Raw genomic sequence first — 576,716 nt, 5'->3', positions numbered from 1 at the left:
GCAGGCAGTGCAGTGGGGACAGGAGACAGAAAACACAGGCAGCAGAGAGGAGGAGAAGCCATCTCTAAGGCCATAGATTCCCAATGGAGAGCTGTTTATGGACTAGGCACCCCATTATGTGCTTTCCCTGTGATGACCAGTGGGTATCTAATAATGCATCTGAATAAGGGGAGAGGGCCTGTTATGTTCCAGGCACTAGGCTAGGAGTGTGAAAGTTGATTATACAAACTGGGTCATTCTTGTCATACTCAACCAAATCAGAGTCAGGAGTCAGGGGGAAAAAGTACTTGGTGCATGGAACACTGGCTCCAAGAATTAAATTTTCCACAAGTGCCACTGCTGAAATGGCCTGCTGAGACCCTAAGGCCAGTTTTCCCTAGTAACCGCTGAAACAACCTGCCGTGACTCTAAGACTGGTTTTACCTACCACAATCACTCACCAATCAGAGCTTGCCAGCTCCCAAAAGCTTCTCTAGTGCCAATGAGCTTTCTTTCAAAACAATGCATAACATTTATCTTTCTAATAAAACTCTCAACCTTCTCTTTGTTCTCCGGACATACTGGAGACCACCCGGTCTGTGTGTATGCCCTAAATTGCAATTCTTGCTTCCCAAAACAAAATATTTCTACTTTAGAGATTTGTCTCTATACTTTATTTGACTTCAATGGGAATACGTTTATATACATTATCTCATTTAATCCCACCACTATCCTACAAAGGGAGTTTATGATTCTCAGTTTACAGATGAGAAAGCCAAGGCCCAGAAAGATTGAGCAATTTGCCCAGGCTGCACAGTTAGTAAGTGACAAAGAGGAGCTCTGATCTTGGGTTAATTATTCTCAACTCTAATCTCTTTCAACCTGATGCCCTGCTGGGGGCAGTTTGTCAGTGTGTGGAGGGGGGGCCCTAAGCCAGAAAGGACATTCTTGTGGCCACCTGGAGGCTGCAGAGGATGGCACAGCAAGCCATGGGAGGTGGAGGGAAAGGGGTGGGAATTGGATTTGACTCCAGAGCAAGGAATTAAGGGTGTGGCTGAGAGACTCTAGCAAACAATGTCGCTGCCTTTGTATGGTCTTTTTTTCCAAAGCGCCTGCCTGGTTGGGAGGTTGCAGCAGGTCCTTGGGAGTGATTCCAGTCACCCTGCATACAGAGTTGTCCTCCCACAAAAGGAGCCTCCCTGACTCCTGCCAAGGCACCTTCCCAAAACCATTAATCTGATTCCACCCCTCTACTGCTTAAAAGTGCCCAACATTTTGTGAGTCAACAGAGTCTCCAGATCACAGCCACAACCTGGGTCCCAGCAGGCAGGGCGGGCCCAGCCACCCTGGCTTCCAGTCTTCTTTCTCAAGCTTACTTCATATCATCCTCAAAACGCTTTTGCTGCTTTAGCCCTCAGTGAGGCACAGTTGCTGAGAAGCCCCCCACCGTCCCCACTTTCTACAATCCCAGGGAGGTGCAGTCTTCAAGGTGCTGTTGGGCCCTGCCCCCTCTGGTCTTCCTTGGCCACCCTGTCCCCCTCCCCTACCATCCTGTGATAGTGTGAAGACCACAGTACCCTCTGGAGCTCAGTGCTGAGGGCTGGTTCTAGGTAAATAGGGAAAGGCAGGGCTTCAAAGGGAAGCCAAAGACATTGAGTCCTAAAGGAAAAGACTGCTGGATGGAGGAAAGGCCAGAGAGGAGCCAGAGATAAGGGGAGCCATGGATTAACACAAAACTCTGAGGGACTGGGGTGAGTGTGTGGAGGGAATGTCCACATGATGGGCAAGGGTCCTAGGGAACCCCTGGTCATCCTGGCTCCCCTGGGGGCTGTCATGGCTCTGCTGTGAAAACACCTGTTATGGGATGTGCTGATGGCCACAGTTAGAGGGTGGGACCAGAAGGGCTTTGTATCTCAGGGAGGGGGCCTTGTGGGGAACAAAGCTAATCTGATAAACAGTAAGATGCCTTGATTTCCACATTACTTCAGTGACCCCAGGAAGCTCTATAACCTGGAAGGGTGGCTTCATCTCCTAACCCTTGTCATGGTAATCATGAAGCTTGACTTTGACTAGCCATTGGACAGTGTACTTTCACAGGCATTGTATCACCCAGTCTTCCTAACAGCCCTGTGTGGCGGGTGTCACCATCCCCATTTTACAGATGAGGACATTGAGGCTTAAGATTAAACATGACTTGCTAGGCTCCTCCTAATGTTCAGCACCCTGACCTTCAAAGTTACCAGGGAAGCCCTCTTTTGAGTTCTCTCTTCTAGCAGGAAGGCACTGTGTTTGCTAAGCATTCACCAGGAGCATAGAATTTGAATCTGTTTTTTATGAAGTTTCTCATGGAGCTAGTAAATGACAGTTCTGGGATTCAGACCCTAGTTCTGTGTTCCTTCTAATAACACCTTGGCCGGGCTTGGTGGCTCATGCCTATAATCCCAGCTACTCGGAGGCTGAGGTGGGAATATCACTTGAGCCTAGGAGTTTGAGACCAGCCTGGGCAACATAGCAAGACCTTGTCTCTAAAATATATATAAAGAACCCCTTGTATTGTTACTTAGTTGCAGGTGTGTGTGCACCTGTGGCCTTAGTGAAATCATACACTCCTTGAGGGTAGAGACTCTGTTTCCTGCTCTGTGTAAGTCCCCCTTCATGCCAGGGACTGGCACAAAGTAAGTGCTCAGTCAACATATGCCTGATTATCTCTTCCCTCCTGCCCCAAACTGGATGTGCTCAGCCTCTAAGTCATTCTGCCTAGGAATGAAGGGATGGAAAACTGCCATAGATTCTCTTGGATCTCCTTCCCTTTAGGGATTTTTGAGGGATATTCCAACAGCTGACCTTGGGAATACAGATTCAGTCTTTCAAATATAGCATTGATATCCTAATTACATTCATTTCCATGATGCATCTTCTCATGGTCTTGGACAGTTTAGACTTTGCCTGGTAGGAAGGCGGTAGGAGAGACAGTGGCCCCTCATGATCCCTTTGGGCTGCTGTTTCATGGATGCCAATTTATCATGTCTGGCCTGGTTCCACTGTCCACTGTGGGACAATTGCACTGAGGACTCAAGCTCTCAGTTCCACTTTGGGGCTCAGGAAGTGGTGGTCTTTTGTAAATAACACACAGCCCCCACCCCTTCCTTCCTCCACACCCAGTCTACCTCTTCTTTATCTTTCTTCCAGCTAATGGTTGCTACCCTGGCACAAAGGGTGCTGCTGGGAGCTGGGGAGGGCTCCTCTCCCAACTTCTCTCTCCTAGCAGGAGGGCACTGTGTTTGCTAATAGGTGTTAAATGGGAGCATCAAATTTTAATCAGCTTCTTAATGGAGTCTGGGGACCTGGGGGAGTTCTCGAGTCCTACATTATGCTGCTTGCCGGAGCCAAGCTGGACGCGGTGAGTGGGAAGGTGGGATGAGCAGCTGTTATCAAAGCCAGAACTACTGGAAGATGAGGTGGTGCTGATCCAGTTGACAGCCACTTTCATCCAGGATGGAGGGCAGCACAGATCAAGTGACTACTCATGGTGACCCATCCACTGCTGACTGCTTCTTGGTGGGAATCAGATCTGGCAACAAATGTGAACATGGGAGAACACTGGAATCAGAAGACTCAGATTTACATCCTGGAATTTTCAAGTTGAGTGGATGATTGTGGACAAGTTCTGTAGTGTGGTAGCTCATTATTACAATGGTTCCCAGTGAATCAGGCCTCCCTGTGTCCTCACCCTTTTGCAACAGGATGTTGCCACTTCTCCCATTAATAGGTACATTTCTCTATCTCCTTGGTACTGGGCTGGCCTGTGGCTTCTCTGACTAATAGAATAGAGCAGAATTGTCATTAGGAGAGTTCTAGAGCTTGGGCTTTAAGAGGCCTTGAAGCTTTTGCTTTCCACTGCCTTGGAATGCTGCCCCAAGGCCACCATGAAAGGAAGACTGTGTAGCCTAGTGGAAGGTGAGGACCTAAATGGAGGAGGACCAAGGTGCCTTGTTCACAGCCAGCATCAACTGCCAGACATGGATTGAGGACATCTTCAACATCCAACCCCAGTCAAGCTGTCAGATGACTGCAGCCATATGAATGATCCCAGGTAAGACCTTCAGAAGAACCACCCAGACTGCAAACCTACAGACTGTAAGACATAAAAAATCACCCTTGTTTCAAGGCCTTGAGTCTTGGGATTCTTTGCTACTTGTTAATAGATAACTGAGATGCTTAGCTTCTCTGAGTCTTAGATTCTCAAATGTAGCACAGGGCCAACAATAAGTACTTTGTCCTTGGGAGGTGATCAGTGAGAAGTGCCTGGGACATAGTAAGTGCCTGGGACATAGTAAGTGCCTGGGAAGAGAAGCACTGTCAATGAGGCTGAGAAAGGAGGGTGAGGTCAGTTAGGAAGGTTGGCTGCCACAGTAAGAAGACATGAAATTATTCAGCAGTGGTGGTGGAGATGAGAGGAGAGGAATGAAGTGCAAGACATTTCAGAGACGAAACAAAGGGACTTGATGAATTACTGGTACAAGCAAGAGAGATGAGTCAGAGATGACTTGGAGGTTGCCAGCTTGGGTGAGTGAGTAAATAATGCTGCTGAGGAGGTGGGTGGCAGAGCAAGTCTGAAGGGTAAATACGAGTGAGTTCAGTTTTGAGCCACTGGGTGTGAGCAGGAGACACTGGGATGTAGTTCAGTATGTGGTTCTGAGCTCAGGATAGAGGCCAGGGCTGGAGCTGGAGATGTGGAGCTCACTGGGGCAGGGAACCATTGAAACCCAGAGGTTAGGGACACAGGACTATAGATATTAGGGGGTTTTCCAGGGACCAAAGTGAAGGATAGTTGAAATAACAGTCCAAGTGGCCACCCTGCACGGCCTCATAAAGATTCAGTCTAGGCCAGGTTCACGTCTGTAATCCCAGCACTTTGGGAGGCCAAGGCAAGCAGATCACGAGGTCAAGAGATAGAGACCATCCTGGACAACATGGTGGAATCTTGTCTCTACTAAAAATACAAAAAATTAGCTAGGCGTGGTGTCACGTGCGTGTAATCCCACCTACTCGGGAGGCTGAGGCAGGAGAATTGCTTGAACCCTAGAGGCGGAGGTTGTAGTGAGCCAAGATCACGCCACTGCACTCCAGCCTGGCAACAGAGCGAGACTCCGTCTCAAAAAACAAAACAAAACAAAACAAAACAAAAGATTCAGCCTATAGGGGGTTAGACCTTCGAGAAATCCTCTATTTGGGGAGGAAATATGAAACATCAGTGGGTCTCATAGATTACTGGGTCCCACACTTCCACAGTGTTATGAGCTGCAACTAATATCAACTCTCAGTTTGTGATTTGGTTCGACTTTAAAAAGCCCATCTATGAAACTCAACAAGGAGATGCTAACTGCAGTGCCCTCCTGGCAGAGGATTAATGACTGGTTTTTCCCCCTTCCTTCTACTTTTTTGTACATTCCAATTTTCTATAATAAACATTCAATCCTTTTTTTGGCATGCAAGATTTTTAAAGTAGAAAAATATTATTAAAACAAATCAAAACGAGAAGCTTTAAAGCTGGAGAGTAAGAGCCTAACTCCCAGGAAAAGTGGTGCTCCAGATATGGTTCTACTCTTAGACACCAGGATCCCACTAACAAGCAAAGTTCAGAGAAGATTGAATGGGGGCGTGGTATATGATCCATATGGTATCATATGGTATATGAACTGCAGAGACTGATCCAACCTCACAGGTTTCCTGGATATCTAAGAGCAGTTGAAGAAAGATGGTGGCGGGGAGGGTGAAGTAACCTGGCCTTGACAGGCATTTGGAAAGCTGGTGTCTTGGGTACTTTGTTTTGAGTTGGTCACTCCTGAGGGCAGCGGAGCAAGTCCAGGTGGGCAAGGCCATATGGCTGGGCTCTCCAGCCAGGAAGAATGACACAGTCCAAGTCACTGAGCCCTGAGGCCAGGCATGGAGGTGTGAAATCTGATCTGGAAGGAGGATTTCTGGAAGCACTGGGCAGTTGGAGAAAAGTCCACAGCTTTGCTCAGGGGGTTCTGAGATGTATATAGATGGAAGAAAGCTGGCTGGGGTTCTGGGGAGGATTGGGGAGAGGAGAAGGACAAAGTGAGCTGGCCTAGGAATCAACCAGCTGACCTAGAGTGGCCCTGGGAATGGTGCCTAGGTGGTGGAGAAGGAGGCTGGATCTTAACACCTCTCCCATAGGCACCCTGGCCTCAGCTCACCCTGGCCCCAGCTGACCCTGTCCTGCGGATGCTGACTGGGTTATGCAGGTTGTTTTCATCCTATAGTTGCTATCAGTGAAAGGGCTCCTGATGTATCCCAGCCCTGGTCCTCTGTACTCAGGGCTGCGTATGCAGCATCTGGGAAGAGTTGGGCAGATGGGCTAGAGAGAAGAGAATTCAATCAGGGGACAGATTCCCTCCCCTGTCCAGAGGGGCTGTTATTCTTGCTTCCCCTTGGCAGAAGGGTATCTTGAAAGAGGGAAATCACTCACCTCGTTGCTCTGAAAGGTCCTTTTTGTTGTTTTGGGAGAAGGACAATCATATGAGTTTGGGGAGGACACAGTGATATCCAGGAGGTGAAATAGCTTGCTTTAACGCCAATGGCTGTGCGAAAGCAGGGTATTAGGGTGAATACCCCTGGAAGGGTAGGGGATCCGTCCTACTTGTTCAATGTCTGTTTCCCTTGGAGCTGTCATATGTCGTGGTCATGATTACAATGTCAGGTAGGTCTGTTGACTGCTTAACTGACATCAGGCTCCTTCTAAGCACTTCACAGACATCATTTGTCTCATCCTTATAATGACCTTGATGTCCCCATTTTACAAACAAGGAATCAGAGGCACAGAGAGTTAGCTTGACTCACAGTGCACACATCTAGTAAGTTCCAGAGGCTGATGCAGGCGGTCTGCTCCAGACCCCACACTATGAACCAGTGCCCTCTACACTAAACACCTGGCGTGGTGCACACAGTAGGCATTTGCTTGGGAGGGAAATATTTGTTGAATTGAATTAAATCCAACTGACATTCCCAAGAAAGCGAAAGACCATCAGTTCTCAGGAATCTAATCTCTTTACAAACTGCGTTTGGAATCTCTGTTACTAGGAAGAAAACGAATGAGGTGAGTGGGTAGGTTTTCAGCAGGGATCTTGTGTTTCCATTTTTGTAGCTGGTGTGTTTTGCTGCCTCTGCTCCTACAGCCCTCCCTTGCCCTCTTGAGGATGGAGAGCCCACTGTGGTGGATAGGAGCAGGGGCAGAGCAGAGATCAATTGTCTCCTTGCTGCTGGAGCCTGTAAGGTAGAGGCCAGACGAGCTCGAGCTGAATGCAATTTTTTTCAGTCTCCTTCCCGTCTATGAATGCAAATCCTGAATTACAAGCCATCCGGATGACAAGTTGACATTTTAGCTCCAAACATTCTCCTATAATTAGCAGAATCTAATGCAATACAGGGAATGGTTCCATTTTACACACACATTATCGTAATGCCTTTAAATAAGATAATTGATTATGCCTCTGCATAAGAAAGTGAAATATTCGGTGTAATTAAAACCAGCATTCCAGTCCTGGCTCCCTGACAGGTGCTCCACGTGTCACTTAAAAAATCCTTAAAGTAGTGCTCACACCCACATTCTAGTTTTCAAAGTTTGTTGTGGAGAAAAAAAAAAAAAGAAAAGAAAAGAAAAAAAAAAACTTTGGAGAATTTTTTTTTCTTCTTCTCATGGATTCCAGCTTTGGGTCTGGAAATCTGAGTGGGGGTGGCTACTGACTTTCTGGGTATTTCTGTGTTTCTCCTCAGCTCTCTGACACTATCACAGACTCAGTCTCATGTTTTCCCACTAGATCTTCATTTCAGGGATGGAGTAATTGAGGCTCAGGGAAATGACAGGAGTTCTGTGACGGAGCCAGCCTTGGAACTTAGTTCTGTCTGTCTCACAGCCCTGGCGATTTGATTTTATTTTGAGTTCTTTTGCTAAAAGTGAGGAAATGTGTGGTTTGGTGGACAGGATGTAGGACTGGAATCAGGAAATCTAGATTCCAGCCTTGGCTTTGCAACCAGTTAACTTCTCTGAGCCTTGGTTTCTCAGTTGCTACTACATTGATTCACTAGGGACAAAATTAGATTAGATATGTAGAGTGAGAAGTCTTAATTATAATAGAAATTCAGTGGGTAGACTCTTGGGTGGTCTGGGATCAAGGTGGGGAGGTTACTTGTTTGAGTAAAGTCAGATTTGGCCATGGAAATTCTAATAGCTTTGAGGTCTGGGGGTGGTTGTGGGGAGGGGCTCTTCAATGCTGTCTCATCACTCCTGACCCAACCTCTATCTTCTGGAAGTTGTGTGGTAGGAAGGAGATGGGAGTGTGTGATACCAGTGGGAAGGCCAGCTGGGGATTGTGTAGGCAGCTCTCTGCCTTGCTAGTCCGTGGAGATGACGCTATAGACATGTCAAGCAGGATTGACTCTGTCCTGCGTTATCTCACCCTCTCAGTAACCCTCCGAAGGGTTTAGTCTGTGGCATGCTTTTGTGGGACAGCTGGTGGGTATGTTAGGGAAATGCTCCAGGGCTAAGACACTATACTATTCCAATTGGTTTCTCCTAAGGGGGCAAACTAGTGACATCCTTATTCTCATGAACCCCATTGCTTTATCCCAATAACTGTACTTGTCTCTTCAAAGCCTAGCTTCCTACAGAGATGTCAACACTACTGTATTTGTGCAGGAAAAACTCTTCCCAGTAGTGTCTTGTTCATGCCTGTGTTAGTTTCCTATTGCTGCTGTAACTAATTGCTACAGACTTGGTAGCTTAAAACAAATTATCTTATATATCTAGATGTCAGAAGACTGAGATGGATTTCACTCAGCTAAAATCAAGATTTCATTACAGCCCATGTTCCTTCTGGAGGCCCCTGGGAAGAACAGCTTCTAGAGACTGCATTGCTTGGTCATGGTCTCTTCTTCCGTCTACAAAGTCAGTAATGGTGTGTCAAGTCTTTCTCATGCTGCTGTATCTCTGATTCAAACTCTTCTGTCCCTGTCTTTCCTATTTAAGGATCCTTATAATAACATTGAGCCTACCAGGATAATCTGGGAAAATCTCATTTCAAAATCCTTAACACAATCACAACTTCAAAGTCCACTTTGCCACGTTGTAACATATTTAGAGGTTCAAGGATTCAGATATGGGCATCCTTGAGGGCAACAGCTTTACCTATTTCAATTCTTTACCTACAAGCATAATCGTATTAGTTATGTATTCCTTTTTAACAAATCACCTCCAAAATTCGTGACTTATCTAACAAGCACTTACTGTCTCACAGTTTCTGTTGGTGAGGAATCCAGGTCTCTCTGGCTCAGGCTCTCTAACAGGCTGTCATCAAGGCCGACAGGAGCTATGGCCACCTCAAGGCTTGATGCAGGAGGATTCGCTTCCAAGCTCACTCCCATGGCTGTTGGTAGCCCTGGGGTCACTGCTGGAGGTCAGCTGGAGATGTCAATTCCTCACTACTTGGGCCTCTCCACAGGGCAGCTCACGTGGTATCAGCAGGCTTCCTTCAGAAGGAGCAAGTGTGAGAGCAAGAGAGGGCGCTCAGGATGGGAGCCACAGTCTTTTCATAACCCTGTGTCAGAAGTGGCATTCCATGACTTCTGCCACATTCTATTTGTTGGAAGTGAGCCAGTAAATCTAGCCTACATTCAAGGAGAAGGGATTACACTGTGTGAATACTAAGATATGGCAATGAAATCTGTGGGCCATCTTAGAGGCTGCTTACACCAGCAACCACCCATACCACTTTTCTTTTTTTTTTTTTTTTTGAGATGGAGTCTTGCTCTGTCACCTAGGCTGGAGTGCAGTGGCCTGATCTCAGTTCACTGCAACCTTCGCCTCCAGGGTTCACGCCATTCTCCTGCCTCAGCCTCCTGAGTGGCTGGGACTACAGGTGCCCACCACCATGCCCGGCTAATTTTTTGTATTTTTAGTAGAGACGGGTTTCACTGTGTTAGACAGGATGGTCTCGATCTCCTGACCTTGTGATCCGCCAGTCTTGGCCTCCCAAAGTGCTGGGATTACAGGCGTGAACCACCACACCCAGCCACCCACACCACTTTTCTTAGGGAACTAATGGTCAAAGATTAGTTATCCAGGATTTAAGGCAGGAGATCTCAGACTTTAGAGACTCCATCCCAGTACATAGGAGAGTGAGTGAGGTATTGGGACTGAGGGTAGGTATGTGGGCGACAGTGCAACTTTCTTCTATTTAAGTTAAGGGCTGTCAAACATAGGGGGTATATTAGAATTATCGGGAAAGCACAGTAAAATACCAAAGCCTGGGCCCCAAGCCTGTTTGCTTTTATTTTTCTGGACTAGGATAGAACCCATGCATCTGTGTGTGTGTGTGTGTGTGTTTTTTTTAGAACTTCTGAAGTGATTCTGATTTGCATCAAAGTTTGATAAATTTTGCTCTAGAGAGTTTTCTGATGTCTAAAAGAAGGGGTTTGGAAACACTATGAAATGATTTGAAGTCTGGATGTTCTCAATGATGACGATGACTGTTGATGACCTCAGTAATAATAAGAATTATTGTTTATGTGAGTATTTAATACTTGCCAGGCACTGTGCTATGGTGCTTTTCTCCAGAGTCTCAGTTTCCTCAATGCAAAATAAATAGAACGGGATCAGCCCAACAAAAGGATTGTGAAGTCTAAATGACTTAAGTCTAAATGATTAAGGAAAATGTCCAGGGCAATGCATGTGACCTGGTAAATGCTCAATTTACAGGAAGTCTTTCTTGTCCTGGCCATCCTGGAGCTCCTTTTGGGGAGCTGAGACACCATGAAACAAGAAACCACAACTGTCCTGAGGCCTAGCACATTGAAACTGCTGGACAAGGCTGGGCCAACTCAGAGACACCTATGAAGGACATTGTGTAGTGACCACAGGCCTGAAGGGCTGCCCAGGAGACCATTATGCAAGCCTGGGCTAGGGTGAGGTTGGCTGTGTGGTGCACCCAAAACCTCCATTAAAAGGCTTAGGCTGCTATTCTGAGCTATTTTTACCTCCACGTGACGGAGCTGGATCTATTCTTTTTCTTAGAGGAAAGTCTACGCTGGACATGGCTGTACCTCTAAGGCCCCATCCACTTCTTGTCACTAATGACTGAGCTCCATTGACAATTATTCCCAGAATTCCCAGACCTCTGAGGCTTCTCTACCACCACCTGGCAGCATGGCCTATAGCTAATGTGGGTGTAATTCTTTGTGGGCAGGACTTTTGGCCTCCCCTGCTTAAGCCATCGCCTAATTGCTCTGGTGTGCCTGTACTTGTCTCCTCTCATAGCCCTAAATAGGACAGTAGAAAGGGCTGATGAAAACTCAAGCCATCTTCTCTATTCTGCCCTTAGTAGGGAAATGGAGGCATAGCATAGGGCCTTACCTATTTGCTGATGGCAAGAGCTTTGACTGTAATTGAGAAGTTTCAAGGTTCTTAGAAGCTTCAACCCAGTGAGGATACTCATGAACTGACTCATCTTGTGTGATTTTTTTTCAGCCTGAAGCTGCAAATAGGGATTAATGATGAAGATAAAGGAAGTTCTGTAGTTCTAGTTCCAAAGGGGGTGACTTCAAGATTCAAAAGAGGTTTGCAACATTGCACTTACAGTCAGAAAGAACACCCTTTATCTTTGGGAGGCTGAGGCGGGCAGATCACAAGGTCAGGAGATCAAGACCATCCCAGGGAACATGGTGAAACCCCGTCTCTACTAAAAATACAAGAAAATTAGCTGGGCATGGTGGTGGGCGCCTGTAGTCCCACCTACTTGGGAGGCTGAGGCAGGAAAGTGGCATGAACCTGGGGGGTGGAGCTTGCGGTGAGTGGAGATCACGCCACTGAGACTCCATCTCAAAAAAAAAAAAAGAGAACACCCTTTATATCCTGGGTTTGCCACTGTCTTGCTGTGTTGCTTAAGACAAGTTAGTTCACTTAACCTATCTCAGCCTTGGTTTTCTTATTTGTAACGTAAGTGTATCAGTCAGCATGGGCTGATGCTACAGTAACAAACAACCCCAAAATTTCAGTTGCGTATCACATCAAAGTTTTATTTCTAATTTATTTTTCATGTCCATCCTGGGTCCACCAAAAGCTGCACTACATGTTGTCTTTATTCTAAGGACTCAGATTGACAAAATAGTTGCCATCAGAAATGTTGCCAATTTCTGTGGCAGTGGGATGGGGGAGTGGGGGGCAATGAAGGCACATGGGCTCTTACAGTTTCTACCTAGAGGTAACCACATGATCCTGTTCACATTTCATTGGTCATAGCAGGTCATGTGGTCACCTCTAACTCTAACGATGCAGGGAAGTGCAGTTTTACCATGTACCCAGAAAGCGGGGAGAACTGGAAATATTCGGTGGATAGCACTGCTGGCTACCACAATGAACACTGTTATATCAACTTTCTCATGGGGTTATTGTAAGGATTAAAGGAGATAATGAATGAAAAATCACTTTGCAAATAATAGATACAAGTAAGATATTGCTCACATGACATCTGGGAGTCATATACCAATCAATACACCAGATATTTCATAACAGCAGTGCGTCCCCAGACAGAGTTCAGGAAGGGCATAGCTTGCCTGGTTTTGCTCCCTCTTGGCACTGGAGCCTTGACTGTAATTGTCAGGTAGGGTCCACTAGCCCAGGTATGTGCAGGTACCAAGAGTTCTTCAATTGGAAACTTTTGATGTTGCCCAAAGTATTTCTTGGGAAGGGCTCACCCTTGTGACTGTTGACTAGTGATCTCCACAAGCAGAGAGAGCATCAGTGGTCCTGATATCTGTCTGTCTGTGCACCTCCTCACTAAGGGGCAGGTAAGTCTTTTAGTTCTTACTTTTTTGGATTTGAGAGAGTTGTGGTCTGATTTGGATTTTGTTCCAAATACCCCTCTGTATTCTTATCCATCATAGTCTGCTCTGCACTGAGATGTCTGCTTCTTTCTTTGAGGCCTTTGAAGTGGGAAGTCTTTCTGATCTGGGGAGGGTCTTGTGATGTTACTATTTCCTGTCCCTGTCAGAGGTTCTTCTGGCAGGAAAAAAAAAAAAAAAAAAGCCCTTTGGGATCAGCAATGTTTTGTTGGTGGCTCTTTTCCCATGCTCTCTGACTATTGGGATTTGGGGTTTTAAGCATCTCTCTTCTTTTCATGGGAAGAATCCTTGCTTGAAATTCAAACAAAAAGAGATGCCTAGGTCCTTAACATCTGTGTGGGCCAAGAGACACACCCCTGGCAATGGTAGCTCAGAACTTAGTCACTCTGTGCCCAATACACTCTTGCAAATGCATGATTTCATACCATTCTACAAATAATCCAGCATGATAGGTAACATTCCTATCCCCATTTTACAGATGAGGAGATTGAGGCTACTTACCCAAGTCGCACAAGCAGCAAGTGGCTTGGATTTAAATGTAGGTCCTCAGATTCCAAGCCCATTGACCCTTTCACTAACAGCTCTCCTTCATAGTGCGATGCTTGCCTTGCCTTTCTTTGACAATGAAAGATCAGACTATGAGTTTTAAAGCTGGAGGGGATTTTACAGGTGAACTGGCCCAAATCCATCATTTTACCAAGGAGGAAACCTGAGAGTCATGGATGGGAGCGATTTGCCTGATGGCACAGCTCACAGTGAGCTGGCGGAGGTCTCAATGTATGCTTTTCCTACTATATTTGAACCATGAAGATGCACTTGTTGCTTTATTTCTCTCTATTCCCTACCCCTTTTTCTACAAAATTCTGTCCTCATTTCATAACATCCCCTCCAGAAGCCTCCCGATCATCTTTTCAGGTTAGGTTTGATGCCTGCTTTATGCAATGTGAGACCCCTATAACCTTCCAGAGTATAGGATATACTCATTGCATTGTAACAGCCAGTTTACTCATTGATAACAATGGACCTCCTACTCCATTCATCACCTGGAGAGGAGAAATGGGGTTTGTTTTGCCTGTGACTCCATACTTGGGGTTGGTACTTAGCAGGTACTCAGTGCTATGATCATAAAAAGGAATGAAGAAGAGAAGGAAGGAGGGATGGAGAGAAGGAGGGATATCAAGAGGAATAGAAGGAAGGGAGGAAAGAAGGAGGAGAAGAAGAATTGAAGAAAGCAAGGAAGGAGGGAAAGAAGAAATGAAGAAAGGTTAGAGGAAGGAGGGAAAGAAGGAAGGAAGAAAGAACAGATTTCCAGTATGGCTTTCAGCGTGGGCCCTCTCTTGCAAGGTGAAGGGGTATCTCTCACGGGGTTCTCCCTCGTCAGGTCTCCCAAGGGCCAGGGAGCAGGAAAATATCTTGGCTGCTTTTGGGGGGCCTGCCCCTCTGTCCCCTGAGCTGTTCTGATTGCCAGCAGCCCCCGGAAGAGGGAAATGAGTGAGGGGGAGAGAAGAGAGAGTGAGGGGGAGAGAGGAGAGGAGGGTGTGCTGCTCTAAGGCAGGGGAAGAGCACTTACAAAATGTCACTTAGAATCCCTGAAAGAATAAGCTGTAAAAACAACCACACACTCTCTGCTGGGTGACGCAAGTCAAAAAGAAATGCGATGCAATTAGTCACTGGTTCTGAGTAGGAGGTGGGTAATGGGGGAGGAGGCAGAATGGGAGAATGGTGAAGGGCTGGGGGGCAGCCTCCCTCACAAACTCTGCTTCATCTGCTCCAAGACAGCCTCTGTCGCCTTGGGGAGATGCTGTTTCTTTCCTTTCATCTCCCTGTGCTGGTCAGAGGCCCTCCTTACTCCTCCTCCTTCTCTCCCACGAGATGGCACCTTCCACCTTTGCCAACACAATCACATTCTTAGGCCTAGAGTTGGAGAGAGGAGCCCAGAGACTCTGGAGGCTCTGCAATGGGAGGGAGGCAGCCGGAGACCAGGGGATCTGAAGGTCTAAAGGGCGGACGACCTTGATCCTGGGGCCACCCGTTGCTTCCATCCCCAGCTCCCAATCTTCCTGCCCACCTTGGCCCAGGTGGAATGTTTGACCTGTTCAGAAGTTTGAGGGGGTAATTCACTCACCCCACCCCACCTGCCTAGCATTTTTTAAAGCACCTATTATGTGTCAGACTTTGCCCTCATGGAGCTCACAACTTAGGTCAAAAGGATGGGGAAATCAATTGACAAATAGGATGCTGAGTGGTGGGAAAAAGTGCTGGTGACTTCTCATTTTCATCTTTCCAAGAGCTAGCTCAGCTGCTTTTCATGGAACTGAGGGGCGGACCCAATGACCATCCCTCATCAGGCCCTCCTTCCTTTCCCGGGTAGGGCAGCCATCAATGATGATGAGAAAGTCTAGGTACTGAACCTTCACAGGGCATTGGGCTACCTGCAAGAGAGGTAGATGCAGGAAAGAAAGATCCTGAGCTTACTGGGAGAGTCTGGGTCATTCTGTCTCTTAAGTATAGCCATTCACAGAGTAGTCCCCAGACCAGCAGCAACCGCATCCTCTGGGAGCTTGTTAGAAATGCAAGCTCATGGGCTCCACCTAGACCTTCTGAATCAGATGCCCAGAGAGTAGGTTCCTATTTGGGTTTTGAAAAGAATTCCAGGTAATTTCCTGGGGCTTGAGAGTTTGAGATGCACTGTCTTAAGGCCTAGGTGAAATAGACACAAATCCTGGCTTGTCCTGGGGTAAGGCTGAGGCCAGTCTAGCTCAGCACCTTGATTTTTGTAGGACCTGATAATTCTTGTTATCTATTTAGTACCCTGGGCCTTTAATAGCACCTTGGTTACAACCCAGATAAGGCACATTACGCTCTTCTTGACCCACCATTTTGCCCTTTCGTGCCTCTCAAATGCAGCTTACATGAAGTACATCATATACTGTTCCTTGTGATCTGAGGGCACATTGAGGGGAGGAATGTCACAGAACTGCAAACCCATCTTTTAAAATGTAATATTCAGGCCGGGCGCGGTGGCTCACGCCTGTAATCCCAGCACTTTGGGAGGCCGAGGCGGGTGGATCACAAGGTCAGGAGATTGAGACCATCCTGGCTAACACGGTGAAACCCCGTCTCTACTAAAAAAATACAAAAAAATTAGCCGGGCGTGGTGGCGGGGGCCTGTCATCCCAGCTACTCGGGAGGCTGAGGCAGGAGAATGGCGTGAATCCAGGAGGTAGAGCTTGCAGTGAGCCAAGATCGCACCACTGCACTCCAGTCTGGGTGACAGAGCGAGACTCCATCTCAAAATAATAATAATAATAATAATAATAAAATAAAATGTAATATTCCCCTTTCCTGTCTCTCAGTCATTTCTAACAACTGAAGCCCCCGGTGGTGTTTCTAGGCTTCCTCTCTCCTTCCTGCCTTTTCCTCTTCTCTACATTTCCATTTCCACGCATTTATTAGCTAAGGAACTTACCTCTCTCTTTGTTGTCTCCTTCCAATCCAGTCCATCACAATCCCACATTGTGCCACCTAAGAAACTGTGATGGTATTTTTACAAATAAAGAGGGTTCCCTCCCTAAGAGGCTCTCTGGTGCCATTTGGTAAAATGGTAGTTTCAACCTGGGGCAGTGGTTCATGCCTGTAATCCTAACACTCTGGGAAGCCAAGGAAGGAGGATCACTTGAGGCTAGAAGTTCGAGACTAGCCTGGGCAACATAGCGAGGCCCACATCTCTACCAAAACTAAAAAAGAAATTAGCTGGGCATGATGATGTGCACCTGTAATTCCAGTCACTTAGGAGGCTGCGGCAGGAGGATTGCTTTAGTCAAGGAGGTCGAGGCTACAGTGAGCCATGATCATGCCACTGCACTCCAGCCTGAGAGACAGAACAAGACCCTGTCTCTAAACAATAAAAAAAAGGTAATTTCCCTTATCCTACTGCCTTAGCAGCTGGGCTGCTTACTTACTCCCAAAGGGGCTACTGCACCCACAGCCTTGACAAGTACCTACCCCTTTAGGCTGAAGCATGTGGTCTGCTCTCCCCACATCAGCGTTCTCTCCACCTGGGAAGTTTCTCTTTGACTTTTTTACTGACTTGGTTCTCGGGTGGATGCTTCACCCCATTGAATAAATTCCTTATCGCTCTTCCTTTCCCTTGCTTGTCCTCTTTTATTATTGTTTTTCTTCCAAAGACCTTTGCTCATTCAGCAAATTCTTTTCTTTCTCTTTTGGATCCCTCAATCCTTAGATGCTGCCCTCTTCTTCTATGAGCTCTAACCATTCCCTTCTTGCCTTCACCTCCAGCAGCCTGCACAGCAAACCCCTTGCTGGAGGGAAAATCATTCCCTGACCCTGGCCAGACCATGAGAACTGCTTCAGTGGTAGACTCTTATTCTTTTCAGACTTGCACCTATTTTACCAAACTATGGATTAGACTAATGTTATTTAAGCTTTCAGGTATACCTGAAACCATGTTTACCAAACTATGGATTGGACTAATGTTATTTAAGCTTTCAGGTAAAAATGAAGGCAAATCATAGCACCTTCTCCTATACACCTCAGAATAAGCTTGTAATTAGGTTCTTCTCTTGAAATGGCAGGAGCACTAGTATTTCACCAAGGAGGAGGCCTTACCCTTCATAAGTCTGTTTGAATTGACTATGGAGGATCTTGTTAAACTTCTGTGGATGGATGGATGGGTGGATGTCAAAATCTTTTCCCATCTTCACTTTCTTGACCTGTCCATCATCTGAAAGCCATTGTCAACCTTCCTCTCTCCTCTCATTCTCCCTCCAGGCTGTTCCTAATGTTGGCCCATTTCTAGTGTCTTCTATTTCAGCATTTCTTTAAGTTTTCCTGTTATATAAGATGGGCACCAGCCAGGTGCAGTGGCTCTCGCCTCTAATCCCAGCACTTTGGGAGGCTGAGGCAGGCAGATCACGAGGTCAAGAGATCGAGACCATCCTGGTCAACATGGTGAAACCCCGTCTCTACTAAAAATACAAAAATTAGCTGGGTGTGGTGGCAGGTGCCTGTAATTCCAGCTACATGGGAGGCTGAGGCAGGAGAACCGCTTGAACCTGGGGGGGCGGAGGTTGCAGTGAGCCAAGATCGCGCCACTGCACTCCAGCCTGGCAACAGAGCAAGACTCCATCTCAAAAAAAAAAAAAAGGCACCTCCACCCCTTTCCTTACTTTTCTTTGCCAGAGTAGGACCCAAATCTAGAATCAAAATGTTAAGATTAAGTAGGTAAAAGGAGAGGCATGGAGTGCTGAGTCCTGGCCACCACATTATCTCATCTGGAAAAACTAGGTCTTTGGGGCACGTCAAGCAGTAGACAGACAGATGACAATGGATTTCTCTTCAACACCAAGTAAGGTTCCTCTCTCTGACCTCTCCTTGGTGTTGAGGTTCCACGTCCTTGAGTGGAAATCAACAATCCTTTCCCCAGGTCAGATTTTCCAGATATGAACACCAAGAGGACCTGGTCATTTGTAATAACCTCTTTCCAGTTGATCACAGACGTTGGAGCTTTGAGGGTCTGAAGATCCATGATGAACAGGAGGAGTGTCCACTCAAGAGGCATCTGCCAGGTGGGCTTCCCACCAACGAATGGCCCTCCTTATCACTTTTCAGGAGTACAGATACAAACAGCCTGCACAGGGTACATCAACTGGGAAAGCCAAAACCACCCAGGACCACCTTACATCTGTCGTAGTGATTTCATGTCCAGCCACTATAGGGACATTATTTTCTGGCACTGCTGCCTCTGCTGTCGGCATCTCTTATCCTTGGGGTAGAGCCCAGGGACAGATTTTCCATTAATGAAGGGGCATGGTGGCTAATAGCACAGATCCTTTTTCCTTGGAAAGTCTTAAGGAGTCACACATGAGGGTGTGGGAGGGAACCTGAAAACACACAGATGCAATGCAATCAGATTCCACTGTCCAGAGACCACCAGGCTCATGGCAGTAGCTGAAAAGCTTACCTTCTGGGCCAGAATTTTGGGCTAATGTAAACTGAACTAGAAGGATAAGTCAGGCCCTGCTCCATGACCTCTGGGATACCATGATTCAGATATTAGAGTCAAGATGCAGAGGCTGAGAATGGAAAAAGGCAGCAGACATTTCCTTTGCAAGGTAGGAAAACCTAGATTGTGGAGAATCCAGGGCCTGTGGTCTCAGACCCCTCATGGTGCCAGCACATAGTAGGCCATTTAGTATACGTAGCCCAGATGAAACAAGTGACTTGGCTTGAGGAGAATGCCAGGGGCGGGCTGATATGGGTACCCCCAAACCCAACAGGCAGAGTATATTAGTTTGTTCTTGCATTGCTATAAGGAACTACCTGAGACTGGGTAATTTACAAAGAAAAGGGGTTTAATTGGATCACGGTTCAGCAGGCTGTACAGGAAGTGTGGTTGGGGAGGCCTCAGGAAACTTACAATCATTTCAGAAGGCAAAGAGGAAGGATGCACATTTTACATGGCTGGAGGAGGAGGAAGAGAGTGGGGGAAGGTACTACACACTTTTAAACAACCAGATCTCATGAGAAATCACTATCATGAGGACAGCAAGGGTGAAGTCTGCCCCCTTGATCCAATCACCTCCCACCAGGCCCCTCCCCCAACACTGAGATTACAATTCAACATGAGATTTGGAAGGCGACACAAATTCAAACCAAATCACAGGGGCTTCCCTTCTTCCTATGTTCTGGCTGTGAGAGGTCATTGAGTCTCTTCACTTCTCTGAGGCTCCAGCTTCTACATCTGCAAAGCAGTTCATGATATTGATTTTGTGGGCTTGCTGTGAGGACTTAGTGAGATGACAGGTGTGCAGTGGGGGGCACACCACAGCCCTCATCAAAGTGCAGTATGGTCTAGTGATGACAGCCCCGGATTTGGAGCCAGACAGCCCTAGGTCCGAATTCCCATTCTTGTACTGCCTTTCCTAGCTGTGTGACCTTAGGGAAGTTACTTAATCTCTCTGAGCCTCAGCTTTCTCATCTGAAACTAGGATAAAATAGTGCCCATTTGTATCAGTTTCCTATTGCTGTTGCAACAAATTACCACAAATGTAGTGGCTGAAAATAAAACAAATTTTCTTACAGTTCTAGAGGTCAGAAGTCCTCGATGGGTCTCACCGGGCTAAAATCAAGTGTTGGCAGGACTGATTTCCTTTATGAAGACCAAAGCATCTAAAGACTGGAACTAAATGGAGCTGCCTGTCTGGTTAGAATAGGGAGGGTTGGGAGAAGGGCCCTTCCAGATTCCAGTTGAATTTTTCTGTGACTTAAGAGGGTGGTGGGATTGAAGCCATTTGGAAAGGGGCTCATGCAAGAAGGACCCCAACAAAATGAAGTTGCATGCATTGTGCCACTGGATGTGAGCTCTGGAAGGAGAGGTGACGCAGTTACCTGTAAGTACTTCCTTGCACAAGGACACCATGAAGACAGAGGTCCCCAAAGCCAGAGGAGAGGGTGCCCAAAACCCCTACAGGGGGCACCAGTGGCAGACTGCAACCATACCACTCATGAGAATTTTTTTTTTTTTTTTGAGATGGAGTCTTGCTCTGTCACCCAGGCTGGAGTGCAGTGGTGCGATCTTGGCTCACTGCAACCTCTGCCTCCTGGGTTCAAACGATTCTCCTGCCTCAGCCTCCCGAGCAGCTGGTACTACAAGTGCATGCCACCATGCCTGCCTAATTTTTTGTATTTTTAGTGGAGACGGGATTTCACCATGTTAGCCAGGATGGTGTCAATCTCCTGACCTTGTGATCTGCCCACCTCAGCCTCCCAAAGTGCTGGGATTACAGGCGTGAGCCACTGTGCCTGGCTGAGAACTTCTTTGACCCTTATTTTCCTTCTCTTCCATTCTCTGTCCCATTCCTAGACAAACCAGGTGCAGCATGAGTGAATAGTGCATCTTCTTTATCCAGTGCAGTTTCCAGGAATAGGGATGGGAGGAGCTTCAGCGCAAATGAGAGACTGAACTTTTTTTTAAGACGGAGTTTTGCTCGTTGCTCAGGCTGGAGTGCAATGTGCGATCTCTGCTCACTGCAGCCTGTGCCTCCCAGGTTCAAGTGATTCTCCTGCCTCAGCCTCCTGAGTAGCTGGGATTACAGGGGCCTGACACCATGCTTGGCTAATTTTTGGTATTTTTAGTAGAGATGGGGTTTCACCATGTTGGCCAGGCTGCTCTTGAACTCCTGACCTCAGGTGGTCCACCTGCTTTGGCCTCCCAAAGTGCTGGGATTGCAGGCATGAGCCACCGAGCCTGGCCTAGACTGAACATTTTCTACCTTACTTTTCCAGATTTTTAATACACACAGAAACTATTAATATCTAAAAGTAACCAAAGAAAATAACTATCTATCTATCTCTATCTATCTATATATATCATGGGCAGAGAGGAGATCAGCGTTGAGAATTTAAAAAAAAACAAAGGTGCTCATATTTGTAAACCAAGTGAGATTATCCGATGAGCTGGCTACAATAATTATCATCCATATCAAGGTTATACTTAAAGAGGCATCCTCGCCTCACAGAAGTCTCACCACAGCACTGTGAGGAGGACACTTACTCTATGGCTTCACATTCAACATAACTGAGGCTGAGGCTTAAACAGCACGCCAAGGTCGCCCAGCTCCCGAGGAGTGGACATTTGATCTCTGGGCGGTCTGGCACAGAATCCCTGCATGAGCCACAGATCTCAGTGGGTGAAGTCACGTGGCAGGTGACTTCCCTTTTCTGACCTCAATGTCATTTTCCAACATTTAGGGAGGGTGAAAAAGAGGGTGTCAGGGAAGGAGGCTGAGCTTGTGAGAAGAGAAAGACAGGGTAGCAGAAAGTTTTTCTGACCTTTGCAGCATTTTGATTTGTCTGTCTGCCAAGACTGTGAGTGGTTAGGTTGCCTAGGGAGCATTCTGTGGTGGCGTCAGGGAGTTCTGGGGGACGCACTATTAAAAGTGGTGTGGCCGCACCTGCTGTAAGAGGCATAGTGCAGAACAGAGGCCGGGGTGCTGCTTTTGGCGCTGGGACCCAGGGGTCCTAATCTCTGCTCCACACCAGCCAGCCAGGCGACTGTGGGCAAGCCACCCCAGCCCCCGAGCCTCAGTTTCCCCATCCAGAGCCAGAAATCCTATCTGACTATCTCTAAGTAGTGGTCATCTGCCCTGACTACCTTGAAGAAGTGACCATCTGAGCATGCCCTTTGCGAGCTCTGTGACCATGACAAACTGGGACGAACAGATGGCTGGGCCCTGATGTGGGTCTTGCCCTGGTTTGGCTACCCTGCATCCAGACATGCTTTTTACTTGGGAGGATTCATGCACTTGGAGCATCTTGGTGAGAGGCAGGAGCCCACCTCGCACCACGGGAAGCAAAGGGTGACAGTCACTTCCTCTCCTGGAATCCATGCCTATCACCGCCACCCCCTCAATACACACAGTTCTCGTCTGGGGCCTCAGTTTCTTCATCTGCACAGCGAGGATAGTAATAGTGTGTCCAGAGTTGGTTCCTTCCAGTGGGTTCGTGGTCTCATTGACTTCAGGAATGAAGCCGTGGACCTTCCCTGTGAGTGTTACAGGTCTTAGAGGTGATGCGAATCCAAAGAGCAAGCAGCAGCAAGGTTTATTGTGGGGAGCAAAAGAACAAAGCTTCCACAGTGGGGAAGGGGACCCAAGCAGGTTTCTGCTGCTGGCATGGGGTGGGGGTTGGGGGGCAGCTTTTATTCTCTTATTTGTCCCCACCCATGTCCTGCTGATTGGTCCATTTTACAGAGTGCTGATTGGTCCATTTTACAGTGTCCTGATTGGTTCATTTTACAAAACCTCTAGCTAGCCACAGAATGCTGATTGGTGCTTTTTACAATCCTAGCTACAGAGTGCTAATTGGTGCATTTTACAATCCTCTTGTAAGACAGAAAAGTTCTCCAAGTCCCCACCCAACCCAGAAGTCCAGCTGGCTTCACCTCTCAATAGCACCTCCCTCATGGGGCTGTGGGAAGAATGAAATGCGAGCCTCTCTCCTGTGCTCCCCACAAATGACTGGAGGTGGCTATGATTAACTTTATTGTTCTGTTCATGCTGGGATGCTGGTTTTCCCAGCTCTGCTCTGGAGTCTAATCCAGGGCCTTTTCCCATCTCTGAGGCATGGGCACAGAAGGCCTGAGGTTGACTCCCTTGAATGCTTTGGCTTCTCAGTAAAAAATGGGTTCTGGCACAAGGAATAAAGGAGTTCAGGAGATTTGGCACCAGATGTGTAAGCACCCAAGTTTTCTGCAGCCTCACATCTACTGCTCTCAGCGCTGGGTCAGTCTTGCCCATCGCTCACCGATGCTTTGTGTTATGGGTGCTCTGGCCCCCCACCCTTCCAGCTTTCCTGGGTCAGACCCAGCACACTATCAAGGTCACCTCGGCACCATAATCTGGGGTCCTGGGCAGAAGGGTCTCTATGTGGTAGACTCTCAGAGTGCAAAGAGGCACGAGAGCCCCTTTTTCTGACTTCTTCGTTTACAGATGAGGAGACCAAGACCATAGAGGGAAAAGAGCCTCAGGATAGTGGAAGTGGGATGGAGCCCAGTCTTTGGACTGCAGAGAAATTCCCTCGGGCCCACACCCTTGGCCACGGTGTCCTGGAGGCTTGCATTCATGCATGTGCGTGTGCCTGTGCCGTCTCATTCCTCCCCTTTCCTCCTCCTTGACGTTTGTCATGAGCACATACAAGATGCAGGGCTTCCCACCCTCTTCCTCCCTTAGGGGCTGTGTATTCTGAGGCTGCACGTGCTTCTGTTTCTTGCCCGACCCTGGCCCCCCACCCCTCTGCCCTCCCTCTGACTTATCTCTCACCAGACTCCCGGAATGAGCTGCAGCACTGAAGGCAGATGTGTGCCCAGAACATCCTCAGCTGACTGCTCGCTCAGGCTGTGATCACTTATAACCACCGGAGGCCTCATCAGTAGATTTCTTTCCTGAGCTTGCAATCCAGGGTCAGGTGCTTCCGAGAGGTGGCGGAAGCAGACAAATCCACAATGGAAACAACCAAGTCCAACCAAAGGAAAGGGAAAGGGCTAGTGGGAGAGCAAGAAGAGGAAAAAATATTTCGTTGAGTGACTCTTCACCCCCAATCTCTCACTGAATTCTCGCAGCTGCTCTACAGGTTATTTTCCGCTTTTACAGGCGTGAAGAAATGGCTTCAGAGAGGCTGTGAAGGCCACAGTGCAAGCAGAGGCTGGAGCTAGGAGTCCAAACCAGGTCTGTCTGCTTCCAAAGTTCATGAGAACCTCTTGGTCACAGTTCAGTCAAGTTTCTAGAGAAGAATTTAACATGTTTGGGAAAAATCCATTATAAGAAGGAAGAGTTTCTCACTTTGTCCTTGATTTTTCTTCCTCAGAAACTCATTTTCTTTTTAAACTAATGTCTTTTTCATTTCCTCTTTATCTTTTTCCTTCGCCGCCTCTCTCCTTGCTTCCTCTTTTCACTTCTGTGGCTAAGGTTATCAAATGTCCTGAGTTGAGTCCCCTGTTGAATCCAAGGGCCCAGGCAGTCATATCTCTGGGTAGAGATGGCTGGTGCCAGCAGTGGGCAGGAGGCAGATGCAGCCTGGTTGGTGTGGGCAGGAGGGGGACAGGCTGGTCTGGGAGGTGACCCAGCTGCTCCTGGTTGCCTGGGCCTCTGGCACCCCCTAGACTGGGGACAGATGGCCACATGGAAGAACCAACAGGGTAATGGATGGAGGATTGCCCAGCAGGCAGCATGCCAGACATCAGGACACCCTATGCTGCTCTCCGGCTGAAGTTATCCTGGTCCACATGGTGAGCAGTCAGGATGGGAAGTCTGTAACTGACTTGGCACCTGAAATTTAACCAATGGTTATCAACTTAATAATTAAGTCACTAACTCATCTATTCAACAAGTACTTGTTGAGGGCCTACTGTACTTGAGACTCCTTTTAAGAGTCTAAATGAACCCTAAAATGATTAAATGTACATGGCAGATAAGTCATAGGTTCAAGAAACTTAACTTCTAGCAGAAGGAAGAGACAATGAACAAGCCTCATTTTGGAGGAGAAAAGAGGTAGAAAAAAGGGTGCCTGTGTTCAGATCTAAGCCTTTAATTTCACTTCTCCCTGCCTCTTTAACCTGTTTCCTACCTGAGTGTTAATTTGTAGCAATTACAGATTGCAGCCAACATCAAAGAACCTGACGTGGATGATCAAAGATTCAGGATTTAAGTAAAGCAAACGGCTTCTCTTTTATATTTCAAAGGTAGTGATACTACTGTTCCCTTTGGGCAAACACTCAGGTAGCTCTCTGTCTTCAAGGAACATCCATAACACCATGCCCCAGGTAGACGCGATGACTTGTGGATAATTTTTAGGGAGTAACTTCTAGGTCAAGTCATTTAATGGCAAGGCGTTTCTTTTCTTTTTTTTTTTTTAAATTGAGAACTATCTACCATTCAAAGAGCACTGCCATGTGCATAGGACATCCAGAGAGCCTCAAAGACCATGGGTATCTCGGCATCCCCACTGAGAGAGCTCATATTCTTCCAGTTGCAGGGGCCCCAGGGATACACCTGCCAGCGAAACACCTGTTGCTGTCAATCATCACCTGTACTGGATAAAACAGTGGCTTTAGCGCCAGAACTTATTTTAAAATCTAGTTCTGTTATTTCCTGTGCAATCTTAGCTAAATTACTTAATCTTCATGAGCTTCAGTGACTCTTTGGGAAGCAGAATAGTTAAATAGAAAACACAGAGTCCTTGAAGTTTGAATTCTTGCTCTGCCACTTACTTGTGTAACCTTAGGCAAATAGCTTACTCTTAGGATCTTGGTTTTTACATCTAAAAATGAAATAAAAAATAAACAAAAAATAAAAGTAAACATAAAAATAAATATCAGCTTCACAGGACTGTCTTAAAGATTAAATAAAAATTCAAACATTTCAAGCACAGAGTCTGTATATATTATGTGGTCAAAAACATAATTTTTAAACCCTTCATTTAGAATGAAATAGGACCTCCTGTGATAACTCCTTCCTCAGCCAAGAAATGGCACTACCATCTACCCAAATGCTTGGCCCAAAAACCTAGAAGTCTTTCGTGATTCTTCTTTTTACATCACCATCACCCCCTTTCTCTAGCATCTAATTCAACAGCAAGTTTCTTGGCTTGACTCCTAAATGCCTCTTGAATCTGTCTTCACTCTCCATCTTCACTGTTAGTGACTCTATTTGTAGCCATAATAATCTCTGCCTTAGCAGTTTTAAAACATGGTCCCCAAATTATTTAACACTTCTGGCATCAAGAGGTGGAGTTGATGTTCCTTCCCCCTTGAACCTGGGTAGGCCCAAGACTACTTTAACTAATTGCATATGGTGAAAGTGAGGTTATGTGACTTCTCTGAATAGATCATAAAAAGTTTCTTTTTGCTTCTCTTGCAACACTCACTTTGGATGCTCCCTATTGTAACTAAGCTGCCATACTATGAGGAAGCCCAAGAGGCACTCATGTTGGTATTCCAGTTAACAGTTCCAGCTTAACTCCGCTATTGCAGCTCCCACCCATTTAAATCATCTCAGCCATTTGAGACTTCCCAGCTGAGGCTTCAGACATCATGAGCATAGACAAGCAATGTCCATTGCACTCTTTCTGAATTCTTGACTCATAGATAATGAGCATAATTAAATAATTTTTTTGGTTTTTTATTTTAAAATTTTACAGTTTTCTCTATATGCCAGAAAGTTATTGTTTTAATGCTTCTGAGTTTGGGGTGGTTTCTTACACAGTGATAGATAACCAGAATGCTCCTCTTGACTATTGGCATGCTCTCCCAACTTATTTCCCTCCTTCTACTAATATCTATTCTCCATGCAGCAGCCACAGGAATCTCTTGGAAATGTGAATCAGATAACGTCACTCTGTCGTGTGAAATTCTTTCAAACATCTTACCTTGGTCTACTAGACTCACATGTTCTGGTCCCTCTTCTCAGGTGCATGATAGGTGAAACACTCATCTCTAGGGAAATCAGAGGCTGGCCAGGGGCAAATAATGTGGGACACAAAAATCACCTATTACAGCTCGGTTTGAGCTTCTCCATCTCAAGGGCCAAGGAAGCATCTCCTGTGCTTGTGTGGGTTTTAGAACTCTCGTCCATAGACCCTAAACCCTGTGCAGATGGTCATGATCTTCCTGTACCTTTTTGGCTCTGACTTATCTCTTGATTTCTGGCACTATGACATTTCCCTTTCTTTCTTTCAAGTGCAGCCATATTTTACAAACAATATCAAGTGTTTCTATGTGTTTGTAGCTGAAGGGAAGAGCTGCATCAACTTAACAGAACATGTTGCAGGAAGTCTTAAAACTCTATCTGTACATACTATGATAATCTACTTAAGAGAATCAGCTAAAAAGCAGTTGGAAGTTAGAGTGTTTGGTAAGTTGATCAGAGAGCAGAGCTGAGCACACTCATCTAAATTCATACTTTCCTGTAACTCCACTAAAACTACCAGTAAAGGATTTCTTTTTTTTTTTTTCTTTTTTTTTGCTATAAATCCACAAGGTTGGGTAAAATAAGAGTGGAGACAACAGTATAATTTTGGAAGCTAGAAAGGAGATGGACAAGTGATAACATATGAAGATGACCTGAGAAAGAAGACTCTGAAGGTAGCAGTGAAAAAATCCACCAATCAACCAAATTTACACTGCAGAATCCTCAAAGGCTCAGGGATTGGTGGCATTAGTAACGTTCAGAACTGGAGATAGAGGTGGGAATAAAGAGGACTGATGGAAAGCTGTTTTAGAAACAGGAATGGGGAATTATTGCCTAATGAGTACAGAGTTTCTGTTTGGGGTGATGAAAAATTCTGGAAGTAAATAGTAGTGATGGTTGCACAACACTGTGAATGTAATTCACACTATGATTAAAGTAGCAAATGTTATATCATATATGTATTATCACAATAAAAAATAAGCAATTAGATGCCGACATTTTCTCCCTCATTCCTTGCTGATGGGTTAGGAAGCCCTAACATCCTGGCCAAAATACAAGCAGTTTATTTTCTGGAAAGGTAAAAGAGAGTGTCCATAGATAAAATACACCAGGCACAGTCAAAGTTATGGGTACTGTACTGAAAATAGGAAGACAAAATGACTGAATGCAAACTGGATGCTTAGACTCCCAGGCTTTCTCCTCTATTCTGCACCCTCTTTGAATACCAGAACACAGCCCTTTAACTTCCAGCAGGAGATTAGAATAATTGTTTCTGGGGAATCTGAGTAGCTCACTAAGAAAGACTGAAGAGACTTACATCGAGGTTCCCTAGCAAATGGCCCAGCTGTATCACTTAACAGTGTAGTTCACAATCAACAAGTGCCACAATGAGCTCAGGACTTTCAATCAATGCTTTAGGTCCCCACTCCTAAATATAATTAACAGAGATTTGAGAATATGAGAATGATTCTAATGTGAACGACTGAATACCAAACAAGGTAGTAGGCAGACAGAAAAAGGTAACAGGTAGGAAACAAGAATAGGACAGGAAAAAGGAAACAGGTAGGATAGCATATGTGAAACAAGAACATGATGCTATCAAAAAGGAAAGGATATTTAGAGAACAAAATAAACTTTTAGAAATTAAAATCATGGTAGCAGAAATGAAAAACTCAATAGAAGGGTTAGGAGATACACTAGGCAAATTTCTCAGATAGTATACCAGGAAGACAAGAAAAATGAAAAGTAGAAGAGGAAAACAATTTATAGAATTTCAATCTAAAATGCTCAACATCTGAATAATAAGAGTGTCAGAAGGATAAAACAAAGACAGTGAACAAGAGAAAATCATCAATGAAGTAATTTAAAAAATGTTTATAACTTAAGAACATGAAAACCCAACACTAATATCTATATTGTGAAATTTTAGAATGCTGTTGTATTAGTATGAGTTTTATACTGCTGTGTAATAGATTACCATAAACTGAAGTAGTTCAAATGAACATACATTTAGCATAGCACGGTTTCCATGGGTCAGGGGTTTAGACACAGTGTAACTGAGTCCTCTACTCAGGGTCTCATGAGGCTGCAATCCAGGCTGTGTTCCTATCTGGAGCTTGGGGTCCTCTTCCAATCTCATGTGGTAATGCTGGCAAAACTTGGTTCCTTGTGGTTGTAGGACTGAGGTCCCTGCTTCCTTGCTGGTTGTCAGCTAGGAGCTACTCTCATCTCTCAGAGCTACCCTTGCCATATTGTGCTTTCAAAGACCATCTCACAACGTGGTAACTTAGTTTTAGTTTTTCAAAGTCTGCAGAAAAATCTCTCACTCCAGTCTAAGATGGAGTTGTATATAACATAAAATAATCACATGAGTGACTATCCCATCACCTTTGTTATATAATGTAACCTAACCAAGGGAATGACTTTCCCATCACCTTTGCTGTATTCTATTGGCTAGAAGTAAGTCTCAGTTTCTGTCCTCAGATTATACATGAGTGTAACCCATTAAGGGTCATCTTAGAATTCTTCCTACTGTAACTGGGACAAATGAAGCTCTTGTAAGCTTTCAGAGGGAAATAAATAGGTTAATACAAATGATCAGGCAGTTGAATAGTTCAGATTTCTCAACAGCAATGTTGGAAGCTAGAAGACAACGGAGTGATGCTATCAAAATTCCAAAGAGAAAGGATTTCCTACCTACAATTCTATACCCAGCCAAACTATCTATTGAACATGAAAACAGAATATGAATATTGTTCAAAAAAAGGGTCTCAAATATTTACTTTCTATACATGCTTTCTCAAGAAGCTACTGGAGACTGTGTTCCATAAATCAAAGTAGTAACTAACAAAAGGAAGACGTCTGATTCAAGAAACAGGAAATAAAGAGAATCTTCAGCACAGTGGGGAAGTTACATCCTCCAAAGATCAACCAGAACAGATTAGAGCAGGTTGGAAGCCCTGGGGATCAAGAGGAAATTGACAGACAGTTGAGATGAGTGAATGGGATGAGAAAAGATTTAGACAACTGGCAGAAGGTTTTGTTTAAATTAATGGTAAGAACATAAAAATTAATCACAGAGAATGAAAAACTATTATTAACTTCAGATATAACAAAAAATTATTCAGGGAAAAAACCATAGTTTACTACATAGCTGAGCTCTGAATAACTATGGGTTTATGACAATGTAAATGCTGAACATTAATCTAACCAAATTGATGAAATAAATATACAGTTTTGAAAGGATGTTGTTACAGGTTGAATTGTGTTCCCATAAAATATGTTGATGTCCTAACCCTCAATACTTGTGAATGTGATTTCATTCGAAAATAGATTCTCTGCAGATGATCAAGTTAAAATGCGGCCTTTGGGGTAAGCTCCAGTTCAGTATGACTGCTGTCATTATAAAAAGGAGAAATCTGAATATATAGAAGCAGAGACAGAGTGAAAACATCGTCGTGAAGATTGGAGTTATGCTGCCATAGGCCAAGAAATGCCAAAGATTCCTAGCAAACCACCAGAAGCTAAGCAAGAGGCATAGGACAGATTCTTTCTCACACTTTCAGAAGGAACCAACCTGACTGACACCCTGATTTCAGAGTTCTAGTCCCCAGAACTGTGAGACGATACATTTCTGTTGTTTGTCACCTAGTTTGTGGCACTTTGTTGTGGCATCCCTACAAACAGATGGGAAGTACGTGTGTGTTGGTGGGAGGCAGGGAAAGGGAGATGAAAGAGTCAACACTTCATCTTCCTCAGTGGGAAGTTAACACATATTTTCTATACACAAAATGTCAAGAAATAGTAGTATACGCATGGCGTTTAGAGCTACTGAGGTGAATACTTGCTGTGGATTGAGTATGGTTTATTTGTCCCCACCAAAGCATAATGGAACATGGTGAGAGATGAAGCTGAATAGTGAGGCCGAAATCAGGTCATTAAAAACTCATGTACTCAATGGGAGTTGGCTCTATTTTATAGGAATGAGAGCCTTTGAAGGTTTTCAAGTGGCAGAGTGAGACAGAAGGTGATGTTTCTCTCATGGTATAAACAGATGGGTGATGTCTCAATACAAGATGTCCATTTCAATACAAGATGGACAGACGGGCTGTGTTACTGGCTTGACTTCTTCAGGCAGACCCTCTAAAGACCCTATCTTAATCAGTTTGGATTGCTACAACAAATTAGCGTAGAATGGGTGGCTTAAGCAACAGAAATTTACTTCTCACAGTTCTGGAGGCTGGGAAGTCCAAGATCAAGGCTCAGCAGATGTGGTTTCTGGTAAGGGTTCCCTTCCTGCTTTTAAGATTGAGACAGAGCTCTACCACTTCCTGACTGTTTGAAGAGGCATACCTTTTTTGAGCCTCCATTTCGTTATTTCTAAAATGGCAATAATAATATCTGTTTTGCTTTCCTCCCAAGCTTTTGTGAGAATCTGTTGAGATAGTGCAACTGAAAGCAATTAATAAACTCTATTATTTTAGCCAAAGTTTCTTTTTAGGTCTGCTCAGCCTGCAACCTCCAGTCCTTAAACTTTTTGGTTCAATGGGGCCAACTCCTTCCCCTTGGCCATGCTCATTGGCTCATTAGGTCATATGACCTAAGCTGGCCAATAAGCCTTTTGCTGCTTATATTGAGGGGAAAAAAGGTGCTCTTTCTCCTGGAAGCCATCTTGTCTCCAAGGAATAGGTAGTCTTGAGATTGAAAACAACACAGAGCAAAGCAGAGAGATGGTTAAAGACAAATTTCTGATGACGTCGTTTAAGCATCTGCATCAAATAATGCATTTTTTCATTCCACAACTAGTTATTAAGTTCCTCTTATAGTCCATAACAATTTCTGGATTCTTGGCATTTAATGATAAATGAAAGAAAGACCCTACTCTCATGGTGCTTGCATTCCAGTGGGCAGCCCAGGCAATAAACAAACACTAAATAGATGCATGATATAATGCCAGGTAGTAATAGAATCTAAGAAGAAAAGTTACAGCAGAATAGGGGAAGACTGAGGTGAGGTGTTATTTAGATTGGGTGGCTGAATCCACCTCTACCTCTGGATTTTTTAAATTTCATGAGCCAATAAAACCTCATTGAATTGTGGTGCTATCAGTCACCACCAACAGTCCTGATGAATACAGCTTTACAAATGTAAGGATTGGTAATGATGCTGATGATTATTATAATTATAATAGCAGCACAAAAACCTCTTGAGAATGAATTGGATCATTCCTCTTGGGAATCCATGTCTAAGATATTTATGCCAATGAAACAACCCAAGGACAGGAAATTATCAAAAGATTCCCAAAAATATTCCTCATGGAATTAAGTACATACAAGGGTCATTCCTCTGGATTCATCAATTGTATCAATTCACTTGAAAGCCAGAAATTTAACTTAAAAATGCATTTTGAAAGTTGAAGACACTGAGCATCAAGTCAAACAAAGCATTCAGCTGGTCATCTGTGGCCAGCTGGCTCTAGCAATATTAACAGGACTGACACCTATAACTTACGTGGAGTTAGGTGACACTGTAAAAGCATTAGGAATGATGAAGTTAAAGAACATTCACAGTCACTAGTCATAGTCAGTTGACTTTCTGCAGTTCTTATAGGATAGTTAGAGGCTAATAGTTTCAAACCCTGATGTTGCTCAAGGTTGTTGATAGCCAGTCATTAAGGTTGAGCATGCAAATGCCCAATCATATCATCATTTCCACAGAGGTTTTCTGAGTTTGAGTCTTTTAATTTTAAATTCCTGACACTCAGGAAATTTTCTAATGCTTTATAACTTTATAACAACTCACCCCCATCTTCCCCCTGCCACCCTCTTTCTTTTCCTCTCTCTGTCTCTCTAAAATTCTGGTGTGGTGATTAGTATTTCAGGGATGCACCAACCATGGGAGTTTTCTCAGCTTGAACTCTCAAAAGAACATTGAAACATCCTATATAGTTTTGATGCATAGAATGTACACCAAATAAAAAAAATGTGAAATTGGAGCTTCCATCATTGTTCTCCTGAGCTGCCACACCTACACTGTGAATAATATTTGTCTTACTCAGATTAAGACGTGCACAAGCCAAGATGAACCTACTCAAAAAGTAAAACAAGTGCTTCCAGCCTTCCTGTACCTGCTGGAATTTTCTCGTGTTTCTCTTCCACAAAATGCAACAATTGCTAAGATGCTGCATCACCTGCTGGGAAAAGGTGTTCATTATCCCTGAACAAGACAGCATGAGGACCCTTTCCAGAATGTCAAGCAGGTGTTGTCTTCTGTCACTGTGCTGGTTTGAAGTGTTGCACACCAGGACTGAAATGAGCTTTGCAAAGACAATATTCTTTCAGGAGTGCTGTAATCATTGTTTTGGCTCGTTTTTGCACTAGTATCTTGATTCCAAGAAACATTTATAATCTGCTAGATAAACGTATAGCTCAGCATTTCCCTAAAAATACTGGAACACTGAATGTTACATTTAAGAAAGAGTTCTATGGTCAGGCAAGTTTAAGAAACACTAGGTTAAAAAAAAAGTTTAGGCGATAATACACATTGGTTAAGCAGAACCTTATAAATGATAATGCACATTGTAAGTATACCAGAGCAAGGTATGACAGGGTTCCTAAATTTATTTTATCATAGATTTTGTTTTAGGTGGGAACATCTATTAACACTCTACAGAGCACAGTGTAGGGCAAATCCAATTATAGCAATATTCAGTAGAATTCTTTATCCCCAGACCTTGAGAATTCAATACAAAGGAATAAATGAGACTGTTTGAACACACACAATAGAAAGAGATTAAAATAGATAATACTCCGAATTTATAAGTATAATTAAACCTAACAAACTACACATTTTTTTAAAAAAACAAACAACTTCTCTACTTATGAATTTCCAAGTTGCAAACTATTATAGATGGAAACAGCACAAAGCTACAAAACAAGATCACATTAACTCAGCCTCCCACCAAAGGTGGTGGTAGTTGCAGTGTGAAGTTCTTTTAGTCTGGACCACAGAGTCCTTTGTTATATAGTCACATACCACATAACAAAGTTGCATGCAATAACAGACGGTGTGTACAACAGTGGTCCCATAAGATTATAAGACTGTATTTTTACTGTACCTTTTCTATGTTTAGGTACACAAATACCTACCATTGTGTTAGAGTTGCCTACAGTATTTGATATAGGAGCATGCTGTACGGGTTCGTAGCCTAAGAGCAACAGGCTGTACCATTCAGCCTAGGTGTGTAGTAGGCTAGACAATTTAGGTTTGTGTAAGTGCACTCTGTGATGTTCATACAATGACAAAATCACCCAGTGACACATTTCTCAGAAGGTATCCCCATGGTTAAGTGACACATAACTCTTAGTGGCAATCTTGCTGGGGTTCTATTTAATTCCAAGGTATTTGGCAAACATTATTAATTTCATTGTATCCAGTGAATACAAAAGCAGTGAAGGTTTTAAATTGCTGAAATAAAAGGTGTGCATTTGTTATGGAATTGAAAGAAGAGTATTGTATGGAATTGAAAGATTGGAAGTGCTGAGAAAAATAATTCCTGTTACTCTATGTGCTGTCAGTTTTCCAAAAGGAGGTGTGACTCAGAAGGACAAAGTACTTAGCTTGCAACCTGCTATGCATACACTGTCCATGATAATCAGCAAGAGAGGAGGAAAAAGGACAAACACAAAAACTACAGCAGAGCACTACAAGATCCGCATCCAGATGGGCTACCTATCAGCCAGATACTCATTCAAGAGAGATCTAGGACTTAGCTCAGTGACCTAAACAGCAGAATATGCTGAAAGTGCTGTTGCTGAACTGTTCATTCACTCAGCACCTATTTTATTTTATTTTTTGAGACAGAGTCTCACTCTGTCGCTCAGGCTGGAGTGCAGTGGTGCAATCTCAGCTTACTGCAACCTCCACCTTCCGGGTTCAAGCAGTTCTCCCTGCCTCAACCTCCCGAGTAGCTGGGATTCCAGGCACCACCACCACACCCAGCTAATTTTTGTATTTTTTTTTAGTAGAGACGGGGTTTCACCATGTGTGCAGGCTGGCCTTGAACTCCTGACCTCAGGTGATGCACCCGCCTTGGCCTCCCAAAGTGCTGAGATTACAGGCGTGAGCTACCACACTCAGCCACCTATTTTATTGAGTGTCCACTATTAGCCAAACGTTGTGCTGGCTACGGGGAATACATTAATGACTAAAACAGATATAGCTAGTCCCTGCCTATAAGGAACTGATAGTCTATGGAAGAATGGGGGATGGAGGAAGCAGACAACAAACAAACAGAAACATAGAAGTGTAAACGCTGGTAAGTGCCATGAAAGAAATGAGACAAGGGCAGTGATAGAAGCAACTGAAGCAGAGGTCGGGTAGGTGATGGTGTCAAGATAGTTCTTGGTTTTAGGTCTTTCAAATCTGCACAGGCCAGAGTAGGGGGGGACATGGCACACTGCAGCTATCATGGCAGCTGAGGCCCTCCATGGGATGAATGTGGGGGCAGGAGGGAATTACCTGGCTCCACAGATTTCCCCGGTACACTGATCTGATCTACTTTGGAGAAAAGAAGACCCATAAAATATTTATTAGCATAAAAAGCAGCATCTGCTGGTTTTAAAGTTTCAAGGGACTTACCCTCAGATTAAGTGAAAATACTCCTTGTTCCCTCCGGACTCACAAACAAATAGACTTAGAAAGAACATAACCTGTTCTTAAGTAGAGGAACTTCTGTGCTACCTGGCAAGAATCTGGTGTTAATTTTTAATTTCTTATCATTAAAGAACAGAGAAAATGTTTAATTGGATTTAGCTAAGAGAATTGTCTGCTCAGGCTTGATCTGGATTTTTTTCCCTTATATTTTGCACCTAAGAGTCTCCTGAGCCTCTTTTCTTCCTACACTGATCTTGGCCCACACTGGTCTACACTTTCTGTGTCACAACCTTCTTTGCAGACAACCCTGTCTTTATTTAATAATTTAATAGATCAAAATGTATTCAGCATTTACTCATTGTAATGCTGTGTTTACTCAGATTGGGTTTGGATATGAGTAATAGAAGAATCCAAAATTAACAATGGCTTTAAAAGATAGAAGGTTATTTTTCTTTCAAATAAAAATTAAAAGATGTGTAGTCCAGGGAAAGTACAGCAGCTCTGCTCCACAAAATCTTCAAGAGGTCAGAAACTTTCTCCCTTGTGGCTCCACCAAGCATGACTCCTGTTTACCTCATGAACCAACAAGTTTGCTTGAGCTCCAGTCATCAGATCTGCATTCACAGACAGCAGGAAAAAGATAAGGGAGAAAAGTCCTTTCAAGGAAACTTCCTGGAAGCTACACCCACCACTTCCACTTATATCCTTTGAGCCAGGACTAGTCACTTACCTATGCATAGCTGCAAGGAAGGTTGGGAATTTGTTTTCTATCGAAAATAAAAAGATGGGCCAGGTGCAATGGCTTACACCTGTAATTCCAGCACTTTGGGAGGCAGAGGTGGGAGGATCATTTGAGGCCAGGAGGTCGAAATCAGCCTGGGCAACATGGTGAAACCCCGTTTCTAAGAAAACTACAAAAAATTGGTCCGGCATGGTGGCACATGCTTATAGTCCCAGCTACTTGGGATGCTGAGGTGGGAGGATCGCTTGAGTCTGGGAGGCAGAGGTTGCAGTGAGCTGAGATCATGCCACTCCACTTCAGCCTGGGTGACAGAGTGAGACTCTGTTTGAAACAAACAAACAAAAAAGTGGAAAGAAGTGCTGCCTCAGCCAACAAGCTCCACAGGTTATGTTACCGGTTTTATCTTCCAGTCTTCATGGCTCTGCTGAGCTCTTCGTCATCTTTATCCCTAACTCAATTCCTTTTGAAGTTCTGCTCTCTATGAGAAGCCAGATCTCCATCATCTCTGGAGGGAAAACACATTTTGATTTTGTTAGAGCTGAAAATTGCCCATTGGGCAAAAACCCAGACACTAGAAGATATCCTATGTACTACTAGAATTTGTCTAAATTGTAGCAGCTTATACATTTACCATTTAACATCTTCATGTTCACTGTCTTACAGATTGAAATGTTAATATTTTTAGAGAGTTTGAGCAAGGGGGCAAGAAAATAGTTAATTTTTCTGAAAGAGCCATATTATGTCATATATGAACTTGGAAGCATTTTACTCACTTACCACCCTGCTATGCTGCTGTCCCCTAGGGTTTGTATGTTGAAATCCAATACCTAATATGATAGCATTAAGAGGTGGAGACTTTGGGGTGTGATTAAGTCATGAGGGTTCCACCCTCTTCAGTGGGATTAGTAACCTTTTAAAAGAAGCTTGAGAGAGCTGCCTTCCTCCTTTGCCATGTGAACACACAGAATGCACCAAGATGAGGAACAGGGACTCAACAGGCACAGAATTTGCTGGTGACTTGATCTTGGATTTCCCAGCCCCTAGAACCGTGAGCATTACATTTCTGTTGTTTCTGTATAACTTACCCACTGTAAGGTGTTTTGTTATAGCAGCCTGAATGAACTTAGATGGATCTCCCAAAAATAATAATTGGCATGCAGAAGTTCATTCACTAAATTACTTTATTCAATATCTATTTCTTGAGCACCTACTATATGCCTGACACTAGGCACTGGGCATACAGCAGAGAATAAGACAGTCAAAGTCCTCATGGTGCAAGTATTCTAGTGGTGGCGAGGGAAAGAATGAACAAGCAAACAAATTCAGAACATAATTTCAGTTAGTGGGTAAGGGGAAAGAACTACTGGGATGAGTGGAGAAACTATTCTAACAGGAGGTGACATATTGTTATTGATGAATGATAATAGTTAACTCTTATTTACACTTACTATGCAATAGGCACTATTCTAAGATTTTACATGCACTGGCTTATTTGATTTTCACAACTATCCATCCATTCAGGCACACAGAGCTGGGGTTTGAGCCCAGGCAGGCTGGCTCCAGTGTTCTTGCTCTTAATGCTTCAAGATAAGATCTCCTGAGAGAATAAGCAGAAGACAGCCACATAAGGATCTGGAAAAGAACATTCCAGAAAATGGACTAAGCAAAGCTCAAGTTTCTGAGGCTGGCCGGCACCGATATGTTTGGAGATCCACAGGAAGGCCAGCATGACTGGAGACTAGAGGTGGAGAGTGTGAGAAAGCCAGGCCGAGGTCTGCTGACGTGGCCAGAAGGCCAACCCAGTAGGTAATTGCCAGAGAGTCACGAGAAGGGGCAGATCTGCATAGCACTTTTTCTTCCTCATCACTCAGCCTCGCTTAGTGTGCCACTGCCCCCGAGATGCTGAGCCACACTCAGCCACAAAACCATACGGGGCCATCTGCTTTCCACTGAAGAGCCAGGTTATCTACAGAGAGGCCTTATGCCAACACTGATGCAAACATATTTATTATTACTGCAGTTAAGAAGCATCACTGTTTTTTTCTTTTATAATCCCTCACCTTTATAGTAAGACCGAAAACTAGGTGCTTTCGGGGTTCCTTGGAGGAAGAGCCCATGCTGCCTGTTCATCTCTGGGTAGGCAATGCCAGTGTCTCCGCATGGGGTTTTTAAGTATACTCCTAACAAGTGGGAGGAGGCACAAGTTCTGAGGGGATGAGTGGGCTGCCTCCATGGGCCCCTTCCCTTGGAGGTGTCAACATGGAAGTCCTCCCTGAAGCATACCTCCTCAGGTGGGTTAATAATACCATGACCATTCCTGGGTCAATGGCTGACTGAGGTCTGGGGTGGCTGTCAAGGGGTGTCTGCTATGGATTTAATGTTTATGTGTCCCTAAGATCTGTACTTCAAACCTCTTGATAGGGTTTGGATCTGTGTCCCTATGAAATCTCATGTCAAGATGTAATCCCCAATGTTAAAGGTGGGGCCTGGTGGGAAGAGATTGGATCATGGGGGTGGTCCTCCATGAATGGTTTAGTACCATCTCCTGCTGCTGTTCTTATGAGATCTGGTTGTTTAAAAGTGGGTGGCGCCTCCTCCCCACCTTCCTCTTGCTCTGGCCACTTAAGATGTGCCTGCTTCCCCTTCCCTCGTGATTGTACGTTGCCTGAGTCTTCCCAGAAGCAGAAGCCACTGTATTTTCTGTACAACCTGCAGAACCATGAGCCAATGAAACCTCTTTTCCTTATAAGTCTCAGGTATTTCTTTATAGCAATGCAAGAATGGACTAATACACCCCTAAACCTCAATGTGATGGTATTTGGAGATGGGGCCTTAGGGAGACAATCAGGTTATCAGGTGGAGCCTTCACGACAAGATTATTGCCCTTACTAGAAGAGATATGAGAAGACTTGCTTCCTCTCCCTGGCTTGTCTTTGCAGAAGGAGCTGAAAAAAATGGGACAAGGCAAGAGATTTGATAAAAATCCTTGAAGATTTTTAAATTCTTTGGGTGGTTGACTTTGCTTCTCCTGTTGGTCTCTCAGTGGAGCCAGCTGGTTGGACATGAGTGGTAATAACTAAAAGGTTTAGCCTAGCACATGGAAAGTGAGGACTTATTACATTGTGAGGAGGGACTGGCAATAACAGCAAATTCTCTGAGCCTGATGACCTGAATCTGAAAAAAAAATGGCATCATATCTAGGCAACTCACAATCTCCTCTGAGCCATGTGGAAGCATAGGAGTTTATCTTCCTGCCAGCTTTGCACACATGGATAGAATACCAATTTTTAGAGATGAAAGGAACCTCAGGGAGCAACTGGTCCTATATTAGTCCCAACCAGTGTTTTCTGGCTGGTAAGCCAGATTTTTAGCACCTCATACCTATTCTCCTCCCCATTCCCCATCCTCCTTGGTTCCAGTGGTTGTGTCTCTTTTTCTTATTCTGAGGTCAGTTGTAGAACGATTATAGGGTTGACCAGTTTGCAGCATAATTTTGATGGGAACACACTGATCTGGGGATTTCGCATTTGAAGAACTGGGCTAGGAAAAAGTGAAGTAACGTCTCCAGGATTGTATGGTGATAAGCAGAGGAACTGACCCTTAAACCCAGGCATTTTTTTTATTTATTGGCTTAAAGTTCAAATTGTTTCTAGTAAGCCAGTGTTTCCTAACTGTGGCTGGGTCCCACCCCAGGGGTTCTGATTTAATTGGTTTGAGGTGTGGCTGAGGTATCTGGATTTTCAGAATCTCTTCAAGTACCGTGGTGTGCTGTCACTGTTGAAAACCACAGCCACCCATGAGGTAAAATGCAAGGCTGTGGGTTGCTTCAAGTGAGGTTAGAGGAACTTGGAGTAGAAGCAAACTGGATTATAGGAGAATATTATAGGATTAAAGGAGATTATAGAAGAAAGGAATAGATCTGATATCTTTATAGAAGCCAACTGGGCCAGTAAAGGAAATGGATATTGGTTTCTAAATGCAGACTGCCATGGGCACAAGGCCACTGCTAACCCATAGTGCTTTTGTGCAAAAAAAAAAAAAAAAAAAAAAAAAAAAAAAAAGAACAAGAAGAAGAAAAAACTTTTCTAGGGAGACTCAGCCCTGCAGGTTCCAAGGTTGGCAAGAGGATGGTCACTGTGTTGTGAATTTAAAAAAGAATCCATGCTTTGGGAGGCTGAGGCAGGAGAATCGCCTGAGGTCAGGAGGTTGAGATCTGCCCGGGCAACATAGTGAGACTCTGTCTCTACAAAAATAAAAATAAAAAACAAATTAGCCAGAGCTAGTTGTGATGGCACACCTCTGTAGTCCTAGCTGTTCAGGAGGCTGAGGCAGGAGGATTACTGAAGCCCAGGAGTTTGAGGCTACAGTGAGCTTTGATTTCTGGCCAATGCACTCCAGCCTGGGCGACATGGGGCCCTGTCTCTAAAAATGAATGAATAAAGGAATGCATGAACAGAACTCCCTCCACTTTGAAGGATTCAGCCCTGCACCAGGCACATGCCCATGAGCAGAACAAGGACTGGACTTTGGTCTCCACTTGCCCCCTTAGATAGTTCTTTGTGTAGTGGACAACCTGCACAAGAATTATGTCAGTCTAGGGTAAGGATGTCCAACCAACTAGAAATTCCATGCACCTAGAAGCTGAGTGTCTTAACACCTTGACTTTCCTGACTGTTAAATTCATCTGTTGGGGGAGAGAGAGAGATGCAAATGTGCTCCTGCTACTCTAATCCTTACACTGATAGGGAGAAATTGCTTGGTAACATAGAAATGACTAGAGTTTTTGGGAAACTCCCATGCTATCTTAGGCTGGGCATAATCAGACATGTGCTTCCCAACCCTTAAGAAGGTGGGCCTTCGCAGAACTTTAAAAAAAGGTGTTTAAGTTGTAGCGTGAAACTTACAAAATAACATGGCTCAAGAGAATTGGAAGATTGTCAAAAATATAACTCTTAAAATATTTTTTCTTGTTACGAAAGTGATCCAAACTAATTGCAAAAAGTGTAGAAAATAGAAATGAGCCAAAAGAGGAAAAGAGTCACTTGAAATTTTACTACTCAGAAATAACCACTCACAGTTTTCTGTTTATCCTATCAGTCTCTTTTCTATGCTTATAGATACATTTAGGATACATTTATATACACTGCAAAATGGATTGTATGTATAGACTTTTTTGATCTGCTTTTAAACTTAATAACATTCCGTGTTTTCCATGTAATTAGCTATTCCCCAACCTTGTTATTTTAACAGTTGCATGGTAACCCATATAATAATACTGTAAGAATTTATGTAATTCATCCTTAATTTGGAATTTACATTGTTTTCATTTTTTATTATTATAAATAGTGTTTGATGAACATTCTTTGAGTTTCATCTCTTGCCACATGTATTAGTCAGGGTTCTCCAGAGAAACAGAACCAGTAGGATATATATAGAGAGATAGATAAGAAAAGGTTTATTACAGGAGTTGGCTCACGTGATTATGGAGGCTGAGAAGTCCCACGGCATGCTGTCTGCAAGCTAGAGAACCAGGAAAACCAGTGGTGCAGTTCAATCTGAGTCCCAAGGCAGTAGAAGATGTCCCAGTTCCATAGAAGGGAGAAAATTCGCCCTTCCTCTGCCTTTTTGTTCTACTGAGGCCCTCCCACATTGGGTGAGCGTGGATCTTCTTACTCAGGCTGCTGATTCCAATGCTAATCTCTTCCAGAAACACTCTCACAGACAGAACCAGAAATAATGTTTCATACAGTATCTGGGCATCCCTTAGTCTAGTCAAGTTGATGCATAATATTAACCATCATAATAGCACTATAGGGTGAATATAACTAACAACAACTTATTGTATCTTTTTAAATAGCTCTAAAGGTGGATTTTGGATGTTCCCAATACAAAGATATGATAAATGAGGTGATGGATATGCTAATTACCCTAGGATGATCATTACATATTGTATACGTGTATCAAAATATCACACTGTACCCCATAAATATGTACAATTATTATATCAATTAAAAATAATAATAAAAGCCTGGGTGAGGTGGCTCACACCTATAATCCCAGCACTTTGGGAGGTTGAGGTGGGCAGATCAGTTGAGTCCAGGAGTTTGAGACCAGTCTGGGCAACATGGCAAAAATCCATCTCTACAAAAAATACAAAAATTAGCTGGGTGTAGTGGTGAACCCCTGTACTCCCAGCTACTTGGGAGGTTGAGGATCACCTGAGCCCAGGAGGCAGAGGTTGCAGGTAGCTGAGATCATGCCACTGCACTCCAGCCTGGGCAATAGAGTGAGACCCTGTCCCAAAATTACAACAATAATAAAAGCAAAAAATTAACCATCACACCACATTCCTGAATGAATTCTTAGAAGTGGACATGAAGGTCAAACACATCTTGCCAAATGGCTCAACAGAAAGATTGTGTCATTTTCTACTTCCATCAGCAGTGGATGAGAGTGCAGGTTTCTTGGAAGGCCCTCCAACTGGGCAACGAGGGTCAGAACAATATCTCTGATTTAGCAATTCTTCAACTCTAAATGAGGTTTGTGAGGCAAGGACAGGGGCTGAAACCTTGAAAATAGGCAGTCCCAGGCTGATGAAAATGTGGAGGAAAGGAAATCCTTGTACACTGTCAGTGGGAATGTAAATTAGTACAGCCACTGTGGAGAACAGTATGGAGGTTCCTCAAAAAACTAGAACTAGAACTTCCATATGATCCAGCAATTCCACTTTTGCGTATATATTTTTTTAAAAGCAAATCAATGTATCAAAATGACCTCTGCATGCCCATGTTTACTGCACCACTATTTACAATTACCAAAATACGGAATCAACTGAAGTGCCCATCAAGTGATGAATGCATAAAGGGAATGTGGTACATATACACAATGGAATACAATTCAGCCATAAAAGGGAATCAATTCCAGTCACTTTCAGCAAGATAAATGGAACTGGAGGCTATTAAAAGGGAAAAAGAAGGGAAGAACCCAGTGTCCTCCTCACTGGCAGTGTGTCTAATGCCTCCCAGCCCTCAGAGAGAGCTCATCGTGTCCCTCCAGGCTCTTCTTACTCCTTTGCAAAAGCAAGTCCACGCCACCCCATCCCTCCCACTGTGCTCAAGCAGTGTCAGGCAGCCAGGCGCATGCAGTGAGAATACCTATGAACAGGAAGCCTGGAATGAACTCTGTGCGGTGAGGTGGGAAAATGCAATGCAGGTTCGGTTCCTCTGGGCCAGTGGGGTCAGCACAGTGCAGACAAGTACCTTTCCTGAAACCTTATTGTGTGAGAACAGCCTCCAGGAATCAGGTCTTTGGGACTGCCCATTTTCTTTTCTTTTTTTGAAATAGAAGTTTTCCATTTTATTCAAATTAAGTTTTCTTTATTGATGCATAATAGATGTACTAGTATATAGTTTCAGGTACGTTGATATAACTTGTAATGATCAAATAAGTGTACTTGAGATATTCATCACCTTAAATATTTTTATCTTTTCTTTATGCTAGAACTATTCGAATTATTCTCTTCTAGCTATTTTGAAATATACGATAGATTATTATAAATTATAGTCACCCCACTGATCTAACACCAGGTCTTATTCCTTCTCTCAAACCATATATTTGTACCCATTAATCAGCTTCTCTTCACCCCACTCCCGCCTACCATTCCTGACCTCTGGTAACCACCAATCTACTCTCCATCTAAATGAGATTCACTTTTTAACTCCCACATATGAGTGAGAACATGCAATATTTGTCTTTCTGTGCTCAGCTTATTTCACTTAACATAGTAGCCTCCAGGCAGAAACCTGAAGGCCACTGGTATTTCAGGGGCAGGTGGCAGAAAAGACACCTTCAAAGGAAACAGAGAAGGAACTGCTAGAGGGGTAGGCTCAGGATAAAAACAGTAGGAGAAAGATGTTCTGGAAAGAGCGAAGACAGTTTCAAGAAGAAAGAGGAGGCCAACAGTGTCAGAGCGTTGAAGTTTAGGTTAGGGTTAGGTCAGTGTTAAATAAAGGTGAAGCACAGCAGGCTGAGCATCAAGAACATTGATAAGATCCAAGGCTTCCAACTTGTAGGCCAATGTTCTCTCCCTATGCTCTGCTTCTCTCCTGTGATCCCATTCAGAATCTCAGGGGAGAGAGCATTCATCCATTGCAAAGAGCCCCTCTTTGTTTGCCACAGGGCCCATTTTAAGCAAATTTGTTATATGAAAATAGGAAATTGCAAGTGTTAATAGTTCTGGGCTGAGACTGCATGTTGATGATTGCCCTTAATCCTCTACCCCTGCATGTATCCACGCCCTTTGCTGGGCAGCTTTGTAATTCCTTCCACAAGAGGGCAAGTGTATTTCCCTGCTCCTTGCATTTTAGCTAAGCCACCTGACTTGCTTTGGCTGGCTAGATGTTAGTAGATGTGATGCAAGCAGGAGCTTGGGGGGCCTTGTGCAGTTGGTTTTGCTCTCTTGAACGTCTGTCATTGCCCTGAAAAGAACCTGCCTGCTGGCTCATTGGTCCCTGGCGGATGAGGGGTGTATGGAGCAGAGCCACCGCTAGCCACCTACAAAGTCATGAGGGAGAATTTGACATGCTTGTTACTGTATGCCACTGAGACTTTGAGGTTCTTTATTTCAGAGCAAGCATTTGGGTTTTCCACTATTCATTTAATAAAGCCCTGGTGGCTTCACAAAGCTTTAATCTGTCCTACCTTTCTTGATTCTCACCTTGGTGTCCCCCTTCCTGACACTCTCCTGGGACATGGTTCACCTATTGTGGTCACAGCTCTCCTAGCTCTTGGGGCCTGATCTGGGGCAGGATGGACTGAAACAGCTCCAGCTTCACTTCCCATTGCCTAACTCCATTCACTTGGGAGGCCAGCCCAGCACGATCAGCACTCAAGTATGAATGTGGTATTTCTTACTTACACCGGAGCCCAGTATCAATCAGGTGCCCTTCCATTCTAACATTCTAATTGACATGAATTAAATAATTTGTTTCATATCTATCTGTCTATCTATCTATCTATCTATCTATCTATCTATCTATCTATCTATACATATGTGTATATGGAGTCTCGCTCTGTCACCCAGGCTGGAGTGCAGTGGCATGATCTCTGCTCACTGCAACCTCTGCCTCCTGGGTTCAAGGGATTCTTCTGTCTCAGCCTACCGAGTAGCTGGGATTACAAGTGTGCACCACCAAGCCTGGCTAATTTTTGTATATTTAGTAGAGATGGGGTTTCACCATGTTGACCAGGCTGGTCTAGAACTCCTGACCTCAGGTGATCTGCCTGCCTTGGCCTCCCAAAGTTCTGGGATTACAGGTGTGAGCCACCATGCCTGGCCTATTCAACATATTTTATTGGACAGCTACTATATGCCAGTCTTTTAAAAGCAAAGTCTCCTTTTTTTAAAAAGAAAAGAAAAGAGTTGGTTGTTTTCATGTACATCACCCCGTGCAGTGCCTGATATGTCATTGGTGATTCCCTGATGGCAAACACATTGTTATTTTAGAAAATAGTGTAATAAAATCTTTTTGCATAAATCTTGGTTTCCATTTAAAAAAAATTCTTGTATTTTAAATTATAAAAGTAATGCACGTTTTAACATATTAAAATATCAAATTACATTTAAATTTTAAATTAATTGACAGGAGCTTGTTTTTCATATCTCCCAGGGAACTGTCTGTTGGGTAAAATGAGGCTCAGTCTTGTATTGTATGCTTAGCACTGGGCCTGGCACAGAGTAAACTCTCAATTTAGTGAGTAGAGCGAGGCTGCCACTATGCAAGTTCAGGTTGGCTGGAACTCCTGCCAGGAACACTGAAACGGCCTCCTAACTGGTCTCCCCTCCTCCAGCCTCTCCGTGCACTGGCTGATTAATTAATTAAAGCCTGATTAATTAAAGTGCATCTCTGATCCTGTCTCTTGATGCTCCAAGCCCTTCTGTGGCTCCCCATTGCCTTACTGACTCTTTCTTGTTTTTTCTTTTCTTTTTTTTTTTTTTTGAAACAGAGTCTTGCTCTGTCACCAGGCTGGAGTACAGTGGCGCAATCTCAGTTCACTGCAGCCTCCGCCTCCCAGGTTCAAGTGTTTCTCCTGCCTCAGCTTCCCAAGTAGCTGGGACTACAGGCATGGGTCACCACATCCAGCTAATTTTTGTATTTTTAATAGAGAGGGGATTTCACCATGTTGACCAGGATGATCTCGATCTCCTGACCTCGTGATCTGCCTGCCTTGGACTCCCAAAGTGCTGGGATTACAGGCATGAGCCACTGCACCTGGCCCTTACTGACTCTTTCTAACTTGCTTTAAGGCTCATAAACATCTAACCTGAAACGACTTTTTCAGCCATTTTCTCTTACTCCTCCTCATGAATGCCACACACAACGAAGGGCACAGTTCCTTGAACACACCCCTCACTTTGCACCTTCTAGGTCTTTCTCAAGTTCTCTCCTGTGCTGGAATTCTTCTTCCTCATCCTCACACATCCACATCCTCTCCATTTGTGTGATCTTCTTATATACCTCTTCTCCATGAAGCCTCTTCTGATTTCTTTAACTGGAATTAACCATGCTTTCCTCTGCATGCCTTACTGCAATCCTTTCTTTGGATCAGGGTTTCTCCAGCTCAGCTCTATTGAGATTTGGGGGCTGGGTAATTCCTGGTTGTGGGGAGCTGTCCTGCACCTACTAGAGGCCAGTAGTACCCCCTCCACCCAGGTGTGACAACCAACAATGTCTGCAGACATTGGCCTAAGTGTGCTGGGAGGCAGAATTGCCTCCTCTCAAAAACTGGTCTAGAGTAAAAATTATGCAATAAATCCCCTGCCACACTCGGGGTTTGCATCTTGCTTAGGAGGATGCTACCTAAGCACACCAGGCCCTTTTAAGCCTCCAAGCCTTTGTTCATGCTGTTCCCTCTCCTGGGAATGCCCTTCCCCTCCCTCCTTCATCTGATGATTTCCTCTGTAGCCTTCAAGGCCTGGATGATATGCCGTCTCCTCTTGTCACCTTTCCCAACCTGCCTTCTCTTTCCCAGGCAGAATGAATGGCCCTGCTCCCTGAGTTCCCACAGCACTTTGCACAAACCTCAGTCATAGCCCTCACCAGACCATGTGCCATGTTATAGAAAAACAGTTGAAATGATTGTGTCCCCAGGTTGAACGTGAATTGTGGTGTGGCAAGGACCTTGGCTGGCTGAGGCCCCTCCAGGTGCGGCAGGGCCCTGTACCATCTCCTGTTGGTATAAGATGATCGAGCAAAAGGCAGTGCACAGGAGTGGTTATGCATATCTAGAAGTTCTGGTACAACAGTGCCTGGGTTCATGCTCATCCTCCTGCTCAACCCTCAGAAGCATTCACTAGTTGTGTGATTTTTGGGTGATACATTAAGCTCTGGAGGCTTAATTTCCCTCTCTGTAAAAATGACATTATAACAGCATCTACCTTACTGGATTGTTTCAAGGATTTAGTACATTAATACATAGAAAATGGTTGCCAGGTGCCTGGCACACAGTATATGCTTGGTAAATCTTGATAATTAATGAAGAATGAATGAATGGGTGTGTTGAACTGGGTGATGAGGGAACACAGATCTCACAGGCTGTTATACCAACTCTGTAACAAGGGTGCTAACCTTGAGACCGAAGCCTCTGCCCCTCTCCTGCCCCTTCCAGCTGTCCTCTCCCCATCATCCCCAGCCTGGGCAGTGGGCACCAGCTGCTCAGGGAGTGAGGGCTGTGGGCTCGCTTCACAGTGAGGTAGCCGGGCTGGGCGGAACAAGGGCAGACATTAAAAACCTATTTTCTCACTGGGCATAAGTAATTGGCAAAAAAGCTCTAAATCCATAGCTGTCAGGTGAAGTCATTTCCGAGAGAAAAGGATGGAGGGAGCGAGCAGGAGGGGAGCATGGGTGGGAGCCAGAGGGAGAGAGCAAAATGCAAAACCAGGAACTGATGAGGCCAGGACAGAAGCCTTCTCCTTCCCTCTCCCAGACCAGGCTGCTCTCCTCACTTCCAACCCACCCTCATTTATTGTTTTCTTTTCTGGAAAGAGGCTTCTAAGGTGGTAAAAGCAAAGAAAGCCGTCCATGGGATTATTTAATGAGTCAGAATGAATTGCATTTAAAATCCTTTAAATGGGATCTGGGAGCATTTAACTGCAGCTCGGGATCTTAACTAGAGTGGGAAAGGATCTTTGTGCTAATTGCTGGCAATAATACTCGTACAGAGAGGGAGAGATAGCAGTGAACAATTGGCAGACAGAGGGGTAGTTTCAGGGTCTGGCCCACTTGGCTATAAGACTGAGTACCTTAGTGCAGGCACCTGGGGAGTCCAAGACCCCCAGCAGGAGACAGGCAAGGCTTGGGCCCCACAGAGAGGGGAAACTAGGGGGGTGAGGTGAGGTGGGAGTGGCGGGGGAGACCCAACCTGGGCTTCTGGGAGTGGAGGCAGGGCCTAGCATCCTTCCGAAGGATGAGCATTCCCAGGAGGGAGATAAAGTGAAGCTTCTAGCCCTGCATTTGTTCTAACCCCACCATCCAGAATGCAAACTTTGGGCAGGCAGCAAACTTTACCTAAAGCCCAAGTGAGAGAGCAGAGACTTCCCCACTTCACCCATTTCAGTTTTTTCTATTCCATTCCATTCACTGAACCTGGAGTTCCCGCTGTTCATTTCACATTTTTTTTTTTTTAGGCGGAGTCTCACTCTGTTGCCCAGCCTGGAGTGCAGTGGTGTGATCTCGGCTTACTGCAACCTCTGGCTCCCGAATTCAAGCAATTCTCATGCCTCAGCCTCCAAAGAAGCTGGGGTTACAAGCATGCGCAACCACACGTGGCTAATTTTTGTATTTTTGGTAGAGATGAGGTTTCACCATGTTGACCGGGCTGGTCACAAATTCCTGGCCTCAGGTGATCCTCCCGCCTCAGCCTCCCAAAGTGCTGGGATTACAGGTGTGAGCCACCATGCCTGGCCTCATTTCAGCATTAATCATCACTTTTGGCAGGGAGTGTAGGATCCTGTTCGTTAGTTTTTGATGCACATATAATCCTAGGAAGGTATTATTAGCTCCATTTTACAGATAAGAAAACTAAGACCTTCAACTGGGACTTTGTTGAGGACACATAGTTGATGAGTGACAGAGGGTGACCTAAGACCCAAGGTGTGTCCTGAACACCCATCGACTAGTAGTCATTGCTTGTTATGGTGATGTTCAGATAAAAGTGAAGGACAATGTCTTCTTGTCTTCCAGGATGAGTCTACAAGCCTCATATCCTAGAATCATAAATAATTATAAAAGATTAAAATGCTAACTTCCATATGAAAGATACAAGTGGAAGCCAGAGGAGAGAAGGGTTACTTCTGAATGAGTGGTCAGCAGAGGTGTCACCTTGAATATGGGTAAAATTGGGGCATATGGGGATCTGGAAGAGAGAGACAGTAACAGAGGACATTATTTGAACAAAGACAGGGAGGTGGGAAAGCATGAGACAAGTACTGGGAGACAGAACATGTTTCTGTATGTCTGGAAAGCAGGAAGAACTAGGGAAAGAGTTGGGGTCAGATAATAGAGAGTGTTGCATATAGATTGAGTTTGAATCTCATTGTGTATGCAGTGGGGATCTATGGATGGTTTTTGAGCTGGGGAGTAGCTGCAGTAGATGATTAATTTGGCAGTGGTGTGGAGAAAGGACTGGAGTAGAAATGGGATGACTGCTGGAACCAGTTGGAAATTATCATAGTACCCTACCGAAAAGGCAGTGAGTGTCTGGATGGGGCAATGGCTGTGATATGGAGAAAAGACAGCCCTCTCTCTCTCCATCCATCTCCATCCTTTGCTCTGCCCTCAGCACCATGCTGGCTGTCATGAGTGTAGTCAGAGGTCCTCAGCCTGGGTTGGAAACACAGGTCATGTACAACATGTGCACAAAATGTGGGACACAAAGATGGTGTGGCCAGGAGGTCATCTGGTCATCAAGACCAGTCATTGCCCTTGGCAGATGACAACCCAAACCGCCCAAGACCATGGTCACTTACCCTGCATTATAACCCCCCAATCTCTCTTCTCTGGGAGGTCTGCCTTCAATCATCCTGACAGTCCAGAAAGCCTACCCTAGTGCTTCCTCGAGTTTGAGCAGGAGCATTTTCTAACTGAGTTGTTGGCAGAGGGGAAGGTGGCCTCTCTAGTGTGGCTGGGACTCATTCCTGGAGTAAGGTAAACAGATCAGACCTGTCAGAGCTGGCTTTGATTCAAGTGTGGGAACAGGTGGGTGGACCTCATGACCTTTAAGTTTCTTTCCATCCTGATTCCTAAATTACCCTCATTGTGCTGTAGGTTCCTTTCATTCTAAGATCTGTGCTGCCTCCTCCACAGCCACCTTGTGCCTCCTGAAGGATCTGCTTCCTAGGAGAGTTGCCAGTAGAGAGATTTGAGCCTACCTTGAAGGCAGGGCATGTGTCGTGTACATATGCCCTATATAGACTAGCAGGAGGCATGACAGAGAGAAATTTATTATTAATACAAACATAATATTTTGCTATTATTAATAATGCTAATAATTATTATTAAAGTTACCATTACACTTACTATGTTCTGAGTTTTTCAATACATTATTTGTAATCTCAAGCAAACCTGCAAGGGAGGTATCATTACTACGATTTTCAAATGAGTAGAGTGAGACTCAGGCCAAGTCACTTGTCCTCTGTGCTGCAGCTAGAAGGGGAGGTGTCACGACTTTCTCCCAGGCTGAGCAGCTCTGAAGCTCTCTCCCTCTCTCTCTCTTTTTTAGGTGGAATTGGATGATCATAATCATGTTTCCAAATATCTCATGACTGGAAGAATAATAATAGCAAACCATATGAAGTGTGCTAAACTAGGATTATTGTCCATCTGAAGGTCCCCACAAGGATTTATGGCATAAGGGAAAGTTTGTTTATTGTTCGAATTCTGCTGATCACGCAGCTTTCCACAGCTCTAGGCCACTGGAGTTGGGGTGGGAGGGCCCACATTTAGTTTCTTGGGTAGACAAAGAGGTCGCTGAGAAAATGCTGCCGCTCGGGTCTTCCGGCCCATAGGTGGCGCTGTTGGACCCTGAAGTCCCACGGCCCAGTTGCGGAGGGATGGAGGAAGCGTTGTGGTGCAGTCCCCGCTCAGCTCTATTAAAGGGAAGGCACAGATCTGTTTGTAAGAATGCACCCTGGAAACAGCCTAAATGACCACCAAGATGGGCCTGGCTAAATAAATTATGATACGTCCATATAATGGAATGCCATGTAGCCATTAAAAATTTTGACATAGATTTATGTTGATTGATATAGAAAGATATCTCACAATATATTTTGTTGAGGGAAAAGCATGCCTCGGGACATTTCATACATATAGCATTATCCCAAAGATATTAAATTGTGTGAGAGACAGACAGAGACAGATAGCAAGCCGGATGTTCACCAAAACTATGAACAGTGTAGATCTTCAGGTTGGCGAGATTTCAAATGATTTTTACTTAACCTTATCTGTAATGTGGGGGTTTTAAAAATAAAAAAGCATGCCTTATCTTTACAATTGGGAAAAATCAGATTGGTTTCCATTTGAAAATGTATAAACCAAACCAAACTGAATGTCTCCCTAACTCTCCCTGAAAAAAAATCTCTTTCAGAGTGTAGCCACCTCTGATGTCTCATCCGTGTGTTAGTGACTAGTTATTCCCTCTTCAAGGAGTGGAGACATTTGTCACCAGTGTTAGAGAAAAGCCCTAGGAGGCTTTTCCTGGGGCAGTTCCAGGGCACATTTCACAGCTCAGGCACAGGGTGTGATCCTGGTCCTTCCCACCCTGTCTCAGCGACACCCATCACCCCCTCCCCAGCCTCCACTTTCCATTCTCTCCTTCCACGCCTTCACCCTCTTTCTCGTGTCTCCAGAAGCTTTTATATCCACACATTCTATTCAGCAGTGAGTCCCTGAACTTTCTAATTGAGATCAGAGATAAATATAGTGCGGAACGCAGGAGGGAGAGGGAGGAGGCCTAGTTTTAATTTGCAGCACTTCCCATTAATAACAAATTCTAATTAAAAAGTCTCTGTCTTCCAGCCTCAGTCCAAGGGAAAAGTCTCCCCAGGTCTGTCTGGCTGGAACCTTTGTGACAGTGAGTTCAGGGTGCGGATTTCTGTACCAGCTGAGCCCTCTCTGTCAGAAGCCATAATTAAGTTGGAAAAAAAAAAAAGGATGTCGTCTAAGACCATAGGGATCTTCTCTTGCTGCGGTCCTAAAATGAGGCCATATACCTTTCTTGGACAGAGGTGCCTCTGGGCTATTCCTCTTAGAGAGTGTAGCCAGCCCGGGTGTGCAATGAGGCAGATGTTCAGTGGCTGGGGAGCGTTTTTGGAGTTGCAGGAGCTAAGTGTTTTTGGAGCGCGGGAGCTCCTAGTAGAGGCGGGGCGCCTTAGCGGAGAGTCTTCTCTGTATCATCTGTGAGGCGTCTGCCTCATCTTTGCCTTTTCTCTTCACCCAGAATTTTCTCAGTAAAGACTGCCTCATTCTGTGGTGTGTGAGCCTCTGCGTGTGTGTGTTTCTGTGTGTGTGTAGACAGGGTGCTCGTGCTGCTGACAGAGGAGCGAAGGCTATTAACAGTTTAAGACAGTAGGACATGCCATTTAGTATTGATCTAAATACAAGTTTATTTTTTTTTTCACCAGGAACATTTTGATGCCTTGCTGAACTGAAGTAGGCACTCAGTAAATGGCTATGAATAAATGAAGGAGCGAGTGAACAAAAGGGTCCACCCTGAACTTTCAGCCCCTTATAGCCACCTGCTTACTTAGCACCTCCTCTTGGAGGTTGAATCCTTAGAAAACTAATGCAGGAACAGGAAATCAAACACCACATGTTCTCACAAGTGGGAGCTGAATGATGAGGCATCTCAAACTTAAGGTGCCCAAGGTCATAGATGTGGTCCAAGGTCATGTTGCTCAGAACTTCCAGTTGCTCAGACAAGAAATCCACCAAGTGATTCCTTCCCCACTTGGTTATGACATCCCTGACTCCACTCTTTCTCTCACATGCTGCATCCCTCCTCCATGCAGCATTCCTGTCAGCTTGACCTTGAAAATATATCCAGAATCCAGCGGGATTCTCTGCACCTCTACTGCTGGGACTCTGGTTGGAATCCCCATTGTCTCTCTTGTGTTAGATTTCAGCAGCTTCCTAACCATTCTGCCTGCTTCTGCTCTTGTCCACTAAAGTCCATTCTAAACCCAGCAGCCAGAGGAGTCCACTTACAGCCTTAGTGAGATGACCTCCTTCCTCTGCTCCGATGCCTCCACTGGCTTCCCTTCTCGCTCAGAGTGGAACCCCAAAGTCTTGCAGAGGCCTCAAGCACTGCAGGGCCTGGCCCTTTTAAACCTCGACCTCACCTCCTGCTACTCTCCCCTTGGTCCTTCTGCTCCAGCCAGTTGGTCTCTCTGCTACTCCTTGACTGTTCCAGCCTGCCTCAGGGTCTTTCTTCCTCTGCTTGAAAGCCTCTTCCTCCAGGTGCCCACATGGCTCAATCCTTCACCTCCGAGAGGCTGCCTTCCCAGCAAGGCCACTCTGACCACCCTACTTAAAACTGCAACCCTGCCCACTCCAGCATGTGATTTCTTCCCTGCCTGGTTATTTTTTTCATAGCACTTGCCACTTTTAATATTTTTTTCTTTTTCTTTTTTGAGACAGAGTCTCATGCTCAGGCTGGAGTGCAGTGGTGTGAGCTCGGCTCACCACAACCTCTGCCTCCTGGGTTCAAGCGATTCTCCTGCTTCAGCCTCCGGAGTAGCTGGGATTGCAGGTGTGAGCCACCAAATCCAGCTAATTTTTGTATTTTTAGTAGAGACAGGTTTTGCCACGTTGGCCAGGCTGGTCTCAAACCCCTGAGCTCAGGTGATCCACCCGCCTCAGCCTCCCAAAGTGCTAGGATTACAGGCGTGAGCCACAGCACCTGGCCTTAATATTTTTTTCTTATTTGTTTTATTTATGCCTCTCTCCCTTTCCTCCACCCTGCTAAAAGGCAGGGTCCAGGAGGGCAGATATTTTTAACTGTTTTGCTCACTGCCATTATTCCAGTAACCTAGAACAAGGCCTGGCACATGCAGTTAGTCAATGAGCCCCTTGTTGGATGAATGCAGGTGAGCTAAATTATCAAATTAAAGTCAATGATTTCTTGATGTGGAAACCATAACCAAATGTAACCCAGTTGGGTTCTAGTACCTGGGAAGGGGAAAGCTATTGTTGTAAGATGGGTCTCAGGAATCAGTAGGGCCTGGGTTTGAAATCTAACCTTGTCCTTTGTGAACTGTATGACTTCGGATCATACCTAACCATTCTGAACCTCCAATTTCTTCATTTATAAAATGGGGATAATGATAGGATCTACCTTATAGGAGCGTTGGTCGAAACAATCAAAGCAGTGATATACAGTACTTATCCCTGGCCCGGTGCATAGCAAGTACTCAGTGAATGCTAGCTAGGAATGGTGGTGCTATTTTGTTGTCAATGGGGAACTGCTTGTAAATCAGCAGTGACTGTTGACCATGAGGAAGTGAATGTCATCTTTCTCTGCAGAAAGAAGGGCTTGGTATTAAGAAAAAGGAAGGAGATGAGTCTTGTCCAGCTCCTGCAAGAGCATGGTTCTGGGATCGCTCTTTACAAAATGAACATAAATTAATGGCAGGTGTTAAGAGGAGAGTGATCAGGATGGTGAAGGTGAAAAGACTCAAAACCATGCCCCATGATGATCACTAGCAAGATCTGGTTTGTTCTGCACCCACTGACGAAGTTACAGTCCACAGCAGGAGTCCCCAACTCCCAGCCATGGATCAGTACCAGTCCGTGGTTTGTTCTGCACCTCCTGAAGATGTTATAGTCCACAGTAGGAGTCCCCAACTCCCAGGCCATGGACCAGTGCCAGTCCGTGGCCTGTTAGGAACTGGGGTGCACAGCAGGAGGTGAGCAGTGGGCTAGCAAGCATTACCATCTGAGCTCCACCTTCTGTCATATCAGCCGTGGCATTTGATTCCCACAGGAGCATGAGAATTGTGAACTGCTATTGTGAACTGCTCATGCAAGGGATCTAGGTTGCGTGCTCCTTATTAGAATCTAACTAATGCCTGATGATCTGAAGTGGAACAGTTTCATCCAGAAACCACCCCCACAATGCATCTGTGGAAAAATTGTCTTCCGTGAAACCAGTCCCTGGTGCCAAAAAGGATAGGGACTGCTGGTCTAGAGCAGGGGTGGCAAATATTTTTGTAAAAGGTTAGATAGTAAGTATTTTAGGCTTTGCAGGCTGTATGGTCTCTGTCACAACTACTGAGCTCTACTGTTGAAGTGTAAGAGCATTCATAGGCAAATTAATGTGGCTGTGTTTCAATAAAACTTTATTTACAAAAACAAGTGGAAGGCCATATTTGGTTCCAAGACCTGGTGTTGCTTAACCCTGGTCTTTAGGATCCTATCTTGAGATGGTTGAAAGAATGTTTGAAGGAGGGCCAGACTGTTCTGAGGACCCTCAAGGGGATAAGTGGGGCTGAAGGATGGAACATATAGATCCATAAATTTTCTTCCCTTTAAGGGTGATGTTTAATTGGCCAGAGCTTCTGGCTGTGCCTAGTCAGAATGGGCTGCCTGGGGCAAAAGGCTTTGAATCCTTATCTGTGGATTGTTCAGGAAAAAGTTAGGGCAGCTTGGCTGAAGTACCCGAGAGTGTATTCCAACACTGGGTAAGTCGCTGATTCATTCCTCAGGGGCTTTCAAAATCTCTGCTTATCGGGATGTTCTAAAGCATATGCATGTTGACATTCAGGAAAACAAAGTCACAGATTGGGCACCTTTCCAATGAATGGGTCATTGAAATGTGCAGATTAAAGACAGTTCTACTTTCTAATTATATCCCCAAACAGATTTTGTGCACATATCCACAGGTGAAAACCAACAAGAATGCATTGTCAACTTCACTTAAGATGCAATCTATCTCAGTACTCATCTGGGTCTCTCATGAAGACCCAGACACTGACTGTCAGCCATAGTCACTGTCCTACTAATAACATAGCATGAGGAATTCATGATAATTCATCTTCTATTTATATTCAAGAATGGGAAACATCTGCCACAGAAGCCTCCACTCCTCTCACCTCTATGTATTTTAAAAAAATTGCTAATTGATCTTGACTGTCTTTCTTCCTGAACCTTGGCCTCAAATAGTTCAGGTTCTAGAATTTTTATCGTAGGAGGAACTGGGGCCAGCTGCCTTGTTGGAATAGGGGTGAGAGTGTGGGCTCAAAGCTGAAGTATGTTGAAGAATAGAGGGGGGATGACTGAAAACCCCCAAAGACCTTCTTCTCTAGGACTCCCATTGCCCCACTACCCAGGACTTATTCGCAATATTTTGCTTCAGGCATCATCTATCAACTTATTGAAGGTGGCTGTTTGTCATCTTTGGTTTAGGAAGTCCAAGGGCAACAACAGATGTTTTCTAGAACTGCCTAGAAGTTGGCTGGAGTACAGTATGGAGACTGTGGGTAGACTGGGATTCTCTACTGAGCATCCTGTGCAGAAAGAATCAGGATCTCAGCAGCTTTGATATCATGACATCTTAATCAGATAGCTACTAGAAGTTATTCAAAACTTTTGGATTCAGGCATACCCCAAGCCAGGTGCTAGAAAATGTGAAGTCATAAATTGGTGACATTTATCTGACCTTTTTCTGTGCACTAGAAGCACCTGTGTTCATGCCCCAGGTGTAGCAGGGCTGAGCGATAAGAGGAGAATGGGATTCTGGTGAGAGTGTGGGAGTGATGGACTTAGCCATGTGTCCACACTTCAAGCTAAATACAGAATGAAGGCAGGAGAACGAGGGCAGGATCAGTGGTGAGTATGCTCGTGGAGACAGGGTGAGCCCATTTGGAACATCTTCCAGGAGGGAAGCCCCAAGATTTGAGGATTTGGGGGTTAATGTGGAAATAGCCAGGGTCCTTCCTAGAAAATGGTACCCAACATCAAACCCCAAAGGCCAAGGTAACAATGTAAGTGGCAGACCAGATAGAAAGACTAACCATTGGATGGGCTGGTTGCATAATGAAATTGGTGTAATGAATGGACTAACGAGGGCAGTTCTGAAGCAAGTCAGGAAGTGGTGAAGGTGCTTGTGTTTGCATCTCACTTAGGATAAAATATGAAACCATAGCTCAGGTTCCTCAGTCTTTGCATTGTTGATATATTGGTCCAGATCATTCTTTGTTGTTGGGGGCTGACCTGTGCAATGTTGGATGTCTAGTCTCTTACTACTAGATGCCAGTGGTGTCTCTCCCACCATAAAAATGTTACAATAAAAAATGTCATTACAATAAAAAATGTCATTACAATAAAAAATGTCTCTAGACATTACCAAATGTCTCTGGGAGGCAAATCACCCCCAGCTGAGGACCACTGCATAGTCTGCCAGGCTGCAGCACACAGTGTGTGTTATGGAATATAGAGGAGATCTGCCAATCTAGCCTATCATGGGGGACCTGGGAGAAATGGAAGAGCCTTGTGGCCCTGGAGATTTACTGGAGAGTCTCTCAGGTCCAGTGCCAGCTCCCTGCATTCCACCATCCCGACTTAGGAGTTTCACCTGCCGTGGTCCCGCTGTACATCACATGTTTTCCCAATCCAGCTACTATTTTCTGGTATTGTCAATGTTTGCATGATTTTATCCCCAGAAGACTTGAAATCCCCCCAGGGCATGCCTGCATTCCTTTATCTTTGTGTTTCCAGTAGCCAGCATGGAGCCTGGCATATAGAAGTTACTCATTAAATGTTTCCCAAATGCATACATGCATGCATGAATTAATGAAGTAGTGATTTTGTGGATCATTCCCTGGACCTTCAGCATGACAAATAGATGAGAGTCAAGACCCTGAATCATCAATGCAGAGGAGATGTCGGAACTGCAAAGTGATGAGTCCTTTCCTCTTCTGGAAAACATAAGTCAGCCTAGGAATGAGGTTCCTGAGTCACTGAGGCGAAATGAACCCAGAATGGGGACAGGAGGGCAGAGCTTGGGTTTGGGACCAGGCCATAAGGCCACGTGGTCTTAACATCCTGACAGCGGTCAACCCAAGGCCCACTCCCTTCAGCATGGCCCGCAGTGGCCACCCTCGCAGCTCGGCTCCCCCCACGCTGCTGGTGGTTGCATAGACCAGAGCTGGGAGCACAGCCACCAGTTAATGGACCTCTTAAAGGGGGGACCTAGCCAGGAGCCATCAGCACAGCTTCCTACCAAACAGTCCTACTGAACCAGTTATTTCAATTAAAGGACCATTACCATGAAACCTTATCCAGCCCCAGCTCCCATCTGCCAGCAGGAGGACTTTCTCCTCCCTGTCCCAGGCCCTGCTCTGTGGTTACCCCCCGGCCCTCTCATGGGGGCTCACCGCCTTTGCTAAAACACAGCAGCTGCTGCTAATAAACAAACATATTGATCATACAGATAGGGATGTCAGGGACTTAATTCATGAATGAAGTGAGCTTTAAGAGTGCCCAGTGGGAGCTGGCTCCATTTAAAGGGCCAGCAGCTGCCTGAGCACTCTTGAGGGAGGTCCAAAGAGGCCAGGCAAGATAACCTCTCTTTTCCCTGTGTCCTGTGGTGTGCTGTTGGGGAGAAATGGAATCTCCTGCCCCGTGGTTATCACCCTACCTGACCCACCTCCCTCCTTCTTGATCCTTTTGGCAACTTGGAGATAGTCAGGTGAGGCTGCTGTGGACTCGTATCTAACAAGGGCTGGGGCCACTGTAGAGGAGGAGCAGGAGAAGAGGCTACACTAGCTCATGGCTCAGCCTCTCAGGTCCCTTACCCTAGTGATGTGATGACGGCCTTGGTCCTGAACCAGTCTCTACCAGGATCTGCTATCTCATTAGAGCAAGTGGCATAAGGACTCTGAGAATTGTGCTGAAGGGTCCACTCCACTAGTGGTGGAGTGCTTCTCCAGCATGCTGGCCCCAGCCCTTGTTAGGTACGAGTCCACTCCAGCCTCACCTGACCATCTGTCTCCAAGTTGTGAAAAGGATCCTGGAGGAGAACAGTGGAGAGTTGGGGAGGGAGATAACCATGGGAGATTCCATTTCACTCCAACAACACACCATAGGACTCAGGGCAGAGAGAGGTTCTCTCGCCTAACCTTTTTGAGATTTCCCTTAACAATGGTCAGGCAGCTGCTGGCCCTTTGGGATGCCAGAGGACCTAGACATTTCTTCATGCAAACACTTCCAAGCCAGACAGACCACCCCCTTGATAATTTTAGCATTTAGTCAAGAGTGAAGGCTCTGGAGCCAGAGTTCTAGGCTTTAAATTACAACTCTATCATTCACAAGCTATGTGACTTCAGGCAAGTTTCTTAACCTCTCTGGGCCTTATCTATACAAAATGTAAAATAGTTGGTGTAGAGAGTAAAATGAACCCAATATGTGCTGTGCTCGCAACAGTGCCTGGTACTTACTACATGTTCAGTAACAGTTCCACTCCCAGCCCCATCCTGCTATGATGGCCACAGACCTGCACTGCATCCTTATCTCTCTATTCCTCATGTATTCTCTGGTACCACTCAGGAGTAGGAGGTGGCTTCATGGAAGTACAACATGCTGCAAAACATGTTTCGTCTTTTCTCAGTGTCCAGATGGGCAGCTTCAGCCTGAGCCCTGGCCCAGTTGCTAGCTGGAAGTTCAGAGTGGCTTCTGCACCTAGGCTGAAATACAGCCACCCTGAGCCCTCCCAGGCCTGAGCTTTGGACTGCTGTGGTAGAAGGCTAGTCCTTCAGCTCCTGCAGCTCTTTGCTATAATCCCTCCTCCTCTTGGCTTTGTCTAGAGCTGCATTGACCCAATATGGTGGCCACCACGAGTCACATGTGACTAAGTACATTTCAGTGAATTAAAGTAAAACTAAAAATTCAGTTCCTTAGTCACACTAGCTACATGTGGCTACCACATTGGACAGTGCAGACTATAGAACATGTCTTTTTATTTCCCTAGAGACACGGTTTTGCTCTGTCACCTGGGCTGGAGTGCAGTGGTGTGATCATAGCTCACTGTAACCTCAAATTCCTGGGCTCCAGTGACCCTCCTGCCTCAGCCTCCTGAGCAGTTGGGACTATAGGTGTATGCCACCACATCCTGATACTTATTTAAAGTTTTAATTGTTTTGTAAAGACAGTCTCACTTTGTTGCTCAGGCTGATCTTGAACTCCTGGCTTCAAGGGATCCTCCTGCTTCAGCCTGCCAAAGTGCTGGGATTGCAAGTGTGAGCCATCACCCCCAGATAGAACATTTCCATCTCTGCAGAAAGTTCTGTAGTGCTGCTCTAGAGGTCTATGGCAAGGAGGGAGGCACACAGTTTTTAAAACCCTTGCTACTCAAAGGGAGGTCCATGGGCTTTGCATCCATATCACCTGGGAGCCTCTTAGAAATGCACACTATCAGGCCCCGACTCAGACTGACTGAGTCAGAATCTGCATTTTCTTTTTTTTTTTTAAGAGAGAGGCTCACTCTGTCATCCAGGATGGAGTGCAGTGGTACAATCTGGGTTCACTGCAACCTCTGCCTCCCAGGTTCAAGCAATTCTCCTGCCTCAGCCTCCCGAGTAGCTGGGATTACAGGCATCCGTCACCATGCCTGGCTATTTTTTTTTTTGTATTTTTTGTAGAGACGGAGTTCCACCATGTTGGCCAGGCTGGTCTCGAACTCCTGACCTCAAGTGATCCACCTGCCTCGGCCTCCCAAAGTGCTGGGATTACAGGCGTGAGCCACTTGCCCAGAATCTGCATTTAAATAGGATCCCAGGTGATTGCTGTGCATACGAAGGTTTGGGAAATACTGCTCTAAACCTCAGTCTTCCTGTTATGGAAAATGGGAATCATACCTTGTAGGATTAAAGAAGGTACCCCCTAAAAACTTCTTGCCAAATAGTAAGTGCTCAATAAAATCTAGACGCCTTAACCAACTTCATCTGCTTCAATGAAAAAGTGATTGGTCTGAGTGTCATGGAGGACCTGATGTTGTGTGGAGACCAGAGGGTGCTACCTATTGTCCTTCCCAGCTGTAGAGGCAGAGTGTGAGGTCCAAAAGGGACCCATATCTGCTCTGGGCACGTGTGAGTGTTTTCTTTCCAAAGCCCAAGCTGCGAAACCCTCAAGGGCCATGGCTCAGAGATGTTCATCAGATGAGTTCAGAGTCAGCATCGAAGTGAAGGACTGGGGACACAGGTGAAGGGAAACACTGTGTTTGGTCATTAGTAAAGTGACAGATAAACAGATAAGCAAGCTGATAGATTATCTCAATGCACTGTGGTGAGGAAAAGGCAAGAGCCATGTCCACGTGTCTGTGGGAGCTGAGGGGTGCTTTGCCAGGGAGCAGGGAGGGGGTAGGGAGGGTGCCTGGGCAGGATTCTGAAGCAGGGAGCTCCTAAGTGCAGATGAGATGCTTGCAACGCAGGGGCTGGCAGGGGAGACATGGGTGGGCACAGTGGGCAAAGGCAGCCTGTGATGCAAAGGAATGGAGCTATGCACCAAGCTGGGAGTACAGGGCACCACGCGTTGCTTGGTTCTGTTGGAGGATGAAGGATAAGGGTGTGTGGAGTCTGGGAGGGAGGGCAATCAAGGTTAGAGGTGGGCAGAGTTCAGACACGGGGTGGTGTGTGTGGCACTAACAATTATCCTGTAATGAGAAAGCTGCTGAAGGGTTTTAGGTAGAAGAATCATGAGACTGCATTTGTGAATTAGAAAGATCACAGGAGCAACTGCGTGAAGCAGGAGCTGGAAGCAGAGATCATTAGGGGTTAGCGTCCAAGTCCAAGGAGAGACAGTGTAGGCATGGACGCTGGCAGGCAGGTTAAGAGGAGATGAAGGAAAATGTTGAGGACAAGAGACCGCACATTAAATGTCGCTATTAATTTTGAATTAGTGATCAATTTTTTAAAAAGTTTAAGTTTACTTGTGTTCAGAAATAATTCTTCAGACAGGGTGCAAGTCCCCAAATCTATGAGACGGTGAAAGCTGTTTACAGAGGAAAATTAATAGCCGTAAACGCCTTCATTACTGATGGCTTCACTTCTAATGAAGAAAGACCTTCCTTCCCCTGAAGAAAGGGATAGTGTTATGCATTCATCTTAAGAAATTAAAATAGGAATGACTAAATAAACCCAAAGAAAATGGTCAAAGAATATTAATAAAGATAAAAGTGATGGTTATTAAGACATAAAACAATATATGTTAGAAAAAAATAAAACCAAAAGACTAGCAAAATAGATGAACCTGCTTTGAGTGCCTGATTAAGGGGAGGGGAGATATTAATGAGAGAAAACAGAGATGATATAAATTAATTGCTTCAGCAAGATGGTTGGGAGCAAATTGTAAACACAGTACTTGAGATTCAAGAGCCTCTTCCTATACTGATAATAGACCTGGCAACTCCAATTCATGCTTAACCTTCTGGATGAGGATACCAGAAATATTTTGTTAATATCTTTCTCTTTACCATCATACAAAATACAGTGACTCACATTTATCCAGCTTTTCTTCTATATGTCAGACACTATGCTAACTACTATGCATAGATTTTATTTTAATCCTCCCAAAATCGAACCAGGTGAATTCAGGCCAACTATGACATTATTTTACAGATGAGAAACATCAAATTTAGCATGACAGATTAATTTGCCCCATGCGCCCACCTCTCTCGAGAGGCAGCATCTGTGCTGGGACAACGTGACTCCTGGCCTTCTGTGCCTGTGCAGTTTAACTGATACCTCTCCCTCACTATACCTTCCCCCCAGGTGAGCATGTCTTCCTAAGGCTCAGTTTACAACTCTTCTTTAAAATAAAGGAGTTGGACTGAGCCCCTATGCTTTAAAAATTCTTTTATGTCTTTAAAAATGCCTATATTCAGACCTCACTGCTAATGAAGGTGGGCCTCGACATTCAGAGTCAATTAGGCATGGATGGTCCAGCACTATCAATCTTACCTTCTGTGCAGGATCCCTGGCTCCCCTCTAAATAAGTGTACCAAATACCAGCACATAAACTGCCACCATAGGAAGTACAGACGGTGGCATATGGCAGTACTGCCCTTAGACCTGGTGGGACACACCTACGAGAACCCCCACTCTCTTATTTTCTGAGACAGGGTCTTGCTCTGTCTCCCAGGCTGGAGTGCAGTGGCACGATCATGGCTCACTGCAGCTTTGACCTCCTGGGATCCATCAATCCTCCCACCCCAGTTGCCCAGGCTGGTCTTGAACTCCTGGGCTCAGGTGATCTGCCCGCCACACTCGCCTCTTGACCACGCTTCTCGAGCCTACTTCCAGGGCCTGTGTAGGCCTCCTACCCCGGCCCACCTCTCCCTGATGGATTCACTGGTGTGCACATGCCCAGCCCCATGTGGTGTCTGGGGGCAAGTGCTGGGGCTGGGGACAGAGTTGGGCTTTGCAGGACTTACAGACTGGAGTGCATCAGGTCCCTTGCAGTGTGAGAATGAGCTGGGAGTGGGAAGAGAAGGGAAACACTGGCACAGGGCCTCCCACTGGAACTCACGCCCTGCCATGTGGTGCCCTAGAATTTAATAAAGGAAAATTCAATGGCCTGGTAAGAGTTAAACTCCCCACAAAAGATACATATGCATGAGAATATATATACATGAATGTGGATAAGAGACAGGCAAAAATGATAGGTCACAGGACAGGTCAAGCTTGATCATTAGGGGACTGGGTAAATGAGCGCAATTGCGGCAAGAGAAGCCCTCAGAAAGGGTCTGCACTGCCTAGAAGAATTTGAGAGGCAGGATGGAGAGAAAGCAAACTAAAAGAAATCTATCTTAGCCTTCTGATCTCACAACTAGCTCACTTCCTTTGGCCCTGGCTTGAACCTGACTGGAACAATTTCCTCCAAATAGATGTGCCAGGATTCATTCACTCCTTCATGCCTCCATCAACGAATATTTATGGAGCATCTCTCATGTGCAAAGCGCAGTGCCAAGGACGGCGGTGAGCAGAACCAGATCTGGCTCTGCTTCATGGAAATGCAGCCTGGTGATGAGAGACACGTGTGGATTGAAGAACCGTAGAATGGTGCAGGTAGAAATAAACCAAAGCTTGTGAGGCACCCATAGAAGGGAAGGTCCGAGGGCTCCAAGGTGCCCAGCACAGGACCTGACCTGGGCTGGTAGTGATAGATGCTTTCCTGAGGATGTGACATTTGAGGATGGGACAGCTTGTGTGTGATCCCTGGGATGGAAGGAAGGCCAGTCTGCTTAGGGGTAAGAAATGGATGGGGAGAGGAGGCCAGATGAGGCTGGAAAGTAAGCAGGGATCAGGATAGAAGAGGGAAGCATCAGGGGAATTTCTGGCTCCCAGAGCCCATTGAAGGTGGGACCATTTCCTGAGATAAGGAAACTGAAAGGGAATCAAGTCTAGGGGTGGAGATTTCAGGAAGGTCATGAATTTGACCTGCTGATCTTCAAGTACTTAAAAAATTATTTTGAAATAACCTATCTTGAAATAATTTCAGACTTAAAGAAGAGCTGCAAGAACTGTACAAAAATGTCTTGACTTCCCTTTCCTCAGCTTTCCCGGTAGTTAGCATTTAATCACATTTGTTCCAATGCCCTTACATGCTCCCCTAAAGACACTCTTCTTCATTACCACCACACAAGCCCCAAATCAGGAAAGAAGCCACAAACCCCATTCAAATGTCATCAACCATCTCAACAAGGTCCTTCCTCCTTATGACCCAAGATCCCATCCAAGAACACATGTTGTGTTTGGTTGCCATGTCATTTTGGTCTCCTTGTGTCTGAAACACTCTCTCGCGGTTTCCCTGCCTTTCATATGCAGTTTGAAGGGTACAGGCCTATCTTTCTGTGTGATGAAGCTCAACCCACTTTAATGTGGGGTTTCCTCGTGACAAGAGTCTTTTAAAAACATGTCAGGTTTATTGAGGTTTAATTTACACACAGTAGCATTCATCCTTTCTAGTGTGTTTTTATGGGTTTTGACAAATGCGTAGCACCAGGTAGTCACACCACCATCAAGATATACAGCATTTTTCATCCGGGGCCTTTTTCCTGGGTGTGGGACCTGTGCACGCCCCGCACATAGAAGAGCCCACACTTGGTTTAATGGTATTGGTATCCTGTCACTGTCTTTAAGTGCTTAATAATTTTTTAAAAGGGACTTCACATTTTCATTTTGCACTGGACCCTGTGAATTATGTAATCAGTCCCGTTTCCCATCACACTAAAAAGTTTCCTGGTGCTCTTTTCTTTGACTATCTTTTTCCTATCCCTGGGTTTTGTCTTTTCCTGGTTTCGTATAAATGGAATCATCTTGTATGTAACCTTTTAAGTTAGATTTACCCTTCACGTAGGGTAACCCATCTGAAATTCATCCTTGTTGTTTTATGTATTAGTAGTTTGTTCCTTTCTATTGGTAAATATTATTTCACTGCCTGGATGTATCACAGTTTGTTTATTTATTCAACAGTTGAAGCACATTTGAATTGTTTCCAATATTTGGCACAATAAACATATACATACAATTTTGTGTAAACACATGTTCTTATTTCTCTTGGATAAATGGCAGTACCAAATAGAGTGGGATTGCTGGGTCAAATGGTAAGTACATGTTTAACTTTAGTAGGAACTGCCAAATTGCTTTGCAGAGTGGCTATATCATTTTGCATTCCCACAAGCGATTCATGAGGGTTCCAGCTGCTCCACATCCTTGCCAGCACTGTGTGTTGTCAATATTTTTTTATTTTAGCTGTATCAATAGGTGTGAAGTGGTATCTCGTTGTGATTTTATTTTGCATTTCCCTAAAGACTAATGATGTTGGGCATCTTTTCATGTTTGCCATCTGTAGGTCTTCTTACATAAAGTGTCTATTCAAATCTCTTGCCTATTTAAAAACTAGGTTTATAGCCGGGTGTTGTGGCACATGCATGTAGTCCCAGCTACTCGGGAGGCTGAGTCAGGAGAATTGCTTGAACCCGGGAGGCAGAGGTTGCAGTGAGCCGAAATCATACCACTGCACTCCAGTCTGGGTGACAGAGTCAGACTCTGTCTCAAAAACAACAATAACAAAAACAAACAAACAAACAAAGAAAACTAGGCTTGCTTTCTTATTATCAAGTTATGAGTGTTTTAAAATATGTATTCTGGATACAAGTTCTGTATCAAATATGTGTTTCATAAATATCTCCTCCTAAAGTGCTTTTGAGACACTCAAGTGGTTCGAGCTGAGGCTCAGAGGAAAGTTCTAGGCTGATAATGTAAAATACAACTTAATTAGTGTGTAAGTTAGAATTGAAGACATGGGCATGGGTACAATTGTCCAGGGAGAAAGAATAGCCTTGAAAGAAGAGGTGGCTTCAGACCAAGCATTTAGGAATTAACAACATTCAATAGCCAGGCAGAATGGGATGTGCCAGAAAAGGAGATTAAAAAAGAGCTGCCCACATTGTAGGAGGAAACCCAGGAAAGTGTGAGGCCAGAGAAGACAAGAGAAAGGAGTGTTTCAAGAAGGAAGGAATGGTTAAGAGAGTCAGATGCAGTTGAGAAATTAAGTAAGATGAGGTCTGAAAAATATCCTTACTACATTTAGCAACATGGAAGTCTTTGATGAGCTTAGCAAGAGCTATTTATGTGGAATGATGGAGCAAGGCTGGTATTCACACCATACCAAATGATACAGCCATGCTGTGTGAACACCTGGAAATACTTATATATTGGTTGGTAAATAGCTACCACCCCAATCCCCCTGAATGATCCCTCATAGCCCTAGTTCATTGTCTCTCTCCCTGGCTCACCTACAGACCTCAACATGGTTCAGTAACAAAAGCCAGTCTCCCAGTCAGCAGGGGGATGTAGGACCTTGCCAGAGCTCTATGGCTGGATGATTGCTTTCCAGGCCATCTTGGTAACTAAGTATCTTGGTCACTTAGATACTTATGTCACTGCTGGATGGATGTCATATTGAAGTGGATTGAGAAATCAATGGGAAGTGGAGAAACTGAGACAACGACAATGAACAATTCTTTATAGAACTTTGGTTTTGAAAGGGAGGAGAGAGAGGGGGGATAGAAACTGGATGTGAGGCCCAGGGGCATTAGATTGTGTTCATTGTTCCTTTTTAGGTGAGAGACTTAAGTGTGTCCAAATGCTGATGGAAGGATTTTGACCGAGAGAAATTGCCCTAGCCGGCAAGATCCAGGCACTCTAGTGTGCATGACCATTATGCTTACAATATTTTTCAATCTAAATTAATGAGTTAGGGTCCAGTTTATGTGTCTATCTAAAAAGCTCAGTTGATGTGGTTTGTCCCTAATTGACAGATCAGTTCTCTGTGTTAACATATCAAGTTTCTGAGCCTCTGAGTTTGAGGACCAGATCCTGGACTCTTATGAATTCATTGATGCATATGCTACCTTGGGAGACTGATACGGTTTCGCTGTGTCCCCACCCAAATCTCATCTTGAATTCCCACATGTTGTGGGAGGGACACAATGGGAGGTAATTAAATCATGGGGACAAGTCTTTCCCATGCCGTTCTCGTGATAGTGAATAAGTCTCACGAGATCTGATGGTTTTAAAAAGAGGAGCTCCCCTGCACAAGTTCTCTCTCTTTGCCTGCCTACTGCCATCCATGTAAGACATGACTTGCTCCTTCTGCCTACTGCCATCCATGTAAGACATGACTTGCTCCTTCTTGCCTTCCACCATGATTGTGAGGCTTCCCAGCCACGTGGAACTGTAAATCCAATTAAACTTCTTTCTTTTGTAAATTGCCCAGTCTCAGGTATGTCTTTATCAGCAGTGTAAAAATGGACTAATACAGAGACCCGTTGACCTTCTACTAACCCTCCCTGGCATCATCTCAATCTCCCTGCTAGAGATCTATTAAATCTTCTAACCATCCCAATCTAGGCCAATCAGGACTACCACTCAATTTCTAGTGCAAGCCACAGTTACTCCTAGCAGATCCTTGAGATCACTAAGTGTGTGGGTCATTGAGCATTGATAAGATGTGAACCATGCCCTCATCTTGTAGGTGGAGAGACAAGGCAGTGTTAATCCAAGTTAGAATAATATAAGGTGGACTGCAACAGGTACCATCATAAGTATAAACAATATGATGGGAGCCCACAGCAGGGTGCAACAACTCTGTTGGGGAGGTAATTAATTATGCAATGCCATTTGGTATTCTTCTTGCCAACCCTGCATATATTTCCCTTTCACTCCATGCTCCCTCACACTCCGTGCCCAAGGAAGTATTAATAGTATACTGGAGTGGCAACTCTGGAGGTGCCTTCCATTTGCACAGCTGTATGCGGTTGGGATTAGTTCAGGCACCTGTTGGTCCTGGAGCTTAGAACCTAATCACATTCCCTTCCCTTAGACTGTCTTCAGACACACACAGCACAAAGGTCCACTTTGCCCACCCTCTCAAAGATGCTTTCTCTCTGCCTGTTCTACAGCTATTTTACCCTTCCAGGGTTGACTTTCTAAGTCATCCCAGCATGTCTTTCTACCACCTCATTCACTTGAAAGAGAGGAAAACACAAGCTTCATTCAGGGTGGATTGTTTTGATATGGAAAAGATTTGCTTTGCCCCAAAGGGAAGGCTGAGTTTTCTCTTCTGGTGAAATTCTCTAGGCTTCCAAGTAGCTTTCTGCTCACACTGACTCACAAATTCCCCAGGTCTCCTTTCCTCTTTGAATGGAACTACCCTCACATTTCCCAGCTAGCAAAGGGAGAAGTTGTAGCCGATAGTGCTGAAGGCCTCCTCCAGCTCTGCTGACTTATGAGCCTTTGTCCTTTGTGGTTTGTCCTGAGCCAAGGACACCCAGGCACTGCCGTATACATTGCCCACCTGAAACAGCTGCCCACACGTGACACCATTAAGGAAGGCCCCCCTGGTCTTGTGGTGTTTCAATTGCAAGGTTACAAAGTAAAGATAATGGGAAATAATGCTGCCTCATCATTTTTAACCTTTCTGAATAATGCTTCTGTGCATAAGCCAGAGATTTTTATTTTAAAATCAATTGTGCTTATTGTGTTCTTTGGAAAAATAAACGAGAAGCTGGGAAGAAAGAAGTGGGATCCAGGGTTTATTAAGACAAAGAGTTTGGAGTGGGGCGTGGGAACGTGGTCCTGCCTAGCCTAGACTGCTGTTGTTCTGGAGGACAGGGTTAGCAGCTGAAAACCCCAAGTGGTTGCCATGGGAGAAAAGAGCTTCTCACGCAACAAAAATGTACCAGACATATGTGGGCAAAGCATCTGTCTTCTATTACCCTAAGGCGCCCTGAGAACCTCCATTCTTATCCCAAGGAAAATGGGGCTGTGGCCCTAAGGAAGAGTTTTAAGTGAAAAATATCAGACATCAGATTTAGCTTTAGCCACTCATTAGCTGTGTGGCCTTGGGAGGGTTAAATGATGCCTCTTCTGCAGAATGCAGGTGACAACACCTATTTCTTGGAGGTCAGAGGGGCCCTGAAACAGCATGCACACTGGGCCAGAGTAGCCGATGGCTTGTCTAGAAGCCCAAGTCTCAGTCCCAAAGTAGCATGTGGAAGTGTGGATTGCAGGAGTGGAGGGGCTAGTAACTTGAGAGAACAAAGTCAAGCTCAGTGGGTATAAGAGGGGCTGTCATCTCAGCCCAGTCGGTTCTGCAGATGCCTTGGGCATTCTGGTGACAGCACTTGGAGCAGTGGAAATCCCATGCATGGCCCCATAGTGTCCATGCTTGGCTCTGTTAAAACCACAACATACATACACAAATTATACACACACACACACAAACACACACACACACACACACACACACACACACCATGCACAACAAACCATCTGCCCTCAGCCCCATCTCACCACTCAGAACCTCATACTGCTTTTCCAAATCTACTTCCACTTCTTATAGCAGAAAGCAGGGGAGCTCTTTTTATCACTTGCAGGGGAAAGCCATGAAGAGCAATGGCCATATTAGACTGTATTAGGGTGTGCTCATTTTTGCTAGTTACACCACTGCGCATAATCTAACAGCCACCTAGTGTAAGAAACAGAGCAGGCCCTCCAAGAGGCCAGAGAGCTTTCCCTGAGCGAGCTCTTAGCTCATTTTGTCACTCCTACAGATCTTGACACAAGTAGGGATGGTTATTTTCCAGCCTGGGCCTTAGTGATGACAAAGACATCTTACTGGAGAGGCCACACCCTCAGTTTAATCCTAGTGATCCTCGTTGATCTGTCTTCTGCTGTTCTCTAGGACTCATTTATTTGCCACCTATGTCCTAATGGGACTAAAAGTAGGAAGGTGGAGCAAGGGAGGAGGGATGCAAAAAGTAACTGTTTCTTCTTGCTCACCAGAGATTATTCATGAGGTTTGATCCACCAGATTTGGGATTATTTTCATTCCCTGCCTCATGTAAGTGAGCTGAGCATGGGGGCAGACTTGGGGGTAGGGAGCAGATGCTTAGGGTGTGAGGATCTGCAGGGAGATCTCAGAGACCTGGGGCAGTGTCAAAGGTTCCACAGGGGCTTTTTATTGTTCTAGAGATCAAGCCCTTTTTCTTACACTCTCTTCACCAATGAGCACAGAGGTCCAGGTGCACCTTCTCAGTGCACTATCAATTGTGTCCTATGTGCATAGCACCCCCCGGAGTTGGGCAGCATGGCAGCCCTGATTCCCGTCACTGTTCAAGCCCTAGCTGCAATAGGCATTGCTTTGTGGGTCTGTCACTCCTGCCTGCCATATGGTTAAGCTTTATGTCTGGAATGGCCCTTCATGTCCTGCATCAAAACTGGCTCTCTCATGCTTATACCATCCTAGAACTCCAAACTCATTCAAGAAGCAATTTCGCACGTCGAAGAGACTTGACCTTATCCAGGCAAACACCCATCTATGGCTTGACCTTATCCAGGCAAACACCCATCTTACCAGGTAGGGTAGACACTGCTGGTTGCCTACATAACAGATCTCTCTGTATCCCAAATCCCTTCTTGCTGTTAGGGTTGGCTGTCTACTCTAAGTGTTAGAAAGTCACATACTCACCTCACTAGGCTCCCTTGCATCCAGAGCATGGACAATGGGATCTAATCTTTACCAATGGGGCAATGTGTAGGGAGGTCTCCAAGAAAGATTTTCCTCCCTGGCAAAAAGAGACATGTGAGGAGACAATGCCATTTTTTCTTCTTAAGATTATGGGATGTGAGGATATGATACCTGGAGCCACAGCAGTCATCTTGGCACCATGAGGATATACACCTTAAGAAAACTGATGCTGACAGACAGCAGAAGGAAAGAAAGAACCTGGTTCCTTGATGACATCGTTGAACCACTGGACAAATCTTTGAATGCTCCTGGTTCTGTGACTTCTTGTTAGGGTCGGTAATTAAATGCCCTTTTTGATTAATTTTTATGCAATATTCTGTTACATGCGGCCAAAAGCCTTATCGCTGGGCATCAGAACCCATCTACCACCATCAGCGTGTGAAACTCTGTAGTGGTGGAAAAGGAGCCCTGGCTATTACGTCCAGCTCATCTACTACCTTGTTGTGGTGAGTCAGGGACTGGTAGGAAATAGCCTTGAAGGTCAGGCTAGAACGCGATTCTTGATGAGAACTGGAGTGGGTTCAATGAATCAGGTGCCAGGACACAAGGTCACCCCAAGTGTGCTGGGCAGAGAGTTTACAGCATTACCTTCTTAAAAGTGTTCAGGGAGTTATTCCAGCCCCTTGCCCACCTAGAACATGGTATTCAAGTCCTAGATCACCTCTAAAACCCTGTCTCATATGAGTAGGGGCAGGTCTGAACGAGCTATATGGCTGACTGGCTCTTGTTGGCTCAGGGACTGGCCAGGATGAGCTTGCAGTTGGCAGGGTTCACAACCTACACAGGACATGGGGCGAAGTCTGCAAAAGGCTTAGCTGAGGCGTGGCCTGACACCCTTGGCTAAATTTTGATCTTTGCTTTTTGAATTTTTCATGCCGTTCCTGTCTTCCCTCCCCTTGGCTATGAAAAAGTGGCCTATGCCATACTTACTGCTTAGGCTCAAATTACCCTTTGAGGAAATATCCTTGTCTAGGGCAGGTGCTGCTCCTTACTGCAAGGCAGGGCCCCTAAAATCCCATCTGTCAGATGGGGAATATCTTTTGAAATCACAGGACATTAGGATTGAAGATGCTGCCATCCAGATAGCAACAGACGATTTGCTAAGGTCACCAGCTGGTTAGTGGAAGAGCCTGCTTAGAATCAACACTCCGGATGCTGAGTTTAATGCATCCTATATGACACTAAACATAATTCACTGGTTCATTTCATGGGTGCCACCACACGACAAAAATGATGTAGGCAAATGTGTTCGTGAAAATTGGGGCTGAGGACAGACCAATTCATCCTTCTTACCCTCTGACTTTTTATTATCTTCCAAGACTTGGACTCAAGTCACTGGGGAAAAGATGATATCAGAGCACTGGAATTCTCAGCCATAGGTGTGAGAGGCCCTCAGGTTTTGATGGGCGCATCTTTTTTAGGACTAATTTTTGTCAGATGGGTCCAGTTTGGTGTGGCATATGGATAAATAATTTACCTCTTGTATTTTTTGAAAACCAGACATCACTCATGGGTGATTCATCAAAAGCAGTGCCAGTGACACCATTATTTCTGGTGATGATTTTCATTTTCAGGAGCTATACGATAGGTAGCTTATGAGATCTTTCCCCCACACTGAAGTCGTTTACAGGCTAAAATAATTCAAGAACCACTGTCATTCTTTGTGTTTTGTAGGTCACTCAAATGAAAATTTAAGGACTAGTGAAGCAATCTGTATTTGTCAGGGAAGGAGCGTACTCCACAAGGTGCCTCCTAGTGGTAAGAAAGTCCCAGGGGAACAGGTTGAATTCTGAGTAACTAGAATAACTTACTCCAGTGTGTTTTGAATACTGATAGCTTGCATCTGCCTGTGTGATGTGTATATATACACTTTCACTCAGTCATGTGTGATGGCATAGCATCACCCACGAAGTCACCCCTCCACCTGCAATGAGACCCATGGTGTGGTGTGGTGGAAAGTACACAAATCTGGCTGGGCACGGTGGCTCACGCCTGTAATCACAGCACTTTGGGAGGCTGAGGCGGGTGGATCATGAAGTCAGGAGATGGAGACCATCCTGGCTAACATGGTGAAACCCTGTCTCTACTAAAAATATAAAAACAAAATTAGCAGGGCCTGGTGGCAGATGCCTGTAGTCCCAGCTACTTGGGAGGGTGAGGCAGGAGAATGGTGTGAATCTGGGAGGCAGAGTCTGCAGTGAGCAGAGATCATGCCACTGCACTCCGGCCTGGGCCGGAGACTCCATCTCAAAAAAAAAAAAAAAAAAAAAAAAAAGCAACAAAACAAAACAAAAACTGCAAACCTTAAAGTGAAGCAAATTTGGGATCCAATTCCAGCCCACCAGTCAATTGTCTGGAAATAATCTCTTTCCCTCACTGGATCTCAGTTTCCAAATCTGAAAAATGGGATAATTATATTGACCCCTTCAGGTTTCAGTAAAGATTAAGTGAGATCCCTTATTTAAAAAAGAGCGTAGCATATAGTAGGGCCTCAATGAATGCCAGTTCCCTTTCTTCTTTCCTTTTCCCTCACCATCTGCCAGCTGCTCTGGGAAATTTGGTTCCGGCCCCTGGCAGTCTGCACCTCATAAACTTCACAGCCACACTGTGGGAAAGACCCAGCACAGTGAAGATGCTGGGAGCAAGCGGCCTTCCTGCTGCTCTTCCCATCCCTTAAGCAGATGCATCTGCTTCACGGCAGACAGCAATCTCATCACTCTTTTCCCCAAAGGGAACCTGACTTCTGAGACCTTTTTAGGTATTGGGTATCAGGGTGATAATAGTAATGGCTTCTGTTTATTGCGTTTTTACTCTGTGCCAAGCATCGCGTTAAGCGCTTTGTGTGCATTCTTACCACGATGCGGGAATGAGCATCCTCAGACTAAGGAAACCCAGGTAGGGAGAAGCTAAGTTGCTTATCCAGGGTCACATACTAGGAAGAACTGGACTCAAGACAGAAATCCCAAACCCAACCTCACTCTTAATCAAGGGCTCCAGCGAGATGTACGGTATACAACTGCCTTTGTGTGAATGTATGACTATCTTATAATTGTCGTCAATACTGCATTGTCATCGATAATGTGCATTTTAAAATTTCAGACTCCAGCACAACCCAAATAGGCATCAGATAATGTCTGTCCTTCCTATTTGCTAAAATGTGTTTATAAAATATAGGTAAGTGCTACTCAAAGTGTGGCCCCAGCTTCACCAGGGAGCCTGCTAGGAATGCAGATTCTCAGGCCCCACCCCAAATTTGCTGAATCAGATTTGGGGGGCAGGCCCAGGGATCTGTGTTTTAGCAAATCTCCAGGCGATTCTAACTTGTAACAAGCACTGGAATGGATGTTTCTTTGAGGTCCTCGGCACACAGCTTTACAGAAAAATAGCGAATTAAAACCCACCATCCCCTGATTGGTTCAATCAGCTGGTGGGAGGTTTCTACATTGTGCCGAAGACCTTGCAGTGTTCTTGCTTTCTGAGAACCTGAGGCGGACCCGTTATTTTGCTGAGAGCTGCTAAATGAAGAAAGAACCATCAGCTTCCTCTTTGACTGCACGACACTCTCCTACCCCTTTCATCCAGCGACAATGGCAGCAAGCACAGCCACTCTCGGAAAGATTTAAATACTCAATTAATCAATGGAATATTCCATTAGTGGGATAATCAGTTGCCATTGCCCTGATCTATAGTTACATCTCAGCTGGGCCTCACAAATTGATTCCTGATGAAGTTCTAATTGACTGGACCATCTGATAAAGGGCCAGTTGGAGTTTATTGAAATACTCGGTGAGCAGTCCCTGGGGTCAGGGCCTTCCTTAAGGGAAGGCAGAGGGTGGAAAAAGGGTGAGAGGAGCATGATTTACGCCTGGTTCTCACTACATCTCCTCTCCAACACAACATTTATGGGTCCCAGGTGAGGGATGAGCGCTCACAGCTGGGATGTGGGGATGACACAGCTGCTCTGAGCCTATCCCCAGCCCTGGGTGGCAGGTGGCCTGAACGGGATTTGCCCAGGAATTCTTGGGGTAATGGATCTCAAACTTGAATATGCTTGAGAGTAACCCAAAGAACTTACAAATGTCGAGTTTCAAATCCTGGTGTCAGCTATTTCAACTTTCTGGGTCTGAGGCAGGTTTTAGGAATCAGTGTTTTAACAGATCTCCCAACAATTCTTAGGCTGGTGGCCTCCAAACCTCACTTTGAGAAATACTGCCTTAGGAGCTGGTGGCTTAGATGCAGGCTCTGTCCCCAGGGTCCAGCTTTCCCTGGGGGAGATTAGAGCTTCTTAGGCCACGTGTGGGAACACACATATCTGTGCATTATCTGAAGACCCCAGCCTCTTTCTTCCCTAGCACCATATTCATTACTTTTTTTTCATTTGTTTGGAATGATTTTTCCTTCCAAATAATTTATATTTACTATAATGAATTTGCCTTCGCATTTTCATTAATCTAAGATATATACAGCAAAGTATACAATGAAAACAGTGTAGTATCACATTTATTTGTTTCATTCATCCAGTGGCCACTTATTCATCAGACATCTTTTAAGGATCATTATGTGCCAGGCATTGAGGATATTTTTTAAAAAAGTGAAATCAGTCAAATGCATGGTTTCCAGTTGCAAGGAGGTCACCCCCCTTTGCGGGAGACAGGCAAGAAACGACGTGATACATTAGAGATAAGTACGGGACCCTGCTATGGGACCACAGGTAATTTATTAGGCTTTGTTGCAGGAAAATACATAATACCTATTAGGTTTTTTAGAAAATTCGAACGTAGCTCCTGGATCCCTGTGTCTACCTTTGAGAATTCCCCCAGAACAGGGAGTCCTGGGTGACATTAAGGCCCCGTCAGCGGAAGATGCCCCTGGGTAGTCCATAAGTGTGCATGACTCTTCCTGTGGGGACCTGCAGACACTGGGTGGTCTTAGGGGGGCTAGATTTAGATATAAGTGATCCAAAGCTTTGTGTATCTAAAAAGGAGAGTGGCCTTGTCCCTTTTATAAGGGGGAAAAAATCACCAAAGAGTTTCACACAGGGAAGATGTTATGGTCAAATTTCAGATAGACCATTTTCCTTTTCCCTTTCTCCTTACTTCTTCCTCTTTCGTTTTCCATTTCTTTGCCTTCTCTCCTTCTCTCTCTCCCTCCCTCCCTTTCTTCTCTCTTAATACACTGTATTTTGTATATATGCTGCTTTAATTTGTGTTTAGATGTAAATGTTCAATGTTCTGTCTGTAAAAATACATTCTGGTATTTTGGATGATGTGGGACATACTTCGGAGCCTCAGAATGTCTTAATCTGGCCCTGGAGCTATTGAATGTTTTAGTTCCTTTAGACATAGCCCTGCCCCAGTGTGCCACAGGAGCGATTTGGTAGATGGAACCTTTAGTGTGGTTTAACATTTTAGTCCCATTTCCTTTGTCATGATGTTCTGCTTCTGACAGAAACCGCCAACTAGGTCAGAGACTATTCCCGGACATATCTTCACTCATTTACTGTTTATTAAGTGGCTCCTATATGTGAGGCACCAAGAGAGACACAACTGCCATTTAAATGTGATCTTGGCCTTTAGGGGACCATAGTCTAGGATAGTGTCCCCCAGGTGGACATGGATCCCTCCAGAGGGCACTGGGGCTCATGTGATGTGGTATATGGATATACATTGGAGGGCTGATCACACTGTGGGAAAGGTGTTCTGTTTTAGATTCTTTTACAATCCTGCTGATCATTTTAAAGTGAAAGGTCTCATCATGGTATTAGTTCATCTCTAACACCTCCCCAATACTTGTTCATCACCCTTTTAAATAGAGAAAAAAATAGCAGACCTCAGACCCAGAGCCTTTGATAGACTACAGATTCTAGCTGGACTTAATCATAGTGTTAGGTTTTCATTGTATTGTATCTTCTAATTGTGGTAAATGTGATGGTTAATTTAATGCATTGACTTGATTGTGCTACAGAGTGCCCAGATATTTGGTCACACATTATTCTGGGTGTATCTGTGAGAGTGTTTCTGGATGAGATTAACATTTAAATCAGAAGACTAAGTAAAGCAGATGGCCTTCCCTAGGTTGTGTGGGCCCCATCCAATCAGTTGAAGACCTTAAGAGAACAAAAAGGTTGACTCTCCCAAGAATAAGCAGGAATTATTTCCTTTGGGACTACCTTGAGCTGGGACATTGTGTTTTTTATTTGTTTGTTTGTTTTTGTTTTTTTTTCTTTGCCCTTTAGACTGAAACTACAGCATCAATTCTCCTGGGTCTCCAGCTTGCTGATTAAAGATGTTGGGACTTGTCTGCCTCCATTTAAAGAGTTATATAAAGTGTCTTTAGTCAATATATTTATTCAAATTAAAAAGAGAGCCTGTTTTTGAAAATATATTAAGTAAATGATAATAGAGGTAGGAATGAATTTGGCAATCAAGCTGAAAAGAGTTTGGGAAATACAGAGGTTGGGAGAGGGATACAAAGAGCTGCAGAGCTTTGCAGGAAGAAGGAAAGGTCAAAAATGCAGAGGCTGAAATCCTGAACCCTTGTGCTTCTCTCTGGGGCCCAGGGAGGGAGGCAGGGATGACAGGCCAGGGAGTCCGGGTGCTGGGTCTGGAGTGTTTAAGGCAGCTGAGTGGCTGGTGTTGGGGTATACTGACTGCTGTCACAATCTCAAAACCTCAGCAATTGCACCCAATCAAAGGTCATTTCCCATTCACTCACAGCATGTTTGTTTAAAGGTCAGTAGGGGAGGGGATGACTCTGCTCCATGGCATTATTTGAGGGCCAGACTTCACTTAGCGTGGGCTCCGCAGAACAGCACATCCCATAACGCTTTCTGCAATCGTGAACTTGTTCTCTACCTGTGTTGTGGCAAGCAGGCGTTTGAAATGTGGTTAGTGCAACTGAGGAGCTGAATTTTTAATTTTCTTTTTTTTTTTGAGACAGAGTTTTGCTCTTGTTGCCCAGGCTGGAGTGCAATGGCGCAATCTCGGCTCACTGCAACCTCCATCTCTGTGTTCAAGCAATTCTCCTGCCTCAGCCTCCCGAGTAGTGGGGATTATAGGCATGTGCCACCACGCCTGGCTAATTTTGTATTTTTAATAGGGACGGAGTTTCTTCATGTTGGTCAGGCTGGTCTCAAACTCCCAACCTTAGGTGATCCACCCCCGCTTCAGCCTCCCAAAGTATTGGGATTACAAGCGTGAGCCACTGTGCCTGGCCAATTTTTAATTTTCTTTCATTTAAAGTAATTTAAATTGAAATAACTGCATGTGGCTAGTGGCTACTGTATTAGTGCAGTCTAGAGCCTCGTCCTCATTTGCAATCATCCATTTGGATAGATATAGAGATAGATAGAAAGGAGAAGAGGGGGACATGAGAGAAAGAGAGAGAGAGAGAGAAACGTTCAGGGGAGGAAGAAGAAAGGGAGGAGAGAGAGGAAGACTGAACAAGTCTATGGGCTGGGCCTAGAGATGAAGTACAGAGGTTCTTCACTTTCTTACATTCCATTGTTGTCATATCAGAACAATGTCATATGGCTGTACTATATTCCACAGAGTGATGTCCAGGTATGTGCCAGGAAGAGGACGGATGGGTTTGGTGAGAATCTAGCCAATCTCTGCCACCACAAGTCTGGCAGAAGAGAGTAGCAATATCTGGTGATAAGTAGTCTGGGGTGGGCACTGGGTGATAGCATAGGCAGATGGCATCAGAGAGGCTGGGCTGCTAGTGGCAGAGTTGTCCTGTGGCTGAGGTTCAGAGAGGGAATTAGCCTCTGGGTAGAAGGAAGCTATACCATGGAGAAAGTAGAGAACTGGGAGTATAGTTGCTTCTGAGACCTGGAAAAAGGATAGGCCGTGATCTCAGGAGCAAGGCAAAAGCCAACCAGACAGAGGCAAGGAACAGAGTAGGCTATTCGGCAAGGTGCCAGTCACTGAGTCATTGCACACAGGAGGGCTGCCATGGGCTCCTGATATTTCCCTTCCCTTTGCTGTAGCTCCAAGGTGGGGATGGGTTGAGAGAACAGAAGGGACTCAGTGGGTCTAGCAGTGGGGAGAAGTGGGAGGTGTTGCAGGGAGTCAGACTGGTTATCGCAGAGTGAACTAAGGAGGGAAGAAGCTGCCAGGAGCTGTAGGAAAGTCATTCATTCATTGATTCAATCACCGATTCAACAAGCATGTGGAGCACCTACCATGGGACAGGTAGAGAACAGGAGATTCTGATGCAGTCATTTCAACAGCGAGATGTTTTCATACACTTAACCAAAACCATATACTCTTAGCTATTTTAAAACTAAGAAATGTACAAGCCAGACATCTTCCCTCCATCCCCAAACCTCGTCCCCTGGCCAACTCTCACCTCTAGGGTGAGAACCAGGGGTGGGAAGGGAGTTGGCTAAGGTAGGACACAGGGATTTTAAATGCTGATATGGCTGAGCTGAATCAGTTGCATTGCAAAAACTGCATGTGAACATGTCCTGCTTTTGCCAGGCACCGGCTAAGTGTGGGCAGTTTTGTGGAGGATGTGACACCTGAGCGGGCTTTGAAGGCGAGGTGAGATTTGACAGGTAGAGATGGAGGGGAGAGCAGTCTAGGCAGAGGATGTAGAATGAGCAAACTCACAGGGAGGAAAAGTGTGGGTGTGGGCACAGGAGACCAGAGTAGACCATTTGGGCAGAGGGTGAGTGGGCGCAGCGAAAGATACAGCTGCAGAGATTTGCTGGGGCCAGGTTAGGAAAGGTGGCGGATGCCAGGCGAAAGGGATTGCTTTTATTCTGGGGCCAGTGGAGGCTGCTGAGGGATTTTGAGCAAGGTGGTGGCATAACCAAGCTCTGGAAATGTGCAGGGCTGGATCAGGGAGAGGGACATAGAGTGTCAGACATGATAGGAGGCTTTTGCAATGCCCTGGAGAGGGTCCTAGACAGCTTGGACCCATGTGCAGGCAGAGGCCATCGAGAGGGCTGTGTGTGTTGTGTTTCTGTGTGTATTTGTGTGTACATGCATGTGCATGCGCAGGGGAAGTGGGGAAAGGGGTTAGGAATTAAAGACTCTAATGCAGGATTTGGTTTCATAGCTCAACAAATATGTCTTTGTGTCTACTCTGCTTGCTCGGACACGCCTGGCTTTTGGTTGTGCGGACAGGTCAAGAGAGTGGGGGCATTTCACACATCATCATCCTTTTCTAGAAGAAAAACTCAAGGAATGTGCTGCTTGCTTAGGTGAAGTGGTGGACACTGCTGATTTCTTCTGAAACAGCAACTTCAATCTGAGAGAGAGGCTGCAGCTGAGATGGAAGTCCCATGAGTCTGTGTCTGGAAGATCAAGAAAGGGCAAGAATGGAAGGTGCTTCTCAGCTTGGGTCTCCATGGGAGCCACACCCAGGCTAAAGGAGATGAGAAGACAGGGGAAAAGAGAGGCTGGTGGAAAACAAAACAGCAGCAGTGGTGGCAACGGCACTGAGCCAGATGAAAGCACAGTGGTGAGCAGGTTAATTCCCCCTGGCTGTCTGGATGCCTGAAATGGAAGCATAAACATTATAGAATTGGATATTTTGCATTACATTACAGGCCTGCCTATGCGGGGGGTTGTGCTTTTTAAGGGGGAATTTGGTGAGTCAATTTGAGTCTATGACAGCAACCTGATTCTTTTTACCAATGCCAGCTAGGGGTTTGGAAAGGGAGATTTCCTTTTCTACCAAAGACATTCAGTGTGGAAACCCAACGCAGCAGAGTAATAGGCGTTCCATATAGGACTACGAAGGCAACAATTTCCTCATTGTGTGTATTTCCATAATAGCTACAAGAGCCTCTCATTCTCGCCCTATGTAAGTGCCCAATTAGAGAGATTTCAAAAAGGGAGAAAGTCTTCAAGGTACTTGGTTTTCAGGGCTTCTTTGATTTAGTTTTCATTTTTCATTGTGGTTTTAATCCCAAATGAAACTGGCAAGAAAAGGCAGCGTGCTATCTCAGCGAAGTTTATCTCCTGTTCATTCCGCTCAGGGAGAAGCTGGCAGAGCCTCCAGCAATCCCTCCCTTCTCCTGAGTGAGTGGGCTACAAATGCGTGGGCTGGGCTGGAGCCAGTCAGGCACCTACCCCTAGTTTGGTGGAGAAATCCTGGCCTGATGATCAACAAAGCAAATTTACCTCCTGCTTTAGCAACATCCATCCTGCCTCTGAGCTCACAGTGAGGAATCCAGACCTCAGAGCAAATTCTTACCAACATCCACAGAGTGCCTCTTGCAAGGACTCTCTTCACTTTCCTGCATCCAGTCCTCAGCATATTGACCAGTCAGAAATGTGCCAATCATCTTTATCCACAAACATTTTACTCAAACCCCAGCTCTGCTCTGCGACTTTGACAATTTGCTTAGCTCTTCTAAGCCTCAGTTTCCTCATTTGTAAAATGGGGATCTGTAATAAAAATCCAGTTCCTGGGGCTGCTGTGAAGGCCAGATTGGTCCCTTCGGGGCAAATGACTTTAGGAGCTAGGGTCTGGCAAGGCTGGACATACCTCTGCTCTGAATGACTGTGAGGGAATGGGGCAGACACGAGATGGGTGTGACCTTTGCGTTAGCATCTGTGAGCTGTGAGACCTGGAGCAAGTTATTTCAGCTGCAGAAACTTTATTTTCTTCCTCTAAATAATGGGAGTAATAATAGCACCTAAGGCATAGGGTGGTGGGAGGACTGAATGTGACAGTTGATGTGCAAGAACAAGAGCTCACACTCACAGGGCACTCAGCACGTGGGAAGCATGGCTCTAAGCACTTTCCATTTGGGGCCAGTTGGCCAGGCAGGCATCCAACATTTATTTTGCACGTGTGACACCTAGCCCCATGCCAGGCGACTGGGACTGAATGAGGCACACGGCAGATGTGGTCTCTGCCTGCCCACGTTATGGGGCAGGGGAGGAGATGGGGTGACCAGGCACACGCCGTGAGGAGTGCTGCATGCTGCAGTGGTGGACGGGGTTCGCATGAAGGAGACTTACTGCCTCTGAGAAACTCCTCACCCAGCAGAGAGGTTAAAGAGGTTGGAGTCTTTCTATGGCTGGGAGCGGCTGCCATTCACCTTTAGGATCTGGGACTCTGAGCAGGGAGGCTGGTCAGTAGGGCTGAAATGGGGCCTGCTCCTTGAGCAGGGTCTAAGCTGAGGAGCTGCAGCATGTGAAACACCAAGGAGTGACCCTCCAGGTGCACATATTTGAAGCTGCCATTTCCTTGGCTAAAGCTCCCAGCCTGGGGGGATCTTGTAGGGAGATACTGGCTGCTGTCACCCTGCAGATTTCAGGGAAGAGCAGGTGAAAGGGACCCCTGAGCCAGGGCTGATGGGCTCTCCAGCTACCCTTGAGCAGGCGTTTTGTAGCAAGTATCTCTTCCTGTTAAGTTTCCCTCCCAAACCTGCATTCCTAAGCAGCTCAGCATATGGACAGAATCTGCAGGAGGCGGGGGAAGTGGGGAGGGGTGTCCAGCCCAAAGCATGTCACAGATGCCCACGGAGAGCTGGGGAGGATTAGAGCGAATCATTAATTGTCATTAATATGCTGGGGCTTAACAGCCCTGGGTTTATTTTTACACTGAAGACCAGACGTGCCTTGCACATGTCCCTGGGTTCTGGGCTCTGGGGGAGAAGAGAAAACTGGTTGCACTTGTCATCTGCCAGCCTCTCCAGGATTGGACAGTGGACCTTCAGCTTGGCTCCACGGCCTGGCAGAAACCATGGCTTCCAAGGAGCCCCTCACCCTCCTTCTTTTTTGGTTTTCTTCCTTCAAAAGGGCTCTGTGGCTCGTTGACCTGTCGGCCAAAGGCCTCAGGGATGAAGGGAGCAGTCCACAAGGAAGATGAATGACGTCACAGAAAAGGCCGCCATTCAAGGATTAAACTGCTACCTAGAAGAGTGTTGTATCAAAAGAAAAACCTTGGACCAGCTGTGGTGGCTCACGCCTATAATCCCAGCATTTTGGGAGGCCAAGGCGAGTGGATCGCCTGAGGTTAGGAGTTCGAGACCAGCCTGGCTAATATAGTGAAACCCCGTCTCTACTAAAAATACAAAAAATTAGCTGGGTATGGTGGTAGGCACCTGTAATTTCAGCTACTCCAGGAGGCTGAGGCAGGAGAATTGCTTGAACATGGGAGGTGGAGGTTGCAGTGAGCCAAGATTGTGCCACTGTACTTCAGCCTGGGCAACAAGAGCAAAACTCTGTCTCAAAAAAAGAAAAACAAACAAACAAACAAACAAAAACAAAAAAAAAAAAAGAAAGAAAAGAAAAGGTTTTACAGCAGGACTTTTATAGATACTAACTTCTATAGAAGCAAATGGACTTCTGGATCGCCTTTCCTTTCAGATAGTTATTGAAAACCCAGGGTTGACTCTAAAATTGATTTTGCAATCCTTATGAGAAGCTGGTGGCTCTTGCTGGAGACACTCATGTTAGCCAATATTGTCCTCTGAGGCTAGAGGCACCATGAGGAGGTGGGTACGGGGGTTCCATGAATCCTTGAAGAATTGTGTTGAGCCTTTACTCTGTGCCAGCACTGAGCTGGGCCTGTGAATTCATCACACTGAGCACACTGGTTGTGCATGGAAGGCTCCATCAGCAGAGAGCAGTGGGGTTCTGTCTTCCAAGTGGTAGGCACCCTGTTATCTCTCCTTTCCCCATACTTCTGCCAGCTTTCCTTCTGGGGCTTTTGCCCTTTTCCCATTTGCTGGCATTTGGGAGAACTTTGTCAGTTTCTAGGTGGTTGAATTAGTTTCCTGTGCCTGTTATAGCAAAACCATAAACTTGGTGGCTTCAGACAACACACATTGATTACAATTCTGTAGGTTAGAAGTCTGACATGGGTCTCACTGGATTGAAGTCAAGGTGTCTGCATGGCTGTGTTCCTTTCTGGAGACTCCATGGGAGAACCTGTTCCCCTGCCTTTGTCAACTTCTCGAGGCACACACTTTCCTTGGCTTGTGATTTCTTCATCTATCTTAAAAGCCAGCAATGTTGAATGGCTCCAGGCCTTTCCTCCACAGCCACATTGCCATTATTCTGCCTAGCGGGTTCGTCACTATTGTTTGGTAGCACTGCTAGTTGTTCCTCCTGCACCTGTATTTGTGGGGATGCAGGGCTCCTGGCACAGTTGGACAGAGGGTGGAAAACACCTTCATGTCCTGGAGAAGGAGCCCTGTGCTAGATATTGGGTGGGAGGTGGTGCCTTCTGAGATCCCTCCTGCTCCAAGGGCTGTGATTCTGATGACTCTGTGTTATGGACTGAATTGTGCCCTCCTCAAAATTCATACACTCAAGCCCTAACTCCCAATGTGATTATACTTGGAGAGAGTGTCTTTAAAAGAGGTCATTAGGTTACATGAGGTCATAAGGGTGGGCCATAATCCAGTAGGACTGGTGTCCTTATAAGAAGAGGACTAGATGCCAGGGATGCGTGTGCACAGAGAAGAGGCCACGTGAGGCTACAGTAAGGAGGTGGCCATCTGCAAGCCAAGGAAACCAACCCCACTGACACCTTAATCTTAGACTTTCAACCTTCAGACCATGGGAAAATAAATTTCTGTTGTTGAAACCACCGAGTGTATGGTATTTTGTTATGGCAGCCCTAGCAAGTAAGATATCCAGGCTGGAAGACAGGATCAGTGTTCATCTCAGGCAACATTGCCACCTCACCTGGCTCAGTGCCTGTGGAGAAAGTTTACTACTGGCATTGCAACCTAATGGCTCCATTGATCTTTCCCCTCCCTCCCATCTATTTTCTGGGATCTTCTTTCATTCAAAGGTGAGTCTTTGGAACAAGCATCACTCTCTTTGTCTGAATTCCTGTGGGTTATTTTCTGAGTTCTTGAAGGTTTATTGTGGTTCATTTGAGGGTATCCTTGATGAAACCAAGAATGACCCACAACTGGAAGTCTGCTGGATATGGTTTGTAGTGGAGAGAGTCTGGAGACCTTTGTGAGGGTCACTTAAAATACTTAAAATAACATGATTTCCTCTTGGATCTCACTTGTCTTACCTTGAAACAAAGAGGCAAGATTAGATCAGGGATGGCAAAGAGGTTTGCCAGTTCCAATTAATTCAGAGTGGTTGCCTGGGACCAGTAGGAAAGAATGCTACCCCCAATTAGTCATGTCTGCAAAGGGATGCAGGAGGAGAGAAAGGTAGCATATATTATCAAGTATCTGTCATCTCAGAATCAGAGTCTTAAATTAAGGTCTCTTCCAGCTCCAAGTTTCTAAGACCTTTGTTGATCAAAGGTTCATGCAGACCTAGGATCCAAATGTTGCCTGGTATCTTGTCTGGAGTCGTACTTCTACCCTGCTGCCTTGGACCACCCACACTCTTGCAGTCTCCTGCTGCTTCCATTGGCTCTCTCTCCTTGCTGGCACACGAAGTCCTGGGATGCCCATTCCAAGCTTTCCTCTCACTGCTAATTACGGTATTTCTTCTGAGCCCTATTGTTTAACGACTCAGATTGCCCTTCAGCCCACATCCCCCAGACACCCTTTGGGATCCAGCTCTGATTTCATTAAGATTTGTTCCGTTGCCAGTGGCCATCAGTGGAAGATCCGCTTTTGAACTGGAAAACCACTCAAACCTTTTGAAGTTCGTCCTCAGCAAAGTCCAATCAGAGGAAATGTAAGGGTTGTTTTTTTTTCTTTTAAAGCAAAGAGTGCTCTGTGTATGTGTGTGTGTGTGTGTGTTTCCCCCCCAAAGAAAGCATTTCAAATGCTCATTAGGCAAAAATATCTATTTTACATGCACTGTAATTGTTCTACCTAAGATGAAATATGTTATTTTTCTTAAGTAAAGCTACAGGCAGTTTATTAGCAGAGCTAATTAACCCACAATCAGGAACTGGCTCACCTCTAATCACAACCTGCCTGCATTCTTCACAGGCAATGTGGTAGTGCTACAGCACTTATATTTATAAATATGTGCAATGCAATATGAACTATATTTATGGGGACAGCATCAATTTTTTTAGCCACAAAAACTGACCTACCTAAAACAGATGGTGAGAGAACTGGACTGCCATTCTGGGGCTGGAGGTGGAGACTCTTCATCTCTTCAGCAAGAGCTTTTTTTTTTTTTTTTTTTAAATCTATTATCCTGTTAGGCCTTTTCCTCCCAATGAGAATTTCCAAGTGAAGGGTTGTCTAGTGCACTGTGTGTTGCAAGCTGGCTGTCTCCTGGTGGGTGGACGTCAGCCTTTTCTTCACCTCCCTCAGTTAGTTCCTCACTGCAGGGAATGAATGAAGGTAGCCCCAGTGAGGTTGGTAGCTGTCTTGGCCAAGGGAGATTGTCTGAGGAAGGTGGACAGGTCTGCTGGGGCTTGGGCAAGGGTCAAGCTGAAGGAATTCCTCCCAGTATTCAGGGAACTCTGCCAGTGAAGGCAGAAATTGTCCCATTGGTGGTAGGCAGCACATATTAGGTTAGTTTAATGGGATATCTGCCAGAGACCATGGAATGCTCATGTCTTGACCTGACGACGATGTTTTGGCAGGGTTTTAAGACATTGAATAGGAGTAGAGAACCAAGTAGGAATAAAGAATCACTTTTGCTGGACTCTATGACAAAGAGTGCCTTAAAGCCTGAATGCACATCTTAGGTGTTCGCTAACTGTGGCCAGCTGAACAGAAGGCATTGAGAGAGAAACAGCCAGGTCCCAAGAGGATCCTCTGCATAGACTGGAGGGAAGAGGCAGCTGAGTGTAGACACACAATGATGCTGGGCACCCCAGTGAATGCTCTGTGCCCGGACGGATTCGATGGATATTTCTTCCTGCGGTGGAATGGGGTGGTTGTGAGGTAAGCAGGAAGGAAGATGCCAAGATTATCTAATTATTGATAAAAGTTATTGCTTATTTGATGAAAGGGGGGAAGGGAGGAAGGAAGAGAGGGAGGGTAGGAGGAAAGAAAGAAGTGACATTCAGAATCTAGTATGTGTCAAGCAATATGTCAAATACTTTTTTTTAAAATTATTATTATTTTTTTATTATTATACTTTAAGTTCTAGGGTACATGTGCATAACGTGCAGGTTTGTTACATATGTATACTTGTGCCATGTTGCTGTGCTGCACCCATCAACTCGTCAGCACCCATCAACTCGTCATTTACATCAGGTATAACTCCCAATGCAATCCCTCCCCCCTCCCCCCTCCCCATGATAGGCCCCGGTGTGTGATGTTCCACTTCCCGAGTCCAAGTGATCTCATTGTTCAGTTCCCACCTATGAGTGAGAACATGCGGTGTTTGGTTCTCTGTTCTTGTGATAGTTTGCTAAGAATGATGGTTTCCAGCTGCATCCATGTCCCTACAAAGGACACAAACTCATCCTTTTTTATGGCTGCATAGTATTCCATGGTGTATATGTGCCACATTTTCTTAATCCAGTCTGTCACTGATGGACATTTGGGTTGATTCCAAGTCTTTGCTATTGTAAATAGTGCCGCAATAAACATACGTGTGCATGTGTCTTTATAGCAGCATGATTTATAATCCTTTGGGTATATACCCAGTAATGGGATGGCTGGGTCATATGGTACATCTAGTTCTAGATCCTTGAGGAATCGCCATACTTTTTTCCATAATGGTTGAACTAGTTTACAATCCCACCAACAGTGTAAAAGTGTTCCTATTTCTCCATATCCTCTCCAGCACCTGTTGTTTCCTGACTTTTTTATGATTGCCATTCTAACTGGTGTGAGATGGTATCTCATTGTGGTTTTGATTTGCATTTCTCTGATGGCCAGTGATGATGAGCATTTTTTCATGTGTCTGTTGGCTGTATGAATGTCTTCTTTTGAGAAATGTCTGTTCATATCCTTTGCCCACTTTTTGATGGGGTTGTTTGTTTTTTTCTTGTAAATTTGTTTGAGTTCTTTGTAGGTTCTGGATATTAGCCCTTTGTCAGATGAGTAGATTGCAAAAATTTTTTCCCATTCTGTAGGTTGCCTGTTCACTCTGATGGTAGTTTCTTTTGCAGTGCAGAAGCTCTTTAGTTTAATGAGATCCCATTTGTTAATTTTGGCTTTTGCTGCCGTTGCTTTTGGTGTGTTAGACATGAAGTCTTTGCCCATGCCTATGTCCTGAATGGTACTACCTAGGTTTTCCTCTAGGGTTTTTATGGTATTAGGTCTAACATTTAAGTCTCTAATCCATCTTGAATTAATTTTCGTATAAGGAGTAAGGAAAGGATCCAGTTTCAGCTTTCTACTTATGGCTAGCCAATTTTCCCAGCACCATTTATTAAATAGGGAATCCTTTCCCCATTTCTTGTTTCTCTCAGGTTTGTCAAAGATCAGATGGCTGTAGATGTGTGGTATTATTTCTGAGGACTCTGTTCTGTTCCATTGGTCTATATCTCTGTTTTGGTACCAGTACCATGCTGTTTTGGTTACTGTAGCCTTGTAGTATAGTTTGAAGTCAGGTAGCGTGATGCCTCCAGCTTTGTTCTTTTGACTTAGGATTGTCCAGAGAGAAAGGTCGGGTTACCCACAAAAGGAAGCCCATCAGACTAACAGCAGATCTCTCGGCAGAAACTCTACAAGCCAGAAGAGAGTGGGGGCCAATATTCAACATTCTTAAAGAAAAGAATTTTAAACCCAGAATTTCATATCCAGCCAAATTAAGTTTCATAAGTGAAGGAGAAATAAAATCCTTTACAGATAAGCAAATGCTTAGAGATTTTGTCACCACTAGGCCTGCCTTACAAGAGACCCTGAAGGAAGCACTAAACATGGAAAGGAACAACTGGTACCAGCCATTGCAAAAACATGCCAAAATGTAAAGACCATTTAAGCTAGGAAGAAACTGCATCAACTAACAAGCAAAATAACCAGTTAATATCATAATGGCAGGATCAAGTTCACACATAACAATATTAACCTTAAATGTAAATGGACTAAATGCTCCAATTAAAAGACACAGACTGGCAAACTGGATAAAGAGTCAAGACCCATCAGTCTGCTGTATTCAGGAGACCCATCTCACACACAGAGACATACATAGGCTCAAAATAAAGGGATGGAGGAAGATTTACCAAGCAAATGGAGAACAAAAAAAAGCAGGGGTTGCAATACTAGTCTCTGATAAAACAGACTTTAAACCATCAAAGATCAAAAGAGACAAAGAAGGCCATTACATAATGGTAAAAGGATCAATTCAACAGGAAGAGCTAACTATCCTAAATATATATGCACCCAATACAGGAGCACCCAGATTCATAAAGCAAGTCCTTAGAGACTTACAAAGAGACTTAGACTCCCATACAATAATAATGGGAGACTTCAACACTCCACTGTCAACATTAAACAGATCAACGAGACAGAAAGTTAACAAGGATATCCAGGAATTGAACTCAGCTCTGCAGCAAGCAGACCTAATAGACATCTATAGAACTCTCCACCCCAAATAAACAGAATATACATTCTTCTCAGCACCACATCGCACTTATTCCAAAATTGACCACATAATTGGAAGTAAAGCACTCCTCAGCAAATGTACAAGAACAGAAATTGTAACAAACTGTCTCTCAGACCACAGTGCAATCAAACTAGAACTCAGGACTAAGAAACTCACTCAAAACTGCTCAACTCCATGGAAACTGAACAACCTGCTCCTGAATGGCTACTGGGTACATAACGAAATGAAGGCAGAAATAAAGATGTTCTTTGAAACCAATGAGAACAAAGATACAACATACCAGAATCTCTGGGACACATTTAAAGCAGTGTGTAGAGGGAAATTTATAGCACTAAATGCCCACAAGAGAAAGCAGGAAAGATCTAAAATTGACACTCTAACATCACAATTAAAAGAACTAGAGAAGCAAGAGCAAACACATTCAAAACCTAGCAGAAGGCAAGAACTAACTAAGATCAGAGCAGAACTGAAGGAGATAGAGACACAAAAAACCCTCCAAAAAAATCAACGAATCCAGAAGTTGGTTTTTTGAAAAGATCAACAAAATTGACAGACCGCTAGCAAGACTAATAAAGAAGAAAAGAGAGAAGAATCAAATAGACGCAATAAAAAATGATAAAGGGGATATCACCACCGACCCCACAGAAATACATACTACCATCAGAGAATACTATAAACACCTCTATGCAAATAAACTAGAAAGTCTAGAAGAAATGGATAATTTCCTGGACACTTACACTCTTCCAAGACTAAAGCAGGAAGAAGTTGAATCCCTGAATAGACCAATAGCAGGCTCTGAAATTGAGGCAATAATTAATAGCCTACCAACCAAAAAAAGTCCAGGACCAGATGGATTCACAGCTGAATTCTACCAGAGGTACAAGGAGGAGCTGGTACCATTCCTTCTGAAACTATTCCAATCAATAGAAAAAGAGGGAATCCTCCCTAACTCATTTTATGAGGCCAACATCATCCTGATACCAAAGCCTGGCAGAGACACAACAAAAAAAGAGAATTTTAGACCAATATCCCTGATGAACATCGATGCAAAAATCCTCAATAAAATACTGGCAAACTGGATTCAGCAGCACATCAAAAAGCTTATCCACCATGATCAAGTGGGCTTCATCCCTGGGATGCAAGGCTGGTTCAACATTCACAAATCAATAAACATAATCCAGCATATAAACAGAACCAAAGACAAGAACCACATGATTATCTCAATTGATCCAGAAAAGGCTTTTGACAAAATTCAACAGCCCTTCATGCTAAAAATGCTCAATAAATTCGGTATTGATGGAACGTACCTCAAAATAATAAGAGCTATTTATGACAAACCCACAGCCAATATCATACTGAATGGGCAAAAACTGGAAAAATTCCCTTTGAAAACTGGCACAAGACAGGGATGCCCTCTCTCACCACTCCTATTCAACATAGTGTTGGAAGTTCTGGCTAGGGCGATCAGGCAAGAGAAAGAAATCAAGGGTATTCAGTTAGGAAAAGAAGAAGTCAAATTGTCCCTCTTTGCAGATGACATGATTTTATATTTAGAAAATCCCATTGTCTCAGCCCCAAATCTCCTTAAGCTGATAAGCAACTTCAGCAAAGTCTCAGGATACAAAATTAACGTGCAAAAATCACAAGCACTCTTATACACCAGTAACAGACAAACAGAGAGCCAAATCATGAATGAACTTCCATTCACAATTGCTTCAAAGAGAATAAAATACCTAGGAATCCAACTTACAAGGGATGTAAAGGACCTCTTCAAGGAGAACTACAAACCACTGCTCAGTGAAATAAAAGAGGACACAAACAAATGGAAGAACATACCATGCTCATGGATAGGAAGAATCAATATCGTGAAAATGGCCATACTGCCCAAGGTTATTTATAGATTCAATGCCATCCCCATCAAGCTACCAACGAGTTTCTTCACAGAATTGGAAAAAACTGCTTTAAAGTTCATATGGAACCAAAAAAGAGCCCGCATCTCCAAGACAATCCTATGTCAAATACTTTTATATCCAGTAGTTCACTTAATTCTTCAACCCTTTGAGGCAAAACATATCACCTTCATTTTATGTGGAATTAACATAGAATCTTTTTAAAAATCAGCATTTGGACCAAGGCTCATCCAGATCTCTTTCTACCTACCATTTTTCAGGTATCCCCTTAAGTGAGAAGTGTTTGCTTGTTGAATAATGAGACCATGAGGCTCTTAATGTACTTCTATTCCAGACCCTTGTTCTTCACAGCAATGGGGTGAAATTTCCCTGTCGATTCAATCAGGGGAGTCTCAAAGGTTTCATAGAGTCTCTAGTTATATCAAGCCTAGCCTCCTCCTATATGAGGCCCCAGTGACTTCACCTAAGTTAGAAAGGAAACCCCGTCCGGGCACTGTGGCTCACACCTGTAATCCCAGCACTTTGGGAGGCTAAGTTGGGTGGATTGCTTGAGGCCAGGAGTTAGAGGCCGGCCTGGCCAACATGGTGAAACTCCATCTTTACTAAAAATACAAAAATTAGCTGGGCATGGTAGTGCGCGCATGTAATCCTAGCTACTCGGGAGGCTGAGGCAGGAAAATTGCTCGAACCCATGAGGTAGAGGTTGCAATGAGCCGAGATTGCACCACTTCACTCCAACCTCGGTGATAGAATAAGACTCCATCTAAAAACACAAAAGTTGGGGAGGGGGAACCCAGCTATTGTGTTTATTACCTAACAGATAAGTATAGGCATACTATGTCAGTTGGCCTTAACTTCCTGGCAAAGCCAAGGGGTATTCCTGTAGGGACAAGAGATAAGGTGTAGGGATTCTCTGGTTTGTGGTAGGTGAGAGATTTCAGTAGAAAAGAATGGAGACTCTCAGTTCATTTGTATCCGAATATTGTGCCAAGTTTTCCTTTTGTCCCCCATGGTAGAAGAACTGGCTCTCCTGGGTGGTTGGTATCCATTGCCCTTTTCCGGCTCATTTGTTTTCAAGGCTGGGAATAGAAGCATCTGGGATGCAAACTGGATGGGAGTCGTGCATGGGTCCAGAAGGTGCATCTCAGATGCCAAGACTGGAGGGCTGGAGGAGCATCTACAAAGTGCTAGGGGTCTGGGACAAAGAGTGGGATCCACATGGCAGTTGTAGCTCAGGTAGAAGCCAGGAGCGACCACAGCAAGAAGTCATCGGTCAGAATGGGTGAGCTGGAAAAGTTTTAGAAGCAAGATCCAGTGCCCTCTAATGGAGTTTATGTGTGAGTGTGGCCAGGGTACACCTGCATCACTTTTTTTTAATTTTTAATTTTTTTTGGTGGGAGTCTTCGAAATGAAAGCTCAATTCTTTGTAAGGCCACATGAATTCACTCAAATAAGGTTGTATCTTTTGAGCCTGGGCAAGGCGTCACACACTTACCCTGATGAAACCTTCTTCTAAAATCACTATTCTCCAAATTTATGAGATTGGTTGAAAATGTGAGGAGAGAGAAGCAAATTAATAGATAACCAAATTATTCTTTGGGTCCTGTGTCCATCTCCTCTTTCTTGGAAAGTTTTCCTGTTACTTGTCAGAAAAGGAGTACAAGAGGGAAGAGTACCAGATGTACGAGGAATGAGTAGCTCAGTGCTTGCAGTATTAATGTAAGTCTGCTGATAGCGTGTGAGGCCTATACTTAAAAACACAGATTCCCTTCTCTGAACTTCACCTTCCTAGGTGTGAAATGAAGCAGACTAGTTGGCCATCTCAGTAAAGAGCTGAAGCACCAGTTAGTAGGTATGACAACAAAATGTCTCAAAAGCTGTGCTGCATAGGTGAACCTTGAAGACCTTGAGTGAAATAAAACAATCAAAAAAGTCCAGATATTTATGTTTCTTTTTATATGAGGTACCTAGAGGAGTCAGAATCACAGAGACAGAAAGTAGAATGATGGCTTCCAGGGTCTGGGGAGAGCAGGGGATGGGGAGTTATTGCTGAATGGAGACAGAGTGTTTTGGGAAGAGGAAAAAGTTCTAGAGATGGATGCTGGTGATGGTTGCACAACCATGTGAATGTACTTCGTACCACTGATCTGTACACTTAAAAATGATTAAAATGGTAAATTTTACATTAAGTGTATTCTACCATAACTAAAGAAAAAAAGCTATGTTGTCTACAAGAGGGCCACAAGGTCAAGAAGCCCAGTTGGTAAGATTGAGGCATGCCCTTGAACAGGTGCACAGGTCAGCCCCCTGTCTCACCGTGACAGACTCACCATGGTCATCAATGGACTTTTAGGCTGCCTGTTCTTAAATGTGAAAAGCAGCAGTGGACTTCTTCTCTTCAAGAAAAACAAAACAAAACTTTGTCACAAATTCCATTCTATGAAGCAGACAATGAAGAGATCACAACTTCGTGGGACGAGAAGCCAGGCACAAAGCCACAGTGGCACAAAGTGGGATGAGGTTGGCATGCATGTCCCACCCTAGTGTCCCAGGTGGGCGTCACAAAGGGAGAGGCCACTGGCACCATGTGATGCTCGACACCAGAGAGCTACGTGAGTTTTGTGTCTCTATCCTTGGTGTGAGGTACAGGCTTCCATCAAGTGTGTCTCTCTGGCCACAAGGAGGCAAGGCCGTGATGCAGTGAAACCCACTCCTCTCCCAGCAGCCTGGTCCACTGCCACCTTTGCAGGATTCCCTCCTGCAGGATACCCTGGAGCATCACCCCGAAGTATAATCCGGGAAAGCTTCTGCCAGGCCAGCATTGTCTCTGCTTCCTAAATAAGGAACCTAGTTGGCCTTGGCCAGAGATGACATCCTGTGTTGGCCCCTTTCATGGACCTAAAGCATCTGGATGGATCTAGACCCTTTTGGTTGCAAGTGACAGAAACCAAATCCAAAGTGGCTTAAACTCAAATAAAACTTATCAATTCAGTGTGTAACTGAAACTTACCAGTTCACTGTGTAACTGAAATGTCAGGTACAGCTGGCTCTAGGGGCTCAAATAATGCTGTCTGCTTTCTTTCTTTATCTTGCTTGCTTACTCCATAGTTTGTTTTCCATTCGTCTTCCTCTCTCTCTGGCAGGCCCTCTCCACATGGTGACCGTTGGCAGCAAGAGGCTTATGTCATGCCTCCATCTGGCAGTCCGTCTCAAGTTTTCTTTTTCTCAACAGGATTTACTTTCCAGTTCATGCATGAGCTATCGGAATGGCCAGGGGTCACGAGTGGAATACTCTAATTGGCCAGACCTGGGACACTTGCACACCTGAAGCCAGGGTGTGAAGCCAGTGCCATCCCCAACCATGGGTGGAGCATGAGGGAGGAATTGGTCCCTGGAGAGGAAGTGGGTACAGTGACCAGAACAGGAAGCAGAGACCAGTCAGGCGGTGACAAGAGGCATACCTTTCCAAGCCCATTGTGACAGGTGTGAGAAGGGCATGAGAAGCTGCCCAGTGCTTAGGAACTCTCTAAGCTCCTGTCTCCCAGCTTCTCCTGCCCTGACCCACTGCCTTCAGTGTCTCCCCTGGTGTCTGGGCCCATTTTGGCTTTTCTCCTTGACTTCTGCCCTCTCTCCAATCCTGGGGTTGGCGACCTCAGTTCAGATGATTTAGTGTGGCTGGTAACTGACCCTCCCTCGCGATAGGACTTCCATCGTCTGCCCTGTGACTGCACTGGCCTGTCCCAGCCCACCACCACCCTACACAGGGATAGGGGTGAAGCGCAGGACCACAGGGACAGTGCCCTAGTTTAGGGGAACTCACCTTTGGGAGCCTTCAATCTCACCTTCCTCACCCTGCCAAGATTCAGAGCCTCAAACTCTTTTTCCCCCTTCCAAGTTATTTTCTTCATTTGTCAGGTCCCTATTGTGATGTGTGGGATTTGCTGCTGGGTGGTGTTGGTTTGTTATTTTCACCCTGTTTTGTGCCCTGACACTTCCCAGAGGTGTGGGCACATTCTAAAATAATGAGCTCCCCATGGCCGAGAAAGCCTGACCCCTCTGCAGTGGTTTTAGCAGCTCTGGTCTCGAGGCGGGGGGACCAGGAGTTTTGCTTGGGCCCCAGTGCTGGAGGGGCTGGGATGAGCCCACTGGGACAGAAGAGAATGTGCTGTGGGGGTACAGAGGGCCAGAGGTGGAAGGTGTTTGGGTGGAGGTGAATATCACAGGTGTAGGTGGCTGGGCCTCAGGGGTGCTGCTCTGGGTGGCAGCACCGGGTCCCACCCAGGTGAACTAGAGGTCATTGAGCGCATCAGGCCCTGAAGAAACCTGCTCATGACAGCTAAACTCTCCAGGACCCCCAGAGTGGCGGTGGCTGATTTGCCGCGAAGGATCTGGGCGGGGGTGGGGTGGGGCCAGATGAGGGTCTCCAGATCAGAATGCACATAGGTGAGCCCCTGCCTTGCCAGTGTCAAGGTACAGGGGATCCTTCCATCATTTGAAGTGGCTCCATGTCCATGCTGGTGGCATGTGCTTCCAAGATCCAGTTGGAAGGAGATTTCTTGTCCTATGGTGTCTTGTGTCCTTGTGTCCTTATGCCACCTTCTGTGGCTCTTGAAGAAGGGTATTCCTCCATGGTGGGGCACATGCCTACCATCCCTGGACAGAGAAGGCCTTGGGGCTCTTTGAAGCCACCCACACTGATTCTTCTTCTTTTCCAGTTCCCACAAGACCTCCCTCCTTTGGCTGGTTCTGGCCACAGTAATTCACTGTTTAGAATTCAATGGTATCCTGTTGAACTGTTACCACTCCCAAGTGTAAGGTGATGCTTCTTTGATGATGAGGCAAGATCCAATCATGTTTGGAAGAGGATGGCCATGAGCTCTGGAGTGAGGTGGACATGGATTCATGCTCTGGCTCCACCTCTCACAAGTTAAATGACTGGTGTGAGTCACTCAGCTTCTGTAAGCCTTAGCTTTCTCATCGACAAATTGCATTGATAGAATTGCCTTCCTTTCAGGGCTGTTGTGAGGATGAAATCAAGCAAACGTTGATTCCTTCACTAAATATTTACTGCATGCCTAGTACCTGCAAGGTGCTGTTCTAGGCACTCCGCTGCACTCATAAAACAGTTCCAGTGGATGAGATGCAAGCAATGCATATAAAAATCCTTGGCAAAGAGAGTGGGGGACCCTGATGGTAACACACAGTGAGCCATGATTTTGGAAGTGTTTCTATTGCTGCCAATGCTGTTGGATACTCTGATGCACCTGGCCCAGAGTCTGGACTGGACAAGCCTTGCCAGTAGGTGTGGGGCAGGGTGAGCAGTTCTGCCTCCTCACGTCAGGGTGAGTCTTTGCTTTGCTGACAAGAGGGGCTGGTTTCCTGGAACTCCCTGAGCTTATGTCCTCAGGACTCTTCCCATAAGCCTTTGCAGTCTCATTCTTCAAACCCAGGCCAGGTGAAGATGATGGTGTGTGATCCATCAGCCCACAGCCAGAGAAGGCTGATAGCTAGGTAGCCTGTCTTTGCCCCCAAGAGGTGAGCTGAGGTTGACTCTTGCTACCCAACATCCTGGGTACATGCACGTGCATGCACACGCACACACACACACCCTGTTTCCCACACCATCTGCTGTGGGGCCCTCCCTTCCCCAGGATGCTCCTCTGTGGATGTAGCACTGACGATGACCTCACAGCACAGCCAAACATGACCCACTCAGGTGTCCTTCAAGCAAGGCGTGAAAGGGAGGGGCCAGCCAGATCCAGAGAGAAAGAGAACTCCGTTGACTAGCTTTTAAAGGTTCCTTTTGGATCCAGGGCCTTAGCTGCCTCTTCCTTGGGGTCTCTACAGGTGGAAGGTAACACCCTTGTTTCAGCCTTATGTGACCCCTCCCCTTGCCTGGATTGTCCCCAACTCTAAGACCTCACTCGGCAGGCACAGTCTCTGTACTTCCCCATACCCTCTCCCTCCCAGGAGGAGAGCTGAGATGCTAAAGAATGAAGGAGAAATGGGGACTCAAGATACCAGTGGGTGGACCAGGCTGTCAGGGAGCCACTTCTCTCCTGGGGCAGGTTTCTCTTGTTCTTTTTACATGTCTTCCTAGGAGGCCGGGGTGGCTATTTGACCCTAGAGCACTGGGCTTCTCCAGAGAGGTAAGGCCTCTCTTGCAGCCCTAGGTCCTCTCCACTACAGCCAGAAATTTAATTTGTAAAGATTTTCCCTGTCCTGAACTATGGCTTCCTTACCTTGTCTCTCTGGCTACTGCTGAAGCTGGCTCCTCCCCTTTTCTCTCTCTTTTCAGATTTCTTGGATGAAATTGATTCTCTTTGAGCCTCTCACCCCGAATGCAGCTCAGAGCAGAAGGGTCAGCAAATATTTTTTTTCCCCAGCAGACTGTCTCTCTCATCTGATGAGAAGTGTCCATGAAACCCTCAGATCTGGCATTTGTGCATGCATGTGCATGTGTGCTCATGTGTGTGCATGTGCGTCCATGTGCATGTGTGTGCACGTGCGTGCATGTGTGCGCAGGTCTGTGTATGTGTGGGTGCATGTTTGGGCATGTCTGTGCATGTGCATGCATGTGTGTGCATGTCTGCATGTATGTGCTTGTGTGTGCATGCATGTCTCTGCATGTGCATGCATGTCTGTGTATGTGTGTGCATGTGTGTGCATGTGTGTGAGATGAATTTGGTGAATCAGAAGGAATCCAGGGAGGGGATGCAGCTCTCTTAACAGAGGTGAATGTAATGCCCCAAAAGACAACAGCTCTGTCCTTCCAAGACTGGCCAGGGCAGGCTACTACAGCAGAGTCTCCGTTGCCATCTGAGTGAGCTGCCCCGTCCCCCTGGGAACCGATGGGGGAAGGGAGAGGCAGCTTCTACATGTAGAAGGGCCAGGAACAGAGATTTCTTGGTAAAACTCAGGTTCGAAACATAACATTTTCCCCAACTCCTCCTCTCTCTCTCCCTGCATTCCTCAGAGGTTACTGCTGAAGTCTTTCTAATGCCTCTGCCTTGGCCTTCTTTCTGTTCCCATGGCCTTGAGTGAATACCTAGACCTGCAGGGCCCTGCAGTGAGCTCCCAAAAGGACCCTTTTCTCTTCTCGTGCATCCTCCAATTCCCCGGCTGCCTAGGGTTTCCAGAACCTGCCCCATTCTTGCTCACCTGTGCATTTACCGACCATCCTCCTGCCGCCCTGTCCCTCTCGCCTATCTCATCCCTTTTCTTCATTCCAGGCCACATTCTGCTCTTCCCATGAGGTCTCTGTGGACTTCCCCCTCTATCAAGGTCTCTGCTATTAATTTGCCAAGTCTGCCACCTCGAACTGTCAGTCTGGGCAGTGTGCATTACCACTTACTCACTGTGTGACATAGAACCAGGCTTTTGAAAACTTTTCTGAGCCTCAGCTTTCTCACCTGGAAAATGGAACCTACCTCATAGAATTATTGTATAAAAAAGTCCATGAAATTTTAGTGGCTCACACCTGTAATCCTAGCACTTTGGGAGACAAAAGTGGGTGGATCGCTTGCGCTCAGGAGTTTGAGATCATCCTGAGAGACATGGCAAAACTCTGTCTCTACAAAACATACAAAAGCTTAGCCAATCTAAGTTTGCTAGTGGCATGTGGCTGTAGTCCCAGCTACTTGGGAGGCTGAGGCAGGAGGATTTCTTGAACCCAGAAGATCAAGGCTGCAGTGAGCAGAGATTGTGCCACTGCACTCCAGTCTGAGCGACGGAGTAAGATCCTGTTTCAAAAAAAAAAAAAAATTCTAATACTGTGATTGGCACATAGTAGGATCTCAATTATTAGAGGTTCCACACCCTTTGTGGACATGGACCATTTCTTCAGTGAAAGTTCAAAGCTCTGGAGAACAGCGACTGAATCCGATGTATCTCTGAGTTCCCAGTGCTTAAGCATTCAATAAATGTGGTTTGCAGTCTCTGATCTAGCTCCTGTCTGCCTCTCTGGGACTTTCTCTCATTGCTTCCTCCTTTCTTTACTCCAACAATCCTGAAACTTCCTGCCATCTTTCTAGAGCAGGTTTCTCAGTTTCTCAACGTTGGCACTATTGACATTTTGGAGTGGAGTCTGTCCTGTGAATTGTAGGCTGTTTAGCAGCATCCCTGGCCTCTACTCATGGGATGCTGGTGGCACCCCCAAGTTGTGACAACCAAAAATGTCTCCAGATATTGCCAAATGTCTCCTGAAGGGCAAAACCACTCCATGTTGAGAGTCACCATTGTAGAGCTTTGTTTTCTCTTAGAATTTTATGCTTTCTGCATGCAGTTGCCTCTGCTGAGCACTGACTTCACCTGTTCACCTAGTGAACTCCTAATCACCTATTGACACCCAGGTCAGATGTCAGTTCCTGGCAGAAGTCTTCTCTAATCCCCCACAGAGGCCCTTCTAAATCCCACATGTTTTCATGCTTCCCACTCAGCCATTCTTCATCAAATCCTATTGCCATTGCCTATTTTTGTGTCACTGTCTTATGCATTATAATTTGACCTCTTGAAAGGCAGAATTTGTGATTTACTCATCTCTTTATCTTTAGCACATAATCTAGGGTGTAGAATATAGTGGGTGGTCAAAATAATCAAGAGAAAAATGGGTAGAAGGCTAGAAAGATTAATGGATGGTAGATAGATTGATGAATGGATGGATGGATGGGTGAGTTGATAGATAAATTTGCAGGAAGGTAAATGGGAGAGCAATTGCATGGAAAGGTGGATAGAAGGATGGATGGAATTTACAAATAAATTTATAAGTAGAGGAATGAATAGATATGTGATTTGATGGATGAATGAGAGGATAAGCAGATGAATGGGTCAATAGAGAAATGACTGGGTAGATAAATAAATGGGTGGGTGAGTAGACAGATGGATAAGTGGATAAATAGATGGATGAGTGAGTAGGTGGTGGGTGGGTGTGTGAGTGAATGAATATAGGTGGGAATGGATGGAAGGATGGGTGAAATTTGTGACTGAGTCAATGAATGCATGAATGGATATGTGTGTGGTTTGATGAATGGATGGGAGAATAGATGAATGGGTGAATGGATAGATGGATGAGTAGACAGATAAATAGGTTGGTGGGTAGATGAGTGGGTGGATGGAGTAAATGGATGTATAGGTGTGTGAATGAGTGAATTTTTGAGTGAATTAACCCCTTCAAAAGATGAAAGGAGTTTATGAATGGGTGCATGCATGGATGGAATGAAGATAAATGGAACAATATATGAACAAGTCAGTGAAGAATAGGGCACATTTTCCTGTGCTTATCTCTTCATTTGGACAACCTAGAGGGAGAAACTGAGTTAGAGGGGTGGGGACATCCTGAGAGTCTGGAATTCCGAGGGAACCCAAAAGTTTCCTTCCTTTAAAAATCCTCTTACATTGGGTTCCTACAGGCTTTTTTAAGGAGGGGTTTTTGGGGGACCCACTTTAAAAATGGAAATTGAGCAATGTGCAGGTCAAAGTCATGAGATGTGGAACTCAGCTTTCTAACTCCCAGTCTACTATTCCTTGGGAAAGCACGCCATGCCTCTGCCACTGAAGCTCAAGACAGCCTGGCCAGGAACTGGCAAAGTCTTAGAGTTGTCTTGAGGGTTAAAGTCCTCAACACAATGTCTGGCATGTGGAAGCCACTCAATGAATGTCAATTCCAATGAGAGACTGGGGCCTCAGAGTCATGGGGTGTCAGGCCAAGGACAGTCTCCTTCTGGATTCAAAGGGGACAGAAGCCTCAAGGCTCAAGGCTGATCACCAAGAGAAGGAAGGGTGCAGAGACAGATTCTGGAAAGGTCAGCCACAAGGAACACTGCCAAGAGCTGGAACCAGGGAGCCAGAGCTGGATGCCAGGGGCTAGAACTGCTGGTAACAGAGTCTGCCAGCACCACCAGGCTCAGTAGCCAGAGCTTCAAGGTTAATCTGCTCGAGTCAGACCTGTATGCCAGGCACAAGGCTCCCTGGACCCAGGCAAGGAGGAGGGTTCCTAAATTAGAATCCGAGTGCAAAGCTGGGGTCACACCTCAGAGCAAGGGTCAAGTGGGGAGCTGCTGCAGTAGGTGCGCTGGGCGGCTCTGACAGGCTGGTGAGGAGCCAACACCTTTGCCTCTGTTTACAGAAGGCAGACGGGAGACCTGTGACACATGACTCAGTGGAGGAACCTCACTCCCGTGGGGCCTCCGGGGCATGCAGCAGAGGCCCATTTAGCTTCTTGCAGAGAGAGAGGGGGTTGGGAGTAGGGTGAAGGAGGAGAGCTGCAAGGGGCTGGGCTAGGGGACAGGCAATTAAGTCTGCCTGAGCTGCCAGCAGAGCTGATGCACGTCCTCCCCCTTGCGCTGCAGAGAGGGCCCTTTCCTTCATTAGCTGTGGAGCTGTTCCCCATCTCTAGCACCTCAGTGCGGCCTGGAGAGGCGGGGTTGTGCAACCATTCTCAGGTGGCGTGGGAGCTGATTAATAGAAACACACAAAGACGAGGGCTGTGCCCACTTCCACTCAGCCAGCTATCTCAGATATCCAAGGCTCTTGTAGTCCCTTTTCTTGAAACTGTGTCCTTGCCCAGGGTCAGAAACAGGCTTGTGGACTCCAGCCATTTGGTCAGAACCCGAGACACGGTGGGAGGGACACTAGAAAAGGAGGGAAGCCCCAGAGGTTCCAGTTTGAATTCCGTGACAATGCACATCTGATTGGTAGGGAGTGTTGGAGAATTGAAGATAATTTTGAAAAACAGTTTATACTTTTGAGGAATAGTCAGGTTCTCTTGTATCCCTCTGCATATATCATGTTTTAGGCAATTAAGTTCAAATGATATTAATAGAGCCCTTTGTCTGGGGTGCTGGTGCCCTGACAGGCTGGACCCTGGAAGGTAGGTGAAGCTGGGCAGGGTGCCCTTGAGTCCCAGAGCACAGGCACGCTAGTTGACTTTGCAAATGCTGGCCACTGCTCACTTGAAGAGGGCAAAAAGAAATCTGGCACGATCCAAGGAAGCCTGGAAGTTTCCAGAACAGGGGTGGTTGCTAGGTTCCTGTGGAAACTTTGGCTGCAGCCTAAACTTGAAGCTCCCCATCTGTCAGAAGATGGGGGACACTCTCTGGACTCTGGATGGATTGATGGACTCTGGCTGGAATATGAAGATGGCTCTGTGTGTCTGTGCAGCCCCTGAGGAAGTGGGTGTGCGAGGCTGAGGGCCAATTCCTCCCTCTGAGGCAGCTGCCTCTGTAAGGGTCCTGGCTGTCATGGCTGGGCTGATGCATAAAGAAGTGGGCCTTGTGGTCTCTGTTTTAGGTGCAGAGAATCTCCGAGTGGGCAGAGAGCTTGGAGACACCTGGGTCTTCCTCTCCATTTTATAAACTGGGAATATGGATGCCTCGTATGGAAAATAACCTGATGGTAATCTAGGGAAGCTAAATGCAGAGAAGAACCTTATCCTGAGACTGAGGTCCTGAGAAGAGCTGGGAGTCCCCTAACAGAGTGCAAAATTATCACAAATGTGTGCATTTTTCCCGGAGAACGGTTCTGGGGAGTGTCTACACATCTGCAAGGTGCCTGACACCAGCTGGCTAGAATGACTCACCTGACAGTGGAGCATGGGACTGAGGTGTGTTCACTGGCACGAGGATGGAACGAGGTTCAGGGGGCTGGGGGTTGGGTGAGCTGCTACCAGCCTCAAAAGGGAAATGAGGCTCTGAAGGCACCATCATTCGCTGTGAGCCCCCTCTAAACAGGCCTCCACCCGCTGCGCCCCCCATCCTGACTTCACTCTTCTGAAGGCATGCAAGACCCCAGATGAGGAGATGTGTTTGTGGCCACACCAGAGCTCTTTTGTTAAGCAAACACAGCAGCCCTCCATTTAGCAGAAATAGCTATGGAGCAAAGAGAGGGAGGGAGTGTGTCCACAAACCCATTTGCCGTTTAGGTGTCAGAAATAAATTTTACCACTGGAGTCTGTAGCATCTGATTAGTGAATTATTCAGTTGGGATATTGCGTTCCCTCTGACCTCATTAGTAACCCTGAGGTGAGAGGGATGCATTAGAGTAACCACCAGGCTGTCACGGAGGAGCAGAGTGGGGGCATTAAAGTGGATTAAAGTGCTTTACCAAGAACTACGGCACAACTCATAAAAATAGGGCATTGTTAAACCAGGGCTCAGCAAATAAACAGGCAGACGCCACTGGGGAGGGGGAAGGGAGGGGAGGACAGCAGGGCAGCGAGGAGGTGGAGGGGGAGCAGTGCTTTGTAGCAATGTTGGCAGTTCTGCCTACCTCTGATGGCATTGGGACCCAAGTCTGGGGAGAGGGTACTCCCCGAGCCCGGCTTAGTTGATTTTTTTGTGTTATGCCCTTTTAAATACCTTCCATGGTTGTCCTTTTTGCCCTCTTTTGCCACTGGGTCTTAAAGTCCTATAGAGTTGACAAATTCAGAGTGAACAAGACCTCAACGAGCGTCCACTGTGTTTTGGTTTCTAAGTAGGAGTTTTCCATTTTAATAAAGCTTCCTGCTGCCTCCAGTTGATAAAATCATCAGCTAGCGGAAGGGGAGGCTGCCCTGATACCTGGTTCCCCAGTGCTCCAGTGTTCCTGTCTACCTCACAGAAGAGAGCTCCCATCCATGCCAGGCCCCTGTATCTGGGAGATGTGCCAGAGGGTCAGGCTGGTCCATGGATCAAAGAGGGCACATTGGGTGGGTGGGTGTGATCTTTTGTTCCTCCTGAGGACTTCACATCCTCTTTGGGAGACCTGTGGGACTTTTTGCACTCCAGATAGCTCTTAGCCCTCACACCAAGCCTAGTTGATCAGACGTTTGGGTCTGTCACCCTATGGAATGAATGGGGACAGAAGGGGAACACCGGAGGGACAGCCTGCTTCTACTTATCTAAATCAAGGGCTCTACAAGACTCCTGTCCTTTATTTCAGGGGAATGGAACCTGTTGCATAAACCTTAATGCAGAGGAACTGTGTCTTCCTCCAAAGATGGGGTGGATTCCATAGACAGAATCTGATTCTGAAAGCTGATATCTAAACAGTTGTTATGAAGATACCAGAGCGCAGCAACTCATCTCTATTTCTCATGGAACAGCCTTAGCAAGACCATTGCTTACTGTGCTAAAGATATTGGGGTCTCCTCCTTGCCAAGGACCAGAACACAGTTGGAGGGCTGCAACATTCGAGGTCTGGATTTAGCTGCAGAGATGGAGCTGGGGTTGCTGAGAGCACTTCTTCTATCTTTTGTTTGGGGATGGGACTCTGGGCTGGAGTTCAAGGCTGTCCCAGGAGAGCCAAGCCCCAGCTAGTGACTGGTGTGTTTGCAATTGTTTGTTCAGCAGCAGTCGCAAATGGATGCTAAAAGGCTTTGTGGTTCATTGATGGTCATGATCCTCTCCATCCCATTCTTCATCCATTTCTTAGGCGAGCCGCAAACTCTCCACTGGCAGCCCCTACCACTGCCCTCACTTGGTGCTGGGTCCTAAATCCTGCCTGCTCATGGCCCTCTGTCTACCAGCAATCCTGAAGATGGGTGCCCTTGCTCCAGATCCTGTATTTTTGAAGACCCTTGGCAAGGCCGGGGCCTTGCTGACCTTCTCCTCTGCTCCTGGCTTTCTGTCTGAGCTCATAGAAACCAGGTGGCAGGTCCATATGGCAGCTGGTATAGTCCAACAGAATAAATAATTTATTCAAGACATCCACCAGGAGCTTAATCACACAGAGAAAGGGGCCACAGAGAGGAGTTGTTGGGAGCTCCATTATCATTTCACTTCGGATTTGTGGCCCCCCAGTTTGGGGTCCAGTTGCTGATTCTACTGCAAAGGCCAGATGTGAAATTACTGTGTGGGTGGAGAATAGGACCCCCATTTTACAAGAAAAACATATTCTTCACAACACGGCATGGAGGCAGGGGAAGAGGAAAGGATGTCTTTTTGTTTGGTGACGCCTTGAGATATTATATTAATCTGTGCATTTGCTGTGGCATGGGTGAACCTTGAGCATTATGCTCAGTGAAAGAAGCCAGCCACAAAGGACCACGTATAGAATGAATCCATGTAGATGAAATGTCAGAATAAGCAAATCCATAGAGACAGAAAGTGGTTGCCAGGCACTGGGGGTATGGGAGTACTGGAGAATGATGGCTAAGAGATATGGAGTTTTTTTGCGGGGGGTGATGTAAATATTCTAAACTTGACTCTAGTGATGGTTGCACAGCTCTGTGATTATACTAGAAGTTGCTGAATTATACACTTTAAATGGGCGAATTGTATGGTATGCGAAGTATGTTTCAATAAAGCTGTCAAAAATAAGCTACACATCTTTTTCCCCCCAGCGGGTGTTTTTCCCTTTCCCTTCTGCCACTGAAGTAGGTTACCTGACTCTGCTCTTTGCCCTAGGGGAGAGATGGTGGAAATTGTGAAGAGTCTGCCTATCTCACAGGCTTTTGTGCCTCAAAAGCCTAAACTGTTAGGCAAAGTTAGAGGCATTATGAGGAGGTGAAAGGAAGAAAAAAGAGATGCTTGGGTATAAATATAGTGTCATGGAAAAACAAAAAGGAAAACAACTCTCGATGTTGGACTGGAGAGAGGATCCCCAGGCAGGAGAGAAGAGGAGAGATACATTCAACCTCCAAATGAGTGTGGATTCATGCCAAGAAGGAGGCAAGACCCCAGACAGGTGTGTCTGCATATTGATGCACTGGGCAGACAGGATGTTCCTTGTACAACTGATGCATAACAAACCACTTCAAATTTTATAAAGCAATTATTTTATTATGCTTACAGACTTGGTGGGTCAGGAATGCAGAAAGAGGACATTAGGAATGGTTTGTCCCTACTCCTTGAGTTCTTGGAAGGGTCAAAGGCTGGGAGAGATTTGCTGGCTGGTCAGGGGCTGGAATCACCCACAGGCTTGTTCACCCATATGTCTGGCAGTTGCTGCTGGCTGTCAGCTGGGACCTCAGTTGCGACTGTCAGTTGAAACCCTGCATGCATATTCTTTATGTGGCTGCTTGGGCTTCCTCATAGCATGGAGGCTTAAGTTCCAAGAGCAAGCATCCCGAAAGAGCCAGGCACAGCTGTATCTCCCTTTAGAGTCCCATAGTGTCACTTCCACTATAGGCACAAGGCTCCATCTCTTGTTGGGAGAAGTTTCAAAGTTATATTGTAAGAAGAACATGTGGGATGAAAGATATTCTGGCCTCTTTGGAAAATACAGCATGCCACATGGGATTATAGGTAGCCTTGAAAAGTAGTCCTTAGTCTCAAGAACTATGCAGAAGAAGTAGTGAACCATCAGACCTGCCTGAATGAGCCATACAGAGAGTAACAGTGAATGTTTCAGGAGTAATCTGAGTGGACAGATGGCCAACAGCATTCCTCACACTGTCTATCTCCCCACTATGTCTTGGCACAGCTTAGGACCCAGGAACCTCGACCTAATCCCAGGGAATATGGAGGGCAGGAAAGCCTCAAGAAGGACTAAGATCACATTTTTGCCAACCAGGCAAAAGGAGACTCGAGACTGGAAATTAGGTAGAGTTTTTGAATGCATGTTTGAAAATATCTTGCACTCTTGGAGCCTATGGCGTGAACTTTGCACTTGTTCTGCATTCATTCATCTCTACAAAGATGGAACCAAGGGGATAAGGGACAAATGCCCAGACATGGAGGCAGGATGAAGTTCTAAGGCTTTAGGCCTCCCCAAGTCTCAGGTTACTCCCCGGGCATGGTGAGATTATATGATGTAGGGTACATCATGCATGGGATGCCTGCATGGGATGCATGCTACAGCTCCATGCCTGAAACATGCTGAAACTCAATGCACACGAGCCATTGTTACTGTTCTTTAGGCCAAGCACTAAGGCGTCAGTCCCAAGCTAGAGAGTGGCCTCATCTGAGATGGAGAGACTCCTATTCCTTCCCCCAGGGCCACTGAAAGTTGTGCAGAATCACTCATCTCTTCCCTGTCATGTGAAAGCAACCTGATTGTGTCCAGGTCATTGGTTCTCAATGAGGAGTGATTTTGCCCCCCACCCCTGAGGACTTTCAGCAACATCTGGTGACACTTTTCATGTCACAACTGGGAAGGAAGAAGGGTGCTACTTTGGCATTTAGAGAGTAGAGGCCAGGAATGCTTCTAAACATCCCACAATGCATGGGACAACCCTACAACATGGAACTCTCCAGCCCCAAATGTCAATAGCGCCTGGGTTATGAAACACTGGTCTAGGTGTTCCCAACAAAAAAACAGATCTTTCAGGGAGATTTTAGAAACACTTGCCCCCTTTTACTCCCGCTGTCCGAATGGCATCCCCTACTCGTGCCCCAAGATGGTGACTATTTTTTCACCATATTCCAGAAGGAAGTCCAGCCAGGCGAAGTTGGTTTAAAGTACTAAATTTGAGTCTGTGGGTGATTTCTTTTTGCCTTTCGCAATCATGCATATGCTACATATAATTTTTTTTTTGTTTTTAAGGCATCATAAAATCTGCCTTCCTTATAGACCAAAAAAGTTGTCCAATATGAAAGTGAGCTTTATCTATGAGAAAGGTATGATATCTCTACAGGGAGAAGAATGGTGAGACCAGGGTCCAAGTTACTCACCTTGGGACCGGGGATGATGAGTTGGGATAAACTGAAAAGAAAAAGTCTGGAATGAGTCATTGATTTTGGTTACAAGGATTGTCAGAAATGAGCAGTCACAAGAGGCTGAAAGTTAAGTTTAGGAAGACAGAGGCTTTCAGAAATGAGACTGGTTGGCTGGGAAAGGCAGGCAGAGTGGTTCTTGGGCTGTGTCCAGAAGGGGAGACAAGAGGGAAGATTGGTCCTAAAATTTATTGGATCTGATGGGAGGAGAGGTGGGTGAGGAAGGGGTTGTGAAGCTCAGTTTAGACCTAGAACTTGGGAATGGACTTGGCTTTCTTGGGAATCAGGGGATCTGAGAAGGAAGGAAGGCAAAGAAAGAGGAATGAGAGGGAAGGATGTCAGGGGAAGAAGAGATAGGGCAATAGTAGAGAGCAGCTGGGAATGAAGAGGAAACAAAGGAGAGGGAATGGAGGAGTGGAGGCTGCTGGAGGGAACCCGAGCTCCTTATGTGCTCCAACATCTCCTGTCCTCCAGGTCTTTCTACAAGTAGCTAGTAGCTTTGTGCTCCAGACTGGCTGGCACGGGGTAAGAAACAGGCCCCGTAACAGAAAGGGCACAAATGGAAATAAAGGTGGAAAGAGCAAAGGTGTGGGGTCAGGATCTGAATACTTGGAAGGAAGGTCTGAGCCCTTAGAAATCTAAGCGTAGGGAGGGTGTGAACTGGGAGCTTCTTGCCCCCGCAAGAGGCTTCCTTTGTGTTCAAGGATGGAACTGTTTTTCTGTGTGACAAAGACACACATGGCAGAACCCACAGGCACTTCCCTTCCCTCCCTTGGAAAGCTGTTGTCAGAAGCCCCTATCTGTCCCTGGGAGAAGATGGGCAGGGGGAGGGAGCGTGTGCAGTGGGAGGAGGAGTTGGGGGGAGGGAAGGCGGCTTGCGCTCCTCCCTGGCACTTGCTATTTCGGACCCACCAAAAGTCTGTTCCTCCTAGGTCTCTGCTCAAATGCAAGTGACAAGACTCCTCGCAGCGATCTCTTTACTTAACCCCTTTTGCTGGGCCATCTGTTCAGAACTCGGATGTATGCTTCTCCTCGGAGCAGACATCACATTATTCAGGCTCCTTCCTTGGCACAGGCTCTGTCCTTCACGGCTGCCCCTGCCCCACACAACAAAACCCAACCGCTTGCTCACGTCCTGAGTGACAAGGATACTTGCAGGCCTGTGGGCGAGTGGATCGCAGTTGAGCAAAAAATACTGGAGGCCTCGTTCCCTACTCGTCTTTCCCTCAGATTCCAGCTTATGTCTCAACTCCACTGACTCCCCCGGGCTGGTTTTTAAAAATACCCCTCCTCTGTGTTCCCATGGTGCCTCGTGTTTCTCTCTCGTGGTCAGCAAGGAGCTGGGGCTGCCACACCCTGATCCTTCCAGAGAGTCTTCAAGGGGCCTGTTCTACCCCCCTGCAGGTTCTTCAAGCTCCCACAAAGCCTCAACAGCCCTGGGGCTTTCCATTAGACTCTCTTTCATTCCTAGCCCATCGCCCTTGATAAACCCATCATTCTGGATAGACTTTCTAGAGCAGTGCTGTTTGATAGGACTTTCCACAACTATAGAAGTGTTCTCTATTTGCACTGCCCAATGTGGACCCGCTAGCCACGTGTGTCTACTGAGTCCCTGAAATGTGGCCAGTGCAACCAAGCAACTGTACTTAAATTCTAATTTAATATAATTTTTATTGACTTAAATTTACATAATCCCACAGCAGCAGTAGCAGCAGCAGTAGCACCTGGGAACTGTTGGAAATGCAGAATCTGGGGCCTCCCCTCAGACCTTCTGGGTCAGCATGTCTAGGGATGGGGCCCAGCAATTTGTGTTTTAACAAGCCCTCCAGGTGGTTTTCATGCACAGTGAAGTTTGAGAAGCACTAATTTCGGGCTGAACCCTCGGAAAGCCCCAGCTCCCCTTCTAATGCCTGCCACCCCCGTCGCCTGGAGCTTTGGAGAGCCAGGGCTTTGGATGATGGACCCAACTTCCTTCTGGGTCTCTGCACTAGTCTTGCTGTCCACCTCTCCGGCAGAGAAGGCAAAACTGGCCTTGGCTGGTGTTCCTCACACACCCCCATAGCAGGCATCAGGCTGTGGGAAGTTCTGAATAATGAATGCTGCAGAGAGGGGTGCTGGCTTTTTCCGTTCACTCACTGAGCGCCTTCCCTAGTGGGTGGGGTGCACAGTCATCACCCACCCCAAGAGCAATCTTCTCTGGGTGAGAACAGGCCCCTGCCCCCACCTTTCCTCCCCCACCCACGGAGGCTGGGAGCTGGCTGGGGGAGGCTGCTGAGCCATGCCTTAGAACTTCTTCCAAGCAAGGGGATGCAGGGTGCTCAGCGACAAAGCCGTCAAGGTCTTGGTTTTCCTTTTTTCCTAGCCAATATTTATTGAGCTTATCTTCCAGGTACTGTGCTAAGTGGTTTGTGTGCTTACTCTTTACAACAGTTCGATGAGGTGGTTTTGCCTTCCTTATTTTTCAGAGAAGCGCAAGGCTCAGAGATGTTAAGTGACTCACCCAAGTCAACAGTTGGTGTGTATGATTCCAAAGCCCAAACTTTTACCTGAAGCTCCATGTGCTTCTCCATGGGCTCCTCTTTGTAGCCCCTGAAAAAGGAGGGAGCGTGGACTATCAGGGATGTCAGCTTGTGCCAGTGCCCAGGAAGCTAACTTTTAAGCAGAAATCCTTGAGCCAGTGATTCAAAATTGAAGGATGCTTAACTGCAATTTAATCTTACATCAGGAACACTATATGTGATTCATTTAATATCAGCTCATGCTGAAGCCCTCACCTCTTTTCCTTCTCCCTTTGTCTCTTTCCAATATTCATGGCTGTCTCCCGACTAAGAGGAGCCAGAGCTGAGCTGGGCACCAAGAAGGGTGTGTCCTGGCTCCAGCTGCAGTGCCGGGTAAATGCAGCTCATGGAGGTCAGAGGGCTGGGAGGAGCTGCCCAGGAGCACCTGGGTACAAGAAGGGCGACATTGTCTAGGATGAGGGCAGCCTCAGCACCTGACCTGCAGTGGCCAGAACATGACTCCTTTCTGGGACCTCAGGTCCTTCTCCAGGAAGATTCCATAGAACCCTCCAGCAGCTTCCGTGTCTCAACTGCTTGGTTCTGACTCTCATTCACTGTGCTGCTGTCCCTTTTCTACCTCTTTCTCAGGCTCTGTCCTGCTCCGCCCTCTCAGCCTGTCCCTCAGGCTCCAGGGCACAGATTCTGTCCCTGTGTCTGCCTGCTCCAGCTGGCTTTGTGGCCTCTTGTTTCCTTCAGAGTGTCTGTGTCACCTTTGAAGTTTGCCCTCTGCCCTTGGGTGGAGAGATGAGGCACCAGGGTGATAATCAGGGTGTGAAGGGGTGTGGCATCGAGGCAAGGCATGACTGCAGGAGCCCTAGCGGGAGAGGTGGCAGCTGGACCTTTGCTTTTCCTCCTGTGGCCAGTAGGTGGTGCTAGATGCCAGCTGAGGCCCAGCTGGGGCCTTGAATGTGCAAACTGCAGCCCTCACAGCAAAGGGCTCAGCTTACCACGCTGCTCTTTTGGGAGACATGTAAGGAAACACAGACTTGCACACTGATTCAGGACACTGGAGGGGATGGAAGAACGCAGTAGTTTCTCTTCACTCAGGCTTGTGGCCCTTATAGTTGGTTCCCCACTAGGAATTGGAAACAGGTTGAAAAGAGAACCTACCTTACCTTTTCCTCCCCAAGGAGACTGGAGGAACTGGATTACAGGCACTTGTTTCCACCTTTGCTCAAATATCGTGTCTTCCAAGCATGGGTGGGCCCTTGCCTTTGGGCGCTCATGACAAGTTTTATTAATGCTTCACCACACTGGGGGCACATTATACATGACAGAAACACTGTTTCCATGACTGCCTTCCTCAGTAGACTGTCAACTCCTGGAGGTCATTTTATAATCACTTCTGTATCCCCAGTGCCTACTCAAGGCCAGGCGCATAGCATATGCTCAATAAATGAGTTAGCAAGTGAATGAGTCAATGGAGGGATGAGCTCAGTAGTTTCTACTGGCTGTAAAGAGAATGTGCTATCTTTCTGTTTGGAGATCTGTAAGTACAGAGGTAGTCCCTCTGCTTAGGGATTTTAGGGATGGCCCAATGGAAAGGATGAACCTTGAAGCCCTCTTGAGGCCAATTCGGCCAATGCCGAATTCAGAACTTCACACATATATATGGAAGGTGCTTCTTTTCCTTCATTTGATGAACATTCACTGCATGCTCACAGTGAACCAGGTACATCTTTCTAAGTCAAGAAACTTCCTCATGTCTGCAAAGAAATCTTCCCATATCTACAAAGAAGAGCAATGACATATAGCCTGGGCACTGGAGCTCTGGGACTTTAGACTTAGCTTCCAGGCATGCAGAGCCTGGGAAAATGGTTGGACTTTTGGGGTTGACCAGTCAGAAGATAAAGAAGAAGCTCTGCTAGGCAGGACTTGGGCTGCTGGGCTCAGTGTGCAGAGGGAGGGGATGTTATCTAGGCAGGGAAATGAACAAGCATTGAAGTAACCTGGTTGGCGGGGGGATGGGGGAGGCATTTGTTCCTCTAAAATGATTCTTCCCTGCCTAAGACTCAAACTCTGAAGAATGTGCATTTTTATTGAGAATAATGCAGGCTAATCAGATGTGCAGCTGACATGAAATTGGGAGTGGTAGGTAATTTTTAGGATCCCTAAAGAGCTCTACAGACAAGGATGAGTCAACAAGGCACCATGTAACAGGGATAAAAGTAAAGTTCTGCCCCAAAAGCCAACTGGATTTAGGAGGCGTGGCTTCAGAGTTATGATGACTCTAGTGCTTCTTATTGATACGAGTTAGCCATGGAATGGGAGAGCCACAACAATAAATTAGTGTTGCAAGAGTGTTTCGAATAAGGGTCTGAGCTGTGGTCGGCTCTGGTCAACCACTCTTGGAAGGTTCCATTCAGTTCTAGGGAACTTTATAAGGATTCAGTGAACATCAGTTCATGTTGAAACCCCCTGTTCCTTCCCCCTTTGTCTCTTTCCAATCCTTATTGCTATCTCCCAACTAAGAAGAGCCAGAAGAGCTATCTTTTAATAGATATGATATACTGAAGCAAACACTGAGGGAACAAGCCGGGCAAGACGGAGACTCAAAACCAGCTCATAAGAGCAACCATTGAAGGAACCGGAGCTCATTACCCCAGAGAAAATAAGGCATGGGGCACATAAGACTCAAAGGAGTGACTCTACTTGTGTTGAGATGACTTGGTGAGCAGACTTGACATGTTTGCAGCAGATGAGTTCCCCTGGGAATTTGCAAGCCCAGGATGGGGGTTGAGTTTGAAGCCCCTGTGTTTCCTTTTGGGCCTCTGAGACCAAGAGCAAGTCTCTCTCTATCTCTCTGCATCTCTAAGCTTCCTCAGGGACTGCTTAGCCATAATGTCAAGCAGCTGTAAGGGTCTGTGGCCTCACAGCTCTGCCTCTTCTGTTGGCCCTGTGGTGCCACACTCAAGCCCCTTGCTGAGCCTGGGGCTGTGGATTCAGCTGGCTCCTTTTGAGTCTCTGGATGAGAACCAGGAGTAGCAGAGCTGATGTGCTCATGGCTCCCAGAGATGGGGCAGCTCAGACTCAAAGGCTTCTGCTGCTCTCCTCTTGCCCCCTCCTCTGCAAAGACTTGGGGCTCAAATCCTAGCTGTGAGATCTTGGGTAAGTCAGATGACCTCCCAGAGCCTCAGCATGGGCACTTGCTGGGTTAATTTCAAGATTCATTAATGTTGAAATGACTCTACTTGTGTTCAGGTGACCCAGTGAGCAGACTCAACATGTTTGAAGAAGGTGAGTTCCCCCAGGGATTTGCAAGCCCAGGATGCTCCATTCCTTCATCTCAGCACTGTTTGTCATCCACCCTGGAGCTCCATAGCGAAGGGCACATCTCACCTCAGTTGGAATGGGTTTGTCTTTTCCTTTCGCACTTGGCAACTGCTCATTTCCCCGTGGAACTTCTAATGAATCTTGAAATTAACCTGGCATTAACCAGGTATCCTTTGGCAGGTACGGCAGGTATCCTTTCCGTGGACCATTTCTCAGAGCCACCCTCCTCGCCTCAAACACTGTAGCATGAAGCACCTTCAACAGCCACTTTCTGGAATTAGGGGGATGACCTTCCCCATTTGTCCTGGGTGAAGGAGATTCCTAGGATGTGGGACTTTGAATGCTAAAACCTAGAAATGATCTGGGCAAGCCAAGACCAGTTGGTTACCTTAGCTGGAATCCCCATTCATTTATCTTCCTCTGCCACGTGGCTGTCCTGCTGTCAGCCCTCAGTTAAAGATTCGCCGAAGGATGGCTTGGGGCAGCCGTTGAGGACTGATGCTCTGTCCCTTCATCTCAGCACTCTTTGTCATCCCTCTGGGGCACCACAGCAAAGGTCACATCTCCTCTCACTTGGAATGGGCTTGCCCTGTCCTTTCTCACTTGGCAACTGTTCATTTCCCCCTGGAATTTCTAATGAATCTTGAAATTAACCTGGCATTTTCTCCCTGCTCATCTCGCATGGGGAGCCTGATGCTTTGGGCTGTCCACTGCTGGACAGAGGAGGAACAGGAGAAGCAGCTGTGTGCTCAGGCTCAGCCTGCAGAGGGACAGCAGCCTTCATTCCCTTCGTTGCTGCAGACCCTGGTGCCCATGTGGCCTCTAGGTGCCTGGGTCTTGTTCTCTCCAGTCTCCCAGGATAAACAAAGGTATTTGGGCTCAGTGCATGACTTTTCCTAGGGCAAGGAAGTCATTGTATTGACTGGTGCCATTCTCGGATGTTTTCACTTCCTTTCAAGTTGAGCAAAGGCCCTGAAGGAACATAAGGCCAGTTTCCCAATGACCATGGATGGGATCCCACATTGCTGCAACCCCTTCAAGCCCATTTAAAGAAGGGCCTTCCATAGAAGCACAAACCCCAGTGCCACACAGTCTGACAATGGACTTCGCCTTGCCTGCCTTCAGTTTAAAACTCTCTCCAAAGACTACACTGCTCAGTTGGCACATTTTCTTCCTGGGAACCAAAGAAATATCCTGCAAGGGGAGTGTGAGGCTTGTCACTGGGAAACACTGGGAATGGAAAGTAGGGGAAGGAAAAGAATAGAAAGCATTATTTTCTGGTTTGATTTTCTATTTTCTAGTTTAATTCAATGTATACTAGATAAACACACATTGATGGAATGCCTGTTAGGTACCGGACTCTGTGTAAATACATGACCCTGGTTTCAAGGAACCTAGAGTTCAGGATAGAGGCAGAAGTCTGCGTGGCCATCTCTGATGGATGGAAGACCAATGGAAGGCTCTGAATGATGCTGCAATAGTTGCTGAGCTGCCCCCTTCTGAACATACAGGAGGCAAAGTTGCTTGGAGAAATTTGGGGGCTTGTTAAGGGTGTGAGATGCCTGGGCTTTGAAAGCTAGGCAGAGTTTTGACAGGCAGGAGCTGAAGAGCCAAAATGTAGAGATGGGTAACAGTGGGAAAAGGTGAGATTGGAAGTGGGCTGGAGCCCAGGTGCTGGGCACAAGGGGCAGTCTGGTGGCAGAGCGGCTGAAGTAGGAAGAAAAGCTGGATCCTGGGCAGTGCTGGATGCTGGGTGGTGGAGCTTAAAGTGGAGACCTGTAGGCAGTGGGGATTCAAGGAAAGTTGGAAAGCAGGAGACAGCCAGAAACCCAGCCATCTTTTGACAAAATGTTAGTCCCCCTGTGACTTCCACCTCTTGCTGTCTTTTCCTGTTTATTCTTTAACAAGGAGCTGGACCAGCCTTCCCCCACCTGGAGCAGCCTTTTCCTTTCTTTTCATGCCTGGAGCAGGAAGGTTTGACCCAGCCCTAGGGAGCCTTGACCCAACCCTAGAGAGGCTTGATCCAGTCTTAGAGAGGCTCTGGCCAATGGCTCCACTTCATTCCCACGCTGGGAGCAACAGAGCCCCTCCTCCCCATCCCTGCTCTGGATCCCACTGCTCCGTGGCTGCTTAGAAGCAGTGCTTTGAGGTCAGACAGATCCAAGTTTGCTCCTGGTCTCCCCACTGTAACTTCAGGCATGAGGCTTAACCTCTTTAAATGTCTGATTCTTTACCTGCAAAAGATGGATGATGAGAGAGATGCCACTGGGTGGGGAGGAGTCCACTGACACCTGACTCTCATGGGCACTTAGGGACGTGCTTCCTTTTGCCTCTTCTCCCTTTCAGGTTGGGGATGGGAGGAGGGTATCTTGGCCTTTCCAGGAAGCAGCTAGCTAGCTTTGGCTGGGGAGCCAGTGGGCAGCTCCAGGTGCTGTGGGGCTCCTTGTTGGGCTTCCCAAAGCTGCTGGCCTTTTAAATTGCCTTGCTGTCTTCCTTACAGGATAACAAGGGCATAAATCAGGAGCTGTCAGCATTCATTTCCATCCTTGGGTGGGCAGTTGTCCTGCCCTCACCAGGCTCCAGCCCTGTCTACGGAAGATCAGCTCCCTAAAGCCAGGGAGGGTGATGGGCTGGGGCTGAGAGGGTCAGTTCAGACCCCAGAGCTGCAGGAGGAAGGGCCAGCATGCGCTGCCACTCCCATGTGGGTCTGTCCTTCCTGCACATCAGTCCTGGGTCAGAAACCACGAGCTGTCAGACAAGTGGGGACTAGAATCTTCTCTCTGAAATGCCAGGCTGCCAGGATGAGACTAACGCTTGCCAGGGGCTGTCTGTGCCAGGAATGGAAGAGGGAAAACCTTCTGTCAGGAGCCTCAGGCAAAGAGACTTCAACAAGGGTGGTTGCTCCTTATCCTTCTGCTTCTAGGGGACTGGAGGGTGCCAGAAGCAAAAGTAGCTCTCAGAAAATCAGTGAAGAGAATGAGAGGTAGCAGAGAACCTCAGGACTTGGGCAATAGAGCCCTCAACTGCAGCCAGGACGTAGAAAGCTTGGGCCCCACTGGGAGGAGTTTTTGAAGGGCTCCAGTTTAAACATGGTCATTTTACAGATGAGGAAAATGAGGCCCAGCAGGATCAGACTTAGTTATCTGGGTCTTAATCCCAAGGCAGCTGCCACAGGTTCTCATAAACACAGAACAGGCACCCAACAAACAAACAATCAATGAAAGTAAACAAATATATGAATGAAAACGAATATAAGAAGAGAGCTGTAGCCCCTCTGACTCTCCCCAATGAAAATGAACCTCTCGGCTGGGCACAGTGGCTCATGCCTGTAATCCGAGCACTTTGGGAGGCTGAGGCACGTGAGTCACTTGAGGTTAGGAGTTTGAGACTGGCCTGGCCAACATTGTGAAACCCCGTCTGTACTAAAAATACAAAAATTAGCTGGGTGTGGCCACAGACACCTGTAATCCCAGCTACTCAGCAGGCTGAGACAGGAGAATCGCTTGAACCCAGGAGACAGAAGTTGCAGTGAGCTGAGATGGTGCCACTATACTCCAGCCTAGGTGACAGAGAGAGAAAAAAAAAAAAAGAAAATGAACTTCTCTATGCGCTTACTGCCCACTGATACCAGGCCCCTGCTATTTGCCACATGTCACAGGTGATATTCTGCCATTTTCCCTAGCAGAGCCGACAGATCATGAGCTACTTGAGACCAGAGACCAATCTAATGACCAACTCGATGTCTCTTGCCTTGCCCATGGCTTGCCCTTGTTAAATGCTCTGGGATGCTGTAGAGCTTTTTTTTTCTTCATTTCCACTGGATCCATCTGGTGTAAGGGATGCAGGGACTGAGAGGATATTCCCATCCTGCCTCAGTTCAGAAGCAGGGAAATTGGCCCTCTTTAGGAAAGGTCAGCTAAATCAGCCCCCCTGCAAGAAACATGCTTGGTATTTTTAGAAGCTTTTCAAGCCTGTGGGCCTGAGCTCAGCAGGAGGCACTCAGAGCCTTCGCCCATTCAGCCCCAATCACCCCAGTTTAACCCCATTTCACTCTCTCCTACTTCAGGCAAGGGAAGGCAACTGAGCAGAAGCTGATAGAGTCATTCAGCAAGGCCATGTGGCTAAACCCTGATCTCCTTTAGATGATACAATAGGCGGTCTCATCTACTTCACTGGCCAAAATGTATCATATGACCCTGAGAAAGTCACATTCCTATGTTATTCCTACCTGTACGATGGAGAGGTCATTATATTTACCTGTAAATCCATTTTGGAAACAAGGCAGGAAAAATAGGAATCCAATAAACACCAAAAATTGCTGAACTCTGCTGGATTCTAGGGGACTGTTGTAAGGCCTGGGTGAAGTTATGTTGGAGAATTTTCTGTTCCTTGGAGAGAGATGCTTAAAGAGCTGATGTAGTAAAAATCTATCATAAAATGCTGTTGTGCTGAAAAAAAAAAAAAAAAAAGGTAGCTTTCCTCTTGAGAGAGAGGTATGTGGTCCAGGAGGGGCCGGCAGTGTTTGGGACATGAGGTTCTCAGACCTCTAGCCAGAATCTGTTACTTGTTTTTCTTTTTTCTTTTTTTTTTTGAATGGGCAGAATGGATGCCTCAGAGTAGAAGCCTTTGACTGTAGTCCTAACTAGCTATGTGGCTTCGGGGACATAACTTAGTTATCTTGGGCCTAATTTGTCTACCTATAAAATAGCAGGGACAGGGGATTGTACTAAATGTGGTGTTTCCCAGATTGGTAAGTTTCCATGAGGCTTTTGTGACTGTGACAATACCCGAGTGTCTTCAAACGCACAGGAATCGTAAACATGGCACAAATCTTCCACCCACTTCCCCCTCATCCCCTCCCACCCTGCTCACTTTCCTCCAAGTCTGGTTGGGAAAATGTGAGGAACACAGGAATGGTTAATCTCTAAGACCTTTTCAAAGGTTATGATTTTATAATTTCAAAATCTGTGATATTATTATTGCTATTATTTTTGGCATGTGTGTGAGGGAGTTGGGGTTAATGATAAATTGAACTCAGCAGGGAGCTAGATACTAGAGTCTAGTATCTTCTTTCTTCTTCCTAAAATCCCGGGACTGGAAACTTCCAGCGGACTTGGAAGTTGAAAGGAAAGTGAGCTGGCTTCTGTGGCCAGTCCATGAGGGCGGGGAGGGACAGAATAGTGGAGGTCAGGAAGTGGGGTGATATTTACAAAGTTCTATTCTGTCATCTTTGCATCAGAGAGTTTACAGATTAAAAGCATGGCTTCTAATTCAATCTGGCACAAGGGAATGCGGATCCTGCCATCAGCATCCTTTATTAAGCAGCTTCTTTTGCCCCCAGTCCCTGCAGTTGCCCTCACCACACACACAACCTCCCCACACACTCCTCTGGCTCCTGCCTTTCTCTCCGACCTGCATCCACATGTGCACACCCAGCCCACTGGGAATGCCCCTCACCCACACTCCACCCCACCCACAAATAAAGCTCACCTGCCACCCTCTACCTGCTCCCCGTGCTCACCTGAACTGTTCAGCCCCTGCAGACCCCCTCGCAGGCTGGAGGCTCCTGCCACCCTCAGCACATGCCCCTGGGGTCCACAGGTGGTGAGTCCACACACCCACCCCTGAGCCCACTCCTCATCTCTGTCACTGCCTACAGCCTTCCCCAGGCTTGGAACACACACTTGTTCACCTCGTGTAAGATCAGAAATAAACTCTCTCTGGAACCTGTTCAAAGGCTAATGTGCATCCTCCCTTAATTATTGATTTGTTGATTACAGATGCTTGGGTAGGACATTCATTGTGTCCACTGTGCCAAGGACCTAACTCTAGAATCCCTGTCCTTTTCAGGAGAAAGTTGGCCCATTGATCTCTTGGGAAGGGGTTACTTGAGTGTTAGGTAAAACCTGGCCACAGGATAGGTCACAGACTAAATATTGTGCTCCCTGCTGAAGCCCTCATTAGCCCTAGCCCAGGATGGTCTAGGGCTATGGCTAATGAGGGCTTGGATGGTCACAGCTGGGGTGCTCCCTCCTTCCTTCCCTCTCACAACCAGGGAAACCCTGGCAAAGGGGTGTGGGGATGCAGAGGGGCAGAACTGCCCCCCACCAAGTCCCCTGCAGAGGTGGCAGCCTCCCCTTTCCTAGTTGCCTCAGTAGGGCAATTTAGTGTAAAAAGTGGTACCTGGTTCCATGCTGTGTTTAGGAAGACCTGGGTTTAAAATCTGGTTCATTCCACGTACCAGCTGGGTGATCTTGAACAAGTGATTTAACCTCTCTGATTCTGTTTCTCAACTGTAAAACCAGGTATTTGTGAGGATTCAATGAAATGACACATATAAAGGCTACAGAAAAATGTCACACACAGAAAACAATCAATACGTTGTGGTTGAAATTATTATCATCATCATCATCACCATCATCCTGCCCATCTTCATCTCTGGGGCCCCAGGATCGTAGGAGATGGCTTTCTTTGGCCCAGGGGACGCTTCCCTTTTGGTACATGGGTGTGGCCTCTGGATGGCTTTTGCTACATTTAAATCCATCAGGGACACTGAGCTCCAGGGCAACCATAAACTCTTCCGGAAAGAGGTTAGATCCTTCAGACCACAGTTCTGTGGATATCTCCTTGTTCGTTCCAGCATGAGGCTGGGCAAGGGGAGTTTGGGGCTTGTCACTGGGAAACATTGGGGAGAGTTCTGTCACAGGGCATATGCACAGTGAGAAAATGTCACTGCCATCCATCCACGGGGTTGGACTCCTGGGCTGTCTTTCTTGGAGGGAAGTTCTAGAACTTGACACTAGGAAGAGGGTGTTCAAGGGGAACTCCAAGTGTCCACAGGGCTTTGAGGGTCATCTGGCTTCCAGAAGCTGCATGAACTCATGGTGCCTTCCAGGTATGCTTCCAGGCTGAGTTTCTGCGACCCCTTCCCCACACCTCACATTCACCCCACAGCTTTGAGCATCTGACCTGAGCTTTGGTCAGGGCTGGTTTGTACCTTCCCCCACTGCCACCTTCATTCCCTGTCCCACCCCCATCCCGGAACTCCCTGGGCTGGGCTTTTTGTTCCCTCAGTTCCCAGGCAGTGCAGCTGGTGCTGTGGGCTGGGGAGGGGGTGGAGGACACAGCAGAAAGTCTGTGGGAGGGAACTGTCTCTTAGTTCCAAAGGCGAGCATGGCTTCCCATGCCCTTCCCCACAACACAACGCTTCCCCCAAATTCCCACATTGGTGTCTCAGCAAATAAGACAACTCTTTTTTTTTTTTTTTTGGTTTTCCATTTGCTCTTGATACATACTTAAATGTGTGTGTGTGTGTGTGCTGTTCTCAGTAATCAGTGCCAGAAGAAATTGGAGCCGATCTGGTAATTTCTTGTTTTGAGTCCCAGGTAACTGGCAAGTATCTGATCTCCTCCTCTCTGGGCCTGAGGACTTTGGGACATCACCTCTTCAGCCCTCTATGCTCCTGGAGTTCTGTTCTGTTTAAAGAAACAGAAGCCAGGATAGTTTCTAACAAGCAAGGAAGGTGGAGTTGTGAGCACCCTAATAGGGAGGCTGAACCATCTGATATGGAGTGGGCCCCCTAAGGAAGAATAGTAGAAAGAAAAAAGAAGGGAAGGGAGAACTCCTATATGTGAAATCCTGGGCTAGGCACATTATGCCCATTTTATGATTGCCTTCTCCAAACTGCATTGCAAGGGAAATATCCATGAGCAATGCCCTTCATGAGAGGAGGATGAAGCTCAGTTAGGTGAAATGATAAGTCCAGGTCACTAGCTAGAAGGTCCTGGAGCTGGGGTTTGAACTGAATTTGCCTGGGGCTAAAATTCACGCTTTATAAAACTGCCCCTTGGAGGTGAGAGTGTAATGCGTGGTGTAAATGGAAGCTGTTGTCTTGGCTTTCCTCAACTCTGAGATCATCTGGTTGTTGATAAATGCAGACAGGTCAGAGGTGAAGTGCTAATCAAGTGTGCAAAGGTCCTGGTATCCGCTACTGTTAGAAGAAACCAGTGGCTGTCGTTCGTGCAGTGTTAATGTCCACAAGGTGTTTTCAGTTGCATTATCTTACTTGGTGCTTGAGATCGTTGGTTCCCACGTGTCAGAGAAGGAAGTGGAGGATAAGAGAAGGGCGGTAGCATGCCCAAGGTGATGCAGCCCAATATGTTTTGATGCTAAATGAATGCATTAGTACAAAGATGGGTCTGAAAGCCATAGTCCTATAATCTGAGCCAGAGGCTCAGGATCAGGGCAGCGGGAAGGTGTGGCATGGGCTGCTTTGGTGAGGAGCAGGTGGAGAGAAGGGCAACTGTGGGAGGTGGTGAGGCAGAGGCGGGAGCCGCCTGGGAGCAGAGCAGGAGTGGGCTGGGTTGACTAAGAAGGGCAACAGGATACAGTGGGGGCCCTAGGAGATGGGGAGGGATGAAGGGGGAATGTCTAACCCAGAAGAAGGCTTTAGCTTTCTGCAAGGCAGAGGCCACAGTAAGAGGGCTGCTGGACCTGGGCTCTGCCCTAGACTCAGTGGAAGGAGGCTGCCAAAGGCCCAGGTGTTCGGACATTGCTGTTCCCAACCTTCTCTTGAAAACAGGAGCTACTAATCTTTCTGCTTCTAGAAACCCCTTGATATTTGTCTTGTTGGATAGAAGTGTGTGGCAGCACGTATAATTCTGGGGATACAGGAGGTGGTCAGCTCAAAGCACCTCACTTCTGTTAAGTGCCAAACTTCTCTTGTGGACACACATGGGGTTTCAGGCAGCAAAAGAATTCATTTAATCTTTCCCCAAAACACGTGGTGTCTATTTTTGGGCCGGCACCAATGTAGGCCCTGGGGAGTATGTAGTAAACAACACTGACAGCTCCTGGCCCTCTTGGTGCTGCAGCCCAGGGGGAGGCAGACACTGAACACTTACTTCCATGTATGTGGAATGGTACAAAAAGGCAAGGTGTGCTGAGGGCAGTCATTCATTCAACAACCACCTAGAGAGCCCCTCTGTGTTCTCAGTGCTGTTTAAGGGGCTGGCAAATCAGTAGATGAAATAGGCAAGGTCTATGCCCTCAAGGAAGTTACATTTTAAAACTTGGTAACAGGAGGAATATCCTCTTGCGAGTCAGGAAGGTGCCCAGACTTCTCTGTCCCACCCTATCAATCGTAGTTCCTTCATCTGCCAAATGAAGGCCATTATCCCTGGCTGCCCTCTGAGATGATCCCTGGCTGCTCTCTCATCAGTAAATAGGCAAATGGCTGGGTATTGTGCAGAGGAAGGCACAATGTTAGTTACTTCAAGAGAGCTCATGTAGGAAGGCACGTGAAGGCTATGTCTATCGTGGAGGGTGGGTGTGGAGGTTCAATCCTCCTGCCTCTCCATTTCCCCCAGTCCCTGTCAGTGGTGCTGCACTAGCCTCTGTCAACCACCTGCAGGTTTCTGGCTTCCTAAAAGTGTGAGTCCTGACTCGACTTCTGATTTTATACCTTGGGGGAAGTTGGCTCATGGAATGGGAGTCCCTCTTCCCTGGTTGCCCTAACCTGCTGGCAGTGCTCACCTGCTGGCAGGAAGCCAGCTGCCTGCCCTGGATCCTGCTGTCTAAGGAAGGGCTCCAGCATCTGCTCCTGCAGGGCCCCCACCAGGACACTCAGAGGCCAGGGAGGCCCTGCGAGCCACTGCCTGTGCAGGACCTAGGACATGCAGCATTAAATTCCCAGCCCAGCTCAACTGCTTACAGCCAGTGGTGACTCAGCAGGGGCTACCTTCCCATGGAAGGCACAAAAGCCCAGAAGGAGTAACTCAAAGGAAAGAGAACCGGCGATGAGGGCTCCGGGGCTGAGGAGTTGCATCTCAGGGGAGATTTACCTGGGTCTGCGCCCTGTACTTTCTTCCCCAGGGACCCGAGATTTGCTGAACCCTCTCTGGCAGCACACCACTTTGGGGTCTAGGGCTGGAGCCAGAGAGCATCTGTGGATGGTGGCTGCACCTGACCCATTGCACTAACTTGCCAGGGGGGCTGCGACATGTGTGGGATGAGTTTCATGGCAGCATTGTGTTTGGCTGTTAGTGGACAAAGGCTTCTGGGGCCTCCCTGCTGGGTGGTAAAGCCCTCTGGAAACCTCAGAAGTGGCATAATGAAGTTGACATACAATGCTTCTGTGCACCAGGCACTGTTCAAAGTGCCTTACTGTGTTATCTCATGACAACCTTGTGAGTTAGATCCTATTTTGCAGAAGGGAAAACCGAGGCAGAGAGACTTAAGTGCCTTGCTAGGGTTCAGATACTAGTGGGTAGTAAACCCTACACGACACCATTTTAGTCCCATTATAGCTGCTTACTCCCTGGGTCCCCAAGGTCAGAGCACCTGAAACCTGTGTGATTTGGAGCCATGCTTTATTTAAACTGACCATTTTGACAAACTCGAATGGATTTCCAACAACTATAGTGGGGAAATATCAGAAAGCTGTGCTTTTGAGGTGTAGGGAAGGAACTGAGGCTTTGCTCAGAGAAGAGAGGGGCAGTGAGTAGCCTCCTGGATGGCTTGCAGAAAAGAGGTGAGATTTTTCCCTGAGGGTCTAGGTGGTAGCACCAGCACGAAGGTGGCAGCTTTAGGGGGCTAGCTTCACTATGTCAAAGTCAAGGATACCCAAGGAATGGAGCTGTCTGAGAACAGAGTCGAAGGCTCTGGAGTGGCTGGTAATGAGCTTCCTGCCACTTAAGGTGTTCAAGCAGGACAGACTGGGCACCTGAGGATGCTGTTGAGGAAATGTCTGCATAATAGAAGTTTCACTGGATGACCTGGAGGCCTGTTCCAGCCCAGATACTCTATGAATCTGGCATTCAGGTTAAGTAGAATAATAGCGCAGGGTCACCTGGGCAGCATCACTGGTGGGGACCCCTGAACCTCCTCCATACACTGGCAGGGCAGAAGAATCTAGCAGTACCTCAAGGAATCTTCTTTAATGGATAGAAGTGGGATGAAAGTGTTCCCCATCTTTCCCCAACCCACTGCCACCACCAGCAAAACCTCCTGGCAGGTGTTTGTCCAAGATATTGGGACTTGAGTGGGAGCCTTGAGCTGGCCCTCTCGTGGTTGGATTCTTCTGCTTTCCTGGACCACTTTGGTGCTTGATGGTCCCCTTTCATGGGTGGGCTTTCATCTTCCATGTGTAGTCAAAATTCTTTCCTTGGACCCAGAGCTTCTGGGTAGCATTATACATCCCCAGCCTCCAACCAGGCCCAGACCTGTCTCTTTCCCTCATATCTTATCCTTGGGCCACCCAAGAAACAGAACTCCTTCTCTAGCCCAAGCCCAGATCTGCCAGCTCCAGATAGCTCTTTAGAACAGCAAGTCCTTCAGGACCTAGTCTTCCCTTTATAGCCCACTGTACTCCCCAGTCATCACCCAGTATTCACAGTTTCTCAACCAGCTGAGACTTACAGAAGTAGGTCCTATTTCTGCTCAAACTTGAAAGTTGTGCAGCACAGCTCTTGGATTCAGAATGACACCAGAATTCACGCACCTGCCTGGGATCTGGCCTACATCCCAGTAATGTGACCACTGACTCAGGAGTGTGGGTCCTTTGGAAAAAGGGATGTGGCTGGGTTAGAAAGGCAGACAGGTGACCAATAGACTGGCAGGGGTCCACTCTGAGTTTCCACTCCCTTCCTCCCTTGCTAGGTGGAGGGGAATGTGGGCTGCTGGAAATCTCCCATAAACAGTTGATATTAACCTCAGGTGCCTGCACACCTGGAACATGCCTTTTAAGAAAGACACGTGTTCAGTTTCTCTAGGTGTCAGGGGAGTTGGGCCACCGTGCTCCAGCAAATGGCCCCCACTCTGACCTGTCTGTTGAAAGACCACATTGGAATCTTGGGAAGATTTCTGCCTTCTCCAAACCCTTGGTACTGGGAGATGTCTGCTCACCTGTAAAGGGTTTCTAAAGCTTTACTTTCTGTTCAAAAAACAAAACAAAACAAAACAAAACAAAAACTTTGCCTATTCCTGCCTCTTATTGATTAGCAAGTGGCACATGGGTGAGTTTCCTCCTTTCTAAGACTCCAGCTGGTAGCAAAGGAGATGAGGAGGTTGGGGGGTGACACCCGGTTGGCTGGATGCTGAGCTTGGTCATGATCTCTCCAGGACCCCACCATGAGACAGGCATTCTTCCTTGTCAACCACGACATTCTTACCAAGAGGTAAGACACTGCAGATGCTCTGGACTCTTACTGAGGGGAGGGTGTCTATGCTGGAGTCTTTCTCCCGCTCCCTCATTTAAATCTTGCCTACTGCAGAGGTTAAGAACTACCAAACTCTGAGTTTGCACTATTATCGACCCTGCACTATGATTTCTGTGAGCAGCGCGTGAGCAGGTCATTCTTACCTTCTTAAGCTTGCAATGAAACTTCAAAGGTCTGTTTCTGACAAGGCCCCTGTCCCTGAGACACCCAGTTTATTTCACCCTAACTTCACCCTAACTGAATATTATTCTGAAAACCCATCCCCATCACCCCCACCTTTTTTTTTTTTTTTTTTTTTTCCTCAACAGTCCCTTTGGCCCAGATCCATGTAGAATCAGAGAATCTTCAAGCTGGGAGGGACGACTATGGGGCTGCAATGTGCTTATGAATCACCTGGGAGCTTGTTCTAATGGACATTCTGGTTTAGGAGGTCTGTGGTGAGTTCTCAGAGGCTGCATTTCTTGTAAGCTTCCAGGTGACATGGATGCTGCTAGACAGAAAGCACACTTTAGGTTTTGAGGATCTGATCTTAATTCCCTTACAGATGGGAAAGCTGAGTCCCAGAAAGCTTAAGTCACTTGCCTGTGGTTAGAAATGAAATTCTGCTCTTCCCCACACCTAGTCCATCACTTGCTTTTTTTTTTTTTTAACCATTAAGTTCAGGGGTACACATGCAGGATGTGCAGCTTTGCTATATAGGGAGACATGTGTCATGGGGTTTGTGGTACAGATTATTTCATCACCCAGGTATTAAGCCTGGTATCCATGAGTTATTTTTCCTGATCCTCTCCCTCCTCCCACCTTCTACCCTCCAGTAGGCCTCCATGTGCGTTGTCCCCTCTATGTGTTCACGCGTCACCTGCTTTCCAAAGAGCTTCCCTCTTTTTCAGCTGCCGCTTTCTGCTCAGGCCCAGAGTGCGAGCATAAGTGTAGCACCCCATCTTAATCCCATTTTACTGTCAGGATGAAGGACGTTTTGCCCATCAGGGCCCCTTGCACCAGAACCCGCATTTTTACCAAATCCAGAGGGGTTTTTAAAGGTTCGTTGTTGTTGTTCTGACTTACGGATGTCTCATCTTCTCGGGTTGACATGTTAAAAATCCTCTCTCTCTCTCTCAAAAAAGTGGGCTGGGCATGTTTTGGACACAACCACTTCAGTTCCAGGCTGGAGCACTGATGCTGGGCTGAATCCACTTGGCGTTCCCTGCCCAGCAGTGGTCTGAGAGAGGCTGTGTTTCTCTGCTGCCACCTGCCACCTCCCAAAAGAGGCCAAGCGTGAGTATCTGACTACACCTCAGTTTCCCTGACTCTCAGATATTCTAAAGCCAATTCCAGAATGGCACTTGAAGTGACAGGGAAATTCCCAGTGGCCTAAGGACACCAATGATTGGCCTAGGGCCAGTAGCAAGTGGTTTGAGAGTCCAAGGAGGTCTTCACACTCTGTCCCCTCCTGCTGGTGGGAGGGCAAAATGCCAGTCTGGGGACAAGGCCATAATGGCGACAGAGGTAAAAATCTCCCTGAGGCCAAGGGAAGGTGGAATGTGACGGGAAGTCGGGAAAACTGCCTTTTATAGGCATGTTCTTTTCTTCCTTTTTTTTCGTCCAAGTTTTTACTCCAAGCGACAGTGCCACCCGAAGGCGCCCGGCCTGTCTGTGGTTGCGCCGGTGACACCGGCATACCCCTTCCCCCATCTTGCCTGCAAGTTGCATGACCTGCATCGGAATCCACAGGGGGGCGGGGGAGACTCCTTTCAGATACTGGATGCAGTTGAATTCAATGTATTTTGCTTCCTCGCCTGCCCTCATCCAAGCTCGGGAAGGAGAACCCTGCTTTCTTCTGCGTGTGAATGCTGTAGTGTGTCTGCCTGCTCAGACTCCCCTAACCCTTTCTTTTCCTTTCCCACAGCGAACGCTCGTTTTTTTTTTTCTTTTTCAGCAAACAGCTCACACTTGGCATCTTTATGTTTTATTAAGAAAAAAATCCCTACCAGTGCAAAAGCGGGGACCCCCCCACTTCTTTACCGGATGAGATCTGAGCTCGCGTCGAAAGCTGCACCTGCTTTGCGTCCCTACCAGGAAGGGGTGCTTGTGTGGGAGGGAAGGAGGAGGTTCTGCGCCCCCGAATCCGGAGAAAGCAGCCCGCCCGCCCCCTCACCCGGCAGCCAGCTCAGCGCACCCGAGAGCTGAGCCCGAGAAGCCGGCCTCTGACGGTGCTGGCGTGGCGCTTGCCAAAATATGCCCCTTGCATCTCAATTTCCCCCGGCCGTTTCTCTCGCACACAAGGCTCGCCCGGGGCCACCTCGGCTCTCCAGCGCAGCCCTTTCGACCCTTGTTTCTTCCTTCCCCAATCCCTGCTTGCACAAGGCCGAATGCAAAACCCACCTCCAAGAAGGCGCAGCGGGCACGGGGGGCACCTAGCGTGCCATGTCCCGCAGTCCCCTCCCAGCCGAGACCAGCGCCCCAGACTCTTAAGATTAAGGAAATGAGTGTCATTCAGACCAAGGACTGCGCGTCTGCGGTCCCGGTCCCTGGCTCTGCGTGCTTCTCTGGGGTGTCTGTGCGCTCCGGCCCCCCCGTCGCAGTCCGTGAGCCTGCGCCCCCCACCCAGGCTTGGGAGCGCCCTCCACCCAGGCTTGGGAGCACTCCCCGATCACCTCCGCCACGTTCATCTCACTTCCTACCGCGGTCCGGATTGCAGCAAAACCGGGCAGCGCGAGGGCCAAAAAGTGGAAAGGAGAGCGCCTTTCCGTGTCGCGCAGCCAGCTCGCCAACTCTCCCTCCCCAGCCCCGACCCTCGCAATCTCAACTGCAACTTTTTCCCTTCGGTCTCGGTTTCCCCCGGGCTGCGGCTAGCCGGCGCCGCGCTGCGAGGCGTGGAGCGGGCGGGCGGGCTGCCGCGCGGCTGCGGGTGGCGGTGCTGGCTAGAGCCGCGAGCCGGCGAGTGGGTGGGTGGGTGGGTGGGGAGGAGGGAGAGGACGAGCGGGGAGAGAGACTGGTGTGGGGAGGGGAGGGAGGGGGAGATTCCGCTCTCCTGCCGCTCCCAGCCCGGGCGGGGGGCGGGGGGAGGAGGCCACGAAGAGGGAGGGGAGGAGGGAGGGAGAAAGGGAGGGAGGGAGCCGAGGAAGACGCTCCGATAACCCGTGCGTTTCGTAAGGCTCGGAGCACTTGTACATTTCTGCAGCCGCGCGGCGAGCCATTCACGGCGGCTGCTGCAGCTCCTACTGCATCTTCCTTCTCCTCCTTTCCTCGGGCTCCTGGTGTGTGTATGTGTGAGTGTGTGTGAGTGTGTGTGTTTTGCAGGTGTGTGGTGTGTCCGTTTTAATTCTGCCCAGTAGGTGGGACTTGGTGACTTTAGCACCATTTTTTCCTTTTCCTTTTTTTTTTTTTTGCCTCCCCACCGTCTGTTGCAACCCTGCAAAGTCTCGGAGTCGGAGAGCGCGCCTAGCTTCCAGAGTCCCCGGACCCGGCGAGTCAGCGATCGCCGAGCCGGCCACCATGCCCGGCAGACCGCGCCACTAGGCGCTCCTCGCGGCTCCCACCCGGCGGCGGCGGCGGCGGCGGCGGCGGCGGCGGCGGCGGCGGCCGCGATGGTTTCAGACGCTGAAGGATTTTGCATCTGATCGCTCGGCGTTTCAAAGGCAGAAGCCCCCCCTCCCCCTTCCCCCCTCCCTCGCCGTCTTTGTTTCCTTCCCCCCCCCGATCTCCCCACTCCCCCCACCCCACCCCCCTCTCCTCTCCTCCTCCTCTTTTTTAGAAGCAGCGATCGGAGATGGATGTCTCTCTTTGCCCAGCCAAGTGTAGTTTCTGGCGGATTTTCTTGCTGGGAAGCGTCTGGCTGGACTATGTGGGCTCGGTGCTGGCTTGCCCTGCAAATTGTGTCTGCAGCAAGACTGAGATCAATTGCCGGCGGCCGGACGATGGGAACCTCTTCCCCCTCCTGGAAGGGCAGGATTCAGGGAACAGCAATGGGAACGCCAGCATCAACATCACGGACATCTCAAGGAATATCACTTCCATGTAAGTCAGGCGGCCGCTCCCCATCCTGCCACCCCCGCGCTCCACGTCTCCCTCTTGCCCGCCCGCGGCCGGGAGCCGGCCCTCCACCCGCCCCAGCTCGCCGCTGCCCGCCACCCGCTGGGCGCGCGTCAGGCTCGCTGTAGCTCGGGAGATGCTCTCGGGCTGCGCATTCCAGGTGACTCCGGCCCTGATGAGGCGCGATCCGGCGATGCGTGTGTGTGCCTCTCCCGGGAGAGGACCCCGGCCGCCGAGGGCACGCGGGGCCCAGCTCCCACCCGCCCCCCCACCAGCTGCTTTCTCGTTTCGAGGTTGCAAATTGGTTTTTTTTGCCCCCCACTAAATAGCAACAGTTTGGCCACGCTCAAGTGAAATAAAGTAGACGTGGTTCGATTCTCTGGCAGAGGCGGCAGCAGCGGCGGCGGCGGCGGCGGCGCTTAGCCGGCAGGGAAGGTGACAGATAGGGACTGCTCGCGATCCAGCCGAGGTGTTTAACTATTTCCATTTGGAAACAGCAAAACATGCTGACAAGTAAACAAGTTGGGAGCTGGCTGCTCGCGGGGAGACTTTGGACGTGTGGAGGCCGTCATGGACGCCTACCTCTTCCCTTCCCCTCCTGCAGCCCGCCCTCTCCAGCCCCATTTTGGGCATTTCCGAGACACCCCCTTTGCCACCCTCATCTGCATCTGGGCGCCTACAGATCCTTTCTCAGTTTGGGCTTTGATAACTGCTCCGGATAATTCCGAGTCAGGATGGCGCAGGGAGAGGAGAGGGCGTGTGTTTTGGGGAGGGGGGTTTCTTGTATGGTTGTGCGGATCGGTTCATTTGAAACATTCAACTCTGGCTGGCTTTTGCTTGGTTCTGCCCCGTCCGAGGGAGACCAGTGGTGGCCTGCTCTTTTCTCCTTGTTATTTTTCTTTGGTGGGGATGGGAGCAGAAGCAAAGGAGAGGACAGATCGAGGGTTGGGGACTGGAGAGTCTGCTCTTTTCTTTCGTTGACCTCGGCCAGGTGACCCCCTCCTAATCTATCACCCTGGAGAAGGATGTGGACCTTACTGGAATTGCTCAGAGGATAATTCTCACCTCTTTTCCCCCAAGGCTTCCAGCCCTTGAGGACCCCCAGCAGTGGATAGGCAGCCGAGAAGGGTTTGTGCTGAGGAGTTGGCCAAGGTCTGGAGGAAGGCGTTTGGGTGGCTCTTTACCCCTTGGATGGACTTAAGGGGGCCAGACCTGCCTTTGGTGCTGCTCTGGGAGCACCTCCCCTTGCTTCATTCCAGGGCCTTGGGGCTGCAAAGCCTGGAGGAATTGCAGTCCTGCTCTCTGGAAAGCCCACCAGCCCTCTTGGCTTAATGGAGCCTTTGCTTGCGTTCTCGCAGCTGACAGTTTGAGGGAAATGGATAGCCCTGGAGATGTCTCTGACTCCTGGCCCAGGAGACAAGCTTGACCCATATCTCAGCTCTGCCGTTCACCCCCTCACCCCCTTCAACCCGGCCAGAGATGACAAGACAAACAGCCAAGGGGTGGGGGGCAGCAGGGAGGGCAAGAGAAAGGGGACAGACCCAATTGTGCCTCTCCCCCACTGCAGGCCACAGTCTTCCAGCATTCCCAAGGATGCAGGGAGAAGGGTTCAGAGTGAGACTGTTAGGGAAACTCAGACTTGGAAATGCATTACTGGGGCTGTGTGTGTGTAGGGGGTAGATGTGGGGGAGTGGAATGGTGGTGAAGGTGGGAGTTGAGCAGCCAGTGTTGGTGCTCAGAAGCCCGACCTGGAGATTGCCAGGGGTGGGCCAAAGGTTGGAAGAAGGGGCCCCTGGTACCCAGCCTGGGTCTCTGGGAATGTGTGAGCTGCATCCAGTGTGCTGCTCCAAGGATGTGTCTATCTGTAGAAAGCCAGTGGGAGGCAGGGATGGTCACAATCACATAGGCTCTTTATAGCCACACAGAGGTGTTGCTCCTCTGAAAATGATGCTCAGGGAAGCAGTTTCATAGGGAAGAGTTGGGTTAGCCTTTCCAGGCTGCCAGAAAGGTCTGTGGTGGGAGGGGACTGGGGTGGCCTCCTGCCCTCTTTGGCACTGGAGGGCCTCATGAGGGTGTCTGGGAGGATAGTGAGCAGGGAGTGGATCTGGAGCCCCTCTGTGTGTGTTCCCATTCTTGTTTCAGGACTTGGACTCTGAGAGGCCATCAGGACTCCTTTCTCTAAATCCACCCCACCCCAAAGAACAAGGGAACTGGATTCTCACAGGAGCTGTGCCAGTGGCAGGTGGGGGAGGGTCAGAGGTCATAGCTTGAATGACCTCTCCTCGCCCCATCTTCTCCCCAGTGCCCTGTTATATCTATGACTGGCATTGACTGAGCTTGAGAAGGGCCCAGATTTCCACTCCAGAGCCAGAGGGCTGGAGAGAGGGCAGGGAGTCACGCTCACCCCAGGAAGTCGGCATCCCCATCCCTGTTTGACTTCTGAGGAAATGGAGGCTTGGGGTGGTAAGGTCACTTTCTCCATGCACACAACTACAACAGGGACCCCCACTGTGCGGGGCTGCATGTGGAGCAGGCTGGAAGAGGGGCGTGTGGGCAGAGAGGAGCGCCCTTGGTTGGGGTTGGTTCTTGTTTTAGTATGGCTTGGGAAGAGGGCTTCAGTTGAAGCCCATGCCTTGCTGGAGAGTTGTTCTTCAGATTTCTGATGTTACCAAGGAAATGGGGCCAAGAGGTTCCACAGCCTCCCATTGGCCTGAAGCTCTTGATGCTGGTGGATACCCCAGGGTATAGCATGGGCACACTCTGGGTAGAAGACGCTGAGGCCTCCACCATTTCACCCTCTTGTTCTTCGGGCTGTAATGTTTCGAAGTCCTTCCTTCAAGTGCTGAACTGATTGTACCTGAGTTTACAGAGGGACAAGAGGTTTCCCTGTGGTTCTGCTTCTCAGAGGTGGTGTGTGGAGTGATTCCTGTGTGGCCATCCAAGGAAGCTGGCTGGGAACTGCCTCTGATGGGGGAGGCCATATCCCCATTCAGCTGCCCTGTTTGTATCTGGAGGAAATCAGTTGTAAGGCATCAGGGCAGAAGTGTCGGTCTCACCTCCTCCCCTCCCAGAGCCATGCTACTCCAAAGGGCCCTCCCTTTTGGCCCCTTTCTGCCCAAGAGGCCAATCCCTTTGCCTTTGCAGCTACTGATTCACAGGAACCTCATGGAGCCTGGAAGGGTCCATGCGCAGCCACGCCCAACCAGGCTGTGGCCGGTTTGCTAGGCCAGGCCTGCCTGGGGCTGGGTTGGAATGGTATGGTCTTTAGCTGTTAGAAAAGATGAAGCGGGAGAGGATGGCGTGGCTGGACCAGGTGTGCTCAGGGTTGGCTACCTCGGCTCGCAAAGGCTATGGGCTCTTAGCTGGGACTCTTAAGTCGCCAGCAGGGTCTCACTCTGAGCCCCCACAGGGTCCCTGGTATTAGGCAGCTCTCTGGTCCTTTCATTTCCATGGCCCTCCCTGAAGGCCCTCTTCTGGCTGCCTGAAGGATCATTTGGGGCTTTGGCTGTCGTGTTGGCTCCTGAGTCTCATTCTTTCTAAGGATCAAGGGGAGACCCAGCCTTGACAATGACCTGGCAGGGTATGAATCAGGCCCCAAAGTCATCATGGGGCTCGCTCTCGGTAGGCACAGTGAGGTGCTCAGAGCCCCAGGATTAGGACTAGGTCTGAGAGAGGTGGGCAGAAATGTGAGGGGCTATTGACATGAGATTTGGAAGCTGGAGTAGTTACAGCCCCAGAGAAAGATACTTCCAGGATCAAATCTGGGGACCTTGGTCTCCTGAGGCCCTGGGGTTTTCCACCGAGGAGAGGCTATTGGTGGCTCCAGAGCCAAGATCCCTTGCCCCACGAAGCCCAGCAGGCCAAGCTTCTGTCATACACCCTGGGGCCAAGGGCATCTGCTCTGCAGCTCCATGGGACCTGAGGCCATGACAACTTTGGGCAAAAACCAGCCTGGCCTGGCCACTGCTTTGAAAGTCCTCATCTACTGGCCCCAGGAAGGCTGACCCTGCAATCTGGAAGGTTCCTTAGGGTCCTAGAAGGATCCTACTACCCTCCTGCCTGGCTGAACAGGAGGTGCTGCTGTGAGAAAGGGAGGGCCTGAGGCATGCTCTCCTGGGATGCTCCCTGTCCCTGTCTTGCCAGTCCCTTCCAGCTGCTGCTTCTGTCCAACTCTGTAGAAGGACCAGGGTCCCACCTCAGCTGACTCTTGGGTGGGTGTGGGTAGCCTGAGGCCCTCGTTTGGTATGGCCCTTGCCAATATCAGGGCATTTTCACTGTGGCCCTGGGTCACCATCCCATGTGCTCCCGTGGGTGGCTTACACAGGAGCCATAGGCACGATCTCCAGCCTCCCCTCAGGGCCTCCAGTTGGCTGGTGGCAGAGAAAGGGATGGATCATGTGAATCCCACCTTGGCTCTGTCCCTAACCTCCTGTGAGCTCCATCAGGGCACTCTAGACTTTCTGAGCCTATAAATTCAACTATGAATTGAGGCCGCAGGGCAGAGTGTTTCTTCCAACTTGGACATATGTCATCTCAGGGCCCAGGGAACTTCCCCCAGGAGGCTCGTCCAGGCCACTTTTAAGGGCACCTCCTTGGGATGGCAATGACCCTTGTGATGGTGCCAGGAGGAGGTGTACTCCCTCACCGACCTTGGGACACTGGTTTTTCTCCTCTTCCTTCCCTTCCCACCTTTAGCAAACTCGGGCCACCCAGAATTTGACACCATTTGTGACACATGACACTATTTAGAGTCAACTGCCCAGACCAAATGGCATATTTAACAAGAATGTGCTGGGGCCTGCAGCCTCTCATTAGGGCCTGGACACCCAGCTTCATGGCTCCCCATCTGTACCCTGGGCTCAGGGCCAGAAAAAGATGTCCCTCTGCAAAGCTTTCAGCCCATTGCTGGAGTACAGCTCTCCACTGGGCGTGAGAAGAAAACATTGGAACTTCTATTGCAAATTATTCTTGCCTAGAAAAGAGGATATTTCATATTTAATGTATAGATAATAGATATATAAACATATAAAGTCATAAATATGAGTGTTTGGGGGTTATAAAATAAACTTTTTGATTGCTAAATCATGCATGATCAAAACAGCTTGGTACCCACCGCTGTTGTGATTGGGAGGGTTGGCACTTGAGAAGGAGATAGGGTGGTGACGGGAGAGATGGTCCTGAAGCCCCTGGCTCCCCCTTGATGCCGTGCCAAGGAGGGGTTGATTAATAGGGGGAAGGGGTCAATGTGAGGAGGGAATAAACTGGCGGGGGTGGGGAATCTCAGTTCCAGATCAGAGTTCCCAAGGCCCAAAAGCCCCCTTGCAGGGGCCAGGCCAGCTCTTAAACAATGGTCTAGTCCCTACCGGGATCCTACCTTCTTATCCCTGTGTAGCAAATTCTTCATCTCCATGAATGTCCCCATCAGTCATATCATTATTTTTAGTTTACAATTGTTGAGTTTATTTTTGTGACAGTTGCTTTGTGTATAAAAGCAGAGCTTAACAGTCCCATTTTACAGATCAAGAAAACAAAATAAAGAACAAATCTAGCCTCCCAGGTGGTCATGTTGTTGTAGCTCACAAATGGGAAAGTCCGGAGGCTCTCAGGACTCTGTGGTTCTTCTGGGACTTCCCTTACCAACTTGTGGGCCCCTTGGCTCTATTCTTTCTTGGGCATGGCCCTTTTCAGCCAGACGTTAGGACTAGGCCTGAGAGAGGAAGGCAGAAGTGTGAGGGGCTATTGACATGAGATTTGGAAGCAGGAGTAGTTACAGCCCCAGAGAAAGATACTTATAGGATCACACCTGGGGACCTTGGTCTCCTAAGGCCCTGGGGTTTGGCTTGTTGGAAAGGAAGGTGCAGAGCATTTTCATCTAGGAAGTTTTTCCACCCAAAAGGCAGCATTAGAGGGACCCATCTTTGAGAGACTTGCAGAGGGTGGCTGATTGTTCAGCAACTGGTCAAAGGGTGGCCCAGATAGAGGCTGGACTCAGTCACTCAGATGTTGGTGACCAACTGAGTGATCAGCTCATGTCACTTGTCATTCGTTGAGCCTCGTTGACCTCAACTTTGAGGAACACAAATCCTTCTGGTGTCCGGTGTGTTGGAAGCTGCTCTTTGATGGGCTGGGTCATAAGGCGCGAAGACTCCAGTGAGGCTAACACCAAAGCTCAGGGCCCGGTGGAGTCCTGAGAACCCCCAAGGAGGCTTTTGCCATTTCTGCTGCCTCTAAGTGCAGGGCTTACCAGAATTCAAAGCTGGAAAGTACCACTGCAGTCGTCTTCTCCCTCATGTCACCCATGAGGGTCCCAGGGCCCAGAGTGGGCAGGGACTCAGCCAGGATCCCTGAGTGTCTCGAAGACTCCTCTTCCCAGGCACACTCCCAGGTGCCAGGGCCGCCTTCTACTCAGCGCTGGCTCCTGTTCTGGGCACTTCGTCAAAGCTAGAGCCTCCCCCATGACGTGTCTCCCTCTAAGGCAATGTTTCCAAATTCAGGGTCCCCAGAGGCAGCAACTATGTGAGGCTGGCAGCCCCAGGGCTCCTTGCAGCCTGCAGCCCATACCAATTAGAAATCAACTCGATGAGGCCTTCTGCTGAGCTCTGTTCACACACAGGGCTGGGGAACCTGGGGCTCAGGAGGCTTGGAAGCCTGTCCTTTTCCCCTGGCCTTACCTCTGCCCCTGGTCCTCCCACCTGGCTTGTCCTTTCATAAGTGTTCCAGAGTCTGGGTGGTGGGAGATTCGGGATTCCTTCCCCAGACACGCATCATGAAGCATGGAGGACTCTGGCAGCTGCTCTTTTCCTAAGCCCAGTTTTCCCAGCAGCTCCTCCAGGCTTCTCCCTGGCTTTGAACAAATCTCTTTCTTCCTCTGGGTCTCAATTTCCTTGTCTATAAAACATGGATAATAATAACAACTACATTATATAAGCACCTTGTTGAAGTTCAGTGCCCTGGGTCATGTCTGGCAAAGAGAAGTCTGTCGATACATAACTAATGACAGCTAGCATCTACTGAGTGCATGACATCAATTGTTAGTGTTTCTTGAACACTTACTATGTTCCAGACACTGTGCCGAGCACTCTAAGGCTAATACCTCATTGTGGCCTCACATCAACCCCAATAAGATGAGTACTATTATTTCCCCATTTTCCAGATGGGGAAACTGAGGGCAGAGAAGGAACTTAACTCACTTAATTTCATGCAGCCAGTAAATGGCAAAGCAGTCTGGCATTTAAATATTAAGCTATGTTGCCTATGCTCTTTTGCAATACTCATATGTATACTAGCATACACATATATATGCATACATGCACACACACATGAATATATTACTATTAAGTTAAAAATAAAGGAGTTGATGTAAAAGTCTAGGAGAATCCTTTAGTTTACAATATTTCAGTTCCTTGGGTGGGAATTACCCTGGCTGGGGTTGGAGGGGAAGGCACATAGGATAATTATGGGTGTGGTGTTGGCCAAACAGTGCGGCCAACACCGTCCCAGGCAGGCCTCTCTAGTGGTGGGGGAGGCTTTTGGTCTCCCCTCCTGACCTGTTCCCAACAGGGAGTTTCTCCTGAGGTTGTGTCTCAGCCACACCCTCTTCCCAGGCCTCCTCGTCCACCCCATGATGTCCTGGCCTCTGAGGTCAGGTCAGCCCACAGCAGAACAGGTGCCAGCTGAGGCTGGCTGAGATTCAGAAAGCTGGTGGCTGGGTCCCAGCAAGCTCCTCTCTGGGCTGAGCCGTGGTCAGCAGGACTATGCCCCTGGTGCTCATGACCAGCGAAAGCTTGGATGGGAGAGCAGAGGGCTGAGTGGCTTCTCCCAGGTAGAGCTTTGGGGTGCCAGGAATACTTCTGGGTACAGAGCAAAAAGGGGGGTGTCTAAAGTGCTGGGCAGCTGGAGCTGGAAGCTGATATTTAGAACTTCTTTCTGAGTCCTTCCCTGGTCCCCTCCACAATAAGCAGCCTTTATCCCCCTGCAACCTTACCCCATCTCTCTTCCTTCATTGCTCATGGAAGCTCCATCTCTCTTTCCATAGGTATGAGCTCTGAGCATGGGAGACAGATAGAATTTTCTTCTGTGAAACAGCCGAAACTGAGGGGCAGGGTTTGGTACACTTTCCGTGTTTGCTGCTTCTTGGCTGTGTGAGCTTGCTTCATCATCACTCAGCCACTGGCCTCTCCACTTCCGAGAGCTGAGGTCATGGAACTCTCCAGTCTGGCTCCCCAGTAGCGTCACAGTCATGTTTAAACCTATGCAATGATGTATTCGCTAGGCTCTGTAAATAATTGGGTACCACATTGGTTATTTCCTTTTCTAGACCACTGGGAAGATTTCTGAGTTAGAGAGAAGATCAAGACTTTGAGCAATAAATTACTAGATCTGGAAAGGGGTTCAGAAAATGTTGGGACCAAACACTGTTTTACAGAGAAAGAACTTAGGAATCAAGAGAGGTGAATTGATTTGGCCCAATCGCCCAGTGAGTTCCTGGCACAAGGCAGCCCAGAACGAAGGGCCCTGCCTCCCTAGCTGGTGTGGGTCTCCATCCACCTGTTGGTGTCTGCTCTGGGACTGAGGGGTTCGGGCTTTTACAGAGAGGCAGGGAAAGGAGCTCTTACAGAGCTACAGAGAAGGGGAGAACATGAGGGGAGCAATAGTAGCTTCGAAGTCCTAAACTCGGCTACGTGCTGCGGGAAACAGGGCTGCGTGCGTGTATCTGGGGGCGTCTTGGCACAGGCACAAGTGCATCTCTCCTGTGTTCTGTGCACATCGTGTCTGAGGTCTGCGTAAACAGGCCTTAAAGATTTTGGCTTCCCTCTGCGTCTACACTCCTGGTGGCCACCAGAGGGCAGTGTGGCGCACGAGACGGTCCTGGGCTGGTGGCTTCCCAGGGCTGGAGCCGGGCGTGTGGCGCTAGCCTGGTGAGAAGTGCAGTGTCAGGCCTGGCTTTCAAAACATTTCCTGAGCCAGGGTTGAGCAGGGAGTTCAGCTCTCCTCTATGAGGGGCATCTCTCCACCGAGCTGGCCCTGCTTCCATTGTATCTCTGCAGTCCAGGGATGTGAGACTCCTGGACCTGGGCTTTCTGACTCATGAGCCCCCGGCTTCCTGTGAAGGAGGTGACTGGGAGAGTGCATTGGATGGAGGAAAGCCACCTGGTGTGCTCTCCTTCCTGCCTTCTCTCAGCAGCAGCAGGGGAGATCAGCACATTTGCACAGAGGGTAATGGGGTGAATGCATGGGAGGTAGCCCAGGAAGACCCACAGGCTTAATAGGGGCACAGAGAAGTTGACAGATAGTTTCACTGTGGGGCTAGTATCATGGAGAAAGCAAGCTTTATACAGGCCCTCAGGCTGTCTGATACCCTGGCTCAAGTGTGGGGGCATCTCTCCCCTCTCCCTGCCCCCCAACCCAACCTTGGAAATTACCAGACGATAAGTAGTGCTCAGAAAATAGCAGGTCCTGGCATTGACTAGAGATGAGAGCTTGGCGTCTTCTCTTAACCTCTCCAGATCCTGTGTCTGCTTTCGGAGATAACCATGCACAGAGATGGGTACGAAAGTGCCTTGCAAACCAGGGTCATGGGCCCTGCCTGGACTGACTGGTTTTGACAGTGCTTCTGAGAGTACCGTTGGCCCATCTCTCTGTTCTAGGCAGTCTTGTATTTGAGCAGGTGCTGTCTTGTTCCATGCACAAAGTAGCGTCCTCCTACTAACAAGGTTATCAGCTTTAGAGACAGGGTCTGCTGCTTTTGGGGTGGGTGTGGAGCTTTCTGCTCTGGGGCCTGTGACTCTTTCCTGAGGGTCTGCTCCCAGCTTCCTGACCTGGGGCTGCAGGCAGGGTCCTCTCTGTTGTGGTCCGTCTTTCCCTACTTCCTTATTTCTGATAGTTTTTCAAGTCTGGTCCACTGAAGAGCAGGAAAGAAGCTGACATTATGGCCCTCCTACTGGGCCAGAGATCATTTGCATATGCAACCCTACTTATTTATGGCAACAACTAAATGAAGCTTTAGATTGTGATTCTGCCTCTTACATGCTGAGACCCTGTGCTGGCTACTTGACCTTGTTGATCCTCAGTTTTCTCATATGAGAATAATAAAAATAAGGCAGGATTATTGTAAGATTTAATGAGCGCGCGCGTGTGTGTGTGTGTGTGTGTGTGTGTGTGTGTAAAACTTTCTCTCTCTTCCTATTACTATACCCCAGAACCTCATCCCCACAAGCATGGGTACTTTTTATAGCCCTCATCTGTTCTTCTTGCTTCTAGTCTCTCCTATCTCCAGCCTCTCCTGCCTCCAGCTCATTTTCCACACCCTAAAAGATTAATCTTCTAATCCAGGGTATTTGGTTAGACCAATTCCTGCACCCCAAACTTTTCAGTGGTTCCTTTTCCTGAGAGGTGGCTTGGTGTAGTGGGAAGAGTAGAGGCTTCTTTGGTCAACAAACTTTCAGTTTAAATCTTGGCTCTGCCCTGGGATAGGCTTAGGCACATTACTTAACTTTTCTGAGCCTGTTTCCTCATCTGAAAAATCTGGTTAGCTATACCCATCTAATAGAGTGGTTGTGAGAGTTGAATGAGATTATGGTAGGTGCCTGGCATGTGATGGCTACACAGAAGCCAAGCTGGTGAGCAGTCCACAGGAGTCTGTAGGAGGTGATGGGCAGTGATGTTTCCAGGTCCTTGAAGAGTGGGATTAGAGGAAGTTGCATGAGGGAACTAGCATGTGGACAAAGCTGAAGGAGACAAGAGAAGGGCTAAGATGACATATATTTGTAAAAAGGGACAAAGTGGCTGAGGTACATGCCTGCCACAGGGACAGGGAGATTGTTATGGCTCCTGCTGATAAAGGACTCCTTTGGAATACCATGTGTCGGAGTAGGGTCCCAGGCAAAGCGTTTCTGCTACCTGCCTTCCCCACTCTGCAGCCCCAGAAATCTGGATGCCAGAAATCTCTATCTAGGGTAATTTGGTAGCATCCAGCCTCTTGCAGATGTTGTCCCATGTGGTGTCATTGCTTCTTGCCCTATGTAGCTTCTCATTCACTAGCTGATTCCCTCTTGGCTATTGTAATCCAATAAGTCTGTCTGAAGAGGGGGCTTCAGGACCATCCTTGGTAGAAAGAATGTAGGAATCCAGTGGAATAGAATGACCTAATATCCCTCCAATCCACCCAGGAGAGCCTCCCATGGACATTCATCCCAGTTCCACGTTAAGCCACAAGAGGGCACTAGACCATGATTTCTGCAGGGAGGGAAGGGCTGTTGAGCCTGTCCTGTTGTGATTTGTACCTTTGATGAAAGCCTGAGCCCCACTTGGTTTCTTCCCAGATGCCATCTTCTCTGGGGTCATGGCAAACCAGCTTGATTCAACCAGAGCCCATAGCACTGAGACTGATAGCTCAAGGGAGGCTAAATTGAGTAGTAAAAAGGTCATGGAATTTGACATCCCTCTCGGGTTTCAATCCTTGCTCTCCTCCTTGCTGGTTTTTTAAACTGTGAGCACGTTATTTAATTTTTCTTTGCCTCACTTTCTTCACTTGCAAAGTAAGGTGTTATTGGGAGATGTTGTGAGATGGTGTTGTGAGGATTAAAGTACATGATGTGGGGACAGCATCTGGAACATGATGGAACAGCATCTGGAACAGCATCTGGAACGTGGTTGTCCATCTATCTCTTTCTGGGAGAAATATGAAGTTAGGTCACACCCAGGAGATATGTATGAGATCCCCTTGGCCGGCTGGGGTCATTTTGCCCCCTATTGAACGCTCTGTGGTTCCAATTCATGGGGGGCAGCAGTGACACCTAGTGGCTGGCGTGGAGAACAGCAAGTGTATTCTGATCTTGCAGGTGGTGTGGTGGGGCTTGTCTGGGCCAGGTGAGGCTGAGTCAGGGTTAGTGGATACTGGCTTCAGAGGTTTCATTAGCAGAATTTCTCCCCTTCAACTGCTCAGTGCTAAAGACTTTTTTTCCTGAGGGCATTGATGTGATGATGGCTATTGGGGATGTTTCTTGGGGGGCCCACAGTACGAAGTCACAACTGGAGAAAACACATGGGCAACTGACTAACTTTATTGTAATGAAACAATCCTGGCACCTAAAAACCAGAGCCTTTCTAGTGTTTTCCTGGGGCACCACTCTTTTTGAGATGCTTTAATACAGTCTATCTGGTTGGCCTTAGCCAAGAGACTCCAGATCTCTGAACCTCAGTTTGTTTACCTGGGAAGTGTAGGGGTTGGTCTGGTTGACAAAAAAGGCTCTTGTAGCTTAAATTTGAGTGTCAGACATGATTGAATATCTTTTGCTGAGAGTGTCTGTGTGTGTGTGTGGTATGGGGGATGGGATCAAGTGAGAAGGGGGAGTAGGGGTCACTGCTAAGCTTTGGGCTTTACTGGTGAAGAAACTCCAGTCTTCTCTCATTGGAGGGGTGGCTCTGAGGCTGAATTGGGGTGTTCCTGGCTCTCATCCTTGCAGCCTCTTCATTTCTCCACCTGAGATCCAGGAGGGAGTGTTGGCAGACGGGCCAAGCTCAGGAAGTTATTTAATATCAGCTTTGCTCCAGATTGTGTTTCTGACTCCCTGCCACCTCTTAAGTGGCAGTCATTTGAACAAATATGGCGATAAGACACAGAGAGTGAAATAAGAAGCGGGGAGGGGGCAAGGGCATGGAGAAGGGGTGAGGTTTTATGCTCTTGGCAGAAACCTTGTCTTCGAGGCACTCAGGAGCAAGAAAGAAATGGAAGAGGAGTTCAGCTCAGGGCCCCTCAAAGTCCCTGGTGTTGAAGGAAGAGGGTGGAAAGAAGGGCCTAATATTTAGGGCCTGCAGCTGCAGCTCCTCCTCCTCCATGGGAGGGCCCTATGGCCTATGAGGACTTCTGGCTCCCATCCCTAGGGCAGGTGTTGGAGGGGCAGCCTCATATTCCGTTTTCCAAAGGACTGTCTTCCAAGTGTGTAACAGACAGCTAATGGGGGCCTGGCATTGGTGGCGTGTTCAGCCCACGGTGACTGCTGAGCTTCATCTGTACCTAGGCTGTGGGGTGCCCAGGTGTCTGGCCGCCTGCCTTGCTGTTTGCCAAAGCCCATCCTAGCATCTGGACTGTTGGGGAAGAATGAGCAGATGCACTAGCAGGGCCAGCCTGGCTCTTCCTTCTGTGGGACCCAGAGAGGAAGAGAGTCTGCCCCCTTTCATCCTAGTGCCTAGCACCAGCCATGGGCCAGGCCCATGCTGAGCTCTGGGGCACAGCCTTGAGAAAATAAAAGACCATGATACTTCCTTCTTGGAGCTACAGTTGAATGGAGGGAGGCAGGTATTAGACAAATGGTCTACAGCTCAAGGGGTTATCTCAAGAGAAGCGGGGGCAGAATTTTAGAAAATGGATTTAATGTAAAGTTTAAAGAAAAATTTATATATATGAAAATGTGGCTTCCCTAAGGTGGACAGGGTGCAATTTTCCTAAATAGAGTTTTAAAAATTCTAGATTTACCTGCTCCCAGGTGTACTGAATGTTGGTAACAGTGGAGTGAGTTGTCAAGATTGTCCCCATGGCTGGGAAGTTGATTCATTGGCCTTGCTGTTGCTCACAGAGGCCCCACGCAGAAAGGCAAGAGAAGCGAGTTTCATTTCTTCCCCTGTCACTCTGCCTGTGTGAGATGAACATTTGGGGTGTGGGTGGTCTATTTGGAAGGTGACCCCAGGAAGCCTGGGAGGGAGAGCGAAGTGACACAGGGAGGGAGGAAAGTCACACATCAGTGTGTCCGTGAGCAGGTGACCACGTGCTCTTCCCAGGCGGCCGTTCATTCGTTTCTCTATTTGTGCATTTACCTGACATGGGTTTATTGGAGAGTCTCCGATGGGCCAGCCACATGGGAGAGCTGGGAGAGCAGTGGAGAGCAGGACCCGTGAGGTCTCCATTGTCCCTAGGTCTCCACTCTCTTTCTAGGATGTGTGCAGCTGAGCAGCAACTGTCCTGGCCTCTCCCTGCACCTGGAAATCGACCTCCAGAGAAGGGAGGTAGGCCAAGTTTGCTGAGAGTGCACAGCAGATTCCGTCCATCCCCAGGGCCATGTTCTCGGCAGAAAAGTCAGAGGGCTCTGGGGATGGGGCAGCCTTTCTCCCCCATGCTCTGGGTGGAGGTGAGCCTGGGTGAGGCGAGATGCAGGTCAGATGAAGAGAGAAGCTCCGCGTGATATTGAAGGGAAGCCCTGCTTCCTGCTCCCAGCTCCCAGCTCCCAGCACCCAGCTGACATTCTGCCCAGCCAGCGGCTGACCTGCCCCATGCCGCCTGTTCCTGGATGATCCTGACCTGGGCCCACCCTCCCTCCTCCTTTCCAGCTCAGAGCACCTCCCTGGGCCCTGGGAAAGCAGAAGTGGTAGGAGAGTGACCTCATGCCTCCCTGATTTGCATCTAGGGTTCATTTTCCAGGGTCATGTTCTGTCTCCCTGGAAATGATTGGTCGCTCTTCCCTGCGCCCATCATCCCCATCCCTGAGCTGCAGGCTGTGTCTCCAAACCAGGTGACTGACATCGCCCTGCCCTCCTCCTGTCACTCACTCAGGGCTGCTGTTGCTGCTGTCTGGGCAGGCGTGCTCTGGCCTTGAGGTCCCACCCTGCTGCCCTCTACTGCCCTCTATGTTCTTACCTGCCCAGGTCACTGAACAGAAGAGGGTGGCACAGCTAGTGTCTCAGTCCAGCTGACACCCTCTGGAGCCCCGTGATGTGTCCTGTATAGCATTAGCTTGTTAATGTTCCTGTTTCCTCAGTGTGCAGTGAGCTCCTGAAGGCTGGCATTGAGGCTCATTCAGCTCTGTCCCCAAGAGCCCCCACCTGGTAGGTGTTCAGTAAAGACCTGTGGACTGGAACAGGCTCATTTCCTGCACCAGAATGTCCCCCAGGCCCTCAGCAACCCTCCCAGCTTGGTGAGGGCACACATGCCTCCATACAGAATGCTGGGCACACCGTTCTCATTGCTCTCCACACCTTTGTGGGTCTTGGGCTTTGCCCTCAGCAGGGCAGCCCGTTGGAGGAATCTTCTAGAGAAACCTGAGCTCATCACAGTGAGAACAAATGCGGTGTGATGACTGCTCCGGGGGCTCCTTTAAGGGGACTTTTGTTTTAACCCCCTTCCATTCTCAGCACAGTGACATGGCAGGTCCCATGATCATCCTCATTTTATAGGGGAGAAAACTGAGGCACAGGTTGGCTAAGTAGCTTGCCCTAGGTGGTTCTGCTAGGAAGTGGCAGAGCTGAGATTTGTCTGTAGCAGGTTTGGCTCCAGAGCCAGGAGGGCAGCCTTGTATTCCAGACCCCTTCCCATTTCCTGCCAGCCCCAGCCTCCTTCACAGTAAGTGGGCATCTTTGGGCTGAGAGGACACACGCCGTGCTGTTCTGGTTTTTGACTTTGGTTGTGGAGCAGAAGGGGCCCTCAGGACCCAGTGGAGTTTGAGATCCTTGAGTTTCATGGACACACGTGTCTTTGGCCACATCCTCACAGAATGTCCCTGGAGTCGGGGCAGGATGGGGCTGGCCTCTGTGTCCTGTCACTGCCACAGTTTATCGGGTGAGTCAGGGCCAGGCATTGTTGTCTCTAAGGTCTTGGTTTTCTTATATTTAAAATCAGGGGGCTGGACTAGGTGATCTTTGAGATCTCTTTTGGCTCTGACTTGTGGTGTTTCCATGGTGGTGGTTGGGGACGGGGTAGGAAAGCTGGGGAGCCATACAACTGCAGCAGCCCTGGGTTTCTTTGGGGGCAATCCTGTTGGGGGAGGGAGGGGGGCTGTGCCCCTGCACACGGGTGTGTGGGAGCCTTGTTCCTGTGTGTGTGTGAGTGTGTGTCTCTGTGTCTGTAGATATGTGTCCTGGAGACCAGACTCTGAGTTACTAAGCTTTGGCATGCACGTGCATCACCAAGGGCTGTTAAAGCACGGACTGCTGGGCCCCACCCCAGAGTTTCTGATTCTGAAGATCTGCTGTCGGGCCTGAGAAATTGCATCAAGTCCAGGACCACACTTTGAGAGTGGCTGTTGATATTGATGGCTTTCACACTGTACTCCCTGGAGTGAGTTCAGAGGCGGGGTGGTATTCTGCATAACATTTTTATGAATAAGATTTCCTAGACTGCAAAAAGCCTGCATCCTTCCATTCTTGAAGAATACCAGCCCACTCCCAAGCACATTCTGACAGGCCTTGTCCTGGTGCTGGGTTCTTTCTCTGTTTCTGTCTCGCCTCTTTTCTCTGCACCCCGGATGTGGTGCCTGGCTCTCTCCTAACTTTGGCCCCATGCTCACCTTTCCCCAAAGGGCTGGACTTGACCTGAACCTGCCTTGACCTGCGCAGTCCAATCTGTAGTTGAGAGATGAAAACACACTTAATGTGTTACAGAATGCCATTCCAAACTTAAATGGATTTGTAAAAATGATCTGGGAGGTAGAGTAAGTCATTGTGTAACTGTGCCTCAAGAACCTTACTTGGCTCCCACTTGCCCCCAAGGTGCGGTTGAGACTTCTCTCTGTGGCATTCAGAGCTGTTCGTGTTTGGGCTGCAGCACCTCTTTGGAGTCCTGCCTCCCATTATTCCCCACGGGAATCCTCTGCCCCAGTGAGCTGATCTGCTGTTCATTCCTCCAAACATTCTCAGCATCGTTCACCCTCAGTCTCGTGATCAGGCCACTTCCCCTGCCTAGAGGGCTTCTGACCTCCAGTTTGCTCACCTGGGCCCTCCCTGTCACTCCAGTCCCATCTTTGAGAGATTCCTTGTTGCCCAGACCCATGTTTGTGGATTATTTTATCTTTCCACTCCCAGGAGCTCATAGTGCTAGCAGCTGCTGTGTGTTAAGCACTGTATTCAGGCCTGGCAGTGTATGTAGTCACTCATTTAATCTGCACAACCACTATCTGAGGGGAGAACTACTCTCGTTTGACAGATGAGGAAATGGAGGCCAAAAGATGCAAGAGTTTGTCTAAGGCCACAGCACTAAATGACAGTGAGGATTCCAGCCCAAGCTGACTCCAGAGCCTGTGTTCCCACGTTTATCGCAGAAGTGTGTGCAAGAGCAAAACAACTGGAACAAGCTGAAATGTTATCAGGAGGCATTTGAATCAAGAGCTGAATCGCAGCATAGTAATATGATGAAATCCCGTAGAGCAGTTACAATGAAAACCTTGTTCTCTGTGTGGTAACATGGCTATATTTTGAAAACATAATGCCAGTGAAAAATATGATAAGTTGCAGAGTGGCATACCATATATACACGTTAAACATCACAATGGCCAATATAATATGTTGTTTATAGACAGAAAGATAAAACCTTGGACTGAATACAAACCAATTTCATGACAGTCTTGGCCTCTAGGGAGAGAGGGAGAGAGGAAAAGAAGGGTATGTACAGGGCTTTTAACTTTACCTGTAATGTTTATATTCTCTCTTTTTTTAAAGATCTTGGCATTTGACAGAATGGTAACATGTATTAATTCCAGGTGATGGGTAGATAAAATATTCAGTACATGATCCTTTGTTTTTTCTTTATTACAATGGAACTTTAGAAGCCCTAAGCAATAAAAAGATTATTATACCTACTAGATTTATAATTTAAAATAAAAACAATATTAAAATCCTCATATTTCTTGGCTGTGGCTGCCATGAGAAGATCCCACAGACTGGGTGGCTTACAAAGCATACATTTGTTTTTTATGGTTCCGGAGGCTGGAAGTCCAAGATGAAGGTGTTGGCAGGGTTGGTTTCTTCTGAGACCTCCCTCCTTGGCTTGCAGATGGTTGCCTTCTCACTGTATCTTTACATGGTCTTCTCTGTGTGCGTGTGCACCTGTGTCCTAATCTCCTCTTCTTATAAGGACACCAGTTAGTTTGAATTAGGGCTACCCCAATGACCTCATTTAAACTTAATTACTTCTTTAAAGACCCTATCTCCAAATAGTTACATTCTGAGGTCCTTGGGGTTAGGACTTCAACAAAGGAATTTTGAGGTGGACACAAAAATATTATAACAATCCTAAAACAAAACAAAAAGAAATGCATGCCTGATGAAATTTAAAGAACCATTGTTAGATTTTTCTGAGTGCAGAATTCTGTAGAAGTTCATCAAAGCTGTTTATTTTTTCTCTTTTTTTTTTTTGGTGTTTCTTGCTGCAAATGCCCAAGGTGCCTGCTTAGTTGGTCATGTAAGCAAGAGAGCCCTGTGTAAGAAGTTGCACAGTGTTAGGTGAAATAGAGGCAGATAAAGGGAAGGACACACACAAACAACTGCAAGGGTCTGAGAAGGGTCCACAGGACAGTTCTGTGTTTTAAATTTAGATCTCAGGTGCAAATAAGCAAAACAACTCATATATAAAGTACATGATTTCTAGCTCTCTTATCAATTAATTAATTATTTCAACAGCTGCCAGTGAGCACCACACTTGTGTCAGTAACCACATTAGGCATCCCTCCACCCTCCATACAATGACAATGGGCTGGGACCTTCAGCTCTGAGGATTTGGGTTAGCAGTAAGAAAGAACTTCCCAAAACAATGGGTCACAAAATAGGGCTATGGAATTGTTTTCTTTGGGACATGTAACTACATAGGATCCCTCCCATCCCATCATTTTATTATGCAAATCCTCAAACATACAGAGAAGTTGAAAATTTTGCAGTGAACATCCATAAAACTACACCCTAGACTCTGCAATTAATATGGTACTCTACTTCTTTATCACATCCTCTATCCATCTGTCCAGCCCTCTATCCACTCTTTACCCTATCCTATTTTTCTGATGCATTTCAGAGCAAATTTTAGATGTTAGTATGCTCCCTCTACATACTTCAGCATGTATATCATCAAATTAACATTCTATTTTTTTCACTTTTTAAGCTAATATTCATATTTAATGAAATGCATTACTCTTAAGTGTGCATTCTCTGAGTTTTGACAGATGCACATGCCTGTGGAACCCAAACCCAGTGAGAGGCAGAACATTACCATCCCCCAGAAAGTTCCCCACACGCTTCCCAGTCAGCATCTGCCATTGCCTCCGCAGGGGGAGCCACTGTTTGGGGGATTTTCCTTTTCTTTGCTTTTTGTTATCTGCTTTTGAGAGTAGTGTTTATTTATTTTTTTTATTTTGGTAGCTTTTGGAGTACAAGTTGTTTTGGGTTTCATGGGCGAATTTATAGTGCGAATTTGTGGAGGAGATTTGTACCCAATGTGTAGCTGTTTTTTTTATATCCCTTCCTCCCTTCCACCCTTTCCCTTCTGAGTCTCCAGAGTCCATATATCCCTCTGTATGTCTTTACATCTTCATAGCTTAGCTCCCGTGTTGTTTTTTTCTTCTCTTTTCTTTTTTACAATTTTTAAAAAAAATAATAGAGGCTGGAGTCTCACTTTATTGCTCCGGCTGGTCTCGAACTCCTGGCCTTAAGTGATCCTCCTGACTCAGCCTCCCAAAGTGCTGGGATTACAGGCATGAACCACAGTGCCCAGCCTGTTTTGGGCTTTTTCACAATAGATGACTTTTTCTTCTTCTACAGCTTTATAGAAATGGAATCATATAATATCTACTTGTCAGAAATGTTTGCGAGATTCATCCACATTGTTACAGATATCAGTGTTTGGTTCCTTTTTATTGCTAAGTGGTATTACATTGTATGGGTAACCTGAGTTGATCTGTTCTCTTGCTTTTGGTTGTTTCTAGTTTTGGAGTATTATGGATAAATCTGCTGTGAACATTCTTGTACCAGCCTTTTTGTGAACATATGCTTTCATTTCTCTTGGGTCATTCCCCAGGAGTGAAATTTCTGGGATGTTTTATAAATTTATGTTTAACTTTATAAGATACTGCCTGACCTTTTTCCAAACTGGTTGTAACAGTTTACACACTAGGACTGTTTTTGATTAATCTGGGTTAGGAGAGACACGTTTATATGACTGATCGAAACAGGACCTTGTATCTTTGTCTTGCAGAGGAAGAAATTGAGGGGAAGAAGGGTGGCGTCACTTGTTCAAGGTCACCCAGCTGGTAGGTGGCAGAGCTGGGATCCTCTGTGACTCAAAGCCCCAGGGGAGTTCCTGTTGTGGTGCACTGCTTCTTGCTGCTTTTTGCAGAGGAGTGAAGCAGGCAGAAAAAGCAGACAACTGACTTTTCAAGGGCACCTTCTGGGGTCCTCAGCCCAAGGATATCCCCCTAGGGTCCTCTCAGAGCTCCCTTCTTCTCTCTGACACTGTGGAAGCCAAGGCCTGGTGGGCATTTGGTGCTCTTTGGCAGGGCTGGGCCCCTGGGTCTCTGGCTTGGGGCTGGGTCATTTCCTTGGGGTTCTCCATCCACCCCAGTTGTGCTGCTCCTCCCAGGGGCCCAGGCTGAGTCTCATGTGCAAGGGATAGATGAATGCCACTCGAAGAGGGCCTGGTCCCACCAGAAAGGCAACTCCCCTGGGATTGTATCTCTCTCCCACAATGGTTTAGCTGCGAGTCCTGCTTGCTGAATGCTCAGATGTGGGGTCTTGGAAGGCTGAGACCAGTGAGTGTCCACGGGCCCCTTCCTCGGTCTGCGGCAGGGTAGTGAGTGCGAGGGGCCAGCAGCCAGCCCAGCCTGCCAGCTTAGAGCCTGGAGGCTATTGTGGGTGGGGTAGACAGTGACACAAACAGGCCTTACTCATTCATGTTGGTGATTCTGTGATGTGCAAGACACAACATTTCTGGCCTGGGACCTTAAAATTCAGTGGATAGAGGCCGTCAGTCGATATGTAAGAAAATAAATCAGTACAATCTTATCAGGAGTAAGAAGTCCTGTGAAGGTACTCAACAGAGTGCTCTGTTATGAGGTGTGACAGGAAGGTGAGGAGGCTGCCTTGGTGTAAGGGTAGGGCATCTGGGCTCGTGGAGAAGGGACTGTCCAGCTCTGATCTGTCAGTGAGAGAGAGTCAGAGCTTCTTGAGAACTGGAACCAGAAGTTTCCAGGCCCAGGGCACAGCCAATGCAATGACTCTCAGGTCGGAAGGGGCTGGAAGTATGTCAGGGGCTGATAGGAGGCCCTGGGAGCAGGATTGAGTAGGATGCACTGGTGGGAGTGGGAGGTTGGAGAGGTCTGCAGGGACCAGATCAAGCAGGGTCTTCTAGGCTGTGGGAAGGGGTTAGATTTTAATCCTAGCAAAATAGGAAGTCCCAGAGGGTTTTTCCTTTTAAACAGGAGCTGATTCGACTTACAGCTGAAGTGATGGGTATAATAAATGTGTTGGAGAAAGAAGCACAAGGTTATACGGGTTTCTGTGAGGGGGTGCTTAATCCAGGCTGGGCACGCAGAGAAGTTCCCCAGAGGAAGGGGCAACTGAGCTGGAACTGGAGGGATGAGCAGGCATTAGCCACATGGTGAGGGTAGAGGCGATGGAGAGCTAGTCTAGAGGAGGGAGCAGCGTGAGGATGGCCCTTAAAGCAATGGAGTCTTTAATAAGCCAAAGAAAGTTCATTCTGGCTGGGGAAGTTGAGAGGTGACAGACTGTGCAGGCCCAAGGAATATGGGCTTCTTACAAGAATGGCTTATAAGTTTGGTCCTGCTTATCTTTGTCTTTCCAGTGTTTAGCATATGCCTTGCTATGTAAATGCAGGGCTGATGCATGCATCAATGAATGAATGAATGAAGGAGAATGAATGAATGAAAGAAGAGAGCACACTCTGGAGATGTGTGGGCTATGGGGCCTTTTTGAAGGTTGGGAGCAGGGTGCTGAGAGACAGCCTTGGGTCCTGAGAAGGGCCGATGTGATTGGACTAGGGTGCTGTCCATCACCTCCTGACTGAAGATCCAGGCTGCCTGGCAGGCTGGCCTGGCACAGGACGGTGACTGTGGACCTCCTTTGCCATGAGAAGAAGGCTTGGTCCCATCCAAAAGGCATTGAGGTGCATGAAAGGGACTCCAGCTCAGGAATGTCACTTGCTAAAATATATTTGTTTATTCAGAGATTTAATTAACATGTTTAAATATTAAAGAGTAAACAACGCGTGTCTAGTGGGACTCAACATTTACCAACAGTTCTAACTTATTTAATGATTTGTTTTCACAGCCCTGAGAGCCATGTTTCTGGCTTTGTTCTAGGGAGGCCAGGGGGAGTAGAGATTCTCTTGGACAAGGCAGGGAGGGGGAGAGCTGGATGTCAGGGGAGGAAGAGCAAGGTGTAGGGAGAAAGGGAGCAGGGAAGGAAGGGAGAGTAAGGAGGACTAGGAGGAGAGGGAGGAGAGAAGAGCAGTTTTCTGAAGAGGTGGACCTCTCCAGGCAAAAGAAACTAAGACCCTGCATTTGGTTTTTGTGGAAAGAAGAGAGTTTTGGAGTTTCAGGACAGTGGGGCTAGGCTGCAAATTATGGAGGCCTGTGGCATCTAGGAAGTCCTTGGGGTAGTCTCTGCAGCTGGGGGATTAGCGAGTCTTGGGGTTTTCTCTTTCGAGGGTGCTAACTATGGTTTCAGTGTGCTAACTTTCGTGGGGTGCCGCTTCTCCCCAGGATGCCTAAAGAGCATGCAGGCTGTGTGGCAGCAGCCCATTCCGTTGCCTTCACAGGGAGGGAAGGATATGGACAGATAATAAGACCCCCAGCCACCACTGCAGGTGGAACTGTGGGAAGCCAGAGGTGTTTCACAAGTGATCTGCATTATAATATCTCTGCAAATGAAGTCCTGGATGCTGAGAGATTACACTGGGGGGGTTATTTATTGGCAATGTGCTCTACGGTTTTAATTTTTTCTTTTTGCTTATTCAGGCTTTAGCTCCAGAGGAAAATAGCCTGGGGTGGCTCCGAAATAGATTCTCTCTGCCCCATTAACTTATTCAGTGAGTTTAATGGTCCCTTTTCCCCTCAGCCTTGAAGCCATCATTAAAAGGCAGAGATTTATAAAAGTGAAGACACTAAGCTTTAGTCAAACTTTTGCTCTGGGCTGGGGGGAGGGCCTGGGTAGGGGTGCCCCCTCAGCCCTGCTGCTGTGGATACAGCCCATGAGTGGGCTCAAGACCCTCAAGATGGAAGCCGTAGGCTGGAGGATGGGTTCCTGGGTGTGTGGGGGTAGTGACATCACGCCACAAAAACTCTTTAGGGTTGAGTGATCCCAGCTTCTCTCAGCTCTCACAGGGCCGGAGTGTTATGATTGTCACTGAAGGCCCGGAGGCTGAGTTTTTGGGGGTCCTCAGTAGGCCTCTGGGGCCTTTTCTTGTACATCCCACTGCCCAACTCCTGGCTGCTCACTGCCTGTTTTTGTTCCATTTACTGCAAATGAACTGCTCAGAAGTCGCTTCATGGAGGGATTAACTTGTCAGAAGTCAGTTCCTTTCCAGCCAAGTGTCTAGGGGGCCAATTGCCCAAATGACCAAAGAGCAAATGGCCAAAAGAAAAACAGCCACATTTACCAAAACTTTGATTTAAGGAATATAATTATTGAATCAAGCCAAGTTAAGCCAGTCTAATCCAGAGCTGTCCAATTCAGTGCAATCCAATTCAATCCACTTCACTTCCTCCATTATTTGAGCATCTGTGCTGTGCGTAGCCAGATATTGCAGAGGGTACAGCAGAGAAATAAACCAGGTCTGGGAGCAGATTAGACAAGTGCACCTGTTCTGTAAAAGAAGATGGATGTGACAAGTGAGGTGGCGATAGAAGGGGATGCAGTGGGGTGCGGTGGGTTTTAGGAAAACTTTGAGGATGGCAGCAATATAGGGGAGTCCCTGGCTGTACAGGTAGGATCTGAATAGGGAGGGAGGTGAGGCAGGACATTTCAGGCAGAAGGTGCAGCACACAGCCAGACTGCCCAGTGGGGTGGGGTGAAGGGCAAGATCCCCCATCACCTGGAGATAGGGAGCATGGAGCGGCCATGAGAGGCCACAGATGAACTGTGGAATTCACTCGGGGAGGGTCTTGAATGTTGTGCTGAGGCATCTGTACCTTATCCGGTTAGTTACTGGAGTCATTGAAGGTCTAGGAAGACAATCTTAAAGAAAGTTCAAATGGCTCAAAAACATTTAAGCATCTTTTTTAATGGAAAATTGAAATAGTGAAAAGCAGGAGATAGAATAAGAAATCACTTAGTTCTAGCAACCAGGAAAAAATCCCCCATACTCTGATGGATTTCCTTTCAATCTTGCAGTAGGGTTGATTCTATAGTAAGGTTAATACTAGAGTCACAAGGCAAAAAGTGATCTCTGAAAACTCTTTAAACTTCCCATGAGTGGACACGAGTGTGTTCACTATGAAGAACCCAGGAGTGAGACCAGCTAGGGTACAGCGGGTTCAACACCTCTCTTACACTGGTGCTGATGGATGCTCGCATTGAGTGAAATCGAGGCAGAAACACCAGCCTTTGAAACCTGGTTATTTCTCTTCTCATTTTTCCTGGGTGCAGAAAGCTAAATTTGCCTAGACTCAATGTGTAGACTAAAGGAAACCGTTGCATTTGTGGTGTGTGTGTGTGTGTGTGTGTGTGTGTATTTACATATACTTGGGCAATTATTTTTAATCTGTGTTTCAAGAAAGAGAATCTGAAAGTGACACAGATTGAGGAAGAGGAGAAGCAGACAGTGGAAAAAGAAGACAGGAGGCAATTACAATAGTTCTGGTTGGGTGATGTGGGTGGGAGGCAAGGGGAATGGAGAGGAAATATATTTCAAAGCCTATTCAAAAATGCTAAACAATGCTGATTTTCATGTGTTGAGTGTGAGAGTTGGAGGTGTTAAGGCAGAATAAAATGCCCAGAACTTGGGTGAGAGGGGGAACAATGCTGCCTTTAGCAGGAACTGGTTGGGGGAGAGGTCTGTGACATCTGTTTGGAACACACTGAGTTGATGCTGCTTATGAGAGATGAATAGCATGCAGGTTAGAAATGGTCTAGAGCAAGACATCTTGCCTCTAATCAGCAGACCCATGCTTGTTAAGTTTATCAACTCAAGAAACCAGCAAGAATGGCTTGTTAAAGAAGGGGGGTCAAGACGTGTTCTGAGAGCCCATTCTGCTATGGCCACCAGCCAGTTTTCTCCATGGGCATCAACCAACTGTCATGTCTTCAGGACATGGGCTTTGTCTTGTGAGAGCTTTGTTAATATTGGCTTAAAAGACATTTTACCTTTGTCTTTATTTACAGGGTTGTTTGTTTTTTATGTTTCCTCTCCCGACCCACCTCTTCTCACCAAGTCTGTAGGTAGAATGGGGCCTTCTATCCTGGAACAGGTATACTAAAAGCTAATAGGAGAAGGCAAGAAGATTGGTAGGTACATGATTATTAATAATACTGGGAAAAATTAAAATGATTAAAATTAAAATTGATGGCTTTTCAAAATAACTTTTTACTCCTCTTTGAGGAAAGCTGGCTAGATTTTTTGTTCCATTTTACAGAGAAGACAAATGACTTTTCCAAGATCTGCCTGCCTGTTAGGGGGCAAACAGGGCCCTTCCTGCAATAGGGCCTCTGAATCCAAAATGAGAACATGTGCTCTGCAGAGGTGAGCATACTTGTGGGAACAACAGGTTTCCATACATGAACTTTAAGCCATCCTAGAAAACTCAGGCATCCTCTTATCCTGGTGGATGAAGTAATTATAATGGCGATGATGATGATGACTGACAATAATAGGAAGAAGAGCATCACCAAAATTGGGTGCTATATGCTGAGCACTTCTCATTCAGTGACTTTAATTTAATCTCAACTGAATAAGGTAGGTGTTATTATTCTCACTTTTTAGATGAGGAAACTGAGACAATGAAGACTGAGGTCACATGACCAAGGTCATCCAGCTAGCAACACTAACTAGATTGGAGCCCAGAGCCCACACCCCTACAAGTTACAGATGACAGTCTAGGCTCTCTCTGTACTTTTTGTCCAGCCTACCTCTGGAGGTGGTGGGACCACCCTGTGCTACCCAGTTCCGTGCAATGGCTGCATTATGACTTGGTGAGATTTTCCAAGCTGGAACAAATGTTCCTAATGTCAGTTCAATGAGAAATTCTGCTCCATGCTCCCTGGGCTACATTGATCCATTTATCTTTTATAAGGTAACCATGTGGGGAAGTAGATAAAATATTTGTACCATTGATTGCTTTATCTCATGTGGATGGGAGGTGGGAGTGAGCAAGTGCCCATGAGAAGGTGAGGGAGGCTGCACCCGCCTGTATGCAGAGAGTGGCCAGGGCAGAACCTCAGGGATGCTGGTACCCCTGGGGACATTGCCTGTTGCATCCAGATCTAACTTTGCTGCTGCTGCCATAATGAAGTCCCACAGACTGGATGCCTTAAACAGCAGAAGTGCATTTCTCACCATACTAGAGGCTGGAAGTCCAACATCAAGGAGCCAGCAGGACTGGTTTCCTCTAGGGCCTCTCTCCTTGGCTTGCAGATGGTGGCCTTGTTGCTGCCCCTTCATGTGGTCATCCTTCTGTGTGCACACGTCCCCGGTGTCTCTCTTTTCACCTGTCCAAATTTCCTCTTATAAAGACCCAGTAACATTGGATGAAGGCCCACCCTAATGACCTCCGTGTCTTAATGACCTCCTTAAAGGTTCTATCTCCAAATAGTCACACACCGGGGCTCTAGGTAGTGGCTAGGACTTCAACAAATGAATTTCCTGTTGGGAGCAAGGAGTGGATAGGAATCAGTCCCTAACACCAAGGGAAGGCTGGTGATAGGTTGGTGGGAAATGAGCTTTTTAAGGGAAATGTGGTCAGAAGGGAGGAGTCAGTGGATGGGAGAGACTGAAGGAGCAGGAGAGACTGGATAGGGAGGATGCAGGACATGGAGGATTTGGGAGAGAGAGAATAAGAATTGCAAACTGAAGCTGGGATTTCCTAGAAGGCTGGGGCACCATCGTTCATCTCTGTCCATAGAGCCTCACTTTATGCTGGGTTTTGGATAAATAAAAGAAAAGCATCCTCTATCTCTGCAAAAACGAGGGCAAGTGAAAAAGGTGAATGTGCAGATGCATTCATAAAGTGGAAAGAAGATGAGAGCTCAGGTCAGATGTTCTAGATCTTCTCAGTGAGATACTTAACCTCTCTGAGCCTCAGTTTCCTCCTCTGTAAAATGGGGCTATCACCCCTCCTTCATTGGGTGATTGAGAGGATTAAGTAAGATAATTTCTGCAAAACACTTGGCCTGATACAATGCTAAGGGCTCTCTACAAGTTGAGTGTGATTATTGTTGTCACTTTTATTAATACTGGAATAGGACACAAGACCATGTGAATGTGGGCCCAGGGGCAGGGGTGGGGGTTTGGTGGAGAATTGCCTCAGCCATAGGGGCCATGCAGCCCATAGATGGCTCAGTACTCCCCCGGAGTATGTCAGGACGGAGGGCGATGGTGGCCTGAGGACAAGGAGGAGGGACTTTTGAGGCTGGACTTCCCTGGCCTCTGGAACAATTGGTGTCTGAAATTTAGAAGCCAGACTGTTCTCCATGAAGTGAGTGTTGGAACCGGAGATCCACCCCTGTTGTGGGTCATCTCACTGCCCTTCAGTGCCTGGCCTTCCCTGGCATTTCAGGGCCACGTTGTGGACTGCTCGTGGCCTGTTTCTTATCCACTCACACCATCCAGTTGGCACTTCCTGGGATCTACCCTGAGGGATCCTCTGGTGGCTGCAGCCTCTGGGGTGGAGGAGAGGGCATGTGCTGAGGGCATCGGAGAGCAGGGATGAAGGGAGAGGAATCCATGGGAGGGGTATGCAGGGGGCAACCGGCAGGTGGTGCCCTGGGCTTAGGACTCTTGGTCCCAGAGCTGAGGACTTAGAGACGGTCTGGCTCACTCCCTGCATTCTACAGATGAGGAAACTGAGGCCTGAAAGGAAGAGGACTTGCCTGAAGTTGCACAGTGGGGACATCACAGAGTGAAGACTCCTACCACGCCTTCGACTTCACATCCAGCATTCTCTTGACTTCCAGGCTGCTTCCTGAGATTGCCCTTGGCTTGTCACCTTGGCCCTTTAGAAAGGCCATCTCTCCAGGGTCTGGGGTCTGAGCAGCTCAGGACCAGAGGCAGTGGCAGGCTGTGCATGTCTGGGTAGCGGGTGACCGCTGACTGCAGCTTATTGGACCCCCAGGAAGGGATCTGTGCCTTGTGTTTCCATCCCTTCCTTCAGTCTCCTCCTGTGTGAGGTGTGGTATACAGGGCTGTCAGGGTCCCTGAGTTTCTGGAGAGGGTTTTGGGTCTGGTCTGCGTGGATCTGGGTAGGAAACATCAGCACTGTCAGCAAAGGGGAAGTGGGCTGTGCCCGGCTGGTCCTGCTTTGTGAATCGGAACCTGTGGATGACTTAAAACAGAGATATCAGGAGAGAAGTTTCCCACGCCCTGCAGCCGTACCCTGTCTCCTATCCTGTCTCTCTTCTTCATCTCCTGGACTCTTCATCTTCCCACTTCATTCATCTGCAGCTTGCTTTGGGAGCCTTCTCCACTCTGAACAGTATCCAGGGGTCCCTCCTACAGAAAACAGAGGGTTCTTGGGGTTTGCAGAAGGGAGGCGGGGGTGGGTGGCTTCTGCAGATCTGACTGGCTGGTCTTTTTTAGGATCAGGGTAGTACAGAGGGTGTAGCCCCTGCTCATCCCCACCCAACAGAGAACCCACATCTGCTTGAGCCCAGTATTTGTGCAGAAATGTCTTCTCTCACTCAAGCAAAACCCCGACCTGCACTGGAAAGCAAACCCATCAGCACAGGGGTAGAGATCCACTGGGGTGTCTTGACTCGTCCCTTTTAGTTTCATCTTGGGCTTCTTTTCCTTTGATTATTCCTGCCATCACCCTCTGGCCCAGGCGTACACTCCCCTACCCACCACCCTGTGAGAAACATTGTCTTTCCCGCAACCTCTTGGTAGTGGCTGGCATTTAAAAGAAGAGAACTTCACTAACTACTAAGGGAAAATAAAGTGGAGATCATTATAGGAAAATAAAAAAAGCAAGCAGGATCAAAATAGCCCACTTTGCAAAGCAAGGGACTGCAGTCCTGCACTAGTGACACCCTGCTCCCCAGGGGTTGGTTTGATTCTCCAGCTCCAGTGCCCAGAGTGAGGACCTTGTGCACACCTCTGCCACCCTGCCTACCTCCACGTGCCAGGATAATTTATGTAGCTGCCTCCCTAACGAGACAGGGACACTTCAAGGTCAGCAGCAGGCTGTGCCTTATCAACCTTGCCTTCCCAGAGTCACAGCACTCCTGGTAGATACCTGGGCAGTGCGTTCCTGCTGTAGAAGCAGTGTCACAGGCCAGATAACAGCACGGGTGAGAATAATGATGACAGTCATGATAGATCCTGATGACTGAAGTCTTAATAGATTCCAGGCCCTGCTGGGGACTTAACAGATGATCTCAGGGGTAACAACAACGCTTATCTGAAATTCAAATTAATACTGTCATTAGCTTCATTGGACAGAAGAGGAAACTGAGGCTTAGTAGTTCATAATGTACCTGAGGACCCCTCCACTGAGAGGTGAAGGAGAGAGTATTTAGACCCAGCTTGTTCAGGCTGCAGAATGCAGACTGTGTGGGACTCGTCTGCACGTGCTGGGCATGTTCTTCTCATGTTGGGAAATAGGGTCTCACGACTTGCTCTCCAGGCCTCAGACTGTGCAGGCCAACTGTTTAGCTCGTCCTAGTCCCTGCCTTTCAGATCTAGGTTCTGAGCTCTGGTGCCTGGTACAGGGCTGGCCCCTCACCTTGCAGGGAGCATCCTGATCTGAACTTGGGGCCTGATCTTCCTCAGCTCCATGCTCACACAGGGGCCTCTGACACTGTATCATCCTTAGGATGAGAGGCCCAGGCCTGTGGTCTTACATTATCTGCACCAGCTCTGAGATGCAGAATCTGAGATCACACCAGATCAGACAGTAGGTCTCCAGCCCCGGGCCTTCCTAGCTATGTGGGTGCTGCCTGGAGTGTTGCCTGGAGGCCAGCTCTGTGTCCTGTTAACTCTGTAACTCTCAATGGTCAACAGAATGAATGCCATCTCACTGCCCCCATCTTGCTCCTAATTCCACCTCCCATGCCTGGTTGTCCCTTGTCACTTTGTTCTTCTGCCTTTGGAGCACTGACTCAGTTTCTAGCCTGTACCCTGGGCTGAACTTTCTAAGTCTTCTGCTCCTACCTTGTGAATAACAATCATGGCCAGCCAGCATTGTGCCAAGGGCTTTTAATATGCAGTAGCCCACTGAATCCTCCTGTGGCCCAAGGAGGTAGACGGTATTATTATGCCCATTATGTATATAAAGAAACAGAGGAAGAACCCGAAAGGGTGAGTACTTTGCCCAGGACCATGGAGTGGTGAAGTGGTGGCGTTGCGTCGGACAGGGCTCTCCTACATCCGTCAATGCTGCCTCCTTACCTAGAGCTGCCTCAGGCCTGCTTCTGGCCCCTGGGCATACCCGGGCCCTGCTCCGCAGTTTCTGGCCCTTGCAAAACTCCCCCTAGGCCCACCCTTGCTGCCCACGGCCTTTGCCTTCTTGTCTCTGGCACAGTCTTCGCCTGCCAGCTGCTCCTTCTGCCTCTGAGCGTGTGGGCAGAGAGGGGCTCTGGGGAGGAAGGGAGCAATGAGGCAGCAGGGGGCACAGCTGTGACCAGCGGCCAGCCCCCTCCTGCAGCACTCACGACTGGCGACACAGGCCACTGCATCCTCCTGGGTGACCTAGTGTGACGCTTTGCCCTGGCCAGCTGGTCAAGGACATTCCACTCGGCTGATTTGGAAGCGGTCACTGTCCGCCCTGGGGGCCATGTGCTGGGGGTGTTCCAGCTGGAGCGGCTGACATCTGTCTTCTGCCCAATCCCACCCACCTCCCGAGCCCACAGCTCTGGCTGGAGGGAGCAGGGACGCAAGCGCCTTCTCACCCCTGCCGCCCACCCTCCTGCCAGCCCCGTCGCCCCACCTCCTTCCTCTCCCTCCTCTCCCTACTGCTTGGTTTGAGCTTGGAGGGCTCTCAGCCCAGTGTGAGGCAGTCCAGAACCCCAAAAGGATCCTGTGGGTTCCTCAGGGACCCCTTGGTCTCACTTTGCTGCTGCCTGACTGTGGGATGTTCAGTGAGACATTGAGCCTCCCTGGGCCTCGGGTTCCTAATCTGCTGTTAATAATGGCACTGGCCTCCTAGGGTGATTGTGAGAATTCCAAGTACCTAGCACAATGCCTGGCACCCAACACCCCACAAGTGGGCACTCTGGTCACAGAATACGGCTGTGGCCTCCAGGAAGCAGTCAATCACCTCAAAGTGCCAGGAGAGTGACAGTTGTGTGTACTTCCACCTCACAACTGGCAACCTAAACCTCTTGGGCAAGTCTTTGAGTGCCATGTGCCTCAGTTTCCCCACATATTGAATGGAAGTCACAGGCTACTTCATGAGATGAATGTTGTGTGTTCTATGTGAAATGTTCTGGAAATGTGCTCCATAAACTGAAATGGATGATTAAAATGAGGGATGATATAACTTTTAAAAATATGATTGTTGTGTTATTGAAAGGCAGCTTCAGGGTTAGGAACATAAACTGTGGATCCTGCCTGAATTTGAACACTAGAGCTGCTTTTCTTGTCAGCCGTGTGACCTTGGCTAAGTCACTGAACCTGTGTCTTGGTTTCCTGTTCTGTAAAATGGGAATAATAACAGTACCTGCTGCATAGCCTTGTTGTGAGGTTTGAGTGTGGGTGATGTGCCAGATTCAGAACTAAGCTGGCATGAGAGGAATATGTAGGTGCATGCATGTATTATAGCTGGGCACTGGGATCTGTTCCTATGCCCGTGTCACAGAGAATCTCTGAGTTCTGACCCACGTGCATTCCAGTTAGTTGGCAAGCAGCCCCTCTGTACCGCCTCACCCAACATGGGCTGCAAAGTTTGCTTCCTGGCTCAAGCTTTGAGGCATGACAGGCCTCTGTGGCCAAGAGATTCCAGTTGCATTTAAGGTGTACAAGAAGCCCTCATTCTGGCAGTTGTCTCTGCAGTGCCACATAAGCTGTATTGATAAATTAATCTTATATTGTTGGCACCAAACAATCCTGTAATTTTTCTGTTGTGCAGCCTAATCGGTCTCAACAGCTGTGTCATTAGTTTATGTTTATTGTATCTAGTCAGGCCCTTGTGAGCTATTCAACAAGCCCCCTTCCACCTCCCCATTCACCCATCACTACAGGACTGGCCTTAGTGCTCTTTTCCCTGGCCTGGACTCTCTGTTAAGGGGTGGCAAACTCTTTGTTTTATTTTATTTCATTTTTATTATTTAATTTTTAACAAATTTTTGTTTTTGTTTTGTTTTTTAAAAAATAGAGATAAGGTTCCACCATGTTGCCCAGGCTGGTCTCAAATTCCCGGGCTCAAGGGATCCACCCGCCTCAGCCTCCCAAGTGTTGGGATTATAGGCATGAGCCACCACACCTGACAGTAAACTCCTTGTTGAAAAAGTGAGCATTGCATCAGGATCAGGTTACCTGGTTCTGCCCCTGGTATTTACTAGCTATTTACTTTGGTAACATGGTTAAAATTGCTGTTATTTTTCCCATCTTTATTGATTTTTTTTCTTATGAATTTGTAATGACATCAGAAAATACCTAACGTGAAATATTAAGTGAAGAAAAACTAGGATTCAAGTTGTCCATCCATCATCATCTCGTCCTCTAAGAATGAAGATGGGAGGAAATGCTCCCAGGCTGAAGATGGTTACCTCTGGGAGCCGTAATTGCTAGTAACTTTAATTTTCTTTATATGTTTTCAGTTTTTCCAGACTTTCCACAATACGTCTGTATTACTTTATAACCAGGAAAAGAGTAATTGAAATTAATCAGCATAAAGTCCACCAGCAATAGTTTCTTCCGTTGTAAAATGAAAGCATTGGACTAGATTCCCAACCCTGGCTGTGTTCCAGAATCCCCAGGAGAGTTTGTTAAAAATGCAGAGAACTGAGCCCCATTCCAGGAATTCTGAGTCTGTACTCTGGGGTTGGGCCCAGGAATCAGCATTTTTGAGACGTATCCCCTGGAGGTTCAGGGGCATCTAGGATTTAGATCTCTGGATGGGTTGATCTCTTGGGACCTTTCTGCCATGATTACTTCCTATGGATGTGTCCTATTTCGAGTGCTTGACTGTGGGGTGGGAATGGGGAGTCCTGTGGCCAGCATTCCTCTGAATTTAGGGACAGATCTTTTGGATGTTCCTGCTCTCACTGGGAAGAAGCTGGCTGCAGGCGTTTGTGGCGTTTGTGGCCATGTGCAGGAAATGGCTGGCTTGAAAGCTGTGTGGGCTCCTGTGACTGCCCAGAAAGGCGCCTTTCTCTCACGAACATTTCCCAAGAACCGTCGAGGATTGGATCTCTTCTCATCTCTGACCCATTTCATTCTCACCAACTCACACAGTGGACCTTGCTCTCACTATTTTTCAGATCCGAGGCTTCCAAATTTAAGTGACTTGCTGGCATCACACAGCTACTGAGTGGCAGAGGCTGGATTTGCACTCCCATCTGTACCTGCAAGCCCATGCCCATGTTGTTTTCTCTCCAGCAGGTCCCATTGGGGGCTGACCCACAGGTCTCTGTCTTGGTGGCCTTTGAGGTTTCAGTCATTCTTCTGAGTAGGAGAGGCTAGGATTTTCCTGTGGGCCATCACCCCCTCCTTGCCTACAGTAGGACCCCTGCCATGGGACTCCCCAATCCCAAGAAATGCATGAACGGTTGAAGCTTGGAGAGATTTTTCAGGGTTCCTACAAGTGGCTCAAAGCCATGGTGGTCATTGTCGTCTCTGCTGCTGGCATTCTTTTTCATTTCTTTATTTCATTTATTTTATTTTATCTTGTTATATTTTAGTCTGCTGATTATGTCTTCTTTTAAACCCAAGCTTATTAAATTGTAGTCTGATTTACTTGGGGATTTTCTCTGGGCATTTGAAGCTCTTCTCTCTTGGCAGTTGATAGCTGCGTTTTTGGCTGGGCTAGAAGAAGCAAGAGAGGAGGGGTGAGAGCATTTCTGGGTTTGGATGCAAGTTCCCCAGTGAGAGCTGTGTGACCTTGGGCAAGCCATTTCGCAGACCTTTGTTTCACCATGTGTGCAGTGGGGATAATGCTGCCCATGTCAGAGGGGTGCAGAGAGCGTGGGCTGAGATGATGTAATGCACTCAGTGCAGGGCCTGGCACTCAGAAGTGATCAGTGCGTGTTAGGCACCACCATCAAGATTCTTCTAGTCTCAATTTTGACCTCCACCACCCCTGGAAGCCCGGACAAGTCACCCACTTCAGGAGCTTCAGTTCCCCCAGAATGTACTGTTTTGGAAATGGAAGTGCTGGTTCACAGCTGGGCTAGTAGAGGTTTCGGTTTAGTCAACTTCATCCAGGGAGAATGACTGTTTCTTCCAGAATGCAGCTCAGTGTGAGGGAAGCAGGATTGGTTCTGTCTCCGAAGGTTTTGCTTGGTTCCATTGCTAATAGGCATTGAGGGCAGGAAGCCAGCCTTCTGCCCCAAGGGTCCAGCCCTGCACAGCGAGGGGCTCTGGGATGCCCTGTCTGTTGTGGCATTCCAGCTGCTGGCTGGGACTTCTCCTCTTGGCCCCCGTCTGTGGGTTTCAGGGGGCTGTCAGTTTCCTAGCAGACAGTCCAGTTGTACCCAAACAGCCACACAGCTGGCTGCAGAGGATTAAACTTAATTTGCTGTGGGTCAAAGGGATTTCAGGCCTCTCCTGTCCTTTTTCATTGATTATTTTGCTTTGATATTGAAGGGGGAAGTTGGACTCTGCTAATGGGCTTCCCTCTCTGCCCAGGCGGGTGCCATCCTGCACACGTAGGTGTGCCTCAGGCCCTCCACAGACTTTCCTTCATGCGTGAAGATTGTTGTTTACATATTTCCCACCAGTTGGTGGCCAAGAGGTCGTCTCCTGTCATCGTTGCTAGGGCTGTTGCTATAGCATCTGTCATCCAGGCTGTGTTGTGAGAGACCAGGTGGGTGATGCCATGCCCTCTTCAGTACAGACGGTCCTTGGCACTGGGATGGAGGAAGGCCTTGAAGGGGATACAGGCTGGGTTTACAAACAGGTGGATTTGGATGAGAATAGAGAATTCTTAGGGCAAGGGATCCCTGAGCACTCTGAAGCTCCACCTCTCATAGGGGTTAATACGGCATCAGAGCCTCCTGTGACAGGAGCAGATGCAGATGCAGGTGCTGATGCTGGTGGTGATGTCATTGAGCTTTTGGGCAGCTCAGGAAATGGTGCAGGGCACAGAAGCAACACAGTCACCTGTGCCTAGGGATAATGCCTCCCAAGGTTCCCAGGCCCTACAGTCAGACTTTGAGCCCAAGAGTGGTGCATGGGGCTCCAGCTGACAGCATGGTGGTTAAAACTCAGAATCATCACATCCCATGATTGAGAATTGAGTGCCTTCTGTGCACCAGCCCTTAGCAAGCATTGTCTCGAATTCCCAGAACAGGGCTAGTTGATGAGCATTATTATCTCATTTTACGAGGAGGAAATGTAAGCTCAGAGAGATCCAGTAAGCTGTGCTGGGTCACAGTAAGCTGTGCTGGGTCACAGAACTGGTAAGTGGCAGAGGCAAGGCTAAAATCCCAGGCTGCCTGGCTCTATAGCCTGGGTCTTCACCAGCAACCCTGGCTGCATGGAGAAGTCCTATTTATTTCTCTTTGGGAGGTTTTCTATGGAGGCTGCATAGAAATGTCCATCAGCGGCCTCAACATAGTGCTCTTGTTTATAGCAAAGGCAGATGCTCCCATTTCACAGACGGGAGAGTCTGTGACTTGCCCAGGGACGTAGTCAGGCTAGACTAGAAATGGTTTCTTGAAGCACACTTGCATTCAACTCGGGGGAACAGAGGTGTTCTGGGCCCCCCATAGTGGGTCTTTAGGGAGAGCTGAGATTCCTGTTGTCCAGGTGTTCTTCCAAGAAAGGGACCCCCAGAGGCGGCCTGGAGAATGGGGACAAGAGCCTTTAAAAATTATGCTAAAAAGCACATAATAAAATTTACCTTTCTCACCATTTTTAAGTGTACAGCTCAGCAATGTTAAGCACATCCACATTGTTGTGTAACTGGTCTCCCAAACTCTTTTCATCTGGCAAAACTGAAACTCTATGCCCATTAAACCACAACTCCTCATTCCCCCATTGCCCCTCCCCTGGCAACCACCACTTTCTGTCTCTAGAAATCTGGCTATTCTAGGTACCTCATATAAGCGAAATTGGACAGCGTTTGTATTTTTGTGACTGGCTTGTTTCATTTAGTATCATGTCCTCAAGGTTCATCTCTACCGTAGAGTTTGTCAGAATTTTCTTCCTTTCTAAGGCTGGATAATAGTCCATGGTGTGTATTTACCACATTTTGTTATCCGTTCATCTGCGATGGATAGACGGGTTTCTTTAACCCTCTGATTATTGTGAACAGGGCTGCTGCGAGCATGGGTATACAGTCATCTTTTTCTCTTGGGGCACTTTAATCTTTTGGGGCACTTACCCAGAAGTAGAGTTATATATGGTAATTGTTTGTTGAACTGGGGAACTGCCGCACTGTTTCCCACAGTTTTTCCACCATTTTACATTACCACCAGCAGTCTAATGTCTGCACATCCTCACCGACTCTTGTTATTTTTTGTTTTCTGTAAGTGTCTACCCTACTGGTTATGAGGTGTTATCTCATGGTTTTGATTTGCATGTCCGTAATGATTGGTGATGTTAAGTATCTCTTCATGTGCTTATCAGCCATAAGAGTCATTTTTTTTGAAGCGCTGTTAACTGCAAACTTCAAACCACTGAGTTCACCTCAATCCCTGGTACTTTGGGGTCACCACCAAATATGGTTCTTATCCTGATGGGATTTGCAGATTAAGACAAGTGGGGCCTGAGGCTATTCCACAGTCAACTACAGCAAGGAAGGGTGAGATCAGTTCCTCGAGAGAGGGGTGGATAATAGATTCGGGAGCTCTTGCCATGGGAGGGGGACATGCATTTGTGATGACACTGGGCTCCCCTAAGAGGGGTGATAACGATTCCCCAGGCAGTCACCATCACCATCTTGACCCACTACAGGGGAATTGCCTCATGGAGGCCTGTTCTAGGAAGGATGGCTGGGTGTCAGGAGGCAGTTCCAGCTGCTGCGCTTGGATCCAAAGACAGCTCTCCCACTGGCCATACCTGTGTGCCGTGCTCTTTGCCAAGAGAGATGGTCTCACTGCTAATTTGGGGTCATGCAGAACTGCCTCTCTGCCATGACCAGCACGTGGCTGGGCTGTTCAGCGCTGGGGAGAACTATCTGAATACATTTTATTCTGTAGCTAAGTTTCCTTTCTTCTCAAGCTCCAGGCCCACAGGGGTGAGCTCTTTCTGAGCCAGGACAAGTACCTAGGGCTGCTGTGTGATTTTCCAATACCCAGCCCCAGGATGGCCAGGATGCTGAGCCTCTGGGGCAAGACATTCCATCTGATTTCGGGAGACAGTTCTAATGCAGATCAAATTTGATACCTTAGCGGCTGTCCCTCTGAGGTCAATGATCAATTGCTCCTGTCCTCCCTGCCCTGGTGAGGTACAACATAACAACTCACTGTCATCCCTTATTTAATCCTGGCTTAAATGGGAGCACTATTAAGTGGGGGCACTATGATTCCCTAGCTGTGACCTTGGACCAGGCACTGTACTGGGTGCTTTATGAACATCTTTTTGTTCAAGTCTTATAACAACCTAATGAGGGTGAGAATTGCTTTCTCCAATTATAATGGGACAGTGTAGGATAGGGTTTAAAAGCAGGGACCCTCTCAAATCAAGCTGCCTGGGTTCAAATCTCAGAACTGTTATTTTCCAGGGGGAACCTGGGGAGCCTAGATCCAGGGAAAGAATAGCACAGAGTTCTAAATCTTTGCATTCATGTTTACATTTTTCAATTCATATTCTTTGCATATGACACTTCCTGTGGTTCCATATTTTATAAGTATATATAGATGTTACCCTGCTACTGCTTTTGCCCAGTGTCAGTTCTCTCCTCAAGAGAATGGACTTACAATTCTCTCACCAGAGGTGATCAATTTTGCATTTAATTTGCAGTTTGCCCCTCTTTATTATGCATTTGTGTTGCTAGCATTAGACACTCCGTTTCCAGATCTCTCATTCTAGAATTCTTTGGGCCTCTTTCCCCAGCTTTCCTTCTGGCCTCAGCCTGACTCTGCTGAGCTGCCTGTTGATGCTCTTGATTTTGCTCTCAGTGGCTCCCTCCTGGCATCACAAGACACAGCATCTAGCACGGAACATTTCAGGAGAGCCATGGGGAGTGCTGCGTCAATGGAGGTGTAATGCCGGAATGAATATCTGCACACAGAGTGAATATCTGCACAAGGGAGAGAGTGATGAGGACCAGGTGGGGCTGTGGGGGGCTGTGTTTGCCCTGGAGCCGAGCATGCTGCTCGTGTCCATCCCTGGTGACAGCTGCTTTCCTTCTCCAACCCCCATACGTGATGCTCTGTTTGAACTGGGATTTGTCAAGGAAGCCGTGAACAAACTGGGATGTTTTTCCTCTGATGAATTGCCATTGCCAAATTTCAGAGTTACTTCCTGTGCCTAAATGCTAGATGGCAAACACACAGTGCTTATGATGTGCTAGACACACAAGGTCGGAGGTGAGGGAACCCAGATACCTTTCTCTGACCAAGAAGGGCCATGGGCCTATGGGTGATTTGAGCAAATTACTGAATCTTCCTGGGGCTGTCAGATTCCTTATGTGGGAATAAACCGGGTATAGGACTGGGGAGCAGGGGGAGGCCCAGAAAGTCATGAGTTCCCCATCACTTTGCTGAGCACCTGTCAGCTGCCGGCCACTGCTCTAGGCACTGGGGCATGAAGATGAGCCCTACTGGCCCTGCACTTCAGGGGCTCACATCCTACTGGAGGGGCAGATGTGTGCCCAGCCAGTTATGGGACAAAAATGGCAAATTCAGACAAAGTCGGCCTCATAGGGGAAAGTGTTCCAGAGAGGTTGCATCTTGCTTGGGAAATAGGAAGAGTGTTCCCTTGGGGGCACATTTTTTTGTTCTTATTCTCTCTGTTTTGTTTTGTTTTGTTTTGTTTTTGTTTTTGTTTGTTTGTTTTTTCTGCTTTATTTTTTCCTGGCTTAAATGGTCCTAGCCCTAGTGACCTCCTCTTCAAGAAGCAGTATGGTCCGGTGGCTGTTCTGGGTTCAACAGTGTTCGCCTAAAGTTCATGTCTGCTCTGCAGCTCAGAATGTGGCTGTGTTGGAAATAGGGTCTTTGCAGATATAATTCCTTAAGATGAGGTTATATAGCATCAAGAGGGGCCCTACACCCAATGACTGGTGTTCTTGTAAGAATTCGACATGTGGACCCAGCCACATGCAGAGGGAAGAAGGCCTTGTGAAGATGGAGTAGAGACTGGAGTGGTGCAGTTAGGAGCCAAGGAATGTTAAGGATTGATAGTAACCCCTGGAAACTAGGAAGAGGCAAGAGAGGATTCTCTCCTACAGCCATTCAAGGGAGCATGGCCCTGCTGACACCTTGATTTCTGATTTCCAGCCTCCAGGACTGTGAGTCAATAAATTTCTTTTGTTTTAAGCCACACAGTTTGTGATACTTTGTTATGGGGGCCCTGGGAAACTATACAGTGGCTAAGCGCATACATCCTGTCTTATGGCCTCATTTCTTTTTTCTTTTTTTCTTTTTTGAGACAGAGTTTCATTCTGTCTCCCAGGTTGGAGTGCAGAGGCATAATCGTGGCTTGCTGCAACCTCCACCTCCCAGGTTCAAGCAATTATACTGCCTCAGCCTCCTGAGTAGCTGGGACTACAGGCATATGTCACCACGCCTAGCTAATTTTGTATTGAGATGGGGTTTTGCCACATTGGTCAGGCTGGTCTCGAACTCCTGACCTCAGGTGATCCACCCCCCCTCAGCCTCCCAAAGTGCTGGGATTACAGGCATGAGCCACTGCACTCGGCTGCCTCATTTCAAATCTTACTTAAGCTGTGTGACCTTAGGTAAGTGAATTGACTCCTCATGCCTTGGTTTCTTCTCTGTAAAATGGTGATAGTATTAGCATTTACCTCACAGGACTGTGTGAGGGCCACAATAAGTTAATGAAGGCAGAGCACATAAAATAGTACCCAGCACATAGCAAGCACTGCATGTTTGCAGTTGTTATTTGAAGTCCATCTACACTCCCACTTCTGAACCACAGAGCTCTCCTAGCACCCCTGAGTGAGGCCGAGCTGCCTTGTCTGTCTGTCTGTCTGGGCTTTAGTCTCCACTGTTCCTAGACAGGGGCTGTGGGCACACCCTCGCAGCATCTCAAGTGGACATGTGTGGGTAGCTTGTCCCCCTGTTCCTCTTTCATTGTCCTTGTCCCGCCTTTATTTTATTTGGGCTGCGAGGATAGAAGGTGGGAGAACCCAGACACCTTTAAAAGTAGACAGTTTCCTCCAGTAGAGGAGAGCTGTGAACCTAACAGCAGGGGGGCTTTGAGCAAGTTACTCAATCCTGGTGGGCCTGTTTCCTCATGTGTGAAACGAGAATGATGGCTCTCCCCAACATCAGAGGGCTGCCTAAGGATGACAGGAAGTGAGACCACGACTCCAGGGAGCAGCTGTCAAAAAATGTTCCATGCAAGAAAATCCACACCAGAAAGACATTTGTGCTAGTCTCTGTCAGGCATAGAAAGAAGCGCATTTTACTACGGCATAAACCTCAGACAGACAGAGCCATTCCGCATGGGCTGTTGGCATCAGGTGCCCAGGTGATGAGACCCCACCACCCTGCAGTGTCTCAGCGTGGGCATTGGTGCAGTGACCTGCTTTCCTGGGGCTGTTTCTGACTCAGTATAGGGTGAGGATGGAGTTGGACTCCACTCAGTGCAGGGGCCCTGATGTTTCCCCTTCAGGCACGGATCTTCTTTGGATGTCTGATGGATTTTTTGCTCTGCCAGTGGCAGCCACAAAGTGGAACATACTGCTGGCCATGGGGGCTGGGATGTGTGTGTGTGATGCAGCAGCCAAAACAGCTTCCATGAAGCATCTCCCAGGCTGGAGAGGTAGGAGGAGCTGGGAGAAAGTAGGGTCAGAGGTCCCCCAAGTGCAGGTCTCAGTTACAGTATTTTCAGGTAGAAACGAGACCCATCAGGTAGAAACGAGAAGTGTCTTGTGAACATCCACATCTAAATGGCAGCTTTACCATTTACACACCTTGCCTCATATCTAAGCTAAAGGCTATCACTTTGACCACCAACATAAAATGTCTGCACTATGGGTACATGTTAAAGAATTCAGAGACATGCTGAAGAAATGAACTGTTAGAGACTTTTAATGGATGCTTCCGCCATTATTCCTTTGGGATTCTTCACATTTGATTCATGTAATAAATTGGATATTTAGAAAGCAATGTATCTGGGCTATATTTGCTTTATTCTACAAAATTGAGTTTATTGAATTACAGTTTAAATGTGTTCATGAGCCATATAGAGTTGATTAGAAAAGAAAAAACAAAACCACTCATTTGAAGAACATTTCTGTTTCTTGTAGAAATATAGAAATGGGCAATTCTTCTGGGTATATACCCAAAAGAATTGAAAGTAGGTATTTCAACAAAAACATAAACATGAATGGCTGTAGTGGCACTATTTAAAATAGCCAAAAGGTGGAAACACTCCAAAATGTCTATCATCTGATGAATGAATAAACATGTGGTCTATCTCTATAACGGCCTATTATTCAGCCATAAAAAAGAGTGACATTTTGATACATGCTACAACATGGATGAACCTAACCTCAAAAACGTGTTAAGTGAGATAAGCCAGATACAAATACACGTGCATATTTTATGATTCCATTTATATGAAATGTCCAGAATTGGTAAATCCATAGTTGCCAGGGACTAGGGAAAGGGAAGAAAGGGGAGTGACTGCTTAATGATGTAGGATTTCTTTTTGGGGGTGATGACAATGCTGCACTAAATAGAAGGGATGTTTGCATGACATTGTGAATGTATTAAATGCCACTAAATTACACATGTTAAGATGGCTAATTTTATGTTATGTAAATTTGCCCTCAATTAAAACAATAGTGCATTAGTTTTTTTAATGAGTGGAGTACATAAATGCTACTTGAATGAAAATGGTGTGCTGGGGCTCTCAGTGGAACATCTCACTGCTCTGGGTCTCAGGCAGGGTGTCTCCCTCTCTGCCCACTGCTCTGTTTGTCTCTCCCAAAGCTGCCTTCCATCCAAGGTGGCGGCTGTCCCAGGAGCCCACTCTTTGATGGAAGTTGAGGCAGAAGTTGTGTTCTTTGGTTAGCTTTTTAGGACGAGCTTTCATGATCCATTTACACATAAATCAGAACTCAGTGATACTAGCTGTATGAGAGAAGGCTTCTGCTTTCTCTAAAGACTCTGTAAACTTAGAGGAATTTCTAAATAAAACCAGGGGCAAGTTGCTCCAGGTGTTAGCTCTCTCCTGCCTTGGGGAGGACCCAGCAGCGTCATCTTCAGAGGCACCACCCGGGAGAGTTGTTACTGCATCTGAGCTTTCCCTCTGGCCAGTTTGTTCAGTTCCAAACTATTGTGATGCAAAGGCAAGAAAGCAATTGAGGAATTGTAGAGTAACAACTGCTTGAGATACAGGACATTCTGTAGCATTCCTTTATTTCTTTCAAAACCTGAGGCTAAGATTTTTTTGGGTTTCATTTTAAGAATTTCTTCCATCTTCAGACTTTTGTGAGGAAGATAGATCAGGTCATTGCTCTCTGTTTTGGAATTGGGCTGCTCTTTGAATTGCTTCTCTCCTGGTGCTCCCAGGAGACCAGCACAGTTAGAGGGGTCTGAGGCTGCCTCCCCTTGAGAGGCCCTCCCTATTCAAGAGAAACATCTCTTCCTAGGTGTGGGCTCCCTTCAATCCCTCTTTCTTAGCTTTTTCTTGGGGCAGTGCTTCATAAACACTTGTACATCTTTGCATACAGAGAAATTGATAATATTTTTTTGTGTAACACCATGAGGACACATAGAAGAGGGTATTTACAGCTGGATGCGACCTGCCAGGTGGCCTCCCCAGATCCCCAGATCCAATGCAGGACTGCATTGGCTGGCAAGATAGAGTTTTGAAGGTAGGGGAGGGGATGCGGGCTATGTTTAGCCTGCTTTTGCTAGAAGCCCAGAATGAGTCTGTCATTTACCTGTCAGTGCCAAGATCCATTCCCTGCCCTTGAAGTCCTGAGCCCTGGAAACTACATCTCCCAGGACCCTTTGCCAACTGGCTAGGGGCTGGGTTTGGCCAGTGGGAGAAACTGTTTGAGTCTGTGGTCAGGAACAGAGAGGGCAAGCTCCCTGCCTCACTCTCTGGGTAGTGGTCTTTGCATCTTTAGCAGTGGCTGTGTTTCTTAGTATTCGCAGCTTCTTCTGGGCAGTCCCTGCTGTTCCTGGCTCCTGCCAGACGGCTCTGACCCTGGGCTTCACAGCACCACTTCCTCCTTTTATCCCTTCGGCCTGGGGTCTTCCTGCTATTGCTCATCCCTGGGTTGCCTTGTGGCTCCCTGTTTGGCTTTTCAGCAACTCCAAGATGTCACCTGTTTCCCCATTAAATTTCCTCTCTCAAGTATAGGATGTGAATTCTGTTTTCCTGACTGGTCTCTGATTGATAGGGCATCCTGGCCACTCCCATGTGGTCTTCCAGACAGCACCAGCTGATCAGAGAACACACATTGGATTAACCTCGTTCTTTGTGCATACACCTTCCTTATCAACCCATGGTAGCAGTAGGCAGCTGCCTACAATTTAGGACACCGGCTGCTGGCCAAACATCATCTCCCCATGACCAATAATGGGGAAGAACAGAGGTTTGGGGCAGCTGCTTCCCTTGTCTGTCTGGAAAACTCCTATGCATCCGTTAAGGCCCATATATCACTACCTCTTCGTCACTGTCTTCTTTTTCATCTCATTTCCCCCATCTTGGATCAGTTTTTCCTTCATCTGTATTCCCAAACCAGTTTATAGAACTATGCCTAATAGTAGTTTTTCCATTATAATTACACAAAGATTTATTTCCCTTATTAGTCTTCAAGTTCGCCACGGGCAGTACCTGGTCCCACTCAACTCTGTATGTCCAATGCCTCACTCAGGGCACAATGTTCGGCACATTGCAGGCAATGACATCGTTTTATTGAATTCATTGGCCCTCTAACCTGACTGCACACTAGGATCCCCCTAAGGAACCTTTAAAAAGTACAAATGTTCAGGCTGTACTGCAGACCAATGAAATCGCAATCTCTGAGGGTGGGCCCCAGGCATTGGCATTTTTGAAAGGTTCCCTAGGTGATTTTGATGTGCTGCCAGCATTGGGAACCATTGGTTTATTTGACTGCTTCAGCTTACCACTTGCTGTTTATTAATGAGTCCTGCCATCAAACCCAGCTCTTCCTGCAGTTTAACTCAATGTAGCATATCACTGTGAGTGCCTACTCTGTGGCCAGGCGTTGTGCAGGCACACTCTTGCTACAAAGTGTGTTCTATGGACTAGCAACCTCAGTCATCCTGGGAGCTTGTTAAAAATGCAGAATCTCAGACCCTGCCTCGTTCTGACCTATGGGTCAGAATTTGCATTTTTACAGCATGCCCAGGTGGTTTGCATGCGCTTTATAGCCTGAGACACAATGACGTAGCATCATGCAAACGTCAAATTGCTTTCCCACTGTGAATCTCGTTTCCTTTGTGTCCACTCTATTTTGATTCCCTTTAGAGGGGTATCATTTTATATCCCTTTCTCCAGCTAAAACGGAGCATCCAAAGGGGCTGAGACCAAGCAGGAGTCAGATGAGATGAAGGATCCCCTTGAGTGTGGGAGGGATGTGGGAGGGAAGAAATGGACTTTGAGAGATGGAAGCCTTCCTGGGCACTCAGAGTGCTGGTGTTTGGGAGACCTTGGGGATGGGCTGTTTGGAAGGGATGTCTCCTGTTTCTGACATTGCCACTTCCTTGGTTATGATCCAGGCGTGCTGGAGGGATGTCGTGGCCATAGTGACTGGAGGACTGCAGCAGATCCCATTGCAGGGAGTGGGGTGGCATCGAAGCAAACCAAGTAACCTTGCCTGCCTCATGCCTTTGGGATCCACGACCATAGGAAGTTTCTGCAGGCTGGCCTCTCAGGATCCACAAGGTTACCTGTTGTTCAACTTAAAATGGAATATGATGACCCGTGTCTAAAGGCAACCAGGAAGGGGCTGAGAATCTTTGCATATCTGATGGCATCTCTGCCATCTCCCGTGAGCTGAGCACACTTGGCTCTGGTCTGTCGAGGCTCTGTTTGAGGGTGATGCTGATGATAGCTCCAGGAAGCCAGGAGGGGCCTTGGCTTATCTGGGAAAAAAGCCTTGTCTGGGGACGTGCTTCTTTTGCCTGCAGCAGAGGCCTCTGCCATGTACTGTTGCATGGTTAGTACTAAACCTTTGAGAGGACAAAGAAGAGGCAGGGTATCCTTCTCCAGAGAAGAAAGCTCTTGTCCCCCTAATACACTGCTTTGCCACCTGAGTCTCCGTGACTGGATGAGGCCACAGTGATAGCACATAACCACTTCAACAGGACAGCTGTGTGTATTTTATCTTGAACTCTTCAGATAGATTTAACAGAAGCTTTTGGAGGAATTGGGATTGTGTTTGAGACACGACATAGTAAGGGTGTGTTTGGGCTGTGGGCAGGAAGTTGAAGGTGTTGGGGGGAAAGAGTCACATCTCTGGGTAGCTCAGTTGTCCTGACTGCCTCAGCACTGAAGACAGTTCCACCACCTAGCTCTTGGGACAACTATCCCCACACAGTGTCATCCTGTAGGCAGGTGCCTGGGGACTCCCTGGAGGGAGATAATATAATAGTCCCAGCAATCACCTTCTTGTGAAACCAGCCTGTTAGGATCAAGCAACCTGACAAATACCATTGAGTTCCTGGCCCAAGGCCTGGGGATGCAGCCAGGAATAAAGCAGGCCCTGATGGACCCACAATGTCAGGGCAGAGCTAGATGCTAAGCCAGTGACTCTGAATTTCACTACAAGTGCTCTGAAGGAGGAACACAAGGTTCTGGGTAACAGACCGGGGCGCTGACCAAGCCTGGACCTGGGGTTCCCTGAGGAAGCACATTTCCCCTGAGACTTGAAGGAGTTGACCAGGTACAATGGTGTGTCTGGGGACAGTCTCAGGGAGAAGCACGAGCAGACACTAACAAAAGCCCTGCGTGGGGCCGCTGATGCAGAGACAGATGGCTGTGGCTGCAGGGCGATGGGCGAGGTGGGAGCAGAGAAAGGAGCCATGAGCCATGAAAGACCCAGCCCCGCCTGCCTGGCCACTGTAAGGAGTGTGGGCTTCTCCTCAGAACCAGAACCCTTTGAGGTTTCTGGAGAGTTTTGATAAGTGTCTTCCAAGGCATCTCTAGCTGCTGTGGGGAATGGATTGGAGAGTGGGGCTGAGCAGATCCCGGAAGATGAGGTCGGCAGCTGTTGCAACTGGACCTCTCTTCATTAAGCTGTCCATTCACAAGGCACTCTCCAGGTCTGCAGGAGGGAGCATGAGGGATTCAGGGGATGCTCTTGTCCCCTATACACACCTAGGGGCCGGTTTGACTACAGTAGGTAGGTCAGGGTTATGGGAGACTCTGGTCAACCTGTGTGCCCTCCCATCTGCAAAGTCCTTAGGAGCCTTCCCTTGTAGTCAGACCCACCATTTTATTTATTCAAGGCCTGGAGAATGAGCAGGGGCCAAACCGGGGTGAGAGGACTGACCCTGGAGTCACCATTTGGGGGCTTAGGATAGCCCTTTTTCAGAAGAGGGGCTATATGCAGCTTAGTTACTTTTGGTGCTCAGGAAATAGAGGGCTGTGACTGGCTGGCTTCCTGTATCCCTAGGATGATATACCAGAGCTTGTGTCTGTAGAAGTTTGTAGCCTCCTAGGAAGAGATCTGTGGCAGATCACATAATAAGTGTGATTTCACATGAGCATCACTGTCATGCTGGGCTCTTGGACCTCCGTGGGACCTTGGGGAGATGCTTGCAGGAGAGTCCTCAAAGGCCTGGCTGGCAAGATGGGAGGGTCTGAGAGCTGAGGCACACATAGGCCAGTGTGGGCGGTGGACACATGCTGGCTTGCCATTGCCCCATGCTCTCTTGAACCAGAGAAGTCTGTCATCCCTTCTGTTTCTCACCGCACACGGACACTAAGGCATCAAGGCTCCAGCTGAAATACATCTTAAACCCTGAATCCAGATCCCTCGTCTTCCCACCATATACAGAACCACATGCTAAGCTTAGCAGCAGAGGGAGAAAACCACTTTTAATGGATGTCAGTGTCAGCCCTGGATTGTTTTCTTCTTTCTCTCCAATTTCTCAGCACTCCTGAGAATGCTGATTTTCCTGGTAGGAAGGGCAGGGCTGATGCAGGATATTGCCCAGACTGTAACAAGAATCTCAGAGATGCATCATCTTCCCCATCATATTCCTTTCCTTTTCCCTCGCCTCCTGTCAAAGTGGTTTGATCCAACTGAGTTTGATCCAATGGGAGAGGGGCTTGTACCTCACCACTCAGCTAGCCCTGCTCTGCTGAGAGTTGACACCTGATGAATGTGCCTGAGCCAGAGACTGTGCCCAGCAGGTGACACACCCCCAGTGAATATTTGTCCAGTGACTGCAGCCTCGCTTCCCTTCACCAGCAGCTCTGGATGTGTGGAATGAGAGTCTGTGGCTTGGGCGGGCTCCCATGCCCACACTTTTATGTAATTGATTAGTTCACTCAAAGAATTTTTAGCACCTCCTAGGGTGCAAGCAGGGTGCAAAGGAAAGGGTCTTTCTGAGGGGAGAAAAGATACATCCACAAAAACTCTGATACCAAAACAGACTGTGATAAGGCTTGAAGGAGACCCTGGCGAAGGATCAGGACATCAAGGGTAGAGTTTGTAGAGTGAGTAGCATTAGAAATGACTGATTGTAGGAATAGAAGTGATCAAAATTTGGCTTCCCTACATTTCTATAATGTGTTATAGTTTATTTGGTTTTTGTTATAGACAATGACTTGTTGAATCATCTCAAGAACTCTGTGAAATAGGCAAGACTTTTTTTTATTTGATTTTTCAAGTTAGACGATAATAGGGGAGAGGGCATGCCAGAAGGAGGAGAAATCCAAAGACTGGCGAGAGCAGGTTCCTGAAAGGTGATAGATTGTTGGGATTAAGAGCAACCGCTGCAGAATCCAATGGAGGAGAGTTTGTATCTGGACTTCACTTAAAAAAATTACCTTTGCTTAACTAACACAGGAACAGAAAAACCAAACACCAGATGTTCTCACTCATAAATGGGAGGTGAACAATGAGAACACATGGACACAGGGAGAGGAACATCACACCGGGGCCTGTTGGGGGGTGGGAGGCAAGGGGAGGGAGAGCATTAGGACAAATACCTAATGCATGTGGGGCTTAAAACATAGATGATGGATTGATAGGTGCAACAAATCATCATGGCATATGTATACCTGTGTAACAAACCTGCACATTCTGCACATGTATCCCAGAACTTAAAGTAAAATTTAAAAAATTGCCTTTGCTTTTTTTTAAAAAAATATTTTTATTGATACATAATAGATGTACATATTTTGGGGTACATGTGATAATCTAATACATTCATATAATGTGTAAAGATCAAATCAGGGTTATTGGGATAGCCATCACCTTAAATATTTATCTTTTCTTTATTCTAGGAATATTTGAATTACTTTATTCTAGCTATTTGGTAATGTAGAGTAGATTAATGTTAAGTATAGTCACCCTACCAATCTATTGAACATTAGATCTTATTTATTCCATCTAACTGTATATCCATACCCACTAATCAACCTCTTTTAGCTATGTGAGGTTTGAGAAGGTCACTCAACCTCTTGGTGCCTTGGTGCCTTTCATTTATAAACAAGAATGATAAAACCTGTTCATTATGGTGGTTATGGGATTGAAATGAGATTAGGGGGGTAAATGCGGAGTCTGACATGCAGTAAAAGCCCAAACAGTGCAACTCTTTATTCTTTTAAGTGGATTATTGGGGTCTGAGTCATGTGGTAGGAGACAGAACTGGAAAGACATACATGGGTTCCCATGTGTAGCAGCTGGTAGACAAAAAGGTGTCTTAGTTTGGGAACCCCTAGAAGCAGACCCTGAGAGAAATATTCAAGGGCAAGTAATTTATTTGGGAAGTAATCTCAGGACTTCTAGGTCAGGGAATGGGGAACTGAGATGGGAAGCCAGGAAGAGTGTGTCCCGAGCTAGCAATCACTGTGGGAAACTGGATCTGGGATATTTGTCTACCATCATCTCTAGGAGGGCTGCTCCTGGGGTATTAAGCCCTGCAGACACTTGGCCCACCCCAGAGAAGGCTCTCAGGAAGAGAGAAGCAGGTGCTGGCCGCTGGGAGCCAGCTAGCATCAGAAAGTGGGAAGGTCTGAGGGACATCAGTGGGACACACATAGTGTTTGCTGGACAAGCTTTGCAGTGTCTCATCCAGCCCCTGCCCAACCAGCTAGCCAGGGGCATTTTATTTCCTAGGGAATCAGCAGTGCTAGTTTTCCTTCTTTACCTCGTGGTCTTGGGTCTTGTTAGTTCTCGGATCTCATCTTTGTGGTAAATAAGACTCATGGGTCACACTCAGCCTTTGGACACACAGGTGTCGATGCTCTCCTTGGGAACATCCTTCTCTCCAGGACAGCACTTTACGCAACTGCACAGATCATGGTGAAGAGATGGGCTGGACTGGAAACTTGCAGGCAGCCCCCAAGGAGTCCTAGGACAGGGGCAGATCTGGGGCCCAACTGGTCACACCCTGAAGATGAACATGAATGGGTTGCTTAGTCAAAAGGGCATCTGTATCCCCATAACTCCCCCAAATGACTGTCCAGAGCACGCAGCTGAGCACGGGACAGCTTTCGGAAACACTGACTCACTTTTTGGGTTCTTTGAGGTTTCTGCTTTAGAGAATGGGGCATTCTGCCTGTTGCTGCCAACTATGACATCACACTGCACAGAGCAGTTGGCTGGAAGAGGAACCCTGTCTCCCAAATGCGAAGATGAATGATTGAAGGGAAAGGCCAGGAGAGAAAGTCAGTGAAGTGGAGGAGATGTCGAACAGAAGTGAAGTTGAAAGAGCCCGAGCAAGGCTGCTGAGATACAGGCTGGTAGAGAAAAAAGCCCCTCGTGCCTCCCCACTTAGGCTTGGGTTAGCCAAGAGAAGACCTGGAAGACAAGAAACGAAGACCAGGAGGAAGGTTTTGGCGAGCAGTAGTCACCTGGAGAATAGCTATTAAGGGCTGTTTGGGGATCCTAATCTGTGGAACCCTGACCTTCTTCAGAGGCAAATAGATGTTCACATTTAGGCCTTGATATAGTCTTTTTTTTTGGAATCCAGACCTGTTGGAAGGGCACCATCTTTGACAAAGAAATGAGGGAAGAAATAGAAGAGAGAGTGACTTGGGACATCATTCAAATGTATTTTATAAAGCTGCTATAAGTAAGAAGAGCTCTGTATGCCCTATGCAAGCATTTATTCCAGGGGCATGAAAAGAACCCTTTATGAGCAGACCCAGCAGACAGGGGCTCCTTGGCAAACAGGCAGTTTCCATTAAGAAAAAGCCCAACATCACGGTGTCTGAAGTATTGGGACCCCAAGATACCTGCAGGCAGGGCTAGCACCTCACAGGTTTAAGTACAGGGACCAGCGGAGATTCAACCTTCTCTGCCTGGAAGGAATGGCCTTTGTGTCCAGATGACGTGAATTGGGGGTGTTTTCCTCAGGGGTCATTTGCACCTTAACCTTTCTGCACTCCTGTTGCATGTACGAGGTGCGCAGGAGGAGAGGGTTTGTTGTCACACAGGTTCCTTGAGAGTCTGAACTGAAGACTACTGTGAAGTTTGTTACCGTCATAGAATTCAGATGCAAGTCTTGTGCTGGCCTAAGTTTTGAATTCTTGAATTGCACGTGATATGGTAGCTTCACACACCCTTAGAGCCCAGGGACAAGGCCCATGAGACCCATGGGTGGTAGATGCCTGCACACTCATAAATGCAGCTTTTAGTCATTTTGAATTTCCAATGGCATGCTGGTAAGGAAAAGGAAGAAAACTATCAATAGGTGGGCTCAGGTCAAAGGGAAACTGACCAGCTGCTGGGCTGGTCCCCAGAGTCTAGCCAGCACTCCCATTCCAACATATCATGATGGGTAAGATATTAGGGCTTGAGTCTGATTAGGAGTGGTCTGGCTGACCGTGGCGCCTAGTGCGGTTGATCTGGGAAGCACTCCTGTTGTTAACCAAAAATTAACAATGCTGTGATTCAGTGGGGCAGACAGGGATCTACATGGTTTGAGATTGGACCGTTAGCCATTAGCAAGATGCTGATGAGAAAGTGTGAGCAGGACTTGAGTCCATCTGCCAGGAAAAAGAAAGATGATGGTGTGCTTGCTGCATTGTTAGAGCCTAGCTGAGCAGCTGGGATTTGGGCAGGGCTCCTGTCTCAGCTTTTCAGCATCTCATTGAAGTGGCAATCAGAGCCTGTGATAGAGACCCTGTCATATTGCTAAGGCATTTCCAGAAAGCTTGGAGGGAGGGCTGCAGCTTGGTGGTTGCATAGTCTGTTCTCCCGCTGCTACAAAGAACTGCCCAATACTGGGTAATTTATAAAGGAAAGAGGTTTAATTGACTCAGAGTTCCACATGGCCGGGGAGGCTTCAGGAAACTTACAATCCTGGCAGAAGGGGAAGAAAAACATCCTTCTTCACATGTTGGCAGGAAGGAGAACTGCTGAGCAAAGGGGGAAGAGCCCCTTATAAAACCATCAGATCTTGTGAGAACCCACCCATTATCACGAGAACAGCATGAGGGTAACTGCCCATGATTCAATTACTTCCCACAGGGTCCCTTCCATGACACGTGGGGATTATGGGAACTACAACTCAAGATGAGATTTGGGTGGGGACACAGCCAAACCATGTCAGTGGTGTAGGAGGGGAAATCTCTCTAGGAACACCAGATGCCAGGCAGAGGGAGCTGGCACATAGTAGGTACTTTATAAATAAATGAAGTGGAGTTCCAGGCCATACCTGCTGTTGGGATTAGGCCTGGATAGACCAGCCTCACCTAGGCTTGTGAGAAGTTGAACCCAGTGAGTAAAGATGGGCTCTAGTTTGGCAGTCAGGCTGGGCAGGTGGGGACTGATGAGTGGCTTCTGGCCATCGAGTCCTTCTTTGTGGTGAATGCAGGGGGACATGAGTGAGCTCTGTAGCCAGAGGCTCAGAGCCTGGGCTCAATCATGCTGCCAATTTATTCATGGTCACCCACTATCCAGACAGCCACGGGCTGTGCTTCCCCCTTGTGCATAGTGTGATAAGAGAGCTGATTGGGGTTGGACCTGAGAATCCTGGAGTGTTCTGGCTCTGACTCCTCTCTCCCACCTGTAGGTTTTTCCTCATTACTCACCGGGCACAAGCACCACTTCCTTTCTTGGAAATGGTGGCCCAGGCTGTCCTGCTGAACTCCATTTCAGGAGCCAGCAGTGGGGTTCTACATTCCCAAGCCCCTGGGATCTTTGAGTAAACCCTGCTGCTACTGACCTGGAGAGGTAGAATGCTTGCAGGGGTGAGGGCCAAAGACTGGGTCTCCCCAGACACTTTCCCCAGGTGCCAGAGTTGAGGGCACAGACACCACTTTGACCTTGAGGTTTCCACTCTGTGCAGCGCAGAAAGTCAGTCCCAGGAGATGTGCTCCACCAGGCTCCCTAGAAGAGGGGCAGTTAGAGGCTTTGTTGCATTCCCCCGTCCTGCCCCACCATGGGACTCCTGGGATGGTGCTTCGAACCTCCCTTCACTAATTTGGATAATTCCTTTCAGGATATTAAATGCTCTTGCCCAAGGGTGAAGCTGACAGCTCTGGGAAGGAGAACTCCTGCTGCATCCATGCCACATTTACCAGGGCTTTTTAGGAGCCAGGAGCCCCATTTGGTGCCAGGGATGCTGAGATAAAAGACATAGTCCCTGCCCCAAGGAGTCTTGTGGAAGAGATAGGCATGTCGAAGAGTATAGGACAATGTCATGAGTGTCCTGGGAGAGGCGCAGGCTCTCTTTGGAGTGGACTCTCACCAGCTTACATCAGTTAAAGCCTGGAAGTTGTGAAAGTAGTGAGCTACTTCCATAGTGAAGGGTAAATATTTGCTCCCTGAGCTCCCCAGGTGATGATGCCCAATATTCCAGTCAACCAGCCATTCCAGCCTGATACCTCCTTGACCCCTCCCCACCCCATCCCTGGATCCAGGAACTAAGGATCAATGCCTGGCTTAGGAGGTGATGTCCATTTGGTCCTGAGTTTGTGTTCTATGAAGTGTTACTTGTCTCAAATATCAGCCCTAGTTCCATGATGGACAGCACAGCAGAGAAATTTGTGACTGAGAAACAGGGGGCTAAGGAAGGCTCTCCAAAGGCGAGGACATCTGGCTGAGTTGTGCAGGATGAGACTATGAGAACTGTGTGTCAGTCAGCGTCTTTCCTCAGCTCTCTGTTTTGTGCTTCTTGGGCCCTTAGCATTGGGCCTCAGCCCTGTCCTGGGCTACTTAGATAGCTCTTCTCCACTGCAGGTTGGAGTCTACCTGGTCCCAGCTTCAAGGAAAAGCTTCTAGGAATTCCTGCGAGGTCTGAACACTCACTGAGCGCAGAACTGAGCATGGGGCACGAGGAGGGTGAGCAAGATAAATAGAATGCAGCAGATTTTCTTGTCAAGGAATTTATGCTCTCACAAGGGAAGCCGGGCAGATAATGCCTAGACATACAGGTGACAGGATTACATACATACATCAGCAGCCACCTAGAAAAATTTCCCAGTAATGAGAGGGTGAGGCTGGGATCGCTGAGTGACTGTGACTGGGTGGCGATGGTTTGTTAAAAGCTTAGTGGAGAGGAAGATGTGGCACATCGGAACCCCAGAAGGAGACATTCAGCTCCATTGACATTCTGAGTAGCCAGGGGTGGGCAGGGAGAGGCACCATGGCTCAGAGAATGCTGGAGGGAACCAGATCTGGGAAGCCAGGGCTTTGTTTGGCTGACTTGCAAAGTGCAGGCTGGGTTACGAGCGGAGGAGGAAGCGGTGGGGAAGGATGGGAAGGGGGTGGCTGAGAAGAGTCTCACACTACATGCCTGTCACAGCCTCAGCCACTGCAGCTACAAGTAGGGTTACCCTCCCTGCCATGGTGGCCCCAGATCCTGACCTCAATTCCTGCACAACCCAAGGATTGCTTTTCTTCTTGGAGAGGAAAATAAACATTCTTTGAGCCCTAGCATATTTCAGGGAATGTGCTTGGGCTTTTTACAAACACTATTTTAGTTCATTGTTATGATGCCTCCATGAGGTCAGCATCATTATCTCTATTTTACAGATGAGGAAACTGAGGCCATGGGAGGTCACCTAGCTTGTCAGTGACAGGCTGGAAAGTGAAACCCAGTGCTGACCCCAAAGCTGTTGTTTTTTCCTTATACCAAACAGTTTCCAAAAATAGTACAGGGAAGAACCAGAGGGGAGAAGGCATGATGATGCCTGGCAGATGGACTTCTCTGTGGAAGTGAGCACACCTCCCTGGAGTAGCTTGATGTTTTATTTTCTTTGAGAGAAAGATGAGAACACATGGGGACAAGAAGAATGAGAGTTACAAAAGCCATTTACACAGGTCCCATTAGCAATCGCCTTTCCTCTCAGCTTCCAACTGGATTCAAGCCCCAGGAAAGCATCTCAGTAGTGCAATGGTTTGGACACGGGATACAGAGAAAAAATTGCTTCCATCCTCAAAGGGTCTGTAGCTCTGTTTATAGTCCCTTCTCCTCAGTTTCAGATTTCCTGCAGGCTTAAGGCTTCCTAATAGAAGTTTGGTTTGGTGTGAGGTGTTTGATAGCCATTGGGATGTCTTGGGCCTGTAGGGGACATGATCGATGTCATCTTTGAAAAAAAATGGAGCCTAGAACAGGTTAGCATTCAAAGGCTGAAAGCTGAAAGGGTTGCTAAGAGGTCCTCATATCCTTCTGGGCATGAGGCTGTCTAATAGAAACTGTAGAAATAAAAAGACAAGGGAAGTTACTTGCAATATCAGGAAGAAGGGACTGATGGGACTTGAATCTGAGAAAGAAAAGACGTCACAGAGCCTTTTGAGTAGATGTGGTCAATGGATGGTACTTTCATGGTCCTTCCATGTACTGTGCCCAGGGCAGACATCACTAATCGATCACAGAGGGCTTTTTTTTTGTTTGTTTTGTTTTTTGTCCTGTTCAACCACAGACCTCTTCTAATCACAGCACTCTGTGTTAGCTCTTGCCAACCCACTGGTATTGTACATAAGTTAAAATTGACTCACCATCTCTGCTGTCATGTTTCAAGTCAGGAGCACTCAGTAAAGGTAGTTTGGGAAAGTTCAGGTGGTAAGAGTGAGCCATTCTGTCCATATTTACTCTTAAGAGTTGAGGGGAATGTGTATTGTGATAACAAGAACTTCAGGACAGGGGAGAGGTTAGGCATCAAGGGTAGAGCTGTAGAACTGGAATCAGTCTCTAATTAGGCAGTAATTGAAGTCATGTGAATGGAGAGAGAGGGTGAGTATATGAGGAAAAGAACAGACGGTTTATTGCTGGAGGAAAGGAAATGGGTGGCAATGCTGAAGCAAGGGAGGGAAAAGCAAACAGGAGAGAAGCCTGCATTTCCTTCACTTGGGTGAGGAAGGCTACCACTCCAGCTCCTTAAATGGAGCCCTCTGGAGCCTTCAGAAATTCCAGAGCTGGTTGCCTTACAAAATACAAAGGTGAATATCATTTCCTCCCTTTCAGGCCACAGATGTAAGTCGGTGTTCCTCCCAGTGCTCAGGTCTTACAGGAGCTGGCCCCAGAGCCTGCCTCCCTCCTGCAGCCCCTGCTCCACATTCTTCTGCAGCCCCCATTCCAGCCTACTCTTCCTTCTTCATCCTGTGACTTCTCTCTTCTTCTCTGTGGCCTGGTCACATCCCGGCTTGCTGTGCACGAAAGAGAGGGCTGGCCGCCACAAATGTGATCTTGTCTTTCTGATGCTTACCTTGACTAATCACACTGACACCCTCAGGTTCCGCAATAATTATTCCTGCAAAGTCAAGGACTCCCTTTCCTCCTAGTGACCTGAACTTACCCTCTAACACTGAAAATGCCCCAAGCTTTGGAGTGACTTTTCTGCATTAACTCTGAGGCAGAGTTGCAGTGAGAAAATCTACCCTTTTAATAGGTGAAAATATTGCCCTCATAAGTCTTTATGCAATGCACTTGAGCTTAATGCTCACTTACCAATTTGCCTTTATAACTTCCATATTGAGTGAATTAAGTCCTCCATGCGGGTAGTTATTAAAGAAGTGATAAGTGCTTTATAATTCAGTAAAGGGTGGCCTGGCCATTTCATATTTTCCTAAGGAAATTGGCCACCCGAAGGGCAACACTCTCAGAACCCCTGGGGCCAGCTGATTTTAGGCACAGAGCCTTGCACTATTGGATTACTTTCAAGCCAGCTGCTCAGGCCTGGACCAAACTCCTTCTCGCTCAGACTTTTTCCCCCAAGACCCACTGGGGAGTAAGGGTCAAAATCAATGTCTGTCTCCCTGCCTGAGGCTGTTTTGACTCTTGATCAAAGGCCTCCATTTTCTCCCCTGGTTCAAAGCTAAGATGTCTAGGAAGGATCAGAGGTTTTGTAATCAACATGATTTGATTCTCATCTGTAGACAGGAGGAGACTTTCTCTAAGGGGCTACAAGGGTTCCAACCCTCTGACCCCTATCCCATGGGCACAGCTTGCTCCTTTATACTTTAGACTCTTCAAGTGGTTGGAAAAAGTGCTGTCCCCATCAAGACCTTGGTAACCACAGATTTTTCATGACTTGTTGCGAGGTCACAGGGTTCTGAGGAGGGACAGTCATTTATTAATGTGTTTATTTAAAATTTCTACTATGTACCAGGAACTTGGATGAGTGTTGCAGATACAATAGTGAGTAAGAGAGGTTGCCTGCCTTCAGGGAACCTGCATTGCATTAGGAGAGAGACACAAGGGTCTTTGTGAACAAGTGAACACATAGGTGACATAATCAGAGGTTTTGACAAGTAATAATGAAGGAGTTACCTGGAGCATCATTTCTCAACCTTATTGCTACTGATATTTTGGAATGGATAATTCTCTGTTGGGGGTGGGGCTCTGTCTTGTGCATTGTAGGAGATTAATAACATCTCTAGCCTCACCCCTCTAGACACCAGTGGCACTGCCCCAATACTGACAATCAAAACTGGTGTCTTCAGACAATCCAAGCCTGGGGGGCACAATCCACCCCTGACTTGAGCATGAGCACTATTGATCTAGAGGAAGGTTCAGAGAATGACCCTAGCTAGGTTGGTCAGGGAAGGCTTCTCTGAAGAAGTGACATTTCAAAAGAATCCTAAAGCTGGCATCTTGGCTGAGGGACAAATAAATGCAAAGGTCCTGAGAGGAGACCAGTGAGGCTGAAGTCAAGTGAATAAAGAGGGAGGGAGGTTTGAGCTGAGGAGAGAATGGCAAATCCTGCTGGTCATGATGGAGTCTGAATTTTCTCCCGAGTGCAAGCGCATAAGCCACTAGAGGTTTTTTATTTGTTTTGGTGGAGTGTATGATTAAATTTATATTCCAACTAATTCACTGGGCTTTCTTTGTGGAGGACAGATTTTAAGTGGGCCGCAGTGGAAACAGTAGTCATGTTTTGGAGCAAGGGTCTTTGTGAAAGGTGATGGTGGCCTGGACCCAGGTGATAATAGTGGATGTGGCAAGAAGTAGATAGAGTTGAAGGGTAGAATCAGTGACAGGGTTTGGCTGGGACAACTCCATGATACCAGTGCCATTTATTGATATGGAGACAGCTCACTGGGAGGAAAGCAGGGGCTGGTATTGGGTCTGCTAAGATGTCAGCTAAACATCTGGAGCTCAGGGAAAGTTCTGCTAGAGATACACATTTGAGTGCTATCAGCACAAGGATAGTGCTCAGAGCAGAGCACTTGGGGGAGATTACCTTGGCTCATGAGAGTGGAAGTGAGTAGAGGAGCCCTAGGCTCCCTGGAAGACTCCAATATTTAAGGATCAGGCAAAGAATACAACATCAGCAAAGGAGCCTAAGAAAGAATATCCAGAGAGTAGAAAGAAACCCAGGAGAGAGTGTAGTCAAGGAAGCCAGGGAGGAAAGAATGTTTGAAGGAAGAAAGAGTGATTAATGGGGTAAAATGCTACCCAGTAACTGAATAATGGGTGACACAGAAGAGTCTATTGTATTTGCAAACATAAAAATCACAGGTGACCTTGACAGTGTAGTTTCAGTAGAGTGGTGGGACTGATGACAAACTGGGATGGAGAATCAAAGGGAGGTGAGGAAGAAGGGCCTGCAGGTGTAGACGATTCTTTTAAACCATTTACCATAAATAGGTGTAGACACATGAGTTGGTAGTTGGAGGAGGACATGGAGTCAAGGAGGTTTTTTTTTTTTTTCTTTTTGTAGATGGGCTTTCCTAGAAGATGTTTGTATGTTGATGGAAAAATATAGCAGACCGAGAGTTGAGGGTAGGGAAGAGGAAGAGAAAAAAAATGAGTGTGTTCCTGAGAAGGTGGGAAAGGTTGAGGCTGGGTAGAAAGTCCACATGGGAAACTGATAGCTAAATGGTTAAGGTCTGACATTGATCCCTTTGGAGATTCATTCATTTATTTGCCTCGTGGTCACTATTTGCAAAACACTGGAACCACAGCCTCCTGGCCTTGGCCTTTCTATGGCTTGCTTTGGTGAAGTCATGTAGGGACAGGAAAGGTGGAAAAGATGTGCCCGGGTGCCAAGGGCATTTCTGCTTCCTCCTTGTTTGGTGTGGGGGGGCCCCCCTACTTCCCCACTGCTGACCCTGACAGTGGGCATCAAGCAGAGACTTGGGCCTGGGAGGGAGCTCTGGATATGGGGCCCTTGAGACCTCTGAGATCACCTTCCTCTTGCTGCTGTGCCCTGTAGTTATGCCCCCAGCATGCCTGTCCCTGGGTGGGATGTTCAGTGGTGTGCTCGGGGCCACAACCCTCCCCAGAGATCAAGTTCAGGGTGCCTGTAGGGTCAGACCAGGGCTCTGGGCTGCTCAGGGGGCCAGGGTGAGGGCCGTGCAGGTGCTGAGTGTGGAGATCCTCTGGCAGTGAGGTGGGACAGCTGGGTGGCTACGTAGTACTGTCCTGGATGGCTTTCCAGGTATATACTTACTCAGGGGTAGCTGCCCCAGTTTGAGATTCTGGGGGTGAGTAAATGGTGAAGAAGACAGCTATGATCTCTGTTCTCATGCATTATAGTTCTAATGTAGAGACACTGATGACAAACACATAATCAAATAATCTAATAAGACAATTACAGATGGTTATTAAGGGCTGTGAAGGACGTAAACAGGAGTTTGTGCCACAGAGCAACTGGAGGGGAAACGTGGGGGCTGCTAACACAGTAGGGTCAGGGCAGGCTTCTCTGAGATGGTGATTTCTGAGTGGAGATTTGAGGGATTGAAAGAAGCCAGGGATGAGTGTTTCATGTAGGAGGTCAGGTTGGGAATAAGCTTGGCATATTTAAAGACCAGAGACAGGACAGTGTGACTGGAGTCCACAAAACAAGGGGAGTGTGTTCAGAGAAGGAGCCCTGGAGGCGTCTGGTGGCCAGCTTGTGCGGGATCTTGTGGGTGGCTTCCCAGTGATGTCTGGACATCATTGGATTTTATTGTCATAGCCAAAGGAAATCATTGGAAGGTTTTAGGCAGGAGACAGTGGTTGCAATAATGTAGATTGCTGGAGAAGAGGGAAAGCAGGGAGGCCAGGTAGGACAGGATGCTTGTTCTCCAGGTTAGAATAGGTGATGGTTACCTGGAGCATTGATGTGTAGGCAAGCTGGGGTTGCCATACTGTGCCAGCCCGAGCAGCAGCAGTAAAAATAGAAGCAGATAGGCTGGGGAGAGGTAGGGTAGGAGGCCACAGGCTGGGGTTCAACCACAACAGCCTGGACTCCCCAGTGAACTGGCTGGCTCCCAGAAGAAATCTCGCTCCTGGGAGTTAGCCCTTTTCTTAGTGGGGTAGCAGTGAAGATGTGCCCTTGATCTTTTCCTGTTAGGAGACACAGCATCTTTGCACCTGCAGAACACAGGTGTGTGCACAAACATTCTTCGTTCCTGGCACAATGCTTTGGAATTGATCAGGAAGCCAGCACAGATGCTGTCATCTTCCATCTGTTCACTGCATGATCTGAATGTTCCTTTCTGTGGTCCTGGGGGTGGTCCCAGATGCGAGGCTGGTTCACCGTGGTCCTTGGCACACAGCTGCTCGTAGGCTTGTGTGCTAACGTGCTGGCATGCTGGGGTCACTGGCACAAGCTGCTCCAACCCCTGCCTGCTTGGGGCTCTCGGGTCTGGCTCCCCAGGCATCTAGCACACTGTCCCCCACAACAGCTGTCAAGGGAGGGCGAGCAGGGTGACTTGGCTAGCGTGATCCGATGCAGCTCCTCCCCAGCCCCCTTGATGCCTTAGCACCATGGAGCTGTTGCTCCAGACGGTTTGTTTATAATGCTAAACATATCAGATAATTGAAAGCTAATGCTGCTGTCTGGATCACTAGACATAATATGCCTGGATAACAAATCAATTTCCTCATTGCCCTACAAGGCTTCGGAGTCAAAAGCGCAGCACATTGTGCGTGTGTGTGCACACGCGCACTCAGGCATGTGTGTGCTCCAATGCCGACTTGTTAGGAAATGGAATTCCAGACTAGCTTCTGCAGGCACTAGCTGGAGAGAAGGGACACCTGTATGCAATCTTGTTGTTTTTGAAGCTTTTGCATTTTGTGTTGGAGGAGTAGAGTACTCACATATAAAAAACATCCGGAGGCCTAGGCAGGTTGATTGCTTGAGGCCAGGATTTCGCAACCAGTCTGGCCAACATGGTGTAACCCTGTCTCTACTAAAAATACAAAAATCAGCCAGGCATGGTGGCACATGCCTATAGTCCCAGCTACTCGGGAGGCTGAGGCATGAGAATTGCTTGAACCTGGGAGGCAGAGTTTGCAGTGAGCTGAGATCACTGCACTCCAGCCTGGATCACAGAGTGAGACTCTGTGTCAAGACATACACACACACACACACACACACACACACACACACACACACACCCTGGGGAAACATCAGCTTCAGCTACCTCCTGCTAGTATTCTGACATAAAGTTAGTGGTGTACACTTAGGTATCACTATGTAAATGTGAATTGTGACTGCACCTCCAGGAAAGCTTCACTTAACTGGCAACTTCAGTTATCCAAAAGGAGGAACAAAACAAAGTCGTATGAAAACAAGGGCAAATATCTGCCTATCTGTATGCATGTGCATGTATGTGTGTGTGAATGTTTTCATATTCCCTTAGATCCTATTTATGCTTATATGCTTACTTAACATGCATTTCTAACAATACAAATGGAATCAGCTATTTATTCCACTAGTGCCATGCATCCACACTGAATTGAGGACTTAGGCATTATCTTCGCTAACCCTCACCGCAACTAGTTTTGCTATGGAAAAACTGATGGCTGGAGAAGCTCTAGTAACTGGCCTGAGGGCATCTGGCTTCCAGTGCTAGCCTGTCATCTCCATGTCAGCCTAACTCCAGGTGCCAGCTCTTACCTATTGGGCTCCAAGAGGCTGCAGAGGAGACTGGGCACAGCACATTTGGGAGGGAGGAGGGGCCCTGGGGACAGCTTAAGAGGTGATGGCCTGCAGCCTAATATCAAAGAAAAAGCCAGAAAATAGATAAAATGGATGTGATAACCATTGGAATAGGAAATCATATCAGGGTAAGGCCATTTGTAGTAGGGCTACAAATTCTGCATCCTTCAGGACTTCTGAGGGTTTTGCTGTGTTACAGCCTGGCAGACTCATTAGGCTGGTCGTATTGATGTAAGGTCATCAAGAAAATGTAAATCATGATCTGTCTACTCCGCTTAAAAAGGCAAGGACGTGTGTAATGCATTTTAGGTGGAAAAAAGAAACACCCAGCAAGGAAGTTGAAAATGCAAAGGGTTTTGCATTTAAATTTAGTTGTCTGGAAAATTTGGTTATGAAGAAGAGCTCATTAATAGCAGTGAGAAGTCACAGTGAAGATAACAGCAATCTGACAGCAAGAGAGGAGCAGGAAAAGCTTAGAAAAATGAGGCAATACTGGGCCTGCTACCTGTAGAGAAAGGAAGGATGTTCCTAAGTTCCACCAACCAAGCTCCTGTCTTGCCAACTGCCCAGGGAAGTTCTGCCAGGTAAAGGGTGCCTTGTCCCTGTTGTGTACTTCCTCAGTCTTCTTAGTCCTCTGGGGTTAGATGGTGGTCTTTGTATCTTTGCAAATCTTCTATAGTTCTGTGTATTCTACAATTTTCTGCATAGAAGAGGAGTAAACATGAAACATTAAATATTGAAGGTAGAAACAACTCTTAAACATATCCACATGACATATTTTTAATTAAAATATGGACCACACATTCTGTACCATCCAATTTTGGGATGCTTGGAGATTGCCAATTCATTTTCATATTGGCCCAAGCAAAACAGAAGGAAGCAGAGAAAACTGTGGTACAATCTGGTTGGGAATGGTGGCTCACACCTGTAATCCCAACACTTTGGGAGGCCGAGGCAGGTGGATCACCTGAGGTAAGGAGTTTGAGACCAGCTTGGCCAACACGGTGAAACCCCATCTCTACTAAAGATACAAAATTAGCTGGGTGTGGTGGCACATGCCTGTAATCCCAGCTACTCAGTAGGCTAAGGCAGGAGAATTGCTTGAACCTAGGAGGCAGAGGTTGCAGTGAGCCAAGATTGCACCATTACACTCCCGCCTGGGCGGCAAGAGTGAAACTCCATCTCAAAAACAAAACAAAACAAAACAAAAAAGGAATTGCAATCTGATTTATTCTAGCACAAAGGATGTTTGCACTCCCCATTAATTAAATATCAATTAATATTTAATTTATGCCATGTCCCATTATAAAAAAGGCTATGAAGCAGCTATCTGTGATCCTGGGTCTCTGGGACCTGGTGTTGCTGTTGTGAGTCACTGAGAGTGGCTGTGTTTCCGACTGATTTTCTAGGATTGCCGAAGAGACTCTGCATGGCCATTCTCTGACTCCATTCCCCATTCTAAGCCCACCTGGCAGCATCATGAGACCTTGATCCCAGAGGTCTACCTTGACTTTACTGAGGTTTTTGAGTTCCTGACCTAAGCCGGACTCTGGCTCTGGAGGTCAATGTCATCATGTATTATGCCCCACTGTCTCCCTCCCTCTGGAAAAGTGGTGCCCACTAGCTCTTGGCACAGTAGTGGCTCTGTGCAATGGAAGGGCAGTGATGAGAGAGTAGGAGCAGGGCATTGAGCTGATTTTCTGAATGGAGCATTTCACATTTCTATGGAATGAAGAGGCATGAGAAATCCAGGAGAGGAACTTTCAGTGGAGAGAAAAGGCTCTGGGCCAGTGGGTTCCAGCCAGAGATGGTGAGAAGAGACCACTATTGCTTCTGGAATGTGTAGCCTGGCTTGGGTCATGGTCCAGCAGGCCAACACACCCGTCATTTCCTCTCAAGAAATGCCTGTGACTTGAGAGGGTCCTGGGAGCTGTGGCTTGCCCGTTTTGTTCTCTCACCTGGACTCAGTGACCTAGAGGCAGACTTTTTTGTATTGGCCTGAGGCCTGGTAATGTTTGCTGCAAAGCAGTCATTTTCAAAATTGATGTTGTTTTGAGCCATGAGACTCTTGCTTTAATAGCCCTCTTAAGCAGAAGCTTTATATAATAAAGCAGGATTTCTCAATCCTGGTGCTGTGGACATTTAGGGTTGATGATTCTTAGTGGTGGGGGCTGTCCTGTGCATTGTAGGATGTTCAGCATCATTTCTAATCTCTACCCACTGTAAGCCATTGTTACTCTCTTTCCCCAGCTGTGACAACCAAAAATGTGTCCAGATATTGTCAAATGTCTGCCGAGGGGCAAAACTGCCTCCTTTTGAGAACCCATGTATTACGAGACTAAAGTGGAGGTAATTTATTTAAAGTAGGAGTGGGCACCTGATGTGCCACCCTTTGCCCTCTTTCTTCTCCCTCCACTCTCTGTTTCTGATTGAACCGGGACACCCGGATTGAGAGCAGAGCTGCAGGTTCCTGTGGGGGCCACTGCCATGCACTCTGCAGAATTGCACAGTCCCTTGGGCATTGCTCTAAATTCTTTTCCTTCACAGTGGGAGTGGGTTTGTAAGATGTCCGGGCAGGGATGAGCTGCTCCAGCCTGTGGTCCTGGAACAGGGAAACCAATCACCGCCCCCACAGGGTTTAGGTGCCTGGCCTTCCTCTAGAAGTGAATAGGTATTGATTTTTTTTTTTTTTTGAGACAGAGTCTCACTGTGTCATCCAGGCTGGAGTGCAGTGGTGTGATCTCGGCTCACTGCAGCCTCTGCCTCCCAGGTTCAAGTGATTCTCCTGCCTCAGTCTCCCGAGTAGCTGGGATTACAGGCGCCCACCACCACACCTGGCTAATTTTTGTATTTTTAGTAGAGACAGGGTTTCCCCATGTTGGCCGGGCTGATCTCGAACTCTTGACCGCAAATGATCCACCCACCTCAGCCTTTCAAAGTGCTGGGATTACAGGCAGTATTGATTGATTTTCAAATGACGAAACAAATGCTCAATGAAAACAACCTGGACAGCCCTGAAAATCACAAAAAAGGGGAAGCCACGTGTAATCGTGCTGGGTTGAGGTACTCACTTACCATTAACAAAAGCAAACCAAACCTGCTCTTTTACTATATATACATATATATATATATAATTACATTATATTTTTTAGAGCCTGCCCTTTTCACTAAAAGTGGTGGTCTCCCTAGTGGCACACACACATCAGCCAGCAGAGTCACAGCGCTGACCCTCCTGGTTGGGTACCAAGTGGTGAGTCATAGGAGAACTTGGCAGGTGCCCAGCTGATGCCATCCAGAAATGTCAGGGCCTCATCTTCATCCTCCTGCTCTTCCTCGGAACCTGCTCTGACGCAGTGTCTATGCACTCCTTGAACCTGCTGGAATCCTCTGTATAAACTCCTGCTGGAACAGTTTTCCTGGAGGCCATGAATGACAGGTTTCCTACCCCTCTACATTCCACCACATGGGTTTTTTTATCAATGATTGCGGAGAAATGACAACTTCCAGCAGAAGCCTGATGCCATTTTTAGCTTGAAAACTGAGAACAAGACTGCTCAGTTTCTGTAAGGCACAGGAGGAAAATAATCAGCACAACCAGCCCTGCCTGAGGACTTATGTATGTCCCACAATGCAAAGGAGTTTCCTTTTTTATCATAGTCTTTTGCTCTTCACATCATTCTTAGGAGGCAGTTATTTTATTATCCCCATTTAATAGATGAGAAAACTGAGGCACAGACAGAAGAAGTAACCTGGACAGGGCACATAGATAGGGGCACTGATGGGACCAGGATACGCATTTTGACCATCAGCTTCTAGGGCAGGAGTCGACAACTGTTTTCTCTAAAGGGCCAGAGAGTAAATATTTCAGGTTTTGCAGGCCATATGGCCTCTGTAGCAACTATTCAGCTCTGTTATTTGTAGCTTGAAGATAGCTATACATGACAGTAAATGAATGAATATGAACATGGAAATTTGAATTTCGTGTAGTTTTCATGTGTTACAAAATATAATTCTTCTTTTGATTTTTAAAAATGTAAATGTCATTTTTAGCTCTGGGGCTGCAGGAAAGCAGGCAGCGGGCTGTAGCTTGATGACTACTGCCTTAGAGCCCTGACTCCTACTCACACTGTTGCACTGTGGCTATAAAAATGCCATTTCCTGATTTAGGAAAACTCAGACCTACCCAACGGAGGAGGTGGGGACCATCATTCTACTTACCGGAGGACTCTTTGCATCAAGGAGTTCATTCATTTCTCTGCCATATCTCAGTGCGTGCATAAGTCAGGGAAGGGTCAATTTGTGGGCATAAGGACGTGAGGGCTGAGAAGGGTAAGGCTCGAGAACATGGTAATGATTGACAACTCAACTGTAACAACACATTTATGGAATTATAATGTGGGCTGAGAAAAATGATTTCATTGATTTAAACAATTGGAACAAAGTTGCTTGTTGGGAGCAGATCCTTATAGGAAGCTGGGCTTCTGTGAATGAGAAGTATTCTGTACAATCATGGTGATCTACTTGGTAATTTACAAAGCCCAGGGAATACACTGGGGGACCTGGTGACACAGATAGTTCTACTCCTCTGGCACTTTCTTTTCATCTAAAATGTTGCCAGGTTCCCTGCCATGGTGGGACCAGACCACCCAAACTGCTCTGGGGCTGTAAAGCTTCCAGGGAGAACTTTGGCATTGGAATCCAATACCAACCTGGCCACCTGGTCCATGTCCCCAGCAGATGCCAGTGTCTCTGGCTGCTCAGCAGGGACTTTGAGAGAATGTGGTACAAAACAGGTTCTCAGCATACCTTGTCACCGTGTGGCTCTGAAATGCTTCCAGAGGCCCTGGCAGCCATAGTCCTGCTGCCTTGCTGGCTCTCACTTGACTTGGTGGCAGATGGCAGAGCTACGGGTGTGGTGGTGCTGGGGAGGAGACGTCTGGGGAAGGTGGCTGTCACTTTTCTGGACAGAGTGTGCCTGGGTTAGTTCTGTCCCAGGATGAGCTGTCACCTCTCTGCACTCTTCACTAAGACGGTACTTAGACTTCACGGCCACTGATCAGAGTAAAATCCTGGGAGGATGGGGTGGGCAGTGGAAGGCCTTTTCCTGAGATTCTTTGGTGCCTCTTGGGATCGCAGGTGTGTACGAATGGGGATCTTTCATACACCTTTACAGCTGCAAAGGGCTTTGATAATCAATAGCATAATGGTTCTCAACCTGGGGACCCCAAAAGCATTAATGAGGGGTGTTTATTTCTGGAATTTCGTCAATATAAAAATAATAAACCCAGAAATCAGATCCATACCCATGACAAACCTTCTCATGCTGACAGCATATTGAGTTTCTTTGCTTTGGGCTGGAATGTATGCACTGGATCAGTTAGCACGGGTTTGTGTCTGTTGACAAAAAGCTCTGGTTAACAGTGATTTATATCTCTGATTAATAAATCCAAGAAGATTAATTAACTAGCACTTAATAGATGTAGTGTGCTGGCTAGACATAAACCCTTTAAACATGGGATCTCTTGGGGCAAAGTTCTGAAAGGAGATCTTCATGATGAAAAGGGGAGAAACTGCTGATCCAGTGCAACTCTCCTCTTTTACAAATGAAGACATTCGAGACCCAGAGAGGTGGAAGCACTGGCTCAGAGTCACTGGGTCCTGAAGTCTCAGATGAAGATAGAGTTTGTGTCCTCGACTGCCAGGTTCTCATTCTTTCCATGACACCCTAGTGACTCCAGGATACTTAGGTGGCCCCCATTCTCTGGAGTCAACTCCACCCAATCAAGCCATTGGTTTTCTTGAGTTCCAGGAGGGATTGAGCTGTGGGTCACCCAAAGACGGCTTCCAGGGTCTAGACCCTGGTGATGCTGGAAGTAGGTGTGTGTCCCTCCTTGGCTATGCCTGCTGGCCAGCCAGCCACCCCCTCCTTTTTTTAAGCCATATCATTTGTATTGTCTTTATGGGCAATAACTAAGGAAAAAAAAAAAAAGGGCCAGCCCTTAGGAAATTCTGAATAGGAAAAAGAAAGAAAGGGAACAGAGGAAAACTGAGTTAGGAAGGCAAGCAGGGAGATTGAACTTCACGTCTTTAAATAGCATCTTTTTGGAGCTGATGGGGATTCAACACAATCCATGGGCCAGGAACTTGGAACCAATGAATCCAGTTAATTCTCGCAACAACTCCATCAGGCAGACAGTGTGAACCTCACCATACAGAGGAAGAAACTGAGGCTCAGATTTATTTGGTGACTTGACAAAAGGCCTGGCTGTCAATTAGCTCATCAGGGATCCAAACCCAGGTCTCTGTGGCTCCAAAGCCAGCCCCATTTCTGTTGCATCTGGTGACCCTTATCTTTCCTCCTCCCCTACAGACACATAGAGAACTGGCGCAGTCTTCACACGCTCAATGCCGTGGACATGGAGCTCTACACTGGACTCCAAAATCTGTGAGTGCACCCGGCCACAGAGAGGTCTTTCCCTGTGGAAGGGGCGAGTGTTGCCTGGTCTGCCTTCTGGGGTGGAGTGAGGGGCACAGCAAGGCTGCCATTGGTGCTTCCCCTGCTGGGTCTTCTTTTGGTAGAGTTGGCAACATACACTTAGGGGACACCAGAGGCTTCAAAGGCCATCTCTTCACACCCCTTTGTTTCACCCTAGTCTAGAGAGGCAAGGGGGTTGCGTGAATTCCCATCTTGAAGGTAGGGTTTCAAGGCAGGCCTGGAACCCAGGCATGCTGGGTGAGTGTCCTTTCCCTAGCTTTGTGCTTGACTGATGAGCCCCATGGAGTATGAGATTTCCCAGCTACCTCCTCCCTTGGATGTCAGTGCTAGTGACTGTGGGGACCTGGAGTGGGGAGAGGGACAAGGAACAAAGAGGGCTGCAGCCCTGCCATCACTGGACCAGCAGAAGCCCTGGTCCTTACCCACTGGCCAGGATGGATGAAGGGCAGCTGCCAGTACGACCTCTGACCTCCCAGCCTCACACAGGGCCCCGGGGCAAGTGAGCCCAGATGCCTCCACTGAGCACCCCAGCGGGCCACCTGTAATGACTGGCAATGAAGAGGTGCAGATGACCCACAGGGCGGCTGCAGGGCCAGCCTTAGCCTCACCCCCTGCCAGCCTCAGCCCAGAGCAGACATCCCTCTGCCACTTCAGCTCTGCTGATCCTCTTTTGCTCTCCGTCTAGGACCATCAGGAACTCAGGACTTCGGAGCATTCAGCCCAGAGCCTTTGCCAAGAACCCCCACTTGCGTTACATGTGAGTAGAGCTGGGCTGCAGGAATGGGGGGCACATGGCAGGGACTCTCGGGGCAGTGAAGCTGGAGACCTGAGGTCTAGACCTGGCTTTGCCTCCAGGAGCTCTTGGGCGAGGTTTTGAACTTTCTTGGGCTTCCAGTTTTGCCTCTTAAAAGTATTATTTTGGGTTTGATGATCTCTGAGGTTCCTGTCAGAAGGAAAAATCTAGGACTAGGGGCTGAGAGGGAGAGTCAGTCTCCTGACACCCAAGTTTGTTCACTTTCATGATAAAACTTGCAACTTTGTGGGAATGTAAATGATAGGGAATTCTACTCATATGTAATGTGAATACTACACTTCTGAGACCATACATAGGCCCATAAGAGTGTGTATGTGTGTTAGGACTTGGAGGTTGCAAGAAGAAAGAAAGCATGGCCAATAGCCAGTGTTATGTCTAAATAGATTCTGGGTTCAATGGGGAAAAGCTCAGAGAAGTGGAAACATCTGTATAAAGTCACACAGCTTTGTTTGGGACAAGTTAGAGGTCAGGTGGTTATGGGTGGGGGTTCCTGTCTGTCTGTGCCTCCTTCACCCTGTCTCTCCCCTTTCCCTAGTGGGGATGGAATCACAAGAGTTGATGCTTCCTCTCTAAGCCCAGTTCTAGGTGGATAGACTTTGGGATTTAATTGAGGACTGCCATTTCCTGGGGAGAAAGTGGGCATGAAAGGAAGCCTGGGGTGAGTGATTAGGGGAAGTGCCAACCTGCTGCACCTGTAGAGGGGTACTTGTTGTCTGGGTCAACTCCAAGGATAGTGGCCATCTCGGACATCCACTGGGCATATTCCCAAAGAGTAGAGGCTCTGCAGGAACCAGGTGGGGAGGGGTCTATTGCCTTTGGGGAGAAAGTGGAGAAGTGGTGTGCCTTGGGCTAGTCTTTCCTGTGGCCACTTAGAAGTTTCACTGACTGAGCACTTTGCTCCAGAGGTTCCAGGTGTTTATTTTATTTTATTGCATTTGGAAGGGCAGCTGGGCTGGAGAGAAATTGCATGCACAGGAGCAGAACATCCAGGGGAGCTGTGGGAAGTGGAGGGTAGGGGAGGTGGGGAAAGGGAAGAGATCACAGTGAATCCCGGTGGACGAGTTGTTTTTTCTTTTCTGGGGAGTCCTGACCTTACCCCCAGGCTCTGTGTGTTTTCCCAAGCACATAGTGAGTGCTCGATAAATATTTGTTTATCAGTATGGCCACCTCTGCTTTCTGCGGAGCTTTCTTTTATCTCTCTGGAAATAGCAGGCTCTATGGCCACTGCTCAGGGCCAGATGTATCAGCTCCAGGGGACTGAGACCTCCCTTTCGGCTGTCTAATTTAGCTGTTGCCCCTTGCCGCAGGGTAGCGTCTGTGGTGAGAGTCTCCTGATGTGCGTTCTTTGCAACTGGAGGCATAGCTGGGACCAGAGGAGGGTCTTGGACCAGATGTTCCAGGCGTTTATTTTATTGGGGGTTTGAGTTTCACTGTAAAACATCCCAAGGGAAAGGCTGAGAAGGCTCTGTTTTCATAGTAATTAATACAAGGGTCACAAAGCCAAATGCCCATGGTGGACCAGGTGGGGTCATGTGTTCCCTCCAAAGAGGCAACCAGTCATCAGTTCCAGCTGACTGCTGCCACATGGAGGTGGGGCCTGCTGTGGTCAGACTTGTTTCCAGAAGACTTGGAGATTCCATGAAACAACTCAAGTTTTAAATGCTGCCAACTAAAAACAAGACCCTTCAACTCCATGGGCCAAACGAAACTACTTCCATGAGCAGAATGTGGCACATAGAGTGCCAGCTTGTGGTGTGAGGTCATATTTGGGGGAGGGACGCTGTCGATGTGAGAGAAACCCTCTTCTCTTTGAGGACAGGGACTGGGTGTTCAGGTTCCAGAGCCTTCTAGGGTATGGTGTCCCTGCAGCTCTTAGGGAGAAGGAGAAGCTTTGGGACCCAGGCTCTGGAGTGGGAGCAGGGTTGCATCTTGGGCTGCAGGTGTCTCTGAAGTGGATTGTACCAGAGCATGTCTTTGGCTTGCCCTTAAGGATCCTGGAAGAGGGCTGTGACCCATTGTCTCTTTTGGAATGACCTGGGTCTGCTGAGTGGTGGCAGTGATAGAGGCTTGTGGAGGTTTGCAAGACTCCCAAGGCTTTGTGGGTAGGAGGACCTAGTTGGAGTAGGACCCAAGGATACCGTTGAACCTGCCCATGACCTTGGGCCCTGTTTTCTCCTGGACACATTGGCCACATTTCTCCTGGACACACACTTGCCAAAGTACTTGCTATTGGTTACAGGGGGATTACCGAGAAGGATGGATGACCATTAGTTCACCCCTAGTTTGAGTCTGGCTGTGCATTAGGGGCAAGTCAGGGTGCTCAACCTCGTTCAAGAAAGTCAGCATCCAGTCAAGTGGCTCTGATAGGCACAGTGGGACGCCCAGAGGAGCCTGGGGGTCACAGAGAGACGAGTCAATAGGGTGAGGCATAGGCACTGGCTTCATCCAAGGGTTTTATTTATTAACTTTTCTTATTTATGAAGACACACATCAAATTTCCAATTGAGTAAATTTCCCGGCAGCTTTGGGACATTTTCTCCTGGCAAATGGGCCAGGTTTCTCTGCTGTCTCACAACATCTTCTATTTCTGTCCTCTAAATGCATTTACAAGTCTTCTGGCCCCAGCTGAGCAATCACAAGATGATCACTTACTCCAACACTAATTGCCGAGCCCTGGCTTGGCGGCTTTTTTTTTTTTTTGGAGGCGGGGAGGTGATGGCTGAGAAATCTTTTCGTCTCTCCTCTGTACAAAATAAGAAGTAGGAAGTGATATCATTGCCTCTAGTACTGATGTCAAATTGTCCAAATTCTTCTGATTGGTTGAACTGTCTCCCATCCCTAAGCTACCGGTGCATTAATCAGTGTAATTCTTCCTCATGGTAGAAAATGAATTGACAAAGTTTTGGCCAAGTTGTCTGCTACATGGTAGGCTGGAGATTAGGACTCTTGGGCCCTACTTCATGGTTTATGAGTGACTGACCATCTTTTCTTGACTGTTTCAGTTTTCTCTACCTTTTGTAGACTGTGGAAAATGAGATATGGATGAATACACATCAAGGGAAGCCCATTTTTGAGAGATGGGAATATTCTCCACCCTCGTATCCCTTCTCTGATCCTAAGAATTTTGGATTAAGGATTTTTAAGGATATGGATTTCTGAGATTGATAATTGGAATAGCTATATGCCAATCTGAAAAGTGGTCATAATAATAGTGTCTATTCGAGGGATGGGATGTGGTCAAGATTAAATGATAAGAGGCACATACAGCTCTCAGTCCAGTGCCCAGCAAATAGTGAGCGTTCAGAGAGGACAGTTGCTAGTAATGATAGTAATTAAAGTTATTATTGCTGGTGCTGATGATAGAATCAAAAAGAAGGGGTTAGGTAACCTTGATGGGTACTGTAACCACTTCTTTGTCCTGGAAAAGCTGAATTTCAGTCTCACAGTGGAGCCCACTTCTCTGGTGACTGGAATACTCATATTCTCCAGCGTCTTTCTTCATTGTACACTGATGAATAAATCCGGATGAGTTCTCTATTCTCTCCATTTATCCTCACTTGCTCTAGACTGTATGTAGACTTCTCTGTAGATGCTGTCAGTTTCACAAAGGACCTAAGCAATTGTAACTGATGAGCCGACAACTTTATTTATTTCCACCTGAGTAGAGATCTTGTCCACCAGCATTATTGAACTTGGGTTGTTCTTGGAGTCCTCTGAGCCCTGTTTCTGCAACCAGCCCCTCTTTCCCTTTATGGGGTGTGTTTTCTCTGATATGGCTCATACAGACTGGATCGCCACAGTCTGGGATCCCATACATGAAGAATGTAGATGTCTGTCTATGAGCTGCACTCAAACAATGGTACTTACTTTCATCATAGAGCTCTTTATGGTTTTCAAAGTGCTTTTCCATACATTATCTCATTGAATTCTCATAACCATCCTGGGGGCAGGGATATGGTAGGCAGCTTTATTTTACAGCACAGAAGATAGGCTCAGAGAGGCTCTGACTTGTAAGTAGCAGAAGTAGAACTGCACCTAAGTCCTCTGATTCTCTTTCCAGGAATCTTTCCACTATAGCTCATGGGCCAGAAGAGGCAATGTTTTTTCACAGAAGCAATTTAAAAAGTTACTATGCTTTGCTAGTCATTACTGTGTTTAGAAAACCACATAGAACTGCTGGTATCAGAAAAGAAGAGGGAAAGGCTAATACTGGTTGAGAACTTCCTGTGTGCCAAGAACTGTGCCTGGTGCATTGGCAAATATAAGCTCACTTACTCCCCACAGTAGCTCTAAGTTAGGAGTCCTCTCTCCCCATTTCATAGATGCAAACACTGAAACTCAGAAGTTATAACTGAGTTCTCCTAAGGTTACACAGTAAGTTAGTGGAACAATTAGGATGTGGACTCTAAATCCTTTGAATCTGAAGTCCGTGTACCTTTTTACATTCCAGGAGCGTTTTGTCTCTCTGGTTTTCACAGCAAGAACTTCTTATAGGAGGGGTGGGCATCTTTAAAGTTCCGTGAAAGAGCTGCTCTTTCCCCCTGGGGATTCAGCACGATCCATCCTCAAAGAGCTCTGTTGAGAAAGCTCTGTTTAGTTCCTCTTTCTATTCAGGTCAAATCCTATAATGACAGTTACATTACAACCTGAGTATCTTTATTACAAAAGATTTCTTAGCATTAGCCTATGGCCTACTTATTTCCAAGAATATTTAATGTAAGATTCCAGCAAGCCAAGAGAATTTATTTAATCCCTAGAGTTGATTGTGGTGGGATCTCTCTTGGGCTCCATTTCTTGCTCTTTTCCAAAAAGCTCTAGATGCCGGACTAAGTTATTTCTCCTTCTTTTGGAAGCAAACGTGCACTCAATCTTTAGCTGGGAGTGTCAGTCGCCAGAGTAGGGTGAAAGATGGAGAATGTCCTGATTTGAGCATGATTGTATCAACTGTGTTATGTTTGCAAGGAGAGGAAGTCAGCGATGCTGGGTGGATAGGAAAAGAAGAGGTAGCCAGGGTCCCTACCCTTTTAGGACACTGACTCCATATGTAATACATTTCTCTTGAGATTATTGGGGTGAAAAAATGGTAATATGGATTTATTACGTATTATAAATTACTCAATATCCTTTCTCCTTGAAATAATCCCAGATTCTGAGTTTCAAGATGACGTGTAGATAGTATCTCAGTAAATTTTTGCTTTTCTGCCTGCCCCCTTACCTCTGCACTGAGACTTTTCTCCAAGTCCCAAAAGGATTGGCAACTGGCACACTGGTCTCCCTCACTGCTTCTCCACGAGTATCCTCTTCTTCTGTTCTTTGTGGAGGAGTTAGCCATGAAATGCTGGGTAGCTGACAATGAGGAGCGTGGGCTTTAAAGATAGAAAGATCAGGGTTCAAATCCTAGATCTTTCACTTCCTGCTGTTGACCTTAGGCAAGTTATTGAACTTCTCCGAGGTTTGAAAGGAAAGTAAGAGTTCCTACTTCATAGGATTGTTCTTAGCCTTAAATAAGACAACCCCTGGAAAGTGCTTAAGACAATGTAGTAGGAAAGACTCAATATATATTTTTTGCTATTATTAAAGAGTTCCTCCCTACACATGTTGGTCTCCAATTGTGTAGAATCATAGATAGTCAAAGCTTGAGGGGTCCTTAGAACCAGCTCCCAAATTTGTATTCCTGTCCCTGCCCTTTAGCTTCCCATATCAAACTGCTTACTTGCATGCCCGAGTTGGCCAAGACGGGATTCTTGATTTCATACCAAGCCCTTCCTCCCAGCCTCTTCTTCCTCAATGCTTCTTGTGCTTGTAAGTGGTACCATCCATCAAATTGCTCAGGCCAAAACCTTGGGAGACATTCTTGATGCCTCTCTTTCTTTTACCTGCCTTCCCTCTTCTTCTGACATTGTTTAATAAATTTCGTAAAATATTTTGTATCCATCTGCTTATTTACCCCTTCCATCCGCATGTCTATTGTCTTGGTCCAAGTCATCATCCCCTCCTCTGACACTGTGACAGTAACCTTCTAACTTAGGTTTTCCATGCCTTCACTTTTGTCTGCTACATTTCATTGTCAACACAGTTGCTAGAGTGATATTTTATTTATTTATTTATTTTACAATTACTTGTTGTTTATTTGAAATTGAAATTTAACTAGGCGTCTTGCATTTTTGTTTTCTTTTTTTTTATACTTTAAATTCTAGGGTACATGTGCACAACGTGCAGGTTTGTTACATATGTATACATGTGCCATGTTGGTATGCTGCACCCATTAACTCGTCATTTACATTAGGTATATCTCCTAATGCTATCCCTCCCCCCTCCCCCCACCCCACGACAGGCCCCGGTGTGTGATGTCCCCATTCCTGTGTCCAAGTGTTCTCATTGTTTAATTCCAACCTATGAATGAGAACATGCAGTGTTTGGTTTTTTGTCCTTGCGATAGTTTGCTGAGAATAATGATGGTTTCCTGTTTCATCCATGTCCCTACAAAGGACATGAACTCATCCTTTTTTATGGCTGCATAGTATTCCATGGTGTATATGTGCCACATTTTCTTAATCCAGTCTATCACTGATAGACATTTGGGTTGGTTCCAAGTCTTTGCTATTGTGAATAGTGCCACAATAAACATATGTGTGCATGTGTCTTTATAGCAGCATGATTTATAATCCTTTGGGTATATACCCAGTCATGGGATGGCTGAGTCAAATGGTATTTCTAGTTCTAGATCCTTGAGGAATTGCCACATTGTCTTTCACAATGGTTGAACTAGTTTACAGTCCCACCAACAGCGAAAAGTGTTCCTATTTCTCCCCATCCTCTCCAGCATCTGTTGTTTCCTGACTTTTTAATGATCGCCATCCTAACTGTTGTGAGATGGTATCTCATTGTGGTTTTGATATGCATTTCTCTGATTGCCAGTGATGATGAGCATTTTTTCATGTGTCTGTTGGCCTCATAAGTGTCTTCTTTGGAGAAGTGTCTGTTCATATCCTTCACCCACTTTTTGATGGGGTTGTTTTTTTCTTGTAAATTTGTTTGAGTTCTTCATAGATTCTAGATATTAGCCCTTTGTCAGATGAGTAGATTGCAAAAATTTTCTCCCATTCTGTAGGTTGCCTGTTCACTCTGATGGTAGTTTCTTTTGCTGTGCAGAAGCTCTTTAATTAGATCCCATTTGTCAATTGTGGATTTTGTTGCCATTGCTTTTGGTGTTTTAGACATGAAGTCCTTGCCCATGCCTATGTCCTGAATGGTACTGCCTAGGTTTTCTTCTAGGGTTTTTATGGTTTTAGGTCTAACATTTAAGTCTTTAATCCATCTCGAATTAATTTTTGTATAAAGTGTAAGGAAGGGATCCAGTTTCAGCTTTCTACATATGGTGAGCTAGTTTTCCCAGCACCATTTATTAAATAGGGAATCCTTTCCCCATTTCTTGTTTTTGTCAGGTTTGTCAAAGATCAGATGGTTGCAGATGTGTGGTATTATTTCTGAGGGCTCTGTTCTGTTCCATTGGTCTATATCTCTGTTTTGGTACCAGTACCATGCTGTTTTGTTTACTGTATCCTTGTAGTATAGTTTGAAGTCAGGTAGCGTGATTCCTCCAGCTTTGTTCTTTTGGCTTAGGATTGTCTTGGCAATGCAGGCTCTTTTTTGGTTCCATATGAACTTTAAAGTAGTTTTTTCCAATTCTGTGAAGAAAGTCATTGGTAGCTTGATGGGGATGGCATTGAATCTATGAATTACCTTGGGCAGTATGGCCGTTTTCACAATATTGATTCCTCCTATCCATGAACATGGAATGTTCTTCCACTTGTTTGTGTCCTCTTTTATTTTGTTGAGCAGTGGTTTGTAGTTCTCCTTTAAGAGGTCCTTCACATCCCTTGTAAGTTGGATTCCTAGGTATTTTATTCTCTTTGAAGCAATTGTGAATGGGAGTTCACTCATGAATTGGCTCTCTGTTAGTCTGTTATTTGTGTATAAGAATGCTTGTGAGTTTTACACATTGATTTTGTATCCTGAGACTTTGCTGAAGTTGATTATCAGCTTAAGGAGATTTTGGACTGAGATGATGGGGTTTTTAAAATATACAATCATGTCATCTGCAAACAGGGACAATTTGACTTCCTCTTTTCCTAATTGAATATGCTTTATTTCTTCCTCCTGCCTGATTGCCCTGGCCAGAACTTCCAACACTATGTTGAACAGGAGTGGTGAGAGAGGGCATCCCTGTCTTGTGCCAGTTTTCAAAGGGAATGCTTCCAGTTTTTGCCCATTCAGTATGATATTGGCTGTGGGTTTGTCATAAGTAGCTCTTATTATTTTGAGATACATCCCATCAATATCGAATTTATTGAGAGTTTTCAGTATGAAGGGCTGTTGAATTTTGTCAAAGGCCTTTGCTGCATCTATTGAGATAATCATGTGGTTTTTGTCTTTGGTTCTATTTATATGATGGGTTACATTTATTTATTTGCATATGTTGAACCAGCCTTGCATCCCAGGGATGAAGCCCACTTGATCATGGTGGATAAGCTTTTTGATGTGCTGCTGGATTCGGTTTGCCAGTATTTTATTGAGGATTTTTGCATCAATGTTCATCAGGGATATTGGTATAAAATTCTCTTTTTTTCTGTTGTGTCTCTGCCAGTCTTTTGTATCAGGACGATGCTGGCCTCATAAAATGAGTTAGGGAGGATTCCCTCTTTTTCTATTGATTGGAATAGTTTCAGAAGGAATGGTACCAGTTCCTCCTTGTACCTCTGGTAGAATTCGACTGTGAATTCGTCTGGTCCTGTACTTTTTTTGGTTGGTAGGCTATTATTGCCTATTGGTAGGCTATTATTGGTAGGCTATTATAAATTGAGGCTATTATTGCCTCAATTTCAGAGCCTGTTATTGATCTATTCAGGGATTCAACTTCTTCCTGGTTTAGTCTTGGGAGAGTGTATGTGTCCAGGAATTTATCCATTTCTTCTAGATTTTCTAGTTTATTTGAGTAGAGGTGTTTATAGTATTCTCTGATGGTAGTTTGTATTTCTGTGGGATCAGTGGTGATATCCCTTTTATCATTTTTTATTGCGACTATTTGATTCTTCTCTCTTTTCTTCTTTATTAGTCTTGCTAGCAGTCTATCGATTTTGTTGATCTTTTCAAAAAACCAGTTCCTGAATTCATTGATTATTTGAAGGGTTTTTATATCTCTATCTCCTTCAGTCCTGCTCTGATCTCAGGTATTTCTTGCCTTCTGCTAGCTTTCGAATGTGTTTGCTCTTGCTTCTCTAGTTCTTTTATTTGTGATGTTAGGGTGTCCATTTTAGATCTTTCCTGCTTTCTCTTGTGGGCATTTAGATAAATTTCTCTTGTGGGCATTTAGATAAATTTCCCTCTACACGCTGCTTTAAATGTGTCCCAGAGATTCTGGTATGTTGTGTCTTTGTTCTCATTGGTTTCAAAGAACATCTTTATTTCTGTCTTCATTTTGTTATGTACCCACTAGTCATTCAGGAGCAGGTTGTTCAGTCTCCATGTAGTTGAGCGGTTTTGATTGAGTTTCTTAATTCTGAGTTCTAGTTTGATGGCACTGTGGTCTGAGAGGCAGTTTGTTATAATTTCTGTTCTTTTATATTTGCTGAGGAGTGCTTTACTTCCAACTATGCGGTCAATTTTGGAGTAAGTGCGATGTGGTGCTGAGAAGAATGTATATTCTGTTGATTTGGGGCAGAGAGTTCCATAGATGTCTATTAGGTCCGCTTGGTGCAGAGCTGAGTTCAATTCCTGGATATCCTTGTTAACTTTCTGTCTCGTTGATCTGTCTAATGTTGAGAGTGGGACGTTAAAGTCTCCCATTATTATTGTGTGGGAGTCTAAGTCTCTTTGTAGGTCTCTAAGGACTTACTTTATGAATCTGGGTGCTCCTGTATTGGGTGCATATATATTTAGGATAGTTAGCTCTTCTTGTTGAATTGATTCCTTTACCATTATGTAATGGCCTTCTTTGTCTCTTGATCTTTGTTGATTTAAAGTCTGTTTTATCAGAGACTAGGATTGCAACCCCTGCCTTTTTTTGTTTTCCATTTGCTTGGTAGATCTTCCTCCATCCCTTTATTTTGAGCCTATGTGTGTCTCTGCATGTGAGATGGGTCTCCTGAATACAGCACACTGATGGGTCTTGATTCTTTATCCAATTTGCCAGTCTGTGTCTTTTAATTGGAGCATTTAGCCCAGCCAGATTGATATTTTAAACATATAAATCCAGTCATGCCACTCAGCTGCTTAAAGCCCTCCAATTACTTCTTGCATTACTTACAATAAAAGCTAAGCCCCTTTCCACGGCCACAGTACTCACATGGATAGTTTCTTTCTCCCTCTCTAATTGTCTTGCACTTTTCCCCTTCTTCTCTCTGCTGCCTCCTTATGAGCCTTTTCAGTCCCTTAAATGTGCCAAGCTCATTCCCACATTGGAGTTTTTGTCCCTATTTACCCATCTGACCCAGACAGATACCCTGCTCTGGATCTTGGCATGGCTGGCCCCTTTTCATCATTCACTCAAATTCTACTTTCTTAGCAAGGCCTCCTCTGACTGCTCAAACTTTGTGGCCTTCCTTCTCCTTACAAATATATCACATTTTATTCCATCATGTGGCTTAATCATTTCCTTTGCCTTTATTACTAGTGATCATCTGCAAGTATCTCATTCAGCTATTTGTTTAAGAGTTGATACTCTGTCTCCTGCACTGGAATGTAAACTTCCATGGAGCCAGAACTTTTACCTGTTGTATCTCCAGCACTGAGAACAATGCCTGTCATATGCCAAGTGATCAGTAGCGATTTGTTGCATGTACAAGTGACTCTAGTCTGACTTGATCATTTTCTGGATGACAAGAGAGATGTCTTGAGTTGAGAAGAATTCTGACCAAGATCCCCATTTGTAAGAGCTGAGCCAGGACTAGAATCTGGGCCTTCGTACCCTCTGTGTGGCATTCCTCCCATCATATTTATCCTGTCTACTTTCCTTGGGTCTTATCTAGCCAGAGATCCTCAGACTTCTATGTATGGCAGAAACCACTGTAGCCCTGTTTAAAAGAAGAGACATATGGACTGGGCGCAGTGGCTCTTGCCTATACTCCTAGCACTTTGGGAGGCCGAGACATGTGGATCATGAGGTCAAGAGATCAAGACCATCCTGGCCAACATGGTGAAACCCCATCTCTACTAAAAATACAAAAATTAGCTGGGCTTGGTGGCACGTGCCTGTAGTCCCAGCTACTTGGGAGGCTGAGGCAGGAGAATCGCTTGAACCTGGGAGGCAGAGGTTGCAGTGAGCTGAAATTGGTCCACTGGACTCCAGCCTGGTGACCCAGCAAGACTCTGTCTCAAGGAAAAAAAAAAAAAAAAAAAGAAGGGCATATAGGCAAATATTACATGAAAATCACTTTTATTATTGGAATGTACAAATATAAATAGTAAAGAATCATATCACAGTATCACCCTGCTGAGGTGTGATGCAAAAATGTACAATGTAGCTTTCTTCTCATTCAGTTCTTCTTGCTCAGAACGTCTATCAAACCTCCTGCTTAAGCTATTGCCTCTAACCCACCCTCATCACTAATTCAGTTATTTCGATAAATAGTTGAGAGTATGTGCTCTTGAACCACATGGCCTGATATTTGATTCTGGCTTTATCACATATGTTTGTATATCTTGGGCAAGTTACCTAACATATCTGTGTCTTAATCTCCTCTTTTGGAAAATGGGAGTAATATGGTTGTTAGCAAGATTAAATGAATTAATGTATATGAAGCATTGAGGAGAATGTCTGGCCCATAACAAGAACCCAATATATGTGACAGTAACCCTCTTGGTATGCAGCTGGATAGTATGCACTGAAGTATCCATCAAGTCTTCTATGTTTTTCCCCAAAGTGCTTCATGCTGCAGAAGATTTATCAGTAGACAAGATGTGGTTCCTGTCCTCAAAGCTTACCATTTATTTAGGGAACACGGGACCTTGACAGAGTCAGGACAGGGGTTTCTAGTTTTTCAAAAATCTTTTGAGAATGGGATGAAAGCTATAGACTTTCTCCTCATAAAAAGCCAATACACACATACATATACCATCTCTTGGAAATTTTTAGGGGCTTGCAGACTTCCCTTGGATTCTGGATTAAGAACCTTTTCCAAAGACGTCCTGGAGAGAAGTGTGTGGTGGCTGGGATGCATGATTTGCACCTGGTAGGCCTAGGCCATTAAAGGAAATATGATTCCAGATGAGACTGGGCATGTTCAGGGTCCTATGCCTGTAGACATAGTGTTCTATAGCACTGTGGGATAACTATGGTTAACAATAATGTGTAGTTTCAAATAGCTGGAAGGAGGATACTGAATGTCCCCAACACAAAGAAATGCTAAATGTTTGAGATGATGGGTATACTAATTACACTGATCTGATCACTATACAGTATATGTATTGAAACTTCACTGTGTACCCCATAAATATGTACAATGATCCTATGACAATTACAAAAGTAAAATTAAAAAGAATATGATTCCAGATGTGACATATGACACTTATGCCATGTTCTCATGGGCATAAAAGAATGCCTTCATAGCTTATAATCTCCTATGATTAAGACAAGTTAGGAATATATTGGTTATGGGGTTTCTCTCGGAGGTGATGAAAATATTCTAAAATTGATCATCATCTAAAATGGATATTCTAAAATTGACCAATTTGATTCTGAAATTGATCATTATCATGATGAAAATATTATAAAATTGATCATCAGTATACTAAAGTTGATTCACAACTCTGTGAATATATGAAAAACTTTTGAATTGTACATTTAAGTGGTTGAATAGTGTATATCTCTCTATCTCTCTCTCTCTTTCTCTCTCTCTCTCTATCTTTCTATGTCTATCCTGTGTTTCTTCTTAGAATATGCTTTCAGAGTCTGTGTGGGGCCTACTATGTCTCTTTTTCTCTGCTGTGGGGCAAAGGATGTTACTGTTCCAGATGGAGGCTGCTTCATTAGCTGGAGTCTTGTTGGGAAGATGATGGGAGCAAAGTCACAGCTGACCTTCTGGGGACATGTAGCGTAAGAGAGAAATAAACTTTTATTGTGGCTAAAAAATAGAAAGAAAAGATAAACCAGGAATGACAGAGACTGTAATTAGTGTATGGAGTAGATAGGCTACTGGAGGTGCATGAAACTTGGTGTCTAAGCTATTACCCGATTCTTTTCTCTCCTACTCAAGACAGGGTCTCAGAACACAGATGAGAGAGATGTCATTACAGGGATAGCTTTGAACCTCCTCTCATTTAAGTATCAGGAAGTAAATGGTAAGTGAGTGGTGATTCTTCATCAGCGGCTATGGGTTGTTGGTGACACAGCTCGCACCTTTGACACACTGCACAAACGGCTGACATTCTCCAGGGACTTCCAGCACGAGGCAGTGGAGGAGCTGCTGGAGGGCTCTGAGCAGGGCTGCTGACCCAAGATGGGCAGGAGTGACTGGGCAGCCTTATGGAGCAGGTGATAGCTGGCCCGGCTTTGGAGGAAAGCGGGCTTGGGTTGGTGGACAGCTAGCTTATGGCACAGGGCTGCAGCTTACCATGGGGTGTGCACAGCTGTTTCCCCCTGTACCTTCTGTTGGAGCTGTTTGGACATGTGCTCATGGGTACAGGCCACTGAGCCTGTCTATCAGGTATACTGAAAAAATTGCCAAGGGAACAGCATTCGGAAATGGAGTCATTTGTCCATGGAACAGGATTTTCACAGAGTGAATGATGTGGGAGGCTTGAGTCAGGACTATATGCAGTGGTGTGTCTAGGTATAGGCCAGGAGGAAAGATGCTGGGCTTTGGGTTCACAAGAGTATATGGGAGGGGCTGGAGGGGATGGCTGTCAATCATTAGAGGTATTTTTTGGCTACAGCAGGGCTAGGTGACCACATCTTGCACATCCCTTTGGCTCTTTCTTGGTCTTATGCTGTGACCTTGGATAAGCTGTGTAACCCATTTGGTCTGTTTTCACATCTCAAACATGAGACAGTGTTATAAGTGGCCCAATCCTGACCTCATAGCATTTTGGGAAATTCTTCCTGGAAGAAAGGTTGCATCTGGGACACAGCTGGGGCCACTGAGGGACAGGGACAGAGGAAATCTGTTGTCTATTTATTTTGGTTTTGCTCACTTTATTCTACTCCTCCATCTCACCTCCTTGGAGGGGCAGTCATTCCAATGCAGTGAGTTCCAGGGACATAACATAAGTGAAGCACTGATTATAGACCAAGCATTCCTCTATGCACTTTGTATGTCAGTTCATGCTCATAATAGCAAGTGGACATCATTGTTGTCCCCATTTTACAGATGGGCAATTTGAGGCACAGAGAGGTTGAGTGACTTGCTTAAGGTTTCCTACCTTCTAAGTGGCAGAGCCAGAAACCAACTCCAGGTTGCTTGCCTCTAGAGCTCCAGAGCCTCCGCTCTACCATCTCTTGACCAAGGCCAACTCAAGTCATCCTTGGCTGTTTTCAGTTCAGGAACCCAGCTGGAGAAGAGAGGGAGTAGGCTTCAGAGCAGCACTCCTCAAAATGAAGGGCAGATGGAGGGGAAGGCCCACAGGAGACCACGAAGGGAGTGCCTGAAACCATGTCCTTCTTTGCACCTGGTTGCTAGCAGGGTCTGGGTGAATGGGCAATGCCCCTTAGCCTACTGGCTGGCACTCGGGAGGGCCATTAGCAGATGATTACACAGAGTGAGTGTTTAGCATAGAGAATGGAGCCTGATGATCGAGCAGGTGGAGATGAATCACGCTGTGATATGTTGATGCAGGAGTGGCAGATTTCTATTTTCCCCATTTCCAGGGAGCATGGGGCTACACCAGTGCTGGATATCTTTGGCCCATTTCAGGCAGGATTATGACTGTAGGTGGCACACCCTGTTACAGAATGGGAAAGAAGGGGATGTGGGCCAGATTAGATAAGGTCCAAGGCTCTGTCTGCTCTAACATCCTGAAATTTTGTGCCTGTGTATGCAACTTCAACACCTGACACTTCCTAGTACAATCAAGCAATGCTATTTCTGAAGGTGTGCCTGGTCCCCGCATTCTTTCCATATCCCAGCCCCTATGGCACATGATAACACTGAGTAGAGCCTTTATTGTCCTCTTTTAAATGGATCCTCCCTGCTTTTATTGAACCCCAAATGTGTTATTGAACCCTAAATGTGTTTTGCACCACAGAATTGACCAAGCTTCAGATTTTCAACGGATATTTCTTAGTTTCTACTCTTGTATCTGCTCCCTCCAAAGAAAGTGAATTCCCAGTCCCCTCATACCATTAGTCTCCTGGGTGCCTACCTCTTCTGAGGCCCTGTAAAGGAATTGCTCCTTGTTCTCTCATGAGGCAGGTGGCAAACTTCCTAAATTGAATTTCCTTTTCCTTGTCTGCTTGTGTCTCTCCTCCAGACGCCCTGTGGTCCTGAGATTACTTATGTCTCCCAAGCCCCAATTATTTCTTTCTGTTCACTTTGTTTGTGGACCACATTCTGATTCACCCAGGGCCAGATAATGTGGCCACATGCCTCACCTGCTGGCCCACTGCATGTTTGTGATATGTACTTTGCAATTCTTAGTCGAAAATCCTAACCTCTTCTTGGAGACTGTGTTCTTTCTGATTTCAGGTATCTCAGTTCTCTAGAATCCCCTGGACTGAACCTTAAGAATTTTCTTATAACCCTGTCAGCTGTTGCCTTTCAAAAACTCAGTGTAACGCTGAGTAAACATTCTGGCCTCTGGGCTGTGCATCTCCTAGCCTTGGGGATTAGACACTGTGCTCATATTTTCCATCCTTGATTATTCTCAGTAGATTTTATTTTCTTTTTCCCCTCTTCCCTAAGGCTTCATTACCTCCCATTTATTCACATCTCTTTTCTTCATTTTTCTTGTTAAGGACAGATTTAGAAAATGAGTTTAGTCTCTTGGCTATTTTAGAGTCATCATTAATTTCTGTTCCTCTTCATTCCTTAGCAGACTAACAGCTTTGTGTCTCTTTCTCCCTTGTTTCCTCTTAATGGGTCTTTGAAAGTCTCTTTTCTTCCTGGGTTAGCCCCTTTGCCTTTTGGGGCTTGCCTTGGGCCCAAGAGGCCTCTGCCCTTTCTGGGTGGTCTTCTAGGTGATGCAGCCACTGCGATTGTTCTGGGTTTAAAGTGTATTGGGTCTCCCAGAGGGAATAAGCCATGCACTACCTCTGGCCGACTTCCTGCAAGCTGCAGATGGGGTCTCCCAAGATGCACCTTGAAACCCATATGAGGGGTCCAGGCGAGGCCTGAAATACGCCTGTGGAAAGGTATGACCCTCTCAATGATGTGTGTGCTCCATGGGGGCAAAGACTAGGTCTCCTTAAGTCCTGTTTTCTCAATGTAAAATTTGTATTTGGAGAACAAATGACCGACTGAACAAATTACTGAGGGAGGGGGAGAATGAAGAAGGGAAAACACCACACATTTTGAAGGTGGGCAGACTAGGCTGTGAACCCAAGTTTGACTTTGCCAACTCTTTCACTTTGCATTCTTGGCCAAGGAGCTGAGCTTCTGTGTCTTTCCTAGAACACAAGGAAATAATTCCCACCTTGCAGGGCTTTGGGTGAGGATTAAAGGAGTGAACATAAAGCACCTTTCTCAGTGGCTGCACATGGTAGGTATTCAGTAAATGGCACGTCCCACACCCTTAGAAGCTATTTTAGAAACTTGATCCTTACTAAAGGTGTTCAGAAGCCCAAGCTTGAAGCCCCTGGGTTTGAGGCGTCTTTGGGATTCTGTCCCCTGTATGTGAGGAGAGCAGAAGTTAAAGGGGAAAGGGAGTTACAGAGCTGGGGTGGGGATCTGGCTGGAGTCCCCCAGCAGAGACCCTCCATGTCTTCTATGGCAGCCTCAACACACACGCACACTTGCCAGCTCATCAGTGTATTGCTGTTACCAAGAGGGAGCTTTGTCAGTGTATTACTGTTATTCTCAATGAGGAAATTGAGATAGAAAAAAGGGCTGCAGTGACCTGGAGCCAGTCCTGTGGGGAGATTTAAGAGCTAGAGTTAGAGCATGGCTTGCTGGTTCTTAAGCCTCCATTGCAGCCCACTTCGGCCTTGAGTCCCTCTCCCTTCCTCTGACAGCTGTTTCTCTTTGAATCTGGTCATCTCTCCACCTCAGGTTTTACATCTGCATTTCTTTTTTTTTTTTTTTTTTTTTTAATGTGGTTGCCTTTGGCTTTTTCCGTGATTGTGAAGCCTTCACTCAGGATAACTCCCATCCTATTTGCATCTGGAGGGCCAGTTTATACAGAGAGAGGGGTTGAATTCTCTAGAGGGTCTGGGGTGTAAGGCACCATTGAGGGCCACCTGCCTCTCTCTGTAACAAGGTGACCTGGCTAGATGGGACTACATCTGTCTTGCTAGAACTGAGGCTTTGCTGACCATCAGAGTTGACTGGGGTTGGGCTTAGGGGAGTCATCTCAGTACATTTCAGAACTGACTTTACAGAATGATGAGGGCCAGGGAATCCTCAGGGACCCTACAATTGGCCTGTTGGGACCCTGACCCAGAGCCCATGCCCTGAGAGTGTGGTGGTCTGTTTCTTCTACTGCCCTGGTGATGGTCAACATGTTGTTATGGAACATAGAAAGAGTGCAGACCTATTCTCTTTAGATGGTGCACAGGTGACCTTCTCCTCTCTCTATCTGTTTCCTCATCTATAAAATGGGTCCAAAACTGTTGCCTGTACATCCCCCTACAGGGTTATTGTGAGGACAGAGTGAACAATGTTGAGAAAGGACTTTGACAAACATAGAACCTGAGTACCCAATAGGGTGCTCAGGGGATGTTGTGTCCTGTGATCGATGCTCTGGGTATGGGCTATATTGGGTTGTCGAGTCTTTTTGCCAGACTCCTGGGGGTTGGGTGCTAAAGAGCAGAGGCTGCTGTGGGATGTGGTGAGGGAATCTCACCAAAGCACTGGAATCCGGGAAAACTTGATGAAAAGACTTTATCCTCTTGGGTTTTACTAAAAATGGAGACCAAGAAAAAAATGCATCCTGGTCTCAGTTTGAAGATCAAGTTATGAAGATCTTGTGAAGTATGTTGCTGATGCAAATTATGTCAACCTCATTGCCTGAAACAAGCATTCCCCCTGCCCTTGAAGCTGGTAGGTAATCCTTGATTTTTTGTGCTTTAGAGTCCTACAAAGTCCACTCACAATGGCCCTTGGGGTCCTGTGGGGCTTTTCTGAGACATGAATGCATTAATACCATCCAGGAACATCTGTTGAGGATCTTCTCTGCCTCGGGAGAATTCATGCAAATTCTCTTAATTCATGCAAAGGTGAATTAAGTTTAGGTCTTTGGCTTCAGTGGGATAGTCTAGGGGTGGGAGAGGGAGACAGCATGTAGAGATGGTTACTATACAGTGTGATGAGGACTTGGGGGCTCCCTGGGAGCATTTAGCATAGGTGGGGGATGCATATTTGGGGATAGGGAGGATTCCAGCAAGAAAGGTTTCCAGGCCACCTGAAACCTGAGGGTGAGTGTGAGTCAGCAGCTGAAAGAGGCTTTCTGGGGACATGGGTGATGATTGTGTCAGGTAAAGGGAAACATGTGCTGCATGTCCAGAGGCCTGGCAGTGAAAGAGAGAGCCTGGTATGTTTGCAGGGCCTAGGCCTGTGGGACCCACTAGACCTGGAACCAGACTGACAAGGTGACTCCCCACCATGCTCCCCTGTGGCCCCAAAGTCGGTGTACTGAAGGTTTAGAATCTTTGCTTCCAGGTACCCTGTCTCCCAGCATGGCCCTGTGACCTGAGATCTCTCTCACTGAGGCAGCAGAGTGATTCATGTTAGGGCAGAAGGGGGTTCAGGGCTGCAGAAAGACAAGGCCCTCTCCCTGTGTGCCTCATTTGCTGCCAACTACAGGTATCTGATGCCTCTATGGCTCCTTCCAGAGGGGCATCTTGGTGCTTCCTCCACAAAGGCCCCAACCCCTCTTACATACAAGTGTCCTAAGGATCACAGCATCCTAAGAGGTCTCCCTTGAACTATCTGCCATACTTCGACCCATTCTACATTTTTTTTCCATGCATTCTGCAAGGAACTGATTAAACATTGAAATCTCATCCTCTTAAATGTGCCTCTGATGTTCTTAGGATATGAACCAAACTCCCTGCCTTAGTCTACTGGGTGAGTGTGAGGCAGTCCCATGCAGAAACCTAGATGAGGTCTGGGTGTGGGACCAGCCTCGAGACCAGTTCCAGCATCTCCCTGAATGTCCTCCAGGGCTCTCTGCTCAAGCCACACTGGGCTTCCCTCGATACCCCTGTGTGCCATGCCACCTCTAGCTCATGGCCTTTGCCTGTGCTGTTCCCTCAACTTGGAATATTTTCATACAGCCTCTGACTCGCTTTAGTTAATGTCTATTCCTCTTTCAGGTTTCAGCACAAGGGTCAAGTGCACAGATCCAAAGGCCAAAGACATCCAGTGAGTTGGCCTGAACTACATGGCAGTAGAAAGTAGGCTGCTGCCTTTTAGAGACAACAGGCATCTCCTGATGCTTGTTGAACCTGAGTCCACACTGTGCTGTTGCCTCTCAGTAGCAGGTGCCTGCTCCATAGGGGAATTAAGGAAGATGACCCCCAAGTCTTCCCCCAGGAGTAAAAGGGCACCTTGGTTCTCTTGTCCTTACTACATCTGGCAAGTCCAGCTGTGTCCCTGAGGCGGGCAGCTCACTCCCTGCAGGAGGCAGTGGGGCTCCCCTCCCTGTGCCAGCTGTCCATTTGCAGCTCAGGAACTTTCCCTGATGCCAGCAAGGGTGGTGTTTGCAAAGAGCAACCATGTGCTCCTTATTTATTGTGTGGAAAAGAAAACAAATTAAGCTCTTGTAATTATACAGTCAGACATGGTCTTAAATAAAGCTTAAGCAGTCAAACTCCATTTAGAATATTAATAATTGCCTTTCGCAGCCCTGATCCCCAGCAGCTTTCTCTCTTTCTACTCCTCCCTTCCCTTCCCATCCATCTCCACTCTTCTTCTCCCCTGGCTCCCTCATTGGTGCAGACCTCTGCTTGGCCCTCAGAAATCTCTGGAAGACCCGCTGGCAGTGACTAGGTATGCTTGAGAGCCCCTGTTGGACTTTTCAGAGATCACTAGTGGCATTTATTAAGTGATTTCACAGTCATGGGGTTGTGCTAGAGTATTCTTGTCCTGCCCCTGCCTCCCTTATTTTGGTTAATCTATGAGAAGTTGCATAATATTATGATTGAAGACACAAGTTTTGCATCAGTCAGAACTGGGCTCTGTTCCTTCTTTGACTGCTGACCAGCTGTGAGACCTTGGTCAAGTCATCTAATCTTTTTGAGCTGATTCTTCCCTCTGGTAAGAAAATCATCTCCCTCATAGGCTTGTTTTAAGACTTGGATGAGATAATGCATTTGAAGTTTTGGCACACAGCAAGTTTCTTACAAATATTAGGCCTTTCATTTACTATAACTCTAGATCATACCTCATATCAGAATTTTATGGAGTTTCTTATTTTAACTTTTCTGGATTCAAACATTTATTGATGTGCCCAGAGCCTGCAGGTACATATTAGGTCTCCCAAAGCGTCTGTGAAGTGAAATGGATGCACCTGCCTGGGGCTGGCAGGAGGATCTGGAGTCGGGGTGGTCAGTAATACCGTGTGATGTGTTGTTCTGATGGTCCACTGACATGCCTCCCTCACGACTAATGACCAATTCTCTGAGCAACAGGCTATCTTAATCATTGCAGCTATAGTGCTTTACATACCACATCTCAAAATACCATCTTATTTAATATGCTGTAATAAGATGAAGTAACTAGCAATTACCATCATCCCTGTTTTACTAGTGAAGAATCTGAGAGCATGCATTGCTCAAGGCCACACAGCTAGAAGTAGTAGAGTAGGAGCTGGGACCCAGGTCTCAGACTTGCTCAAGTTCTAGCTCTTTTTTTGCTATGCTGGGCTGTTTCCTATGCCAGTGCCAACACCTGGGAGGAGACTCACCTGGTTTCCGGACCTCAGAGTCATGATGCTCCTTCAAGACTTAGTATGAATCAGTCAGTCACCACCTTACTGTCTCTTTTAGTTTCCTTTCCTGTGACATGGAAAATGCGCAGCAGCACTGGTTTTACTTGTGATATGATGGTAATTGGGTCATTGCCAGAAACTAACTTGAAAGTAGTTTGGAAACACTGAAAGATGGTTAGGTTCAAAATCTCTATTAGGTGATTATATGGATAATACCGTAAAGGGCCTTGTTCAATGCAGGTAACAGGTACTTTGGAAATGCTAGCCACAGGATTCAGGAAGGACATGGGTCTTAAGTTTGTCCTTGGAGGAATTTTTGAAGTATTATACAGGAAGAGGGGAGAAAACTCATGGAATGTACATGTGTGCACATACAAGCAAGCAGGAAACAAAGCGAAGAGAAATAGAGAAGAAATATTTATTGTGTTAAGTTCTGTGTTAGGTGTTGTTTCAACAGTAATCCTGTTGGAATAGCTGGTATTTTTCCCATTTTACACATGAGGACTCTGGGGCTCAGAGAGGTTATGTAATTTGCTCAAGGTCACACAGCTACTGAAGAGATTTATTCATATCTATAAATGTCTGGTCCAGAGCTCATGTTCTTTCTGTTGTAACTGATATAAAGACCAGATCACCTCTCTGAGGGAGTTCAGGAGTCCGGTGTTCCCAAATGAATATTTAAAAATTGTTTCTTCTTGGGAGAGAAACTGATGCTACCATTTTTGCTTACTCAACTCCCAGCCTCCGTGGTTCCCTCTCTGGGGGTTCAGCACCATGGCCAGAGCCCAGGGAGCCCTCCCTTTCCTCTTGGGCGGTGAGCTATGAACAGCGCCCCAGACAGAAGCTCCCAGGCCCTGGTCCCAGTCTTACCTTCCCCTAGCATTGTCACAGCTGCTGGTGGGTTGACCTGTGTCCTTAAGCAAATGCCACTGCCTTGGCACAAGCAAAGAGTCAGGTGCATGTGGTGGACAGGTGGCCTGTGCTGTGTTTGCCAGCCCTCCTGCTGGGATCTAGACCCAGATGTAAACAGTAGAGGGAGTGCCCCTTCCATTCTGCCTTCCAGAGGCCCAGTCTAGAGTGTATGAGGATTGTGATTTATGACTTTGATTACCCTGCATTGAGGAATTATCTACGGCTGTAGGATTCCAAAGGATTCTGAGCAGGAACAGGATTCTTTCTTCCAGGTCAGAGTTCCCAAGGTCAGGTCTGTTCTGTTACTGTTGAATGGAGCCTGGAGCAAGTAGATTTGTCATGTGCTTTCTCACAGGAATAGACAAAGTGGGCCAAATGGTGAGAGAAGCACAGCAGAGCTGGCTGAGTTATGATGTGGGTGGGTTTGTCCCCTAGAATGATGTGATTTTTTCATTCTTAGAAGGTTTTCACCTGCATAGTATAAAACCAAGTCCCCAGCTGGAGATCAAGACAACTTCTTGCTTATGCGCATGTGCACATACACACACACACGTATACACACACTCAGGTGAACACATGCCAAGTGTCATGCCAAGGGTGTGGATTTTGGAATTAGGCACATGGACTCAGGCCCTGTGGTAACACTACCAGCTTTGTGACCTTGAACTAGCTACCTCACCTCTGAGCTAGCTTGGATCAGCTCATGGATTATTGGATCCCTTATCTGTCAATGAGAGTAAATCATTATAATAATATGGGCCATAAAATGTTGTTGGGAAGATTCAATGGACAAATATCTTTAAAGCACATAGTGATTAGCTCCTAATAAGCATGCAGTAAACGTTACTTACGATTTTGATTTCTCAGAAAATGATTTCTGTATCCCAATTTTCTTTAGTTTACTCTCATGATTATTGGTAATGACTATGGAAAAGTCCTTATAGCAAGGAAAAATGATTAGCAAGTTAATTAATTGTTTGCACTTATGTTCGGATATCAAGGTTTTAAATTAAGTTTAGGTCAGCCATAGCAGTAGTGCGGGTCTAAGAAATAATGAGTTGAGTTTGGCACCCTGTTCAATGCAAGACTTAGGAAAATCGAGCCATTCAGTGAAATTTACCAGTATGCTTTAACAATGATTGTGATCAAGGTGTAAGTCATTCCTTCCACTTTGCACAAAGAACTATAAGCAGAAACACAGTTCACAAGTCCTAATGCTAGTGATTATTCCTGAGAGTGCCAGCCTTTGGCCAGGCCCACGCATCCATGTGCTCTTTTATTCATTTGCTTCCCACTTGTTTCTCAAGTCTCAATTCAGATTGCATTGTTTCTATGCCCTCCTCAACTCAGTTCATATTAAATCCCCAGCTCCTTGAGAATCTACATGAAACCAAGTGGGATGGGGGTTGACTCTGTATACTCAATATGAGAAAAGAATTCTTATATTGTCTCTTCCTTGAGTAAGTCTACTTGGACACTACCAGATCTCTTCAGGAGAGAGGCCATGGAGTGTAGGCATGAACACTACATTTCCCGAACATTTTGCAGAATTGGGCAACAGAGGCCAAAAAACTGTGCATAGTATAAATTACAGAAAATGGTGGTGTAATGACATTGTTGGTGAATAAATTAAAGCCCTGAGTCATAAGGCCAGTAACAGAGAGGGAGCAGAGAAGTTTAATTAAAAGGAGAAAAGAGATGTTTTTAGCTGACACTGGAAGTGAGACACAGGTGGGGGCAGAGTGGGTAGAGAGGGCAGCTCAGAAGAGAGGACGTGGATATTGCTGGCAGTCAAGGAAGGGAAGAAATGAGGCCAGTACTTCTGAAGCTGAGGAGGAGAGAGAGGGACAATGGGGAGAATCTTAGTGGACACAAAACAACATGGGCTTTGGCAGTAAAGATAGCTGTCATATGTACTCTGCAGACACAGAATAAGCTGGATGGAAGAGTTCTGATGAAGACAGATGAGATCCTGGAGAATAAGGAGTAAAATCAGAGGTGAACTGGATCTCCTTGGAGTCACAGCATTCTGGAGATTGTTCTCCAGTGTCATTTGTATCTGCAGCTGGCTTTTCTTATAAATACTCTTTGACTTATCCTTTGTAGGAATGAGAAGTAACCCAAGACATTTGGGGCGAGAGTGCTTATCTTGGGCCAGGGGGCGTGAGTAAGCCTGTGGCCAGCCTGGCTGCAGCCTACCACCATGTGGGTCCAGCAAGGGGTCAAGACCATGGGGGAAAATTCAAAGTCTGAGCCAGAAGCAATCCTTTCTGGACAAGAGTTCTTCCCTGGATTCCTCTGGAAACAGAGTAAATGAGCAAATTTTTATGGGGAGCTGCCTTTTTCACCCATACACCCAGCACACCCACATTTCCCAGCACAGTATAAGTACGTAATTAGTGTTGAATGATTGCATGAGCAGAGATGCCTTTTAAGATAGAGAAAGCAAAATGGCACTAAAGCTGACTTGGTTTAGAGCATTTGCTCCTCTCTTTTGTTCACTGCTGTGAAGTGATACCCAGATGGACACACGGCACATAGTAGGATCTCAGTAAATAACACATTGTCCAAAGTGGGACACTTTGGAGAATGGAAGGGAAACTAACCTGATGAAATTCCAGGATAATAGATGTGAGCTGGGACTGTTTGGGCAGACCGGAATGTGTGGTCACTTGTCACCAGTACTTGATACAATGAATTAGTCTTGTATCCTTGGAACTATCTAAAAAAGAATGAAGGTCCTGCCTCCTGGCCACATTACCTCCATTTATGCTTGGGCTCATTCAATAAACATCTACTAAGCACCTGCTCTGTACCAGGTATCTTGCTAGGCATCAAGGAGACAACTAGAGGGAAAAGCTGTGGTTTTACTCCAGGATTCCCTCCATTCAAGAGGCAGCTAGACTTTTGAGAGATACATGATTTGACAGTGTGACCAGTGCTGAGCTAAACGGATGGATGAAATACTCTGGGAGCACGTGAGTGGGGAAAACCAGTCATCTGGAGGTGGTGGTCAGGGAAGGCTTCTCAGAGGAGGGATATATCAGTAAGTCATGGAAGATCGAGACCATCCTGGCTAACACGGTGAAACCCCACATCTGCTAAAAAAAAAAAAAATACAAAAAATTAGCCGGGCATGGTGTTGGGTGCCTGTAGTCCCAGCCACTCAGGAAGATGAGGTAGGAGAATGGCGTGAACCCGGGAGCCCCTGCACTCCAGCCTGGGCGACAGAGTGAGACTCCATCTCAAAAAAAAAAAAAAGAAAAAAAAGAAAAAAAGAAAAAAGAAAAAGAATTTGCCAGGCATTCTGGGAGAAGACCGAATGTCAAGGACAATTGTCCAGGGCACAGGGCTCATTATAGATCAGCTCAACAACGCCAGGCTGCTGGATGCTGGGAAATATTGTTGTGACTAAGACAAATGAACCATTAACCCCATAGATAATATGAATTGCTTGCTACCAGATATAATAGTATATAGACCATTGGGGCTGTGATGGGGGAATTTCTGTATGAGTTGGGAACCTGGAGGAGGGGCACCTACCCTATATGGAGTGGTGTCCTTTCTAGATGCTGACATTGGCCCCTAAGGAGAGATAGGAGGTAGGGAGAGAGCCATCCAGATACTCAGGTGGACTGGGAAGAGAAGGTTTTGTGTGCCCTTTTTATACCAAGGGTATGGGGTACCTCTCACTCTTTTGCAACAAATGTTAACTGGGCAAACAGAGTGGCCACAGTGCTGGACCAAGGCAGCAACTGTTCTGTACAGACCTAGAAGGTCTAGAGGTCTCCGTGATGCTCCTGGAAGTCTCAGAATGAGGAGGGAAAGGCTGGGTGGAAGATACTGGAAAAAAGAGACAGGAAGCTGGAGAAGGAGAAATAAGCTGGGGCACCCATCTGCCTACCCATCCAGAGCTTTCAAATGTAATATTAAAATGTTCCTCATTATTTTCCTTGGATGAATTTGCTATCCTGATGATATTAATTATTCTTAAAGGTCAACAGCGCTCTTTCGAATCCCCTTCTGTTCTATCATGTAATCAGTTAATTAATTGGAAACCATTTAGCGCGTCTGCTGAATGAGCTGTCTGGTGCGAGTTTTCTTGTTTTGTTGCTCCTGCAGTGATGGTTCCCTCCTTGCTCCTGTTTTCTTTCAAGGATTTGGAAACTTCAGCGTGGGCCCCCTTCTCCCCTCTCCTTCTGCTGGCTGATCCCCCATTCATTCACAGTTGGCTTTGAAGGTGTTATCTCTTTAGCTTTTTCCTTTGTGAGTCCTTACTGGCAATATTAATTCATTTCCACTGAGTGCCTACCATGTGGTGGGCACTGTGAGGGGCATCCGTATGTGTTATTTCACTTGATTCTCACCACCTCATGTGGTAGAGATTTTGCTCCCATTTCAGAAGAGAAGAGAGTGAGACTCAGCATAGAGAAGTGAGCTGTTCATGAGTTGTCTAGCTAAAACGTGGCTGAGTAAGAACAGAACCTTCTGGAAGCCTTATATCCTGATATGCTGTGGCGCTGAAGCTTCAGAGTATCTGGGAGAGGAGAGTTGGGTCTTGTGATAGGGTTTTCTTTAGAATTCTTAGTCCCAGGTGTTGCTGGTTCATTACAGGAGTGAGCATTTGAAATATGAAGCTGGAGCTCTGTCTTCCCCGTCTTTCTTTATTGTGCTTCCATTTTGCTCTTCCATTTTGCTCTGATGTACACAGAGGGCATTCCTCAGCAGCTGGAGGGCAGATTAGAAGCAGGATTGCAGTGCTTGTGGTGAAAAATCTCTGCCAGCTCCTGAATATGCCCAGCACCCCAGCACGATGCAGTCACACGAAAAGGCCGACCTCTGCTGGACTCAGGAGCAGCTCAGCATGTTTGTTCAGCTGGGATCCCCTGCCCAAATCCCTCCTGGAGAGGGACTCGAGGATGCTCCAGCCCTGATGTGTCACTGTGTGATCACTCTACAAGACCTCTCCCTGCCTGGAGTATGTAGGTCATTTCTGGTTGACCTCTCTCCATGACTTTACCGGTGCTCTCCTCCATGCTAGTGGATGGGTCTCCATTTTGTCATGGCTATCACACATGGTCCCAGTTAGTCCAGGGAACACAGTGAAAAATTGGACTCCAATTCCCCTCTCACTGACCAGAACTTCAAGTCTTTCCAGACCTGGGGGTGAGGAAGGCTTTCTAAATTTTACCTAAGAATGGCAGGATCCTGTCCTAGTGGTGGTGACAGGCAGCGATCACTAGGAGCACAGGAGACAGGGCCCTAGTAATGTAGCCCCTCCTGCTAATGCTAGCAGGTAGTAAAGGGCACAGACTCTGCATCCAGACTGCTGGGGTTCAATCCCTGGCTTCCCTCACACAGCAGCTACTGACCCAGGGCAAGTTGTCTAACTCACTTGCTCTGTAATCTCCTCTCTGTAAAACAGAGATGATGATAATGATGATAGTAACATATCTCTCATAGGGTTGTTGCAATATTTAAGTGAACTCTTATATGCAAAACCCTTAAAGATAGCTGGCCAAGAGCAATCACCATGTTTGTTCTGCTATTATTGTTACCACCTCAAATACCTCTGTGACCCCAGCAGCCATGCATTGAGTACCTGCTATGTGCTAAGCACTGTGTTGGGCATTTGACATGCATTAATTTATCCTGATCTTTAGAGTTGCCCCATAAGGCTTATATTATTAGAACTTGCATGGTCAAGATGAAGAATCTGAGGTCCAGAGAGATTAAATAACTTTCTCAGGGCAGGCCCCACATTGACTTGGTCCTGAAAGTGGATCTGCTACTACCTTGTTCCTCATGTGAACCCCAGGGGTGAGTCTCCTGGACAACACTAGGGTAGAAGGCCCCTAAAGGCCAATGGTGTACTTACATGTCCTCCTGGGCCCTGCTAGAAGTGGGGCAGAGGGAGTCCAGCTATGGCTTTTTACATGCGCAGGATCTGGTCTAGAAAAGTGGCAGGGCAGGAGGCCTGAGCTGCTCTGGCTTAAAAGCACCTGAAGCCCCCAGGCAGCTGTCAGCAAAGCCGCCACTCTTCTGCGCTGGCCACTCCAGAGAGCAGCCTTAGAGAACCCTTTGACGCTATCCGCCGACTCTGCCCCAAGCTCCTAGGACAGTACCTCAGGCACTGAACTAAGGTCTCTGTTTCTTGGCTTATCCTCTAGCCTCGAGGGATCCCCCTCCTCAGGCAACCAGGGGTATGGGCCCCTCAGTGGGCCTAGGCACAACTGTGACCCCTTGAGTGTGGCTCTGGCTGCCCTGTTGCTACATACTCATCTCTTCCCTCTCTCTGCCCAGCAGCACCCCTTTGACCATGGCTGGGGCACCCCTCCTCCCTCCGGGCTCCCCAGCTCCAGCTTTGGGTCTCACTCATTGGTTTGGATACTCTTGTCTGAGTCCTCCTTTCTCCTCTGCTCTCTTTTGGGACCATCTCCCCTCATCCTGGGACCCTCGCTGCCCCTCTCACTTTCTCTGGTTTCTAGCCTCTGTCGTCCTCTAGGCTCACCGGGCATGCAGTTCAAACAGTGTGTGTGTGTGTGTGTGTGTGTGTGTGTGTGTGTAGGAGGCTGGGTGGGGTGCGGAGGCACAGATTCCTCTTGTAATTGAGTGCAGGAAGCGAGTGCAGGAGGCACTTTGGGCAGCAGGGATCTCCCTTTAGTCAATGTGCAGTGCTGTGACCGCCCTGCCCTGGACCACCCAGAGGCACGTCCCCATTGGAGATTCTCCATCAAGTTCCGGAAGGGGATTGTGAAGTCCCCTATGTGGTTATTAATAATGGGATTTGTTCCCAGGAGCCTGTGCAGGAATCTCTCGGCTCCCTGACAGGGCATCTCTTTGCATCTGCTCACATGACTCTTTCATTTCCTTATATATGTATATATGATTGTCTAATTTTTTAGGGCAGAGGGATTTGATTGGAGCCAAAGTCAACTTGCCCATGGGGAAAACAAAATTTCACCAGATCATTGGTTCTTAAAGTGTGGTTCCCAAACCAGCAGCATTAATGTCACCCAGGGAACCTCTTAGAAATGCAAATTCTCCAGGCCTGCTGAATCAGAAACTCAGGAGGTGGGTGGAGCCTGGCAATTTGGTTTTTCCAAGCCTCCAGGTGATTCTGATACCCAGAATAGGAGAACCTCTCCCCTCAATGCTTTCTCAAACCCACACTCGGCCTGTGTTCCCTCTAACCTCTTATCTTGAAGGAGGGATTGGATGCAGCGTTGGCCTAATCAGGTTTCTTTATGAAAAGGCCCAGAGCAGCTTTCTGTTCACAGTTTGTTTTTAAGAGAGTCATAGATTTTCCTTTAATCTGAATAGTAGATCTTAGAAAGGGGACTGGTGTCTGGCCTGGCTAAAAGGTAATGAACAGGAATGTGCTTCCTCAGTCTGAAGAACAGCTTAGCACTCTTGCCCCTGCAGGTTCCCGCCAGCCTTCAGGGACCCTGGCTTCTCCAGCCCTGACAGCACCCTCCCTGGGCAGCTCTCTCCCAGCCAGGAGCATGGCCTGCAGCTGTACCTCTGTTCCCTTCTCCCTCTCTATCCCTTGCTTTGCTTTTGGTCCGTAGCGTAAGGGGTTCTTGATTTTTCCCACAGATGCTTTCTGCGTCTTTGTTTTTCTCTTGTCATGGCAGCTCTTGAGTAAAAATGAATGTGATGTCTTGGCCACATCAGCACATCATGTGCTGGGGCGTCTCTGGGGCAGTTGGCTCCCACACCAGGCTTGGCCTCCTCCTCCCCAGGTGGGTGGATCCCGGGTGAAAAGGCCCAGCATCTGCCTGGCAGCGCCCACCTGGGACTCCAGAGAGAGCTCACATGCTTCAGGGTAATTAGCCTTAGGTTAATTTGTCTGAAAAGAAACTCCCAAGGAGCAATGCCCACCCCCCCACCCACCCTCCCCACAGAATAGTTTCAATAACACTCAAGGTCTGGTGCAAAGCAGACAACATGAAGAAACACAGCAGATTTTAAGGACTTTGGTGGCCTTGTGCTGCAGTGGAGACCCAGGTGCAGGTGGCCCATAGACCTCAGGGTGAGGGCCGCATCTTCCCTGGACCTCAGGCCCTGCCCAGGCATCTGCTACGTGGGCTGTAGGAGGCAGCACACGGGCACCAGCACATCCCTAGGGGAGCAGGTGCTGCCTGTTGTCTCATTACAGTAGGTCTCTACATTGCCTTGTGAACTCAGACTTTACTGAATAAAATAATGCCTGAATTCAAGGGGGTCACCGCCTGGACCTCCTGTATTTGTTTTAATTGTATGGGCGTGCTGTGGCTTCGGTGGTGACTGGCAGTGGGCAGAAACAGTGACAGAGCATGTTCACTGAGTGCCTACTGAGGGTCAGGCACTGTGTCAGCTGCTGTGCATACCCCATTTAATCCTCACTACGGCTCAAGCAGACATGCCCTATTATTATTCCCAACTTCCAGATGAGCAAACTGAGGTACACAGAGGTGAAGTAACTCACACAGAGTCACACGACATGAAGGCAGCAGTAGTAGGACTGGCACCCAGGCCTGTGAGATGCCAAAGGCCACGATCTTACCCATCCTGAAACGCAAAGGATCAGAAGTCACTCCTGTAGCCAAGATTGGCCAAAAGGGGAGGATCCCTCAGCTGCCCTGGTTTGAGTATCAGGAGCCCTGGTGCCAGCCACCAGCCTCTGCTACCATCCAGCTTGGTCATCTTGGGAACTGACTTAACCTCTGGGATTCCCATTTTCCTCTCCCATAGTCAGAATCCAGGACTCCGGGTCCTGGCTCCAACACTGACTTGCCTGGTGACACAAACAAGTTATCTCCTCTCCCAAGTCCTCCTGGATCTCACAGTCTCGGCGTCCCCTGTGTAGGCCAAGGGTGATGGGCTGGGGGATCCCCACTGTTCTCCCACGTTCTGTGAGGTTCTGAGTGTGCTCCTCAGCCCAGAGACATGAAGATTTGTGCTGACACCGAGAAAAGCACACCTACTGGAGGGAACAGGGCAGGGCTGCTGGCTGTGGGACCCGGGCTTATAGAGTGAGCCCCTGGTCCTGCTCAGCTCCAAACGTGTTTCCCTCAGGAGGCCAGGGCAGGACAGGTCCTGCTGAGGCAGCACAGAGCAGAAGGGCTGGGGATCCTGAAGGGTAGAAACCCAAATGTCCTTGAGAGGCAGGGAGGGGTCAAAGAGGCAGAGCTCCTCAGACCTCCTAAGAAGAATTCTCAGTTTGTTTCCTGGTGGAGCCAGACTGAGACAGCTGGTGGGTATGAGTGTGTGTGTGTGAATGTGTGTGTGTGGCATAGTGTGTAGTGTGTTTGGTGCATGTGAGAGAGAGAGGGAAGGAGAGAGAGAGAGCGTGAGCACCTTCATCCTCCTTGACAGTCGCTGGGAGAGTCTGGCTTGGCTGCGCAGTGGCTGTGTGAGTTCATAGCAGTGGAGAGGTTGACTTCACAGGGACAGAAAGAGGTCCCAGGGTAGGTGGGTGGAGGAGGGCAATGGGAGGAGCAGAAGCCACACACTGCAGGGTACAGGATTGTCTTGGTCCCTAGGCCTTTTTCTGCTGTGGTCTCTGCAGAGCCTCTTTGTGCACTGTGGGTGCTTCATAGAAAGAAATGCTTCCCTCCAGTGTCCTTGGAAACTCGGGTTGGCTTTGGGTCTCTTTGGATGAGAGAGTTTTGTGGGACTTCCGTTGAACTTTCTATACATTTTTTGAGCACTTACTGGGTTCCAGGTGCAATAAAGAATATAAAACTGAAAAAGAAAAGGTTGTCTTCAAGAAAAGCAACCTGGTGGGGAGGCCAACACAGTCACAGCTGTCACTCCAGGTCAGCAGTCTGAGACGCAGGCTGTGACAGTCGAGGCCCAAGAAAAATGCAGTGGGAGAAAGTGGAAGGAAAGAAGATTTTAGAGTGGGTGGCACTAGCTGTCTGCAGAGAGAACCACTCAAACTGTGCCTCCAGGGTGGGGAGAAGGACATGAAAGGTGCAGAAAGCACAGGGTGCAGTGGTGTGGAGCAGGAGAAGTGCCAGGGAGCTCTAAGATTGCAGCCAACAGGGCGATGCCATTCTGTCCCAGGTGAGTTTTTAGGGTTAGCTATGGCAGTGGGGGCTGAAGGATGAGGGGAGGAGGTGGTATTGAGAGACTATACAGAAACAGGAGGCTGAGGTCACCTTGTGGAAGTACTTGAATTCCAAGGTGGAGTTTGGACTTGATAAGGTGGACCAAGCATTCTGGAGGAGTCCAGTTCTCTGTACCCACATCTGGTCTCCCATGTGCCATGGTCCTTCTCCACCTCCTCAGCACATGGCAAGTCCTGACCTCTCTTTTCCTTCCTGCTCTGAGCTCCAGCCTGAGAGGATGCTGGCAGCTACTCAGTGATGTTGCACTGTGCTCTGGGACAACTGGAGTGATTTCCTTTTCATAAAACAAGCTATGTGACTGCTGGATTCTAGGATGGATTGGCATCTGGGGAAAGAAAACCTGACATTCCTTTGGAGAACTTGTAATGACAATTTTCTAGCTGCTGACTGCTTCTCTCTACTGGGGACTTCAGGCAATGTCTGGATTTTTCAGATGGTCCAGAGTTGTGTCTTCCAATATGTAGCGTTTGGCCACTCATGGCTATCAAGCACTTGCATTGTGGCCAGTTCAAATTGAGATGAGCTCTGAGAGTGAAGCACACATGGATTTAAAGACTTAGTACAAAAAAGAATGTGAAATACCTCATAGATACATGGATAGACAGATAGATGGATAGATAGATAGATAGATAGATAGATAGATCGGTAGATAGATGCGTAGATAGATTACATGTTGAATGATGTTTTGGATATACTAGGTTAAGTAACATAGTGTTGCAATTAATTTCACCTCTTTTCACTCTTTAACATGTGACTAACAGAAAATTTCACGTGGTATTTTTGTCTTTTATTATATCTATATTAGAGAGTGCTGTTCTAGACAAGGGGTTGTCACACTTTTTATGAAAAGGGTCACATAGTAAATATTTTGGTCCCTGTTGCAACTGCTCAACTCTGCTGTTGTAATGTGAAAGTGGCCCTATTAGTTTCTCATTGCTGTTGTAACAAATTAACACAAAGTTTGTGATGTAAAACAATACAAATGTATTGCCTTACACCCGGAAATTCAACATGGGTCTCACTGGGCTACAGTCAAAGCATAGGCAGGGCAGTATTTCTTTCTGGAGGCTATAAGGGAGAATGGGTGAATGGGTTTTTTTTTTTGCCTCTTCCAGCTTCTAGAGGTCACTCACTTTCTTGGCTTGTGGCCCCCTCTTCCATCTTCAAAGCCAGCAACATTGCGTGTCTTTGTACCTTCCTTCATTAGTCACATAGGTCCCTACTTTCTCTCTGCCTTCCTCTTCTACCTTTAATGCCTATTACATTGGGACCATGGGATAATTCAGGATAACTTCCTGATCTCCATGTCTATAGGCTTAATCACCTCTGCGGTGTAAGTTAACCTATTAACAGATTCTCGGGATTTTGATGTGGATACCATTATTCTACCTGGAACACAACCATAGACAACACATAAGCAAATGGACATGGCTGTGTTTTGGTAGAACTATAAAAACAGACTGCCAACCTGCAGGCTCTAGTTTGCTGACCCCTGGCTTAGAGAACATTTCTCTAAGGATGTTATGTGGGTATTTTTTTTGGCTAGACACTCCATGGAGAAGATTCTATGCTCCAGTGAGTTTGAGAGACTCAGTTTGCCAGGTCCTTCTCTCATAGTAAAGGCTCTGAGAAGTTCTGCAGTAAATAAGCATGCTTAATTTTAATACAACAGTTTTCAAGCAATATGATCTTTTCCCCCTTGTAATACCCATGAACATATTACACACCTCAGATTCCAGGAACACACTCTGGGAAACCCTGGTAGAGCCCAGAACAGGCTGCACAGAAAAAGCTGCCTCCAGTCTCCTGAGCTAAGGTCAAGACACCAGTCACGTCAGTTGAGATTTGATTAGAGAAAGCATTTTGGCTTCGTTAAAGTTCATTAAATGAGCCATCCAGTGTAATTTAACTGAATAAAAATGGCTCAGATGGCTTTAACCCCCACTCCCTTTTACAGCAATTTAATTGAGGGAAAAGCAAATATATCAATGATGCAGGAAAATATTTCTTGGCCTTCAAGAAGAACGTTGTGCAGCAGCACCTGCTTCCTTGCCATAGGCATTAGATTTTAACGGGTTGGCTCATGGTCCCTCCTTGGTGCTGGCAGCAGGCCTTGGTGACAAGATTATATGGTGCCTCCTTTCTTCCTATTGATTCAACCCAAGGCCCTTGCAGCAGCCACCCTACAGCTCCTTTGGTGGTGGGCTGCAGATACCTCTAGTGTGGGGCTGATGGTGCACAGAAGTCGGTCAAGATGGAGAGGAGGTATAGGTTCCCTGGCTCTTAGAGAAGTGGGCAGTAGGCTGCTAGCTCCATCCTTCTTCTGTGGTTTGTTCTTTTTTTTTGTAGCAAAGTCTATGTGGGGTTTGGTGCTGCATCAGGGAATTCTCTTTCCTTACAGATTTTTCATTAGTTCTGGTCTAGAACAGCACTCTTTTCTTGCAGATTCTTCAGCAAAATCAAAAGAATCCGGGTATGGTGTGTCATGAGAAGGGGCTGGTGGTCTCCAAGATGATTGCTATGATCTGAACATTTATGTGCCCCCAAAATTCATATATTGAAGTCCCTCCTCTTCTAGGTGATGGTATTAGGAGGCAGGGCCTTTGGGAAGTGATTAGATCATGGGAGCAGAGCCCTCATTAATGAGATGAGTGCTCTATAAAACAGGCCCCCGAGAGCTAGCTAGCCCCTTCTACCGTGTGAGATTTAAGTGAGAAGACATCTGTCTCTGAGGAGGTAGATCCTTGAACCTGCTGCCCCATTGATCTTGGACCACTTAACCTCTAGAACTAAGAAATAAATTTCTGTTGTTTATAAGCCACCCAGTCTATGGTATTTTGTTATAGCAGCATGAATGGATTAAAACAAAAACCAAGGAGATATCTCTTTTATGGTGAGAAAAAAAGAGGCTGGGCATGGTGGCTCATGCCTGTAATCCCAGCACTTTGGGAGGTCGAGGCAGGTGGATCACCTGAGGTCGGGAGTTCGAGACCAGCCTGATCAACATGGAGAAACCCAGTGTCTACTAAAAATACAAAAAATTAGCTGAGCGTGGTGGCACATGCCTGTAATCCCAGCTACTCGGGAGGCTGAGGCAGGAGAATTGCTTCAACCCAGGAGGCAGAGGTTGCAGTGAGTTGAGATCACACCATTGCACTCCAGCCTGATCAATAAGAGCGAAACTCCATCTCAAAAGAAGAAGAAGAAGAAGAAAAGGAATAGATACTTGATGATGTTAGATCTTAAGAAAGAGGGAATTGCACCTTTCAAAATGCTGCCTTTGTGGATGAAAGAAATAAGAAATAAGATTTGCACCATGATTATTGCAGCCAGCAAGTCACAGACCCTGGGAGCTTGCAGGATTGGGACTTGCATTCATTGTTTTCTGGTTAGCTGTGCTGGATGCACCAAGACCAAATGGTGCTCAAAAGAGTGCCTTTCTGCAAGCAGCAGAATGAATCCTCCAGGAAGAGTCAGTGACTGTGGCATTTATATCTGGGATGCAAGCCGAGCATGCCTCTGGTTCTCTGTTATCTCATTTAATAACCTTTTTGCAGGAGGAGGCTGGAGTACACCCAGGGGGTGGACAAGTGGGCAGATACCAGATTAGATCTTAGTGGCTGGAACCTGATTGGGAGGCTGGTTCCCTGGAGCCACCAAGCATAGACAGAGCAAGGGGGTGACAGAAAACCATGACTTGGAGGCTTTCAGGGATCACAGTAAGGCAGCCAACTTGGCCATCAAGGCCTCAGGGCAAATGAGGGGCTGAGAACAGGTATATTAGTTTGCAATTGCTGCTAGAACTCAATGCCACAGTCTGGGTGGGTTAAACAACATAAATTTATTTTCTCACAATTCTAGAGGCTAGAAGCCCAAGATGAAGGTGGTGTTGGCAGGGCTCATTTCTTCTGAGGCTTCTCTTCTTGGCTTGTAGGTGGCCATTTTCTCCTCCCTGTGACTTTACATCTTTTCTTTATGTCTGTGTCCTAATCCTCTTCTTATAAGGACACTAGTCATATTGGATTAACGACCACCCATATGTCCTCACTTAACTTTAATTAGCTCTTTAAAGATCACATCTCCAAATACAGACACAATGGGGGTTAGGATTTTTTTATTTTTTATTTTTTGAGATGGAGTTTCACTCTTGTTGCCCAGGCTGGAGTGCAATGGTGCAATCTCTGCTCACTGCAACTTCCGCCTCCTGGTTTAAAGCGATTTTCCTGTCTCAGTCTCCCAAGTAGCTGGGATTACAGGGGCCCACCACCATGCCCAGCTAATTTTTGTATTTTTACTAGAGATGGGGTTTCACCATGTTGGCCAGGCTCTTCTCGAACTCCTGACATCAGGTGATCCACCTACTTCAGCCTCCCAAAGTGCTGGGATTACAGGTGTGAGCCACGGTGCCTTACTGGGTTAGGATTTTAAAAATGAATTTTGAGGAAAGAAAATTCAGCCCATTACAACAGAAAACACTCAAGTGAGAGGGACCAAGGAGGTATGGAGGTGGAGTGAGCATCCAGGAGCGAGAGTGGGAGTGCACAGGTGAGGCAGTCTGGTTTAATAGCTCAGAGATGCAGAGGACCTGCCGCCAGCAATCCCTTACACATGCAAATTCTAAGACATACCTGCCCATTAGCCTGCCTCTGCCAGTAGAAGAGGAGGTGCTTCCAAATGTCAGCCCCACTGTTAATCCAGGAAATCCACAAATCCTTCCATTTTCAGGACCACTTTTCAGATGGGGCTTACTGTCTCAACTCTCAACCCCCAAAGGGGCAACAGGTTGGTTTCTCATCTGGTTGGTTTCTCTTGGCAACAGGGTCTGTCTTGTTGACCCTTTTGTAACAACAGGGTTCCCAGGGTAGAAGGTGAAATCCTCCCCATTTGTGGGCTCCGTTTCTGCCGTAGTTGGGTGCCACCATTAGGAAGGTCATACAACTGCTTACTGTGCCAAGGTTTTTACTGGTCAGAGGAGAGGTTGCCTGGGAGGACCCCTGTTCATTATGGGGTTAATGCCAGAGGTGACATCTCAGCTCTGTTGTTCCTCAGGGCCCAGGGTTCAGCCATCTGTGTGTCTGGCTCCTTGTTCCCGGAGCACCCAGTAGCCACATCATCATCGTTTATTACCTCTGGACCCCAGAGTCTGGTCTGTGAGAGGGCCAGTTGTGCAGCACAAAATTAATGGCTTTGTTTGGAAGTCTCGGGCGAGAGATAGAAGAGGCAGTGTCACGGAACTTGATTTTGGGAGTTTGATGCATCGTCTCGTAAAATCTTGCTCACCAAATTAATTCAACGGTCAGGTGGCTTGGAAACTGGCCATTGACCCAAGCAAAAGTCAGAGACGGGTGATAATGGATCTATTAGGGAGGAGGCCCACGGAAAAGGCTGCCACAGGGCTCAGAGGCAGGATGGTTCTTAATTAAACTCTTGTCTGATGAGCAGAGTAACCAGCTCATCAATAATTGATGACAGGTGCATATAGGTGAGGCCCCAGCTAGAAGAAAAAATCAGGGGCAGTGAGTTCCGAGTGGGTGGCAATTCATATAGAAGCTTCTTTATTTACCCTGCACCATGAGAATTTATCAATGCCGGTGAGGGCAGGGTGGCCAGAGGCATGCTCTGCTTGTTTTGTGGAGTGTATATGTTTGCCTTACTTCTTGTCTTTTTTGTATAAGTTCATTCCTGGGGCTTAGTGCTTCTACTGTGTGTCTGGCAGGGCATTGTGTACAGTTGCAAGGGTTGTGCACCCTGCACTCCTCCCTGAACTTGTGCAATACAGTTTCCAGTCTCCGCAAACAGGCACTGGGTTTTCTGTGTCTGTGGGCAGAGCACATGAGTGCTTCAGTCCATTCCATCCATCCAAAGAGCCAGAGGAATCCAGGTGGGGCTTGATGGGTGAGGGAGGGGCAGGGGGGAGATGAAGCCGAGATAGCTCTGAGAGAGCAGGAGCCCACTTTCCCCTTAACAGGTGTCTCAGGACCCCTCCCTCCTCTAACTTGTAATAAGGCAATAATGCTATTTCTTATTCTTTATTTGCCCAGAATGTCTGTTATTTTCTTTCTTTCAGAATCCAATTTTCTTTTGACATTTCTGCCTAATGTAGCAAAGCATGACCTTTGTGAGAGGACATCACTGGCAGCCTGCTCTCTGCCTCGGGTTCCCCAGGACTCCTGGCAGGCTCCCTGCCTGCTCCTCCCTCAGAGATGGGCAGGGCTGCCCATTTCACCTGGGCTGTTCCTGTCTGCTGTCTTGCTAGTTCCCACCAGTTGCTTTTGTACCTTACCAGGGGCATGTTCTTCAGGGCTCAATGAGTCTGGGCTTTCTGACTGCCAACTACCCATTGGATACAGCTTCTCAGCTTCAGAACCATGGGTTTTGTTCAGGGAGGCACTGGAGAGGGGTAGGGAGCTAAAGGCAGGGGAAAGGCACCTTCCCAAAGTGCTGCAGGGATTACCTCGTGGATTTGGAAGTTGGGGGCTTGTCCAGCTTTTGCTGCTGTGATGCTCTTGTGCATAGAGTAAACCAGGCAAAATAAAGCAAAACAGAAGATTTCTACCTAGATGAATCAAACACTTAGATTTAATAAAACCTCATAAAGCCTAATGGCAATGGAGACTCAGAGCAGTACCAAATCCTGTTGTCCTGAACCCCAAGTTTGAGCTCCTGGTCTATTAGGGTAGGGTCATGACTCAGTGGGAGTGTGTGTCTGGTCTCCAGCTCCACCCTTCTGAGCAGGAGCTGAGCTGCTCCATGGGGCTTTGCCCAGGTGGTGTCCTCAGGTGGTCATCATTGCAGTTCTTTTATCACACCTTTCTTTCTGATCGGTGGAGGAACAGTGAAAGTTTGTAGGAATAAGATGTATAGTCGTTAGGGGTTTTGTGAAGCTGAGCATGATGGATGGCTTAGGTGTATAGGCTTTTAGTGAGCATATGCTATCATAACAGAGGTCTCAGCCTTGCAGAGAGGAGGTTGGTGACAGTGTAGGGCCATGGGGACTATCCTAGAGGCTTAAAAACTCTGAACAGAGAGAGTGCTGGGTACAGGGAAGACAGCAGAACAGTAAACTTGGGAGACATCTACGTACGTTTCTTTCCCTTCTCCTCCAGTCACCTGCACCCCCAGCATAAGACTGCCTCCCCTGCACAGTAATGGGCCGTCTCAGGGACCCAGCCAGTTCAGGCTGAGTTAGAACCAAGCCACCTCACCAAAAAGGGCTGCATCCAATGAGAAGGGGAAGCCATGTATCTTTGGTTTTTCTTGTATTTTAGTGTCTACCCTGTTATGAACTGGGTAGACTCTCTCCCTATGTGATCTTACCCAGCCTCAACCTCTCCCATGAGCTCTAGACCCAGGAATCCAGCAGGCGATTTGACTTCTCTCTTTGGATAGCTAACAATGTCTCAAACTTGATATCTGCAAGGGGAAGGTCTCTATCCCATAGCCTCCATGTGATCCTTTGGCAGGCTTTCTCATTCTACTCAGTGATGTCACCATTCACCTGGCCACTCAATGATGTCACCATTCACCTGGCCACTCAGTTCTCTTTCCTCTCCAAAATCCAATCCAGTAGGAATCCTGGCAGCTCTACCTCTAACACTTATCTTGATCCATCAACTTGATTATCTCCACTCCCTTCTCTTGGTTGGAAGACTGTAGCAGCCTCCTAACTGGCCTGCCAACTTCCAGTCTTGGCCTTCTATTTTTAAAAATGGTAATTAGACTATGTCACTTCTCTGCTGAAAACCATCCAATGCCTCCCCACCACTCTTTAATATCAAATCCAAACTCCTCCCTATGGCCAACAAGTGTGGCGTGAATCCCTCTCCCACTTATCCCAAAGCACTCCTCAGTCCTTCCTGACTGACTTCCTTCCTGATCGCCTGGATCTCTCAGGCCTTGACATTTGCTACTTCCACTGCCTGAAACACTCCTCCCTTGGTACTCAGCCCTTTCTTCTTCTTGGCTCAGGACCAATGCTACCTTTTCAGAAGGCACTTCTCTCTGAGCCCTTCCCACTCCTGTATCAGTTACTTATATCACGGTGTTGATACTCTTCCTTCTGCTTTTCATCTCTAACTTGAATATAAGATTCCAGAGAGAACTTCCCTTCCCCCTCAATGGTCAACCCCTTCATTCCTCAGTGGAGCCTCAATAAATATTTATTGTAGAAGTCATCTAAATATAGGTGTGTGTGTAAGCATATGTATGTGTATAAACAAGAGTCTGTGTTTGCCTTTAGTACCTACAGGTTTAATAGACACAAGTATACACACATCATGTTTGTGTGGATAGATATTTACCTAAATGGAATCAGCACTGCCATTTGTTCCCATCAGTAGATGAGTACATTGTTCCTGGGATGCCACTTCAATTCTAGCAGTGTCTAACTGCTGCCTTTAAGGGCTGTTATCACATCAAAAGTTGTTTGCTGAGCCTGGCAAAGTAATAACCGTGGGCGTGTTTCTTCTTTTATCCAGAAGACTAATGGCTGCTCCTTTCCCCTGTACATCCTAATGAGAACAATTAAATAGCCATTAGGAGGAGAACAGACGTGTGAACAAAAGGCTGATGTCTTGATCATTGGTGGGCATGTTTGCTGGGAGAGACACTGGCTAAATGGAATTGTAGGTGACCTGCAGAGTTTTTCGACCTGTGTGCATGTTAAGAATGCTAGTGGGCTTATCTACCCTGAGAACTCCCTGTCCTCTTAGAGAAGGATGGCTTCACAAAGGCTCTGTAAACTTTTATTGTGGGGAGGGCATATGGGGGAATGACCATAATAATTTAATGGTTTCTTTGATTTGTAAAATCTTGCCCTTTAAAAGGCCTCAAAAGCCTATCCAAACCTGATCTATGGCCTCAACTATTAGCAGATGTATCACTAGCCTAGCAGAATGAAGAAGAGGGAAAACATAGCCAGGCTCCAGTGAAATGACTAAGCTTACTACCTAGAGCATTATTTGTGCCAGACTTGTTTTAAAAATTTCCCTTTATTTGTCAATCTTGCAGAAACCTGTCAAGTAACCGGCTCACCACACTCTCGTGGCAGCTCTTCCAGACGCTGAGTCTTCGGGAATTGTAAGTTTGGTTTTGAAGACTGTCCAGGTACTGAAGTGCTGGTAATGGGTGAATGGGGAGAAGTGTCAAGCAATGGAACTACCTGAAGGCTGAGCATACATCTACTTGAAGAGCCTCCTTGGGTTGGTTGACATAGAATGTACCATATTCAGTGACAGCAATTAACTCTGTCGCTTGACTTCTGATGCTCTTTCTGGGCACAATCAATTTCAGAAGACAGGAGTCTCTTCTCTTATCATGACTTAATTTTGTGATCTGTAGGTAATTAGTTATAATAGTATAGATATTTATAATAAAGAATTTATAATAAATAACATTCATAGTATGTAACTTGATAGACTGTTAGGTATGCTTTCATTTATATAACCTTAGATTTATCATCATAAGAGTCATAAGAGGTAGATATTATTATTCTCTGCATTTTATGGGTAACAATTCTGAGCCCTAGAAAGACATGTGAGACTCAACTAAGACCACATTTCTAGGGACTAGCCAAGCTGGGACTTGAACCCACACCTTCTGACTTCAAAGTACGTGTCTTTTCACCACTCATAATCTTCTTCAGCATATTTGGCTTGAGTATTGACATGCAAGGGGTTTGAGGAGGCCATATATTTTTTCTATCTGCGTGTGGACTGCTTAGCCTTGCTGTGGTCCAAGGCTGATCAGGGCACCCCTATCCCAGCCAGCCATTCTGCACAAACAGATGTAAGCTGGATGAGTGAACATTCGTGACCACTGCTGGAAAAAATAACTCATGTTGATGAGTGAGTCATCGGGGTCATCTCTGTGCATGAAGGACATCATATTATGTTGAGGGTATAAATCAAGCAATAAATTGAAAAGGAATTGAGGCATGGATCAAGTTAGGGAGTCAGGGTTCCAGAGACACCACTCATGTGTTCCCTCTTATTTGGTGACGCAGATCCAAATTCACTGAATGCAGATTGCTTTACTCTACCAAGAGGCAATGACCTTGGACCTCTGCCTATGCCGTTGGCGTTTCAACTTGTTCTCCCTTCACCTAGCAAGACCTGACTTCATGGATGTGTCAAAACCTTACCTTTTCAGACCCAGCTCTTGATGCTTTACATCAAGCATCCCAATAACCTATTATCCCATGATGACCTTGTATACTGTAGGTGGAAAAGATAAATTAACATGACTACTACAATTTACTACTAACACTGATTTCTGAGTTCTTCCTCTGTGCCAGGCATTGTGCCAAGCAATCTATTAAGTTGTATACTTAATTTACTTTAATCCTTATGGCAATTCTGTAAGTAGGAATTATTACTATCACTTCACTTTGGAGGACACTAAGATGCTTAGCAAGGTTAAGTATCCTGTTTAAGGTCACTCACTGAATAGTGGCAGGGTGTGGACCCAAAGCCTTGACCACTGTGCTCAACTATCTCCCAATGTTTTCAGTCTGTTTCCAACACAAGGATCTATTCTATGATAATTTAAAAAAAAAGACATGATTGTGGTCTTTCTGAAGTTACCCTAGAACTGACTGAGGGCCTTGGAGGATCTCTTTCTTGGGTGTCTTGCATGTAATTATTCTGGAACCCGTCGCCCCTTCATCTTCAGGAGACCAGGGATGGCATCTCTCCAGGGAACACAGGGGGTCTGCTGTTGGCTGAATTATTGAGAAAATGTTCAGTGCTCTTTCTAAAAAATTATTGGATGTGAAATCAATGGTGTGCTGCTGCCCTGGTGACCTGTTTCTTGGAGTTTTAGAAACAGTCATTCCGTGGATATATATTTAAAGAAAATGTCAGATTTCTCCCAGAGGATCATGGGATTCTGCATTCATCTTTGCCTGGGATCAATACACCAGTGAGCTAGATGTGACTTATGGAGGAATGAAGACATTCCCTCCAGTGTGAGTCAGTGTGTGAGTGCCACCATGTCCATGGTACATTTATTTCTGTCATATATAAGAAAAAATTATATTAGAGAATAAAGAAGCCCCCCCTCTAAGGAGCAGTCGCCCTGGTAGGGGTCTAGTTTTTGAGGAAGAATTGAATCTTGAGAGAGAAAAATTTATCTTTTGGCTGGAGGGGCCGTGTGTTGGCTCTTAGCTGTGGCTATGATTAAAATCCAAACAATCCCAGTTCCTGGCAAATGGAAGAGGGGGTAGTATTTTCTTGTCTGACTTCCTGATTAGTCCACATGGCGCCATCTGTCATGAGCCATCTAGACTGCCAGGGTCTGCTCGATGGAGCCTGTGGGCTGGGGTGTGGGGATGGGTTGGGTATTTCCAGGAAGAAAGAATTTTGGCCCTGGAGGAGAAAGGGCTCAGTGCGTTGTGGAGCCAGGAAAGCCACAGACCAGAAGTGTGAGACTTCAAGTGACCCTCTGCAGGGACAGAAGAGGTAGAGGGTGCACAGCAATTCCTTAGCATGTTTCTTTCCATCATTAAGGACCTCTGCTGTACCCCAACCAGCCCCTTGCCCAGTAGAGGATCCTTGCTATAAGAATGGAAGGTCTGAGTGTCCACGACTTTTCCAGTAGGGCAGAAGGAGAAGGAAGAGGCACATCTGGAGCACCTCATGTGTGTAAGGTTCTGTCTCATCCTTGGAACAATCCCACAGGGAGGTAGCCATATAACCAGTGTTATAAATGAGGGATTTGAGGCTTGGCTAAGTTAAACAGCTAGTTCAAGATCACATGGCTAGTAAGTGGTACATCTGGGAATGAGTGTTATGATTTTTATTATTATCACTACCCTGATCTGATCTGCTGTTTCCAAAGATGATGCTCTTTCTTTCACCTGACTCAAGCAACACACCCTGCATGCTCAGCCTCTCCTTCCAGAAGCCCCTCTCAAGATGGCGGGTCCCTTGAATGGAATCAAAGGAAACAACCAACCAACCAAACAAACAAACAGGTTACCATCTCAGAGTTCCTGCAGTGCACCAAGACCCTTCCTCTACTTTCTCTCATTTACTTTTGTGGGATGAGGGGGATGGTCTTGACCAAGCCCCTGGCTCATGACTTCCCCTCTGTCCAGCGGGGGCGTGCCTCTTATTGAGTGAATTGGAAGCATCTTCCATGATCTGCCTTAGAGTAGCCAGCATGGTTTCAGTGGCACAGGTTGGAAAAATTTGACTTGGCATTGTGCAGTGCTCTCAGAAGTTTCTGGTTATGGCAAGATGATTTTTTTTTTTTGCTTGTGGAGAAGATTGTCCAAAAATCAGAGCAAGAATCAGAGAGATTGTCTTAGATATAAAGAATGAATTAGGAAGAAAAGAAGCTTAGATTCTGAATCTCAAGATACAGTTTAGGCAATGGCAAGAGGTCCCAGAGGATGTAGACCCACAGCACAGAAACACTCCAGCAGTGCCCCAAGGACCCTTAATTTATCTTGAACAGGCTTCTCTGAATACCCTGCATGCACGGAGCAGACGTGATTAAAATAGATTGGAGTATTTCATTTTCTTTTAAAGGAAAGTGATAATTACCTCTGGTATCATTTGAAGATTTAATCGACTTGGTAAAATATTAACTCAGTAGCGGGGATGGGTTTGGGCTGGTCCTGGTGCATTTCTCTTCCCAGTCTTGGCTGTGAAAACTTTCCACAGCTCTTGGAGACGTCACTAAACAATAATGTTACTGATAGTATTACTATAGTGATCATTTCTGGCCTCTTAGTAGTTTCTTTTTGTTCCCAGATCATGCTAACATACATTATCGTGAATCCTCCTAATAAATTTGTGAAGAAGGAAGGTCGAGCACAATGATCCCCATTTTATTGGTGTTAAAAGAGAACCTTAGAGAGTTAAGTTATTTGCTGTATTAGTTTCCTAGGCTGCTTTAACAAATTACCACACACTTGCTGGTTTAAAACAATAGAACAGGCTGGGCACGGTGGCTCACGCCTGTAATCTCAGCACTTCAGGAGGCCGAGGCGGGCGGATCACGAGGTCAGGAGATCGAGACCATCCTGGCTAACACAGTGAAACCCCGTCTCTACTGAAAATACAAAAAGTTAGCCGGGCATGGTGGTGGGCACTTGTAGTCCCAGCTACTCAGGAGGCTGAGGCAGGAGAATGGTGTGAACCTGGGAGGCGGAGCTTGCAGTGAGCCGAGATCGCGCCACTGCACTCTGGCCTGGGCGACAGAGCCAAACTCTGTCTCAAAAAAACAAACAAAAGAAACAAACAAACAAACAAAACAATAGAACATTATTGTTTCACCATTCTGGAGGCCAGAAGTTTGAAATAAGGGAGTTGGCAGGGCCATACTCCCTTCAAAGCCTTTGTGGGAGAACCCGTCCTTGCCTCTTCCAGTGTCTGATGGCTCCTGGTGTTTCTTGGCTTGTGGCAGCATCACTTCAACCTCTGACTCCATCTCATATGCCTGCCATCCCTGTCTTTTTGTCTTTAATCTCCATCTTCTTTCTTTTTCTATTTCATTTTATATTTTTGAGATAGTCTTGTTCTGTAGCCCAGGCTGGAGTGCAGAGGTGTGATCTTGGCTCACTGTAACCTCTACCTCCCAGGTCCAAGTGATTCTCCTGCCTCAGCCTCCCAAGTAGCTGGGATTACAGGCATGCACAACCACGCCCAGTTATTTATTTATTTTTTTTGTATTTTTAGTAGAGATGGGGTTTCACCATGCTAGCTAAGCTGGTCTCGAACTCCTGGCCTCAAGTGATCTGCCCGCCTTTGTCCCCCAAAATGTTGGGATTACAGATGTGAGTCACTGTGCCCAGCATGTCTTTCTTTTTTAAGGGTACCAGTCATTGGATTTAAGGCCCACTTGAAATCGAGAGTGATCTTATCCCTTGATCCTTAACTTGATTACATCTGCCAAGACTTTATTTCCAAATTAGGTCACATTCACAGGTACTAGGGGTTGGACTTGGATATATCTTTTTGGAGGACACAACTAAACCCAGTATATTCACTCGAAATGACACAGCTGGCCCAACTCAGATGTTTGGTTTGTGTGCTTTTCCTACCATCTGACTGTTGTTATCTCAAGGAGGCCTGTGCTGATGTCTTCATCTTTTGGGAATCCTGTACTGGGTGACAGCAGGGCTGTCCTGGCTGATCTGGGTCCCCTCCTCATTTTCCACTGCCCGGCCCCAGGACTGCCACTGGCATTGTTGATACTGTGCAGGGAAGAAGAAAACCACTAGAGTGATGACCGGAGGGAATCAGTGTTTTCTAAATACCCAGTGGTGGCCTTGGCTGTGCTGCAAAGTGCCTATCCTTACAAGCTCAGATGTGGCTGAGTTAATCTGTGGGGAGCCCTCAGGGCCCTGCGATTACACCCCAGGCCATCTTGGGGCAAGGGCTGGATGTTGGTAAGCTTTGCCTTGCAGCAGCTGCTGCTGTATTATTCATGGAACCACCTGCATTATTCATGAAGCTTGGAAAGCCATGCTTTAGGTTCCACAGGACTGCCCCCAAAGCCCTGGCTAAAGGCTCCCCTGCTTGAGACCTGGTTCAATGGGAGGAGGGACACAAGATGGACAGCATCATTTAGACTTAGGATGTGCCGGTCTTTGCTTCTTGCCCACCTCACCATTTGAATCCTCTCTTGTCCAGATACAGACGATTGTGGATTTGCTCAGTGGGCTGTCTAGGGTGTCATTGTTTTAAAACTCAAAATGCTTTCTGCTGTGTGTGTGTCTTGTTCTCTTGGAGGACAGTCCAGAGGGATGGGGGAAAAGCCCCACAGGTCTTTTGCAGTTTCCCGTAAACTCAGTTGGAACAAAGGACCAGGTTTCAGGGTGCATCCCAGCTGCTGGATCAGGTCCTGTAAGCAGGACCCTGGGGGGAAAGGATGGAAGGAAGCAGAAAATTTGTACAAAGCCTTTGCCTGGCAGCATCCTTGGCACATTCCAAACATCTCACCTAATTCTCCGGCCAGCCTCAGGACATTCTGATGCTGTCTGCCTTTGGGGGGCCATGAGATGCTGGGATGTGCAGCAGTGCAGGGACCAGACAGGAGGCAGCACCACATCAAGTGCTGTGTGACTTGCGGCAATGCAGCCAAGCCCCTCGCCTGTCTAGTCTTTTCCACCCAGGTGGATGATTTGTATTTTTACACCTACTTAATAATGAATGACTGCATCTTGTCAAGTGAGCAGCTGGGAAAATCCAGGCTGACCTGGTTCAGTTCGCATATATTCAAGCATCTGGACCCTCCTTGTCATTCCAGCAGGGTGGCCAGGCCTCTCCTTGCAGCCCCCACAGTGTGAGCCCACACCGCACCACCTCCTCCAGCCTCTCTTTCCTGCACACACTGGGCAGCTCATCTGACCTTCTGCTCTCCTTTTTGTGAGGGTTAAGTGAAATAGTGCGTGGAAGGCATTTAGTCTAGTGTTGGCACTATGGCGAGTGCGACGCTAATATTATGATCCTATAATGTCTATTACTTCCCTCTCATTTTTTCCTGCCTACCTTTTCTGTTTTTGTGTCTCATGTCCAGTCACACAGGCATCTTGACATAACCCCAAGGCAACACCTCCAAGGCTTCTTGACCTCACCCTTCCCTTTCTCCTTCTAAGACCTTGATCTCTCCCTCCCCAGCCTCACCCCCATCCCAACCTCATTTCTAATGTGTCCTCTCTTCCTTTTCGCTGGTTCTTTCTCTTCTGTTTTGAACCAAAGACAGTTCTCCCTGCCATTGATTTCCTGTCTCTTGGAGCTTAATATCTTGGGGTCATCTTTCGCTTTTGCCTCTTCTTTTATCCCCTACAAAGCACCACATACCATTTTGCCTTCCTTGTGATGTTTACTGGATCTTCTCTTCCCTCTCTCCAGTTTTTCTCACTCCACTCTAGGCCTGTATTAACTAGGCAGCATTTCTCAAGTGGTGATCCAGGGTGTCCTGGGGGCCTTAAGACCTTTTCAGGAGACCGTGAAGTAGAATCTATTTTCATAGTAACATTGAGCCATTATTTGCCTTTTTCACTCTCACCCTCTTATGAGCGTACCGTGGAGTTTTCCAGAGGCCACAGGACGTGATAACATCATGGCTCTGATGAGGCCTGGAGTTTGTGCTAATGTATTCTGGAGTGTTACATCTTTCTCAGGGTTAATTTCTAATGGGTAAATAGTGATAGACATGACTCACATAAACAACAGTTCTTTGAGACCCTCAGTAATTTTTTTGGGAGAGTGAAAGGAGTTCTGAAACTAAAAGTTTGAGAATTGACCTGGACCCTGCCAGTCTATATGGTGCCTATGTGTGAGTTACAAAAGATGCCCCATCTGGATGCATGTAGCTGTGGGTCAGGGTTACAGCTGGGTCCGGCCGAGAGTGTGCAGAGTGGATTTTATCCTCTGTTTATCCCTTTGGTTGAGTACTTTGAGAAATGCTCAAACTACACAACTGTACATGTTGACCCTTTGTTTATAAGTAATCCTAACTGGCTTCTCAGTCTCTAGTTTTCCTCTTCTCCAGCTTATCCTGTACTTTATTGTTGGATTTCTCTTTTTACAGATTTCTTTGTTCATATTGTTCTCCAGTTCTAGAGGCCTCAATGGTTTTCCCCTGCCTCCTGGATAAATTCCAAATTTCCTGATGTGGCAGTAAAAGTCCTCTACTATCTGGCTTCCACTCGCCCTTCCAGCTTTATTTCCCAGCACTCCTCAACACATTCTCTGTCTTGCTAAGCCTTTCTTTTCTGTTTTCACACCTTACTTTCAACTTCCCTTTGCCTTTGTTACTTCCTTCTACTTACCCCCAGCCCCCGTGCCACCTCCTCCTGCCAACCTGGTCTTTGCCTACATGAGCTCCTGAAGTCAGGGCTCCTAGCTTGCTCCGCTCTGCTTCTCCCATGCACCCAGCAATGCCTTGCACATGACAGATGGGGTGGAGAGTACATGAGTTTTGAAGTCCAGCACACTGAGGTTTGAAACTGTGCTGTGTTGCACACCAGCCAAAGGACCTTGCACATGTGACTTAACCCCTCCAAACATCAGAGAGGGCCCCTCCCTCCTTGCAATTTTGGCCATCTCCCAGGGTTGTTGTAAGAAGCAAATGGCTCAGTAAGAGTTCTTTCCGTTTCCTTCACCTTTCTGACAGAGTACCATGTGCAGAGAGTACTTTTAGGCTAAGAGGATGATACCATGTAGGGGTATTTACACATTCTGCCTCTGGTGTCTTAGTAACTAGAAAGCACTGATTCCTTTTCCCAGGGGCCTCACATTTTCCCGAAAGCTGATTAATTTTGATGCATGCTTAACTATTTTGGAGTTTGCCAGTTGTCAAAAATATCCTAGGTCTTAGTGTGGTGTGCCCAAGTGCCCCTCCCTCTGCGTTCCAACAGATTCATCTCCTTGATGGTCCAGAAAGAGAATCATGTTTCCTCTAATGATCCAAACATTCAAATTTATCCGGTGCTCTTTACTCTGAGTTTTGGATTGATTAATGCTGTTCATCCTCTCCTTAATAATCCCATTGAGAGGGGAGGTGACTTGCTTCAAGTCACAAGGAAAATCAGTGGAGAAGGAGGTCCTTGAAGGTGACTCTTCCCCTATCAAACATTCTTCTTCACCAGGCTGAGTGCTCCTGAAGGACAGCGACTGTCTTCTTCATCTCTGTGTCAGCAGCACTCAGCCCATGGCCAATTATGGAGCAGGTGCTTATTAAGAATTTATTGGATTTATGGAAGAATAAAGCTGGTCTCAGGAAGGGCTTTGAGCATATCTTGGAAATAGATAACCACCTACTCCGCCAGGGAGAGTCAGCCAGTCTCATTCTCTCTCTTTTTCTCTGTCCTTTAACAAGAATTTATATGCCAGGCTCAGTTCTAGGTTAGGGAATGGACAAAACAGGCAATGTTGCTGACCTCAATGGAGCTTAATTTTTATTCAGGGAGACAGATAAACAAACTAATTAAAAATAAATATTTGAAGTGATGCCAGTAGTGATAAATTCTAGAAAAACAAATATAGCATGGCAAGGGACTGGGCAGTATTAGACTGAGAGAGCCAGCCTTGTAGAGATGTTGGGAAAGAGCTTGGCAGGCAGTGGAAACAGCAAGTGCAAAGGTCCTGGGGTAGGAACAAACCAGTCAAGCAGGTGACCTTTCAGACACCAAGGTCAGTGTGGCTGAAGAGGAGGAGGGAGTGAGGGAAGATGAGGTCAGGGAGATGATGGAGAATGGTGCAGATTATTTAGGACTTTAACTTTGATTTTCAGTGAGATGGAAGGCCATTGGAGGGTTTTGAGAAGAGGAGCATCTCGAGCTGATGTCTGTTTGTTTGTTTGTTTTTCTTGAGACAGAATCTCGCTCTGTCTCCCAGGCTGGAGTGCAGTGGTGCCATCTCGGCTCATTGCAAGCTCCACCTCCTGGGTTCATGCCATTCTCCCTCCTCAGCCTCCTCAGTAGCTGGGACTACAGGTGCACACCATCATGCCCGGCTAATTTTTTGTTTTTGTATTTTTAGTAGAGACAGGGTTTCACAGTGTTAGTCAGGATGGTCTCAATCTCCTGACCTTGTGATCTGCCCGCCTCAGCCTCCCAAAGTGCTGGGATTACAGGTGTGAGCCACTGGTGTCTCCTTAAAAGGATCTCTTAGACAGTTGCATTGAGTGGGGTGGATTTCTTTCTTTCTTTTTTTTTATTTTTATTTTGAGATGGAATCTCGCTCTGTTGCCAGGCCGGAGTGCAGTGGTGTGATCTCGGTTCACCACAACCTCCATCTCCTGGGTTCAAGCGATTCTGCTGCCTCAGCCTCCCGAGCAGCTGGGACTACAGGTGTGCACCATCATGCCTAGCTAATTTTTGCGTTTTTAGTAGAGACGGGGTTTCACCATGTTGGCCAGGATGGTTTCAATCTCTTGACCTTGTGATCTGCCCATCTTGGCCTCCCAAAGTGCTGGGATTCCAGGCATGAGCCACCGCGCTTGGCTGGATTTCTTTTCTTAACAAATTGAGTTTATTGTTTTAAAACTATAATTTATGGACTTACAAGGATTTTTCCACTTCTTTTAACCTTGTTAAATCCCGCCTCCCCTTAATTCTTGAACAGGTAGTGTCCCTCTTGTCCTCATAGCCCTGGGAAGGTCCTGAGCCATCTTCGGTTCAGAGGTTCCCTTCCCCTCTCTCTTTGCCCACAGGAGGTTGGAGCAGAACTTTTTCAACTGCAGCTGTGACATCCGCTGGATGCAGCTGTGGCAGGAGCAGGGGGAGGCCAAGCTCAATAACCAGAACCTCTACTGCATCAACGCTGATGGCTCCCAGCTTCCTCTCTTCCGCATGAACATCAGTCAGTGTGGTGAGTGAGTGGCCGCCTGGCCCAGCTGGCTCCAGGGAGGCATCCCTCAGACACCAGAGATGGTGGTGGATGTTACCTTGGGATGCCAGAGCCTTCCTTTCGAAATGCCCTTCCAGCCTTGAACTCTGCAGTTGTGTGCAGATCTCCTGACTAACCATTCCCCTTCTTGGTCATTCCTGTCCCTTTGTGCACGAGCCATAGGAAGACTGGTTTCAGGAATGCAGACAGGAGTTAAATGTGCTCCTTCTCATCATACCAGATTTCCTTTCTCTCTGTGAGTTACCTGTCAACCAAACCTGAAGGAGTGTATCTCAAAATGTGGTCTCTGGACTCCCTGTGGCAGCACCTTCTAAGGAGTTTCCAGAAAAGCAGATTTCTGGGCCCAGCCACAGACTTTGAGAATGTCTGGGGATGGGTCCCAGAAATCTGAATTTTAAGCAAGTTCCCCAATGGGAGATTGAAACACTATTATTTAGATAACCAGAACCCAAAGTGTAATGATGCCATTGAGCTTAATTGCCAGAAATGCATTCCTTGAGCACTGCCCCCACCCCTCCACCTCCCGCTGCAATGTGGGAGACTACAGCTGCACGGGCTTCAATTCTGAGTTCTGATGTCTACTGGGGAGGTGATGGAAAGCGTCTTGGATTTGTGGGTCTTCCAAGAACCCAAGCAGGTGGTGTTAGAGTCATTATTGAACAAGGCAAGAAGTGCCACCATCAGGCCTATGGACAGAGCTTCCTTTGGGTAGTAAGTGTTTGCCTGTCTTTTCACCCACTTTGTCTGGCTCCCAGACCTTCCTGAGATCAGCGTGAGCCACGTCAACCTGACCGTACGAGAGGGTGACAATGCTGTCATCACTTGCAATGGCTCTGGATCACCCCTTCCTGATGTGGACTGGATAGTCACTGGGCTGCAGTCCATCAACACTCACCAGGTAGGCATCCTGGGCTTGAGCCCCATCAGGAGGTTAGGGAGTGATCACATTGTAGTCTTGAAGAAGAGGGAAAATTTGTGGTCTTGTTACTATAGGAGAAAACACATAGACTTGAGTTACATGCAGCTGCAATATTTTCTAGCCATTCTGCTCTACACATGCTACTCAACTTCTCTGTAACTTAGTTTTTGCTTCTGTAAAATGGGCATAGTATTGAAGTACCATTCACCTCATAGGGTTAATAGGAGGATGGCCTGAACCATTGCCTATGAGAAGCCTGGCATTTGGTAGGTGTGCTTTCACACAAAGATCTCCTTCACCTTCTGCTCAGCTTTCCTTTTGATTCCTAAAGGTATTTGGGGATTAGGTAGCAGAGCCATCTTTGTAGAGGCTGTTTGATTGTTACCTTTTTATTGGGGTTTTCAGACCAATCTGAACTGGACCAATGTTCATGCCATCAACCTGACGCTGGTGAATGTGACGAGTGAGGACAATGGCTTCACCCTGACATGCATTGCAGAGAATGTGGTGGGCATGAGCAATGCCAGTGTTGCCCTCACTGTCTACTGTAAGTGCATATTATTGTGGGGGATGGCTGTGTGTGAGGAAGAACTGGCATAGGAGGCTGGAGAGGGGCCAAGGTGTTGCCAGTGCTGAGCTAGAGCAGTGAGCTGGTCTACCAGTGGGGACAGAAGGACTCTTGTAGCACAGGACTGAGAAGTAAGTCCTTGGATTAAAAACTCCAGAAGGAGCACCCTTGTCCCTCAGACAATGGTGTGGCTCCAACTCAACTACATCTTCAGGACACTTCTAAGTTGGCCTATTCTGCCTTTTATTAAACCCCTAAGAGGTCCCAAGAGGGAGCCCTCCAGCTAAGGTGGATCTAGGAAGCTTGGATGAAGACAGACATTTCTTCCCCTCTGCTGGGATTGTGGTGGGACTTCTGCTTCCCTCAGCCTTTTCAGAGTGGGTGGGGAAGAACTGGGATTCCCATTTTAGTTGCTGGAAGGCTACTGCGGGTGGTGGTAGACTCTGTGTCCTGGATTTCAGCTGGCTTCTCCCTTGACAGATCCCCCGCGCGTGGTGAGCCTGGAGGAGCCTGAGCTGCGCCTGGAGCACTGCATTGAGTTTGTGGTGCGTGGCAACCCACCACCAACACTGCACTGGCTGCACAATGGGCAACCTCTGCGGGAGTCCAAGATCATCCATGTGGAATACTACCAGGAGGGAGAGATTTCTGAGGGCTGCCTGCTCTTCAACAAGCCCACCCACTACAACAATGGCAACTATACCCTCATTGCCAAAAACCCACTGGGTACAGCCAACCAGACCATCAATGGCCACTTCCTCAAGGAGCCCTTTCCAGGTGAGGGCAGTGTAGCTGGCTCAGAGGTGTATGGATTCTTTCTACAAGCTTAGGAGGTGGGGCATGGTAGCTTGAGAGGAGAAGCAACATCAGTACTCCTACTGCTATCATCGGCAAAAAAACACACACTGGAACATGTGCAACCACCAGCTGCATCTGGTGTAAACAAGGATAGAGTCTCAATTTTCCAATAGCTGTCATGGTAAAAACCAAGACTCCTTAGAAATAACAGTTGTGCATGTTAGAGCATACTGTATGATAGTAGAGAAAGCAGAGACAGTAATGGTAGAGAATTCTGACCCAGCCCTTTACTTGTGGGGAGACTCTGGGCCTGATAGTTTGCTTTTCTAAGCTTCAATTTCCTCTTCTATGAAATAGTCATGATTACACTGCTCCTGTGACTTTTAAATGAGTCAAGGTATATAAAGCACGTCACAGGGTTTGACACCTGATGATGGTTCCGTGACTTTCCATTGAAAAGGACTTGAGAGTGTGTCCAGTTTAACCCTCCATTTAACAGATGAATGAACTGAGCCTCATTCTACTTGCTGATCTGTGGCAAGGTTTGACTTGGATCTAGGCCCCGAGGTCTGTGGCTTCATTCCTCTCTTGTTCCATGGTGAGCTACTGTGGGTCATACCTGATACCCTTAGCGTATAATAGTGCTAATGTCAAGTGGACCAGGAAAAATTATTGAAATTACTGAAGAACTTTGCTTGATTTGATTTTGGGAGTTGATTCTGTCTTTTTCTGTCTGGGGTAAGATGCTTTAACTATCTTCCTGAAGTTGGAGGAGATAAAAACATCAAAAGAGTTTAGTGAAAGTGATTGTAGCATCTTTTTGTGGGTTCCGCAATTGATAAGTTTTGTCCATGAAGCCATGGGTCTTTGCTGAGCTTGGTGCTTTGTTTTGGGAAGTGACTAGGAGACCTAGGAATCAGGAGTTCCAATGGGATACAGTGTAAAAACTGATATGACACATACACACATGCACATGCATGCTCACACATGTGCACAAAGGGAAGAGGCAGCAAGAGCTAGCAGTAGGCAGCATCTGTTTTTCTGAAGTCAGCTTCACAGTCTACAAATTACCAGGGTGTGGCAGCTCCAGGAGGCCTTATTTATTTCAGTGCAAGGGAACTCATACTAGAGGCCCCAAGAGTGAAGTCGGAGAAATGTGGCTGCATGTGAAGCTAAATTCTTGCCTTTGAGGTCCCAGGGATGATGGAGCCGTCTTTTCAGAGGCGGTTGAGAATGTGCAGATATTTGAGGCCCTGGAAATCCCACGTGGTCTGAAACTTCCATCATCCCCAGTATGCTTAGTGAAAGCCCCCATGACACTTCCCTTCCTGGGTCACACTGGGCTCTCTTTCAGCAGGTAGATGAGTCCTGGCCTGCACTGTGGAAGCAGAGGCTTTTAAAGTGGAGATACTTTGCCCTTATGGTCTACAAGGGCAGGCTAGGTCTTCCTGACATAAAAGACTGATTTTTATGCCTTTTTTTTGCCCTGCCTATGGCCTGATGAAAGAATAAAATCTGTTTTTAAAGAGGAAAGGCTATACATTGGTGAGGGAAAGTCTCGATTGGTGAGGAAATGAAGCACACTGAAGCAATGCTTCTGTTTCCAAAGAGAAGCTTCTGGGGCCCAGAGAGGGGGGAACCCTAGAATGCTCAGGAGGGAGGAGAAGCCACTTCTGGGCTCCTTCTACCAGGGGTGTCCTGAGAGTTGTGAGGTAACAGCAGCTGTTGGATTATGTGGTGGACACAGCTTCTCTGTTCTCTCCTTTATCTCAAGAGGAAGCAATTCTTTGCATCCTCTCAGCCCTCAGAGGTATCTCAGAAATACCTCCTCTGCCCCCATGAGATGCAGCAGCCCCTTCTGTTAGTCTCTGGATACCCTTGTCACCATAGTAAGTTATCAGTGCGCCTCAGGCCAGTGGTTCTCAAAAGTGACCTTTGGTCCTGGACCAGCCCCATCCACATCACCTGAGAATGTGTTAAAACTTAAGTTCTCAAGCGCCACTCACATCTACTGAATCAGAGATTCCAGGGTGGGGTCTAGCAGCTATGTTTTAACAAGCCCCCAGGTGACTCCAGTACTCCCTCCTTTGCAATCTACTACCATGGAATTGGGTGGGAATCTGGCCCCAGGACGATGGAGGGAGGATAGAGTCACAGAGAAACTCAAAGAGAAACTCAAAGAGAAAGCATCTCACCTGAGGTCATTTCCTCAGACCCATCTCCAACCTGCTAGGGCCACCCTGTGGGAAGGTTTGTTTGTTTTATGAGTCTAGGTCAGAGGAATCAATGGGTGATGAAAAGGCAGTGACAGGGAAAAGATGGGCCAGTCATGCCAAGTGACAAGATGCTTAAACGTTCAGGAGAGTCAATTATCTGGGGGTGCAAGCAGAGATGCTGATAACCCTCTAAACGAATTCACCCCAGCTAAGCCTAGATGCAAAGCTGGTCTGTGATTCTTGCTCTTCTCTTTTGATGTGAGAGCGTGGAAACATCATGATTATCATGTGTGTTTCTCTTTTGCTTCCAGGCAGCTAAGCATGGAGGCTAAGAGCAGGCACTCTGAAATCAGACAGACTTAGGTGCAGATCCCATCTGCTGCCTCTCCCAAATATCCCTCCCATCTGGTGGCCTGGGCTCCTAGCATGGGGCTTAGTGCAAGGTCAGTACTAGATGAAGGACAATCACTTCTCTGTGCCTCTATTTCTGTATCTGTGAAATGGGAATGATAATATCTCCTGTCTAAGTTACCATGAGGCTTAAAGGAAGTCATGCCTGCCAAGTGCTTAGCAGTGCATCTGGACAGAGAAAAGGCTTACTAGCTGTGGGCCATTGTTAAGATTCTTAGGGTGTAGAACTGAGATGAATTCAAGAGTTCTAGAACCAGTAGTCATTCTCTGGTCAAACTAGTAAGTTCTAACAGATAATCTTAAGGTAGTCTAGGCTAGTGGTGATGGAACCACATTGCCAGGGCTCTAATTCTCACTCAATCACTTGTCAGCTCCGTGATGTCAGGCAAATTGCTTCACCTTCCTGCTTTTACCTTAAAGGTTGTGGTGAAGATTAATTTACAGAAGGGGCCCTTCTTGAAGAGTCATGGTCTGGGACTGTAGGAGACATGTGTATTCCCTTCATGGCACAGCCCCAGTTCACGTTCAGATTGTTCCTTGGTGTGCTGGACAAGTGCTCCTCCCAGCCTGCTGGTGTAGCTAGTGGTGAGGACCAGTCCTGGGTACCATCCTCTTCCAGGCTGAATGCCTGAACCCTCCCATAGGTTAGAGAGGAGTCAGGATGTCTCCTTCTTCCAAAGCTCATGTGCTTTCTGGATGTATAAATGCTTCCAGGCTCTGGCAAAGTCCTTAAACATTCATAGGCTGATTTGGAGATAACAGGGTTCACAGCCTTGACCAAAACATTTGGCTAATATGAGAATGTTCGCTAATAAATGGGAGCCTTATGAGACATATGCAAATCAATGTAAACTGCGAACTGATCTGGCCCCTCTCTTCTCTCAGGCTGTGAAACCCAGGCTAGAATTTCCATTTCCTCCATCCTCCCCATGCCCCAAACAGGCATCTGGTCACCTGCCATTGAGAAGAGGGTGTTGGCATGAAGGGTATGGCCAGGAATGTGAAGATAGCTCTGTGGCTATCCCCCAAAACAATACAGAACAGACAACAAACAAGCAATCAAACTGCGTTTACCATAAGTAAGACTTTCTTTGAAGGATTCCCTCACAGAAACTATCCTATTCCCCACAGGTAGTTAGAGAATATCTGCTGGTTCATACTTAATAGAACTAAGACTGTGAGGGCCCACAATGAGTGAATGAATGAGTGAATGAATGAATGAATGAATGAATATACTCTTACTTTTCAGAGCATGGTGGGCTGAGTCAGGAGGCTGTGTAGTATGATATAGTGCATCTCAAAGGGAACAGCAGCATCAGCATCTCCTGAAAACTTGTTAGAAATGCAAAATCTTGATACTTACCCCATGTCTACTGAATTAGAAACTCTAAGGTGAGGACTAGTAATCTGTGTTTCTTTTTAATTTTTAAAGATTTTTAACTTTTCATTTTGAAATAGTTTGAAATTCATATTTTAAAAAGTTACAAAATCATACAAGGCACTTCCTTCCACCCTTTGTCCAGCTTCCCCAGATGTTAACATTTTACCTAATCATGATGCAATGATTGAAACCAGGATGTTAACATTGGTCCATCACTATTATCTAGCGTACAGATGTGAATTACAGTTTATCGATTGTCCCATTGATGCTTTTTCCTTGTCTAGGATTCAATTCAGAATTACACACTGCATTGAGCTCCTGTGTCATCTCACTCTCTTTAAATCTGGGACAGTTCCCCAGTGTTTGTCTTTCATGATCTTGGAACTTTCCAAGAATACTAGTTTTTTGTAGACTGTCTTTCCATTTGGAATTTTCAGATTTTTTTCCCTAATGATTAAATTCTAGCTATGCACCTTTGGCAGGAACTCTGCAGAAGTGATGCTCTGCCCTCTCAGTGCATCGTTTCGGGGGTGTGTGATGTCAATAGGTTTTGGTACTGGGAGTGTTAACTTTATCACTTGGTCAAGGTGGTGTCTGCCAGTTTCCTCTGCTGCAAACAGACGATTTTCCCCTTTGTAAGTCATCAGTATAATATTTTTAAACTACATAAATAGCTTGTTTCTCTTCCTTCTTTCACACTCTAATTTTAACATTCATTGATGATTCCTGCCTGAAACAATTATTACTGTAGTATTTGTGAAATGGTGATTTTTCTATTTCTATCATTCCTTCTACATTTAAAAATCAGAATTCTCCTGTAAGGAAGAGTGTTTCATTCTTCCACCTTTTATGTATTGAATTGTTTATTTGTATCAGTATGGACTCATGGATATTCATATTGTTCTATGGTTGGTAATTCGTGTATTCGTTTGCTAAGAATGCCACAGCAGTGAAATACCATAGATTGGGTGACTTAAACAACACACATTTATTTCCTCACAATTCTGGGGGCTGGAAGTCTGAGACAAAGGTGCTGGCAGGGATGGTTTCTCCTGAGGCCTGTCTCCTTGGCTTGTAGATGGCAGTCTTCTCTTTGTGTTGTCATGTGATTTTCCCTCTGTGCATGTGTGTTTACGTTCAAATTTCCTCTTATAAGGACATCAACCATATTTGATTAGGACTCACCCTAATGGCCTTATTTTAACTTTAATACATCTTTAAAGACCTTTTCTCCAGATACAGTCACATTCTGAAGTACTAGGGGTTACGATTTCCGTATATGGATTTTGGGACAACATAATCCTAATCCGTAACAATCCAGGGCTATCATCATTTTGTTGCTTAAATGATCCTACATTGGGCCATTGAGATTCCCTGTACATTGGTTTCTGTGCCCTGTCTCCAGGCCTCCATTAATCTCTGAGCACTTTCTTACTTTTTCAGTATTGCAATTCATTCCAGGCACATGTTGTTCTTTCCCTGGTCCAGCCCTGAAATCACCCATTTCTCCAAGGAATCCTCACTCCTTTTATTGGATGTTGGTAGCAATCACCCTCTGATTGCTTCCGTTGTGTGCTAAAGTTTGAGCATCTCTGGTAGAGTGGACAAGAGCCTGGACTGAGATTTGAATTCAGCTCTAATTTCTTCTTAAATGAGTCACATCCAATTAGTTACTTAATCTGTATGAGACTGTTTTCTTATCTGTTAAGTGGGGATAATGCTACCACCTCTTAGAATGGTAATAAGGACTGAGTGATGTGTTACATGAAGCATTTAGCACCATCCCTGGCTCATCAATGTGCAGTAAGGATTAGCTTTCATTATTAGGTGAGCTATTTCTAGAGACCAAAGATCAAATAGCACATTACCATCTGCAGGATGGGCAGATTCTAGAGGGATTCTCAAGAACTTCTCAAAGACCTACTAGAATCAACTCTGCATATTACTTTGAAGAATTTTATCTTGAGATCATACCTGGCATTTTCAAGGAATGTCTAGAGGAGCCACCCTGTAGCCCCATCCCCAGCACTTTGGGTCTTTAAGGAAGCAGAGCTGTGAATGAGACAGAGGGTCTGGTTTTAATTTCCTATCTCATAATGAAACTGGTTTGGTTACTTGTTCCTAGGTGGGCCACCTCCCTTGAAACCAGGAACTTTATCTCTCATTCCTTCTCCTTTTGGAGGACTACCCCCTAAAGTGGTAGTGTAGCGTGGGGAGACAGGTGATGTGCCATGGATTTTAGTTTGTCAGTTGCCATGGGAACAGGGAATCATGGTGAATGGGAGAGATCATAGCTATTAGGACCATGTAGTGTGTCTGTTCTGGTTTTTATTAAATTTGTTAATTATCTCTTTGTCCTTTTTTTGCAGAGAGCACGGATAACTTTATCTTGTGTAAGTCTGCTTTACCTGTTGCTTTGAAACTGATTTATTCTGATACTATCGGTAACTATTGAATTCAAATAGCCCTCTCTCCTATTCCACATCATCCCTGGCCCATGGCAGCTGAGGGCATCTGAGTGAACTGTGAAAGGGAACTGAGGGGTAGCAATACTTTTTGGGCAGTTCCAAGCCCACTTTTCTTGGGTAATCACTCTGTGGTTCACTTTCCCCCAGGGAGTTTTTCTAACATTGACAATGTTGTGGATCTCTTTACCTGGATAAAGAGGGGCTGTGTGAGGATGGACATGGGTTTCATGTGCCTCAATAGACCCCTATTGATCATCTTAGTTGTTCTTGCAGAGAGAATATGGAACTTATAAACCTGCTAGTGTTTCTCACCTGCTTCAAGAGCCTGAGCATTTGGCCAGGACTCGCCTCATGAGAGCTTGACTTACAAGGTTTCCTGATAGGCTCATGTGTCCTCAAAAGGAGTTATTGAGGCTCAGTTTATAAGTGATTTGGGGCTAGGGCTAGATAATCCTAAAAGAATTTGGGGTTTTGTTTATGGACTGTGGGGAAACCTGTATTTGTTCCTTTTTCTTTTTTTTTTTTTTCTCCATGGGAGGTGGGAATAAGAGCAGCAACTGCTGCCATTTCTGCCCCGCCCCGTGTCTGACTTGAGATAGTAGATGCTGTTTAGAAACACCCTTGGCTTTTTGGTACTGAAGTCAATATCATCTGTGATTTCTTTAGTTGTCCTCAGCCTTAGAGGACTTGTAATCTTGCAGATTATCCCTTCAGAGAGTTTTGAATTGGGGCCATTTCTTGTCAAGGAGGTGATTCTAGATGGTGGAGTGGGGGGGAAATTGATACTTGGCTTCCCATCCTGGCCTTGCTGGGTAAAGGTGGTGTTTCCCTGTCAGATGGTTCTATTTTTTTTACCTTAAGCTGCCATTGTGTTCTGAAATCAGTGTTAGGGGAATGGATAGTGGGCTGTTTGATGGATCCCCAGGCCTCCTGGATCTCACTGAGGAGTAAAGAAGGAAAGAGGGAGGGCACAGGAGAGACAGGGAGAGGAAAAGTAATGCCTGTGGCAAGGAGTAGCAGAATGTCAGCAACAGCTGCCACCATCAGTAACATTTGCCTAATCCAGACCCTGGCCAGGATCCCAAACCATGTTTCTTTTTTCTATTCCATAGCTCATGGCCCAAGTTGCCCAGGTTATGTTATTTTCTCTGGGGTGGGGGTAGGGAATGGGACTGAATGTCCTTTATTCCTATGGAGCCTGTGCTTGAAGTGTAACACCAGTCAGCTGGTCAGATAGGAACCTGGGCTCTGGGGGCAGGGCAGGGGGTGGGGGTGGTCCTGCAAAGCCTGGGGAAGGCAGGCTGCAGAGCCTAGCTTTCAGAGGATGTTCTCCAGGGGGAAGTCTCAAGGGAGCTTGGGAGTTGGGCAGGGACTATGGCTGAGCCTCCCCAGCCAGGAAGCTAACTGTCCTCCTCCTTTTTGTGTTTGGTTTTCAGTTGATGAAGTGAGCCCCACACCTCCTATCACTGTGACCCACAAACCAGAAGAAGACACTTTTGGGGTGAGTCACTTCTTGGTCGAGAGGAGTGTGTTAACTGGCACAGTCATTTTAAGACGTCATTTGTATTGCTAACTTTTCCAAGTATTATCTTACTTGAAACTTTGAAAAAAAAAGTAATGAATTGAACTGCATTCAGGCAGTTTAAACCTTCCTTGTTGGATGGAAATAGTTCATTGTTTGAGGAAGTCTTTGAGGATCTGCTCCAAGCCCTAAGATTCAGAAAATCCCCAGTCTGTTAGGAGCCCAGTGGGGCCTGATTTGCAGGGGCTGCTAACTGTACAAGTCTACCACAAAAGGCCAAGTTGCTCAGGGCATCTCCTTGGGTGGGTTTTCAAGCGCCCACTCCTACTATTTCAGAGCCTAAGATTACTCTGGGGAGGAGGAGAAAGGATTCTTTTTAGAGTCCAGATCTTTTCGACTTTCCTGGATAAGAATATTATATAAGGAATTTTAACTGAAGATGCAGAATTCACTTGCTAATTAAAACAAAATTAGAAGCCTCTCTAGGCTTGTTTTTGCATCTGTCAGAATGGCCCCAGGTGAGAAGGGGCTCAGAACGTTGAATCATGGAACTTTCTCTAATCAAATTGGGTAATTTATGTAGCTTTAAGTGTTCTTAGGGTCTCACGGATTTCTTCTTCTAAAGACCTTACTCAGTATTGCAGTTCTGAGAAGGCTACAATTACTATGGCAGTAGGATGGTTCTTATCTGGGCACACACATTATTTTCAAGGAACTTGGGTTTTTCATGATTGTTGCTGACTGTGTTTCTGGTTCCTCATAGGTATCCATAGCAGTTGGACTTGCTGCTTTTGCCTGTGTCCTGTTAGTGGTTCTCTTCATCATGATCAACAAGTATGGTCGACGGTCCAAATTTGGAATGAAGGGTAAGGTGGGAGTTTCATTTTCAAGGATGTCATGGGGGGAAACATTATTGTTTTTGATCAAAAGATACTGTTTTAATCTCTCATTGCTCTCTGAGAGGGCCTCCGGTCATGGGGTCTAAGTGGTACTGGTGGAAACTCCTGTTTGCCCCTTGTTCTTGCTAATTATGGATTGAAGGCAGTGTTGGGATCTGTGGGAACCAAACTGTGGATCCACATGGTTTTGCTTTGACTGCTGATAAACATTGCTTAGATGGGCTTATGCAATGAGGATAATTTGGAAAGGAAGTTGGATTTCAGGGCAAATGAAGAGGAACTTTGGTTTATTTTCATTATTGGTGAGTAAATGGACTCCTAGTTTGAGGACATGGTTTTCCTTTGTTTTTGAAGTTGTGTTGGGAAGGCACCAGCACAGCAAGATGTAGGGTAGACTCTGGCATTGAAAATCTGCCCATGCAATGGGATCTCAGCACGTAGCTCTACACAGAGTCCCAGAGTGGATGCCAAGAGCAACATGATTTCTAAATCTGCTGGCTGTCTTCCATGACATACAGTGCTCCACACCACTGTGGAAGGGTGAGGTGGTGGGATGTGGCTCTTTGCCAAAGCTCGGGTAAGGGGACTGGCATGAAAGGGGTTAACATGGTGAATTAGCATCCACCTGCCTGGTCTCAGAGATGGATGTGACCAAATGGCTCAAAAGAGGCTGGGTACCAGTTCCAAAACAGAAACTTGAATTTCAAGATGTACTTCCAGCTGGGTTTCCATGTATGGTGATGTTGGATGGGGGTGGGTAGGGAGGGACGATAAGAGGTTTGACAAGCTATCAGGTTGCTGAGCAAGGAATCAGGTTGGTGTTATCTGGTGAGACTATGGGATGTGTAGAGAGATGAATTTCTATGGGTTCTCTGCATGAGCTTGTGTCTGTGGTGGGGGACCTTGGGCTCAGGGACTGAAGAAGAGTACCTGAATGGCATTCACAGGGATGGTGAACCCCTGAGTTGTATGCACATGTTGGAATGTTTGTGCATGAAACCAAACTAGTCCGTAGCTTTCACTATATTCTCAGAAGGCTCTATAACTCCTTGAAAATTCAGAACACTGATATATAGGGAAATACCCAGAGAGGATTAGAAAGGTAGAAAATCCTGTAGTCCCAGCTACTCAGGAGGCTGAGGTGGGGTGATTGAGCACAGGAGGTCAAGGCTGCAGTGAACTGTGATCTCACCACTGCATTCCAGCCTGGGCAACAAAGCAAGACCCTGTCTCAAAAACAAACAAACAACAAACAAAAAATGGGTACAGATTGCCCTGTTTCCAGAAGATTTCTGCCTTTGCACTCTCTGCTCTTAATGAACCTGATCAAGTAACAGCAAAGCAAGCTAGTTTTTCTTAAGTCATCTGAGATATTTTGACTAAGAGAAAGACATGTTCAGGCAAATTATAAAGATGGGATAGAAGTTTGTCTGGAAGCCAGATGACTTAAACAAAATCAGACCACTTTTAGGCACCTAGATTGGAGATGTCTTATCTGCAAACAGATAAGGCACATGCCAAACAGGGCTTTCTAGGTCTAGAAGATGAGACGACCACTGAGTAAGCGCACAGCTTTCAATCTTTGGATAATCCTTGGGCTCCTGGTTTTGAGGACTGGCACTATTATTGCCTATGCAAAGTTTTCCTACCATGCAGGGAGCTTTTCTAGCTCTTCCTCTTTCCACCTGAGAAAACACTGGGGCCTTGACCAAAGAGAAGAATGGGGCATTATTGCTCTTTCTCTGAGGAGGCGCACCACCAGCTGAGACCCTGCAACATGCTTGGCAGTGCTGTGAGAGCAGAGCAGATTTTTCCTATTAAATGTCATCCTGTTTCTGGAACAGCGTGTCCCCATGTCGGATGGATTAGGCAGCACCCAGGGTGGTGCCTCCCTTCAGCTGTCCTCAGAGCTTCCCTCTCCCAGGCAGAGCTTCTGCTCCCCTCTCCCAGGCAGAGCTTCCTTTCTTGGCCCTGGTTGGGTCAGGAGAACATGTCCACATAGGTAGAAGTGAAATATCCTCTATTGTAAAGTCAGGCAACTTAAAGAAGTTATACTGGAGTTATAGGCAAGATGAGATGGTATATCTAAGACTCACCTTGTTTAGAATTAAGCCTGAATCTCTTTGATCTTTATGAAGCCAGATTATGTTTAGGTCTCACTTTAGGATAAATAAGTGCAAATAAAAAATAAAATTCTAAGCCCCCCAACCATCTGAATGCATCCCTCTTCTCAACAAGGGCATCCCAAAGTTAACCTGAAAAACTAGTTCAGGCCATGATGGGAAGGGGGGAGCCATACATGCCTCATTATACCCTCCTTCTTTTTGGAATTACTGATAGAATAGACTCTTTAAGTCTGATGAGAAATATTTGCAATCTATTCTCTCTGAAGCCTGCTATCTGGAGGCTTCATCTGCGTCATAAAACCTTGGTCTGTATAACCTCTTATTGAACCTTCCTATTGAAAATAACTCTTTCAACCAATTGCCCGTCAGAAAATCTTTGAATATGCCTATGACTTGGAAGCCCCTGCTTCCAGTTGTTCTGCCTTTCTGGTCTGAACTAATTTACATCTTACATGTATTGATAGATGCCTTATGTCTCCCTAAACTGTATAAAACCAAGTTGTGGCCCAGCCACATTGGGCACATGTTCTTAGGATCTCCTGAGGGCTGTGTCACAGGCCATTGGTCACTCATATTTGGCTCAGAACAAATCTCTTCAAATATTTTACTGAGTTTGACTATATTCTTTGACTAAATGCCTCAAGCTGCATTAACCTTTGATCTTTTATTGCCAGCGAGCATCACAGTCTTGGATAAAGAGTGATGGCATGGGTACCAGAAGTTCCCCAGCTTTGACTTAGGGAAACCCTCGTCTCTTTATATCCACCCCAGTCTCAGTTTTGAATTTTCAAATCTGGATGAGAATCTGTGATACCACTTAATTGCTCATTGGCTTCAGCAAAGTTATTTACTTTCTCAGTGCCTCTGTTTCCTCAACTTCAAAATGGTAATAATACTACCTCCATCACTGGGTTGCTGTGAATGTTGAGATCTATGTGTAACTGGCATATAAAAAGGCTCCATGGGAACTGTTTCTCCCTTCTTTATGTATAAACCTTTATAGGCTTCTTTTATTGCCTTCCAAGGGCTGCCCATCCAAGACTCAATCATGCCCTCTTTTGTCCTGCACAATATTTAGTAAAATGCTTTTATTATACACTAATTCCAGTACATCATCAGTTCTTTGCTGATAGACCATATGTCTGTCCTACTTGACCAGTACTGACCTATGGCAGAAACCACAGATCACTCAGCCTAGTATGCCTGAAAACACCACACAACATTTGACAATTGCTTGTTGAACTTAGAAATGAATGACTTTAATTTTAATCATAAAAAAGTACAGCTTGTAAGTTAACAATGGGCTAGTTAGAGTTAATTGGGAGATCTGAGATGTCTGGGCAGTGGAAAGTAGAGTAATAATAATAGGGAAAACTCATAAACAATTCCCCCAGCCACATCTGAGGGCCAAGTGTGTCGATGGAGGGGGGCTACTAATAGGAGCTTTACTTCCTTCTGAGAAATAAATATAGAAAAAGACAAAGATTAATATAACAAGCACCCATATTCCGTCCACCCAGAATAAATGACTTACTGTTTTGTCTTATGTTTGCATCTACTGTTGCAGTTATGGAAGATATAAAATATGACTAAAACTAAAACCCATTTAGTCACCCCCACTGGTCCTATTCCCATCCCTGTCTCCATAGGCAGCTGCTAGCCTGAGTTCAGCATCCTCCAGTTCACTTGCTGAGGCCTCTTTCTCTGTACCTCTGTCTCTGCGTGTCCCTGTAGGCTGTCTCTCCCCTCATGGCTGGCTCCCAGATACACTCACACCTCCCAGCCTGCCAAATTAGCAACCACCTCTACTACATGAAAGATGAGTGGCTAAGGCTGGTAAACAGTTCATTTTCATACTTCTACCTATATGTGTATGTATACATATATGCATATGTCTCTGTATATCCATATGTAGACACACACACATGCATATATATCAATACACTTACAAAATGCATCACTCTGTGTATATTTTAATTTATATTCAAGCTTATACTCTGAGTAACTTGCATCTTGCTTTATTTCCTTATCATACGTTGGACATCTCTCTCTGTTGGTATGTGTAGGAATTCCAATAGGAGCCCATTTTGTGGGAGATGAATATATGAACCAGATCTCATGGAAACAAACTGAACATGCTTTGTCTCAGAGCCCTCCAACTGCCATGGTGTTGATCAAAATTTTGGCTTGGGGAGGGGGTCACCTTAGGACAGAAGCCCGTTTTCTTTTGGAATCACAGAGGTTTTAAGATGGCGCTAAGTGTACAGTAGGGGTTTCTTTTTGCTACTGATAAAGTCTAATGCCTCAGAGTGGCAGGGGTGATTTGTGGAGTACTTGGCATGTCCTGGGCACTGCCCTATCAGCCAGCTCTCCTGACGGGGCAGGACCCTGAAAGTCCCCGCTGTGCTAGGTGTTAACTCTTTGATTGTCAGATCATGGGGTGGCCAGGGTGGTTGGGAGGTGGGTACTTGCGGGGTTCAGAGCAGGGGCTATTTACTGCAGCTACAGAAACATATAAAAATATTTCAGCATTTTAACAACTAACTACAGTGTACCCTTGCATCCTGGGCCTGGAAATGAGATGGTTCAGAATTTAGACCAAATTCATTCTCATAAAATATTGTTAAATTAGGCATTAAAAGATCATGACAATGATCTGGCTGGGCTCTCCTGTATCCATATTTCCAGGTGAAGAAACCAAGGCCCAGAAAGGAAGTGACTTGCTTTGATTCGGCTGAGTTTTAGCTCCACCCACTTTCCACAGCAACACAAATGCTCTAACTCCTTTATCTTGGCTGCCGCACTGTCCACATCTACAGTGCACCATCATCATTTCATGTGGTCATTAGAACAATAACCAGGCAATAGGTGTTAGCGTGTCTGAACAATAATAAAACATGTCCTATAGTTTTCATATAAGGTATCATAATTATTTAATAGGAAAAAGAAGCAAGTGTAAAAATTTAATAGAAAAAGAAGCCTGTAAAAAATATATATATACATTATTTGGCCTCTTTTCCTCTTGACCACCTCATAAGTACCTTTAAATACTTCTAGATCAGAGATACTATGAGAGTTACTTCATACTTCTTGGCTTCCTCTTACTCCCATGGAGAAAATGGAATAATGGTTTATCAGAGTTGAAACAGACTTTAGGCTTATTAGGCTAATGTGCCCATTGTACAGCTAAGGACACTGAGACCCAGAGAGATGCAGTGATGTGCCAGAGCACACAGCTAGGGAGAACCTCCTGGCCCTGCTATTCCACATACTTGGTTTGTGCAGAGGACCTGGGAGGGTCAGGGAAGTAAAGCTGGATTATGAATACGTCAGCTCAATCCCTCCAAGGCTCTGTTTAATTAGCTTTGAATGCTGTCCCACTTAAATGGGGCTTTCGAAAATTCTCTTATTAATCCACTTTTTCCAACCTGGGGCACTCCTGGCCTTGGGGAAAGATAGGAGCTGATGGAGGAATAGGCTCTAAGAACTTCATTTCTTTTCAGACATGCTAGAGACTGCAAGCGTGGCAGGGCAGCGGAAGCAGGAAGACCGGGAAGGAAGGGCATCAAGAACTGCTGCTTGGGCTTCCGGCAATGCTTTAAGTGCCTCATCAGCAACCACTTACCTTTCTTCCTAATGGCTGGATATGTGCTGGTGCCTCTGATGGGCCTGTGGATGAGCACTTACAGGACTGTTCCATTGTAAATTAGCGTTAGTTAATAGGTACTTAAAATAAAGTGGTTGCCTATTTGATTATGATTGGGGGTTATTAACATTTTTTTCCATAAACAGATGGTAACTGTCCTCTGAGTGGATTGTAGAATCCTGCCAGAGTCTTGATTTGGAGGGACTGGCTCCTGCCAAAAGATCTCAGGGGCTGCTGCCTCATTGAACGATCTTGTTATCCTTCTGGTTTCACCGCTTGGTTAAGGGAATGATCAGAGTTGGGAAGGAGTCATTTCTGCCTTCTCTCCTAACTTTGGGGCATTGGATTGAGCAGAGTTTCTTCCAAGTGGATGGAGGTAGGGGTGGGAGGGATCTTGGACTCCTGAGATTTAGGTTGGCATTTCTTTCTCAGCTGGGACAGAGTGTCTCTGTGCCTCTAGCCTCGTGTGCAGAGCAGGGGAATTGGTACCGGAAGCGTGATGTGTGATAGGAGACATCTGAGGTGACTGAAAGGGGGCTTGGACCATGGATGAAAGCATTATTGGTATTGTTGAGTAAAATAGTTTCCTTCGCCCTGCACAGTACACTTTTTTGAGTACCTTTAGCAGGGTGTCAGAAACCAAGAGCAGTGCAAGGCAGAAATGAAACTGGGTAAAGGAATTGGGTTTCCTGTCTTCCCAAGATATGTCCGTTCTTTGTTCCTCCTTGTTTTCTTCCTTCTTGACTTCTTTTTCTATTTTCTCCTCTGAATTGACATGTGCAAGGGAGGAGGGTACCTTTGGCCTTTGCCATGATCCTGTACTTGGGACTCCTGGTGTAAGATGACTCTTTTAACATAACATTGAGAGTGGTTTCTGGCTTCTTTCCTGTGTTGTGATCCCAGGGTCCTCGTATTCTCCTAACAAATGTTTGCATACCCTCCCTGTCTTTTCTGACATTTGACAGACCTTCCAACCACCTCCCTCCCTCAGACATGCCTAGTATTTGACCAATTCTAAATTAAAGAAGTTAAGTTTATAGCTGATCCACAGGCAGGACATAAGTTTATAGAAGCCAGGGGTCTTCTGCTTCTCCTTCTCTGCTTTGAACTTCATTGAGAGGCTCTGACTGCAGACAAAGTCCCACCCAACTTGATGACTGAGTTCTAGAATATGGTTCTTGGAGCTTTGAGAAGACTGGAAAGCCATGTGTGTTTTTCTGGCATGCTTTTGCTGCCCTGTCCTTTTTGGGAGTTTTGCAGGTGTGCAGTGAATCATCATAGAAGTCCCTACATGGTCACCACTGGTCGTGTGGAGGCTGAACTGCTCCGATTCTCCTGTCCTCATACCTTTCTCTGAAGACTCCAGGGAACCAACTGTTCCCTTGCGTCAATTCTCCGATTCAAAGGGAATTCCCTTGAAATAGAGGCTGATGCAAAATAATTTTCCTTTGTGGCTACCTGCTAGCTGGCTCTTCTTGGCAGGCCTCTCTATCCTGTTCAGCAGGGTCAACGATGACCACTATAGTTGGCTCTATAGCCAAAGTGATGGCATCTCAGATTCATTTAGTTTTGGCAGTAGAACACAGTGCTTACTAACTTGTGTTGTTGCAACTGGTTCCCACAGGGTTAACAGCCCCGTGATACCTTACCCAGTTTAGAAGTTCTTCACCTTTTGTCCCTTGCTACTCATGTGACAGGTGAGAGTCACATGCCTTACACCCTACTGTGGATGTCACCAGGCTTTCCCAAAAGTGCTGGCTTTCGCAGTAATTTTACACCTTAGAAAACTATCACAGAAGATGAGTTAGTAAATGAGATTTTAAAAGCTAAGAATAAAAGTAAATTCAAACTGATTTTTGGCTCTTAAAAAGTCACAAACTTTAGTAATTTATTTTTCATCAAAAATCATGGTGACATACTTCCTCACTGATCCAGTTATCCTACGGTATCACGGTACAGGATGGAAAACCAAGAGGCGCTAGGGCTGCCAGCTTTGACTTTCTCGCATCCTTCTTTGCTCCAAATGTTTTTTACCCCCTGCAAAGTCAGACTGCAGAAAGTGCTCCAACAGACCCCCTCCTTTCTTCTCATGGCACATTCTGTCTCTCTCTGCATATTCTCCTCTGGGTCTTGGAAGCTTTCACTTGCACAGAAGAGGCATGATGATAGGCTTTGGCTAATGAAAAACTGTCATGTGGCTGCAGTACCCAAGACCCGTGTTTATGCAGCTCATTCTCCTGTGAACTCTGCAGAAGGCTTTAGGATGGCCAAAGAGCAGCCCTGGAAACCAAAGACAGCAAAACAGAGAGATCAAAACAACTGCTAACCGGAAAACACGTTTTTGGACTAGGGAAGAAAAACCACATGCTGAAAACAGCAGCTACAAAGCCAACGGCTGCAAATCCCCAGCCCCAGCTCCTTGTCACCCACTGCCCTTTGTGCCGTGGTTCCTCACGGAGGATGAGCTAGGCAGGGGAGAAGAGAGGAGTGCACGGCAGGTGGAGGAATAGCATCCTTCAGCCAGCTGTGCTTCCAGCAAGCAGGTGTGTCTGCCACCTGTTCCAGGCCTGGAACTTCCAGGGAAGGAAGCAGAAGCCTGAGGTTGGTCTATCTCTGGCCCTTGCACTCAGAAGTGTTAATAACACTCCCTGTCGCTCTTCCTCACTACCCCAGCATACTTAGAGAGGGACCAAGCAAGTTACTCTGGTGCCTGCCTCTTTATTCTTTTCTCTTGGATCAACTCTGTTACCACAAGCCAGAGGGGAACGTGCTTCTGGCTTCCTCCCTAACGGGATCGGCTACCTAATTTGTGTGGCCCAGTGAAAAATGTTCAAAAAAGATTAGAATTTCCAGACAGCTACAGCACAGCATTAAATCCCAAGCTAAGGTTCTTTTGAGCATGGAGCCAGGTCACAGGTCCACGAAGCCAGCTCTACTTCCTGAATACAAAATCCATCATGGCTTCAGATCCTAGCTCCTTTGCCTATCCTGAATGGTGACGAAACAGGTATTTCTGTACTTCCTTTTAGAGAGAAACTGGGATTTGGGCTAAAGGCAAGAATATCAGTTGGTTTTTCACTTCTATCATAGTAGGGGAAGAGAGTGACAGGTATCAAACATTCATTGAGTACCTACTGTGTGCCAGACATCTAATATATCTTCAAATATAGAGTCTTCCTAGGTGGCTATTATTCCCACTTTAAAGATGAGAAAGCTGCTCAGAATGGTTAAATTGCTCAAGGTCATGTACCTGGTAAGTATCAAAACTAGGTTTTAAATGAGTTTACTCTAAATTGTTGGTTCTCAATGTTAGCTGCACATTCTAAACACCTGATAAGATTATATAACTTCCTAAACCTGGGCCACACTCCAGGTCACTTAAATGAGGGATGGGTGTTCTTTTTTAGTTCCTCTCGTGATTTCTATGTGCAGCTAAGGTTGAGGAATGATGGTCTCAATCCAATAGACGTCGACATATTTCACTGATTCTCCAGGTCATTTTTGTAGTCTGCAGACCAGCTCATCTGATAATGCTGGGAGCTTGTTCAATGTGCAAGTGCCTAGAGTGTACCCCATACCCACTGATTCAGACTTGGGGTGATGTGGGGGACAAGCAATTTCTCTGGGTGATCCTGAATGATTGCTGGGGTTTAGGAACCACCATCCTATACCTGTAGAGAGACAATGGCTGATAACATGAACAGTACTTCTCAAACTTTAACATGCAAGTGAATATTGGAAGATTCTGGGGATCTTGTTAAAAATGCAGTTTCTGGTTCAGTAGGTCTGGGGAAGACTGAGAGTCAGCATTTGTTCAAGGTTCCAGACAATGCTGCTCTATGGACCATGCTTTAAGTAATAAGGGGTTAAGCTATTGGTAAACACTTCAGGCCTGTGACCTGGGAACTTAGATCACCTCTCTGCATTTTGTTTTTTTCTGAGTGCCAGTTGCAAAATGAGCCTGTCTCGAAGATCTATGGACTGGGATTTTGTGACTATGAGATTATAAACTATAACCACCAGTTTTGTTTTTTTTTTTTTTAATTTTTGTATTTTTAGTAGAGACAGGGTTTCACCATGTTGGCCAGGCTGGTCTCAAACTCCTGACCTCAGATGATCCACCCATCTGGGCCTCCCAAAGTGCTGGGATTACAGGTGTGAGCCACCACGTCTGGCCTCTATAACCACTACTTGTAAGGCACTTCAGTTCTGTCCTCTTTGGGTAAATATGCCTCTCTTCTTTCCTAAAACTGTTTCTGTAGTGGCTTCCTTGGTTCGAAACCAAACTGCCACCTCTTTCTACATCAGGGAAAAGTCTGCTGCCACAGTTGATTTCAGTAAACTGTCAGGTCAATCAACACTGATGTCCCCACTGAAGGAGTGGGGACAGAAACTCAGAGAGGCTACCAGGCAGTGGGCAGCCAGCATTCCCAGCTCAGAGCTCCTTGAGCTTCTGGGACAGTCGTTCCTCTCTTTCTCTAGAAACTTTTTTATCCTGTTTGCTCTCCCTCCCACCCCTGATCTGGAATGAAATGTTGGGGGCTATAGAAAACCGGAAAAGCTTGTGCTGGCAGGCCCCGGAGTAGCTCAGAGTGGGTCTGTCAGCCGGCGGAGGAAGCCTCATGGGTTAAGTTGTTGGGCTGCCCAGGCTGCCCGCCGGCCTCAGAGACAATGCCCTGGGTAGTGGCTGGAATCCCATTCTTCCCAGTCTTGCTGCTCTGGCGGTTGGTATTCACACTGGAAGCCTGCCCTGCCCTCTAATTTACTGCGGAATAAGAGTTGCATAGTTGGCAGAAGACCAGAGCAGTTTCCAGGACTGATAAGCCCTGGAAATGCCGAGCCTCTCTACCTGACAGGCATCTTGAATTCAAAGGGGCTTCTGTGCTGGAGCAGCCCTGCAAACCTGTTCCCAGGCAGGGGCAGAAGAATGCCAGCATCTGTCTATCTGCCAGCAGGCCTTGACATGAAGCCCCAAGGAGGGTGTCCGGGTGGTTCCAGGAACTGCCTTTCAAAAGCGAATCCTTCCAAATAAATGGAGTTCAGTGGTTTGGCCTTGGACCAGTTGAAGGGGGTGCAGAGGGGCACCCTGTTGTTGGCCTGGGCTCTAGGGGAAGCAGGCAGGATTTGAGTTATGAGCCACTATGTGTGAAAACAGCTCCCACAGCACCAGCCCCCTGCTTCATGCCTGCTTTGCAAGGGGCATGCCAGCCCAACGGGGCTGTGTGTGGTGCTTGTTGCCTTTTGAGGAGAAGTGCTATCAGAAATCAGGGGCCATCCAAGAGCTTGGGAAAATGGACACTAATGTTTGCTGTTGCCCAGTGTGTAGAATGGGGTAGCCTTTCTGGAAAATGGCTTGACAATATTTATTAAAAACCTAAAATCATGAAAGCCCATATCCTACTGACTCCACTTCTGAGAATTTAACCTAAGGTAATACTCACAAATGGCTATCCGTATTTGTGGATATGGGTATCTATCCCAGTGTGACTTACAGAGTAAACTTTTTTTTAAAAGAAAATTTTTTCTCTTATTTATTTATTTTATTTTGCTTTAAGTTCTAGGGTACATGTGCACAATGTGCAGGTTTGTTACATATGTATACATGTGCCATGTTGGTGTGCTGCACCCATTAACTCGTCATTCACATTAGGTATATCTCCTAATGCTATCCCTCCCGCCTCCCCCTACCCCATGGCAGGCCCCAGTGTGTGATGTTCCCCTTCCTGTGTCCAAGTGTTCTCATTGTTCAATTCCTACCTATGAGTGAGAACATGCGGTGTTTGGTTTTTTGTCCTTGCGATAGTTTGGTGAGAATGATGGTTTCCTGTTTCATCCATGTTCCTACAAAGGACATGAACTCATCTTTTTATGGCTGCATAGTTTTCCATGGTATATATGTGCCACATTTTCTTAATCCAGTCTATCATTGATGGATAGCTGGATTGGTTCCAAGTCTTTGCTATTGTGAATAGTGCCGCAACAAACATACATGTGCGTGTGTCTTTATAGCAGCATGATTTAGAATCCTTTGGGTATATACCCAGTCATGGGATGGCTGAGTCAAATGGTATTTCTAGTTCTAGATCCTTGAGGAATCGCCACACTGTCTTCCACAATGGTTGAACTAGTTTACAGTCCCACCAACAGTGTAAAAGTGTTCCTATTTCTCCACATCCTCTCCAGCACCTGTTGCTTCCTGACTTTTTAATGATCGCCATTCTAACTGGCATGAGATGGTATCTCATTGTGGTTTTGATTTGCATTTCTCTGATGGCCAGTGATGATGAACATTTTTTCATGTGTCTGTTGGCTGCATAAATGTCTTCTTTTGAGAAGTGTCTGTTCATATCCTTTGCCCACTTTTTGATGGGGTTGTTTTTTTCTTATAAGTTTTTTGAATTCTTTGTAGATTCTGGATATTAGCCCTTTGTCAGATGGGTAGATTGTAAAAGTTTTCTCCCATTCTGTAGGTTGCCTGTTCACTCTGATGGTAGTTTCTTTTGCTGTGCAGAGCTCTTTAGTTTAATTAGATCCCATTTGTCAATTGTGGCTTTTGTTGCCATTGCTTTTGGTGTTTTAGTCATGAAGTCCTTGCCCATGCCTATGTCCTGAATGGTATTGCCTAGGTTTTCTTCTAGGGTTTTTATGGTTTTAGGTCTAACATTTAGCTCTCTAATCCACATTGAATTAATTTTTGTATAAGGTGTAAGGAAGGGATCCAGTTTCAGCTTTCTACGTAAATAAAGAATTACTTAGAGATCTAACAATAAATGACTAATTAAGTGTTAATACTTTATGGTCCATATATATGATACTATACAATGCAGACCTTAAAAATGACAACTTTTAAAAGTAGATATTTAATGTTTCTGAAAGGACACACATGCAAATGGTAAGAAAACCTAATAGTGTAAAAGATAATGTAGTAAAAACGTGAATTTCAGTCCCTCTCTAATTTCCTGCCACTGGGAGAACGATTACTTAGAGGTTCTTGCATATTCTTTCAGAGATAGTCAAGGCTTATAAAAGGATATGTTTCCCTGTTGCCTTTGCACAAATGCAAGCTAGTATTCACATTGTTCTGTGCCATATTATTTCTGCTAACAAACTGTCTTTGAGATGATTTAGTATCATTTCATAGAGATCTACTGCATTCTATTTTTATAGTTGCTTACCAAGAATGATATTTTAGCAATATGTATTGACATGTGAACATGTTTACAATATATTTCCAAGTGAGAAAAGACTCCAAGCAATTTCTCTAATGCCATTTTTTGTTTTTGTAAAATAAAGAGAAAATATTTTTATATACATACCTAGGAAAAATACTGGGATCATATAGAATTATAAGTCAGAATGTAAACAGTAGTTATCTTTGGGTGGTGGGATTTGGGATGCTTTTTTACTTCATCTTTTGTGATGTCTTCTGAGTTTTCTGTATTGAACCTTAAAAACAAAACAAAGCAGATGTGAGACCTATGAGGACAGTGGAGCTGTTCCTCCCTCAGTGGATCCCGAGGCTGACTCATTCACCCACCCAGGATCCATCTGCCCATTTGTGGTGAAAGCCACGGCTCTGGTGTCACTTAGGGTTGCTGACTGCACAGAGCAGGATTCCCATAATGTTGCCTCATGCCATGTGCTTGATAGTCATTGATGGTGGTGTGTGTGTGGGGGAGGGCGGGGGGGTGCTGATGAAAATGCAGATTCCTGAACCACATCTACTGAATCTCATACCTTGATAGTAGGCCCTGGGAATTTGCATTCTTAAAAAACAGGCTAAGTGGTCATACTGCCATTAAAGTTTGAGAAATAATTGTGTAGATCAGGAATTTGCCAACTGTTTCATAAAAGAGCAGAGAGTAAATATTTTAGACTTTGCTGGCCATATGTTTTCTGTTGCAATCACTCAAGGCTGCTGTTGTAGCATGAAAACAATCATAGTCAATTTGTAAATGAATGAGCATGGCTGTGTTCCAATAAAACTTTATTTATAAAAAACAGGTGCCAAGCCAGATTTGGCCTGCAGGTCATAGTTTCAGACCCCATAGTTTCATGTTACCCTTAAAAAAAGTTGGACCAGGTGTGGTGGCTCACGCGTATAATCCCAGCAGTTCGGGAGGCTGAGGCGGGTGGATCACCTGAGGTCAAGAGTTTGAGACCAGCCTGGCCAACATGGTGAAACCCCATCTCTACTAAAAATACAAAAATTAGCTGGGTGTGGTGGTGTGTGCCTTTAATCCCAGCTGCTCAACTGGGTGTGCCTTTAATCCCAGCTACTCAGGAGGCTGAGGCAGGAGAATCACTTGAACCCAGGAGGCAGAGGTTGAAGTGAGCCAAGATCGTGCCACTGCACTCCAGCCTGGGCAATGCAGTGAGACTCTGTCTCAAAAAAAAAAAAAAAAATTGATCAGTGGGTTGGGGAGTCTACCAAGAGCTCCTTCTATTTGAAGAAGCAGGTCATAATATTAATAGCTACAATTAATTAAGTGATTATTTTATGTCTGGCAGTTTTCAGACACAACCTACACCTTAGTACAGCCCTGCATAGTCGCCATACCAACAAGGCCATTGAAAAAACAAAGTGATTAGCCCAAGCTTACACGATCAGTAATGGCTGGCTTGGCCTGAATGCAGACTTGGGGAGGAAAGTGGTAATGCCACAGTCTATTATTCTCTGTTCTTTGGGAAATAATGATTTCAAAATCTCTTCCCAGGGCATTGGACACATAGGTCCCTCTAAGTCCCCAGCCTAAGGAGGAATAATCACAGCCACACACTTGGTGGTGGTACAGATCCTGGGGTAATTCTGTACCTCCCAGATGCCTTGACTAATTGGGGTCCTGAGTAGTGGGGGTCTTCCAGATGCATTGGACAATGCTCAGTCTGAGGTGGCTCAGTTCACTTTCTTGAAGGGGAGGAGAGTGCTGTTGCTATAGAAATAGCTCAGGCCACTGTGAACCTTTCTGAACCCTGCTGCTCAGAGTCTCCCATCACTGTGACCAAGAGCCTTTAGAGCCAGACTCCTGACAGGAGACTTTCTTGCATCCCTACCCCAGTGACCATGCAAGTTTCCAGATGGCCAGTGTTAAACATTCACCCTGCTTAGAGCCCGTGGAGATAGGTTAGTGCCCTACGTGTCCGCAGATGGGGCTGGCTAAGAGAGACTGTGGCAGTGTTAGGCAGAAGGCAGTCCCTCCCTTCCTTCTGTCTTCTCCCTGCCCCAGCCTTCCTGACCCTCAACCACATCCCGACTCTAGGGCAAAGAAAAACCCTCTGGGCTGTATTCAGCCTCTGGGGCTGATGGTTCAGCTTTATAGCTTTGTCAGGTAGCAATGTGGGTGATGCTAGTCCCCTGTGAGGTTACTGTTATAAAAATACTAGTGTTTTACATTTGTAGACAGTGCAGTTTGCCTTGAGATGTTGGTTTATTACATAAAATCTTGAAGGCTTGGGCTGCTCATTGGATTAACTGAAATAATGGACATAAAACAGAAACCAGAGGCCGGGCACGGTGGCTCACGCCTGTAATCCCAGCACTTTGGGAGGCTGAGACGGGCGGATCATGAGATCAGGAGATCGAGACCATCCTGGCTAACACGGTGAAACCCTGTCTCTACTAAAAATACAAAAAATTAGCTGGGCATGGTGGCAGGTGCCTGTAGTCCCAGCTACTCAGGAGGCTGAGGCAGGAGAATGGCGTGAACCTGGGAGGCGGAGCTTGCAGTGAGCTGAGATCGTGTCACTGCACTCCAGCCTGGGCGACAGAGCGAGACTCCATCTCAAAAACAAACAAACAAACAAACAAAAAAACAGAAACTAGAACTTGGAATCCAGAACCCAGAACACAGTAACTGCTCAACCAAATAGTAGTAAATTGTATCATTGTTACCATCCATATTATGACAATCAGTAGTCCGCACAGCAGCCCCATGAAGTCAATATTATCATTCTGTTTTTTACACGTAAGAAAACTGAGATTCACAGACACCCCTAGAGTTCCAAGGAGGGTCAGCAGGTTTGTCTGGCTTCCAAGCTGCATGCTCTTAGTCACTATCATGCATTTTAAAGTCAGAATAGAAGGAGACCTAGGGCTGCTGGGAACCTTGGGGAGTCCCCATCCCAGGGACCTGCAGGAAGCCCTTGACAGATTATTCTTCAGTTCCCTCAATCACCTGAGAGCCTCCTGCCTTCCCATAGACTAGTGAGTGTCAAACTCCCTAAGCTAACAGCTTCATACTGTCCTCTAATCAGTTAATAAGCTGCTTACTCAGCCTCAGGTGGACATTTGGCTGAGGGTTAACTGGGCCTTTTTTGGCCCTGGTCCTGGCCCTTTAATCCACTCTCCCACCCCTTTCTGCTGTCTTTCTCTCACTCCAAGGATGCAAGCATTAATACTTCGGGAAACAACATAGCACCTCCTGGTAGAAACCTCAACTCGATATTGCACCTGAGGTCATGACTAGCCACCTGCCTTGGAAGGACCCTATTCAGGTTCAGGGAGGCAGCTTAGGAAGGTGTGAAGCAGCAGCCTGGATAGATGCCTCAGACATCGAGCCCTGAACCATGTCCAGGGGTGAACCCCCACCCCATTGCTCATCATCTGTATCTCAGTGAATTTCCTGTAAACTAGAGACATAGGAGTCATTCTTGACATGTCTTCTTGCCCAGTCCCTATCTCTTTACGCCTCTCTGCTCTTGCACAGCCCAGTCCTGTCTTTGTGACCTAAGTATCTCCTGAAGTTGTCCCTTCTCTCTTTGCACACTGCCACCCCTCTATTTCCTCTGGGCTCCCACCTTAGCTTTCTAGCTAGACCTCCCACATGACTCTGGACCTGGCCCCTTCAGTGTGTGCCCTACTCTGCAATCACAGTAGCAGACTCATGACTTTTAAATGAAAATTGGGTTCTGTAGCAGACTCCTGGTTCTGAAATGAAAATAGGGCCCAGGATGGTCTAGCCCCTGCTGTGTCCCCAGCCTGACTGAGCTATAGGGTTTCCACTCCTGCCAATCATGTTCCATGCTCCCTAAGACTGAGGTTCCTCTTGCACCTTCCCTCTGTAGCACTTTGCACAGTTATTGACAGGAGCATTTGATTGGTGCTTTGCCCCTACAAGTAGACTGTTGGGTTTGCTCACTGCAGCACCACTTATGTCAGCAGACCACCTAAGACATAGGGTGCATGAATGTCCTCTGGGCCCCTTGGGCATTGCACCCAAAGGGCTGGAACCTGGAGCTCCTCCTCTGACCACCGCTAGTTTTGTTACTACTATGATGAAGATACGATCTGGGATCTTTCCTTTTTGTACCTGTGGATTGCCTGTAAGATGGAGACAAGGATATCCTGGGGGAGAATGTTCTCCTCCATCCAACAGCCCTTGCCTTGCATTTCTTCCTTTTGCCTACGCCACGCTGCCTGCAGACAGGAAGACACTAGGGCTGACCTGTCTTCCTAAGATCCCACCTCCATGTTTATCTGATCTTCTTTCTTCCTTATCGTCTCTTTCTTTACCCACCACTTTGTGCAGTATCTGGCCAATCCTATGGCTTCTTTTCCATGCCATGACACTAAGATTTCTTCCCCAGTCATGCTACTGGGGCTCATTAAAATTTAGAGCTAGACAGGCTGGGGTCAAATCTCAGTTCTGCTGCTTGGGAGCTGTGGGGCTTCAGGTGACTTATGGACCATTCTGGGCCTCCACACCCTCAGCTGACAAATGAGAGCGATAATTCTTATCATGCTGGGTTTTATGATAATTAAATGAAATTGTGTATATAAAGCAATTAGCTTAGACCCCAGTCGTGTAGTAATCACTCAATTAATGTGTTGGTGGCAGAAATCATTATGATTTTTGCTGCATTCAGAAAAGCTGTGAGGAATCCACAGGTCCCATTATGGCTGTGGTTCATAGCCTTGGTTTTATGGTAGAATCACATAGGGGTCTTTAAAAAATTTCAACAGCTAGGCTACTCCCCTAGCCAGTGGGTCAGAATCTCAGTGGATAGGCTCTTGGTGTTGGTTGTTTCTAAAGCTGCTCAGGTGATTTTCAGTGGGAAGCTAAGGCTGTGAGCCTGTGCTTTCCCATCCTTCCAGCCCCCCACCTCTTTCTGCCAGAACACAAACCTTGGAATGTAAAGGAATAGGAGGGATGTGGGCTGAAAACATGGCGGGAAAAGCTCTCCTTTATCGGGCTCCCACAACATCTCTGGCACTGTGCTTGGTGCTTCAGTTTCATGTTCCCATTTGATTTTCACTGTGAACTCGTGATACAAAAATTATTGTCCCTGCTTCTTTTAGGAGCTTTGGGAAGGACGAGCTCCTTGCTTAATGTCAGGTATTAGGTGGCTTAAGGATGAAGGACCACAATTCAAGGTTGACAAGGTTGGGGTCAGGACGCTGTCTCCTATTCTCTCCCTCTTGCAGCCTGCTCCTTTGGTGAGGTGACTGAACGCCCCAATTTTCCCCACCCTCTGCGTGAGGCCTGGCTGCTGCACCTGTCCAATGCAGTGTTTAATGACCCAGCCCGCTTGTGGCTCACCGGGCCCTCGCCAGTGATCTGCCACCTGTTCTACCATGCGCGGTCGTGCTGTTTGCTTAACGGGGAAATTTAAGTGCCTTGCAAAGACTCCCCATGGATGTGGGGAGAAGCATCCACTGACTAGAAATGGGAGCACTGTTGTTGTTTTGTTATTGCCATCAATTTCCAGGTACTCTGTTGGGCTGGAAAATAATGAAGGGTGGATGGGCAGAGAGAGGGAGGGATTCTTTCTTGTCTGACTGTGCAAGTAGATTAGAGAGAGAATTCTCTCCTTCATAGCTTCTCGAACTTTACTGTGCATGTGGAGCTCTGGGGATCTTGTTTTGATGCAGATTCTGACTTGATAGGTCTGGACTAGGGCCTGAGGTTCTGCATTTCTGCCAAGCTCCTTATATGAGGCTGGTCCTATTGGTCTGCCAGCCACACTTGGCTTAGCAAAGCTTTAGCTTCCAGTGAGGGAGACTCAAGTCTATTTTTTGGCCCCTGCAATTTTTATTTTGGAAAGTGTCATGGAATGGTATAGAAATCTGGGTTCCAGCCCTGGCTACACTTTGATTTATCTTTGGATATCTTTTGAGCTTCACTTTTATCCCCTATAATTGGAGGGATTTGAATTAAAGGCTTCCAAGGTCCCTTTCAGTTGTAACATTCTATGATTCTGTCAGTTGGAGAGGGTAGATTAGAGGGAGGATGGAGTGAGGAGGATGGGAACTAGTGGGAGGTGGGAGTTGTCAGGAGCACCCACTGCATATATGGGCTATTCTTTTTAGGATCACCAGGTTTGAATCCTGAGGGGCCAGAAGTGAGGAAAACGGGCAATGAACTTCCTTTTGTGTTGTGTCCAAAATCCCAGCATAGACTATGAACTCTGGGCAGGTAGTGAGAGTGCCTCTTGCTTCCTAACTCACATACTTGGCTTCTCCAAACGGCAGAAGTGTATTTGGGGATGTCTGCCATTCTGCGGGTTTCATGGATGGTAGGCACTGTAGGATACAGATACAAGCAAGGCACACTTTTTGTCCTTAGTGAGCACAGTGTTTTCTTAAGAGAATGGCATATCTTTCAGAACCTGGAGTCTTGCTGTTACTTTCAGATTGGAATCGCTCTTCCTGATACTGTGTGTCCAGCAACTGGGGTCTTTGCTGTGGGCTACTGTCAGCATCTCCCAGTGTCCTGACTGTTGGCTCTGGGTCTGCCCCTACTTGCCCAACACCATATCTCTAGGATGTCGCTTGCTCTCCTCCTTGGGGTCCTCTACTTGCCTGCCACTGGGATATCTCTGCTTTCTACCCCTCTCCCCCTTGTTGGTTTCTTGGATGCCCAAGTAGTGACCAATTCCAGTTTGGCTTCTCCCACTGCCTACTGGGACTTAGTGATGATAGTACATTCTATTTGGTGGGTTCAGGTCTGGGCTTGTGTTATATTTTTATGTTGCCATTCCCTGCAGAGGATTTCGTACACAGGCAGGCTTTATCCATTCTTCCCAATTAGACATATCTGTGTGCAAATGGATAGGCCTTGGGCTCCTGTCTCTCATTGCTCTTGAGAGACTAGGAATGGGCCACAATTGGGCCAGGGAGGGCTTTCAGAACAGGGAGCCTGTGAAGTCTGGAGACAGAGTCCTGGTGTGGATGGGGGTGCTACCATGCCCTCTTCAGTTCTTCCAGACTAACAGAAGCTCTTGAAACTGCATGGAGCCCAGGAAGAGATATGCCTTTATTTTGTACTTTATAGACTTTCTTTTTGAGACATGATTTCACTCTGTCACCCAGGCTGGAGTGCAGTAATACGATCACGGCTCTCTGTAGCCTCCAACTCCTGGCCTCAAATGATCCTCTCACTTTAGCCTCCTGAGTAGCTGGGACTACAGGCGCATGCTGCCATGCCCAGCTAATTTTTGTATTTTTTTTGGTAGAGATAGGGTTTTGCCATGTTGCCCAGCCTGGTCCTGAACGTCTGAGCTCAAATGATCGACTCACCTCAGCCTCCCAAAGTGCTGGGATTACAGGTGTGAGCACTGCGCCTGGCCTGTGGACTTATTTTTATAAAAGGAATATATATTCATTATATAAAAATCTAGAAAATATTGTATAAAAAATTAGTGGTAATCTTATATTTTTCAGAAATGACCACTGTTAGCATCATATGTGTGAATACATATATGTAAATGTATATATGTACATATGCACATATGTCTATGTAACTGTAAATCTGTACCTAAGTATCTATATTCCCATACTGTTTTTTTTTTTTTTTTTTTTTCTCATTAAACTTTTTTAATGGGTCTCAAAATTCTGTGACAAATTTTTGGTCAAGTTGTTTCCATTAAAAAGTACTGATTTTAAAAACTAATAACTTAAAACTGCCACACGCAAAAAAGAAAACCAAAGTGGTCCACAAAGCATTCTCCTTTCCTTCTGAAGGTTTTACGATGCATTGTTATCATTAACCAGTCTTTTACTACTAAACTTAAATGGCCAATTGAAACAAACAGTTCTGAGACCGTTCTTCCACCACTGATTAAGAGTGGGGTGGCAGGTATTAGGGATAATATTCATTTAGCCTTCTGAGCTTTCTGGGCAGACTTGGTGACCTTGCCAGCTCCAGCAGCCTTCTTGTCCACTGCTTTGATGACACCCACCGCAACTGTCTGCCTCATATCACGAACAGCAAAGCGACCCAAAGGTGGATAGTCTGAGAAGCTCTCAACACACATAGGCTTGCCAGGAACCATATCAACAATGGCAGCATCACCAGACTTCAAGAATTTAGGGCCATCTTCCAGTTTTTTACCAGAACGGCGATCAATCTTTTCCTTCAGCTCAGCAAACTTGCATGCAATGTGAGCTGTGTGGCAATCCAACACAGGGGCATAGCCAGCACTTATTTGGCCTGGATGGTTCAGGATAATCACCTGAGCAGTAAAACCAGCTGCTTCCATTGGTGGGTCATTTTTGCTGTCACCAGCAACGTTGCCACGACGAACATCCTTGACAGACACATTCTTGACATTGAAGCCCACATTGTCCCCAGGAAGAGCTTCACTCAAAGCTTCATGGTGCATTTCGACAGATTTTACTTCAGTTGTAACGTTGACTGGAGCAAAGGTGACCACCATACCGGGTTTGAGAACACCAGTCTCCACTCGGCCAACAGGAACAGTACCAATACCACCAATTTTGTAGACATCCTGGAGAGGCAGGCGCAAGGGCTTGTCAGTTGGACGAGTTGGTGGTAGGATGCAGTCCAGAGCCTCAAGCAGCGTGGTTCCACTGGCATTGCCATCCTTACGGGTGACCTTCCATCCCTTGAACCAAGGCATGTTAGCACTTGGCTCCAGCATGTTGTCACCATTCCAACCAGAAATTGGCACAAATGCTACTGTGTCGGGGTTGTAGCCAATTTTCTTAATGTAAGTGCTGACTTCCTTAACAATTTCCTCCTATCTCTTCTGGCTGTAGGGTGGCTCAGTGGAATCCATTTTGTTAACACCAACAATTAGTTGTTTCACACCCAGTGTGTAAGCCAGAAGAGCATGCTCTCGGGTCTGCCCATTCTTGGAGATACCAGCTTCAAATTCACCAACACCAGCAGCAACAATCAGGACAGCACAGTCAGCCTGAGATGTCCCTGTAATCATGTTTTTGATGAAGTCTCTGTGTCCTGGGGCATCAATGATAGTCACATAATACTTGCTGGTCTCAAATTTCCACAAGGAGATATCAATGGTGATACCACGTTCCCGCTCAGCTGTCAGTTTATCCAAGACCCAGGCATACTTGAAGGAGCCCTTTCCCATCTCAGCAGCCTCCTTCTCAAATTTTTCAATGGTTCTTTTGTCGATGCCACCGCATTTGTAGATCAGATGGCCAGTAGTGGTGGACTTGCCCGAATCTACGTGTCCAATGACGACAATGTTGATATGAGTCTTTTCCTTTCCCATTTTGGCTTTTAGGGGTAGTTTTCACGACACCTGTGTTCTGGCGGCAAACCCGTTGCGAAAAAGCCCCATACTGTTTAAAAATTTTTTGAGATGGAGTCTTGCTCTGTCGCCCAGGCTGGAGTGCAGTGGGGCAATCTCAACTCACTGCAATCTCCACCTCACAGGTTCAGGCAATTCTCCTGCCTCAGCCTCCTGAATAGCTGGGATTACAGGCACCCACCACCAAGTCCAGCTAATTTTTATTGTATTTTTAGTAGAGACAGGATTTCACCATGTTCGTCAGGCTGGTCTCGAACTCCGGAGCTCGTGATCCATCCCCCCTTGGTCTCCCAAAGTGCTGGGATTACAGGCATGAACCACCATGCCCAGCTCATTCCCATACATATTTTAACGATACATTCAAGTGAAAATTGTCCTGAGCAATTCAAACAGTGTTTGACCTATTTTTTTCACACAACTCTCTTTCTTAAGCATCCTTCTGTGTCATTCAATAACCCTGTCTCTAGCTTTTCCATTACTCTGCAAAGCTCATTTTCCTTTCTTACATTCTTTCTTCTTTTCACATTGCTTGTGTATTATACAATTTCACTTGGTTAATTCAGAATCTAATCCATTTGCCCTGAGGCTGCATGGCAAAAGGGCAAAGTGTGCATTTATAAAATGTGAATGAGCATAAGGAAGACACAGGCCAGGGTTGCTCAGCTTCTTGGCCCAGTACACCTCCCTCTGTGCGTGTTTTCAGCTCGGCTTTGTTCAGGGAGCCTCTGGTAGGGGAGGACTTGGCAGAAGCCAAGCCAACCTTGTCCTGCCGGCAGGTGTAGCAGCCGCTGCATCCATTAGCAATTATGGGTCATCCACTGTGGGGCATTTCAGAGGCCTGAGGGACACAGCCCTGCCATGAGCAGAAACCACTGGGGAAGCCGGAATGGACCAATGAAAATATGTAATCTTGACAACAGAATCCTTGAACATATGCACACATACACACGGACAAATGCTCACAGAGTGCAATGGAAGCAGCAGAAAGCAGTGACTATGGGTGAACACTCTGGGCTAAGACTGAAATTGGAGTCCTAGACTTGAGACATTCTTTTTGACTTGGTTGAGCCACTTAAACTTTCTGAACCTCGCTGTCCTCATCTGTAAACGTGAATGGTGCTCACATGAGAAGGTATTGAGAGATTTGACTGGGATTACATATGGGAAGCACTCGGCACAGGGCCTTCACGTGGTCCATGCTCAGAAAGTGGCCACCACTGGCTTAGTTTTAGGGATCTCAGAGGTGGGGGAAGGGCAGTGCTTCTGGTGTGTGTGTGTGTGTGTGTGTGTGTGTGTGTGTATTTCCACTCATGAGGTACCTTTCTTTTGATGAACGTGTAATACTTCATGGAGTTATTTTTATGTAATGTCTGTGTGAAGCACAAGGAAAAGATAAGGTCTCTTCTAACCCCAACCATTCACGACTCTTTAAGGTGGCAGTGGCTAGGTCCTTGGGCCTTCCTTGAATGTTCCCCTAATTCTGGAGAGTCATTTCTGACACATTAAATGTAGACAGTCAGGCCAATGCTCTCCAGAACCTAGGAGAGCTGAAGACAGTACCTGAAATTGGCAATGTTGAGAATAAGCTGGGCAGGAGGAGCCGTGGTTAACAATCGGGTCCATGGCCTCTCTGGGTTGTGCTTTCTCTCTCCAGGTGTAGTTTAGTTTGAATTATTTATGATGATACTTTCTAGTCATTTGGGAAGATGAATGAAGTCTCAGTAATCAGAGCCCATGCACAGCCTCTCTTAGCTAAAGTAAATTGAGACATCAATCCATGAAGAGTGCCAGGACTAAAGAATTTCAGGGCTTGCTCCCAGGATGAGCCACAGGTAACAGAGTCCCATCAAGCAAATGGACAGCCCAACTCGCAGTAGCAGAGTAAGGGTGCTCTGTCTTCTAAACATAAAAGGACAGATCAGCAGAGAATTAACCCCTTGGCTCTGGCCTCTTAGCCCTTGCAGGTGGATAACTTGTCCCCTTTTTTCTCTTTCCCATCTCCGTGCTGATGCCACTGAGATGTTTAGAAATGCCTTCTCCTCACTGCCCCCACAGTCTTAGTTTCCTTGAGCTCAGCCACACAGAATTGGCAGTAGGAAGAGACAAGAGAGCATGAAGAAGCAATGGCTCAGGCTGCAGAAAGGACTGAGAGGGGGCGGACAGCCAGGAAGGGGCAGACACACACACACACACAGTTTGAAGTAACTGAACTTCAGTGCTGATAGCTGGGAAGTGCCACCATCATGAGGCTGTCAAGGGCAACTCACTGAAAGTCAAAACATTGTGCTGATGACAAAGTGAGAAGCCAGCAGCTGTAATCTTTATCCTCATGAAAGATTGTTAAGGAAGCCCACACAGCATGGAACAAGTGGCCAAACATTTTCAAGACATGAGCTCAGGTTGCAGTCGGAAAGACAAACATTGTTCTAAGGAAATGCACATTTTCATTAGAGACGGTAGAATGGATTTCAAAAGGAGGCTGATAAATGTATTTTACTTTAAAACTATAATCTACCCATGTCCGAACTGGAAGGAATCTCATGCAACAGTTCTAGACATACCCGCATGCAGTGAAAAGTCGTCATCTTTCAACGTCAAAGGTGGATGTATCCCTGACATCTCATCCACCTTGTCATATTGAAACCAGCAAATTAGTGTTATTTGTAGTAAAATATTCTGTAAAGTGGTATTCTCTGACCCAGGATCAGCTCTGCTTTTGGAGTCAAAGCAGATATCTTCTTCCAGATGCCTGGCTATTTGGGGGAAGAGGAGGTCCCTTATAGCAAGAATGCTAGACTCAAGAGGAAATTCAGTAGCACAGAAAACCTAGGTCAGTGACAAGTTATACAGAAGAATGTCTCTAGTGTAGAATTGTCCATTGGCATCCCATGGAATGGATTCCTGGTTGTGCTGCTCCAGCCACAACCTCTGGGATATATCTAGAGTCTCCTTTTGCACTTTGGCTCTCAAAATGTTAGGAGCTTGTTGTCTCTAGTTCAGGTGGGGACTCTGTGGGGAATGGGAGGCTATTGGAGGGGTTTCCATATGCCTTAACCCCTCACTTTCATGTGGGGATGGCTTACAGCATGGCACTAAGGACTTGTACCCTTTCAGGGTCACTGTCTTCTATGAATCCCCTCCCAGAGGGGAGACGACTGAGAGTGGACGACTACCATGGGTAGATGGGATTTTGATCCAAAGAAGGAAAGAGGTTTCTGTGTTTGAACAATCTAAGCTCTTTTTTGTCTGTTAAACCTATGGGCAGTACTGAAGCTGCCCCATCTTTCACCACTCTGTTGAATCAGAAAAAATCATGTTCTGCTCTGCCTCTCTCATACCAATCAGATATCTATCCATCATTTGTGTGTGTGTGTGTGTGTATGTGTGTGTGTGTGATTTATTTTAAGGAATTGACTCGAGCAATAGTGAAGGCTGGCAAGTTTGAAATCTGTAGGACAGGTTGGCATTCTGGGAACTCAGGCAGGAGTTGATACTGTGGTCTTGAGGCAGGATTTCTTCTCTAGGACACCTGAGTTTTTGCTCTTAAGACCTTCAAGTGATTGAATGAGGCCCATTAATATTATCAAGGTAATCTTTACTTAAAACCAACTGATTGTGGGTGTTAATCACATGTATAAAATACCTTCACAATGACACCTAGATTACTGTTTAGGAAATAAGTCCTACCATCTAGCCAAGTTGACACATAAAACTAACTATCCTTGCCTAACCTCCTTGAGCCTATGTTCCTCATGTATAAAATGGAGTTATAATATCTGTAACACAGGTTGTTGTGAGGATTAATGTATTGACATCCATGTAGTTCTTATTCTGTGCCCAGTAGGTACTTTCTATTAGGCTGGTTTTCGTATTACCACCAAAGGCTGTGAGTCGTATAGCAGAGATCATCAAAACGCCCTTCATCAACTGTGACTGGAGGTGGTTACATCTTTGTGCAACAGGCCTTTTGAGCTAATAGAGATAGGCCTTGAAGGGTGGTGGGATTCTGGAAGGTAATCCTCTTGGTAGAGTTGGAGCATTTCTTAGTTGATTAGAGAGTGCTAATTGAAATTCAGCTGTCATAGAATCTTCTTGGGGAGATTTTGGGGGGATGGCACATTCTTTTGAGAATCTTTACGCCAATTCTTCCTTCCCTGTGTCTTTTTAAAAATTATCATGGATATATAATAGTTGTACATACTTATGGGGTACATTTGAAATTTTGATACAAGCAGATAATACGTAATAATCAAATCAGTGTAATTGGGATAGACATCGACTCAACCATTTATCATTTCTTTGTGTCAGGAACATTCCAGTTCCACTCTTTCAGTGATTTTGAAACATGTAATGAATTATTGTTAACTATAGACATCCTATTGTGTCTACTGAACACTAGATCTTATTCCTTCTGTGTTTTTGCACCCATTAACCATTCCTACAAGTTTCTTTTTCTTTTGTCCTTTCCAGATGGCCTATGTATAGAAAGATTGTGTGTTTTTTTTTTGTTTAACTAAATATACCAAAAATATGCTTAATTCAAATCTAGCAATTCATGAAGAATTAGAAGTACCTTCTAGAATGCCTCTTATGCTGGGGACATCATCAAGAATCACCTCTTGCTTATTCTGTCAGCATCTTCTTCCTGTACCATCTATAATTCTGTTGCATAAGACCAGGGGAGATGCTGGCCTGAAGCATGGGCAGAGGTCACTGTGGTTCGGGGCAGGTCCTTGTGGTTCTGGTGGTTGGGGATACCCCATTTCCTCTTCCTCATTTCAGCCTATTTTTAAGGTAGGAGGAGTTTATAATTTGATGGGACAGAGCCCCAGGCATTCACTCAGAGGGTCATGTTTTCAAGTGGGCAGGTTTCCTTTGCCTGAAAGGTCAGTACCCATGCAGTGTACTCTTTCTTATGCCCTTCTTCTCTGACATCCTGGCTGCATGTCTCTTTCTGTTCCCCACACTGCTGTCTGCTATCAGGCAGGTAAAGTAGCTGAGGCTCACTTGAATTCACAGAAGATGGAATAGTAAACTCTGTTTCGACTGTCTGAGGTTTACCAGAGCTCACTACTGGGAGTTGCTGGCTGCTGGCTCAGTTGTTAACTGTGTAATACTTGGTTTCCCCCGACCACTATTTTCTGCATATATCTCTCCAGATTGAAGCCCTGTGGAGAACAGGGGGTGTTGGGAGGGTCAGTCCCTTTGGCTTTTTGGTTATAGCACACTTGCAGCAGCACCGAAGCCTCTTGCATTGTTCTTTGGAGCAGAGCTTGATTCTCATTTTGCTTCTTTGCCATGTCTCTCCCTTTCACATAGAATCCAGGGAGAGCTTATGTCTGAAAGGTGGCCAGCACTGGGGCCAGCACATGGGGGTTTTAGGAAACGCAGGAGTGAGGAGTAAGCTTCAAGGAATTTGATGTGGATCCCTTCATCCTCATCACTGGAAGAATAATTAAAGTTTAATTAAACAAGCTTCAACAGTTCATAGTTCAAGCTTTTTCTGTCCATTGCTGCCCTTGGAATTAACTTTTAATCACAGAGTCCTCAGAAAGCCAGAGAAGGTGCAAAGCATCCTTGCCAACTCCATGTCCCCCTCCCCAAATCCTGAAGCCTTTTCAGTAGATGTGTGTGGGGCTAGTTCATGCTGTTGGTTGTCTCTAACTATGTGAACCACCCCACTATAGCATTCAATTTCCAGTTTTAATGTTTGTTCCTTGTTCATATGAGCACTTAGTAACTATTAGGTCAACGTGGTCATAGAATAAGATACAGTTGCTTTTAAGTTTCTCTGACCCCCGCTTTATGCAGACTTGGAGACTCAGAGAGATCAAGCGACTTCTCTGAGGACAGTGTTGATTGGGGCAGAGCCAGGCTAGCACCCAGGCTCTTGCCTCTCAATGCCATATTCCTGTTGCTGTGGTATTTTGCACTTTTATGAACTTAAATTCTAGCTTGTTTGTTTCATGAATCATGAAGAGTTTCAGGGAATACCTGGGCAACTAAGGGATGAGATCAGTCAGTAAAATGAAGGATCTAAAATTTGAATCCATGTTCCTATTCATAATACACATCTTTGCAGTCATTTCCCCTTGTCCGCCTCTCTTGATGAGAGACTTTTTTAGCTTTTAGCAGGTACTGTAACCAAAGCACCTTCTCTCTTCCATGTTCCTTCTCCAAATTGTCTTTTTTCTTTTCATCAGCTGGACCATGTTTTCCTTTTGCCTTCCAAAGTCAGTCGTGCTTCACATGTTGACTGCTTTCCCTGGTCCTATGAATTCCTTCCAAGTTGCTGCCATCTTTCTACTAATAAGTTGCTCAATGCACTGTACTGGTCACCTCCCCAGAGCCTCTCATGGCCTCTTGGGTGATCTTCAGCCTCTAGTCTGGAAAAACCAAGGCTTACACCACCCACTACAATGCTCTTTCAGCCCTGTGCTCTCCAGGTGGCCTTGGCTGTTACATCTTGTCGTTCATCACCCCTGCCATCTTTGCAAGATTAAGGTGAGGTATATGAGCCCTTCACTTTGGGCAAAAAAATTGAAGAGGGTGCCACAAATAAAAAACCCCAGTAATCAAGACTTTTTAAAATCTACAGATGTTTTGCATTAATTTTGTTTTTATAGCATATCACATTACAGTATTATTTCTCTTGATTACTGAGTTTCTTAGCAGCTCCCTTGATTTTGTGCCCAAGATGAAGGCTTGTCTTTTACACTCCATCTCTCCCATGCTCCTTTCCTCTTGGTTTTGCTCCTCCCCATCCATTTCTGTTATTCCTCTAGTCTTCTGGCCCCTGCAGATTTATTCCTTGTGAATTAATGTTCTGTTTACATCTTTATTAATAAAGATGTTAATAAAGATGTTAATATATTCTCTAGGCCTCACTCCAACCTCGCCATAGTCGGCCCGCTATCTGGGGCCCACTGCTCAAGAAAAGAAACTGCATTTTATCATAAGTTCTGTTTTTTACCGTCTCCTGGTGAGTATTTCCTATCCCACCCAGGTTTCTGTTATCCTTGTCCAAGTGCCTTAATGTCTCATGCACGAGGCTTGCTGAAGCTCCACGAGTGGCTTGAAGATAAGCCCCTGTAAATAAAGCTTATGATCCTTGTTAATGTTGGGAGCTGATGGCATGTGTAGTCCAGCCAATTTGGATTAATTTTTCAACGGAGATTTTGGTAGATACTACGTCAACAGATTCTCTGAAATCCCACTCTCTCATTTTGCCTCCCGTCTCCTTGGCCACTCGCTCGTTTTTGCCAATTAAGAAAAGATATCACTTCTATGGTCGGGTGTGATTTGCTCTTTATAAACCCCAGTTGCTCTTCCGTGCTCAGAGTCCACTTGCCGCTTATAAACTATGCTTCTCCTATTGGCCTTATCCTTTTAGTAACAGCTTGAACTAGATTTACCTTTGTTTCTTTTTGTCAGAGGAAAAGATAGATTTTTGTAACATAAATTTGGCAAAATGGAAGGACACTGTAGAATAAAACATCCTTTGCAAAAAGTACACACTTTTAGCAGCTCACATTTTTAAAGAAGATTGTCGTTTTCTTGGTTCTCTTATCGAAGTAGCAAATGTCCATGAAACTAACTTGGGAAATAGAGAAAAACAGTACATCACCCTTGTGCTAGCACCCTAAAATAAACACTGTTTACATCTTGGCACCTTTCTTTCTAGTCCTTGTTACATATTTATCATGCTGTGGATGCAATTTTGTGTCTTTACTTTCACATAGTGTATCATAAATAGTCTCCATATTATTATGTGATCATTATAACCATCGTTTTTAAAGATTGCATGCTTTTCAATCCAAGTAAATTTGTCTTTTTAAATTTAATCATTCCCCTTGTATTGGTCACTTAAGTTACAAATACTGTTATCAGTAACAATGAGGTGAACATCTTTGTATATATGTTTTCCTTAGTTAGGATTATCCCATACCTTAGATTCCTGGTGGTGGAATTACTATATTAAGAGTGAGGATAAACATGTTGCTAGTGTGTTAGAGAAGAATATGACCAATCAACAAAGCCTCTATCAGCATATGAGAGTATCTCTTCCCATTCCTCTTCTTGTACTGGGTAAAAATAGTTCTTATCAGTGCATTCCTGTCACTCTAGGAGTTACTCAGGTAGACATATACATAATCACACTCTTCATAGTCCTCTGTTACATTTTTCATGCTAACAGCATCAATGATAGTAGCAATAATATTCCAACTGTTCTCTGACACACTTCTTTAACCAGCACTGTTCAATAGAAATATATTCCAGCGAAGTATATAATGTTAAATTTTCTAGTAGACATGTTAATAACAATAAAAAGAAACAGGTGAAATTGATTTTAATACTATATTTTATTTAGCTCAATATATCAGAGATATTATCATGTCAGCCTGTGTCACTAGCCAAGTCACAGGTGCTCAGTGGCCACATGTGGTTAGTGGCCACTGTATTGGATAGCACAGCTTTGAATCATAAGCCTAAAGCACTACCAGACTCTCTTCTTTCCTTTAGAAAGGCTGTTGAGTCCTTCTTTGTTTTTCAGTCTTAGTTTTGGTTCTCCAAAAGTCAACTCTGAGACAAGGACTTGATGTGCAGGTAATTTATTTGGGAGGTGATTCCAGGATGCATTAGAGAGCAAGTGGGAAATATGAAGGGGAGATGATAAAGGCAAGGAAGGGTATGACAGTAAGCAGATTACTGCAGTGGGCAACTGGAGCTTAGTCCTGCTGGGAACCATCTGAGAAACTGGGTGGCACCTGCCTCAAAGTTGCTGTCCACTGTGGATGCAGGGACTGGAACATGTATTTAGTGATTCCTGTCCTCCATTAATTAGTTATGGGTTGTTCCAGTGGTATTAATTCCCCCACACTTCTGGGTTATACCTGCTTGGGGCCAAGCTTGCTCTTATTGTGCTGGAGAAAGTCCTTAGGCAAAGAAGAAGGATGCAGGCTCTTGAGGTGGGTGTAGTTGGGGGGCTGAACTGTCTGCTGTCTTTGCCAGGGGACTCAGGTGGGCCAGGGATATGAGTGGGGCCTCAGCAGCACCTGCCTCTGGGTCTGTGTCATGGTGAAGTAGGGTCTTCTCCAGTGGGGCTTTGTCCCAAACAGATCATCCTTGGTTGATAGTCATTGTGGGTGATTCCGTCTATATTCTTATATTTAAGCCACAGAAACTGATTCTGGCTAACCAGGCAAAATGTAAATGATGGAGGGATGCTGGGGGCTCTCCGGATATATTAAGGCCAGGAGGAGAGGGCTGGTCAGGATTGGGGATGGGAGAGAGTAAGATTTATCCCATGCTGGAATAAACTGGCAGGACAGTTAGCACCTTGGAGAACAGCATGATTAGGATGCCCTGTGTTCCCTCCCTCTGTTTGTTCTGGGGAAGGAAATGAGGAGCAAAGTCACTTTGGCTTCCTTTTAGAGGTCACCACCTAACATTATTCTCCCATTTATACTACACACAATAGAAGAAAGATAATTCCTTGATAGGAAATCAAATCGCTATTCGGGAATGAATGCTGGGCTGCTAAAAATGGACAAATGACCACTGCAGAAGGAGATTGGGCTTTCTGGTGAAATCTGAGTAAAATTGTGCTGATTTCCTGGTTTTGATAATGTGTTATGGTTATGTAAGATGTTACCACTCGAAGAAGCTGGGGCATGGGTACGTGGGACCTTTCTGTATTATTTTTGCAACTTCTTGTGGCTCTATAATCATTTCAATTGGAGTATCCAAGCTTCACCTTTACTCCCTACCTCATCCTTCAAATTACTGGTGCTCAATCTTTACACATAAAGTTACTCCTCACACCTTCCAAACCTGGGTAGGGTTATGCACCTATTTATTTGGATTCAACTGGTTTTCTTGCTCTGGTTAATTTATTATAATTTTTGGAGTTTATATTTGCAGATTTGATGTTGACCTGCAATTAATTGTGGAGGATAGCAAGCAGGTCTGAAAGGGAACTGAGAGTTATACAAACCCTGCTTTCCTCCTTCTGACTCCCAGCAGGTTTCTCAAAAGTGCCATGACAACATTGACACCCTGTAAGTGAGCCATGGTTCAATGGAGAACACTCACAACTGATCAGCCCCAGAAACTCTAGGAAGGGTTGGGTCATCCAGTTCAGAAAGCTTTGGCTCAGCCCTTTCTGCAATGTACTTGGTCAGATATAGCTCTTGGTGAGAAGAGAGTGGGCTAAAGCCACCTTTGTTGAGACATTTCCTCCAAATGGCAGCCATTTCTTTGTGTGGCTTTCCAACCAGAACATATTCTGAGAAGGCTATTAAATTCTCAGATGGGACCACTGACCTGAAGGCAGTCAACACCTAGAGAATACAAGCTGTTCTCACTATTCCTTCTTGCAGTGATTGAATGTCATTGCCGCCAAAGCAGAGTCTGGGCTCACGATCACAGGTATTGTGATGTCCGCCAGAGTGCCATCAATCTGGCGAGAACCACAACTCCCAGGTAATGGGTATTGGAAGCCATTGCTTGTCTAAACAAGATCTGTGAGACTTCCATCCTCAGCTAGCTGTTTAATTTCTACTAATAATTCTCTGATAAACATTTGGCCAATCAGATTCATTCTGTTATGATAGAGTTAAAACAGCTTAATGTAAGCAATAATAATAATTCACAGCAACAGGAAACACTGAGCCATCTTCTTCCCACTGTCTAAGTCATTCCCTGGGAGTAAATCAAGTGTTTAAGGAGGTACATAGGTACATTCACGTCTGCAGGGCACTGGGGCCTTGCTCAGTCAGCTAGGGTTGTGGACACCAGATGGTCCCGAGGCCCTGGCTTGAAAATCTGTGCATGACCCAGCCCTGGGAAAGCCCAGGCTCACATTCTACACGTCGTCCTTCTTCCCAAGAAGGCCAAGTATTTCATGAGTATGATCTCATTCTTCCTTCTCAGCTCTCTCTGGAGGGTGGGAGGGGTCTGCTTTGGGGACGCTGCTGGCAGATTTCTTTTTATTCTTAAGCCCCCTCCTGCAGCCCACTTCTTCCAAAGGCTACAGCAAGAAGAGCCCCTTCCACTGGCTTTTTAAAGACTTGCCAAGGAGCCACATAGTGTGCTTGGGGAGGAGTGAGAGTGCATCCCCTGTTGGTATCATGGGATTTGGAATTAAGGAAGGTTTAGAGCTAATCCTGGCACCACCACACAGGTGACCTTGCTGAGGCTGTTTGCCCTCCCCAAGCCTCAGTTTCCCATAGGATTGGGAAAGGCAATACCACCTTGTGCTGTTAAAATAGTCGATAATTGATAACAACATGCACAAGATAAGTAGAAAGCTAATATGATTAATATTAACTTTATAGCAACCCCCCACTTGAGGCCCACAGAGAGTGTTAAAGGAATCCTTACTGAGTCCAGAGCAAGAACACTGTCTTCTGGTCCATAGTGCCCCCGGCAGATTATGCCCATGCTGTTGGGTCTGCACTGCTGATTCAGGGATCAGAACACATGTTCTTCATAACAATGATCAGGTGCATCATTGGAGACAGGTATGCCATGGCAGAAACAATGTGACTTTGAGATGAAGACAGAGTCTGTCTATTTAAATCCTGACTGCCATTTATGACCTGTGTGATCTAGGATGGGTTTCCTCATCTGTTAAGGAGAGGAACTGACACCCATCCATAAGCATGAGAAGAAGAGTAAGTGAGCAAGGAAAGTACTTAGCAGGCTGCCTGGCACATAGCAGGTCTACTGTAAATGTTCCTTTCAAATCCTCCCCTTCCTGCTTCCTAATCATGCTACCCTAAGATTGAACTGGTGGTTATAGGAGAATATAGTCCCTTCCTTTCTTCTCCCCCCCATCCCTTTTTTTCCCCCACTCCCTGCAGACAGAATTGGCATTTTCCAGAGGAAGAATAGATGTTTAACTTTGTGATCCAAATTGAATTTCTTCTTTGCCAGAAAACGCTTCTCCATATGTTTGAGATTCCTTATTAAGGGGAAAAAATTCATGTTTACATTGAGGTAAAAACGACACTTGGTTTTACCTTCTGTGGTAGGCAGAATAAGGTTGTCTCCTTCACACAAAAAGAAAACCCAAAGCCAAAAAAGAAAAAAAATATTCAGGTCCTAATCTCTGAACATATACATGTTACTTTGTACAGGGAAAGGTCTTTGTGGATGTGATTAAGTTATGGATCTTGAATTGGGGAGATTATCCTGGATTATCCAGGTAGGTCCTAAAGGCAAGAATGTGCATCTTCGTAAGGGAGAGGCAGAGGGTGATTTGAACATGCACAGAGAAGGCAGTGAAAGAGAGATGCAGATTTGAAGGTGCTGGCCTTGAAGATTGGAGTGTTGTAGCCACAAGCCAAGGAATGCCACCAGCTGCTAGAAAGAAGCTGGAACAGACAAGGAGCAGACTTTCCCCAGAGCCTCCAGAGGGAGTGCAGCCCTGCTGATGCCTTGATTTCAGCCCAGCAGTACTGATTGCCAACCTTGTGCCTGCAGAACAGTGAGAGAATAAGCCACTGAGTTTGTGGGAATTTGTTACAGCAGCCATAAGAAATGGACACACCTTCATACTTTTGGGACAAACCTCTGGCCAGTCTGGCTTGTGGCCTCATTTTTCTGAGACAGTCAACACCATGGGTACCTGTAGATGCCAGGGGGTGGGAATGCAACCTACCAGAGATTTAACCAAGCTCTGGTCCTACGTATGGGCTCTCACCTGCCAAAGGTGCAGCGGTTGCTTGTGTGTTTTGGGATTAAAGATCAAAGGCAGCACGTTTGATATAGGGCCTGAACTTTGTGGCCATGCAGTCAGAGTCTTGATGGTAATATAAGTTAAAGAGCTTCAGTGACTAGAGACCTGGCCCAGCCCTCAAAGGATAACATTGAGTGGCCGAGATAGCCGTCACATTTCATCTGATGTGCCAGCTCTGATTGCTGGGGGAGTTGCCAGGTTGTTGAGAAGCTTGAGGCTGTGACTAAGCTGCAGGCAAAGTAGAAACAAGCTGCTCAAGAGCCTGTGCTTTGGTGCTGCTGCACCTATATAAGGCAGAAGTGGGCTTCAGAGCCATGGTTCTCATTTGCCTTGTTGTGATGTATTATCTACTGTGAGATGGGTTGCAAGTAATTTGTTACCAATATTAAAATGCTGCCTTTTGCAGAAGATTTACTTCTTCTGCAAAGAAGATTGGGGCAGATTCATGGTGCTTTTGCTAACTTGCATTCTGATATGTTTTCTTGAGTGGGACAGAAAGGGGTGGAGTTTTAGATAGCACACAGGAATTGCTCATAATCTTGGGGACACTTGGCTGGCAAGTGAGTCATGAGATAAAAAATGTCTGAGAGCCGTGATCAAGGAACTGTTACCCCTTCCCTCGGGTTGACAAATATGGGTCAGATGTGTGTCATCTCCCACCCTTGGGCCCATGGCAGACATCACTAACTGATGTGTGTGATCTCCCTACTCTGGTATCCATGACAGACATCACTAATTGATGTGAGTGATCTCCCTACCCTTGTGCCGATGGCAGATATCACTAATTCATGTGTGTGATCTCCCTACCCTTGTGCATACAGCAGACATCACTAATTGATCACCGTTAGGCTTGAAATCAGGCACAGAATGCTTCTCAACGCAGTGGTTTGGTTGTCCACTACCAATTGATCAATGGGTAAGAGGAGACCAGAGGAAATGATAAGTGAAGGTAAAAGTAGTGTGAGTTTTGTATTTTTGAAATGTCATTTTATTTTTATGTTTTTGGATATGGGAAACAGTATTACCACTACTAATTGATCAGGGTTGACCTTTGACATGACATACATTTGCCATTCCTGCTAATTCCTTCCCAAACTTTAAGGGAATCTGCCCTAATTCCCAGCATTTATGCTGGTCTTTTCCAAGTTTCTTTTGGCATCCTTTAACAAAAGGTCTAACCTTTTTTCTCCTTTCATCAGGAAAGATAAGCTGCAGGTAGTAAAACTGGTTCCCAATTTAGCATGGCTCCTCTATCAGAGGGCAGACATCTAAGGAGAGGTCAGCCGCTCCACTCCCCTAGCCCCTGACTTTCCTCTGGGGCCCAGGGATCACACAGGAGTTGCAGGAATTAGATTTAGAAATCAGCAACTCTCCTAAGATGGGTATTGGCTGTTTTTTTTTCTTTTTTTTTTCTGAAGGTGAGAGTCTTGGTCAGATGGCTTGAGCACACATGGCCGTGCACCAGGTTCCCAGAGGCGCAGGCAAGAGGGCTACATCCAAGTTGTCCTGGAAACTATGCTTTTTTTTTTTCACCCCCCACAATTTAGGGCTGGAGGCCAGAGGCTTGCTGCCTGGGCGGGGGAAATAGGAAGGAGCAGCCAGGGTTTGGTCCCTGGGCAGAAGGATACGGTGAGATTAAGAGTGGGTCAGGGGTTGTGGGGTAAGGAGGATTGAGGGAAGAGGAGGAGGAGGAGGTGAAGATGAAATGCAAAGTTGTGTCTTAGAAGTTATTGGCAGGTTGGCATTGTGAACTTGTTTGTCTGTTTGACATGACACCCCAGGGAGTGGCTGGAGAGACAGCAGCTGTCACGGTCATTTCTGGAGGAGGAATGACTCTGGCTGAATTTGCATTAAGGATTTCCTACCAGGGTTGCCAAATGATTATCCCATAGGGAGATTCTGAGATCTCACTCTTTCTCCTTTATGTAGATATTTATAGGAGAATGCTTATCTACGTTGCCTAGGGCACACTGTCCTTCCTCCCTTCCTTTCTCCTTCCTTCCTTTCTCCAGCATTTTTGAGCGTGCACTGGGCACCAAGTACTGGCTTACATACTGGGATTTGGCAATAAATAAAACAGTCTCTGCTTTTGTGAAGCTTACGTTCTGGTGGGGACTGGGGTGGGGAGCAGGAGAGACAAACAATAAACAAATAAATGAACCTATAACATTGCAGGTAGTGATAAATGCTAAGATGGAGAAGACTGAAGATAAGAGGGCATGGGCTGGTGGAGAGGGCTGGGAGGTCTTTGGGATGGGAAACCTTCTTGAATGAGGGCAAGCTGAGCAGAGAGGGGAGGGCCTCATAGACATCTCGGGGTAGAGAGTTCCTGTCAGAAGGAGCTGCTAGTGCAAAGGCCCTGAGATGGAACTGTGCAGGCATGTTCGAAGAACAGCCTGGAGGACAGTGTGGCTGGACTGGTGGTTCAGGGGTAATAGCAGATTAAACCAGTGAGTTTATGCAGGGTCAGGCCACATAGGGCCTTCTAGGATATGGCAAAGACCCTGGCAGCCATTTGAGCAGGTGGGGAGACTGTGCAGGGTGTAAGGCAGGGGAGGGCATGAGCAGACCTGTATTTTAGAAGGGGCCACTCTGGCTGCTTCATGGGAAATGAGCCACAGGGGGCCAGGGTGGAAGCAGGAAGGACTGCTGGGTCCAGTAGCACAGGTTGTGCCCTGCTCAAGGGTGGAGAGTCGAGGCTGGAAGGAGGGTCAGGAGGCCGTGTCCATCCAAGGGGAGCATCTTTCTGGAATCCATCCAAGGTGGCCTAAGGCTAATTGGACTCAGCTAGTTTTGTAAACCACTTTTGCTACTTATTAATATGTCATAGACATTTTCCCCATGTCTTCAAATAGTCTTTGACAACATGCTTTTTAATAGTTGTGCAGTATTACATCACTTGGACATACTATAATGTAATTAATCTCCCATGTTAGATGTTTTACTTATTCCCAGTTATTCACTATTTTTTAAATGTGCTGATAGATGTCATTGTGCATAAATCTCCATGTACATCTCTGATTATTTCCCTGGGTAAGATTTCTAGAAATGGAATGGTTGGGTTAAGTAAGATGCATTTTTAGGCCTCTTGGTTATTAAATTACTTTGCAGATAACCGAGCTGAGGCTTAAGAAGGGTGAGTAACTGGCCTCCAGGCACAAAGCCAGGAAGTGGTAGGGCAGGATTTGAACACAGGCATGTCAGTTTTGAGATTTTGAGATCTATCTTCTCCCCCGCTGCCCTTGTCATACCATACTAAGGACAGCTTAGATGTCACTCAACTCACACTCAGCCAAAGGCCAGGTAGCCTCAGCTTTGGTGGCCTTGATGAAGATGATGATGATGGCTGAGGAGTTGAAACTAGTCAGCTTTCTTTAATCAGCTCTGTGTCAGGAACTATATTCAGTACAGATTGTGGATATTTCCACTGGACCCTCAGAGGAACCTAAGAGGCAGTAATATTTTTAGTTCCATTTTATACCTGGGGACACTGAAGGTCAGAGAGGTTAAGCAACCTACCCAGGGTCACACAGCTAGAGAATGGGGAAGCCAGGAATGAGCCCTGTGTAATACCTTCATTCTTAACCATTCCCAGCTTTAGAACCTTCCAAGATAGGAACCATGCCCACTAGTCCCTTGAATTATAAATACTAGCTCATATTGGCTGCTGATTCACTTCACAGTCCACATTTGGTCTGAAGCTTCTGCACTCTTGCAGCTTTAAAAATAATTGTTACTATTATTATTACCATATTACTTTTATTACTATGTATTATATTATAATGGTAATATATATGCTGGCATATGCATAGTATTATATATACTAACATTATATTTATTACATTACTGTTACAACATGTTATTACAATTACTATTATTATTACTGTACATCATTACTATGAATACTGTATTATTACCATTCCCATGCTCCTTGTTGCTCATTCTGGTGTCCAGGTGGAAGGGACAAGAGCATGTTTTCCTCATAGCAGAGCACAGGGGCAGGAGGATGAGCAAAAGCATCTCATGCCTCTGAAGTTATTGCCTCATGACATTGCTATAATAATCATAGCAAGGACAACTATTATGATTACTGTGTTAAACATAGGAGCTGATAGTTCCATGCTACTGAACTTGGTATCTTGCTGGCTTTTCTCCCAACAACTCCCTGGGGTAGATATTTTTATTGCAACCATTTTACAGGTGGGGAAACTGAGGCCCAGAAAGTTTCATGACTTATTCAAGATCTCACAGCTTGGCACTGATATATTTTTTAACGCTTTATTGAGGTTTGATTTACACACAATCAGCTGGAAGTATTTATTGATTGATTTATTTAAGATGGGGTCTTGCTCTGTTGCCCAGGCTGGAGTGCAGTGGTGTGATCTTGGCTCACTGCAGCCTCCACCTCCCAGGTTCAAGCAATTCTTCCACCTCAGTTTCCTGAGTAGCTGGGATTAACAGGGTGTGCCACCATGCCCAACTAATTTTTTGCATTTTTTAGTAGAGATGGAGTTTCACCATGTTGGCCAGGCTCGTCTCGAACTTCTGACCTCAGGTGATCCACCCACCTTGGCGTCCCAAAGTGCTGGGATTACAGGCGTGAACACCACAGCTGGTCAGCTGGAAGTATTTAAAGTATGATTTGAGGTTGTGACGTTGCATACACCAGTGAAATCGCCACCACAGTCAAGATGGTGATATCTCTGGGGCTCTGGTACTGATGCAGATATGACCCTTTCTGGGAAGTCCCCATACGTCTGTTCACAGTGCCTCCTTCAGCTCTCTCATCCATCCCATTGATCCCAAGAGGAAGGTCTCAGCATCTGCTGAGCTTTCTCACAGGTGATGTTCCTGCCTCCACTCTCTTCCTCCTGTCCCCACTTGCAACAGTGCTTTCTGTGGCTAAGGACCAGAATTCATGAGGTTGAGTGACAGTAGAAATTTATTACTGGGATGGTTCCTCTAGCAAGAGGTGCACAGTGGGGGCAAAATGCAAGGGAGATGAGACCTAGACAGCAGCCCCTCCCAAGAGACCTGCTGGACATTCCCCCAGGGCCGCTTGTAGAAGACAGGGCGAGGAGAAAGACCTAGTGGAGCCTGTCCTCCATGAAGCCCCTCCACTTTCCACTCTTTAGCTTGGGAACCTTATTTACTCGGCAATACTATTCTCACTTTCACACAAACATGCGTTTCATGACTCCCTGGGGTACCCACTTTGCTTCTGGGGAGCTCTCTGTGCACTGTTAATTGTTATATTCACCTCACATCACACTTAGTTAATATTTAGATAAACTGTGTGAGCAAAATGATTTTAAGTTGTGTGTGTGTGTTCCATTGCTAGAAACCTCTCTGTAACCCAATACAGTGATGCACCCGTTTTTGAGCTGGGCCCACTTGGGTACGGAGAGGTTAAGTAACTGATGTCAAATCACAGAGCCTGGAAGGGCAGAGGCCTGGAAGGAGGCCATGGCTTTTACTCACTTACGCTTGGCTCACTGAAAAGCCCCCTCCTTAGGGCATGGAGGGTGGAGAGCTGCACACTTCCAGATGAAGAGAAAAACTAGGGTCATCCACCACACAACTGCCCCAGGCGAGGAGAGGATGCCTCTTGCTACAATAATCGTTCCTGAACTTGTCTGCCCATTGAAACCACCTGTGGACTCCAAACAGCACTGATGCGTGGGGCCCATCCCTAGACATTCTGATTTTATTGGTCTGGGATGCAGCCTGGGCTTTAGAATTTTTAAAAGATCCCTAGGGGATTCTAATGTGCAACCAAATTTAGGTCTAGAGTCTGGCACAGTGCTGTCTAATCAGAATACGAGAGAGCCCCATACATACTTTTATGTTTCTAGTAGCCATGTTTTTAAAAAGTAAAAGAAACAGGTGAAATTAATTTTAATTATGTATTTTATTTAGCCCAGTATATCTAAAATATTATTATTTGACCATGTTATTTTACAAATTAATGAGATATTTTAAATCTTTTTTTTTTTTTTTTGCTCATATTGGCTCCTTGAAATCCAGCATATTTTTATAATTACAGCATATCTCAGCTTAGACCAGCCACTTTTCAAGTACATAGTAATTGCATGTAGCTAGTGGCTACTGGGTTGAACACTGCAGATCTGGCATATAGTAAGTGCTCAATGAAAAATTTTTGAACACTTGAACAAATAATGGAGGCAATCATGTGCAATATCTGCAGTTGTGATACTGGGTAACTGTTTCAAAGTTTAGAAAGGTGTGGTTTCTTGGCAGAGTCCTCTCTAGAGAATGGTTCTGGTTATGTCTTAGGATCCAGGCATCGGGCACCCCTCCTACCCATGAAGTCTTCATCGGCTCTGTCCTGCTCCTGCACTCTGCTCCGTGCGTTGGTGACATATGCCTCTTAGACTGTGATGCCTCGATGCCCTAGGCTCATTCTGTCATTGTCATCATCTGTATCACATTGTACTATCATTCTCTGTTTGTGTGTCTGCTTCTCATGTATCCTATTAGCTCCTCAAGACCCTAGCCATGTCCTCATTAATCTCTGTATCCCTATTGGCCAGCATTCAATAGATGTTTGTGGAATGAAGTAATAAACTAACAATCACATGGCGAGGAGATTTGACTGTCATCAAACCCAGTTTTATGGGGCAAGACTGGCCAGGGCAGGTCTTAGGTGGAAGGCAGAGCCGGCTCAATGCATTTTTGTAGTCTGGTTATTAGAAATTGTAACCAATGTATCTTAGTTAGCGATTGCTGCATACTGTTGGGTAACAAACCACCCCTCCCCCAACTCAGTCTTTTCTGACAAGCATTTATTTCTTGTGCCCAGGCCTGTGGGTTCGCTGGGTTTGGCTGATTCCTGCTGTGCTTGGCTGAGTTTGGCTCTAGGCAGGGTCCTGGTATGCCCCATGTTTCTCATTCTGGGGTGCTGGCTGAAGGGACAGAGCATATTCTTCTCATGGCAGATGGTAGGCATGCAAGCTGATGAGCAGAAACGGTCTGTACCTCTTAAAACCTTGGCTTGGAACTGTCACTGTCACCTCCCTTGCATTTCATTGCCCAAAGCAAGTCACTGGGCCAAGCCCAGAGTCAGTGGGGCAGAGACAGGGAGGGGCATGAATATGAGTTGAACAATCATCCAGTCTATTACTCTAAAATGTGGTTTCCTGACTAAGGGTGATGGTGTTCCTGCCTCTGAAAACCCATCCCTTATCTAAGTGGTGATTGACTTTAGCCTGTTTCTCAATGTAGGAAGAAAGGTGAATCAGTGATTTTATTAACCATAGCTGCTTGGCTGCACCAAGGCTGTTTCTGTTTTATTTGACATTGGCTATCTTGTTTTCTACTCTTTTGACCCTGGGAATTGGTTAACCTAAGAATTCACACTAAACTCTCTTCTTGAGGGACCAGTCAAATCAGTCCCTGATATATAGGTTATCCCAGCTGTGCAGCACGTGTAGACTGTGTGAACGCCCATGCGGGCGCATGTACATGCTGTGGTTCTACGTGCCCCTTGTCAGAGGGAGGATGTGGCTGTCCACAGGCTGACCAGAGCTTACATTGGCTCTCAGTGTATCCTGCTCAGCTGTGCACCCATTGTAGAGTTGCCTGCATGAGAAGACTTCCCTGAGGTTTAAGAAAATGGACCACTCATTTACTGTCCCCTTGGTAACCTTCAGCTCTACTGGTTGGACGGCAGGGGGACATCTTTGTGCAGTGCAGCTGCAGAGGAGTCTCACAGGGTGAGAGGGGTGGGGGAAAGGAGACTTGAGGCTGGAGCAGTGGTCATTCTTCCAGCTCTCTGGCTTGGACCTTCCAAGTTCACTGCCATTCCAGAGACCTTGCCAGAGTCCGTGATTGAGTTCAGACCAGGAACTTGGGGCCATTTCCAGAGGAACCTGCTTGAAGCATTCTGTTTTGACTAAAGATGCTGCTTCCAATGAAGCAGAATGGAACTCCTGGCTTGCCTCCTCTCCCTCCTGCAGCCTGCAGGCCTAAGTGGGCTCTGAGGAGCTCAGTCTTGGCTGTGAACAGGAGAACAATTTTACCCTGAACTAGCCTAACGCTGCTTCTTTCTCCAGTCTTCTCCTGGTTAGATTTGGCTGCTTTTAGCATCTCTGTCTCCCATTGGGGTGCAGGGGAGTGAGGGGGCTATGGGACATTCTTTTAGTTGGTTGGGGTCTCTGGGGAAGCAGGAGCTTTGAACCCAGTTTGAACCCCTGAGTGCTCAAGTTCCTTTTCTCTTGGCACAGTGTGATTTCCTGTTTCGAAGAAAACAACCCAGAGTTTTAAGACCTTAAAAAAAAAAAAAAAAAAGAAAAGCACTTGGACATGAAATGACTTTTACAAAACAACATGTTGATGAGTTAAGTATAAAGGAACCAGAGACATATGGATTAAATTTTCCTTGCAATCCACAGGGGCTTTAAAATTAGGAGAAGAGTATTTGTCAAAATGTGTGTGTCTCTGCCAGGGTCTAGGACAGAATCAGAGGCTGTGGGGTTGCCAGAGAAGTCTTGTACCCCTCCCTTCCCCTACTTTCCCCACCCTGATAATAGGGCTTAGAGCCAAGGAAGTTACTGCAAGTCTTAGGTTCCTTCTCGTTTATTCCTCAAGCCTAAAGACCTTTTGCTTTTAATTGAATTGTTCCTCATATATCTCCCCTGTGCCTTCAAATGGGGGAATGGGCCAACATCTAACTCTTGCAGTGACTTTGAGCCAGTGGGGTGAAGGCATTTGATGTAAGCCACAATGACATGTGGGATATTGCTGCCCATTCCTTCTTGACTATGAACTGTCCCATCTTGGCCCATCCTGCCTTAACCCTTCCAGGCAACACAAATATCTGGTGTGGTTCAGACACGCTATTAGAAATACCATTCTTGGTCGGGCATGGTGGCTCACAGCTATAATCCCAGCACTTTGGGAGACCGAGGCAGGTGGATCACTTGAGGTCAGGAGTTTGAGAACAAATGGTAAAAACTCGTCTCTACTAAAAATACAAAAATTAGCTGGGCATGGTGGTGGGTGCCTATAATCCCAGCTACTCAGGAGAGGCTGAAGCAGGAGAATTGCTTGAACCTGGGAGGCAGAGGTTGCAGTGAGCTGAGATCGGGCCACTGCACTCCAGTCTGGGTGATAAGAGCGACACTCCGTCTCCCCCTCCCCAAACAAAGAAATACCACTGCCCTGTCTCCTGTGGCCAGGAACAGAGGACCATGCAGGGGTGGGCAGGAGGGTTGGTAACTTCTGTCATAGATCTCTCTGATACTATTCTTGAAATCAGGAGAAGGTGGGAGCTGGAAAGTCTTTTAGTCTCATGGTAGGAATAAGGACACCAAAGGGATGATTGGTTTTTCCCACCTGCAGTCCTCCAGACATTCCCAAGTATGTTGGCCTTGGAGTTTTTATCCTTTCTTCTTAATTTTTGACCAAGGAGCAGAGAAACACTGTATATTTGGAGAAACCCTGAGTAAGCTTCTGTGTGTTGTTGCTGTTTTGCCTGAGAGCCTTTTGGGCAAGAGAAGTCTTTGTGGAAGCCCCTGTGTAAAACAGATAAAGAGCTGAATTAGATAAATCAGGGGTAAGCATCTCCCGGCCCCAGTTAGAACCCGTCTGCCTCTCCTTTCCTGCTTAGTGGGACCTGTAGGTCTGTTTGGAACATAGTCTGCAAGCCTATCAGTGTTCTAGAGTAGGAATCACTACATTCTTTGGCTCTTAGCTCCAGCAGCAAAATTAATAAGCGTCTCATGGACATTATGTTGAGGGAAAGAAGCCAGACATAAGAGAGAACATGCAATGTGATTCCATTTATACGAAGTTCAGAAATAAGCAAAACGAATCAATGTGGATGGAAGTCAGAGAGCGGTTGTTTCCGATAATGATTGGGTGAGAGCATGAGAGAACTTCCTTGGGGTACTGGAAACGTTCTGCATTTTCATCTGGGTGGTGGTGATACAGGTGCACACACATGTAAAACCTTCCTGAGCTGTACACTTCAGATCAGTGCTCTTGAGGGTCTTCATTGCATGTATGTGATCTGTTCATTAACAAGTAAAAAATTCATTCTCTCTTCTTCCCCCCTGCTGAAGTCTGGGGGTACCATGGTCCGGTGAACCTCTTTTTTTTTTTTGAGACAGAGTCTCGCTCTGTTGCCCAGGCTGCAGTGCAGTGGTGCGATCTTGGTTCGCTGCAAGCTCTGCCTCCCGGGTTCACGCCATTCTCCTGCCTCAGCCTCCCTAGTAGCTGGGACTACAGGCGCCTGCCACCACGCCCGGCTAATTTTTTTTGTATTTTTAGTAGAGATGGGGTTTCACCGTGTTAGTCAGGATGGTCTCCATCTCCTCGCCTCGTGATCCGCCTTCCTTGGCCTCCCAAAGTGCTGGAGGTGAACCTCTTAGAGTCTGAGCTTAGAGATCGTTGTAGGGATGAGGGCAGAGCCCAGGGGGAGCAAGGCATAAGAAGGGTTGCCCTTGGAAAGAAAAAGCAAAGCAGGGTTTTGGTGACACAGAGGGCCACAGCAGAGCTGAGGGCGCCTGAATGGGCTCTGATTGAATGACCTCAGCCTCATAAGAAATGCACAGTAAGGTGGTGGGGGAGGGTTTGGCAGGGCCCTGGAGGTTGGGGCTGTTACAATATGGAGGAACAAGCAGGCATGAGAGCCAGCCCTGCCTCTGGTACTTCAGTCCCACTTATGGAGAGACCACTTTTGCCCCTATCTGCACCATCTTGATATGAAGAGGATTTGGGGGGCTCAGAAGGAAGGGGGCACTGCACACACAGCCCTTGCCTCCTTCGCTTTCTGATTCAGAGGAACTGGTCATGTTGGAGACACACAGAGGATGGAGTGTCCACGACCAGCCCACTAGGATTCCAGAAAGGGCCCATGCCTGTCATAGGCAGTTGGAAGGTTGCTTGAAGAGATGGAATGAACCTTGTCAGGCTAGCATGTCTGGGCTCTGGTTGGGAAACATGGTCAGTCAGTGGGATTGAGGAATGTGGCCTGGTCAAAGTGTGACGGCAGTTTGTGTAGTTCCAAGGCCTGGATGGGAGTGGTGGCAGGGGAGCATTTGGGGTGTCCTGGTTGTCCAGCAGGTGTGGGACACCTCCTACCTGTCCCACTCCACCCCACTCTTCTGTCACCTTCTGAGCCTAGGTACTGGTCATTGGATCCAGGCCCTAAGGCTTTCTGTCTCATTTCTAGGGTCCATATATGGAGGCCTCAACCTCAGCCTGGTCAGGCACACTCATGCAGGAGGGAGATTTCAACAAGCTTTGGAAAACAGTTTTCTTTCCAACCCAAGCAGCTGCCCTTTACCAATCCGTGCTAGAAGTGAACTATACACAGCTTTGTTTAAGAATTTCCCTCCCAGCTAATCTATCCCAGCCTCTCTCCGCTTAGTGCAAGGACAGGGGAACTGAGCATGGTGACTCTCAGAGACTTAAGTTGCCATGTACTGGCACTTTCATTATCGAGGCATAAGTCAATTTTCTGGACTTGACTGATTGGACCAACACTGCCAGTTGCACCTGTTTGCCCACTTCCCTTCCTTCCCAATGGAGATCCCAAACTGCTTCCATATGAAAGTCATTGGCACCATGTTTGCTTCCCCCACCTGCTGCTGTCCACCTCTGATGAAACCAGGCCAGAGACTCAGCAGCCTCAGTTGTTTGGACTCTGGGTCTTAGCTCCTGCCTTCACCAATCTGGGGCTCTTTGGCCATGAGATTGGAAGAGCCATGTCACTGTGGGGTTTAGCCAAACCTACTGGGACTTCCTGTAAGTGATGTTTGGTCCTCAGGCCCAGGGTGGCTTTTGGAGTAACTTTTCCTTGTAAATTGCCAATTGCCTTTGGGCTCTGAAAAATCAGCATGAAGAAGATAAACAAAAAGCAGGAACAGGCAATTCCCAGAATTAGAAAGTAAAATGGCTAATAAACATATGGAAATTTGTTCAGCTTAAGTAGGAATCAAAGAAACATTAATTAAATCAGTTACAAGATTCTGTTTTGCCCCATTAAATTGGCAAAAATAATACATGATGGTTTAGATATAGAGAAACGGGGGCTCTCGTTCCCCTGCTATAGGGAATTAAATTGGTACAACTTTTCCAGAGGGCTTGTTTAACAGTATTTTTCAAACACCTTAAAAAGAGATATTCTCTTTGTCTGAGTAATTCCATGTTTTGGCGTTTTCCTTACCTTAAGGAAATAATCAGAGATGTCCACAAAAGTTCATGTACAAGGTTGTGTATTGAAGTGCTATTTGTAATGATGGAAAATTGGAAATGATTGAGATGTCCAACAATACAGAATCTGTTATATAAATCATGGTTCATTCAAATAATGAAACACCATGAAACCGTTAAAATGTGTCATGGAACAATATTTAAAGGCATGAAAAATATTTATGGTATTTGTTACATAGAAAAAGTAAGATTGTATTTAATATAATCCTAATTTTATATTGACAACAAAAAATCCATATTGGTGCATAGAAAAAAAGAGTTGGAAAGATATATGCCAGCCATTTAATTGGGGTCATTTCTAGGTTTGGAGATGATGGGTACTTTTTAGTTTTATTTTCTTTGTGCTTGTCTTTCGCCGTCTTCAAGTTAGGGATTTAATGCAAACTTCTTTGAATTTTAAATTGTTTCCCATTTTTTATTCATAATATATTGGTGACTGTCCTTTACTTAAATTATTGCATAGACTTTTGTCAGTTCATGTAAGTGGAATTTTGGAGTCAAATGGCATGTCCACTAAATGCATGTTGCTTTTGTAATTAAAAGCAAAATTAAATCCCTTTAGGGTTTTGTTCTAGAATTCTCTTGCCCCTAACCAACCCCTATCAGTTGGCTGTATGCTCAAGTCTGCTCTCCGTTTAAGCCATGAGCTGAGAGCATGTGACTGCCAGTGCCCTGGAGACAGAATTTATCGGGGAGGTAGTCTCTGCCACCATTTTCCCCAGTTTCTCTCTGTACTTGTCTGCCTCCTAAGCTTCTGGAAGCAGGGGGCATCCTGGTATAGCCCTCCCCTTTCTTGGCACCTGTGACTGATGGCAGGTGTGCTGGGGAAGGGAGAAAAGCTCTAATGTGTGCGAGGACCTGCTCCGTGCTAGCTGCTGGCCTAGCTCTTGTCAAAACTCTGATTGTCTTTGATGACTCTTTCTTACTTCACATCTAATCCCCATCTCTTCGTTTTGCCTTCAAGCTGTGTCACGAGTCTAACCATTTCCCAGCACCTCCACAAGTACCACCTAGTTCCTGCCACCATCCCCTCTTGCTCCACAGCCGTGAAGGCTCCCCCTTCCCCACAGTCCACCAACTGGGCTCCCTGTGTTCACCTGTGCCCCCTGCACTCCCATCTCTACCAGCAGCCAGAGCAGTCCTTTGAGAACACACTGTGGGGCTCTCTCCAGTCCTTCAGACCCTGTAGGGTGCCCCATCTCATGCGACAGAAAGCCAAAGGCCCCACACCTGCTGACCTAAGCCCCTGACACGTTCCCTCGTGCTCGTCCACTCTGGCCACATCAGCCTTTTTGTTGTTCCCCAGACATAGAAGAACGTCTTCCCTTAGGACCTTTGCCCTGTGTCTCCCTCTGCCTGGAGTGTCGCTTCCCCAGGCCTCCTTATGGTTCATCCCCTGCTGAGTTTAGGTCGCAGTTCTGAGGTCACAAGGTGGCAGAGGCCTTCTCTCACCTCACTTTTCTTTTGTTTGTTTTTTTATTTTGAGACGGAATCTCACTCTGTTGCCCAGGCTGGAGTACAGTGGTGCAATCTTGGCTCACTGCAACCTCTGCCTCACAGGTTCAAGTGATTCTCCTGCCTCAGCCTCCTGAGTAGCTGAGATTACAGGTGCGCACCACCATGCCCAGCTAATTTTTGTATTTTTAGTAGAGACAGGGTTTTGCCATGTTGGCCAGGCTGATCTGGAACTCCTGACTTCAGGTGATCCACCCACCTAGGCCTCCCAAAGTGCTGGGATTATAGGCATGAGCCACGGCGCCCAGCCTGACCTCACTTTTCTTTAACCCCACTTTACTGTTATTGCAGCACCTGTTGGGATCTGCCATGTGAGGTATACGCTTCTTGCCCAATGAGGACAAAGCTCCCTGAGAGCAGGGACTTTCTGTATTACTGTACCTCTATCCCCAGAATGTACAATAGGGTGTACATCGCAACAGACCCTGAGAGGTCTGCTAAGAGGACAGGGCTGAGGAGGTGCTGAGATGTCAATGGACCCATCTCTTCAAGGTCATGATATATGCACCTTATAGATTCAAGCTTCTGTCCAACTCTGAATGTATTTGTCCTCTAGTCTCAGAGGCATGGCCCCTGGGCAGGGGGTTGCTCTGTTTGCTGCCATTCCCAAACCAATGGGAGCTGCTGGTTGGATCCTTGTAGCCCAGGAGGCCTGTGGGGCTTGTTAGGGCATGATCTGAGATTTCCTGTGAGATTCTGTCTTTGCAGCCCACACTGCTCTGTCTTCAGTTGGCTGTGCTGTGTGGTTGTTGGTGCCAGTGTTTCTAAGTTGTGTGTCTGGAAAGGAGACCCACCTGTTATTTTACGAACAGGGTAAAGTTTCTTGCCTAGAGGCTCAGGCTGGAAACAGGGCCACATTCCAGCTCCGCGGCAGCTCCAAGTGCAGGAGGGAGGTTTTTAGAGTGTTTCACTCAGTCTTCCCACTTGCTGCCTCATCCTCGTCGTTATTTATGATTTGTTGAGTGCCCCTACTGCGTTCAGCAGGCTAGGAGATATAACGTGGTTGTTCCCTGCCTGAGGCCTTGGAGTCTAATGTAGCCAGACAAATGACTCAGGCATAAACCACCTTCCCAGAGAAGGTGCTTACTTCTCCAAAGTGTCGGATTTCTCAAGGTTTTGATTTGCATGTGACTTTCCATTTTTAAACTCCCATGGGGAGGCGTGGAGACAACTCTGGGGTGAGGGCGAGGGTGGGGGAGGCAGGGCTGGGAGGGCAGACTGGAAAATGTTGGCTACGTAAGGGTTTTTGAGAAGAAATGGCATTCCAGGCAGCATTTCTGAGCCATTCAGTTCGTGACTCAAGATACAACATTGGTCTGGGGTCAAGATGGTGGTGAGAACAGAGAAAGTGAAAGCAAAAACCCAGTGAAGGGAGCAGGAACGGGAGGAAGGGGCCAGAAGCCAGGGGCAAGTTTAGCAACTGAAGGTAGTGCAGAAATATTTATATCCATCCAACTGTCCATTCCTTCATTCATCTGCTTGGAGAAATACAGTTTCATCCTCAAAAGTGTTTTATTTATTTATTTATTTATTTATTTATTTATTTGATGGAGTCTCACTCTGTCACCCTGGCTGGAGTGCAGTGGCATGATCTCGGCTCACTGCAACCTCCGCCTCCTAGGTTCAAGCGATTCTCATGCCTCAACCTCCTGAGTAGCTGGGACTACAGGCATACACCACTGTGCCTGGCTAATTTTTTGTAGTTTTGGTAGAGGTGGGCGTTTCACCATGTTCACCAGGCTGGTCTCGAACTCCCGACCTCAGGTGACCCACCCACCTCGGCCTCCCAGAGTGTTGGGATTACAGGCATGAGCCACTGCACCTGGCCTCAAAAGTGTTTTAAAACCTGTGGTTCCCCGCTTGCTGGACATGTCAGGCCCCCTTTGTGATTTCTCTCATAGTACACTGTACTTTTCCTTAGTTGCATTTGTCACAGCTTTAAGTGCCTTTTTTTTTTTTTTCGCATATGTATGGTTATTTGATAAGTCATCAGCTCCCTCCTAGTGCTCTGTGAAGACAATGTCCGTGTCTGTTTTCTTCTTGTATCCCCCGTCTGAGAGCGGTTTTTGGCATGTGGTAGGTGTTTACATTGAAATATTATTTGAATAAACGAAACCATCAATGAAGGCAGTGGAAGAAGCCTCATCTGGTACACTACAGGATTAGAGGAGGAGGTAGTGAGGGGGCAGGAGAGGACCTGAAAGAGGAAATCCCACTTAATCTTCTCTGATATGGTTTGGCTGTGTCTTCTCCCAAATCTCATCTTGAACTGTAGCTCCTATAATTCCCATGTGTTGTGGGAGGGACCCCGTGGGAGGCAACTGAATCATGGGGGTGGGTTATCCAGTGCTGGTCTCATGATAGTGAATAAATCTCATGAGATCTGATGGTTTTATAAAGGGCAGTTCCCCTGAACACACCCTCTTGCCTGCCACCATAAAAAACTTGTCTTGCTTCCACCTTAGCCTTCGGCCATAATTGTGAGGCCTCCCCAGCAATGTGGAACTGTGAGTCCATTAAACCTCTTTTTCTTTATAAATTACGCAGTCTCAGATATGTCTTTATTAGCAGCATGATAACAGACTAATACATGCTCTGCGATGCTTCCTAAATCCACAATAATAGCACCACCACCATCAAAACTAGTGTCTACCATAAGCTGAAAGTTGAGTGTGTGCCAGGCTCTGAGTGCAGTGCTTCACATACATGATCTCACAGAAAGTACATATGACTATCCTTATTTCGCAGGTGAGGAAACTGAAACCCAAGGAAGCTAAATAATTTGTCCCCAGGCACATAGTCAGTAAGTAGTAGAATTGGAACTCTCATATGATGCCCCCTGCCCCCACCAAGTGGTGCTTAGGGTCCCTCTACTTTGTGGCCTACAAAAACCATTGTTGCAAATAACCATCATGGAACTGAAGCAAGAGAAATTGCAGCTAGGTGGAGGGAATTTTGAGGTACATGGATGCTCTTCAAGAGAGGGAGACTTTTAGCAATACAACAGCAACAACAACAACAAACATAAAGAACAAAGAGGGAGACTTTTCTCCTTTGGAGACTTATAAGAAGGGAATGTGAATGGTTAGGGTGAAGTGGCTCTGCTGGGGTCCTCTTTAGGGACACAGCGGGGCTCAGGATTCTCCTGAGGTTCCTTTCAGGGCATTGTCTATTAGGACCATTAAGCTGCTAATGGAGGGTGACAGTGCTTGACATTTGGGTAATTAAAACATCTACTGACTGAATAATAACTTTTTATTGACAGTCATACTGGCGAAGGCAAAATTAATTTGATTTTTGACATCCTCGATGAGTTCACAGTTAGACAGGGGCCAACGTCATGCAAATAGAGTTGTTGACCCTGTGGATGGTGGTTCAGGCCCTCGGGTGGGCCTGGGTCAGGCCCAGCATGCAGGAACCAGTGTGGTCAAGTTCATGGTAGGGAGGCCCAGCTGATCCAGGCGGCTGAGTGCACACAGCAGGGTCACTGTACAGTTTACACGTGGATTCCAACACTAATTCTAGAAGGAGTTTGGGGAGATACTGTTTAAGGTGGAAATGTGAGGTGCCTTGTAGTCCATGAATAGTTAGAACAGCCCCCTGTAGCTTACAGGTTAGACAGGAATCATGGAGTGGAATTGGGTATAAGGGGAAAAGGGTGCCGGAAGATGTAGAAAGTGCCTTACATCATACATCAACTCACTTGATTCCAATAACTATCATAGGTGATTATTTTATTCCCATTTAACAGATGGGAAAATGGAGGTTCTGAGAGCTCTGGCACCTTGCCTTAAATGTAGCACAATTTAAGGACCAGGGTTGTTTTCTGATTAGGTCTGTCAACTCGAATCCCCAGGAACCTGTGTGTCAAGATGAATTTCTCTAGTTTCATGGTGGAAATGAGATGGTCCAGGAAAGCAGAGATTTTCTTCAGTAGAGCCACAGGGAAACCACATCATATATGGCTGTTGATGTCATCATTTACTAGCAAGAGAATGCTGGGTGGGAATGACCCAGGCCAAAGGGTGTTTGTTGCTCTTTCCATGATTAGGGCCTGAGTGAGAATTCTGTCTCCACTTCTCTTAGAGCTTGAGTCATCCAGGGGACAGGATCAGTCTGATGTCAGAGACTGGGACTCACTGGTGGTCTAGAGCTTCACTCTCCAATATGATGGCTGCTAGCCATGTGTGGCCATTTAAATTAACTAAAATGAAATAAAACTTAAAAACCAGCTTCTCAGAAGAAGTAGCCACATTTCAAGAGTTCAGTAACCACATGTGGCCTGTGGCTACCATATTGGGCAGTTCCATGCATTTCCTTAATCATTCTAATGGATGGAGTTGGACCAGAGGCCACCTGGCTCTTTCCGGCAGCAAGACAAGAGAAGACACTGCTTTTATTTCCAAGCTGTGTGACTTAGTCATCTGAGTCTCCGTCTCCTCTTCTGCGAAATGGGAAGTGGGGGCTGCAGTGAGAACTAAACCCAATGGTGTACGTTAAGCTTTCTCTATGGCACTTGGCACATGGTTGTTGTTCATCAGGGGCTGGTACCACCTGCATATTCAGGAGAGACAGAGACAAGCCCCCTTGGTATGGTATATTTCTTCTACAGATCAGTTTCCATTTGGTGAGTTTACCTGAGGCCACACATCTTCCTGCCTGGTTGCTTCTGGAATACATAATACCAGAAAAAAAAATAACAAAACAAACAAACAAACAAAACAAAACAAAACAAAAAACAAAAAACAAGCAAGCCATTGGCGACACATGTTTTTTTCTGTCTTCCCCCATGAACACCCCTGTCTTACCATCCTGCCAAGCCTCTCTGTTTCCCCTTCCCTGGGGGTGCTGCAGCGCTCTGGACCCTCCCCCAGGGCTTGCATCCTTAGATTTTCTCTCTTGCCTTCTCTCGTTGTCCTTCAGGCAAAGATAACAAGTTCAACTATTTAACTCTTGGAGCTTGTTAATGAGTGACAGAATCTCCATTATTTTGTACTTGGGCAGGCTGAGGGTGGCTGTTAATGGCCCACAGGAAAGCACTCTGGGTTTTCTTTGCTTATACTGCCCTCCTTTCTGGAAGAAGGGGCGGCAGGATCTAAAGTGGCCCATGGTTATCCAGCTTGAGCATGCATATGAGTCACCTGAAAGGCTTGTGACAACACCTGCCTCTGGGCCCCACCCCTGACTCTTGGATTCAGTAGGCCAGGAGCAAGCTGGGAGCCTGACTTTCTCACCAGTTTCCAGGTGATGCTGCTGCTGCTGACTTGGGGCTCACACTTCGGGAATCACTGTTTTAGGCCATACTTCCTAGTCCGCTGAATGCTCTTGAACAATCTACATGAGCATTACACAGAGGGCTTGTTAACAGGAGGATCACTGGGCCCCTGCCCCAGAGTTTCTCTTCCAGCTGGGGGAGAAGGATGGAACCCAAGAATGTGCATTTTTAACAAGATCCCAGGTGAGGCTAATGCTGCTGGTCTGAGAACCAGGCTTTGAGAACCACAGGTGACTTTACACCAATGTTATTAATAGCTCTGGGATCTGTCAGGAATGAGAGTAAAGCCTGTCTCACTCCGTGATCCTCAAGCTCCCTGAGCCCCATTTTCCCCATCTGTCAAATGGGAAATATGGGCTTCTAAGATTGTTGCGAGGATTGAATAAACTAATGGTAGATGCTTAATAAATGCTTGGTTTTTCTCTCCTCTGAAGGTGAGCTGTCTTGACTGGGCTGCTGCTGGGCTGCCAGGAAAAAGAACACGCATAACTCCGGATTGGCCCATGACAGCTTCCTGCTGTGGCCCAGCCAGGACTGCCTGCTTGCCCTGTCTTGCTCCTCAGCCTGGCAGTCCTTATCAACCTCTCCCCCAAAAGCCAGGCTGCCAAAGCTCTCAGCCTTCAAGTGCCCACCATACCTCTGCCCTCTTGCTACCACTTCCCTGAATTCTTCACGCCAATGGCGTCTCATCAAATTGTGCATTAACTGTGTTACAATAAGAATAAACTGTGTTTATTTCTAGATGGCCTGGAGCTTCTTGGCCATCTTGCTTAAATGTAACTCAAAGCAGTTAAAAAATAAAGAAGGAAATAAAATGAAAAACAACAGAAAGAAGAAAAGGGCTACTTCAGCCTGATGCAAGACGTGGGAGAATGAGACCTCTCCCTCTCCGGAGTAAATTGCTAGTTGCCCTTCGGTGTCTTGCACTGTATTTGATTCAAAGAAAACCAAAATCAGCCCTGAGCTGAGCTGGTCTGCGTCGCTCTACTCTGGGACTCCTGAGAGCCCCCGAGGGGAGTATGAAAGGGATGTTTGGGGCCAGGCGCAGTGGCTCACGCCTGTAATCCCAACACTTTGGGAGACTGAGGCAGGCAGATCATGAGGTCAGGAGTTCGAGACCAGTCTGACAACATAGTGAAACTCCCGTCTTTATTAAAAATACAAAAAATTAGCCAGGCATGGTGGTGGTGTCTGTAATCCTAGTTACTCAGGAGGCTGAGGCAGGAGAATCCCTTGAACTGGGGGGGCGGAGGTTACAGTGAGCCGAGATCGCGCCACTGCACTCCAGCCAGGGCGACAGTGTGAGACTCTGTCTTAAAGGATGTTTGGTTTTGCAACCCTGGAAATCTTTCCAGGATTCTCCATGGACTGTGTTACCCTGCCAGGGCAGGAACTACTAAGAGCCAAGGCACCAAAAGAGGACTCAAAAGCTGGACAGAGGCTAGGAGAATGGGACCTCAGAAGAGCAAACACAAAAACAAAAATTCTATGCCTGCTAATTCCTACTTCTGGCACAGTTGTGGTGCTTTATAGCATAGCTAGTCAATCCATTTTTCTCTAGTATTCTCCCATCAGGAGCATCAGTGCTTTCAAGCTATGTAACTTGGAGTATGTTATTTAGTCTCCCTCAGCGATCCTAGCTATAAAATGGGAATAATAATATCTTACCTCTTAGGGCCACTGCTCAGATTGAAATGACATTCATAAAATCAAGCAGCATGCTGCCGAACCATAAGAGGTGCACGATAAATATCTGTTCTGTTTTCCTTATCTCAGCTGTATCAGAAGCACTGATGTAGCTGGTCAGAGATAAAGCTGCTGGTCTTGGATGCATTGGCTTGCACTAGCCCATATAACCTCCCTGGTGTTCTGGCCTTGGCCAAGCGAGACAGACACACTGGAAGAGAAACCCAAACAGAAGGGACAGGTTGAAATCTCGGCAGCAGGCACTGTGGCTCCCTCCACCTGCAGCTTGTGCTCAGGAAGGAAGCAGGCAAGGAGGAGGGAGGCCTCCCGGCCAGGCTGCTCCCTGCAGAGTCAGTCAGCAGGAAAGTAGCACCCACTTCTGCCCTCATTGCTGGGATGCAGTGAGTCCTCGGGCCTCAGGTGCAAGGAGGTATGTGCAATCCTCAGCTCATCGGGCCTGGGACTTAATCGGAGCTGCCTCCTGCATGACTGCCATCCATCTTCCCTGGGCAGTTTAAACTCAGTGAAGATGAGTTAGGACATGAAGAATGCGGTAGGATTGAACCCTAATCAGATCATTACTGTGGCAAGAGAAAAAAAATCATTCCAGGCCCAGGCTGATGTCTCTTTCTGTATCTTTTATTTATTTCCTAATAGCCTTTATTTATCTGTTTTTCTGCAAAAGGGCTAGGAATCTTCCTTCTCTTCCTCCTTTTTATCTTGCCTTACTTTTCTCTCTCCTTGGGTTTTGGTTATGGCTTTTCTTTTTGGGTGCTGGCTAAATGTGGTCCTGAGGCCCCTTGTTGCCAAGAACATCATTCACTGATTTCTAGTTCAAGACAGGAAGAAACATTTTGCTGTGGTGCTGGTTCAGGCTTTTACTCCCGGGCAGCCCTACAGACCTAGGTGGATGGTGAGTGGACAAGAGGATGGGCTTGAGTTTCACTGGGCTGGGGGAGTGGGTGGAGGGGAGTGAGGAGAGGCTACTGCAGATCAGGAAGGAAGGAAGGGAGTGAATCTGGGAATGGGAATTTGGACTAGGGCTGATTTTTGGCCACCTGAATTTAAGGAGTCCTCCAGACATGACCTTCTCTAACTGAAGGGAGCAAAGCTGATTTCTGCCTCTATATCCCTTGTCATGTTTCTCTGCTCTTTTCAGCACATCCAGACATGTGATGGGTCTGCATGTGGATGGCCAGAGTGCCCACAGAGACCCCAGCGCCCCTCTCTGTGGGTAGCCCACCCCTGCTTGCCTTCCTTCTGGCTCAAGTTGGGGGATGATCAAGGCAGGAGCTTGAAGGGAAAGAGTAGGGCCCTTGCTGTCTCTGGTAGACCTGGCAGAGGTAACGCTAAGGAAACTGCCCAAGGCTGCTAGACCTCAGGGCATTTGGTACTTCCTAGATCTCCTTCTAGTCTTTACCTTTTCTCCTCTCTTCTCATTCATTTTTAGAAAAGAGTTGCCTATAGAGGCCAGTTTTCTGTTAAATTCACAGATGAGGTCTCATATTTCTCTATTGATAACCCTGAATCACATGGTAGCACTGAAGGATGATGGCAGGAAGGAAGAAGGGAGCAGAAAGAAACAGCTGCGAGATGGATTTGGGGCAGCTGAGGTTGCAACATGTTCTGCAGTAACAAGTCTAGTCCTTGCTGTGGTGTCCTGGATCTTTCTGAGATTGCCCTAGACTCTCAACAGTGACCTGTGAGTTCTGACTTTCCAAGTGCCAGGAAGGAGGCACCTTGTATTTCTGGGCTGTTCGGGGGCTGAGACCCCTGGCCTTTTCACCAAGCCAGCCTCCCTCTGTGAGGTCAGCAAATGTATTTGGACGTGTACCGCGTAAACAGTGAAACACTAAAGGAGAGAATGAGAAGAGGCAGATGGAAAGCTGGAGCTGGCATCTGGCAGTTTGGAAGCAAAATCCTATGTGTTCTGTGCCAATTTCCTTCATATCGTGGCCCCATCTGCCTCCAGCCCTGTTAACACAGGCTTGGGCATCTCTGGATCCTGAGTGACAGTGTTCTGCTTCTTGCTCCTTTGCATCTTCCATTGGCATACCTCTCCAAGAAGTGTGCTTCTTCACGGGAAGTGCCAGTGTAGCTCTGCCTGCACCCAGGCTCTACACTTCCCTTGCTCCCCCTGACACCACTGCATCATCCTTGGAATGCCAGGTGTTAGCATGCCACCTCAGCTTTCTGTGTAGTGCTGGTAGTCTTGGTTAATACCTTTAATTCTTTCCCTGCTCTTGAAAAACTTGTTGAATGTGACTCATCAAGATGGTAGCAAACCAGGACTTGGAATAATAATCACAGGTCTTTGGGGTGTTCTGCTATGACCTTATACAGTCTCCTTTCTGACAACCTCTTATATGGTGATGCCACTTTGGATTGAGAAGGCAAGTGGAACTTGCCCAGAGGTGGCTGTGATTGATCTCTTTCTGCAAGGTTGTCCTGAAGTTTCATGCTTCTGCTATAGGACTTGAGAGTGGGACTGAAGTTTCAAGATCTGAGGCAATGATATTGATAACCTTTGGCACTCTTCATCTCCCCATCATTGAGCCTTCCTTGCCGGTGACCTTCATGTACACTCCACTACAGCCCCATAATAGCCAGTTCTTGGCTTGCTCTGTGGCTTGGAATTTCTCTTCAATACAGACGTATCTACCTCTCTTCCTTCATTCTTCCTGCTCTCCTTTCTTTTTTGTACCCTACCTTGATCCCTGGGACCTCTTGACTCCATTTGCTTCCCCATCCAGACAAACCCCATTGTTAGTCAGTAAATGGTATCTCCCTAGAGCCCCAGATTCCCTCACCTCCTTGCCCTTCTTGCTCTGCCTGCTTTGACGACCCCTACCTTACTGTCCTGAGTTGCTGAGCAGAATAGCCACAGGCCCATGCTAAGTGGGTTCAGTGCAGATCTGTCATGCAAACCCCAGCGAGACCCCTTACTGCTTTTTGGCAGGCCTTTGATTCAGCTTTTGTTGACCTCACAGCAGCTGCTTGCCTTGTCTATCCTTTTTGAGCTCCATATCTTGGCTTTTAAAGTCTCAGTTAATATCTTGCATGCTTTGTTGAACATGAAGCTGCCCAGTGCTGGTACTCAAAGTATTCCTTTTTCTAAACCTTAATAGTGGGGTGTGTGTGTGTGTGTGTGTGTGTGTGTGTGTGTGTGTGTGTTTTGGGATGGAGTTTCACTCCTCACCCAGGCTGGAGTGCAATGGTACAATCTTGGCTCACTGTAGCTTCCACCTCCCAGGTTCGAGCAGTTCTCTTCCTCAGCCTCCCGAGTAGCTGGGATTACAGGTGAGCACCATCACACCCGGCTAATATTTATATTTTTAGTAGAGATGTGGTTTCATCGTGTCGTCCAGGCTGGTCTCGAACTCTTGGCCTCAAGTGATTCCCCCTCCTTGGCCTCCCAAAGTGCTGGGGTTATAGACGTCAGCCACTGCACCCAGCCATAAACCTTAATAGTGTTCTGTATCCTCACCTTTTTTTTCTTGTATTACTTAAAGAAAGAGTCTACATAGTTATGTTTAGTTATTAAACATTTGCCCAGTATCCACTCTATTCCTCAGCTAGGAATATACATGTCAGCATGTCTCTTTCCAAAGATAGTCACAGCCCATAGGATGTGGATCCTGTAAAAACTACTGTAAAAGGTATAACAACATAATGAGGATAATAACAACATGTTAAGAGCAGTAGTCTTCATTAATGAACACTTGCTCTCCATCAAGTCTTGTGTCAAGGACTTTTCATGTATATTACACTTAATCTTGACCTCAGTGTTCTGACTTAGGGACTTAAAGGATTCTCATTTAATAGAAAATTGAGACTGAGAGCTCAAATAAGAGGTAGAGCTGGGATTTGAACCCAGAATGTGCATTCAGATTCTACCAACTTTGGCCTCTTTTCTCCCCACCTTCCTTCTCATGAGTGGACTCATCCAGGGCAGGTCTAGAGAGCCTTCAGCCGCCTCCCACATCCTCTCTGCCCTCTTGGTTTTCCCAAGTTCATATGTTTCTGCTGAACAAGCACTGCTGCTCTGACCCACCACAAATTTAGCTGCTGAGCACGTGTAGAATCACATCGTGCTTTTAACTGCAGGCAAAACCCATCCCCCTGGGAACTGTCCCAGTTTGAGGGTTAAAAAAAATAGGCAGTCATGTTAAAATAGAGATAAATACTATAGACAGAGAGATACATGAAAATAGATCCAGGAGGGATGGTAGATATTCTATCTAAATAGATACCAGAGATAAATACATGGAAACCATAGATAATTATTGTAGGGAGTTATGCTCAATAGGAGGCTCTGTGGATAAATATATAGACTTCACAGATAGTAGAATAATATTGAGGAAGTGAAACAAAAATGGCATGTGGGAGTCTGTACAACTCTGGGGGGCTGTGCTGAATGGGACTGAGCCCTCAGCACCACGTGTTCCATGGAATTGATCCAAGGGAAGGTCTGAAATACACAGGCAGCTTGCATACTTCCAGAAGCCATGCTGTACACTGGGCAGAAGGAGTGAGTGGGATTAATTGAGGACTGTCTGAGTAGGACTGGAGTGGGATGGGGGATGGTGAAGGCAGACCTGGGAGAATGTGGCAAGGTTGAGCCTTTTAAGTTGATGCAGGAATGTAGAAGGGCCAGTGGAGCCTGGGAGAAAGGGACTACTTGGAAAGGGGAGTAAGGATCAGGCCTTTCCAGCCACCCTACTAATTGACCTGTGTAGGTGAATCATTTTGGCAGACTGCCTGCACAAGAGTGGGGAATGGGGACATATGTCAGGAGGTTACTGCCCAATATGAGAATCACACAGAAGAAAGTCCATCTCAGGCTGGCACTGTTCCTGTCTTTGACGATCATGGCTCTACTGTGATTGGACATGGGATTGGCCAAGGCTCTGCCCGCAGGTCCTCAGGGCGGGTGATGGACAGCTGGGGTAAGCTTGGAATAGGCACTCACTTACATGTGCTTCTCCCCTCCCTTGTCTCTGTTCTTCTCTCCCCTGTCCATCTAGGAGACTGCTGGGAGGACTTTGCAGTTCTGTTGGACAAATGTTCCTATACTGTTTGGCTGTGGAATTTTTCATTCAAGGGCCTACAAAATGGGCAGAAGAGGGCTGTGATTCAGAAAGGCAGGGCTGTGTGTCCACTTCCCTATGGGCTTTCAACTCTTTATTGAAACAATTGAGCAGGAAGGGGATCTGCTATCATTAAGTGAGACCTTTCCACCCACATGGTGATCCCGTCTCTGTATCTTACTCTCCTTTCCCAGATGAAAGGGAGAGATGTCTACTGTCATGGAGGGGGAACTTGTCTTTGATGGCCAACTACCCATCATTCTCCCTACAGGTCTGATGTGCCCATTGAATATCTTGCCTTGCTCTGGGGTGAGTTAGGGACTATGGAGCATAGAAAAAGCAAGGTCTTTATCATCAGAGAATTGACATTAAAATAGTTTATGCTAACAAGCCAAGCTGGCCGGGTGCGGTGGCTCATGCCTGTAATCCCAGCACTTTGGGAGGCCGAGGTGGGTGGATCATGAAGTCAGGAGATTGAGACCATCCTGGCCAACACAGTGAAACCCTGTCTCATCTGAAAATACAAAAAATTAGCCAGGTGCGGTGGTGGGTGCCTGTAGTCCCAGCTACTCGGGAGGCTGAGGCAGGAGAATGGCATGAACCCGGGAGGTGGAGCTCGTAGTGAGCCGAGATTATGCCACTGCACTCCAGCCTGGGTGACAGAGCAAGACTCCATCTCAAAAAAAAAAAAAAAAAGGCCAGGCTACCAGTTATCTCTCCATAGGGGAGTAAAAACCCAGGTAGTTGCTGCTTTTGTATCAGGAGTTTTGCCTTCTACACATGATTTAGTGGCTATGGCGTTATCTAAAACGTTTTAAGGCCCAGATGTGCTTTTCAGGGCTTAGCCCTGACAGTAGGCCATTTTGGCAAAGTCAACTTCCTCTGTAAATCAAGGTCTCTCTTTCTTTGTTTGACAAGAATTATGATGATGTGATTCATGAGGCATGAAGAGGATCAGACAAGGGGTACACTGGAGAAACTCAACAGATACTAAACTACTTTATTAGAGAGTTTCAGATCAGCCAGTTCAACAGAGAACTTCAGGTACACATCCCTTGTGGAGTTAAAATTCCTGACCTGTTTGTACATAAGAGAGATATCAATAAATAAGATGGGAACAGTTCCAAAGAACTTTTCTAATAGGAACTTGGCTAATCAAGTTTCTAGCTGGACTTGTACCCAGAGGATTCATGAGAACAAAAATCATGGGGACAGGCATCCAGATGGCATCCGGTAGGGGTATAGGTTCTTCTCCAGCAATATTCTGGGGTATCTGCCCAGTGCCGGCTGTCTGGAACACCCCTCCCTCCACTCCAGGCAGGAGGGAGGGTGTCCCAGAGATTGGGCAACCCTAAGCAACCATCTGGTCACCAAGCAGAGCCTCAAACCACCTGATTTGGGGACAGAGACTATATGAGCTTTTCAGGGTTCTACCTTGCTTACTTTTGACTTTAGTCTTAAAGTCTTCTGAACTGGAAATAGGACTAAGAAGAACATTTTCTGCTAGAGAGCTAGAAGCTATGATCATTTGGATTTCTTGCCCTGGTGATGGATGCTCCTGGTGGTGGGTAGGACCATGATCCAGTGGACAGAGGACAGGGCCAGAACTTTCAGTGCTTGGTTGGCCTCCTATCAGTGAGGTGCTAAGGTGACCTCTACCCTTTTTCTATAATGGGTAGAAGAAATACAATCCTGGAGCTTGAATCGGTGCCTGTAAAATTCAGGGAACACTATTGAGCCATAATGGGGTTAGTTATCATCACATAGTTGTCATAGATCTTGATTCAGTACAAAAACTTGTTATTAAGCACATGTTATGTGCCTGCAAATGAGCCAGGCTTTGGAGATACAAAGAAAAGCAAGATGAGATCTCTGTGCTTAGAAAGCCCTCAGTCTGCAAGTATTATTCTCACTTACAATTCCTTCCTCCCTCTCAACTGTGAGGAAGTTATGTGTTGAGGTTCATTTAGCCCATTCCATGTGGGTAAGGGTGAAGGAGGCAGGGAGCCCTACAGTGAAGAACAGACACTGAGTCTAGAATGGGACTGGGACCTTAGCAGCAGAGACCACCATAACCTCTTTTGAGCTAAATTTAGACTCTTCCTGAAAGCTCCTTGGTTCTGTCATGTTCAGTCTCTTGCTCTGGACTGCAGTGGAGGGGGCACTGGAAGCTACAATGTGGTAGCTACGAGCATAGAAGCCAGACAGACCTAGACAAGAGTCCTAGCCATGCATGATGGAGCAAATTCACCAACCTCCATGAGACTTAGTGTCATCATCTGTGAAACAGGGATGATCACAGAACCTACCTCATGAGGCTGTGGGAGTGTAAAATGGGACAGTGCATTAGGAAAAAAACAAAGAAAAGAACCAATAGTAGAGAATGTGGAGGTTTTCGATGTGAAGTTTGCAGCTGGAGTAAGGAAGGGTGTGGCCTTGAGGGACCAGGTATAAAATCAGTTGGTCCATCTCTAGGTGATGGTATTAGTTTTTAGGGCAGCCATAACAAATTACTGCAAACAGCATGACTCAAAACAATGGAAATTTATTCTCTTATTGCTTTGAAGGCGAGGAGTTTAAAATAAGGTATCAGTAGGGCCATGCTCCCACCAAAGGCTTTCTAAGAGAAATCTGTCTTTGTCTCTTTCAGCTTCCAGTGGCCCAGACATTTCTTGGTTTATGTCTGTATCACCCCACTTTCTGTCTCCGTCTCACCTGACCTTCTTCTTTGTGTCTCTGTGTCCTTTTCTGTCTTTTATAAGGACATCTGTTGTTGGCCTTAGGACCCGATCTAACCCTGTACGATCTCATCCCAATCCTTATTTTAATTATATCTACAATGATTCTATTTCCAAATAAGGTAATATTCTGAGGTTTGAGGTGGACATATGTCTTTTGGAAGCAGAAGACACTATTCAATTCACTACAGTGACCAAGACAGAAGCAAAAGTAGTTATTTCTCTTTTCATCCAACTCATCTGTTTCTTCTGAGCTCCAGGTTATTTGGCCTTTCATGACAGGAGAAAAGAAGTTGTGAAGAGCGGTTCATTCATTCTGCCACCTATTCAACACATATCCATTGAACACTGCCACGTGCAAGATGGAAACGGTGCCAGGCATTGGAGCCACAAGAGAAAATAGATACGTGCCTACTAGGGGCCTGGTTCAGTGCTCAGTTCTAGGTACAGTTATGATGGACACACTCACTGTCCCAGGATAGCTCAGTCTCCAGGAGAAGGCAGGCACGTTATGAGGTGAAGACCAGCTAGAGTGCTAAGCGCTCTGACAGCCACCCGCCAGGGCTCTGCAATCACAGCAGAGAGACACACAGTGGGGGACACGGGTTGTCCACAAAGGCCTCCTGAAAGAAGTGGCTTCTGGGCTGAGTGCTCAGGGACATACAGAATCCATTAGTGAGAGAAGCTGTCTTTAGACAGATTGGAAATTTGTAAAAATCGGAGACTTGAGAGAATAGGACAGTTTAGAGAGCCACCAACAGCTCTGTCTGGCCTTGATGCTTGCATGAGTTGGTGGCTGGAAAGCAATAAATGAGGTTGGGCAGCGCTTATCTTCATCCTCATCATTGGCATCACTGGCAGGTATGGAGCACCCACTATGTGCTCCTATGAAGCACCCAGCACTCTTAACACTTCACCTGAATTAATCTTCACAGCAAACAAATAAGGGAGTTGCACCCCAGGTTTATAGATGAGCTGAGTTCAGTAACCTGTCCAAGGGATGGGGCCCAGTGTTGAACCACAGCATAAGGAACTTGGCTGTTTCCCCCATCCCCAAAGCACTGAAAATGTATGTGTCGTTGAGGGGTTTGGGAAGCCCTCCTAGTCACCATACATCTTTACATGAGGAAAACAAGATAATCAGAAGTTCAAATGCCTAGGATTCTAGAATGGGGGGTCTTTGGCCTTTGGCACAGGGGAAGCTGATAGAATGGGCATATGAAGAGAGAAACCCAGGCCTGACCCTCAGTAGCCCAAGGAAAGGAATGTTCTCACCCTTCTGACAAAAATAATAATGGAAGCAACGACAGAAATGGCAATAAAGATAGAAGTCATTTGGCTGTGGGTAGCAGAGAAACTCCAAATCACAATGGCTTTTTGAAAGTGGACATTTACTTCTGTTTTGTGAGAAGGAGGTTTGGAGATAGGCAGTCCAAGGTTTTTATTTTGGTTTGGTGATCATCGGGCTCCTTTTATCTAGGGGCTCTGCCATCTTTACCCTGTAGCTTCATTGGCTAAGTTGGTAGCTAGGGCTCCAGCCATCGCATCAGCATTTCAGGTGCAGGAGGGAAGGAGGGCAGAGAGAGGCCTACTTTATCCTATTTAAGGAGACTTCCTAGGAATTAGTAGCCAAGACTTCTGTTTATATCCCATTGGCTGCAAGGGGAGGTGGGAAATGTAGTCGTTATGTTGGGAAGACATGTGCTCAGCTAATAATGGGAAAGGGGTAGGAGGCACCTACTAGTCAATGCCAGAAACTATTATCATTTATGGAGTACTTCTTGCGCAAAACACTTTCATCCTTATAACACACCTCTGTGGGAGGTACTACAGTTGTCCCTCAGTATTCATGAGGGAATGGTTCCAGAACCCACTTCCCCGTTCTGCGGCTGATGGATGCTCAAGTTCCTGATGTAAAATGGTAGAGTATTTGCATACAACCTACACACATCCTCCCGGAGACTTTAAATCATCTCTAGATTATGTATAAAACCTAATACAATGTAAATGCTATGTAAATAGTTGTTATCCCGTATTTTTTAAAATTTGCATAATATTTTATATTGTTAATTTTTATTTTTTCCAAATATTTTTGATCTGCTGTTGGCTGAATCTGCAGATGTGGAACCCACAGATACTGAGGGTTGATTGTCCTATTATTACCCCTGTTTGATGGATGAGGGGCCTGAGGCTCAGAAAGGAAACTGAGGCCACAGCATGAGGAAGAGGCAGAGCTGAGTCCCAAACCCAGCTCTGAGTGCCTCCAAAGACTGGCATCTTCTCCATGAAGCTCTCCTGCTTCACAAGGGACTCTAAGAAAGGATTCCAGAACAGAGTCTCTGGGCCCTGGAACCAGCCCAGCCACTCTGACGTCTGCTCTGGCCTGGGTTCGCCACCCTGCCAGGTACCAGGTGAAGAAGCAGGAAGTGGGAAGGACTGGCTTAGTGGGCCCTCACCCTGTGGGGGCCTGAGTGTCCGTGGGCCCATCCTCTCCAGCCAGGCGTGGCACATGGATTCCAGCTGCCGCTCTGCTCCTGCTCCTGCTCTGGGCTGCTTCTCTGTATCATCAGCCTGTTCTAACCTATTGTGGGCCTGCATTCAAGATGCTCTTAGCAGTCACAGGCGCTCTTAGCAGTCACAGGCTGACCCACCCCACACCTTGTGGAGGGCAGCAGAAGCATTCTGTGTCCCTTTTGACCACTGGGGGTCAAGTAGACGATTCATTTAGTGGTGGGAGTGAGGCCATGGCAGGGCTGCCTCACCGGAGCTCCATTTGATGGATAAGCATTCAACTTGACCGTACTCTTTTCCTATTGCAAGTCCAGATTTCATGGTCAGGTAAAAGTTAAATTTATTCATTTATTTTACCTTTATTAAAAGCATCTCTAATGAATTATTGATTTTTTATTAGTTGGTGAGGGGTAAGCTGACTTTCTTGGCAAGCAAGTTCTTACCTGATGCCAGGTTTGAAAGCCGTTTAACAAGGGGGTCTGTTTTTGAAGTATTAAATATTTCAACGTAAAAATCAATGAAGTACTGAAAAAATGGAAGTAGATGAACGAATTAAAAACAACGCTTTTTTTTTCTTTAATAAAGATATTTTAATAGTTAAAAAAAAAAAGGAAAGAGGAAAGAGGAGAGAAACATCAGACAACCCCTTGTCTGATACTAAAGTGCAAAAATAACCCACTTTGAAATTTGGGAATATATTGATAGTAAATTTAAGATGATGCCAATGGCTAAAAGTAAATATTTTTGAGTAAAAATAACTTCTTACACTTGGATTATGCCTCTTTCTTTTCTTTCCTGGTTGATGAAAATAGCCTGTGATTGGGGCTCCTAGCTTCCGCTTCTCCCCTGACCCGTGGTCTGTTCTGCATGCAGCAGTCTGAGCCATGTGGTGTAAGGGACAGTTAGCTCCTGCTGTTCCCCCGTGCTCAGTTCCAAGGGCTTCCCACCAGTGTCTGCTCTTCCAGATGGTCCCCACGGTCATGCATGGCCTGGCTTGGGGCCGCCTCTCTACCCTGTCTCCCCCTTATCTTGCCACTGGTCACTTCTCCTCAGCCACGCCAGCCCCCTCACTGTTCCTTGACCATGCAGCCTCCTGTTTTCCTGGGGACTTTGCACGTGTGCTTCCCACTGTGGAGAATATGCTTCCCTGAGATGGTCTCAGGGCCCCCTCTTTTTTTTTTTTTTTTTTTTTGAGATGAAGTCGCATTCTGTCACCCAGGCTGGAGTGCAATAGCGCAATCTTGGATCACTGCGACCTCCACCTCCTGGGTTTAAGTGATTTTCCTGCCTCAGCCTCCCGAGTAGCTGGGATCACAGGCAACTGCCACCATACCTGGCTAATTTTTGTATTTTTTTTTTTTTTTTTTTTAGTAGAGATGGGGTTTCACCATGTTGGCCAGGCTGGTCTCAAACTCCTGACCTCAAGTAATCTTCCTGCCTTGGCCACCCAAAGTGCTGGGATTACAGGCGTGAGCCACCTCACCCAGCCACAGGGTGCCCTCCTTCACAGCAACCAGGCCTCTGCTCAGATGTCACCTCCCCGGGGAGGCTTCCATGACCACTCTATCCAAAGTCACTACCCCTCCACCATCACACCCAGCCACTTACCCTACTCATGTCTTTCCATACCACTTTTCAGCTCCTAATGGTATATTATAGATTTAATTTCTTCTCTTTGCCATGGTCTGGAGTGCAAGCTCAGAAACAGCAGGGATTCTCTCTGGGTTGCTGTGTTCATGGTTGTGTTCCCAGTGCCAGGAGCCATGCCTGGCAGGTGCCCTGTGGGTATTTGTTAAGTGATCCAGCATATGCTTATCCTCATGTATTATCTAATTCAGCCTCTGAGTAAGCCTGAGAGGTGGCCAGGGCAGATATTCTTGTCCCCACATTTCCAATGAGGAAACTGAGGCTGAAAGTATTCATGGTCACCAGCTGGGCAGGCCTCAGACTAGACCTAGAGTTTCTGACTCCCAGGCCAGGTGTCGTACTTCACTCCCTGCTTGGCAAATCATACCAGAGACCTGAAATTTCTACCATGCTTGCAGCATCATTCAAGGAGGAGCTCTGCTTGTGAGGCCATACCTTTGAGTTTAAGGAGACGAAGCAGGCACTTGTCTAAAACAACCAAATATTTTTCAGCACCTCCCCGCATGGGGCCTGTAAAGGAAAGCAAATGCAGTCGATATTTCTGCAACCAAATAGAACTTAAATTATTTCAGCGATTAAGTCAGGGGCTTGGGTCCCAGCTCCTCACTTATACGATTCCCTTAAATCTCTCTGAGCTTCTATTTCCTTACTGCTAAAATCAGGATAATAGTTGTACTTATCTTACCTAGATAGGGCAGTTGAGAGTATTAACTAGGCTAGTGGATTGGAAGTACTTAGTGTGGTCCTGGCACATTTAATATTTCAAAAGTGGTAGTCATATTATTGCTGTAGTTATTAGTATTCATCTGTGGTGTTTGGACACTCTGGGAATGCTCACACCTTGATGCTGAGTTGGACTCACATGTGCCATAGTGGTTGTAGAAGCAACAGCAGCAGTGGCAGCAGCAGGAAACCTTTGACAGTACAATCTAGTTTGCAAACCTTTTAAACATGCATTGTAGCCTTTGGGTGTTACACCATCTAAGACTAGAAGGGGCCTGTAGAAGGTGTCCTTGTGCAGAAGTTGAGCATTTACCAAGAGGCTGAGCCCACTGGATGGTGGCTCTGTGACATCCGGAGCACTGACTACCTTCTGGTTTAGTGTATTTGTTTTCCAAGGCTGCCATGACAAAGGACCACAGACTCGGTGGCTTTAACAACAGAAATCTATTCTGGAGTCCAAGCTCAAGGTGGTGGTGGGGTTGGTTTCTTCAAATGCCTCTCTTCTGGGCTATTCTCATTGTATCTTCACATGGCCTTCCCTTTGTGTCTGTCTGGTCCTAAACTCCTTTTCTTCTAAGAAGGACACCAGTGATGTTGGATTAGGGCTTGCCCTAATGACTTCATTTTAACCTAGTTACCCCCTTAAAGACCTTTTCTCCAAGTCCAGTTACATTTTGAGGCCCTGGGTGTTATAATGTTAACATACAAATTTTAGGGGGGGTCACAATTTAGCTTGTAACACCTAGTGTCCTCTTCATCCCCCAACCATAGTTCTGGGTAGAAGCAGCTCTCACTGCACACATGGTGGGTGTTCTGGAAAATGGTGCAAAGTTCCTGGTGGCATGTTCCTTGTCCTGTGTTGGCTAAGGTGCCTGGGTGTGCTTGCCAGGGAGTTTGGAGCTGTGCACAGAGTTGAATATGGGTGGAGCATGTGCAGAGGTGAAGCGTGCATGGAGGATATTTATATGGGCCTGGAATAATGTGTATTTTGTTTCAGGTGTGTGCCTATAACTAGGGGTTTGTAGGTGATAGAGGAGCAACAATGAAATGGACATGTAGGTTGTGTGTACTGCTTACCAAGTGAACTCCTGGCTCGGGGTACAAAATCATTGTATATTCTGGACTCTTGTCTCCCAGCAGAGCTATCGCTGATCTATCTGAATTACAGATTAACTGGCACCGAAGGGACTGCAGAATCTATTTAAATGAATAGCTCTCTAATTTATTAAAGGGCTTATTTATGCTGTTGATACCGGGTGCTCATCAAATTCTTGGAGTGGCACAAGCCCCTCTCCTGCCCTCTGCTTGCCATTGCTGCTGGAAGATTTTTCTCTTTTCCGGGAGAGGTCCAAATGGCCACAGCCAGAGGTGTGTGTGTGTCTCTGTGTGTGTGTGTGTGTGTGCGCGCGCGCGCACGTGCACGCGCGCGAAATAAAGGGGCCATGCACCTTCTGTGGGCTTGCTATGTTTCTTGCAGCTTTGCAATTAGCTTGCTGCTCATGGTGAACATCTAAATCTTTGGAAGAAGCTAGAGTACCACATTTTTCTCTGCTGGCTCAGAGGAGAATGAAGGTGGACACTTGACTGCCAAGTAGGTCCTCCCTTTACTGCCTCCATCATTATGATAATTATCATTATCATCATCATCCCATGTGCAATGACATTGAGATTTCTGGAATCTGACATGTAGCTCTTAAGTTGCTTTCCTGAACATGGCCCTGCTTCAGACTCTTACAGCCATGTGGCTTGTGGGCAGGTTAGGGGAGGATGCAGCAGATGGACATGGATGTATCTGCGTATTCAAGAGCCCTTCTGCTGGGTTAGCTGGATAGTTCTCTTCTCATGAATGGGCATTGGAGCATGGTGGAGGGTAGTGGTGCTAGGTGTGCTTTGGGCCAGAATTTTGGGAAAAGAAGTTGAAAAATGGCAATACTAGGAGTCTTTCTGGAAAGGAGAGAGACCCACAGACAGAATTTCTCCTGTTTGACCTAAGACTTGCACTAACCTTTGAACTTTGGAGGAAAGATGTTCAGTCCTACTTACGATAATAACCTAATAAATTTCAAACACTTTTCACATATTAATTCATTTAACCCTCAAAACAATCCTATGAGGTCGGCTATCATATCATTACCATTTGGTTGGTGAAAAAACTGAGAGAGATGTTAAGTAACCTCGCCAAGGGCTCTCATCTAGTCAATGGAAAAACCAGGATTTAAACTCAAGAGCTGTCTGACATCAGAGTCTTGGTGCTTACCTGCTACTCTGGACTCTTTCCCCTTTGGCCAAAGCAATCTGAGTTCCTGCACACTTGCTCCTGACCCTGTCAAAGTCCAAGGCCCCAAGCTGTGCTTCCTGCCATCTGCTCTTGCCTTCCCCTTGCCAGGAAGAATGATGGGCTTGGAGAGCCAGTGAGATCTCACCCAGAGAGAGCGAGCTTTGTCACCCCGTAGCTTCTGGGGTCTGGGCATCTGCTCAGCTCTCTGTCCCTGGCCCTTCCTTTTCCTTTGCAAGTGATTCACTGTGTCAGTGGTGTGTCAGCCCCACACTGGCAGCAGGCATCTCCCAGCGTATCATCAGAGGCAGAGGAAGAGAAAGACAAAAGAGAGCAATGAGGGCAATCGCCTCCCTCAGAAAGATATTGGGAGTCATTTTGAATAGGCTTGACAAAGGACTAGGAACAGCTCAAAAGGTATTCTACAAGAGGCCATGGGTGCAGCCCTGGCTGGTGGGAAGTGGGAGTCAAGGTTGTCCTGGCAGCTCACAGCCCCTAGAGGCAGAGCAGGGCACTGGGAGGCACTGACCATATTTCCCTGATGCTCCCCTGAGGTTGTAGTCGATAGCAATGTAGAAGGACCTTCCCTCTCCTTGAAGGTCACCAGGAGCTTCCCATTCCTCCACCTTCTGGGATTGGTCAAGACACTCAAAGAACAGCCCTTTCTCAGGACACGTTTCTTTTTCTTTTTTTTCTTTTTAGAGGGAGTCTAGCTCTGTCTCAGGCTGGAGTGCAGTGGTGCAATCTCAGCTCACCGCAACCTCCGCCTCCCAGGTTCCAGAGATTTTCCCGCCTCAGCCTCCTGAGTAGCTGGGATTACAGGCGCCCGCCACCACGCCCGGCTAATTTTTTGTGTTTTTAGTAGAGACAGGGTTTCGCCATGTTGGCCAGGCTGGTCTCAAACTCCTGACCTCAAGCGATCTGCCCACCTCGGCCTCCCAAAGTGCCAGGATTACAGATGTGCCCTCAGGACACATTTCTTTGTGTTCTTGATACCACATGAACGAGGTCATTGCTTATGTGAGGATGATCATCAGAAGGGACTGTGTCACAACCTTAAGCCAACCAGGAGGAACATGCTCTCGACTCTCTGTGGAGTCACCCCAATGGGGAGACTGCCAAAGGGTTTTCCTGACAGGCTCTCTTGCCTCAGAGACTCTCAGACCATGTGGAACCATGCTAAGGCTTTGTGGAAGGAGGGAATGAGTGAGCAGCACATTTCTGTGAAAATGCAGTCTCTTTATCATATTTGAAATTCATGTGAGATTATTTTAATTCTTGAAACAGGTTTCTTCTCAGCTCTAAATTATGATCTCAGCGTCAAGTTGAAGAAGTGTCTTTGTTCCCAAGTGAAGCGAAGGCCCCTGAGGCAGATAATAAACTACATAAGTACTGTTAACCATAGGTAGAATATTTACTGTACTTAATTTTCTACATTTGGACCATGAACAAAAAAATAGAGAAATTTTATCATCTCCCTTCATCTCCAACCTATGCCCTAAAAAATTACTTATTATTAATATTTAAAGCCCATCACTCTGCATGAATCATTGGCTATAAAAAGACATAAATTTTGCTCTACTTCCATTTTATACACATATTTCTTCAACTCTCCCATATGATCAAGGTTCTACATTAAAAAAAAAAAATATATATATATATGAAAAGAGTCTGTGCTTATAATGCTTCACCCACCTTGTCCTAACTGATTTGTTCAGTTGAGAGCTCCAGGAGCCTTAACCAGCAGAACCCAGGGGCCTGCCATGCTCCTTTGTTTCTTTCTTCTGCCTGCTTTCTCTCCAGTTTGCCCACAAGTCATGCCTTAACCTACATGCAGTGCCATCCTGCTGCCAGGGCACTTTTCTTTGCCAGTGGCTTTGGTTGGCTCATCGTAGTGACAATGGGAAAGATAAGATATAAATCCCTTTCAGTCTGATTCTCCTTTCTTTATCAAGGCAACAACCTGAACTCTAAGTCTGTTCCAGTTGCTAGGAAAGGAAAACGTTGACTCTGGATTTTAAAAACCTTGCGGCTGCCCCATTTAAACGCTTCCTTCCCCAGTCTAGGTATTTTGCAGCATGGAATCAGAGAGCGCTGGTGCCTTAGTATTGGGTGGATACACTGGAAATCCTGGGTTCTCACATTGTTTGGTTGATTGGGTGAACTTGGGCAATTCACTGGGTCTTAGTATCATCACCGATTGAAAGGGCGGCTGTCACCTACCTGATCTATGTCAGAGACTGATTGGGAGAGGGAAGCAATGAGCCAGTGAATGTGAAAGTGCTTGGCTCCATGAAGCGCTGTGCAAATCTAAGGAGATACTGTGATGATGAAGATTATAATGCTGATGATGTTTTCAAGGGTCATTGAATGAATATATTTCATATTTCCAGGAAATATGTTATTTGGTTGTTCATATGAAATTGCATTATTAGAATCTGAGTTTGAGTCCAGTCCAAAAATTGGGAAGTGCTTTTTCTCCTAGAACTGCCAATGATTCACCAGTGGCGCTGTTTGGATGTGGTCACTAAGACGCCACATGTCCCCATCTGTCTACTCCTCCTGCTTTAATTTTTTAAGTGGCACAGATCTTCTTTAATCTCTTTCCTATAGAGAGGTGGGGAGGGTGAAGAGAGACTGTTGGCACAGAGCTTCGAGTTCCTCTGCAGAAGGCTGAGGCCATGGGGCTCTACTACAGGGCCTGGGATTGGCATTCATTACCAGAATCTAAGGTCACTGGATGCACCACACCCTCACACAAAACACCTCCCCCTTCCTTCTGCCAGTTCATGGCTTTGTAAAGCACAGGGAAGTGTGTTTGGGCTCTGAGGTTAGCCACATAGGAGTTGAAATCCCAGCTCTGTTAATTTCTACCTGCTTGGTGTGGACAAAGATCTACATCTCTCTGAGCCTCAGTTTTCTCATCTGCAAAATGGTGATGTTAAGAGTACCTTTCTCCAAGACAATCCTAAGTCAAAAGAACAAAGCTGGAGGCATCACGCTACCTGACTTCAAACTATACTACAAGGCTACAGTAACCAAAACAGCATGGTACTGGTACCAAAACAGAGATATAGACCAATGGAACAGAACAGAGTCCTCAGAAATAATACCACACATCTACAGCCATCTGATCTTTGACAAACCTGAGAGAAACAAGAAATGGGGAAAGGATTCCCTATTTAATAAATGGTGCTGGGAAAATTGGCTAGCCATAAGTAGAAAGCTGAAACTGGATCCTTTCCTTACTCCTTATACGAAAATTAATTCAAGATGGATTAGAGACTTAAATGTTAGACCTAATACCATAAAAATCCTAGAGGAAAACCTAGGTAGTACCATTCAGGACATAGGCATGGGCAAAGACTTCATGTCTAAAACACCAAAAGCAACGGCAACAAAAGCCAAAATTGACAAATGGGATCTCATTAAACTAAAGAGCTTCTGCACAGCAAAAGAAACTACCATCAGAGTGAACAGGCAACCTACAGAATGGGAGAAAATTTTTGCAATCTACTCATCTGACAAAGGGCTAATATCCAGAACCTACAAAGAACTCAAACAAATTTACAAGAAAAAAACAAACAACCCCATCAAAAAGTGGGCAAAGGATATGAACAGACATTTCTCAAAAGAAGACATTCATACAGCCAACAGACACATGAAAAAATGCTCATCATCACTGGCCATCAGAGAAATGCAAATCAAAACCACAATGAGATACCATCTCACACCAGTTAGAATGGCGATCATTAAAAAGTCAGGAAACAACAGGTGCTGGAGAGGATGTGGAGAAATAGGAACACTTTTACACTGTTGGTGGGATTGTAAACTAGTTCAACCATTATGGAAAACAGTATGGCGATTCCTCAAGGATCTAGAACTAGATGTACCATATGACCCAGCCATCCCATTACTGGGTATATACCCAAAGGATTATAAATTATGCTGCTATAAAGACACATGCACACGTATGTTTATTGCAGCACTATTCACAATAGCAAAGACTTGGAATCAACCCAAATGTCCATCAGTGACAGATTGGATTAAGAAAATGTGGCACATATACACCATGGAATACTATGCAGCCATCAAAAAGGATGAGTTTGTGTCCTTTGTAGGGACATGGATGCAGCTGGAAACCATCATTCTTAGCACACTATCACAAGAACAGAAAACCAAACACCGCATGTTCTCACTCATAGGTGGGAACTGAACAATGAGATCACTCGGACTCAGGAAGGGGAACATCACACACCAGGGCCTATCATGGGGAGGGGGGAGGGGGGAGGGATTGCATTGGGAGTTATACCTGATGTAAATGACGAGTTGATGGGTGCAGCACAGCAACATGGCACAAGTATACATATGTAACAAACCTGCACGTTATGCACATGTACCCTACAACTTAAATTATAATAATAATAAATAAATTAAAAAAAAAAGTACCTTTCTCATAGAAGTGCAAGAATCACTTGCACTTTGGAAAAAAAAATACATGCAAAGAGCACAATGCCTGAAACATAGTAAACACTTGTTGAATGTTTGCTGCTATTATTTTGGCCTCCTCTCTGGGGTTGCCCTCATAACGTTAGCTACCAAGTGCTTTGCAGAAACTCCAGAACTGAAATAGGAGGTGCCATGCTATCATATTTTGCTATTTCTGTTCTTTAATTAATTCTAACTGTCTAACTGTATGGGGTGCCTGTTGAGTTGCTCATTTTGCAAGACATGAACTCTGGGATGTCTCTACTGTAAAGGAGCCTGCATCTCATCTGTTAGGGCACCCAAGACCTTATAACCAGTTGCAGGTCAAGATGGATTGCGCATGTGTGGGGTTGAATGCCACGGATGAGGAATTCTGGCTGGGACAGGAGGTGGGCAAAAGCAGAGGACACTTAGGTCGTAATTCATAGAGGAAGTGGCTGTGAACTGGGTCAGTAGATATATAGAACACTATGTCTGCCTTGTATTAAGTTTCCAACAAATGGTAGTTACTAATGTTCTTATTTAATGGTTTGCCCACAATAGGCATTCAATATATTTTTTTGGATTGACTGATTGCCTAAAACTGGCAGTACAAACAAATGAGGCAGGTTTTATTACTCCCATTTCTTTTTGCCCATAATGGCCTCCGGTTTATATTGAACTGGCCTCAATGCTCATGGTGATGGAGCCAGTCATAACACCACATGTTGAATTATCAGCTTTATTTTCCCCTTAGATTTGCACCCCAGAACATTCTATCTACCTTGGCACAGAAGAGAGCAAACCTTCTTTCCATCAACTTCCTGTAGTGTCAAACTAATCAGTACCTTTATTCAGAGCCTGGTCTCAGGGAAGAGAACTTGAGGCAAATTGCCAAAGGACATGATATTCTGATTTTTACTGGTTCCACTAACTATAGCATATCATTTTGATAAGGTATTTGTACCCATATCTGAACTTAACAACTCTATTAATTACTAATATTTATCTAACCCTGGCTATGTGCCAGGCACTGTGCTAAGTATTTTACACATATTTCTTCATTTAAATCTCATAACAACCTTAGAATCTTTGTCAGATAGGTGCTATTATTTTCCCTATTATTGATATGGGGATACTGAGGCACAGCGAGGGGAAATAACTTGCCCAGCTGAGGTCCCAAAGAACTTGGGAGGTCTCCCACCATAGGCCATACCCCTAACCAATGTACCTATGACCTCACTGTATTTTGGGCATCAGGTCCATGGTCAGCTTGCTCTTGTCAAATTCAGCGTAAAGTACAGGCATGTTGGGTTGCTGGTTTCAAGGATTGTTCTTGACAAATACCCTTTGCATGGTCTGGCTGTCAGTCCCAGGAACCCTCTTAAGTCCACCGTAGCCAAACCCTTCTATTTAGTGGGTATGAGGTCTCTGACCTTGGTTATTAAGTGGAGCCTCCACTCACTGACTGTGGGACAGGCCCTTTGAATCTCTGATCTCCTATAACCCTTATGACCACCCTATATAAAATTAGTTTCATTACCCTCTGCCCCCTTACCCTGCTGCACCTTTCTTTGTGACTGCCAGTACCACCAGACAAATGACGTATATTTCTTGGTTTAGTTATCCACATTCTCTTGTCCTCCCCTTAGAATGTTAATGCCACCAAACAAGGGCTCTGTTTTGTTCCTATTGTATCCCCAGTTCCTAAAACAGTGTCTGGCACATAGTAGGTTGCTAATAAATGTCTTGAGAATCTGATAAATGGACACTCTTGTGGGGAGGCTCATTCTCCCAGTTTTCCAGATAAGGAAGCCAAGGCTCAAAGAAGTTAAGCAACTTATTTAAAGTTACACAGCTAATAAGGCTTCCATACTGATCAGCTGATAGATAACCCCTTGGGCCCCAAGTCTTTTAATATTTTCAGCTCCTTGTTCCTAAAATACCTGGAATGTGACAACCTGTTCGATGGGTGAGTATTTCCATTGCTGCACCTCCTTGGCCTGTCATATGTGCTAGCAAACTTCTGCACATATACTTCCCTCCCTGACACCCTCCATCTCCATTACCCAAAGATTTTTCACTTTCCATCTAATTTCTCATTGATTTATTAGCATAAGCCATTTTTAGCTCACTATTATAATAAATCTATTAACTCCTAGTGATTACAATCAGCATTAATTACACCTAACTTTAAAGTATCATACAATGCATGGCTGTAGGGAAGTCTCCACTCTTGGATGTGGCAGCCCCTGACACCTCTGACAGCAGATGTCTGGATGCCTCTTTGAAAGACGCCTATGAGCTTTAGCATGTTAGAGTTAGAGTCGTAGCGTGCTTGCTCCAAACTAGAGAATTGGCTTTTAGGTCTGACCGACATGGGTTCCAACTAATCTTTCCCCTTTCTAGCCATGTGTGCTCAGGCAAGTCACCTCATCTCTTGGAGCCATAGCTTCCTGTTTTCACCATGTTATTGGGAAATTAAGAAATGGCAGCCATGCTGGTGTCTCACCCAGCCTCTCTCCAGGTCATGATGGGGGTGATGGATCCCTGTGTTGAGTGCGGGCTACCTCCTGTCCTATTCTTGGAGCTATTTTAGATGAACACCTGGAAATATTTATGACATCACTTATTCTATAATACATTTCCCCTTTACGTATGGAAATTAGGGAACTATGTCCATCCAGCCTAGTTAACAGTGCTGTCCTTCAACATTTACTGGGTCCTTACTAAATGCCTGGATAGGCAAAGAATCAGGCGAAAGTCCATGGTAACCAAGAAGAGTTAGCCAGTCCTTCAATTATGGCCCTCTTCTCTACATCTAACAAAGCTCATTTCTTATTTGCATTATTAAGTCCTCTTGCTTTGATGAGAGGTAGGAAGCATTGGCTAGCTCTGATCCCCTAGCATGGAATGGAAGACTTTAGAGCATATAGATTCTGTCATGAGTGGCTATATTAAAATAAGAACCTGTCACTTAAATCAGTAATTATCATGGGGGTTAAAAGTATTAACAGCAAAATTCTTGAGTTAGCTAACCGCTATTTTTCTTTTTTTTTTGGTTCCTTTACTAGAATTATTTTTAGTTAACATTTACTGAGAACTTATGCCATGCCAAGGGCTTTACCTAAATATTTTATTTAACCCTAACAATAGTCTGATGAGGGAGTTACTGTTCTTAACACTATAGATAAGGAAACAAATACTTAGGTTAAGAGGCATGACCAAGATGGCAGTAGTTAACAGAGCAGTAGAAATGATGCTTTTGACTGAGACATGCTCCTCATTGTGATAAACACTGTTGCCTTTTCTTAGTCAAGAGAAATAGAAGTATAGAGTCAGAACAAGTTCCTTCCCTGTTAAGCCTTATTCTTGGGTTGCAGAGAATCACTAGTGAGAGACAGAGAGGCAATAGGCAAACCTTGATCTGCAGAAAAGCTACACGAATCTAGAGGAAGGAGTAACTGTGTGAGTGGGTGGAGTGGGGAGAAAGAGGAGGAGAGTTAGGTTCAAGAAATACTTCAAGGGAGTGGTGGGGATTGAGCTGGTACCTGGGAAGTGTAGGGTTGGGCAGGTGGGTTGTAGGCATCAGAGCATATGTCTTGGGCTGGAGCACAGCTGTGGCAGAGGTGGCAATGTAGATTGTGTATTTGGGGAACAGCAGATATGTACTTTTACTCAGTTGCTGGTAGGAGATGTGGTTGGTGAAATAATTAGATGACCATGGTCTTTGAATGTCAAACCCAAATTGTACAGGTTTATGAATCAGGACACACCTAAATAGTATTAGAGAGTAAATTTGATGAAAATTCTGCAACAGACCCATGGAAAATATTATATATGCTCTCTTATCATATTGTTTCATAAATTTTCTTAAAATTGGTTTGTGGCAGACAGTACATTGTAGGATGAGTACAGGCCTTGGGATAGATTACATGGTCTTGGATTGGAATTCCACTTTCACCGTTTCTTAGCTGAGAGACAGTTGGCAGGTTAATAAAATAGTTTTAAGCCTCAATTTTTTTGTCTGTGAAATGGAAGTGATCGTTTCAAGTTTGCAAAGGTTAAATGAGCTAATTATTTATAAATTACTTGGGGGCAATTTTGGCTATGGTATATACTCATCAAATAGTAGTTCTATTAAATTAGCACAGAAAAGCATAGCCTGATCCATGAGTGGATTTTCCATAAATACTCTGTTTTATTTGTGTGTGAATGTGTATACTACTCAACTATGCTTTCTGTACACACACATGCACACACACACACACAGTATCTATTGATTACTCAATCTACCTAACTAAACTTTAAAAAGATACATGTCTAATACCTGAAGTAGAAAACATTCCATATATAAATATGCTGTGAGCCCAGGCCAAGATGGGAATGGTACCCAGGCCCATTAGAAGTCATCCATTTTTAAAATAAATGCCATTTATTAGCTTAAGGATTGTAATGTAGTGACTTTGAGAAGCATCTTGTTGAAATTCCACCTGTAAAAGTCCAGTTTTCCGCTATAGCAAAGACACATGTGCCTTTGAATTCATGCCAACAATAGGGAAGAACAATGAAGAAAATCCTGATATTATATTGACACTTTCTTTACTTCTCTTTGGAAGTTCTCTTGTTTATATTATTGGTGCTTAACTGCATTAAAAAAATTCTGGGGCAAATTGTTGTTTTAATGAAGGCCTGTGCCTTCAACAAAGATACTTTTATGTGAAAATAATCAATAGCCCATTCAAGGTTTCCTAACAGATATGTTTCCAAAATTGTTGAGTGTGAAGTTTTGCATCTGTGAGCATCAGGAGGACAATGCCAAGTGTGTGCCTAGTAAAACTTGTTCACTGTCTAATGCTTTCCTATAGCTTTCTCTGGCAGTTCCAGAGATGCATAATCATTGATTCGGAACCATCTTCGATTAGCAGAAACTTCTAACACTTCAAGTTTCTCTGCTCCCAACCTCTCTTTCAATTGTTTAATGATCTTAAAATACCCTCAGCTGCACCACGATGTCCTTTAAGGGCCTGCTATTTAAAGGCACCTTGGGAGGAATCCCCCGATTCACACATTTGCATATTAGGCCAATGTTCTGTGTGTGTTTGGGAAGTCAGCAATTTCAGATAATATTGACAACAGCCTCTTGGCCAGGGTTGACATTATTCAGATAAGGATTGCTACATACTGATCTTTTCCATATATCATTTTGCTTAGCTTAAATGCTTAGATCAGTGTCAGGATCAGCTAATAAATATTAGTGTTAGCAAACCCCATAAACACACACACCATTCTGAAGTGGACAGAATGAATGTGTTTAAAATTACATGAATTTAAAATTCCATTATAAAAGACTGTGGGGTTTTTAATAGAACACCAACGAACAATATTGTTAAGCAATTAAAAAATAATAAAGCAAACCTGCTTAAATAGCTGTAACCTCACAGGCTCAAAATTATGCCTGCTGCCCTGGGAACATAAACTGATGAAAACCAGGGGAAATAAACTGTTAAGGACTTAAAATAGACTAGGCACACTATGTAAGTATTCGAAGCATCACTTCCATGCCTCTTGCATGCGGTCCATTTGAGCAGGAGACAAGACTTGCTTTTCTATTCTTCAGCACCGCCTTGCACTGCATTCTCAGCTCCAGGGTTGCTTCTGTGCATCTTCTATCAAGCACAGAAGAAAAGCAATTTCTACATACCTCACCAGGTCTTAAAATATATCCTTCTTTGATTCCTCTGTTGCCCTTGACACTGCTGGCATTTCATTTCTATAGTGTTGTAGGGTAGCGGGAGGTTATGGTTGACCTTACAGGAGGAACTTGAAGCCTCATAGAAATAAGGTGACACCTTCCTGATTGCATACAGTTATATTTACAGCAGTGCTGGGGTAAGGCTTGGATTAGAACTCGGGACCCTTGTGGCATCCATCTGTTGCTCTTGCCTCCCAGGATAAATCTCCTTTCCTGCTAAGATGGTTTGACTTTTACAAGATCTTGATTTTCATTTTAATAATCCTAAGTCTTCCCCTGACTCTGCAAAGGAATTAAATTTAAATACATAGCCTACATTTTATCTTGACATTTTCTTTAGAAGGCAGGAAAAAGAAGGAAAGGAAAAGGAGGGGCCAGATATTCAGTCTTCCCATCATGAGAGCAAAATCCTGATGTTGTGTTGGAACCCTTTGTTCAGATCCTCCTGGGAGAGGTGTAGGGCCAAAGGCTGCTTTGCAAGCCTCCAGGCTCTCCAGTTACCCCTGGAGACACCAGGAAAAACCAGCATCCCACATTCTAAATCTCTGTGGGGAATGTACCCGTGTCAGCATTAAGTGATGGGGCTCAAAGATAGTCTTGTCAGTCTAACTGCTCTTGAGTCATTGCCTCTCCTGTCAGAGCTGTCTGTCTCCTTACCCATAATCCTCATCACTTTGATAGCCCATCAGGAATAGGGGACTTTGCCCAGCCTTGCCTTCATCCAATAACATTATGAAATTGATACTGACACTTCCATTGGCACTAATTTCTCTAAGAGATTGGAGCCAGAGGACAAGTGGTTTAGCTTCATGGCAGTTAAGCTTTCCAAGTAGATCAAGATGGCCTAAGATTGATTGACCTATACCCTGAGGAAGGGGGCTGGGAGAAGTGAACAGAGGGAGAAGAGGGAGTGGAAAATCAATGGCTGCATCGTTGTCATCAAATGATATTTATTGACTGCCTAGGAAGGACAGTCCTATATGGATATTCTGAGGATACATGCTAGGCCCTTCTATAGACTGCCTCAAAGGGAGTTTAGGAGATTAGGATGGAGGCATGTTGGCTCGGGTGGTTCACTGCTTTACTTGTGATATTGCATCCCTAGTGTCTGGAGTTCAAAACAGCAGGTGATTCCACCCATGACTATCTTTTCTCCACCTTCCACTCCCACACACAGGAGGCCTAAGTTACTTTTTATTAGGCTTACTACATCATCTTTCATCCAAGCCAAAGGGGGCTCTATTAATGATGATGCTGGAACAACAGATAAAAGTAAACAGACTGTCCTGGGCAAATCAGGATGTGTGGTCACCCTCCTTTTAATACAACCAGACATCTCTGAACTGAATGAGGAAATACTCCCTTTTTGGCAGGCTTCAATGTCTCACCTGAACCATTTTTAGGTTAATGGATGCATGAAGAAACGGGCTTTTGATGAGGAGGTACTGTGAAGATGAGCGGTTTTAATGAATTGGCCGATGTAATAATATAAATGGATCTAGACGTCAGTACAAGAATAATACTATAAACTGATTGTAAGAAGTCATGAAATTGCAAAAGAATATGCATTTATGCATTTTCAGATGAGATCTTTGGATTTTTTTTTCCCTTGGTACCAGGGCTAACTCACTACTATAGAATCTCCCCACCATCTACCTCACCACCCCTTTTTGGGGTATTCTGTTTGGGTGTTCAATATTCCTGGACATATTACACATAAGTATATTATATACATCACTTATGGAAATATTTTATCTGATGAGATGAAAGAAGGTATAAAATTATAAAGAAATGCAGACCCGTAAGTCTCCTTACACACCTGTTCAATGAGCAGCCAAGTGGTGCTAGTTCATGTGTGAGTTCATACACATTCTTGTTCAGGGAGTGCACGTGAGATTTCCAGCACGTTTATGAGGGTCTGCTGGTGGGCGTGCGTGGAACCTCATTGCCTTTCCCTGTGTGACTGAAGGAGCTTCTTAGAGCACATGGCCCTGTGGGTGTCAGCTGTCAGCCTTGCCCACGGAGCCGCTGCAGGGCGGCCAGGGCAGATGTGTAGACAGGAGCATGAACTACAGTATATAAAGTGTGCCGTACAAGGGAAGAGATCACAGAACTGATGCGGTGTTATTTCAATTGATTTTGGTGTTGCATTTATACCTGCACATGCTGGAAATCGATCGACCCTCTGTACCCTCGCCATTCCTGCTGCAGCGCTGTTCGAATGAAATGCTTATATCATTTTTATGGCATGTCTGTGAAAGGGATGAGTGAGCCAAGAGATTAATAGAAGCTACTGGGGCCCTTGCCCGGCTGCTGTCCAGGTGTGTGGGGAGAAGAGACAGCAGCCAAGGTTCAAGGTGCCATGAAGGTGACGCCCCTGAGAAAAAAGAGAGGATCTGTGGAACGGGAGGCTAGACAAGTCCTCTCAGGTGGGACAAGGATGAAGGGTGTGGGTAGATGGAGCTCCAGGCTAATGTGTTTGCCAGGTGAGGCGTCCTTCCCTGCACTGCCTTCCTCTCTGTCTTCCTCTGGATGACCGTCTCAGGTGCTGCCTCATGTCCTGAGTGCACTTGGAACATGGTGCTCTTCCCATGTGTCATCTCTGTTGGTTTATTTGTGTGTCCCACCTGTAGACCTGGTGACCTGTTCAGGCTGGGGTTGTATCTTTTTTCTCCCCTTTTCTAGTCCCTAGCTCAAGGCCCAGCACAGGAGGTGGTATTTGGTGAGCACATGGTCAGGAAAGGCCAGTCTGGAAGGTGTGGCATGAATCATGGACTATAGTCTGTAGGTCACTTTCAAGGATTCTAGAGGGTACATATTGCTACAATTCCTGGGCAGCTGCTCTTGGGAGATTAAATACCCATAGATTGAACTCCCAATTCACCCAGAGCCTGAAGTTCCTCCACATCTATTACCATCCTTATAATGCTGTTTCATCCCCTGTGCCTGCCACTGATGCTCCAGCCTGTGTGCTGAAGGTTAGGCATATGGGAGACATGGTGCTGTGGGTTGAATTGTGTCCTGCAAAAAGATATGTTGAAGTCTTAATCACTAGTACCTGTTAATGTGACCTTATTTGGAAATAGCCTCTTTGTAGATGGAATTAAGATTTAAGTTAAGATGAAATGATACAGGAATAGAGTGAGCCCTTGATCTAATTTGACTGAGGGCCTTATAAAAAGAGGAGAAGAGACACAGAAACGGACACACACAAAGAGGAAGATGCCATGCGATGAGAGGAGAAGGCCACACGATGACAGAGGTCAGAGTGATGCATTAACAAGCCAAGGAATGACAAAGATTGTCAGCCACCACCAGAAGCTTGGTGGAGGCAAGGAGGGATTCTATCCAGAGTCTCAGGGACCATGACCCAGCTGGTACCTTGATTTCCAACTGCTAGCCTCCAGAACTGTACAGAATAACTCTGTTGTTTTAAGTCACCTAGTTTGTGTTTTGTTGTAGTTGTTATGGCAGCTCTAGCAAGCTCATATCTTTGGAGAGACAATGCTTACCGATGTTTGGGGTAGCACTCGGGTAGCATATATTTTGTAATTGCCTGCTCTCTTAAAGGGACTTTACTAGGGACTCAACGAAATTCAGAGATATCCAGGATAGAGTCCTTGCCTTGCAGGGATTTATGATCTAGAGAATTTTGGGACCAGCTGAGAAGCTTGAATTGGGATAAGTAAGGAGATGGGCCAGCGTTGACCCCAAGACAATCAACAGCAGGATGAGTTCAAATGCAGGTGGGCTCCTTATGGTTTTTTATGGGTGTACATTTCTGATGAAAATTATAACACTGGGTAATGCACAACTTCCAGAAGTGAAATGCCATAGGACTGCTCTGTGACTTGTCCACAAGATATCCTTGCCACAGACAGGGTGGCGGGCTTCTATTATAAGTCCTGAGACTTGGACTTACTATTCTAGTTGGAGGCAACTCTGTGCCTCAACAGAGACCTGGGCCTGGGAGATGTGCCAGCTAAGATGGGCAGGTGCCAACGCCTGGTCCAGTGAGCAGTAGGCAAGAGGCCACAGGAGGCCAGAAGCACCTGCAATAGTCCATCCCCTATGCAAAGGCAGGGCCTGTGGTCCCGCAGGGCATGCACAGCCCCCAGCAGAAGTACCTTCAGGGCTTGTCGAACTCAGCATGGTGCTGCAGCAAATATTTTCTAATAAAGGGGAAAAATGCCTTTTTGTCTGATATAAGATGATAGGGTCTGTGTCAAGCCCAGGGTGAGCTGAGTGTGAGCACACAGGATTCTCAGGGCATGGGATTGAGTTCACAATCTCAGAATGACCTGGAAGAAGACATTGGACTTTCGTGGTTTCTCACTAACTATAAATTCAGGCCTTATTTCAGCATCTTTGATTTAGGTGCATTGTGGTTCAATGGTGTGTTCATTCTAGACCTAGTGCTTTTGGGCCATATGATTATGTAGGTTGAGATGGTGGTGGCGGGTGAAGGGGGGGCGGGATTAAGAACATAGACTTGGGCCAGGCGTGGTGGCTCACACCTGTAATCCCAGCAGTTTGGGAGGCCGAAGCGGGCAGATCACGAGGTCAGGAGATCGAGACCATCCTGGCCAACACGGTGAAACCCCGTCTCTACTAAAAATACAAAAAAAAATTGCCAGGCGTGGTGGCAGGTGCCTGTAGTCCCAGCTACTTGGGAAGCTGAGGCAGGAGAATGATGTGAACCCAGGAGGTGGAGCTTGCAGTGAGCTGAGATTGCACCACTGCACTCCAGCCTGGGTGACAGAGCAAGACTCTGTCTCAAAAAAAAAAAAAAAAAAAAAAAGACAAAAAAAAAAAAGACATAGACTTTGGAATCCCACAGTTCCAGTTGGAATCATGACACTGCTACCTACTAGCTGTGTGACCTCAGGCTGACTGCTTAACTGCTCTGATTCTAATTATAGGACCCATTTCACTGAGCCACTGTGAGCATTGGACAGGATCACACAGAGCCCAGTACAGTGCCAACAAGTGACCAGTGTTGGTCAACAAGTGATAGCAGACCTCAGCTATTATTATCGTGTTTTACTGCACAGGTATTTCAGATCATCACTCTGATTTTTCTGGGGGTGAAGACATGCCATGGTGTCACTCCATGTGTACTTAGAAATACTGGGAAAAAGGTTTTCTTCAGATATACCCTGGATACCCTATTGCAGTGTATGAGACCCATGCAACTATGGGTGACGTATCTAGTTAGGAAGTCTTATACAGCCAGTGCCTATAAGACCCCAGGTTCCTTCAGAAAAGGATTTTCTTCTTCTCTGCATCAGTTCTCTCTCTCTCTTCTAACTCATTATGCCTCACTTTAATTTGAAAGAACTTCATAATGAAGCCATCTGGGATCACCTAGGGGGGTTTTAGGTATTATATTTCCCTCTTGTGACCTCTGTAAAGTCAGAGGCATTTGGGCTTAGCCCTCAGGAATTTGGGTGCTCATTCTCTTGGTCTTGGTGTTGAAATCAGATCTTGCAAGTACCAAAAGGGACATGATGTGAATGGGCGAAGGCATGAGGACTGTAGCGATTCAATGTGGCACTGCAGGACCTCAAGGGATGTTTCCTCCCAGTCTTCAAAAGTCCCCAGGAAGTTGGGGGAAAGTTACAGATAAATCTTTAGGGAAAATAAAGGTCTCTATTTTGAGGTAACACTAGCTAGCCATAGTGGCTAGAACTGAATTTAGACGTGTTGAAATTTGAACTATCATCTCTTTATGGGGCCTTGGACCAAAAACCCAGCATTTTGCATTTTCTATTCCAGTCATCTTAAATGTGCCAACAGAAGGTAACTACTCACTTCCTGTTGATACCTGGGATGGTCTGAAATACTGTCTGTACAAAGAGTCTTTGGAGAAGTCTTGACATTCTCAGACCCCTTGCTGCCAGCCATTCCTGTGCTATAAATTTCTGGTTGTCCCTGACAGCTACATCCTGGTGCCACAGTTGTGGGTTTGAAGTTTCCTGGAAATGCCATGGGCTTCTCTCCTAAACAAAGCCAGTTCTCTTACAAATGAATTTCAAGAGAGTAAAGGTTGGGAGTGGGAAGGAGAATGTGGCTGACTTGTCCTATTGTTAGAAAAACAGTACTGGATGGTGAGGCAGCATGGTGCTGCAGTGAAATGGGCCCAGACTTTGAAGTCAGATAGACATGGATCTGTTTACCATTTATTAACTGTGTGAACTTGGACAAATTATGAAACCTTGAGCTTTAATTTCCTCAACTACATCACCGGGGATAAGAGGATCTACTCCCAGGGTTGTCGTGATGATTAAGGGAGGTAAGGGAAGCCAAGTCTGAATACCTATCCTGCCTTCCCTTTCCTTTAGTGCATGTTCTTGGGCTGATTGATGAGCAACATCATTTTCAATCGCCAAGTGATACCTCCAAGCTATGAATGCTACGAGGCATGAACAATGCCTTTGGTTCCTGTAAGAGGCTGGGAGGGAATTCGAGCCAGAGAATAAAGCTTATCTTTTGGGAAATGGTTCAGGAAGAGGAGCGGAGAAGTGTGGAGGGCATGCCTTGCTGTGCTGCCTGCAGGACCCCATGTGCCCCGGAGACCACAGAGGGCAGAGTCTGTCTGGAAGCTGGAGGAGGCAGAGAGGGCAGGGCCCAGAGGAACGGGTCTGGGAACAGAAGGCCATGACTAGTACCCAGGTCTGCTCTTGAGCACAGCCCGGGTTCACTTGGCCTCTGTCCCACATCTGCCAATAAAAATTAAGAAATTGATTTTTGTTTGTTTGCCTCTGAGGACCAGGCTCTTTTTATGAGACAGTAAATGGAATCCCTCTCTGAGCATGGCTGGATTTTTAATTGTGTTTGTTGTGCTTCCACTTACTCCGTTTTATGAGTTCCTGCTCCCAGATTTGTTGATGCGAAGCTCTCACCCACCAGGGACATGTCAGTGTTTGATTTCTATCAGTAGGAAAAGGTTGAGGTTTTAAAAAAATCATTTTCTTAATCCAAAGGTTGGCTTGTTTGCTTCATTCTGACACATTAAAAAGGCACGAGACCCATGCAGGCTTATTTGCCTCTGCTATCCAAGTCAGATCTAGGTGGTCATTATCTGACTCTATGAAACTGAAGATTTGAGCTCAACTTTGGGACAGAGAGTGGGGAGGAGACATTTTAAAATGGATTATATCATTGAGGAGGACAAGTCCCCCCCCCCCTTTTTTTTTTTTTGCATGAGGGACTTCTGTGGAGACTTGCTGAAGATGGTGTGAAGCATACAAAGTGTCTGAATGAAGAAACTAAAGTACCATTGGTAAATGTGGAGATGTGATAGACAGCACCCCCACCAATCACAACTGCTTAAAACAATAGTGCTGCATTTTGCACATCACCATGGCTGCACCAGGTGTTGGTAGGAGCCCTTGTGTCTAAGTTGGCCTCACTGAGGGACCGGGGCTGAGTGGGGTTCTGCTTCATGCTTCCACAAAATGCCAACCCAAGAAAAAGGGAATATGACAAGTCACACTGGATCTTCAAGCTTCCATGTGGGAGTGATGCATCCTCACTTCTCTCACTTTTCATTCCAAAGAAAGTGATGGGGGTACTGTTTAACTTCAAGGTGGTCCACAAAACTGCAGTCCTAGTGAGTGCCTGGATATACTCAATAAATAGCAGTCATGCTTACCACAGCTCCCAAGAGGGTTTTCTGAGTTGGAAAATGAGATTGCTGCCCCCCAACCCTACTCTGGAAGGAAGTACAAGTGTAAAGGAAGGAGTACAGAAATCGATTCTGGCATTGGAATTGTACAATTTAAGTCTATCTGTTGGACTTGTCAGCCCAGAGCTATTTTATGTAGGCTGGTCCAACCCTGAAAATATTTGGCAGTCCATCCCTAGATGCACTGATTTAGCCCCAATCGCGGGGAGCTGGCATCTCGCCTTCTGTATATAGGCTCATGTATTCACACCAAGCACTCTCTGTTTGTGAAAAATACTTGGTGTCAGCTATACTGTTGAGAAAATGGGTAGTTTGTTGGGAAAAGGCAGAACTTTGGAGTCAAACAAAGATGGCTTCAAATACAGGTTCCACCACTTCCTGACTACGTGATTTTTGAAAATGACTTAAACTTATTTGAGGATCGGTTTTGTTATTGATTAAATGAGAATAATGGTAGTTGTTGAGGATCAAATGAGACGAGAACAAAGTGCCCAGCAATATATCTGGCATGTAGCTGGTATTTAATTAATGTCAGTTTTGTTTTCCCTCCATCTTCCCTTTTCTTGTAAACCACAGGGATCCCAGCATCCTTGGGGCTCTGTCACTCCTTTGGAATTTGGAGAAGAACCACTTCTACATGTTGGCTGGGCAAATGCCCTAGGGTTGGACCAGTGGTTGGATTTTCTTGGAGCCACATTTCTGAGAATTGTCAATGCTCTGTAAGTCAGAGAGTTGCTGGAAGAGAAAGGAGTTTTAGAGCCAATGGTAGGGCATTGGAGAAAATGATTCCAAGGCAGTCTTTCCCCACTCTGAAAGTGGGAATGAGTATTGATGTGTCAGTGCATTCCCTGGGAGACCGCTCCTTTTTCCTCCTTCATTTTTTGTGACCCACCTCTTTCCCCCTCTGTTTCTGCATTATGAACCTTGAAAAAAGCTTTCCCTGGAGTCACCAGAGGCTTCTGCAGAATGGTGGTGTACCCACAGGTCCTCATGGTGACTTGTCCCAGGCTCCTCTCTTGGGACTGGGGCTCAGCCCACCTGGGGGGAAGCTCATACTACTGCAGTGAAGTTCCCTCTCCACTGTTGCCATCAGAGAGTTTTGCTTTCTCTGTGTAAAAAGTAAAGTAGAGGTTCCTCTTCAAATACTTTCCTCCCCATCTAACTAGGAATAAATAGTAACTTCTCTTAGAAGCAAAATTTATTCAAAGACCTGTGCTAACATTCTGAAGTATCTGCTAGCCAAAATAAAGAAATCAATGTACTTTATGTTCTTAGCTCCCACAATTTAGCCTGAATATTTGCCCTGGCATGCTTATACTGGTCCAAGCAAGCATTAGGTCATAGCCTGTTCCTCTTCCTTATCTGAAGGTGTTTTTACCTTTCTCATCATTTCACAATTTACTTCCTCCTTCCTTTGTTCTCCTCTGCCTTTGCCTCTTTTTAAAAAAGTTCTGAGTTGCTAGCCAATCGGGACAAATACAGAATATGAGGTCCCATTCCAGCCAATGGAAACCGGACACAGCAGTAGGGTGGATGTGTCAGGGTATAAATGACAGTGTCTCCTTTGTTCAGTGTGCTCTCGTGACAATACTGCTGGTGGGTGTATCCTTTCTGCAGAAGTATAAAAATGGCCTTGCTGAGGAAATTAAATTTATGTTCAAGTGCTATTTCTGTACGGCACTGGGGAACAAGCATTTCAAACATCTGGGAACCTGAATCCCACCTTGGAATAAACCATTTATGTAAATTGGAGCCATTCCTTGCTCTACACCCTCATTTTTCCCCTGTGGAAGAACAGGGAGGGGAGGAAAAGCCTCTGGACAGACAGTATGGACCATCCTGTGGGGAAAGACACCTGTCAGGGCCATAGAGTTTCTCCAATTATCCAATGGTTCTGTTAAGGTATGGCTAGAAGAATAAAACCCACTGTGGATCTGAAGAAAAAAACAAGGCACCAATTTTAGAAGAGAATAATATGATGTTGAGAGTCTGTGCAAACCTCTGTTCCCTTGAGGGTCTCTCTCTAAAGCTTGCATTTACTAGAAAGACTATAAGAATGTTTCTCTTCTCTTTGATTATTAGTGTTGTGTAACAAAGTAATTGTGTAATTGGGAATGGATTAGTGACAGCAGAGAGGCCGATAACAGGTAGTAGGCGGACTGTATGTGTGTGTGTGTGTGTGTGTGTGTGTGTGTGTGTTGAGGACTCAGTAGACGTCAAAGCTTGACTCCTCTTGACCTGCCATCTACCTCAGCAGCTACAAGAAAATAGAAGAAAGCTGTCCAGACAGCTGATGTATTTTTCTCTGTATTACTCGTCCCTCCTTCAGTATCTTAACAAATTCTTCACTGTGGTTATTAAGGTGAGAACAATCTTCACTGTGGTTCTTATGGTGAGAACAAATGCTTCCTCCCCTAGAGGGGCTACAGGTGTGTAAGTTTTCCCCTGAGGCAAGTGGTGTGAGGACTGGCCAGAGTTTCATGGAATAACATGTTGGTGTCTCTATCAGTGGTTCTCAACCTGGCACAGCTCCATCACCACAAAGCATGTTCGGAAATGTGTGTGGTGGGGAGAGTGACCTACTTTTTTTTTACATTTTAAAATTTTTGTTTTATTAGACTTTATTTTTAGAGTGATTTTAGGTTCACAGCAAAATCAAGTAAAAGGTACAGAGATTTCCCATCTACCCCATGCCCCCATCTGTGCACAACCTCCCTCATGATCAGCATCCTCTGCAGAGTGGTGCATTTGTTGTGGCTGATGAAGCTGAGACTGGCTTTTCATGCCCAGGTCTAGGGCTGCTACATACCCAGAACAGCCCTGTCCAAGAAAGACTCATCTTGACCCAGTGCCAGCCATAGCCCTGTAAGGAGCCCTGCTGGACTCAGACACAAGCAGGCAGGGGCAAGTTGCAGAGACCTCCTCTTACTTCCTTTGAAGTGATGGGCCTATGTGCTTTTTATTGGGTTTTCTTTTAAGAAATGTAGTTTATGGAAGAGCGAAGGTGAGTAAGAGGGCTTTGGGAATGGGACAAGACTCTGATGGTGCAATGCTCTTTCCTGCTATGGATATAGCTTAAAGGAACATTCAGCAGTGCTTGGAAGAAGATATGATGAATTATCTGTAATCTATCTGAGTGAGTCTAATAAGGCGACTCACTCCTGTCCCAATTCTCAAGGGTCAAGAGGAACATCTTTAAAAAGGGTCTTGGGGAACTGCAATAGAAGGCAGCTGCTTATGAGGAGGATAATATACCAGAATTGATCAAGTATCCCTTTGCACAAATTATTTCCCTCACAGTCTGCACTTTCAGGAAGGCAGTGCTGGTGGAGTGTTATGAGCACGGGCTCCAGGGCCAGACTATGAGTTTGAATTCTAGCATCACCACTTCTTTGCTAGGCGTTTGTCCTTGGGCAGGTCATTTCTTTATGCTGTAATGCCTCCATCTTTAAAATGGGGAAAACAATGGTACCAATGTCACAGAAGCATTATAAGATTAATTACCTTTAGAGAGCCTGATGTGTAGGAAGTATTCAATAATAAAAATTATTACAATGATCAGGATTTCTCCAACTAACTCCTCAACTCACTATAATTTGACTTTTCCTTAACATTCCATGGAAACTTCTCTCATTAAGGTCACCTCCACATTTTCCAACACAGTGGCTCATTTTCAGGCTTAATCCTATTTGTCCTCAGTGTGTGTGTCTCTTGAACTTCTAGACACTCTCCTCCTTTGAATGCTTTCTTTTTTTTTTGAGAGGGAGTCTTGCTCTGTTGCCAGGCTGTAGTGCAGTGGTGCCATCTCAGCTCACTGCAACCTCCACCTCCCAGGTTCAAGCGATTCTCCTGCCTCAGCCTCCTGAGTAGCTGGGATCACAGGCATGCACCAACAAACCCAGCTAATTTTTGTATTTTTAGTAGAGACTGGGTTTCACCATGTTGGCCAGGCTGGTCTCAAAAGCCTGACCTCACATGATCTACCCACCTTGGCCTCCCAAAGTGCTGTGATTACAGGCATAAGCCAATGTGCCTGGCCTCCTCCTTTGAATTCTAAGACAGTATCCTTTTCTGGTTTCCTTCTACGTCTCTGGCAGTTCTCTTTTTCCTTGCTCTCCTTCTGATGCCTACATTTTAAGTATTGGGGTCCCCAGGGCTCTGATGTTTGGCTTTATTCTTTTATCTCTATCAGGTCTTCCTGGGTGATCTTATTCCTTCCCATGGCTTGGGAGTCTGTGGCAGAACCCTTCCATCTGTGGATCTTACCCCAGCTTTTTCAAATCCTCAGATACTGTAGAGAAGGTAGAGACTGTTTTAGATCCCAGGCTCTTGGAACATTCTGTTGACTACTTGCTATCTATGGACTTCATGTGAGCAGATTCAAAGGAACAGCCTTTCACAAAAGGTTTAAGTCTTGATGTGGTATCTTCTTAAACTTCTCCCTCTTCTGTGTCCTTCCTCCATGTCACTATAACGATCCACATCCTATAATGCTGAGAACAGAAAGGGGCGGGTTAGAGGCGTAACTTCTGTTGCATGTGGTCTTTGTGTCTTCCTGCATTCCATGGTCTACAATTCTAATAAAGCAAGTAGTCTGTAGTTGCAGTGAAGACTTGTGAGCTTTGGAGTAAACAAGACAGCCTGGACATGGATCCTGCCTTTATCATTGTATTCTGTAACCTCTCCCTCCAGACACTTCCTTCCCATAGCGCTGTGGCTTGAGACTGGGGATGATACTAAATCCCCAGCTTCCTCTTTTCCTTGCTTGCCCCTTGTTTTGCTGACATCCCTTTTCCTGATGCATCCTAAGACGGGGACAAGCAAGGCAATTTTTTACACATTTGCAAACAATTTTATTTTGCTCTTACAGTGGGTTGATTTTTTTTTTAGGTGTAGATTTCCAGGTTGAAAAGTTGCCCATCCAAATGTTGAAGGAATTGCTCTGTACAATAACAATAGTGGTATTGTTATAGAGAATGATTCCATTGTCTTTGTGTTCACTGTTCCTTTATAAATGTATCACTCCTGCCTGGAACCTCTTAGCATCTTCTCGTTATCCCCAGGGCTCTGGCATTGTGTAATTGTGTGCCTTGATATATATATGTGTGTGTGTGTGTGTGTGTATGTGCACATACCTTCATATTTGTGCACTTGTGTTAATTATGCTGGAAACTGGGTAAGTAATATGGGTAAATTTCCATAAGATTTTTGGTTTTCCATTCATCTCTTCTATTCATATTCATTTTCCCTGTCTCTCTCTTTCTCTCTGGGATTTCTTTTAATTAGATGTTGGATCTCTTTATCAAACCTTTGATTTTCTTATCTTTCCTTTTTCATTTACCACCTCTTTCCTCTGTTTAATTTTCTGGAAGATTTCTTGACTTTATCTTCCACTCTTTTTTAACTTTAAAATTTCGATGATCATAATTTCCAAGGACTCTTCACTACCCTGTAATTGTTCATGTTTTAAATATTGCCTTGTTTGTATAGATGCAGTGTTTTCACTGACGTCTCTGAGGATATTAGTAGTTTTTTTTTAGAAAGTCTTCTTCTGCTTCCTGCATTGCCTCTGTTTCCTGCAGGTCACTGATTGTCTACTCGTCTTGTGCTCTCCCATGCCGGAGCTTTGCTGAAGTGCCTGGTGATCCTGAACTGTTTCTTCATATTTAGGAATTGACCCCTAGAAAGCTAGTGCAATTCTGCCTTGTGTGCATGGGTGGGGCTTGCCAACCGGCAGGCTTCACTGTGGCATGATCACAGAATGAACTTGACTTTCCACTGGGAGATCCCCAAATGTCCATACCGAGAAGTATTTTTTGAAAGAATTCATCCAGAGATGCATTCTCTAATCTCTTGCAGGGTGCTGGTATGAGATGAGATTGGGGTGATGGGGAGGCAGGGTTGCAGGAAGAAGGGGCTCAGCTTCATGCCTCATCCCAGCCCTCCCCTGAGCCTTCTGGGTTCAATGTCTCTGGGTAAACCACTAGAGTCCTGTGGGAGGGGAGCGAGGTGATGGTGGGGGCACCTTGTTCCTGCCTGGAGCCTCACTCCACCTCAGCCTTCCTGGCTGTCTTATCCTTTCATGTAGTGATCCTTTCCAGCAGAACCGGCTGCCTGCAAATAATCCCCCTGCAGTCCTGTTGGTCATCTCTTCTTCCACTCTTTCCTCTTCTCTTGCCTCTTTCGTCTTTTGCTTTTTAAATTCCAAAATATTATTGAACTATCTTATTTTCTCTTATCACCTCTCTTCCTCTTTCTCTTTGGGCACACACACATATATATGTATTTTATTATACTTTAAGTTCTAGGGTACATGTGCACAACATGCAGATTTGTTACATATGTATACATGTGCCATGTTGGTGTGTTGCACCCATTAACTTGTCATTTACTTTAGGTATATCTCCTAATGCTATCCCTCCCTGCTACCTCCCTACAATAGGACCCAGTGTGTGATGATCCCCTTCCTGTGTCCAAGTGATCTCATTGTTCAATTCCCATCTATGAGTGAGAACATGTGGAATTTGGTTTTCTGTTCTTGTGACAGTCTGCTGAGAATGATGGTTTCCAGCTGCATCCATGTCCCAACAAAGGACACGAACTCATCCTTTTTTATGTCTGCATAGTATTCCATGGTGTATGTGTGCCACATTTCCTTAATCCAGTCTGTCACTGATGGACTTTTGGGTTGATTATAAGTCTTTGCTCTTGTGAATAGTAGGCACATATATTTTTTGAATTTTTTTTTTTTTTGTATTTTAGTAGAGGGAATGTTTAGTATATGTTTGAGGAGGGAAAGGGGATAAAAACCAGTGCTTAGTTTTCCCTGTTTAACTGGAATTTGCTGTAAAGTTTTTCAAAAAGTTTACAAGGTATTTTCAGGAACTGTCTTCTTTTTTGCAAGGCAAGTGATTATTGCAAGTATTTGGGCAACCACTTACAGCTACTTTTCCACACGGTCTCCAAACACAGTCAGACATTTGTCATGGATTGGAATAAGCCTGTCTGTGCTGATGGAGTGGAATTCAGGGGCCTCCGTTTGCATTTACCAGTCTCCCATTTAGTTCTGCCTCATTGGTGCTTCACCTCGCTATTTGATGGGAAATATTCTCTCCATAAACTTCAGTAAGATATAATGGATTTCTGCAGTGGAAATATTGTTCAAGCTGCAAAACTGAATCACAGCAGGCACTTTGTCTGGGGACTGTGTGTCTAGCAAAGCAGCCATTTAAAATGCCAGTTATATGAAGCCACAAACAGTCACAGCTAATTCACTTTACAGGAGTTTTATTTGTATGTATGGGAGAACCACGGCACCAAACAGAATAATTTTCTACCAAGACTGCAGCATTAATTATCTTTGCCATCTCAGGCTTTTTGAGTAACTGTATGTCCTTACTGGATTTCTTCTTTGGGTTAGAAAGAAGCGGGAGTGAAGCTGGGGTTGGTAAAGACACAAATGATGTTCTTTGAAGCCATTGGCTCAATGTGGATATTTCAAGAGTGGGACAGCTGACCCAGCTGCGGGTATGGAGATCATGATGCAGCTTCATTACTGTCATTTGTGAAACTTGGCTCAGGTTAGGTCCAGGCCCACAATGGGCTTATCTCCCTGTGAACAAGGGAGGGTTGATGGCTGAGTGCAGTAAAAGCTACAGGACACTCCCCTGGGAATCTGGTGGCCAGCTGGAGAGGCTCTGGGTCTTTGAGCCACTCATCAGAGATTCTTGATCCTGATTGTAGATGGGACTCACGTGGGGCGCTCTCACACTCTGATGTCCAGCTCGCACTCCCAGACCAATGGAATCAGAACCCTTGGCGATGAAATCCAGCATCAGCCATTGTTAAAGCTCCCTAGAAGAGGAAGAGCAGGGTGTACACTACTGCTACGTCATTTTAAAAATCCTATTGTTGCTACATAAGAAAACAGATGTATTTAAAACTCTTATTTTGAACTAATTTGGACTTGGGAGAAAGTGAAAGTAATTTATGCCAGGGTCATTTAAATTTACTTTGATTTTGCAGCTGTTTCCATGGTTTGATGGGTGAGTAATTATCAAGAAAGAGAATTTAGGGTGGTTCTCTGAATTCAGAATGCAGAGCATTCGAGGAATACTATTCCAGTGGATTTTGCTAATAAAGAAAATGTGGGCCGGGTGTGGTGACTCACACCTATAATCCTAGCACTTTGGGAGGCTGAGGTGGGTGGATCACTTGAGGTCATTAGTTTGAGACTAGCCTGGACAACATGGTAAAATCCTGTCTCTACTAAAAATACAAAATTAGCCAGGCATGGTGGCAGGCACCTGTAATCCCAGCTACTCGAGAGGATGAGGCACGAGAATCGCTTGAGTCCAGGAGGCAGAGGTTGCAGTGAGCCAAGACTGCACCACTGCCTTCCAGCCTGGGTGATGAAGTGAGACTCTATCTCATTAAAAAGAAAAAAAGAAAGGCAACCTATAGAATGGAAAAAAAATTGTAAGCCGTGTATATCTGATAAGGGATTAATATCTAAAATATATCAGAAACCCAAACTCAAACAACTGAATATATATCTATATATATATATATATCTCTCTCTCTCTCTATATATATATATAACACACCCACCAAAAAAAAAAAAAAAAAAAAAAGAAAATGTTTGTGATGAGAACAGTAGTTGGGGGTGGTCTCTGGATGGGGCTGGGAACTGGCTGGATGTGATGTCACCAGGTCCTGCATCTCTCTTGGTGTGTGCAGGTCCCGTGGCTGTCATCAGTGGTGAGGAGGACTCAGCCAGCCCACTTCACCACATCAACCACGGCATCACCACACCCTCGTCACTGGATGCTGGGCCCGACACTGTGGTCATCGGCATGACCCGCATCCCTGTCATTGAGAACCCCCAGTACTTCCGTCAGGGACACAACTGCCACAAGCCAGACACGTGTAAGTACTGGGATGGAATGCTCTCCCTCCTGGGGAGGGGAGGGTGGTTGGTGATAGACCATGTACCTGGGGTTCTGGAACCTTCTAGGGTGACCTACTACCTGCCAACCTCCCACTTTCTAAGAGACCCTCCCTGTTTGTCTCAAAACTTGAAGAATAGCCTGAGCCAGGAATCCCCAGGACCAGAGTCCTCTGGGAAGGGGGTGGACTGTGGGTCTGAATCTGCTTCCCTCTTTTCTTCACCTGGGCTCAGCAGGACCCTTGGTGCTGAGAGGTGCTCCCAATAAGGCAGGAGACACAGCGAGGCTGTTCTTCTCTCTAGACCTGGCCTATGTAACTAGGAAACATAACCTGACTCTGTTTAGACAGCAGCCCCTGAGCTTAGCAGAACCTCCACCCAAGCCTCCATGAGAGGAAAGGGAATAAAGGGCGGTGAGTACCTTTGAATGGAAACATCTCTCTAGCTGCCCCTCCAGTGCCCCGAGGTGTGCACTTTCTGAGAATCAGATCATGGCCCCAGTGCTAGGAACTCTCACCTCCCCACTGCAGAGGTCTCACTCAGACCAGAGGGCTCAGGGCACCTGTTTCCCTCTCATCTCCCAACCCCTCTCCTTGTCCTTCTGCTGAGCCCTGCTAGACCCCCTCTCAGCTCCTGGAGCCTCAGTGACTTGGCTGTCCATCCAGCAGGGTTCCTCCTGCTGTGTGCCCAGGTTCAATCTGGGCCCAGCAACACCCAAGCACACCCCCGCTCCTCCTACTGTTCCAGCCCCCAGGAAATGATCCATTGCATCAGGAGAGAGCACAGCAGCTCCTGGAGAACAGGGACACCCGTGCCTGCCTGAGAGCTGGAAGGACAGAAGTGATCAGCTAGGTTGAGGCCTCACCTTACAGACAGGAATACCGAGGCTCTGGGTGGCTGCCCCAGGCTTCCAGCCAGTGGGTTCTCTTCATGTCTCAGTGGGTCGCAGAGTGGGCCTAGGAAGAGGCACTTTCTGGTCTTGCTCAGCCCCTAGGCGGAGGTCTCTGTGCTTGGGGCACAGTCTTTGTAGCTCACAGAACTCTTGCTGCTCCTGCTGGTTCATCCTATAGCAAAGTGGGCATTGGGCTACCGCCATCAGCCTTTGCTTCATTTCCCTGGCTCTGAGTTTTAGGAGAGCATTGTCACAGTAGGAGGGACTGGGCTTGTGTCAGCATAAGGTCATCATTTGCCTCCCAACCTTGGGTGTTCTCCAGAATCTGTCTCTGTGTATCAGATGCTCCCTGTCAGTATCAGAAAAAGGACACCTGGGTTCTGGACCAGCACTGGGCAAGGAAGAGAGATACCTGTTTTTCAGATAAACCATGGGAAGCACAGAGCAAAGATTAGTTCACCTTTGGCTAAATTTCCTGTCTCAAATCAGGCTCACCACTGGACTGGCCTGGGTGGGGCTGGGAGGAAGGACCTTCTATGGTGGTAGCTGAGTCCAAGCTCAGTCTAGGGTTGATACTGAGTTTTCTAGGGTGCTGTTGGTATTTGAGAAGAGACCTAGACATTGCTATGTTCAATATACAGTCAGTTCTCATTATCTGTAGCAATTGTGTTCTGTGAAGCTGCTGTGAACACTGAATTAGTGAACATTGAACCATTGCTCCTAGGGAAGACACGAGGTTAGGTTCCTGTGGGCCTCGGGTCACATTTTATCAACCAGTCAATACATAACCTTGTCATATGTTTCAGTTTAAGGACACTTTATTTAATACATATTGTTGATTCATTAACATTGAACTCATGGCCATGGCCACCGTCATTCTTCCTGAGCAAAGCTTATCTAACACCTGTATTTTTTTCCGTGAGGCACATCACAGCTGTCCTGTGCTAAGGAACACTAGCCAATACTTCAGAACGATGCTTGGGGGCCGTACTAAACTGCACAGTCACCAGCAACAAGCACAAAAGTGTAAAAAATGTGATCTGGAATAGACCACAGAAAGGATAGTTGTTTACAGTATGAGAGCTGAAACAAGAATTTTAAAACACTGTTGTACGTGATAAATATGACAGATGACAGGGTTTTTTTTCCAATTAAAATAAATGGCTTTTTTTAAAAAGACAAAGGACGAAGGCAGATGTCTCCTTGTTGAGCCTCAGCTGGAAACGTGCCCCTAGGGTCACATTTTGTCACTCTACACATGTCCCTAAAGGACCATGAAAGTGCCTTGAGTCTTGGTTTTGGTGTTGCCAAATAAAAAAATCTGTGAATAATGAATTCTCAAATACAGAATCTGTGAATAATGAGGTGAATTATTTAGAAAGTAGGTGAATTCCCAAATACAGAATCTGTGAATAATGAGGATCCCTCTGTCCTCTTTAGTGGAAGCTCTGGATTCCTGGTGCAGAATATGATCTTGTGATCATATCTGCTCACAGAAGCTCCTGATACCAGGTTATCGGTACAATTGTCAGATGGGATGACTCTCTGGTGTGTTGGAGGCAAGTTTCCTCTGGGCCATCAGAATAAGTGTCCCCATGGAAGACTGGGAGCCATGGAGAGAGCTATGGGGCCTGGTGAGCATCCTTTGGTGTCAAAACAAAGCATACCCAAGGACTCATCGCACTAGGCAAACCATATGGAGGAAGTCTTCCTGCTAGAGCCCTCTAGATTTGTGACTCAAAGTGGCTATTCTAAGGATCCAGACAGTTCTTCAGTGTAAACAAGAAAAGGTTGGTGAAAATGGAAAGACAGCAGGTTTATTGATGAGACTTGAAGGAGCAAGGGAAACAAACAATGGCTTATCAGAGGAAAATCATGAGATGACTCCAGATCATCAGAACCCCCTGATGCTGGGGAAAGTAGCCTTTTTAGAGAAGTGGGACATTTTGTTCTATCAATAGACAGCGAATGGCTCTTAATTGTTTTAGAAAACATGAGTGGCATGACAGACCATGAGCAGGAGCATTGTGGCTGCATTTGTCTAATCCTCCCTCTGCTAATCCCTTGGTGACTCACACAGACAGGGTGAAGGGGGGCCCAGGCCAGTCCTCAATGGAGATTTACTGGCTGAGCCAGCAGCAGGTCTCTGATTAACCACGACTTCATCAGTTGAGGGAACAGACTCCAAGACACATCCCTGTGTGCGATGAGACAGTATCATAAATAATTAAAGCTGCATGCATCTTGGCATATAAATAAGTGGAGAGCATTTATGGTGCGGCAGACAAGGCCAGGGTCACTCCTTTGGGGGGATGGCAAGAACCAGGAAGATTAAGAGAATTAAAATGCTCACATTGTGAATCCCCTAGGGGGTCTCCTCATTCTGATTCCCCTCTTTGTCCCATTTAAAAATGTGTAATGTGGGGTGGAATTGCATGAACATAATGCTACCTGACTTCAGGCCTCATTTCCCTGTCCCCCTAGTGATGGATTAAGCCCAAATGTGCTTTTCTTTCTGTACTCATGTGTTTATCGTAAATTGTGGGATATTTCTGATGGAAATGATTAGGATGCTGGTCCTTTCCTTGCTTCTCACTTTCTATCTGCTTTCAATCTGGTCCATAGCATTTTTCCTAGCATGTCAGGCTGCAAGGATATTTAGAGATCACGTGGTACAACCCCTTATCAGATGCATGTATCCCCACATCTGTGTTCCCAACAAGGGCTCTGCATTTGACATTGTCTTTATTCTGCATTTATTTAGCCTTTCCAGGGATTCCGAAAGACCTGAATAAAAATGCTCCTAGTTGGCAATGTATACTGAACCCAAAACCTAATAAAGCCCCCCTCATTATTTATGTATAGCCCTCTGGTTCTTGAGAGCATCATGAAATGGATACAGCCCTCTTGGTCACATAGCTGAGGACCCTAGACTTTGGGCCAGGTCCGACAGAATGAGAGGTCAAGGGACCACTCCAGGTGGGTCACTTGGGAGAAGCTAGAAGTTATTTGTAGCAACACTGGACCCTCAGTTACCTTTGTCACCCGTGTGGCAGCTCTGGACTGCAGTAAGCTGTTCATGGGTGAGGGTTGGACCGCTTGCTGCTGTCTCAGGAGTCACACATTGGCCCTTTCCCACAGGCCAGTTGAAAGGCTTCTCGGCTTTCTTTAAGGCCCTGGAGTTCTCTGTTCATCGTTTTCTCTCCAAACCCATACTCTTGGTTGAGAAAGCGGAGACTATCTGGGGAGAGGCAACTAGTTTCCTTCTTCTGCCTCCACGCCGTCCTTCTGTCCTCGGGTGTCAGTGTCAGCCTTTGCTCCCATGTTGTCCCGTCTCAGAGGAAGCAGCATCTCCACCTTCCCAGAGTCAGCCCCTCCAAGCCTTCCCAGTCTGGGCCTGCAAAGAGGACCTGTCTCCATCCTGGTCGGCCTGCCCTTTCCTCTCTTCTCCCTCTTGACGTAGTCTCTGTCTGCTCCTGTGTCCACCACCACACCTCTTGCAGGTCTCTGTCCTGAAGGTCTATCTGTTTCTTTTTCCCCAGGAGCCCCTCCGCTCTCCGTCTGTGATCACTTTGCAAAACCTGACCATGTTCCTTTGAACCTCCTTTCCTCCTTAGCATCCGAGTCACTTTCCACTGTGCTGATTTTTCTCCTTTCATCTATTTAATCCATGTTTATTGAAGGTTTGTGTCAGACTTTCTTTTAGGCTCTGGAAATAACGGGGAACAAGAGACACATGCTCTCCAGCCTCAGGGGCTCACTGCCAACCATAGCTGATTCCCGAGACGTGGGATGGTGCCCCCTGCTGCAGGACCACTCAGAGCACCTGTGCCCTCCCTCCCTCTCCTCCTGTCTTTCTCTCTCAACTGTCTGCTGATGACTTACCAGCTTTATTCCTTCTTTCCAGATCATCCGTCCCACACCTCCAGCCGCTACCTTGAAATGCCCATTTTCCCTCCCGACTGTGACTCCCTCTCCTTTCCTTCCACACTCTGTTTATCTTTTAACACCTCTTTCATTTCTAGCTTCTCGTGAATTCTTCCTAGCCCCATGCTATCCCAATGGAACCTTTCCTTCCTTCCTTCTAACCCATAGCTTAGTCAGTGCCAGGCCCCAGTCTTGAATGTCTTTGGGCCAAATCATACATAGGTCAGCCTGTCATTTCTCAAATATACATGTCCTGTTTCCCAAACCTGACTTTGAGTTTATTCCTAGTGTCATAATTCTTTATTTTCTACAGAAACCACAGCATGGAACTAGGGTCAAAGAAGGTGCTAAGATGTGCCAGAGGACTCCATGCCCAGGCTCTCTAGAAACTCACAGAAGGGGCCGGGCGCGGTGGCTTGCACCTGTAATCCCAGCACTTTGGGAGGCCTAGGTGGGTGGATCACAAGTTCAGGAGATCAAGAACATTCTGGCTAATACGGTGAAACCCCGTCTCGACTAAAAATACAAAATATTAGCTGGGCGTGGTGGCGGGCGCCTGTAGTCCCAGCTACTTGGGAGGTTGAGACAGGAGAATGGCCTGAACCCAGGAGGCAGAGCTTGCAGTGAGCCCAGATGGTGCCACTGCACTCCAGCCTGGGGGGCAGAGAGAGACTCTGTCTCAAAAAGAAAAAAGAAAAAAAAAAAGAAAAAGGAAAAGAAAAAGAAAGAAAGAAAGAAAGAAAGAAAGAAAGAAAGAAAGAAAGAAACTCACAGAGAAGAAAAGGAAAGCTTATTGATTTGTATCAACAGCCTCTTTAGAGCAAGCACTGGGCTGGTGTTTTATGTTTTTTATCTTATGCGATCTTTAACCAGCTCTCTGAGGGGGAGCTGCTACTCCCATTTTATAAAGAAACTGAGACTCAGAGAGCTTAAGTGACTTGTTCCAGATCATACAAGAGAGAGCCTGAGATTTAAACTCAGACCTGTTAACTCCTGCATCCATCCCTCCCCTATCAAATCTTGTTGCCTAGACCTCTAGTGATTGACATATACTCAGCATGGCTGGAGGTCAGGGAAGCAACCTATTAAGGACAGTTCTTTTGTTTTATAGAGGCTCACTCTTCTGTTTCTAGGATAAGGACAGTCCTGTATAGGGTGTTCAGGGTTGGCTGAAGTCCTCTGTAGTCATGAGGCTGGGCCAACCTCAGTCTGGCTGTTGGCACTTATTACCCCTCTCTGAATTCTCCATAGAATCAAGTTCTTGAGGGGCCATGACTACCTTCAGATCAGGTGATACCTGGCCCTGGGGTTAATTTTTATTTATTTTAAAGAACAGTTTTAGAATAGGTTTAGATTTACAGAACAATTTCAGAAAGTACAGAGAGCACCCACATATTCCCTTTCACTCCCCACCGTCACCACAGTTTTCTCTATTATTAACATTTTGCGTAATTATGGTATATTAGTTGCAATTGGTGAACCACTATTGATACATTTTTGTTAACTAAAGGCCACAATTTAAGAAGGGTTCACTGCTTGTGTTGGACAGTTCTGTGGGTTTTGACAAAAGCATAGTGTCATGTATCCACCATGATAGTATCGGACAGAATAATTTCACTGCCCAAAATGTCCCCTGTCCTCCATCTATTTATCCCCTCACATCCCTCAATCCCTGGTGACCACTGATCTTCCTACTGTCTCCATAGTGTTGTCTTTTCCATATGTCATATTGTTGAACTCATACAGTGTGTAGCCTTTTCAGACTGGCTTCTTTCATTTAGCAATATACGTTTAAGGTCCTCCATGTCTTTTCTTGGCTTGATAGCTAAGAAAAATTTTCTTGGCTTTATAAAAAAAATTTTAAAAAATTTTTTATTTTATTTATTTATTTATTTATTTATTTATTTATTTATTGAGATGGAGTCTTGCTCTGTCTCCCAGGCTGGAGTGCAGTGGCACGATCTTGGCTCACTGCAAGCTCTGCCTCCCAGGTTCACACCATTCTGCTGCCTCAGCCTCCCGAATAGCTGGGACTACAGGCATCTGCCACCACGCCCGGCTAATTTTTTGTATTTTTAGTAGAGACAGGGTTTCACCGTGTTAGCCAGGATGGTCTCGATCTCTTGACCTCGTGATCCGCCTGCCTCGGCCTCCCAAAGTGCTGGGATTACAGGTGTGAGCCACCGTGCCGAGCCTGATAGCTCATTTTATTTTTTATTACTGAGCAATAGTTCATTGTGTGACTGTATTACAGTTTTTATTTCCTCACTTATTGAAAAGCATTGTGTTAGTTTCTTAGGGATGCCAGAATACAGTACCACAAGTTGGGTGGCCCCAAACAGCAGAAATTTTTTATCTCACAGTTCTGGAGGCCCAAAGTCTGAAATCAAGGTATTGTCAGGGCCATTCTCCCTCTGAAACCTATAGGGAAATCAATCCTTCCGTACCTCTTCCTAGTTTCTGGTGGTATGGCACTAGCTTTTTTTTTTTTTTTCAGGCACTAGCTTTTTTTTTTTTTTTTTTTTGAGATGGAGTCTCGCTCTGTCGCCCAGGCTGGAGTGCAGTGGCGGGATCTCAGCTCACTGCAAGCTCCGCCTCCCGGGTTCACACCATTCTCCTGCCTCAGCCTCCCGAGTAGCTGGGACTACAGGCGCCCGCCACCACGCCCGGCTAATGTTTTGTATTTTTTAGTGGAGACGGGGTTTCACCGTGTTAGCTAGGATGATCTCGATCTCCTGACCTCGTGATCCGCCCGTCTCGGCCTCCCAAAGTGCTGGGATTACAGGCTTGAGCCACCACGCCGGGCCTCTTACGCCTCTTTAGCTACAGAGCAGTAGTGTGAGGTTCCTGGCCTCATTCTTTCCCTAGGAAAACTTGATGCATTCCCCTCTAACATACCAGCCCACAAGGCAAGAACATCTGCACAGATAACCAAAGCTGGAACTACTAGATCTGTGCACCGTCTCTTTGGCTGGGACCAGTGGTTCCTTTTATCAGAGTGTGCAAGTGGCTTATCTCCTCCTTTTCTTCTGGGCCAATTAACCATGAAGCTTGCCTTTTCTGGAAGAGGATTTGCCCAGGCCAGTTTCCAGCTGCGGTGGGGAGCACAAAGCACATGTGCGTAATGCAGTATTAATAGTGCATTGGCGTGATATAGATTCTGTCACCTTCTATACTAACAAACATCGCTTAGTGCAGAGTAATGATGGGTATTTATTCCCAGCCACTTAACTCAGCATAATGGACTTGCAGATGAAATATGGAAAATGGGCTCCTTTGTCTGGGAGGCTGGGGCCCTTCCTGGAACCAGTAGCAGAGGCAACAGCAGCAGCTGCTGCTCCTGCAGAATAAGTCTTTCTCTAGAAGAAGTCCTGGATGGACTTGCCTGATGGAAAGAAGGAGATCTGGTTACAGGGCTGGGCTGGGAGTGTGGGTGTGCAGCTGAGGAGGCGAGGTTGGCATACCAGGGGCTGCTGTTTGCTCCCTGTGGTTGTTTTAGAAGGCAGGCTCTGCTGGATGTGACATGGGAGAGAAATAGGACCAAGGTGGATGGGGGATTCTGATGGGTCCCCTCTTTTATGCTGCTGGTTGGATCTTGACAGTCCACTCTGGGGGAACCATAGGATGAATCTTGGTGAATCTTGGTTAATAATGGAACCATTTAGCTTTCATCTTTTTTACCAATTCTGTATCTCCAGGCCTTGCTTGGTAGGCAGTGTTTCATAAAACATTTTAAATGGACATAAATTTGTATTGTACCCCTCTGATTTTTCTTAAATCTTATCTTCAGATTGAATTAGAATAACTAGGAGACCCCCAGGAATTCTTACCAAACCTACCAGACCTAGGTTTGGTAAGCACAAGGTCTCTGGAGGGAGGGATGGGTCTGAACATATTACCAGTATTCTTTCTTTCTAGAAAGAGCTGGATGATGCCAGAATGAGATATCTTGGGAGCCCAGCGAGTAAGTCCAGGGCCCATGGGCTTGAACTTAGTGTACATACAAGCTTGTCTGCAGGGTCTCAGCCTCAAGATATTAATCTCTGCTGGGTGCTGACGTCTGAGTTCCCTAAATGTTGGTACAATCCAAGCATGGCACTTTGACATTTTTCCCCCATCCCAGGAAGAAAAAAATCATATGAAGCCATTTCCCTGAAATTAATTGAAAACACTAGACTTTCCTAGCATGCACTTTGGAGCTATAACCAACTAGTTCAAAGTGACAGATTAGCATTCATCTCCCTGGGCCAAGACCACCTGCCATCCTTGCGGTTATCATGACCTCATCTGCTCTGTGCCTCACTGCCATAATCACATACTCAAAGTTAGTAGCTGCATGCAGTCATGCTAATTAAGTAATTAGGTCTAATTATGCTCCCTGTAAATACAAGGTAATTGGCTTTAAAAAAGTACTTGGGGATAAGCATTCACTTCATGGTCGAGGAGGGGAAGAATGATGAGACCCCCCAGCCAAGTTGGAGTAATGTCATTTCATGGTGGCCTGGGAGCCCAGAGGAAGCTGCACCCGAAAGCTGAAGGTGAGCAGAACATGGAGTGGGTCCTTTTTGCTCTGCTCAAAGGCCTAGAAGCAGAAGGACTACTTGTCTTCCTGGCATGTTTTGGCCTCAGTCTTGTCTTCAAGGAGTGAGAGCATTAGCTTTCCTCCAGAGATGCTTTCTACCTCAAGAGTTCCTAGAGATAATTAGTTTATATTTTTTCTTCTTCAACTGGATTCAGGCATCCAGTCTGTATTGGAGTTTTAGAGGGTCATAATTCTGAACCAGCTAAAACGTACATATAGCGGTCAGATAGGAATCAAAAGATGATCATTATTGTTGCGCCCAAGAAGGCAGCTTGAGCGTAAAGCCAAAATGGGCTTTTTGGTGCTTCTCCTCAGTCTTGAACTTGGGATGCACAGATAGAACTTGGGTTTGCTGAGCAGATATTATTCATTCAGTTGCATGGAGAGTCATGATTCACCTTACCTTTTGGAAGCCAGAGAGCTTAGGAACACCCCAGGAAGCTCATATGCGCAAGGAGAGAATCCCTTTTCTTCATGAACTTTGCCCAGAAGAGAAATGTGATGGCGGATGATGGACTCCACCCTCATCACCCATCAAAGAAGTCACTTGCTTTTCACAGGGAGAAGCCAGGAATGCAGGGTGAGGGAAGGGCTTGGGGTTACTTCCCGTGTCTCCAAGGAGACAGACATTCTTATTTTAAGGGCAGAAGTTAAAAATCAGGGAAAGGGAAAAAGATCTCCTTCTCCCACCTACAAGCAGTAATCTCAGTAGTTTATGGTGGTCTCTATTAGTGTTCTCTTTCCAGAAGCCCTTTTCCAGGGGAAAGTGGTCATCACCTCCATCTTCTATGAGTGAATACGTGAGTCGTTCCTTATGACAGATGTGCCCAAGAATTTGTTGGTTCTCATTCCCCTTGCACTATATTATTGACAGTCAATAACTAAAAACCAAAGCTCTACCCACACCTTAGCCAAGAAGCCAAGAGTACAACTGCCCTTCCATCTTCTCTTCAGCTGCCTTTAATTCATTGTTTCGCAAATTGTTCTCTGAAGGATACGAATAGGCATTGCTTAAAAAAAAAAGTTTCATGGCAAAATAATTTTGGGAAAACCTGGATTAAGTAACTTTCATACTGTAGGATTCTGAGAGCCTTTAATGCTAGAGATCCCTGAGACTTTCCAAGAAGAACCTTTGGTCTGCAGCACTTCCCAAATTTCTTGAACTACTGAACCTGATTTTGAGGTATACCTGTTAGCATCTCTGTAGACACAGATGTTTCAATGGATCCCATTCAGGGCTGTTCTGGGGTTTGGGGGCTCCATTGTTGCCTCCCCAGCAGGTGTGGTCACTCACTGTGACAGTGCCCAGATGGGCCTGAACCCATTTGGCACAGGCACTGTCACATTTCCTCTCAAGCCCCTGGGAGGGACAGGACGTAGCTGCATTCCATGAGAATAGCCCGAATTGGGGTGGTAACATTCTTCAGGATTTCTGGCAGAGCACTAAATCCTACACTTAAATGGATCAGGGGATCTTTGCCTGTTGTTCTCTTCCTAGAAGCTCTTGCAGGTGCTTCTAACACTTCCTAAACCCCAGATCCGGAGAGGCTGGTCATGGCCAAAGTTTCACTGCATTCCTTGTTTCCAGGCAGATCTGCTGCCACTTAGGAATGGAATCTTAGGGAGCTGCTCCAAGGAGAAATGCTCAAACCAAGATGCAGCCAGCCTTCTCAAAGTCACTATTTCCAAACTATTATTTGGAAGGTCAAAGCATCTTCTTATTTCAAGAAGATAATATAATGGTCTTGGCATGCAGTAGGCAGGGTCTAGCAGCTGAGAGAGTGAACTGAACTAGGGGATTGCAGAGGATCCTTTTTCATTAGAAACGAAAGTGACATGAGCATGGGTGGCCCTAGACCCAGGTCCCAGCCTATCATCTCAGCCACTGCATGACTGTGGGCAAGGTACTTGCCTTCTCTAAATTTGAGATAAGAAAAGGTGACCACCTTAGCAGGTATCTTTTGAGATGAAGGGGTATGAGAATTTGAAAATACTCTGTAAACTTGTATAAGTGACAATACGTGATCATCCTCGCCTTGATAGCAATATTTTTACAACGATCATTACGATTTCTGATATAAATATGCTCTTGGGGGACACCAGCTTGATGGTACCAAAAAATATGTTTTCCAAGCTTGGAGTTATTTCTGAAATAAGAATGCCCTCCAGCGACTTCTTTCCCCCAACTCTAAGAAACAGCATTTTATCACCCGGCTCCACAGCTACGAAGATGCTCTTAGGAGTCGGCACTGTAATATGTTGGTTGTCAGGAAATGATGGATGTAGATGAGCAGAGGGCTCAGGCCAATTTCCTGTTGAGTTAATGAGACCAAAATGTTGTGTGGGCTCAACTAGAAGATGGCAGAGAGATTCATGGCGAGATTCTTTTGTTTGTGTTTTTGTTTGATTGATTTTTTGTTTCACCCTTCCCTTTGTCAGCAAACTTAATTTTGTTGAAACAAAGCTCCTCTTCTCCCTTGTATGCCTGCCTGTGTGCATTACGCTGAGTTCTCATATGTTTGTGCCTGCACGGTCCCCTCCGAAGTTAGGGCTTCAATGTCTGTCTGCTTATTTGACTTCCTTTTTGCTTGTCCTTAGACGTGAGTGCACAGCCCTTTTGTTTTTTTCTTAGCAAACTTATACACAGGATCTTCAGACACAAATGTACATGTGTCTGAGTCTTGTTCATATTTGTGCACATATCTCATGTTTTAGACACTGATTATATCAGTTGAGATCCTTTTGACTGAAAGTACAAGACAATCCTGACTCACTCAGCTTAAACAAGAAAGATGTCAATCATCGCATAACTCAGCTAAAGAGCTAGGGAAGGCTCCTGGTGAAGTGTATTAGGACTCTAGCTCTGCTTTTTCTGATTCTCCTGCCTCTGCCTTTCTGTGTTTTGCTTTATCACCAGGTTGACTTCTCTCATGGCTACAAAATGGTTGCAGCAGCTCCAAGGATCACAGCCAAGCACATGGACTAGGGGCCCCACGGGGCTGTCTCTTTTTGTGGGTGGGTTGAAACTGAGAAAGCCTTTTTCCAAAGCACCTAAGTAGTCTTTCCTTCCTGTTTCATTGGCCAGAATTATGTCATATGTTTATTCCCAAGCCAGTCACTCTTAAAGGGAACAGAATTACCCCCAAGCACTTTAGGCCCCTCCAGATTCTCCCCTGGGGCTGGGAATGGAACTCATTTTCCCTGAGGCGTATGGTTGCCTGGAGGGCATATGTCTGCACAGAATCACAGGGCTCTGTTAGCAAGAAACGGGAAGTGACTGTTAGAAATGACAGTGCCTGCCACCCAGGTCTCTTCCAGGAGTAAAGCAAATGCTCACCTAGGCTTTCAGCCTTGCATATACTGTCATCCTGCTCTTCTAGGAGTAAGCAGGTGCCTCTTGGGGTACAGGGGGTAGAATGAAGATGAAAACATTGACACCATGTACATTTTACTCCTTGTATCTCTCCTCTTAGGAAGAGCAACCTAGTAATTTGTTGTCATCATCACTGTTCTGGTCTGGTAAACTGTCGTGCTAATTTTCAAGGCTAGACTTTTATGCCTGGGTGATGAAACATTTCTGCTTGTGGTTTTAGCTGGATCCAACTATCTTGGTTGAGCAAGCTGTGTGAATCCTTCAGAGCTGCTATGTGATCCTTTGGGAGCATAGCTTTTGGAGAGTAGGTGGGAGGAGGTAGGTGGTGAAGAGAGGGGAAAAGGGGGAGTAGTAAAAAATAAATAAATAAATTAACATTTACTGAATACTTACCAAGGGCCAGGCTCTGAACTTGAAGTACATTCAAATAATAATAAAATCATACACTGCGTAGTGCTTATTATATCTTAGGCACCAAAACCAGTTTAAATATAATAATAAATTGTTCAATCCTCACAAAAATCATATGAGGGCTGGGCGTGGTGGCTCATGCCTATAATCCTAGCACTTTGGGAGGCCAAGGCAGGCGGATCATGAGGTCAGGAGATCGAGACCATCCTGGCTAACATGGTGAAACCCCGTCTCTACTAAAAACATGAAAAAAAAAAAAAAATTAGCCGGCCTGTAGTCCCAGCTACTCAGGAGGCTGAGGCAGGAGAATGGTGTGACCTCAGGTGGCAGAGCTTGCAGTGAGTGGAGATCGTGCCACTGTACTCCAGCCTGGGCGATAGAGCGAGACTCCATCTCAAAAAAAAAAAAAAAAAAGAAAAAGAAAAAATTCATATAAGGTAGCGTCTATTACTTTCCCCATTTTCTAGGTGAGGAAACTGAGGCACAGGTAGTGGTTAAAATATTTGCTAGAGTCTTGCAGCTAGAAAATGACAAAACTGTGATGTGACAGAGCCTACCGCCGCCTCTTCTTTTCATGAAGTCTTTCTTTCTACATTACATCAGGCTTTAATGTAAGTGTAGTGTTCTCCACTTTACAGATTAGGCATTTCTTAGGGAAGCAAGGAAGTTAAGGGACTTGCCCAAGGTCATTTACTGGTCAAAGGTAAAGCCAGGATTCAAACTGTAGAGTTTAGGAGCATGCCACTTCTACTAATCTCCCACTGTCAGCTGACTTCCAATTCACCCCCACCCCCACCTTTTGGGAGATCTTGGAGACTTTCAGATGGTTGCTAGTTTGGGTGACCCATAGTGCTCACCAGTGAGGCAGTAGAAGGCAATTCTTCTCTAGCACTTTAGCTCCTATGTAGTCATCCCCCTCCCTGTGCCTACCCCAGAAGGCTCTTTGGAGCTTCAGATCCCCACGAGGCAGGCCTCCTAGAAGCAGGGTCCAGCTAGAGATGGGCATTGGAGGTGATGCAAGAGCTACCCCTGAAGGAGAAGAGCAGAAGTCCTTGGATCCAAGTTGACCTATTTTTGGCCAAGTCTCCTTTTATCCTGTCGCTGGTGGTTTTGTCGCTTAATTTGTCACCCAGATTGTGGCTGTGCCTCTCAGTAGGCAACGTATAAGCTTCTGTCCCCAGACTTAGAATTGCTGGTGATACAGCAACTCTTTGCACTGGATTCTGCTGAGTCGAGCAGCCCTAATGCCACTGGTAATGAAGAAGTGTTGGGACTAAACTCCTAATGGCTCATTGATTGGTTGAATTATGCTCAGTGTAATTCTGAAAATAGATTTGAAATATGTGCTTGGGGATTTGTGGGGATTTGTTACTTAGGAGCTTTAACTAAATCATGGCTGGTTTGACAGAGACATCAACACAGGGAGCCTGTGCCTGGGGCGTGATGTTCATCTCTGGGTGACCCTCCTCCCCCTATTCCCCAAAGTCAGGAAAGTGTGCTCGGTGGGTTGACTAGGAGTGGGATGGTCCCCCCTCCCTTCACATATATTCCTTTGTTCAGGGTTTGAGAAGGTCAACTTGGTTGAACAAACCACTGCAAACTCCTCAGTATTGCTAAGGTGAAATGGAGACATCACAGATTCTGGATTCTCCCTTTTATTTCCTCTGAAGTTAAGAACAGATGCTATCTTCTTTCTAATTCCAAGCTTTCACTTTTCCTGGAGCTGCCACTCTGGGGAAGAACCAAAGGGGAAGCCTTCATGGAGGCTTAGCTAATCAGCCTTTTGGCATATTCTGGTGCCATCTTTTCCTTCTGCATCCTTGGATCCTAGGCCTAAAGGAGGAGCTGTATGAAGGGTTTCTGGTCTTGGGCTGAGCTTCTAACATCCATGCTTCTTTTGGTGAGTGCCAAGTTAACTTGGATACAATAGAAAAGCTAATGAAGGCCCCTCTGTGAGGGAGCAATCATTAGAAAATAATATTCAGAGACCTCCCAGCACACCTCAAATCACTCACCTTGTATTTCTTTCCCTCTGGTCTATCAGAAACCTAAAATGCCTCCCATTTTTGATGCAAGGTAGATCAGAAACAAACAAGGGATGTTATAAGTGAGCCTTAGTGAGGCAAATTTGAAAGATGCAGTGGACCATATTTCCATGGGGAATTTGATCAGGGGCTTTTTTTTTTTTTTTTTTCAACCTTGTCTGAAAGGGTATATTCCCCTTCCCTGGGGTAATTTATACTCAGCCAGTCTTTAGGAAAGAAAAAAATAATCCCCAAAGAAGGGAGGAAGTAAAAACAAAACCTGGAAGAAAAGAAAAAAAATGACACTCTCCTCTTATAAAGAAATTACTGACGTTCTACATTATGAACTGTATTAATTTTTAATGGCTGAGAAAGGAGTTGATTTATAATGCATCCTTTCTGGCTGCAAAGCCTGTCCCCAGCTAATAAATAAATGACAGTTCTCTCATATTAAAAGTATCCGTCATCTTACACTGTTGGAATGTAAATGGTGAGAGGCATTGAATGAGAGGCCCCTGGGAGGGGCGTGCCCTGCTGTGCCCAGCTGGAGAAGAGCCTGCCATAGCGGTCTGCCTAGTTCTGAGGCAGCTTAGTCCATTCCTTCTTCTTGTTCTCAGCAAAGTGACCCAAATAGCTACAACTCTTGCGGTACAGGAGAAAGTTCATAAGAAAAGGTGATGGACCATTTAGGAACAGTTCATCTTGTAAATTTAAATTCCTGGTGTTTAAGCAAAACGGTCCATGGCTTCTCCTTACATATCCTTAGGGGTTCCTCATTGGCTTCCCATGCATCTCTGGGATTATGTGTTCAGTAGTTCATCCTTTGATGGTGGTCACAACTCTGGTTGGCCTCTCTATGCCTCTTTAGAAAATAAACAGGAACACCTAACATTCGTTTTTGGTTTCAAGGTAATATATGATCACTGAAAATATTTTGAGGAAAATCCAGAAAAGTGAAAAGAAGAAAATAAGAATGATCCCTAACGCCAACCCAAGTGATGAAGGCATGACATTTTGCCTTATATGCACAGGCTAATAACATACACAGACATGCACACATCAACATGAACATGTATAATACACACAAATGAGATCATATTCTGCATATGGTTTCATAATCTGAATTTGTCATCTAGCAGAATATCATAGACCTTTATTTCACAATACCGCTATACCGCTATTTTTGATGGCTACATAACACGTGGCCAGGCTATATTCACTTTGGAGCCGCTGTAGAGCTGGTGATCAGTCAATCGAGATGCATTCCTTCGTTCTTCATTACAATGCCAACTCCAGAGTAAACATAGTGCAGGAGAAAAACTGAATACAAAGGATGATTTTTGCACAGAGCTCCTAATCTTGGAGCAACTACTATGCTGCAGAGTCAATGCAGTGAGGCTGAGAGATGAACAGAGTGGCATCATCCCCGCATGAGGGAGTCCACACTCCAGCTGGGGAGACAGGCCAGTTAACAGTTTTGGAGATATGAGCATAATGAGATGCCTGCCACAGAGGCCCTGCCACTAAAGGGCCCGGTGTGCTTAGAGAGCAGAGGGTTGTTTAAATTAGGGGAGCAGAGGCTTGGGTAAAGGCTCCACAGAGGGGAAAGTGTTTGAGCTAGGAAGCTGCAGGGAAACTTGGACTGGCAGAGATGGACAGGAAGGGCCTTCCAGGCCACCGTAGCAGTAGCAGGAGGCAGAGAGAGGGCAGGGTTTGGCGGGGTCAGGGCTGAAGGTGAGTGACCAGAGAAGGACTCCCTCCGGGGGTGGAGGAAGCAGGTCTTGTTTATGTGTTAAATTACATAGCTTATTGACACAATAATTATAAATTTATTCATAGAATTTGCACTTACATAGTCCAGGCCTTTGTTTATCACTCTTGTCACTGTTTCTCAGAAGTAGGTGATGACTACAGAAGTAAGGAAAACTATCAACATTCTAATAAAAAAGGTAAAACAAAGTAGCAAGTTATTCTCTCTGAATTTACGGACAGTTCCAGGCAAATACAGAGAGACCCCTGTTCCAGAAAGAAGAGAAATGAAACACTCACTGAATATACCTTTCAGCACAGGGAGCGTTATTTAGAAAATGAGAGAGATCTAGCGGTTGCTGCCAGCAGGCTCCACTCCCTCTGATTTATTTATATTGTCTTTATAGGCTTATAAAAATGGAAGTTTGCCTAGATTTTGAGACTAACATTTCTATCCTTTCACATATGAATTTATTTCTTGATTTGTTGTGCATATTTCTAAACATAGATCGACCAATGACTTTTGCTTTTGGAAAAATAAAAAAGAAAATCTCGGAGCTGGTGAGAAGAGGAATCAGAGATCATGTTCCTGCAAAGAACCTGCTCCGGTGTTGCCAGAGAGGTAGGCAGGGAAGCATCCAAGAAGCATTTATTCCTTGAGCACCTGAGAGAGCCTGTTGTTTTTGGCAGGTGGAAAAGTGGCAGCCCAAGATCAAGTCATAGCTGGTCTTGGTTTTATAACCAGTTAGTTGCAGTTGCAATATGATCCTCGCTTATATTTTTGCCTTCAAATCTTGGACCCAAAATTATTCCAGCAATAGGAGTTGGCTGAAAGCTAAGTTTTTCCTTTCCTGCTCTTTAATTCTCTTTCACTTAACTTCCTTGTAGAACATAGAAGTTTTTTTAATCTGAAAAATATCTCAGAGATCCAGTGAGACTTATCTTTTCATTTAGTCGATGAGGAAACTGAGGGCCAAACGCATAGTTCAATGACATTAAACTGCATGAGGATTTGGAAGAAGGAACAGGTCGAGGAGCAATGGCTATTGTTTCTCACTCCTGAACCTGTAAGTGGAAATGCAATCTTTTCATTTTCCCCCAACTTTTTTTTTTTTGTCTGGGCCATTTAACAAGGAATGTCTGACAAAAGTGAATTGTCTGACTCAGGTGCAGTAATTGCCACAGAAATTGGTTTTGGTGTCTTTGGGGAATTCTGCAGTTGAACCCAGAAGGCATCCTTATCAAGTAGTTTGTCCCAACACTTCTGCAAATTTTAAGAACCTCAGATATCACTGTTTTCCTTTGGAGTGATATTTTGTTATTTTAGTAAACTTTCAAGGGACACTGCCACTTTGCTTTACTAGTTTCCTGGTGAGATACAGTGTTACTATCTTAAGTCTTTTTTTTAAAAAAAATGAGACAGAGTCTCACTGTATCACCCAAGCTGGATGGAGTGCAGTGGTGTGACCTTGGCTCACTGCAGCCTCCACCTCCTGGGCTCTATCCTCCCATCTCAGCCTCCCGAATAGCTGAGACTATAGGCGCACCACCATGCCTGCTACCTGGGCTCAATCAATCCACCTACCTCAGTCTCTCAAAGTGCTAGATTTATAGGCATGAGCCACCTTGCCTGGCCGAGTCAGGCCCTGCTACAGGATTGTTTATACATAATCTGAAATGTCATCTGCATTTGAAGAGTCTCTTAGAAGGGTGTCTGAGTTCCTGATGGCATTAAAAAGGAAGGAAACTTGTAGCTAGGCATCTATTTGATTCCCAGGCTGCTTTCATGTTACTTAATGCAGTCAGATCATAAAGGGAATTCATTTCTACTCCTCAACTTCTAAATAACTTCACATGATTTACAGTTGACAAACAGCACACTGGGACTCTTCCTCCATTTCATTGTTTCTGTGGAAAATTGGTTGATACAGCATCGCCAAGTGTATGACTTCTTATCCTCAGGCATTTCTTCCACCAACACTGGCAATGGCCCACTGTGCACAGAGCTCTGGGTTAGTGGAGGAACTCTGTTTCTTTTTTACCGCGGTTCTGTTATCTGGTTACACTCTGACCTAGAGGAAGATGCCGATGTGATTTTAAACAATCTTACCAGTGCACAGTTTTGGCTCTTGATAGAGGAATTTCAGAAGACCGTTGTTCTTTGAAGTCAGGGGTTCTCCAAGTGTGGTGTGCAGACCAGTAGCATCAGCATCAACTGGAAACTTGTTAGAAATGCAAATTCTCAGTATTCACTCCGGACCCACTGAATCCGAAACTCTGGGCATGGGATTCGGTAGTCCATGTTTTAACAAGCCCTCTGGGTGATTCTGATGCACATCAAAGTATGAGAAGCACAGTGTAAGATACTGGTGTAGTTTCCTATTTCCCCCGATCAAAAATATCTGAAAAAGCTGAGAAGTGCTTCAATATAATTATTAGTAGTATATTATAAAACATTTATTCATTTAGTAAATATTTATTGAGCGTCCATTAAGTTCTAGGTTCTGTATTGGGTGTTAGGAGCACAAATAAACCAGCAAATGGGTCATTCTGATGTGGTTGTTTTGGTATGAACATGTAGAAACACTTTTTTTGTGACAGTGATATGAACAAGAGGTCCTCAGCCTCATTCTCACCCTGCCTGTGATTTCTGTGCTATTTCTGGACCTCTCCAAATGGGAAGGTTTGCCAAAGCTTGGAGTCACAGTGTCCTGAGTGAGAACCAGGATATAAGCAAGGCACAGGAATGACCCATGGATGGGGGAATGTTGCCAGCTCTGCATTTTATTTGTGAATCATAAGGAAGGAAGCGAAAAGGTTTGTGTTTTAGGTTGTGTTAATATGCTTCCCTTATGTCAAAACCACCAACTCCTAGCACCCTGTCAAAATGGCTGCACTGAAATATCACAGTTCGTCGAGGATCTCATTGTCTTATAGGTTCATGGATCATGTAGAGATGGCAGGATGGGAGCCAAAGAGCTGAAGGTGGGATTCTGTGAAGAACAATGCGTGCTCTCTCCTTTATGCTGCATGAGGCTGTCGGGTACGGGGTGGGTAAGCTCTGTTGGCTTGAACGTTGGAGCCTAGACTTGCTGCTGTGCTCTCTCTCTCCACGTCTCTGTGTGTCTGTCATAAGGTGTGACTAATGGGAAGATCTGCCTCATTCGGTCTTCATGTGTATTAAATGAGGTAATGTATGTAAGGGGTTTGGAGCAGCTGCCTGTGTTTAGGAAGAAATGGCTAACTTCTGGCTGTCAGCACTATTACCATAGTCTGCCTTAGTTACACTACAGAAGAAATTCACTTCTGCCCTGCTGGGTCGTCCCAGTGGCAGGGGAGGGGAGGGGCAGTATCTGGCTGTGCAGATTTTCCCCGACATTATTGATAAATCACACTTTCCCGTAGAGTAATGTGCGGTGGAAAGTGTCTCCCCGTGTAGAAACTGGTGTCTTATTGTGCTGATGTAGTTCAGTGGCCTGCTCCTACATACACTGCCAGGATGTGTAAATCTTCAGCTGTGGCTTGTTTTCAGGGATAGACCCAACTCACCATGACCCAACCCCAAGACTTCACCTCATTGCCAAAGTCAAGGGGGAGATTTTGCCAGACAATATCAGATTACTGAGAATTTAATTATGATTTCCAAATGTTCTGAAACTATAGGAATGTAGCAAATGCCCCATAGTGCATTGAGTTTAGAGATATCTAACCTCTTCCTATTTAATATGAAAATGTGCATATTTTGTAAGTCCTCACAGACTTACTAGTAGAGTCACGTTCTCATTCACTCCCAGATAAACTTTCTCAAATCCTCTCTATTTTGATTTCTTAAAGCAAGCTGGAGACTGAGCTTTCTGTTGGTGATGAGTAGGAATTCTAGATAGCAAGAGGAGAGAGGCTGACCTGGTGGAGGGAACAACAGATACAAAGGTGTGGAGGTGTTTTCTGGGGGCACTCAGGAGCTCTGGATTAGCAAGGTGGAAGGTGTGTGGATGGGAGCCAGTCATAATGGCCTGCGCGGCATGTGCTTGTTCATTCCAAGCCATTTGAAGATAATACTGGATAATAGAATATCCCTCAAGGAATCCAAATAAGGAATCCAAAGAATTCCTTCTTTGGAAGGAACAAAAAGAAAAATGTGTCCAAAAGGATGGATTTTGTTTTTTTTTTTTTAATCCCTTCATGGGTAGTGTGGTGTGATGGCAAACCCTGAACTGAAAATCTGTATTTTGGGAAATCGTTCACGTTGGGAATGAATTAGAATGCAAGCCAGATCCAGGTAACTGCTGTTAGTGCATGATGTGGCAGCAGGTGAGCGAGTTAGGCACACTGAGATGTGTCTGTGAATGGTACAATTAGCCCGGCTGTTTCCCAGGTTATTTCTAGTGTGATAATACTTTGATTTTTGTGTGTGTGTGTGTGGGTGTGTGTAAATTCCAGCAGTGCTAGAGGTAAAAATACATTTAGCAAGTTCTGTTATTGACTCTTAAGGGGACAAAAATACAATGCGTATTTTTAAAAATAAAATTCCCCTTATTCAATAGGTTTATTACATTGCTTTTAGGAATAAAATCTGTTAGTAATATATAAATATCTTCACCATATTATTCATCATTTGCCCAAAAAAAGCATAGTTTCATTCTTCCCATCCTTTTCCTTTTCTTCAGGAAAAATTACTAAAAAGCTTGGAGAAAGAACTACCAATTTATTTTACATAAATTTTTCTCCTTTCCCCAGGATGCTCATATCTTAAATCATTATAGAGGCGGTGGTTGAAGCCTTGAGAATTAATTCATCCAGAATGAGAAATTGTAGAGAAGAGCAGAAGTTCCAAGCCAGGACCCTGGACTGGGGCCGTGTTTTAGGGAGAGAAAGGAAAGGCAGATGGCAGAGCTGTTAGAACTAGAAAGAGTTTTCACAAGAGAGGTGGTGTTGGAGGCTGAAGGAGTAGACAGAGAGTGGACCCCCAGGTTGGGTTAGGAGCTGAGGCCTGGAAGCCTGGACTTGAGGGTTGAGGGAGATCCCTAGATTGCTGGAATCAAGAGGAGGCTGGTCATGGCAAAACAGGCCAGAGAACAGAAGAAATGGACAACATGGCCACTGAGCCTTTGCCTTGTAGATTTGAAAGAGATTTGGGGTCAAGCTCGACATCTAATCATTTGGAAGAAGATTAATTCTACTTTACTTTCTCCATTATGTCTTTTGCTTTGGATAAGCTTGGTGAATCTGAGGACAAAGGAATCCACTGTATTGTTTGGAAGGAAAAGCAGTCTATGGGATGTGCTTTTTTCTCACTGGATCTGAGGAGACTCTGAGAACAGGAGCAGAGGTGCCTTATGTAACACTGCAGTGGAGAGAGGGGTAGGGGCTACCTGTCCCAGTAGAAAAGTCTGGACTTGAGTTTCAACTCCAGCTCCAGTGCTTACAAGCTGCAAATCCTTTCACAGGTCCTTTAACTTCGTATCTTCAAAGTAGCATCTTGTAGGGCTCCCGGAAGGTAGAGAGTTTGCAAAACAGCAGCTGGAGGGTCATGTGCACCCCTTAGGGGTGTGTTCTGTGGCCTATGCAGAGCGTATCATTCTCTTTGAATTGGTTGCTAACAAATAAAACTTGACAAGGTTCACACAAAAAATCTCTGCATTTCCAGTTTCTCTTGAAAGATGGAAGGATCTGGCAAAATTGGCTTGCATTTCTGCATGACAACCATTAGTTAGAACATAGAGGCAGTGGACCTTATTCCAGAGCTTGTGTTCCCCTTTTTGCCAGAGTCTCCTTCGCTCCTTGTTGTCTTACACCCGACTCTTTCTGCTCATCTACACTGCTCACCCGGCTTTTGTGGCCATTTTAGTTTGTGATTCTCTCTCTCCATTTTAAAAAAATAAGGAATACAAAAAACTAGCCAGGCGAGGTGGCGGGCGCCTGTAGTCCCAGCTACTCGGGAGGCTGAGGCAGGAGAATGGCGTAAACCCGGGAGGCGGAGCTTGCAGTGAGCTGAGATCCGGCCACTGCACTCCAATTTGGGCGACACAGTGAGACTCCGTCTCAAAAAAAAAAAAAAAAAAAAAAAAAGGAATAAAGGAAATAAATGCAAAGTGTTCTCCATATAGTAATAGCTTCATACATTGAATGTTAGCTAATATCACCATCATCAAAATTATCCTCATATTTTTAACCAATATGAAATTAATGTCCCTGATATGTCACTGAGGTAGGGGTTTCTCCATTGCCTCTTTAGCTATAAGCCTCAAAAACATGCAGACGATGACAACTCTTCCCACTCAACTGGGGATCTCTTCCATCTCAACTAGAGGTCCCCTGGAGGCAGACAGAAAACAAAACCAGGAGTCTGTTCCTCTTTAGCCTGAGAGTAGAAATCCCTCTGCTTCAGTCCTAATTTCTTTTTTCTCTAGGCCTGAGGGGAGTTGTTCTGTGAAGTCTGGGACATCTGAGCTACTGCTAATGGAAAGGGAACCTTCCAGCAGGGAGAGCGAAGGGAAGTGCTAAACACGGAGGTGGATCTTGTATATTCCATTTCCTGGTAGTGGTCAAGATAATATTTCAGTAATTGATATGACTTTATGAATAATGGAGTGTGGATCAAAAGAATTGTAGTGCCTGTTTAATATGAAGAATTGCTGGGGGCCGAGCCCTGGGTACTCCTCATCAGAACTGCACTGCCACCAAGAGCCTTGACTGTCAGGAGACTGGGACTCAGAACTGGGAACTTAATAGAATTTAAAATGTGAAGCACTTAAAGCATCTAGTTCTATGGATAGCAAATATGTGTCCTCTGGAATCTCCATTGGAATTAACCGGTAGCTTTTAGAAACCACTGTGTCCTAGGGCCTAGGGTTCTTGGACCACTGTGTCCAAGAACCTCAGAGATCCTGGTTCTTGGTCTGTGTGTGGGGCCTGCCAGCTTCTCACAGGCTCACATGTACAAGTGAGTTTGGCACTTGCATGTATTCTTGTTGCTTTACAGATGAGGAAAATGAAGCCCTGAGTGGTTAAGACACTTGCCCCAAGAGACCTAGTGAGTTGGTGGCATTGGTAGAAATAGAACCAGGTGCCCCACCTCCCTTTTTCACCTTAAATTTACCTGCTAACATTGAACACATACACATGGAACTTCTCCAAGAGTCAACTCTGTTATGCTCTAAGATTATTGGAGTGTGTTTTCTCTCTGTTAGTTTTAGAATTCTGTTCTTTTTCTTCTCCTGGATAGATCCAACCCAAATTAATTTTAGTTACTTTGCTTCAGGGGACACTTCCCTTCTGAATAGGAACCTCTCTCTAGTATACGGGAATATTTTGGTTCCCTTAGATCTCTGTATCTCTAGAGAGATGTGGCCAAGTCATCCCAGTAGATAATTCCTTGGCAAATCTTCTGTGCCCATGATTCTAGGAATCTGCAGTTATAAAGGAGCATTTTCTTGGTAACAAAGGTCTCCTAGAAATGCAGCATCATAGGGTGTAAGGCACTTTAGGGGTCCTATCCATCCACCCATTTTACAGATGAGGTTACTGAGGCATAGAAGGATCAAGTGGATTGCCCAAGAAACACAGTTGGTTTGTGTGCAGAAGACAGGGAGAACTAGAACTCAGGTCTTCAGATTTCTCTGCCCAGTGATTGCCTTGATTCCAATGAGCACATCTCTGGTGGTAGAATTTCACATGCCTGGAAACAGGGTTAAGACAAGAGATAAAATAGGCTTCCCAAGTGCAAGCCTTCTCTTGTTTCTCAACAAGTCCAAGTTAGAAAATCTTAGGATTGAAAAAGATAGAACAGATCCTTCTGGGTGTGAGTCTCCTCTCCATCCCTTATAGGTGGCCATCCAATTTCAGATAGTTTTTCTAGTGACCAAAAGTCACTCTTTCCAGAGTGACCAGTCTCCTTTCAGGCAGCTCTAATTGTGAGAGAGGCTGTCCTATCCTAGCCCAAGAATCATCTTCTTGGGGACCCATTCCCTGGTCCTGATTGTTCTGCCTGAAACCACTTAGCAAACAGTATGGTATTGTGAGGAGGGTTTGATGCTGGGCACAACTGGGTTTTGGTTCCAGCCTGCCAACTACTAGTTACATGTCTTGGACTAGTCACTTCAGCTCTTTTAGCCTTGCTTCCTTGTCTGTAAATAAGGATAATAGAATGCCCATATAAGAGAGTTATTATGAATAGAACTCAAGCTATCATTGTATCATACCTAGAGTACATCCCAGCACATCAGTCTCTTGGCTCAGGCTTGTCCACATTTTGGAGGCCTGGGGTCATGTCTCTCCTCACCCTAGGTTTTTTCGTTTATGTACTAAACCTTGCCATGGCCTCCAGTTGTCCTCATGTGGTGTCAGTTGACACAGGTGGGCACAAGTGCTCCCTGTGCCTCTCCCAGCCGAGCAGACTCTCCTGAAATGGGTCTCAGTTGCTTTTTCATGCGTGAGGAAGGCAACGTGAAAATTACCCGGGGGATTATGTTAGTGGCTCTCTCACGGTGCTGTGTTCTGGAATCCACAGTTTGGAAACTAGCTGTCATGGGCTGTGCGTGTGTGAGTCTGTATGTCATGTGTGCATGTAGAAGCCCAGCTGTGTGCCTCTGCATGCTTCTCTCCCTGTGTGCATGTGTTGTGCTCCTGTGCATTTTCTCACAAACCTCAGTGTTCAAGCTATGGATGTACTGGCCCGTTCTTTTACATCAAGGAGATGCTCACTGCTTCTTCAAATCCCAGAATCATGCCATCCCATGGGGCAGGGCTTTTTGGTTCATCTCTTATTTCCACCTGAAACCACATGTGTCATGTGCCTGTGGAGGGCTGCTGCCCCCAGATAGAGCTGCCTCTCTGCTGAGGCTGCCACCTGCTGCCAGCAATCCCTCTTCATGTGACCTGCAGTTTGTGCATGACGATCTCTATCAATCCGTTTTCCCCAGGCTCCTGGTAGTGCATAGCATTGCACCAGGTGCTTCAGGAGAAAAGCTGCCTCCACTGCTAATCTGAAAAGCACTTTGCCTGGAAAGACACCTGAGACATGTAAGATATTAATAGCTGCAGAAGTTTCATCCCTGTGTAATTTAAATTCCTTTCCTGAGGAACACTCTTATGGTGGGGGTGGAAGAAAAGGAGAGAAAAGCCTAGAATAATTATGAGAGGTTGTGGGAAAAATTTTTTTGGGGATGACTGAAATATTCTAGTTTAATCATCCACCCTGGTGCTCGCTGGATTTGGTAATGAACATTTTTACTTTCTCCTTAAAGTCAGAGGCTATTTTGACAGCTACAGATGCTGCAAATTACAAGTGTTCTGATATGGTCCTGTGAGAAGCTCTTGAAAAAGTGTTTCACTGTAAATAAGTTTGGGAAGGGCTGTAAATACCATCTGCCTCCTAGTGAGCCCCAGTGCAAATTGGCATATGAGGGGATGAGAGATCCTTCCAACAGAAACCTGTTATGCTCTGGTTATCCTTGGATTTACCATATCAATGTGAAGATACATTTCCTCAAATGTATTGCCCTATCTCTGATAGGTTGCTAAGATTGTTCAAGGGTAAAAACTTTGTTGAAGGGGAATGGAATGTTATGGAGATTGGAGTGTAGACTGTAGTTATTGGAGGAGATGGGAGGGTCTCAGGCTTACGTTGATAAGAGAGGAAGACTGCCTCCTAGCACCTTTTTCTGTGCTCTGGCCCTGAGGCAGTGGGATATACAGATGTCAGGTATTCCAGGATTTGTTGAATACTCAAGAAATTCCTTTGGAGAGATTTGAGGTGGTCTGTTCCATGCATGGATTCTAAAGGTGAGACAAGTCAAGGCGGTTATCACACAAAGTGCAGTGGGAGAGCCATGCAGAGGGTAAGATCAGGTGGCTTTGTAAAGGAATCCATGCAGACCAATGTGACTTAGGACAGACAGACTTTAGGCTTTAAGGGCAGGCCCTTTGCTGGACCCATTGACAGAGTCACTGACAGCTGTTCAGAACAATTGCCTAGGAAAGCCTATTCCCACAAGACTCTTGTCTTAACACAGGCATCCTAGGTGGTGATATTGTTAATCCATGGGCTTCTCTGGGGCCATCAGAAGACCTGAATGAACTGCGGTCAAGCTCATGAAGCATCTGGTTCCTGCTCAAGGAAGCATGGCAGCCTGTACTTAGGCTTCTCTGGCAGCACCAGGGTGTGTCCAGAAAGCATCAGTCAGGGAAGAAAGGTGTGAGTGCCTAATGCGGATGGATCTCAGTGACCAAAGAGACCCAAATCAATAGAGGGAAAACCAATGCAGGTGAAAACCTTTGGAGTAACACGAATATAGGGTTAAATTCCAGCTCTACTATTACAAAGGTATTGTGCTCTACCTTTGCACAAATTACTTAAGCTCTCTAGGCCTCATTTTTCTCATCTGTAAGATGAGAATAATAAATACCACTTTGCTAGGCACTGGGAGGATGAAATGATTTCACACATGGAATACTCCAGCACTGTGATAAATTCCATCCATTCATTCTGCTGCCACAGATCAAGAGGAGTTGAATGATAGTGAGACCATCATTCACTTGAGCCAATCCTTCCCCTAGTCCTACAATTTTGATCCTGTTCACTTTTATCACTGTATTTCAAGGGTGAGTCTCACAGAGCTTTTAAGTTTGGCCTCTCACACTCTCCCACACATGCTAAATCCTTATAAATGTGTCTTCTCTTCCCTCAAACTTCCCTCACTGTCTTATTTGTTCCTTGTCCTGTCGAAGGCAGTAGGGTACACATTCTTCTTAGTGTAAATATGCCTTCAATTTGCACAAGGGTAGGACAATGTGTTGTTTTTTTCCAACAGCTGTTTTGATAATGCTTGGCAGCATGTTGGTGTTTTTGGCCCAAGTAGCACATATTGAGACCACATCTTTAAGGAATACTTTTCGATCTCTCCCAAGTCTGTTTTCTAGACTGCATGGTTTGGATTTTCCATTGATGAGAAGCATTCCCCTTTTGTTGTCCACATGAGAGTTTGTCTGCCCATTTTTCTGATCATCTCTCTCCTCCTGTTTACAGCACATGCAGAAGTCTCTTGGGCTCTTCCTATGGTTTATAACTTTTGTTTTAGTTTTATATTACCTGGAATAGCTTAGGATCATCTGAAAATCAGAGGCACTCTGGCATAATCCCTCTTGGAGATCAGGGATGACAGGAGGGGCATTAAGGATGGAGAGATCAGATGAATAGTGAAGGAGTGATACTGGACAAAGTGTAAAGCTCTAAAGCTCCACCAGGTGGAGGATGGCACAGATGCTGAAAGACAAGAGAGATAAGGGTAAGCCTAGAATCAAGTCAGAGGCACAGCAAACAAAGGTACCCCAAGCAAACCAGTTAGACTAAGAGAGAGGCTCATTGTCCTGTCTCTTCTTTCTTATGGTTGCGTGGCCCTGAAGCAGGAGATTCTGCTCTTTATTGGGAAAGGGTTTTCAAGAGACTCTTTGACCAGTCCTCCATCCATGAGGCTACATCTCAATTACCATGGAGACTTCCATCTTAAAAATAGCCATTGAGTGGAATCTTAGTGAAAAAAAAAATCCAAATATATCATAACAGTTGGTTCCTTACACCCTTGTGCCTATTTACTCTTTTGAAGATTTTCATGAGGTTTGACTTTTCCTTATGGAGAAAGTGTTTGTTCCTCCATATGTTATATTGGCTTAGCAATGAGTGATTCCCTGGTTGAAACTTTGTTCCACAGTCCTCTTGCTTCTCAGTGGAGCAGTGCATTGTAGTAGTTAGCTGTGTGATTGTTGGAGGGATCCCTCCTGGGCTCAAATCTCAGCTCTGCATCCTTGTAACCATGTAACATTGGCAAGTTACTTAAACTCTCTCTAAGCCATAGTTCTTTCACCAGTAAAATTAGACCAATATGTTACCTACTTCATGGGATTCTAAGGTTTAAAGGAAATAAAACCTGCCAAGGTCTCAAAACAGTGCCCGGTGCAAAGTTAGCTCTCAGATCATGCCAGTTAAAAATTTTCTCTAGGGAGCTCTAGTGCATACTGCCATACAATTTACCTGTGAGACCTTGGCTCTGCTGGAAAGGACTTTAACATTTTGGTCAACAGGTCTACAGGTTCATAGTATTGTTCAAAGCTCATAATTGGCTGCTTCTACACCTCTCAATTTATCTCCTGTCTAATTGTCAGTTAGATCCAGACCATTCTCTATGTGTGCCACACCTGTGTGCTTCAAAAGACAAGTAAGTGGCTAGCATTTGATTGCCTCAGTAAAGAATTAGTCAAATAACGTAATGATTTTCTTTTTAAATCTTCCTTGCTTCTTCTCAACCCTAAGCACCCTCTTTGCTCTGTGATTATTGGGCGGAACCAAAGATTCATGTGCTGGCACACTGCCTTTGATAGATTTAAAGTCTTCTTCTCTCTGATCTTGGAGAATTTTTGAAAAGTGCTACTTGAGGTTTGGGACTCATTGAATATCTGATTTGAGCTTGCTGGCCAAGCTCCCCACTCCCCAGGCTTTCTTCCTCTTTCTCTGGCTTGGGGAGTCTGCTTTCTGGTTTTTCCTTTCAATAGGCCCTAGTTGTGATAGGCTGAGATTCACCTGGTTAGTCATGCTTGTTTTAATTTTCTGTTGGTTTAAAGGATGGATATTGATTCATAAGAATCAAAAATCTTGTTTTCCCTGGGCTTCTAGCAGGTTTTTCTTTTTTTTTTTTTCAACATAGCGTCTCAGGTTTTCTCTTGAGTCTTAGTTTTTTAAAAAACTATCTCTTTCTATTTCAAGGTGAGAGTTACAGTGAGATTGTATACCTTTGTTGCTTTGCTTTGCCATTCCAGGATCAAAAATCTATCCTAAGGATTAAAGCAGAGATCTCAGATTCTCTGAATGTCAGCTTCTAGTTTGGTGTTAGATAGAGATATTAGTTGGGGAAGGGCTTCCCTACCCTCTTTGTAATTCCTAGCAATCTTAGTCATCACGGATGAGGGCTGGGGCACATAAACGCTATCACAGATTCACCATTTCCTTGAGGGCAGGGTCACTTTGCTGGTGGAAATTTTCTAAACAAGGCCTTCCATTATCCATCCTTGGCTGAACTTATGTCTTTCCTTTGAGATTTTGTGATGGTGCAGTTCTCCTGTGTGAGCCTGAATGCTTTATAGCTTGAGGAGTTGAGAAAACTCAAAATAGTCCAACTCTTAGATTTTCAGTTTGAAAAAAAAACACTATCCTTCAGAGAGAGAAAATCCCTTTACAATACACCTGGCCGATATTATCAACTTTCTCCGGGAATAATTCCAATGATGAAGAGTTCACAATCTCCCATGGACATTATTATATCAATGCATAGATATCTATACTCATTTTTACTTTATTTTTAAATCAAATATCATTTTCATTCAACAGCTGGCATGTATGTATGTATATTGATTGGAAGAATTAATATTATTAATATACCAGTACTCCTTAAATTGATCTGCAGGTTTGACCACAGTCTCTATCAAAATTCAGACCTTTTTTTTTTTTTGCAGAAATTGACATGCTGATCCTAAAACTATTATGAAAATCCAAAAGACTCAAAATAGTCTAACAAACCTGAAAAAGAAGAACAAAGTTGGAGGTTCTAACTCCTCAATGCCAAAACTTATTACAAAGCTACCATAATAGAGACAATATGGTATTGCCACGAGGATAGAAATAGATCAATGGAGTAGAATTAAGAGTCCAGAAATAGGCTTGTACTTTTGTGGCCAACTGATTTTTCAACAAGGTTGCCAAAACAATTTGAAAAGGATATAATAGTCTTTAAAACAAATAGTCCTGGGACAACGAGCTATTCACATGCCAAAGAAGGAAGTTGGACCCCTGGACCCCCCTACCACATACCATATACAAAAATTAACTCAAAATGGATCTAATACCTAAATGTAAGCATTGATACAATAAAACTCTTAGAAGAAAGCTTAGGTGCAAGTTTCTGTAGACTTGGATTAGATGATGATTTCTTAGATATGACACCAAAAACACAAGCAACAAAAGAAAAAATACATACATCAGACTTCATCAAAATGGAAAACTTTTTTGCTTCAGTGGACACCATCAAGAAAATGAAGAGGCAACTCACTGAATGGTAGAAAATATTTGTAAATCATATCTGATAAGGGAGCAGTATCCAGAATATATAAAGAACACTTACAACTCAATAAAAAGACAACCTAATAAAAAATGGGCAAATGGTTTGAATAGACATTTCTCAAAGAAGATATACAAATAGCCAATAAGCACAGGAAAAGTTGCTCATTATAATTAGTCATTAGGGAAATGCAAATCCACATTGTAATATCATTTTATACCCACTAGAATGGTTATAATAAAAATGTTGGACAGTAAAAAGTATTGGTGAGGATGTGAGGAAAGTAGAACTTTTACACCTTAATGGTGGTAATATAAAATGGTGCAGCTGCTTTGGAAAATAGTTTGGCATATATTCAAAAAGTTAAACATAGAATTACCATATGACCTACCAATTCCACTTCTAGGTGCATAATAGAGAATTGAAAATGCGTTTATGCAAAAACTTGTACATGAATATTCATAGCAAGATTATTCATAATAGCTAAAAAGGAGAAACAGTGTAAATGTTCACCAACTTAAAAATTGACTAAAATTATAATATATCCATGGAATATTATGGAAGCATAAAAAGGAATTAGTATTGGTACTTGCTACAACATGGATAAACCTTGCAAACATTATGCCAAGTGAAAGAAGCTAGATTGAAAATAACCAAATGTTTAATTATTCAATTTCTATGATTTGTCCAGAATAAGCAAATCCATAATACCAGCCAGTAGATTAGTGGTTATTTCCAGGAGTCAAAGGGACAGAGGGTGTTGAATAACTGCTAATGGGATATGGTTTATTCGTGTGTGTGTGTGTGTGTGTGTAGTATAGTTTTAAAGGGTGAATTTTATGTTGTGTGAATTATATTTCCATAAATGATTCTAAGAGGAAAAAACCCTACCTGGTAGACACTGCCCTATTGGAAGAGATGCCTGCACCTGACCTTGCATGAACTTCTTGTTCAATTGTGAGAATTCTCAGAGGAGAGGGCTGGGGCCAGTGTGACAGTGTTGAGGGTCTGAGTAGTCAAGGCAGGGCCTATTTACTAACTAGTATGGACATATGTCTTCATTTTAACAAAGAGTGTGAATATACGGCTACCTGTCCACTATTAGTCCCTACCTGTGTCTAAATCCTCAGACTTCCACTCCTGGATTACCCCACTGGGGGCAACAGAAAGTGTATATACACCCCTACATGTTTCTTGAATATCACCATCATAGCACTGAGACGTCTGATACTTGAATATCACCATCATAGCATTAAGAAGTCTGATAAGTGTCACCATCATAGCACTAAGAAGTCCAAGCTCTGTACTCTCAGATCCCTAAGTCTGTGGGTCAGGAGCTGATTAAATCAGCATTTCAATTAGTATTTTGGGGGAGGTCCTTATACAGGATGGTGGAAATTTGTCTGGTTCTATGGAATCATATTGCAATGTAATAGTAAAACCTCCTCCCTCCCTCTTTGATAAGAATCATTTGTATTCTTTAGTAAGCCTCTATTGTCTGTCCCAGTGCCATCTTCCTCATCTGAATTCAGAATTCCGTTGGCCTATCCCAAGTCTGAAAGATGTAGTCTTAGAGATAAACTCCTCCAATTTAGCTATGTCCTCAGCTCCTTATCATGCCCCTATCCACAACAGCTTTTTGTGATGGGGCCTGCCATGTTCCTCCCAGGGAAATATCTACATGTCTGTGTGCATGGGAAATAAAATTCACATGAAGGAAGAAAAGACATCTACATGTTATTTATTCAGTGACATCCCATTTCATTGCAAAAAATGTTGGAGGTGCTTTGCACAAATGCAAATGTAATGCAACAAAGATGAATAAAGGGAATGACAATATCTGGTAATAATGGGGGATACATGTAAGAAAATAAAATAAAATTAGCAGCAAGTTTAGACTACCAAGTACCTGCTGCTAGAGGGACCTTAGAGATATGACTCTGGGCATCCTAGTGGCCAAGGCGCAAAGGTAAGCATCAAAGGTTACAGACTGTCATTCGGAGGAAGAATATCTTTTCCATTGTTCAGAGGAAGAGTGTGGGGATACAGCATTATACTTTCCAGCTTCCTGACAATAGATCCCACAGTGCACATCTTAGGGGTGTTTGTTAAAATATCCTGTGATGCAAGTCAGTGGCTTCATGTCCAAACCCACTTCATAAAGTGAGTGGGTTGGGGGTGGGGGTGAGAAGCTTTCAGAAGCACCCACAGGAGCCTTGTCATACCCTGGGCAGACTGAGGCACTGCTTGGAAATGGGGATCCTTTGGGAAGCCCCATTTTTGAGGATTGATTGTATTGCTTTCCTCCATTGCAGTGTGTCCCCTCTGGGGCCTTACTGGTTGGTTTTTGCAGCCAACAATCCCCCTCCCCCCACACTCCCCATCAGCAAGGCATTTCTTCCCAGGGTTATTGGAACTTCATCATGTGAGGCAGTAAATCATTGAAGTCCAGAACAAATCTCACTTGACATTTTTATCTTGACTCTTCTGGGGGCCTTTAATTAGCATGATTGCGGTGCAGGCAATTGCTTCAATGGAGTCTGTATTGCTCTTGGTTGGCATAATGGCAATTGAAGTTTCTCTATTTGCTGTTTCTGGTCATCCAGGAAAGACTCTGATTAAATAAGTAATTAAACTCCCTAATATGGTATAATAAGGGATGGTTGGCTGTGAGTGTACATGGATTAAAAATGCATCAGAATATGGATTCATACAGTTATAAAAGCATCACTCCTTAAAGTCCAATGCGAGTAGTTTACAGAAGAGCTCCCAGGACTTCCAGAGCTCTACACAGCCACCATGTAGACATCTGAAGCTGGCATGGCCACTGCCCCATAGCACATACAACCACCATGTCCTTGGCCATGTGGCCATGATGCACACAACTACAGAGGCAGCTATGACATTCTCAGCTCTTGTTAATGGTCTATGGGCTTTTAGGAGCATCAGTATATGTTATGGTTAAAGATGGAACTCAGTTAACATTGGGGGTCTTGATTCTCCCAGTTCCTGAATCATAAACTGCAATGAAAATCTCCTACTTATAGCAGGGGTTCTCAACCAGGGTGATTCTGTCCCCAGGGGACATTTGACAATGTCTAGAGACACTTTCGATGATCACAATGGGGTGGAGGATGCTGTTCACATCCAGTGAGGAGAGGCCAGGGATACTGCTAAATATCCCACGATGCTCAGGACAGCCCCCCACAACCAAGAATTACCTGGTCCAAAATGTCATTGCACTAACATTCAAACAGAACTCCTACATTACTCCTATGTTACCTTCTTTAGAGCCCATGATGTTTTTGTGAGGGAGAAGGTACAAAAGTTTTATCTCCCTTTTACAGATTGGAAAACTGAAACTTAGAAAGATAGTGACTCTCCCCTGTCCCACAGGGCTAGGCCATCATCTGGTTCTCATTCTACAGCTATTTGCACACATCGTGTGGGATGGTGTGAGCTTTGGGGTCTCTACAAGTGTTCAAAAGGGGCACAAGTGTTATCTAAGTGCCTATGGCACATCTCTGGAGAAATTGTGATCCCAGGTTTCTTATGTAAGAAAGATACCTCAATTTCATAGTTTTTCCCTAGGAATCAAAGAACACATATCCATCAAAAGTATTCTATAATGATAACACTTGATCACATTTGACACTTGATACTTGAGATTTTTAGAATAAGCGTACATGATCTGCCAAAGAGAACTCATATAAAAAAAGTATTTACCGCTCAAAATCTGTGTGTCTGTTTGTGATATATTTGCAGGTAAGATTTCCTTCCAGGCCCTGTCAATTTAGTGGAATAACAAGCGGGAGAAGGGTCATGCAGGGTGGTAAGAATGCAGTTGTATTCACATCCTCATTGCCTGAGAATTTTGAAGGATATATAGAAGGAGGAGCGTCTACCACAGAGAATGCATAGCAAATGTCTCATTGATGCTTCACTGCCTTATCTATCTTCTTAGGACACTCATGGCTGTCTTGTTGAACATTGTTTACAGCTCACATTTGGAATTAGAATGTAATTCATGCTGATGGTTGCCAGACACTGCACTGTATACTTCACCTACATATCTATAACCCCTTGGGCCTCCAAGGGAAGTATAATTATCCCCATTATGCAGGTGGGAAGACTGAGCTCAGGAGGTTACTTGTGCCTGATCCACATCTGCCTGATGGCAGAACTGGAAGTGAAACTTACAATTTGCTTATTCCCCTTGACTACACTGCCATGTTAATCACAGCAATTACATCTTACTCTTTGCTCCTCATTTAAGAAGAGGAGGCCAGGTGCGGTAGCTCACACCTGTAATCCCAGCACTCTGGGAGGCCGAGGCGGGCGGATCATGAGGTCAGGAGATCGAGACCATCCTGGCTAACTGAAACCCTGTCTCTACTAAAAATACAAAAAAATAGTCGGACGTGGTGGCGGGTACCTGTAGTCCCAGCTACTTGGGAGGCTGAGGCAGGAGAATGGCGTGAACCTGGGAGGCAGAGCTTGCAGTGAGCCGAGATTGTGCTACTGCACTCTAGCCTGGGTGGCAGAGTGAGACTGTCTCAAAAAAATAAAAAAAAAAAGAAAAGAAGAAGAGGAAACAGGGCTGCTAGGCATTGAATGTGTTGTATCTCCTGCCTCTTAAGGCATTTGGGGGATAATAGACACAGTGAAGTCCCAAAAGAATTCATCTACACACCAAAAGTTTATAAAATGCGTTGACCTAACATGAGTCTCAGTTCTTCCACTGATCTTAGTAAGTCTAAAGTGGCTCTAACCTGAGCAGAGTATACTGCAGTTCTTGGAGCTGAGAGTTCCTCTATGTGCTGCCATGCCTGGCTGGAAGAGCCTTATTTAACAGCAAGTGGCTTGCCTCAGGTCTGATGAAATAAAGTCAAGGTCATGAGGTTTCTAATTCATAGTTCAAGCATTGCCACACTTCTTTAAGCATTGCAGGCATGCTGTCCTGAGTTTGCGCTGAACACATCACCAACTTCTTTTCCGTTACCCCCCAGTGTTGCTAGTAGTCTTGTTATTATCACACTGGAGAACCCTGGAACAGCCCAGACCCTACGACCTCTCCCACCCCCTATGTTTAATCCGATGCCAAGTTTCTTATTTGTATAAGCTCTACCTTTGCATCCCTCTGGCATCCATCCTCTTGGTTCTCCTTCTGTGATCCCAGCCCTAATGTACCACATGCCCAGGATGGTACTGTCACCCTTTAACCCAGGGGGTCACAAACTGTAGCCTGCAGGCCCAATTCGGCCTGTTTCTGTACAACTCTTAAGCTAAGAATGGTTTTTATTCTATTTTAAAAGACGGAGTCTTGCTCTCTCACCCAGACTAGAATGCAGTGGTGTGATCTCGGCTCACTGCAACCTCTGCCTCCTGGGTTCAAGTCATTCTCCTGCCTCAGCCTCCCGAGTAGCTGGGTCTACAAGTGCGTGACACCATGCCTGGCTAATTTTTGTATTTTTAGTAGAGATGGGGTTTCGTCATGTTGGCCAGGAGGTCTCGAACTCCTGACCTCAGGTGATCCACCCGCGTTGGCCTCCCAAAGTGCTGGGATTACAGGCGTTTGAGCCATCGCACCCAGCCAGTTTTTACATTTTTAAATGGTTGGAAAAATTCAAAGAAGAATCATCTTTTGTAACACGTGAAAATTATATGAAATTCAAATTTCAGTGTCTCTAAATGAATGTATTGGGACTCAGCCAAATTCATTCATTGCACATTGTCTGTGGCTGCCTTCATGCTGCAACGGCAGAGTTGAGTAGTTGCAACAGAGACCGTATGGCCTGAAAAGCCTAAAATATTTACTATCTGTCTTTTGACAGAAAAAGCTTGCTGGCCCCTGCCCTAGCTAGTCCAGCCACCACTGACCCTTCCTTCATTCCTTTTTAATCTTTTCTCAGGCCATCCCCTCTTTCAAATCCTTCAAGACTCACCCATTGCCCAAAACTCTCAAGTTCCTTCATGATCTGCCCCCAAGCTAATTGTCTCCATTTATTAGTAGGAACTCCTTGCACGTCCCCAAGTGTGTCTTGTACTTCCCCACTATGGCCATCAGTATGGTGCTTTCTTCCAGGAATAACTTTTCTTCCTATCTTCTTAGGAGGAAATATTATGTCTCCTTTAAGCCTCATGGCAACAGCCACCTCCTCCAAGAAAGCTAAGTCTCCTACTGTCGTTACCTCTTAGGAATGTCCTAGCACTCTCCCTGTACTGCTTTTATTCCTTGAGGTCCTGTCTGTCACAGTCTGGCTGTTTCAGCCTAGGTTGTGCAGTTTCTACTAGGGGTGAGATCCGTGAGGGCTAAGGCACAGATTTGGTGAGTGCAGGCTGGGTGTGTCTACCTGAGCAGGTGCTCTCTGGGCTCCATGGGACACTCTGCTTTCCCAGGTGTGTAATTCCTATGAATTTCCAGGACTTTTGTTCTCCTAAACCTACGTGATATTGTTTTGAAAGTGGGAAACAAAATTCAACATTTGGAAATTGATTTTAACATTAATGCGAAAAGCCATTATCATTAGTTGAAGGTACATCACTTAATCTAAATCTCTTATCTAGGTATCTATCCATGTCTATATCTATTGACCTATCATCTATCATCTTCATCTATCCGTCTATCCATCTGTCAGTCTTCATCTCTATCTATTGATCCATACCAGTGCCCACATCTAAATTCCACAGCTGCAGTTTCAGCACTGTCACTTGATTGGTGATGTCCCATTTTTATGGAATTTACTCACAGATAGTCCTGCAACATCATGTTCCTAATCTCCCTTGCTGAGCTGGTTCCCATTTTTCCCAAATTCCTGCCAAATTATATATTTTGCTTCTCAGGGAGAAAATAAATTCCTGTTTTAGTTTGATAGGGCTGCTGTAACAAAGTGCCACCAACTAGATGGCCTAGAACAACAGAAATTTATTTTCTCGGTTCTGGAGGCCCAAAATTCAAGAACAGGGGTCTGGAGGGCTGTGAGCCCCCTGAAGGCACTAGGGAAGGATCTGTTCCAGACCCCTCTTCTAGCTTTTGTAGTTTGCTGGCAATTTTGGACATTCGTTGGCTTGTAGACACATTATGCAGATCTCTGCCTTCATGTTCACGTGGTGTTCTCTGTGTGTGTATCTATCTGTGTGTCCACATTTTTTCTTTGTATAAGGACATAGTAATTTTGGATTAGGGCCCACCCTAGTGACTTCATCTTAACTTGAACATCTTCAAAGATCCTGTTTTCAAATAAGGTGACAATATGAGGTACTGTGGTGATGGTTTTTGAGGGGCACAATTTGATCCCTAATAGTTGCCTGTTTGCTATGCTTTGTCTGTTGCTCCCACCACATGGAATGGCTTCCCCTCTCCAGTCCATGCATTTCTGCCTGGTGACCATTTTTCTCACCTCCTCTCTCCCACCAGCACGTGGTCTTATGACCACTCCCTCACTACAGTCCCTCAGCTGTGGGTGTATGCCTCTCTCTTGCCACTCACCAGTGAAATACCATATTATAATTTGTTTTAGGACCCCATGACTGTAAACTTCCCATGCTTTCTTTTCCTTTTTACTTTCTTGGCTCCCGGAAGACTGATATTTAGGTATTTGCAAAATTATTGTTAGGTAAGCTTACAAAGGTATAGACTCCCACTCTTGGCACTGGGTTTTTAGCTGCTCTCTGCAGTCATTGTTTTTTCACTCTTCTTACCCATCTTGATATTCCCTCTCCCTTTAGCCAGCTCTGAACATGAGCATAGGAGGCCCTCAGTGTGTGTCAGTTATTTGGAGATTTGGAGGACAGTGCAAGCAGAGATTTGATATGCATTTGCTGGTATCTGCTCTAGTGCCTGGCACTGCAAAATGCTGATGCTTGGGAGCTGTGTAGTATATATCTTCCACTCTTTACCTAGGCCTTTGGGGGAGATGATGACACCTGCACTGCCCAAATTGAGTATTTTGTGTGTGTGTATGTCTGTATGTATGAGTATGCTTCCATCAAATTAAAAAGGACCCAAAGAAAAGTGAAGAACTATTCCTCTATACTGATGTACAATGGGACACCTTTCCTCTGTCTTCTTTTCCCCTTCATCACCTTCCGTAACTTCATCATCACAAATCATGGAATTCAGAGCCAAAGAATCCTAACTCATAGGTTTATACTACTTGATTTTTTAGGGCCATAAATTTAGAATGAGCCAGCTATCTGATCCTATTAGCCACATCTTGCTCTTAGACAATCTGCTTACAATTGCTACCACCCTGAAATGTGGACTTTATTGTTGCATTCCCTGTCAGATTCTGGCTTTTGTCTCTTGCTCATCATATCCTAAACAGTATGGCCGTGACTCCAAGGAAAGTTGAGCACCCTGGGGCAGCAGTTGGGACTTGAAGATGTTGGTTCCAGAAGCCATATGGTCAAGTCAGGGTACGAGGCATTGATGTTGGGATTTTTTTTTTTCTTTCCTTACCTCAGAGTTGTTTTGAAACTAACATAATCATTTTTAAAGTCCTTAGAAGGAGAAATGCTTTGCAAATGCCAAAATACTGTAGTGCAGCCTGAAGATAATGTGGCATATTGTTATACAGATCACATACACACCAGTCAGATTATATGGTTCTGAAAAATCAAGTCTTCAATTCTCTAAAATCCTTATCTATCACATGGGAAATAGAGAGAGCTCTTGGATTTGTTTCCTGTCCTTGGCATTTACATACAGAGGGGGTTAAGAACATGGGAGCTGGAATGGCAAAGCCTAGATTCAAGTTCTGGTTCTGCATCCCATTAACAGGGCAACTTGGCATGAATTACTGAGCACCTCTGCCCCTTCATTTCTCCATCCACAAACCTGGGGCCATACCAGTTCTCCCCTCATGGGGATACTGAGAAGGTCAGATTAGAAAATCCATGCACAACACTTTGCTCAGTGCCTGGGCAAGTGCAAGTGCTTATAGGTATTGGTTGTTGGTTTCTTTTTCAAATAGTCTTATTGAGAAATGAAAAACAAATACATGGACCATTTCATTGTAGTGTATGTGTTTGAAATAGTTGCAGATAAAAGGAGAAGAATTATCATATAGAAATTCACAATTAACTGCCAAGTGACTTATACAGAGAGTGGAGTTTGAGCTGGGGATGGAAGGATTGAACAGCAATTGGATGAGAAAAATATATTAGAAGATAAGCATTCAGGACAGTGGAATACTGTGGAAGTGAGGACAGAAGCTGAGAGGCATACGTTGTGGTCAGAGTTTATCTGAACAAGAGAGTGTGAGTAGGGAAGGAGTAGATGATGAGACCAAATGGTTGGCTGGAGATAGAGTATGTCAATACCAGGATGGCAGCCTAAGCTGTTTGGGCATCACACAGTGGCACTTTCAAGCCACTGGTGGCTTCTGAGCAGGATTGGTGAATGGAATTTTTATTGATATGATTGGACAATGATACATACAATGGATTAACTTAAGGACTGGAAGCTGGGAAACATGTTAGGAAGCCCCCGAACAGTGGCTTTAAACAGGGTTGAGTGGTGAGGAAGCATAAGCATAAGATTTGTTCATCATCTAGTGCGTGCCATGTGCCAGACACTGACCTGGGTGCCTTTAACATTTTAAAAAAATCACAACAGCATCTGGGAGATAGCCAGTGATATCCTCATTTTACAGAAGGGGAAACTGAGGCTTAGGGAAGTTAAGTAATTTACTTAAAGTTACTATCTCTTGACCTTTCTGCCATGCTTTGCTAAGGTGGAGATCTAAATTAAAGGATGTGTACATGAGATATTGTAAAACAAATCATTGAAATCAGGTGTTTGATATGGGGAATTAGAAAGGCACTGGCAAATGAAGATGACGCCAAGAGTTTGAACCTAGGTACTTACAAGCATAATATAAGTAGCTTTAGAGAATTGGCCTGTCAGAAAGGTAAATTGTTTGGGATGGGGATTGTAGAAATGTTGAATTTATTGTTATGATGCACAATAATGGGAATACCAAGAAGCCAGTTGCCATTGTGAGAATAAAATTCAGAAGAAAATTTGTGCTGGAGATAAAGGGTTAGAAGTCACCACACAGGAGATGGACATTAATGATGGAGGGTACAGGGAGATGGAGAGAGGAACAGATGGCTAGAGCAGCATTTCCCACATTTTACTCTGCAGAGAAATCATCTGAGGATTCTGTTAAAATGCAGATCTCAATCCAGTAGGTTTTGAGTGGAGGCTGAGATGCTTCATTTCTGACAAATTCCTGGTGAGGCTATTGTTGTCAGTCTGAGATCCAAAGCTTATGTAGCTAGGGGTGAAAAGACTGATGCTTGAGAAACTACCACAGCGACCAGTGAAGGAAGAGAAGAGAACAGAAAGAAAGGGAGCAGAAAGGTAGGAAAATGATGAGGATGGCATAGTACTCTAGGTGTCATGGGGGTTGTGGGATGGTCAAGGTGCCACATTCTGTGGAATGATCAAGGTAAAATGATCAAAGACTGGAGAAAATCTAGTCATGGGGCAACCACTGAAGATGACCTTCAAGAGGTTAGTTTTTGTAAAAGGATTAGAACTTGGATTATGGGAATGTAAGCATGAATGATCTGCAAAACAGTGGAGGTTAGGGCTGGAATTAAGTTATGCAAATTGTTGGTATCCAAAGGAACTAAGAAAATGGGATGAAAACAAATGGTATGGTAAAGTGGGGGACACTGCTCCATCATTTACTAGGTAAGAGACTGAGAGTGTGGGCATACATTGGTTTGGTATGTGTGCACATACCCAGAGATAGAGGTAACCATATATAGATTTCTGTGCAAAGGGGAATGTAGGCAGCAAAGGCAGAAGATGTTGAAGAGATAGGAAATAATTGAAGAAGGAAGTTGGAGATAATATTGAAGGCATCAGTTACAAGGTTAGTTTTGGAAACAAAATACATTTTTCTCCAATATAGAAAGAAAGGCAAATAATTGGGCTCTGGTCAGGATGGTACAGTAAGTTCATGCTTTAGTTTCCTCCTCTGCTCCAAATATGTAGCAATGAAAAAAATTATAAAAAGACATAGCTGAGCCCCAAAACAAGATAAATAATCTGTGAACAAGAAATGGTACAGAAATAAAACGTGATGCGCAGAGTTGCATTCATTATTACACTGGTCTCCAAGTCTAGAATCAAAAAGTCAAGGCAGGGATTTAGCTCTGGAGGGTATCTGCAGAATGGTATGTGCTCTACATTGTCAGAGGAGCAGAGCTAGACTCACTGCTTCAAGTCTTGGGGCGGGGGTAGTGAAGAAAAGAGTCTGAAAAGATAATGCGGCTGACCCCTATCTGGGAGTACAATAGGAACCTGTGATCCTGAGGAAGTGGGAGAGAGAGGATAAAGTTGCAGCTTTGAGACTGTGAACTGACTTAAACTGCTCAACTAACTGAAGATTGTTGTACTCTATGCTCAGTGTTACCCTTGTAGGAGGACTCCAAGTCGTTATTACAGGATTTGGTTTATAATTGAAGTCCCAAGAGGTCAGATGGAGGTAACAACAGCAGCAGCAACAAATTAGACAATATGAGTGAGAAGAAAAGGAAATGAGAAAAAACAAAGAAAACCAGAAAAAAACTCTTTTCACTCAAAATGAATTACCATAAAAAATCATGAAACAAGCCCAGGTATGGTGACTCACACCTGTAATCCCAGCACTTTGGGAGGCTGAGGTGGGCATATCACTTGAGGTCAGGAATTATAGACCAGTCTGGCCAAGATGGCAAAACCCCATCTCTACTAAAAATACAAAAATTAGCCAGGTGTGGTAGCACGCACCTGTAATCCCAGCTACTTAAGTGGCTGAGGCATGAGAATCTCTTGGCTGCAGGAGGTGAAGGTTGCAGTGAGCTGAGATTACACCACTGCACTCCAGCCTGGGTGACAGAGCCAGACCCTCTCTCAAAAATAATAATAATCATCATAATAAAAATTTATGAAACTCATGAAAAAATATGATAAGCATGTTTGTTATTATGACTTTTATTCAATAATGTTCTTGTAATGCTAGCCACTGCAATAAGACAAAAGAAGTAAAAGAATTGGAAAGACAGGTTATTCTTATTGTGAAGACTCTGATCACCCTACATAGAACATCAAAGGGCATTTATAAAATAACCATTAGAACTAATTAGGGAGTCCAGCAAATTTGCTAATATAAGATCAATAAACAAAAATCAATGTCTTCCCTGAACACCATTAGATCATTTAATGGAAAACAAATCACATTTACAGTAGCAAAAAAGAAATAAAACCAAGAAATATGAAGTAAAAAAGCATAAACCTAACAAAGGATATGCAAGAGGCTATGGAAACATACAAAACGTTATGAAGAGTATAAAAGAAGAACTGAGTTAATGGAGCATATAACTTATTTATGGATGGGAAGAAACAATATAATAACAATGCTGATTTTCTCCCAAATCTATAAATCGAGTACAATTTTTATAAAGGCTCCAGCAGAGTTTTTCAAAGCTCTTGCCTGATATGCTTATCCTATAATTTATGTGGAGGAATGAAACACCAAGATAGCCAAGGTGTTTTTTAAAAAGAAGATAAAGATTGAAGAGATGTGCCCTAGTAGACAAAAATGCCTATTTAAAAGTTACAGTAATGAAGACAGGGAAAGCAAATAGGCTAAAGTATAGTAATTGTTTTTAACACTCAGAAAACTTATGTGTGTGTGTGTTTGTGGATAAATAAATAGGTAGATAGATAGATAGGAGACAGGTGTGTGGATATGAGTACTTTTTTTGGTGCATGTCATTGCAAGTCGATATGAAAGGGAGAAACTAGGCCGGGTGTGGCTGGGCGTGGTGGCTCACGGCCGTAATCCCAGCACTTTGGGAGGCCGAGGCGGGCAGATCACGAGGTCAAGAGATCGAGACCATTGTGGCCAACATGGTGAAACCCTGTCTCTACTAAAAATACAAAAATTATGTCCTGAATGGTACTACCTAGGTTTTCCTCTAGGGTTTTTATGGTGTAAATGACGAGTTGATGGGTGCTGACGAGTTGATGGGTGCAGCACACCAACATGGCACAAGTATACATATGTAACAAACCTGCACGTTATGCACATGTACCCTAGAACTTAAAGTATAATAAAAAAAAATACAAAAATTAGCCAGGCTTGGTGGCACATACCTGTAGTCTCAGCCACTCTGGAGGCTGGGACAGGAGAATCACTTGTACCTGGGAGCGCCATTGCACTCCAGCCTGGTGACAGAGCGAGACTCCATCTCAAAACAGAACAAAACAAACAAACAAACAAACAAACAAAAACAAGAGGGAGAAACTATTAAATAAAACCCCATAAGGAAAAATAAAGAGATGTTTTTACCTCATACCAGTCAAAAAATAAATTATAAATTCTGGATGAAAATTTAAAGTACAACTTTTTGTTTTAAATCAGCTTTTTATTTTAAAATAGCTTTAGACATACAGAAAAGTTATAACAGTGGTACAGAGCATTCCCTTATATCTCACATCCAGTTTCCCCATTGTAATCATTCTATGTCACCATGATACATTTGTCACAAGTAAGAAACGAGTGTAGCTATGTTATTCTTAATTAAGTTCAATACTATACTCTGATTTCATCAGTTTCCCCCGTATGTCTTTTCTCCATTCCTGGACCCCGTCCGGAACACCACTTTACATTTAGTTATCGTGTCTTCTTAGCCTTCTATGATCTCTGACAGTTTCTTAGACTTTCCTTGTCCTTGATTACCTTGACAGTCAGGTTTCACGTAGAATGTCTCTCAATTTTGGCTGTCAGTTGGGATTTTGGGAAGGAAGACTGCAGAGGTGAAAGACCATTCTCATCACATCATATAAAGAGTGCATGCTTATCACATGACTTAACACTGATGATGCTAACCCTCATTGCCTGGCTGAGATGGTGTTTGTCAGGTTTCTCCACTGCAGAACTACATTCTCCCTTGTTCCATATACTTTGAAAGTAAGTAACTGTGTACACTCAAGGGATAGGGGGAAGTGAAGCTCTACCTCCTTGAGTGAGGAGTCTCTACATAAATTATTCGTAATTCTTCTGTAATGGAGATTTATTAAATGTAGTACTTTTGTTTATTATTATTATTATTATTATTTTGAGACAGATTCTCACTCTGTGGCCCAGGCTGAAGTGCAGTGTTGTGATCTCAGCTCACTGCAACCTCCACCTCCTGGGTTCAAGTGATTCTCCTGCCTCAGCCTCCCAAGTAGCTGAGACTATAGGTGCATGCCACTACGCCCAGCTAATTTTCATATTTTTAGTAAGACGTAGTTTCACATTTTGGCCAGGATGATCTTGATCTATTGACCTCATGATCCACCCACCTCGGCCTCCCAAAGTGCTGAGATTACAGGCGTGAGCCACCATGCCAGGCCCTAAACGTAGTACTTTTAAAGGAAAAGGTAATAGCCTGACATTAAGGAGGAAAATATCTCTTAACATACAGATTTAAGTAACATAAAGGGAAAAGTGAATACATTTTAATACATTAATTTAAAAAAATCTATGAGTACCATACACAAAGTTAAAAGACAAATGGTAGCTTGAGATGACATAATTTCATTGCATTTATATGTAACAAAGAATTTGCATACAGAATAAATAACAAACTCCCACAAATAAAGAAAAGAGTAACAAGTACACACACACACATCTATCTATATATATATATATATAGCTGTATATCTATATCTATATCTAGATATAGATATACAGCTATATATATATAGAGAGAGAGAGAGAGAGAGAGAAAGACACACACAAGAAAATGAGGAAAGGATACAAATAGGCAGTTCCCAGTTCTTCAATTGGGGAAACCCTTATTGAGATGATGTGCAACCTCAGTAGTAATCAAGGAAACGAATCTTAAAACTACAAGGAGATAACATCTACCACCCATCAGTTTGTTAGAAAAAATATCTGATATGGGAAGATGGGGTAAGAAGTTCATCCATTTAGTGATTATAGAAATATGAGTTGGTATTACTTTGGGTAAACATTTAGCAATAGAATAATGTTAAGGATTCAATTACACTAAATTATAGGGATATCCTCCAAAGATGTGCTTCTCAAATGTTTTTGTGCATAGAAATCACCTGAGGAGCTTATTAAAACACAGATGTTGATTCAGCGGGGACTGAGCATCTTCATTTTTACCCAACTCCCAGCTGATGCTGATGCTGCTCCCACTTGCCTGCACTTTGAATAAGGAAGCTCTAGAGTAGAGGTCAGCAAACTATCACTCATTGGCCAAGGGCCAAATCTGGCTCTTGCCTATTTTTACAAATGAAATTTTACTGGAACACGCTCATTTGTTTGTGTGTTGTCTGTGGCTGCCTTCAGACTACACTGGCAGAGTTTAGTGGTAGCAGCAGAGGCTGCATGGTTCGCAAAGCCTAAGATATTTTCTATCTGGTCCTTTATAGGATAAGTTTGCCAACTACTGCTCTGGGGAAATTCTCCCACATGTGTGTACGGATATGTGTGTAATAATATTGACTGCAACTTTTTTTGAAATAATGAAAAGATAGAAACAAGTGTCAGTTGGCTGGACGGGCAAATAATTTGTAGCATATTCACACAATGGACTTCGTCAGCTAAAATTAATGAATGGGAGCTACATGTATCAACATGGATAAATCTAGAAAATATCCATTTTTTAAAAGCTTAAACTTACACAGAACAAAACTGTAATTTGGTCATGGATATATGCATATGCAGCAAAATTATTTCAAGATTCCTGAAAAGGATAATCAGCTATTTCAGAGCAGTGGTTACTTCTGGTGATGGGGAAGAGGAGAAACAGGGTTATATATGGACTCACATGGGTTCTCAGCCATTGCAGTAATGGATTATTTGTTTAGAAATTTGAGAAGAAGATATCAAAATATTATAAATTGTTAATGCTGGAGGTAGGCGCAGAGTTTCTATACTTTTCTGATATTTTAGATATTTCAAACATTTGGAAAGAGTCAAAAGACTCAGGAAAAAAAATATACTGAATACAAAGACAGATATTTTGAAGTGCAAGGAAGGCAATTAAGATAGATTATTGATACCCGAGATTTTCTCTACTCTCAGTTAAGCAAGCAAAGAAGATGCTCATCTATTACAAATGGTTCCTTATATAGTGAATTCTGAGAATGGCAAAGAATTTTTTTTCCATATGACTAATATTGCTCCATGGCTTATGAAGTATTTTGATTCTAAGAGGGTCACTTCACCCATGTTATGAAGTGGAAGGATTTTCACTTTCTCTGGGGACTAACATTTCACTCCTTTAAGCCGAGATCAGCTTGTCATTGGAATAGTCTTAGTGATGCCAATTGGTGGGTGGCCCCCTAGCACACCTTCCCCCATTTTTTGAGTTAGAGTCTTGAAATACTCATCACGGACAACCTGTGAGAGCCTTCAAGATCCCTTCAGGAACGAGTCTTTTGCTTTTGTCTGAGAATCTCAGTGGTCCGTGCCCCTTTATCTCACCCAGGCATGGATGTCCTCCCCCTGTGACTTCCTGTGGGCATGATGCCATGAGCTAAATTGTAGTTGGGGTACATTCAGCCTCAGCCCCCTCCCTCCGAGCATCTGCACACAGCTGGAACCAGACTTGGCAACCGTGGCAAGCAGGCCAGGACTCATCACTCGTTTTCCCAGCAGCATCGAGGTGACTTTATAGGAAGAGGCACCCCATACTGAAGTTGGGGGTCTCAGTTCAATACTCTTGGCTACACGGTATACAACAGGGACATTTTAGTTCCAAGTACCTTTCAATATTGTATAGAACCCTTTGAAATGTGTTTGTTATTACAGGGATGTAGGAACACTTCGGGTCCAATTATTCCCCCTTATTCCCCCATGAAATGTACAGCTATATTAAGAAGTCCTGCTTGTTGGCATTTAACAACCTTTTGTCATGTGCCTTACACATGTCAGGCAATGCGGAAGACACAGCCGGTGGATGACATGAGTGCCACCTTCTCTCCTAGCAGTAGCTTTTTCCAGCATTATGCTTCAGCATGGTGTCTTGTTGGGAACCTGATTTCTGAACGTGCTTGCTTCCCTTACTCATACAGTTCAGTTTCTGAGCTGTCTCCCCTTTCTGAGATAGGTTTGTCCCTCTGTTGTAGGTTTCCAGCCACTTCTTTATCATTGTTAACCATGACCAGAGGGAGGATAAGTTTGGTATTTTAGGGGCGTCAACAAGGCTTGCAGAGATGGGATTTCCTGGTCTTAATGCACGGCCTATAACCTAGTATAATAAACATAATGTTTATTGTAAAGTTTAAATCTCAAATGCAAAGACAAGCTATGCAGGTACCGTAAACAAGTGCAGGGGTGGAGGATAATAGAAATTGGTGAGGAATATGGCAAGCTGGAGAACACACACCACACACCTCATATAAATTGAGTGGCTACTGCAGTGGGTTACAACTGTGCAGAAATTCTGGCCCAGGAGTGCCAGAACTCTTGGATTTTCAAGGGAAGCTAGAAATGGGGATATTTTAAATGTGAGATCTCCCAAGTTTTAAATGCTGGCAACTAAGCAACAAATTTTTAAAAATACCATTTGTGTTAAAAAATAAAATAAAATAAAATAAAATAAAATAAAATAAAAGGCATATCCTAAGGCCATATATGGCCTGTGGGTTAGGTTTGCAATCTCAGAAAAATAAAAGAAATAATCCGAAAGTTTTAAGCAGCATAGTCTGTGGCCAGCAAGCCTAGGCATTTGGGGCTCACCCACCTGGGCCAGTGCCACCACCCTTTTATTGAGTCCAATGGCACGAGAAGAAATAACTTATACTCAAAAAAGTGATCGCTACACCCAAGGAAAAGATACAGAACAGATCAGTCATAACTATAGCCCAGGCACCATTAGAATGCCTTGATGATCACCTTCCCACGACCTTAGAAGGGCCAGCATACAGGCAGGAAAAGAAGCAAGAGACATGTGTCTAAGATGAATCCTTTCTTCACCAAAGCGCACTCTTTTCTGTCCATGCTTGTTTACACAGCGGCCTGGGGTGGGTGCTCAGGAAAGAGTTCCACTGGGTACCATGCTTGGCTTACCAAGGGCATTCTCAGATATTCCACAACCCTTGGTTAGGTTATGACTATATTTTAATTATCCATCTCTCCATACTCATTACTACCTCACGTTCATGTGGTTATTTTTCATCCTCTCTAGGCTGCACTCCCTGAAATAACATCAAAATGAAGGAGTCCGTGACCAGACAGGGTTTGGGGTTCCTTATCTGGAAGGTCCCAGTGCATGCGAAGTGTCATTGTGAGGGTGGGGGTGAAGCCACCAGGGGTAGAATTAAACCAGGGTTGGCCAGAGGAGGGAATGGCAGGGTATGGTGCTGCTTACCTTCCTAACTAAGGAAGCTGTTAATAAGGTAAGAAAGCCCTGCCCTTTCTTATTGAAGTGGCCAGACTGAGAGCTCTGCTTCCCCCAGAGAATGTCCTTACCATTACTACCTTGACCTCCATTTCACCCCCTTCCTGGATATTGGTTTTCCACAAATGGGATCCATATTGCAAAGTGGTTAGTTGCAAGGACTTTGGAGGTATGAAGAGCTGGATTCAAATTTAGACTTTGTCACAAAGTGAACTTGGGGCTGTTTTTCCATATTATAAAGGCGGAGTTTTCTCCCTTGTAAAGTGGAGTTAATACTATTCACCTTTTGGGGATGTTGAGGGATAAAGAACTAACTGTAGGCAATGCCTGTCACTGGCATTCCCTTATATAGATCTATGGATTCCAAGGCGATCAGCAATATGTCTGATGGTAGGATTGGCATAGTTGGGTATTGCTTGGGGCTCCCTGCTCCATTCCATGCCTGCCTGCAATGGGTGGAAAAACATCTCACCTCTTCTTGCCTCTTGGGGGAAAGGTGGGAAGGTTGTGGAAAGTGTGGCACCCTGATTTGGGTGGGATGCCCTTCCCATTGCATTGCCCTCTGCTTCTGGCTCCCTGTTAGTCTACCACTCAGGGCCCCAGTGCCAGCACTCCTGTGTATTTCAGCCCGTGCTAGGGTACAAAATGCCTTTTCCCACAACCAGTGCTATGTCGGTGCTAAGGGTTACTGTGACATAGCAACTTGAAGATGATAAATGAATACATTTGAAGAGGGAATGTTTGAAAATGATTCTATAGAACTCCATTTGGTATTGGGACTATTGTCTAAACCATAACCTAGACTACTTTATGCAGTTGGGTAATAGTCTCATGTCAGGTATCAAAAGGTAGAAGCAGAGATAGAAGGAGAAGGAGAGGTCTGTGAGAATCCACAGTCAAGGGGAAAGAGCGTAGGCAGAAGATGCAGGGAATACCTTCTCCCTGGAAGGTGCTGGGCTGGTAGCTCCAGAATCCCAAGGCCAGAGCACAGGGGTGAAACCCCAGCAGGGGAGAGAGAATTAGAATCTCCAAGAATCTCAGAAAAACAGGTTTGAATGTCTTTTTATGTGGCGAGACCATGGGAACCGACCTTTCCTTGCTGCAGTCAATATAAAGGACTTGCCTTTAGAGATTTAACCAGCTCTTGACTCAATAGGACTGCCTTCAAAACCTCTCTTCCAGTCGTAGGGGTGCTCAGTGCCCCTTCTCCCCTAAGTTCTGTTTACAATGTCCCTCCTTTTCCCAAAAAGATCCCAGAGCTTCTGGCTTGCTTCTCAGGGAAATTATTCTTAGAAGATCCCTGAAGACCCAGCTATGTTCTGAATTACAGAGAGCCTACAGGTACCTTTGTGCTGAATGTTTTGGGGAAAGCTGTTGACAGCCAGAGGAAAAGGTTAGATGTAGCGGGGTCTGTGGGCCCCTGGTGGGAAAGGCCTTCTTTGGAAATGCCTTTGATTTGCCCTCTTCAGCCTTTTCTTTACCCATTTACCCCTTTACCAGTGTCCACTATGGTTCTGGGCTCCCCTGCCCTTCCCCCAGTAAATGCCTTTTACTTTCTGCTCAGGGGTTGTTCTGAGACAGAGGAGGAGGAATGGAGGATTTTGGAGCAGTGCCTCTTATGCTATCAGGCTTCAGCTTTTAGAATCTTGGAAAGACTCCACCTGGGAAAGAGTTCCAGAGAAAACAAACTTCAGATCCAGGCTCATATGGGAAAGGGCTCATGTTCACAAAGGCAGCTTCGGGAACCTTGGCAGAGACTTAGGCAGGCTTGGCCCTGGTCTTTAATGGATCCGACACGGATCTTTCCAGGGCCCACAAATGCTGCATGGTCTCCAAAGGAGATTTCACCCTCAGAAGCTACAATGATATCTCTTTATAGAAGTTGTAGTCTTCAGGTCTTCAGTGAGCCAACAGCTTTTGTTGTTCCAGTGGTTTATGCCCTAATAATGGCAAGGAAGATTTTAAGGAACCAAACACCACCACCTCCTCTCATCTCCTCATCATCCCTCCCTTGTCACATTGCTTTCCTCTTGAAAATTAGCTGAATTTTTTGATGGGATATTAGGAGCCAGAAAGAGAGTCTTGGGTCCAGGATTATCTCTCAAGTCAGAAGAAACATCCTTCTAGGCCCAGGAATGACACTCTTAATGGCAATGATGGGCACAATTTTTAGACATTTTGGTCCAAGAAGGAAAATGGGGGCAAGTATGTTAGGAAAAGTGCAGGACAGACTTCATGGTGATGGTGAATCTTTCTTCTCTGACTCTAACTTGTGCCATTTCTATAATGCCAGGGTGAGATTCCTAGGATCTAGATTTTATGCGTAAAATAAACCAGCTGCCCCTACAGGCACAGCAGTGTGGGTACAGGAGCTGAGAACACCTGGATTTCTGTTTCTGGCATTTTGCACTTAAGAAAAATACTTTCCCATGTTTTTGCACTTGGGGTTTAATACTGACCATTAATTCCCCCATGTCTGCCTCTTCTGCCAGGGGTCTTTTCAAACATAGACAATCATGGGATATTAAACTTGAAGGACAATAGAGATCATCTAGTCCCATCAACTCACTATATATATGAGGAACCTGAGGTCCAGAGTGGGGAAGTGTCTTACCCAAGGTCACATGGTGAGTTACCTCCTTTGACGTCTTTGTATGCAGTAAAAGATCCCTCCCCTAACCAATTTTGGTTCTTAAGAACTTAAGACTCATCAAGCCTCCATATATTTCATGGAGTGAGGTATGACTAGGTGCCCAGTATGGGATTTGGTACTAAAAAAATCCCTTAAGTTAAAAGACTGTCTTCCAGGGGAGGAAGCTTCATAGGGCCTATGTAAGGGATACGGGAGAAGCAAGAGAGGACTATGGCCTGGAAAGAAACAGTGGTGTCACAAACTTTCTCAGGAGGCTGCCCAGACCAATGGCCTTCCTTCCCTTTTCCTTCATACCCAAGAGAACCTTTATCAGAGGTCAGGGTGGGGATGCTATCTCAGAAACATCTCACCTTGAAACTGAGCCTCCCTCCAAACATGATGTCATAGGCAGGGAAGGTTTCCTCTATCTTCACAAATCTGACCCCACCTCCTTCAGAGGAAGGGGTCTCAGCACCCCAAATGACTCAATACTGTTTTGTCCATAGCATGTCCTGGGCAGGAGGAGAGGAAAGTCTCAATGCAATCAAATTTTGTTTCAAGTTTTTCCCATCATATTCCCAATGTCCAGAGGCCCCTTATGACCTCTACATTCCTTAGCATAGCTTCCATAAAAAGATAGGCTTACTCTGTTCACATATTCACACACTCATACACATTCAAACACACACACACATGCACACATACATATATTCACACATACACACATGCATACACACACATGCAAACACACACACACATACAAACACACATGCAAACACATATGCAAACACACATGTGTACACATGCAAACACATCCACATGAAAACACACATGTGTACACATGCACACACATGCAAACAAATACATGTATGTGCACCTGCAAACACACACATACAAATGAAAATGCACACGCACACTCTTTACAGACACTTTTTAAATCTGTAGTTGTTTGAGCAACATCTTTCTGGAGATTTTATTAGGAACGCCCACTTTTCAGGACATCCTAACTCAGTCCATGGCTGTATGACCAGAAATGAAATGAGCTGTCGTGGAAGCCCTCCTTGCTCGAGACAGCATGTGGCCTGGGGGCCACCAGTGTTACTCCTCCAGGGTATTTTCCTCCCCTGTAAGTCTTGGAAGGATGGCAAGGGTCAGAGATCAGCTGTTACTCTCTAAACCTTCCACAGACCTGTGGTGTGAGGCAGAAAGGTCAATGAGAAAGAGCTTGTAGGCTTGGGAGTATAGCACCCCCACCTCCTGGCGTGGTCAGAAGTGGTCTATGTAATTTTAGCTCCTAAAATTAGAAATGCCCCTCTGGTATCCCTAAAGAACATCAGTTCTGGGGAAACATAGCCTTCTCCTCCCATCCCATTGCCCCTTAGTGACCCTACAGTGCATACCCCTTCTCCGACACACCCCTCAGCTCATTATCAGGGGCTCCTCCTTTCAGAAAGATGCTTATAGACTGAGACCCACTTAGATGAGACCTCTCCTCCTCTTCCATGACAATCTAAGGCCAAGCACCCAGAGGTTTTGCTCCCTTCCCTTCCTTGGTTCAGTGGAGGCTGCAGCAAAATGGAGTGTTTCCAGTTTCTCTGACCATGCTGGGTTTTAAGTTAATCCCCTCCTCCTATCCTTCCCTTTTGCTGACAGTACTTCCCCTTTCAAGCTCCCTCTCTATTTCCCCTCCTAGTTTTGATCTTCTTTGGGGGTTTTGGTTTTTACTTTATTTTGCTTTTTTCTGTTTTTTTTTTTCTTTTTGTTTTTTATAGGTTTCAGAGAAATTATGTTGAATCCAATAAGCCTTCCCGGACATTCCAAGCCTCTTAACCATGGCATCTATGTTGAGGATGTCAATGTTTATTTCAGCAAAGGACGTCATGGCTTTTAAAAACTCCTTTTAAGCCTCCTTGTTTTGATGTCACCTTGGTAGGCTGGGCCCTCTGAGAGGTTGGAAGCTCTAGGCATTGTTCTCTTTGGATCCAGGGATGCTAAGTAGAAACTGCATGAGCCACCAGTGCCCCAGCACCCTTTAACACCACCAGATGGGTGTTTTCCCCCATCCACCACTGGCAGGGTTGCCCCTTCCCTCCAATCATCACTGTGCTCCTTTTTTTCCGGCCTACGAGGCAGCTCCTGCCACCATCTTTAGAGCCAATAAAGAGAATTAAAAACCTGTGCACCAGGAGCATCTTTTAAATACACTAGCCATTCTCTTGCTTTACAAAAACAACCTAACCATCAAAAGAAAGCCTGATGAAGTCCAGCCGTGCTCCAGCCTCACTTTCCCTGCTTGGAAGCGTGGGGTCTCCCTGGCTCTCCCAGGATACCATGCTGTCCTCTTAGTGACCTCGTCGCCCTGCAACCTCCAGTGGGGAAGAGTCACAGAGAGCACCTAAGCAGAGGTGGAGACGGCGCGGTAAGAGGAGGGGGAGCCAGGCTCAAGTATTGGCACCAAGTTAGGTCTCAGAGGAAAGAATGGAAACCAATCACTTTACGTTTTTATTTTTATTTTCGGTGGAAAAATCATCCTTTTTTTGGGACACACTTGCCCCCTACTTCCTCTTCTCTCTGGAACGGCTCACAGTGAGTGCGATGTTATAAAACTCCTTGCAGAGGAGAGTTTCTCCAGGCTCTTCCTGGGCCCTTAGATCTGCAGTTCTGACAAGCTTTGGCTGCAGGAGGTTTTACCCATGAACTGGCCATCCTACTAGGACCACAAGGGACCAAGGGAATCAGGGACCGAGGCCCTTCCTGCCAGCCCATGATCCCGGGATTGGCTCTCTTCCCCTACTTCCACTTATTCTTGACTCTGAGAACTTTTGGAACCCAATGGAATCAGCATTTCAAGGTCAAGATGAACTGAAGGGGAAGAGAAGTAAAACTTGGCCTCCTCCAGCCCCTCTCATGGCACCAATGGAAGTGTCCTCCTCTTCTCTGGTCAATATGTGTGTTTACTTTGCTTGCTTTGACTCATGCCTTACTCCATGGCCACCCTCTCCCAAAGAGGGGGCTTGCTTCCCCCATTTTCAACTTGATCCACTGAGGAGACGGAAGGGGGTGACTTTCCCCTCTTCAGTAGGAAAGGTACATTTGTAGGGCCTGAAACTCTCCCGTATTTGCTGACTCACTAGTGGAGGAGACGTCTGGCTCCCAGCTCCCCTGGTCCATGGGGCCTCCATTGTGTGAAGTCAGCATAGGCTGCCCACCTAATGGTGGAGAGCACGAAACTGGGAGCATCCTGTGGGGGGCTTTTGGGGGAAAAAGGTGGTTGTTTTAGCCCACCATTGTTTTGGGGTGGTGTTGCACACTAGTAGAGAATAGAGTCTATGCCTTTGGCAAATTTAACTGGGAGTTTGGATTCCCACTTAAGGGTTTTATTTCTTGGGTCCTGTGGATAGTGGTTCTTTGTGTCAGGATCCCAGCCTGATTCTGCAAACGCCTCCATGGGGTTTAAAAACATGAGGCTTTCCAAGTTCTTGCCCAGTATCTGGGGCAGCCTCCAGAGTATCACCTGGGAGTTCAGATTCTCTCCAGGGCTCCAGGTGTGTGTTTATCTCGCCCCCTCCAGCTCTCCTCATCCTGCTCCCCATTGCTCCATGTCAGGCTGTTCCCCATTATGCCCTGCTGATGCTTTGGGTCCAGGGCCTCCTCCCAAGTGTGGCTTTAAGGAGTAAGCTTGAGGATGATGTTTTTTAATTATTGTAAATCATTACCTCATTTCCAGCCTCCCAGGCTCCATCCATCACAGCATCTTTTATTCTGCCATTTTCCTCACCTTGTGCTATGACAATGGGGCGTTGTGTTTCCACAGAGACTTATAGGAGTGTTCAGTGTATAGTTTCTTAATAAACACTTTATTTTCTAATGAAATGACTGAATCAGACCTCTTATTTGGAAATTTTGCAAAAACATTCAAAATACAGAAAATCCAGGTTACCTGCATTTTTCCCTGTTTTCCTGTTACTCTTTTAAATAAGCTTCTTAGTTAAGTTCTGTGTTTACAAAGATGTTCACAATCTGTTCCATTGGTTGCTTTCATTGAGAGTCTTCCAGATAGGTTAGGCTCATACACTAAAGTGCTTTTCATCATATTGAGAAAGAAGTAGAGGCTCAGAGAGGTTGAGTGGTTCACCCAGGGTCACACAGTGTGATAGGTGAAAGCAAGATTGAAACCTGACTTCTACAGACACTACTCGGGCCACTGAGACCCTCACTCCTTTGGTAGCTGGGGAATGTTCTGTTGTCTGAGCAGCCAAGGCTCACAGAAATCTTCTCTTGAGAGCTGATGTGTAAGGGAGTCTGGGAGTAGGGTTGGGGATCCTTTATCTTTGGGGCACCAGCAAAGCCAGTGGGGTGGTCCCTGAGATGGAGTGGTTTTGCATGTTCCCTGTGGATGTTGGGAAAGTAACCTTGCCCAAGGAAAGATGGGGCTTTGGGTGTACAGGTCAACACACTTGTCACTCAGAGACACGCTCCCTTTCATGCACAGACACCCACACACACACTCAGGTGAGCCACACTCTCATGGCAAGTTTCATGTGGGCTGCCAGGAGGGAGAAGTCAAAGAGTAAAATGCTTAGATGAACTGGCACATCTGTGCACCCTTGGACCCTGGCACTGACACAGCTAGAAGAATTAAAATGCTCCCTGTAACTTGCCCTCTTCCTTTCAGGAGGAGAGGACACTGTGAGGCTCTGTATGCAGGACAGATGGAGCAAGAGTGGAGAATGAGGGCTAGGAAAGGGCTCCTGGGTGAATCTGAATGTTTCATTGGGCCCCAGAAATCCTTGTTGGAGCTCAGTCATTGTAGAAGTAGAGACAAGACAAGTAAAGTAATGTAGAAGGGCTCATGTTCCAGTCTGACAGGAAGTTGATCAGGCTAGGTTGGTGCTTTTCTATGTATCCTCACTTACTTTATCTTCTATTTAAGTCTAGTTTGGTTTGAGACCCCTTTATGCCAAATGGAATCTCCTGATCTATAGAGTGGCCTGGGTGAGGGGTGGACCAAGCTCTGCATTTATCTCTTCTCAAGGGTTCCAGGGAGAAAGAGTTGGAACAGGGATGCCTGAAGGGTTGGGACTGTCCTGGGGACCATGAGGAGATGCACTGGTTCAAGGGAGAACTTTCATTTTTAATATAGGAGGGATTTGAGCTTCATTTTGTTCTAATGCTTGGAGCCTATCAGTTTATGGGAGAAGAGATAATAGATAAAAATGGCCTCTGAGAATATGGGAAGGAAAAGTATCCACAGCTCAGGAAGAGGGGACAGCACTGGCCTTGTGGAGGGAGTGCTCTTCCCATAGAGAAGGAGGCAAAAAGAGGAAAGGATGCGGAATGTCTTTTCAAGGTGATAAGACAAGAAAGTAAGGGAATTCTTCTCTGGTGGCTTCCATTTGTCTATAAAGAATGAGGCAAGGCCTTGTGCCACTACTGAGAAGACCCAAGGAGAGTTGGAACATCTGAACTGACAGGGGAAGAGACTATGGAAGACTATGGGAATCTATGGAAAGGTTGCTGGGCAGAATGAGGAACCGGTTAAGGTTGGAGTCTAGGCCTCTGTTTTCCATGTTTTACTGCTGGGTGTTGAGTCTCATGGCATTTACCCCAGTGTTGGTGCCTCTAGGGAAGTCAGAGCTGGTATAGGGCAGATGCGGAGAGCTGAACTCAGCCCAGAAAGATGCCAGTTTGGACTGGCTTCAGTTTAGGGTGGCTCAGGGAACCAGCCAGTCCTGCAGCTCCCTGACCTCCTGCATTCGAATCTCACCAACAGGATTTCACAGTAGCTTTCTCAGACCTTAAGCTTACATTTTGGTCCTGCAGGATTTTGCTGCACAGATTGATAGCTGACTCAGTTCATGAACCCAGGGTACTTGCCAGATGCTCTCTGGATCTTCATTCTAGAGAGGTGGTTGACAGGTGCTGGTTCTGAAGCTTAGATAATGAGAAACTCAACTGTACCAATAAGATCTTGTAGAACAAGGTGAAATTTGATCTAACACATTCCAGGGACGTGCCCTGGAGAGGCTGGACTCTTTTACTAGCATTACATGACCAGGTCCTGGAACTGATTGCCAAGCTCCCAAGAATGGATTTGCTGTGGGGCATTAATAGTAATAATTCTATGTATTTTATGAAGCACTTACTCAGAACCAGTCACATTTTACCCACAAGGAAGCTGAAGCTCAGAAAGATTGAATAACTAGCTCAGGTTTTCACAGCTTGAAGCTGGCAGAACCAGGACTGACAGGGGGCCTGCCTGACACCTCAGAATGCTTTTGGCCACTCTGCTGCCCCCTAAAGTAGCACATCTTCTGCTCCTGGTAGCACATCTTCTGCTTCTACTCCCTAGGTGTTCCACAATCATAGCTCCCCGCCAACCCCACTCCATTCCTAAGACAGAAAAGTCTTTCAGGGGTCTTCAGGGGTGGGCACCATCCCTGACTTCCTTCTGGAACCATTGGGACAGGATGATTTTAAAAACTAGAAAAAAAATCTGCAATGTTCTTTCCTCTCATTGTAGCATTTAGTGACTTGGGGTGTATGAAAGCACAGTTGGGCTTAGATCTGAGATTAATCCCATGTCTTAAAGTTGGTGAGATTCCCAAGCAATGATGGCCTCTTTGATATTGGGGAGGACTTGTTGGATGAGACCAACTTGATCCTTAGGATAGCAGGTTAGGCTGCCCAGGTCTAGGCAAGGGTGAGCAGCTTCAGATAGGAAGGTGGCAGAAGAAAGGATGAGACCAACCTGATCCTTAGGAAAGCAAGTTAGGCTGCCCAGGTCTGGGCAAGGGTGAGCAGCTTCAGACAGGAAGGTAGTAGAAGAAAGGGCCTCGTCTAACTACCCACCGTCACTTAACCTTTCTTCAACCCACCTCAAAGACCTCCTGATATGTCCAAGCTCAGCCATGCAATGCTCACCCCAAAAAGACCAAACGTGAAGCAGGCTGAATTTGGAAGTCAAGCATCTGACTTCTAGCCACCTCTGTCTCTTCTTTTGTGTGGGAATCCCTTTCTGCAGCCAAGCTCCCAGCAGCCACATCCTCACCTCCACCTCCCCAGCCACAGGTGTGACCGCAGCACAGCACTGGGCTGTGACACATCCCCTAGCTCGTCCCATTTCCCTCAGGTCAAGCCCAGGCATAAGCAAAGGATCAAGCATCTCAGATACAATGGTGAGGCAGCAAGGGAGGGTTGGATGCCATGGGAAAGCTCAGGAGCGGGCAGATCAATGCAGGATGACTTCATTGTTGTATAGCTTTCTGCATGGAGCCAGACATGGATTAGGCAAAGAGCCGGAGCCTTTGTTCCTTCAGGGTTTACTGACTCCTGTGCTCTGGCTAGACTCACACATTGCTGCCAACGTGACTCTGAAAGCAAGAGCAAAATGAAGGTGGCAGGGAGGGAGAGACAGGAGGGGAGAGGGGCGATGCTGGCTGCTTGGAGTCTTCTCTGTGAAGGGCCCAGGGAAAACTCTTAAGCGTGACAGCAGAGGCAGGAGGAAGGTAGAGAACAATGGGGAGTCTTGCTTCCATTTGGACTGTCCAGCAAGGGCCTGGAGCTCTCCTCCTCCTCTCTCCCAGCTCTCCCCCACCCACCACATTTCCAATCTTTAATGCTGGCTGATGTGGGTGAAGCTGCTTGCAGCCTCCGGATTCCTTGGATAGCTCTGGTTCTGCATTTTGCCTTTAGAAATCCTACTGTTACCACCCCCTGTACTTCCCACCTCCCAAGAAAACCTCAGCCTAGATCTGACAATATATATCCAGAGCTAAATAAGACTCCTTCTTCAACCCTACTTGAACCCAAAAGTGATTTGAAGGAGACGTGCTGGCAAGAGACAAGTCCCTTGTCTGCTTTTTTGGGTGGTTCTGAAATTCCATCAGGATTCTGAGGCCCTCTTGGGTAGGACTCTTTTTCCAATTTCTCCTACTCAGTGGATAAAACTTCCATAGAGTTACCCCAGTTTCCCTTGAAATTAAATCTTGATGAGGGAAGAGATTTCTGCATGGGCGATAAGGTCTAACACCCCTCTGCATTTTTGCCCCTTTTCTTTTGGGCACATTTTCCTTCTGTCACAAAATAGCTGGGTGTTTGTGCCTGAGAGAGCTAGATCTTCTCTCCTCATTATGCTTGACTTCTGGGTGGGTGTGAATGCATTGCTCAAATGTGCCGTATGCTCCTGGGCCAGGAATGGTGAGGATTGACAAAAAGAGGGGAAAAAGGAAGATATCAGAGGCAAACCTTTGACTGGGGCATGCTCTGCTTTGAGAGAAGGGAACAAGAAAGACAGGAGCACTTCTGAGGAGCAAAGATCCCACAGGGACGTAGAAGGTACTGATGGCTCAGATTTGGTGTCAAAGGCCTCCAGCCCAGGTCTGTGTGGGTTGTATCTGGGAAGGAACTTGGAACTCTGGGGTAGAGGAAAAAGGCAGGGTTACAAGTTACCGAGAGAACAAAGCTGTAGAGAAATCTTAGCTGAGGGCTCTGGTGGGATTTTCAAACCAAGATACATGAGCCTTCCACATGGGACCAGATGGGCACTTGGCCTTCTCAGGATCATGGTATTTTCTCATGACCCTCTGCCAATAGGATCCTCTCAAAGCCTTTCTTAAATAGATGAACCTGACTTTGATTTACCTATGGGTGGAGACTGGCACCTTTGGCATAAGTCAAGAAGAATGGAGCTTGGCTTTTCTGAGAGCCAAAACCCTTGAGCAGTTCTCACTTCACACCCTAAGAGTAATGTCAAGTAATGTCTGCGTTTGGAGGGGTGGTCAAAACCCCCTGCTCAGCTATGGAGAGGGTTTGCAGAGCGAGGAGTGAGGTTGCCCAAAGGCATGCATTCCAGAGTGGCAGTCGCTGACTTCTTCCAGAAGAAGATACATCATGACATGACAGAATTTCATGTCAGCTCGGAAAACACTACCAAACCTGGCTTTGGTAAGTAATGCTGGAGGCCTTGGTGGCTTGCAATGATGACCAGCTTGTCTTCATGGCTGTCTTTGCCTCAGTTTCTGCCACTTATATGCTGTTACCATGGTAGCACAATGAAGCCTAGCTCTGCCTTTGGAGACCTCACTGAAGCAAGTGTCCTATTTCCCTGAAAAAGACACATTCTCCCCTCCCTTGCCCTCAAGTTCATTCTGCAGTAAGAAGGACAAGGACTTAGCCCTGGTAAAGGGGACAGTGACTTCACTGCTGTCTAATATGGCCTGGTGATACCTCTGTTACAGAGTTCTGATAGACCACTTACTTCCTCACTCCAAAGCTCACACTACCGTCAGTCTGTTTGGGACCCCGTAATGTCGTTTAAAAATCACATTGTGGTATTCTTTACTCTGCAAGGCTTGCAATAGCCTTTGGCCAAAAGTCATGAAATCCTGACCTTCAAAAATGCACTTCTCATAAGAAGAGAGGGTGTGGAGCTGTGGAGAGCACATGTGCTCTTCCAGGGATGGGGCTGATCTACAGAGCCTGTGACATGGTCCTTAGCAGCTGCTCAGGCCTAGGGAAATATTTACCTCTCACAGCTAGGTTCAGGAGCGTGTCGGGACCTCGTGACATGGAGGGTCCTCTAGTTTTAAGCTGAAAGGGTTTAGCCTCTGTGACACAGGGGACCCCTGCACCTACAAAGGCTAATTTCCAGTCTTTCTCAGCAGTGAGGCAGACAGGCAGTCTCCAAGCTCTGCCCTCTTGCTGCCAAAGTCAAGGGAAGAGTGACAGTAGGAACATTCCAGAGTACTGGCTAGATACTAACTAAATCTAGCCTATTAATTATATACTGTCAGAACCTCTGGATGCTCTTGCTGTTAATTCTGAAAGAAAATTCACATGGCAGAGAACCTGAGAGTAAATCTCAAACAACTTCTGTCATGAGTGCTAGTCTCTGACAGCTCACCCTGGCCAGGAGGGCACAGCCAGGATCTGTGATGCTCTCTGGTTGTCCCCATCCGGGGACCATAGCTCCTCACTGAGGCCTTTTGCTTCAGAGGGAGCCAGATATAGAGCTGGCCAGGGAGAACTTGAGTCTGTTCCCTCCCACTGCCAGTGGGCTGCAGGGGAGGCACCACCAATATAGAACATATTCTGAGAATGTCCTTCTTGGGAGAATTTAAATTCTAAGTTCATGTTTAAATGACTCAGAGAATTGTTCAATCTTTATGGCTATCAATTTGGCATTTCTTGCTACCATAACAGGAGATTGTTGCACAGTACCTCTGATACCAAAGGGCCAACCTAGTCATTAAGAAGACCAGAGTAACCCCACTGTGCATTTTCAGGATGGTGTCTTTGGCCATCTTAATAATTTTATTGGGTCAATCACTTGACCAACTGTTACCCTGCATAAATTGGTCAGTTTTCTGGGCAGAGCTTCAGGGCCTGCAATATGGTTCTCCCTTAATTTGAAATCCCCAGCTTGCAGAAAAATCTTTTTCTCTTCTTCCAGTTACTAGAAAAATGATGTTGTAAGGATCAAGTGTTCCCCTTTAATTGATTGCAGCAATGTTTCCCTTTAGTCTCGTGGTATGCCAAGGATCCATCAGAGAACTTTGGAGAATGTTGCACAGTATGGCCAGCTCTTATAGATTCACGGTTTGCATTAGGATATCAAAGGCTCCAAGAAGTCCTGCTGTAAACAAACTTTATTCTACCACTTTCCAATTCTAATTAAACACAAAACATTCTTCGCTTAACACCTATTAATAGACTCAGCACACACATGTTAGAAAACACTGGGTTATGGTGTGATCAGAAGCTTTTAAAGAAGAATCAAGCAGAATGTGTTCATCAACCACCCACCTTCTTATATCAAGAAACCACCACACCCAGCACGCTACCCAGCTGTAGGCTCAGCCCTCACTTCTGCCTTCTACATAGAGTCAGAAAAAATTCTGGTTGCTGATGGATAGCCACTCTTGTGAAGATCAGGAAACCTTCACTGTGATATCTCAGAAGAAAATGGTAAGTCATTTCACATAAGAGCTTGAGACCTCAGCATTTAACCTGGACATCTGCCCAGGCTGGTGGAGGTGACATCATCTAGTGGTAGCACACAGCAATGAAGACCTGGATCCCAGTCTCAACTCTACCACTTGCAAAGTGACATGGGGTAAGTTACCTTTCCTTGTTCCATATTTGTCTCTGAGTAGCTAGTAGAGTTTACTGATCCTCATGTAAAAGACCCTGCCTGGACAGATGCCCTAAATACCATGTCCCTATGAGTCACTATTGTCTCTTAGTGGAGGACATCTTTTGGTTCCTTGTCCTTCTCTCTCTTCTGAATGTGTTGTGTATCAGGCGAACAGAGTGAGAGAGATGGCTGCCTTTTTGGATGAGGATCAGTGGATTTCTCTGGATGAGGATGGAAGCAGATGCTTAGGGGTTAATAGACCCTCTCTGTCACAGTTGGACAAGGTCAAGCGGAAGTTCTCGGCAAGATTTTCTGACTTTGATCTCAAGAAGGCAGCTCTGCCTAACAAATAGTCTGAAATGTCAAAGAATAAATGTTAAAGCTTGAGGGGTCGTTCTCTAGGGAGTTGCCTGGGCTGGCTAGGGAGGGAGGGGAGGAGGGAGAGAGGGACACAGCAGAATCCTTCACATAAAGATTCCGACTTGGTTTTGTGATATTTAAGAAAAAAGAAAACTCTGAATTATTTATAGCACAGAAGATATAAGCAGGCTGTAGAGAAGTCGCCTGGCTTCACACGATAGTTTATGGCCATTATTTAGCTGCCCCAGCCTTGAACTGGTAAAACTTTTCTCATTAGTCGCATGCTATTGAGCTCTACTTGAGCTATCTATTATTATTATTATTGCTATTATCATTATTTTAATCAAGAAAATTCATGTCCTTCAATATGTGAGTTGGGGGATGCAATTTCTAGAAATGACATTTGCACAAAGCAGGAGTTATCTCTTTTCCTTAAAGGGACTCTGGCACACCCTTCAGTAACTCTTTCCACCCCTGTGAGTGTTTCCAGCCTGTGCCTGTTCAAGCAGGGATTTGGAAGACCCCTGCTCTGATATGGGCGGGAAGCATCTTGGTTTGGGCCTGGGCACCAATTGGCCATGTCGATCTGGGAAGGTGAATTTCATCTCTCATTTGTTCCCTCTGAAAGATGAATGCAATTGTCCTATGCCTCTTCTGAATAGGCTGGGCATAGGAAGGATGATTCCATTGTGTTCAAAATGCCTTGGTACCTGGCAGGGGGCGAGGGGATAGCATCTACATTATATGAGGGGATAAAAGAAGTAAAGAAATGTTAAAAGGTTAAATAAAAAGTGATTGAAGGATTGGTGGTAAAGTTGGGGGGAATGGGTTCTTTCATCTGTTTACTTTTGTCAGTGATAAAATGAATACTTCATGTTGATAATCATATCCTGATTCTATAGCATGGGTAATTGAAATTCGCTGATAATCCCCAAATTGTAGTTAAAATTAAAATCACAAGCTTCACATGCTCTCTCTTCCATCTCTGCACATGGTACAAACACACTCTTAGTCACTCTTCTAATTGTTTTTGCATACCCTTGACAACACTCTGGGAGATGCAAACACATGGAGTCAACTTTTGGTCAGTTTGGGGGTGGTGAGGTGAGGCTAGTTAAACCGCAAATCAGATCATCAGTAGAGGTCCAAACAGGCAATATTGTATTTAGACGGTATTGCTTTTGTTGAAGATATCAATACTTTTGTTTGTTTCCTAGACCTGTTTTTTTTTCTACCTTGAAGAACCTGGAGAACACTTTGCAGTTAAAATGTCACAGTGACAGTCCTGTTATAAAACTCTGAAAATGTACATGTTTTTACCCTCACTAACTTACTCTACCTCTCAGAAGTCTTTGAAGTGTTTTTCCTCCACTCCCTACTTGCTATGATGTAGAAGTTAGGCTAGCACCGTTACTCTAGGGCAGTGGTTCTCGAAGTGTTTGGTCTTGGGACCTCTTTACACTTAAAAGTCATAGAAACCCCAAATAACGTTTGTTTCTGTGGGTTATATCCATCATATTCACTGTATTTGAAATTAAAACTGAGTATAATTTAAAAGCTCACGCATACACACACATTCCATTTAGCTGTCAGGATGATGACATCATCACATGTCTGGAAACCACTGGACAACTTCATGAATAATACCTGTGAGACACGAGAGTGAAAAAAGGCATACATTATCTTACTATTGCTGGGAAAATAGTTTTGACATATAAATCTCCTGAAAGGATCTTGAGCCCACCAGGGACCTTTGGACCATTTTGAGACCTGCTGTCCTAGAGAAAACAGGCACAGGCAGATTCTGAAATCAAACCTGGGTCCCCTTGGAACCAGGAAAATCTACCAGTAATGCACTTTGATCCAAGTGTAGGAGCCCGTCAGAATTCTATTTCTTTATTCAAACATCACTGACTGCCCCACGGGTGTTGACTTAAAGCAAACTGGATACAACCGTGCATGTTCAGTTGCTAGGAATGTGGAATATACACAAGAAAGACTTCACCTATTATTAAGAAAACAGAGTGGGGGCTGTTTGCTTGCTCTGGAGAAGAATATGGGCTTGATGTAACAGTAAACATTATTGGCTGATTGGAGAGACTCAGCACGAACGGGATTGACAAAATCCCATTGGTGAGAGCAGGAGGCATGAATGGCAGGGAATGAGAGGATTTATAACAGCTCCTTGTTGGTTGGGCATCCCTTCATGTGCACTGTAGCTCTCATTGTGCATCACATTTGGACTTGTTTAGGGAACACGTGAGGCTTGCAGTGCTCTAGGACCTATGGGAGTGCCTATTTGTTTAGACACCCTGGCACCTCCTTCCTCTTTCTCCTAAGCTGGGCAGCTTTGGTATAGGAAGATGGGACTATGAAATGCTTTAATGCCTAGGGAGCTTCCTTAGGTTAACTCTGTGTAGCACCCAGCACACCACCCAGCAGAGGGACCTGTCTCATCATGAGGTCCTAAGTGGGTGACAGTGTTCATGCCTCTTCCTGTTCATCATTTATACCCTAGGGAGTAAGAACTGCTCTTCCGTGGGATTATTTCATAAACCGGCTGGAATAGGGTCTTTCAAGGAATACCTCTGAGATCATGAGCAAATGTTGCTTCATTGACTCATTCTTCAGACATATTTGGGGCATCTACTCTGTGCCACGCACTCTACTACTAAGTGAGTCAGTTGTATTTCCTGTTGTCAAGAGCTTTATTGTCTCCTGCAGTGGTTTTCAATTGGGGTATCTTGTCCCTAGGGGACATGTGTGGAGACATTTTTGGTTGTGACAACTGAAGATGGGTGCTTCTGACAGCTCCCCACAACAAAGAATTATTCAGCCCCAAATGCTAACAATATCAACTTTGAGAAACCCCAGTCTAGAGAGAATACAGTCCAGTATTCACTAGTCTTGGGTAAGAGAGGACCTCCCCACTTTTTAGGACCCTCTTTTAGATGCCAAGAGTCCTAGGGCCATGAGAAAGTACCATCTGGAACCTGCACCCCACCTCCCTTCTAGACAATGTTTCATTTCCTAAACCAGAATTCCTTACCCAAACAGCTCTCAGCTTGCCTCCAGAACATGTGTGGGTCTCTTCATTCATCTTTTCTAAGGGTGGGGTACGCTGCAGGTATTGGCTACGCTGCAAGAGTTGGCCAAAGGATTACTGTGTGGGGGCAGTGGGAATATCCAGAGTGTGAGGGTGGGACCGTTAGAGGAAAATGGAGTTGCAGGCTCCGTGTGCACATATATGTACGCAAGACCCCTTTCACTGCGGGATGGAAGACGGGGGTGGAAGAGAAGGGAACAGGCCAGGGGCCAACTCCTTAGCACTCTGTGTCTCCACTCGCAAATCCGAGGAACCAGAGACACCAGAAGTCAGACCTGGCCCTTCAGGTCATTCTGAAGATCAATTTTGCAAGGCAGGAGGATAGGACATGCCTTATTTATTAGTGTGTTAGCTTGATTTATAACTTCCAAGTTTTAGACATATGAAATGTGGGCTTCTAATTATTCCCTTGTTCCCGGTCCTTCAAATGTAAGGAATAGGCTTGGTACAGATAAGTGAGTAATTATGAAGCAATATGATGAAATTATGGGAGAGGTAAACACAAGAGGAAAGACACCTAGTTCTCAAGTGGAGTTTTGGTTTTGTTTTTGTTTTTTTGTTTTTGTTGTTGTATTATTTTTGAGACAGTTTTGCTCTATCATCCAGGCTGGATTGCAGTGGTGCGATCTCAGCTCACTGCAACCTCCGCCTCCTGGGCTTAAGCAATTCTCATGCCTCAGCCTCCCAAGTAGCTGAGATTACAGGCGCCCGCAACCACGCCTGGCAGATTTTTGTATTTTTAGTAGAGATGGGGTTTCACCATGTTTGCCAGGCTGGTCTCGAACTCCTGATCTCAAGTGATCTCTGCCTGCTTCAACCTCCAAGAGTGCTGGGATTACATGCATGAGCCACCTTGCCAGGCCTAATGGAGTTCTTAAAAATACTGAATCATGATAATGATCTGCAGATGTTTAAATAAAAATGGCAGTTCAAGGAATGGCATAATCAAAATGATCAGTTAAGACTTTAAAGTTTCCATTGTTTAGAAAGCTGCCTTCAAGCCTTGGAAATCCTGACTTCACTGCCCGGTAACTAAACACCACGGTCCTTTGGTGACCTTGGGCTGCCTGAGGTACACAACTGTGGAGGTTTTTCCTGCTGGACCATCTCCACACTGGGGCAATGCTCTTACAGGCCCACCCAGTTGCCATAGAGACTGATCTCGAGGTCTCCACAATTGACTGGTATTTACTGGGGATCTGCAGCTTTCTGGGTGCCGTGACCAGCATCATAAAGGAGAGAGAGGGGCTGCCCCTGCCCGGCTCCCCATTTGTGGACTATTGTGAGAATATCTCTCTGTAACAGAAAGGTAAAGACCCTGGAGAACTTGAATAGGAAGGATATTTTTTTCTTTGAATAACATTGTGCTTTTTTCTGATTACAAAAGTAATTTATATTCACAGTAGAAAATTCAGTGAAATACAGAAAAGCACACAAACACATAAATTATCCACCATCCCATCACCAAGAGACAACACTGTTAACATTTCAGCTTTCTGCCTTCTAATCTTTTTTATGTACTTATTTATTTGTCAGAATCAAATCATTCCAAGTGCACATGCACATACACATTACTTTGCTACCTCTTTTTTAATATGATTGCATTTGCAATTTAACTGATCTTTTGCAACGTTAAAAATGTTTGTGAAAGTGATATATTTACCACATGGTTAAAAAAATACACACATATACACACACACAAACTTGCACAGAAATATTCATAGCAGCATTTTTCATAATGGTCAAGGAGCAGAAAAACGCAGTATTTATTGACTGGTTAATGGAGAAAGAAAATGGGGTGTAACCATAGAATGGATTACTACTCAGCAATAAAAAGGAATGAAGCACTTATATATGCTACAACATGAATACATCTCAAAGAAACATGCTAAGTAGCTGGACACAAAACATCCCCTTTTCTATGGTGCCATTGGTGTGCAAATGTCAAGAAGAGGCAAATATGGAGAGACAGAAATTCTATTAGTGGCTGCCTGAGGCTTGGGTTGGAAGCAAGGATTAACTATAAATGGACCCAGGGTTCTTGTTGGGGTGATGAATGTTTTAAAACTGGTTTATCCTGATGACTACACCATTCAGTAGATTTACTAAAAGTTGTTGAATTGTACTTTAAAATAGGTGAATGTTATGGTATGTAAAATAATGTCTCAATAAAGTTTGTGTATATATATACAAAATAAGTTATATAATAATAAATATATAAAATAACGTTTGCATATATGAGCTCAATGATGCTTATATATAATACATAGTAAATATATAATATATAAACTAAACATATATAATATATATAAACTTTATTGAAGTATTATCATTATTATTTATCCAAATTACTGCTATGGATTGATCTATCTGTCTATAAAATGAGAGCACTCCCCTTTTTACACCTGTTCCTCATCGGCAAGTTGTTCTTAGCACCACTACCATTACCACACAAGTAACCTCTGTTATTGAGTGTCCTTATGAATTATATCTAAGCAAATTATATACAAACAAATATAAATATATGTGTTTATTTTTCTCTATTTTGTACAACTGCAGCTATATCATACATACTATTGTGCACTTTTTAGGATAATCCCTTCCCCACCCCAGTTTCTTGGAGCTCTTAGAGAACTCCCTCATTGTTGTTTTAGAGATCCATACTATCCCGTTGTATGGATGTACTCAAATTTATTTAATTTCTTCACAATAGTTTGCTGTTATAAATCACAGAAATGGATTGATCCTAAATATATTGAAACTAAATAAATGTGGTTGAACCTAAATATAATATTAACATAAAGCCGTATGACCCCCATAAACTATTTGGTATATCTATTTTGTATATATTGACCATATGGGGTGATACCAATGTGTATCCCAAGAGTAATGCAGATGCTCCTCAATTTACCATGGGGCTATGTCCTGACAAATCCATGAAAAGTTGAAAATATCACAAGTTGAAAATGCACTTAATACACCTAACTTACCGACCATCATAGCTTAGACTAGCCTACCTTAAATGTGCTCAGAACACTGACATTAGCCTACAGTTGGGCAAAATCATCTAACACAAAGTGTACTTTATAATAAAGTACTGAATATCTCATGTAATTTATGGAATACCATACTGAAAGTGAAAAAGCAGAATAATTTTACACCATAGTGAAGTTGAAAAGTCCCAAGTCGAACCATCATAAGTGGGGGACTGTCTGTATATGAGAATGAGGTTCCCCACAGTCTTAAACAGAGGGTCATGGCTTGACTTTTAATGACTGTATCATACTCCACTGTGTGGACATAGCAGATTTATTTGACTAGTCCCCTGTGTTTGAAAACTTGGATTGTTTTATTTTTCCATTCTTGTGAAAAACAGCACAGGTATTTAGGTACTCGTGGTGGTTAAGCTGAACAAGGGAGATGGCTCAGTGGCAGCCCTCATCAGAGATAGTATGTCTGTCACTGCATTGCTACCTCTGATGAGGGCTGCAGGTATCCAGTGGATTCCCCCAAGCCGGTATCCAGTGGATTCTCCTGAGGGACAGCTATCTTGTAACAGAGAGCTGACTGTGGAAAGCTATCTCCTTCTGAAATATTATTGCTTCAGACTTCAAGATGCAACATCGTTGAATGCAGAGGTCATTACCTTTATTCAGGTAACTTCAAGGTGTTGCCAACATTCACATAATGTTGTTCCCCAAAGGGCTCTTCTGGCCAGAGCCTTGCCATATTTTAGGGCTGGGGATTCCGAGCTGCACAGTCCAGAAATGTTAATGGGATTCTGGATGAAGCCTCTAATCTCCTATGTCCTACAGAGGGTTAACCAAGCGTGACCCCGTGACTTTCTCAAGGTCAGAGTGAGGGTTGGGAGGCAGTACCCATGTATCCCGACCTCTTGCTCTGGCTTTTAAGCAGGCAGCCTCCTTGGAACCCATCGGGTGGGGCATGGCAGTAGAGATTCAAGCTGGCTGTAAAAGGCCACAGACAATTCAGAGCGAGGCATTTCTGGCCAACCCACTGATCTGGGCTCCAGGCAGAGGAGGGGCACAAACCGGAGAGAAGTCAACCAGCTGGAAGGAATTCAAGGAAATAGCAACAGGAAAGATGAAGGGGTGGAGAGATTGGTCGTGAGATTATCTAAGTCTGCAGCTTTTGAGGCCAAGTGATAGCCATGTTTTCTCTCTAGCAGCCCTCAGCGGTGACAGTAAAGCCCATGCTGTGGTTTCAACACCTCTCCTCCTCTTTTTCTAACAAACAGGGTCTTTAGTGTCTTTCTGGGGGTGAGCACGGATGGGGCCAAAGATGGTCAGGCAGAAGAAATATATCCTCTTCCTCTCCTCTTCTGAATTCCTGAGCTCTTGTCTGCTGAAGATGAAGTCCTGGAGGAAGGAAAGGTCTTTAGACAGCAGAGCAGATGATGCAGAAAGAGCCCAAACATATGTGCAGGCAAGATAAGCATAAAGAGATGATATTAGGGATCAAGATCTGATGGCAACAGGGAAGGGAGAAAAAAGCTGGGTCTGGGAGGAGCATTGTAGTTGAAACCAATGAGTGCAATTAGGTTTGTGTCACTTCCTACAGCCCAAGCAAGCTGTTTGTTGGTCATCTGTTAGAGATGGCTGCCAAGATGCCATGTGCATTCCAGGATCCCTGGGTGCTGGCCTTTCCTATCTGCCGGGCTGAGAAAGGGACAATGGATGCCAGCTCTGGAAGCCCACTCAGGCATGTGTGGCCCACTTCTCTGGCATGCTCCTGGAAGCAAAGGTAGCTGGAATCAAGGAAATACAGCACGGGAAAGAAGTCTGAGCACCTGCTCATCTCTTTCCTTGCAATGGGGTTGGGAAGAAGCAGTTACAGGTGGATTGAAGCAGGGTTAATGGCTAGGCCAAAGGGAAGCCTGGTGCTCTCACCAACACACCAGTGTCCATCTATTGCTTAGCTCATCTGGGCATGCCCTGGGCAGGACCTGCTGCATCTCAGAAAGCAGGAGCTTTTAGGGGACAGACTGCACCCTCAGGAATTGGCCCTGCCACTGCAGCCCACTTCAGACCTGACTTACTTCCTGACTGATTAACTTTCCCCTCTCCCACCCCACCTCCTGCTATAGCTGGTATGCCAGTCTGCAAACCTGCTAATACTACAGTGCCCAGAAAAGTGGGTGCTCAAAAAATATTTGTTCATTTAAAAAAGTTACTAGCTAAGGCATCAATTAAATGTGACTTTAAAAAATCTCCCTAGAAGGAGTGTCTCCAGATTCTTTGGAAATCTACCCACATAGCTAGCTTGAGTTTTTTAGGAGTCGGTGGCATATGTTCTTCTTTTAATGATGGTCAACAGTTTAATGATAGTCTCTAAACTTAATGCCAAGTGTAGGCTATGCATCAGGTTTACAAGGTGGATTCAAACGTGGTCTCTGCTTCAGAGGGAGATGGCCATGCACAGTGAAGTCATATACCACATTGTGATAAGTACCCATATGCCCTGGGCTTCCTGGAATTTCAGAATCCTGATCATACCTATGTCTGTCGAGATAAGTGAGTATCCCATCCCATCAGGTGCAAGGTTGCTAATGATCAGAGAGGCCAGGTAAGCATTAGTCAGACTTGAAGGATTTGAACTTCACCTGTGTTGAATGAGGACTAGGAAAAGGCAGCTGGGCCTGGGCATCAGAGATTGCTGTGACTTTATAACAGATAAAATCAGGGGGGTGAAGTGGTAGAAGTGAGAGTGAAATGAGGCTTGAGAAATGATTGGGGAGCAGAAGAATGACATGGCATGCTGCTTAGACTACCCATCAGAGTCTGGTGATGAAGGCAGACAAGGGAGTAATTTCTAGAGGAGTAAGTGTCAAAGAAATACTTTGATTAGGATGGGGGAGGCCAGGTGTGGTGACTCACACCTGAAATCCCAGCACTTTGGGAGGCCAAGGTAGGCAGATCCTTTGAGGCCAGGAGTTCAAGACCAGCCTGGCCAACATGGCAAAACACCATCTCTACTAAAAATATAAAAATTAGCCAGGTGTGGTGGCACATGCCCATGATCTCAGCTACTAGGGAGGCTGAGGCAGGAGAATCCCTTGAACCTGGGAGGCAGAGGTTGCTGTGAGCTGAGATGGCACCACTGCACTCCAGCCTGGGCGAGAGAGCGAAACTCTGCCTCAAAAAAAAAGGATGGGGGAAAACTTTATTCTGCAGGTGAGGAGTCAGTGGGCAAGAGGGGTTTATAGTATTGAAGACAGATGGGTACTAGACGGGTCCACATCCAAAAAGTAGATGGAAAAAAATGAGATAAAAGCTTGAGTAGAAGCTTTATAATCTTGGAAAAAAGAGAACAGTTATTAACTCAGGTACGATGAGGAAAAATAAAGGTAAGGTAAGGTAAGTAGAATTAAAGAAAGAGGGAAATAAGGGACTTTCTTCCTATTTCCTTAGCTCATCTGAGAGTGAGTCCATTTATACTTGGAGATTTTTGCTCTGGTCCCTTTGACAGGAGGTCCTGGATTAGTCTTGTTCGAGGAGGGGACCCAAACAAGGTACTGATGAACAGATAGTCATTCTTGAAGGAGGCAGAGCACTGCCTATTTCCATCATTATGAGTTTTGGCTGAACTCAACTGCTCTACACACTTAATTTTGGCTGATGTCATAGCTAAATTTGGGGTCTGCTCCCCACTTTTTTTAGTAGAATGAAGCTGGGGAAAGGCAGCAGGCAACTTCCTTCATCTACAGTTTCCCACGTGTCTGAGAATTCAACTTGGTGGCCATGCCAAGATATGCTGGCTCCATGCAAGGATGCCTTGGGACGGTGTCCCAGAGACTGACGGAGCTTCCATGCCTGGCTCCCTCTTAACTGTTACCGTAAAGAGAGTCGTGGAGCCTACAAAACCGCGACATATTTGAGGGCTTTCCAGTAGATTCAGTGGCCCTTTTGTGTTGGTGTCCATGCTTTAATGAGTTAATGCTGTGACCGAGCTCTAGCTTGAGCATAGGGTCCCAAGTTGAGGAGCAGCCGGGATGTTCCATGAAGATCGAGACCGGAGCTTCTGATTTTCAATAACTTTAAACGTTTATGTATTTGTGGGTAGAATCTATGCTTAGATGGGTGTCGTCTTAAGCTCAATATGAACTCAGAGCTGTGATTGATGTCCTGTTGGGCACTGTCCTGATTTAATAACTAGCACGCCTGCCTTGGTTTCAGAATTTGGATCTGCTGAAGCTGCAGCCATCTCATCTGGTGCTGGATCTCCAGCTGTCACTTGATGTTTCCAGAGAGTCACAGGAACCTGTGGAGTAATGATAATAAAACCCAGAAAGGCAGCTGCTCATCTATTTAACGAATACGTGTTGAGCACCACTGTCCACCAGGTGGTGGCGGAGGTGCTGGATACAGCACTGATGGAGACGCAAGGAGCCGGAGCTCTGCCCACTAGGGGACCGGATGACAAACAAACAAATAAGTCAGGAAGATAATTATCCAATGGTGGCAGTGCGAGGCATGAGAATTGAAACAGTGTGCTGGGCTACAAGTGACTCCTTTCCATTGAGTGGTTGGAGAGCGAGCGTTCATGGACAGGTAGTGGCTGCGGTCATGGCTCTAAGGTGGCCCTGAGCTTCGAATGTTTAAGAAGAGAAGGAAGGGCATTGGGGTAGAGTGGAGACAGGGTGCAGCGGTGGCCAAAGGTATGCTCAGAGGGCTAGGCAGAATCAATTTCCATAAGCAATGATAGAGTACATTGGGCTTTTACTCTAAACTCTTGGGTTTGAAGCAGGGGAGGAACATCAAGATTCCTACTTTATAGTTTTTTAAAGATGATTTGGGTTAGCTCACCATGTCTCAGAGTTGGGGTGAGGGATGGAAGAGAGGGGTGGGAGAAGAATGGAAGCTCAGTTTAGGAGGCCCCTGCCCAGGTGAGAGAGCCTTGTACCTTGAGCTAGGATGGTGCCAGCAGGATAAGGGGCAGAGGGTCTATTGCAGATGTAGACAGATTTGAGAATTGTTTGAGTATAGAGTTGATAGGATTTACTGATGGGCTTGGGAGCAGTGCAGAAAAGAGTCATCAAGGAAAACTCCTGGGTTAGGGGCCTGAGCCATTGAGTGAATGGGAATGCTGCTTAGCATGACATAGGCATGCCCTGGGGAAGGTCAGATTCAAGGGGAAGAAGCAAGAATTCTTTTCGGCTGTGTTACATATGAAAGACCACTAGACATGCAAGCAGAGATGCCAAGTAGGGGTTTGGACAACAATGCTGATTTCACAAGCCAGATGATATCTGAGCATCCTTCAGCTGAAATCTTTGGAGCTCCACGCTGAATAGACATTCCACCCTAAGGATGCTCAGAGTTGAGGCAGGCAGAAGTTACCATACTCTTCCCCTGAAATCGTCAGTGTTCTTGCTTTTATTGAAGTGGGTCAATACAGACAGACTAAGCATCCTATATATTCCACTGCTCTTCTGAATCTTCATCCTGTAATGAAACATGCCTTTTATCAGTATTTTATGCCCCTGAAATCACTAATTTGTGGAATTGTGTGTGGAGCAGCTTTTGCTGTAATTTTAGTGTTACGTGGGAAGTTTATGATAAATCAACACAAACTCCCATATAATACCTCTTAGACATTTCTGTTCTAAAAGTCCTCCAGCCACCCCACCAACAGGCCACCCCCAAGCTTATAGGCTCCCTTTTGTTCTCTCCCAAGTCACCTGAGTTCCCTTCACTCATCACTCCAAATTCAGCTACTGCACTCTAAGGTTCAGAGCAGGGAAATTCAGCTACTGCACTCTAAGGTTCAGAGCAATTTAGTTCTTTCCTTTCCCAGGCTGAGCCTACTTTTGAATTTACACAGACTAATTAATGTGCTCTGCTAAACAATGGGCCATCAACATCAGGTGTAACTTCCAGCAGCACAAAGAACTGGTAGAAGCTTAAAATGATTCAATCCTCTGCAGAGGCAGCAGTAAAAAGATTTATTTCTCACTTCTATGAAGTCTGTTACCCCACCTTACAGAAGTGATTACAGTTGGATTCACAGTGCACAACATTTGTTTCCTCTGCGTTAACGTAATTATAGTATAGCCACTCTATTTTCCAAAAGTTCCTTTTTTTCCCCATGCACTGTGCTGACTGATTTCCATATAGGAGCTTATTCAATCCTACCACAACACTGTGCTATAGGAAATCTTATGAGTCCATTTTGCAGATAAGGAGATTGAGGCTCAAAGAGGTTACACAGCCAGGGACAGTGGAACCTGGGTTGGAGTCCAGTCCAATCTCTTAATGATGCCACACAACGTCCCACAGGGATGTCGTGCGTAGATGCTCCCGCTGAGGGACTGTAGGCATCATAATAATGAACTTCTCGGTGATAATTATATGAAGACAATTGCCATGGTGATGATAGCTGATAGGTATAGGTGATGCTTACCTAATAGGTATTTTTTTCTAAGTGTTTTACACATGCTAACACATGTGTACGCAAAACAATTCTATGAGGCAGGCTCTAGTATAATTATACCATTTTACAGCTAAGGAAACTGAGGACCAGAAATGTTAGGTAACTTTTCTAAGATCTCAGAGTGAAATGATTGGTGAAGGCTGGATTTGATCCCAGACAGGCTGACTCCATGGGTCATGTTGAGTGGGGTTGGCTGGAGCTAAGAGGATTGGGTGAGGAGGCAATACAACCCACTGCTATGCCCCCAGTGCAGAGATGTCTTAGTCACAGCCCTGAGAATTGATAAATGGTAACCAGAACAAGGTGGGCTTCTCTGGACAGTTTTTGCCTAAATGACTACCCCACCCCTGCCCTAAAAAACAGAGCAGGGTGGCTCACACCTGTAATCCCAGCACTTTGGGAGGCTGAGGCAGGTGGACCACCTGAGGTCAGGAGTTTGAGACCAATCTGGCCAACATGGTGAAACTCTGTCTTTACTAAAAAATACAAAAATTAGCCGGGTATGGTGGTGGGAGCCTGTAGTTCCAGCTGCTCAGGAGGTTGAAGTGGGGGGAATTGCTTGAACCCAGGAGGCAGGGTTGCAGTGAGCCAAGATCACACCACTGCACTCCAGCCTGGGCAACAGAACAAGACTCCATCTCAAAAAAGGGAAAAAGACCTGGCAGAGTGGCTCACGCCTGTAATCCCAGCACTTTGGGAGGCTGAGGCAGGTGGATCACCTGAGGTCAGGAGTTTGAGACCAGCCTGGCCAACGTGGTGAAACCCCATCTCTACTAAAAATACAAAAATTAGCTGGGCATGGTGGTGTGTGCCTGTAATCTCAGCTACGAGGGAGGCTGAGGCAGGAGAATCCCTTGAACCTGGGGTGCAAATGTTACAGTGAGCCAGGATTGCACCATTGGACTCCAGCCTGGGTGACAGAGTGAGACTCCATCTCAAACAACAACAACAACAACAATAAAAACCAGAACAGAACAGTTTGTAGGTACCTGGAGTAACTTGCAGTATGTTCTTTGGGCATTTTTACATTTTTATTGCTGTTGTTGGAAGATGAAAAAACAGTTTCCATCTGACTGTTGCATGCAAGTCATTCTTCCATATATTCTCACATTTATACACAAAGAAATGGAGACCCACAGAGAGTAGGTAGTCTATCCTGACCCCTCCAGATCTAGATATACATACCTTCCCAGTACCCCAAGTATCCTTTCCTTGTCCCACCAGGGGGCTTATTACAATGTATTCCAATTTCCTGGGTGACTCATCTATCCTCTTCTTTAGACCAACGAGCTCCAGGAGGAACAGAAGAGTCTCTTATTCCCTGCTGGAGACCCTAGCCCAGTTCCTGACACACATTATAAACTTTCACACACATTTGTTGAATATGAAAAGGATTGAACCAACATGTGATCCCTCAGCAAATAAGTGGGAGAGACCTGGTTGGTGCCTTAGTTTCCATCACTGTCAACAACGATCTGCTTTGTTGAACTGGCCTCTTTTCAGCCAAGTACCACTAAGCAGGGGGCTGGAATGGGGCCAATGGTTGTGCCTGTTGGCAAGTTTGGAGCAAGGGTTACTCACAGGCATTGGTGTAGGTGAACATTTCCAACTCTCTCCATCCTATTCTCAGTTAAGACCCAGGCACAGAGCTACTCACTTGCTGCAGTCCCATTTAGCCACTCATAGGGCTCTCTATGCCAATGTGAAAGGCACTCAGCAAGGTCACTCTGTGTGCTTTCCACCTGCTATGAGTTTATCATTTGTTGCCTGCTGCCCTCCAGGTTCCCTGAGCCATGCCATGTCCCCAGATCTCCTGACCCTCTGTAGCGTGCAGCAGGTAACAAACAGCCTCTGTAAGCTGAGCAAAGGCCCCAGTTAAACACCTATGGCCTGGGGCAGTCAGAGTTCTCTATAGCTCAAAGTGGCAGGCAGAACCTCTGCAGACAAATTCCTGCTTCAGGTGGACAGGTGGAGTAGGTGTGTTATTACAGGAGGGAGGACCTTTGAATTTCTGCTTGTCTCTGTGTCCACTGGCACAAGGCACTCAAACTGAGCAGTCTTGGGTAACAGAGCAGAAATGAATCTTAGTTTTAGCATGCACTCCATGCCTGGTACTATGCTAAGGGGTTTACAGATGAATATTAACTCATTTGCTTACAAATGTCAGCAGTAGATCACACTACCCAAATGCAGTGTCATGTCAGAGAGGTTGAGTAAGATGTCCAGTGTCACACAGCTAGTTAGTAGCAGAGCTGGGAGTGCCCTATCTCATAGTTCACACTCCTCTTTACCACACTCCTGGGAAATCTATGGCCAAAGAATTGTGCAACTTGTGCATGAGAAATGAAAGGACTTACTAAAAAAGACAGACACTGTGGCTGTCAGGGAACTTATGGATGCACTTATAGATGATTTTATTTATTGATCTGTTTATTTTTAGCATTCACTAAATGAAAATAGTGTAGACAGCACATCAGGTGAAAAGATGACATGGCTTTTTACGCACGTTAAATTAGTAACCAGGGGCACTGAACAGCAAATTTCATTTCCCAGACGCTGGCTGGCTAGAAACTTTTCTGGGGGAGGTCTCTTCAATGAAACATTTATCAAGTGGTTTTGCTCTGTTGCAGATAATATTTTTTTTCCTATCACTGGTCTTCCATCCAAATATTTAATTCCTTCCTGATTTTATAACTTGGATTTCCTAACTCATTCTGCCTAAGTCACGATCTGGAGTAAGTGGAGATTCACATATATTTGCTCCAAAATCTCACAGATAAGGGGAAGTTATACAGGATAACATTCATGTGTAATTGACACAAAACACATTTGCAGGAGGCATGAGGTATAGCTGTCTTGTCATTCAGCCTCCATACTTTTTGTACTGAAAATGGGAAAATGAGTAAGTACTCAGAGAAGAGACATAGAGGGAAAGGGCTAGTTTCTAGGGTAAAGAGCTGGTGTGGGAAATATCTCATCTCACATATATCCCCTAGTAGGAATTTGTAGGACTGTACAAAGAGAGGCCAAGGGCTGGCCTCTCGGAGAGCTGGCAGGAGAGGGATGGCAACCCAGGCCATGGGCCCTGCCTGAACCCTGCACAGTAGAGGCTCAAGGAGCCATTCACATCTGCCCGGAGAGCCTACAATAAAGATCTATTTCAGAGAAAAAAAGCATGCACGCACACACACACACACACACACACACACACACACACACACACAGAAAAGGTCTGGCAGGAGCAGAGCAGCTGCAGAAGGCAGCAAAGAACAGGCTGGCAATGAGGTCAATAACCCCCACAGAGGAGGGGCAGTTGGGCAAGGGGGCTAGGAAGAGCTTGTTCTCAGGGAAAGCAGAGAAAGTGGAGTGGTCTATTCCCAGGGAGGCCACAGCATGCAGACAATGTGTAGATGTCACCATATCAAGCAGCAATCTCTTCTGAAAAAGGAGAGCGGAAACATCCCCAAGGCTGATAAGAAAGGGTAGTTGGGGTCCTTCTGCAGAGCGTGGAAGGATGACTCCTTTTGGGGCTCCTAAGTGTGTTTGATGTGGGGTCCTGAGGCTGATGCCCCAGAGACCTCACCTTGGTTCTTCTGGGGCCATCCAAGGAGGTCCAGGCCTATCAATAAGAGGTGGCCATTCATTAGCTGCACAGGTCTAGTGATACTCAGTGAAGATTTCTCCCTTTTCTATTTTCCACTGACCATCAGTCCCAGAAACCACTTGACCTCCAATGTCTGGGATCTTCCTAGAGACTAGTAAGAACAAATAGCATTGACATCACTGAAACCTCACACTTCTCTGTGTGACTCAGTTTCTGTTAGTACCAGGAAAACGATAAAGAATTGTCTTCTGGTCCAAAGCACCATCCACGTAAGTGTTTGCGATGACTTTAGCTAGTGTCCGAGAGGCAGCAAACTCAGAGCTTGGTGAACACAAATGGATCTGATCCAAGACCCCCAAGCCAGGGGAGGGATTCCAGGGGTCAGATAGGGGCACTCCTAATTCCACCAGCTCTTTTTCTTTGGTTTTCTTTTGTCGTTTTCTATATAATTATAGGGTGGGGGAGGTTCAGGAGACAGGCCAGAAAACCACCGGCCAGTGCGTTTAACATCTGGTGTGGGGGAAACTCTTGGAAGTCAGCTCAGAGGATGTGGTGGGAAAACACCTGGCAGAGTGAGTGGACTTCGACAGGGGGAAGCACGGATCCGGGATCGTGGAGGCCGTGCGGAACGAATCTGCTGGCTGCGCTGAGCTCAGGCTGCCCACGCGGAGGGCCGGCGTGGCTGGGAGTCGCAGGCCCTGACCTCAGACCTTGTTCCCCATTAGATACAGGGTGAGGGCCAGAGCAAGAGGCTTAGAGAGGGTGGCGGGGGTGGGGCAGGAAAGGCAAGGGTGCTTGGCAAAAGCCCTGGCTCCGGGAGTGGGAGTGGGAAATGGGAACATACACCTTGAAAGGGGCCCAGCTCTCCTCAGTCTGCGGAGGGTGGGCTTCAGGGACTTCCAAAAGAGTCTGATGGAAAAGGTGTCCAAATGCAGAGGTCACATGGAAAGAGATGGTGCCGAGAATAATGGAGTGCGCACAGGGTGAGCTGGCAGCCAAGATAACTTTGTGTCACCCGGGCTCCAGAGGAAGCCTGTGGGAGCTGGGCTGCATTAGGCAGGGAGAGGGAGCTGTCCGTCCCCGGGGCAGGGAGGGGAGGTGGGGGTTCGCAGGGAGGCTGATCACCACCGCCTCTCCGCACAGCTGAGGGAAGACAGGAAGCCCCACTAGGGCAACCAGAGCTGCCCAAGGGAGTTTCCCTGTTGTGCAAGGGCAAGAGCGCTTTCATGGGGGGCACGTGTATGTCCTAGGAGCTCACGACTAGACTGGATTTTAAGCACTTTAGGAAGAAGAGGAAAGAAGAGTCTGTCCTTTCTTTCTTCCTCCCTCCCTCCCTCCCTCCCTCCCTCCCTCCCTCCCTCCCTCCCTCCCTTCCTTCCTTCCTTCCTTCCTTCCTTCCTTCCTTCCTTCCTTCCTTCCTTCCTTCCTTCCTTCCTTCCTTTTCTTTCTTTTTCTTTTTCTTTTTCTTTTTTTTTAATAGAATCTTGCTCTGTTGCCCAGCCTGGAGTGCAGTGGTGCCATCTCGGCTCACTGCAACCTCTGCCTCCCAAGTTCAAGTGATTCTCCCACCTCAGCCTCCCGAGGAGCTAGGATTACAGGTGTGTGCCACCACGCCCGGCTAATTTTTGAATTTTTAGTAGAAACATGCTTTCACTATTTTGGCCAGGCTGGTCTCAAACTCCTGACCTCAGGTGATCTACCTGCCTCAACCTCCCAAAGTGCTGAGATTACAGGCGTGAGCCACCACACCTGGCCAAGTCTTTCTTGAAGAAAGACCCTTAGGGTTAAGGGTCCCACATGGGAATATTAGTTTCTATGTTTCCATGGACTCTGGGCCTGCCTTCCATTCCCTTCAGAAGCAGGGCATCACCTTCGCTCTGGTGTTTGAGCCTTCTGCTTTAAGCAAGAGTAAAGTTAGGCTTTTCCACAGAAAGGCCTCCCAAGTCTCTGTGGAAGGCCTCACTGGGTGACCTGTTCATTTCCTAGGGTCCTTTGTGCATTAACTAAAATCCTTTCCATCATTAAGTTCATCACTGGGGGAAAGAATGAGGGTAAACAGACTTCTTCAGGCCAGCAGGCTTTTATTTTGGAACCTGGTGAATGTAGGAAGTCTAAGGGCTCGGCCTGTGTCCACAAATGAAATGGAATTTTACGCCTCAGTATAACTAAATTTTATCACATAAAAATCGAATGCTGATCTTTGCCAACACCACTTACTCTCTCTAGTTAGGCCGTAAGGTTGTTTTGAGCTGGTTTTCTCTGAGCTGTCCAGGAGGTGAGTTTATGTAGGGGGCAACAAAATAAGCAGAGGTGGTCCCAGGACACCTATGTTTGTGTAAGGAATAGACATTCTGAGGAGAGAAAGAGAAGATCAGGAAACTATCTTACAGATAACGCAGGATTATTTCCGGTGTTGGGGACTGGGTTGATTTCTACTAGTGGAAGTGGGGACGGGTACCCCAGATGGAGGAAAGCTAGGACACAGATGCATAGGCACGAGCTCACGTGGTTGCTCAGAGGACAGTGGATGGCCAGCCTGTCCATCTGTTAGATCTATTTAACGCATTTGTGAGGATGAAGCCTGGGGATTTGGGCCAGGTTATCAGAATTCTCAAATATCAGACTAAAAACTGCCCTAAAGACATAGATACTTTATGTTAAGGCCTATTGAGCACCTACTATGTGCCTCCCAAATGTTTTAAACACTCAATCTCTTACTTCATTTAAAGATATCAAAACACCATGCAGTAAGCACTTTAATAACAGTAACAATAATCAATGAGGATCCTTGCAGGTTTGAGCAGAGAGCAGGTGAGAGGAAGAAATTGGCATATTCCTTCCTAAACTTTTATGGGCATTAGCTCCTTCAACATGCTCCAAATGTATGACTGTACACATAATTTCACTGAATCCTCATGGCAAGTCAATGAGGTGGATATTTTTTAAATTTCACTCCTTAAAACAACATTTGAGACTGGTTTAGTAAATTGCCAAATGCCGCCTCTGAGGATGTGTCCTTGAGTGTGAATTTATACCGAGTTCTGCCTCATTCCAAAGCCATGTTCTTTCTCGGTCCCGTTACTCTGATCCTGTTGTTTGCTCCCAAAGTCCCCTTCCTGTCCTTTCTTCTTTTCTTTGTGTCTGTTGTATTTTGGGGGTGCTGCTGCCTGTCTTATACAGATCAAATAATGTCCTTTCTCTCTCTCCTGCCTGAAGCAATTCAGTTTTCTCTTGGACCCACGGTTGTGGGTAGTTGTCAAGGCCAATGGTGTGTCCTGCGAATGGGTGACTGGGATCCTCTGGTCTCCCTTTCTATGGTTCACCCTGTGGTCCTCACAGGTGTTTCTCTTCCTGACCTCAAGACTTTCTGCATGGAGCTGCATCTCATGGCTCCAGTGCCCTGCAGCCTATGTCTTGGCCCAGAGCTCTGGCGCTGGAAGGGACAGCCTTTAGCACATTGTGCTCTGTGTGTGTTCTGGTGAGAACGTGACATCACAGAGAGGGCTTGCGGGACAGAGTCAGATGCCAGGGATGAGAGGCCGAGGCAGCATTCCCGGGTAGTAGCTGGAAAAGAAAGGCCTCTGGGGAGATTGAGAGGTGGGATGTGACCCTCATATGGGCACTTTGAAGAGAGTTTGTCACTGTCAGGCCAGAAGAGGCAGAGGAAAGAGGGAGCCCAGCAAGTTGTCGGAGGAACAGATTCTCAGTTGGAGCCTGAGATTCATCTTTCAGCACCTAACTTCTCAATTCCAGATGGCTCTCCTTGGGGAGTTCTTTTGCTCTTTATTCTTGGCTCAAGCAGTCACTGCTTAATGAGAGCCAGAGGTACTCTTGCTACGGGAAAGGCCAACAGAATATGGAGACCAGAAAGTGGGCATGAAAGGGCAGTCATACTGTGGTTACGGAGGCTGATGTTGGGAGCCTGGGTATTGGTCGGTGTCTGAGCTCATGGCGGGAGCACAGTGGGGGTAGCACTGGGGAGCAGGGACACTTCTGAACTTCAGCCTCAGCTTCTGAACTTCTTGTGTCAAGAAACGTGAGCTGGAAATTGCCCCAGAACAGACAGTCCTCCGCTGATCCTCTCTCTTCACTGCTTCCAGAAACAGCAGGGTGTCTTATTTATGTGTTCATCTTGATGGGAACACAGTGTCTCGGTGTCCTAGACCGCTACCTCTAGCCTAAGGGTGCACACGTGCCTCAGAGTGGGACCTGCTGGTCGCTGAGCTTCTTCAGAGCTGAACATGGAGGCACTTTGTTTAGAAGTCTGGGGAGCCGGAGACTGAGGGTTAGGATGTGGGTCTCAGTACTCTCCTGGTTCAATACAATCTTGGTTCCTCAGAGCCAGGACATAAATAAGTCTGTTCTTAGGAACTTCCTGGATCTTTTCCCATTCTTACTCATCTTTCCTTTCTTTATGCCACTCCCCCAGATTCCCTTCCTCCTCCCTATTTACAGTATTTTCCCTGCTAAAGTCTCTAGCAGTGCTTCAGGGAGAGTTTTAATTTATTCACCCATTCATCAAATAGTTGGTGAGTACCTACTTGGTCTCAGGCCCTGTGCTGGGCCCAGACTATGCACTTGAGCAACACATGCCTTTTGACTTTTGGCCTTTTGACTTGTGCAACTGCCAGCACCCTTCAAAGCCTCTTTGCAAAGATGTCAAACTCTGAAAAGAATGTATGAGGAAAGCCCTAATCCAGAGAAGGCTTAAGGATGAGTCATGGGGTGGCCAGCAGAAAGATCCAGGTTCTTATTCTTAGGTAAAAAGTCCTGAGTCAACCTGGCCCCAGGGCAGCAATAGCAACAAACAGTGCTGGTGGTCATTCAACCTGGAATCCATTCCCAAGTCATTGTTACCCCATTTGATTAATCTTTTATTTTATTATATTTTATTTTATTTATTTATTTTTGAGACAGAGTCTTGCTCTGTCACCCAGGCTAGAGTGCAGTGGTGCAATCTCAGCTCACTGCAATCGCCACCTCCCAGGTTCAAGCGATTCTCCTGCTTCAGCTTCACAAGTAGCTGGTATTACAAGCACACAGCACTACATGTGGATAATTTTTGTATTTTTAGCAAAGATGGGGTTTCACCATGTTGGCCAGGCCGGTCTTGAACTCCTGACCTCAAGTAATCAACCCGCCTCAGCCTCCCAAAGTGCTAGGATTACAGGTGTGAGCCACTGCACCTGGCCTTGATTAATAATTTTTAAATTCTAGACCTCTAAAATAATTCTGCAGTTTTTCTCTTAGATCTCCAGCCTTCAAAATGTCTTCTCTTAGAAAGGTCCTTTACAGGAAACCAGGAGATGCTCTTTTTTCTCATAGTCTATAAATCATCCAGGGATGGCTCTGCAGGAGTGGTGGTTTAAATAGTTTAGCCATGCTCTACTCTTCTGTCCAGGTGGAGAACTGATTGGGTTGACTGGAGACCCCTACAAAGGCCCTGTAGCTGGCCAGGGCACATGCTTGCCTGGCTATGCTCTTATGCAATACCGTATGCAATTAGCTCCTCTTGCTTGCCATTCATAGAAGGCATGAGGTGAGACCCAGCCAGGAGGCCAGGAGAAAGTGTGAGGGCAGTTCTGTGAGGGCTGGCAGAAATTTGTATTTTGAACTCAGGCAGGGCGCTGCCCTCTTGGTGGTCTCCTTCCCCCTCAAAGGTTCAAAGCTGGCCCTTTTTCTCCCTCCTGCCACTTCAAACACCCACAGTTGGAGCTCCAGGAATGTTATTCTTTTCCATTTAAAGACATTCCATTTCATGTGTAATTAAATGTGTGGTATTGAATTAATGTTTTCTTCTGAGCCTTTTTGGCAGGCAGAGACCCTAGGGTCTGGTTAGTGCAGAGAAAACACACGCTTTTCACAGATCCTCCCTTCCTCACCCTGTTTCCTCTTCCCCCTTCTCCTGCCAAGAACCTCCCTCCTCCCTCCTGCATGTAGTCACCCTCAGGACTCACCTTGCAATGGGTGAGCCTAAGATCCTGGAAACTCTGTTTCTGGGTGGGGCAGTGAGATCTTGGATTTCTGCATTCTGGTGCTGGCTTTATCTTCAAATGTCATCCTTGTGGCTCACGTTGAGCTTAGGTGGTGGCAATCGGGGTAGCAAGATTAGGTTCCAGGATAAGGTGACACACTCTCTCTTTACAGATGTTATTGGTTTCTACCAAGTACTGATGCCAGTGCAGAAAGCAAAGCCTCTCTCTGAAGTAGGGGTTGCAAGGGTTGAAGGGGGCTGTCATGATTAAAGGATGTCAAGGTGGCACAGTCTGCTCAGCGCAGCCTTTAGAGTCTCACAGGACACCTCTAACAGCTAGAGGATCTTGAGAAAGTTACTTAACCACCTTGAGCTTCAGCCCCCTCATCTGTAGCTTGGGGACAGCAACATATTATGTTTAAGAGAGTTGTAGGGCTGGGCACGGTGGCTCACGCCTGTACTCCTAGCACTTTGGGAGGCTGAGGTGGGTGAATCACCTGAGGTCAAGAGTTTGAGACCAGCCTGGTCAACATGGTGAAATGCCGTCTCTACTAGAAATACAAAAATTTACCAGGCGTGGTGGCACATGCCTGAAATCCCAGCTACTCGGGAGGCTGAGGCAGAATTGAACCTGGGAGGTGGAAGTTGCAGTGAGCCCGGATTGTGCCATTGCACTCCAGCCTGGGTGACAGAGCGGGACTCCGTCTCAAGGAAAAAAAAAAAACAAAAAACAAAAAACACAAAAGACAGAGCTGTAAAGATGTCATGTGCTCAGTCTGGTATCTGGCTCAGGATAAGTGCTCAATTGATGGCAGTTATTTTTATTATTAATAAGGGCACAAAGTGATAACAATAAGCTAAAAGAGACCAGTGCAGAGTGAGATGGAATCCACAAGGGAAAGACCTGGGAGGTCTCAGTGATGAGGACAGGAACCAGTTAGGAACTGAGTATCAACATGAGCCAGGGAAGAGGGGAGGGTAGGATGGTTAGGAGCTCCCACCAGGGGCCAGCCCTCAGGGCTGCTGGTGGTGGCAGGGAGCTGCTTCTGAGCCTCTTAAGTCACCACCTTCAGAGAAGGACTGTCTCAGTCCTGTCTACACACATGGTTCCCAAGACAATAATTAGCCAAAGCACCGAGGTGGCAAACAAATTTTTGTTAAGGCAATCTGAGTGTGACTGAGTGCACACGCTCATCTTTGGGGACCGAATTTGCTGCTTGGCGTACAGCAGGATCACTGTTATTTATAACCACCGACCCTGGGAAATCGGATTCCTCTCTACTGATCAATACCAATCTTGAGTAGGTGGCTGTTTCTGCCTTTTGATGTCTTTATTCCACTGTCTGACCAACCTCCTCCCACAAACTGTTTTGGCCTCTGAAGGAGGAGGAGGTCAGGCATAGTGGTGGCAGCCTTAGACAGAGCTGGTGACCAGAGCCAGGGCCAGCTTACTCCTGGGCAAGCTCGTGCCATTTTATTTTAGGAGAAAATCATCATCCTTCTCCACATTTCTTTCCAAGCCATGATTTTATTTGCAAGATAGGTGTTGAGCTCCTAGTTGAAATGAAAATCAGAAAGGAAAGAAACACATCTGTTAAATGTCTAATATATTTTGGATATTTTATATCATCTTTATTATCTAAAAATTTTAAGTCATCCTCTCAACAATTCTGCCAAGTCAATATCCATGTTTCCATTCTACAGATAAGGAACTAGAGGTATGGAGAGGATAGGATTCAATTAGTAAGTAAGAGCGTCAGGATTTCAATAGAGATCTGTTTCGTTTGTTTGTTTGTTTTCCAGTCTTCAATCTTTCAGCAGTGCCATTTGGGACAGGTGTTTTTGTTCCCTCTTCCTCCCTGGTCAGCAGGGCTGAGCAGTTTATGCCTGCCACCTCCCTGCCTTCATTCTCCCAGAACAGGGAGGTGAAGCCGACAGTGGTCACCTCTGTGTCCAGCGATGTTAGAGTATCCAGCAGCTATGTGCATGCCTCCCTTCCCACCCCACAGGGCAGCCAAGAGGAACAGAAGTAGGACGAGGGATAACCCCTGCCTGCCCACTGACCTCTCAGGGCTCAGGTTTTCTGTCCAGAGGTGACCAGTGACCTCAATGGATTAGAGATTCTGCTCTAGGTCATGCTTGCTGCAGACCTGGAAGACCTCCCAGAAGTGAATCCCACACATATGGAATAGTTATCTTGGTCCCCACTAAAGAGAAAGAATTCTTGGAGCAGCCACTAAAACACAGAAATCTTGATTCTGTTCTTGTGTCAGATGAACCGGTTGTCCTGTGGGAACAAGATCTACAGGTGGCTTCCTCTGGTGGAACCCAGTTGGTGGCCGTCTCACAAAAAGGATTGAGGGAAAAGCCAGGTCAGAAGGTCCCAGGAACTCTTTTAATTTCCCAAAGAACCCTTCCTGTTATATAGCAGCCCCCTGATTTCTCCAGCAGCCCCTTTTTTGTTGGAGATTGGGAAGTCTTCCCACGGCCTGGGCTATTCATCCCCCTCCCTACCTCCCCTTCCAGTGTCTTCATGTCTGAGCCTTGTGACCCAGACTCTGCTGGGCAAGTCAGCCAGGCAGTAAAAGGAGATTGATGCCCTCTCCTCTTAGGGAAATCCATCACTTTTTGGCGTGTGGGTCAGATAGCTTCACCAGAGGCAGCTCTGAACAGCACTGTGTGAGCTAAAAGCATGCAGAAGCAGGGACCCAAATAGACTCATGGACGTCAGAAGTGAAACGGCTCACTCCAGTCATTCCCCAGGGCCTGAGCAGAGGCTGTTCCTCTCTCACTCTGTCCCCAGATATACCCTTCTCCCCAGGGCTTTGTTTGTTCTGTAAGGCTTCCAGTGGGGGCTCCTGCCCTTGCCCTTGGGAAGGTGCTGTCATAGAATTCCAGGATGAGCAGGGTGAGGGAAACCTGAGTAGTGGAAGATGGAGAATTAAGCATCTGTGGACTGGATCATTTTAGTGGCCATAAAGCTGGGAGGACAGAGTGAAGGCAGCCTAAGGTAAAGGGAAGAACACGGATTTGGGAGTCATAAACAAGAGAGTCCTTCCTTGTCCGCATTTTACCTCTGTGAATTTGGCAAGTTACCCCCTGCCTCTGTTTTCTTATCTGTGAAAGGGGCGTAATAACACTTATCTCTCAGTCTCTCAGGGTTATGATGAGAATCAAGTGTTGAATACCCAGTAGGTGTTGATACATAGGGTGCAAGTTAATTCCCTTTGCCCTACTTTTTCCTGGGTAAGTTCAGTGAAAGAAGCTGCTCATATGGTATTCTGGAGTCTCCAGTCTTGTTGATGCATGGGGTTGTCCACATGGAAGTGATTTGCCTTATGTGTTTGGCCCTAATCCAGCCAGTCTCTGCCAAAGTTCCCTGGTTACCTTGTGGAGCTTCTTATCCTGATGACGAGGAACCAGTTCTCTCCTGGGGGAGAATTTATGGTCAAATAAAATCTGTGCTTATTTCCCATTCCTCTTTCTGCTCCTTCCCAGCACTCACCACCCTGCCCAGGGCTAAGCATAGGTATTGGTGTCAAAATTCTTTCACCCTGAAGACAACAAGAATGAGTCAAGGCTATTTTCTTCTGAGCACCTGAGTATTTCCACATTCCTGAAAAAAGGTCCATTTGCACATTTGGGGAAGACACTTTGGCCCATGGGAGGCTTCTGCTTGGCCTTTTTCACATGCTCCTGGAGAGCAGATGAGCTTCCAGTAATATGGTCACTTGCCCTCTGCTACCTTCAAGGCTCACAGCTGTCACAGCTTCCCCACTCCTGCAGTCAGGGGTTTGCAGCTGCTGCCAGGCTCTCCTGGGATGTTGAGGGAGGGCTGGGAAACCACTCCCTGGATGCCGCTCCCACTTGGCTTGTCTGAATCTCTCAGGGGTTGTGATTCTTGCTGCTGAGGGAGGGAGAGGAGAAGGACGGGTTCCAAGACGTGACTGAGGCACAGCAGCTGAAAAACAGAGTCTGGTTCTCTTTAAAGCTCCTCCATTCCTGTTTTGCATTCATTGTAGCTGGGAGTGAGTGTTCTGAGGGAAGCAGTGAGGTCTCTCAGCCCAGAGTTGGACTTAGGGACCCAGGAAAATCTATAATATTGTTTTACCTTTGTAGAGATGTTTCTAGAACATAAGAAGGCAAGATAGGCATGATCTGCATTGCATGGATGCATAGTTGGGCCTCTGAGAAGGGACTTGACTCAATCTGGGCCACACAGCTAGGGAGGGAAGGAGGACCTTGGAGCGAAGCCCAGGACGTCTCACCTCCTCCTGGGCTTCTGGAAGTGAGGCATAGCTAAACTGTGAGCACGGTACTTGCTTAGGCCAAGTTGTAAAGGTAAACTTCTTCAGCTGGCTAATTTCCCACCCCTCCAAAGAAGCTGTGTTCTAGTGGTTCTCAAAGTGTAGTTCCTGCACCAGAAGCACCTGGGAACTTAGAAATGCATATTCTCAGGCCTCAACCTGGACCTACTAGATTGGAATCCCTGGTGGAGGAGCCCAGCAATCTGTTGTAACAAGTCGTCTAGGTGATTTTGGTGCATTCTTAAGTTCTCCTATTACAATGCAGAGGGAAGGTGGGATCAGGGTGGAGTCTGGGGCCAAACGGGGCTCTTCCCCCAGTAACTTGGCAAGCCTGCCATGTCCTGATGCTCTGAATCCCATGCCCAGCTCAGTCACCAGGTGGGGATGCCTGACTTGGCCCTCATTTCTCCTTTTCGTAAAATAATAGAATAATGAAAATGCCAAAACACAGCCTACATTTCGGAGGACTTAAAGGTTTACAAACTTCCATGCTCAGGTAATAGGTAAGTTAAACTCGTGCGGTTCTCCCCATACCCATTTTACAGGTGAGAAATCTGAGACCCAAGATTTTGTTATTGTTGTTCTGTGAGGTGCACAAGTTCTTGGAGGATCCCGGTCTTGAAGCAAGCACCTGTGGCTTCCCAGGCCTTCCCAATCCCGGCGTGTTCAGAGATGTGGGCTTGACATTGTACAGCTGCCATCGTGAGCCCTGTCTTCACTTCCAGGCCATGTCAGGACATTCAATTTGCAGAACCCGTGTGTCATCCCTAGTCACATGGGAATGATTAGGTAGCAGGAGCAGGTGGCCCCCCGAGAGAGGGCCTGACTTCCTATTTTCTTGCAGCGGGAGACTCTTTAGCCTTGCCCTCCAAAGTCAACAAATACCATTCCTCAGAGGCTGAGAAACAGAGACAAAAAGTGTGAAGAAGGGAACCAATTTTAATCCCCTCCCTGTAAAGACTGGGGCATAGTCCTGCAGTGCGTAGCAGCCGCATTGCAGCCTGTGGCTTGGGAGGAGTGGTCACCAGCAGCTGTTAATGTGCAGGTCTGTCCTGGTGGGAGGAGAAAATCATAGTCTGTAAATGCTTCCTCCTGCAAATCCTTAGTAGGCAGATCATCTGGGACACTGTGGGGATACAAAGTACTCTGATGGGGGAAAAAAAAGATTCGTGTAGTTTATTCTTGAAGGAATCCCCAAACCAACAAAACAGTACCCCAAGGCTTCCAGCCATGCCCCTCTGTCCCTGTTATGTCTCCTCACTTACGGGGATGATCTGCCATGGCCCAGGATCTGCAGCTTTCATTTCTCTACAAAGTCACTGGGGATAATCCACTTTTTGGCTCTGCAATGCTCTTCGTAATGTGAATACAGGTATTTAATGGGCTTCTGCCTGGTGAACAATTAATGTAAAGGTCAGTGAGTAATCTCCGGTTTGCTCCTTTCATCACTAGCCCACTGCTTGTACAACTCCTTTGTAGCATTCTTTCCAAATAGGTGGGAGGGCTGAGGTCACAGCTCTGCTTTCTGCAGGCAGACAGACCTTAATTAGGTTGCTAAATTAGCAGAGGCAGGGGCAGCCCTTCTCTCTGCACACACCCTCATTCTTGGATGGACTCTGAACTTGCCTTTTGTGGTCTCATTGGTCTTTCTCTCTTTCAGAGAAGGGTTGGCCAAGTAGAGGTTTCCCCCAGATAATCTTAGCTACCCCTTAGAAGTCTCTGTCATGAACCAGGCACTGTGATGGGGTCACTACAGCCTTTATGTTACCACAAAAACCAGTGTGTCTTTGTGTGTGTGTGTGTGTGTGTGTGTGCATGCATGTGTCTATGTCTTCTATGCCTTTACTTTGTCCTCAGCCCTGGGCCAAGCTCTTCATATGGATTTTCTCATTTAATCTTCACAAGAATTCAGCGAGGAAGTTGTTCTTGTTAATCCCATTTTACAGTTGAGAAAATTGAGGCTCTGAGGCTAAATAACTTTCCCAAGCTCAAAAAACTGGTAATGGAGTGGAGCCAGGATTCCAACCTGATTCTCGATCGTACCCCGGAAACCTTGCTTTTCGAAGTGCGACCAACAGCAGATGGACATGACCTGGGAGTTTGTTAGAAATATAGATTCTCAGACCCACTGGATTAGAATCTTCATTTTGACAAGATTCTCAGGGGATTCATGTGCACAAAACTGTGGAGACTGCTTTGTGCTATCTCCAATAACTCTGGCTAATTAAGGCCAGAATCCTGTGCATTAACTACTAACTCCATTTGCCAGCAGAGGATGCTGTGGTTTAGAGGGGTTAGGAGTTATTCAGGGACAACACTGAAATTTGATTCTGGCCCATACTCTCAAACCACAGAAGGATGTCAGGTTTTTTGCTAAAGTTGGGGTGCTAGAGTTTGCCTTTGCCTGCTGTGGGCTCAGAACCAAATTCTCCACTCCAGACCTCTGTACTCTTCTGTCTCCCTGTGTCACCAAATGAGGACTGATTTGCTGCCCTCCTCTTTGTCCCTGTCCTACAGATGTGCAGCACATTAAGAGGAGAGACATCGTATTGAAGCGAGAACTGGGTGAGGGAGCCTTTGGAAAGGTCTTCCTGGCTGAGTGCTACAACCTCAGCCCAACCAAGGACAAGATGCTTGTGGCTGTGAAGGTAAACCCCAGAGGCATGTGGGCACCAGGAGGAGGGCTGGCTGAGGGCCCAGGGAGGGAAGGAAGAGGCTCACTCCATTTGAGAAGATAGTGCTCAATTGGCTTTCTCGCATGCAATCAGAGGACTTTGCTCCAAGGTCAGTGAAGTTTCCTAGAGACCACAACAACTTCCTTTGGCTTCCAAGGTCAAGGGCTGCAGCAATTAAGGGGGCTATTCCTAGGGACCAAGTTTATTCTTGTAAATGACCCTGGTCCTTTTCTGGTGGCCCTGTGGTTACCTCTGTCCCAGGGCTGGCCCTCCACACTCCACCCTCCACCATGTAGTAGCTTTATAGGACGTGCTGTCTGTGCCTGGAAAGTCACATGGCCATTTCTCAGGAGTTGAGCTGTTGTAGAGTGGGCTGTTTAAGGAGGACTGGGTAACCACTTCCCAAGAGCACAAACATCACTGAGAATAGAAGAAGATGTTGGGGGAGGGGGTATATAGAGGGTATATAGAAGAAGATGTTGGGTTGAGGGATGCAGGGAGTTAGCACTGGGAGAATAGTGAGGGAGGTTGCAGAAATTCTTAGGTACTTCCCATGGGATTCAGATTCAGACCCCAAGGGGCAGCATGCCTGGGAGAAACTTCTTCCTGGCAGCTGCTGGAGGGCTCCCTTAACCATAGGGCTTCTGTGTTGCCAAGACACATGGCAGATTTGCAGCAGGAGCTGAGTTGCTTGGGGTAGGAGAGAAGGGCCTTTGCTACTACTGGTTACCCTTCCAGACTCTTCCACCCAGCAGTCAACAGCTTCTCTTTGTAAACCAATACTGGACAAATCTTTGAACATGGTTAACATAAACAAGAATCAGGTAGCCTCATGGAGACATGCACAGATCTCTGGAGCCCTTCTCTGGAGTCTGGAGTGGCTTCATTGCGGGCAGTGAGCAGGCTTCTGAGGCCACCGTGGAGTCTGCAGTGTCCTGAGATGTGGGCCGACCAATGCCAGAGATATGGCTCCCCATGATGACATTCACCCAGACCTCAGAATGGTCCGATCCTTACCATTGAGGGATCACAAAGGCAGTTCTTGTTTCTGCAACTTTTGGGTCTCTGTATTCTTAGTCTTGTGTATCTACAGATTGTTTCTGTCCACAGAGGGCAAACGACCTCAAGAATGAATGCAGTACAGTGCAGGCATAGCATGGGCATCAAACAGCCTGGGTGCAAATCCCAGTTCTACCACTGATAAGCTGTGGGAACTTTCACAAGACACTCAACTTCTTTGGGCCTCAATTTCCTTATCTGTATAATAGCTATAATAATATCCCCTCCTTAGAATATTGGGGATTAAATTATACAATGTGTCTAAAATTCATAATGCACTGCTTTGGGGCTTAGTAAAGACTCAATAAAAAGTAGTTGGCATTTGTTTCTATCATCATCATTGTCATTGATGTTGATATTACTGAATGTGCTTAGATACAAGATGTATGACCTGCCAAGCTTGCATTGACTATCTAGAATAGGAGTCACCAAACTTTTTCTCTAAAGGTAAATATTTTAGACTTTGAGGGCCTTATAACTCTCCATTGCAACTCTGCCTGTGTTATTGGAAAGCAGCATAACAATACGTTAACTAATGAGGGCGGCTATTTTCCAATAACTTTTTTTATTACCAAAATAAGCAGAGTTTGCTGACCTCTGCTTTAGAAAATAAATAAGAGTACTGCATCCTAAAAGACTAATGATTATTATTGCTGTACATCCTGTAAATAAACTTGCTCAGTGTGTCTCTGTAGACATGAGATAGTCAGATGAGCAAGGGTGTCTTTAAAGAGCTTGGAGGAGGGATGTAGAAAGGTTTCTAATGTTGTCCCTAAACTTAGGATCTGCACTGCCCTGGCATTTTTAATATATAGGATGACACTAATCCACGGGGTGTTTCAGCATCCATCTGGGGACTGGTGAATGAACTGAACATTTTTGCACTTTCAGCAGAGAATGAAATGATGGCTGAAAACCCTGGGAAATGTTTCCTTGAGTGGTCTGGCATTAAGGGGCAGTACCCAGAACGAGTAATGCAGAAAATGTGTTTCTGTTCCCATCCTTTTAAAACGATGTCCTTCTTTCCTTGGATCTGGGGACCTCGAGGAGATGAACCCTCTGGGATTTTACACCATGTGTCACTCAGTGGATCTGCCTAGTGGTCAGCCTGGAAAAGATGCCTATGTCCTCCAGAGAACATCTTGGAAGTGGTGTTTCCTACTTCCTCCCCTCTTTAGATTCCACTCTTTTTTTTTTTTTTTTTTGCAGGACCCTTCCTTTTGAGTTAGTTCTCATGTTGATGCAGAGTGATTTTGTACTTCTAGAGAACACATACAAGTACAACCCAAGATAAAGTTTTCCCAAATCAATTGGCAAGAATGTTTTGCCCAGCAGTTGCTATGGTACAAACAAAGAAGCAGAAACCGCAGCCTATTTTTAAGGTGCTTACAGCCTGCTGGGGAGAGGGAGCAATATGGTACAGGACATAATCTGCATATATGTGTAGTATAAGTGTGACATTAAAATAACATCATGCATGAACTATTAAATAAGTGGTGCCACTCTGAAATCGTCATTAGACAAACAGAACATTTACACAGCATTCAAATCCAGGCAACCCCTTCCTTCACAGAGGAGGGAATGAGATCCTTCCCCCCATTTTTCCTTTTTTTTTCTCTGTCATTTCATACTCTGTCCTGGGTGAACCTCAGTGGTCTTCTAATTCACGAATTCTTCATGTGGTTTTATCTGGTCTAGAGCTTTTCCTGTCTGTGGAGGTTTTTGTTTTCACTTCAATGACCATATATTTTATTTCCAAGATATCTAATCGGTTCTTAATTTTGTTACCTTACTTTTATTTCTCCCCCTTCTTGTGGCATGCCTTCTTGTTTTCTTTAGAAAATGTATTTCTTCACTCTTTTTGAGCATTTACTTATTTAAAAATCTTTTTGAGCTATTCTAATAAAATTGATTTATCTTCAGGAAATTTATGTCCTGGTTTTTGATAATATTAGTCATTTGGATTTAGCATTATATTTCTTCCAATATATCTGAACTTCAGCTTTTGGGTTCCTTTTGGCTTGAAGGGTGTTTTGGTTTTTGTTTTGAGTAGTCACAGTTTCCATTTTCAATTACTTTAAATTGAAGCAGGAGCTTAAAACATTTGTGAAACAATCTGAGTGCAGAATGTCAGATTTTTACTGTTTTCCCTATGTTTTTATGCTTTTTCCTTCTACACTTAACAGTATTTTTAACCACTGACCTTTAGCAGGTTTTTTAAAAAGCATTCATCCTAGCTTCCATAAAAACTCCCCAATATACACTCATATTTCATTGGTTTCTAGAGCATTTCATTACATTAAGTAATTACATTAGCAGGTTTAGTTGTCATGAATGAGTTTGGGAACAATCACAGACAACTCTTGGTAAACCCCTCTGTGGGACAGAAGTATTTCCCTGGGTATCCAGCTAGCAGGGAGTATTCAGGATCTCATGCTCTGCAGAGGCCATAGGCAGTGCCAACTAATCTGGGCTGTCATGTAGACACAGCTCAGTGGAGAGTTTTCTGGCCAAAGGAGCACCAAAGGCCCTGAGGCAGAGAAAATCTTGGAGGGTACGGAAAGGTCATGAGACTGAAGTGTAATAAATGAGGTGGGAGGAGTGTGTGCGAGGAGAGGAGGCAAAGAGAGATGGGGAGACCAGACCTTATAAAGTCCATGACTGTGTTAAGGAGTTTGGATTTTATCCTATAAACACTGGGAAGCCAATGGCCAGTTTTAAGCCAGGAAGACAGATGAGAGAGGGGCACCCCTGTATGTAACAACTACCCATCTTCTTTTCCTGGTAGAGTTGTGTGAGACTGTCACCCAAAGGAAGTGGCAGTGGATTTCGAGTCAGTAAAAGAAAGATGATTTTATAATGAAAGGGGGTTGATTGGTGTGCGTGTGTGTGTGTTTGACCACTTAGGATTTAGAACATTTAGGAATGTGTGTATATCATATATATATCATAAAAATGAATTTCAGGATATTAACGAAATCTGAAACTGAACATCCTTTGAAATATCTCCCCCTAAAAAAAAAAAAGACAGTAAGATGGAGGGTAGCAGGGTTTGGACGACATGAAGATGCTGAATGACCCAGGAAGAGTTGGGAGCTGTTGAAAGGTTGTGTTCTTGCCATCTAGCCTATTTTCCTTCCATCCAAATAAACAGCCTTACTGAAACCCTCTCCCCAAGGCAGAGTGGACATGACAGCTGGTGCATGTTGAGGGGAAGATAAGAAAGGGAAATGTCCGCAAACTTTGAAAGAAAGAGAGGGAGAGAAGGAGGGCAAATTCTAGCTCTCCTTTTTGTACTAAAGATACTGTACAAAGGACTGAGCCAGGAACCTCCCCAGCTTTAGAGACCTCTTGGCAAGATGCATGTCTCTACACTGACTGTTGATGGCTATGATAAATCGGTTCTTTCCCATGCCACTGACTGGTGACCCATTTTGAGGTTTCCCAGCCATGAAGATATTAAATGTGGACCCCACTGAGAGGGGCCAGAGAGTCACTGGCCCTATTTCCCTCCTCATTATTCTCCTCCTGTCACCTCTGTTCTAATTGCATCAATACCTGGGGACAGGGCCACTGGCAGCTCCCAACCCTAGTTGCCATACCCCACACTTGGCCAATTAGGTAAGAACTTCAGGTTTGACTCAAGAGCTGGAAAGCCCACTTTGAAAGCATGGAGAAGGGATGTGGAAGACTGAAAGTGATGGCGGTTGCTTTGTGTTCATCTCCTGAATGAGGAACCCATCTCTGCCTTACAGTGCTGGGTGCCAGCCTAGGGGGGCACTGGCTGGTGCTGCTTGAGAGCTGAGAATAGAAATATCCCAGGGCTGTCACTGACGTCCAGACTGTGGGAGAGAATGATTTAAAGAGATGGAGAGAGGCCGTTTGACTGGCCCCAAATTTGATCTACTTTTCCCTCTCAAAAATCCAGCATTCAACATAAATCTTTATATTCTCCCATCCCACCCATGCTGGGTTCCTCCTCCTCTTCTTCTTCTTCCTCCTCTTCTTCCTCCTCCCCCTCTTCTTCTTCTTCTTCCTCCTCCTCCTCCTCTTCTTCCTCTTCCTCTTCCTCCTCCTCCTTATCCTCCCCCTCCCCCTCCCCCTCTTCCTCTTCTTCTTCTTCCTCTTCTTCTTCTTCTTCACAAATAAATCACTCTGCATCATCCAATACCCATGACCTAGCCCATTCAGCTCATGGCTGCTGCTGGGAGCTGGGTCCCTAGGAGAGACTATCTCTCACCATGACTCTCTGACTCCTCAAATGTCTTTGTTCTGGTTGTAGGTGGACATTACATCCTATTCGTTTGTTGTTAGGTAGCTTCGCAGAGCAATCAGCCAGAGCTGAAGTGGAGAACACATAGAATCAGGTCTGGTAAAAATCAGCAATGGGCTGATCAAATGTCCTTGCCCTATCTTCAAGCCTGGCACCTTCACTGGGCCCAGCGACTCTGCTGGCAGCCAATGCCACACCCCTTTCCTGACCCTCTCCTCTATACTTTCACATCCTTTTATTCCTCTGCCCACCATTCTCTTGGGGAGCTGCCTAGTGACTAATTTATCCCATAAATAATTCAGGCAGGGGTGCTGGGCAGGAAAGTGTCCTGGGCGCCAGACCCAAGCTGTTACTTGTTACGTGATCTTTGGCAAGTTACTTCCCCATCCTGAACCCCAGTTATCTCATCTGTAAAATGGGAAAGTTATGCTAGATAACTTTCAACATTTTTGTCAGCCATAGATTCATTTAATCAAGCAATATTTTTATGAAGCCTTCAAATTTTAAAAAGAATGAAGGGGGTGCTGGTTGAAGTTGAAAGGGGCTTCATCTCTGGCTGGAAGACCACACCTCCACTTGATGACCCTAGAGGCATTGCTACTGAACTTTGGGGCACTGTGAGGTCCACAAGGAGAGTACTGAGGTCCAGTCAAACTCTAAGTGTCTGTCATTTAATTAGTGTGAATGTGAGCTGATTCCTGGACAGGCTCAGCCTCAGTTTCTCCAACTCCAGAAATGAGCAGGTAGGAGTAGATGATGTCTAGGGCTCCTTTCATGCTAACAGTCCATCATTTCTAATGTGTGCTAAGGGCTGAGAGGTTTGATGGACCCCCTAGATACATCTCTTTTGGCGTATTCACACTACTGCAGTGCTAGAACCAGGGAAGCCCTACAGATTTCAGATAATGGGGCTGCAGGAACAGGAGAAAGATGTCTGGTGAGGGAGATGTTTTGGCACTTGCGTGATCTATAGGAGGGACCTGTCAGCCTGAAAAAGCCAGATGCCTAGCAGAGAAAATGCAAAGCAATCTCTAGTCTGTCTAGATGGTCACTCCCCTGAAAATGGTGAGCCAATGTTACACTCACTTCCTCATTGCCTTGTGTTGTGTCTATTGAGGTTACTAAAGTGTGTCAGTTGAAGCAACTGAATGTTTGGCCCCATTTGCCTTCTGGCCTCATAGGGAGAAATGGGGGCATCCACCTGCATAAGCTGCTCATCGTGCAGAAAGGGCCCCTCCTCTTCACAGACCATTGTCCATCTAGCCAGCATTGCTGTGCCTATAGCAGTGCCGTAACCAAAGTCCTTCAGATGTGCTCAAAGGCTTTGTCTTTGGTCTTGTAGTCCCCTTCTGGTGCTGGGAAATCCACATGTACAACTTACAATCTACCTGGGTATATTCATCCTCCTTGGCCCTACAGGAAGTGGCCTAGTTTGCACCTATTACTCACACTTGAGTTTTCACCCTGACAGAGGCTGAATGGTGGCATTCTGGTGGCCCCCAGATGCTCCTTTCCATCCTGCACTAGGACTTTGTAGGACTCTGCCTGGCCCTGAGTGTATCTGAGATTTCTGTCCACTAATTGCCATTCCTGTAGCTGCTGCCCCACTCTTCCCACCCTATTGCTTCCTCCAAACCCCTATTGGGAGAACACAGGTGCCTTCCAGAGGTCAAAGTTCTCACTCCCCACTGCAAATGTAGATACCTTCACAATCTAAAAACAAGGACTCCAAAAGACAAGGAGACTTTATTGTGTTGCATGCCCAGTTTCTAGTAGGCTATGAGCATGTGACTAATTCACAAAGTTAAGCATTGGGGCAGTGGTTTTCACACTGTTTATTCTAGCTGTGGGACAGTTTCTTCAAAGAAAACCTTAGGAGCAGAGGCTTTTGCCAGGCTTTCCTCCTCACAGCCCCTCCAGCTGCCATGTACACTCACCAGTGGAAGCCCACGGCTCTGTGATGAACAGAGTTTGAAATCACTGGAGAGTGCATAGGATGTGGATGTCAGAGAGTGGATTTCTATTTCTGCAGGGATCAAAGTGCTGGAGGAGGAAGGAGTCAGGCCTCATAGTTCAGATTGAGCTTCATTGTCTTTAAATTCCATTTAGATTCATATTTATTGGTAGCCCAGTGGTGTGTGGGGCCAGTTTCTTTCCAGGAGTAGAAAAGACAGCCCCCTGCCCTGTAGTTGCCAAACGCCTGTGTCCTGCATCGTTCCTAGGCCCTGAAGGATCCCACCCTGGCTGCCCGGAAGGATTTCCAGAGGGAGGCCGAGCTGCTCACCAACCTGCAGCATGAGCACATTGTCAAGTTCTATGGAGTGTGTGGCGATGGGGACCCCCTCATCATGGTCTTTGAGTACATGAAGCATGGAGACCTGAATAAGTTCCTCAGGTAAGGAAGGATTGTCTTCCCCCACACCTGACCCCAGTCCCACCGAACTCTTGGGGTTTTCCCTGGAGCCAGAAATTGTACTACCCCTTCTAAACACTTACCTCTCAGGATGAGAAATTAGATGAATACACTCATTACTATACATCATCTCCTTAGCAGTCAGATTCAGGCCTTTGTCCCCAGTTTGTAGGGAAAACAAGTTGAGGATGCTATGGTAAGTATCCTATACTCTTCTTCCTCATTCCAAAATGGACTGAGAAGAAGATCAGGGTCTGGAATAGGTCCAGGAGGAGTCTGGAAGCCCCACAGCCTGTGGCTTACAACTCCAAGATTCTAGGGCCACCCTTCTCTGATGCTGCAAATAGCTTTCTCCCTTTGTGCCTTAAGTTTCTCACTTGCAAAGTGAGGCTAGTATCTTACACCCCTCCTGGAATCCTTCCTGCTAGAGACTTTTTGATGTTGAGTAAGAAGGTCCAAGGTTACAATTCATCAGGTGGCAGAGATGGTTGAAACAAAAAGGGGAATGATTTTCTTCAGGCTAATTCTAGAACTGTGCTGTTCAGTACAGTGGCCACCTATGCCATTTAAATTTAGATTCACATTAATTAAAGTTCAATAAGATTTAAAAATTCAGTCGTACTAGTTCCTTGGTTACACTAGCCAAGTACTTGTTAGTCATGTGTGGCTAGTTTTTACCATACAGGGAAGCACAGTATAAACATTTCCATCAATAGAAGGTTCTATTGGATAGTACTATTCTAAAAAGAAAGGATTTGTTGTAAGAAGGGTTTCTCCGAGCCTGGAACAAGATCCTCTGGACTTGGAAGGCTCTTAATGTGACTGGTAAGAGACTGGAACTCCAGCCAGAAGTTCTGGATGAAGTTTCAAGGGTGGTTCTCCCTTCTCCAGAGAAGACAGCATCTCATCGCTAGTGCAGAGTTAGGACTCCTCTGCCGTCTGCAGATGCCACTTCCAAACAGTGCCCAGATATGGAAGGAACAGCCGTGTGAAGGTCTGTGGAACCCAAGGCCCCAAGAAACAGGTTAAACACATAGGCCCTGTATACTTAAGGTGTGGCCTCTGCCACTGCCACAATTTGAATCTCATTGAACTCTGTGGCTGAGGATAAGATTTCCAAAGTTCAAATGTAAATTATAGGAGGCTCTAGCCCACTCACCAAAAACTGCTAAGCATCCTCTTGACGTGGGACATTCAATAGGGTGTTGTGGTTTTGAGGGGCAAAGAAATGAGTTAGTACCAGGCAATGGAATGGAGGACTCTCTGGAGCTCTGCTTATGAGTGAGGTTTCTGCAAAAATGGCTCTGAAGGAAATGAAAGTATTTGTGGGATGTTCGAAGCCTTCTAAACCTGGATTCACAATGAAATGGATTCCTTTCCTGGATAACTTTGTCTTTAGCATAAGACAGATTTGGGTTCATATCTTGAATTTGTCACATCTTAGTTGCAAATTGGAGCACATTATTAAATCTTAATTTTCTCTCCTAGAAAACATGACTATTAATAACTGCTTCACGGGGTTGTTGCTACGAGTATTAAATGACTGTGTATGTATAATGCTTAGACAAGTTTTGCAAGTAGTTCAGTGATCAACCAATGGTAGCTACTATTAAAGTTATTACTATTACTATCTTAAGAGAATTGTGAACCATGGTAACTTCTAATCCAGGCAACACCTTTTCTCAATATTCAGAATAGCCTCACCCTGTCCTTTTGTTCCCCTGGAGCCCAAGGGGCATGCCCTACTTTTCACCACACCGTATCCTTACATTCAGCAGTACCTCCAGCCCCAAGAGCCACCAGCAGGGTTAAGGAGAGCTCCTAGGTACCTCTGCACTACTGTCATGCATGATAAAAGGGAAGAGAAAGAAGATAGTAGAAGGGAGATAAAGAGTGAGAGCCTGGAGTAAGGGTAAGGAGTGGGAGAAGCAGAAAGTAAGATGAAAAGGAAAAGGAGTGCAAAAGAAACAGAAAGAAGTATATAAGGTGAGGGGCAGCGCTAGTGCCTTGCCTTCTCCACAGCAGACAGCTTGGGGAATGCGCTCATGTGAGTACGGTTCTACAAGGACTTGCTGACACTCTAAAGACCTCCATGTCTCTATGGGATCCCTTCCTGAAGACAGCATGGGGGAGTCTATCTAAATCAAAGCTCGACAGTCTTCCTGGGGCAATCTTGCAGCAAAATCTGAACTTTACCCTCCACTACTGACCAGATTCCCAGTAGCTTCCATTAATCTGTCTTCCTAGGCACTATCAGTCAAGGGTGAACTTCTAAAGAATTCTCTGAGGCCAGAAGCTCTTAGCAACAGGCCGTGCCAACCCTTCCTGGGAGGCATCCTGTTGGCTTCTCTCACAAACACAGCCTTCGTGACCCGCAGGCTGACCCTGCCTGCTCTCGCATCTCCACATTGTTGGTGTTGAGAGGCAGGCTGGATTGCACTTTCAGGTAGACAGAAGGGAGGGCTTCTCTGCTGACCCCTCTTCCTTGAGAGCTGATGCAGCCTTCCTCCTTCTGAGGAGTGAGGTAGGCAGAGCCCACCGGAGACAGTAAAAGGGATGTGCTCATACTTAATGGTGCTTTTCAGAGGAAACCAGAGAAGCAGTAAAGCAGGCAGAGGCCTTGCTGCACACCAGGCCTTCTTAGTCCACAACTTCATAAATAAGGGCCCTGGGTATGGTTACGGCTCACTGGGCTTTCTAGAGAAAAGAGTGAACACTAAAAGTGACTGATATGACTAGGTAAGGTGTTAGAATAACAAATTCGGGCCTTGATTTGGGATGGAATGGGTTCTGGGGGTACCCCAGACCCATGCTTCAAGGTCAGAGGCTCTCTCCACTGTGCACTGCTAACGCCATAAGTTACCCAGTGCTAAGCAGTGTAGTGGAGTGGTTAAGAGTGTCCCAGTGCCACTGAGCGTGAACTGCCAGCATCAGCCCTGGGAGCTAGTGGGAAATGCAAATGAGCAAGCTCACTTAGCCAATCAGAATCCTGGGGTGCGGGGCCAGGGAATCTTGGAACAAGCACCCCCAATGCTCCTTTTAGAAGCTCTCTTTTTATAGTCACATGTCTGGTTTCAGATCCTACTTCCTGATTTCACATATGGCCATTCTGAACCTCTGGGACTTTGGCTGAGCGATCTCATCATTTTGTGCCTCAATTTCTTTATTTCAAAATTGGGGTGGGAAAGTTGAGTGAATTACAATATTTAAAACAATCAGAGCGCATAGTAAGGGCTATGGCAGAGTTATTTGTTGTTTTGCTAATTATTCTATAATAGACATCTAGCACTGTGAAAACCCTAGGAAGCAGTGAAATATTAAAAAGAGTAGGTTTATTCCCTCTTCCATTTGAGTATGTCTGCTCTCATCTTAGTCAGAATCTGGTTGTGGAGTTTCACCCATACCCACGTGTACATAATCTAATTTGGGGCAGATAAAAATAGGCCATAGGCAGGACGGAAGGGGAAATTTTATTTATTTCTGTGGGGCATTCCAGAGGCCAGGGACCCAGGAAGGTATTTCTCCTTGATATCCTGATTTCTCTCTGCCCCCTCCCTTCTCCCCACGCTCTTGCAGGGCCCATGGGCCAGATGCAATGATCCTTGTGGATGGACAGCCACGCCAGGCCAAGGGTGAGCTGGGGCTCTCCCAAATGCTCCACATCGCCAGTCAGATTGCCTCGGGTATGGTGTACCTGGCCTCCCAGCACTTTGTGCACCGAGACCTGGCCACCAGGAACTGCCTGGTTGGAGCGAATCTGCTAGTGAAGATTGGAGACTTCGGCATGTCCAGAGATGTCTACAGCACGGATTATTACAGGGTAAGGTGACTTTCCCAGCTGCAGGACTCAGTCACAGAGCTAGCGCCTTGCTTACATGTCTTTTTGATTGTCCATTAACCCTGTCACTCTGGCACACACATATATACACCCATGCCCAGACATGCACTCAACAGTTATCTTTTGGCCTCTCTTGCATCTTGATATACCTGTTTAGCATGTTCTCAATTGCCCACTCCTCCTTTCTTCTTGGACATTTAACTGAACTGTAATCTGTACATTGCAATAACATATGCATTGTGTTCTTACGTGCTCCAATACTCATTCTTCATGTAAACATACTCATACATGTATATGTATGTGCCCAAACACACACACAGACACACCCAACTTGGTACTATGTTTAATGTCTCCCTACCCAGTCCCAGATCTAGCCTCACCCATGACACATTTTATTTTCTGAAATTATCTTGTGATTATTTAAGAATTACCTTGTTTCCAAAGGTAGATCTTGATGAGAAGAGGAAACCTAAGTAAAGTAATAAAGATGGCTAATACATTGCTGAGTATTATCCAAATGGGCTAGAACAGATGAGGAAAGGAAGCGTTATCTGTAGCCAACTTTGGAGAGAGGACAGGTTAGATCCTAGAAAAACTTCTGATTGTGAGAAGAGCCATCCTGCTCAGTTTTACCTTCATATAGTCATCTGCTTTACATTAACAAGAGTCTTATTTTGCTCCCAGAATCTTTTTTTTCCCTGAGTGTTTGGAAGTCTTTTTTTCCATGGATTATTGACTGATTCTGATAGTGTTATTATTTCCAGGGAAAGAATGAATGGCCATGAGTGTCACTTATCTCAGTAAGGGGAAATATGAGTGCAACCTGAGACACAGAGATAACTTCTGCAAACGGATTGAGGGCAGATTGCTAAAAAATACAGAAGATCCAAGGCTGGGCGCAGTGGCTCATGCCTGTAATCCCAGCACTTTGGGAGGCCGAAGTGGGTGGATCACGAGGTCAGGAGTTCAAGATTAGCCTAGCCAACATGGTGAAACCCTGTCTCTACTAAAAAATACAAAAATTAGCTGGGTGTGCTGGCATGTGCCTGTAGTCCCAGCTATTCAGGAGGCTGAAACAGGAGAATTGCTTGAACCTGTGGGGTGGAGGTTGCAGTGAGTCAAGGTCACACCATTGCACTCCAGCCTGGGTGACAGAGTGAGACTCTGTCTTAAAAAACAAAACAAAACAAACAAACAAAAAACAGAAAATCTATTTCTGGGACATCAAAAGGAAGAGGAGTTTGGATGGATGTTATAAGGAGAGTGTGGGACAATGTTTTGGAGGTCAAGGGATGTCTTATTCCTTTTCGGCTGTTATAACAAATACCACAAACAGGATAGGTTACAAAAAACTGAAGTTTATTTCTCATGGTTCTGGAGGATGGGAATTCCCAGATCAAGGTGCAAACAAATTCATTGTCTGGTACTGCTTCCTCATTCATAGATGGCCATCTTCTTGCTGTGTCTTCTTCACATGGCAGAAGGGTTAAGAGATCTCTCTGGCAACTCTTCCATATGAATACATTGCCCTCGTAACCTAGTCACTTCCCAAAGGCCTCACTTCCTAACACCATTACCTTGGTGCTTAGGTTTCAACATATGAATTTGGGGGTTGCACAAATGTTCAGTCTATAGCCAGGGTCATGGCAGCCATTTGTATCATCTTTGGAGAAGTGAGTGATCATACCATGAGTCAAATAGATATGATTGTGCTGTTGGCCTGAGCATGGTGGACCAGAGGCTGGGAATTTGAAGTGGGTGCAGATCAGTTCTATCTGGATGTTCCTGATGGCCTAAATGAGATCACTCAGACATTAAAACAGATTAGTCAAGACACTTCATTTTAGCAATAGTTTGGAGAAAAATGGAATATTTGAGAAATGACCTTCGTGGTTGGAAAGTGACTTGTTTGCGGTACAACCAAAGAATGGCAGGTGATGTACTGTCATGAGAGAATGTAAGATAAAGCATAGAATGTCCACAGCAAGCTGGGCAGCTTCTCTAGCCACCTGTCCTGTCCAGTATCCCCAGGTATGGAAAAGGGGGCATGATGTGGCAGTAGTCACAGACTGATGGCCAGGGCAGACCTGCCAGAAAATATCTAAGAGGAGTCTCTCCTTAGTGTCTAGACCATATTTTTCATTCATTTCCAAGAGAGGCATTGGTGTGGTTACTAAGGGGGGTGTGGGTCATAGATTTCTTAGAGTCTGGCTGGAGCTGGCACCATTTAATTGCCTTTCCACTTTGTTTAATGGGGTTTGCTGGTCTGTCTGATTGTGCTCAGATCTGTGTTGGTGTTGATGAAAACAAGGGATGGCTCATTGTTTTTCTCTGTGAAAGGCAGATGTTTGATTATGCCAAGCTGATAACTACTGACCTCACTAGAGTCTCGGGAAACCATGTCTGACCAGAATGTGCTAACTGGCCCTTCAAACTTACTTCTAGATGTGCACTTAATATTTACTGAATCTGGTTTAAAAGAGGAAAAACAGAAAATAAAAAGATCACATCCCCAATTGATGTTTCTTTGCCCTTGCTTTAACAACTGTGAACTGTTGCTCTTTATGACTTAAAGGGCTGCAAGGAATACATCTATCTAATTTCTGTGGGTGCCAGGGTATATTAGAATTTAAGGAAGGGAGAGTGAGGTGGGAATATGTACACACTACAGGTAACCTCAATTCCTTCTTCACGAGTTCTAAGGGCAATGTTAGCCAAGGCCAGCTAGCTTGAAATGTATATTTTTGGTCCCAAGGAAGTTTGAACAAAAAGGGATAACTCTTACAGTAAAAACACAGCACACCATTGGAAATCTGTGTATTCTACTGATGAGATATTTAAAGACCAGCTTGTGGAATATCTTCATGTTCACTTACTCACAGTGTCCTATTGTATACACCACTCTTCGTTCCCTACTTTTCTGTAAAATGAAAGGCAGAAGTAGATTTGCCTGAAGTCGCATCAAAATGAACCCTGAAGTCTTATTATTCATATTGGAAGACATTGGAGTGACAATGGAATTCTTGGATTTAGGCATAATCTTACCTGTGTTCAATCCTAATGTGCAACCACCATTAGCAACCATGTAACCTGAATGCATTTTCCCAAACCTCTGTTCAATTTTTCTGTCGTTAAAGTGAGAACGAAAATATTCACTCGACAGAGTTGTGCTGATGTTAAGCAAGTTAATTTGTATAAAGAGCCTGTAATACAATACTTACTGAATAAGCTCTTATTTACATGATCTTACTAGTTCCCCTCACATCCAAGCCAAGACAACTCTGTGGATAATTTTATTTCCATATGCAATTCCTGGGACAGAGAGAGGGACTCCCTGACCACTAGAAGATAAACTGGATCATGCAGCTGCTCCAAAGAAGTAGGATCTTTGCATTGACCACCTCAGGAAAATGTCTTTCTTCAGGTTTCAACATGTATAGAAATACTGGGTCATCAATACTTGCCTCTTCGTCTCATAAATGTTTATAGGGTCTTGCTCATGAATCCTAGAGCTAAGGCCACATTTGGGTGATTTATGTAAAACTTTTTTGTTCAGTATACATCGGCTGAGGCCTTGGGGGAAATGCTCTGATTTGTCAGATAGCGAGAATACTGTGAAGGATTCTCTCTGTGAGATGATATCCCCAGACAGGTTTGTACCTCTCTGCTGTCACTGGTTACTGAAATCAGTTGGGCCTAAGAGTTTGTCAGCTTCTTATGCCTAATACCACTAAGTGCAGATAATCCAGGCCTCTGTGTGTGTGTGTGTGTGTGTGTGCGCGTGCGCGCACGCGTGTTTGCCTGCCCAGTGCAGATTCCAGAATGTGCATATAAGGGCAGGGGGAGAGATGGAGATAAACTCCTCCTTATAGTCTTTCTTTTTCATTCTTAATTTATTAAAATGAAGAGGCACCATCTGGCTCATGCAAAAGTGATATGCAAACGATTTACAAAGGTGAACTGCCTAATTTCCTGTTACACATTTAGAGAGAGAAAACAAACATTCCCACACCAGAGCACCAGAGCGATTTGTTCTCTCTTCTTAAGACATTCATAATGACAAACACCTTTTCCTTCTATGAATCACTGACTCAATGCTTCCAAGATTACCTTTTCACTGGCTTTCACAAGGGCGGGCTTTGGGTACCACTATATCTTTCTAAGAACATCAGAGAACACTAAGAAACTGGTAGTCAAATCTAGAATTAAAGTTTTGAATGTCCTGAAGGGGAGAAGGTTGAGATTTCAGAATACAGATGTTTTCAAATGTTTTGATTTGGGGAGAGGAGTCAATACACTGAGATCAGGGAGGAATGGAATTCGGGGGGAATGGGATCCAACTAATCTAGAGCTCCAGGAGTGTTCCTTTCTTTCACCCTGCTGTCCTGTGTACCTGTGTGCTGTCCTGTGTGACAGTACTTGGCACTTGTTAGACACCTAATAGAAGTATGAATGAATGAAGTCAGAAAGGGAATTTAAAATTAGGAAATAGGTCACTCCAGACCAAGAGAAATCTAGACAGATAACCAGATGCTCACTAAGGGGAGGTGAGCCTTGGAGATGATGTGGAATGCAGCAGTAGGCAGCAGGAGCAAGTCTTATCTAATCAAGCAGTTCATTATCCTGGGAGAATGTTCAGAGGAGGAAAATGAGTGATGGTCTGAGTCAGGGATGACCCACTTTAGGTTCTGGTAGAAGACAGAACTGAGTGTCTAGGACATGATGGGGCAAGTATGCTAAAATCCAGGTGGACACACAGGTGTGGGTCATAAGCAAGTCTGGCAGCAGGTAGTGAGGCACTGGATTCTAAGCTGGAGATTCTGGGTCAGGGTTCCCAGAAACTCCTAGAAAGACAGTAACAGTAATCATTAGGAAGTGGGAATCATTTAGAACAAGCCAATCTTACGGGAAGAATATTCGATTTTATGGATATCTTCGCATCCCCATAGCAGAAGAAAAGTTGCAAGTTCTTGGACGCACACTGCCTTGGTTTGAATCTCTGCTTCTATAATTCCTGACTGTATGAACTTTGGCAAGTTACCTGTCCTTTCTGTGCCTTCAACTGTAAAATGGAGCCAATATCCCCTATCATATGCATTTTCTGTAAGGACTAAGAGTTAATAAATATAAAGCTCTTAGGATGATCAATAATCAATAAATATTAATTATTGTCTTAGTCTGTTCTGTGTTGCTATAACAGAATACCACAGAATGGGTAATTTATTAAAGAAAGAGATTTATTTCTTATGGTTCTGGAGGCTGGGCAGTTCAAGATTGAGGGTCCTCATCCAGTGAGGGCCTTCTTGCTGTGTCATAACATGGTAGAAAACATCACATGGCAAGAGACCAAGAGTGGGCCAAACTTGCTTTTATGATAAACCCACTCTTGTGATAACAAACCCACTCTCATGAAAACACCATTAATCCATTCATGAGGGCAGAGCGCTTCCGATTAATCACCTCTTAAAGTTCTCACCTCTCAACACTGTAGCATTGGGGATTAAAGTTTCAACACTGGATCTTTGGAGGACATTTTCAAACCCTAGCAATTATTGGAGCTAAAATATGAATGCTTTCTCCGATTTCCAAATGGACAAGGCTTACCTAGACGTATTAGTTAAGGTAAGTCAACTGCTGTAACAAATAGATACTCAGGTATATAATGGTTGCAACAGAAATAGAAATTCGTTTCTAGGTCACATAACAGTATGAGTAGGTGAATTCACTGGAGGAGTAGTCCTCTGCTCCACCATCGTTCAGGCTCATGGAGCTCTACCCTTTTCCTTGTGTGGAGTCCTTGGTCATGCTAGGCATTTATGTATGTTCCAACCAGCTAAAAGGAGAAACTGGCATGAAGGAATGTGTGTGGGATGTTGTTAATAGACCTGGCCTGAAAGTGGGGACTAATCACTTTCTCTCCTGGCAAGAACCCAGTTATATGACCTTCCTATTTAAAAAGGTGGCTGAGAAATGGAACATAGCTGTGTCCTACATAGAGGAGAAAAAACACGAATTGTACTGCATAGCTGGCAATCTCTGCCAGAGTTAAGGATGAAGAAAAACTACATTCTCTTTTAACATTCCATCCCAACAGCAAATCATCCCATATCCGATGATTTATCAGGAAAGATAGGCCAAGCCGTTCTTACTTTGTATTGCTACTCCAATCCTGAATGTGGACATGGTTATTTTGCAAGGCCCCCTTTTCTATTCTGCTTGCAAACTCTTGGTGTCCCATGCTTTTGTAAGCAATGGAAGAGCTTGGTCCCACCTGTCATCTTGGTGCATTGATTCATCATCCAGGAGAAGAGTAAATTCAAGAAACTCCTTCCTATGAATTGGGTGGGGGAAAGAAACAATGCTCCAAATCAAAGGGAATATACGTTAATAGATAAGAAAATACATCTAGAAGAAAAACAGGGAAGAAATACAAACTAGAGCAGCTTCTATTCCAAATCCATCATAGTAAAGGAGCAATCCAGAGCTTGTCCAAATTCTAACTGAATCCATCCAGTATTGTCTAAAGAAGGGTTATGTCCTTGACCAAAAGCCTGGGTTGTTCTCCACCAGTAGGTCAAAGGATGGGGGGAGGGGCTTGAGAAACTCTAAGACTTCCTAAAATTATATGAGCAATATTAAGCGGGGTGTTGTATTTCATTTTTTGTTTTTTGAAGGTTCAGGGCTTTTGAGAGGATCCTAAAGATATTTATGGCCCATTGACTTTACTGGAATGAATTTCCCAGCATGTCAGTCCTGAGAGAGCAAGACAGAGATCCAGGGAATGTACCAATATGAGAGCTCTGGAGGGCAGCCCCCTCATTAGTTTAATGGGAGAACCTGAGGTAAGAGCAAAGCTGAGGTTTATCAGATGCACTCTATGGTGCCTTCCAGTTTTATGATCAACAAGAACATTGACTGATCACTCAGTCACCAGAGCTGACAGCCTGAGGCTCCTCTAAGTCTTTTTGACCAGTTAGTTCTTGGCTTCGAGTCGGGAGAAGCTCTTAGATGAAAGTCAAGTGGTTGGCAGTGTACTGAAGAGAGCTAGTGGTCTATGAGATAACTGGTTTTAGGTAATTTTAAAGGTAAAAACAAAAGCTAATGATGGTAATTTGAAGCAACTGACTTTTAGGACCACAGGGTTCCACCATGCTTTCTACTCTTCATTGGAACTTTGGGAATCTCACTTAGAAGTGGCACCTGTCTTCCCTGCCCAGATGATGTGTCTGAGCCCACTGAGGCAGAGAATCCAGGCAGATGAAGATTATAAAGTACACTTGAATAACGATAGAATTGTTGCAGATGGTGGTTGCAGTGTGCAGTAACAATGGTTTTTTTTTTTTTTTTTAAACCGAGTCCCCATATTAGACATTCCAACTCAGTCATAGCAGCCTGGGAATATTGCAGACTTTGTTCTTAAGAGGCAGGAGTTTTGCTGCTCATTTCTCCTCTTTGTAGGGAGAAGATGCTCATCAGAAAGGGGAAGGGGTTGTGACCCCCATGCCCAGTCCCCAGAATCAGACAAATTCTTTCTCCCAAGGGGTGAGTTTAAGACTGGAGAGCTGTCCCTTCCTTAGACCTGTTACTCCAATAAGGTGTCCCTCTGGTTGGAAGCCTGAAACAGTGCAAAGAGGAAGGGATCTGTCACAACTCTATTCATGTCCACATAGACAAGCAGCTGCCAGCTACATTCAGAATCATATAGTTCCTTCCTCTGAGGCCAGGAGTAGGGAGGCTTGACCCCTAGCTTAACTGGTGCTAAAGGATTAGCAGCTAGGCGTACTAGTTCTTGAGGGATGCTGACCCTGTTTGGAGAGGGCTTATCCAGATTTGTCCCTTTGGTTTTAGCCATTAGGTGCTCCTAAGTAGACCCAGGCACCAACGAAGAAGAAGTGATGCTGGCTGTCAGGAGATGAGGGTCTTTCACTGGCTGTCCAGTGACCAGACTCTGTTTATTGTGCTTGATTCTTCCTTTGCTGTTTTTGAAATATCCTAATAATCTTTAACCATGGTCCTATTTATATAGAGGAGAACAATGGAGGAGAGTTGTATTCCATTCCCAAGGAAGTGGTTTTCCCAAATTTTTATAATAAAATTTTATTTGAGAGTAATTTTAGATGTACAGAAAAGTTGCAAAAATTGTGTAGAGAATTCCCATATATCCTTCACTCAGTTTTTCCTCCTGTTGACATCATATGGAACCAGGGTACCTTTGGCAAAAAATGAGAAATTAACAGTGACACAAATTATTAACTAAACTACAGACTTTGTTTGGATTTTACCAGCTTTTCCACTAATGCATGTTTTACTGTCTCAGGATTCACTATGGGATACCAAACCAATCTTATTTAAGGGCAGTGGAACTACTGTGGTCAAAGCAGGGGTAAGGGGTTGGATCCCCCCATTGCACACAGTCTCTCCTTTGATACCCTATGCCCTCGATGCACCCTTAGGAGCCTCCAGGTTTTCACAGTTCAGATTTCTGCAACAGAGATAGGTGGGCTATAAGACGCCCTCTTGCAGTACCAATCCCAGAGGTGCTGAGAAACCCTATTTTGTGAGCAAATTGTAACTTCAGATTCTTACAAAAATCCTTTAGAACTGTGCAGTCTGGTGCAGCCATCTTCATACAGCAAGTGGACAGGGCTGGAGTTACCTTTCTCTGCTGGAGTTTAGGAGTCTAGAGGAAGGTATGGGGTCTTCTTAAATTCCCAGCCCTAAACCATGTGTTTGTGCTCTTCTTCAGCTTTGGGAGAGGGTGCCCTGTGCTAATCAGGAGACGTGGCTACAGACTGGAGAGACTTCCAAGTGGGACTCAGAGCTTTAGTTGCCTGAGCATCTGCTGTAGGACTGGGTGTCGTGATATGTACATCTCAAGTGAATTTTGAAAAACAACTTAAATGCTAAGAGCTATTAAGTTGTACAAAGCTGCAGAGGGAATGAACACAGAAGGAGGTGTGTGGGATACATTTATGCTAATTATAAGCATTATAACCTTATTTCCTTGATTAAAGCCAGTAGAGCTGCACACTAATTACGTACAAAATATCAGTCACTTTGGAATACAAAAGTCTGTTGAGGGACGGGGCTGATATTTAGGACATCTTGGTCTCAGTGCCAGTTCTGTGTCCATGTTCCAAATCAGAAATTTGACTTTCATCTCTAAAATCTGGAGTTTGGATTCCAGTCATATGATCTCTTTGGGGTTTTGCCTTCTGTGGAACTAAGTTCTGTGTGTAATGATAAGTGAGAAGGAGCCTTGATTTTTTTCGGATAGGAGGGAGACATGGCCAAAGGTATAATAATAACGTCAAAGTTGTGTTAACCAGTCTTTACTGTTGCTTCGACCCTAGACCTTAGCTATTCCACATCTCAGTCCCTTTTTTCCTTCCTGATAAAATAAAATAACAAACTCCAGTTTTGAAGCAGGTTCTTCTACATTACCTGGATCTAGTTTAGTGACTCAAGTTTAATTTCTGCTCTGCCATCTTCTTCCTCTTTGAGATATTGAGGATAATTGGCCAAAATTCACCCTGGTGGGTAGAATAATTACCTGAACTGAATTTCTTTGTATTCTTCCAGGGATGAGGATTATCTAATTATTCCTGTCGTATCTGCACTCCCATACCTCCATCCTTTCTAGACCATTTTGTACTTTATTTCAATATGGTGGTAATGCTAGGGATATCTACCTGCAACTCAGGCATTCTGAAAAGTATAGAAGTGAACACAGAAAAGAATCTGGTATTTTCCACCCTGAGACACTCCAGCAATCTAGAGTGAAGATGACCTGGAGAGCACATGATGACCAGGAGGTTGAGGTGCAAAGAACCGGACTCTAACAATGAAGTCATGAAGTTATTTTGTGAATTCTCCCTGCAAAGGCCTGAGAATATTAGTCCTGGGAATTACCCTCCCATTTTTGTTTATGGGCTCTTGGCAGCCAGTGACTAATGTGGGAACTAGAATGCAAGAGTAGAAGCCAAGAAGCCTAGATTCAGTCTCTCTGCCATGACTCCTGACATGGAACAGATCCCTTTCTTGCCCAGGACCTGAGTTTATAATTTGTAAAGCGGACATTTCTCATCTTTCTTCTACACTGTTGTGAGGCTTTTCATCTTTTCACAAGTGCTGGCCACACCGATAGTATTATTGTCTGCTGCTGCATGGAAACTAGGTTGAGAGTTTGTGGGAGGTACTCAACTTTCCTCTTTAGATACATACATGGCTTCACTGCTTCTTTTCCTGGACTGGGACTGAAAGGACTGAGTCCCAGTTTAGTCACTCGGTTTCTTTGATGACATTGTCTTTAGATCAGTGTTCTTTACCTCAACTCTAGTTAACACTTGCCTCTCATGAGGTTAAATTAGATGCTTAGTTTGCAAACACATTTGCTAACCCTGTCCATGTTGGTTTATTTCCTACCCTCATACCACACTCCCTAGCCATTAGCAAGGCCCATGTGAGAGGGATGGAATTCAATTCAATTCCTTGTCCATGTGCTAAGATGAATAGAACACAAGGAAATAAAAATCTCATGGGGAATATAAGAACAGATAAAAATGTGTTGCTCTACCATAAGCTACAGGGAGGCAAATTGTATACAAGGCAGTTACAAATGCCTAAAGCTTATCTAAGTAGAGGAATGGCATGGGTCTTGAGGGGTTGGTTGGCAGTCTGGATTAAATTTCAGGAAGATATTTCCATCAGAGAGGTTAGCATGAGCAAAGGCATGAAGGAAGCAAAAGCATGAAGGAAGCAAGGAAACCAGGAGAATGATCTAGAACGGTGTGTGATTCAATTGGCCAAAACTAAGGATCTGTGGAAGATGCATGGAAAGAAATGTTGGTAAAGGAAAGACCACCATGGCAGCTTTTGAAAGGCCAACTATTTTGGCTTAGGTAGTCAATGGACAGTCACAGAGGATTTGTCATCTATTGAAGTGTAAATCAGGTCATGTGTAAGGACAACTCATAAGGCAGTGGCACGTGAGATAGATTGCTGGAAACCAAAACCATAAAGGCAGGCCATCACACTGGCCCAGGAAAGAGGCAGTGATATCCTGTGCCACAGTGGTAGCCATAGAGTATGGAAGAGAAGCCATTAGAATCCATGGGCTCAGGACTATGAACTGGAGACTGGCTGGTCCCACAGGGTTAAAGCCACTTGCAGTTTGCAAGGGGTAACTATGAAAGAAAAAAAAAACACATTAAAAAACAGTGAAATGGAGAGTCAGGATGTGTCTTCATCCATTTTGAGGTGCTATAAAAAACACCTGAAGCTATGTAATTTATAAAGAAAACAGATTTAATTGGCTCGTATATCTGAAGACTGTGCAAGGAGCATGGTGCCGGCATCTGCTTCTGGTAAGGACCTCAGGAAGCTTCCAGTCATGGCAAAGGAGGAGCAGGAGTGTCACATGGTGAGGGAGGGAGCAAGAGAGAGAGGAAGGAGGTGCCAGACTCTTTAATGACTAGATCTCATGGGAACTAAGATTAATAACTCACTTACTATGTGGAGAATGGCACCAGGCCATTCCCTCAGGGATCTACTCCCGTGATTCAAACACCTCCCACCAGGCCCCACCTCCAACACTGGGAATCAGATTTCCACATGAGATTTACATGGAACAAATATCTAAGTAAACCAGGATAGATTTTTAAAATTTCATCTTTTAGGCCACCAAGTCCATTCTGCATCCTTAAAGTGTTAGAAACAACTGAGCAAATGCCAAATCATTCAATTTTAAAGAAATATATAGCTGGAAGGAGGCTTAAATGTCATCTATTTCACCCTTGAGGCACCAGGCAGAATAGTCTCAAAATCATCCCAGACAGATGGTTTGCTCGCTCTATTCCACTGCATCTTCTGGGATCCCACAGGTTTCCTTCCTTATTCCTTCCAGCTGTGGCACAGGAAAGCTATTTTCAGTAAGAGATTTGTCTTTTTCTTTCTAACTATTAACATTCTTTAGAAGTGGGAAGTTCTCAGTTATGTCTAGCGAGAATCCTACCTGCTACCATCCTATGTCCTTAGTGGAGATAAATGTGATTTATATTATAAAACAGACATTACAAGACTCAGAAAAACTACGAAGAACCTCAGTGTGACCAAAATAGCCTTGTGACCAGTTGCAGTGGTTCACATCTGTAATCCCAGCACTTTGGGTGGCCCAGGCAGAGACATCAATTGAAGTTAGGAGTTTGAGACCAGCTTGGCCAACATGGCGAAACCTTGTCTCTACTGAAAATATGAAAAATTAGCTGGGCATGATGGTGCATGCCTGTAGTCCCACATGCTTGGGAGGCTGAGTCAGAAGAATCACTTGAACCCGGGAGGCAGAGGTTGCAGTGAGCCGAGATTACGCCACTGCACTCCACCCTGAGCAACAGAGCGAGACTCTGTCTTAAGAAAAAAAAAAAAAAAAGCCTTGTGCTTTTCATAGGTAATTGGTTATATTTTTTGCATTGGTTGTATCTTGACTGGTGGAGGACCAGTGGAATAAAAATCTTTAGCCCCCTAATCCTGCCAAAAAATAATAACTTATCTCTGAGAGTGGTTTCCAGTTATCTCCTAAACTTAGTCTCTTCTCTGTGCAGTTTAGAAATCCAGTTATTTTCTTCTGTCAGTGAAGGTGGTGCAGGCATGAGGACTGACACTAGGGAAAAAAGATGGGGAAGATACGCCATAAGAAAATTCTGAGACCTTAAAGCATGCTTATATTGGATTCTATCCTCAGGAAAGGAGAGGAAAAGGCTGAAGGAGACCATTGAATCTGGTGTTGAGTCATTCACATCTCTCTACTCCTGTGGAGGGCCCTTATGGATGTATCATAAGAGGATCTCCTTTTCCTTCCTCAAGTGCAAAAGGCCTTTTTTTTTTTTTTTCTGAGACAAACTGAATATATAACATATAAAGATACATAAATTTCCATGCAAATATCTTCTTTACCAGCTGTAATTAAGATATTTGCATGTAAAGAGAATGTTGTGTTCCCTTGACTTCCTCCTGGTAGGGAATTGTATTTCTCTCATAATCCTCAAAGCCCAAGATTTTGTGACCTGTCTGTGTCTAAACAGAAGGAGGAGGAGGAATCAGAGGACTGGGTCAATATAAAGCATCTGAAATTCAGAACTTCCAGCAAAGTTTTTACTCTTGGTTGTTTTTTTCTAGGCTTTGCTAATCCCAAAGAGCAAAGTTGGAGGTAGGAAAGTTGATAGCCCCAGAGCAGGTGGGCCGAGCACCACCTGACATTGCAGTCAGGCAGATATTCAGTTGAATCACTGAGCTTCTGCTGAGAGCTATTTGGCCTTAGAAAATTTACTTAAATTCACTAAGACTTAGATTCCTCATCTGAAAAAAAAAAAAAAAAAGAACAATTTCTTCTTTTGTGCACATTAAATAAGATAAGTATTCAAATTGCCAGTACCCCTTAGGCACCCAATAGATGGCTATTATTCTATGTAAAAGAATAAGGTAGAAATTATATACCAGAAATTTTAAACCATTTTAAGTTACAAGCCAAGGTTTTCTCTATGATGGATCTTTAGTGCTGGATGCTAAAATTAGAGAGGAGAAGAGCCTACTCAAGAGAATTTAGGGAACTTTAAAATTAAAAAAAGCCACCCACTCCTCCAGGACTGGTTTAGACATTTGAGTTGATCTGTTGGAGGCCCAGGAGGAAAGAGAAAACACTTTTAGGCATCTGCAGAAGAGCTTTTCTATTGTGGAGTTAGTAGATACAACCAGGAGCTGATTTTTCTAACTGTGGACCATGAATTCTGCAGTAGACAAATGTCTTCAGAATTAAAGCCTCGTTCTCCAGATGTCCTTAGTGTGTGCTGCCCCTCATCATCCCAGAGGGAGAGCTTAGGGTGATGCACCTGCCCTGGAGCCTTGGGGATAGAGAAAAGACTGGCTTAAGTCCAACCCTACCTCCTTTCTCCTTTCATTGGTTATATGATGGTTATTGCTTATTATTATGCACAACATGAAATATGCAAGTGTATGTGCTTATGCATAATGGATATGCAAGTGCTTTGTAAACTGTTGGTTTGAGTGCTGGTGGTTTTGTCACCACCACCACCACCATCACCACCACCCCCATCACCAGCATCATCACCAATACCATCACCACCACCACCATCACCAACATTATCACCATCACCAACGCCACCATCACTGACATCATTACCAATACCACCAACACCATCACCACTACCATAGCCACCACTATTATCACCATTATAGTCTGGGCTTAGTAAATAACTATGTACAACCTGGAAAAAGAAATTGAATCCATCAATGTCCCCAAGTTGACTGGTAGGGGGTGTTCTGTACTCCAGCTCTCCAACTCTGCCAATCATCATGACAACCTTGGTTGCCTTCCTCCATTGAGTCATGCTCTCCAGCCTCTTCAGCCAGCTTGGAACTTTGATTTGTGGCCCAGTTTGTTCTTGTAGTTGGTCATTTACTTACCCAGTGGGTCAATCCACAACTTCCTGATCTTTGTATTTATTTTTTTCACATCCTGAGACACTTGTGTACATGTCTGTTCAATACTTTACTAAAGCATAAGTTCCCTTGAAGGCAAAAGAGCTCACCCACTTTTAGCACAGTGATTTCTACAGTAAAAGTGCTTAATGAAAGTTACTTAATTAAAAAATATGTAATACTATATTAGATGTTTGTAATGGGAAAAGAATAATGTCCCCACTTACCTAAATCTTCTTACATGAATCCTCATGAGTCCCCACTCACTGGGCACCAATGGTCAGTATGTGGGGACTCTGAGTATGTGTATCTGAAAGATGCACTGGTATCACTAAGGGAAAGCCAGCTGGATCTGATTCCCTGCCAATGGCCCTGATATCTGACATCTGACATCTGCTTATCAGTGCAGGTCTCACAATAATTAAAATACCCGTAAGAATGGAGTTAGCACCAAAAGGAAATTTATTAATGCACACAGAGAATCACATTATTCAAAGGCCATAGAATCAAAGCATTTGTTCTCAGTAAGCTAGTCTACGTGGGAAGCCGGATCATAATGCGAAAGTTGCTTAAAGAGGAAAAAATCAGAGCAAGGATGTTAGAAGAGTCAAATAATCAATGACATCCAGCTAAGAAAGCCTAACAACAGTGTTCCTGGCTTCTCAGCAGGTTGAGAAATACTCCATGTCTTTTGCCTGAATCCTCCTCTCTCCCTTGTCCGGAGCCAGGAAGGGATCAACATCTCCACCATCCAATTCCAAGGCTCACTCTTTCCCAGGTCTCCGGGACCAGCCAGTGCCCCTTCTGAGAGATATATTATTTCTTCATCTGCGTCAATCAGGGCACAATGCAGCCATGATAGCCTAAGATCCTCAAGATTTTTCAGACAACCTTGGATATACATCCATGTTTTCATTCGTTTTCTAAAGAGGCCAATTATATTTTCTTCATTTCCAAATGTTTGGGAGCCACTTTATTATAGCCCCTAATGCTTTCCATGTCACTGAATTGCCTTCACACCTAAAAATGAGTCCTTTTGTTGTTTGCAAATCTTATTGCCTTGATACCTAGTATTATATGCCCCAGGAAGGGTAACTATTAATAGATTCCAAGTGCCTGTTCTGATTGACTGGTGGAGATTGCCCAGAGTGGAGTGATGAGAAGAATTTGGTGGCTGCATCTAGGATCAGTGAAAAAGTGGTGATCAGCTGGTGACATCTGCCATGAAAGTAGAAAAGAGGATTGGTGGCACGTGTGTCCTGTTTTGACACATGTCATCGTGAGCAGTGCTCTAAATTCAGGGATTCCGCTGGACCCTGTTAGGCATGCTCTAACCTTGGATTCACACAAGTGGAGGGATTCTAATGTGACATAGGTTTTGAGTTTGAATGCACCTGTGTTGAAGGATCGTATTCAGAGAAAGGGGTTTGCCAAGTGGATCTGCATTACTGGGGCTAATTTACCCATCACATAAATGAGACTAGCTTCCCCAAATTCTGAATTATCTTCTACTGGCCTTTCCCTCACATTTCAACTAAATAGCTGGGTTTTTTCTTCTTTTCTTACAACTTGTATATAGCAAAAGTGCCTTGTTTCTGGGTAGATTTGATTCCCTATTACACACTGCCAAGGTGTTTGGTAGTCTAGATGCAGCTTTCCCTGCCAGCTCTATGCCATCATCTCTGAGCCAACTTTTATCATGTACCAGCAGGATCTTGAAACATATATGTTTTTTACTTTTTGGAAAGTCGAACAGCCCAAGACCAGGGTTTGCTGCTAGAGTTCTGCTCCCAAGCAGACATTGATTCAATTATCAACATTCTTTGGATATGGTCAATGCATTTTTATTACTCCACCCAACTGTTTTATAAGAAATTTGGGCAAGCATCTACACTGGCAATCTTGTGAAATCCTGACTAGAAATGAAGTTGGAGGTCATCTTTCAAACCCACTTATTTGATAGATGAATACATTGATTGTCAGCCAGAGAGAGAGAGAGAGTGAGCAGATGTTCCTCAAGATCACGCATCTGGTTAGTGGTAGAGTGAAGACAAGGACATTGGTCTCCCTTCTTGTGAATTCAGTGCTCCTCTCTAATCACCATCAAAGTGCTATGAGGTCAACAGGCTGGCATGATTCCCCCTATTTACAGACAAGTAAATTAAAGCTCAGGGAGATTAGTGATCATTCCCCAGACTGTACAATAAATGGGGGGTGGAATTGGATTTGTTGTTCTGGTTAAGTTAGGTTTTTCAGGGGATGAGAGTTTACTTGTGAATAGAATGTTTAGAGAGCACACCAGTAAAGCGCAGTCTCCATGAGGTTAAGTAGAAGTGTCAGCTTGTAATAATTGAGTTCCATGATTTATTTTTCTAATAAGGCTTTGTGGCAAGGCCATTCAAGACAAAGGAGGAAAACAGGGTGACCCAAGCCTAGTCAACATGGCAAGCAAAGATACTTTAATTTAGATACTTTGGGCTCTCTAGTATAACCTTAAAGCAAACAGTAGCAATGTGATTTGAGGTGATTGTTGTCTGTAAAATGTAACACAGATTCAGTGAAACTGAAGGGCGAGGAAGGAATATTAGAAGCAAGGAGGTGGTACTCAGCGTTGAGGAGTATTGTCCTATTGCCTTGAAATGTGTTGCAAGAAGTAATTGTTTTAATGTTTGTTGTGAAAATGTATTTTCAAGAACTTTGGTTGACACATATTCACTCACAGTAGCTTAGAAGTTCTTTAAGGGAAGTATTCATGCCTTATTTCACCAATTATATAACCCTTGTACCTAGGACTGTACATGATATATGGTAGACATTTCAATTTCATAAATGTTTATTAAATGACATAAACAAGGAGACAAGTGTTCTTCTCAGTGAATGACTGATCTGGAAAGATGCTCAAGGACCCTAATTTGGAACAATCAGAGATCACAAAGCCGGGTTTCAGTACAGAGATGTATGGAGGGGTTGTCCTCCATTATTTTGGTGCAATGAGTGGACTCTACAACATGTTCCTTACCCACAGGGGTGGCAAGATTGGAAAACTCTAGAGATAGTTTACACTCAAGGGTGGTGAAGGATGGTGCTGCAGGAAGTTACTCTTATTGTGTGAAAATGGAACAGACCATCCTACAAGATAGTGGGTTCTCCATTCCCAGTGGGTTTCCAGAAAATACATAGAACCACATTATACAGATGCCTGTGCTAGACATGAGGTTTCAGTAGATGATCTCAAAGTTTTGCTTTTCTCTAATTCTGAGATCCTAAAAGCCAACTCTACAACAGACATTGCTTAGATAAGGGCAAAGTGGTAGAGCAATTTAAGGACTCATAATTATGCATGTGACAGGAACTGTGTCAAATATATATTTTCGTGATGCTATGAAATATTAGACCAAATTCACCCTTTGCATATCTACACATTCACAGCCTGAATCCTTTCCCACTTCACTCACACCTCAATACCTGTCACCTGCCCTGTCTCTTGTCTCTCCCTGTGACTGTGTTTATCTTGCTCTGAAGGCTTTCTTGAGGCATTTCTCCCTCCTTTCAACTCTAAAAATCCACAATCCATCCTACATTAAAGAAAAATCTTCATTTGACCTTTCTGTCCCTTCTAACTTTGTCTGAGTACTGAAATAAGTACTTTTCATCTTCTGTCTTAATTTTTTGGGCTTCTGGTCTTACCACTGAATTGAATCTGCAGTTCTGGGGTCACTAATTATCTCTCACGACCAAATTTAAATTTCTTACTTCAAGTCTAACCCTTCCTGAACTACTGTTGAATGACATGATTAATAATTTCCCCTTTCCCCCACACCCCCTGCAACTGCCAATGCTGCATAGTATTCTTGTTGAATGCCTCAGTAATGCTTTGTTCCACAAGTTATAACCATGCCTGGTCATTCTTTCCCTGTTCCATTGGTTTCTCTCCTTCCTCTCGTTTTAAGTTTGGGTGCTGCTATTTTAGACATCTGCTTTGCAAACCTCATGCACTCACATGGTTATAACCCCTTTTTACTTTTACACAGAATCTGTTTGAAATTTACATTTGCAGCCTCCACTTCTTCTCTCTTTGATTGCTTAATCTGTAAGCCTCCCCTGGAGAGTTCACTGGAGATTGAAGCATGGCATGTTTTAAATAAAACTCACCATGGCCTCCTCCTGCTTCTCTGAGTGCTAGCACCTCAGCAACCATTAGCATCCGTGAAAACTCTTTTGGGAGCTTCCCAAAGGGGAGTCATTTCTGAACCTGTCTCTTTATCACCAGCCTGCTGTGTCTTTCCTTATAGCACCTCAGTGCCACTTTTTCTTTGCATGTTGGCAGGAGCTGCCCTGGTCCATGCCTGGTCAGTCCAAAACCTGAATCTATGCACACACCTTCAGGCTTGGAGCTCTTCCCCCAGGGGTCCTCAAACTTCCTTATCCCTCCTGTTTCTTTGGAGCCTTGAGTGAGTAAATCTTCATTTCACCAAAATATAAATTTCTTGCCCTGGCCTACTAGGTCCTCAAGCCCCTGCCAGTCTCCTTTCCCACCCTCCACAAGAAGGCCCCCTTGGCTCCACCCCAGCCAGTCTGTCCCTGGTGACCCAGTGCCAGTTGCTCATTTCCACCTTTGCATGAGGCCCTCTGTGTTCATTTGTTCGGGCTGCCATAGCAGTGCTCCATTGACTGAGAGCTTCAACAACAGAATCTGATTTTCTCACTGTTCTGGAGGCTCTAAGTTCAAGATCAAGGTGCCAACAGGGTTCATTCGTTCTGAGGCCTCGCTCTGTGTCTTGCACATGGCTGCCTGCTCACTGTGTCCCCACGTGGTCACCCATCTGTGTGGTTTGTGTCCTAATCTCTTCTTATAAGGACCCCAGTCCTATTGGATTAGGGCCCACCCTACAGACCACATTGAACCTTAATTACTTCTTTTAAGGATCTCTCTCCAAATACAGTCATATTCTGAAGAACTTGGGGTTAGGACTTCCCCATAATAAGCATGTGTTGGGGGGCACACAGTTCAGTCCATCACACCTCCTCTTCCCAACTGCCCATCTGTCCTTTCTTTCACCTCTCTCTTCATTCTTTCTCCCTGTTCATCTCTCCCTGCCATCAGCACCCAGCAATCCCCATTTCATTGTCTTCACTGGATGATCTTTTCAGCCTCACCCTATGAGTTTGTGCACAGGGATGTGTTGCTTCATGAACCTGCTTCTCCTCCAGGTCATTCCAGTGCTGCTTCTCTGCCTCTGAATTGATTGAGAGCAGGGACTGTGTCTCTTGTCTCTTGCACACAGTCCTTGACTTGGAAACACTTGAGAAATGCCATTGCTAAGTTACTGTGAGTCCCTCCTCCCACACCCCGCTCCTGTTACTTCTCAAGAGGCCTTTCAAGGGAAAGGCCTTGCTTTGGGGCTTTTTTCCTTAGTGGTGATGGAGAACACAAATGCTAACTCCGTGGACAGCAAGGAGGAGGAGGGCTGAGGCTCCACGCTGGTGACATTCAGTGAGCTAACCTTTCCAAATCAGGAAGGAAAGGAGAGGGAATCTGGGTAGCCATAAAAGCAGTGGTGAATTCAGGGATTTTCTGTGGGACACACTAAGAAAAATAATTCTCTCAGAAGCTTTGGAGAAAGTGCTGTTTCTTTGACCTAAGGGATTGAAGATTCTAGATAGAACCCACTTTCTCTCCAAGCAGTAGGTTGGCTGGGAGGCTCCTGCTGGGAGTAGAACCAAGCCCGTGGAGGGAAGCCCATTGTGTCTTGGTGTCCCACAGAGGAAGACAGCTGGGTGTCACGTGCTGGAAGTGGCGTTATGATGTGCTGGCTGAGCCCCGAGTGCATTGCATTTCTGGGCGGACTCCAGAGTGAGGGTCTTGAAGGTGGGTTGCTACGGTCTTCTGCTGTCCTCCCTAATGACGCAGGGCAAATGTTTGAGGCCGTGCCCAGGAGAGACACGCCATTCGGTTAAAGATCCCCCTGCCTTCCTAATCCTCCCTCCTTTCATCCTCCCATGCTTCCTTCCTTTCCCTTCATCCCTTTTCTTCTTTCTCCCCCTCCGCCCCCGCTCTCGCCCCTCATTCACTGTCAGGAAGGGCCATGCCAGAAGGGCCTGTTCAGCGTGGCGTGGCAGCGGCAGAGGCTAGCAGCAACGGCAGCTTCCACAGTGAGTCTGGATTTGATTTCTGGGACCAGGGGGCTGGGCAAGGCAGTCCACACACAGACTGACAGCTTGCAGGCTTTGGAGAGGCACTTCCATGGGCCGGGGCCTGCTTCCAACCTCTCTTTCCTTGCCTCCCACTGTGGGGCATCATTTAACTTCCATGGAAGTTTCCTGCCAAAGCCGTTGATGTGCTTGGGATGTCTCATGGGGAGACAGCATGGTGGGGGGTGGCGGGCCATAATCTGCTAAAATTAGATGCACAGCCGGGAGAGCCACCGGAGTTGACATGGCTGCCAGGGCTTCTGTCCAGACCTGTGCGTGTGGTGGAGGCTGGAGGCTCTGCATGGACGATGGTTTGGCTGCTTTCTTGCATTTCAGGAGGTGTGACCTTGAGTTTTGAGTACACTTTGGGTGCCTACACTCCACAGGAGACTCCTTATAAGGACATAAGAATGCTCTAAGTGCACAGACTAGAGGGTCTAAGAACTGGAGGTCTCCCCGTTGACCTCAGATGAAGCGTGGTCTAACAGACCTGATGCTCAGGATGGTCATTACAGATCCTCCATGACTGAGTCAGATCCCCCAGTGCTTGCAGGGAGGCTTTTGCCCTCCCCATTTTAATTTCTATGGTAATTTCTGGCAGGGAGATGGACATACTGCAGAGTCAGTCGAAGTTCCATCTGTCTTGCCTTGATCGTCAGACTGCATTGGATGGTTTCCTTCCACTTTTTGCTTGGGGGCTCTTTTCTTCTATTTGGGAAATGGTTCACTTGGGAAAACAAAACCACAGAATTCACCTACTCAGCCTTAAAGATCCAGCCCAGACTAAGAAGATACAAGTCCTGCTTGCCATCTTGAGAGGCTTTCCACAGGCCAGAGGCTGCTTCCAAACACTGAGAAGGCGTGCGGTAGTTAAGTGAGTTCTGAAGTAAGAAGCTTCTGATTTCTAATATACAGTATTCTCCTGATACTGCAGTCTCATGGACAGGTGCATGGGAAGGAAGGCTTTTACAATTTCATTCATTTCTCTCCTAATTTGGTTAGGGAGGTAAATTAAGCATAGCCTCCCAGGTTCTCTCAGGATCAGTTTTATAGGTTTCTCTTCTTGACACTGCTCCTAATAACAGCATGAAAGTTTAAGATTTTCAGTACTAACAACTGTGTATAGCTAGGGTATATCAAAGCAAACATGCTTGGCAGCCTTATGAGAATTTTGCAAGCAGAACCATTATAGAAGATTAATCAATCTCTTATGCTTTTAGAATATTATATGTATTTGAGTCACATCAGGTTCAAACTCTTGGTTTTAGGAACTGACAGGTTGCATTAAAATATCAAATTTGTCAAATTTATTAATTAATTTCAACAAATATTTAATATTAATCTACTGTGTGTGTTTGATTGTCTAAAGTTGGACCCTTCTGAGAATGAAAAGGGAAGCTATTATTAATTAAATAGGAGCTACAGGCATAAATTTAGACCTTTCTTGGTAAATTGGGGCATACAGTCATTTTATCCATGTATCCTGAGTTATTGTTGGTGCCAGCGATTCAACTATGAATAAAATAGACAAAAATCACTGCGCTTACTGAGGGACTTAAAAAAATAAAGATAAAGTCTATAGTAAATTTAAGAGTGATAGGTTCTTAAAAGAGAAGTAAAGCAGAGAGGAGAAAAAGAAGTACATGTTGGTAGTAATAGTAGTGGTGTTGGTGGTGGTAGTTAGTGTTGTGTGTGTGTGCAGTTTAGGTAGGGATGTCAAAACGATTGCATTGCTTAAAGAATACGATATATTTTAGTTTATTTAGTTTCTCCAAGGAGGGCTTTCATGGCTCAGCTAAACCTTACTGCATGGATGAAATCATATCTGAAAATTCTGAGTCCAAATAAAGAAATACTCACAAACTTCATAATGACAGAAAGCAAAGAGAGAAAACCAGGTGGCTGTGGCATTGGACGGATACCTTGTCTGCTTGATGGTCAGCACAGGTTTCATCTCCCTCTGGCATCACTGAGATGGCATCAGTGGCTGTGGATTCATCTATTTGGGGAGCATCTTTGTAGAAAGTCCCTTAATCTCTGACTTGTGCAGGCCATTCAGAGCATCATAGGGCCCTTCCTTCTCCCATCTGCCTTTCTGTGGGGTAATGGGAGGACAGTTTACATCTGCTGAATACCTGCTCTAGCCAGGCAGTTTGATAGGGGCTTTGAGTAAATTAATTTGTTTAATTTATGCTGTTCTCATGAAGACATTATTATAGTTCCACTTTGGGGATAAGAACACTGATGTTTAAGCTCAGAAATAGAAAATGGTGGAGCCAGGATCTAAATCCAGGTTGAATTATGTCTGAAATTCTGCCTTTATCAGCCTCAGCATCTTTCCACAGATACCAGTTGACAGGAAGTAGAAGTAAGAAAAGGACTCACTGTGTGACATGAATGTCCCATGTGTAGGCTGATTTGCATGGCTGGATCAGGAGCAGTAGATGTGTTGGGGTGGTTGTCCATGTCTTTGCTGATTGCGCATGAAGGCACAGCAACTACTGCTGCTTTTTTTGTGTGTTGTCACCGGAAATGGGGATTGGCATGGAAAATTTTGGGGGCATGAGAGTAAATCTTCCTGCGTGTCTTCTCTCCTCAACTGAGAGGAGGCTTAACTTCAGTGAGTCAGGGTTCTTGGGGCTCACGCACGTTGGAAGGAGGGACCATGCATGGTGTCTGTGTATAGATAATAGAGGTGGGGAGAATGCATGCAGAGTGCTGAGACTGAACAAAGGTTTTTCGACAGGGGTTTGGGCGAAGAGTTGAGTTTGAAGATAATCCCAAATTTCCTGTCTACCTTTGTGAATGGAATCCACAGACTGACCTCATCCGGTCTTAGGATGCTATTAGCAAGAAATAGGATGTCTCTGGACCACATCTCAGATATGATGGTTATATTTAACCTCAATATCACTGTGTAACGTTGCATTTATTTGTGGTATACTTTCATATATTTCCCAGAAAAAAAAAATAGGTAGCCTGTTGTTTTACGCATAATATGGTAACCTCCTGATAAGGTTGTGTCAAGCAAATCACCATTTAGATGCACAAGAGAGACCTGTTACAACAAAGAATTATTTTGGGATGCCCATAACCCTCTCCAGTTTTCCTTTTGTGATAAAGGAGAAAATTTCTACCTGTGATGCTGTACTTTCCTTGGAGTTTTAGAGCATATTTATCCCAGGGTCTCAATGCATGTCAAGGCAATGTCTCTTAGTTTCACAACATGTGTCATAGGGGTAGAGAGAGGCCATTACTCTTGTCATTTGGCAAGGATTTTCTTTTTCATTACATTGTTACCATCACAGAAATATACTCCAAGCACTGGAATGTCCCTTGCTGTGGTCTTCTAACTATTGGGTAGGGTTACCTCATCACGTTTTGGTTCTTTATCACTTAGGAACCCTTGTCTAGTTTCCCCCGTCATTTTGATACTTGAGGGCTGAGGAGGAAAGCATCGTTCATCTTCCTCCATAGGATACTCCACTTCCACTTACTTGAGTTCTCCCTCTGGTAAAAACAAATAAGCAAGCAAATTAGCTTTTCTTCTAAAATGTTAACTCATCTCAACACAGTTGACTTCTCTCTTCTTCATCTGTGTGCTCTGTGGAGTCCCAGCTGGGAATCAGGGTAAAGATGAGAAGTGCCTGGTTATATTTCAAACTGACAAGGATAGTCATTCTTTTTCTGGTTACATATGGGCTGCCCTGCCACTCACACATACAACATATGTCTTAATCCAGAAGGGCTTAGCTGAAGCTTAAAAGAATAATACCCATGCCTTAGACACAAGTCTGCAAGGGCACCTGGTCATGAGTGTGCCTCAGTCTGGGAATCTGCTTAGAGACTTGGTCGTAGACACATCCCCCTTTACAGCAGCATGCTGGGATTTCAGGGGTGAGATGAACCTAAGAAAAAAGATGCCAAGAGATCCCAGAGGCCCATATAAAAAGGCTTATTGTGGCCAGGAGTGGTGGCTCATGCCTGTAATCCCAGCACTTTGGGAGGTTGAGGCAGACGGATCATGAGGTCAGGAGATCAAGACCATCTTGTCCAACATGGTAAAACCCCGTCTCTACTAAAATACAAAAAAAAAAAAAAAAAAGAAAAGAAAAGAAATTAGTCAGGCATGGTGGCACGTGCCTGTAATCCCAGCTACTTGGGAGGCTGAGGCAGGAGAATCACTTGAAGCCCAGAGGCAGAGGTTGCAGTGAGCTGAGATGGCGCCACTGCACTCCAGCCTGGCGTCTCAAACAAAAAGAAAAAAAAAAGAAAAAGCTTATTGTAGATTCATTCTAGCTGGGCATGTCTTGGTCATAGGTCCTTTAAAGCAGCATGCCGGGATATCTCCTCATCCAAACAAAGTTGGTATTTCTAAGGAACCTAAGGACAGATACCTGTTCATTTCCATGTCCAGGGTACACAAGGAGAGCATAAGACAAGCTTTTTTCACCCCTCTTGGCATGTGAGTGTTTTCCAGCCATCACTGAGGTTGTGAAGAGGGTCTGGTTGCGGTGAAGTTAGCTATAAGCTAGAGAGTATTCTGAAACCCACTAGGACTTTCCCAAAGTCAAACACCAATGTGGTTTAACAGTTTTGAAATTGTGGAATGTGGTTTCCCCCCTTTTCTTTGCTATCCCAACTCTTGTGATCCAAAATCATTAAGACTGGCCTTTTGGGGAAAACTAATACAGTCCCCTGTGGAAGATGCCTGTGAATGTATATGGTATCACATGTCTTCATTAGTTCAGGGAGTTTGGTTGTCTGTTCTTAGTCCCAGTCCTCTGGGTTCTTAACTGGAGATTTATCCAGAGATAAGAAATCTGCCCATTAAATAGTAACTAATCTTTGAACTCTCAGTTGCCTTAGCATTTTGCTTTCTGATGATCTGAAGAAATATAGTGTCTCAAAGCAGAGCAAGCCCCTAGAACAGGATGATAAGAGGTGCCTGGAATGGAGTGGGGCTCAGGTCTTCAAGGGAAGGAGTTGTGGGAGCTAAAGGGAAGATGATGGAGGAGGGGAGGGAATCTTTCTGGTTGTGCCATCCAGGACCACTCACTGAGCATGTTATCCTAGTCTCGTGATGGGACTTCTTGGTATGCATCTTATCTTCAAAGTTGGTCAAGTCCCTTTGCTTCCGCAATTCTTTTGGGACAAATGACTCATGAGAAATTCATATGACTACGAGAATTGTGACACCGCCTCCTGTCTGGCGATGATGTGGGTTCTGCTATTTCTGGGCTGGTGCCCACCTCTCTTGAGCCTTAGCTAGTTCCTCTGATTAGTGCTGCCTCCTCTCTTCCTGCCACTTGTGGCTAGCCCTAATGGAAAGTAGATGTCTGAGGCAGCCTCCAGGCAGATGCATCCGGCCGAAGAATCCTGGCACCGGGGCAAATGCAGCCCTCCAAGGAAAGCTTTTAGTTCAGACACCGGTCTCAGAGCCCACATTGTGAACTGTGTCCTGTGAGGCTTTATGGCCAGTAAAGCTCTGGCATATGGGTGCAGGCATGTAGGGTGGAGAAGGAGCAAGGGGGAGTCAGGGTGAAAGGAGGCTTATTGTAGTTTCATCCTAGCTGGGCATGTCAGTTTTTACATGGGCCTCTGGGATGTCTCTGAATCTTTTCTCTTTGGTTCATTTCTAGAAATAGACATTTTATTTCTAGAAATAGAAACTAACTGGAGAGTCGAATTTTCTAGTGTTTTCTCAGGATTTTTTCAGCTGCGACAGAAAACTCTCTACCTTAAGCAAGAAGGCAATGTACTGTCTTTATAATAAAATTTTTGTTTTCCAGGTTTAGGAATTATTTCTAGTGTTGGCTTCATTCTAAGACCTAAGTAATGTCACCATGTAGAGCCTGTTACTTCTCTCCCTTCTTCCTTCTAATCTCTACTCTGACTTCTTTCTGTAATTTCGTCATCATTCTCTGCCTCTCTCTTTGTCGGCCCAAGACCATGAACTTAGAGAAAGAGATGTTAATGGGAAAGATTTCCAAACAATCAAGGCTAATGAATTTTGAAAATTATGATGATAAATGCTGCCGCAGTTGAACAGATTATCTGGGACCTAGATGTTCAGTAATGAAGACTTGTCCTCATCAGGGAGGCCTTGCCATCCAGAGCCCAGCTGACGAGGTGAGAAATTATCAGTGCCATTTTTACAAGAGTGGGACTGGACATTATGCAGAGAAAAGCTGCAAGAGAAAGGCACAGGAAGCAAAGTCCATGACTGGTGCTTTTTTCCAATCTGTCTATGGAGGAACATAGATATTTTCTGATGTCATCTTTATGAGCACTCTCTGGGCTGGTGTAGGTTCCCATCTTACTTCATTGAATCTGCTGATTTAGATATTTCTGAATGAACATTCCCCTTCAGCTTTTCTGAGTGTTTTCTGAGTGTTTTATATAAATCAAATTTATAGGATTTCTATCACATTATCCAAAATCTGCCACCCTAACGCATCAATTTACATGCCTTAAAACATTTTTACTAATGAGTCTTTTTTCAATTTAGAATGTATAAGAACTTTAACTTGGTGGTGAATAAGAACATTGGTTTTGGGCCGGGCGCAGTGGCTCAAGCCTGTAATCCCAGCACTTTGGGAGGCCGAGATGGGTGGATCACGAGGTCAGGAGATCGAGACCATCCTGGTGAACACAGTGAAACCCCGTCTCTACTAAAACTACAAAAAACTAGCCAGGCGAGGTGGCGGGCGCCTGTAGTCCCAGCTACTAGGGAGGCTGAGGCAGGAGAATGGCGTGAACCCGGGAGGCGGAGCTTGCAGTGAGCTGAGATCAGGCCACTGCACTCCAGCCTGGGTGACAGAGCGAGACTCCGTCTCAAAAAAAAAAAAAAAAAAAAGAACATTGGTTTTGGAATCAGAATAATTTGGGTATAAGACTTGGATCTTTCTGTCTCAAGCATTTTTGAATAAGATGCTTAACCTCTTCCTCTCCTTTTCCCTTCTTCTCTCCCTCTCTCCCTCCTCTGCACTTTCCTCCTTCCTTTCTTCCTTTCTCAATACAATGCTGGTGACAATAGCAGTTTTCAGAGCCAATGCGTTTTAGGAGGATTGAGTGAAGCAGTGCATTTTAATTCATTTAGCATATATCCTAGCACAGTATAAACATGCAATAAGTTGCTGTTCTGTATCCCTGTTCACTGGGACAAGAACTTAGCCCAACTTGACTCCCAAACTTGGAATGCTGAAAGCATCTCTTTCTACCTCTGTTATGGTGGAGACCAGAGCTTCAGATAAATTAAGATGAGGGCTCTACCCTTGGGGATTACCTGCCCCAGCACTCAACCTGGCTTGACCTTTTGGGGACCCACTAGGTGACCCTGAGAAATATACTTCATCCCAGTTTCATTAGCCTAAAAACAAGAAGTCCACTTGCTCAAATTCCCCTTCTATATTTTTTGGAAACAGGAATGTGTGTAACAGAGGAGGAATGCCTTTGAATAACAACTCTCCAACTGTGATTTCTGGCTTCACATTTAAGACTTTCTTGTAGGTTCATCCTCAGAGCAGTCCTCTCCTGCCTTTTGACCTTGAAGGAGAAGCCAAGAGGCAGGGCTTGTTTATAAAGAGAGATGGAGCAGCCCACAGCTGCAGGCCTCAGATTATGGCCTGGAATGCCAGATGCTGCATGGAGGTACAGCTCTTCCATCTCTTTCATCTGAACCTGCCCTTGGCTTACACCCTTCACTGCCGAGAGGCACCCCGGGACTCAGTTGTAGAGTAGCAGGCTGTGTGGAACGAAGTGGACCCCAGAGCTCTAACCTTCTTACAGGGCCAGGAGAGGCATCCAAAGGTTATCCAGTCTCCACTTGACCAAATCATCCCATTTTGGAACTGGATGATACCTAAAGGTCAACTAGTCGAACTCTTTCCCTCACCCTACCAATTATGCAGATGAGAACACAGGATGCCAGGGGTGAGCCAGGAGGTATGATGCAAACTAAGACAGGGTCCTGGAGCTCCTGAATTCTGACCTATGCTCTCCTTCACTGCCTACAGCAGACACACACACATACACACACACACGCATACACACACACACACCCTCTGTAAAGTCAGGCTGCTGAAGCTGCAGATGTTAGGAAGGGCCTTGAGTTGAGCTTTCTTTCAGTGTTCTTGATGTCCTGATTCAGATGAGAAAATTATGTTTTCAACAATCTCATGCAATTTTTGAGCAGACAGGAATCTTAGCAAAACTCTAGTCCGACTATGTCATTATTCCAAGTATGAACATTGAGACCAAAAGAAAGCATGGGCTGCCAAGGCCACAGGATGGCACACTGGTAGAACTGGGACAAGAACCCAGACGATCTGAGTCTCAATCCAGTGCTCTTTTCACTCCGATTCCTGGCTTCTCTTGGTGCCAGACCTTCCCTCTGGCTGCCTCTATCCTAGGATGCTAGAGATGCCTCTAGGCCTTGCCAGGGCTGTGTGGCTGGGTTAATTGATACCCCTTTCCTGGCATTTCTCAGGGGATGGCCCAAATAGAAACCTGTGGTGCTTAAAAAGAGTGGTGGTACTCTTATGTTGATGAATCACCTTGCAGTTCCCAGAGTGCTTTGACTGCTGTTACCACCCAACCTCAGACTTCCTTGAGAATTTAACCCTGTTATTTTTTCCAAGTTGAATCCCCACTTTTAAATGAAGATAAAGGACTTCATCCACTGTTTCATGTCTGTGGTCCTGCAAGTGATCTGTGAGCTCTCTCCTCTCAGGCACCAAGCATCCTTCCTTTAAAATTAAAGGGTCTTTTTTCATGACTCAAAGAAAAATCCCATTTTCCATTGGATGAAGACTGCATTCAACTCCCAAGAAAGCTTTAGGTGTGTGAGAAGGCTAATTGTGTCCACCTTCTCCTCGCCCGTATCAAAGCTCCTCCAGCAGCCAGTCAGTGGATGGATGGGAAATTCAGCTCCAGCTCAGAGAAGCTAGATAAGGTAGCCTGTAGCCTACGAAGGACTTGTGTATTCTTTATGTCATCTCCCATGATGTGCATTCGACTTCCCTTTGCCTGGGGATGTGGCCATCAGTAATAGGTTTCTGCTGTGCTATGTATTGTTTACTGAAGAAATTAAAATATGCAGTGTTCCTGGTTCCCCTTTTTGGGCTTCCTCTCCAGCTACTTCTGGCATTTTCTGTTGGCAGTTAATAAAACAAAAGGGAGGCCCAAAGGGTTGGGTCTCCCTCCAACTAGAATGGTTAGTTTGGAGTGGTTTGGAAGTAGAAGATTTTACCTCTAGGTAAAGCTGCGCCTTTCTGGCTGATCTGTCCAACCTGCATTATGTGCCCCGACAGACAGAGTTCAAATGCTTCATGAAGGGCGCAGGCGATTAAGGACATAGAAATTGAGGGAGTGGGGGGAAGAGAAAGTATGGGTGGGTCTCTATTTGCTTATTGTAGCAGCACAAACAAGCAAAGACTTATCTTTCCTCAAGACAGCCTTACGTTGAAAGAGCTACAGTCCAAGACACTTGAAAATTACTCCCTAATCCAGCCTAAATCTGTATCATCCCTTACCACTAATTATGCACACGTACAAGTTCCAAATCAATCCCTTATCTTATTTAAATCCTGGACCCAGAGAATACCTCTTGCAAATATTTATAAGATATTTATACAACACTACTGACACCATTACAACTCTTATTCATCCCAATGACTGGGCTGGCACTTGGTAAGCCCCAATATATGTTAGTAAGTAACAGTTGCAATTAGAGTTGTAATGGTGTTAGTAATATTGTTTGCTAATAAATATTTGCAAGAAGCATGCTCTGGGTCCAGGATTTAAAAAAGATAAGGGATTGGATTGGGAATTTCTATGTGTGTCAGCCTCCTGAGTAGCTGGGACTACAGGTCTGTGCCACCATGCCCAGCTAATTTTTGTATTTTTTTTTTTTAAGTAGAGACAGAGTTTCACTGCGTTGGCCATGCTGGTCTTGAACTCCTGACCTCAGGTGATTCACCCGCCTCAGCCTCCTGAAGTGCTGGGATTACCCGGCCTAGAATCCCTGATTCAAGGATCCAATGCCATTATCTTAAAGCTGGTGGGATATTCAATCAGTAAGAGATATTATTAATGTCGCTTAAAGGATAACTCAGTGAGCCCATTCCTAGCTAAGTTTGCCTTTTGTGGAAAAAAACAAAAAAGAAGCTTCACGCACAGAATATACAGTCACTGAGCCTAGTCCACAGTAGAAAATGGCACATTCTAACCAGCCCAGCCTTGTCTTCAAAATTCACTTCAGTTGCTCCTCCTGAGTGTCTAGGCCCCTCTTTTGTAAACAGACTGAATCCAAGGATCCAGACCGGCAGTCACACAGATCTGGCAGCTCCTTTAAACTGCTTCCAGCACTTAGGTGGAACTGTCTTGAACCTGCAAAACCCACAAAAAGAAAGACTTGGAGTGCAGCAATAGATTAACTTCTATCTTTGGCTCTACCATGCTGACTGGCTGGCATATCATTCCTGAAGTGGTTTCTCGTCCATACATTTGGGATTATTGTCTCATTGTAAGGGTAATTGGTCAGAACGTCTAACTCCTTAGAAAAAACGGGAAGTGCTGTGTAACATACATGATCATAATCATTGAGAAATTAGCATCTTTCAAGAAAGATTTAGATTCAAAGTATTATGTATGTGCAGGTGTATTGAAGCCTTGCCATGCCTCTGTTTCACTTACTATCTCATTTAATTTCTGCACATGTTCTGAGTGTGTTATTATTCCCATTTTTATGCACAAGGAAGTCAAGTCTTCCAGAGGTTAAATAAATTCTCCATGATTGCTTAGCTAGCAAATAGCATTGACTGAGTTATACACTATTCCCTTCATTCTTTTAGATCCTCTATTTCCTTATCCTGTATACACATTTCTGATATGTTATAATTTTTACATATTTTTGGCCTCTAACTATTTAGCACAGTCAATCTTGTTTGAAAGAAATTATCTTATTTTGGCTCAATAAGTCTGAATCTAAACTAGAACCTAACTCTCAGTACCTGAGCTATGCAGGGTCAGATTTTTCAAAATCTAGGATCATTAAAAGGATGTATTCTGCCATTCTTTACTTATCAATATGATATTGTAACCTGCGTTTGGGGGCTGAGTGGATCCCTTTGAATCCGGTGTGATCCATGGATATGAACTTAGTTGAGCCCTCCAGCTTTGTTGAGTGACTTGAGCTCTTTTAACATTATCTTAAAGTTTGTTTCCACTGGAAGATATTAGTGCAGCCAGGAGGCCCCAGTCTAGCCATTCACAAAAGGAAATAAGGGTCAAATTATTTTTCATCTCATATCTTTGGAGTTGAAATGTCTGCTCTCTAAAAAAATACATTGCTTGGGGACAGTAAAGGACAATGAAGTCTCAGAAAGAGTGCTAGAATTTAGGCAGGATGAAGAAAGAGGGAAACAAAATAAGTTATAAAAGGCATGTGTTCCTGGGGCTTCCCTCAGAACTTTGCTCCTGGCAGATGCAGCTCTAGGTAAGAGAACTGGGGAGAATCACAATGGGCCTATTGATCCTCTAGGCTCACACTGCTAAACAGCTTGGCTCTCAACTCCTTGTATTTTTGGAAGACTCCAAGGGTTTTTCCTAATCCTGGGGCTAGAGGCTCAGACTGAGACAGCCATTCCACTGAGATTCTGCTAAATGGATGCTGTTTGTGTAAACTGTCAGAAAGCCCTGCTCTGAGGAAGCAATACTATAATGATGTCTTTGTGAGTTTTCTCTGCATTTTGCCTCCAAAGAATCTCAAGCACCTACTAGACCCGGGGCTGAGATATCCAGTTTGTCTATAAGAAGCTAGATAATAGTCTGTCCTACTTTACTGGGAAGAGGAGAGGCAAAAAGAAGGCCAACAATTCTGACTTGATAAGTCAGAAGTCTGATGTCACTGTAGAAAAGTCATAATCTCTTGTATAAAGCTTGCATCTGTGGAGTTTCCACAACTGGGGTGAGGCCACAGAAGGACATGTATTTGTGAGTGTGCACTCATGTATTGTAGATCAGAAATCAAAAGGATATCCAAACTAATATATCCCTAAGGCATGCACCCACACAAACTGGGGAGAACACAGAGTTCTACCAGGTGACTCAAAGTCTATATATATCAGGGTAGAAAGAAGGAAAACTATAGAACTGTTGATGAATAGAGTCAAACTCTGTAAAATGTATGATTTTTTCCTTTTTATTTGGAGACGGAGTCTCACTCTGTCACCAGGCTGGAGTGCAATGGTGCGATCTCAGCTCACTGCAACCTCTGCCTCTCAGGTTCAACCAATTCTCCTGCCTCAGCCTCCTGAGTAGTTGGGACTACAGGTGTGCACCACCATGCCCAGCTAATTTTTGTATTTTTAGTAGAGACGGGGTTTCACCACGTTGAGCGGGATGATCTCAATGTCTTGACCTTGTGATCCGCCTGCCTCGCTCTCCCAAAGTGCTGGGATTACAGGCATGAGCCACTGCACCTGGCCTGTAAAATATTTTGAGATTTATTCTGAGTCAAATATGAGTGACCAAGGCCTTGGCCAGTGACTCAGCCCTCAGGAGGTCCTGAGAACATGTGCCCAACGTGGTCGGGGTATAGCTTGGTTTTATATATTTTTAGGGAGGCATGAGATATCAATCAAATACACTTTGGAAATATATTTGTTTGGTTCAGAAAGGTGGGACAAGTCAAAGTGGGGAGAAGGGGGTGGGTTCCAGACTATAGGTAAATTTAAACATTTTCTGGTTGACAATTGGTTGAATTTATCTGAAGATCTGGATCAATGGAAAGGAATGTTCAGGTTAAGATAAAAGATTGTGGAGACCAAGTTGTATTGTGCAGAGGAATCTCCCAGAAAGCAGACTTCAGAGAGAGAACAGGTTGTAAAATGTTTCTTATCAGACCTAACGGGGTGCCTGGCTCTTAGTTGATTATCTCCCAGATCTGGAAAGAAAGGAAGGAAAACAAAGGGGGAAGGAGATTCTCCATGTAATGTGGATTTTTCCCACAAGAGACTTTGCAGGGCAATTTCAAGGTATGGCAAGGAAACATATTTTGGGGTAAAACATTTTGAGTTTTTCCCTTGTTATGCCAAAGTCATATTGGAAAATAAGTCATGATATACAGGGTTAAATAAAACCCATCTGATGAGAATTTATGGTTTGTAGGGCATACTCCCCAGAATCCTTAGATAGGAATTTGAGCAAGATAAAAAATTCAGAGCTTCGTCCTCAGAACCAAAATGTAAACCACATGAGACTCAATTTGTCTATTTCTGATTTGTTTGCCTTTGTGTATGTATGCTATCGTCCAGTAATACATTTACATTAAAAACAATAACAAGGCTCTGTGGGACTTCAGTTCTGTTTCATTTACTATTCTTAGTGACTTGGACAAGTCATTGCTTTTCTGGCCAAGATTTCTATGTCTGCAAGTAGGCTGGGTAACTTCCAGCCCTGTGTGTTTATTAGCTACAGCTTTAGTGTTGAATCTCTCCTTTCAAGCCCTGGATTCTGAGAAACTTGGATTTGAGGAGCTGGACAAGGTACAGTTACAGGGTAGGGCTGCCCCCGACTCCCCTGAAGATACACCAGGAATCCAGATGACATCTGGAGAGAAAGTAGGCTGAACCACCAAGGAGATAGGCCTAATAAATGATCAGGTGGCTGAGAAGAGAGCCAAAGAACTGGTTCACAATACAGCGATCAGTATCCACAACTCAGAATAGTCTCATAGTTAGACAGTGAGGAGAGAGTAGAGCAGGGGGAGGAGGAGAAAAGGAACTAAGGGATGGTTTCTGAAGGGCAGGCTCCCATTTCTAAGGCTCTGGTAGCCTCTCACATATGTGGAGAAGGAACTATTAAGAGAGACCAACAGTTGGAGAAGCGGGGCAGTGAGAAGGGTTCATCCCAGAAAGGAGGGCTATATCATTCTGATTAACTAGTTTAGAACAAAATCATTCTCTTCGCTGCTTGGAGACAGGACACATTAGAGGAAGACTTTGGGCCTTTCCTCCTCCATGTAGGCCATTTATTTCTGGAAATATCCAAGGGAAGTTTCACCAACCCCGTACGATCAGGGAATGATCAGGGCAGGACCGACAGGCCCAGGTCTGTATCTATGACTGTACACACGATGCACATGCATTGTCAAGCACACATGTCCATCTAAACCACCTCCCCACAGTGTATGGATGTGTGTATGTATATTACATGTAGCTAACCCATTATATGCAGCCATGCACGTGAAATTCCCAAACTCTCTGGAACAAGAGTGCTGATGATTTTAAAAACTGTTATGGTGGCTGCTGGGACTGCTAGTGGGGTCATGTTCAGGGTGACTGCCAGCCGTAGCTGATGCCATCCTCAGACAGCCAAGCAAGGTGGAACAGGCCAAGACCACTGGGGCATATGGGAAACCAGATTTCCCAGGGAATGACGAAGGCATAGATTTAGCTTTTCATGTTTTCTTAATGCACATAACCACTTTTCTATGTGAACGGACATGCAATCAAGAAAGATTAAATTTTAATAAATAAAAAACAATGGCACTTACCATAAATGACACCCTTTATGACAATCTCTTGATAGACCATTTATCATTAAAATATGTTGCCAAGGTTTTACCACTCTTCAGAGTTGTCTCCTCCAAAGTAGATGAGTTTCTTTCTCATGTACTTCAAACATTTCTGACTCAGCCCATGCAGATTAGGGAATACAGAGGAAGCTTGAATCCCTCCATTGGTTCCAGAAATATTATGCCCTGTGAATCCACACTTGCTCATTTTTGCTGGGTCTTGGTTTCTTTATCTGGAATATGGGTTACTTTGTGTCCTGTATACCTCATCAGAGTTGTGTGAGTGTTTTGAATCTCTTGGTGAGAAGCAGGCTTCTCTGTGTTTTTTGGAATCCACCAGCTGGCTCCTTCTGTAATTAGACACGGAAGTCTGAGAACCTTGTAGAACTTAGCTGAGTTTCTATTTAACCCAAAGCGGTGGGTTCCCTCTAACTGAAGAAAAGTTGCATTCACTCAATGGAAATGAGCAAGACAATTCTCTTTTCAGGAAAGGCTGGCTTGGAAGACAAGGGACAGTTGTGTTTGGGTGAGTTGGGAGGTAGGAGATTCCCCAGAGTGGAACACTGCCATGCAGGGCATTCTGCCCCAAGTAGTACCTGGAGCCTGAGAATTTGAAGCCACTAGACTTTGAACACCTTCTGTACCACTTATTCCTGGCCTTGAGGAGTGGGACAAAGTGTGAGCCCTAAGGACATGAATGAAAGAGATGGGGCTTGGGAGTTTCTGCGAGGCATCCCAGGGCTGGAGGTGAAACTGCTGCTCTTGCTCCCCTCCTGTCCCATTTTCTCAGTATATAGAGCTGATGGCCTGAGGAGGGGTAGGATACAGTCTTGGGGAAAGGCAAGAGGAGGACTCTGAACTTTGCATCACTGGATGCTCAGTCTCTGTACCTGTGGTCTTGAAATGTTTATGCTCCTATAAGAATGTTGAAAAAAATTATGTCCCTTGCACATCTTAAGTTGCCATCAAAAATCTTCAAAGTAATTTTAAATAGTTGCATTCAATGTAATTTCCAGAATATTGTCAATATTGACATTAAAAATACATCATTCCTTTAACACATCTGATGAACTTTAAGTACCAGAGCAATTTGGTACATCATCTATTAAACACATGAACAAGTTCTTAAACAGTCAATTTTAAATGGCTCCTGTTCCTTGAATTTATATTTTCATTGCAGTTACCCCACTGAATTTTATCTTTATATATTTTTATGCATAAAATCCTTTTATTGGCCACTCTAGCATAATTTACTGTGACAAAAATATGTATGAAGATTTGAGTTTAGTTTTTAATGGCCAATGATCATACATTTCTAGATGTTAAGTGTTTTTGGTTTGAGTTATCATTATGATTATTAGTAATACACAGAAATTGGAAACTGATTAAGTTACAATTATTAGTGATGCACAAAAAAGACAGTCGACAAAATAATATACATATCAATTTTTGATGAATATAAAAGATAAGTAAAATATCAATGGAAATGCATCTCATATTTTTAATTAGTTCATGTATTCATTAATGGATGTTGTTTTAAACTAAGAAAGAAAATTGATGGAAAAGAAAGAAATTTTGTTATTGAAATGTGACTCAATTCTTTAAACTATTATTTAGTTATATTCCTAAAATCACATATTGGTCTCTTATCAAAAATTATTTTTAATCTTCTCCCAGCTGATAATTCTTTTAGGTTTGTCCCTCTCCAGTTGTTTGAAAATAATCGAAAACTACCCAACTTACAAATGGATTTTTCCCCAGTCATTAGAGATTCATTTTCAACACCTGTACCAGTATTTTATACAGTTCCTTCCATTGTACTCTGTAGCGTTTCACTCCTGAGATTTAGAGTGGGTGAGAAGTTTGTTCTTCCTTTTGGAGAGTGGTGTGTGTGTGTGTGTTGGGGGTGGGGGCAACTGGATAAGGGGCTCTGCATTTAATTTTAGAAAAAAATCCATGTGAGAGCTGTGCATCTGCAAAATCCCTCAAAACTATCCTTGCCTGAGTACATGCTGGAAAGACTTCATGTTCTGCATATTCTGGTTTGAAACCACTTGTGTGGACACTGTACTGTATCTCTGCCTATTACATGGCATGGAAATTCTAGACCTCATCCCATGGGACAGTGGCTCTTGCCCTTCAGGGTGTGTATGGATAACGTGAGGTCTAGTAAAAAGTGCGCTTCCTCATGGACAATAACAAAAGACCGGAAACAATCAAAGGGCCTATTAATAGGAGGTTGATGGGAGAAACTGTGGCATCTTGGAATAGTACAGTGGAATCCTCTACAGCTGTAAAAAGAATGAGTGAACTTCAGTGAAAAAAGTCAAGTATAGAACAGATATGGTATGTTACATTTTATCTAAGAGAGTGAAGAAGTGAATGTAAATCCATATTTGCTTATGTAAAAAATTTTATCTAAGAGAGTGAAGAAGTGAATGTAAATCCATATTTGCTTATGTAAGAAACGATAGAAAGATAAACTAAAACCAAACTAAAATGATTATCTGTAGGAGGAAGAGAACAGGATGAGGAAAATCAGCAGAGGTGGGACAAAATTTTGCTTGAATGTACCTTGTTTTGTGGTTTTGACTTTGAAACAATGTCTCAGTTTTTACATCATTATAAAGCACCATTAAATCAAATGGAAAATAAAAAACAAAGCAAGTCCTAAAAATTAAAGGCAAAAATGAAACAAATAAGCCTAATTGTATATTACAGTGGTGGCTTCACCACACAGAAAGGAGTTACTACAAATGACTTTAAAACATGGCTATGTTTTCTATGTGCCCCTAGTAGGTAGATTCTAAAGACAGAAAGAGCTGCAAAGATTGTAGGTTGAAGGTTGTTTTCAGTAATCATATTATTAGTAATAATATTGAACTGTTATTTTGAAACTCTCTCTGATATACTGTATGTTATTTATACAAATTAGGATAAAGCAGGTAATATTATGAGTGTTAATAGGGATCAATATTTTCTGCATGAGAAGAAACACAAATATAAAAGTAAAGAAGTAAAAGCTCTGTAATTCTAAATTTGATTTGAAAAAAACCAATACGAAGTCATGATGTTTTTTTCTCTTAAGAATTTTTTTCCTAGCTATTTTTACAACAAAGACCTAAAATAATAACCACCCCAGTAGAGATGAGCACTCCAACGATCCATGTTGTGGTCTTTAAATTCCATTGCCCTCCAAAACCATCCAGGAATCCCTGGAGATATGACTGATTCAAAGGCTGGAGTAGAAAATGTAAAAGATGAGCCTAGAGTATTATTTTATGTCAGAAAGCAGGGATGCTATGAAGACTGTTTATTGGCGTTATGTGAGAAGACACAGGCATAGGCTTTCACTTCCCAAAGATGAAACACCAAGCTTCAGAAATAATAACTGCTAACTACGATAGAATGAAACACTTCAAGTGTGTGTGTGTGTGTGTGCACATTTAAAGAACAAGCATTGGTAATGCTTTTCAAAACCAAAACAAACCAAAACAATCCTCTCATTGGTCACCTCTGGAGGATACTATGGGATGAATTCGTTATTCTAATAACTAGTAATAAAGAAAATGAATTTATCTTACCTGTCCTGTATAAACTGTTTCCAGTGTAGCCAAATAGCTGATGAAAGGAACTTTTTATTTTTAAAAGATTTCCAGCTAATACATGCAGAAGGAATACCATGATTATAATGTCACCGTTTTGCAGCCACTAATGAAATAATGGACCTGGGCAATGATCATCAGTGGCTGCTAAAATTGCTAGGTGAAAGGGAACTTTATAATAATCAGATTGAATCCAGTGATCAGTCTTAACAGCACAAAGAAGTTTGTCTCATGTTGTGTTACAGAAAGAAGCAAACAGCACCATTTATGAACCCAGAACTAATCTGGGCTCTGGATACCTAGTCAGGTATCATCAAGTGTTCCTGATTATAGGAAATGCAGTAAGTAGAGGAACAGGTGAAATGACCCATGGGGATACAGTGAAATAAACAGACTGTGAGAATTTTGTGGGACAAGTGACCTGGGATCTTCAACAATCAATCAATCAATCAATCAATGGAAAGTTGGGGCAGAAGGTAGGGGAATCCTATAGATTAAGAGACCCTAGGAGACATTACTAGATGTGATGTGTGGATCTTTTCTGGATCCAACTTTCAGAAATCACTTGAAAACATTTGGGAAATTTTGACACTGAATGGTATTTGGTGTTAAGGTGTTATTAGTATTTTGATAATGCTACAACAAAACCATATGTTTCTGGTTCTTCTACCCTTTGAATCTAAGTCAGAGGCCACCCAACTCTGTAAAAGATCACATAGTAAATATTTTAGGCTTTGCAGGTGGCCCCTGTTGTGACTTTAAGGTGATGTCTTCTGTAACTATTCAACTCAGCCCATGTATTATGGAAGCAATCACAGACAATATGGAAACTAATGAGTCAGGCATGGTGCCATGTGCCTGTAATCAGAAACTCAGGAGGCAGAGGGAGGAGAATTGCTTGAAGCCGGGAGGTGGAGGTTGCAGTGAGCTGAGATCCTGCCACTGCACTCCAGCCTGGGCGACAAGAGTGAGACTCTGTCTCAAAAAAAAAAAAAAAAAAAAAAAAGGGGGGGGAACTAATGAACTAATGAGCATGGTTTTATGCCAGTAAAACTCTGTTTCCAATAACAAGTGACAAGCTATAATTTGTTGACCTCTGGTCTAATTCATTGGGTTTGGGGTAAAGCCTAGGAATGTATATTTTTAACAAGCATGCCAGGTGCTTATGATCAGGCAAACAGCCCTGGGAAGTGATTATAGTTATCCCTTCCATTTTCACACCAGAAAACAGGCTTGAGTAGGAAAAATGACTTGCCCAGGGATCTGCAGCTAGAAGGTAGCAGGGCTGTGTTTATAGGGGAAAATCCTGGCTGCCATGTCCACTCTCTGCCACATTCACCCCACTGGAGGATGCTAAGGAGAAACAAGGAGAGAAGGCTGAGAAGAGCGCAGGAGGAGAGAGAAGAAAGTTTTTCTGTGCATTGTATCCCTAACTCAGCAGTCTTCTTTAGGATGAGGCAGAGGCAAAGGGAGTGAGACAGAGCCTGAACACGTGCAGAAAGCCTAGAAGATAAAAGGAAGATATTCTGGAGCATAATGTCAACTTCCTCACCAGGTCTGAAATCCAGAGTTGCCAGACTTTGCAAATAAAAATACAGGACACCTTGTTAAATTTGAATTTTAGAGAAAAAAAAAACCCATATTTTTAGTACAAGTATGTTCCATGCAATATCTGGGACATAATTATAATTTTTTAAAATGTTTAACTGAAAGTCAAATTTAACTGGGCATCCTGTATTTAATCTGGCAGCCCTGCTAAGGTGTGAAGCAAATTAGTAAAAGCATTTAACAAAATATTGGTGGGAAAGGGGTCAAGGGCACCCCCTGCCGAGGGACTATGGGAATCACCAGGAAGCTGCTTACAGGGAAGGTTCAGAGTTCAGAGACTGAACTTCCTTGGCCTGGCCAGATTTTGGAATAGGCACTTGACCCTCTCCTGTAAGTTCTTGGTTTGTAGTTGACCTTGACATGGATATCCTAAAGCCTGAGTTGATCAGGCACCTCTGGTCTCTCTACACAAAATCCAGAATCATTCAGAACCCATCTGGTCTCCGGGTATAAAAGAAATTTTATGGAGATAGTGACATTCTCGTTCTGCTCCAGCTTGATCTCTAGTATACCGGGAGTGATCATTTTTCTGAGAAACAGTCTTAATAATGCAACCAGGATTGCATTCTTTAATTAGTGCTCATTCCCCATGAGCACTTTCAGCCTCCAAGATTTTTCAAACTCCCATCCTCTTTGTGAGCGTGTGTGATAGGGCAGGGAAAGGCAATGATTGGTGGAAGGTACCAAGGTAGCCATGGGCGCTTCCCCAGTGCAATCCAAAGATCTGTTTCCCTCCAAGTACTTATTTTTATTTCTAGAATCATTCCTTGGAATATTTCCTGTGCATTATTACTTACATCTCTTTTTTCAGGGTTCAGTCTTAAAATACTTAATTATCTCATTGAGAGCTTGGGTCAGTAGCTAATATTTCTTATGCAGTGCTTGGGCAAGGTACCTTATTTTCATCTGTGATACGATGGTGATAGAAGCTTCTATCACACAGGAATGGAGAGAGCTTAAATAAGGGATGTATGTAACATGCAGTGGCCAGCACTCATTATTAATTAATTAGCACTACTCTTATTGCTCATATTACTGTTTCTGGTTAGTTTATGTCTGGCTAAGTTTTACCATGGGATATATTTATCAATAATTTTCTACCAGGGAAGGCATTGACCACTACCTTTCCCAAACAGGGTCTCTCCAAAGAATGATATTGGTCAGCTTGGAGGAAAATCAGCCTGGATTTTTATGGGAAATAAGGAAATTTGAGGAAATTAGGTTTGTTATGCTGCACAGTAGCATGTAAAGACACACACAATGAACAGTTACTGTACTTTGTGTATACACTTTTGCACTTAACGATGCTCAATGGGTTTTTACATACATAATCTCATTTTAGGCAGATTGTTGCTTCACTCTTATTTTGAAGATAAGGAAACTGAAGTGCAAAGGGTGTTAAGTGCTTGTCAAAAGTGACATTTAGAACCCAGCGCTTCTGACTTCCAATGTCATGCTCTTTGTTGTATCACAGGCTTCTTGAAATATTTTATTACTAGTCCACTCCTGGAAGAATGGTGTATAAACTTCATCCACATTGGCTGTGCTGCTTGGTGAGAATTTTGAAGATTCTTCTCAGGGGAGCCTCTGTGACCAATTAATATCCTTCTGACATTTTTTTTTGCTCGAATACTTAAGCGCATCACAGTTTACACCCAGGACACTTGAATTTCTGTCTGTAAAACTGGAGCTTTCAATCTGGAATACCTCTTCTGGATTGTGTTTAAAATTATGAAATGAGACACACACCAGCATCAATTTGTAAGACTCCATTATTGAAAATTTTTCACCAAGAGAAATGTTCCTATATTCCTGACTTCTATTTTTTTAAATCAACAAACCAAGTGCAATAAACCAGTCTACAATATTCTATCACAAACATAATTTTTCTTTTAAAAATATTAATTTTTTAATATAGTAAATAGAACTTAAATATAAGGAAACCTGGTTTCCTTATATTCACACTATTTTTTTACTGTTTTTAAATTTTCAAATGTGATACATGATTATCACAAAATTTCAAACAGCATAGGAATATATATATATGTGTGTGTGTGTGTTTATGTGTGTGTGTGTGTGTGTATATATAGATATAGCAAAAAATGGGTTTTTCTCTTTGGTCACTACTCATACACTATAGAGGAAGCCACTGGTTTGTTGGTTTTCTGGACATTTTTCTATGCATTTTCAAGGTTACATGGTATCACTATATATTTGCATCTGTATCCACATATACATTTTTACATGAATAAGAATACTAAAATATATTTTTCAATGCCTTGTGTTGTCACTTAATATATCTTAGATATATTTACATATCAGTACACATAGCTCTACTATATTCTTTTTAACTGATGTGTATAACTTGAACAGTGAACACATTTTTGCCTTTAGAATGAATGAAATAAACACCTTAAACTAAACATTTTTGCTTACATGAGTGAATATCTTTCTAAGACTCCTAGAGGTGAAATTCCTGGGTTCAAAGTCACTTGCACCTTTAATGTCGACAGATTCTACCAAGCTGACCTCAGAAAAAGCAGAAACATTTCTCACCAGTGGCGTTTGAGAATAACTCTTTCCTCACCCCTCTCAAACACAAGATAGCATCAATTTTTTTCAATCTTTCCCAAATGACATTCAGAAATGTATGTTTCTGTTGTTTTAATTGACATCTTTTCACATGTTTGTGGCCATTTCTAGTCCTTTTGTGGATCATCTGTTCTTATCCTGTATTCATTTTTCTGTTGGGTTGCTTTTCCTAACTAATTTGAAGGAGCACTTTGTATTATATGGATTTTAATTCTTTGTCTGTTACATATATTGTACTTTTTTGGTCATTTGTCTTTTAGCTATGCTTATGTTGTCTTTTGCCATGCAAAAGCATTTAATTTTTGTAAGTTGTATCTCTAAATCTTATTCTTGATGGCTTCTTGAACATGTGTCTTATTTAGGAAGGCCTTCCTTTTCTGAGGGTATAGAATACTTTTCTAAGTTTTCTTCTAATATTATTATTGTTTTGTTTTTTATGTTTAGCTCTTTAATCCATCTGGAAATGATTTTTGTATATGGTGTGAGGTAGGTATCTAAGTGTATTTTTTTAAATGAATAGTTCATTGTCCCAATACTTTAATTACTAACCCATTGTTTCATATATTAAATTCGAATATTTATACATGGGTCTGCCTCTGGACTCTCTAGTTTGTTCCATTAATAAATTTGTCTAACCTATGCCAAAATGCAATGTGTTCATTACATAGTTTGATAAAATGCTTTGCTATCTGATAGAGTAACTCTCCCTTGTTGTTGTATTTCAAGTATATCTTAGTTTTTATCAAATAATTACTACTTTAGATGAAGTTTGGATTCATCTTGTCAATTTCCATATACCATTTCATTTCAGTTTTCATATATATTGTGTTAAATTTTCAGATTAATCTAAAGGAGAAATGAAAGATGTATAACATTGAGTCTTCCTATTCAAGGAAATGATACAACTTCTCATTTATTCAGATCTTCTTTTATGTTTTTCAATGCTTTTATTTAAATAACCTTGGGCATTTTCTGCTGAGGTTTATGCCAAGGTGCTTTAAACACTTTTGTTGTTATTGTACAAACAATCTTATTGTCCATCGTATTTTGAAGTCATTGCCACTGGCATGTGAGAATAGTTTGATTTTTGTGTGTTTCTCTTCAGATAATGGTTCTAACTGCTTTTTAGTTCATTGTCTTGAATAGTCATATCATATTCAGACAACAGCAGTTTGACATTTTTTTCAATATTTCTATCCCCTTTAAAAAATTCTTGCTTTATTGCATTGGTTGGGACCTCTTGAAAAATGTCACATAAAATTCATGATAGAAGATACCTTATATTTTCCTAAAGTTTTGTCAGTAAATATGATATTTAGCATATTCAATAAAGGAAGTTACCTTCTGTGAATTAGACTTTTAATTAGAAAAAGATGTTGGGAATTTTTGGCATTTTTGAAAAGATGGTTTTTCTTCTTTTATCTTTTAATTTGGTAAATTTAACAGTAGGTTTCCTAAGGTTGAGACATTCTTACATTTCTAGGGTAAACCTTATTGAGCTGTAATATGGAATTCTTGTAATATATTGCTGATTTGATGTAATATTTTACTCATATTTGGAGAGTATATTCATAACAGATAGTTTTACACACATATAGATAACTATGTGTGTTGATATTTATTATGTAAATGTATATGTAAAGCTGTATGTTAAATTTGACTGATTTTGTCTTCAGGGATGTTTAAACCACATAGAATGGTTTAGGAAAGTTTCTGTCTTCTTTTGCTATGAAAAAGTATAAATAAGACAGAAAACTTTAATAGAACTCACCCAGAAAACCATCTGAACCTTCTACATTTTTAATGTATAGATTTTTTTTTTACAATTGTGGTTTTTGTATTCAACTTTTCTATTTATCTTAACTTTTAAAAAATTAATATTTTTTAGTAAACCAATTAATGCATGCACACTTTCAAATTTACGGCTATAATATTCTTAACATTTTACATTTGTCTCCTCTACATCCCTTATTAATCTTGTCAAAAGCTTATGTAACTTTTGAGAGAACTAACAATTGATTGTGTAGATCAATTCTGGTTTTTATTTTCCTTTTGGCTGGTTGCTTTGCTTTGTTTGTTTTACACAGACTAATCAGTATTTATTTTATTTTATTGTTTATTTCTTCTTACTTTCCTTGCATTTGTTTCGTGACTCTTTACTGCCTTTTTTTTTTTTTTTTTTTGCTGAATCCTTATTTGATTTAATTACATTTTCACTATTTTAAAAATAAATGCTTAAATGATGTAATTTTTTTTCAAAAATTACTTTAGTTGTATTTCATAGATTTCAAGAAATGGGACATTAGTTACTGTTACAATCAATACTTTTACATTTTATTTTCAATTTTTTCTTTACCAAATAATTTAATTGACCAAAGACAACTTTTAAAAAATTATTTTTTTCTAGTTAACTTCTATTTTATTATATTTGATACAGAAAATGTTTCCTATTTTTACTTCATATTTGTTTTTTATCTTGCAATTCCAGATTTCCTTTGAGATTTAATATGTGATTGATTTTTATAAATGTTTTTTAGGTAATTGAAAATAATGTGCAATTTTTTTAAGGAAACTAAAAGATGCAATCACAACACTCATATCTACTTATTGAAATTCATTATTTGTATTTTTAAAGTGTATCTTCATTTATGTTGTCTTCTTGATCTTTCAATTTGTGAAGCATTTTACTTTTCTATTATAATGATAACTTTGTCAGTTTTCTTTTATTCATAATTTGTTTTTACTCTTTATATATATACACACACACATATGTATTATTTCTATATATTTTTATAAATTATTATATAGTGTTGCTATGTTAATTGGAGCACAAACTTCATCATCATAATGGTGAATTTTACCAGCTTTAAATATAATATTAAGTATGATATAAATTTAATATAAATTATTTAGCCTCACTTTAATTTTTGACATTTTGAATCCTTTTTTTCACATATATATGAAACAACAGACAATGTGTAAATCACGATAAAAGAAATGTAATTGGCTATATATATCTGTATATGCATATATATATATACACATGTATATGCACATATATGCATATATGTAGCAATTATATTTTTCTTTTATGTATGGTTGTATTTTTAGCACTCTTCCATTTTAAATGTTTTCTGCTATTTTGTTTTAGACATGTCTATTTTAAATAACATGCAACTTGATTTTTTTAACCTAAATTTCTCTCTCATTTAAGAGGTAGTATAACTCATTTGTACTTGTTGTCTCTAGTGGTGTTTTCTAAGCTTCATTTTCATTTTGTGCTTTTTAGTCATCATTATCCTACTCCCCCTTTCTGTAGTCTTTTTGGTATTAGTTAAAGATTTTGGCTTTATTAAAAAAAATGGTTTGAAAGCTATATGTACTATTTCTATTCTAGAAGCTGCTTTAAAATTTTAGTAAGCATATTTAAATTTAAAATGTTAATCTCAACAATTAATCACTGTAAGCTTCTTTTTTCCTCTCTATAACACACAGCCTTTATCAGGCTTTTAATTATTTCTATATCTACACTTCTATGCATTTATGATAGAAATTATTGGAAAGTTTCATTCCAGATAAGTATGTTAGTCGTATCAGTGGTAGTACTAATGGCATTATTAGTATTATTATTTACTTTATGTCTCTATTTTACAGGAAGCCTTTATTAGTAATTGTATTACTTTTACTACCAAATTAACAACCTTTATTCAGATTTAAATTGCATTTTTGTGGCTTATATGCTCTGCAATTTTTGTTATGTTCCAATCATTGTATAGCTTGGGTTATTTTTTCTGTTTTTCTAGAATATGTATTCAATTAACTTGGCTCCTTTATTTTCTGAAAGGGTGTAAGTGGTAAACTTTCTGAGTCTTTGCTTGTCTGAAAGAAGTATCTTCAATTGTCTTTACACTGGATACAAAGCTACCCTGATTAGAAAGTCCCAGGTTGAAAATAACTTTTCTGGCTAGGCACAGTGGCTCACGCCTGTAATCCCAGCACTTTGGGAAGCCAAGGTGGGTATATAACTTGTGGTCAGGAGTTCGAGACCAGCCTGACCAACGTGCTGAAACCCTGTCTCTACTAAAAATACAAAAATTAGCCAGGCATGGTGTTTCATGCCTACAATCCCAGCTACTCAGGAGGCTAAGGCAGGGGAATCGCTTGAACCCAGGAAGCGGAAGTTGCAGTGAGCGGAGATCGTGCCATTGCACTCCAGCCTGGGCAACAGGAGTGAAACTCCATCTCAAAACAAAAACAAAAACAAAAACAAAAAAAGAAAAGAAAAGAAAAGAAAAATGGAAAGAAAAGAACTGTTCTGCAAACTTGTATTATCATTTATCTCCTAAAATTCTTCAAGTGGTTAAGGCAAACATGATTTCCCTTTTTGGAAACAAGATTGCCCATCTCCCAAGTTATTCATTTTTAATTATTCATTTTTATTATTTCTCTAACTGACCCATCATAGAAATAAGAATTTTAGGCCAGGCGCAGTGGCTCACGCCTGTAATCCCAACTCTTTGGGAGGCTGAGGCAGTCGGATCACGAGGTCAGGAGATCGAGACCATCCTGGCTAACATAGTGAAACCCCTGTCTCTACTAAAAATACAAAAAAAAAAAAAAATTAGCTGGGCATGGTGGCAGATGCCTGTAGACCCAGCTACTAGGGAGGCTGAGGCAGGAGAATGGCGTGAACACGGGAGGTGAAGGTTGCAGTGAGCCAAGATCATGCCACTGCACTCCAGCTGGGTGACAGAGCAAAACTCTGTATCAAAAAAAAAAAAAAAAAAAAAAAAAAAAAAAAAAAAAAAAGAAGAAGAAGGAAATAAGAACTTTAAGTAGTAATTCATCAGGACATATGTAGACAACTCTTTTGTCAATATTAAGTAGTTTTTTAACAACGAATTCCATGTATTAGGCAAAAGTTTCAATTCCCAAAAATCTATTTACTAATGATGCAATTAGTTCCTGAGTTTTCACACATGCTGTGAATTTTCTCCCACTTATGCTAACTTCTCTAACCTGCTGGGCAGTGAGGAGTTCCCTAATGTTTTTCTCAGGGAAGGGTACCCTGGGTGTTTGTCCTTGTCAGTCACTTCTTTTTCCCCTTGGCTTTCAGTTTGGCAGATTCACAGGTGGTTGATATCCTCCTTAGGCTATTTTTAAAGACTCTCCTTACTGTCCTTCGAGATCTTACTAAGAACTGTGGTGAATTCTCTTTCTGTCCACCTCCTATCTTATTAGCACATGGTCTTCCATGCTTTTGGAATGTCTGTTTCCTTCCCTTGAAACACCGAGTTCTAAATTGTGGTGAGAGATTCAAGATTGTCAATTAGAAGCTAAAGTTCTCAAGTCAGATGCACACAGAATATACTGTGCCACTGCAGCAAAGAATCTAACCTGATGTTTGCAGATACTGATCCTTGGTGACTGTCATAGTCATTCTGCTGACTTCTTGCTGGACTTGCTCTTAAGGTTAGGTTTTTCTGTAGTGCTGGATTCTGAAATCTTCTCTCTCATTTCAGATTACCTTGTGATCTTTCTTCATGCTGAGTGCCAAGGAACCTACCTTCCCTCAGGTGTTATCTCTAGTTTCTAGTCTAGTTGTCTCCTTTATCATAGGTCTCCAAAGTCAGCATCTTCACACACCTCTGATAGAAGTTGCATAAAGCTGCGGCTATCTTAGAATAGGATGCATTAAAAGTGTGTCTATGTGTGAAGAGTGCTACAGATGACACTCATTCTGGCCATCTGGTCACTCTGTGTGCCTCTATCTCAACCCCTTTTAGGTGGGAGGACATACCATGCTCCCCATTCGCTGGATGCCCCCTGAAAGCATCATGTACCGGAAGTTCACTACAGAGAGCGATGTGTGGAGCTTCGGGGTGATCCTCTGGGAGATCTTCACCTATGGAAAGCAGCCATGGTTCCAACTCTCAAACACAGAGGTAAAAAGGGGGTGCATAGGAATCTTGATTGCAGGAGGGTTGATAAGAGCTATCTCAGGTCAGGACTTGCACCTACTGAACAAGACATTAGGTGGGATTTAGAGCCAGCAGAGGGAATGTAGGCATTAGTGGGAGCAGAGAGCTTCTTAGTAGGAAAAAAAAATGAAACTGTAGGAAATGTGGTATAATTGTCAAAAGAGCATGAAATCAGATGTCTAAATTGAGACTTAAGTCATGGCTCTCTTAAATCTGCTACCCTGAAAAATCACAAATGTTTCACTACGACAAAAAATGAAAACATAGAACAGCTATGAGTTTTTCAATTGTGCCATCTTGTGGAAACACCCACTACTTAGTATGCCCACATAATATGGGTGCACAAAGGTTTTAGGTATGCCAAGCCCAGGGATGTACCAGATGGTCAATTTGGGAAGGCCAGTTTTATAACTGATAGAGCCATGTGTGAACATCTAGGAATAAAATAAACCAGGTTTATTTTATTACTATGTTTTTTACTATGTTTATTAATATGTTTACTATTAAACATAGTAATAAATACACATTATATTTTTTATAATTGTAACTTGCAATAATACAAAATGCTAGTAAACGTAAATTAATAGTAGCTGACATTTAGTGACAGGCACTTTTCTAAGCATGTTAGCTCTATTAATTCAGTAATTTTTGCAAAAACACCTGTTGAGATTCAGGTTAAAGGATGGGGGTCTGCTTGAGGTACTGAAATGGGCTGGCCAGGGTCTCACAGGTAAGAGCCTCCAAGGCAGGGACAAAGCCTGGGGTGTGATCCTAGGACTCCTCTGCCTCCAGAGCCCATCAAGATGATTCTCAGTGATGCATGGACCATGCCGTGTTGCCCCAGGGAGTTCAGTGCAGTTCCTAGGCAGTAACTAGCTCAGTCTTTCATCCCAGCCAACCTATGAAACATTGTAATTCTTTTTATGGTTCTGTTTGCTGGGAAAATGTAAACACAGGAACCTTTTAGTATTGAAATCTTATTTGAATATTCAAGAGAGTGTCTTTCTTCTTGGAAGCTATGTTCGTCTTTGCTCTCCTATGTCTTGACCACTTAATTAAGTGAATTTCAAAGACTGAAAAGAAGTTATTTTTTAAAATGTGTACTATCTCATGATTCACAAGCTCAATGGGGCCTGACCACATTTCCCAAAGTAGAACAAAGTATTTTAACAATCTTTTAAAATAATGAAAGTATATATACTAGAACCCACTTGTTATGGTGTTTTAAAAAATTGCTACTGTTTTCCCAGGGGAGGAGGGGTTAGAAACACACACACACACACACACACACACACACACACACACACACACACACACCATGCATGCACCTGAACACTGCCTCCGTGTAGTTTGGTGGCCCCAGTAACAGAAGTTCTGGGCTGAGGTTGCTACTGGTCTTAATAGAAGACTCAGCCTCTGTTCTTGAGCTGGCTCATAGTAGCTAATGGGGTGTTTGCAGTTTCTTCTAAGACTCACAGAGGTATTGGCCTTAAAGGCAGGCTTTCTGCCCTCAGCCACTTCCCCTACTCCACCCACCATAGCAGCCACATACTGATAGTCACTGATCATCAGTTTCTCCATGGAAATCAACAAATCTGGATAGTCCAACATTAGAAGAGACACTCCCTGGTGTCTTTGATCTTGGCATTAGCAGCTGCTACTGTAGTTTGAGCTGAATCTCTTTCCCTGGAGGTGAAGGTAATGGAGAGTGGAAATGGGGCTCTAATACGAATGGGAAATATGAGCAACTAGAGACTTACCAGGCTGGTAAAGAAATGAGCCGAGGGGCCATCACAAACTCCAGGGTGAATAGAACCAGGCGGATGCTGACACAGTAATGGTTTGACCAGCCCTCCCAAAGTCAGCGTGACGTGAGACAATACTGGAGACAAGGCACTGTTGAGCAGCATAGGGACATGCAAAGGAGAAAAAAGACAGTGCTCTTGCCTAATTACATACAGACTAATGGAGGCAGAGAAGGGAAATAATATTTGTTCAGCTGTTGAGCTAGAGATTATTCTGTGTATTTTTATCATTACGACCAATCTTTAAATGCAGAAATTGAAGTTCAGGGTCAGTGACTTGACCAAAGTTATGCAGTGATAGAGTTAAGGAGAAGTGAAAAACAACCTAAAGACTAGACAATGAGGCCTTGAAAATGCACATATTCATTGTCGGTAAAGAAGTGTCTTTGAGGAATTGGAAATGCATTGCAAATTATACACTTGGTTCTCAAGTGGCCTGCTGGGGTTGGCCAGCCACGCATTACTTATTTTCTTCCTACTACTCCTTATGGCCACTCCTTCAGCATGTTGGACCATACAGTCCCTTTTCGTGGTCTCATTTCATCCTTACAATACTCCTGGGGGTGGTTAAGGCAGACATTTGATTCCATCTTACAGATGGGCATGCTGAGATACTGAGGTTAATGGACTTGAACTGGCCACCCAGAAGGCAGTGGTGAATCAAGCAGTTAGTCCTATTGTTAAGGACTTTAAGAGAAACTGGAAACATGGTTTAGTGCAAACGGCAGGGAAAGATGGGTCTTGCTGCAAAATGGTCCTATGTAATGACTCAGAGGCAAGTGTGGTGACGTGCACAGAGTCTGCAACTGGGAACCTGCCAGGAATGAAAGATAAGAGGAGACAGGCGTGCAGGGGCCAGAGGGTGCAGAGCTCCTTCAGGGGGGATTTCAAAGTGAGGCAGGCTCACGAGAGAGGGAGGGACAGGTCAGAAGCCCATGTCCATTATCAAGTGAAAAATAAATGCAGCTCAGTCATCCAGATGAGATTCAGGACTAGAGAAGAAAAGTGAGGTAAAAGAGAAGAGAGTATGGGGAGTCAATGGTCAATGCGGGCCTGGCCCAAGAAGTGGAGTATGAAGGGCAGCAGAGGGCTCCACCAGCCAGTGCTGCTCACTGCACCATGCACCGGACAGACAAGTATACCAGTGCTGTCTGCAGCCTAACCTTTAGCTTGTGCTTGCGAGAGCCTCGGCTCTGCATTGAAACTAATCAGGGAAGTTGTTGCTTTTTGCCGATTCTGAGCCACAGGACCAAGGCTGGGCTTTGGGTGTAACTTCCTTGTTCTCTTCACTCTTTCAGGTCATTGAGTGCATTACCCAAGGTCGTGTTTTAGAGCGGCCCCGAGTCTGCCCCAAAGAGGTGTATGATGTCATGCTGGGGTGCTGGCAGAGGGAACCACAGCAGCGGCTGAACATCAAGGAGATCTACAAAATCCTCCATGCTTTGGGGAAGGCCACCCCAATCTACCTGGACATTCTCGGCTAGTGGTGGCTGGTGGTCATGACTTCATACTCTGTTGCCTCCTCTCTCCCTGCCTCACATCTCCCTTCCACCTCACAACTCCTTCCATCCTTGACTGAAGCAAACATCTTCATATAAACTCAAGTGCCTGCTACACATACAACACTGAAAAAAGGAAAAAAAAAGAAAGAAAAAAAAACCCTGTAAGGCAGTTTGGCATATATATATATATATATATATATATATATTTATATATCTAACTATCTATCAATCTATATCTACAGAGATATCTTCTCTAGTACACAGAGAAGCTGCTGATACAGACAACCACAAGACTTTAATGACTCAGAAACTCTAAAATATTAATAATACAAAGGAAAATTCCCTTTGACTTAAGCTGTGGCCCATGCTTCTAATGCTACGGCTTTTCGGAGCAGAAGACCTGGACCAAGCAGAGAGACAATCTTTGGGATGGGAGCTTTGGGACGGGAGGAGCTAAGGTGGTGCTCAGTGGCTGCTGTGTGTGCCTATTACCCCAGAAGCTCACCACAGGCACATGCCAGGACCGCATGGCTGCGCTCAGCAAAGAAATGATGCCGGAGCAGCGCCCTTGCCTCCACTTCTTCCCCATTTCCTCCACTTCAGGACAATGTTCTAATTTGTCCATTCTAAAAAGTGTAATCTTGATGCTTTTGGGAATCGACGATGGCACCTATGGGTAAACACAGAACAGACAACCCCACAACACAAAACCATGACAAGAGCTGACCGCATGCATCCTGGGTGTAAGCTTCTTGCTGGAGTTTCAAAGGATGTGTCTTTCTATTCTCAGAACTTAAAGAATTGGACTTTCTGGACTAAAAGAACCACAGAAGAAAAAATAACTGAAACCTGGACCCTGCCAAGACACTGCCACCTGTCTTTTCCATCATTGCAAAGATTCCTTGGCCTCACCTCCCACTTTCAGGCCCCTGGGAAGCTTAGGAGGTTAAGAAATAGGTCCCCCATGTTATCTTTGAATGTAGACACAGCAGGCTTTAGGGTTGCAATAGCAAGAGACATGGTTGCTTGTAGGTCGTTATAACAAATGCCCCCTGGTCCTCTCAGTTTCTCATCCTGCTTCCCTAGATCCTAGACCCCGCTTCCTGGGTCTCTGCGGAGTCCCAGGTAAACCCCACTGCCAGGGAAGGGAGCCAGGTCTAGTGAGAGGCTGGAGCAGTGAGTGTTTCAGAAAATCAAGCAGTGGAGTGAGTGAGAGCCAGCAGGGGAGGATCTACTTGGCACCTGTGCCAGGCCCCTTGGCATTCTCCTCACGTTTCCAGCCCCTGGGAGGATTGATGCATCTGCCTTTGAGCTGTTGTGAAAACGCAGGGGCTGAGAAATCACTTTTGTGGGCTGGGGTAGGGGGAAGGGCTGAGGCTTCTCTGGGAGATGTCCAATGAGGAGGGTCCAGTGCTGCAGGCTTGGCATCTTAACGAGGCCTGAGCCCTGACTGAAGAGAAGGAAGGAAACATCTAGGCTGGGGCCAGCTCCCTCTGCTTCAGCACTGGGGAATCACTGCCTTCCTGGCTGCTGCCACAGACCACAGTGGGGCTGACCTCTGGGCCTCCCTGTCACATGAAACATGGAAGCCAACAGCCTGGCCCCACAGAGCTCCTCTGCTGGGGAGGAGAGGATGTACTCCTCCCAGGCCACTGGGCCCCTCCACCTTGCCCCAAGCACAGAGCTACCTAATGGACTGACCTTTGCCAAACTGGAACTCACCTCCTGGGGGCCTCTGGCCTACCCTTTTCGCTGCCAGCTGAAAAGACTGCCAGCAGCCTGGACGTCCTGGTTAGCTGAAATCAGCTGAAACGTGGGCCTCCCTATGTGGGGTTTAGGACTGAATTGTGTGTTTGTGGTTTTGCTTCTTTTTGTAGACCCACAGATATTTTTATTTGAATAGTAAAGAGCTGTGCTCAGATTGTAGCCATGGTTGGGATTTGGGATCAAGGAGGCTGGGTAGCTGGACTGGGAGGGTAGGGAGGTGAGATGGGAGTTTGGTGTGAGTTTTCTCACTGTACTGTGCTCCTAGCCCCTGAGGACTTTGGGGAAAGCTGTTTGGATTGACCACCTCAAGAAAACCCTTTACTGTCCTATGACAATTACTTCTGTTGTCTTTCCACCTAGAGGACGACTGTGCTGGGGCTGTGAGTGCTGGATGAAACTGCACAGTCTGGCTTTGATCTGGGTAGCTAAGAACAGGTGTTCAGGGAGGGCATGGTCTGGAGGGGCCTGAGGGAAAAGTGTCTTCTGGTTAGAAGTGAGGTGCCAATGCTCCTGTTGCTTCCCTTCTCCCATATCCTCCCCTGAACAAACACTGTGTGGCTTCTGTCTTCTTGGCTGTGTGTTTCAAAACTGATAGTCACTGTTGGGCTGGGAAGAAGCAGGAGAAGAACTGGGTTGGAGATGGATGGAAAACTGGGAATAAGGACCGTGCTATGGTTTTATCTTCAGGCACCGATTCATCATGGCCTAATGAAAGAAGGTGATTCCTTGGGGAACAAGAAGCACTGAAGGAGACCACGGTTGTCAGATTGCTGGCACCTTAGGCCCACGGGCTTTCACGTTGATCTTGGGATCATGTTCTTGTCATGTCCATTGTAAGCAGCTGGCTGTGGAAGAGTGCAAGAGAGAGAGGGGCAGATCAGGGAAAGGTAGAGAGGGAGGACCTGCCTTCCTTCAGCTCTGGCTGTCCTCTCTATACAGAGTCTGCTTTGATTTATCAACCTTGGCAAATAAAAAAAAAGATTTCTTTTGGAGAGCAAAGGAGGCAGAAAATAGGGCCATGGAAATTGCAGGGGTACCCTATGGCTCGAGGGAGTGTGGCATGTACTGAGACACACCTGTCCCTCCTATACTGGGACAGGACTGATAAGGCTTAGTCCACTGTGTATTAGTTTCCCCATCTGCAGAATAAGGGGTACATCTGCTAATCTCTAGCCCCTTCTAGCTCTGAGTTCTCAGATTCTAACAACGTTGTGTCACTGTGCCATTTTTCTCAGCACTACTCTGAAATGGCAGGACAGCCTTGCATAGGTAGGAGGCAGTTGCTGCTGAGGGCTCACTGGGCCTGGGCAAGGCTGAGTTCCAATAAGACACGCCTCTCCTTCTTTGCCCCTTGTCTCAAAATTTCACAGTCTGAAGTGTCTGAGACGACTGTAAGCCAGGAGGGGAGCGTTTGTTCTGCTTCCCATCCTGGCATTCCTACATACCAGAAAAGCACTGTCGACGGTCTATTTATTTATTTATTAAGAGCCTAATGTGATGAAATGTGTTGTGAAATGACATCCGATTGGGCAATATGGCCACTTCAGTTCATTTCACCCTCATCTTCCCATACCAAAGTCCACATTTTAGAAAACCGTGTCACATTGCCTCTGAGAGCTTAGCTTTGAAGTGAGCTCTTTGGTGTGTTTTGGTGAATGCTCCAGGGCACCCAGGCTGGTCTCTCTGCCATGCCGACCTCACCAGATCCTCTCCTGGACTGAGTGAGAGTGACCTGCTGTTGGATATCCACCTTGGAGTAGGGTGTCGTGGCCACGGGACCTCCCAGTTCTTCTTTGCTTTGGATGTGAGCCTAATGCTGCCCTCTAATGATTTCCCTGAACTCTGAGGGGACCTTGGGCATCACTAAGCCTCCTCTAGTCAACAAACAATAAAAAGGAGGTGGTGCTTCCTCCATTTAGCAGATCATGCACAAATTACTCCTAGACAGAGGCTTCCCACTTGAGGCAAAGGATCTTTGGTCCTTCTGGGTTCAGGTTGAACATGAATGTTCTTCTCTAGTGATGCTTACTTTGCGGAATACACTAGTGCAAGTCATTTTGGTGCTAAATACTACAGAAACCAACACCAACAGGAGAGCTGTCAGCCAGTTTCTGGGGCTGTGCGAGACTCAACTCAGAAGTGGAAGTGAGTCAGCCATGCCGGGAGAGTACAGGATGCATTCGAAGTTAAGTAGAAAAGTGGCAGGGTGAAAAGACCAGCAAAATTTCTGATTTTGCTATTAGTTACCTACGTGGCCTTGGCCAAATCAGCTAATTTCTCATCTGAGACATTTAAGAGGTTTGTACAGATATTTTTAGAGTCCTTTTCATTTTTTTAAAGCTATGTTCTGGTCCCACCTTTTTTTTATATACTTGCTTTTTAAAAATAAAAGAGTGAAAGATAAGGAAGGAGACAAAGAAAAGTTACCAATGGCAAAGGATTGGTTATAGGAGGCAATGAAAGAAGACCTGGTGACTGGTAGATTTGAGGAATATTGTACAGGGAGCCAGGCAGACAAGCTGGAGATTTCATTTTTATGCTCTTCAAAGGAGGTTACTGGCCTAGCCCCTTGCCTGCGTTTCACCAGGCTGTTCTCCTCAGCTGGTCAACCTTCCCTGTTCAAAACCGACATGCTAACACTTGGCAGAAACTATTCCAAGATATGGAGAGAGGCCTGCCTATCTCTCATGCAGGCCACTGGCAATCAACTCTGGGTCAAAACCGACAATATTATAAGAGGCCGGGACGTTTGAAAGAGGGCAGCGTCTTAAGTTGCAGACTGTTTACCAAAGTCCTTTTCTATTCAGGAATGACTAATGACTTTCGTTGCTCCCCTTTTCCAAACCAAACAGCAGCAGTATTACCTTGACTCCAAAGTACAGTGATTGCAATGGACAGTCTTGGGATTAGGGATCTTTTTAGTGCTTTCCTCAGAATCTGGAGCAGAGAAATGTCCAGGGACGTTTGTTGAATGAACCCACCTGCCAGCAGTCCAGAGAGCTGTCCCAAAGGCCCCTGAGATGTCTATTGTCTGCTTTGGTAGGGAACCAACATGCCAGAAGACTCAAAGGCATTTGCCTCAGAGAAAAAAAAAATAGCACCTTTAGTTTAGGGCTTGGGTGCTGAAGTCACTGTGTTTTTGGTTCCTGAAGCTTCACTTCCTTTTTTCATACCAAATACATTGTTTCAGCCAATATTTAACAGATTTTAAAGGAAAATTCCAAGTTTATGCATCATTATTAAGACGTCAATATGGGCTTGGGAAAATGTTTTGGTGTTGCTTAGTAATACTGGGAGTGTCTTGCTAACGAAAGTACATGTATGTGTACATTGTGTGCTTATTTCTATATATTTGATTGGAATGGCTTCAAAGGAGGCCTGTTTGAAGCCAGCAAATTGATTCCAATTTGGGATTCTCTTTGAGCCTTACCATTCTTGCAGATAAGAAATCTGGAGATGAACTGGCCTCAGAAACATTCAGGAAGATTCTGATGGGAAATCTGTCGTCTTGTAAAGTTTGATCATTTGGTGCTCTCTAAATTAAATTATGCTGACTAACATTCTGAGCATCTGAAAATCATTCTTCCTGGTTGCCTGATAGATGACCACACAGGAGCCATTTCTATCACATCTTATTTGGGGGTTGGTATAGAAGCCACCAGCACTGCAGGGGAAACCACCCCCTAGGAGTGATGAGACAGAGACAATGTGAGATGTTGATCATTGATTGCTGTTTCTGACAGGCACTGCTGACCATAGTAGGTGTGGTGAATATTTGTGTCACTGCATTGGGTATTAGAGCTTTCGCTCTGAGCATGGGCTGCCCTATCCTAAAGAGCTGAATCTTGGCTACTGACAGAGGCTCTGCGTGGCACATTCTCCTCAAGCATATTTTCCTTATTTGCCTATAAAAGTATCTATAGTTTGCAGCAAGAACTGTCTTTGGCTCAAGTCTCAGTGTACCAGAATAGATGCTTTTCTGTGAGACCTGTGGAGGTGGGGTTGGGGGGCGGTGGTGTCCCTTCAAAGTACTTGGAATTCTTGATCAAAGAAACGAAACTCAGATTCCCTTTTTTTCTAGTTTACTTCTAAGTTCCAAATTTAAAACAAGACCCTGTTTGACATTTGCAGTAGGAGATAATGTCTTGAACCAGTGAACTAGGCTATCTTTCTTTCATCACAGGGAGGCAGGAGAGTAGGTTGTATTAATTTTTCCTAATCACCCAGGCAAATATTGCTTTTTATTCAGTGTCATGACCCACATTCATAGCTTGCAGGAGATACTTCTAGCTGACACAGCTGGAAGTTTCTAATAGAAGATGTATCAAGGTAACAGAGGTGAGGAAAGGCCTGTTGAACATCTACTTCTGAGAAACACCGAGGCACTCAGGTCTTGCTTTTCAGTTTAGTATCTTACGAAAGGAGTTGGTTTCTTCTCATTTTAGGCAATGATAAATTTAGACATCTTTCTTGAAAGCGAAGGTAGACTGAGAGCTCAAATATTTACTGTGTACTCTGACAGTATTTTATTATATTTTTCAAGACTTATTTTTATATATTTATTTATTAAAACAGGTGGTGTTTGGTTACATGAGTAAGTTCTTTGGTGGTGATTTGGGAGATTTTGGCACACCCATCACCCAAGCAGTATACACTGTACCATATTTTTAGTCTTTTATCCCTCACTCCCTTCCCACCCTTTCCCCCTAAGTCCCCAAAGTCCATTGTGTCATTCTTATGCTTTGGCATCCTCATAGCTTAGCTCCCATGTATCAGTGAGAACATACAATATTTGGTTTTCCATTCCTGAATTACTTCACTTAGAATAGTAGTCTCCAATCTTACCCAGGTCACTTTGAATGCCATTAATTCATTCCTTTTTATGGCTGAGTAGTATTCCATCATATATATATATGTGTGTGTGTGTGTGTGTGTGTGTGTGTGTGTGTGTGTGTGTGTATACCACAGTTTCTTTATCCACTCATTGATTGATGGACATTTGGGTTGATTCCACTTTTTGCAATTGCAGATTGTGCTGCTATAAACACATGTTTGTAGCACATGCAAGTATCTCTGTGTCTTATGTATAATGACTTCTTTTCCGCTGGGTAGATACCTAGTAATAGGATTGCTGGATCACTGACATTCTTTTGGATGCAACATCCCTAAAACTCAACAAGAAGTGTAAACACTGAAGTCCAAGTCTGAGAACTATTCTTTCACTTCAGCAGAGCACATGGGAGTTTTCCATATTATTTTTAAAGACTAATTTTGTAGTGTGTTAAATGGTAGGACACATTGAATATTTTTTTTCCTCACTGGAGATCTGTCCGTGTTCTGTCTCAATTTAATAGCTACCTGGCATGTAACTGATGCCTCTGAGCCTACCTCTAGAGTGAATAAATAAACCTGGTCCAGGTGATTTTATCTCTGCCATTCGTAGTGGAGAAGTAAATCTCAGTGAAGAAGACTTTTTCTTCATTTTTCTTCTTTTCTCTTTTTCTTTTGGGTCCTATCCTCCTGCTTTCATGGGACTGACAATCCAGAGTCTCAAATTCCACAAAAGTCTTAATACAAGGTGATTCCCAGAACCACAAACAGTTTGTACTTCAAACAGTGAGAAAATTGGCACTGAATGATTCAGCACACAAAGCAGAAAACTTTCATTTCCTGTAGGCAGGATGGAATTGACTGTTATATTAAGACTTCTGAAGAAGCCCTGCCCTGGAGTAATTTCAGTGCTGTCAGACGATGTTGACATCTAGATTAACCTCTGTGCAGTGAATTTTACTGCAAAGCTCATTGAGATGCATGTGATGTGTCTCCACAAATCCCATCTGGAACCCTTGGGGGCCCACCCTTAGCAACCCTCCTTTCCCTCCCTGACCCTGCGTTCTCTGTCAGTAAACTTTTAGCCTCCAGGAGCAGAGGAGCCACGGCTGGGATCTGACCCTAGGAGAGGGAGTTTTGGCCTTCTCTGACCATGATGCTGAGCCAGGCTTTCTGCTCAGAGTGACAGTGATTGTCATCGTATTGGGTTTCCCCTGAGGGAACTGCAAACTAAGGCATGAAGAACACTCTGCTGATGACAGTCTTACAGCGTATCTCAATGCTGCACAAAGTGAAATGGTTTCAAAGGAATTAGTGTGTCCTAAGTCATTGAGCCCTGCTCTGGGCTCTGCAATCCTCCAGGGATTCGAGGTCCAGTTGCAACAAGGTCATGACTGCATCTAGGTGGGACAGATGGATTCTGACAGCAAGGTGTTTGTCTTTTCTGCAGGTCTTTCCTATGGTCCTTACAAGAGAGGCAGCCACAGCTCCTGTTTCTTACAGTTGGGACAAAAGATGTAGCTGTCTTCTAAGTCTGGTTTGTCAGCTCTTTCTTTAAGGAATGGTTGGCTCCAGAATGAGCCAGACTAACTCTACAATTCCACATTGTGGCACAACAACCACATAGAACCTCAAAGCTGAAATTGCCACTTCTCTGCAAAATAGGGCCATTAATTACATCCAGAGTTTTGAGAAAAGGCCTTCAGGTTAGATTCAGTCACCTTCAGACTCCACAGAGTTGCTCAGCATGATTGCAGGCATCTTTGGAAACTTACCTCAGGGTTTTAGAATACTTTACCCTAATGTCTGGATAACAATTTTCTCTGAGATTTTACTGATTCTAATTCCCTTTGAAATTGTTTTTCCTACTTGCCTCTTGTTTTCATTTAAATAATAAGAATCTCCTTGCATATTCTTAGGTATTTCTTTAGGAGGATTGAAAGTTTCCAGTCAAGGACATTGTGTTTATCAATTGGGAAGATATCTTTCTGGGCTGAATGAGGTAAAAATCATATAGAGGCAATCTTGATGACTTTATTTAAAAGCAATATCAGCATTGTGTTTTATTCTAGGTGCTCATGCTCATAGTGCAAACTACATTCACCTTTTTAATTATTTATATTATGGTACTTATTCATGTGTACATATATGCACACACACACACAAAAGCCTCCACAGTCCTACTGGTATACAAATCCATATGCCCCATTTGTGTCACTTCCATTGATCTCTGTGTGCATACATTTGCAATGAAGTGTGCATCACATGTATGATTTCTTAAACTCATCTGTAGCTCATCTTTCCTCTTATTATCGGCACATACCCTTTGACTTTGGATCTCATGAAATTAGGACTTTTTCAAGGGAGACTAAATCTTGAGTTTCTTTAAACCTTCATATTTAAAGACAGGACTGGTTTTCTTGGAGAAACAAAAACTTGATTCAGATTTTATTTAATTAATTTATGTAATTAATTAATTTTCTAGGGGAAATTGTACTGAATTTGTTCCTGAGTAACAAATAGTAGTAAATGCAAATATAAATGTGAAGTAGTTTAAGCAGGTTATTGAACCTATCTTGTGGCTGAAACAAGTAGTCAGATATGAAGCTCAGACACTTGAATTGAATTAGAATGTGAACCAAAACAGTTAGCATGGGGCACGGGAAGAGCACTGGGCTAGGAACAAGCCTGCTAGATTGTCACTTGAGTGTCCTTAGCTTAATGTGGGCAGCAGACAACTAGTTGCAGTCCTGTGCCCCTCTAATTCCAGAGATGGGGCAAGCCAATCTGCTTCTCATCCATTGCTCAAGTTGGTTATCACTGAAGTATTATATATCATCTCAAGGTCCTGCCCTGAACAAGTTTGCAAACAACCCCACTCTGAGGAGTCAGTCCCATTTTTGTTTTATGACAGTTTATCTCTTGTAGCCCTCCTTTGGAAGCTGTCCAAACTCTGAACACTTGCTGTCCATTCCCTGCTCCCTACCCCACCCTTTAAGGCCAGGGAAAAGCCAGGGGAAGCCCTACTGGCTCATCTCCCTCTTTACTAGCCTGCGTATCAGCCAAGCTTGAGACTTAGCCTCGGTTTTTAGAGAGGAAAATAAGTGTGTTCTCCCAGCCATCAGTATCTTTCCAGCTCTCTGGACCAAGTGATTAGTGCCTCATTAGCGCCTCATCAGTTGCTTTTGCACAAGAGACTGGGACAACAAGCCTATTATAATGCCTCAGTCTGTCTTTTTGAAGTCAAACCATCCTTCTGGCTTGGTTAGGAAAGGGGAGCCTTTCTACAACCACACTTTCTTTTAATTTCCTCTGTTGTTTTCTGGCTGTTCACTATACGGATAAATGAAGAAATATAATTTTCATTTTTTCTAGGCCCCTATGAGTGTGGATATGCTATATTTCTATGGATGAGGAGTTCCACATGTCAGCAAAGCATTTATTTATTTAGTGAAGTGGCTATAACATTGACACACAGATTTGCAGCAGCATCCAAATCTTGAGGGGAAAAAAAAAGCCTTTTTCAAGCAAATGAAACCTTTTCTGCGATGGCACCAGAAAGGTTTATATCTTAAGAACAGAACTGAACCTGATAATATGCTTCCTTTCTAGAAACAAAAAGGTAGAAGAAATTGCTGAAGGAGCTGGAACACCAAACCCTCTGTTCCCCAAATCATTATGTATCAATAGATACTTCAACTCTGTTCCTTAAATGGCTCTGAAAAACACAAATAACCATATTTACTATTAAAAACAAATTCATAATGTCTAACCCAATCCCTTATTTTAATATATATACATATTAAAATTATCCCATGTATATCTGATGATTATTATATGGGATATATATATGTTTACATATATAGGTGTGTGTGTATATATATTTACATATATGTGTAAATGTATATTTTTTAATGCTGGGGATAGTTCCATATTGTTTCTTTTCTTGATTCCTTCTAATACGTTCAATGAGATTTATAATTTTTTTCACTTTTATTTCTTTAGGAAACAGTTGGGGTCTATTTGGAATGCTTTCTAGGATAAAATGGCAAAACAGATGAAAAGTGTGGTGGAGGGAGGATAATGGGAATAGGAGGCAGAGAATTTGCACATTTCTGTTTCCTGCTGAGAGATCTGGGAAAAACATTGTCTTCCCTTTGCCTCAGTTTCTTAATATACAAAATGGAACTACTATCTACCCCCTGCATGCCACAGACGGCTGTTTGAGCCCTAAATGAGATCATAACTGTTAACATGCTCTGTGAACTGTACGGGGCCAGACAAATACATAGAGCCCACTCTCTGGGCAGTTGCAAGCAGTCTTGCTGGGTGCTGAGCTGAGAGACTGAGAGCCGCTTTTGAGATGTGTTTTGAGGCATATCTTCCTTAAATTTTTGCTGGTGTCTGGTTTTTAGAGGTTTTGCCATTAACATTTTTTTGCTTTGAGTATCTAGCGATGAAGAATGCTCTAAAAAATACAAGCAGACAGGGGGATGCTTTATCTGTTTGGCATAGTCACTGGAAAGGGACAATTAGATTTTGTTTTCAGCCTTGGAACTCGGAACATTTTGTAGCAAAATGGCGACTTCTGCTGCATTTAATTCCTTGCCATCAACTCATGCTTTCATCAGGTTCTGTCAATTTCAACATAATGCTTTGTAAAAATAGGACTCTATGAAGCTTTCTCTATAAATGTGGTGGTATAACTAATCTTTCAGGGAGCATCTGAAGGGATAATGATTTTTAAGCGGTATCCTGTTCATTCCAGGACCAGCATTTGTACATGGGAAAATAATCTTAAGATAAGTGAAGAGCAAATGCTAGACCATACCTTTAGTAGGCCCAAGTGCCAACAAATACGTGTGAGTGGGATTCCCACTGAGAAATATGTCTGAATGAAAATGAAACCCTTGATAATGAATCCTGAGGCCAGAATGCCAAAGTCACAGTATTCTGTCATTTACAGCCCCTAAAAAATCCCAGGTGTTTGTGATGACAGCCACTATTATAAGCACTCTGTAGTAGTGACTACTTGGCAAGTAAAATTTTCTCAAATGTTATTTTTCATAGATCTCCAAGCAACCATCACTTGCAATGTATCTGACAAAATGCTATACATGATTTTCTAAAACTATTTTGATCACTCCAGAAAGAAATTAGAATAAAGCTGTGTATCCAAAATCCTAAGAAATTCATAAATATTTTGCTCCAGTTCAGGCTATCTCAGCTTCTCTTTTCTCTTTTTACCTTTTGCCTCATACAGAGGCAATCTTGATGACAAAAGATTGGGCTCAATTTTTGTTTTTCTTATGTAGAAAAGCAACACCTCTGTTCTGGACCACTGTCCAGTAGACAAAAAGCATCCCAGCTTTTGAAATGAGAGTCCAAATTGGGTTACTACTGAGATTTTAAATTATGATGTGAAATTGCAGAAGGCAAGCTGGTTCAGGGTGAAGTTTCATAATTTATTCTGATAATCTGGAGGGGATGACCTCTTTCACAGCACTGTTAAAGCCTGCCTTGAACAAGCTTATTTCACTATATAACTTCCTAAAGACAAGACTGATTATTTAAGGGTTTCAGAGATATTATTTGGGGAATAACTTGCCAGGTAGAGAAAGTTTGATCTGATATGTTAACAGGCACAACAAGAACTTATTTCACAGCTATCTCACCCCCTGCCCCTTCTCTGAGAGTTTAGCCTTTCTTAGGGGCCATTAGGATACTTCCTTTCCCAGGCTAGAAAAGATTTATTGTTTTCATATCCCAAAGTAAAGGCTCCTCCAATCTATCAGATGTGGAGGCAACAGAAAATGACTCATGTTATTTTTCTCTCACTTCACAGCATCAAGGACCCTTTTTGTTTATGTGTGAGCCATGGTGGGTTAGCTTAAGGAACTGTCAAATTAAAATGAAAGGAAAGCAAGTTGGGGCAAGAAAATTCTCACTCTGAATGTGAAAGAAAATAGCAGTGTTCTTCTCTCTGGCAAAGATTTGTGTACTGTTGGGGGAAGATTCATGTTATTTCTCAGGTAGACTTTACTTTTTGAGATTCTGTGTGTGTGTGTGTGTGTGTGTGTGTGTGTGTGTGTGTTGGCTGGTGGGGGATTAGAGGCAGATAGAATGTAGTTGTTTATGAGTTTATACTTTCTCTTTAGCATAAAAATGCCCTGTTTATTGTCTCAGAATGTGACAATAAAATTAAGAATGGAGAGGAATTCAGAGGTCCAGGTTGCAGTTCATGGTAGAGTTTTACCCAAATATTTCTTTCAGAAACATTTAGTCATAGCAAGCCAAATAAATTCTTATCTGCAACTAGTATCAGAAAAAGAAATCAGTAGCTGGGGACTGTAGACCCCGATGCTGCATCTATTTACAATCTTTCTTTTCCAAGGTTTTAGGGTTCATGATTCACATGAGGGAATTTTGGGAGAGCTGCCACGGCACTACTTTGGCATGAATTAACTGTTCCACAGGAAAACTAGGGTTGTTTCAGGGCTATTTTTGTTTGAAATGGCACACATAAAAAAAAAAAAAAAAAAGACTTTTGAAACATGTTTTGAGGCCTAACACCTGAAGTCAGCCTTTGTTGAAAGAGTGTTTAGTTTGATAAGCAGGGTTTCTTGCTTCTCCCATCCCAGAGTGTAAATTCTGCGGGGATTCCTGGGTATATGTTTTCAGCACCAGGGACAGCAAACAACCCCCTGAATTGAAGGGGCCTGCTATCCTGATTGACCTCCCAGACTAGGAAAGGGAGTTGTTTTGTTTCCCTTTATTTCCTATCCACCGAGGCCTCAACTTGGAAGGCTTTATTCTTAAGGTGCTTACATCTTTCATTTATTACCAAGTCTAGCTTAGTTGTCTCTGTCACATTCTTGACCTCCTAACAAATGGGTTTGTTACTCCCAGGTCTCCTGCCTCAGATAAGTAGAAAGAAACACACTCAAAAGTCTTTATAACAAACCATTGACTTGTAAACCCCTAAACGAAGGACTGCTTATACACAATCACTTTCCTTTTAAAATTTCTGCACGTTTCTCAGAATGTACAAGTCTATGTTTGACTCAGTGTGCATCTGGAGGCAATATTTCACAGCAGTTGAGCAGAAGTTATGAACTTTTGGGACAGAAAAGAGCCCAATGATGCCACTGTTATGCATTTTGGAGACTCCTTGGGGGCACTTCTTTGATTCTCAGCATCCACCCTTCAACCCTGAGTGCTCTTCAACAGCTGTTTTTGCCTTAAACAATCATAGTAAGAATGCAAATGACTCCTTGTGGCATTCTTCAGGCCAGCCTGAAGGGTGCACTGAGAAAACAAGGGTAGCAGAAGCACATGTTGTCACACTGCTTTGTGATTGGCCAGTTTTCATATAGCACAATAACATACAGATATCATCTTAGAGTCAGCATTGTCTACTCTTAACTAATTGTCAGCATCTTCTCCACTCATGTCAGGATGAATCCTGTGTTGGGAAGGCGAGTCAGTCACTGCAGATTTCATCGTAAATATTGCCTTCTATCTCACAGATGTTAGAAAACCTCCATTTCGATTGCCTCTGCACCATCCACGGCTCTGAAATTCCCCTGTATCTTATCCGTTTCTTTCCATTCCCTTTCCGTGTTGCTTATCATAACATCCATAATATTTAGTGGTATAAGACAATAAGGGGTTTCTTTTAGGAATAAATGAGGTGGCAAAAGTTGGCCAGAGCCAGATCTTAGAGAAGCAAGTTCAGTGGAACTATGATTTCTAACTTGGGATAGGGTCTAAGATGTAGCCATCCATTCCTTCCATTCCTTGTCCTCTTGAGTGAATCTCATTCCAGTGCTCACACTTGCCCTGCAAAAAAGGCCATGGCACAAGATTCTCTAATTATTTGTATGAAGACCGGAGGTGAGCAGCATCCAACACCTCTGTTAGACTTCTTTAGAATAGAGGAGCTTTGTCTTATATTTAAATCCAGGAACCTTCCTATATTTAAAGAGTTTAGAAATAATATGTAGATAAAGGACCTATGGTGATAGGAAAGCTTAATAATACAAGTTATTTTCCCTTAGAACAGAGAGGAAGGAACTGCAAAGTGACTGCTAATGGAGGAATGATCTGCTGGCTGGGGGAAATGTGACCTGAGACTAGAGGTGAAAAGCAGGCATCTCTAGGACAGATGATGCCAATAGAAGCCCCAGGAGGGAACTGGCCAGAGAATACAATTTTATAAAGGTTCTCAGTACTTTTTCTGAAAAAAATTCTAAAATTTTCAAGGGCGCATCTAGCCCTCTGCCTCTTTAGGGGTGAGCTCAGTGCTACTTCTGGGTTCTTAAGGCAAATGCCCTACAAACACCAAAGTCTTGTATTTTCCACTCTCAGCCGGCACTGGCTAAGTGGGATTTTTTTTCCCTTCCCTAAGTGAAAGGGACTTGTTTTCAGGAGAAGTGTCCTTTAAACATCCAGCTAAAACTGGACGTAATTTTTTGCATGAATGGCTTTTTACAGCTAGGTCTACAGCAGAACAAAACTTGTATTAAACTAAGTGCTACTTTACATATCTTATTTCAAGAGAAATGAAGGATTTATTGTCATGTAAATGATATACACTGATTTGTTTCCTACTGGACATTACATGTCCCTTTATCTTTAGGCTGATGTTGTGCAGCAAACTTCCAATATCTGGAAAATCAGCTGGTACCTACTTCAGTGCATTATTAGGATATTACGTTCCCTGAGAGGAATTTTGCCAATGAAGTTTAGGTACTGTTGTAACTGATTTCCATCCCCCCTCCCTAAGCTTCTGTACTAAGTATATGTAAAGCTATTATATCTTGTCTGATCCCATGTGTTTGTGTGTGTTTCCCAATGTTTGTATAAATATATTGGCAATCTGAAGTGTTAGCTGGATTATGGCAACTGCTGAACAATGGTGTGTGTGGCATGTGGGACACCTGATACCTGTGCACACCTGTTCTGAGGCCAAGCTAATTTTACAGATTTTGGAAAACAAAAGCAGCAGCAACAACAACAGTGTGGCTTGAATTGAGGAAAGTTTAACAATGAATACAGTATTGCCAACTCATCATTTATGGGTGGACACGTTGACCACAGCAGGGTTGAGGTGCGTTCAGTTGGATCTTATGCCCTTTATTTTAATCCCAATTGATCGTTCCTCATTTGTATTTTATGACTTAGAAATATTCCTACATGATGCTTGTTTGTTTTTCTCCCAGGTCTCTGGAAAGTGCTGATCATGATTGCTTTCCATCATTTGGATCCCAAAGTTGATAACTTAACATGAATGACAAAGGTTTTAGTAGAACTGGGTTTTACTAATCGTATCTCCTCCTTGAGGTGCTGTTCCCTTCATTCTTTTCCTTTATGACAGGTGAATGCATTGGCTATGCTAATTTTATTAGCATCCTGGTGAGTCTTGGAGAATCAATCTAGTTAAAATGATGACTGCATTTGCCTTTGGCGAAGAAGTTTATTGTCTAAGTAAAACTCTTATGTGAAGGGTCTTTTATGCAAAAAAAAAAAAAAAAAACAAACAAAAAACAAAAAACAAATTCTAACTTGATAAGATGGCCACTGGTTAGAGGGGTGTGTTCTCAGTTGATATTAACAGATATGTTGAAAAGGCTAGTGCCCACCCTTTCTCTATTCTTCATCTCCCCCTTCCTTTCTCCCCAACCTCAAAAGAAAACAGAAAATTATTTTTTTAAACTGTATTAATAATTTATGTTTAATACAAAAGGATGATTTAATGGTATCACCAAAGGTTGTTTCTCCCATTGTGCATGTCTTTCAGTCTCGGCCCCATCCCCATCACCCCATTCTTCACCCTCATGCTTCCATCCCAAGGCAAACACGTGTCTTCATCGGAATCTATGGGTGTTGAAGTTAAATGTGGGGGCAGAGATTTAACACCATGACACTAATACAAATCAACCATTCTTCACTTTCAAATGGTTAATCACTACAGGAAGGTGAACTCTTTTCTTGGTTTTTGTTTAAAAGCATTTTATACATATATATGTATATATGTGTGTGTATGTATGGACATAGGTATATATATGCACATGTACATGTATATATGTATATATCCATCTTCAATATAAATATATCATAAGTGAGAGTTGTAAATACTCCTTGATCATATGTCTGTCTTTCTCATAGCATCATATCTTCAATGTTATGTTAACAACTCCATTTATTGATTGATGAAATTGTGTGTAGACCTGTATCCTCCTGACATAGTTTATGTAGGGTCTCTTCTCAAATAAAGTATAAAACAACAATGCCCTTGTTTTATTTGGATTCATTATGTATTAGGGAAGTATGTTGAATTTAAATGTAGTTTGAAAGTTTGGGAAAGTTCAAATGTGTGCAAAGATCATGAGATCCAGTATCAACTCAAGAGCTTGAACCTTGCTTTTCTGAAAGGAAAAGGATATTGCACAATTTTTAAGGTAGCCTATAAGTTAAACATTGGATGGAAATGAGTGTTGTAAGGGGAACATACATGCAATTATTATTTGAGACTGGGTCCCAAGGAAAAGACTGATTATCTCCAGCTCTGCGTCTTTGTGATATCCTGTTACTCCTGACATGTTGATATGCAACTTCCCAGTTATAATCATTTGAGTAAGCTCTCAAAGTAGGATAAAGTATGTTCTTTTGAATATCCATTTACCCCAAAGATTTTATTATCCTTTAGCATAATTAATTTAAAACTCCTTCCCTGTCTTCTCTTTTCATTCCAATTTCCCTCTCTTTGTCTACATATTTTCTGCTTTATGTCATATAATGTGTTTTCCTTAATAACATTTCACTACTTATTTTCATTAATTTATTTCAAAAATATTGATGGGTTCTAGGATAAAGTGTGGAAGAGAGACAGGAGGCACATATTGCAATTCCACTAGCAAGAGTTCAGCAGAGATGTAGAAAGGTTTAAACAGAGTTTTTCCATTATGGCACTGTTGACATTTTAGACTAAATAGTTCCTTGCTGTGGGGGGCTTTTCTGTGTATTGTATGATATTCATCAGCATTTTTATTAGTGCATTAGCAGTTCTTCTCTGCCTCCTCCACCCCCACCCCACTAGTGTGTGAAGACCAAAAATGCCTCCAAACATTGCCAGGTGCTTCCTGGGGGTAAAAATTGCTCTACTTGAGAAACACTGGCTTAAGCTTTTACATCTTGCCACACAGTATTAAGAGAAGAATCAAATTCAGGAAATATAAGAGCCCCTGGTCATGCTCCAGCTCTTTCTAGACCAGCCGCTTGGCTGTGCCACATGGTAAACTTGCTGCTTTTCTTTAAGCACACTTCTCTTCAAAGTTCGTTGCTGGCAATCAAGTTACAATAGTACATTTGGGGTTTAGACAGTGATAGAAATAACTTCTTCATCTACATGGATCAAAAATGTCTTCATCCCTAGAATATTTGTTCATATCACTTAAAAATGTGTAATTTGTGTGTGGTTAAATCCTTTGGGTTTGTGTGAGAAGAAAACCAAACACTCTTTTTAAAGATGATGTCCCTGTGAAAAACGCTGGCAGACCTAAGGGAGAGAAACCTTTGTTTTTCAATTGTTCCAAAGTGTTTTCCACCTGCCCCACATGGTTACGTAAATTATAGGGTCATAAGTAGACATTTTGTAGGCCTAGGATATAAGTCTCCAGTATAGAAACGCCTTTTGATGAGTAAGCACAACTTGCATTAAGTTGGTCCAGGCAAAAGTGAATGTCCTCTGTGCAATGCTATGAACACAGTACACATTTAATGAATGTTTGCTGGATTGCACTGGATTTCTCATTCTCCAAGCCCCAGATTATTGGTACAACATTCAAAGTGCTATCACTATGCCCCTTCTTCAACTCACTCATGGAGACACTCAGGAACCAAAATTCTGAATGACCTGACAGCCTGTTCATTACGAAAGAAATGTCTCTTCTCCCCAGAATGTGGCTACCTTTGAATCAGTGGCTTTCTATGACAGCCAGCTAGAGCAGAATTAGGCTGCTTGAAAGCAAAACTAGGTGTTCTCAAGGTAGGATTTTGGATGTCCTCTGAAATCTAGGCCTAAGGCTTGACCTTTTTATAGTCTACTCCAGTGATGGCTTGAGATCAAAGCACTGTGAGAGACTTCTGGTCCTATCCCACATAGCCTCAAACCCATAGGAAGTAATTCCAACACCACACAAAGGCCAAGGAGGCTGTGGAGGCATGCAGCTTCACTTTAGACTGTCCTCATGCCCTTGTGACTAATTATTTGACATTTAATTTGAGATGACAATCCAAGGACTGGAATAAATTATGGCCTCCTAAGTCTGGAAGGTCCTTGACTGATAATCTCATTCAACTACTTGCCTGTGGCCAGTGTTCTCAGGTAAATAAGAACTGCGACAATCTCCCAAATAAAAGCATCTTCCAGTGATGGAGGGCATGGCTGGCAAAATAGTCTTAGAAGGATCACCTGGTCCTAAAATATCAACATCTCAGTGGTGACACCAAAAAGCTGTGGTTTAAGGAAGATGCTTTAGAAATAGCAACTAGCCATTGCTGAGAGTGAACCTGGAGACTGTTCATAATGACACTGAGAGCAGAAATGCCAAGAAAGTGCTCATTTGACACAGGGCAAAGGTGCAAATTAATCTGAAAGTTGATGTCCAAGGCAGGGATCACTCTTTAAAAAAATAAATAATTAAGTTAAATTACAATTTATTTTTCAAGAAACAGGGTCTCCACTGTATCGCCCAGGCTGGAGTGCAGTGGCACAGTCATAGTTCACTGCAGCCTCAAATTCCTGGGCTCAAGTGATCCTCCTGCCTGCTTCAGCCTCCTGAGCAGCTGGGACCACAAGTGCATGCCATCACGCCTGGGCTAATTTTTATTTTATTTCTACTTTTTGTAGGGATGAAGTCTCACTATGTGAGACTGAGGTTGAGGTTGGCCTCAAACTCCTGGCCTCAAGCTATCTTCCTGTCTGTGGTAAATCTTGGTATGGACTTTAGATAGATATAGGAGTGAGCTCCCAAAAATACTGCTTAATCTTCTCAGGACACATTTCCTTGGTATTTCAAGGCATAGTGGGCTTCTTGTGCTGGGCCATGCCCTGTTCTTTGTTCCTGTTGGGATGCTCAAAATTACTTAGCTATTAACTAGGGAGATGTTCTATTTTAACCTCTCTTTTCTCCTATCACTAATGTTCTGAATTATTCAAATCTCCAATGCAGGACTCAGCAGAGGATCTAATTACTGCCCTGCTTGCCACTTGCCGATTAGTTTCAAGAGCCAGGGAATGACTTTAAAACATTTTTAAATGTTTTAAAAGAGAGGCAGCTTCTTAAAAAATTCTATAGGAGTCTCAGTATTACTAAAGGAAGCTGGATGGTATGGTCTGAGAGAGTTTACTGGATAAGGCCATCTTCTGACTACACATCATTGCCAGATACTCAAGACTCAGGAGAAAGCCCTGCCTTGAATTAAATAAAGTGATCTTCATGAGTGCCCTAGTCACAGTCCTTTCCTCATCAGAAGCTTGAGAACATTCATCACCACTCTTGTCACTCAAGCTCAAGCAGTCTTAGCTGACAAATGCTAAGATATAATGGACAGAGGCGGTGGAAGGAAGAAGGTGCAGAGCATGAGTATGAGCATCCATATTCGAATCAAACGTCATTATTTGCCAAGCTCTCTGCTAAGGGCTCAACATGAGTTAATACTCTTAATGGGGTCAGGTACTAATAATATTACTGTTGTATCAATGTGCTAATCATGCCTTAGAGGTTTATATAATTTGCCCAAGGCCACCCAGTTTCTTGAGGCAGAGCCAGGGGTTAAACCAGCAATTGGGTTTAATACACATGGTCTTAATTACCACTCAATAGCTCTTATTACATGGGTAGAAGCTCCTGTCTGAAACAACAGTAGAGGGTTTTAAGCTGAGGAAAACAGAGCAGAGATGCAGTTTGGAGGACATATCTTTTTTGGGATAATCATTCATTTATCCGCTCATTCATTCACTCATTTATCCATTAATTCATTAGTGTAATTGATCAGTTTAGGAGTGCTTTTAAGGTAGATGCGGCACAATGTGATGGAGCCTGAAGATGTAAAAGCATTTGAGATCCCCTCTCTCCACACTGTCTTCCCTGCCTCATACTGGGAATCTCACAGTGAACAGAAGAAGGAGTAGGGTGCTAAGAGCAAGAGTATAAGATGCAACAGGATGGGCAGTATTTCTGTCCATGACTTGGATGTTGGCTAAGAGAAGAGTGTTGGATAAAGAGACTCCCCTGGGCTTCTCCCAGAGCAGAGCCAAGTTCTCACCCACTGTGATCTTGGGCTGTGCATAGCAAGTGCTAGGGTTTTGAGATAACACCTAATCAGAGTTCAATAGGAATCTTTGCCTTCTGCTGAATTTCACTCTAGGTGGGAAGCCAGAACTCTTCTCCCAAGCCCTATGCACACATTGACTTAGAGAGCAGGGAAATGTCTCAATCATGGTCTAACACCCTTAAGTCACTGCTCCAGAGACACACTGGCCCTGCTCATTTTCCACTTCTGTGAGATGCAACAAGCCAGTGTGTCCTGCTACATAGCAGAAAGCCCCACTGGCAGAGTTATGCTCAATGGGGCCGATCATAAATGTGATTTATGGGGTTAGTTCATTTACTGCCTCTGATGCTGGTCCCAGCTGCCATGAGTTTGACTGACAATTTCTGTTTATTTATTTCTCACTATATGATATCTGACTTCACATTATAAATTCTTCTGATTGGAATTTCATGGCGTCTGCTCCAGTGTTTATTGATGGCATGTTCATCAGGGACTCGGTCTTTTTTTGGGATGAGCTGGACTCTGAGCTCTTGGTTGTGCCTGTGAGGGTGAGGCTAGAGCCCTGTCACCCCTAGAGAGGGATATTTTACTATTGTAAAAATCCTCTTGTGCCTTTCCATAGACAGTCCTCTATATGTTAGAGATCTGATGGCCACCTATGAGGGATAACTTGTGATTCAGAACCAGTGGAAGTAATCGGCAAAGAGCAACTCAGAGTCAAAGTGGCGTGTGACTATTTAGGAGAGGGATGGAGGGGTAGAGTATGGCACACCAGTTTTTGCCTAGATAGATGATGGCTACCATGTCCTTTTCCTTTTTCCTTCTATTCTAGTCCATAGATGAAGCAAAATGATCACTTAGTCAAAGGTTGGACAAAAGACCCCAGGAGAGTTCTGAAGGTGTTTTTTCTCACCTTATAAATGTAGGGCCTTTCATCCAGAAATGATTGATTGTAAACTGTTTTGAGAAAAATGGTGATGTTTTAAAACACTGGATGCATATTACTCACAGGAATTTTACATTTTCTCTAGAGAAATGAGGTCATAATATTGTTTCTGAGTTTTTTTCCAGTGCCATCAACCACTGTTAAGACCTCCCCTCTGTCTCACTCTCAGTCAACTTCGTTTGCACCAACTCCTATAGTCCAGTGCTGTAGGACTGATGCGGCTCAGCTTCAGGCTTTACCTGCTCTGGCCTCTCATCAGTCCTAGAGGAAGAAAATAACATTCATTAAGCACCTCCCATGCACCAGATGGGCACCTCAATAAACCTTCATCATAACCACCCTTCTTGAGTTACATATTTTTGTCTTTACTTTGCCAGGTGAGAACACTGGGGTTTGGAGAACTTAAGTCTCAGAAAGATTAATTTCTTTCCCAAAGGACACAAAGCAAGTATGAGTCAGGGACAAAATTTAACCTTATGTTTCTCTGACCACGAAGCATATTTTGTTTCTACTTGGTATTCCCTGTGAGAATATTTAAAGGAAAACTCTGACCTCTACAGCATCACCTTATTCCCCAAACAACTAGGAAAACATATAGCTCTCATTATCCCAACATCCTCCTCATCCACTGGGGACCTTGGGCAAGTCATTTAGCTTCTGTGGGTCTCAGTTTTCTCATTTGTGAAAAATATAGTCATATCTATGGCCTGGTTGTTATAGTACCGGGTCATGTGAAGATATGCGCTAAGTGTTTAGTGCAGGGTCTCACACTTGATAGGCCCTAAGTAAAGAGTAGTAATCATTTGCCATCACCATCACCATCACCATCATTATTATCATCATCAATTGTCTTCATCCTCCTCCTCATCATCATCATGTCATCAACAACATTATAATCATCATGGTTCTTCTTATCTTCTTGAGAGTAGCCTATCCTTTTACTGAGAATTAAATGTGTCCCTGATGGGGTTTGGATACTCTCTGGGAGGCCTTTTCTGAATGAAAGAGAACTGGTGAGCCAATGACAGCACTGCGATTACATTATTGATTTGTGTCTCCCAAGGCCAAGCCCTATTAAGATTCGTTAAATCAAACATTAAAAATCCCAGCATGGACCAAATTCAATCCATCTCTCCTCAGCTTCCTCCAGCCTGGTCATGGTTATTTGTCTCTAACTGTCACACAAGGAGAAGGTCACTAACAGTCACTAAATAGATCCAGGAATAATAGCGGCTCCCAGAGCTTTAAAACTAGAATATGTTTTACAAAAGGAAAAATTTGTCCTGCTGTTAATACTTGAGCAATAGAAAGAGACATAGAAGAGTGGCATCTGCCATTTTAGGGTCATCTGCTGGTTGCTTAGGTGGACTTTATTAATCCCATTTTCCAATTGAGAAAACTGAACTTCAAAGTGGTTAATTGACTTGTCTAACGACACCAGCTCGTAAATGGCAGAGGTGAAATATGAACCTAGGTTCATCTGACTCCGAAGCCCATGCCATTTTGACAATGTTCTGCTGCTTTTGTAAACTCACAAGGACTTACAGACACTATACACTGACCCATGATCTTATACACATTATAGTTTCCCCAAAGACTTCTCACGGCAGTCGAGTCAGGGTTAGTTAGATGAACTTGCAAAGCAAGGGACTCCAAGGCCAGGGCCACCATTCCCCTCCCATGTGGTATCTTTATAGGCCAGAAATAGAAACTTTTCCCCAAGCCCTGAGCCATGGTCATTATGCCCTGAGACCTTGAGAGCAAGGATAAAGAGTCTGGAAAGTATGACTTCCATCTTATTCCTATCCCTAGGCAAATGTCTTACACCATCCACTTTACTCATCTTAAGATAGGAGCATAGCAAGATGATATTCTGTACTGCTAACCTGAATGGATGAATGGACAGCAGACAACCAACACTGGGTATATTTGAACTATGGCCACTCTTTACCAATAAAACAAGACAAAACATCAAAGCCTTTCATTTCACACCATCAAGGGCATACTCATTACCAGAGGGTCCTCTAATCCAATGCCCACATCAAATTCTCTGCCCTGGGGCTGGAAGTTGGCCTTCTCCCACACTTTTTTCCTGGCACTGTGTTTGGAGGACATGTGTAATATGAGGTATTTACATAAGAGAAGGCAGGCAAAATATATACTTGCAATTAAAAAAAAAATGAGAGGATGCTGCTTTTCCCATGAAGGGTCAAGGATTCATTAAAAGAAAAAAAAAAAAAGGTGAACAGGGCAATGTCGACAACAAACAAACAAAAACAGATGAAACAGTAGGAGTCAGTGAAAGACAATGTTGCCCCCAAAATGAATTTAACTTTGCAATAATTTGAGGTTAGAATAGATAAGGAAATTGCTTGCATTCACACAACTGTTCAAAAAATTACCATTTTACTACTAATAATAGTTCCAGGGACAATAATAGAAGTATTATTATGCCATATGACTGTTATTAACATTAAAACTCTCCAATCTATTGACTGTCCAAGACAGACATTATTATGCTCAGTTTAAAGACAAAGTCACTAAAGTTCAAGGAGATTAAAAGAATTGCCCAAATTTACTCAGCTACTAAGGTGGGGTCTCTCAATCTTGATATTATTGACACTTTGCATAAGATAATTCTTTGTTCTGGTGAGCTGTCCTGTGAGTATGTGGTTTGGCACCAGACTGTGCCATTGCAAAATGGCACAGCATCCTTGACCTCTACCCTCTAGATGCCAGTAGCAGCCCCCAGTCATGATGATTAAAATGTCACTGGATGTTTTCAAAATTGGCCCCAGTTGAGTTGAGAACCACTGCTGTAAGAGATGAAGGTGGGTTTCATGCCCAGGTCTACGGACTTTCTAATCCAAGGTCATTATGCTGCTTAAAGGAGTCATAAACTAAGACAGAATTTCTGCACAAAAATAGTGCAATTAAGCACAGGGAAGGAATCTCCTTCTAAAAAGAGAAAGAATCTGAGAAGACCTTACTAGCAGGAAAAGAAAGTAAGGGCTAGGGTATAACTTTATGTTATAAACTCTCAGAATCATGGTTACAAAACTATAAATTCTGGTGGAGTTGCTATGGTCTCTGTTCCTCCCCTCAGCCCTTAGAAATAATGCTGGAGAAAGAATGTCAATTGGAAAAAAATGCTGAGATTTGCAGAGAAGTGGCTTGAGGGAGCTCAGGAAAGCTGTGGGCAAATCTCCTACTGTAGAGGACCCTGCTGACTTTGTGAGGCTCTCATCAAAGGCAGTAATGTTGGTTAGAGCTCCTCTCCGTCCCATGGCTCCAATCTGTCTGGGGACAGATCCAAGCACACCTCTAGCATATCCAGTTCATGGCTAGGATATCAGCCAAACAGTCTGTCAAAGGACATATGCACCAAGCCAAGTCCTCCAGAATTCCGGCCCCCACTGGGCAGTCCCTCTTTCCTTTCCAGATTTTCTCAGACCACAGAAAAATTGATGGCACATAATACTCAACCCTCAAACTTCTGCTGAGACATAAATGTTTCAGTTAAGTTGGGAAGAATGTCAAAGAGAATTTACCCACTAAGGATCAGAATAAATAGAAAATATGGATCCAATTGCTCATGTTAAGAAATAGATAATAAAAGAAATGTAATAATGAATATGTATAAAATATATATCACATATAATATATAATTTTGTTATATATAATATAGCTTATACAATAAAGAGAAATGGAGAAATGATGGATAGGTAGTTGGGTGAAAGGAAGGAACAGAGCATTCAAAACACATTTGCATAACAGAATCTGGAAGAGAAAACAAGAAGAAAATTCTCCTGAGACCTTGAAGGTATGGAACAAAATAATGATAGAAATTTAATAAAATGAGCTTTATAATCAAATTATAACCTGCAGACTGGGAAAGAAAAAAAGATCACAAGAAATTAAGAAAGCAAATTAAAGACCAATGACAGCATTCTTTCCTGACTAACAAATAAATAAAAAACAGCAAAAAAATAAGAGACATGATCAAAAATGAAATTACTGACACAGAGAAGGAGCTTGAAGAGCTTTCCATGCACACAAAGAAAAGGAGTTTAAATCAGCTAGAGATAGGAGAATGGATACGCGTGCCACAGGTAATTCAACTCAGGTTAATTGATATCCTTTAAGAAGATAATCCAATAAATGAAATGGAGGTAGTATTTGAAGATGCAATAGAAGAAAATTATCCTCAAATTTCAGAAGCACCGAATTTGTATATGCAAAGATTAAAGTGTATTCCAGAGGAACACAAAGACATTTTCTGCCTAAATTATTAAATTGTGTATAATAAAGAAAGAATTTGAGGCAGCCAGGAATGCCTCAAATTTTGAGGCAGGCAGTCTCCCTCCCAGGGTAAAAATTAGTATGGTCTTATATTTTTTTGCAGCAAAATCAATGGATAGGATTAATGAGACTGTCTACAGTGATCAGTGGGAAAGAAAATGTACCAGAAGGATATCATAAGCAGCTTTGCTGAATTTCAAATTCATGTCACCATCAAGTTGGCTAATAGACTCTACTTAGAAACTCTTTGAAATGAAATCTGTTAATCCAAAAGTTAAACTTGTAACTACCATTAAAAATGGACTTGGGAGGCTGGGCATGGTGGCTCATACCTGTAATCCCAGCACTTTGGGAGTCTGAGTGGGGTGGATCACCCAAGGTCAAGAGTTTGAGACTAGCCTGGCCAACATGGCAAAACCTTGTCTCTACTAAAAGTACAAAAATTAGCCAGGCGTGGTGGCACAATCCCAGCTTCTCAGGAGGCTGAGGCAGGAGTATCACTTGAGCCTGGGAGATGGAGGTTGCCATGTGCCAAGACCAGGCCATTGCACTCCAGTATGGGCAAAAAGAGTGAAACTGCATCTAAAAAAAAAAAAAAAAATAGGACAAGCCACTTATACCCCTGTGTTAGAAGACTGTTAAACAATTGCTACCAGATTTACAAACAAACAGAAAACGGGTGCCCTGAGAATTTTATAAGTCCAGGCAAATTGGATACAAAGTTAAAGGACAGACAGGGTCACAGTTTGTGTGACCCCTTCTCTCTCTGCCTCTTCCCACTGTCCCCACCAAAACCATGGAAACAGCTCCAAGATAGGAGAACATGTGGGGATTAGTCATAAATACTTTTAAATATTGAATACAATCTAAATCATGGTTATTTAGTTATTTTATAAATAATGGTTTAAAATCAAAAGAATGTGAAAATTGACAATATAAAATTATACTGTAATTAACAAAAATCGGTAAGAGACAACATAAACGTTTCTTCATTTCTCCTAGTAGGGTATTAGTTAATAGCATCTAAGGTGAAACAAGTAATTTGAAAGTGACTCCATATTTTCTTTGTCTATTCATCTGTTGATGTCTTGGCTAATATGAATAGTGTTGTAATTATAGTGCAAATATCTCTTCCACATACTGATTTCAATTCATTTGGAGATATATCCAGAAATGGATTTGCTGGATCATATGATAATTATATTTGCTTTTTGAGGGACTGCCATACTTTCTCCACAATGGCTGCACTAATTTACATTCCCGCCAATAGTGTAGAAGGATTCCACTTCCTCCACATCCTCACTAATGCTTGTTTTCTGTTGCCTCTGTGATAATAGCCATTTTCACAGGTGTGAGATGATGTCTCATTGTGATTTCAATTTGCTTTCCCCAATAATTAGTGATGTTGAGCATTTAAAAAGTAGACCTGTTAGTTTATTTCTGTGCCTAAGCTAGGCACAGAAAGAGAGATATCCCATGATCCAACTTATATGTGAAATCTAAAAATGTCAGACTCATAGGAGTAGAGAGTAGAATGATGGTGATCAGAAGCTGAGGTAGGGGATTGGCTGGGCAATGGAGAGAAGTTGACCAAAGGGCACAGAGTTCCAGTTAGACAAAGGAATAAGTTTTCAAGATCTATTGCACAGCAAGGTGACCATAGATAATAATATTGTGTTAAATATTTCAAAATTGCTTAAAAAAAGAGAGTTTAAATGTTTTCATTACAAAAAATAAGCATTTAAGGTGATGAATACGTTAATTAGCTTGATGTAATCATTCTACAATGTATACACATAGCAAAATATCACAATAAACCCTATAAATGTATGTAATTATTATTTGGCAATTAAAATTTAATAAATTTAAAAATGACACAGGAGACATATAAAACTGACTCTGACATTTTCATGTTTTATATAATCTTTTGTATCAACAATGTATTAACTAACTTTCAGGCATTATTGTGCAATACTTTCTATGTCTCTGATTTGGAGACACAGAGAGATGCAATTGAAACATAAAATGTGCGTGGCCTTTGGAGTTCTATAGATCTGGATGCACCTTGCATCTGCCACTTAACTACAGGTTCATTAGACAAGTCCCCTAAATCTAAGTCTAAAGTTTCCTTATCTGTGACAAGGGAATAATCACACCTACTTAGCAGCAGGTTGCTTTGAGTTTGTGATGTTACGTCCAGCACAGTGCCTGGCATTGGACCGTGTCTTTTTTTGTGTGTGTGAGTTGGAGTCTCGCTCTGTTGCCCAGGCTGGTATGCAGTGGTGTGAACTTGGCTTACTGCAAGCTCCGCCTCCCGGGTTCACACCATTTTCCTGCCTCACCACCACTTCTGGTTAATTTTTTGGTTTTTTTTTAGTAGAGACGGGATTTCACCATGTTAGCCAGGATGGTATCGCTCTCCCGACCTTGTGATCCGCCCACCTCGGCCTCCCAAAGTGCTGGGATTACAGGCGTAAGCCACAGCGCCTGGCCGCATTGGACAGTCTCTTAACGCTGGATTTCTTTTGCATTTCTCCTGGCAATTCTTTTCCAGTCCATCCATCCATCCATCCATCCATCCATCCATCCATCCATCCATCCATCCATCCACCCATCCATCCAAGCATCCAAGCATCCAAGAAGCTTTTATTAAACAGGTATTTACCAACTGCTGGTGACCCCTCTGGGTGAAAAGATAACAGCCTCTGTTTGGCAAAGAGAACTAGCCAGGCAGGATGAGAAGAAGGAGGCGGCAGAACTTCAGGGTCAGAAGATGCAGGTGTTTTGCAAAGAAGCCCGGGACACCTTTTGTTAACCGTTTAACAATCCCTTGGTTGCTGGCCGGCTCCCATGCTCTTGCTTGGCTTGTCAGAACAGCGGTGTTGTTCTGAGCTCTTAGGAGCCACTTGGAGAATGTGTCATTTTACTTTCCCTTCCTCCCACCTCTTCTCCCTCTGTTCTGCCTACCATTATTAAGTGCTCTGGCTCTTTATCATGGCTTTGAAATCGAGAAAGACACTTTGGAGTTCAATTAGCCACACCGTCGCCACAGCAACGAAAATATAAACTTAAATGATTTATACGCACGGACAACACTTCAGAAAAGAATAAATTTAATCCCACAGCTGAAAATGAAATGGACTGGACAATGAGAAAATTGTATTATTCTCCCCCCGATGAGAAGCCTCCAGGTCTTCATGTGATGTGGGTGTACATTGAGATGGAGAAAGTCAGGTGGCCTGAGAGCAGCTCTTGCACACACCAGAGGTCAGGGTTTATGTTGGGGTTCACAGCTAACACTCAGCCTGCTCTGCTGCTGAGGCAATTCAGGCCAGCAAAGCCAAATATAAGACTGAACATCATTTCATGAATCATAAGCATGTCTGCCCATAAGGGGTCATGCTCCTCTTTTTGCAATAGTATGTATGCATATCCATACCCATAAATCCAGATAATGTCTTTACATTAAAGTGAGATCTTTCACAGAGCCACAGAATGGGAGGGGTTGTCCTTAAAAACCAAAAACCAAACCCAACCTACAAATAAGGCATTTCGTAACAGTTTCTACCTGACTTCTGCACTCTCCCCTTGTAGATTGCTGAATTAATGCAGCCGCCAGCTGCTTTGGACTCAGTATACTTTCTAAGGTGGCTTAGTAACTAATCAGATTGTGTCAGGAGTTATAGTACTTTATTTCTGCTATAAAACATTGTTGTCTTCATGGGACATAAGTATAAAAATAAATGAAATCAGACATTATTTTGAAATATTTATCTTTTATTCTTCATTTCTTTTCCACATTTTACATATATTGACCTGACCCTTTGCAATCACTAAGAACAGGAGTTTCTGATTTTCTTATACTGCACATTCCTATCAGTGGAACGGATATGTGTGTAATGCACTACTGCCAATCCCTATATATTCAAAACTAATAAAGTATAATTTTTTAATTTTTGAAAGAAATATGTTGAAGTTTTATTTTTTTCTCTCATACCCAAATGAATCATATTGCATCCCACTTTGGAAACCACTGTAAGTTGGAGGTACCCTCACTGTTTCAAGAAGAATTGGTGTGGTTAAAATGGGAGCCATAGAGAAAAATAACTTCACTTAAATTTCTAATACAAGATCTGGAGGATCAAAATGGAAGGTCATGAGGGGACTGGGCACGGTGTGTTTCATAACAATAGGCTGGAAAAGGGTAGAGCGAGGGTAGAGAAGATACTAATCCTGATGTCCTCCTGGACGGGGTGGGGAGAGGAGAGATATGGAAAAGAGCCCCTTGGGTGCCGGGGTCTGGGGAGTGAGCTGGACACAAAGCCAATGTCCTATCCACTCTCCATTAATTGGGTGGTCACTGTGACACAGAGACTGAGAAACTGCTCTTCAGTGGGTCCTGTGAAGGCTCTCCATCGACAGTGACTGCAGGTGGCCACTGGGTGCTCCAGCTGATGGACACTACCCAATGCTTTGTTCAATATATCCAAATTGCTGAGCCCACCAAGCATCCATGCTATGTAAAGTTACCCCTCCTCACTCTACCCATGTGGAAAACAGCACAGGGGGGCTTCCTGGCACTCATGGTATGAGATTAGCTGCATGCAAGGATAAGATGAGCACCACTCCATGATGGGACTGGTCAGTGATGAAACCATCCCATGGTTTCATGGGAAACAACTCACATCACTCAAACCTCACTAATTGATCTCCACTAATTTTGCATTGTTGACTTTCCATATTGTGGTGAATGCTGAAGTAACTTTTTTTCTATGAAAATGATTTTTCTTTTTCAGCAGTGAACATTTATACCACAAATCAGCACATAGGAGCTCAAATTCCAAACAAAATCTTATCAATTTGTATGTAATGTTTCATATTTAGGAACTCCTATTAAGAAATACTCTACTCATCAGGTTTATTTAATGTATCAGGGAAAAAGAATGAAACTGCAATAATTTATTTATATTCTGCAAGCTGGGATTTTCTTTGTTTCAGACGGTTCTAGTCTGGATATGCATGAACTTGGAAGTTGGAAATGGTTTGGATTCCTACTCTACTACATGTCAACTCTGTAGTTTCAGGCAAATCACAACTTCTGAACATCTCCAATTCACATCAGGGCATGATAATATCACCCCTGCTGAATTGTCATTAGATATTTATCATCAAAATGCATCATGCCCAGCACACAGTGACCACTCAAATTGTATTTGCTCTTATTATGGTAATTAGTGTGAATGAATGAGATTTCCTTCCACATCACCTATAGCTTCATTTATATGTATATGTTTTCATGTATTCATGTAGGAAACATGGAAACCACACATCTGCATGTGTGTGTGAAGGGCGGTTGGGTTTTAAAAAGACAATTTTCACCAGTGTCCATTAGTGTTGGGTTATTGTAGGTCTGAAGGAGAATTTTGAGCAGAGCTAATGATTGAGGGGTGCAGAGTTGAGGAGGGTCTATGGATGCCTGGAAGTGCTGCCCCTCTGCCCCAGTAAGGCAACAGTGGATTATATTTTTTTACCTTTTCATTGTGGTAAAATACACGTAACATTTACCATTTTAACCGCTTTAAAGTGTGCAGTCTGGTGGCATTAAAAACATTCACAATGTTGTGCAAACATCACCACTGTCTAGTTCCGGAACTCTTTGAATCACCCCACACAGAAACCCCATGTGCATTAGCACTCACTCCCCACTTCTCCCTCCTCCAGGCCCTGGCTGCCACTACTCTTTCTGTCTCAGTGGATTTGCCTATTCTGGACACTTCATATAAATGGAATGGTACAATATGTAGTCTTTTGTGTTTAGCTTCCTTCACTTAGCATAATGTTTCCAAGGTTTAATCATTTTGTAGCAAGTGCCAGTTTTCTATTTTTTTTAATGTCTAATACTATTCCATTGTATGGATATACTATATTTTCTTTAATGTATTTGGTTTTTAATTCCATCATCACAGGTTAGGTGATGTTAGCTGAGTTACATCACAGGTTAGCTGAGTTAGGCAGGCCTTAGTTCAGTGAAAGATTCTCAGGCACTCACCACTTCTGAGACATTATACAAGTGTCTTTACTTCTTTCAGTGGTGAGTGATTCACTTGTGAAATAAAGATAATAGTTTTTGTTAAATGACTATTATCATTAATGTCAATTAAATGAGATGCACGGAATATAAATATACCTGGCACACGAAAGATGACTTAATCCATTTTTGTTTTTCTTTAAATTTCCGAAGTTCATAAATATTATTGATAAAACAACTGTCATGGAAACCAAGCACACCCAGGGTCAGGGGGGGTGGACTCTTGCTCAGCATTGGCTCTTCACCTCACACCAGCCCCTGGGGCAGAACTGGGCCCCTTGCCCAGCCCCTGAAAGCTGCCCCTGTCTCCATCAGTCTAACAGGCTGTGTTTGTTTTTGCTCTGCATGCTCCTTCTGGAAGCTCTCACCAAGCAGCAATACCTGGGACACCCACTGGGGTGGGAGCAGTGCATGGCCTGGACAGAGGCCTGATTCCTGCTGCTCCTATGTTAATCTCTCCCTGGGACCAAGCTCTGAGAGCCACTAGGAGGTAGCTACCATGCCTTGGTGAGGATCCAGCACACTGTCAGCCTCGCTCACTTTCCTCCCTGCAAGTCATCAGCATTCCTCATAGCCAAGGCCATGGGAGATCCCAAGAGAAGTGACACTTCCAGGAGGAGAGTTGCATTGACTAACCTTGGCCCAGGGTCTCTGGCCCTGGCTGGTGAACGAACTGGCCCTGCTGCCCCTGTGATTTCCTTTCACTCCAGCTGCCTAATTAGTGCTGCTCTGGACTTCCCTGCTCTGGCCTTTTGAACTAGCTTTGGCCAGCTAGGCTCTGGCCACTTTGCAGGCTGCCGTCCCTTCCTGGTGATGCTTCCCTTAAAGCCTTCTCAGTCCTTAGTAACTCCCCAGTTTGGAGGCCTGGGCCATGCTGGCTGCTGTATCTAGTAAGGAGGCCAGGCATGGTCAGGCCAGGTGCAATGGGTTAGGTGCCTTGGGATGGGCTGAGACCTGAAAGCTGGCTAAGCCACCAAGCAGGGCAAGCACAGATGCAGGTATTGGAGGAAGACCAGCCCACCAGGCAGAGCTCCCTCAAAGACCCAGTGATGGGAAACAGGTGGTACAGGGCAAATGGCTGGCCAGGTGAGGGTGAGAGCAGCCCATAAGAAGGGCAGCATGCACTGTGAGGAAACTCATTGTGATGGTTAATTTTAGGTGTCAGCTTGAATGGACTAAAGGATGCCCAGATAGCTGATAAAGCAAGATTTCTGGTTACGTCTGTGGGGATATTTCCAGAAGAGACTGGCATTTGAACTGGTGAATTAAATAAGGAAGATCTGCCCACATCCAATGTGGAGGGGCACCAGCCAATTGGCTGAAGGTCCTGATAGAACAAAAAGGCAAAGGAAAGGCAAATTCACTCCCTCCTGGAACTGGGATATTCATCTTCTTCTGCCTTTTGACATCAGAATCCCAGATTCCCCAGCCTGTGTACACTGAGAGGTATGCCCCCACCTCCCCTCCAAGGTCCTCAGGCCTTCAGTATTGGACTGAGAGTTACATGTCTGCTTCCCTGGTTCTGAGGCTTTTGACATGCATTGAGCATACTCCTGACTCACCTTGTTCTCAAGCTTACAGACAGCAGCTTGTCGCTGGACTTCTCAGCCTTCATAATCATGTGAGCCAATTCCCCTAATAGATCCTGTCTGTCTGTCTGTCTGTCTGTCTGTCTATCTATCTATCTATCTATCTATCTATCTATCTATCTATCTATCTATCTATGTATCTCCATCAATCATCTATCTATCTATCTATCTATCTATCTATCTATCTATCTATCTATCTATCTATCTGTCTGTCTGTCTGTCTGTCTGTCTGTCTGTCTGTCTGTCTGTCTACCTACCTACCTATGTAATCTCCTATTGGTTTTTATTTCTCTGGAGGACCCTGACCCAACCATTTCAAAGCTGTTCAGGAAGCCAGCACCTCAGAAACACCAAAATCTAGGAGCTTGACTCCAGCACCCAGACTGAGGTTAATGGCAAAATTCTGGTCCTGGTGGTCAGTTGGTAAGAACAAGGTAAGTGTAGGCCTAGGAGGTAAGGATGCCAGGCAGAAATGAAATGCTCATACCTGAACTGTAAAAGATGAGGTAGAAATGTGGTGTTTCAGGAAAGGCCAGGTTATTAGAATCAGCTTCCTTGGAGATGTTTAGACACTTCCTATCTGAAGTCAAGTTGGAACTAAGGCTCAGGGTGGCCCTGAGCCTTTTAATAGAGCTCAGATGTCACCAACTGGGGGACACACGAAGTCAGAAGCTGGGCATCCTCTGGGGCTTGACCAGGGACTGAGAGGATCCAGCCACACTTTTGTTCATTCATTTATTCCTTCATTACCCCAAGCCTTACTGAGCACCTTTCTTCTGTGCTGGGTTTGTGCTAACCTTTCTTGTGGCTTGATGCAGTCACAGGGGTTTATAGTATGATAGGATCACACTATTCTATTCTACAGGGTCTCAGATATGAGTCCTCCTACCTGCTGTATTTCAAGCCCCTTGAGGGCATCACTGGGGTCTTAATAATAATTGTGTTTCTGACAATCAGGCACACAAAAGAGTTAGTGAATGTTTACTAAAATATAAACAGTTTATTTAGTTCAAACCCTTTACTTTATAGCCCCACCTTGATCAATCTTATTCTAATTTCCAATCAAGGTTTAATGCATTCTCCCATCCTGTCCCCCTGCCTTATCCAACACATACTCACAGACAATACACACCCTGAAAACTGGGTCACTAGAATAATTCTGGTGCCTGCTCCTGCTGCCTGGCCTCTTTCTGCCTCTGGCATCTGCTCTGGTCTTGGAATAGAGCTGGGGCTGAGCCCTGGCACTGTCACAGACTGACAAGGTGTGCACATGCTGAAGGCAGTGCTAACCATGCCAGCCTCCTGCCACATTGGCCCCCTCCAAAAGGAACATGAGAGGGGAAGCTGAGGGTGAGGGCTGAGGGCAGCTGGGCACTGGCCTGTGGGTGCCCTTTGGCACCAGCAGCCTGGGTGCCATGGATTGCCACAGGAGGCAGACAGGTTCCTGGATGGAAGGGGCGGGTCCCTGGTAAGGCCCCACCTTGAGGCCAGGGAGGGCCTGAAGGTTGGGGGCTGGGCTGCCAGTCTCATGGACTGGAGTGGGAACTTGTGATGCCTCTTCTGGGCCCATCCATCGCCGCCCACAGACCAATTGGCATGCACTTCCTCCCCTCTGAGGTCCATAAAAGCCCTGGGCTCAGCCAGAGGATGGAGAAGACAGAGAGTCAAATGGACGACCAGCTGCAGAGAGAAGATACCCTCTCTGGGAAGATGATGGGATGACCAACTGCAAAGAGGAGCTACCCTCTCTACTGAAAGCTGAATATTTGTCAGGACAACCCACCTGCAGAGAGGAGCTACCCATCCAGGGCCTCTCTCCTGAGACCTGTGACACTCAAAGAGACAACCTGCCTACAGAGAGGAGCTACCCACTGTGGGTCTCCTCTGATCTGTTCTAACATTTAATAAAGCTCCTCTTTGTCTTGCTCACCCTCCACTTGTCTGCATATCTCATTCTTCCTGGATGCAGGACAAGAACTCAGGCAAGTTGCCGCCAGCCACAGAGGTTTCCAGCCAGAAAAAGCAACATCCCAAAGATCTCTTAACACGTATACATAGTGAAGTGGTTACTACAGTCAAGTAAATTAACATATTCATCATCTCAAATAGTTTTCTTCCTGCTTCCCTCCCTCTCCCCATCGCTCCTTGCTCTCCTCCTCCCTTCCTTCCTTCCTTTTTTCCTTCCTTCCCTCCTCACTTTCTTTCTTTCTCTCTCCCTTTCTTTCTCTCTCTCTTTTTATTTCTCTTCCTTTCCTTTCTTCCTTCCTCCCTCCTCTCCTCTCCCTTCTCCTATCCCTCCCTCCCTCTCTCCTTCCTACCTTCCTTCCTACCTTCCTTCCCTCCTCACTTTCTCTCTTTCTCTCTTTTTATTTCTGTTTTCTTTCCTTTCTTCCTTCCTTCCCCCCTCCCCTCCTCTCCCTTCTCCTCCCCCCTCCTTCCTTTTTCCTTCCTTCCTTCCTTCCTTCCTTCCTTCCTTCCTTCCTTCCTTCCCTCCTTCCTTCCTTCCTTCCTTTCTCCCCTCTCCTCCCTCCCTCCCTCCCTCCTGCCTTGCCTTGCCCTTCCCCTAACATCTAGGCTTATAGCAAATTTCCAGTATACAGTATTATTTACTATAGTGCTCCTGCTGCACATCAGATCTCTAAACCTACTTGTCCTACATAACTGCAACTTTGTAACCTTCGACGTACATCTTCCAATTTTCTTCATCTACCAATCCTCACCCACCCCTGGTAACCACACTTCTCTATTAGGGTTTTTTTTTTTTTTTTTTATTCTGCATGTAAGTAAAATAATGCACTATTTTTCTTTCTGCATATGGCTTATTTCACTCAGCATAATGTCCTCTAGATTCATCCATGTTGTTGCAAATAGCAAGATTTACTTCTTTTTAAAGCCTGCATAATACTTTATTATATATACATGTGTGTATTTACACACACACTGCAAATTCTTTATACATTTATCCATCAACTGACAATTCAGTTGTTTCCATATCTTGGTTATTGTCACTAATGCTACAATGGACATGAAAGTATAGGTATCTTTAAGAGGTGGTGGTTTTATTTGCTTTGGGTATGTATTCTGTGGAGAAATTGCTGAAGCTTATGGTAGTACTATCTTCAATTTCTTTAGGAACCTCCATTTGGTTTTCCCCAGTGGCTGTACCAACCTACATTCCCACCAACGGTGTACAAGGGTTCGCTCTATACCCTTGCCAATGCTTGTTATCTCTTGTCTTTTTGATAGTAGCCATCCTAACAGGTGTGAGGTCATACCTTATTGTAGTTTTGGTTTCCATGTCCCTACTGATTAATGACGTTAAGCACTTTTTCATATATGTGTTGGCCATTCATATATCTTCCTTGGATAAATGTCTATTCAGGTTATTTGCCCATTTTTAATCATGTTATGCATTGTGTGTGTGTGTGTTTGCTATTGAGTTCTGTGAGTTCCTTATATATTTTGGATATTAACCTCTTATCAGATGCATGGCCCACAAATATACCCTCCCATTCTTTGGCTGTCTTTTCACTCTGTTGACTATTTCCTTTGCTGTATAGAAGCATTTTAGTTGGATGTGGTTCCACTTGTTTAGTTTTGCTTTGTTACCTGTGCTTTTGGTTGTCTCATCCAAAAAAAAAAAAAAAAAAAAAATCATTGCCAAGGCCCGTGTGAAGAAGTTTTTCTGTATGTTTTCTTCTAAGAGTTTCATGGTTTCAGGTCTTAGGTATGGGGACATTTTAACAGGAGAAAACCATAGGAGAATTCTACCTGGTTTTGAGGTTGTGCTTCTAGCTCCACAGATCTGGTCTCTAGGAATTGAGATCTTCCATTGCCTGAGTAGCCCCTGTGATGTCAGATGCACCCACTGAGCTCTCAAGAGCGCCATGAGTGCTATGTGTGTGAATGTATGCAAACAGCAAGCCACAAGGAGTTGTGTTACTTCCCTTCCCCTCCTTTTGGGACAGTGGCTGTGTCTTATTTCTTATTTGTCTGTGGGCTCCCTAAAGTGTCTAAACCTGGGTCTCTCACATAGAAGTGCTCACTAAAGGTTTAGTGAATTAAGGTGAATCCACAGACCCCATTGGCTGAAGCACTACTCCTCCCTATCAGAACAAACCAGCTGGATCTCAGTCTTCTCCCCTGAGGAGGTTCAGAAAGACAGAGCCCCTGGGGAAGGGCTCTTTACCCCATGAGGCCCTTCCCTCTTAGCAAATGCATGCAGGTGAGTGCACCTAATAAAGCAATTGCCTTGGGAGCTATAGAGGCTGAGGCAGCCCCAGGAGACCTTAAGTTCCCACGGTGGGCTGGGCTAATGAGGTCCTTTGGCACAGGGCCTACGACTCTGGCCTGTTCCTTGATGGGGGTTGGGGACAGATTTTTTGAGTCTTGTGAAAGGAATCAGTCTTCTGCAGGAAGGTCAAGGTGGATGAGTGCACATGGATGGGCAGCCAGTTGTCAGAACCCAGAGCTCTCCAAACAGGAACTGTGCTGCCAGCAGGAGTGTTGGCCATACCCCAAGGCCCTCTGGCTGCTTCCTGTGTGGACATCATTTCAACTGCTCAAGCAGGCATCAACAGAGTTTCCTTGTTTTTGTTTGAAAGAAGGCCACAGACAGCGAGTTTGATACTTTCCTGACAAATAGAACAGGCCCAGAATGCCTTATCTAAAATTCTGAAATCCAAAGAGCTCAGAAAAGGGAAACTTTTCTTGTAACTTAATTGGCAGAAAAACCTGATCTGATCTGAACTCATTTGGCTGCAAAACTTGACCTTATCTGATGTGAGGTTATCTGTTTAGTGTGAATATTCATACATTGCACTGCAGGAATATTTATGTGTTTGATTACGAGTGCTGCCCTAGACCCTACAGGGGTGCTGTGGAACGTGCAGTATATATAAGGATGCTTTCCCTTCCCGAAGTCTGGAAAGGTCTGCATCCTGAAACATCGCTGGCCCCTAGGGTGTCAAAGGAGGGGCTGAGTGACAGGACTGAATAATTCCTGTAATTTTCCATTTATACATCAGCATTGAGGAGTGGCATGTTCATCTTCTAGCAGTCTGCTTTAGCTGCTGCCTTCTGGTGGCAAGGACAGAAGATGTTCAGGTAACTTCGGAAAAGGGACTTTGCTGTCAAAACCCCTCTTGCTGTCAAAGTTCTCATGTTAGTAAGAACTAAATGAGTTAAGGAGTTGCCATTGTTGGGAGCAGCTTTACATTCTCTCTCTCTCTCTTTCTCTCTCTCTCTCTATCTTTCAATCTCACTCTTGCTCTTTTCTTTCCTCTTTATCTCCCATAAGATTGTTGCATGGTATCCATTCCCTCCTTACCTTCTTTCCTCTCCTTCTCTCTTCTCCTCTTCTCATAGTACCTCTGCTCCTCTCTGGGCATCTCCTCCATTCTCTGCACAACCTCCCCTGTGTACTCATCATTCTGGTTGCTCATAAATTTGGCTTACACACAGCTTGTCTCTATCCAGCTGTATTTCCATGGCTTGCTTGCTCATACTTTTTGCCATTGTTTACTCCATCTTTCTGCGTGTCTCAATTGGACAAAGAAAATGGTTGGTGCAAAAGTAATTGCAGTTTTGGATCATGATTTTTAAATCATTATAACTAGGCTCAGACACATCTTTATTAATCAAAATAGAAACCACTACAACCAACACATTTTTTGCCAATGAGAAATAAGTTTGTTTATTTCTGTAGCATAAAAATTCATGCTTTGGGATTTGGAAAACTGTTGGAAAGCATTTTCTGCATCCTGCTGGTTGTGGAAGCATTTCCCCTGCAAAAAGTTGTGGAGATGCCTGAGGAAGTGGTACTAGGTTGGCAAGTGGTCAGGTGAATATAGCAGATGAGGCAAAACTTTGTAGCCCGATTCGTTCCACTTTTGAAGCATTGGTTGTGTGACCTGTGGTCGGGCATTGTCATGGAGAAGAATTGGGCCCTGTCTGTTGTCCAATGCCAGCTGCAGGCATTGCAGTTTTGGTGCATCTCATCGATTTGCTGAGTATACTTCTCATATGTAATGGTTTCTTTGGGATTCAAAAAGCTGTGGTGGATGAGACAGGCAGCAGGCCACCAAACAGGGAGCATGACCTTTTTCTGATGCAAGTTTGGCTTTGGGAAGTGTTTTGGAGTGTCTTCTCAGTCCAACCACTGAGCTGGTCATCACTGGTTATCTATAAAATCTACTTTTTGTCACATATCACAATCTGACCAAGAAATGGTTGATCATTGTATGGAATAAGAGAAGATGACACTTCAAAATGACATTTTTTTTTTTTATTTTCACTCAGCTCATGAGGTACCCACTTATCGAGCTTTTTACTTTTCCAATTTGCTTCAAATGTAGAACAACCGTAGAATGGTAGACTTGAGTTCTTTGGAAACTTCTTGTGTAGCTGTAAGAGCATCATCTTTGGTGATTACTCTCCACTGGTCATTGTCATTTCTGATGGCCGGCCACTAGCTCCTCATCTTCAAGGCTCTCGTCTCCTTTGTAAAACTTCTTGAACCACCACTGCACTGTACATTCGTTAGCGGTACCTGAACCAAATGCATTGCTGATGTTGTGAGTTGTCTCAGCTGATTTGATTTTGAACGACCCATTTTGAACTCTAATAAGAAAATTGCTCAAATTTGCTTTTCGTCTAACACATTTTACATAGTCTAAAATACACATGAAATAAATAGTAGGTAGCAAGTCAACAAAAAACCATAAAGCAAGAAATGCCCATTAAAATGATGTATAATCACATTTATTTAGGAATGTATTCCAATATCAAATGAAAAAGTCCAAAAATGTAAAAACCATATTACTTTTGCACTCACTTAATAATAGTCTAGTGTTATTTTTTTCATGACACATCTATGGAAGGACCACGCTGGTTAAGTGCTCACTCTGGTACTGTTGGCTGGGTTAAGGGAAAGGGACATGTGCCACAGAATATGGCTGCCTAAGCCTGAACTTTGAGTGGGTGCTGGGTGCTGGGTGCTGGCATTTCACTTAGAATGGGCCATGGTTATGCAGGCTCCAAAAGTCTACTACATGTTCCAAACTCTAACATTGCTGCGGGATGCCCCACAGGACCAAAGACAGGAAATATTTCATAAAGCTTCAATAGTCCTGGTTGTATACGTTTTTTGCCATCCTCCAGTATATACACAAATACTCCATACTTTCCAGCTACTCTAAGATTACAGGGTTCTTCTCTTAAAGACACATGCTTCTGAGAGTCACCATTGCAGATATTCCCTATCTGAATCAATGTTTGCCAATTCCCATCCAATCCCACTGTCCTAATACCTCCCACAACAAAAGAAACTGAGACCAGAGCAAATCCAAAATAGAGTCACATTCATGGAAGTCATTTGGATGAATAGACCAAAGAAAGGCAAAGAGTCAATGGCTACTAATGCTCCTGTGACCATATTTACCATATGTACTGTATTTCAGCAGTTCTAAGAAATGCAGTTACCCAAATCGAGGAGAATGGGTTTTGCTGATGGATTGGACATCCTGGGAGTCCTTTAGTAGCACATTGAGAAGGTGGTCCTTCTGCATCTATGTGTACAGACAAAAATCCAAGAAGGAGACTAAGATTGCTAGAATCACATGCAGCCTGATCCTAGGAGGCTCCTACCCCCAACAAGTGCTAGCAGGCATGAGACACAGTGGCACTGACAGGGCTTGGGCAGAGTGAGATCAGAGAGCAGGCATCTTGGAGCTGAGCTGGACAGGGCCCATGCTCAACTGTGCCATCACAAGGGGGTTGAAAGAGAATCCTCCATGCAAAGGGGATGCATGCTGTGTCAGCAAGAGCTGTTTAAATAGATTTCCTTGCTGGCAGGATGCTAATGAGGTGTTAACACAGGGGAGGGAGGCAGGCGGGGCTTTCTGGAAGAAGGAGCAGATCTAAGCAAGCCTTCAAAGGAGTTGGGTTAGGAGCCTAAGACAGCCGCCCCGCCCACCTGCCCTAAGTCAATCTGAAGGCTCCCCTTAAGAGAGCTGAAGAGGATAGCTTGGATGTTCTGAGAACAGCTCCTCTTGTTCTCTGTCTCACGATCTTTCAAGAATCCTCCTCCTTATTCTTTAGAAGCCAAAGTGCTCACTATTGTGTTCAGGGCCAAATTCCATCGGAGACTCTTTGTCTGCACACAGAGGTGGAAGGCGGGCTCACTCATCACTCCCCATCTTGCCTCACATCATAGAGGTGGGCTCTGGGGCCCATTCCTCCTGGAGGGACTCCATTTCCTGGGCTCCTGCTTGTTACTTGCCAGAGAAACTACAAAAGGCATACACTTCCATAGCTCTTTCCTCCAGATGGATTTAAAGTTTTAAAAAAATCACTTTAAACTTTCTCTTCTATGAGGCTAGCAAGATACCTTTGTTTATGTCTTTCCATTTTAAGGACAAAAGGAGTTGGCGTCTATTAGATCAAACTATATGAAAGTTCCATTTTTGTAGGTCAGAAATAATTTTATTTATGTGATGTCACATAGTTCCGAATAATACATCTGCCTGGAGCTGGGCATTGGATGGACTGGAACTCAGAATGCTGGATTTTCTCAGGATGGTGTGTACAATGCACTGGCTAAAGGAACGTGAGGGTGGAGAAGGAGAACTGGAATTGGAAGTTGAGAAAAATAATAATGATGATACTAGAGAGCTAGCTAGTCATAGTAATAGAGCTAAAAGTTACTGAGTTCTTACTACATTCCATAATACAAGTTTTGCATGTCCTAACTCAGTGAATTCTCACAATATCCACAAGAGGTAATTATTGTCCAAAGGGAGAATTAAAAGTCCAGGAAGATTAAGTAAGATGTTCAAGATCATGTATGAGGATACCAGAATTTGGTCCAGGCAGATGCGTCCTGAAGTCTGTACTGTCTCCTAAGCTTTAACATAGAAGGAGGAACTGAATAACAGAGATGTGTTCTTGAACATCTCATCTTCTCCCTGCGTGTTTCCCTGCTGGGCTGGTGGGAAAGTGCAGGTTGAGTGCTGCAGTGGAAAGAGAGAAACAGTGGCCTTTAGATGTGAGATGGACTTGGGTTTGAATACCAGCTCTGCTTTTTATTATCCCTGTGATCTGAGAAAATCAAATCGACTAATGTAAGTTTCAAGTTTCTCAGCTTTAAAATGGGGCTATTTATAAACATAAACATAAACACCTCATGGAGATGTCGGGAGACATCCATGAAATAAAATCTTCCTAAACTAGAAACTCCAGGGAAGGTCAGTCTTATTCATGTCTGTGTGACCCTTTGTTAAGGACCTAGTACATATCTGGGCTCTGTAAGTCTTTATTGAATGACTGGGTATTAAGGAGAGATTGGGAAGATATGTATGGTGTGGGGAATGTGGAAAGGTGTTGCTAGTTATTAATGAAGAGGAAAAATGGAAAAGCAAATATGAGGAAGTGAGAATGGAATTCAGAAAAGATGTAGTCAGGAGTCCATCTAATCAGAGGGAACTATATTGGAGAATTTCCTTCCACACATCCACATGCCCTTTCCCTATGTGTTAGTTTCCTGGGGCTGGAGTAACATATTATCACGAACTGGGTAGCTATAAACAACAGGAATTGGGCCAGGCTCAGTGGCTCATGCTTGTAATCCCAGCACTTCGGGAGGCTGAGGCGGACAGATCCCTTGAGGTCAGGAGTTCAAGACCAGCCTGACCAATATGGTGAAATCCTGGCTGTACTAAAAACACAAAAATTAGCCGGGTGTGGTATTGTGCACCTGTAGTCCCAGCTACTTGGGAGGCTGAGGCAAGAGAATCACTTGAACTCAGGAGGCAGAGGTTGCAGTGAGCAGAGATTGCACCAGTGCACTCCGGCCTGGACGACAGAATAGGACCCCATCTCGAACAACACAAAACAAAACAAAACATTAAAAAAAAGAAGAGGAATTTATTCTTTCACAGTTTTGGAGCCACAAGTCCAAAATCAAGTTGTCGGCAGGGACACGCTTCCTCTAAAAGCTCTAGTGCAGAATCCTTTCTTGCCTCCCTTAGCTTCTGGTGGCTGCCAGCAACTGTTGGCACTTCTTAGCTTGTGATGACATAACTCTAATCTCAGCCTCTGCCCTCATGTTGCTCTCATCCCTGTCTATGTTCAGATTTGCCTTATCTTACAAGGACTCCAGTCACTGGATTAGAGCTCGCCCCAATTCAGTATAATTTCATTTTAACTTAATTACATCTGTAGGAGTAACAGCATCAGAATAAATAGCTAATGCACGCTGGGCTTAATAAATAGGTGATGGGTTGATAGGTGCAGCAAACCACCATGGCACACATTTACTTATGTAACAAAACTGCACATCCTGCACATGTATCCTGGAACTTAAAATTAAATTTAAAAAAATTACGTCTGTAAAGATTCTATTTCTACATAAAGAAACATTCATAGGTTCTGGGTGGACACGAATTTTAAGGCGATGCTATTCAATTCAGTACACCCTCCTAGTCATTAATGTCAGCATAATACTAATTTATTCATTCATTAACGTATTTAACAAAATTTTCTGAACATCTACTCTCTGCCAGGCATGGTGTTAGATGCTGGAGACACATGTTGAATAATGCAAGGTCCTTCTCCATAAGGATCTCACCAACTAATTAAAGAAACAGATGTGTCGACAGGAAAGCTTAATACAGGTTTATGGAGCCAATGACTGGACCCTGTTCCTAAGGCCTAGGTGAGGAAGGAGTCAAGTCTGCCATGAAAGAGCACTAGTCAGGGTAGGTTTCATAGAACAGATGGTGCTTGTGTTGAATTTTATTGAAATCATCAAAGGGGTTTGCAGGAGGGACAAAGGGGAAGGTGCTCTAGGTGGTGGGCACAGAGTGTGCAAAGACTGGGGACCTTGAAGCCGCCTCTTATGTTTGGGAGTTCTGCAGGTGCTTTGAGGCTGACGCTAGCTATAGCAGGGGTATAGGACCCTCTCATAGGGAGAAAGAGACATGCTATGGGAGATGTGATTGCCCTGAAGCCCAGCAATGGGTCACATGGTGGCGCCAATAAGCCTTAACAGGGGACAGGGTAGCAGTTGGGCTAGAAGCTCCCGTCCTTAAACTGGTTGCTTTTGGCATCATTTGCCTGGCCAGTTGACCCTGAAAAAGAAAAGACAAGACAAGAAGAAAAGAGGGAGGGAAGCTGTGTGGTCATTTAGTTGTCATGACACTCTCATTTTACAGACTGGAATACTGAGGTACAGAGAGGTTAAATGGTTTTCCCTAAATGATAAGCAAATAAATGGCAGAGGGTCAAACCTCAATGACTGAATTTCCTCTGTGGATTGTTCCCAGTGTTCTACACTGCCTCGCAAGGAAGTCTGATACGGAAAGAAAAGAACCCACAGTTATCAAACAGGCCAATTAAAAGGCAATTATTTTTATTACACCACGAGTCTTTGCCTTACCTGGGGATTTGCCACCTTGTTATGTTTAACTAGCAGCCCCCTAATAACAGCCTCCCCTTAACAATGTTCCTTCTCAGGTATTTAAATGTGCACTGATAGGTCACAACTTGCTTATTTTAGGAAATGACAGCAGTAGAAAACTATCAACAAAGTGTTAAAAGCCACCACCAATTAAGGGCTAACCAGAACTGAAGCAGTATTAGTGCTTCAAGGGAATTATAACCACAGTCGACAAGAAAATGTGATTTCTTTTCCCTTTTTTATTTTCTTTTTTGAGACGGAGACTTACTCTGTTGCTGAGGCTGGAGCACAGTGGCGCAATCTTTGCTCACTGCAACCTCCGCTTCCCAGGTTCAAGCTATTCTCCTGCCTCGATCTCCTGAGTAGCTGGGATTACAGACAGTGGCCACCATGCCCAGCTAATTTTTGTATTTTTAGTAGAGATGGGGTTTCACTATGTTGGCCACGCTGGTTTCAAACTCCTGACCTCAGGTGATCCATCCACCTCATCCTCCTAAAGGGTTGGGATTACAGGCATGAGCCACTGCACTCAGTCAGAAAATGTGATTTCATTAAAAAACATCTGTGTTAACTGTGGATGCCTCCTTCACCCTGGGTTCCACCAGGGCTACCTCTTAGAGTGAACTTGTTTAAAGGAAATTTGGATCCAAAGTATATAAAATGTGCAATAGTTGAATAGATGTAATTATTCAGAAACATGCCATTGGTGCACAGTGAGGCAGAGCATCCCAGCCATTTGCCAACAGCAACCATCTGCAAGCCTCTGGAATCATACAGAGGTGCCTTGGCTCTGGTGGTTGTGTTAGCAAAAAAGGGGCCTTGGTTGGAACTGGTGGCAGTTGAACTTTCCCCCAGTATGGTCAAAACCCTAAGGACCCCAAACACTCGTGGGGCCTTTGGAACAGACAACCAAATTATCTCAAGAAGGCTGTATGCACTAGGGAAACCTCAAATAGGATTATTCTAGAGTAAGGATGGTTCTTTGCTTCTAAAGTGGAATAAAGAGTAGAAGAAACTGTTCTGATGTAAATCAGGAATAAAAAAGCTCCAAGTTCAAGTCCTTGCTCTGTGCTATCTGAGTGGCACTGGGCAAGTCCTTATACCTCTCCTGATATTTCTTCTCTCACCTGTTAAATGAGCAGATAGAATTAGATGCTTCTTCTTACCCCTCACAGCTCTGATATTTTATGATCAGTGACCAGGTAGGTGTAAGGTCAAAGGTCTTCACACAGAGCAGCCTGTTTAGGAGCTGAATCTGGATCTGTCTTGGCAAGACTTAGATAGGACTGATATTGAGGCTGCTGGCCAGCATGGGGACACAAGCTACCATGGCTTTTTCAACTTAAGACTGGGAGGAAGCGAGCAATACAAGTCAGATGGAAAAGGACATAAGCATCAGGGGAAATGTTATTGGTAAAGGAAGACACTTAAACTCGTGCAACTGGAAACTATAAGACAAGGACAATGAGGCCTTAAAACCAAGCAACGGCATCAGCAGTCTGCACTTGGCTGGCTTCACCGAGCTTCAACAAAAGAGGGAAACGGGCCTTTGGAGGTGCAAGGGGTGCTAAACCCCTTCCTCGTTCGATTGCCAGGATGTGATGCCATGAGGTGACCTCCCTGCACTGTAATACAAGGCTCTCTTCCCTCTACGACTCCCCCACCATACCTCCTTGAACCTCAGTAGGAATTACAGAGTATATGACTTTAGGTACTGAGCAAAAGACGTTTTAATTATTGGAAGCTATCATTCCCTGTGATTCTCAATGATACAAGGATAGAAAGAGGCCTGCTTTTAATTAACTGCCACAGGCCAATTCCAGAGTCAAGAAGAACTGAGTAAGTTCCTCATCTAAGGTCATATAGTGGGATAACTGAGAAACCTAAGGGACATGCATTCCCGCGATTAGGAACAGTGACAGTAGTCACAATGTTAACAGCTCTAATATATACAGCCATCATCTACTCTGTACCAAGCAGTGTGCTAGGTGGTTTACATTTGTTGAGGGAGGCAGCTATTTTTAGGCTGCAGGCAGCCTGAGTTTGCTGCTCCCAACTGTGCAAACATTCTGTTAAAGAGAAAAAAGGAGCGTTATTTATTTATTTATTTTTTTAAGGAAACCACTTTGTTGGGGTTGATGGTCAGGAATTATGGACTTGGGTAGGTAAGTGTGGGCTGAGATTAAGAAAGAGTGAAAATACTGCTGAATAAAGCAACAGGCCTAAGAAGAGTGAATGGGAGATAGCGTCTGCCTAAGAGGAAAGACGGAGTACGGCTCAGTAGAAGTAGTCAAGGACACAGAAGAGAGAAGACCTTGTGATATGTACCTGTGGTGACCTTTATGCCATCGTCTAACACATCTGCAATGTTACCTTGATGGTTATCAGTGGAGGGGGTGGGGGAAGGAGTTCCACAATTAGGTAATGTTTGAAGACATCTTTGGTTGTCATGATTAGGGTGAGGGATGCTACTCCCATCTAATGGATGGAGATCAGAGATGTTTCCAAACATCCTACATTGCACAGGACAGCCTCACAACAAACAATTATGCAGCCCCAAATATCAGTAGCCCCAATGTTGAGAACTCTTTAAGGAATAAGGAGAAAAGGCTATTTCAGACTGAAGCAGAACTGGGCAGTGAGAGGAGAGCAGCTATAAGTTTGAGTCATCTGGAAGGATGATTGGGAATCCACCAAAAAGGAGAGCATAGAAGAAGCAGAAATATGAATATGGTGCAAGAAGTGACAGCATGGGTCAGGCACGGTGGCTCATGCCTGTAATCCCAGCACTCTTGGAGACCAAGGTGAGCGGATCACCTGGGGTCAGGAGTTCGAGACCAGCCTGGCCAACATGATGAAACCCCATCTCTACTGAAAATACAAAAAAAATAGCGGGCACCTGTAATCCCAGCTATTCTGGATGCTGAGGCAGGAGAATCACTTGAGCCCAGCAGGCAGAGGTTGCAGTGAGATAAGATTGTGCTATTGTACTCCAGCCTGGGCAACAAGAGCGAAACTGCATCTCAAAAAAGAAAGAAAAGAAAATAAATGACAGTGCAGCCTAAGTGGCCACTGCCTTGGCTCCAAGAACCCTGGGAACCAAGGATATGGTGCTGGACTTCATCCTTCTTGTAGGGTGGGTGAGCTCCTTCTATTTTTCTGTATGGAAAGTTTGACTCCTGAACAACTTTTAAAGGTTGAGGACACTGGCTTAAATACATATTTAATACATATTGTCTTTTTCTTACCTTCACAAAAGCCCTGTGCATAGGTTTATCAGCCCTAGTTTAGAGTGCAGACAGACAGGCTTAGAGTAGTAGTAGGTTGGATTAGTAGGTTGGTGACCACACAGCCAGCCCAAGTTAGAGCTGGAAGTTTACCCAGGTCTATCTAACTGCAGAGCCTGAGCTGTCCATTATCCCAATATGGCCCCAGTGGCACTGAGGGATGTGTACATGTGTTTTCACATAGGGCTTCACGCAGACACTGGCTTTGAGCAGCGTTCTATATGTCAGCGGTGAGTTTCCAAACCACTTGCATGTTTGGCAGATAATTAGCAAAATTTTGTAGGAACACACTAGGTGGGATTATTAAGTTTCGAGTGTCTTATGGAACCACCAGATTGGTTTTTACTGTGAAGTTTATGTGAGGATATCATCTCCAAGTCTAGCTTCTTTCTTTTCTTCTATCTCTAAATTACATTCTCACCTTCATACAATTGGCGGTCAGCCAAATTTATTCTCAGGAAATAAAGCCCCTGCCAGGAAATTGTTAGGAGGATCCTTTTTCTATGGGAGAATGATGTGACATGTGTTGACTGGGGTCCAGGGCTGAGTCCATTAATGGAGGTGTAGTGCAGCCCCACCCTCTATCCTGAAGACTGGGCATGGAGTCCTCTTGAGAATCTGGAAGGCCAGCTGCTTGCAATGTCCAGATCTGGCTATCATGTCAAAGTCTGATTGACATCAGAATTAATCAGAAAAATTGCTTCACCAACTTATACCAACTCTGCACACTGTTCCACAAGGCTGACATAGGTATCAAGCTATCCAGCACTGGTGGTAGTTTCCATACTGGGTCCAGTGAAATCTCATGCTTTACTTTGGTTATAGACTTCTACAAAATGCTTTTAGGTCCATAGTCATAATGCTATACACTCACTAGGATAGTAATTTAATTCTTCAATACACTTATCATGAAAGATAAGTAATGCAAACCTATTCATAATGTTTTCAAAAGAGTCTGTCTTTTATTGATCAAGACATCAACCAAAAACATTTGGAAAACTGCAGTATGTGTATACACAGGTACAGGTTTGCATATTTTTGGCAGTAAGTCCTCCCTGTGACTGTCTCCCTTCATTGTTCACCCTCAGGCCTCACAGCCTGTGGGTTGAGAACTCCATGGTGGGGTTCAGCTCTGAAAACCTGCAACTCTTCCCTTCCTCAAACAGAAAGTGGGTTGTGGGACCTAAAAAGTTAAGTGACTGGTTTGTGTTGTTCATGCTTTATAACATTAATGATGTATGATTGTTCTCAAACTTTGATTCTTCTTAATACTTCTGAATCTAGATAAGAAACAGTGTTAGGAGAATAGATACAGATAACATCTTCTCTCATGCTATAGTGAATATTTGTAAGTATTAATTCAGATACATTCCTAGTTCTCTCCAACTCTCCCCTCCCTCATGTCCTATCTCCTGATACCATACTCTAGGTTTCCCAATATTGATACTCTTAACATTTTAGTTCATACACTTCTTTGTTTTGGGGGCAGTGGGTGCTGTCCTGTGCATTGTAGGATGCTCAGCAGCATGCCTGGGCTCTCCCACTAGATGCCAGGAGCACCTTCCCAGTAGTGACAACAAAAAAAGTTTCAAGACCTTGCTAAATGTCCCCTGGAAAGCAAAATTCCCCCCAGTTAGGAACCACTGCCATAGTGGATTGGCCTTCTATAGTCACTTGCTTGATGTAAGCCATAAAAACTAAACCCTTTAAATAAGAGTTTTTAATTTCCAGGGTTAGCTGATCTAAAAACAAAGCATATGTTAGAAAGAGCATTGCACTTGGAGTAAGTAAAACCTGGACTTGAATCTAGATTCTGCCATATATTAGCTAGGTAAGTGAAATTCTCTCAGTTTCAATTTCTACTGTAAAATGTGGGTAATAGTATTCACTTTGCATACATGTTATGAAGATTAAATAAAATACTAGAGGTAAAGCATCCAGCACTATGCCTGGCACAGAGCAGGCACCCAGTGAAAACTGAATTCAGAACTAGATTCATCCCACTCGATGTGTTGCATGTCACCATCCTTGTCCTGATATTGGGCTAGATAAAGCTTATTTAAAGAGTGCATATTTCTAGAAATTTGCTAATATAATTAGGAAAAACTGATTGCTGAAGACCATTATTTCAAAGTGAAACTGCTTATCTCATGAAGTCTTAATAATGGACCAAAACTCCAAGAAAATTTAGTTGGTTAAGTCAAGTTAGGTTACAGGACTTGGGGAATTTCCTGAGCTAATGACTGACTGACATGGGAGTCATATCCAGCCGTGGTAGATGACCATGACCTTGACTTGCATATCACTGGGTGTTTAATTCATGGAACTGTGGGTAGTGTAAGCATGGGATACTTCACAGAGCGATTCAGTACACTGGTATGAAACTCCTGGAACGTGCCCATTATACCCAGGAAGTTCCTGTACCAGCTCTCACCCCAAACCTTCAAGGTAAAAGACACATCTTGCATTTTCTAGAGATAGGAGGGCTGAGTTCTGCCCTGCAGTCCAGGGAGGCCCTGTCTCAATTTGGCTTTCTGGGTGTAAGCCTGGTATATTGGGGCCTCAGGTTGCCTTCAAGACAACTGTGAATGACATGGCTGGTGGTACTATTTAAATAATGAGACCACCTGAATCCCCCAGTCTTCAGTGGAGTAGAAAGAAATATAGTATGGAAGTAGAATGGTCACAGGATGCACAAAGGGGGCAAAGTAGAAAGAACATGGATTTTGGAGACAGGAAGATTTGATTCAAACTGGCCTCACTGCTTACCTGCTGGGTGATGTGTGGTGCTTACCCACTTTGAGCTTTGGTTTTCCAATGTGTGAAGTTGACATCCAGGGTAAGTTTTGAGGTTTGGAGGCAGTGTAGGCAAAGCGTGTGACGCAGCATGTCCCACACAGTGGGACCAATACATAGGAGTTCCTAATACCATTACTGCTACTCCAATGATTGCTTTTCAAACAAAAAAATTAGTGTGATGCTTGTTCAACAACTTTTTTTTTCTGATGTAGTAATTTCTCACTGTGACAGACTTATAGCAAACACATCCAGAGGAACTCATGTTTAATTATGCATTTTTGTGCTGCCTTTAACCAAACAAGACAAGTGCCTGACATTGGCACTGAACAGAAAAATCTGGGGCATGTAGACTCCAAAGCAAGCCAACAAAAGATCATGTTAGAGAGGCTTTGAAGCCAACTTTGTGGTGACCTTAATCACGGTGACTCTCAACTCCTCTCTCAGTACTGTGTTTCTCTCTAACTCAAGCTCCTACCTGCAGCTCTCCTGTCAGCCATCTCCAGATCCCACACTACAGAGAATCCCTTTACAAAGACTTTTATCTCCCAGAAGCAGATTGTTCAGCCCGAGAGCATTAATAGATGGATTGGAGGTAAACTCTGGCTCTCCATGTACATCTGATATATTTTTTAACAACTTCAAGTTATTACTTCTGAAAACTATAATTGACTAGTTCTGTCAAAGCACATAATATCTCAGGCTCTAGCTTCTCCCTTTTTGTTGACAAAGGCATTTGTCAAGTTCCAAATATGTTTGTTTCTCAGCTTTTCTCTACTATTCGTATGACTTGGAAGGCATAAATGAACGCTTAAGCATTAAAGGAAAGCATTGTATTCTGACTCATTTTTAAAAGGAATAGGGCCATGGAAAGGAAGAAACCCTTTGTCTGAATTTATAACAGTTTCGGGAGCCACCTGGGGCTGTACTCCCTCATTTGTAGGGAGAGTCCTGACTGGGTTGATACAGTGAGGGCTCCTGTAAGATTCACGCTTAAGACATTTAAAGAGTTGGAAGCTTCCTCTTCATTTTTTTTTAGCATTTTACTGTGAAAAATTTCGAACACTTAGCAAAGTTGAAAGAATTTCAAAATTGAAAGAATACCGTTATACCCACCATTCAGCTTCTACCATTACAATCTGTATATTCACTTTATCAGATATCTGCCTAGTTATCAGATATCTGCCTAGTTATCCGTCTCTCTATCCACCTATTAATTCATCTAATTTTTGGTGCATTTCAAAGTCAAGTACAGTATCAGTATACTCTCCCATCAATATTTCAGCTTTTATATTATCAGCTCCAGTTCAACATTTATTTACAGTATATTCTTCCTTTGAAATAAAATTTATATACAAGGAAATGCACAAATCTTGAGGGTACATGAATTTTGACTAATGCATATACAAAAGCAAAATTAGATACTTGCCCATACCGGCCAGAATGGTTATAATTTAAAATGACTGAAAACAACAAACTTGGCAAGATTTTGGAACAACTGAAATTCTCATACACTGCTAGTGGAAGTAAAAATGGTACAACATCTTTGGAACAAGGTCTGTCAGTTTTTTATAAACCTGTATCTACATCATGATGCCCAAATTTCTATAAAGGTTCTGAACTTTGCTGTCATCTTAGAAATTTCCATTGTCAGTCCACCATTGCTACTGTCCTCCAGGGTTAATGACTGTTTTAGTTACTTTCCACCATGGATTAATTTTGCCTGTTCTTGAACTTCACATCAGTGGAATCTCACAGTATGGACTCTTTTGTTAGAGACTTTTGCCACTCAGAATAATGTCTTGGAGATTTATCCAGGATGGTGTGGGCAGCAGTAATCCACTCCTTCTTATTGTGGGGTATTACACCAGTGTATGAATATATCCCCATATATTTATCCATTCTCCCATTGATGCACACTTGGGCTGCTTCCAGTTTGGGGTTATTATTAATAAAGCTGCTGTGAGTATCATTACACAAGTCTTGTTCTGTACATTATTTTAACATTTCTTATGTAAATACCTGATAGTGGAATTACTGGGTCATAAAGTAGGTGTGTGTTTATTAGAAACTGAAAGACCTTTACCAAAGTTATTGTACCATTTTATATTCTCACTAACATTGTATAAGAGTTTCAGTTGTTCCACAATCTTGCCAATATTTGGTGTTATCGGTCATTTTTAACAGTAATCATTCTGACAAATATATACAGGTGTCTAATTATGATTTTAATTCACATTTTTCTGATGACTAATGATGTTAAGCTCTTTTTTATCTGCTTTTTGGTCATACATACATCTTATTTTGTGAAGTATTAAAATATTTCCTTCATTTTTAATGACTTGTCTTCTTATTATTGGTTGTAGAGTTTATTTATATTCAGGATACCTGTTCTTTTTCAGATAAATGATTTAGAAATATTTATTCCCAATCTGATGCCTGTCAAGGCGTTTCCTTAATAGTGTCTTATGATAAGCAGTTTTTAATTTTGATGAAATCAATTTTTAATGGCAATTGTTTTTTGTGAATTAAGGAACGTTAGCCTATTCTCAAATCTTTTGTTTTCCTCTAAAATATTTATGATTTTATCTTTTACATTTGTGTCTATGATAAATCTTGAATTAATTTTTGTGTTTGTTGTGAGGCAGGGGTTGAGATCCATTTTTTCCTATAAGGACATCTGGTTATCTGGTATCATTTGTTAAAAAGACATTTCTCTTACTAATTAATTTCTTTGACTCCCTTGTCAAAAATTAAATGACTGTAAAATGTGAATTTATTTCTGGGCTCTCTGTTTTGTTCCATTGATTAAGATTGAGGTTCATTTTTGTTTTGCATGTATGTATCCAAATGTTCCAGCACTCTTTGGAAAAAAGACTATCCTTTCTTCATTGAATTCCCTTAGTATGTATGTCAAAAATCAATTGACCATATGTGTTTGGGTCCCTTTCTGGACTTCCTATTCTGATCAATGATCTATATGTCCATCTTTCACTAATTCCACACTGTCTTCGTTACTGAAGCTTTACAGCAAGTCTTGAAATCAGTAGTGTAAGAATTTCGAAGTTTGTGTTTTTCAAGATTGCTTTGGATGTTCTAAGTCTTTTGCATTTCCATTAAAATTTTAATGACAGCTTGTTAATTCTTACAAAAATAGCATGCTGGGATTTTTGATGGAGAATTATATTTATAGATTAATTTGCAAAGAACTGACATCTTAATAATATTGAGTATTGAGTCTTCTAATACATAAACATATTATATCTTTTCATTTATTTAAATATCCTTTAATTTTTCTCTTTTTTAGTTTTTAATGTACACATCTTGCACATCTTCTTAAAATCGATTATTGTTTTACACAGTTTGCTGTACTTGTAATTTAAAATTTGGATTTTGTATTCTAATTATTTGCAGCTAGAATATAAATATACAATTGACTTTTGTATATTACCTTTTATTTTGTGATCTTACTGAATTCATTCAGTTTAATTAATTAGTTTATAGATCCCTTGAGGTTTTATACGTATTGCCATATAGAAATAGAGGCACTTTTACTTATTTTTTGCTTTTATGCTTTGAGCTTATTTTTCTTACTTTAGTCCAAAGGCTAAGACATCTAGTAAAGTGCTGACTAGAGGTAATCTGAATGGCCTTTTTTTCCTGATCTTAAGGTGGAAGCATTAACTATTTCATTATTAATATGATGTTAATTTTTGTTCGTTTTGTAATGCCCCTTATCAGATGAAAAAGCTCACTTCTAGTCCAAGATTGCTGAGAGTTTTTATACTGAATGGCTGTTGAATTTTCTTTACACACAGACTTTCAGGCTCTACCTCTCTTGTACTCTCCTTCCTGGGATTCCCCCTTTCCAAATCTATTGAATGAGAAAGAGTTTCATTCTGTTGCTTTTGTTTTCATTTAGCTGGTTACTTGGGATATTTACTGAATACTTATTTTATCTCCTTTTCTGTAAAATTCTGTCCAGTATTATATATTGGTTTGTTTTTTACTGACTTATTGAAATTACTATTTATTTTTATATAAATTAATATAGATAGTTAATTATTCTATATGAAGAAAATTATTATTTTCAAGTCTGTTTTTGTCTTTTAAACTATAGAATATTTTATTATTGAGGTATTAAAATATTTTTTAATTAATTTTTTTTTGAGACATAGTCTCACTCTGTCACCCAGGCTGGAGTGCAGTGGTGTGATCTCTGCTCACTGCAGCTTCCACCTGCCAGGTTCAAGAGATTCTCCCACCTCACCCTCCCGAGTAGCTGGGATTACAGGGGCACACCATCATGCCTGGCTAATTTTTGCATTTTTAGTAGATACGGGGTTTCCCCATGTTGCCCAGGCTTATCTTGAACTCCGGAACTCAGGTGATCCACATGCCTTGGCTTCCCAAAATGCCAGGGTTATGGGTGTGAGCCACTGGGCCTGGCCAGATGTAGTAAAATTTATCAATTTTTCCTGTTATGGCTTACATGATTTGTATCGTGTTTAGAAAACAGTTTTGCATTTCCAAGACTAGAATAAAGCCACAGCAGGAACATGAAGTAGAAAACCTGTGAGATGTGGCCAAATAAGTCCCAGAGGAAAATGTGTAGCTTAAGTGCATTTATTAGTTAGCAAGAAATCAAATCTTAGTAAACAAAGTTTCTCACTCAAGAAGCTAAGAAAAGAATACTAACGACTCTACCTCCTCCATGGAGTAATAAATTAATTAAAAAAAAAAGTCAAGCAATGCAATAAGTAAATTTGGTCAAAAAATCTAAAGTTGTTTCTTAAAAGGACCAGTGAAATAGACAAATTTTTGGCATTTACATAATGAAAGATGAGCTATGACATAAATAATCAATTGCATTTAAAAAGGAGACAAAGCTACAGATGAATTGAAAATTGCATTGGGAGTTATACCTGATGTAAATGATGAGTTGATGGGTGCAGCACACCAACATGGCACAAGTATACATATGTAACAAACCTGCACGTTATGCACATGTACCCTACAACTTAAAGTATAATAATAATAAATAAATTTAAAAATAAATAAATAAATAAAATAAAACAAACAAACAAAAAGAAAATTACAAGCGAATACTAATTGTGTTGCAAATATAGATAAAATGCATATTATTTTTCAAGAAAATATTCTTCACCACATTGGCTTATGAAATAGGAAATCCAAGTATAGAATAAATATAGAAGAAAGTTTAAAGGTAGTTAGAAATTTATCTCTAAAAATGATGCTAGGCCTAGGCAACTTTGTATATTAGTCCTAGAAAACATTTAAAAGAAAGGTAGTTCCTGTATTACATAAACTTTTCTAGAGAATATAAAGATATGGAAAACCAGGTAGCTCACTTAAGAGGCTCACTTCAGTCCAATACCAAAACTTGATAATGACAGCATGTGGGAAATAATAGTAGTTCAGTCTTATTTGTAAAAATAGACACAAATACATTAAATGATATATTATCAAATTTATTCCACTGACGTGTTAAAAGGAAAATCTACCTTTACGAAGAAAAACTTAAAAGATAAATAATTATTAGAAAAATTACTTAGGTAAATAATTGCACTAATAGACAAGGGAAAAGTTATTTGCTTAAGCCAATGCACATTAAAAACAAATATGTGTTCTAATTCAACATCCATTTCAAATAAATACAAAACTCATTAATCAAAAGAAGCCTCTTAGAAAACCAGAAATAGAGAGCAACTCCTTTTACGAGATTAAGGAATCTGCTGGAAACATTAGCACTGTACTTGAAGCCCTATATGATGAAGACAGGAAAGAAGAAAGGTTATAAATATCAGAGAAGCAGAGACAAAAATATCCTTTTTAGGAGCAGACAATATAATCCTCTGCCTAGGCTACTGGCAAATATTAGAACTAACAAGTAATTTAGTAATATGATTTAAGATTCACAAACAAAAATAGATGGTTTAGAGAGCAAGTAAGTGAAAATCATATATTATGAGAAATGCAAACCTTTATTGAAAGATGTAAAACAAAAAAAGCCTGAAGGAGTGAACAGATATAACTCAATCTTGATTAGAAGATGTGGTGTTGGAATGATGAGAATAGAACCCAAATTTATCCATAACGTCAATGCAATCTCAATAAAATCCTAAAGGTTTTTCATAGAACTTGACACATTGACAATCAAGTACATAGAAAAGGGGAAAAATGTAGAGCCAAGGCAACTTTGAGAACGGACAATGAAGGGAAACATGTCTCACTAGCAGAGCTGGATTTCTCATGAAACTAACAAACTTGAATATCAGGACTTGTCACTTGCCTGGCCCCTCTCTAGGTCCTGGGAGGCATGTGGCTATGTGCTGATGTCTTATGGTCTTATGTTTTTGTAAAAGTTGCCAAAATAAGATTTCCCAAGCACATTTCTTTTTTGGCTCTGCCTTCCGTGCAGTCACACTTGAACTTGTGTCCCATGTTGGAGTAGTAGCAGAATGGGCTCAGGCTGGGTGGTGGCACCATGGCAGTTGCTGAGGGCTTCGGCTACATTGGATGGCTTAGCATTAACCAAGTCATACACAGAAGTGATAGAAACTCTATACATCTATCCCAATCTCAACTTCCCCTTGGCCAGAACCTAAACACATTGCTAAAGCTGTGTTATATGCTTGCAATGATATTTCCAGAACTCAAAATTCATTTTAAAGAGAGAAACCAGAAAGCAAGTGAGATGAAAAATTTATTTGTAAAGTTGATAAAGCACAAATACACTCTTTTAACTGCAATTTGGAAGGGGTTTTGGAACAGTTCAATAGACATAAAAAATAGACTCCTGATTTGGATGGATGCAAAGAGTAGCTTCTTTTGTCATTCTAAAATTTATTATTAAAGAATAGAGAAATAAGTCAAAGAATAAATGAAATGGGAAACCAAAATGATAAAGATGACTTATAAAATTAACAGAAATTATGCAAGACAGAGAAGAAAATAGTAAAAAAATCGCTGGTTATATCAAGAGTGGTAATTATCAATGAGAAAGAGAGATGCTTTAAATAGAAGTTATGAATAAGCTCATAGATTGTTTGATAAGCCAAGTAATGAAGATGAGTGGATCACAGGAACACACTGGGAAAATATTGACATTTATTGCCGATTTGATACAAGATGTCACTGTCAACAAAAATAACTTACACTTATAATTTACCACTACAACAAGAGTATTGACATGAAAATGGTTAACAAGTGTTGTCAGTTCAGAGTGTTTCAGATTAATTACAACACAAGAAAACTTGGAAGGCTCCAAAACCTTACAGTTCAGGTATAAGTGAAATTGGCTAGAGGCTTTTCCAAATTTGGCAAAAATCTTAAAACATTAACTGGCAATACCAATAGCTACGTACGATGCTAAAAGAAACTTTATAAAGCTATCTATAGTGAGACAGAAACCTACATTTTAATTAATCGTGTTAAAGGAAAGTTAGACCCACTTTTTATTCTCCCTGTGGAAGATATTGCAAAATCATTTTCATGTTGAGGAAAGTGACAAGTTCTGTTTAGCCTAAAAATGGAAGGACAAAAAAGCATTCCAGAAGTGTGTCCAGCAGTTACTTAATATGGATAATATATTATTTTTTCTGAATTTTGTGATGTTTGTAGTATTTTAAACAAAAAATGTTTAAAAATTTTTTAAAACTACAAAAAATTGAAAAGTTAAAGTGTTTTTTAAAAAAATTTTAAGAATGTGTAATTTATTGTGATCTTTTTTTCATTCTCAATAAGAATTTACTTTTACACTTAATTTTGTAACTGTAATTCGGTATTCTTTTTTAAGATGACCTGCAAATTATATCAGCTCTAGGTCCCATGAAACTTGAGTCCTTTGTGGCCTAGTAGGTATTGAACCATTTATCAATTAGAGTAATTTAAACAATGCTATATTGGTTTTGGAATAAATCAGGGATGAGCAAACTTTTTCTGTAAGGAGAGTAAATATTTTCAACTTTGTGGGTCACAGGGTTTCTGTTACAACTGCTAAGCTCAGCTGTGTAAATACTGCCAAACACAATATGTAACAAATGAAGGTTCTGTGTTCCAGTAAAACTTTATTTATGGACACTGAAATTTTGATTTCATGTATTTTTATGTTTCAGGAAATATTCTTCTTTTGATTTCTTTAAACAATTAAAAAATGTAAAATCATTCTTAGCTTATGGGCTGCACAAAAAATGGCTGGTGGGCCAAATTTGACCAGTGGATTGTAATTTGTTGACCACTTGAACAGATAAATATATCAGAAGAATAAAATAGTAATTTCTGTAAGAGACCATATGGATTTTTTTTAAATTATAGATTTAGATTTTTCAGTGGGAAAAGGATGAATACTGTAATAGGGTAGAGAGATTTGGCTATCCATGTTGAAACAAAAATCCTTCATAAAGGTAAATTTCAGATTGATTAAAAATTTAACAACACAGTTTTGAAAATATTAGAAGGAAATGTAGGTGGACAGGTTCTTCCCTCTACTGTGTAATTTTCTCTTTTCTCTTTCCTTAGCCTGTGCTCGACAGCCTTAGGGAAAAACTTGTTTGAACAGTGCAAAAGGAGAGGCTGTAAATGTAGTTAAAAAATAAAAAAACAGTAGATGTTGGTGTGGATGTGGTGATCAGGGAACACTTCTCCTCTGCTGGTGGGAATGTAAATGTTAAAAATGTAGTTAATAATGATCTTCTATACACCAACAGTGACCAAGCTGAGAATCCAATCAAGAACTCAACTCCTCTTAAAATTGCTGCAAAAATAAATAAAATACTTAGCAATATACCTAACAAAGGATGTAAAAGCCTTCTACAAGGGAAACTACAAAACACTGCTGAAAGAAATCATAGATGATACAAACAAATTGAAAAACATCCCATCCTCATGGAT

The 576,716-nt window shown here is 44.8% G+C and overlaps 2 protein-coding genes and 2 long non-coding RNA genes across 23 annotated transcripts; 2 read left to right on the top strand and 2 right to left on the bottom strand.

Annotated features, from left to right (window-relative positions):
• Window positions 1-129,593: 129,593 nt before the first annotated feature.
• On the top strand, window positions 129,594-516,566 carry NTRK3 (neurotrophic receptor tyrosine kinase 3). 20 transcript variants are annotated; one of them, XM_028850227.2, is made up of 20 exons: window positions 129,594-129,689; window positions 129,853-130,449; window positions 198,525-198,599; window positions 199,336-199,407; window positions 240,585-240,653; window positions 250,746-250,903; window positions 251,698-251,840; window positions 252,267-252,408; window positions 252,910-253,206; window positions 259,605-259,628; window positions 261,140-261,204; window positions 261,989-262,091; window positions 359,514-359,702; window positions 452,301-452,431; window positions 460,013-460,185; window positions 463,780-464,023; window positions 484,613-484,687; window positions 507,557-507,598; window positions 512,899-513,057; window positions 516,197-516,566. In XM_028850227.2, the coding sequence occupies exons 2-20, from the start codon at window positions 130,202-130,204 to the stop codon at window positions 516,380-516,382; spliced, it is 2,595 nt and encodes an 864-aa protein (XP_028706060.1). In that variant the 5' UTR covers window positions 129,594-129,689; window positions 129,853-130,201; the 3' UTR covers window positions 516,383-516,566.
• LOC100425937 (elongation factor 1-alpha 1) lies at window positions 282,854-284,441 on the bottom strand. Its single transcript, XM_028829682.2, is given in 1 exon segment — window positions 282,854-284,441. A coding segment is annotated over 1 exon segment (1,389 nt). The 5' UTR covers window positions 284,379-284,441; the 3' UTR covers window positions 282,854-282,989.
• On the bottom strand, window positions 376,161-403,070 carry LOC144330087 (uncharacterized). Its single transcript, XR_013395952.1, has 2 exons — window positions 402,660-403,070; window positions 376,161-378,023 (listed from the first exon to the last, which is right to left on the bottom strand). It is a non-coding gene; the product is annotated as an uncharacterized LOC144330087 (long non-coding RNA).
• Window positions 397,650-401,625, top strand: LOC144330088 (uncharacterized). The gene is made up of 2 exons (XR_013395953.1): window positions 397,650-397,923; window positions 401,051-401,625. It is a non-coding gene; the product is annotated as an uncharacterized LOC144330088 (long non-coding RNA).
• Window positions 516,567-576,716: the final 60,150 nt, after the last annotated feature.

The sequence above is a fragment of the Macaca mulatta genome, chromosome 7 (genome assembly GCF_049350105.2).
Source record: "Macaca mulatta isolate MMU2019108-1 chromosome 7, T2T-MMU8v2.0, whole genome shotgun sequence".
Lineage (NCBI taxonomy): Eukaryota > Metazoa > Chordata > Mammalia > Primates > Cercopithecidae > Macaca > Macaca mulatta.
The sequence above is the reverse complement of the archived record's forward strand: the minus strand, read 5'-3'. Positions and strand labels throughout refer to the sequence as shown.

What these genes read in the sequence shown, in the direction of transcription:
- NTRK3 (XM_028850227.2), top strand. Translation starts at nt 130,202, where the DNA reads ATGGATGTCTCTCTTTGCCCAGCCAAGTGTAGTTTCTGGCGGATTTTC. An exon ending in TACACTGGACTCCAAAATCT is followed by an intron (nt 198,600 to 199,335) that starts GTGAGTGCACCC and finishes CTCTCCGTCTAG; the next exon opens with GACCATCAGGAACTCAGGAC. An exon ending in CAGAAGAAGACACTTTTGGG is followed by an intron (nt 261,205 to 261,988) that starts GTGAGTCACTTC and finishes GGTTCCTCATAG; the next exon opens with GTATCCATAGCAGTTGGACT.